At 33.8% G+C, this 576,716-nt stretch overlaps 2 protein-coding genes, 1 long non-coding RNA gene and 1 pseudogene across 5 annotated transcripts; 2 read left to right on the top strand and 2 right to left on the bottom strand.

Annotated features, from left to right (window-relative positions):
- Nucleotides 1-220,465: 220,465 nt before the first annotated feature.
- LOC147078937 (uncharacterized) lies at nt 220,466-506,697 on the bottom strand. Its single transcript, XM_085951493.1, has 9 exons — nt 506,414-506,697; nt 443,251-444,330; nt 343,452-349,844; nt 242,772-242,962; nt 238,943-239,137; nt 235,450-235,704; nt 232,126-232,319; nt 226,810-227,018; nt 220,466-221,658 (listed from the first exon to the last, which is right to left on the bottom strand). Exons 2-9 carry the CDS (start codon nt 444,167-444,169, stop codon nt 221,525-221,527), a joined length of 8,490 nt encoding a protein of 2,829 aa, XP_085807619.1. The 5' UTR covers nt 444,170-444,330; nt 506,414-506,697; the 3' UTR covers nt 220,466-221,524.
- On the top strand, nt 230,092-231,830 carry LOC147078939 (uncharacterized). Of its 2 annotated transcripts, XR_015070845.1 has the most exons (3): nt 230,092-230,192; nt 230,503-230,574; nt 231,008-231,830. It is a non-coding gene; the product is annotated as an uncharacterized LOC147078939 (long non-coding RNA). The 2 variants fall into 2 exon arrangements; XR_015070844.1 differs by lacking the exon at nt 230,092-230,192 and having other exon boundaries at nt 230,279-230,574.
- LOC147078938 (uncharacterized) lies at nt 245,481-253,614 on the bottom strand. The gene is made up of 2 exons (XM_085955029.1): nt 253,569-253,614; nt 245,481-246,082 (listed from the first exon to the last, which is right to left on the bottom strand). Exon 2 carries the CDS (start codon nt 246,018-246,020, stop codon nt 245,481-245,483), a length of 540 nt encoding a protein of 179 aa, XP_085811155.1. The 5' UTR covers nt 246,021-246,082; nt 253,569-253,614.
- A 16,665-nt stretch (nt 506,698-523,362) lies between the features above and the next one.
- LOC147078936 (palmitoyltransferase ZDHHC6-like) lies at nt 523,363-543,743 on the top strand (annotated as a pseudogene). The gene is made up of 8 exons (XR_015071264.1): nt 523,363-523,507; nt 529,699-529,880; nt 533,017-533,101; nt 533,646-533,771; nt 537,331-537,501; nt 538,971-539,189; nt 540,912-541,099; nt 542,530-543,743. The product of XR_015071264.1 is annotated as a palmitoyltransferase ZDHHC6-like (transcript).
- The last annotated feature ends 32,973 nt before the right edge of the window (nt 543,744-576,716 follow it).

Raw genomic sequence — 576,716 nt, 5'->3', positions numbered from 1 at the left:
CACGACGATATATAAATATTTTCAATAATATATACAGTAGCGCAACAGCATCTGTCAATCTCCGTAAACTATCGCGCAGATTTCCTATCAGCAAAGGAGTCCGACAAGGTGATACAATCTCACCTAAACTATTTACAGCTAACCTTGAAGACTTATTCAGGCAACTTGTACTTGACTGGAATGACAAAGGGATCCCCAAAATGGAGAATACCTGAGTCATCTGCGCTTTGCCGATGACATAGTAATTGTCTCGCAAGACTCAGAAGACATCCAAAGCAGAATGCAGGAACTCGCTGAAGTAAGCAACAAAGTAGGTTTTTCCTGGGACAACAAGTGTCTATAGATGGATGTATATTCGATGAAATTGTTCGCAGAGTAAAGCTAGGATGGAGTGCTTTTGGCCGCCTGAATAATGTCTTCAAAAGTGACCTTCCACTGTGCCTAAAGCGCAAAGTGTTCAACCAGTGTGTGCTTCCCGTGATCACATATGCGTGTGAAACATGGACCCTAAGTAAAAAAGAGATCCATAAACTTCGAGTAGCACAACGTGGTATGGAGAGGTGCATGCTGGGCATAACGCGAAAGGACAAAAAGAGGAATGAGTGGATAAGGAAGCAGACAAGGGTTTGCGATGTAATAGAGTTTATTAAAAGCCTTAAATGGAGATGGGCTGGATACATAGCTCGAAGAAGAGACAATCGTTGGACAATTCTAGTCATCCAGTGGTATCGAAGAAGTACAAAAAGTCTGCAAGGTAGACCTAGAGGCCGCTGGATCGGTGAAATAATAAAGTTCTGCGGAAATACGTAACAACGCAATGCAAATGACCGAGAGAAGTGGAAGCAGCTTGAAGAGGCCTTCATCCAGCAATGGATAGATTCAGGCTGATGATGATGATGATGATAACACTATTAATACTGACCGACGGTAGTTGATAGAATTTTAATTTTAATTCTAATTGATTTGAATTTTGTACTATAAAATTTGAGTCATTCTTTGCGACCGGGGTTTCGCCTTTGCTCATCTTCAGGCTCTACGCCTACTGATCACCAATGACAAATACACACTGAACACGAATACAGTAATTAATTCTTGTTAGACTACTTATCTATAATGAGTTTCTTATTTTTTTAATGGCCAGAATTAGATATTATTGTAGTGTTCTTTTGTTATTTTTTCAGAGATTAAATTAGAGCCCATAGTTTCTTTCCTAATATTCGGCAGTCGTTAATGACGTGCTATACTGTTTGAGACGTATTGTCATCATATGGCCAACGGTCGTCGTCCGTCAATTCGAATCTGTCTAGATAGAATCTCAGTGCTCCGTGGCCTGCTAGTACTCTTTGTGTGAGTTCGTATGATGTTTTTATGTTCCTAATAAGAGTGATGGCAGAGATTGTGTTTTCTAATAAATTTCTGTATTTACCATGTAGGCTTTTACCTTTCTATTGTGTTTTAGTTAAGTTTTTTTTTATTTAGATCAATTTACTGAGTGCATTTATGTCAGATATTATTATTTGATTCCGATGCCGGTACGCCAATGTACATACACATGTAATAACTTGGATGTCCACAAAGGACTAATTTACATAATGTTATTATACCTGTTATCAAAATACCTAATTGTACATAGTTTATTAAATGCATCCCTTAGCATTGCTTGTTTAATATATACGAGTACCTAAGTATATACAGTTTCATTAAAAGCTTTCTAAAGCACACTCATATTCACTCATCACTCATATACGCCAAGTATTTTCATTAAATTATGTTGATGTATTATATCCCATAACAAATTACGGCTATACCTCAGTTGAGGCATGGTCTACAATCTAAAAAGATCGTGGCTAGGCGATGCGCGGATTGTGCAAATGACGCATGCCGAACGAAATATAATTTGTCATATAAATCCAACATGCGTCCATTTAATGTTCTGTTTATTGTTCTAATTAGTAACAATAATAATATATTCATTGACATGTTTTCTTTTTAAGTAAATGGGTAACGTTTTTTAGTAATCTTTACACGATTTAAGAATTAATACCCCCGTCGCCATCACGAAACAAATTGACGTGTTCACAGCTCGACGTTCGCTCTCCAATTTCCAGCGAGTCCAAAATTTCGTCGCACCTATGGTTGAAAATTATTTGCTGTTTCACTGAAGTACCGTCTTAAGCATTTTTATAATCTAATTTGAGTCATTCTTTATATGTCGCCGGATATGAAAATTGGATAAAAACAAAACCTTGTCTAGATACCTTTACCAATTATTATTATTAATCATTTTCTCACCCCAATATTGGATAAGTAATGTAGGTAGATGAAAATAACGTCGCAAATATAATATATTATATGCCCTGAATCTAAATATAAAATATGACACAGTCTCGAACAATCGTGATATTTTAATATACTTTGTGTTTACAAATAATAATTGTTACAAATTATGAGAAATAATCTCATATTTTGGAGTATACGAGGAATTCTACACATGTCATAGGAGCGAAAATATCACGCGCCATATGAAAATGCAGAGGCTGCGCTGGATCGGCCACCTGCATAGAATGCCGGAGGATATGCCAGCAAGGCAGGCTATGTACACAACCGACGAGGGCGAAAGAAGAGAGATTTAAGAACGCTAGGTCAAAGCAAAGTGTTGGCGGTGGATTGTCCAGGATGGAAGAAGTTTTTGAAGGCGACTAAGATCAGCTAAGGGTTGCATTGCCGTAAATAAGTATGATCTCATATTTCGTTTATTGAAGTAATATTATTAAAAAGATTTCATATCAACCCGTGTATGTTTAACATGTGAGTTAATATTTACATTATTATCTATGTACGAGACGTAGTCTCAAAACTTAATTTTGGAAATATATATTATTTTGTTTTTGTTTTCCATGTGAAATAATATACGAAAGTTTCAGAAACTTAGATAAAGTTTAATTAACCACTTAATTAGATAATATGCTTTATGCACAACATTAAATTTTAGAAGGCGAAACTTCATTTAAACCACTTTCTTCTTCATACAAATAAATACAATTTCATACTCAATTAAAGCATATTTAAAACTTTAATGGATATTAATATACTTAATGTTGCGACTTTTGCGTAAAGTTAACTTTATTGTTAACAGTATTAAGGTACGTTTTAATAAAACTTTCAAAATAAACTTTAAAGTTTTATATTTAGTAACAAAATATAAATATAATGGTGTAATGGTATTTAATTAAAATCTCAATCTAATAATCGTAAAACTATATTTTATCGTATGTTTTTAACCGTTTCTAGGCCTCATAATATTACTATGGCAGTACTTGCAGATTTTTAACGACACACGTTAAATGTAGACCAATAATTTGTGGCTTAGTATTTCACAGTTATTCAAACAGGTGTCACTGTGTCTTTATTTTTTTAGACTATGGAAACCAATCGACAGTGGCTAGAAATTTTGGTTTAAAGTCGGACGAGATAACTGTCGATAAAGGCCTCATAGAGCGAGATAACTCGCTGAATGCATAGAATCGGTTAATTAAGTTAATTAGTTTTTAATCAAAACATCATATATTGATTTCATTTTATCCACTAATTTACATATTATTGGAGTGCTAAAAATATTAGATGAAGCTGAATATCTTTGAAAGGAAGATGACCGGAACGGTCTGACCTTAGACTATAAATACATCTAGATGCTACCCGTTGCAATGCTAAATGAAGCTGCGTGCCGTCCGTTTGTTTTGTGGGCGAGCGAACGCATTCGTACACAAATGTTTGAGACCATGGACCATTTCGTTAGTGCTCGCCCAAAGTGCTCGCACTAGACACTCAGAATTAATATATAATTTTCAATTTTTTTACGTTATAAAGTATTTTTAAGCACTCAAAATGCAACCCTTAGGTAAAGATATCCATAATTTAAGTTATTTTAAAGAAACACTAGGTCACTGATATTAAATATATAATAACATATAAACAAATTATCATGAACATGTATGAACTTACCTATGAAACGTAATACCATCTTCTTGCTTATCAGTACGGCAACCATATTTTAATACAGCACACAGAACCGTCTTTTCTACTTAATATTTACCACTGACTTTATGTTTAACACAAAAAACAGCAATTTTAGCAACACGGTTATCGACGTTTAGTTAGGCAATAAGCTAAGATTTGCTTGCTACACTTTAGCAAACCATCTTCCATATCTGTAAACCTTTTATCGTACTCTAGAGCGTGTCGCAGAGATTATAAGGGTGCCGAATACTTTCTCACTCGCACTTATGCATCGTTTTTGTTCAGACCTTGGGTCTGACGATGACACGTAGCTTACCACCAAGAAATGTACGCGTTATTATTCTTCTATAGTGTCACACGTGAAAGTTGGTGACTCCGTTAGACTGGCAATACCTGATGAATGTAAGAGACACAACAACACTGGAGGCTCTTCTTTAATAAGCCGGTAAGAAAATTAGGTGTCGGTAGGCCTAAACTAAAGTTATTAGACAATTTAAGTAGTAGTTATAGAAATACAGTGTCCCAGAGATAATACGTAATGTTTTCCAAATTTTTATTTATGTAATTTTTAATTTTTGAAATATAATTATTCGGATTGGTGTAGATGATTAAAGCAGGCTTCGTCAATTCATGTGTTGTTTTTTTGTATCAATATTTATATTTACATATTTCTCAAGTAAAGTTTGACAGACAATGAATTCAAATATGTTATTTACAATCGGCCGACTGCATTACACTATAAATCTTGCATTGATTTGAATACTAACGCGAAAAAAAATAAGGTTTTGTGCAGTAGCACCTGTTTTGATTCTAATTCTCCCCTGATTAGCGATGATCAAAATATAGAAAGTTTCAATAGGTTCAAATACCTAGGGGTAGACATGACAGGAGATATTATTATGCGAAGATAACTTGCTATCCGAATTAAAATAGCCGTAGCAACATTGAACTTAATGCAAAGTGTATGGGACTCATGACTGTACTCTGTTAAAACCAAATTATGCTGCCTATCCGATGGTGCTGCTTTACCGTAGCATATCATGGCACCTTACAAAGGTCCAGAGCAATATTTCGAGAACAGATATTTGCGACGAATATTGGGTATAACAGCTGTACACACTTTATGGGAGTGAAAAGATCAAAGAAAAGATTTAAGAATGCTCTATTAAAGCAACTGGAGAGTGTCCGTATTGGATCGTCCAGGATGGAGGAAGGTTTTGAAAAAGGCCAAGACTCGTCAAGGATTATATTGCTAACAATTATGATGATCACTGGGTGTAAAGAGGAGATATGAGAACCAATCAAGTAACTTCTCATCATGCTGAGAGTAAAGAGTTGGATCTGGTCGGCCACGTGCTGTGAACACCTAATGCTTGCCTGTTCTTCAAGATAACCGATTTCCGATGACCTGGTAGGTCGCTTAATACTATTTACGGAGTATATAAAACGGAAATACGAGACGCTGGAATGATGCAAAAAGACTGGCGAGTGACAGGGCTTCTTGGAGGTGCCTTGTGGTGTCCATATGCTCCAGCTAAAAGGCGAGCATGACCGAAAAAGAAATTTTGTTATCTAATGCGTATAGTCATAAATTTGGAATACCTACCTTAAATATATAATATATATATTTTAAATACAGTATTCCTTAGGTACCGTTCTTTCTTCGAATTCATATAATCAAAATTCAATTAAATATTTAGCAAAATTTCTGATACAAAAATGATTTCTTTTTGTAAAGAATCATAACTCTATATTACACGGTTGGCAGCTTTTACAGAAAAAGCTATTCCTCTTCGTGAAAAAGCTCAAAAAAAGCTTCGAACAAAGTAATATTTCATACGGCGGCCTTCATTCAAAAAAATATATTATATAAACGGCAGGTGACGTTGAACAGGCCAACTACCTACGCGATACTCTGAGTAATTCGCACCTCTCGGGCAGATTTTTGCACCTGAGAAAAACGATCTTTGTATTGCAAAATAACATCGATTTAAAAAGTAAAAACATATAGGTAGGAACTATTTTTACGTGTTACAACATTTATGGTGCTTTTGATATTTAATGTGTATTTAACCCATAATAAATACCATAATTTAGGAATTAGGATAATGAATAGTATTTTTCAGGAATCAAAATATTTTTGTATTTGATGTAACAAGTGTTTATGTTAATGTAAGGACCCGTAGGTTCAGCCAGATCATGCGTTGCATCCATAGGAGTTCTAATATGGATATAATTGTAAATTATTTTGTGGCAATCACGAACTTTTCAGAATGAGTTTCGAGGAAATGAGAATTTCTCACATCTGTGACATCAATACCGTGTGTTTGCTCTATAGATACGACATGTGTATCATAAATATGAAGATTTTCATTAAAAGTTATTTATTTAAAATAGCTGAGAAGAAAAATAGTCAAAAATATATGTGAATGTACATAAATATCATACTATAAATGGAAGGAGAATTCTTCTCACGGGCGAGACTACATAGGAACATAGGTCATGTCCTCTTTATTCAGGCCGCGCTACAAAATTGTGAGTAAATTTAATCGAAGTGATTATTACTTATGTTATGTAGTTAGTTTTACTGTTTATAGTTCCACGGGTTGAAGAACTACAGGATGCAAACCACATACTCTGGAAATATGCTCCGAGACGGAAGAGATACTCAAGTCGGTCCATGCTACCTGGTCACGACAATTGCTAATTTTGGCGTATCCGGAAATTTGTACGTAAATAGTTCACCGCATGACACTTATTAGTATGCCGCAGTACGTGAAACATGATTTTGTGTAACATTTAATCAAATGACGAGTTCTTCGTTGAATATTTCACCGTATAGTATATTTGTATGTATGCTACAACATGTAGAGATGTCTTTACTAGGTTAGGTTTGATTAGGGTTATTGTAATTGAAACAGTACTATTTGTAAACTATCGCCGCATTTTGTAAGATACGTACAATTCTATTCCACGGTGAAATGTTCCACGAAGAACTCGTCATTTGATAAAATGTTATACAAACTCATGTTTCACGTACTGCGGCGCACGAATAAGTGTCCCACGATGAACTGCATACGTACAACTTACATGTAACCCAATATTGGTCCATTGAAAAAATTGCGACGTCTTATTGCGGACGTGAAGATCTCTTTATGTAGTTTTTATTTGTCCATTTTGTTTTGTATATGTAATGTTTATTAACTATAACCATTCTTTTTTTTAGTTCAGCGTGCTCCTTTCTCACATGAGCACTTTTATCAGAAAGTCGTTGTAAAACCAGTCAAGGTACATTTGAGTGCGTGGCGACCTCAATCTTAGATATCCGCTTCAGACCGAGTATGGTACGGTGTAGGTTGGTTAAGAGGGGTCTATGTTTGTGTTATTTATATGAAATTATTAATATTTCATATTCAAAGTATAAGCTGACACCACGATCAAAATTTGCCAGTTAATGACGCAGCCTGAATATAAATGATATGGGAACATATTATGGTACACTGCATAATATTTGAATACACAATCGTGGACTAGGTGCATTAAAATTAGGAGATCTAACTTCAGATAAGTCGCTGTTCAATTAATCTGACTAAGTTCCAGATGCTTAGTCCCGCTTACGTAAATAAGCGATATTAACTGCCGGTTATTAGAAAAATATTTAAAGTTACTTTAACTCTGACACTTACGCACCTGCAGAGTAGACACACATTATCGGTTCCGCAGGTGAGAAAAATTATTATTCTCATTTCCTCTTAACCTACTCTAAAATGTCTGGCCTTGAGCCCCATTTTTTAAATGTTTTGTATCTGATGTTCAATGATTCAAATTGTGAATAAATGTCCATGAATAATATTATTTAAAAAAAATACTGTTTGTTGAAAGTATGATTCATGTCGCTTCTCATTTCCATGTTTGATGTCATTTAAATTCCATTTTGTCGCCGTGTGTATTTTTTATTCGATTAAAAGCGAAATTAATGTTTTCACTGTGAGGCATAAATAATATTCAATGTGAAATATTATTATTTTTGAACGGGGGGAATATTGAAAATGTGACAGGATCTGATCCAGGCGTCGTTATTTATTACTTCGCAGCCCGCGCGTTCAATCATTGAAATGATGTTTTAGAACAATGATATGCGCGAAAAATAAACCTGTAAAATTCACTACTCTATTGTAAATCAAAATGAACAAGAAAAAAGCACATTTTTTTATTTAAAAAAAAAACATATTGTTCTCTGTTATATTGTACAATACACATCAAACGTATATAAAGCTAAATAAAATCCACCCAACAGCATGGTTATTGAACATACTTACATAATTTTGAAAAACACTTTGTGAGAAAATATATTATAACCAATAGAAACAATCTTTTTTTGAAAAAAGTAAGCCACCCCGGCAGGGAATCGAACCTTGCATCTCCCGGGTTTACGCCCCATCCGCGCATTACTTCTATGCTACGCAGTGACATACTAATTGCGACAAATTTCAACTATTGGCCACTTTTAATACTCACTCATCAGCGCTCTTCTAAATCAAGCTACTATGGCAATCGATTTTTGTTTATTAAATCAAAGTATATACCTATTATTTCAATTACTAACCAACGTCGTGGATTTCTTCAATATTTTTTATGATGTAACTTATTTGAACTTGCTAATAATTTATAATTAACTATTTCTTTGTTCAATAATTAAAATAGTACATTCTTAAATCTTGTGAATTATCCGTTGAATAAAAGAAATAGTTAATTATAAAATGGTTATTAATTACTTTTTCATATTATCTATTCCCGTCCAGTATATATTTAATAATCGTAACGTGGGAAGAAGGAGATAAATAGAAACAATGTTATTCAATAATTGAATCATGCACATATTATGTACAATGATATATTAACTCAGCGGTGGCGACCTATTGCACATGTACCGTGCATCCTCGAACATTCTGTTGTCTTGCAAAATAATTATTTGATATAATTTTATTTTATTATTTTGAAAGAATACCAACAAACACCCATTGCTGTTGTAAATGTCCTTTAATGCAGACAACTTGTTCCTGATCATAACTTTAAGTTACACATTGAAATAATTAAGTAAATTCAAATTTATTTATTTTACATAATATAATGAACATGGCAAAGTATAAATGAGTCGCTTAGAATCATAACTCACATATTCCAAAAATCAAGTTTTGAGATAATCGCTAAAAACCAACAGAGCACTATTTTTTTGTAATTAGAAGAACAGTATTGAACTCCCTAGAATATTAATGAGTGAGAGAGTCGAATAACTTTTTTTTTAATATATATACCTAATACTCCTAACGTTGCAGACATACAGCATACTATGAGAAATAGAGCTCCCCGATTGGTTAGGAAGGCGTTGGTGACAAAACTCTATTCTTTGAAATATACGACATATTACACCAACAATGAACTTTGTCAACGATTTTCACATGGTTTAAATTGACTTTTAATACTCAACTATTTTTCGGTATATAGATTAATTCATTTAGAATCACTTTGCATATTTAACTAAAAAACGACAAAATTTCAATATGTGAGTTATGATTCTAAGCGACTCAAATTCAGAGCGTGTATGACAATGACATGTTAAATAATTATTAACAATATACAGGGGATATAAAGGGTACAAAAATATAGGATAATTTGTGTAAATAATAAAAATTAAACACTTATAAAACAAAGTCAGGCGGACTTTACTATGACGTAAGTAGAATATATTAATATCGGAAGCGATTCAAATTAACATAGGTACCTATTGCTCTCCTAATTGCCATTACTAATAGTAAGCTAGTTCTGCATTTTGGGAGAACAAACAACGAATGCTTCCGATTTCTAAGATAATTATCAGAGACACTCGAGTCAATACAATCAATATTAGCATAATTTTCATTTGCGCCACATATAAATCGGAAATAATAATATGTTCTTAGCTAAATACCGATATCTTCTAAACTAATGCAAAGACTCCATACGTCGTGATTATTTGAACAAGAAACTGAATTCAAATTCTGGTCTCATAAATATTGCTGTTATAGGACTTTATTTCAGTTACCTACCTTCGATAGGCACCCGTCGCCACTTAACTTTATATTGTAGAAAAAACATAAATTTGAAACCTCGGAAACATTATTAGAAAAATATCTAGAAAAAAAGTTTGACCTAGCGAGACATGAGAATTATTTCATTTAACTACGTTTTAATTAAGGTACTTCAAACTCCACAAAAAGGAGGGAATCTTGTTTCCGAGGTTTTTCAAAATGATGTTTTTTCTATAAATGTACTGAGCTGAAACTATGCACGCATGACTTCAAGATTAAGGGCGGACATGCTCAGCGTAGGTCAAAATGGAGCTTTTATTGCATTTTCAAAGCATGATCCTGGACATTCCTTAAACGTTGTAGATAATCTATTTATATAATTTTGATTATTATTTATATTTATTTTGAACATTTGATGACTGCATAAATTATTTTTATTACATAAAATAGTATTCTTTTAATTCTCTCGCTCTAATGTTTTAGAATAATATAGTAATATTTCAGTACATGCATGTGCAGTGGTGTTAAGATTTTTTACATTTATTAATTTTTAAACGCATTTATAAAACCATAAGTATAATTTATATCGACATTATTATAGTGAAATATTTACGATAAAAAATTATATTGATAATCTCTGTGATCCCAAATTTTACACTAATTAGGCATTTTATTATTCAAAAAATGGGCAAGACTAACATATTTGAAGATAATTCTAAAGATATTAATTATAAGTTATGTATTTGACCATTCAAGTGTGATAAACATCTTACGAATAATGATTGTTTTATAATAATTATTGACCTAAGAATAAGGTAGTGTTTTTTTGAAATACGCCATTTCTTTTGGCATTCTCCAGTAGTTAAGCTACAACATACGGCCGTAGCCATAAATTAACAAATTATAATTGAAGTAGGGAGTAAAATGATGTTAACGCACGTGTTTGCTCCATTTTGACCTACGCTGAGAATGTCCCCCCTTAAGGAATCCAAACTCGAGACAAAATTTTGATCCCGGGATTTTCATTTATTTCGTTAGTTCATATAAAATTTTTCTATATATCATTAATAAAATCGGTCAAAAATCTCTTGTGTAATTTATAATATTTAAGACATTCATTGTTAATAATATGTATTGGTTTAATGGACTAAATAATATTATAATATAAATAATAATGGGAAAGTAAAACAGTTTATATATTTATTTAAGAAAAGATAACAAAATACAAATACAAGTTCAATTAAAAAAATATATAGCATATTGTGTTGACAATAAATACAATACATAATTATATTAAAATTCACAAATATTCCAAGATTCTAACAATTTCTTTTCATTCGTAGATGTGTTTCTATTAAATTTGATAAGAAAATTAAAATATGCATTCATAAATTTCGGCGTACCTGCACGTCCTTGGCATTGGATGTCAGACGCCGTTTGCGTGCCAGCACGTCAGTCAGTCTAACTGGTTAAAGAAACGGATTTATTATTTTTCTGATATTGTTACGATTGCGTTTGGCAGCAAAAAATGGTTATTTATTATCTGTGAGCATCCAGCAATTTTCTCTGTGATATGTGCAGATACATACACGTCCCTGACATAACTATTTTGTACACATGCCAATTGATTGTGATTGTTAAAAAAATCAGTCCCGAAATTTTCTGGATTATGTTTAATAATCACGGGATTCATAGGTATCGAAAATTGTCCGGGATCCCGGGATTGGATTCCCTACTCAAGATAGATTCCAATACGCGCAGCGTGTGTGTCTGATACCAAGGGATAAAATAATATATTTTTTTATAACTTAACATAAAATACCACCTAGTAAACCCAAAAACATTTAAAACATTTACTGAATAAACAATTCTAATTAAGTTAAGAATACTTAACGCTCATTAATATCTTTGGTGTCATTCCATTCCACCACCAGTTATTAGTTTCCCACTGGCGTTCTAGGTAAAAAGCTAACTGATATTTGTTAGACTTTTGAGAAATTTGAGAAATCTTTAATATTAATGTTAACAAAAGCTACTTTTCAATGTAAATGCTAAGTGAAAAGTTTAGGATTTCACGGAAAAGCTTTTCGTCCTTAATTAACTTTTAATTTATCCTTCGCACAAATAATAATCGTGTAAGAACTTTAATTGACTTCGGTTCATTTGAATAAATATTCCTCGATTAGTTTTCTTTTTGAAGTATTTAATAGTATCAAAAATTATTTCTTTGTGAGCGGGTATAATTTTATTCAGTTTCTTTGACTTAAATTTAATTACTTTTCCGCTTATCGCTTATTAATTTTTTTATACTATCATACATATATAATATATATATATATAATATATATATATATATATAATATATATATATATATATATATATAATATACTTATTATAATATAAAAGTAATCGTTTGTAGGTACTGTTACTATCGTAATACTATGTTAAAAGCACGTGTGAATTTATATTATATTATTGTAGTTGAATAGAACAAAACAGAGCTGGTTTAATTTTATTTGAACGAGGTGCACTTTCTCCCTGGAAACGCAGGCAGGTACAGCAAAGAGGTAAGTTGCCATCCGTCTGTGTTAACAAGTACCTAGAAAATTCAAAAATGTAATTTTCCGGGGCAGACTTTGACCAATAAATTAAAATATTGTAATTGTATAATTAATTACTTACCATATAAACGAGATTTCATATAATTTAGTATCAAAATAAACGTGTTACAAGATTGCAGACAGTATTGTTGTACTAAATTTTAATTTCATATTTATTTATATCAAATGTTTGATAATAACACCATCATTACAATCAGATATTTGATATGTAGGTAGGTTTTTCTTGATTTGAGAATTATCAGAATTGTATATAAATTATATTATATTTTTAATTTACTTACCTAATTATTTTCTTCTGTATTTTCTTTGTATTCCTGTGGTTTTTATTACGTAGTTTTTAAGTGGTTTATTTAAGCAATGAATTGATTTCAATATTATACAGACGTGTATTTCCGATACATCATCTCACGAATAACTGTGTTACGGCCAACTGCGTACGTAAAAAATTCCAAACTCGGAAGAAACGACACCTTATACTATTGATTTAATAAGATCCATGTCGTTAAGTATTGCAATAGCTATCAAGTTTCATACTGTTCTATCAAAAACCGCAAGTTAAATCATTCGATTTTTTAAATTAAGATAAATCCTGAATATTGTGAATGCATTCTAATAGTATTTTTTTTTATTAATTATTACATTAACAGACCATTGTTTTTTATGACCTACTGTAAAACACACTTCTCATTGCGGAAAATATAACGGAATTATACAGCGTTTCTGCGCTCGGCAGTAGTTATAACTTAGTTCATTGGTTCGTGTTAAAACCTCTTTTAGATTTTCTTTAAAACAAATATAACTTGGCTATAATAGTATTAGTAGTTTGTACATAGTAACAATATTTCATCTTGGATTCTGTATGAGAATACTTAGGGAATCTTATATTTCTGGATTGGAATAGAAGAAGACTTTTTAGGGAATTAGATCACATTATATATTATTTTCATGCCAAAGTGAGGAAAACACTGGGCTTGACATCACTTTCTTATATACACACAGTTAGATATAGTAATTATTAATACAATAATATTAGGTGTATTTGTAAAAGAGTATACAGTTAATGTACATACAAATACCATACATAAATAACATACAAACATAACTACATCATACGGAAATTATTATTAGAGCTAAGAGCCAACCAGGCATTGTGATTTTGGTTTCTTCGGTATTGTATGATACGATATTTATTTATTATTATTTATTATGCATTATAACGAGATGTATTTATAACGAGATGTAGCGGTGACGCAGTAATATCTACCTATCATGGTTTGGGGTGTATCTCCTACTAACTTACATTAATATATATATATTCTATTGCAGTGGGGATGCGGCTCCTTGAGTCCTTCGAGACCGCGGGGCGAGAGAGGTGCAGATTTATAGATAGGTCACTGGCAAATTAGACAAAAAATTTACAGTTAGTTAAAATAGTATCAGATTCTTTGTGGCGGTACAGACTCATTTAGGTGTTGGTATTATAACTTTAAAATGATACTAACACCCTTAAAACGTGATTTTGTCATGGCCGCAATGCCAGAAGAATCTTTTTTTTTCTGGAGGCAAAGGACTTGGAGATAAATAGAGTGGCATTGGCTAGGGATTGTAATACCGGTATCCCAGTATTTTTTGATACCAAAATACCGGTTTTAAAAATCAGACAATACCGCTATATTTGCTATTGAAAGTGGATATAAAATGTATTGAATAATATGAAAAAAAAAAAGAAAAAAAAACGTCCAATGCTCTACCGACTGAGCTTGACTTGCCTACGGTGGCCGCGCGGCTTGAACATTGGACTATAACGCCGTGGGTCCCAGGCTCGAATCCTGGGTCTGGCAAGTACACATATTGTTTTTCAATTTGTGTGTGAGTCAGGGTATGGACCTAATAGATCGAGCAAGTGGCTGACATCCATTTCTTGTAAAAAAAAAAAAAAATCTATCAATACAAACCTCTACTCCGTGGAGGCCCATATGATCCTATTAGGATCGGACATGGTCGAAAGAAAGAAAGGTTTAACAGGACTGAAAATTTTGTCTGGTTAACGTGTCTGGTTTATTTCCGTTGACCTTCGACTTTAGTCATCAGTAAGGACACGTGCAGATTTGCAAAACATATATAGATAGGTACCTGCTTCCCTAGTTTTAAATTTATCCAAATATTTTCGCCAGTCACCCGCGGGACTACAAACCAGAGCACCAGCCATAGGGTTGGTAGAATGGACTTTTATATTATAATACGAGTATAATGAACATAAATATTAATTATTTTATTATAATACATTTGCATGTGCCTAATTGTTTGATGTGTATCTACTCAATAGTAACTTATAGAATAATAGAGAAATATATTTATTTTTAATAAAAAAGTGAGCAATATTGTGCTTGCTTTTACTTCTTATGGGATAAAAGTAAATAAGTTGCTATGTGTAAATAGTGCAATACAATAATATGTGAAATTACCAGTGGAACATCCACATTTAAGAACACTTCATAAAATAAATCTATTGAAAGATTATTCAAAGAATAATGTGCTAATGGTTCAACTATATACTATATAGGTATTTACAATCATCAGCCTACTATATCCTTCTACCTATATTAAAAGTACATAATATAATATATATTATTCTAATATATATACATGGACCCTAAGTAAAAGAGAGATCCAGAAACTTAGAGTAGCACAACGTGGTATGGAGAGGTGCATGCTGGGCATAACGCGAAAAGACAAAAATAGGAATGAGTGGATAAGGAAGCAGACAAGGGTTTGCAATGTGATAGAGTTCATTAAAAGCCTCAAATGGAGATGGGCTGGACACATTGCTAGAAGAAGAGACAATCGTTGGACGAATTTAGTCATCCAGTGGTATCCAAGAGGTACGAAACGTCCGCAAGGTAGACCTAGAGACTGCTGGATTGATAAAATGAAATAGTTCTGCGGAAGTACGTGACAACGCAATGCACAACACCGAGAGAAGTGGAAGCAGCTTGAAGAAGTCTTCATCCAGCAGTGGATAGATTCAGGCTGATGATGATGCATATAATATGTAATAGGTGGGTATTTAATGAGATATTTTTGGTATAAAATATTAATGTTTTAAAGAGATTTTTATATCTATATTTATTGTTATATTTATCACAAATACCGGTATTAATACCGGTATTTAATTGGAAATACCGTAATACTGGTATTAGTATTTTCATTCGGTATTGCAATCGGCAATTGTTTATTTTTCCGATGGAGTACTCCGGGATTAATTTCAGGTTGTGGATTTGGTATCAATAGTATATTGATCTTTGGTGATTATGTGTTTTATCTTCTGTTGTAGTGGATAGTAACAGTCGCAGATAGTAACTGCATGACAATTATTTCTGATTTTTTACTGCTGCCAATCACTCGTCGAAATTCATTCTCTTGTCTGGTCACAGCCATCGCACACTGACGTATTTCGTAAATTTCCTTTCAATCTACTAATCTAATATGTTACTCCAAAATACTGTGGTTTCTTTGTTAATTTAAGACATTGTTGGATTACTTTACCTGCAAACAACAAATCAAAGAGGAACTTCAATTAAAATAAACAATAACTAAATACTGCTACTGTAACAAAAGCTCACACTAACCAAAGTTTATTTAAATAATCAAATAAAACTAATTATACCCCCCACGTCTGTAATTTATATTACTTCCTGTTGAAAAATATTCCAAGAACCAATACTTATTTCATCTAAAATATCTTTTCACTCAATAGAAATAATACCTTTCAAAAACAATAAAACACAAATGTAACGGAAAATACATTGAAATCAATTCAACCGTTCTATATTTAAATTAATGTTGACCTAATTAAATGCCTCCCATTGATTGGATTAGTTCTGAGAAAGAAGTCCTTATCACAAATTAAGTACACCATTAAATTGCGAGGCTCATAATAAAAAGTGGTCTTCATTTAAAAACCGATCTCGATCCGCTGTAATTACTGATTGGTTTTCTTTTTTGGATGATTTTTTCACAGCGGAAAAGACATTCAAGATTCTTCCTCATTCATTTCAGCTATCGAATGACTATCTATGAATATTGTAAATCAAAAGCATCCACCCCATGTAAAAATATTTTATTTTGACAAACTTTATCTTATACTAATGCTATGCAAAGATCTCTATGGACGAAAGATAGAAAAAAGTATCTTCACTTTAAGAAATAAATGTAAAAGATCAGCTTTCTATACGTATAACTTTATTTTAAATCGAGCTTTAATGCGGTTACAATAACAAACCTCGAAACGATATAAATAATAAGAATTTTAAGTGATGTGTATTTAAAAATAATCTTTATTGTATTTTCGAAAAAAACGTATTATGGTCACTGTTAATCTTGATGTAACTTATTTTAATATCGATACGATTAATAAACATGTTTTTTTACCACAAAACTTTTACTATTCCGATTTCTTAGTCCCAATTTAACGTGTCGTTTTTAAAAGCTTATTTTCTATCAAGACGTAAACACCGTTCTACACATGAGTAATTCCATACATTTTTGGTTATTGAAATTAATGTTGTAAATATGTTACATTTCTATGAATTTGGCTACACCAATATGACTTTTAACCTCATATAAGATCATTTATGAATAAATGAACATTAAAATTAAATTAAAACAAAACTTACTGTATTTAAAACTGTTAGTTAAATTTTTTTAAACCATTTATGTCGAAATAATTCATCTGGCATATTTAAAATTTATCAGATTTGTCTTTGGCTCTATATTCAACTGCTTTATAGTACGTATATTGTTATGAAAAGCCAATGTATGGACATTATTAAAATATACTGGAAAAAGCTTCAATACAATCAATCGTAAGCTCTTGATAATCTTTCTTAAAATGTATCGAAATAATCTTGTTATTTTAAGTACAGTATCATACGTAACTAAAAATCTCTAAAAGTGAAGTTTATTTGGCCCTAGGGGAACAAAATAGTAGTGCTAGTCATTGATTATCTTAAAATTCAATGCGGTAACGTATTTGCAGTATATAAAAATTTTCGATTGAATATTTCGTACAAATTATTTAAGGTCATTGTAATTACCATTTCACAACAATAATTATTTTCTACAAACAGATTACCATAATATTGCATTCGAAGAATTAGCAATAACTATCATTAGGTACAATCGACATTTACAGAAATTTACATGCCCCGGCCTGAATACAGTAGGTTTTGGAGAAAACCAATACTTACCCCGAGATGTTGCAAGCCTCAGTACGATTACAGAAAAAAAATACGATGGAAGGATCATGGTTATCTTGACTAGAATCAGTGAATGTTTCCTGTCTCTAAATGGCTTTCATAATTACGGATTACGCATCGATTGTGCCATGTTTCAGTACGTACATAGATGTCATAGTTTAGACCAGGCGTTCCCAATCCCGTTCACTGACCAATTTATGTGCACCTGCCACTATTTGACAGCGACAGAATATTTTAAATTTCAATTTTATTTTAACGGGTTATAAATATGCAATTCCAACTCATTTGTCGCATAAGTTGAAGTGTTTATGTTTATGTCGTCTGACTACTCTGCTAGAACACTGGATGGATGGAGCAAGACAGCAATTTTAACTTTGTTCTCTCATTTTTTTTTACATCTCTTCTCTTCGTTTGTCATTATGATTGCAATTACCACTCCAATCAGACTTCTGAAATACAGTGGACAGAAAAAAGTTTTCACTCTCGAAAAAAGCAACACATAAGATAAAACCATTTTTCGGTCCCAGATACCTTTACAAATCATTGTTTTCAAACATGAATTTAATAAAATCAAAAGATAGATATTGACTCACCGATGAGCATCTTTATGACTGTTTACTAATAGAATATTCACATATCACTCTGTTATATATAATATATTATAATTTATTTTATATAACGTTTACATTGTATAATATATGAGGCAACTATGACACGTATTCATTTTACTGGATATGAACAATAATAATTTTGCTATGGTGTGTTATTTTTACTATAAATTTTCTTTGAAAAACTATGTGGTTCCCGCCGCCCTATCGATAATTTAAAATGTGCTCTAAGGTACAAAAATGTTGGGAACCCCTGGATAGACAAATAGAAATGTATAAAATTGTACATTCAAAATGACTAGTGTCAATTAATAGGTGTCGTTATATTTGTAATAATACCTAAACGTTGTAGAGGTGCTTGTTTAATTTCACATATCCTTATTAAATATCTTTGTCTATCGCTATTTACTGGATTGGATATCATCAATCGACTAATCGTTACTAATGTTGAATAGAAAAATTTTTGAATGCCATTCAATATTTGTTAATAAACCAAATAATTATGCAAAATAAACAATATTAAATTTATTCTTTCAATGAAAACCGGACCGGGGACTGTGGATGGAGAAAGGTGATTTTTATTTTAAAGGGTCTATATAGACACGAAGAAATTATGCTGACTATAGAACAAGGGAAATGTTTATTCCAGTGAAGTACGGAAAAACGATAATCAATTAATTATTTCACAATATAGACTTTATTGTTTCCGAAAATAATGGCTTATATAAATGGTATTAATTGGTTCCTATTCAATTTCCAAATAAATTGCAAAATTCTTTTTTTCTTAGTATTATGCGATATTGTTATGTTTATTTTTCAAGTTCTCTTGAATTATATTTATTTCAAATGTTTTAACCCAAATCTTTTCAATAAATATGCGTAATTAGGTATTAACATATATTTTGAGTGATTTATATAAACATTATTATACCATATAATTTGTAACACGGTTATTATAGGCGGCTCTCGTAATCCACTGGTTTCTCATTCAGAGTCGCCGGATTCGATTCCCGGAAAGGTATATATAACATATTATATATAAATATGGGATATTTTCGCTGCTACTATTTTCATTAGGTCTCATGATTTGTTGTATTTATCACATTTTTATCAGAAAGAGCATTATGGCATTAAAGCTTTTGGCCAATACGCTATTTTACATAATAAAATATAATAGAAAATTATAAACAATATGAAGTTATAAATAATCATTAGATGAATAAAAAGACTTATTTAGTATTTACAACCAATATTATATACGAAAAAAAAGAGAAAGTCAGTAATTATGTATTAATATAAAATAATGAAAACAATAATTATAAATTTCTTTCATTGTATTAACTGTATATTTATGGTGGAAATGCTTTGTATTATTAATTTAAATAAAACTCAATTTTATAGTACTAATAACACTTTTAATAAATATTAACGGGACCGGTTTCATCCAGCTTTGGAGGAAATTTTCAATTTAACGTATTTAAAACATCTACAAACATTATAGAGTTAACTAAAAAAAATAACTTTTATGGTGCTATCAAATAAATATGTTAATCGCACGATAAACAGCATCATGAAATATGACATCCGTCTTGCGACAAGGTATCATAAAGACTACAGAGAGAAACATACCAATTAATACTTACCAGTAAGTATATATGGATTATAAATGAACCCAAGATGAGGTAAAAAGAAATGTCTTAAAAGAGCAATCACTCTTTGGGCGGACAAGGATTGCATTGAGGGTATACCCAGACAAAAACTAGACGGAAAATTCTTTTGATTGTGATACCTAAAACCATCCCCTTAAATTTATATCCCGAATCAAATACATGTTTCGTTTTTCCCTTAGTATCTCAATTCACAGCACAGATATGTTGTAAAAAGATAATTAAAAATAATAAACGTTTCATATGTTAATTATAATACAATATTGACACATAATTATAACATTGCATACTCTAAGCATTGATAATAATTATTACACATACAAAAATTAACCAAGCAAATGAAAACTCTTCACACTAGTCAAAAATAATCTAATTAATTCTTGAAGTCAATTAAAAAGTCATTAACTTACAAAACAACATGGCAATGAATGATTTTGTCAAAGTAATAATTCTACTGAAGATTTTCAAGAATCTAATATTCAATTAAAAGTTTATGTAAGTATTATTAAAAACAATGTCAATATAATATTTTAAGATAACATTTACTCTGTATAGGCATATAACCGTAGACCAGCAACGTTAAATCACCGTTATTATAATTAATTTAAAAAATCAAAGTTGAAAGAAATAGACATAATAAAAATTCATAAAATGATAAAGATTCTAAGCTAAAATTTTTACTCATTTGAGAATAAGTTAAATCAAGATTAAGATACATATTAAATGTAAAACAATTTTAACCCGATAGTTGACCGTTATAGTTAGATGTGTCGCTACATTTCAAAATCAGCCAAGTCCACCTTTAGGTATTTTTGACTTTTTTATGAATTGCTGAAGAACAACTGCTTTCTAACATTTTTGCATTATCAAAATGTGGAATTTATTAATTTTAAATATTCTATACTTGAAATAATATAAACTTTCACCCTTGTGACTGAAAAAAAAGCTGTTTTTCTCCTTTTCTTCTATTATGGACTTGGCTGATTTTGAAATCTAGCGACACATATATGAAAACTTTTCTCATTGAACTACAAGTTACTCAAATATTGGATACCTAAGTTTGTGGTATTTACCTTATTTTTTAATTTATCACAAATAGCAAAGGGCTACAAGATTGGAGTACCTAATAGCGATCAAATTTGAATACAATCCTCTGTCATCATAATATTAACACATTTTTATCAAATTTTAATTGAAACTATTTGAAATGTTATTAACATTTTTATTAGTAAATAGTAAGATTGCTATCACAAAAGGCACATGGCACAACTGGATGGTGTATTTATCATAATATTTTATTTTTAAATGTAAGAAGAACACAGATAATTAATTATATATACATAATTAATTCCTCTAGGGTTGCAATATTTATCAGTGGCGAAAGGTGGAGGTCGACTGTTAAGATCCGACATAAATAGTACATACTAAACTTTTGCAGTCAAACATGTTTTCATTGAATTAAAGCTATAATGTGTAGAGAGTGTTTGTTATTTTTTTAAATCAATTAAGCTCTGCCTAATAGTAAACGGTATTCGTTTATCTATAAAATATCTAAAGTTATGCCATCAAACCATACATAACTTATAACTGATATTTTATAGATAGAAGATTATTGTTTATCAATTATGGTTTAGTATGAATGAATTAGGAAAAACTAACTAACATCATTTGTATTCACGATTTATTGTAAGATGTATTCTTAATTCAACGAAAACATGTAAGTATGACTGAAAAAGTTTACACTATTTTATCGGATTGCCCATAGCATACATAAACTATTGTGGTTTGGTTAGACAGGGCTTAATTGAATTTTATTAACTAACCACTATCATCTGCAAATTATATTCTTAATTCAATGAAAACAAATAAGTATAACTGACAAAGTTTAATAAGTACTATTTGTGTACATATGATGTTTATTATCTATCTCAGGTACTTTACACTAGGGATTCCAATCCCGGGATTCGGAGCTATTTTCGATACCTATGAATCCCGGGATTGATAAACATAAACCCTAAACTTTCGGGATTGATTTTTTTATCAATTTTTGTAGAAAATAAAATAAAAACGAAAATATAACAGACAAAATACTTTTAATAACAAATAACTACATTAGAAATAAACTGAGTTTAAATGAAGTTTGATTTATTACCCATGTGTAAGTTGCCGATTTATTTTATTTTTTCACATAAATTAATAACAATGAGAAAGATAGGAAAAAACAATGCATCGCACTATTAACAAGTAATTCCACCATGATCTCATACGTTTTACGGCCGTTTCATATTTGGCTGACTAATTAGATTTATGAAGCGGAAAGGCCATAAGTACACCATGATTTGCTTTACTATTTTAAATCACGCTAACCCACCCATTCAGTAAGTCTTTACTATCAGAAACAGCAATCTCACATTAAATTCACATTATTATTTTTATTACAATATTATTTACTCCATTAAACTTATGTATTTCTAAGATTGAACGTATACAATATTAACAATAAATGTCTTAAATAGTATAAATTATACTAGATTTATTTTGATCGATTTTATCAATATTATTTGTAAATATAAAATTTTTATATTAACAATGGGAAAAAATGCTAATCCCGGGATTGTCAAATTGTAATCCTGAAATCCCAGGATCAGAATTTTGGCTCGGGATTGGATTCCCTACTTCACACTCAGCTATCTGACACTCATCTGTTCTATCAGACAACTAACAATGATATCTGCTACCATCCTCAAAGCAAAAAGTTCTCAGGGTCCAAATGCCATAAATCACATGGGACAAGCCACATAGTATGGTGACTTTATTTTTGTTAGCCTCAGCTGATACAACTGTATTTCTATGTTTTTATTGAAAAAATGGTTAAGGGTTTTTTTTTGCAAAAGCTGCGAACCCCACTGCGGCTAACCAGCTGATGGCGTAGTTAATGGGACTTGGAGGGTTAATGTAAGGCACTTTACTTCTTCGTGAAGTTGTTATAAGACTGAAAAGAAGAAACTCTCCGTACAAAATGCAAATTTTACTTAACCCGTCTGAGCCCATAGCATCGCAAATGACTCCGGAAAAGCTTTCGGCACGGTTATTGATTTAATTTAAAGCTTTACTCTAGGAAATAATCTCGGTTTATGAAGTACCAAAATGCTGCCGCATTCGGGAAATAAGCATTTTAATACATTGTTTACAGTTCTATTTCACAGATTTGATTAAGCCGTTGCAAATATTAACATATTTTAATGAAATACAATGCAACCTTTAAGATTTATACTTAAAAGTTAAGGTTTGAATACGATATTACTAGTAGGATATCATTACAGTGATTGATCTATTATGGGGACAGGTTATTGTATAGAGTCAACTACTCCGTTATATATTATGTTCATAGAGATTGCAGACGAATGTATAGTTATGATATATACGGGCCTTTGTAAATGGAAACACTCGTGGACAATTTATATAGTTTATATTTGTATAAGCAGGGCAGTAGATAAAGGTTTTTAATGATTACATTGATATACCTACGATCTTTTTACTTTGTCTATTTTTTGTCCTATATAATATTGAAGTGATCAAATTTCTTTCGTTTCAGTTCTCGTTTTGTCTATGCTAATTTTTAGAGCATATACATGTCAGTTGAATGGAGTTAGGTAAAACCTCTACACATCAATTTGCCGCATTAGGTAAAACAACATACTTAAATTGAAAGCACTTAAGAACCATAAATATTCGAAAAATAATATTTAAAATAATTACAAGATAAAAAGAACTTTCTATATACCACGTTTTTAAATTTTCTGTTGAATCATATAAACTTGACAATTCTATGTATTAATAATTTAGGAGAAATAAGGCAATTGTCAACAAATCATTTTTTTGGTATTTTGCAACAAACAAACAAATATAGAATACTGATATGTCATTTTCCATAGTAACGCACGTATATATTAATAATTAGTTGGTAGGACCACCCCCTTAGCAACCAATAATAGTGGATTGGACTATGGATTTCTTCCGAAATAACTTTTCACACAAAACAGAATTAACTGAAAATGAATTCAATTCTACTTAAAGATGGCTAAAAGTATTAAAAGAATGCATTGGCATCGTGTTCTGATATATTCTAAAAGTTTTAAATGTCTAGCTAGTCGGGAAGTTAGTTAAAAATCAATTGCAAGATTTGTACTGCATAAATAACCACCGGACAAACAAGAATGCGGGTTAAAAAAAACGTGGTAAAATACGACGCTGGTTAGGACTCGACCTTGTATCCATCGGATTTCGGTTATTGTGTCCAATTTAGCTACCTGCATTCTACCTAATTACAATAGAATTAACTGTCTTAGAATTTAATCGCTTTACAAATTTTGCTTATATTAGCTACTGACTATTTTCATTTAAATCATGATACAAAGCAGCATCAGGTCAAATTTTAGTGTTAGCGTACTTCCATTAAAATTTGCTAATCACTAATTTAATAGATTTTTGAATTTTACTTCTAAATTGTTGAGTAAAAAAATATTTTAATCTGTTTCTTCTTTTGTCCTATCACACCCCAGGATTAGGGCATATGGCAAGCACAAGTTCGCGTCACTTCTCTTGATCCATTGCCAACTCTAGCGCATCGCATAGATCACCTTTGTAGCACCGCTGCAGTGCGAGGAAATGCTGGCTACGGCGACGGTATCCTGAGGTTGTGCCACAAGAGTACGAAGTGTCGCACTCTCTGGCGACATCCGGAACACATGTCAAATTTAAATTCAAATTTATTATTATTTTACATATAATAAAAATAACCAATTATAAACTCAAAGCGTTCACAACATGACATAAGTGTTAAAAATTTTAAAATAAAAATACAAGGTAATGTGAGTAAATAATACAATAATAAAATGAGAAAAATAAAAGTACATGGAAGCACACAGACTGAACTTACAAATGGTATCCATATGACCACAAAACGTCAGTTTATTATCATACGTAATGCCAAAATCTCTTTCTTACAGATAATATTCGCGGAAGAACTCTGCCATGCATCGAATACTGAAAAAACAATACTCCTGAGGCATAGCTACGTGAAGCGGCTCTCCGTGATCACTTCAATTTATCAACAAAGTATATAATTATTATTAATAATAATGTAAACAACATTTTATTAATGATTACAGGAAGAATATTATAAAGTTTCCATGACAATATTATAATATTGAAATTCTGTCTGTGATTTTGAAATATTTGTATTTTGGTACCTAGTAATAATATATTAAATTTTAATCATCATAAAATATGAACATATATTATGGCACAACGTAAAATTTTGCAAACTCTCCCAAATTACGAATCAATAATAATTGTCAAAAATCCAATTGAATGTTTTATTTAAAACATATACGTTTTTATAAATGTATTTAAAATGTACATTACATTTTTTTATTCTCAAACTCCACAGATTACAATTTAACCATATATTTACAAATATTATACAAATCTACACAATGATTGTGAAAACAACATTTAAATTATACTCATCCGAGGAATCGAACTGAAATGACGCTCGGCAATTCGGTAATAACTGCACAAATAATGCAGTCATGCAGTGGTAATCTCTACAAGAGGAAATGGGACAACTGGACGCCAGGACAATTGGACGCCGCTCTGTCGTAGACACATATACAGAACGTAGACGAGGAATTTTAATCAGTTTCTATCTACTACTTAGTAGTTTTAATTCATTTTACTGATAACATAATGTTTTTTTTATTGCGGATTGGGAATTACCGTGCCTAAAGCGTTATATAAAATAAAAAACTCTTTTTTCGTTGGAACTTAAACATATACACAAATAAATCATTATTTGCGTGTCCATATTTAAATTCTCATCAACTATTAAATCATAATATAATTATTTAAAAATAAAAATAATATTAAATATTTTTTTAAAGTACCTACCTATAAATACCTTTCGTTTATTTAATTTCGAATTTCGTGGCGTCCAGTTGTCCCGGCGCCAAATCGTCCTAGACCCCTACAGGACCACCCTAAATCTGAGTTAACTAAATAAGATTCAGGGGAAGAAAATCTAGGGGGAGTTCTTCGTCCAGCAGTGGATTGACCCCGACTGATCACGGTGATGAAACGATATTAAAGTCTATATTGTAGTAGGTGCCTATATTATATTTTGAATGGGGACGTATTCTGTAAAGACCTCGTTTCTATCAAATTGAATGAATTTCTAGCGAGCACAATAGATTTCAATCGGATCCCGCTTTCGATCTGACCATTACATAAGGGATTTTGATTTTTTTCTGCTGACAAAAGGCGCTCCGGACGACAAACAGTTCTTACGGGCGGAATGAAATCCGATAAAAAAGATTCCTTATTGCGATATCTCGAAAAGAAGCACCATCATCGAAATAATAAGATATATTTTCAAATATTGCCCTCTACCTTTGTCCGCCTCTGTACCGTTACTTTGAAGAGGCCATTTATTAACTGAGTTGATAATGTCTATTCAATAATAGTATTCATTTATCAACAAAAAATGGTATGGCGTGACTAACGAAAGTTGGCTACAGTATATGTTTTATAACTTTGCACTTTTTTGCACTTTTTACTACACTGATATTTTCCTGATTGCCTCGCATAAAATTTGACAATATTCAAACCATATTCACTTATATTAATGTATATAGTAATAAATAAATATATAGATAATATTATAATATGTTATGATTTATCTAATTCTATTTCGACCACTGCAACTTTTATGGTACCATCTTTAGAAAGTCGACGTTCTATATCTGATCAATATTTTATTTTTAAAATTATCAATGGTTTTGTTGACTCGCCAAACCTACTCGAAAGGGTGGGTTTCCATTGTCCATTAATATTTACGCGAAACCAAACTTTGTACCATATTAGTCGTAGCGGTTCTAATTATGCACAAACTCTTTTATTCGGCGCTATTGTTTAAATTATAATAATATGTATTTCTCCACCGTTGATCCTTTTAATAATTTACCTGATTCATTTAAACGCGCTATCTCCAAAATTTTGTATTTTTGTATATAATTTAATTTTTCATTATTCTTCCTCGTTTTTCTCATGTAATTTCTTTATATTTATGTTATTCTTACTCTCTATCTTGTTAGACTTAACTATATTATAATGTATACATGGAAACCTTTGCTGATTGAAATAACTTTTCATTGTTATATTTTAAATTTTGTAATCAATATGTAACTGTTTGTTTCCTTAATAAATAAAAAAAATATATATAAATAATTTAAAAAATATATTTTTAGAATATATTACATCATTTTCATCCTAGAGCCGATGTGCAAAGTTATAAAGCATAATAATATACTCTACCATATATTGCACTAATAATAATACGTAGGACGTAGGTAATAATTTATTTAGAGAATTAGATAATAAGAACTTAGGTACTGTGGACTGCGCTCAGGATCTGCAAGTTCCGAGTTCAAAATTTAAAAAAAACTGTTTCAAATACACATGTTGTTTTTTCAATCTTCTTTCATTTTTTTTCTACATTATTTATTATAAAATAACAAAATAAATCATCATTTTCTACAAACACCATATTTTATTCGAAGTCTTAGCTAACTAACACTCCTGTTATGCAGAATTTTCTTTCCATTCTGACCACACCATCTTCGTAAATTTCTCAGTTCTATGAATTATGTTGAGGTTTTTGCTCGTGCTGTACCTTAGCGTCCTTATTTCTAGGCTTCAAAACAAAAATATTTTGGTCTATGTCGTATCTGCTAAGACTTGGATCCCATATTAATATTACGTTATAATTAGTATTAGACCCGTTTTATAAATGTATATATTTTTACTGTCTTTTATAAGAAGAATGAGAATATTGTGCATGGTCCAAACGGATTAAAACAGTATTTCACAAGCTTACTACATAAAAACCCCTTACGGTCAAAAAATATACCAGTGTATCCCATATTCATAAAAAAATATAAGTTCCATATTTTATATATACGAGTAGTTTCAGAATAATTTTAATTTTTTAGATCTCCTGACTTGCCAATCGAAAATAAAATCCTTCAGATTCGATAAAATGTATAGTAAGATATTTTGGAATACTACGTGTAAAAGTGGCGTGCAGTGACTTTCTCTTGTGGCAATGCTGCTGAAAAAATATATGTACAACTAATATTATTTTTCATCAATATCTATAATAGCATTTTGTGATAAATTAGGTATTCGTCAACTGCCAATGAAGTAGTGTAACATTTGGTGTTGCAGCTCGGTAGCTATGATAAAGTGAAATAATTTACCAGATGTTTGCACAATAAACACATACATCATGTGAATACGTGTATTAATTAAGGCGCTAAGTACCAAAAACATAAAAAACTGACATTTTTATAGAAAAATGTTCTACATACCAATGCCAATAACTTCAACTATAGTCTAAGTGCCTAAAGCAAGTCAAAAAAATACATCAAAATAATTAAACCTGTCGACGTTGTAAGTCCGTTGGCGTGTTTTATTTATAATGGTGTAAGTAGCACTGCAGTGGTCAACGGCATTCAATATAAAATAGCTGACGATGGTGTGTTGACACTTGCGAGTTCTTAATACCTAAAATTATAGAAGCTGCCGTGATTGATTCACACTGTAAAACGACATTTTTCAAAAGGTCTGCTTCATGAAATTTTACTGCAATGACTCGGTATTTTGTAACTACAGGCAATACTACTTTTCGGTACTTAGAGCCTTATTTAATACACGTATTCATGTTGTTACATGTACTATATCAATTGTTTTGGAGGGTGCTCCGTATCTACACTATCTATAAACCGCACGTCACTGATGTGTACCTACCTACTAACATCTATTAAATTGACCCCCTTCGGGCATTAGGTGGCAATCGGCTTCTGATAGTCTTAGTTACGATTTAGTCGTATGTTACGTTTCTGTACAAAATTGATCAGATGTAAGCCCGCTCAGCCAAGAAAATCACACAGCACCTCAGTCGGAAACGGCTTTAGGTAAAAAATTAAGTCATAGATTATTACATATTATCGTCACTTGCTGCTCACCTAATTGTCGCAGGTCAGTCGCACCCAGTTCTTTAAGCATGGTGGCATCGCGAACCCATGCATTTTTAAATTTATATCCCTTATTGAGGCTTCTGTTTTCAAATTGAACTTATTCCACTTTTTGGCAAAAGCGAAAAAACTGTTTACGTTGATGTTACATAATATAATATGTTTTTTTTTGTTTTGGAATAAGTTACTTTTGTAACCGATTTTTAAGTTAATTTTTTCTATTGGATTGAATACTATTAGGTTCTTCTATACAGAAAAACTGTCTAAATTGTAAAATACTAAATTCTGGCATTCATAACTCATTTTCTTCAAGTAGTGGAATAAGTGCACTCTAAAAATACACTCTTCAATTAATATGGTACCCTCTAATCGTAATTTCTTCTTCCGACCATGTCCGTTCCTAATAAGATTCCAAAATTTCATTAACAGTTTCCATTTACAGATTTTGTTGTTATGAGAAATGGATGTAAGATAGTTGCTCAACCTATTAGGTCCATACTCTGATTCATACACAAATTGAAAAATAATATGTGTACTTTCCAGACCCAGGATTATTGGATTCACTACCCTTCGATTTTAACACAATAGTACATAGTACGTGGATCAAGATTATAATACTAAAATACCCTTTTAAATAATATATCGTTCGTAACCACTGGCGTAAAGTCTATATCACTTGCTTCATGGCTTCTTTAATATTTTAAAAGTTAGGAAAGAACAGAATAGTTTTATAATAAATGATGTTAAGTTTTCGCTCCGTTTGCTAAGTTAAATTAAATGTTAACTTTTCGAAAGAGTAAGCAAAGTAAAAATATCTTTTAAAACGAGGCAACTTGCTCTGCTTAAATATGCAGTTCAATATCCCATGAAAGTTTCCAACACTGCAAATTTCTTAATACCTAATTTAGCTTTCAGATAATAAACTTACTGTTAATTTATTATTATTAAATTAACAACACTTTTACGCTAGAAAACCTCAATAAATGAATTGATAAATCTTCTAATTATTTTTCTTTGTTCGAGAAGCAATATTTAAGAAATAAAGATTTATTATCTTACTAGCGTTTGTACCCACACTACTTCTTTGGGGTTTTCTTTGGTGTATTTTTATTATTCCATATTATTTCATGAAAAATAGAATAATGAATGTATTGTTAGTTCTCTAATCCAGAATTTCTTAAAATATTCTTCGAACTAAATTCCATATTTACATTTATTTACATATTTATTTTGTGTAAAATGTATGAATTTGTTTGTATGTATAGTAACTTTTATCGGTATAAATCAAAACCAACTCTTTCGGTCAACAATAAAAGTCACCAGTCTCGCACCCGGAGAATAATAGTGGCACAAGTCCAAATTTGTCATTTTTTAATTAAGTATGCAGAAATGTTCCAAGATATAATTTCTATCCGCATAAATAGCGGCATAATTCTTAAAAATATAATGTTGGCCTTAAAAGCATTTGTGTCATTATCATATTATAATATTTTACTTGAATTCAAGCAGAAATAGTGGCACAATGATCATTGTGCCAATGCTATTGCGGATAACATTCAAAATGAGATGACTCAAGTGTGCCAACTTCACGCTATTATAAAGTAAATTTAAAAAAAAAACTGATTTAACAAACCAAAATAAAATATTCAAACTGCTCTCCAGCAAAAACAAGTTTTTCGAGTTGTGCCACTACTATTCTCCGGGCTCATCAAAACACCACGTAGTCGTAAGACACTGCGATCAGCTGGTTTCTCAATCATATAACCTAAATCAACAATCCTTTGATATGATTTATTAACCTAGATAAACAGTGACTTTTGCAAAGTATTGATTTCATTTGAATTTCATTTCATTTCAAAGAGTCATTGTCGCAATTAAGTAAATCATAATAGACACTGTTTATCTAGGTTATGATTGAGGAAATGGTAATAATCGCTTCCGCTACTCTGATTTGTTTTGACAACAAAACATAAATATTGAAGTGTGTCACCTTTGTAATTCTGAGTAGTATCATTGCTATATGATTATATTTAGAATATGGTTACTTGGGTGTTATAAAAGTGCATCGTGACTTATAAAAGGTTAGAGATCCGTTGTATACGTCCATAGTGCAGTAGTAGCTATAGTATCATAGATAATATAGCTTCATTTTAAGCCGTGAAAAGATCTATTCTTACTTTTCTTATATATAGAAAAAGTAAAAACATGGCCCTGAGCCCACTTTGAGGTCGATCGTATAACGTGTTCAACTGTTTTGACTCCAGTGGCGTGCATAGAATATTAAATTAACACAGATAATATATATTTTTACCTAAAATTTTATCATCACCAAACACGAGAATATAGCTACTTGTCTTCATATTAATATTCTACTCCTGATTCTTTGCAATATTTTTTCTCTTAGCATAGATTGGTATGCATTCACAATTCGATACTTTTGTAGGGACTAGGGAATCCAATCCCGAGCCAAACTTTTGATCCCGGGATTGGATTTTTCAATAGTTGATATTAAATTTTAAAATATATACATAAAACATTGATAAAATTGGTAAAAATAAATCTAGTATAATTAAATTTATACTATTTAAGACATTTATTGTTAATATTTTTGACGTTCAATCTTAGAAATACATAGGTTCAATGGAGTAAATAATATTGTAATATAAATAAGGCAGCAAAAATGGTTATTTACTATCCGGTGATTCCCTGTGACCAGTGGGTTTCCAGAATAGCATTTTCTGGTAGAAACGTCTAACTAAATGGTTCTCGGTTTATTTATTCTATTTCTTAAATTCATATCACGGATGTTACCAGAATCGTAGATATTATGTGAAATTTTTAATTTATGTTAAACTATTTACAAATCTAAACGATTCTCATTTATAAAATTTCATAGAATCAATATTGTGTTTAGTGTTTACATTTATTATATGAGATTGCTGATTCTGATAGTAAAGACTTAATTAATGGGTTAACGAGATTAAAAATAGTAAAATAAATCATGGTTTATGCTTTCCGTTTCATAAATCTAATTAGTCAGCCATATATGAAACTGTCGTAAAACGTATGAGATCATGGTGGAATCACTCTGTTAAAGGTGCGAAGCATGGTTTTTTCCAATCTTTCTCATTTTATTAATTTATGTGAAAAAATAAAATAAATTGGCAACACATGTATAATAAATCAAACTTCATTCAAACTCGGTTTATTTCTAATGTTATTAAAAGTATTTTGTCTGTTATATTTTCGTTTTTATTTTATTTTACATAATTGAATTGATAAACAAAAATCAATCCCTAAAGTTTTGGCATTATGTTTTCCAATCCCGGGATTCATAGGTATCTAAAATAGTTCGGGAACCCTACTCCTGACTATTTCTAGAATTCATAATGTGAAAATTTATACTATTTAAGAATCAAAATGTTGTACATTCACTATACGTTTCGCTAATATGAAAAAGATTACGCTTATATAGTATTACAAGTTATATACATTTTTATTTTTAATACGAATCGATTTTTTTAAATAAATATAAAATATATTTATATATTTTATTAAAATAATATTCTCAACACATTTAAAAAAAAATTAACAATAAAATATAATAATAAAACGAGATGCCTTAACGAATTCACATGTTACCGTTTTTTTTATTGTAAACATTTTTCTTTGACTTTTAACCTTTCCTTTACGATTCTAATTTATTCCATCCATTCCGGTGATATCATCTTGGGTTACCATACGACGCTGACAATATTACAGTATATAAAAGGCAAATGTATATTTTGGCAACATAAATAAGTCTAATAAGGTTTAATCATCATTAATATTTATAATTTATTGTATATTATATAAAATGATCAAAAGGGCATCAAAACTGAATCAAACTCATACCAGTTGTTCTATATTATATTCTTACAGTTTACTTGAATATCGATCATAATACTATCTCAATCGCACTGCTTAATTTCATATCTCTTTCTTACAGTAGGAGTAGAGTATGCATATCTTTGTCATTCGACTGTGTTTAGGAAATAGGGCGTAACCCTCGATTTTTTGAAAAGTGCTTTTATTAAATAGTAACAATGTATACAACTAAATAGATGTTCTGTAAAAAGGAAGTAAGCCGCAATTGCCGATTTATTATCTAAATTCAGGTTTTAATTGAGCTTTAATTAAGTTTTAATTTAAGCAAAAAAGCATTTACCCTCAATTTTCATATTTTTTCTGTAATAACTCTTTAATCATTATAAGATCAATAAGATATTTATCAATCATCATACACCCAATGTCTGTGCCTATTTTTTTATTAATATTGAGCCAAAATCATTCAAAAAACGTTTTTTGCCTCTCCTGTAAAATTTGTTCTATGTGTGTTACATCCTTTTTCCTAAACACGGTCGAATTACTCTTATAGATCTATTCTCTTTTGTAAGTAATGGAATGCAACGCTCTGTTTGCAATGTGCGTTTAAAAATTTTGACAGATAATAAAATCTGATATCTTTCAAAATATACCATTTTAATTAGATGTCACATTGATGATTTTACGAATAGGCAAAAACTATATAATATATAGTATTTGTAGTTTAATAGGCTGGGTAACCTAATGTGATATTACAGTGAGGGAAGTGTTAAATAAGCAATGTTTTAGACACGCATTTATTAACTAAAGCAGTATAAAATATAAATCGTCACTGTTCTGGCAGAAGACACTAATTCGAAAAAATGACATATTGAGTTAGTTATACCAAAATGTTCCTTATTTCAAACTTTACCGTCTGGAAACCTTCTTAATAAATAAACAGTATTTATTTTAAAGTCATCCTTTTTACGATTCCTTAATAAACTCACATGAAAGACCATTTCAAACATTTTAACAACATCAAATTCAAATTACTCAAAACTAGTATTCTTCAGTTAGTGTGATATGTCAGAACAGAGACGAAATTATCAAAAAAATATCTCAACTTGCAAGCTTTATATTTTCCAGCGGCGTATTCAATTCAAATCTAAATAATTACAAGATAAAAAGAACTTTTTATATACCACGTTTTTAAATTTTCTGTTGAATCATATAAACTTGACAAATTATATGTATTAATAATTTAGGACAAATAAGGCAATTGTCAACAAATCATTTTTTTTTTTGCTATTTTGCAACAAATAAACAAACAAATATAGAATACTGAAATGACGTTTTGATACGGATATAAGAATAATTTAGTTTCTTGGACCACCCCCTTAGCAACCAATAATAGTGGATTGGATTACGTATTTCTTCCGAAATAACTTTTCATACAAAACACAATTAACTGAAAATGAATTCATTTCTACTTAAAAATGGCTAAAAGTATTAAAAGAATGCATTGGCATCATGTTCTGATATATTCTAAAAGTTTCAAATGTCTAATAGTCGGAAAGTTAGTTAAATTTATTGCAAGATTTGTACTGGATAAACAACCACCGGATAAACAAGAATACAAGCTAAGAAAAACGTGGTAAAATAAAATCATTTACCAGAATTTTTCGCAAACAAGTACGCCACATTCTATACACCGTGTCCCGTGAAAGCTTTTAAATGCATTTCCATTGAGATGTGAGTTATGCAGGATTTCTTCTTGCGTTTCTTTTCATTTCAATTCAAGTGGTGCAGTGCCCCTGATGCAAATTCCTCCGAACACTTACCTTCATTTGCTTCACATTGTTTTCCTTGACGGGGCGCTTTTGTTTGCGTCGCAGAACTAAGTTCTTACAACTTTCGACTCGTATTACGTGAAAGATGTCTTTGAAAAATTCATAGAATTTTATTATAAAGGCTTTTTCTTATTGTTAAATGCATGATTCATCATCATCTTCATCTAGGGTAGATTCACTGCTTGATGAAAGTCTCTGTTATCTCCTTTTATTTACGAAAGTGAAAAGAAGCTGTCATTTTTTTTTTTCGTCTGGGTTCGGGACTTGAGGTGGACAAATAACACACCGGAATTGTGATCAGAAACGACGAGTTTTATTTGCGTTAATATCTACTAGGTTACTACATTTTATATATTTTTTTATGGAGGACGAAATGTATATGTTTACGATTTGGCTGTTTGCAGCGTTCTGTCGCGCCAAAAAAAACGGCCGCTTACGAAGCGATACCCATGCGGCGTTGCCAATATGAAATTTTGCCGCCAACCATGTACAACGTTGCCGGTTTATTATTATTTATTTTTGTAATTAACCCTTACTATTTGTCGACTTGGTACCGATTTGGGTTTTTCAGATTCACAGAGACATCTCCAAATGGGGAGCATTTGGGAGTGTAACATCTCCCTTATCTCTCTCCACTTCTCAATCCCTAGTTTTTTGCTGCACTATACATCCATCCAACGGATTTTTGGGCATACCTGTGGCCATTAAGTATCACAGTATAATGGAGTTTTATCTAGCACTTGTCCACTCGACGAGTGACATGCCCAACCTTGAGCAGCAAGGATCAAAGAAGAAAATAAATGATTAAGAGACTAGTGAAGGTGTTATGGAACGGCGGAATAAACTTCATATAAACACCTTTTATATTTAAATTGGCTTTATTAGAATGTAATAACATAACAATGTAACATAATAGATTATGTTTTAGACAATAACATTGATTGAATGCAGTCAATGCGTCCTTCTTTGAGGTTGATTTAAAACTATTTTGATTCTATTTATATATAAAATAAACTTTATTTATATTGCGTATGACATTCTCATACGTTTATTTTGATAAGAAAAATAGATATCTATTAAACAATACCCGTTAGAAAAAAGGTTTTAAATAATGAGCGATAAAGATGCATTGCATTTAGATTGATAAGAACAATGGTGCGATAAAGCAAATCTTTATCAAATACATTTCCAGCCATTGCTAATGCTAATGCTAATTACCGAAGACTTGATATGAATACAAATAGTTACAAGATAAAATGAACTTGTTATATACTTACCACGTTTTTAAAATGTCTGTTTAATCATATATGCTTGAAAATTCTAGTATAAATGTAGTATAAATACTTTTTTGTACTTGATAGAATTACTGAATAAATTTATAGAATACTGAAATGTCATTTTGACATTTCATATTGATTTCCATAGTAACGCACGTATATATTAATAATTTAGTTTCTAGGACCCGCTTAGCAACCAATAATAGTGTTTTACTTTTTACAATTTTTTTCTGAAACATACAAAACAGAATTAACTGAAAAAGAATTCAATTCTGTTTAAAAATGGCTTGTCGTAAAGCATTGTCGCCGTGTTCTGATATATTCTAAAAGTTTCAAATGTCTAGTCAAAAGGAAGTTAATTAAATATCTTCAATCTTCCAATACAAATCTTCGACAAACAAGAAAAAAATTGTACTGGACAAACAAGAATACGAGCTAATAAAAACGTGGTAATAATAAAACAGGCTCAAAGCTGCAGGGATATAACAAAGGTTGAACAGGCCATACCGCTATAAGGACAAGTCACATCTCATAATTTAGTGGTAACTATCATCAGTATCATCATACCATCATCACTTATCCTAGATATTTTATATTATACTATGTTTTCAAATGACTGAAATGAATAAAACCATCTGGATTGCAGTAAATGAGCTAATTTAAAGGAATAATGAGCTTGGCGAAGTATACTATAGTATACCAAAAAATGACAGTCTGGGGTGAGTTACTTCTATGGAATGGTAGACAATTTCTCTCATAATTGCATTGTAAGACCAACAAACTATAGAGATCACCACTAGCATATCAAAAAATATTGACGTAGGTATGCAGTTGGCCGTATCACAATTAATCGTAAGCTTTGTTATCGGTAATATAGATAGATGACTGTACATTATTTAAATCAAATTCGTGTCTAAATAAAATAATTTTTACATTTTTATTATAATTTATAAAAACATAAAATGTATTGTTTTAATCATTACATAAGTGTACGGCCTGAGTGACAGTCACATTACAAACGCCCAGGCTTTAAGAAAATCATTTAAATATATTGTGACCTCACCAAGAATTTAACTTGGGGCATCCGGATGAAAAACCAGAGCCTTACGTACTGGACTTTTAAATAAAAATGACTGAAATACAAGGGAAAGAGAGAAAAAATAGATATATAGGTAATTAAATTAAAAATACAATCATATCGTAGGTATAAGTAATAGTAAATGTGATGTGATAAGTATCAGTTGTGGTAAACTATTTGATAATAATGACAGCTTTGTTATTTTATAGATATTTGATAGGTACCGGTCAATATCAAAACATTGTTTTTATTGACGTAGACAGCACCAAATGCCGTCTGATGTAGAAAAAAGAATGGATAATAATCTCTCCAGTTGTAATGTTATTTATTGTCGTATTGACCTAAGTTTGTAATGTTTGTTGACTTTCAATTTTATACAAGTCATTTCTATTTCGTTTGTGCCGTAAAAGCAATGTTATTGAAATTTTCATGTAATTCTATCGAGTGTTTATCAGTCGCATGTCATAAACATCTTTACGGCAATATTAAAATAAAATATATGAGAGTACACGTATTATTATACCAAATCGGACATAAAGAGTGCGGACACTTGGCAGGTTTAAGTACACACAACATCTCGAGCGTTTACAAAGCATTTTTACAGCCGAGACGTAAAACAAAATTTTCTCTCCGTAAAACGGCGAACGGCCGCGGAGAGTCATAAATATTTTGATTCAATTTACGATTTGATGCATCAAAAAATACCGTAAAATTTTCGCTATATTTCAAACGAACCTTTCAAATCCATTCAGTAATTTATGAATAATGTTATTTTTGTGGAGTCGACAGATACTAAGGTATTGAATTTTATAATAAATTTTACAAATTGTTCTACTGCAGAACACCTTAATTTTTAAGATTTTTTTAAAGCTATACCTCAGTTGAGGCATGGTCTAAAAATATCGTGGCTAGGCGATGCGCGGATTGTGGAAATGACGCGTGCCGAACGAAATTTAATTTGTCACATAAATCCAACATGTGTCCATTTAATGTCCTGTTTATTGTTCAATTTGTAACAATAATAATATATTCATTAACATGTTTTCTTTTTCAAGTAAATAGGTAACGTTTTTTAGTCATCTTTACACGATTAAAGAATTAATACCCCCGTCACCATCACGAAACAAAATGACGTGTTCACAGCTCGACTTTCGCTCTCCGATTGCCAGCGAGTTCAAAATTTCGTCGCACCTATAGTTGGAAATTATTTTTTGTTTCACTGTTGTATGCTCTTGAGCCGCGTTGACACGGTCCAAGTACGATCAAAGTACACTTGAATCGAGTGCCATCCAAGTGACAGCTTCATACTAATTATTCCTATCCAATCTAACTTGGATGAGTAGGACGTGGTCCAAGTAGCTTGGATAGGAATAATTAGTATGAAGATGTATCATACGAGTGCACTTATATGGCACTCAGTCCAAATGTACTTGGATCGTACTTGGACCGTATCAACGTGGCTTTAATCAAAGCATTATGTAGGTACCTACGTAATAATAGATCGATTATCGATTAATAATATATTATTAGAATCGATGTATTGTTGTAGTTATGAAAGATTGTAGAATCAAGTATGGCCGGTTATAGTAACCATGGCATCCACATCCTGAAGCGTGCCTCCAGGCCAGGATATTTGGTGGGTCCCCCTAGGATTAAAGGCAGTCAGATATTCCATAGTAGCGTTTTCCAAATCATCAAATAAAATTCAGTTTATTTTGCATCGAATTATGGAGTTTTTGAGTATCAACACATATAAACCAAAAATTGCATCGCACAACCATATATTTTAAAATGGTGATAACCTCGAAATAAAATAGTGCCACATGCGACTTTTTGTTAGAGCAAATTTAAGATGTGTGTTTATCTCATGAATCTAGTTGACCCGCCACGCCGCCCCCTACCCCGAGCCTAGGCCCCTAGTCTAGAGCACTGTCAGCCCCATCCTTGTAAGGGCCGTGATAATAACTATCACTATTTTCTTTCATACTACTTAAGTGATTGAAGTTATCATGAAGAGACGCTTTACGTGGCTGGGATACGTATTCCGGATGCCGCCAAAGAGTGCGGCACTTCGTACCCTTGTGGCACAACCTCAAGAGTTCCGGCGCCGTGGCCGGCCTTCTCTCACCCTGCAGCAGTGCTACAAGAGCGACCTACGTGCTGCAGGTCTGACATGGTGAAAGACGCAAGAGTTGGCGATAGACCGAGGGAAGTGGTGCCCTTGTGCTTACTCTATGCCCCAATGTTGGGACGTGACAGGGTAGAAGAATTAGAAGACTACTTAAGTTCCAGCGTAATGGTGGTACGAAGAGAACCAGATGTAGTCTCTAAGGAGTCTAAGGTGTTCAAAGAATCGTTTTCCTTTCATATTCAGCTTTGATACCGAACACAGAAAATTAGCAAAATTTCGACGCACCAAATGGTCATTCAGTTTAAGTTTTTATGTTAACTGTATTTTATACGCCTTCAAATACAAAATGTACGAAGAATATTCCATGTAGTGCATTAAAAAGTCTTGATAATGACGTGTAATTGATTTTTATGAATTTTCATTCACATTTAATTCACAACATTGATATTTTCAGCAGTACGATTACATTTTTGACGGGTTATATTTTTACCATTTGACTCAATTTTTTTAAATAAATTACGAATAGTAAGTCCTTTATGTCGATTCTTTTGACCACACATTTCACGTAATGCCCGAAACGTAGCTTGAATAGACTTCTTAATGTTGTAATAAATTTTAACCCACGGTGGCCGCGTGGCTTGAGCGTTGGACTATCACGCCCTGAGTCTCAGGTTCGAATCCAGGGTTTGGCAAGTAAACATATTGTTTTTCAATTTATGTGTGAGTCAGGGTATGGACCTAATAGGTTGAGCAAGTGGTTGACATTCATTTCTCGTAAAAAAACAAATCATATTAATACAAACCTCCACTCTGTGGATGCCCATATGATCCTATTAGGATCGGACATGGTCGAAAAAAAAATCTTTTTAACAATTTGTGTACTCTGTACAACTGTATATCTTTCCATGATGTACTGATTTCCATGATACGAGTATTATGTGTGATAATACTGAACACAAATATATTTATATAATTAATATATAAAAATCTACAGTACAAACACTTCTACTATTTGATAACACTCATAAGGAAATACTATATATTGTAGAGGATCAATAGTTTAATTACAATTCTTTAAAAGGCAGTATAATCATCATCAAACACAGCTGTCAATTTTACTGCTATATTTTGAGGGCTTTACTTTACATAATGTCTAAATTACCATAATACTTCAAAAGAAAGTAGAGCAATATAGTACAAACTAAATTATTAGCATTTTTACTGGCATTAACGGTGCTTTTGGAAAACTTTACAACATACAGGTGTACCATTTTGTAACTTTGAAAGTGATTTACTTTGTAGAAAAAAAGTAACGGTTTCTTTCAAACAATCGATTGCATACAAATAAATAAAGTTAAGTAAAGTACCTCATAAAATTAATAATAAGGGCTCTATAATAAAGAACACATCATCATCAACAGTAGTCGATCCACTGCTGGACCTATCTTTATGACGTCGCCTATCGAGCGACTCTTTGGACGCGGACTATCACGTAAACTCACGGCGATAAAAAATGTCTATAGTTTCGTCATTTTGCAGAATATTTTGAACGTGCACCATCTCGTAAATTCACTGAATAATGACACTGATGAAGAGTGCCTACTGTATTAGTAATTTGAATTATTATTAATTATTCATGCTAATTTCAATTAATTTTAACAGTTTCTACGTGTACGTACCTTAAAATACATGAAACATGACATTCATAGATAATATAACACAGCCTGCAGACCATAGATAATAGACAACATTCTCATAGAAAATACATAGTGACAATTGCTAAGAACAAAAAAGAACGTCAGTTTGACGTGACATTCAAAAAGTGCAGGCATGTGGAATATGATAAAAACGTTCAAAACGTCATGCAGGTGTAGGTGCAGTGAAGTTCAACGTGAAGTGCGCTCATTCTTGTTTTAATGATGACGGCAGATTTTTCCAACTGACAATGTTCGTTTAAAGGTTCAAAATGTGCTACGGGATGTTAGCAGTCTGATAAGATTTTAAACATCAAAAACAACGACATTACACACTTTTTTAGTAGCGTACCGTAGCGGCAGCCCGTGACAGCAGGTGACAAGCACCGTGGCATGCACCTCTATGTGGGTGGGCCTTTAGTGCCATTTGGGTACCACAGTATCACTCCATTTTTGTCAATTCACCATGTGACATGTTCGGCCCGTTACAACTGTATCAGTTTGGCGATCTATATTACATAGCTACACTTATCTGCCTATGTAAAGTATGTTTATTATAAAATTTTTACCATGGCAACGCCTCAAAATATTACAATCTCCTATATATTATTATCCTAAGAGATTTTGGAAAATACGTCAACTTTTTTATTTAAATACCACTTTGCTGATTATTAAAGGAATTCACTTAAATTTTTGGAGTCCCGAATCTACTTCCATTTGAATCGGGCACAATCTGATAAAACTCGACACAATCACAGATAAAATCATTTTTAAATCACGTTTTACATCCGTCACCATACATTTTCGCTAATTTACTGTCTATCTACCGCAAATTGATTATAATGTCGCTTAATACTTTCTGTATAATCGAAATTTCAGAAATCAGAATTAATATTCCACAAATCTATTCAAATCTGTAAGTAGCACATTGGCGCACTATTGAGTTTTAACTAGAAATAAATACATCTTTCCTCACTAATTACTACGAAAATATAATCTAAAACCATGTCACTGCTTTTTATCTGTCAAACTTATAGACTAATGATTGTCATTTGTTTTCTTTCGCAAAACAAGTTCATTTGACGTGTCAGAATTCAAATTTAGAATTTGCAGAATTAATCGAAAAAATGTGACATTTCTATTAGCATGTTAAATAATCAATATCAATCAAGATGAGTTTTCTATTAATTAATAACAAATTTAATTTTTTTTAAATACTTCTTTGTGGCTGTTTACGCACTATTTTTTATTGAATAATTACCTAGGCTACTAATTTCCATAGATATAGTCATATTAAGTTGCCATTGCAAACAATGAAATAAATTAATACGAATTGTTATAGTTGACAAAATTTGTGATACCTATTGTACAATATCTACCTATTTTTACCATCCTTATCATCATCAATCTGGACCTATCCACTGCTGGATGACGGCCTCTCTACGTTGATTGTATTCTTGATAGTCTTGAATTTCATCATGATCATCAATCCACTGCTGGACGAAGGGTTCCGCAACGTGATTCTACGACTATCGGTTTAACGAATTTGTGATATTATACCTATTTCTATCATCCTTATCATCATCGACCTGAACCAATCCACTGCTGGATAAAGGCCTCCCATAGCCTGATTATACTCCTTTCTGTCATGTGAATTGCTGTATTTATCAAAATCGGTGATATTATATTTATCGACATATTCATATCGTCACCATCATCAACCACAATCAATCCACTGCTGGATGAAGGGTTCCGTTACCTGATTCTACTACTATAGGTTTAACGAATTTGTGATATTATACCTATTTCTATCGTCCTTATCATCATCGACCTGAACCAATCCACTGCTGGATAAAGGCCTCCCTAGCGTGATTCTACTCCTTTATGTCATTTGAATTGCTGTATGTATCAAAATTGGTGATATTATAATATAAATATTTATATTGCCATTAGCATCATGAGCCTGAATCAATCCACTGATGGATGAAGGTCTTTCTAATTTGTTTGTATTTCTGTCGATCATATGAATTGCTATATTTATCAAAATTGCTGATATTATATTTACCCATTCATAATATCGTCATTATCATCATCAACCAAGATCAATCCACTGCTGGATGAAGGTTATCCCTACCTAATTCTACTCTTCTTAGTCACATAAACTGCCATATTTTTTTTAAATTTGTGATTTTATATACCTACCTATTTATATCGTCATCAACCTGTACCAATCCACTGCTGAATGAAGGCCTCTTTAAGCTGATTCCACATTTTTAGGTTTTATAAATTCCTGTTTTTATCAGAATTGGTCTATTCCTCTCAGATATAATATGTATTGCTTTATTATTTATTAACATTTCGCACCCCCAGTAAAATACTGTCGTAAGTCTGAAATCGGCGTTTTCGAGTTATGGATGTGGTTGGATTCGTATTTTTTTTTGCTATTTTAATAAAATATTGTCATATCTCAAACTCAAATATTGTCAGAGAGAAAGCATTTAATACAGTACATTACTTTCCGAAAACTGTTAAATCGATAATAAAATAGTGTTGTAACTAAGTTACGACAGTATTTTACAAGAAGCTTTCTAAAAAACTAAAACAATATTTTTCAAAAAAATACTGTTGTAACTCTGTTACTACAGTAAGATCTTGAGATACATCGTAATTTTCTCACTAGTTGCATGGATATTATTGTTCCAAAGTATTCAAACAAAAAAACTGGAAGCAACAGAGGCAACAATGTTTGTTATCAACTTCAATTAAATGGAAGTAAAATACAAGAAGTATGCAAAAAATACTTTATCAACACATTTGGGGTGAGTGAAAGGTACTGCTCCACTGTGTGGAAAACAAGGGATCTTCTTTTCGGAACGCCAATTCCAGAACAAAGAGGTCACCATGGCAATCACAAAAAAATTGAAGATGATTTAAAAAATGATATAAGAACTCACATTAAGTCTTTCCAGTGATCGAGTAACATTATTTGCGTGCACAGACATCTAGATTGTATTTAGATGGTAAATTAACAATTGCTGAAATGTATCGGTTATACAAAAAACACCAAGCTGACAGCAATATGCCATTTGGAAAAGAACACTATTATACACATCCATATTTAATGACGAATTTAATATTGGCTTCTTTAAGCCTAAAAAAGATTTGTGGGTTGAATGCGACCCATACAATAATTGTTCACCAGAAGAAAAAGAACAACTTCAAGAAAAGTATGAGACACATCAACCTGGAAAAAAAGAGGCAAGGGATGAAAAGACCAAAGACGTAGCAGAGTCCCGAACTAATGGCCAAAACAGCGTCATTAATGTAGCTGTATATGATTTGCAGGCTGTTTTACCGCTTCTTTGCGGAAATGTGTCAACTTTCTATTATAAACCGAAGTCGTCAATGTACAATCTTACAGTCTATAATATCACTGAAAATATTGCAAACTGATACATGTGGGATGAGAGTCAAGCTGCATGAAGATCCAATGAAATTGGTAGCTGTGTACTCGATTACATTGCATGTGAAAAATATCATCACATTGAGCATTTTATTTTTTACAGAGACAATTGTGCCGGGTAGAATAAAAATAAATACATTGCTGCAATGTATTTATATGCCATCAGGAATTCACAAAAAAATAAAACGATCTCTCATAAGTTTTTGGTCATCGAGCATACCCAAAATGAAGGCGATATTGTCCATTCTACAATTGAGCAGCAGAAGACTAGGGCTCTAAAAAGTGGACCAATATTTGTGCCCGGCCAAATGATTACCATTGTACAAACAAGTTATAAAACAGGACAACCATACATTGTTAAACCCATGACAACAAATAATTTTCACAACAAGAAAAAACGAGCAGGTGAAATCGGTAAAAATTACAACACGGATGAAAATGGAGAAAAAATTTTGTGGCAGAAGATTAAAGTTATAAAAGTAGACAGAGACTACCCATACATTATTTTTTTAAAACAAGTTATCATGAAGAATGTAGTAAATTGAATGTTCGTCAATGGAAAATAGGTAAACCGTTACCGATGGATGGTCTCGATTCATCCAAAGCATATCAAGAGCGGCCAAAAATAACGACAATTAAAAAGAAGGATTTGCTTTCTCTCTGAAATGCTAAACATCGTGAATTTTATCATGATTTTGTTGCTTCTCTTCCAAGTGATGTTTAAAAATTAAAAATCGTATCTAGAAATTTTATTTGCCCATTAAATAAAATAATTAAGTATTTTTTTGTTGTTTTGAACTAATAATTGTATTTTTCTTGTTTTTTTTCAATAAATCTTTAAAGATTGTACCATAACTTAATATTTTGAAAACCTTCCTTTACAGTGCCCAACAAATTAGTTGAAATTATTAGAGTGATGGTAGGGAAATTTACATAGAAAATATTGAGTTGATTCAAATTTTACCATGAAATTTTCAAATATCCTAATAAAATACTGTCGTAACTCAGAAATATTCAAATATCTTTATTTGTATATGTTTTAGAGAAAAATGATGAATACAGTTGAAAATAGATCATGTTTTTCCATAAAAATGAGGAATAATTTTTACATTCAGACTTTTCCTGTATTTACAAAGAATATTTGAAACTTCAAATGGCTCTCCTGCAAAATGCCATTTTCTGGATTACTACAGTATTTTACTGGGGGTGCGATTTGTCTCAATATCAATGTCCCGCACCGGGAAACTATATTGGCTAAGGTTAATTTTGACAACAAAATGTGATTTGTAAATATTATTCTATTTTTTACATACATTTATTTTTTATAGACAATGAAACAAAACAATGTTTAAATTTGTTTTTTATGCTGCTAACCTTTTTCTTTTATGTAAATAGGACCCGAAAGAGATTAATATTTGGATATAATGGGTCGCTTTTTATGATAATCATATAATATTGCTGTATATTCGAATGAATGAGATGTATAATTATTTATCATATTTAAATGCACATACCTACACAAATATTTTATTAAAATTAATATGTCATTGATAGCAATCGGCGATTGTCAGCTGTTCTGCTAGGCCTAGCAGCCTGAAGTGGTGTCAGGTGATATTGTGAAGGCCTGACTCCAGAATAGACTACGCATATGACTCCAAATTTGTATTGGCAGTGACGAGATGCAAATCGTAAAACTGACAAATCAGCGAAATGTCAAAATGTCTGACGTAAATGAAAATCCATCCCGAAGGGAAAACTATGGCGCCGTTTATGCATACTTCACAATTATATTAATATACAATACCGCCAAGCCGTCTGCAAGACCTAGCGAGACAGACTGGCGAGAGCCAGCTGGCTCAGCTAGTATATAATATTACTCGATCCCTCCAAGAATCCATATTTATAGGATTTTATAGGTTTCCTTATTCTTCTCGTACAACCTTGATAGTTGAGCTTTAACGTATTGGCTTATAAAATCGTGACTTTCGGGTACTTATCCCGATAGTGACAATTTTACATGTTCTTTTTCCAATATGTATCTCGGGTTCAACAACCCAAGCCTTGTCAGCAAACGCCAGTCGAACTGCATGCATTACGCTATATTAGCTAACCACAATTTATTTAATATCCATTTCAGAAACAGTCAACAACAATTATGCATACGTCAATAAATAGCTGATCCTACGTTATTTGATAGGCATCCCTAGGACCGCTAGCCCGTATCTTGCATTATCAGCTAATCTTACACAAATTGTATATTGTTGTTAATAATTTCTCAAATCTCAATTCACTTGAATAGTCGAATAAAGTGTATTTTTTCAATTACCATGCCTATCACCTCAAACTAGGAACAATCTTGGTCCACCAGCAACCAATATTCAACTCTCAAATGTATTTGGATCCGAAGTATGGTCATAACAGGTTGATCAATTCATTTCTCGCAAAAACAAAAATCTGTTAATACGACTTCCATTTCTTTGAGACGTATATTCTCTGTTTAGAATGTGATTATGACACTCAAAACTTTTCACTCGCTCAGAAGCCAACAAGCTGGCTAGGTGAAACCATCACTTTTGGTACAATTTGACAGGACGTATTGAGTAGTTCGTTTTTTATCGGAAGGTTCGCCACTATCGCTCTACTGCGCAGACGCAGAGTAGCGAATAAAGTAGCCCGGCGTTCAACTTTTTTCGGTAGATTGTTTACAATCTGCTTGTTAGCTCGATGCTTAGATGCTTAGATGCCTAGATGCTGTTAGCTAGTTCGATGACGACAATGGGCGAGTTTACAAGCAGATTGTAAATTCGCCGGCTTGTAGCTTGTAAAGTAGCTCAATGTCATCGACGCTTTAGCCACTAATAATATAGAAAAGTTCACATTAAAAATACGTTAAACGCCATCTTCTTTCAGTGGCAATATAATATAGTAATTCGGACCGCATCCACTAAACGAAATAAGCACATTTCACATGTGTTTCCACACAAAGGACATAAAATATCTAGCCATCGCTCAACACGATCGTCGTAAAAAATTAAATCGCTCGCAACATTCTCAAAGCAATGGCGGAGGTTGCTTCAAATACTAACTGAAAACGATTTAGGTATATATGATCCATTATTACCAGCGTCGGTACTAACTCGCCCCTAAACGAGAACATAAATTCTCTTCAAACTTCGAGGCAGGGCAGGGCGAACATATATTGGAAAGCTTTTGTATACAACATATTCATTTAACACTTTTGGGATAGTTTTTGGGTCGGACATATTATTGAACACCAATCAGTAGTTCAACTTTTGCTCTAACAGTTTATCAATATAATTAATAAGCACTCTCTGGTGTTACTTTTACTGTATTAAATTAATATACCTACATAGTTACTAATCCTGATTCTTAAAAGGTATAGTTGTAGTCATTTCAATTATATTTTAATTTGATACTACATCCAAATACTATTATTTTATGTGAATACATAATCGATCAATAATCACAGAACTTTTTAAATGATTGTTTATTGTTTTATATTTATTTTAATATTATATTATAGTCTAGCTTTATTGTGTGGAGCGATTAGGTTTTAGATAACATTAGCAAAAAGTCTACGACCGAGATCTCGGAAACACAGGAAATTACTTCTGATCCAGAGTGTAAAGTTATAGACATTTCGGCTGTTGGACGATCTACTGAAGGCGGAAAATGTTCTACAGTAGTGAAGAAGAAGCGACCAGCGGCTGTCCGTGGCATCTTAGGCGGAGGAGTGAAGGGGAGCGAGGTAGTTAAAACTACCACTTCTACCCCTTTCACCCAGAGACGTCTGCTGCGGATATGTCCGATTATTTAAAAAAAACTTGCAAATTGTAACGCCGAATTTACAATTGCAAGGCTAAAGTCAAAAGGGGACTACGCATCTTTTAAGATAGGGATCCCTGTTAAACTGAGTACGTTGATTCTAAAGCCTGATAATTGGCCACGTTACTCATTCATTAAAGAATGGGTGTCAAAAATTGAAACACCACGGCTGCCAACCAGCTGACTTAACAATGAAAATAATAATTGCCCAAGGCAATTATTGTTCTACTACCAAAATGTACGTGGCTTAAAGACAAAAGCTGTCGATATTTTTAGAAATGTTTTGGCTGACGACTATGATGTCATAGGGTTAACTGAAACATGGCTCAATGACAGTGTTTTTAATCGCAAATATTTTGGAAGTGAGTACTTAGTCTTTAGGAGGGATCGAGATTCCGGCGCAGGCCACAGGCAGGGTGGAGGCTGTCTTTTGGGGGTTAGAAGCATGGAGGGGTTGAAGGCCGAACGTGTCCATGCTTTAGAAACTCCAAATGAGAACCTTTGGGTGAAACTAACCTGTGATGGAGTCACTATTTACGTTTGTGTTGTATATTTTCCTCCAGCCAGTGACGTGGAGGTGTATAAATGTTTTGTTGAGAATATGCTATCTAGTGTCAACTTGATTGAAGACAGAAGTATTATTGTGATGGGAGACTTTAATCTAACTTCAGCGCGCAATGGTGAAAGGGTCAACAGTGACCTGGAATTTATGTGCGCTGTTTTTGGGTTTTCTCAGTACAATGATATTTCTAACTCTAGTAATGGGCTTCTGGATAGGGTTTTTAGCAACATCAATTTGTCAGTTTCCCGATGCATGTCCCCTCTTGTACGGGAGGATGACTATCATCCTACTTTGGTTTTTGTGCTCAAGTTTTGGTCGACTCGCCAGCTACGAACTGAAATACCCTCACATGAAAGCGATCGGTGCAGGGGATGGAAGTTTGAAGGTGGAAACTTCAAGCTACTTTACTCATTAATGAGTGAAGTGGATTGGAGTGATTTGCTCGGGATTTGTGATGTAAATGAGGCGGTACAATTCTTTTATAATAGGTAAGGTGGTTTTCTCGAGAGATTATTGGGGACATTCAGATCAAGCATTGCTATCACAAAGCTTGGAAGGCTGATCATAGGTCAACGCAACTATGAAATGTTTAGCTTTTATCGCTTGAAAGTGAGGCAAGCTGTTCGATTGGCCTATCGAACATATATGGAATCGGTAGAAGATTGCATTCGTGAAAATCCCAAATCGTTTTGGGATTATATTAAATCATTAAGAAGGGATGGCGGATATGCCGATTCGATGAGTTGGAAAGGCAAAGAGGTGACCGGACATGGAGTGGCAGAAGCATTTGCTGGTCACTTCAGGTCTGTCTACGTAAGTAGTATTCTTTATTTGGATGTTGCCTCCACGTCGAGACAGCCATCATGCGGTGCCCAGTCCATTGATATTTTTCCAGTTGATGAGAGTGATGTGTTAAAATTTAATAAAAATTTAAAAACTAAAATATACTCACTCTTTGGGACCTGATAACGTCCCTACATTTTTTTTATAGGGGTGTGTTGATTTTGTCAAAGGCCCACTTGCATATATATATAATCTTACAATGGAGACAGGCATCTTTCCAGAAACGTGGAAGATGTCGAAGGTTACTCCAATCCATAAGAGTGGTACAGAGTCATCAGTGGAGAATTACAGGCCGGTAGCTGTTCTCTCTGCACCAGTAAAAGTTCTTGAGATGATCATGCACAACATGATTTCTCCAAAAATTGAGTCATTTATAATAAATGAACAGCATGGATTTAGAGCAGGCCAAACAACGGAAACTAACCTGATGGTATTTACCAATTATGTGTTATCGGCACTGGATAGAGGCCACCAGGTTGACTGTTCTTACAATGACTTCTCGAAAGCATTTGACAAAGTCGATCATGATGTCCTGATGGAAAAACTCCAACTTATTGGATTGTCTGATCGATTGTTGAAGCTATTCGGGAGTTTTTTTAGGAACCGTCAACAATACGTGTCGTACGGCCTTTATCAGTCACAGACCTTTTACACATTTTCTGGTGTCCCTCAGGGCTCAAACTTAGGGCCGTTGCTGTTAACGATTTTTATAAATGACATAGCATTGGTAATAAAAAATGCTATGTTTTTGTTGTTCGCTGATGACTTGAAACTCTTTTTGGAAGTTGTCACCTTGGACGATTGTCGTCAGCTCCAACTTGATATAGATAATATATTAGATTGGGGCAGGCGTAACAAACTAGAATTCAATATTGATAAATGCAATCTTTTGTCGTTTACCAGAGCCTCAAAAGTGTTGTTTTTTCAATACTCGATGCATGGCAGAATTCTGTCACGAATATCATCTGTAAGGGATCTTGGCATTACGTTTGAGAGTAAACTAACATTTATTAGCCATATAGTTACCATTTGTAACAAGCGCTTAAAATGTTGGGCTTCGTCATGCGTACGTCCTGGGTCTTTTCGGATGTTACGGTATTAAAACTTTTATTTAATTCTTTAGTTCGAAGCAAACTTGAGAGTGGGTCTATTGTTTGGGCACCGTATCAGTTCAAGTATAGCCTTATGGTGGAGAGGGTTCAGAAGAAATTCTTGAGACTCCTTTATTTGAGGTTGTACGGATACTATCCGTGGCTTTATCCAACTGACTTTCTCTTAAGCATGCTTACATACTGCAGTTTGCAATTTAGAAGAAATCTTTATTTGGCTACGTATTTTTTTCGACTTATACGAGGTATAAATGAGAACTCTGCCATTCTGGGCAGTGTTGACCTGTGTGTCTCTGATAATTATCTTATAAATAGAGAAAATCAGTTGTTTATTCTCCCAAGGTGCAGAACCAACCTGCCACTGGTAATGCCAATTGGGAGGGCGATAACTATGTTCAACGAAATTGCTTCAGGTGTTGATTTATTCCACCTACGTGAGGATGAGTATAGGTGGACGATGTTAAATAAATTCTTAAAATAGGGTCTGCTTAGCTCATCCGGTGTACTTCTTTGTACCTATCTAATTAACTCATTCGCTGCTGACTATATAATGATTTTTTTAATTAGCACCTTTAAAATGCATACATCAATCGGCCGCCTGGTCATTACGCGCATGTGCGTCTTCAGCGTCCAAAGTATTAATATTTTTGTATGTACATATTTCTACTGTTTTAATAACATACTATGTATCTCTTTTTTTATGTAACACTTACTCTTTTAAGTATACTTCTTTGTTTCTATATGTCATGTTGTGAACGTCTTAAACTTATAATTTGTAATGTCTACAATATGTTAAAAATAAATTGAAATTGAAATTGAAAATTATTCAAATGAGATATTATTTGTAAACAACTTGTTCAAAAGGTTCGATATCGACTACTCCTTATAATTATAATTAGTTTATGTCGACTGTTTTAGTGAAGAGTACTTATCGGTTTTTGTTTTGGTGTAGGTACTTTCACTTGTTAATAATATTATGAATATGTTTTTAATTAAAAAAAAACATATTTACTAAATGATTACAAAAGATGTGCCTTTAATATTAACAGAATTTAAAATAACACTTAAATATATGATTATTAAGAGATTTTGGCATGATTTTCATTTTTGTATGTTTATAATAATATGTGTATAAGTATTTTGAACTTCATTATTCTATAAAATTCGTTTACTTATTTAATTAAAAGTGGTTTCTCTATTAAAATCATTCAACAACAAACCGCAGTCTCACCACGTTCAGTGGCTCTTTTCTTAATCATTATTCTCTGAAAAGCTTAATAAAGCTTTTCTGTTTACAAGTAATTCTAGTACTAGGAAGCTTTATTTAAAAGAAACACAAAAGAAGATAATAAACACAGATATCTTATCTCATTTGGCATTATATTTTGCATCATTGTTATACAGTGAGTATATTTCTATATTATTTTTCATGAGTGCATAATACGTTTTATTATATTAATGTTATAAACTGTCAATTATTATTAATATAAACTCATCTTTTATCACATTTTTGCATTACCAAATTCAGTTATTATTTTAGAATAATACAAAGTAGGCGTTTCTAACACGCAACCGTGCACGGCTAGTGATGTTACTTATAAAATAAACAATATTCAATGAAAACGAGATACAAAGAAATATTAATAAACATAAAACCAATACAAGTAATTTTATCTATGCAAATGCATAGAGTGCAATGGAATGCATTGAATGCATAAAGCGCAAATTACACAAGCAAACTCGCTGATCGAATGACTCCTCACGACCGTCGGATCCGATAATGAAAATAAATTGTAAGTAGTTGAAATCGTTTCATTTGCTCTTGGATATATTGAGAGGAGAATAAAATAATCTCTTCTTTTCAGCACGACTATCGCGCGCGGTAGTTTCTCAATGCTTTTGATGTGTATGTAATAAAAGTTGGCTTGACTTTTTTCATTATTTTTACAGATAATAATAATACAAAACAAGAATAATAAAAAGGCTAGGAAATATAATCAGCAACTTTAGTTAAATGTCCAAATGCAATCTGTATTTAAAGTAGGAACACATGAATAATAATTTTTAAAAAATAATATGTATATTGTGTAAAATAATGTGTAATGTGTAAAAATAGAGCCACAAGCTAACCGATATAATGTTTTTGGTATACTTAAAATTTAATAAACTATTTCTTTTACTCCAAAAATAAATCACAAAATTTGAGAATGTAACATTCTTTATATTGAACATACATAATTTTAAAACACCTCAAATATTACGTATGTTCAATATAAAGAATGTTACATTCTCAAATTTTGTGATTTATTATTCGTTGAATAAAAGAAATAGTTTATTAAATTATTAGCAAATACAGGTACGTTATTGTGCGTAGTAAAAAAAATTAAAATGTTATTCATATTTAATTATATTATTATTATTATATATATATGATTTTCTTCTTTAAATACGTATTAATAGAGAACTTTAAATATTCATATCTCGTGAATTAAATCACAAATTTGTTTCATTTTTCTTGCGTTGATCATAATTTTTGGATAAGTATTTATAGCCCTCTAGAGCCTGCCGTTTTGAAGCCTTTGAATCTCGGAGAAACTTTTCGTTTTACTGTATAGATAAATAAATATTTAAAAATAAATGAAAATTTGATTACGTATATTATTATACTTACATTAATTATAATATACTTTATTTTATGGGTGGCCCAGGACATTATTATTCTTATTCACTAAATATGGATACTTATGATCTAAAGTTCATTACGTTACAATGAGTAAATCGTTGAAAGTTTCATGTACAGTATGTAGACGCAAATACATAAACTTTCTTCTTCCATTACCTGAAAAAATCTTATAATTATTTGCTTTAATCGATGTGTGAAAAAATATATGAGAAAATTAAGGTGCCAAAATTGTGAGGCTCGTGACAGCTACCACCTAATTTCACCCTTTTTCCAACCCCCTACTGTGATATGGCATGAGTTTATGCCATATATTTTTTCTTTTATAAAATAACATGAGATTATTTTCAAGCGTTTTCGTAAGAGTGTGAAAAATAGCACCAAAGTGAATTTCAAGACGTCTAGGTAAGATTCGTTTAGGGAAATATTGCACCAAAACGGACATAACTTGTTGATGTTATCACAGCCGCGATACACCAATGGGAATCTAAAAGATAGCAGCTAAGAATTTTCATTCAATTTTCTAGAGACTGTCTTGAGAATAAATTGAATAAATTATTCATGTTTACCGCACTTTCGAATTGATTCATCATCACTTCGTACATTATCATCTTCTTCATTGTCAATCTCCGTTTCTTATTTAGAGCATATTAATATCATACTTCTTCTACAGGGATCCATATAGCTTTCCAGTGCTGTTGATCTTCCCAGGTTACATATCGACTCTAGAAAGGAAAAAGGGCGTAATCCACACATATAAAATTTTACAGGAGGCACAAAAACGTTTTTTTTTGTGGTTTTCGGTAGAAGTTAAAATACAAATTAGACATAACCTAGAAGTGCTTGATATTTAATATTTTGGTTTTTATATTCTTAATCTGATATTAATAATGAGTCAATTAAAGAAAAACCAACAAACATGATGGTTAAGTCGTTTTTCCCACTTCACTTCCATCTTTGTGTAAAAATTGCCATCTAAATTTAGATAATAAATTGCAGCTTACATCTGTAGGGTCAATACCCTACCATCCGAATGACTTGGCAGGAAACCATTAATTTTTAATTACAATGTATCTTGCAACATAATATTGTTAAAATTGCAAAACAAGCGATGTATGTGAATCAATCAAATTTCAACAAAGCTAATTTAGCAAAAATAATTCAATAATTATATGAATCAATTATTTGTAATTTACCAAACGATTTATCATGATATGCAGAAAAGTTGTTTATATGAAAATCAATCTTGCCCAATTATTAAAAAGTGCATAATTCTTCAAATTTAAATCAATTGTTTATACTTTATGAAACGAATTATGCGTTACACAATAAAGCATGATTATCAAAATATTCAAGTAGTGATAGCAGCATTTTCTATTGTATCGAATCACTATAAAAACACTCAATACATGAAAACAATATGTCAGTCAGTTATCAAAGATTTAACCGTAAGGTTATCGTGCCGCTCCGCCCGGTCGCAGAGCGTTCTTCAGAGCGCATACTCGTGATTTCACTCAGCTAAATTATAATCTGTACACTTATCTGTAATAATTAAATTGATATTTATTTGGAAGGAGATAATAAAACCAGGGTTCATTTCATTCACGCACGAAATTCTGAGTTATTCATTCTGGAGTCAACCTACCCTGCCTGTTCCTTATTCGATCTCACTTCCGATACATCCTTTAGACAAAACGTGTATTTAGTCATGTACAACGTTATTATTCAATAAAACCTATTTTGAAAAAGCTGAGGGTTACGCTCCTTTTCTTTTCTAGAGTCGATATGGATTATAATTTACGATCTTTTAGGTTTCAGGCATTAAATTGACATGAAGAAAGGCCTTGTCAGATTGAGACTTCTTTTTTGTATCATACTTAATCGGCGGTTGGATAGCTCTATCGTCTGATACACGTAGCAGTTTAGTGAATCTGTACGCATAACAATTACGAAAAGTTTTAAGCTATAAGCGTCGTCCTCTGCTATGTTTACCGTGAATCTTTCTTTGGATATTAAGAGTCTACTCATGGGAAACAGGAGCACATAAAAATCAAAAAAATATGATAATAATACATATAACAAAAAACTATTATAAAGCTTCCGAGCATACTCGGAAGTTAATTATTGAATTTATTTTAGGCCCCGTTTCCCCCACCAATTAAACAGCCTAAACCAGGGGTTCTTAACCCTGTGCCCGTAGAGCTATTTTCATGCGCCCAAGATATCAGTTATTGATAGTACTCTTGCAATGATGGGCTGCAATAATGGATTCATTTCCCATTGTAAGAGAGATGAATCCTTCACGTACTTTATGTAATTATCATTGTATTATTCATCAAGAGGCATTATGTACCTAAATATTATCATTTGAACATATCTTAAATGTTGTTCTTAAAATAATCAACAATATTCGAAATTCGAACGAATTCTTTATCGCACAGAATGTTTAAAGCCCTCGTAGAAAAAGACCATTCCTCACAAGCCGACTTTATTTTACATACAGATATAAAATGGTTACGTATGGGGTAAAGCTCTTGACCAATTTTTTGATCTTTTGGAAATTTTAAAAAGTTAAGCATTCGAACAATTAGATTACTTTCATAACTTATAAGAAATAGCAGAAATGATTAGCTTTATAAAACTTTTCAAAGCTAAAATACAGCTTTGGATAAATAGGTTAGCGAAAAATTTAAAAAAAAAGATCAAAAAATTGATTGGTGAAATAGTTTTGATCTAAAACACATATTACTCATAATAAAAAATCTTGTTTGTTTTTAGAAATCCAGCGTTCGTCCGCTACTATTGCCGCAATAGGATTTAAAACCTCTGGTTTAAGGTTATATCTTCTTTATCCCTATGATAGATCCAGTCCTGCTTTTTCATATAAGTATATATTTTTTTTATTAAAATACTATTTTTTTGTTGCAACGACATTGCACAATTTCTTTCTTTATCTGAGACAAACGCTTGCGACTAGGGATTCCAATCCCGGGCTATTCTTGATACCTATGAATCCCGGGATTGATAAACATTATCCCAAAACTTTTGATATTTCTATCATTTTTTATGGAAAATAAAATAAAAACGAAAATATAACAGAAAAAATACTTTTAATTACAAATAACTACATTAGAAATAAACTGAGTTTGAATGAAGTTTGATTTATACCCATGTGTAAGTTCCCGATAAATAAATAAAAATGAGAAATATTGGAAAAAACAATGCTTCGCACTATTAACGAAGTAATTCCACCATGATCTCATACGTTTTACGGTAGTTTCATATTTGGCTGACTAATTAGATTTATGAATCGGAAAGGCCATACGTACACCACGATTTGCTATACTATTTTAAATTTCGCTAACCCATTAATTAAGTCTTTACTATCAGAAACAGCAATCTCATATTAAATTCACATTATTATTTATATTACAATATTATTTACTCTATTAAACTTATATATTTCCAAGAATGAACGTATACAATATTAACAATAAATGTCTTAAATACGAGGGTGGGTCAATAATTCCTTAGAAAAAAGCATTAAAACAGTTTTTATTTTTGTAATTTTTTTTTATTTCTCAACATAATCTCCTTAGAGCTCAATACACTTGGTTAGACGTTTCTCAATTTTTTTTAAACCGTCAGAAAAATAAGTTTTCGGAAGGTCCTCAAAATAAGCATTTGTCCGATCGATGACTTCTTCATTTGAAAAAAAACGTTGTCCACTTAGCCATTTTTTTAAGTTTGGGAAAAGGAAAAAGTCACTGGGGGCTAAATCTGGCGAATACGGTGGGTGGTTGACCAATTCGAACTTAAATTCTTCAATTTTAGCCATTGATCGTAAATATGTGTGAACACGGGCACTGTCCTGATGAAAGAGGATTTTTTTCCTATTTAAATGAGGCCGTTTTTCTTCAATTTTGTTTTTTAGCTGGTCCAATAAAGATGCATAATAATCCCCTGTTATTGTTTTTCCCTTTTCCAAATAGTCAACGAAAATAATTCCACGTGCATCCCAAAATACAGTAGCCATAACCTTACCAGCTGATTTTACGGTTTTCGCCTTCTTTGGACATGGTTCGCCTTTCGCAATCCACTGCTTTGACTGTTCTTTCGTCTCGGGAGTATAGTGGTGTATCCATGTTTCATCTACAGTCACAAAGCGACGAAAAAATTCATCCGGATTGCGTTGCATGAGCGACAACAGGGCTTTAGAGGCCACCACCCTATTGCGTTTATTGTCGACTGTGAGCAAACGCGGCACCCATCTTGCAGAAATTTTTTTCATGCCCAATTTGTCATGTAAAATAGAAATGACGCTACCTTTTGAGATCCCTGTAACCTCAATTATCTCACTCAACTTTAATCTTCGGTCACTTAACACCATATCGTGGATTTTATTGATCATTTCTGGTGTAGTCACCTCTACAGGACGTCCTGAGCGTGGTTCATCCTTTGTTGATGTACGACCACGTTTAAATTCATTTAACCAGTTATAAATAGTTGCAAGTGAAGGAGCAGATGTGCCGTGAACTAAATCCAACTCATTTTTTATTTCCTTTGCTGTTAACCCTTTTATATTAAAATGTTTAATAACAGCTCTAAACTCAATTTTCTCCATTTTTGTAAACAAGCAATTTTTTTTTTAAATGTACGAGAAACACACAACAACCCGACCAATCTGATTGAAACTTCGCAGCATACTGAATCGGTAGTGCCGCTGCATGAAAACAAACCGCTTACAGTACTAGTCGCGCCACCTGTCGGCTTTTCTAAGGACTTATTGACCCACCCTCGTAGTATAAATTATACTAGATTTATTTTTGACCGGCTTTATCAATGTTATTTGTAAATATAAAAAAAAATATTAACAATGGAAAAAAATGCCAATCCTGGGACCAGTTCCGGGATCCCGGGATTGTCAAATTGTAATCCCGAAATCCCGGGATCAGAATTTTGGCTCGGGATTTGATTCCTTACTTGCGACTGTCCTATCTCGAAAGACATTGTGTCTTTTCTTGAATAGTTCAACCAACCCAGTATATAACTAACTACAAACCTTCGTTTTTCTTACCGGTTTCATGAAGAGGAGCCTTTGGGGTTTGGGTGTTTTCTATATTTGCGAATATTCTTGGTTAATGGACTTTTCCAATGTCCCACTACTGGTAGAGTATTTTACAATATGTTTGGAGGTAATATGAGGTGGTGATAGATGCCGAGTCGTTGTTGCTTGGTTGTTGAGATGTGGGTTTATTGGTTGATACAAGAATACATTGAATACAATAATAAGGATTTATTGATGAGATTGATACGATCAAAAGATTAATTATAAGAATGAACTGAGACTCTTGATTCGAGTGGAATAACGAGTATACTATGTCGAGTGACGAACTCGTGATAATAGCAGCACGTCTTGTGACGGACTCTATGAGTTGAGTGTAGATTCATAGATTGTTTTTCTTATTTATATTAATGCTGTACATATTATATTATCGTAATTTGAGGAAACGCTGACAATTATTATTGCTACAATGTTTTTTTTTTAATAACAAAACCTACATATTAAAGTGTATCATTCATTTAAGGCTATACCTCAATTGAGGCAAGGTCTAAAAAGCTCGTGGCTAGGCGATGCGCGGATTGTGTAAATGTCACGTGCTGAACGAAATATAATTTGTCATATAAATCCAACATACGTTCATTTAATGTTCTGTTTATTGTTTTATTAGTAACAATAATAATATATTCATTGACATGTTTTCTTTTTCAAGTAAAGTAACGTTTTTAGTCATCTTTACACGATTTAAGAATTAATACCCCCGTCGCCATCACGAAATAAATTGACGTGTTCACACGTCGACGTTCGCTCTCCGATTGCCAGCGAGTCCAAAATTTCGTCGTATACTTGAAAATTATTTGCCGTTTCACTGAAGTATCGTCTTAATGCTATGTGGTTACTACATAATGTATGGTTTGTTGTTATACCTTATTCGCCACGTGTTATTGTCATCGCATACACCTACGAAGAACCTTATCAACATGTTCATTAATTCAATGATGTTTAGTTTCTTGTCATATTATTTTTCAAAAATACACTCTGTATTTTATTAGATGGACGCATTATGTATATATACACGCAATGAGAAATCGGACATTCCGAGGAAAAGTTTTTCCAGCCGGCGCAGCGCACGAGTAGGGCCGCATGATGCAGTGTTGTTTCGAACAGAAGCGAAAAGCCAGGGAAAACCCTGAGAAGTTTTCTCAGCGGTTTTCCGTTTCTTTTCTTCTGAGCGAATCGCCTGCGGTAACCATTTCACGCAATTATAATTAAATTCACTATTAAATAAAGTTTATTATTTTTAATTTAGGTTAGATCATGTTGTGGCGCACAGTAGTATAGTTGGTGAGGCACCCGCCTCTGAAGGAATAGACCGTGAATTCGATCAAGTATAGAAATGGAAAAAAAATTCTGTGATAAAAGTTAAGTTTTAACTTATAATCAAACATAAAATAATGCAATAAATTATTTAATAATGCCAATAAATATATAAAAAACTTTTCGATTGTATGGCTACTAATTTGTTATTTTATTTTAAGTGTGGTACCTAATATATTATTTATTCCTTTTATTAAATTATTATAAAACATATAATTACAAGATAAAAAGAACTTTTTATACACAACGTTTTTAAATATTCTGTTGAATCATATAAAGATTAAACGATCAAAAAAAATGTACTTGATAGAAATAATACTGAAATGTCACTTTGACATGTCATATTGATTTCCATAGTAACGCACGTATACATTAATAATTTAGTTGCTAGGACCCAGACCCCTAGCAACCAATAATGGTGTCGAAATAACTTTTCATACAAAACAGAATTAACTGAAAATGAATTCCATTCTATTTAAAGATGGCTAAAAGTATATAAAAAATGCATTGGCATCGTGTTCTGATATATTCTAAAAGTTTCAAATGTCTAGCTAGTCGGGAAGTTAATTAAAAATCGATTGCAAGATTTTTACTTGACAAAGAACCACCGGACAATAATAAGCTTCTCCCATTATTATGTCAGTTGGTATATGGAGATTTATAAATACCAAGTATATGCCTAATTATATTTTTACTTGCATGTCAGCATTAAAACCCGTTTACACGTGCATGGATTTACTGCTGACGACACATATTACCGCGGCCACAACAACAAAAAAAATCACATGTTTTATCGTGCAAAATGCAAGATTACATGCATTAATCAAAAAAGTTCAGAAGCTTCTGAATTTTAAGGCAAAAATTGGACTGATTGATGTCTACGCCTGCGCAATAGAACAATAGTGGCAAACCTGCCGGTAAAAAACAAACTACACCGCGCAGAGACTCATTCTGAAGTTTAACAATTTTCACGACCTGTCAAATAGTACAATAAAATTACAATATCGCGTTTTGCTTACGCTTGAAGAATGATATTGGAGAATCAGTCAGCACTTTTACGTGTAAAAAGTTATTATCATGATAGTTTTAAATACACACTATTGGTGCAAGTAAATCCAGGCACGTGTACAGGCGCTAGTACTCATTGAGAATATTACAAATACAATGTATTCAGTGACGTTCCTAAATAAAATGCCGCCCCTAGACAGCGCCAAAATGCCACATCGTTTTTTTATACATTATTTTTATCATCCTTTCATGAGTCCAATATCTACGAAATGTGTTGTATGGATACATTAGTAACAAAATATCAGACTAATAATTATTCGCAAATCGAGTTCGAGTAACTGCCGCCCCCAAGCGACGCTCACTCTGCCTACCCCCACGGGACGTCACTGAACGTATACTACAAGATTTTACAAGATTTAAGAATGTGATATTCTTTTATTAAACATAAATAATTTGGAAACACCTCAGAGAAATATTCCCCTGGAATATACGCTCATGTGCTAATCGGTAATAATACTTTGATTTAAAATACAAAAGCCGACTGCCAAAAATTAACGAAATTTAATAAGCGCTTTTAAAAGCTACTAGTCGATTTCATTGACTGCATGACAAAAATTAATACATTTATTACAATTTAACAAAAGAGTAATATGACCACATGGTCACTCGATAAATCCTCTCGAACTTTTTACTCCAACCCCTCCTCGCTCGATGTTTTGGCGGTAAGAATTTGCTATGGTGCGGATTTTTTTCCCGCTTTTTGCTCCGGCGAACCGCCGTTTGTCTTATTTGTTATTTGTTTGGACAAAGTGGAAAAGATGGCTTGGTCACTGGAGCAAAACAAAATATGGCTACTGCATCGCAGACAGAGTTTCTTTTAAAAACTTTGAGAACGCATTGCATCATCAATGCATTCAAATTTGAATTTGGCCCAACTACAGCTGAGTTTTTCTAGTGTATCCGTCTATGAAATCATAGATACGGTCTCGATCACTACACATGACAAAACTAGTTAATAAATATGTTTGGTACTGTTCGGTTATACGGAATACAGCGGAAAACGCATTTTGAAAATAGCCGATAAACTGGATTATTTGTTAGTTTGGGTTAGTTTAGGTTAGGTTAGGTTGGTTTAGGTTAAGTTAGGTTAGGTTTGGTTAGGTTAACCTAACAAATAATCTAGTTTATCGGCTATTTTCAAAATGCGTTTTCCGCTGTATTCCGTATAACCGAACAGTACCATATTTTTTTCTTAAAAAAAAAATTGTACGAAAGACTAAAACACCATTCTCTGCAACAAAAAATATGTAACATACATAACTTGAAAACACCTCAGATATATACCCACTAGAAAAAATCATATTTGAAAAAATACGAAGCTCGACAGGATTTGAACCCGTATAACCATTGGTGTCGCGCCAATCTGTGCATTAACCAATTATGCTACGAGCATCTTATCTAATTACGACAATTTAAACTAATATGATATGCTTATCAAATTGCGTTATTATTGATCATCGGTTTTTGTGTATTAAATCAATGAATATTAATTACATACCTTAATTACTAACCGCCGCACGGCTCTCGCCAAATATTTTAGTTATAACGTCTAATTATTGAACTTGCTAACAATTTTTAATAAACCATTTCATTTATTCAATAAATAATTCACTAGATTTTGAGAATGTAACATTCCATATGTTGAACATTTGAATTTATAATTTGTTATGTTCATTATATGTAAAATAAATAAATTTGATTTGATTTGATACATAACTTGAAAACACTTCAGATATGTAGGTACCTAAAATCATATTTGAAAAAAATACGAAGTCCGACGGGATTTGAACCCGTATAACCATTGGTGTCGCACCAATCTGTGCATTAACCAATTATGCTACGAAGTATGTTCAATATATGGAATGTGACATTCTCAAAATCTTCATTGAATAAAAGAAATAGCTTATTAAAAAATATTTGTTCCATCCGTTTTAGTATGATAGTTAGCTGAAATAAACATGCTGTCCTGCTTTGACATTTCCCTCGCAAAATAACAAATAATAATTAAGTATAGTTACACGTGGTATATAATATCAACATTGGTCAGGACGATGTAATATTTGCAGGTGTCTGTGATTATTTAATTTAACGGCTTTTATTTGTAATGTTTTTTGTGCTGTTCTGATAATATCATCAATTATTAGGAATAAACAAGTTATTAAAAGACATTATTAGTATGACCGATGTATCTAAATTAATTCGTACAGCGGATGGATTATAATAAAACATTTACCTTGTGTTGTTAGTTCCATATACTCTGCTAACGGGTGGAAATTTAAATTTGTTTTTGTTTTTTAACAAGTAATCCTAAAACTAAATTGTTTACAAACTGAAATACAATATTATAGCTACATAATGCGATACATTTTCTGAGAAAGACTTATTAATGTTAATATATTCATATAAACTTTATAATAATGTTCGTTCATAATATAATACATAAACACACATATCCTACGGTTTAAATTAGGGATGTTCCATTAAAACTTTTGGTTGCGCTTTTTGTAGTAGACTGTATTTTAAAGATGCTTGTGGATCACAAATCTATGGGGAAGGTTTAAGTAAGATTCCAGGCACTGACTTTTGATGTTAAAAGGGCTGGCTTACTGGAGCTGATTCGGTGTTCACGCACTTACACACTAAAAACGGACGGCTTAGAATGTCACTTTCACAGTTTCACTTGTGTTTTGGGATAAATGATGATGACAAGTTCAGGATAGACATTCGCTCAAACCATATCAAATTTGGTGCAACAAAGGTCGAACAGATGAGTTTTGGATGAGTCATTCTGTGGTTAACGCGGCTTCGGCTGTATCGTATCAGATCACGGCGTGATAGTCTTAGCTTTAATAAGCTTAGACGCATCCACTATCTTGAAGTAGTTTAAATTAACTCAGAGTCACGGTCGACTCATGACCCGTAACTGCTGGTCGCCTGATCTTGTGACAATATCTGAGAATTTTAGGTAGGTGGGAAAAAGCGACCATAATTGGTCCAACCAACTTTTTATGCTCTTTGAGAACATGTTTTCTTACTCTTGATTTAATCAAATGTCAAATAATAATTGTGTAATGTAATCAATTCTAACAATATAAATATATAAAAGTACTCAACCAAACCGTGAAACATGTATTTACCTTTCTTTCTATATTTTTATTCAAATATGTATATTCCTGAGATTTTCAAAAATATATACTTACTTATTTTAATATTGAATTTGTTATGCAAAATTTCCAGCATGTAAGTCAATTCTAGTGACATAAAGATACATAAAATTTCTCCGTATCCTGAGAGAAAACAATATTATATATTATGTTCTCTGGGAAACGTTCAATGCACAGGAGAGGAATTTGAACAGTTACACGCTATGAATATTTAAAAGTAAATATCTACCGACGTTACGGGAAACGTATTAGGTATTTAGCCTTCCAAAACTAAAATGAAAACATAAACGATACCTATCAGTAGTTTAATATATTGCTTTAAAAGCCAAGTTAATATATTATAAAGAAAATACACTTTCAACTATTTATTTAAAAACATGATTTTTTCTAGACAATTATCACAAATTTATAATTTATTATATTCACAACGTGATGTTTAGATCAAAAATGAATAGGTAAACCGAGTTACAAAGAAAATTCTTTTTACGAGATATGATTGTTAGTCATTTTTTACAACGTTTTTATTAGGTCGTATTCTTATTTGTCCGGTGGTTGTTTATCCAGTACAAATCTTGAAATCGAATTTTAACTAACTTCCCGACTAGCTAGACATTCGAAACTTTTAGAATATATCAGAACACGATGCCAATGCAATTTTTAATACTTTTAGCCATCTTTAAGTAGAATTGAATTCATTTTCAGTTAATTCTGTTTTGTATGAAAAGTTATTTCGGAAGATATCTGTAATCCAATCCACTATTATTGGTTGCTAGGGGTCTGGGGTCCTAGCAACTAAACTATTAATATATACTTGCGTTACTATGGAAATTAATATGACATGTCAAAATGACATTTTAGTATTATTTCTATCGAGTACAATTTTTTTTGATCGTTTGGCTAGTCAAGTCAAGTTTATATGATTCAACAGAAAATTTAAAAACGTCGTTTATAAAAAGTTCTTTTTATCTTGTAATTATTCAACCTACTTGAACAAAGTCAGACAAGAACAAGTTAACATTAGAAATGTATCTAGAGACTACAGTTGAGAATGTTTTATTGAATCGGACAAAGTCAGTACTGATCATTATTAAATTATGTCGAACAAATATCATATATTGCGTTTAATTTTAATTGTTTTAATAGTCACAGACTTAGGCTAGCATAATCTAAATAGTGACTCTCCCCGCCGGTGACTCTACTCTACTTAAATATGTATCACTATAGTCATTGTGTGGAGCTGTTTTGTTCTCTTATCTGTTTAAAATAATTTGCTACATAATATTATGTAATATTCATAATAATTTATCTATTTTTTTTCTTATATTGGCTGTCCTTTTTATTTTCTATTATCTGATGACCTGCTTACTTTATAGTACCAATTTTTCGTACAAAGTTTAATTCCTGTACGGTTCTTAATAAGTATTAACTCATTTTTTTTAAAATATCACTAAATAATAATATATACTACCTATAAGTTTTAAGAAAGATAAATTCTTTATTATAAAAAAGAAAAACGTAATTTAAAAAGACTCAAAAACGTTTTTTTTTAACTATTTAGTGTTTGATTTAATAATTTTTTATAAGCCCGTATATTACTGCGGTCATCACCTATTCATTTAATTTGTATCTTTAATACATTAATAGTTTATATTTCTATAATAATAATTGGTCTTGTTATTTGACCTTAATTTAAAAAAAAAACATTAATATATTATTCAAAAGTGATATTAAAAGACATGAGCATTTATTGAGACAGCTTATATACATATTATATTATATTGTTAACATAATAATTATTGTGTATTTTTACATCTACAGGTTTGTTCCAATGCCTATTTAACTTTTGTGTGAAGCACCATATCGACTGCTTAATCTGCAAATCAACTAACTGCATTTTTTACCAAAAATAAGATTTTGATGGCATTTTTTTATATCGTCATATGTTATACCATGTTTTCTATGCTCACACAAAATTTCAAATTCCTAAACCTATAAATAAATGCGTTATCGTTCTTCCCACAAAACAGCCAACTGCAGGTACCAATTTTCCAATATCATAAATGGAACAACTCCGCTATCTAAATAAATTTTCTTTATATATAAAATGGAAGCTACAATATTGTATTAATTCATAGTTTAAGCTTATTTGTAAAAAAAAAAAGTGTATTTTTGGTATTTGTTAAATTCCGCTAGATTATTTAAGTTAAGTTTTTTCTCCTTCCTGAACAATTTTCCCAAGTTGAGTCAACTGGTTTGCAGATTAAGTAGTCGATATTGCGTCCAAAACTGAGGCCATTCTTCACTATCTAAAAGGCATATAATATAAAATACCTGTACTCGACGTCATGTTATATAAGAACATAGACATAAATAACTGAAACTATTTTAACTATTTACGACGAATAGATGTGGACACATCTTTGTGAAGTGCTATGGTCACTAACATTTTAATTATTAAAATTAAATGAAAAACACAAATGCCATTTAAGTTGGGCCACAATCGTGAATTATTAATTGTGAACCGTGAATCAAATACACATTTTGCAGATATTATGAAAAGGGCGGCTCTGTACATCACGCATAAAAGAAAAATAATTTAAAAAAAAATGAAAAATTGGAAATGTCCCACCCTGGAGCCCTTGAGCCCAAAATGTGCATATCACCATTTTTTTTTTAAGAAAAAAGGTTCAGAAAAAATCTTATAGAAAATTTTACAACCAATAGCGAATTTCATCAATACTATAACTATATACTGTAATGCCCACCGAGGCATGTCGGTTAAAAAAACATTGTTTTCAGAGGGTAAAGAAACCCAAGCTACATATATATAGATGTAATCTTTTAGACCGACCGCGGAATAATAATATGTTGAATTTCCTTTTTGTGGGGTTTTGTGGAATCTGGAAATCTTTCCAATCAACCCCTATCACGAAAGGACAAATGGATGAGGCACGTGAGGACCAAATTGTTGTTTATTTTTTCATATTACACGCAGTGGCGTGGAAAAGAAAAACTTTTCCCACTTTATATCAATTCTTCGATAAAACAATCACTATTATTATATAAATTATATATGTATTTAACAACACTTACAGCTTAACACAATAATATTGTGTTAAGCTGTAAGTGTTGTTAAATACATATATTATATTACACTTGTTTCATTTACACTGTAAACTTTATCGAATACCATCATTCTGATTGTATATTTATTGATAATTTTTAAAACTATTTCTTTTAATCTTTTACTCGATGAACAATTCACAAGATTTAAGATTGTAACATTTTATATTCTGTAAAAAATATAGAGTAGGACGGATTTCAAACCTCCATCCATCGAATTGCGGTAAATGTGTTTTATCAAAATTAGCCACCTTCTTACTTAATTACAATTAAATTAACTGATAGTAATGCAACTTAAGTGCTACAAAGTTTCGCTAATATTATTGGCGACTAACTTTTTTTTTAATTTTCATCAAGGTATGAACAATATATATTACTAGATAGCGTCAAGAACCTCTTAAATTATTAGTCTTAACGTACTTGCACTTGATAATAATTTTAAAAGCCATTTTTATTTCAACGAATAATTCACATTTTTTTAAATTATTAATAGCTATGTCATTGCTTTTTCGTACAACGTGGTTGTTAGTAATTTTAAACAATCACAAACACCCAGGCTTTGAAATCACATAAATATACTGTGTCCTAACCGGGAATCGAACCCAGAGCTCCCAGTTTTGGTCAGCACCTTACGCACTGCACCACGAGAGCTGCCATAATTCACAATTGATTCAAATCACAAAGGGAGTTGCCAATATTTGCAATATCTCTAAAGTATTTCGGTTGCATTACTACTTTCGTCATAATTAGGTAGAACGCAGGTGCCCAAATTAGTAAAGCATAACGGGTGGAACCTGATGGATATAGGTTCAAGCCATGTGTACTCCTCTGTCGGACTCTATATAACAATATTAGTAACAACTAAAAATCCTTCATCTTGTACTTCTTCCTATCAGAGATCTCTCTACGGTTAAAAATCACAGATCAGATTAATAAAATAAAAATACGTAAGCCAGTTGCCATGGGCCAAGGTTTTCAAGCCGATTTCGGTTTATTACTTAATGACGATTATACCATAAAACCCAACAAATACTAAGCCCGCCGTCTTCAAATATTACCAATATTAAATGCGTATTTCGCTTACGTGAAATACCATATCGTTAAACACGAGTTTATCCCATATTTCACCACACTCGAAAATTAAACGTTTTTACAGTCTTACGCAGAAGGCAATCCACATTTTTTTATTCCCTATACTTAGGATTGTGAAGCATCGTGGTGTTCCTTCCAAAAGTTGGTAAGTCGATAATTTAAGTATTTAGAGTTAACAACGAATTATGTGTATATATATAAATATGTATGCTAGAGAAAAACTCATGGTCATCCGATGTATAAAACATGCGCATAAAGCACAAAGAAATTGCCATTATGCCTGATTTTAGAGAACATATTGTAGCGCCTTGTTTCAAAAGCCTCTAAAAGGATTTTAGGTAGTTCTGAGAAAAATGAGAAAAAGCATTTTACGTAGTTTTGAGAAAACTGAGAAAAATCATATCTATTAAATCTGTGAACTTTATGTATTTATTTTTTAATTCGTTACATTCTAAAGAGTATTTTGGCTTTCCATGTTAGGGGTATTTGAAAAGCACTCCCAACCATTTTAGCGGGTTTTGAAATTTAAAATAATTTTTGATCATACATATTGATGGTTTTTGGGGTTTTTTGAAGTTCAATCTTTGGCTATTATATAGGTAACAAAAATATCCGTCTAAATACATATCTTACTCAAAAAAAATGAAAAACCGTTTTAGGGGTTTTTGAAACTAGGCGCTTCACATGTCAAACTTCAAATAGCATTTACTTTATAACATGATTTCTAGACTTATCAACTTTTTTAGTCACCCCACAAATTATTTTCGTATGTTACATTTTTAAGAACTTTCTATTCTGACAAAACGAACACTTCATGTGCTTCACAGAAATCCACAACTGATACATATTACAGTGTAAAAAATAAAGTATACAAGTTTTGTTGATTTCTAGTGAATCTCAAAAGTATAGCCTTAAAACTTCGTGTTGTAAAATAAACATAGTGTCCTGGATTTCGACTTTGTTCTACCTACTTCAATTTAGTTAGTCCTGCAGTATTAGAGTTGAAATCTGTGAGCGTTGCAACCATTATTAGAGGTGTAATAATTTTCGTAACCATCCACATTGTACCACAACAACAACAAAAGTTTTAGAACAATAGCTTTTGGTTTAGCTTTTACACTCCACGAAACAAGTTTGAACACGTTTAAAATAATAATTAAAAAATAAAATAAACCAAATTTTCTTTCCAATTATGTAGATGTGTTGAATAACAAATCATTCGTTATGTTATTCAATCAACGGTGGCATACATCGAGAGATAATATTTAATTTCAATTTTAAATAATATAATATGAGAATCTAAGGATTTGAGGAAAACAATTGACATTTACCAAAGTAAAAAATCATTATAAGCAGTTTTTACATCACCGCGTGCATGGAATAGGATTTTAACAATATATAACTACTTTTTATCGGAGTTATAAGACTATTAGATCATATTTTGAATATGTTGGTTAGACATCGTCTTTCAAACATTAAAAACACTAAAAAAATACCAACATTTTTTCTTATAACAATAATAGTAAATGATTTGTTAATAACAATTTCCCCACAAAATCCAAAAAAGCTTCTTTATAGTGTCTATAATTATTACTACATATTTTACCATTAAAATCGATTTACTTAACTTGGTCACCGGTGCATTTGTATTGCTTTAATTTTTATTTCCTCAATTATAACTTTAGGAAATTTTAACAAAACATCATTGGGAAAAAAAATATGTCTTTCTTTAATACATGCATACATACCATACTACACACAAACAAGGTGAATTAATCGAAACCACAACTTTTCATTCGAGGCATGAAACAAAATTAATGGATTATTAAAATATATTTAGTTTGCATGTATATATGCATCACGTTATAATATATTCGCAGTATAATGTAAGCGTTTGATGCCAAAGATCCCAGGCTGAAATCCTGTATCATACAGATTCACATTTTCGATATTTTATAATGTGTTTACATCCTGAACATTTTACTTAAGAGATTAATTGAATAGCTAACATCGATTTCTCGTACCATACAAATATTATACACTGGATTGTCTATATTTACACTTACTGCTTCCTTTACTGCGTCTCTTTCCATATTAGATCCACAGCGCGTAGATCGCTTTTGTAGAATAGTTGCTGAGTGAAAGGTAACTATGTGGCATATTCGGGAGTCATCCAGAGCACGTGTCCCTGCCACGTAAAACGCCTCGTGTCATAAAGTATTTTTTATTACGGACGTACCAGTGTAACCATTAGATCCGGTAGGTACATCAATTAAAAAGCCACGGTTGATATAATACATAATTAGATTACACACGCGTTGAACATCTGGTACTTTGCCCATAATGAGTAGAGCGGAGACATCTATGGGATTCTAAGTTAGATCACATTGAAACTTATAATATGTTTTTATTTATATGAAATAAACGTTATAAATAAAAATAGTCTGAGACTTTAAAACGCAGCGTGGAAATTTAAAGGAAATAAATACATACATACGTAAAAATAAAACAAATTATAACAACGTGATAATAAATAATTACAAGATAAAAAGAACTTTTTATACATAACGTTTTTAAATATTCTGTTGAATTATATAAACTTGACTTCACTAGCTTAAACGATCAAAAAAAAATTGTACTTGATAGAAATAATACTGAAATGTCATATTGATATGTCATATTCATTTTCATAGTAACGCACGTATATATTAATAATTTATTTGCTATGACCCCAGACCCGTAGCAACCAATAATGGTGTCGAAATAACTTTTCATACAAAACAGAATTAACTGAACATGAATTCAATTCTACTTGAAGATGGCTAAAAGTATTTAAAAAATGCATTGGCATCGTGTTCTGACATATTCTAAAAGTTTCAAATGTCTAGCTGGTCGGGAAGTTAGTTAAAAATCGATTGCAAGATTTCTACCGGACAAAGAACCACCGGACAAATAAGAATACAAGCTAAGAAAAACGTTGTAAAATATATGCAAACATCGTTGAAATTGCCACAAAATACAATACGTGAGCTTTCATTAGACAATTTTAAGAATTTGTAAATTGTTCAATGCAGATCCTACTATGTTGAAAGTCTTGAATTATTATCGATACAGTGACACCTAAGTATAAACTTTATCCATTTATCGACAGGCAGATTGAAAATCTACCAAGAAAAACTTACATGTTAATAAAGACATTCATGTCGGACAAAAACACTAAAAATCACTGTCTAGTTTGTACACAACTTTAATTATTTGTTATAGATTTTCAACATTAGTAGTTAAAATTATTTTCAGTCTAATGTTATTATCATACCCACTCATAATAAATATTATTTTTAAAAAATGACATACATTTTCAAATGAAAAGACGTAGCTTAATTAAATACCCACGTGTGTATTCACATATCTTATTAACCGAGGACTCATACATTTTCATCACACGATTTTCCATTCAGGCAGTTCCTGGAAAATGTAAATAATATATAGACTTTACTTGTATGCTTAATATAACACCCTCTTTTGATGGCAGCTGTTACGTATTTACTTTGTGTGGTATTATTTCACGTAAATTATCTTTTCAATCCCATTTAATGAAAGTGAGCAAATAAATTGTATTAAATTAGAATTTGTCGGTTAAAATTTCTCAGATCAAAATAGCATCGCCTGGTTATTTGTTTTTATTAAATACATACGTTAACAATTTATGTCATGGTTTTTGATATTTATTTTTCCTATTTACCTTTATGTAAAACGTCAAAATGTACTGAATAATATGGACTGGACATTTTAAGGGCCCACATGCTCAGCGTAGGTCAAAATGGAGCTTTTATGGTATTTTCAGAGCATAACCCTGGACATTCCTTAAACGTTGTAGATAATCAATTTATATCATTATGAAGCCTTATTATCATTTACATTTATTTTAAACATTTGATGACTGCATAAAGTATTTTTATTACATAAAATAGTATTCTTTTAAACCTCTCGCTCTAATGTCTTAGAATATAGTCATATTTCAGTACATCCATGTGCAGTGGCGTTAAAAATTTTTAGATTTATTAATTTTTAAACGCATTAACAAAACCATTAGTAAAATTAATGTTAACATTATTTAGTGACATATTTACGATAAAAAATATATTTTATAATCTTTGTGATCCCAAATTTGACAAGAATTAGGCATTTTATTATTCAAAAAATGGCCACGATTAACACATTTGAAGATAATTATAAAAACACTGATTATAAGCTATGTCCTTCACCATTGAAATGTGATAAACATCCTATGAATAATGATTGCTTTATAATATTTATTGACCTGAGAATGAGGTAGTATTTTTTTGAAATACTTCAATATAAGCTACAATATACGGCCGTAGTCATAAATTGACAAACGATAAATGAAGTAGAAAGTAAGATCATGGTAACGCGAGTTTGAACATGTACCGTTTTATAAAAAATATTTTTTTATTCGGTTACTGAATTACTGTGGTTGGATGACATGCCCAAGAATATGTAAGCATTTGGCATCTCGAATTGGAGGCGGATAAAACTGAATGGGGGTTGGGCCAATTATGGTGGCCCTCATTCCTTTCTTCCCACCTACCTCCAATCTCCAATTATTGTCGCAAGACCAGGCGGCTACCAGTCACGGGTTATAAGTCAATCGTAATTAAGTACAATCAGTTACTTCAAGACAGCGGACGCACCTAGGCTTGTTATAGCTAAGCCATCGTTAATTACAGAGTGACTCATCCAAAATACATCTGTCCGACCTTTGCTATACTAAATCTGATACGGTTTGAGCAAACGTCGAGTCTATCACCCATCCTGAACTTGTCATCATTATTTATCCCAAAACACAAGTGAAACCATGAGTGACATTCCTAGCCATCAGTTTACCAGTGCGAGAGTGCGTAAACTCTGAACCAGCCCCAGAGCGCGTCAGCCATCTCAACATAAAAGGTCAGTGCCTGGAATCCTGTTTAAATCGTGCCCCTTAGATCCGTTATCAACATCATCTTCAAATTACAGTCTGTGTAAAAATGTTTCCAAAAAAAATCAGTTAGTTTTGATTTTGACAGCGGCTACCTTATTGGACATATATTTTATAAAATTTGGTCACAAAACACACATACTGGTATACTGGTACGCCCGCGTTACAAACACCCGAGTTCATGAGCAGACTTCGGTGATTGAGGTAATCAAGAAGAGACGTTTTACGTGGCTGGGACATGCGTGCCGGATGCCAGGAGTGCGACACTTCGTACCCTTGTGGCACAGCCTCAAAGGTTTCGTCGTCGTGGCCGGCCCTCCATATCCTGCAGCGGTGCTATAAAATCGATCTACGTGCTGCAGATCTGGATTGGCGGGAGGCGCAAGAGTTGGCGATGGATCGAGGAAAGTGGCACGAACTTGTGCTTGCCCTATGCCTCAATGCTGGGTCGTGACTGGGTGAAAGAAGAAGAAGATAATTTTAAATTCTAATCGTGCACCGAACTGCATAGATATAATATGAAAATTAATCATATATTCAATTTGTGTACCTCTCTTTTACGATATTATTGTAGTATTATTATTAAGTATCGTTTACAGTATAGTAGCGTAAATTTTCCAGCGCAACGTGAACGTAAAAATACCATAAAAGAAATCAATCGATAGAAGACAGACAAGAGGGACACTACACGCCCTAAAATCAGTTGAATCGACAAATTTACGTGGCAGCAAAGAACCAGGGACTTAACAGAAAAAGTGGAAGGTCTTCATTCAGCAGTGGATCGACCCTGACTAGAGTTGGGTATTTCCCGAGAAAGAAAGACAAACAAAATAGAAGTAGGAAAACAATAATAATTCAAAACATTACTTATTAAAATATAAATTTAAAAAATACTGTCAATTGCTGCGTCAGACAATCGTGTACGCTTTTGAGACACAATATTCCCTGATGTTACAAAAATTGCGCTCATCGACGTTGGCTAAATTGTGTTAAAATGCCCTGATCAGTCTTTGAACGTTTTGTGTTTCCTGTCCACTTTTTTCATATAGAAAATCGTTTTTTCAATTAATATTTGATAATAAAGAAATCCCAAATCCCGAGAAAAGATTCTCGAGATCCGGGATTTCCCGGAATGTTAAAAATTTCAATTCTCGAGATTCGGGATGGAAAATCTCGAAAATTTCTCGAGAATTCCCTTCCGGAAATTCCCGAAACCCAACTCTAACCCTGACTGATAATGTTGATGATGGTAGTTAAAAGATCTGGTGGGGTTGACATGTCACTTAGTAATTTAATAATAGGAAGATTAATATATATATAATGATAGTCAGGAAATAGTTATCCCCCAAAGGACCACTCAAAAGGATGAAGTCGGTCGATTCGATTAATTAATTAATTCTCCGAAAATACATTTCAGATGTAAGGAAACGGCACAGCTTTGGAAGAAGTTACAAGAGACCGTCTATCCCCAATGGACTGATCGTTGCTCGATTCGATAATGATAATCTCCCCCAAATGAATTTATATAGATACCTAATTATTACCACGTCTTCTATATTAGGATGATTTGAATTTTCAAATTCACGATAGTAAATTTAATCTAAACCATAAGTTCGTGCTGCCACAGATGATGTACTGCCTTGCTAAGTAAAAAGACAATGTTTTGGTTTTAGTAAAGTCAGAGAACCCAAGTTGTTAACTACTTTTTCTCTTATATTTGTCGGAATTAGACATCTATCCAGCATGACTTAGCACAGTGGTTGGCAAACCGCGGCTCGCGAGCCACATGCGGCTCTGCCACAAAAACCCCCTGCCCTATTTGACATGGCTACAAAGAAGAAAAAAAGGAAAACGGAAGACGGAAGACGAAAACCGTGAATTTAAAGTTGAACGGACCGAGGCTTTCGCATTTATTCAAAATTTAAATGGCCTACCGATCTGTATTATTAATTTTCTGGAAAAATTGGCGCATTAAAATGTAGAGAGATACTTTACAACTAAACACGCGTCATTTCGCACTAAATATCCTGTCGGTGATGCAGCGAAGAAAGCAGTTGAGGAACTTTAGAAGAGTCAAGAAGAATCAAGTTCTGTATTTAATTACTGAATACAATCTTCCAATAATGTTAATATAGCAAATTTTGTGGTTAGTAAAGAGATTTCTAGAGAGGAAATCGAGAGTAAATTGAGAAGTCGTCTTATTGATGAGAACCTGGAATCGTGCTTAAAATTAAAAACGACAACATACAAACCTTCCAAAGAGATGCAAGACAATTATTCATATTTAGTGTTTGTCAGTCATTGTCATGATTTAATTTTATGGATACCTTACTTACAATTTAATTTTTTATCAATACATAAAATCATTATTACGTTTGCTATCAAGTTTTATTCAGTCTACTTATAGTTTAATTAAGACTTAAAACTTGAACTAAAGTTTATTGTTAATAAATAGTTTACCTACATAATAAATAATTTAAGTTTTAGAAATTTGGCTCTCAAAAAAAATCTCAGTCGTTGTACTGTTGAAATTTGGCTCTATTGACTAATGAGTTTGCCGACTAGTGACTTAACATAAAACAATTACTTCTTAACTTTACTTTCTTACGAGCATTTGTATTAACAACACCGCGTCACATACGTCACTTATCGTCAGTCCATAGTAAAATAGAATCTGTTTGTTTTACTACGACTATCATATTTCTGTTATTAATCGTAATTTTTATTGGCAGTCGTAGTTTATAGTGAATTTCATTTTTTTAATAAAATTTATATGTATGGTAGATTAAACTTGATAATTGTCTCAATCAGACGCGCCCTATCTGTGTCTTGTCATTTCAGACTCATCTACCCTCGTCCTTATTCTTACCCCATATCATGGTCTCTAAACAGATGTGTATATTTAGAGATTATTTCAAAACAATTCAATAATTTTACATAATATAAGAGAACAAATGGTTTAAAACTTCTCCGACTTCACTAAAACCAAAACACTGTATTTTTACTTAGCAAGGCAGCTTAGCCGTCAAGCAGCCTCCTCTGTGGTTTGGTCAAATTAAATCTGGTATACAGAAGACAACAAAAATACGTGATGATGTTCCATGTCAACGCTCCAATCCAAAAATTAAAATGTATTTACATCGTGCAGGAATAATTATAATTTATTGAATTTTGAGAAATTTACTGTTCGAAAAACATTCCGTACGATGGCTTGGATTTACAAGAGAGTGAATTTATTTTAATAAGAATAACCAATACATTACTCAATAATACATTATGTACAGTATTTTGCGGTAGGTTATAATAATTATTTAACTATTTTCATACGTTTATGTCTGGAAACTTTGGAGTGAAGTGTAAGCTTATTGGGAAATGTAAAGATAGAAGCTAGTAAAACTTTTGGTGTTTCTAATGCCGTTCGTGTAGTATGAAATACAATCCTCTCGCTAGCAATTTCTCCACCAATTTAATCATAATAATCTGTTTAAGTAGCATCTAAAATATGAATTACCATAATACAATTAATAATGGAGCTTGTTACGCAGATTACACCACCAAAAGCTACATATATTATAATATATTTCAACAAAAATACGTGATAAACTTTATTGCATTTTGGATATTTATTTACAAAAACATTATAATACATTACAGCTGAAGGATAATTTAATATGTAAAATAAATGGCGGCGCTTTTCACTGGACTGTAATGTAGGTGATGAATTCCGGATCTGTGGGGAGGTTTAAGCGGGAATTAATCCAGGCTGTAACCTTGGTGTTGTTTGGCTTTATGGCTGGAGCACGTCCTGGGTCGACTATACTGGACTAAAAACAAACTGAATTTTCAATCACCTTATTGATTTACGTCTCTGGTTGGAGTGCATAATTTTTTGAATTGATGATGAGTTAGACCCGATTATCTGTCGCGTTGGCTGCGAGTAGAACACTGATTTTAATATATATATTGGTGGATAAGGGTTTACGTAGGGTATTGATTTATACTTTTCACTTATTAAAAACACTGATTCAGGAACATTAAGTATATTTCGCTTGAAAAGTAACAATTAATTACTAACAACGTTTGTAAACGCACGCTTTGGCGCGAAAAAGGTAGCAAACTGTATTTTAAAGGCGACGTTCAAGGCTCAAGGGTAGGTTACCGACTGACCGTACCTACACTCGATCCTTCGTCCGCCCAGAAACAGATAACGGTAACTTTCTCTTTGTTTGTTTCGCTGTGAAGCCTTGACTCATTTACAGTTACAATAATATTATCATTATATTCCCAACTCTGTCGATTAGAAGATTTTTGATGGGGGATTAAGGCATTATGATATTTGGTATCAATATATATATATCGAATTGGAATTTAGCCAGGAATATATGAAAGGAATTTTATGAATTGGCGCAAACACTAGTCGTTTAATCAATATTTAAAGTGAAAAAAATTACACACCATTCCACGGATTGTTGCATATTTAAAAAATACAAAACTTTAAATCTGATTATCTGAGTTTTACAGAACTATATATTAATTAACGAATTTGACATCCCTTTTAATATATCTGGCATACTTAAGTTTCCCGAAAAAAGTGAGAGCCACTGAAAACATAGTTTTCCCTCATCCTCCCTCGAACGTGCATATTTTTCACGCATAAGCGTAAAGACGTGAACATACTTACCCTAACATAGAGAAATGTGGAAAACAAATTTCCATCGTGGAACTATTCGCACTTTAAATCTCTCATAACAGATGACGACATATCTTTCAATCTATTTTTATACGTTAGGAACTTTTTTTTCATCTATAATAATCACTTTTTCTGCATTATTAATTCAATCATTTGCCTGTGAAAATTTCATGTAATCTAATCGGGCGTAGAAGAAGAGGCAGGCCAAAGATTCGCTGGTTGGATGGAGCTGCCAATGACTGCCGTGTTCTAGGGGTACAAAATTGGAAAGCGACCACACTAGATAGGGACAGATGGAGAGAGCTGTTGAAGGAGGCCAAGACCCACACCGGGTTGTCGCGCCCCTGATGATGATGATCTATAAAATATCTAAAATAATATAAATATGATTTAATGGCATAATTTTAGATATTATTTTATAGAAATCTGTAATTTGTAGTCTTAGTTCAATAAAAACAAATACGTATGACTGACAAAGATTAGTGTGCACCATTGATGTTGGATCTCAACAGCCTACTTCCACCCTTCGTCACTTCCATGAAGATACTAGACCATTTCACACACAAAATATGAAACATTCACACTATAATACAAATATATCAGTGAACATACACCGATATAATATTATATTGATATGCTCTGTGATAGGACGGAATGCGTAAATGATTGCACATAGTAACCGTTCACTAAATTAAGATTAAGCCGGAACCAGCTCCTGACGGTCTAATAACAACGAGTGGTTTAAATTCAACTAAAAATAATATTAAGTTGTATTTTATTTTTTATGTGTGTTATGTCGAAACTAGATTTATGAATAATTATTGTAAAAAAGGTTTACCTGTTTGGTTGGTGTAATTTAGTTATGTAACAAAGAAATTGGTCTATGGCTGAGATTGAACGATAATTACATATGGTCGGCGGTTACCTGAGAGTTACAGGTGACAAAAGCATGCCAACATCCTGTATTGGCTGTATTTTTACCAATACGGTACAGTGATGGCAGATGGTTATAACTGTAGTTTTTTTTCACTTTTAATGCTTTATTCCATATGTTCCAAATTGTACATTCTTTTAGAGCTGCAACATTATTGTTCACAAAATAATGATAAAAGAAATCGGCATCTGACCAAATGGGAAGAAATGTTGATAAAGCAAAAATATATATCTGCTTAAAATGCAAGATAACAACAAAACATCATTCTGCGATTTTCTTAGCTCGTATTCTTATTTGTCCGGTACAAATCTTGCAATCGATTTTTAACTAACTTCTCGTTTAACTAGACATTTTAAACTTTTAGAATATATCAGAACACGATGCCAATGCATTTTTTTAATACTTTTAGCCATCTTTAAGTAGAATTCAATTCATTTTTAGTTAATTCTGTTTTGTATGAAAACTTATTTCGACACCATTATTGGTTGCTAGGGGTCTGGGGTCCTAGCAACTAAATTATCAATATATACGTTCGTTACTATTGAAATCAATATGACATGTCAAATACAAATTTTTTTGATCGTTTAAGCTAGTCAAGTCAAGTTTATATGGTTCAACAGAATTTAAAAACGTCGTATATAAAAAGTTCTTTTTATCTTGTAATTATTTTGATATAAAATATATCTCTCCTGTAAAATTGTGTAAACAGCAGTTATAACCGTCTGCCATCACACTACCAATAAATCTTTTTATGCTTTGTAAAATATTCCACATTATTTTAAGGAACCATTACAATGCATGTATAATTTAATTAATAATTATTTTTTCAGTGCATAATTCCAATGACAGCAACGCTATTTTCATTTATCAAGTCATCATTTGACTGTAAAATATTTTTATTAATAAATAAAAACGAAACCAGTGCGCATTTTATACTTAATTTTTTGAAAAATGTAATATTATAATATATAAGATAATAATATTATATCGTAAGAAAAGATTTTTCACAGCATTGTACTCGAATTCTCCTGGGAAATTTTCCAGTACGACTGTTAAACGTGAGTTTGTTTAAAGTTTTCTCGTTAATTATGAAGAAAAACATTCACTTGAAAGAAAGCAAAGAACAATTAGACAGTGTTTTAAAAATCTCGGAATCATTTTGTTTGCGCGGTTTTTCCTTAACATTCAAATGCGTAGAGTAGACGATTCATAAACTGTGCATACAGTATTAGAAAACACCATTTTGATAGAAGAATACTAGCATAAATTAAGGCTTTACTTTAGCTGAGGCATGATCTAAAAAGATCGTGACTAGGCAATGCGCGGATTATGCAAATGACGCGAGCCGAACGAAATATAATTTGTCATAAAAATTCAACATGCGTCATTTTAATGTTATGTTTATTATTGTATTCGTTACGATAATAGTATATTCATTGACATGTTTTCTTTTTCAAGAACATGCGGAACGTTTTTTAGTCATCTTTACACGATTTAAGAATATATTCCTCATCACAAAACAAATTGACGTGCTCACACCTCGCCCTCAGTCTTCGATTGGTGACGACTGCGAAATTTCGTTCCACATACTGTTGAAAATTATTTGCCGTTTCACCTATGTACGCTCTTAAGTGTTTAAATACGTTTAAATTATCGGAACAGAATTATGATACAACAAGCAATTAATTAGTGTAATTATTAATAATTGTACTTTGCGGTTTTTATTTATTCAATGAGCTACATGTGAAACGATCGTACCTGAGACATATAAATCCATAATTGGACAAATTAACCGAATGAATACTGTATATTATATGTATGTCATTTTTTTTTAAATTGAAATGATCTATATATGGAATCCAATGCTAATCGTTAGCTTTTATATTTTATATTATATCGCCGCAGGCGGCTTTTTTGCGACTTAGAGCAAATTTAAAATGTGTATTTATCTGGTCGACCGCTACGCTGGGCTTCCTTCTGCCCAGGCTCCTAAGCTAGAAGCCTGTCAGACCATGCATAGCACTATGGTGAGATCAATGACATTAATATGGACGAAGCATCTGGAAAAAATATACTCACTTTTTTGTCGGGTCTGCCGAATGGATAATCTGTTCTAACGCCATTACAATACAGGTGATATTGCTATAAATTTCCGATGCTTTTTGTTGGGTATGCCGAATGGTTCGGTCCGAACGGGTTCGCTCAAATGAACATTGACACTAGAAACACTGTTCTAACGTCATTACAATAAAGGTGATATATCTATAGATTCCCGATGCGTGATATCGCATAATGGAAATTGCGTGACGTCTACCTATACATGTGCGAATGTCGCTATGCACGAATTTACTTGCTAGCTACTGTATTGAGTGCGTTGTCCATTAATAATGTCATTGGGTGAGATAATGACGGGTGGTGATGGGCACTGGTCATATTCTAAAGCGTCATAGAAAGCGGCCGTGCATATCCACGGCTGTGCATATATGACGGATGGTGGTGGGAACTTTAACGTATGGTCATATTCATGCCCCCCACAAGGAGGGGTCTGACAGGGCTCTAGCCTAGGGGCCCGGGCTCAGGGGGGGCTTAGCGTGGCGGGTCAATCAGATATGTAAGATAAACACACATCACAAATTTGTTCTAATAATAAAAAAAGTCGCCTGCGGCGCTATTTCACGAAAAAGATTAACATTTAGAAAATGAGTTTGTAAGATGCAAATTTTGTGTTGATACTCGACTACTCCATAATTCAAGTAGATGTATTAAAACTACAAAATACAGCTGAAGGCCCTCACACCATTTTGAAAACGCTTATATTGTGCATCACATATTCTATTCAACTTAGCGATGAGTAGGGGGGCCCGCTTTAGGATGTGGGGACCATGTTCATATTATTATAATGGTATTCAAAGGTAGAAAACTTTCAAAAAGACAATTCACAAATAATCAAGTTCGAAAGCGGTTGGCAATAAATTGCACTTAAACGAGAAAAATTTTATTTAAAATTATTTTTTGTACGGTGAAATTATCTGGGTTACTGTAATAATCTATTTAAGATTATAATATGATATGTTTTAGAATTTCAAAAGTATGCCAAGCAAAAAAAAGGTGTTTTCCTCTGGCGGAACAGATTTTGAGTATTTAATCAAGCTATGCAAACACACCCCTATGGCCAGAATTGTATAATTTAATTTATTTCAACCCGGTTGCCATTGTTTGATTAAAAAACGGTATGTACATACTCTGTAGAGTATTTTTTTAATGATATGTATTCTACGTATTATTCTACAACGAGATTATTAAATGAGTTTCTTGCGTGTTACCGATAAGAGAAAAAATAAAATAAAATATAATCTATTATGGCCATTGTTTTATCAGATATTTTTTTTTATTATTTTGATCAGTTTATAGAACTTGAAATAGTTTGGTATAAAATATTTGTTGGACCTTATTTATGCAATCGGGAAAATGACGTTTAATCTCCTCTAAAACCTTTAAAATAAATAGCATCATTATTTTGTTGGTAGATGACGAGGTTAAGATACAGGTCGTTATTGCGTGGACGTTTGGAGTAGAGTTTATTGATCGATTCAAGAATACAATAAATGCAATAACACTTTAATACAGATAATAAATATGACAGTGTGAGATTATAATCGCGAGTAATTATGTACTGGTGAGATGGATGTGATTGTTTACAGTGACGTCCCAAGACAAAATGCCGCCCCTAAGCAGTGCCAAAATGCCGCCCAATTTTTTATACCTACCGTATTTTTTATCATCCTCTCATCACACCAATATCTAAGAAATGTGTTGTTTGGATACATTACTATCAAGACCTATACCACTAAGTCTAATTTAAATACCATCTCTGCTTCAATAGACAAAAAATATTGCGAGTCTACGGTTTCAGATACATTTTAAAATATACGTAACAACTTCCAAAGCTTGCAAGTGACTGGCAAAAATATTTGGATAAATTTTAAATTACGGTATGTAAATATGTAGATACCTACCTATAATTCAAATGTAATTCGCAAATCTGCGCATGTGCGCAAGGACGTGATGTCCAAGGACAACGGAAGTAAACTAGACATCGCGAACTGGACAAAAAAATTACAGTCCTATTAACCTTTTTAGTAATTATGAATACACTATGTTTCCAACCAGTGAGCTGATTTTTAAAGGAAAGATATTTCCGTTATAACTTAGTTTAGGTAGCTATTTCTATATATACCTAAAGATTCTCCTCGATTTTCCACCCTTCGGGTAACTGCCACCCCAAGCGACGCTCAATCTGCCTACCCCTACGGGACGTCACTGATTGTTTATATTAATGAACTGAGAGACATAATTCGATTGACTATGTCGAGTGAAGGACTTGTGACAATAGTAGTGCGTCTTGTGACGGACTTGGTTGAGTGACGGGTTGAGTGAGAATTTCTGCATTGTCCTTTCAATTTATACAAAGGCATTACATACATTACAAGAGATATTGTCGCAATTACCAATCATAACAAACCCTACTGATATATTGAACATATATTATTTTGAAAAAAACACTTTCTGATAGAGTATATAACAACCAATAGAAAAAATCTTTTTTGAAAAAAGTAAGTCACCCCGACGGAGAATCGAACCCTGTATCTCCCGAGTATACGCCTCATCCGTCGCATTAAGCCATTATGCTACGGCGTGACATACTAATAGCGAACAAATTTTTAACTATTGGTCAATTTCTATACCTACCCATCAGCGTTCCTTCCAAATCAGCTACTTTGGCAATCGATTTTTGTTTCTTAAATCAAAGTTTTTCAAATCAAAGATTTTTTCTATTGGTATTACATACTCTATCAGAAAGCGTTTTTTTCAAAATAATATATGTTCAATAATCAGAATAATATATTCTTAAATCTTGTGAATTATTCGTTGAATAAGAGAAATAGTTAATTATACCTACTGATATGGTTATGATTGAAGAAATGCTGACGATTATTATCGCTCCATTGTAATCATTTTGACAACACAACATACGTAATAATTAAAGTGTGTCACTCGTTTAATGCTGCGTGGTATGATTGCTACATTAGCATTAGTAGTATTATTCAATGTGGATATTATCTACGAGTACCTTCATGTACCTTTACCACTCCCTTCTGTCTACTATAAGCTTCGTTAACGATAAGAATTCAGACCTAGCACCCTACTGGATCTAACTTGGCCACGTGCTACGGAAACCTCAAGAGGTCTGCCAGTATTTTATCTGACTGAATTACAATGTCTTGAAAGGCCGCAAAATACAATCCACAGGATACTGGTAAGACCTGAGAAGTCAAAAAAAAATATGGCAAGCAAGTCGGATTCTCGGAGGTGCCGCATGATGTCGATATGGTGCAAGTAAGGAGTGGAGAAATCAAGAAGAATATTCTTCACAATATATTATAAAATATATACGATAATAACACTATAATCATATTATATCTTAGAAAAAAATCTAGAAAAATATTATCAAATACGACGTAAATTAACATGCATTGCCTTCCAGGCTTTACGTGGAAAAATGTAATAAGTACAGTTTATTGTTATTTAATATTATCTAATGTTTTATTCCGTATCCAGAAATTTATACATAATATTCTGTTGTGCATATCACAATATTCACCATGAGCTTTTACATCGGAAATAGATGGCCGTATAGTGTTGAGTAGAAATTAATTTCCAAATAAAATACTTTTAAAGCAAGTATTAAAAATCATCGAAAAACCAGAAGAAAATTGGTGGGTAAGTAAATTAGGAATACAATCATAATGTATATATTTCAAATTCTGATAGGTACTCGTAAGCATCAAGTCGTACTTATTAAATACATATCTGTTAATAGTGATACTTCATCAATAGGTATCAAATTAATGTCTTATCATATCTATATATCTACATTATAGAACATTACTGTGCGAGTGTCTGCTATGGTCCACGAACAACGCAACATTTTACAACGTTTTTATTAGGTCGTATTCTTATTTGTTCGGTGGTTGTTTATCCGGTACAAAGCTTGCAATCGATTTTTAACTAATTTCCAGACTAGCTAGACATTTGATACTTTTATAATAAATCAGAACACGATGCCAATGCATTTTTAATACTTTTAGCCATCTTTAAGTAGAATTGAATTCATTTTCAGTTAATTCTGTTTGGTATGAAGAGTTATTTTGGAAGAAATCCGTAATCCAATCCATTATTATTGGTTGCTAGGGGTCTGGGTTCCTAGCAACTAAATTATTAATATATACGTGCGTTACTATGGAAATCAATATGAATGTCAAAATGACATTTCGGTATTATTTCTATCAAGTGCAATTTTTTTTATCGTTTAAACTAGTCAAGTCAAGCTTATATGATTCAACAGAAAATTTAATAACGTTGTATATAAAAATTTCTTTTTATCTTGTATTTATTTGTATTTCAATGCTATATGGCCATTTACATACGGTATAACATCTCATGGTGAATTGTTCTATTGAAAAATAGAATGCGTACAATTTACATGTTACCGTTATATTCGCATACAAACATTTATTTAAAAAGAATCTTATGTAGAATATGAGTGGCAGCACAACATCGAGAGGAATGTATTCTTGGAGAGATCTTTATCCGGAATCAGCTGATAATCATGATAATTATTCAAATATATAAAATATGCCACTGTGACCCGATATTTTATAAAATGTTTTAATGATTCATCCAGTAAAAAAAAGGTTGGAAACCACCACTTGAATCGGTTTTTATCGTTGATTAAATACTATAATAATACTCGTACCTATATTAAATTGTTTTCTTCGATAAAACAATATGTGCCAAAGTTAGCTTTCAAATACTTACATTTAATTCTGTCTAATTGAGCTTTCCACATAATGCTAACAATTACAAATTACATAATCACTGGCTATTCATGGACAGCTAACGTGTAATGAAAGAAGAAGATTACATCTCCGATAACCAGTGGATTATTTGATTCTAATGGATTCCCAGCTCTTCAGAAAGCAAACATAGTCGTAGCCAACCTTGCGTGTTAATTATCTCCGCTCAGATATTTTAATAATTTTATCAATATGCATATTATATTATGTAATTTGTAGAGTCTCCTTTGACGAGGAATGAGCTTAAGTTAATACTGAGGTTAAGAACAGGTCACACAATGGGTAAAAGATTTGACGTCACCATGGGAAGAAGCGAATCGCAACTCTGCGATGAATGTCATGTTTTAGAGGACATTGTACATGTAGCACTATAATGCCCTAAATATGAACTTCACAGAATACAGCTGTGAATTGCGGATGTCTATGAGAATGTCGACGAATTGAAGGGTGTAAGACGGGAAGTGGGTAAGACGGAAGAGCTAGGCAAAATTGTAAAGCAATTTAACAGAATAGGAGTGAGGACCTGATCGACAGATCCCCTTCTAGAAGAGAAGAGGCGATATGACAGCGAGTCAAAGCCTCGGTAAAATCACAAAAAAAAATATATTGTTTGTTACAATATAAAAACTCTGGTAGTCAGTAGACAATGATGTATAAAAACCTAGTAGTTTAGTTGCTACATTCAACTGAGAGGAAAAAATCTAGGACTGTTGTTAGGCACTCATATTGTGGCGATATTTAAGTGGACTATTATTTAGATTGTTCGAATGAGTAGAATTATGGGGATTCAAATCAATTCAATTTATTTATTTTTAACGTATTGTGAACATTACAAATTATAAGTTTAAGACGTTTACAACATGCCGTTTAGAAACAAATAAATATAAAACAGTATTACATAAAAAGAGATAGATCAATATAGAGATAGATAGTAGTTATTAAACCGTAGTGTACATACAAAAAATATAAATTAGATAGGTACAAGGAAGTACACCGGATGAGTTAAGCAGACCCTATTTTAAGAATTTATAAAACAACGTCCACCTATCCTCATGTAGGTTGAATATATCAACACCCGAAGCAATTTTGTTGAACAAAGTTATCGCCCTCCCAATTGGCATTACCAGTGGCAGGTTGGTTCTGCACCTTGGGAGAATAAACAACTTTTGTTCTCGATTTCTCAGATAGTTACCAGGGACACACATGTCAACACTGCCCAGAATGGCTGAATAGGATGAGGATAAGAACGAGAGTAGGTGAGGTTATAATGTATGTATATATATTATAGGATGCGTGTGACTATGCAAAAATACCCAGTTTATTCTCCCATATAAAAAATATATAAAAACAATTTACTATTGAATGTGACAGCAGATCAAATTTCGTAGATAAGAAATACTACGGCGAGAAATAGTAAGAATAAAATATTCTGATATGAATTCTTGGAATTTACGTAACGAGTGACGTCGATGCAACTATATTGGAATGCTTGTGAAGTAAGGTTGAGAGTCTGCGTGTATTATTTATTGAAAATTTGCTGCGTACGTACATTTTTCAATGACAATGAAATGCATGTTTGATCTTTAGTTGTTTAGTCAGATGTATTTTTGTGAGTAAATTCTAAATAAATATTAATATTTCTTTTGCTAAATCAGCTATCTTTTGAAATTTAATTAGCCTACATAAATTGCTTGTTTCACCATAAGTATTGTTATCGCGATTTTGAACAATATTATGATGATGCGATATTCATTATAGTTAAGAAATAATGGTTGTCTGCCAAGTCATACTGGATGGTTGGATGTCCAATTCCAACAGGGTAAACTAAGTAACTCCGGGCAGTTACCTTTAGTAGACGGTAAGCAGGAATTTCTGCACTCTTGGCATCTACACATCTATTATCATCTACTCTACACAGTTACAATTCTTATTATCATAATTTATGGCATTACTACCCTTGTTGGGTCCAGGCCTTATTCTCAAGATCCCGAATAATCCAGTGATTCCAATTTCATCCGACCATCTTTAACCATTGTGGTACAGCTAAGCCATCTCAATTTTGGTCCCCCAACTCTTCTCTTACCATCATAGAATGCATGCATAGCCCCCTTACTATTAACTTATGCGGCATTCTTTGGATGTAGCCGATTCAGCAAAGTCTCTTTATTTTCATACATCACCTCATTTGTTAGCTTAAGCTAAATTTCAGTCGTGTTAAAAAGGTTGAAATACACCTAACGTAAAACGCCAGTATCATTTTAGATTTGTGGCTAATGTATTGCAACCCTAATGAAACCTAAACGTCCAACATGTTGTTAGACTTTCCAAGGGTTTTTAACTCCTGGTACAACCTTAGTCACACTAAGTTACCTACCACATTAGATGGCCAGACCGCAATCTCCACTGACTCACCCTCACTCCCTGTCTCAGCGACTAACCGCCTCAGATATTTGTCTTGGGTAACCCTATTCGCCGGCCTTGCCCGCACACTAAGCGGGTCTGTTTGCTTTTAGACAAATTAATTACTTTAGTGCGGACGAAATTTGATTTTGAGTTTGCTTGGAGGCGGTAGGGTGGTTGCTGAGGAAGCCATGCTTTCCGGTAGCGGTTCCCCGCGGGAAACGATTCGAAATGTTTAATTGGATTGAGAATTATTGTTGTCTATGACATGGGGTGAAAACGGAGGCTCGCGGACCATAATGAGCTTCAGACTGATAACTACATTCTATTTTACTTACTGTCATTCGTGAATCAATGTACAAGTGAGATACTCTGAAGAGGTTTCATAACAGATCTTTTTTTAACCACAACAAACACACAACACAAACATAGATTCATCCAAACCAACTTACCCCTCACCACATTCGATCTAAATCAAACGTATCATTAGGCCTTATTCTTTTATGTGAAGTATTATCAGTTTTTTTACACCTGAGAATGTCTCAGGAGCAGATACCTAATACTGAGGTCACCATACACTCAAGTTTGATTTGATTAATTTTACAGAGACTTTCTAATAAAAGATTCCATGGGAGAGAGGAGCATGGTAAACTAACACAAAGAATGATTCCAGTTAATTAATATTAACTTTCAGACCCTGCGACTATCTGTATTAATGGCACCCAACTAGAGCAAGTCAGCAGCTACGTCTATCTCGGACAGCAGGTGCCCATAGACGGAAGCATGCACGATGAAATTGCTTTTAGAACAAAGCTGGGATGGAGTGCTTCCGGACGTCTGAATAGTATCTTCAAGAATGACCTACCATTATGTCTTAAGCGTAGGGTGTTCAACCAATGTGTGCTGTCCGTGCTCACGTATGGATGCGAGACGTGGACCCTCAACACGAGAGATGTCCAAATGCTAAGAGTCGCACAGCGAGGCATGGAGAGGTGTATGTTGGGCATCACGCGAAAGGACCGTAAGAGAAACGAATGGCTTAGGAAGCAGACAGGAGTACGCGATGTAATAGTCGTTGAAAAACAGCTGAAATGGAGATGGGCGAAAGGACGGCCGCTGGACAAATGCCGTCATCCAATGGTACCCAAGGGGCACGAAACGGCCACAGGGTCGCCCTAAAAGCCGCTGGATTGACGAACTGATAGGGTTCGGCTGAAATACGTGGCAGCGAACGATACAGGACCGAGAAAGTTGGAAGAAGCTTGGGAGGCCTTCATCCAGCAGAGGATTGACCCCGGCTGATGATGATACAAAAACCAAGGAAAAACAATACGGATACCTATACAAATTCAAGATGAAGAGGTCTTTACATCCGCAAAAGCATTTTTTTAAACCCAACAAAATTGGCCTTTGTGACGACCAGGTCGGACGGCCCGTAAACCCGAACAGTTAGTTGGCATCTTGTCCCTCTCAGAGAATATTCCCTGACATTTCAGAGTATGTGGTGTACATCCTGTAGTTATTCGTCACATGGACATGTTGGTCACGTGACACGTCCAAGCTCAAAGAGGTTGGCAGCGTATCCTCCGTGTCCAGTCAAAAATTGACTAGTCTGGTAGTCCAAACGTACATTTATGATAAACATGTGAATTTTACAAGACCTGGCATTAATAATAATTGTAATAATAGTAACGTAATTTCAATTAAGATATTATTATATTATCTAAGCATAATCTGCCTAATTTATTTAAATGGCTGTGGTAAGGGCGCATCGCTTGAATACGTAACAATGTTTCGGGAGGGAGGGTAACCATGCAAAAGGTACCGATTAGGGGTCAAGAAACCGCTCGAATTATAAATGTTCATGCAATCCCATATAGACAGGGTAAATTTACAACTTGTATGGTGAAAACAGAACAATTATTTTGGAAACGGTAAGGGGGGACATGCGCAGCGTAGGTCAAAATTGAGCTTTTGTTCTATTTTCAAAGCATGATTCTGGACATACCTTAAACGTTGTACATAATCTATTTACATAATTTTGAAGCCTTATTATCTTATATATTTATTTTAAACATTTGATGACAGCGTAAAGTGTTTTTATTACATAAAATAGTATTCTTTTAAACCTCTCGCTCTAATGTTTTAGAATATAGTCATATTTCAGTACGTCCATGTGAAGTGGTGTTAAGATTTTTTATATTTATTAATTTTTAAAAGCATTTATAAAACCATTAGTAAAATTGATCTCGACATTATTATAGTGAAATATTTACAATAAAAAATTATATTGATAATCTCTGTGATCCCAAATTTGACAAGAATTAGGCATTTTATTATTCAAAAAATGGGCAAGATTTACAAATTTAAAGATACTTTTAAAGATATTGATTATAAGCTATGTCTTTGACCATTCAAATGTGATAAACATTCTACGAATAATATTTGCTTTATAATAATTATTGACCTAAGAATAAGGTACGAGTAGTATTTTTTTTAAAATACGCCATTTCTATTGGCATTTCCCAGTGGCTAAGCTACAACATACGGCTGTAGCCATACATTGACAACCGATAAATCAAGTAGGGAGTAAGATCATGGTAACGCGCGTGTTTGAACATGTACCATTTAAAAAAAATCGGTTAGGTTAGATTATTTACAACGTTTAAGGAATGTCCAGGATCATGTTTTTAAAATAGCATAAAAGCTCCATTTTGACGTACGCTGAGCATGTAGGCCGATATGTTACCTATAAGTCATATGCCTCTAGTCTACATTTGGTGGGATTTGGCCTCCTATTTGAGAACTTTCTAATGACTTCCATCCCTTGCCACTCCCATCAAATTCATAAATCTTCAATGAGTCAAACCAGGTTTCAGTCTTAGTATATTTCCAAGCAAAATCCTAAGTAATGCATAAATTAATAAATTTAATATGTAATTATTATTTGAAAATACATAATTTTGAAAAACACTTTCTGAGTGAGTATATTATAACCAATGGAAAAAATCTTTTTTGAAAAAAAAGTAAGCCACCCCGACGGGGAATCGAACCCTGTACCTCCCTAGTTTACGCCCCATCCGTCGCATTTACCAATATGCTACGGAGTGACATACTAATTGCGACAAATTTTAACTATTGGTCAATTTTAATACCTACTCATCAGCGCTCTTCCAAATCAAGCTACGAGTACTTTGGCAATCGATTTTTGTTTCTTAAATCAAAGTAGGTATATATTACTTCGATTACTAACCGACGTCGTGGATTTCTCCAATATTTTTTAAGATGTATCTTACTTGTACTTGGGTGGCTTATTTTTTTCAAAAAAGATTTTAAATTATGTATTTTCAGTAATTAGAATGATACATTCTTAAAATCTTGTGAATTATTCGTTGAATAAAATAAATAGTTAATTATAATTAATATTTTTAAAAAAATATACAGTTTTTCAGCTTCATTTGGGTTAACATGGGTAAATTCATTGGGTTGAATATTTTTTTCAGAAAAGCTATTTTTTAAGCAAAATTATTATTGTACTCAAAAAAATATGGTAGTGCAGACTATCAACATTCTTACCAATGCGCTAACTAACAATAATACCTACTATTTTACCACGTTTTTATTAGCTCGTATTCTTGTTTGTCCAGTACTAATTTTTTCTTGTGTGTCCAGTACATATTTTTTCTTGTTTGCCCAAGATTTGTATTGGACGATTGAAGATTTTTTACTAACTTCCCGACTAGCTAGACATTTGAAACTTTTAGAATAATCAAAACACGACGACAATGCATTCTTTTAATACTTTTAGCCATCTTTAAGCAGAATTTAATTCATTTTCAGTTTTATATGGAAAGTTATTAGTGTTGGTTGCTAAGGGGGTCCTAGCAACTAAATTATTAATATATACGTGTGTTACTATGGAAATCAATATGAAATATCAAAATAACATTTCAGTACCTATTCTATATGTATTCAGTATTTCTATCAAGTACAATAAAAAGTTTTTATTAATACATAGATTTGTCAAGTTTATATGATTTTTGTTTATATGATTTTGTCAAGTTTATATGAACAGAAAATTTAAAAACGTGGTGTATAAAAAGTTATTTTTATCTTGTAATTATTTTATTATTTTTTATTGTTATGCGTTGATTTTAATACCAATGTCTAATATAGATCAGTAGGTATCTATTTCGATAAAGCTTTCTAACAATTGCGTTAAAATAGTTTTTTTTTTAATAAAAATAACGAAATTGATTGGGTTAAGAAGCATGTGAGAAAAAAGTCCATATAATGTGACTAAGCAATTAAGTGCAGCACGCATGATATGGCTGCAATGTAGGTGTTATATTTATGCGATCGCGCAACAAAGCTACAAACTCTTTCGAATGCAAATTTACGTGCATCAGGGAAACAGCTTAGTGTTAGCTATGCATACATTTGACAGACAGAGAGAGAGTGTGTGTATATGTGTGTGTGTTTGCTATGTTGCACTGCGTTACAGACAGACAGTTAAATCAACACAAATATATACTTCTTTAATATCAATATAGTTTAACGTAGAGTTTAACATAAATACAACCTATGCATGTGGACTCTTGCTCGCGAATGAGCTAAAATAATATTCTTGATCAAAACCAGCCCAATGGAGTTTGTCAAGTAAATCGATAAAGTATATTAGCTGTTAATAATAATATACTGAATATAAAATAAGGAATTTTAAGGTATAACAAAAATCCACATTGGTTTCATTAATTTATCAGTTGTGTTTCAAAAATACATAACGAATTTGAAAACATCTCATGTATATAAACACACTAGATTAAATCGTTTCGTAGAGAAAAAAAATACGACACCTGACGGGACTTGAACCTGTATCTGTTGGATTTGCGCCAGTATGTTTTACCAAGTAAACTACGCGCGCTTTAGATAATTACGTCAATTTTAACTAGTAGAAATACTTTATAAGGTTGGCTATAGGTTTTTGTATATTAAATTTAAGTAGGTATCAATTAATTCCTTAGTTACTAACTGACGTCGCGGATTACTCCATTATTTAATTTTTTTATAACTCACTTAGATTTGCTAATAATTTAATAAATTATTTCTTTTATTCAACGAATAAGACACAAGATTTCAGAATTAAACATTCTATATACTAAGTATACATAATTTGAAAACATCTTATGCATATACACACTAGAAAAAATCGTTTTGTAGTCCAGCAGATACAGGTTCAAGTCCCGTCGGGTATTTTTTTACAACAGGATTTTTTCTAGTTTGTATATTATGCATGAAATGTTTTCAAATTATGTATATTCAGTATATAGCAGTGGCGAAGGGTGGAGGTAGGCTGTTAAGATCCGCCATAAATATTGCACACATACTTGTTTTCATTGAAATAAGACTACATTTTACAGATGGTGTTGGTTAGTTTTTAAAATTCAATTAAACCCTGCGAAAACCAAGCCATAATAGATAATAGTCAAAAAATACTCGTATATCTATAAAATATCTAAAATTATGCAATTAAATCATACATAAATTTGGATATTTTATAGATAGAATAATAATTTTATCTATTATAGTTTGGTTTAGGCATAGCTTGATGAATTAAAAAAAATTAACAACAATATGTGTAATACGTATTCTTAATCTAACGAAAACAAATAAGTAAGAACGAAAAACTGTGCACAATTTTGTCATATCGCCTAAAATATACCAATACTATTATGGTTTGGTTAAGACAGTGTTTAATTGATTTTTAAAACCCAACCAATACCATCTGTAAATTGTAGTCTTATTTCAATAACAAAAACATATACATTTGACTAAAAAAGGATAATGTGCACTATTTATGGCGGATCTTAACAGCCTACCTCCACCCTTCGCCACTGGTATATAGAATGTTACATTCTGAAATCTTGTGTCTTATTCGTTGAATACAAGAAATAGTTTATTAAAAACATAAAGAATTAATCTTTGGTTCGATATTCCTTTTCAGAAACCTCTGTCTATTCGATAAGCCAATTATTTGATATGTTCGAAATAACGTTTTAGTTTTCATTCATGATACTGTCTCAATGAATCACTTAAAACGATGTTTGTCAAATTTTATTCCAGCATGTGACGTAAGCGTACATACAAGGCATCGTAAATAAATATAGCCCGGGGGATAAGTGATGGGATAGAATAATTGAAATCGTCACCGCAAGAGGATGTCGCTCTGCAGTCCGATCGTACGAATCGCGTTGCTCGATCGGCAACTCGACATGAATTCCATCGATTCGTCGCCGACAGACAGATAGCGTACTCTCAGTTACGAGTTGTGCCCAATGGCCGAAACACTTCGGCGATTGATCGTTAACTGATTTTGCCGATAAAACAATGGAACCTGACAACAGGGGCGCAACGCCTCGATCGAATAGCCTGAGACGAAATCTACCCTGTAATACCTACTCCCTTTTAATCACAGATATTAGATAAGATAACGCGCTCATTGTCCTTTTAACATAGATAATATTGTTAATTTTGTTAAGTAGTCATTATGTAATGGGAAGCTCTAAGTTTTTAGTAGACACATTATGAAGAAAATTAACATTTTACTATCTAATAACAAATTATATTAAAGATTGTGAAATTGGGTTGAGAGTTTAAATTCAAAGTAGCCTGCAATGAATACTTCGCGAGATAAACCTCGCCTGCAGATGCTATTTTGGTCTCACAATGCACGACATTCTAAAGGAAAACCAAAACATTTCTATATAAAATTCTCCTGCCCCCATTTTAGTATTTATTTATTTATTTATTTATTTTAGAAAACAACACATTGTGGATATAACAAATTTAAATTCAAGACGTTCTCAACATGAGATTTACATTGTGACAAATATTACCCTCACAAGAGAGAAGAAGAAAATATTATATATAAAAAAAATCATTGTGTACTTATGTACGTGCGTTAGAAGTTATACTTCTTTGGCGTAAAAAAATTTAAAACAAAACTTTTGATAACCTAGATTCTTCGACTAGCTCCTAATTATCTTGTTAAATTACATACTCAAGAAAAATGGTCGCTTATTGGAGCGCCGTTGGTCTATTTTTATACACTTTAACTTATATTACTAAATTATTTAATTATTTTTCGTTGTTTTTATTTTTAAAGTAACTACTGTCATTCTGACGTTTAATCGTCTGTTTACGTAAAGAAATGCAAATGGCCGATAATAATAAATTCGATGCTTAGGCAACCACTACCAAAATTGCGTTTGTATACAGCTGACTGATTCGCAGCTAACCTCATACTATCGGGCACTTTCGTAACGCTGTGCGCGCGCAGCTCTCAATTGCACTCTCTGCCAAACACCCCAAAAGAAGTATAAGTTCTAAAACATAAGTACAATTTTATACAGAAAAATAAAATTTCGAAAACAAAATAGGTACCTACATAGCCCTTCACTATAAATGTTTTTGGGGAAATTGACTAGTCTTGCACCCTTCGCTAATGGTACCTTGACACAAGGAAACGGTTCCGACCCAGAATAGATCATGGCTAGTATTAACATATTAATATGGATCAGAACGCAGGGCATTCATCAAACAGGATAAGAGTAACATGGATATCTTTGAGATAAGATTCTTTATGGGGACAAAAATATCACGTGGTAGGTATATGAAAATGCAGTGGACTGCATTGGATTTTTCACGTGCATAGCATTCTGAAGAAGTTAACGATAATGCGAGGTATATACGCATCTTCTGAATCTTTCTGAAGGCAAGAGAATACCTGAGATTGCTGGACTGCACCACAGGTAATTATTATTAACACTCAATGAAAGCAACAAAGTCGGTGCCATATCGTTCAATTTTTGAAGGAGGAAGGAGTGTGGTAGTACCAAAAATTATGATTTCGATATACGTTTAAGATTGGAGCTAATTGCCTTAAGAATCCACTACCTAGTTAGTTAACAATTTCGTAAATATTATCTTGTCGTATGCACAGCGCCACTGGAGAGAACCTACTTACAGAACAACGGTAAATTCATTATGACCCATTGTATTTATCTCCGATTTCGATAATAAAAACAATGCCTTGAACAGGACTCGACCTGTATTAGTTGATTTAATGAAAATAGTGATTCTATCTCTTAGGGTTATATGCTCGTAATGTATTGAACGGACATCAATTATGTACTGAGTCTATATTATATCCCAACACTGCTAGATTTTATACAATGGTTTACTAGAATTTCTTTTATTTTGTTAACTGTCAATTCATGGTGGAACTGCATTGTATTGTTGTTTTTATTTAATAAAAACAACAATCACTAGAATTTGTGTCACTTATGTTTTCGTTTTATATTATATGATCACCATTGATAATGCACAATATAAATGTGACCATAGTGCAGTCTCCATAATAAATAAAATAGAGGAAAGCTTTTGAAATTATCAGATAGGTATACTTGTTTCAAAAGCTTATTGTTACCGTCAAAGACGTCAAATAAACCCTCAAGAGTACAGAGCTTAAATATACTTAAATAAATCATAAAGAAACTACCTACCTACTAAGATTAATGGTTAAATACTATTTGCAAGTAATTTTATTATTTAAAGAATGTTTGGGAAAAAGATACACTAAAAAAATATACTTTTAACTAGTAACAGGTAGGTACTTGTGATTTGCGACTTGCGAATATTCACGTAAATACAACCAAAAGGTTTAAGCATTTTAAATATTTATAATATCGATTAAATACGCAAATACGAAAGAGTAACAGTATTGAATACTTCTTATATTAATTATGTTGAAAGTGACAACTACCATATTATACAATGAAGCATCGTTTTCAAATCTACTAATATTATTGCCATATCAATAAAAAAATCGATCCAATATAAATCTGTCATATTATGTAGGTATACTATATCCGCAGTTCGTTAATTAATTCAGTTTACCACTGATAAAGTAACCATATAATTTATATTGTAAACTATTATTTATATTGTACTGTTTGCATATTTTTGTCATTCATGAGATTTTTAAATTAATATCAGGAAATCAATTTATTAATGGCTATAATAGTGATTACACTGATTACGAAACAACTCTAACAACTATCATTGTATTTCTGTTCATGCATTTACTATTGACGTTATTTCAATAGTATCTCGACACGCTATGCGTCTAGAACTAAATCGATTCTGTCCAAAGAAAAAGAGAAGACAATTGCATATTAAAAAAAATAAGTAAAAGTCTAATATAATAACTTGTCTTCATGAATAATAATATAATAATTATACTTAAAAAAAAAATTGTTAATTTTCGTTTATTTTTTTATTCAATTCTATTTCAAACCACCAATTAATGGCTTTTGGAATTTACATAATATATCTTTTTCCAAGAGAACATTACGTTCGATTGCTTGCACAGTAAAGATAAATGCCTTTCATTTAATTTAGTGAAGGAGAGTTTCTCGATATGTTACTTTAATGAACAATGTTTGCTATCTGAAAATACCGTTGGACTGATTCCATTTGACGATCGCTGCAAAAATAATAAATTTTATACACAAAGCTTATGTAGTGTTGTTTATTTAAACGGTTTTCGATATATTATAAAGCAACCATTTACAAAAATAAGTATAATTAGTATGAATAGTTTTAAAATAAGCTTTTTTCTGTTAATTCTACGATTGTTGAGTTATTTAGGTTGGCAGCCGTTTCGCGTTATAAGCACATCTTCCAAACGATATGCGCAATATGACATTTACAGGTACTCGTAAATGCTGTTGTGATAAAATAAGAGGGTTTGTATAATATCTGTTTTTTATCTCATTCATAAGATTAGCGTTATAGATCGCAATACTGAATGAAAATATCAATACCGGTATTTTGGTATTTTCTATTGAATGCCGGTATTAATACCGGTATCCGTAAAATAATTTTAAAAACGAAAATATCTACAAAAAAACATAATATTATGTAAAAATCTCTTCAAAATATTAATATTTTATTGCATGTGTCATTGGTTATCACCTTATCAGCAAGGACGATTAAAGGTTATGGAAGTAAACCAGACATCGCGTAATCCGATCAACAAAAAATAATAACTATTAGAATATATTCTTAAATCTTGTAAATCATTCGTTAAAAAAATATTTTATTAAATTATTTACATGTGTAAGTACGTCATAAAAAAAATTAAGAGTCCTGATGTTAGTAATTAAGGTTAATTAATAATATTTTGATTTAAAATCCAAAAAGCCGATTGCCAAAACAATTAAAGCAATTCAAAAAGCGCTTCAGTTAGAATAATTGTATGAATCGCTAGGTGGTTAATTTTGTCAAAATTAGATAGGACACACGTATCTTCGCTTTCAAGCACGTGTGCACGAATCCCAGAGAGCGCGGGCTCCAATTCCGCTAGGAGTTATATTTTTTCTAAAACACTTTTTTTAGTGCTTATATCGGAGGAAGATGAAATAAGGAACAAGCAGGGCAGGTTGGCTACAAAATGAATAACTCAGAATTTGGTGTGTGAATGAAATTAACCCTGGTTTTATTATCTCCTTCCAAATAAATATTAATTTAATTATTACAGATAAGTGTACAGATTATAATTTAGCTGGGTGAAATCACGATCAGGCGTTCTGACGGATTTACGAAATCGATCGGGCGAAGCTGAACGATAACCTTACGGTTAAATCTTTGATAACTGACTGACATATTGATTTCATGTACTGAGTGTTTTTATAGTGATTCGATATAGAAAATGATGCTATCACTACTTGAATATTTTGATAATCATGCTTTATTGTGTAACGCATGATTCGTTTCATAAAGTATAAACAATTGATTTCAATTTGAACAATTATGCACTTTTTAATAATTGGGCAAGATTGATTTTCATATAAACAACTTTTGTGCATATCATGATAAACTTACGTAGCATTCATTATTTATTAGTTTGTAATATTATTGATTAATTGAATTATTTTATAATTTTGCTACATTAGCTTTCTGTTGAAATTGATTGATTCACATAAATCGCTTGTTTTGCAATTTTAACAATATTATGTTGTAAGATACATTGTAATTATAAATTAATAGTTTCCTGCCAAGTCATGTGGATGGTAGGGTATTTCCCTACAGTTATGTATTTCTCATAGGTATTCTCAAATTATGTTTACAGTCCTACCATTTGATTCATCCATTTCTTTTAATACTGGAGCCCTCACTGTTACGATATAATCTCTATTCAACTATAAATCGTTCAGTACCAGCCGTAAACAAAGATCAATGGTAGGTATTGAGGTTCTTTCATCAAAGGTACTTACATTACTTTAGAAATTTTACCGGCTGTTTTGGAAAAGTCCATTTAGGAATGTTTCAAATATATCTATCAATTATATCTATTTATGAAATACGTTTATCACAATCTTTGTCTTGTCATCTGTTTCTATTTTATGGTTTATCTCTTATTTTAAAATTTAATAATAAATTCATATACTGTCAGATATTCTGCTCTTACTCTTTAATCTGTATCATTCTTTATTATCGGCGCTTAGGTGTTAAAACCACCGTGACAAGATTTACATGACATTTTTTTTTGCTGCTGGCTTCCTTTAAAGTGTAAACCGACAAGAACCGAGTTTTATTTGGAGATGAATTTTATGTCAGTACTATACGACCCAAAGAGGTTGGATGGTCTTTAATATACGACCATATATTTCCGATACATTTCACGGTGAAGTGTGATACGGCGAACTGCATACGTACAAGTTTCCGGACACGTTGAAAATCAACGTTATGGCCTTTTGTACACTATAGTCTACCTAGTATTTATTTATTTGTACTTTTTTTAATTGGATCTACAATCCTATGTGCATCTGGACCGCATCACGAAGAGGTTACTTAAGGGCGGACATGCTCAGCGTAGGTCAAAATGGAGCTTTTATTGTATTTTCAAAGCATGATCCTGGACATTCCTTAAACGTTGTAGATAATCTATTTATATAATTTTGAAGCCTTATTATCCTTTATATTTATTTTAAACATTTGATTACTGCTAAAGTATTTTTATTACATACAATAGTATTCTTTTAAACCTCTCGCTCTAATGTTTTAGAATATAGTCATATTTCAGTACATAAATGTGCAGTGGTGTTACGATTTTTTACATTTATTAATTTTTAAACGCATTTATAAATCGATCAGTATAATTTATATTGACATTATTATAGTGAAATATTTACAATAAACAATTATATTGATAATCTCTGTGATCCCAAATTTGACAATAATTAGGCATTTTATTATTCAAAAAATGGGCAAGATTACATATTCAAACACGCGCGTTAACATCATTTTACTCCCTACTTCAATTATAGTTTGTCAATTTATGGCTACGGCTATTTTTCAAATACGCCATTTCTTTTGGCATTCCCCAGTGGTTGAGCTACAACATACGGCGCGTGTTATAACATGTACCTAACCGAAAAAAAAACTTTTTTTTTAAACAGTCATTGTTTTATGCAGTCATCAAATGTTTAAAATAAATATAAAGGATAATAAGGCTTCAAAATTATATAAATAGATTATGTACAACGTTTAAAGAATGTCCAGGATTATGCTTTGAAAATGCAATAAAAGCTCCATTTTGACCTACGCTGAGCATGTCCCCCCTTAACATATTTTTGTTTTACAAGAAATGGATATTAGTCTTTTGCTCAACTTATCAGGTGCATACTTTGAATCCAAACATACCTACATTGTAAAATAACGTGTGTTTTTTTCCAGACCCGCAATTCAAACTTGAGAACCACGTTATTATAAGTCTGACACGTAGCCGCTCGACCTTCGTGGGCGTGTATTACTTATTTTAACAAGTGGGAAATTGGAAAATTCTTCTTCAATATTTTGAGAATATCAACTTTATTTAATACATCTATGCTCTATAATATCAACCATTTTTACTGGTACATAAATATGTTAAACTACCGTCGATAACGCCTTGTTTATAAAATATACCCATTGAAGCTATAAATATTTATTATATACCGGGCGTTTAAAATCTATTTTAGGTAAAATATTTATACGATAGTGTTTGCTGGTAAATTTACATTCATCCATTTACCACTAGAAACTACAAAACAATATGTAATGGTTAACCATTATTTACCATTTTCTCGCTACATATACCTATATAATATAACATAGAGTTGCTAGCCGAGAAAACTTTGATCAAACGTGAAGTTATTGTTCGTTTGTACACACCTATGGCGATAAAGAGAAAAACATATTATTGGTTATCAAAACGACGTGTTTTTTTTAAATTAGGTAAAGACAATTTAGTTATTCAAACTACTCTATAATATTATAAAAAGATAAGTTAAAATCTACATAGTTTCTTAAATCACGGTCGGTCCTGTAGTCCAAACGTGGGAACTAAATATATTCTGTTAAAATGACGCTGTAGTAGTAGTCTTCGGGATGTTTATCAGATAGGAATATGGGTGCTGTCGATCTCTTTTTCGAATATATTGAACTTTATTAAAATATTACATTAGACCTTGTCCACATGGCGCGTTTTGACTACCAGGTACACGTGACCTCATTGAGCCGTCCACAAGCACACGCGCCATGACGACTGTTGCGCGCAGTTAAGGTACAGGTGACCTCATTGGGTATCCACATGCACTCGCGACGAGACACGCGCCACGCCTTTGTGCGCGTCACCGTTTTACGCGCGTAGCGAATGAAGAACAATTTGGGTGAACGGTTTGTGGCGGGGATCGGAGCTGAAGTAACTGTGTGCCTTCTATATATTGATATCTACGTCATGGCGCTGTATGCAATGATAGTATTATAGCAACAATTTTAGTTCCAGAAATGACCGAGCTGAAGTATATATCTCGATTTAGGAGTCGCAGTATAGACAGGCATGAGTTCGGGGCCGAAGGTGGCCAAGGGGCGGAGTCCCACTAGTAATATATTTAATTTGAAAACAAAATCAGTCATTATACTTCTATTTTTTCTGATTTAAAATATATCTTCTTGAATGACACTCACCTCAAACAGAATAATAACTAAATTTATCTGGAATAATAAATGAATAAATATAATATATAAATGTATGAGTGTATATAATATTACGTATATGACGTATCTTTAATGAAAATTTTCCCAAGTCAAAGCAGGTCTGTAGTAAATATGGTAGCCTGAATAAAAATCTTCAAACGTTCAAACGTGACTTCCTATTGTACATAAAGCATAAAATGTTGTACCACCAGCAGCAAACGTTCCTATTCGCGACAGGTAGGCGATAGGTAACTGAAAGAAAAGTTCTAGGACAATCAATCAGACTTGAAGTTAAAATTTGTTTCATTTTCAGTATTTTTACTAAACATAAAAAAATACCATGCACTTTTATTTTAACAGCCGGGGAATCGACTCTGCAACATACGGCTTCAAGATGGTCGGTCTATCAACTATCAACGTGATTCTGTAATAAGTGCGTGAGATAAATATATTTACCTAAAAAACTAACTTCATATTATAGCATAGTCGTGTCTAACTTCAAGGAGGCTGTAATCTACTATCCAGTAGCGATACTTTTGTAATCTACCATACTTACCAATTGTCTGAGGATACTGAGACGTAACAAATAAACCAACAATGACAAAGAAATACTCAATTTTCCATTTGTTATGAAAATGATAAGTTTTGGTCCACTTTTTGGCATTAATTTAACTCATTGTCAAACTAGTCTCCCACTGTGCAAAGCCTACTTGCCTCTGGTAAGGAAAAACTACACCTCATCGTAAAGCGTAGATCTCTCTCTATGAGTCTCTTTCTCTCACACCTTTTGCAGTCCGTAAGTGATATCATGCGAATCAAGTGCTACAATGAAGTTACGTGGCCTTCTTTTGGTTAATTAGAACGGCTTTCACGTAAACTGGTTAAAGAAATAATAATAATAGGTTTTGTAAATGCTTCATCTTGAAAATCACAAGGAAATCATTTTTACATTTTCACGACTCACTTCATATGGGCCCATGACCCTCACAAGGAACGGCTGACGTGGTGGGTTTGGTAATGGTAAAAAAGTCGCCTGCGGCGCTATTTTTTTTTAATGATTGTTAACATTTAAAAATATGTGGTTAAGCGATGCAATTTGATGTGATAATATGATGATTGGTATAATTAAATGATAATTCACCTGTAGAATTTTATTTTATAATTATTTTAAGTATGTTTCCTGACTTACAAAATGGTACCCTTAACTCAGGGGTTCTGTGAAAACCACTTGGGTAGCACTACTGTAAAAAATTACACTGACCTTAACCTTAGTGATAGGTAAGAGGGCCCGCCATAGACATGCCTGCCATAGCAGACATACCAAAATAACAGAAAGAAAAAACCAACAGTTAAACGAAAACATATCAATTTAAGACCAACTTCTCAAAATTATTTTTACTAAATTATTATACTTATTGTTATTTTTAGTCTTACGCTGTTTTACCATCAATCGTTCAAAATGTTATCCCCGGTGCGTCATACTCAAACGTAATTGTCCATTTTCTGCGCCCACAAACATTCTGTGTCCCTAATGTTTGAGCACAGTGGGGCATTCTGTGGCCCACAATCACCACACCACCCTGTACTTAACTTTGACTATTATTTGATTTATCAGAAGCCAAATTATTGAATTAATTAAACGCTACGACTTTCAAAGAAGTTAAATAGTTTTAATACATTAATCAACGCAAAACAGTAAATCTCGGATTACAGGATGAAGGTTAGAGAATGTAATTTATTGTATCTACCTATTGTGGAATCCAATTTGTTTCAAAATGCTTACACATTGTTTTCTTTGTTGTATAAATTAAATAACAAAGAGATAAAAGTTGCATACGTATACAATTTCTGTTGTATTCAGCTTTCTGCACAAAATCATTAGGTACTCGTATAAAATTATTAAATGGGTTTTTTTTTACTTTTTTATTCCATACGCAAATTTTAAGAATGTTAGAATCTTATTAGTGAAAATACATAATTGATTCGCAGTATATCGATAGATCAATGAACAATAGCATTTATCCGGACTGAGTTTAGATCCCACCCGATCAAACTTATTTTCCAATATATTTTTCGATTAACGATTATCAATTTAGTACTTGATAAAAATATCTACTTTGTCCATTTTCGCCATTTAGGTGAAGCATATGGACACCAAGTGGCACATTAAAGAATCTTCAGCAGCTGATCTAAAAATCTGAAAACTTGTATATTATAATAATTCAGTATCGATTGAAATAATACTAACATAATAATAAATAAATTTCATTTATTTTACACCTTGCGCCATCTAGGATCATGTTAATGTAATTATTACCTACCTTGATTTAATTAAAAAGTTGGTTACTTTTCATTAGATAACTTTTAAATCTCTCAAATATCATAGTTATTAGAAATAATTTGCATGTGCCAGAGAAGGATACACAACTTACCGGATAAGACCAACCCATAGGCATAAAGCCCACCAAAGCGGCGCTCGGTGCGCTCTCTACGAAGTAGGCCCCCTCCCACCCGCGCATTACCCTTCACCTATGTAATAAGGGGCTCAAGGAGCACAAAATAATTATTATTATCAGCGTCTCTCATAACAAAGCAATAAAAATATTATTAAATTTCTTGGGGCTTGTAATTAATATTCACGATGACATCATTCTACCAGCGAAATATCGGACACGCAATAACTAAACAAAGAGTTCACTGTTATTAAATAATGCCTTCTCGCCCGTCTATCGACGACGCTTCCAGGAGCGTGATTTTGTTTGCCGTGTTCAATGAATGGACTACGTTGTATTTTCGTTAATTCGTGCCGCTGAGAAGCCACACAACGATGACTCATGGGGCGGGCGGGAACAATGCGTCGTAAAATCCAGTGTGCGCTGGCGTATTTGATTACGTTGTATTTTCGATGATTCACATAGAATATGCGTCAGCGCCCCGCAAGCACGCTTTAGTGGACTTTATGCCTTACAGTAAAAAGTGTAAATTATAAACCCGTATTTGAGGTTTTTCAAAAATATTGTATTTTCATCAATTATGGTAAATCAAACGGTTATTATAAAATTGTCTTTTTCTCTGTCGTTCTCTGTTCTTTAAATGTAGTGCCTATATGGTGCCTATAAGAATTCTTGTTTGGCATCTTCCTAGATCATTACACCACCTGTAGTTATGCCGTATATACATTATAGATAGTATTGAGAGGGATTTAAGAACTTTGATGCATGCGTAGCACATGACTATTTTAAGTATTTTGTCATTAGGCCACAGAAGAAGGTTTGATGAGGTATGGATTTTGTGAAGGTTTACGAGACATTTCTCAAACCACACAAATTAGTATTAAGGTAGTAAAATGTATGGTTATCATTATCTAAGGAAGTACATGAACGGAATTTTTTTTTACATTTTTATCTGAAAACTGGATATCAAGCTTCCCATAGCGTAACATATACACGAGACTCGCCGTCCAAAAGCCTTATGTGAACTCTGCAGTATAAGAATAAATTATTTTATTACAACGTTTTACTTAACTCGTATTCTTATTTAACCGGTACATATCTTGAAATCGCTTTTTAACTAACTTCCCGACTAGCTAAACATTTGAAACTTTTAGAATATATCATAACATGATGCTAATGCGTCTTTTTAATACTTTTAGCCATCTTTAAGTAGAATTGAATTCATTTTCAGTTAATTCTGTTTTATATGAAAAGTTATTTCGACACCATTATTGGTTGCTAGGGGTCTGGGGTCCTAGCAACTAAATTATTAATATATACGTGCGTTACTATGGGAATCAATATGACATGTCAAATTGACATTTCAGTATTATTTCTATCAAGTACAATTTTTTTTTTGATCGTTTGCTAGTCAAGTCAAGTTTATATGATTCAACTGAAAATTTAAAAACGTTGTATATAAAAAGTTCTTTTTATCTTGTAATTATTTTTATTGAGTCACTAAAATATATTTTTTTTAAATCTTGATTTTCTTCCAAATCTTACTATGAAAAAGTTTGTGAAGCGCTATTTTAAACTTAAAATACTGACTGAAATAGAGATGTACATTAATATTATGTAAATTTTATATTGTGTTTATATTTCTATTTCTACTAGTTTGTAACGATAAAATCGGTGTCAAATTTTAAAAAAATCATTAACGTCACTGAACGTGTACTAACAGCCTGCAGTCTGGTACTGAAAGTATAAACAGGCCTTTATATTTCGTTGAATCCTTGTTAGACTCTTTCGTGAATTCAAATCATTCCATACAAAAGCTTTCTGATAAATAAAGGAATATCTAACTGGAAAGCAAATAAATAATAAGTTGACGTCAGAGTTGTGTCAAGTGATCTAAGGTTAATTCCAATTTGATTGATTTCCGATTTGTTTTGTTTGCCTGTTGGGACTTGTTCAATTTCCATCATCATTTGAAGGATATTGGATTTTATTTATTCATACTGAAACGAACATTTTCTTTTTCTTTCTAACCTAATGCCGGCGATGAACTACGAGGGGAAAATGGACGAGAAAGAACAAACAGTAGAGCCAATAAATCACAAATTGCTCTAATATACTCGTTGCAGCACTACTTGTCTTAATTAGGGTAATGTAAGATTTTTTTTCCGTATTGCATTATTACTAATGGTCGTGATATTTATGCGGAGTTGCTATTCTACCCACTCGTATAACAGTACTCAATGGATACCAATGAAAATCCTCCAATCTTGACTTGGTTTTTCCAGTAGGATATAATCATGTTCAGTCATATGATATCCGATTTTTAAAGTTATTTTCATACAGTTGTTTGGGAGTCTGTTTTTTTTTGATCTTCAAGGATGGCTTTGATAACACATCTGACAATCTTATCGTTTATTAAAGTTATGGCTTTATTAATTAGGTAATTTTCACAGTATGCTTGGAACGATTATTCAAGTGAGAGATTATTTATAATCTGCTTGATTGAAAGGATTGATATCGACTGATTTAACTATTAGATCTGATAAAAGAGAACTCACAGAGCTGCTACACCGGGTAGAGGAAGAGAGTCGTAAATACGGCCTCCTTATTAATAGGAATAATACCAAATTAATGGTTGTGGATCGGACCAACCTTCTACCAACAACAAATACACTCAAAAACCTCGAAACAGTCAACGAGTAATATCTTGGATCGACCGTCAGTGGAAAGGGCGGATGCGAAGCGGAAATAAGAAGGCGCACACAGATTGCAAAAAATGCGATGACACGCCTTACCACTATATGGAAGGATCGGGGAATTTCGATTGCCACAAAAATGATGCTTGTGCAAACATTGGTGTTCTCGATATTTCTATACGGAGTCGAGTCGTGGACCCTGAAGGGAAGAGAACGGAAGGCAATTGATGCCTTTGAGATGTGGTATTGGCGCCGAATGCTTCGCATTTCTTGGACGGAGCACAGGACGAACCAGTCAATCATCCAGAGACTGAAGATAAAGGAACGGCTCTCGACGATATGTCTGAGAAGAATTCTGCAGTTTTTTGGACATATTGTCAGGCGCGGACCAGATAACCTGGAGAGACTGGTAGTTTTGGGTAGCCTCCAGGGAAGGCAAAGCAGAGGAAGAGCGATGGAGTGACCAAGTGAAAGAGCTGACTGGGGGCACCATCCATTCTGCCCTGAGAGAAGCGAAAGATCGAGAAGGATGGAAAGTCTTGGTCGCTCAAAGGATGGCGAAATTTAAATGTGGTCACGATCCTCAGCCATGAGTGCACGACTAAGAAGAGAGGAACTATTAGAATAATTTACATTCTTATTCTCAGCTTTGGTGTTTATATAGTCTAAGGGCTTCAGAGTATATGTCTCCAGACACTATATCTTCATATCGTCGACTATTAAGATACTCGATGCCCACTTACATGAAGTTTAGGTATATTCTATATAAAAATTAGTTGGAAAATATATACGTGAAGTATTAGGATAGTAATCCACTATCTATTAATTCTAATGACACAACCGCCCACAATGGAAAACAGGCATATCTCCAAGGCATGCACTGGATGAGGTCTTCGTCTATCTAATAGAATTAAACAGGATTGTTTGCTTTATTTTAGCAATACAAGCAGAACAATAAAAAGGCAGCTAAATGCAAATACTATTTTTTAAATTGTGGTAAAACCGTTTAAATTAGGTACTTACTAAAAATATTTTAAATATCTTTTTCATGTTTAAAATTTCTGTAATGGAAATATTCGTTTTTGGCTGCCATTTCACCAAGATGGCGTCGTTTTCCAAAGGATTTCAAAATGGTACCCGTCAGATTCGTAATCACTGAAAACTGAGTCAGAATCAAGCACAAAACCTCCTAGTCCCTTGGCAGTATCAGGTTCACCCTCTGGCTACCAGATAATATGACGATACTCAACCAAAACAATCGTTGAAAAGCAGCAGCACTAGACCGTCCAGTATGGAAAGACTTTCAGGAGGTAACCTTGGGCTGCCGTTGGTTTTAATACAAAAAATGGTGATGATAGTGGCGAAGGATTGAGGTCGGCTCTTATTATCCGCCATAAATAGTGCACAGTAAACTTTGTCAGTCACACGTATTTTTTTCATTGAAATAAGAGTACAATTTACAACTGATGGTGTTGGTTGGTTTCTAAAATTCAATTAAACCCTGCTAAAAACATGTCATAATAGACAATAGTCAAAAAATACTCGCATATCTATAAAATAAATACTTTTAGATATTTTATAGGTAGAATATTATTTTGGGTTTTTGGACCAACAGCATGAGTAATTTATGTATTCTTAATTCAACGAAAACTAATAAGTTTAGTATGAATGAAAAAGTGTGCACAATTTTGTAGGATCGCCCAAATCATACCAAAATTAATATGGTTTGGCTTAGGCAGGATTTAATTGATTTTTTTAATTTAACCAACTCCATCTGTAAATTGTAGTCTTAGTTCAATAAAAATAAATTCGTACGAATAACAATGACGAATGTGCACTATTTATGGCGGACAGTTTTGCATACCGTACTATAATTATAGTACAATATTATAATTTTAAATCTGCAAAAAATGTAAAATATTATAATTTTACGCCAAATATTCCAAAATACTATTATTTTAAAGGATTCAAGCCGAAAAATGTTCATGTACTATATTTTTTACAGAAATACTATATTTTTTACGCCTTTCTACTATAATCAGATTTGAAAAAATGGCAACACTAATGGCGGATCTAAACAGCCTACCTCCACCCTTAGCTACTGTGATGATCTATGAGACTATGTTCTTTATATGGCGATTAAACATGAAACTCGTGCAAGATAGTTTGAATAGTATATTATGCTATAGTAGTAAAAGTTTATATTTTAATTCATCGCTATTTTCCCGCTCATTTTCTGCTGACGGTCGATCTCCAGAGTATTGTCTGCGAGATACTTAGACGCGTTGTAATGAAAGAAAGTTTATTGAAAAATAAACACTTCAATTATTGATAAGAATTCTATTGATATTCATAATACATGTCAAGTATCTATTGAAATTAATGATCATTATTATTTTCTTATTATGTAGATAAAATTAAGATCTTCAGAAAAACAGCGATGTTTTATGTTTATGATTTAACAAATATTTCCATCTGAAATAATGAATCATAAGCTTCTCATAATTCTCTATTTACCAGCGGCGAAGGATTAATATTTAACGTAACGGTTTATGTCACAAGCAAAATTTTCACTAGGTGGCTTTCAAACCTTCCAGAGCATAGTGCATCCACCAGTGGCGAAGGGTAGAGGTAGGCTGTTAAGATTCGCCATAAATAGTGCACACTAAACTTTGTCAGTCATACATATTTATTTTCATTGAAATAAGACTACAATCCACAGATGGTATAGGTTTGTTTTTAAATTTCTATTAAACCTTGCTAAAACTAAGCCATAATAGATAATAGTTAAAAAATACACGTTCACCTATATAATATCTTAAAATATGCATTTAAATTATACATAACTTTGGATAGTTTTAACTATTTCACCTTGGTTTAATGAATTTTAAAAAATGAACCAACAATCAGTAGGTACTTACCTACTTATGTGTAAATAATATGTATTCTTAATCCAACGAAAAAAAATAAGTATGAACGAAAAAGTGTGCACAATTTTATGGTATCGCCCATAATATACGACAACTATTATGGTTTGGTTATGCAGGGTTTAATTGATTTTTAAAAACTAACCAATACCATCTGTAAAATGTAGTCGTAGTACAATAAAAACAAATACGTTTGACTAACAAAGTATACACTATTTATAGCGGATCTTAACAGCCTACCTCCACCCTTCGCTACTGGCATCCACGTATCTAAAACCGCAACATTACATTGTGGCGCGTGTCTCACTGCGATTCACCGCAAGTGAATGTGGACACCTCAACGATGTCACCTATACCTCGACCGCGCGCGACAGTCGTCATGGTGCGAGTGCTTATGGACGGCTCAATGAGATCACATGTACCTGGAATGTTCGTGAGTCAAAACGAACTATGTGGACAAGGCCTTAGTCTTCGTCTTAATGAAACAATAATATTTTTTCATGATTAGTGTCAAACCAGACAGAACACTAGCACATTTGAAATTACTGAGAAAATGTATTACCGGTAAATCGGTAAAAAATATTATGTGAATATCGGTTTACCGGTATTTTAGCAGTAATTATTAAGGTATAAAAAACTCTTAAACATTTTTAACAAGATGATTTTAACGATAGGAACACTTCAATAATATATATTTTTAATATACATTGAAATAAGCCTTTAGTGTAAATATTTAGTTAGTTTCATAATTTAGACCAGGGGTTCACAAAGTGTGTCCCGCGTGACTTTTTGATGTGTCCCTCGAGAGCTATGATAAATATGTATTACGTTTTATTCTTCGTATCGAATATTAAAAATTACAATTAAAATTAAATATGAGAAAGAATGAATGGTCCAAAAAATTTGAGCCTAGATAGCAGGATTTAGTTTCACACAAACAATTGTATAAATTACATCGTGAAAAAATTTAAATATTAATTTTAATAAGGCAAATAATATTTTTTATTTAGATAAAAATATAAGATTCTTCTTCTTCTTCTTCTTTCACCCTGTCACGTCCCAACGTTGGGGTATAGGGCAAGCACAAGTTGGCGCCACTTCCCTCGGTCCATCGCCAACTCCTGCGCCTCCCGCCATGTCAGACCTGCAGCACGTAGGTCGCTTTTGTAGCATCGCTGCAGGGTGAGGGAGGGCCGGCCACGGCGACGGAACCCTTGAGGCTGTGCCACAAGGGTACGAAGTGCCGCACTCTTTGGCGGCATCCGGAATACATGTCCCAGCCATGTAAATCTTCTCTTCGTGATAACTTCAATCACCGAAGGCTGTTGTGTCTGCTCACGAACTCGGGTGTTTGTAACGCGGTCGTACCAATGAACCCCTAAGATGCGGCGGAGACATCGATTCTCAAAGCTCAAAAGCCGAGACTCTTGAAGCTTAGTAATATGCCATGTCTCACAGCCATACAGGAGCACAGGTAGCACGCACGCGTTAAACAAACGACATTTGGTCCTCACAGAATACAGCTTTGACCTCCATGCGACTCCAAGTTGGTTGAACGCAGAGCCCGCCACACCCATGCGGATTCCAAGCTCACTAGAAATACCACCATCATCGGCAACCGTGGCACCCAAGTATTTAAATCTGGACACCAGCTCGACGGGCAGACCAGAAACCCGAAGAGGAGTTTCGGCGGAGTATGCTGTAGCAGATAGAGGAGGGTGCAAGGCGAATCACCAGCGCCTAAAAACTGGTACATTCTGGCTACGGGAAGGAAAACCCCTACAGAAAACCAGGGCATGTTCACGGGTCCTAAGGTGGCAGCCCCACCAGTGAACTCGGGTGCTGTGGGATGATCACCTGCACACCCTAAAACAACAGATTAATCCAAGCACAGGGAAAATATAAGATTACACAATGAAATATATTTTTATGTTTTTGCATAATGTTTTTTGAAAACAGACAATATTTACAAAAGAAAGGGCAGTCCGCACAAGTATTTTTGATTTCAAAAGTATCCCTTTTTCGAAAAAGTTTGTGAACACCTGATTTAGACTATATCTAATCTTGGTGTAGACCACTCTAGCTAAATACAAAGTTCTTTCTGGTTCTCGACAAATTATGAGAACATTCTCCGACCTTGGCATTATAGCTACAAATATATTACATTAAATTGTTTCATATTAAATATAAAATAACATTCAATTTATTTTTAAATTCGTTTATTTTTAAATTGTCAAAATACCGGTTATTACAAATAATTTAACTGGTTATTCGGTAATCAAAGTTACCGGTTAACCGGTTTACCGAAAAACCTATAATGCATTCTCTACAGCACAATTTTGTACACGTGTTTTATAAATAAACAAATGAAAAGAAAACTGACCTTTTCCTGTCTTCCTCTGCAATATATTTCTAGACAGCTATGGCAAGGCACGACTCGGCAATAAAAATGACGTAAAATTTTTGCGTAAAGCCAACATCATTCACTACATGACTACAGCACGCAATGATGTAAATAATAACATGTCGCCGTACGGTGGTGCAGTGAAGGAGAAAGAATTTCAAGTGAAGAGGGGCTGGAAAATAAAGTGCCATATATGTAGTCGAGTGCGCAACATATTGTGACATTTGAAAAGTACCCACACTTAACTGCATCGTTAATTAAGTCACGTGTAATCTCATATGATGCTTTGCAGGTTTTTCATTTAAAAAATTAACAAGTTAGATCATTACGAAAGAGGGAATCTCAGAAAATAGAGTGTTTTATATACTGTTTTAATTTTGTACGAAGTACCTTGTAATGCATCCATGTTGGTTTAGTGCATATAGCGATTACCTTTATATAAATACAAATCCGTGGGTCATGGATTCGAATTAAATGCCTTTTTTCAATAAGTATGTATTTGAAACAGTGTAAGAACAATCAATCAGCATATTCTTAACATCAGTACTAGATCTAGCAAAATGCTTGGTTTTGTTATGAGGGTTTCAAAATCATTCGAAAACGTCCGAGTGCTACGTACATTATACGTATAATTTGTGTTGAGTATTCTTCACAATAGATTTCTTAGATTTCTCTACTTAAGAACATACGGCTTCTTTCCTTATGATAATGACAATAAAATGAATTTCCCGACTCGTTTTCTTCTGGGTATGCTATCAATGCAATCCCTGTCTACTCGAAGAGTGATTGTTCTTTTAAAGCATTTGTTTTTACTTCTTCGTGGGTTCATTTACAATCCGTATATACTGGCAAATATTAATTTTCATGTTCCCACCAATATCACTCGTAGCTCCACGGTCTTCAAGATACCTCGTCGCAGGACAGATGTTATGTTTCATGATGCTGTGTATCGTGCAATTAGCTTATTTGATGGCACCATAAAGGTTGATTTGTTTTTTATTAACTATATAATGTTTGTGGACGTATTAAATAGGCTAAATTTATAATTTTATTGTATAATTTATCATATTTCATTAATATTTACACATGCTGTCTTTTTATTGTTATTTGTAATTAAGATATTTTTATACATTTGTATTTATTATGTATTATGGCGCATTGGCCAATAGCTGTAATGCCGTAATACTCTTTTTATAAATAAATAAATAAATAAACTCAATAGGTCGAGTAATAACCATTTCTCGTTAAAAATCTGTTAATATAACACCCACTCTTAGATTGCCAATTATTTACCATATATAATAGGCTAAATTCATATAGATTTGATACGTACACAGAAGTTGACCATTTGGAAAGCATTCACTGGTCGATTACTATTATATTATGATAGGTATCGACTGATTAGTATGAAGTGATTTCCAGCCAACAAGGTTATGATGTAGGTTTGTCCAAATTAAAGATGGGCAATGTACGATTTTCGTCTAAAATTGCGTCTCCATGAACGCAACTAAATGATCCGTCTTCATTAGTAAGTGCCCATATTTTACACGAAAAATGAAAATTTATACTAAATTTTACTTACGTCGTAAATAAAACATGTTTATATAATTTTACAATATCTCAGAAATATTAGAAAAAATCCTAGAGAAAAAACAGTAAATAGTGAGAGTCGAACTGACATCTTTCACTTTCCGGATGAGTGCTCTAACATTTAAGCTATCGAAATGTGTATGATTCGTGTGAATTATTTTGAATAACTACGTTTTATCCGAGGTACTTCCAAGGCCTACTATAGTCAGGCTGTGACACGAAACTATACAGTTATAGTTATTACTCATACTTCGAATGCAATGTTATGGTATTTTTTTGTAAAAAAATATTATTATTGCATATTGAAATGTTACCGGCCCACGTGCTTCGCGTAGTTCAAAATGGAGCTTTTATGGTGTTTTCCAACCGAAAAAAAAACATTTTTTTTTTAACGGTACATGTTCAAACACGCGCGTTAACATGATCTTACTCCCTACTCTATTTATAGTTTGTCAATTTATGGCTACGGCCGTATATTGTAGCTTAACCACTGAGGAATGCCAAAAGAAATACTACCTTGTTCTTAGTTTAATAATTTATTATTATAAAATAATCGTTATTCGTCGGATGTTTATCACACTTGAATGGTCAAAGACATAGCTTATAATCAGTATCTTTAGAATTATCTTCAAGTGTGTTAATCTTGTCCATTTTTAAAATAATAAAATGCCTAATTCTTGTCAAATTTGGTATCACAGAGATTATCAATATAATTTTTTATCGTAAATATTTCACTATAATAATGTCGACATAAATTTTACTAATAATTTTATAAATGCATTTAAAAATTAATAAATGTAAAAAATCTCAACACCACTGCACATGGATGTACTGAAATATGACTATATTCTAAAACATTAGATCGAGAGGTTTAAAATAATACTATTTTATGTAATAAAAATACTTTATGCAGTCATCAAATATTTAAAATAAATATGAAGGATAATAAGGCTTTAAAATTACATAAATAGATTATCTACAACGCTTAAGGAATGTCCAGGATGACACTTTGAAAATACCATAAGACCTCTATTTTGACCTACGCGGCGCACGTCCCCCTTAAGTAATAATTTAAACAAACAGGTTACCTGCCGCATTGCATTATAAGATATACACTAACTATAACTAACATCTTAATTCTCAATCCAGTGTTACGGCCTTGGAAGCAAATTCCGCCAATCGGAAGCGATCAAAGATATATGTTATAATTTATGAATATTTTTACTTTTTTTTTTAAATATAACACACTGACTCTGTGGTACAGATATTATTAAGGGTATTTTTGAAGCTATATAAAGTCTTGGGCTGATACTTTTATCCATTCTGTACTTCTAGTCTTTTGCTACCTGCGTTCGTGATAGTCTATTATTTATGGTGTGCAGGGACTTGGGATATAGAGGAAGTACGTCAGGTTTTCTTTTGCTAAGAAAGAAGAGATAAAACGTCAATGTTCCCGGTAAATAAATCATCATCCCTCTATGAACCCAGAGTTCGTGCTTGAAAACACACCTATCCGAATCTGCGAGCGTTCCTCTTTTCACTTAATATCAAATTTGCAGTGTAATTTGTCATCATTGACCTTTCTTGAACTAAAAATTAATCTTACAAATTCTGTTTATAATCCTCTAAATATTATGTTCACCAGTAGTGAAGGGTAGAGGTAGGCTGTTAAGATCGGTCATAAATAGTGCACATTAACCTTTTTTAGTCATACACATTTGTTTTTATTGGACTAATATTACAATTTACAGGTGGTGTTGGTAAGTTTTTAAAAATAAATTAAACGCTGCCTAAACAAAACCATAATAGTTTTGGTAATACTTTGGGCGATACGACAAAATTGTGCACACTTTTTCATTCTTACTTTTTTGTTAAGAATACATATAACAGGTGTTGTAGATTAGTTTTTTTTAAATTCATTAAGCCCTACCTAAACCAAACTATAATACTTAGATAAAAAAATATTATTATTGCTATAAAATATCATAAGTTGTGTATGATTTAATTGCATATTTTTAAATATTTTATAGATAAACGAGTATTTTTTGACTATTATTTATTATGGCTTGGTTTCGCAGTGATTAATTAAATTTTAAAAACTAACCAACACCGTCTGTAAATAATTGTAGTCTTATTTCAATGAAAACAAAATAACTGCGTATGACTGACAAAGTTTAGTGTGCACTATTTATGACTGATCTTTACAGCCTACCTCCACCCCTCGCCACTGATATTCACTAATAAAGTATGTATTATGGTGTCTCAAGTCTAAGTTTACGAACAATCTGCGAGTAAAATACCCACAATCAGAAATTATGTTATTAAAATTATTAATCTTTAAAATCGTCATTAGCATACATATTAGTAGAAAAAATCAAATAAAAAAATTACCAATTGGGACGCGAATTAACATTTTTTACAATCCGAGTGCTTTCTTAGTATTATTATCTTCTAATTCAGTATCTCCCAAAGTGATAGAACCTCATTTGTAATTAATGGGAAAGACACATATAGGTCAGAAAGGTCAATAAATGAATAAATAATATAGCCATCCACTGATACCTTAAGAGATAGAAAACGTCCGAAAGGTAAACATAGAAGTCGCTGAAATGACGAAATATTAAAATTATGTGAAAGTACAGGATCGATAAGAATATAATCAGCTTAAAAAACCCTTCATCCAGCAGTGAATACTACGTTTATAGATATAAAAGCAAAATTTTGGTCTTGTATAACGTATAATATTAATTTATCAAAGTGCATTTTTTATTGTTTTTAATATTCACTTAAATTTAAAATAAAGTAACAAGGTAAAATCTATTATAATATTGAAGCACTAAATTTCGCCATTATTCATGCGGCTGTGTGTGCACTATAGTACAATAAATTTTGTGGTTTTACATTATACGGAGAGATGTGGGCTTCCTATGATTTCGAACCAAATACCACTAGCCTAAAAGCTTTGTGTGAAACTGTATCACAAGCAATGAGAACAGCTTTCGACAATAGCTGGTAAAGCTTCGAATTGTCGTTGCGACTAAACACAGCTTTGCAATAGTAACTCGCGGGAAATGCAATATTATAGATAGGCTGTTAGTTACTAGATTCACGTAGTAATTTTGAACTGATGGTCTGCGAAAGCGTACTAGATTAATAATAATATTTTTTTATATCTCTGCTAAATCAGAGTTTTCCAAATATTTTTTATTATTGCTCTCCCTTCTTTATAGGCCTTTTATTTCTTATAAACAAAAAAGTAAATAACAGTGAATTGACTAAATCTAATGTATATATAACCTATGATTATATCTATTCTGTATATATATATATATCTATCTATGATTGTATTTTCTTCCTTTTCTTTCTTTTTCTATCTTGTTTATGTAATATTAATTATTATTATCTGTATATTTTTGTATAATATATATATATATATATATATGTATTAAGATTTTTATTTTGTATATAATATTATTAAATAATGTTTATATAATTAAACAGTGGTATTTAACGTTTATATTAGCATATTTATGTATGTGTAACATAAATAATAGTTTTAATGCTAAGATATTAGTTAGTTTGGTTTGCAAGAACCCCTCCTCGGGTGAAGGCCTCCTCCAAAGAGTCCCATTGGGCTCTGTTTTTAGCTATTTGTAGCCAGTTTGGTCCCGCTGTCTTTGTGATGTCGTCTTGCCATCTCGCATGGGGTGGTCTTCCTCTGTAGCGTTTCCCTTCTGGGCCGTATTATTTACGAAGTATTTTTTTTAGTCCATCTCTCATTTCGCAGTCGCGCTACATGAAAAGCCCATTTCCATTTAAGTCTTTGAGCATGGATTAGAGCGTCTGTAGCTTTTGAAATATTTATTATTTTTGTCTTTTATTGATATTTAGCATACTGCGTTCCATACGGCGTTGGCAGCTGGTGATTTTGTTCTTTACTATGCTAGAGTATCTCCAGTTCTGACAGGCATAGGTTAAGCATGGTAGGAGATATGAGTTCATCACTCTAGTTTTTATCTTTGCTGTCATATCGCCTTTAAATATTTCCTTTAAACTCCAGTATTTATTCCAAGAACTTTGTATTCTTCTTTCTAATTCAAACTAACAAAAGAAAAATACAAAGTTCTTGGAATAAATACAGGAGCTTAAAGGATAAACAATATATTGATACCTTATCCTTTCCGAAACTTTTCGCATAGGCACATGGGAAAGGCAGAACGAAGATACATATTACTATGGTTGAATAGAAAACACATATGCATAGTATAATGTGATTACCTGGTACATATTTATTTTGGTATTGATTATTATGAATTTCATATTTTTATCAAGCCTAACAAAATTATTATTATGGCGGTAAATATTGTGGTTAGACAAGTACGTCTCGATTACGGCAAAAAGTTTGCCCAATTTCCTAAAAATGGTCAGTACAAAAGAGATTTTAGGTTAACGAAGGGAAAAGGATGAGTTAATGTAGTAAAAAGAGAAAGCATGTCAAAGTGTTACTTTTCAAAGGCGGCCAACTATTATCTTAATCAATCTGAAGAAGTGGGGATACTCCGATGATCCTTCAAACTGCGAATGTGAGATATTGAATGGTCTTCCGCTTGTTGCAACCAGCTGTACCATCGATGATTATGTTTGAAGCCAATAACGCAGCCATAGCCAAGGTATAGTTTTGAAGAATTTAGGCGTATCTTTTGCACGAACACGGTAGAAGAAGATTAGGTGACAATGTATATTATACAATTTATAGTCAATAAAAAAATATAAGCAGAGTATATCAATACTTATAAACACAGAAAGTATAAAATATATAATAATTGGTTCAAAGTTTATTTTATTTGGTTTAAAGTTTGACAAATTACGAATACTTTTAATGACACAGTTTGATAGAAAAAAATTAATCCGATGTTTATTCGTTAGCTATCTCTGTTTTTAACCACGTGAACGTAGTTAAAATACATAAAATCATTTATACGGGTGAAAATCATATATTTTGGGTCTAGGACGATTTGGCACCGGACAACTGGACGCCACGGAATTCGAAAATAAATAGACGTTAGGTACTTATAGGAATTTAACAAAAAAAATATTCAATATTAATATTTATATTTAAATGATTATATTATGATTTAATAGTTGGTGAGAATGTAAATATGCAGACGTAAACAATGATTTAATCGTGCATATGTTCTAGTTCCAACGAAAAAAGAGTTTTTTATTTTATATAAAGCCTTAGGCATGGTAATTCTCAATCCGCGATAAAGAATACATTATGTTAAGAGTAAAATGAATTCAAACTACTAAGTAGTAGATAGAAACTGATTAAAATACCTCGTCTACGTTCTGTATACGTGTCGACGACAGTCGTCCCATTCCCTATATTTTGTATTGTAATATGAATACCTATAGTAACATCTGTCGGCAGAAAATAAAACTAACTATCTCGGGCGATTATAAATATACACGTCACCGAACAGTCAGTGCAACTAGACGTAGTCCATCCGCGATTATGTAAAACTCATTAATTTTGCAATTCGAAGCATATTATATATCATGATGTAGTCTAAAATCATTAGTGAATTAATAAAGTCAACATAAAGATAAGTCCCGTTTTATTAATATAATATTATGTGCCTATCCTAAATCTAAAATTAGAAGTTGTGTATAATGATTTAAAAAAAATATATTATAAACCAACTAGGTATAAGTAGTTTACCTCGACGAGAGTAAATAAAACAACTATATATCCTAGTACCTACCCCATTGTTGAACGCGTTTATTGTTTTCAAAACTACGTGTTTTGTTTTATTCGTTTTTGATGAACTGTGGAAAATTGTACTGAGATATTATATCACCTCGCAGTTATGTGAAAATTGGATAGCACTGATCCAGTATCTATCATACAAAATAACGATGCCTGATTGCAAATTATAACTAGAATACAGATGCTCGTTGAGTTCTGCTTTGCTTTACAATATACGTAGATGTCAGATTTGAAGCTAATATTGTTATTGCGATGTACGTAGATGCGTTATATTATATTTATGTAGTCAACGTCCATGTTAAATTATATTATGAACATTGTATGTAATATTTATGTTATGTGTAAATATTACGAGTTAATATATAAATAATTATAAGATGAAAAGTACTTTTTATATACAACGTTTTTTAATTTTCTGTCGAATCATATAAAATTGACTTGACTAGCTTAAACGATTAAAAAAATGTGTACTTGATAGAAATACTGAATAAATATAGAATACTGAAATGTCATTTTGACATTTCATATTGATTTCCATAGTAACGCACGTATATATATATTAATAATTTAGTTGCTAGGACCCCAGTCCCCTAGCAACCAATAATAGTGCTTTACTTTTTACGGATTTTTTCCGAAATAACTTTTCATACAAAACAGAATTAACTGAAAATGAATTTAATTCTACTTAAAGATGGCTCAAAGTATTAAACGAATGCATTGGCATCGTGTTCTGATATATTCTAAAAGTTTCAAATGTCTAGCTACTCGGGAAGTTAATTAAAAATCGATTGCAAGATTTGTACCGGACAAATAATAAGAATACGACCTAATAAAAACGTTGTAATAATAATGTGTATTTTAATGTTTTTACATGCGTACTGATTATTTAAAATGAAGGTTATCAGTAAAGTATATAAAATTACAGGTTTTGCTAAAAACACTTTCTCCGTTTCTCCACCTTAATTCTGATAACAATAAGTTAACAGTAGTCTGTTAATAATTTTTTAAATCTCTATATATATAAAAATCTCGTGTCACGATGTTTGTGGTCGAACTCCTCCGAAATGGCTCGACCGATTTTTATGAATTTTTTTATCTATGTTCGTTAGGTATGAGAATAGGTCAACAAGTATATTTCATATCGCTAAATGATTAGGGTATCTCTATCCAGAAAAAATTTCTTTTATTTTTTTGACAATTTTTTTTTTGTATTTTTTTTTTGTATTTTTTTTATTATTTTGCATAAAAAAATACCTATAACCCCAAATTTTCATTCTCCTACCCCCACCCTCCCATTTTTTATTCGTGAATTTATTATTTTTGTATGAACAAATTTAACCGTCGTTCGTATTTCAAACAGAACGAAATTATTTATGTTGTTGAATGACAGATGGCGCTACGTCCGAGAAGAATTCAAGAGAAGCGTCGCGTCCATTCGGCATACCACAACGCAGTGCGTGAAAAATTTTGTACGATTTATTTTATTTATCTATTTTTATGTGTGTGTGTTACAGTGCACAATACCAGCAAGACGCAAGGGGAGCCATTTGGGCCATCGAACTGTTATGTCCCGTTTTATAACAAACAAATTTAAAAGGCTAGAGTCTTTTGATTTATCTTGAGTTATAAAGCTGAACAAGTCAACCTTTGCATTACCAAGTATTAAATACTTAATTATGAACGGTCAACGTTATCAAGATGAATAGAAATACAATTAATGTGATTAATGTTATTAATATTGTCTTGATTGAGCGGGTAGTTTGTCAGGAAGAACTACCCGATATGGATCAACAGGTAAATACTTCAAAAACACAAGGAACTTTCAACACAGAATTTATTATATGAAAAATAATATTACAGAGTAAGTGTTTACAATAATTACTTTATAGAAATGACGAAGATGGGATGAAACATATCGTTTTTATACCAACGGGAAACTGCGGTCAAAATCGTGGTTAATGTGGTTAACCTTGCATTTAATATTACGTAGTTTTCTAATTTTTGTGGTTTTGTAATAATAACATACATGTAGTAACAAGAAAGAATGTTGAATCATAAAACTTTGAAAAGGGCACGTAATTGCGTGTGATAACTTTGAAAGGGCATGTAAGCGTATGATTTCCCTTCTAGATAAGGTTTAATGGTTATTCATCTTTATTGATTAGACTTTCTCTTTTGAACTCTTAACACCTCCCCAACAAGAGTGAAGCTATACAATATTAAAGTGTAGCGGAACAACCTTTTTCAATCTATTTATTAATTCATCAATTTTATTTTTTAATATTTTGTTCTTAAAGTCCAATTCTTTTTTACCTGATTTACATAGTCTTAATTTCCTTTTGTAATTATGAAAATCAACACATTCTTTACATTGTATTACATCATCATTAGAAATTGGTTTAACATCTTCATCTAATATTGAGATTGTTTCTATAGGATCTTCAATAATTTGTACATTTTCCTTTTTAAATAACATGAACTTTATATAATTCAAATTATCCGTTTGGATATTGGTATATAACATAGATTCATTTTTGATACATTTTCCTTTTTATTTTTTTTATATTTGATTTCATATGGAATGTTTTCAATATCTTAAGATTATTCTTACATAGGGTTAGTAATAATAAAATTCAAAGATATTAGTTTATAACTTTATATAATCCAAAACCAATAATAATTTTATATGATTAGGTATACAATTCAAAAAATATGATTAACCTAGTAATGTAATTAAAATTATTTTATATAATTCAAAATCTTAAAAATAATTATAATTCATCTTAATATAATTATTTATTTCAAAATCTTAAAATAATTATACATTTCAAAATCTTAGAACATAAATATGTGTGTGTAATTGTGTGATGTGTACTTAAAGTGTTAAATATTTATTTATCGTTTCACTTTCGATAGGGTTAAACATCTAGGGTTTACTTACTATTTCACTTTCGATTACTAAAACTTATTCATCTTTGTGAACACAACTCTTACTTTCTAATATCTAACTTTTACTTTTATTCTGGATTATACTCTTACTTTTTAATCCTTTTTATCTTAATTTTATTCTTCGTTATGTTATTCTTCTTATCTCCTATCTTAATTTTATTCTTAATTTTTATTCTTCCTATTTTAATTTTTATTCTTGCAAGAATTTATAAAATGAAATGATATCATATAGAATATTATTTTAGAAATCTCTTTTGACCATAACGTGCTAATTTCGAATTTTATTTATGCTTTAATATGCATTATAAGTTTTATTAAGCTTCTATTGAGCTTTATGAGGCTTTATTAAGCTTTTATGTGAACGTATTCTCTCTAATTAATTTGGCTGTCTTATCATTCACGTTACGTGACGCAGGCTTAGGACGATTTAAAATTTCAGTTTCATTTTGAACTTCGTCATTTTGATCATGATATCTATTGATGCTCGTAAGCGAGATTGCGGGATAATGTGTCCTTGATCTGGAAGTAGAACGACTATTACGTCTATTACAATAATTAAATATTTGAACACAATTTTTCCCATCCAAACCTTCTTTAAAGACCTTTCTAAACAACTTTACCATTGCATACAAAAAGGCAAGTCCTACTAAAATGTATATAGTAGTTGTAAAATAATTTGAATGTTTTACAATTAATGGTTTGTCTCTTAATCGTGATAATTCATCTTGGAAAATATTAAGTTTATGATTTGCAACTCTCAATTCATCTAGATTGATATTAGTGATGGCTAGAGGATGCAAATGCGGTACGGTAGCATTAAAATGTTCATCTCTGATACAACAGTCATCATCAACAATATTAAATTCACTTTTTGGCATAGAGGTATTTAATTGTATATCGTTATTTGCTAAGAATTGTAATGTCTTAGTATAAGCTTTACATTGACTTTCTAATTTTAAAATACCTGTACCAATGACTTCTACTTCTTCTAAGGGCTTAGGAGAACAATCTATAGTAATTTTAGTTCTTTCAGTTTGTACATATATCCATCTACTATGCATAATTTCATGCCAAATATTTAAACGTCCGAAAATAGTTTTTGTTGAACAATCTGAAGGTAATTTGCGAGGGTTTTCAATCAATAACTTGGTTTCACATATTCCGTTGTCAGTTGCTGAATAAACATTTTCGATTTGACAAATAAAATGTTTATTTGCTAATAATTTACATATATTAAAAGTATTGAATTTAATGTATTGCATCTTTGTTCTAGTAATTCCTATGTATTTGAACTCATTTTGTATTAATGAAAATGCATCTGGATTTTCAGCATTATGGGGTATAGGTAAAGGAGTGACTTTATACAAAAAGAAATCTTGCAATGTAGTAAGGGGTATCGAAATAATATATATAATTTTAGTTTTATAAAAGTAAGATATCAAAGATGATATATCCATGATTATATGAATATTATCAATCGTAAGGGGAACAGGTAGTTCACGACCTTGCGATAATGATCTCATATTTCCCACTAATTCTCGAAATAATCTCGTTGGCGTAATTAGTGAAGGATGAATAATATTACTTTTACTGAATAATATTGAATGCATAATACTATCAACTTGATTTTCTAAACTTCTGACATTTTCTTCCAATAAGGTAATTTGTGAAATCAATTTAATTTTTGTTTCTTGAAAAACTGTTTCAAGTTTTAAATCTGTAGCAAATGATTCTAATTTTTTCAGATTGTCATTCATTACTAATTCGTTTAATTGGAAACGTGTTATAGTTTCATTGAATGTAGATATTGTGGATATAACAACTTGTGTTTGTTCTTTCAACAATGAATTTAATGCTTTTTCATCTTCTGTTACTTTATTTATTGCACTGTCATAATAACTAGCATCTTCGATGTCAAGGGTTCCGAAAATCGTTTTAAATACGGTACCTATTCCATCAAACCAGCCTCTCTTGACTCTTTTATTAGTACCTATAAGATGAAGTATCGATTCAAATTTAATTTGAATATTTTGAATATCGTTATGTAAACTGGCTAAAGCTATTCTACAATTATTTGAACGATTCGCTGAAAGTGTTTTAACACAAACTGCATTAGTTCTATCATAAATTTTCAAAAGTATCTCATGTTGTGGTATTATTTTTTCAGTTTCTTGAAAGGTGACAATATTCCAATGATCGTGATAAACTTTTGCATTTCCGATATCATCAAAGAATAGTCCATTTCCATCTTTTATTTTTTCTATATATGAGCAATTACTCCACTGTAGGGTTGCGAGAAGCAGGAATCTGTAAAATAATTTATTTCTTACATATTTTTCTTTTCTATAATATTAAGTTCTAAATCTATATGCTTAAGATGATTAAAAATCTCAAATCTCATATCCCAATGGAAATCGGGGAGATTTTTCACGAGGGAACAAAATGATAGTTCTTCTGGAATGACTTCTAACTGATCTTCATTTTCTTCGTCGTCTATCTCGCTAATATGCCATTCTTCAATTTCATCATCATCAGTATGAGATTCTTCCTGTTCGTAGTTATTATCTTGTTCATCATCATTATCATACCATCTTTCTAACCTAATGTTATTTCTCAAATGATTTTTCCATAATTCATGTCCGTAATCAGACTGAATTTTGAATATCCTCTCAAAGTTCTCTCGGCAATTCAATTCAACTTCATTTAAGACGCGATAATTTATTCCTTCGTAATTTTTATCCAGGAAGTGGTACGCTTTACAGTACATTCTTTTTAACTTCCGGTGCGATTCACATAATTTATGCGGTGCTATTGCTATTTCTTTACATGTGTCATAAAATATCAGGGCTTCACATCGTTTTACTCCTTTAAACGATATTTTCTGAAGGGCCTGGTTCCATTTATATTTGAACATATCCATTTTTAATTTAATTTCGCGAAGTGTTTTTTAACTGAAAATTATAGAATTTACATTAGTCATTTTGATGATAGGGTTTAATTTCATTAACATGATATTTCACTAACTTATTTCGTATTTTCAAAGTGACATTTACAGTTGAATTAACTTCTGCAATTTCATATGGTCCTTTATAATTTGGTGATAAAGCTTTCTTTAAACGGAGATGATTTTTAACAACAACTAAATCTCCTACTTTATATGTGTGTTTATTCTTAGCGGTAGTGTCATATCTTTGTTTGGATTTTTCTTTCGATTTTTGAATGTTTTCTCTTGCAATCTTGTGAGATTGGGAAAATCTGTACTTTAATTGTGTAACATAATCGTTATATGTTGGTGTATCGTTTCGATATAAACTACTCGGTATAATAGCTTTTTTTCCAAATACTAATTCGTAAGGGGTGAATTTTGTCGTTGAGTGAATGTTAGTGTTATAACTTAACATGGCAATAGAAATAAATTCATCCCAGTTAGTTTGATCATGATTAACATAATGTTTCAAATAATCTTTTAATGTGCTATGAATTCTTTCTAAAGCTCCATTACATTGAGGCATATAAGGGGTAGAGTTTTTATGTTTTACACTAAGTAATTTAGTAACTCTTGAGAAAAGTTGCGACATAAAATTTTGAGCTTGATCGGTTAGGATCGATTTAGGTATTCCAAAACAAGATGAGAAATCAATAAATTTATTTGCGATTTCTTCTGCTGTAGCATTTTTTAATGCATAAGCTTGACTAAATTTTGTTAAGTCATCTTGGAGGGTTAATATGAACCTTTTTCCATTCCTTGTTTCAGGAAGAGGGCCAACGATATCGAGGGCCACCCTTTCGAAAGCTTCTTTTGACGTAGAAGTAATTTCCATGGGCGCAGTAGCATTTTGTCTATTTACTTTATTCATTTGACAATCTTTGCAATTTTTAATATAATTTTCAATTGAACTTTTCATTTTAGGCCAAGTGTATCGATTTTTAATTCGATTATACATCCTGTGATAGCCTAGATGTCCTGCCGTGGGTACATCGTGATTTTCAATAAGTACTTGTGGTATATCTCTTTCAGCTACAGTCTTAATAGTATTTCGATAGATGTTAACAGTTATATCTGTATCATCAAATACAAACATGATTAATTGTTTTATTTTATGATAATCTAATATATTGAAAGGGTCTACAAAATCTGAGATTGATACACTCCTAACATTATTGTTAATGAGTTTATCTTTGAAATTCTTTAATGCGACAAAGATGTCTGGATATGAGGGTTTGTCAAAATGATTAATTTTTGTAAATATATGATAAAATGATTTAGAATTTCCACTTGTCGTTTCTGTTTGGTATAGTTCGTGACTATTTATTTTGAATACCTCAGAGTTTTCTGAGCGACACATAATATCTGTACAATATGGAATTTCATCACTCAAATCTATCGCAGTTGGATAGGCAATGTTATTATCTTTAGTTTTTAATAAATACTCTTCATATTCATTACATGTTACATTAAAGGTATCTCCTTTCTGAAATTTTTCTAGAAAATCTTTATATGTGCTTTCGGCTGTTAATACACTAACAGGTAATCTTGATAAGCAATCAGCGTTAGAATTAATTCTACCTGGTTTATAGACTATGTCATACGTATATTCTTCTAACTTTAGTCTCCATCGAATGAGTTTAGATGATTCTTTCGTGCTAAATAACCATAGTAAGGGTCTATGATCTGTGACAATTGTGAATCTTCTACCATAAATATAGGGTCTGAACTGTTTCGTGGCAAAAATGATCGATAAAAGTTCCTTTTCTATAGTACTATAATTTCCTTCAGCTGAATTTAAGGTTCTAGAGGCATAACACACAGGTAAATCCTGTCCAATTACTCCTTGAGATAATACAGCTCCTAGTGCATAATTTGATGCGTCTGTGGTTATTATAAAAGGTTTCGTAAAATCGGGGTATTGCAATATTGGCGCTGTAACCAACATCTTTTTTAATTCATCAAATGAACTTTGCTGAAGATCGGTCCATTGATATGGAGCGTCTTTCTTTAATAACGATGTTAATGGTTTAGATAATTTTGAGAAATTATTAATAAATTTACGATAATAACCAACTAATCCTAGGAATTGTTTTATTTCTTTTGGATTTTTCGGCTCTATAAAATTAGTAACTGCTTTAATCTTTTCGGGATTAGGACTTACTCCTTTGTCTGTGATTATATGACCTAAATATGCTACTTCCTTCCGTAAGAATTCACATTTATCTGGCTGTATTTTAAGATTAAACTCTCGTAATTTATTGAATACGTTTACAAGTCTAGTTTGATGATTTTTCAATGTGTCAGCGTATATCACTATGTCATCCATATACACGAAACAACTTATTCCTTGCAATCCACTTAATACACTATCCATTAATCTCTGTAGACTACTTGGTGCTGACTTTAATCCAAATGGAAGTCGTATAAATTCGTAATGTCCAGATGGGACTGAAAAAGCTGTTTTATTAGCATCAGCTTCATCCATTTTTATTTGGTGAAACCCAGAGGCTAAGTCCAAAGTAGTAAAATATTTGCTATTTCCTAGCTGGTCTAATATATCTGTAATATTAGGCAGAGGGTAAGCATCTCCTATAGTAACTTCATTTAATTTACGATAATCAATGACTATACGCCATTTCCTTTTTCCTGAAGCGTCCATCTTTTTAGGTACTACCCAAATTGGCGAACTATAAGGACTACTTGAAGCTCTAATAATTTTCTGATCTAACATTTTATTAATTTGTTTATTAACTTCCTCCTTATGAATCTCTGGATATCGGTAAGTCTTAGTGTGTATAGGGTTGTCGTGAGTTGTTGGAATCTTATGTTTAACTGCATCAGTAAAACTTAACTCATCTCCCTCAAGGAAAAATAAATCGTTATATTCTTGACATATTTCCATTAAAGATTTATTTTCTTCACTATTAAGATGTTTTCTATAAATTAACTGTTCGATTGTTTTCATACGCTCTGATGTTGCGCTAATTTTATTTATTTTCTCACAATTCGATGAATTTTTATCTGTTACTTCAAAAGGTAACAATTCAACTTTGATACTATATATCTTTACTGTTTTATCTCCTGTATTAATAAGTGAGATTAAGCATTTGTTATCTTTATCTACACTGGTTAATGCGTTAGACACTCTAACATTATTTCCTAGTTTCAGATCTAAGATTAATCCTTCTTTCATTTCAGGATTAGTGACATCGACTTTTAAAAATGTTTCGGATCTAGGTTCTAATTTGTAAATGACTATACTCCTTTTTAAAGGTAAATGAATATCGTTCAATATATTCAATGTACTTGATTCGTAATTAATTTTACAAAGTTTACTTGTGAAAAAGTCATTACCTAATATTCCGTCAAAGTCTAAATTTATATTTGCGATAACATAAAATACATGATTAAAATTTTTATCTTTAAATTTGAAATTCAGAGGTAAAGTTCCTTCTGTTTCCAATATTGATTGGGATTTTTCAATTCCTTTTATTTGAATTTTATCCACTTTCAATTTCGAATAGATATCTTCATTAAGTGCATTCTTTTTTATGAGAGATATAGCGGCTCCTGTATCGATTAAAAACGTACAGTCCCTAATAAATTTATTATAATATATTCTAATGTTCACATAAGGTAGATCTTTAAAATGATCTTTATCGATTTTTATTTGATTCACGTTAGATAATTGGTCAGAGTTTCTATAAAAATAATAGGTATCACGGATAGCGGAATAATTTAGATTTTTATCTATTTCCTCACATGATCCTGATAATTGTGCATTCTGTTCTACTCGTCTTCCGTCGCAATGCACCACGACGTTTCGTTCGAGTTTTTTGAAATCACATTGACATTCGATTTCCTATCCTTCAAATATTTCTCACGCTTGGATGGATCTCTTTTAAAACAATTTTCGATTAGATGACCTGATTTCTTACAATAACTACATATTTTCTTTTCCTTGTTAAAACGTGTGTTATTGTTGTTGGATGTTTGTGGTATGTTATTTTTAGGTGTAAAAGCGTAGACCTTTCGTGTATTATTATTATTGTTTTTATATTTATAACAATTAAGTGCTACGTGACCTGTTTTTCCACACAACTGACAATTATTGGGTTTATTACGCCCATAGAAAAATTGTTTTTTCTCTTCACAATATTTCCTATTTGATTCCTCTTCTATAGCTAGCGATAAAGCATCTGATAATGTTTTTGGACGAATATTACGTAGGCGATCGCTAATTCCTGGGATTGTACCCATTACAAACTGTTTAAGAGCACTAGCATCTGCAGCGGCAAATCTACCTTTCAACTCGTCTCTATCTTCCACTGTAAGATGTATTGCTGTTTTATACTCTTTTGTGCATGTTTCTAACCTGCGCATATAAGTTGCTATTGTTTCGCCTCCTCTCTGATAACAACTTTGCAAATCTAACTCTAATTGTGCTATCTGTCTAGTGTCTGCAAAATTTTGTTTGAGATATTGTTTTAATTCTACAAATGATTTGAAATTTCTCGTAGTACATGCCATTCTAGCTATATCGGAAATTTTTGCTATTATGTAACGTAGTACATAATATTGTTGATCTTTGTCAGCAAGCTCCATTGCTACCTCACAATTTTGTAGGAATTCGTTGAGTTTATCACGAGTTCCATCAAAAGGTGTAATGAATTTAATTAAATCACCGTAAGTGTACTTCTGAGGTACGTGTTTGATTTCTTCGGTCATCGTGAAATGTGTCAATGTTTACAAAATATAAAAATAAAATATTTCAAAATATATAGAACAGAATTATAACTATGGACAATTTCTAAAAGCAATTTAAATGTAAAGTACTCACAAAAAGGTAAACAAATTCTTCATTTCTATCTTGATTCCTGAGTTTTCTTTTTTCTCGGTTTTCTCTCTTGAGTTTTCAATCTTCTGGCTCTTCCTGCTGCTTGGAGGTGTACCGTCTCCAGACAGGTAGGGTGAAGCGAAGCGTGTGTGTGACGTGGCTCGCAGATTAGTCCTTTGGGGACTCGGATCTCGGGACTCCCGGCTGCTAGAATCGAAGTTCTGCGTAGAGGTGACCACGAGAAGACGTCTGATGGGTTTTTCCTGTTTTAGATCCCACGAGTGACACCAATGTTATGTCCCGTTTTATAACAAACAAATTTAAAAGGCTAGAGTCTTTTGATTTATCTTGAGTTATAAAGCTGAACAAGTCAACCTTTGCATTACCAAGTATTAAATACTTAATTATGAACGGTCAACGTTATCAAGATGAATAGAAATACAATTAATGTGATTAATGTTATTAATATTGTCTTGATTGAGCGGGTAGTTTGTCAGGAAGAACTACCCGATATGGATCAACAGGTAAATACTTCAAAAACACAAAGAACTTTCAACACAGAATTTATTATATGAAAAATAATATTACAGAGTAAGTGTTTACAATAATTACTTTATAGAAATGACGAAGATGGGATGAAACATATCGTTTTTATACCAACGGGAAACTGCGGTCAAAATCGTGGTTAATGTGGTTAACCTTGCATTTAATATTACGTAGTTTTCTAATTTTTGTGGTTTTGTAATAATAACATACATGTAGTAACAAGAAAGAATGTTGAATCATAAAACTTTGAAAAGGGCACGTAATTGCGTGTGATAACTTTGAAAGGGCATGTAAGCGTATGATTTCCCTTCTAGATAAGGTTTAATGGTTATTCATCTTTATTGATTAGACTTTCTCTTTTGAACTCTTAACAGAACGAATAAAGCAACAAACATGCGAAATAGTAGAGCAGAAAGAACAGACGAACAAATCCAACAAGATAACAAAAACGTGCGTGTAAGCATGTCGCAATTGCGTGCATCTCAATCACAAGAGGCACGAGCTGAACGAAGTCAACAACGAAAATTGGAACGGAGCCAAGCGCGCCGGTTTGTAGTTAACACACGCAGAGCAAATGACTGACAACGCCAACATCGAACATTTACATCTGCTTCGTTCCTTCGTCTCGCATTCGAGTACGAGCCAGATATTGAATATTCCGCTCATCCGAAAGTGCTGATTGGTGCTATGGACAAAGAATGTCCCCATCGTCACGCGCTCAAATTCAAACATGAGTCAGCCGGGATGTGTTGCGCATCAGGAAAAGTGCAACTACCAGAAATTGAGATACCACCAGAACCATTGAACGGCTTGCTCATCGGCACGGTTTCAGATTCAAACCTGTTCCTGAAGTCCATTCGCACATTCAATTCATGCTTCCAAATGACTTCGTCCGGAGCAACAGAAATAGTTCACAATACTGCGGCAAATGGTCAACAATTCCATTCTACGCTCAAAATCAAAGGCCAAGTATACCACAAAGTAGGCTCATTGCTGCCAATGCCAAACGAACTACATACATTTTTACAAATCTACTTCATGGGCGCGGCGGTGAGGACATCAATCATGTGGATGCACGTTGCGGCTACAATAGCCTCAATTCGCCTAATGCCAGGCGCATCGTCGGCGAACTGGACGCCCTATTGAATGAGCACAATGAATTATTGAATATCTTCAAAGCACACATGCACGAATTGCAAAGTGACAATCACGCTATTGTCATCAATCCTGATAAAATACCAGCTGGAGAGCACGTACGTCGATTCAATGCGACTGTTGTTGATGACATTGCTGGAATCATGGTTGGCGACCGCACATCGACGCAAGAAATCGTGATTCGAAGAAAAAACAATAATTAAACAACGAGATCCTGTCACAGGTAATTCATTCATTATGAACATCATTACTCATTTTGAATTGAGAAAATGAATGGTTGATGTTTTTTTTGTTTTTATCGGCGGTCATCGTCTACAGCGCTCTATTCCTATTTCTGTCATAGATCCCATCCTCCCCACATACTTACGATACATTCGTTATTTTTTATTTAACAACCAAGATATTCACTAGAAATAATTTATATGGCAGAACAACATTTGCCGGGTCAGCTAGTATGATTATAAAAGAATGTCTAAAAATATTTTTAAGCGATAAGTATTTTTAAACAGCGTAAGTTAACTAAGTGCTCTTTCAAACTTTTGAAATTTCGTTTTCCTTGTACAAAAACCATCATGTACTTGTGGCGTTCATTAAAAAATCCATTCAGTAACATTTTGCGTTAAGCAACAAGAAAGCCTGTCAAACAGTGATTTTGTTTATTATTGCGGAATATAAGTTGTTTTGTAAATATGAATTTATTAATTAATGCTATACTTAGGCTGGGGTGCGGTGTAAAAAGCTCGTGACTACGCGATGCGAAGATTGTGCAAACGACGCGTGCAGATCAAAACATAATTTGTCATAAAAAGTCAACGTGCGTCCATTTAATGTTATGTTTATTGTTCTATTAGTAATAATAATAATATATTCATTTACATGTTTTCTTTTTCAAGTAAATGGGTAACGTTTTTGTCATCTTTACACGTTTTAAGAATTAATTCCCCCGTCGCCATCACAAAACAAATTGACGTGTTCACAGCTCGACTTTCGCTCTCCGATTGCCAGCGAAACCGAAATTTTGTCGCATCTATAGTTGAAAATTATTTGCCGTTTCACTGAAGTATGCTCTTAATATAATAATTTTACTCAACTATATTATTAAACTGCGAATTTTTAATGACAACATAATTATTAATATCTTTAAACTGAATGATAACCATCAGTTTTCTTGACATAATCGATCAGGGTATCAGTAAAATGGTTTAATTGACGCTTTCCTGGGATTAGGAATGCAGAAATTACATAATTTGATTTTTTTACGGCGTATTGAAAATCTGTGCTATTAAAAATCTATCAGCATACCTAATAGAGATACGACAATTTCAATATTAAATGTTATAGCTTTCCTGAAAAGGTATTATTCTATTTATTGCTGTTCTGTTTCTTCACTGTTCTGTTTTGTCATATTCTGTTTTATCATGTTCTGTTTTGTCCGTTTACCCTGTAAAATCCACATATTATTAAGTCACAGCTTGATAGCCTAGAGTTTTCTAATATTGCTTCCTTTCAACATCCGTGTTTAAATTCTATTTACTGGCATTGATAATAATAATATGCAGTGCATTAATATGATTTAATAATTAAGTACTTATAACATTGTAATCAAAAAGGATTTAATCTAAGTTTATATGTTCATATAAGTAATTATGTATAACGCTGCTATTCAAAACAATATATGTTATATACCTACTAGGCTTAGCAAAAAAATTCGCAGCCTCGAATAAAGTTAAATATTTTTATTGCTACCTGCAACATCTTATATCACTCATAATTTTCGTCCACTTTATACAGCTCTTAGAATAAAGTGTATTTTTATAAATAGATAATATTATTCAATAAACTATTTTTTTTATTCGTCGAATAATTCACAAGAACTTTCTTCATTTCTTTATCAAACATAAATAATTTTAAAACAATCAAAACAATAAATAATAATATATTAAAAGTTTCGACCGAGGGTACTGGAATTCGAATTTTAATTCTAATGAATTCAAGTTTTATACTATTCAATTTGAGTGGTTTTTTTGCAACGCGGGTTTCGCCTTTTTAAATCTTAAGGCACTGTGCGCACTCACCAGTGGTAAATATACATTGACACGTAGGTTAGAAAATTTCTCTACAAGAACACACTAAAAATACAAATTATCTTCCTGATCGTTCCTGTCATTATTTCTTCTAGTTGATTGAATTTGATATAGATTTCTTTTTTTCTCTTTTTAATACAAAACTGGCTACGAAGCCCAATGATGGTAGAATAGTAAAGCAGTGGTCAAGTAATATAAATCAAACAATCACAAACACGCAAGCTTTGATAAAATAACATAAATGTGTTGTAACCTCACCGAGCCGTGAACCCGGAGCCCCCGGATAAAAAGTCAATACTTTACGGACTGGACTACGAGGGCGCCCATACATGTCAAGCATTTACCTACATGAAGAAAATATAACTCGCATATCTCATACAGTGTATAACATATATTATATATTGCAAGTTATAATTAAGTAAGTAAGTAATAACAGAGTAAAGCATTTTACGGTATACCTATTACTTGAGACGCTCATGATTCGTTATTATCATATTTAGTTTTTTGGGTTATTAACGTGTGTTTGGAGTAGCGTTTATCTTCATATACTTAAAGTACACTTGAATATAAAGAATGGCTTCTGCAATGAGCTAGAAATATAGATGAAAAAAGAACACCCACCCTCGTGGTCCAGCGCGTAAGGCAGTAGGCTCTCATCAGGGGATTTCAGGTGAGATCACAATATATTTATCTGGTTTTTTACAAGCCTGAGAGTTTATAAGTTTTACTACAGATTCTTTACACTACTACCATTGCGTTATATGGCATGTTGTAGTGTTAAAAAAAATCCTTGGACTGACCGGGTGATAAATGTTGAAGTTCTGAATCGAAAGTGGAAGGACCGAGAAGTTTTACGTAGTATCAACACCAGGAAACTACAGTACCTCGGCCACATTATGAGAGGACAAAAGTACAGCGTTCCCCAACTTGTCATTCCAGGAAAGGTCAACGGTAAGCGTAGCAGAGGACGACGCCGCATTTCGTGGCTTAAGAACCTCCGTGATTGGTACGAATGCAGCTCCACTGAACTGTTCCGGGTAGCAGACGACAAAGATAAGATTACCTTGATGGTGGCTGACCTCCGATAGGGGATGCCACAATATGAAAAATATAATAAGTACATGGCGAAAAAACATACTAAATTTTACTGAAAACTTAGTCCATGCAACTATTATGATATACTAGTAGAAATGTTCATAATTTTACCAGTTACATGGCAGATTGTACACCATTACTATAAATAATTATTGAAAAGAATCCATTCTGTTTCAAGGATTATCATATTATTGAAAAATAAAAATCATATTATAATGTCGTGTAGGTGGATTTTTTTTTTGAGGCAGAGAGCTTTTCAGCCTACCCTCGTATAAACATAAATAAAACAGTAGTTGGACGTGAAAATCATTCGTAAGACTATGTTTATAATCGGTCTGGAGATTTCCATTTGAATAATTTAACGTATTGAGATAGGGATTTTGGCATATTTCACCTTTACTAGGGAAGAAGATTATCTCGACTTGCTTACCGTTAGGCAACACGCAAACTCGAATATGGATACATAGGCGTGCCAACATTTTATGATACTATGAATTACATACCACATCTAAATTATAAGTTAGAAGTCATCTTTATTTCGCAATTTCAACTAAAATATACATAATATATGGGTGGTTCACAATAATTACGGATTAAGTCAAATTTCCATAAAATTCAATTTTTTTGTTTTAGTGGCTAGATAAAAAAGATTTTTATATTGTGTGTTAATATCAAAATCGAAGCTCTATAATTTGGCAATACTAACTAGTATTGATAAAACATCAAATTGAATGTGAATCATGTGCATTTTGACAGTTCCTTAAGCGGTATAAAGAGGTATTTGCTAACATTAATTTGCTAATATTAATAAGGCTTGAATATATTTTATGTTTCGACTATTTATTTTAATTGATCCATATACTTTCAAAATATGGTAATTATATACAGTGAGAACATTCCTGAATATCTCAGGATCCATTTTGATGGACTTGATCCATTATTTTGAACCACATATATAATATGAAGATTTGATGAATTGTGTCGCTGAGTTTCAAGACCCCCTATAACACTTTTTCATTATGTTGAGAAAATCAACAAAAACTTTTTGAACTAAAAAGGTTTTTGAATGTTTCAGTAGTGTTATAGCGGGATTTGATAGACACATTGATTTTGTTTCATAAATGACAGTTAATCGTAGCGGCTTTTGAAGGAGGCGATAAAATTTTCATGTAGAGATTTTAATAACGAATCCAACAATATATATATCTTAATTATTTCAAAAAAGTGTTATAGCGGGTTTTGAAACTCAGCGATACAATTGTAAAGATACGACAATAATTTGATTTCGTATAAGCGTGTGTCATAATTGCAATGCTTAAAAATAATAACCAAAATAACCAAGTGACTTTCACAAAATAGACGCTAGTTAGCTAACAAAATCAGATTAGTAATCAAGACCTTTACGTAGTTCTGAGAGACTGCGTACCTATGGTTCGTTGTTAATTTCTCTCAATTTATTCTTTTCTATGGTATGGAAGTATGAACGCTAAACCAAGAAATGTCATTGACAGTTGAAGCTTTCGAGGTGTGGCTGTATAGACGCATCCTTAAAATTCCTTGGACTGACCGGGTGACAAAATGTTGAAGTTCTCAATCGAATAGGAAATCACTAAATAGTTCAAAAGTATCAAAACTAGAAAACTACAGTACCTCGGTCACATTGTTAGAGGACAAAATTACAGCATTCCCCAACTTGTCATCCAAGGAAACATTAGGTTAGTAAAGAAAGATCTGGATAATTTTCGATTAACGGAATGAAATTGCAATACCAATGTTCCCTCTAATTTTCCGAAGTTTGTGTGCGCAAAAGACATTGGCTGTGCAACTTCAAAAGAAAATTAAAAATGCTGTACGCCACATAACGGTATTTAGAGGTACTAAACGAAATGGCTAGATTTAAAAATGACAATTATTAACAACACTGTAATATAATGTCAATTAATGTATTCATTGAAATAGTCAATTATATTTAATGTAATACAATATATTGACACACCCCTCGGACGTTGGTCCTCTACTGACGTCCACCCTAGAACATTGGAACGGCCTAAGTATGTAGTCTGATTCAATAGCTAGTCATACTACGATTGTGTATTAATAATATAGAATAACAGAATTAGCATACCAATACCAGTCTCATTCTCACAGTTTTCTGCGATCTTTCAAATTTACCCAGTCTGAATAAATCTTATCAAGGTCTATTATTGATCCTACATCTTGAAGGTGACTCTTAACACGCATCAACATTTCGAAATGTTCTAACTGTAGACGATTCCTTAATTTGTTTTTAAAACTGTTCATAAGGCTGAAACAACGCTCGCAATCTGCACTGGAAGCTAAAAATGTTCCACCAATATCCATTAATTTTGCCAACTGTGCAAATTGATCATTCTGAAACGCCGAAGTCACCATATCTGGAAAGCTGTTTATCAGTTTGCCTCTGACTTTTTCCGAGACTAAGAACTTGAAGTTCTTACATGCTAACACTGGTGTAATTTTTGTGCGCTCTGTTGTAATGTATGTGCGCGCGCTCGGCGAGTTGTTTGCGCGCGCACACGCGCACAGCTTAGAGCGAGCACTGACTATATTACATCAAGTTATTGTCAACTAGGTATTAGATAATTGGGTTGTTATGCCTAGTAGAGATCAATATATTTTTTAGTTGTTTTGTGAAAATGATAAATGAACGCCAATGCACGCATACAATATTCAACACACACTAGATTCTCACTCATACAAATTAGGCCTAACCCACACTACCAGAAGTAAGGTTACAATGCGCATAGCACAAAGCACTGATTGCGTTACAAATGTGTTTGCTATCCAGTAACGTTATGGCGGGTGGCAAATTGGATTACCAGTAAAGCCATTTCGTTCGTTTACATCCCAGACGCTCTACCGTTTGTGCTCTAAAAATCTATATTAATCCGTTTACTTCATGTTTAGTTTCACGCGCCTTTACACTAACTTCCTTTTTACACTAACTTCCCTTTTACACTAACGGAAACACTAAAACACATACAAAACTAAAGAGTTTCGACTCTAGCTAGAATAATTCATTTATTAACTTTTTTCATCAAATATAGGGTTACCAAATTAATATTGTAGATTTTTAAAACGTACGGTTTAGTGCATAGATATTGTATGTCCAGTTTTTGTCGTAATTGAGTTAACATACACAAAATGTTCGTCTGCATCATATCTTTATGCTGTAAAAATATTGTACGTCCAAATAGGAAATCTTTACAAGATACTGTATCATTCAAATACACAATAAAATATGTCCATTTCTCATACATCTCAAATTTTAAACTTCAATTTTCTCAAAACATACTAAACTGGACATACAATATGTGTGCACTAAACCATCGATAGCAGAACTTTTTTCTGATTCCCACCAAAATTGACACTCGTGTTCAGTATTGTTTGGCAAATCATCATAGATTTGATGGCAAATGATGGATCCAGGGATTACAGTACCGGTATTCAATTATTTATCGATACCGAAATACCGGTATTTTCGGTATTAAAAAAGCATACACATTTATGTTTTTTGAAAATGAATTATGAATATTTGAATATGAATGAATATTTTTTCATTACTTAGTATACTTGCCATATTGTATATTAAATTTAGTATATAAGTTTTACGCTATCAAAACGCAAATACATTGAAACCAACAAAGCTTCAATAATGTTAAAACAAAATCCCTTAAATACACTTATAGAATTGTCGCGATGAATAAACATATTTCGTTAACACATTCGTGTCAAATATTTCCAATTATTCTATAACTATTGATAGTAAAATACTGAATATTAAGACGGTACTTCAGTGAAACGGCAAATAATTTTCAACCATAGGTGCGACGAAATTTTAGACTCGCTGGCAATCGGAGAGTGAACGTCGAACTGTGAACACGTCAATTTGTTTCGTGATGGCGACGGGGGTATTTAATTCTTAAATCGTGTAAAGATGACTAAAATACGTTACCCTTTTACTTGAAGAAAAAAAACTTGTCAATGAATATATTATTATTATTACTAATAGATTAATAAACAGAACGTTAAATGGACGCATGTTGGATTTATATGAAAAATTATATTTCGGTCGGCACGCGTCAGTTGCACAATCCGCGCATCGCCTAGCCACGATCTTTTTAGACCATGCCTTAACTGAGGTATAGCCTTAAACAAAATTCAAATTCAAGTCCCGTAAATATGACTACCCACCTTCCTTCAGGGATGTTAAGTGCTTGACAATCTATGCAAACGTCCTAAAAATATCTCTGATTTCAGTACCCATGTATCTACATTACAAAAGCAAGTGTAGAAAACCAGCGATCGTACCCACTAGATGTCATTACGTAGCATGTTACATATGGTACTCAAACACGTTTCATTGTATTTTTTCATAAAATCTTTTTTATGGCCAGTAAATAATACCTACCTATAAGAAAAAAGCTATTATTTTGAAGTAAACATCCCCAAATTTGGTCGCCTTCGATACTTCAGTAAAGGTTAGTATCTATTATAAAGTATGCAGATAGGAAACTTTGCCCGCGAAGTTATTAAATTGCCATTATTTTGCGTAATAAGGCAGTTAATTGATGAGAATGATGTCTACCATTTTGAATTTTTAAATGTCATTAAAGCGAAAATCTCAAACTTTGTTGACTCATACATAATTTAGCAGAGGAGACATTTTGATTTTCCATAAATAAACATGGAAAGTTAAGCAGTGTTTATTTCATGAATTAATTTCAATATCGTTGCAAAATTTATTTCAAATTTAATAATCACGTTTAAAATATTCAAAAAATAATAATATTTAGCTCTTGGTACGGTTTTTATTACCTGACTTAATATGTGTTTTATGCCCTCTGGGAGTTTAATTAATGGATCAGTAATTACATTAAAAATCGTAATTAGGTCAATCATTTACTAATTTTAAATATTCATATACAGAAATTAATAATTGTATACTTTTAGAGTAGGTGCTAGATAAACTATTTCAATTGGTAAATTAATATGCGACACTAGAAAAAAATCTTTAAATTATTAGGCGATTTATTCCCTTTGTTCGACTTCTTGACGGAAATATGAATCTCCAAAGTAGAATTAAAACAAACTTTACTGATACCATATAGGTCAGGTTGTGTTCTCGCGCTATTTCTCTTCAACATCTTCTTCGACTTCATACTACGAAAGTTAATACCACCTGATCAACCTTCGTGGTGCGACCTGCAGGCCTATTCTGACATGTCACTTAACATCAATAAAGAGATACTTGTGATAAATATATCACATTCTGCGCATCTATTCTATACACAAAACTGCTTTAGGCTGCTATTGGCAGCTATCGAGGTTAGAGAGCAGTATTAGCAGCTATTGTAAGAATTACAATAAGTTAGCCATCTAAACAGTCAAAACTTTCTATCTCGCTTTAAAATTCAACACAGCCAAGAGAGGTGCTATTAAAACATAGCACTTATTGTAACAATTACAACGAACTTACTGTAATTATTACAATAAGTGCTAATACTTCGATACAAAAAATGAAAAACTTCACTTGATAGCTACCGATAGCGGCGTGTAGCAGTCTTGGATCCGATTATTTTGCTGCAATCGCAATGACATGACTAATAAAATTTTAGGTTATGTTGATATTATGTCTGACGTGTCAATACAAAATTTTTGTATTCGGCCCATTACCTACTAGATGGCGCTGCTTCGGCTTTATCCGCGTGTGTTTGGTCTTATCTGTTATCCGCAAATTTGACCGACATGTCTACCAACCCAAATTTTCGCCGTATTACGAATTACAGATAGTTGCCGATTACCATTTAGTGTATAGAATACCTTCCATACTAATTTGGAACAATGAAAATAATGGAAACGTGCTAAAGTGATAACCATTAAGAATTAATAGACGACGCTGTCTTATTCGATAAATTAACCGAAAACTTTACAAACTGCACAACAATAATTATTCATCTTGCGTCTGTTTGAAAATCGATGTTTTGAGTGTCAACAGCTACACATAAGGATGCAAATCACAGGAGATTGCACATTGCAAAGAGAGATTGCTATCCGAATGGGAATGGGTGGAGCAACATTCAACCACAGAGAAACCATATACTGACCTTCGAGAACAAATTCGTGTGGCGGGTACTGAATGAGTGGTCATCCAGCCTCTCATCACATTATTAGAGAAGAAACGACGTCAGATCTGACTCGCTCGTGTGCTACGAATACCTCAATCTGGCCTGTCTGTACTTCAAGCCAATCGAATTTCGGCATACTAAATACCACCCACACGGTGTATACAGCGGAACTACGGGATGCTGTCATGACTTGAGAAGACTGCCGAGTAACAGAGATTCTAACGTATGTATGAAGAATTACTCTTCATCATCTTGCTTCGCAGTATGGCTACCACATTTGAACACAACACAGTTAACAATCATTTCTAAAAAATAATTAAAAATATTAACCACTTTCTATATAGTTTGTACAAAAAAATATATATTTCAGTAACACATACTCCCGATTTTACTATAAGCATAGTCAAATCAATTTAACGGCTTCACGTCTACCTTCACTAAGTCATTTATTCACATGTATTCTATCTTACTCTAACGCATATTGCGCGAGCCGAATACTTTCTCGCTCGCACTTATGGTTGGTCATTGTTCAAGCTTTGATCTGGATTTATTTTTCAATGAGTGCTCTTCTATATAATCATTTTCAGGAGTTGTTTCTTATTTACGTGTCACATCTTTAAAATACTCCAGCTTCTTACGATATAAAGAGTTGCGTAAGAATTGCAGCTACTTTTTTATTCTCTGCAAAGGTAAATATATTTTTACTTTATCATTCCATGATAGTTGAAATATATATTCAAAACTTTAAAAAACTAGCAATTTATATAAGATATATAATTTTAGAGTAAACTTAGTATTCAATGATTTCATATGTAAAAAAAAAATAATAGCTCAATCATTTTATGTTAAATATTTTTAATGCCATTTTTAACGCACCATAACTTGGCTGTGCATTTTCAATTATACAGTTTTTAATTTGGCCGACTTGCTATAAACCGTTTTTCCGGTCACCGAATGGGAAAACGCTCGCTATTTCCAGTTGCATTTACGCGCATGCATATTATTAGGGTCGCGATTCCGGTTATCACTATAATGAACAATTTTATACCGGATTACGATTTCCGATATTTTTTAATTTATTAGTGTTTTCTTATTTGACACTTATCGGTGGTTTAAAATACAAGTATTTTTCAACTACATAAATATTATTAATTTAATTTAATAAAACGCAACTTTTTATTGTACTTATTTCACTTTTATTAATTAAAATCTGAAATGGTTTCGTCCGCCTCAGAGGGACATTTTCCACTGCATTTCCACTATGAATTGACAGCTAACAAAATAAAAGAAACTGCATAAGCGAATCAGATAGGCTTTCATATGCCATAAGTTATATTAAAACAATTTGCGTGCTCAGCGTGTACTGAAATATGACTATATTCTAGAACGTTAGAGCGAGAGGTTTAAAAGAATTCTATTTTATGTAATAAAAATACTTTATGCAGTCATCAAATGTTTAAAATAAATATAAATGATAATAAGGCTTCAAATTATAAAAATAGATTACATACACCAATTAAGTAATGTCCAGGATCATGCTTTGAAAATATAATAAAAGCTCCATTTTGACCTACGCTACTCCCCCTTAATCAAACACACATTGAAAAACAACATGATTTTTATAAATAGATTATCTTCAACGTTTAAGGAATGTCCAGGATCATGCTTTGAAAATAGAATAAAAGCTCCATTTTGACCTACGCTACTCCCCCTTAATCAAACACACATTGAAAAACAACATGATTTATCTCCCACCGGTGAGACCAAATCTATGACCCACGACTTTCATAAACGTCCGCTCTACCATGTCGATATACAATTTCTAAGTAAATAGAGTAAATATTATTATTTATTTCATTGTATTTTTAAACAAATATTCTGAAATGCTACTTTTTTATAATATAATAAATCCAGAATAACCCCACATACGGGTCGCAAAAAATAACTCAAATGGCAAAACTTAAATCCATTAGAATTTAAATTGAAATTCCATCAAGTTTCATCGGTTGATGGTATTAATATTATATATTTAAAATGAATTACAATCGATTTTGGATTATTAATTTATCACAATTATTCACGGTATTCTGGCGGTTTACTGAAAAACATAATTATTATTAACCGAATAACCGATACTGGGAGTGGCAACCCTTTCATATTATTTAATAATATACAGCCACTATGTAATATTTTCAGTAGTTTTATGTTTTCACATTATTTGTATGCAGGTGGTACAGGAAGCGAAAACAGACACAGTTTTCAACGATTTCATGCTAAACTGTTTTTCATTGCTAACAATATACACACATAATATTTTTGTGTTATGTTGAACACAACAATAAATTACAGTATGTATTTTATTACTTATTCCAAATAGATTTTATTGATTATATTAATACCATGATGATAACGCTTTATATATCGTCACCTCAATACTACAACTAGACAACTTGATTTTGACTATTTTTGAGATAGCTATTGAATATGATTCTACATTTCCTTCTCTACAAGATGATAAATCTAGGTAAGTCAGAAGTTAACGGGAACTGTATCATTTTTTTGTTTGAAAATATTAGATAGGTAACTTTAACACTATAAATGCATTAAATAAATAAAATAATATATGTGTCGCTAGATTTCAAAATTAGCCAAGTCCATAATAGATGAAGAGGAGAAAAAAAGCTTTGTGTTTTCTCAAAAACACAGTCACAAGGGTGAAAGTTTATATTATTTCGAGTATAGAATATTTAAAATTAATAAACTCCACATTTTGATAATGAAGAAATGTTAGTAAGCACTAGTTCTTCAGCAATTCATAAAAAAGTTTAAAAAATCCTAAAGGTGGACTTGACTGATTTTGAAATGTAGCAACACATATCTACAATATTTTTTCATACATTTAATTGAACATTATTTAATTGTTCCTAATTAGACAAGCAAAATTAGTTTTCCATCATTATTTTAAATAATAATTATTGCCTAGATTTATATTAATCAAGTAAAGTTTTAATTTAATTTTCCCAACAATGACCAAATCAGAGTTATCTAGTTGTAGTATTGAGGTGACGATATACATTAGCAAAGTCATCGGTATACATGGTACGCGTGCCACTAAGTGGCATGTAAAAGATTTTGTGTACCACGGTCTAGACCAGTCTCTGTCAAACTGTGTGCTGATAGACCTTCCAACTGTGCTGCGTAAGAATCAATATGTAAATTTATCCTAAATATTAGGAGTGCATAAAACCTTAGAAAACCTCTACATCATTTTCTTAGCCGGCTTCAGCGTGGGTGAATTGTTTGGGCCCCACATCAGTTGAAATACAACCTTATGGTGGAGTGAGTTCAAAAGATTTTTTTGAGACTCCTTTACTTTAGGGCAGGGGAGGGCAAACTTTTTGGATGGAGGGCCAAATTCAAGAATTCAAAATGAGCGGCGGGCCGCAAGTAAAATACCATTTTTAGATATACACTATTTATTATCACGAAAAATAAACATTACAAAAAAATGAATGAGAAGAATGAAACTGTTGTACATTTTTTTAAATTCAGGTGTTAATGTTGTAGTTGATATTCTCAAAACTGCTTGTAAATGGGGATCGGAGATATTTGATCGTAAAGAATTTTTATTGAGGTTCATGATCGAAAATGTTTGTTTACATATATAGGTTGATCCAAAAATAATGAAAATTTTCGTGCATAATCTTTAAGTCGGTCGAATTTGTCTGAATTAAGGACATTGTAAAATTTGGAGATTTCTTCACGACGATGCAATTCTCTTAAATCAGTGTCACACTGCAGATCAATAATCTCAAGTTGTAGCTCTGTCGGTACACTATCAATATCTATTGAAAATGGATCGCGTACTATTGCTAAACTAGTCTCAATTTTTCAGAAGTCACCAAATTTTTGTGAAAAGTCGTCATTCAGAGCTTTAATAATTTTACCATATTCTTCAAATTTATATTCTGATATATTCAGCAACTTCAAAGTTGCAAAGTGGTCCACGTTGTTATTCGATATTTGTTGAAGGAATAACTTGAGTTTTAATTGAAATCCATTCAAACTTTTTACCATATCATGGGCATATATTTTTTTGCCTTGCAACGCGGAGTTAAAAGTATTTAAATGTGTCACGATGTTCAACGTAGAAAATAGTGGTTACATAGTGTGAGACGAGACGCAAGGAAGACGTACTGAGATACGTACGTACATTTACGAAACAACAAATTCTTCAAATTTTAATATATTATCAATATTTTTATAAAAAATATATAAAGAAGTTATTCGTAATCAGAAGTACAATTAATAATGATGGCGGGCCGCAGTTTGCCCCCCCCTGCTTTAGGGTATATGGATACTATATGTGGCTTTATCCATCAGGCTTTCATTTAGGTATACTTACATACTGTAGTTTAAATGCTAGAAGAGAAACTTGGCCAAGTATTTTTTCGACTTACACGTGGTGTAGAAGAGAACTCTGTCATTCTAGTTTTTCAATTTGTGTTTGGAGTCAGAGTATGTACAGAAAAGGTTTAGCAAGTAACATTCATTTCTCTTAAAAACAAAAATCTGTTAATACAAACCTTCACTATATAGAGGCCCATACAATCTGATTAGGATCAGATATGGTAAAAAAAAAATATCATGAAACATATTCCTCATCAATAGTGTGCCGTCGGGTAAAAAAGTTTGACACTGGCTTAAACCTATTTTTTTCACGCTAAAAATTAAATTATTTGACTGCACAATACACAGTATATATTTTGTATTTTTTTATTGTGTACCGATAATAATTGCAAATAAATTAATTAATAAATGGGAAATTTTAGATCGGTCAGTCTAGAAGGGTTTTAAAGCAAAGACCGAAGCGTCCAGACACGAAGAAGTATTGGTAGACCCAAATTCACGTAGTTGGATGGTATGACCGAACTGTCCTAACCTAGCGATTAGAATTCTGGATTAGAGGAGGATTGCGGAAGATAGACGAGATTGGAGAAAATCTCGGAGTGTTACATCACATGCAATAATGAGTTTTACCATTTTTTTAGATTTTGCTATTATTTAAAGACATTTCGTCTGTAATTTGCTACAAACACGTATCTCAAAAAACACAACATTTCAGGAGAGGCAAATAGCAACTTTATTCTCTCAGTTTTTAATTTAGAAATAATTTTTCTTCTATGAAATATTCATTTAGTATATTTACACATATTTTCATATATCCGCGATATGAGAATGCGTTGCAACTTTACTGTGAATATTAGTGCAGCAAACACGTATCTTGACTTACGAGAAATCATCATCTGTTGGAGTTCAGTATTCTGTATAGTTACAAACACGTAACTCAAGATACGAGTTTATAATATTTATAAAAGTCTTTTATTGCGATACGAGTTTTTGTTATTGCTTAAATATATATTATATTGTGAAGTATGATTTGAGATACGTGTTAGTGGAATATGTGCGTATTAAAATTCTGAAATCATTACATCAAACAACTCAAAACTGATAAAAATTGAGATACGTGTTTGTAGGAAATTAGCGACGATTTGGATTAGGTATAGTTATAACTATTAATATAATATATAACACTTCCTGGATGTTCGATTCTTATCAAGTATAATTGATACTCAATCAAATAATACGGAAAACATTCCTGTTTTTATGAGACAATTTATATTTTAATCAAATGCTTGTCATTTTTTTATGTATTTCTAATTCTTATTACAGCCATTTTTTCAAATATTGACTCTACTTTCTTTGTTATATAAATATATTATTATATCGCAACAAAGAAGCATGAAAAAATGCACAGCTTTTGAGCTTCACTCGGAAATTTCAATTTCTGATATTTTATTCACAAAGCAAGTCTGTTTAAATTCCGTATAACAAAGAATGAGAACTAGTTAAATTGAATATTTATAAAGGGCGTGAATGCTATTATTGAATAAATAAATAACATTAATTGCTCCTTTTGTACACTCGGAGTTGGTGCTCTTTGTAAAAATAAAAATAGAAAATAGCGAACGATGTCATTTGTATTCATCTGGCGGGGATCGCAGTAGAATCGAGACAACTTGTATTAACTTTATATTTATTTAAAAGGCTAATAAAAAGTCTTACATTACTAAAATATGAATAGGTTTAGCGGAAATAATGAGCAAAGAAAATATTATATCAATCATAATATTACTTAGAAACAAAAAAATGCGAATATTTAATTTATCCAAAGATAATTCACACATGTATGAAATTGAAGCAACAAAAAAAAAACAAATTCCTGGTCTGATCTACTGGTTTAGTTAGTTACAAATAACTCAAATTAAGATTCGTTTAAAGAAAACTTTACATACATGATGATGTACATATATGTTACCAAAAAAAGCATTAAATATATCATTTTTTTGACAAATCATATAACCGTATCAAAGCAGATATGTTGATATTATAAAGATACTCTCTTATCAATTGTATGCAATCAGTTAAAAGCATTGAGATGTGCCAGTATTTTTGAGATGAATAATCACCTAAAACACCGAAAAATGCGTACGTAGATTATGTAAGCAAAGCAACAGGCTTCAAACCAGATTCAAATGTGAGCCGATATTTTATTTTTGGGGCTGCCAATCCTTTAATTATATTCAATGTCTTCTTCTTTTTTATACCGGCCTTTTATAATATTTCGGCAACAAAGTTGTGCTGCGCCACTCATATACATAAATTACCCATAACCTTGAATATTGAGCCAATGTATGCAGTGGTAATTTCTAACATAAGCACGGTTTACTTATCTAGAACCTTGAGTTTTATCTTGAATGATAAGATGGAAGTTATCATAATTTTTAATGCCGATAATGCTCGACATTAACTTTAATGTCCGATATCTAACATTAGTTCCGTATTGTTACCACTACCGATCGAATAGCAACTTCATTTGCGCAAAATAAAATATTGAATATTTAAATAAGATGCAATGTTTAGTGACACTGTTAAGGGACATTGTCAACTATCGCACTAGTTGACAACATCTCTTTGAAGCGTACGAAACCGGTCCAGTTTAATAATAACATAAAAGTGTAATTAAACGTTGCGTTTTATTTATTTATTAATACAATTCATTTCCACGATGAATTATTGATAGTTAACACAATTAAATATAATATATTTAACATACTATCATAAGCATTCAAATAACATTTACATGGATACTGTAATCAGATAAAAATACTATGGGGCACCACTACTCAATTTCAGTTTTCTCAACCCAGTTCCTTAGGAATATATAATAATATTCCAACTACCAACGTATCTTTAAAAATAACAATGTATTTATCTCTGCATTATCCAGTTAAAATTATTATTATTATATACACATAATAATATAAGCGGTTTATTTTGTTGTGTACTTGTATGTTTATAAATCAATTATGTGTTAATAATTTATTTTTCTACATTCTAGTACATTTTTCCCTAGTCTCCCCTGCAAATACAAAAGCTCGAAACAAATGTTTAATCAATTTCAAATTAGTTAGGTATTGAACAAACATTGGTGTTTGTTGTAATGCCTTCTCACCTTCATCGAGAATTATTGCAGGATGGATGTCTTATTTATTCTGTTTTTCTTTTATTCAACAAAAAATATTAAAAAGGACAACATAAAAATACCCTGATGCGACTACATAGGTTGATGTTATTATTTTTGTCAATATTCCAATAAAATCATCTTACAGACCTACAAACTTATCTGAAGAATGGGATGAAGGAGCCACTGTCGAAAACTACCCAATCAAGACTCGTAACTGGACAAAATCTGACATTCGCTTGAAATTTTTAAAATAGCGTTCTATGGTAGTTTGTAGTTCCATTTTTGGCCATTCTACAGATAAGTTTGCAGGTCTGTAATAATATTATATTTGCCTTAAATTATTTGTAACGTCTGAAAGATGGCATACGAAAATATGTATATTAGAACGAAACAAGGATAAAACACATTAAAAATACACGTATAAACGCAAATTCTTAATTTGAAAAATTGGATAAATTGTTTATTTTAATTTGATGCAAAATGAAAACAAATGACATTCGTATATTAGTTTGACAGATTTGCGTTAAAAACATATCGAGTTATTGGGAAATCGACAAATATGTGTATTATCCAAGAAATTTAAGAGCAATAATTATGTAATCCAACATACACAATCAATCAAAAAATATAAACATTATGGATGAGGAAGAACAATCACCTAAGTGTCGCCATTTGACAAATGAACGAGCTCAGCATTGATATACTCGGCAAATTCAGGAGACTACAAAGACTTCGCCAAACCGATGGAGCAATTCACAGACATAATATAAGTAATTGAGTTTGAATCACTAGAACAAAGCCAGTAAGACATGCATGTTCTGCACGTAAATCTATTAAGGGGGACATGTAGAGGAATATTAGAATATTGACAGATGCTACTGCCACCCGGTAAGATTTGCTAGTACATGTTGTTATATTCGTCAGATGTTTATTAAGTGTCTCTAAACCTTGATTTGTTTCCATTTCATTTTTATTTTCTAATAATATAAATAGTAGGATAAAGTAATTTTAGGTTTTATTAAATGTGTACGGTAAAGGGTTGTACCGTGGGATATTTTTTGGTAAATGTGCCGCAGAGGTGGACATGAGATTTTACAATTTTCTTTTTAGACCAAACCAAACCTAACCTAACCTAACCTAACCTAACATAATCTAACCTACCCCAACCTAATATTACCTCATAATAAATAATCTTAGTTTGTGATAATGGTGTATCAAAATGTATGAAAATTTCAAATTTTCAATTAACGATTATTGGATCGAAAAGCCGGTGCGCCGACAGAAAAAGGTATTTATTATAATTGTCTACATAGAATAAACTGTTTTCGTAAAAAAAAATATAAAAGCTCGTGTCCATCTCTGCAACACAATTACCTTATTTTCTTCTAATATAAATAGTAGAATATAGTAATATTAGGTTTTACTAAATATGTAGGGGAAAGGGTTGTACCTTAGGATATTTTTTTAAATTATTTAATTATTGTACAGCCATCTTTTGTTCGAATAAGAAAACCGTTTGGCCCTGCATAGGGAGTAACTGTAGGTATCTTTTAGCTAACAATCATTTAAGCTATCATCAATACTTACACTACTACTCACCGTTGAACCAATTGGTTATTTTTGCCTTGGAACATAGTGGTATTTTTGAATATTGTACATACATAATTTTGAAAACACTTCTGAGAAAATATATTATAACCAAGAGAAAAAATCTTTTTTGAAAAATATACGACACCCAGCAGGAATCGAACCTGCATCACTCAGGTTTCGCGCCCATGCACATATACCACTATGCTGTAGGCGTCATACTTAAATGCGACAAATTTTTAACTAATGGCTCTTAAAACTCTCTTAGGCGCTTTCCAAATTGAGTTACTATTACAAATCGGATTTTATATTTTAAAAAGTAGGTAGGTATTACTTTAATTACTAACCGACGTAACGGATCATTCCAAGATATTTTGTTGTAACTTACTTGAACTTTTAAGTTTAATTACCTTTATTTAATTTTATTCAACATTCTTAAATCTTGTGAATCATTCGTTGAATAAAAAAAGAGTTGATCGTGAATATTGTAGTTTTTATGATATGAAAATGAACCAGAACTTGAGTAATCAATGTTTTTTATTAGGTAGATAATATCGTCGGTGTTTTGTAAAAAGGGTGAATTAACCGAAATGCTATAATAAAATATCTAACAAGTTTATAATAAAGCTTAGAAAGAATACTAACTGTCATTATAATAGGCATTATTATATAATATTTTTAAGGCCTAATATGTCACATTGAGATACAAATTCGCCGTTTTTACACAACAAAGCTAGTGGGGTACATATTATTGTATTTTCATTAAAATCTCGATTTCACCAAAATGGTTGATTCGCCCTTTATACAAAACACCGACGATATATTATATTTTTTATTGCATCCAGTTTACCAATAATAATTAAATTTAAATAATAATCGACTTTAACCAATCAAAACTAATGCAAAAGACAACTTTTTACATTATAAACTAGAAAATTGTAAATTCTATATTCTTAATTAGAGACTGTGTTAATAGATGTTCGAAAAAATTCGCACAGATCTACAGATCGTTAGAAATCTACCTAATAGATAATTAAAGTCAGCAAACTTCCTTTTGACAATACGTATTTTCAAATATTCAATCATTCAGCTGGAAAACTGTTAGGTACTTTCAAACTAACGAAGTCTCATATTTTCAATTAGTTCCATGCAAAGTTTTCACTCGGGGCCAAGTTAGACTCTTTAGTTTTCTAATTGGACCAAGTCACTCCTGCCCCGAATAATATCTTCCAAGCGTTTTTACTCAGAGATGAAAAGTTTAGAAAGTTTCTTAAAACTTAGACATTATGAATCTTGTACTTTGGCACTTATACAAACACGAAAATGTTTTCTATTCGTAAACATTAGTTTTTAGGTTTATGCCTATTAAATGGGTTGGCTTACTTTTTTTCAAAAAAGATTTTTTCTATTGGTTATAATATCGTCTCTGTTCTGGCAGAACACACTAACTGGAGAATACTAGTTTTGAGTAATTTGACTTTGAAGCTGTTAAAATGTTTGAAATGGTCTATCATGTGAGTTTATTAAGTAATCGTAACAAGGATAACTATAAAACAAAGACTGTTTATTTATTAAGAAGGTTTCTAGACGGTAAAGTTTGAAATAAGGAACATTTTGGTATAACTAACTCAATATGTCATTTTTTCGAATTAGTGTTTTCTGTCAGAACAGTGACGATATATTCTCTCAGAAAGTGTTTTTCAAAATTATATATGTTCAATAATCAGAATGATATATTCTTAAATCTTCTGAATTATTCGTTGAATTAAAGAAATAGTTAATTATAAATTATTAGCAAGTGCAAGTAAACATCTAAAAAAAGAAATATTGGAGAAATTCCACGACGTCGTTTAGTAATCAAAGTAATAGTAAATAGTTACCTACTTTGATTTAAGAAACAAAAATCGATTGCCAAAGTAGCCTGATTTGGAAGAGCACTGATGAGTAGGTATTAAAATTGACCAATAGTTAAAATTTGTCGCAGTTAGTACGTCACCTTGTAGCATAGTGGTAATGCAACGGATAGGGCTTAAACCTGGGAGATACGGGGTTCGATTCCCCGTCGGGTTGGCTTACTTTTTTTCAAAAAAGATTTTTTCTATTGGTTATAATATAATATTCTCTCAGAAAGTGTTTTTCAAAATTATATATGTTAAATAGACTGTGTTAAAAGTGTTAAAGAAAACTGTTTCATATTAAACCTAGATATATGAGGGCTGTAAAAACAAAAATGGCAGTTTCCATTTTTGTAAATTCTTTCCATATCAATAAAAATGTCTCATTTCTTTCTTATGTCTATAATTTCTGAAAAAAAAAGTATTTTTAAATCATGTTTCTAATATCATCATCGTTATCATCAACGAGAGTCGATTCACTGCTGGGTGAAAGTGTCCTTAGCTTTATCCACTCTTCTCGGTCCCTAGGTTTTTGCTGCTATGCACATCCACCGAAATTTATGAGCTGGACTTTTAGGGCGTTTAGTGCCCCTTGGGTACCACTATGTGACGGTATTTGTCCAGTTGTTGTCTACGCGCCGAGCGAAATATTCATCCCATTACCATTCCATCTGCTTAGCGACCTCCATCACATCGTGTACTCTTATCTGCTACCTTATCCACTGGTTTGTTTTGCGATCTTTATGCGTTATGCCTGACATATACCTTTCCATTCCACGTTGCGCTACGAGTTTATAATATACTAATAACAAATTGTTTTTTAAAATACTATTTTTTCAGAAATTTTACCAATAAGAGAGAAATCGGCAGGCGCTAGAGGGGACCTCGGAGCAGGAGCACGGAGCAGTAGAACAATGGGGTTTTACGTGGAGTAGGAGCGGAGCCGGAGCACCCAAAATTTGTCGTGCTATTTTTTATTATTATTAAATTTACATCCTAAAATCCAATGAAAATATTATAGTTGACACTTTGCTGGAACACTGGATTTATTTAAAATACGGCAACACTGCCGAGTGATAAATAACCTCACGTTTTTAATCGAATAATAAACCTTGTTTAAAACTACTAATATTTAACATTTGTATACATAATACATATTAAAACTTTTTATTCGAAGCAAAGTAGACCCTAGATCGGAGCTGGAGCGTGAGCCCGCTCCAAACCCCTGGAAATAAGACATTTTTATTGACTTGCCAACAATTTTCTAAAATGAAAACTGCCGTTTTTGTTTCCAAAGCTGTCATATGAAAGTGAAGCTAAAAAGGGAATTCCTAAGCAAAGCCTTTCTTGTATAGTGACGGAGCCTAAGCAGGTATATAAAATGAAGGGATTACAAAGGCGTATGATTAAATTAGCTGCCAGTTGTTTCCTTTTGCTTATTCATTTGTAGCAAGTCACTTTTGTGATCTACGATTTATTTTTCAGAAACGTTATAAATTAATGTTATAAACGTTAAACACGATGATTATTCAGTATATTTAGATTTTTAAAAAAATATAAAACATCGCTCATAATATTACATCAGTTATTTACTATAATAAACTGCAAGACATTTTATATTATAGCACGATTTATACTTTTTGCCTGAGACCATTTCTACTCAACTCACGCGGCGAGTGTATCAATCAGTGGAAAACTGACTGCACTCTTATTTGGTCTATCCGTCTGGAATAAGCTCTTCCTCATCCTCTTTTACCTGACAAAATAACCTACTAAATATTTTCTTATTTGTTATTCTCGCTGCCAGCGTTGCCATCTTTGCATTTTCTTTCCGCATCTGGCGTATGGCTTTAAACCTCGCGTATTCTGACACAGCAAACAGCTTAAAACTTTTCATAAAAAGCTAGAATATTTACTTGAAAATCAACATGTTGTCCTTTTGTTTGCACTTATATTGTAACGATAAATGTTGCAACTTTTAATTATTTACACGACATATTTATTTGTTGTGATTTATGAAACAATATTTTTTTCGTGAAAACAAAGTTAATAATTATCACTTATTTTTAAAAATGCTTGTTCTTGACATTTTTCTATTGATTTTGAGAAAATCTAGCATTTTTTTCTGCCACCCCTATCTGCAATATGATTGTGAATGACAAGTTGGCAATACTGCACCCTGCCAAATATCATGACTAAGTAATTTGAGAGACTGGTACAGTAAACCAATCAGAGTCTACCTCGAATGTAGAGTTTGCTGATGATGGACTTGTTTGTTCTATAAGATGACCATGAGACTGTTAACATCTATCACCACCTCTTTTTTAGCTATCTTTTAACGGCACACATTCTCAGCGTAGGTTAAAATGGAGGTAATCGTTGTAGATAATCTATTTATATAATTTTGAAGCCTTATTTTCCTTTATATTTATTTTAAACATTTGATAATTGCATAAAGTATTTTTATTACATAAAATAGTATTCTTTTAAACCTCTCGCTCTAATGTTTTAGAATATAGTCATATTTCAGTTCGTGCATGTGCAGTGGTATTAAGATTTTTTAGATTTATATATGTACAAATTAAGAATAATATTTACGTACGTATTTAGTAATATATATTTTTTTAATTTATTGCAATTTTGACATAGCGTTTTCTATAATTATTAGCGCTTACGTATAATAACTTCAATATAATGAACAAGTTTTTTAGTTAATTCTACGATATTGATGTTGGCAACCGGTTTCGGAAAGATAATAAGTTGTTTTAATGTCATTCTTATTATGGATTAATAAGAAAAACCAACAGGAATTCTGCTGTTTTTATTTGTTTCTGCCAATTATGTCACTAATTCCACCACCTTCCAAATTAGGTCATATACCTCCCGGGTCAATTTAGGACGAGGGTAGAATCGACCACAAGATGAAAATCGATTACTAATAAACAATAATAAATACACGGTGTGAATAAGTACCGATCCAACCATGTAAACATATTATAACATTCCACGTTTACAAGTGAGTGACCTGGAATCTAGTAGTACTTCCGAAATCCAGGAATACTTCCTCTTCTCACCATAAAAAGGTTAGTGCCAGGAGTCTCTCCGTTCATCCTATTCCACCAAACTTACGGTCCATTTCAATTATCTTCATTATTAGATATTGTTTAGAAATCAGCGTCATGTCACACATCTTAATCAAAGATACTGTCTTCAAAATAAACATATTTGATAATCTATATCCAGTATTGTATTATTTCAAAAATAATAAACAGTATCGTAATTATTCAAGCATATTAACATTAGTTTCTAACGATTTTGATATCGAAATAACATTCGTGCTTTGTTGTCAAAAAAAAAGTATTTATTCTATAGAATCTGTTTCGATTGTTATTTACTCGTTATCAAGTCTAGCATAATAGGTATTTTTATTATTGTATTATCCTTGTTTGAAGCAGTAGCGTAGCAAGATCATTTCAAGATTACCTATGCAAAGTATCGGGACCCGATTGGTCATAGACCTTAATCTCAGTCTGATGCTTGTTCGGTATGAATGAAATTTGTATTATAATATAATGATATAATATCGTTCAAAACGAATTATATACTTTTGGCTAGGAGATGGTGTAGGGAACAGGCAGGGTAGGTTGGTTTGACTCCAATAATAAGAAGAATGATGCGTGCATTAAACGAACCCTGGTTTTATTATCTCCTTCCAAATAAATATTAATTTAATTATTACAGATAAGTTTGCAGATTATAATTTAGCCGAGTGAATATCGAGTATGCATTCTCATTAAGTTGAGCATTGATTAAGCATTGATTAAGCTCATTATGTGAGCGAAATTTGTAGCGTAAAGTAATTTGTATATTATGCGGTTAATGCCGTATGTGATAAAAAGATTTAATCAAATATTTTTAATCACCAACGATCAAATAAATGCTGACTCCCTTGAAACTATACGTTTATTACAGTTTTGAGCAACAATCAAGTCAGTCTATAACATCCAAATTAGATACATTGCTATAAAAATAATGATATATTTATTCATAGAACGTGATCCGATATTAGGAAAAAAACTCTAATAACTTTACAAACAAAACAGTGTTAAGTTCTTTTTCATGGATAAATAATATAGATATTATGTGACAACTTTACTATGTACTTATAAGTATTTTTTTTACTCATAATGTCACTTGAATCTATTTGAAATTTAATTCCTAAATTATAGTAGGAATATCAATTTAATATTTTTTTATTCTACGAATAATGTATAAGATTTGAGAATGTCACACTCTTTATATTGAACATACATAATTTGAAAACTCCTCTGAAATATACCTACTAGAAAAGATTTTGTTGTTGAATTATATATATTCGGTACCTACATCATTTTAATGCTGGGGTTTTGCTTGATTTTTGTATAGGGACATGATAATTATAAATACGCCACTGCTTTGAAACGATGTTATGGTATATGATAAAAATACAATGAAAATGGAAAAAAATAGTTTTTCATGTAGGTAGCATAATCTTATTGTTGGTTTACAGTTCGTGGACTCTGCCCTCAGTTAGCACACGTGTTGCATATTATAATAATGCTTTTGTAAGGGATTTATAAGTATCCTGGGATCGCAAGAACTACCTCACAACGTTGTTGAATTGTGTCTTCAAAAATCCTCCTGGGACTTACATTTATAACAACCCGGGATATCTTGCGTGGTAATTTTCTAAGTTTTAAGTAGCAAATCATAAATTTATTAGGCTCGAATAATAAATCTCATTTGGTTGGAAACTTCTCGCCGTTGGTGCGGGGTACAAATGTTTTGCATTTACTAGTGTTATTGAAGCTTTCATAAATCTAGTAATCGCGATTGTTTAATTTATTGTTCGCGAGAGCTTTCAAGTTGGACAAACAAAGTGCGAAAGCACTGTTATTATTTAAATGCTTTCGAAATCAGACAGAAATTAGTTTGACTGGAACTGTAATTTATATTAATTGATAATATTATTGAACATTCTTTCGGTTATTGATATTTTTTTGTAAAATTAATTTGAAGATGTTTCGGAAGAAGTGTATAAATCAAAGTAATTGTCTTAAAAAATCAACAAAGTGGCGTATAGATAAAAATTAGAGAAGTATCCAAAATATGAAAAATTGTTAGACTTTTAAACCTATTCCTTGGAGTACCGCATTGTTGTTATTAAACAAACTTTTTTTCTCAGCAACCAAATTTTAATAGACAATAATTAGTGTCTATGTATTTCCCTTTGATAGATTATATCTGACAGTATGATAGTGATGACGTCGCTCAGAAATTCTGAAACATAATATTGTCGTTTGCGTGGTTGTGTCTAATTCAAATACCAGGCTTAATTTATATTCGAGCTGCATATTGAATTGACAAGTTTGATGTATAATGGCCATTTGCTTTGTAGTCGCTATCATAATATTCTATCCATCGCATTGCAGCTTTGACAATAACGCACAACAATGAGAAGAGAATTATCAATAACAATGAACTAACTTTTAGAAAACAATATCCACTTACAGAGAAGATGGAAAATTGTAATACGAAAATAATAATATAGTATTGATTCGGTTTGAATAATGAGTAGATAAGAAGCAAAAAGGCTCCTTTCGATTTTTGAAATTCACTACAGTCAATCTTTAATATTACAACGTTTTTCTTAGGTCGTCTTCTTATTTGTCCGGTGGTTCTTTGTCGAGTACAAATCTTGCAATCGATGTTTAACTAACTTCCCGACTAGCTAGACATTAGAATATATCAGAACACGATGCCAATGCATTTTTTTAATACTTTTAGCGATCTTTAAGTAGAATTGAATTCATTTTCTGTTAATTCTGTTTTGTATGAAAAGTTATTTCGACACCATTATTGGTTGCTAAGTTTGGGGTCCTAGCAAATAAATTATTAATATAATATACGTGCGTTACTATGTAAATCAATGTCATGTCAAAATGACATTTCAGTATTAGTTCTATCAAGTAGGTACAATTTTTTTTGATCGTTTAAGCTAGTCAAGTCAAGTTTATATGATTCAACAGAAAATTTTAAAACGTTGTATATAAAAAGTTTTTTTTATCTTGTAATTATTTTCAAATTAGATCAAATAATTTTACTATTTTTAATTTCAAATAAGTAGGTACCTACCTAAAATGCCTCAAAAGTGTAAGTGATAAATAAGTCCTTTTGTTTTTAACCTATTAATTAAAATATACATGAAAATTTACCGATTAACCCTAGATGATGAATATAACGACAATACGTTTGAACGTTTACGTATTCGTTTAAGTCAAGTTAATATATTAATACTGTCGATCGTACTTGATGTAATTTGAATTTAAATTATAAAGGATTTAAGTTTTCTATTATTCCATTTAAGTCGTTTTTTCAACACGGGTTTTGCCTTTCGATATCTTCAGGCAGTATGGATACTCACCAATAGTAAATGCACATCGACAACGATTATAGTTAATTCTCACTTATATATTATTAAACTGAACATAAACAATTTAAAAGCATTTGATACCCTACCTTGATAATATAATAAACAAAAACTAATAACCAACAATATGTACTTAATTTTATATGCACGCCATGTAATAACTACTAGTTAAATTCATCGTAATTAAGTAGGAATCCAGTCGTTGCTAGTTTAAGTCCCCTCGGGTGTCGAATTTTTTTCAAAGAAGATTTTTTCTAATGTGTGTATTTTATAATGAAATGTATTGTAAATTTATGTATGTTCAATAGATCACGTGACATGAAATGCAGAGACTGCACTGGATCGGCCAGGTGCATACTATAGAATTTCGAAGGCGAGGCGGACTATGTACGCAACCCTCGAGGGCAAGAAAAGACTTGGACGGGCGAAATTGAGATGGTCGGACTGCGCATGAAGAGATTTAGGAACGCTCGGTCAAATCAACTGGAGAGTGTCGGCGCTGGATCGTCCATGATGGAGAAAGTTTTTTAATGAGGACAAGACCCGCCAATGGTTGTAGTGCCATAAATGATGATTGTATGTTCAACATTATAATATAGAATATTACATTCTCAAATCTTGTGAATTGAGGCGTGTATTTTCAAAGTGAACTTATTCCACTTCAACAAATTTTTGACTTTTGCCAAAAAACTGTTTACGGTGTTGGTGTTACATAATATGCTTTTTGTATTGGAAAAAGTTACTTTTGTTACTAACACCAATTTTGAAGTTGATTTTCTACTGGATTGAATGCTATTAGGTTATTCTATACAAAAATACTTGTTCAAAATTTTATCCTTTAAATTCTGGCATTCATAACTCATTTTCGTCAAGTAGTGGAATAAGTTCACTTTGAAAATACACCCCTCAATTATCATACTTTGAATAAAAGAAATAGTTTATTATAATATATAAGATAATGTAATGTAGCTAATTTATGGTTTTCACCTTCATGTATTGTATTAATTTATTTTATAGACGAGAATTAATTGTATTCATCGTCAACATGTTTTTACCATGGGTGAGTACGCATAGTGCCTGAAGATGGCAAAAGGCGTAACTCAGGTCGCAAAAAATGACTCGAATAGAATAATACAAAAGTCCGTTAGAATTTCAAGTGTCTATAGTTAATAACAAAACACGTTCAACTTGAAATTTTTCGCAATCGTCTGTCCATTCTGTGATATTCTTTCTGGGCTGCCACTTTAAAAAAAAATGCATGACTTTTAATTTAGTTTAATTTTAATAAAATCTTCTTTCAGGCGATTCAGACGAAATGAAAAAACTTTGGACGACTTTTGAGAGGGATGCTTGGTATTTTTTTTGCGTGCGTGTCGTCTCCACCATCGTCGTAATTATTATGTAAATTTACGTCAAAACGACGATTTTTCAAGGAGCATATTTTCTTTTCTCGACAGAAAACGAAACATCAAACAACGTTGCACGATAGCGTTCTGTTATCAAATTTACTGCACCGGCCAATAGGTCACATCCACCAATCATTTTACATATTTTTATCCCATACTAGATATGCTAGAAATACACGAATTACAACGTTTGTCATAGCTCGTATTCTTATTTGCCCGGTGGTTCTTTGTCCGATACAAATCTTGCAATCGATTTTTAAATAACTTCCCGACTAGCTAGGACATTTGAAACTTTTATAATACATCAGAACACGATGCCAATGCATTCTTTTAATACTTTTAGCCATCTTTAAGTAGAATTGAATTCATTTTCAGTTAATTCTGTTTTGTATGAATAGTTATTTCGACACCATTATTGGTTGCTAGGGGTCTGGGGTCCTAGCAACTAAATTATTAATATATACGTGCGTTACTATGGAAATCAATATGACATGTCAAGTCGTGACAATGGCGTACAATACGTTTTAACCTAAAAACATGAATATATTACTTGACTAATTACGTCAATAATATGATCTAATTACACTATAATCCTGTGATTACGTTATGATCTACGTCGCGCACTGTCACATGCTGCCGCAGTAAGCTGCCGCTAAGGGAAAAAAGTGTGTTATGTCGTTTTTATTGGTGTTTAAAATGTTATCAGACTGATGCCCATCCCGTAGCATATTTTGAACTTTTATACAAACACTGTCAGTTATCAAAATCTGGCAAAATCGACAGAACAACAATGGGGTCACGTTACGCATACCACACTGCATCGATACCTGCATGATTTGATGAACGTTTTATCATTTTCATGTGAAAATCGCCTGTTTTTTTAGCGGTTGGCACTATGTATTTTCTATAAGAATGTTGTTTATTATCAGCTATGGTTTTTAGATTAGGTTCTGTTCAAAATATAATCTATGGATGCAATATCGCAAGTAATTTTATCGTACGCACACGTAGTAACTGTTAAAATTAATTTTAATTAGCATGAATAATGAATAATAATTCAAAATACTAATACATTAGAACCGGCACTCTTCATTATTAAATTTATAGAAATATTGATCGTTCAAAATATTCTGCAGAATGATGAAACCGTAGACTAAATTAGTCGTAGTGACAGCATGACAGTACGCGACGTGCATCATAATGTATTTCTACATTAATGGTAATTATCTGTCAAACTTGTATGTCAGTCCAATTTTTTCCTTTGATACTTCGATAAACAAAAATCAATAGTTTTTTAGCGTTATAGATTTTTAGGTTTTCACCGCATGTTCTTCTTCCTTCTTTCTTTGACGTTTCGGGCTCATTGTAGAGACCATTGTCATTCATCTCTTGATCTAAAAATCTATTTCGATAACAAACATTCGTAAATATACACCGCTCAGCTCCCAATAAGGCAGTTAAAACACAAACACACTTGTCGAAATCAGTTGCGAAGGGTGGAAGTAGACTGTTAAAATTTTACATAAATAGTGCACACTAAACTTTGTCAGTCATATTTATTTGTTTTTGTAAATTGTTGAACGAAGATTACAAATTGCAGATGGTGCTGGTTAGTTTTTAAAATTCAATTAAACCATGCCTGAACCAAACCATAATAGTTTAAGTATGCTGTGGGCGATTCAAAAATAGTGCACACTTTTTCAGTCATAATTATTTGTTTTCGTTGAATTAAGAATACATAATGGTATTGGTTAGTTTTTTTTTAAATTCATTAAGCCCTTCTGCCTAGCCAAACCATAATCGATAAAAAATATTCTTCTATCTATAATAAATCTAAAATTTAATGATGTATGGATTAATGACGTGATTTTAGTTATTTTATAGATAAACGAATATTGTTTTACTATTTTCTACTATTGTTTGGATTAAGCTGGGTTAAACCAAATTTTAAAATCTAAATACACTATCTACATATTATTATAGTCTTAGTTTAAACAAATACGTTTGACTAACAAAGTTTAGTTTGCACTGTTTATGTAGGATCTTGAAACCCTACCTCCACCCTTCGCCACTAATCGAAATCAAGATAGAAGAAGCCACCACGTCGTATGGACATAATAATATGGAACATATTACGTCCAAGCCACATATAAAGCATCTCTTCATGACTACTTCAATCACTGGGGGTCTACCTCTCCGCTCACAAACTTGAAATTTGTATCAAAGCTCGAAAGTCAAGACTTCTGTACCCCGGTAAGATGCCATGTCTCACAGCCGTACAGAGAGCATACACGCATTGACCAAACAACATTAATAATTGATCTTAACAGAAAACAGCCTTCACATCCACGTGACTTGGTGAGTTCGCTCTATGCACCAGCTAGTAAAATACCCATTTGGATTCCAAATTCACTGGAAAGACTGGCATTGTCATCGACCGTGACAGTTTAGTATTTAAACTGGTCACCAGGTGATGCACGAACTATACTTTAAATAGTGAATTCTTTCAACATATTATATTATGTGTTTATAATATTATACAACAAGCTCAACATAAACACCAAATTATTCATGGAATGCTTGCCTATACGTCATTGAAACGAAAGTATATACATATATAATTTTCAGCAGTATTCGCAATTAAATAAAATATCACAGTATACATTTCAGTCATAATAATAAATAATTAAAATGTATTTACTGTCCGTATTTGATTAACTCAGAGTATTTAAATATTTATGGTTTGTTGCGAAACTTTATTGGTCAAAAATTGTTTTGTCGGTTAATTTATTAAATTACCGGAATCCTTTTATGAGGGCTGACTAATTAATAATATAACATTATATTATTTCCTTGAATTTATCCATTGTCTGAAACATTTCGAATAAGTTCGTTTTTAACCTGAACGAATGCTTTACCAGATAAAACAACTATTACTATTAAAATACCGAAATACCGGTTTTAAAAATCCAAAATGCCGGAATTTTCGGTATTAAGAAAGCACACTCGTTTAATTTTTTGAAAATGAATTATAAGTTATGTGCTGCTAAAATGCAAATATATTGAGTGAATCCAACAGAGGTGAAAAAATAATAAAACAAATTTCATCAAATATATTTATATAAGTAATTGCTGCGATGAATTATCATAATATTATTTTGAAATAGAAAACATCCGTGACAAAAATGTTCAATTATTCTATAATTATTGATGACTGTACTAGCGATGAATTTAGGAAGCTTTTTATACAGCCGGGACTTATTTTCACTTGATGAACTTTTGAGGGCTTTAGTTAAATTTATCAATATATTCAAATTATTCCTAATAAATCAATAGTTCTACAATTATTGATCATTATACATATTTTTAATGTATTATGTTGACATATAGGTATGTAGGTTTTTGCTATAAAATAATATTTTTAAAAGATTTTAATAGCTATATTTATTGATAAGCACCTACTTCTGTTTTTTTAATGTTTAAGAAATACCGTTATTAATATCGGTATTCAATAAGAAATACGGAAAAACCCGTATTGACATTTTCATTCGGTATTCCAATCCCTAATTGTGGCAATATACATGCACAGTTATAAAAATAGTCTGATGAATATATTATTAAAATTGTTAATAAACTAGTGAATGCTAAACGCGTTGACTAAAATAAATTATATTATATTGTCGATATATTATATCCGATCCAATATAGTTAAGGGGGGACATGCTCGTCGAAGGTCAAAATTGAGTTTTTATTGTATATTCAAACCATGATCCTGGACACTCCTTAAACGTTGTAGATGATGTATTTATATAATTTTGAAGCCTTATTATCCTTTATAGTTATTTTAAACATTTGATGACTGCATGAAGTATTTTTGTTACATAAAATAGTATTCTTTTAAACCTCTCGCTCTAATGTTTTAGAATATAGTCATATTTCGGTACATAACTGTGCAGTGGTGTTAAGATTTTTTACATTTATTAATTTTTAAACGCATTTATAAAACCATTAGCATAATTTATTACGAGATAATTTTTGTAAAATATTCACGATAAAAAATTATATTGATAATCTCTGTGATCCCAAATTTGACAAGAATTAGGCATTTTATTATTCAAAAAATCGGCAAGATTAACACATTTCAAGATGATTCTAAAGATATTTATTATAAGCTATGTCTTTGACCATTCAAGTGTGATAAACATCTTATGAATAATGATTGCTTTATAATAATTATTGACCTAAGAATAAGGTAGTGTTTTTTTGAAATACGCCATTTCTTTTGTCATTCCCCAGTGGTTAAGCTACATCATACGGCCGTAGCAATAAATTGACAAACTATAATTGAAGTAAGGAGTAAAATGATATTGACGCGCGTGTTTGAACATGTACCGTTTAAAAAAAAATAAAAATAAATTCGGTTAGGTACATGTTCAAACACGTGTGAGTTGTTATTATTCGCGCCAGTCAAACACAGCATTGTCGTGAAATGTCGTCTGCGCTCGTAAGCTCAGATTGGGAGGCACAGTGTCCCAAGTGAGGTAAATATTGCACGTTCGGAAATAAAAAAAGATCACAACTGAGCCCACATTATCGGCAGCGTGAAAAAAAAATCATCGCCAGGCGGTTCGATTTCTCTCCTGCACAATTAATACTACGAAGGACGTATCTACGCATACATGCAGGCCGCCAGAAATTACGCGCATTTTATGCGTGCAGACGGGCGACAAATTAAAGATATTTTACAATAATTAATTCATACAATATGTAGGTATTTGAATACGTACTTATTATTACATAGTTACGTAATAATTTGGGAGATTAGTGCACCTTTGCTCCTATACAAGAGCCGTCCCTGGTTATAAGTTTAAAGTATGGTGAATTTGATAATGTGTATTTTATTATTAAGTGTTGTCCGTCTAATGGCGTGCGTAAATTTATACGTGCTACGTTAAGGGTCTATGTACCGTATTGTAAATGAAAAATTAAGAATTTATTGTGGCATATTTGAGAGCTGAAGCAGCACCATCTATAGGACTTTATAGAATAGGAAAAATGTATCGATCATTAGTACGTTTACCTACAATATGTGATGACTTACCAACCTCCAGTGACTAATGAAACCTATCTAAAATATTGAAATTGCGTTTGTTAGAAAAGATTCGAATAGAGTTATTGCCCTCCTAATTGACATCACCAATGGCAGGTTGCTGATGCTCCCGATTTATAAGATCATTACCAGGGATATACTGGTATATACTACCAGGAATAGCAGAGTTCTTATTTGGAATTTTCTAGCGCTTAGACTACAGCATGTAATCATAAGAGAAAATCAATTAAATAAAACCACGGATATTATCCACATAGCAACAAAAAAAATTAACTCGCTCCACCATAAGGTCGTACTTCAACTGATGTGGGGCCCAAACAATTGACCCTCTCTCAAGTCGGTTTCTAATAAAGAATTTTAAGACGATGCCCAACATTTGTAGCGCCTTTTTATAAATGACCTTACACTTTATACACCAATGCCGTTTACACTATAATTACGTACCCCACTGACTGGTCTATAGTATAGAGAGCACAGGCTTGTCTCCTATAACCCTCACAATCTATCAGCCGAGACGGACAAAGGGACCTCTCTATAAATCTTCATGAGAGCAGCATTAACCTTACGATATTTCACCTACCTCTACACGTTTAGCGACCCATTTTCCAACTCAGGAGCTTTAAAATCTATGGCTTTCAACAGATTATATTTTTTTCAAGTCCACTGAGAAATAAGATATTTACGTCGTGTGTGGTTTACAAATTGAAGTAGAGATTGTATTGTTAAAATGTTTTATTTAGTATGGACCGTTTTCAATTCACGGTTCTATCCGGTTGGGATAAATATATCAGTAAGTTACTACGAGATAAATGACTTTAAAGTTGTAAACTAAAATACAACAATACAATCATTTTTAAATTAAAATAAAACAAAATATATTACTTATATTACTGTCGACATTTTAGGTATTATTAATGATCAATTATGACGTGTATTAATACTTTGGACGCGGAAGACGCACACGGTGCGTAATGACCAGGCGGCCGATCGATGTAATTAACGTGCATTTTAAAGGGGGCAATTAAAATCTCATTATCTATTCAGCAGCGAAAGCGTTAAGGTAAATTGATGCCTGAAAAAATTTGGACCTGATTGTATCACAGAAATAATATATTTATTTTTTTTATTTTATTAGTTATATTATTGATAAAAGTGTGTAACTCTTGATTTTTGATTTAAGCAGATAATTCAATTAACGATTAAGACTAGTTTAAACCACTTTTATGGCCACTGGAATAGCTGTTAATAGAAATAGGTTTCTTTAAAACCAATCGTGGAGACGTGAATGTGTATATACCAGAGCGTTGGAGTGGAGCTTGGAGCAGGAGCACAGAGCAGTGGAGCAACGGGGTTTTACCCGGGAGCGGAGTGGAGCACCGAAAATTCGTAATGCTCCACTGCTCAAGATGTTTTATTTATTATTAAAATTTTGTTCTAAAATCCAATGAAAATATTATATTTGACACGTTGACACTGCCGAGTTATAAATAACCTCACTTTTTTTATAGAAGAGAAAGATAATGAGAGACGATTTGCTGGCGACAATTTTGTTAAATATAATTAATAATGAAAAGTACGAATAATATACCTACCCTATTTCAAAACCATGTACATTTTTCTACATAATATAGTACCTATTAAAACTTTTTACCCGGAGCAAAGCAGACCCTGAAGCAGAACTGGAGTAAGTATTAGGCCCCGAAGCGGAGCTGGAGCGGAGCCGGAGCGGAGCAACTCAAAAAAGGGTCCGCTTCAACCCTCTGGTATATACTGTAATATTTGTTTTTAATTTCGCCACTCTGATCAATGCACGCAGTATAACGGGCAACCATAGTCATGTAGAATGAGATTTCACGAGTTTACAGTCCGCATCAGTGAAAACAAATGCACGTGGAATATGTATATTAAATTATACGTTATAGTGAAATTATCTCTTTAGTCTATTGCAATTTCATTTGATTCATCAGCTATATCATCTTTAGCTTCACAATACAGGGCAGGTTCCGACTTCCTCTAAATTAAAATACTGACTCATCGAGCATTGTCACCACCCATCCATCAACTCTATTCCCTTTAGAGGTTTCGCATAATATACGACTTGCCGTTAGCTTGCGCTGCACATTAACTTAAATGTCATGTTAAAATTGAGGTTAAAGCTACATTATTTGTACATCAGCAGGTCTATTCTTAACGGTTATCACTTTGGCTTGTTTCCGTCATTTTCATTGGTCAAAAATAGCACGGAAGGCATTCTATAAACAAAACAGTTATCGGCCGCTATCTATAATTCATAATACAGCAAAAATTTAGGTAGTTAGACATGTCGGTCAAGTTCGGATATGTTCGTAATGCAGAACACAAGCGGATAAAGGCAAACAAGCGCTAGTTAGCAATAAGCCGAACATAAGAATTTTGTATTGACACGTCAGACATATCAACATAACCTACAATTTTCTTAGTCATGTCATTGCAATTGCAGGAAAACATTGAAGTTATAAGCCTTCCACCAAACCCGCCCCGTACCACTCTCGGTCTTAATCGAGAGTATCACGGGACCCTTCAATTGGTGATGTGAAGCATCTTAAAATTGGCCTGGGAGTGTCCTGGAAGAAAATGCTCAAGACTTAGGTTGCTACGCTCAGAGTGAGCTCTGACTGAGTTTACTCTAATGCAAAGTACCGGGGAGAGAAAAAACACATGGAAATTACTAAAAAGAAAGTGAAGTTACGTTGTTTATTAAATCAAAAGAACGAAGCTAATCATATGGACAGCAAAATTTATGTGAAGGAATGAATGCGAGGACCACACCTACGGATGGATACCTGGCGGTCCTTGCGGGGGTCTTTCCCCTCGACTTGCACGTTCAAATTAGAGGATCGATCACTCTCCTTATGAGGAGGATCAATACAACTCTCGCCGGTGTCCCTCTGACACCGCCATCGAGAGTGGAGGGCGTAAGCTACAGAAAGACTGTATTTGAGCTGGTCTATAAGACCGCATATGCGGCATGGCAGACGAGATGGGTGGCCTCCCCTAAGAGCCGCCAGACTTCTCTATACTTTCCAGATGTCTCGGTGAGACACATGACGAGGATGTCCTGATGCCGACCCAATGGACCAGTCAGTTCATGACTGGCCATGGAAACTTTGCGGCCAAACTGCAGGGGTTTGGTTTGGCAAGACATGGGTCGGGTTGCTCATGTGGACACGACCAGCAGGACGCAGAGCACGTCCTGTGGGACTGTCCACTTATGTGCCCTGAACGAACGGAGTTGTTTGCCCGGGTCCGACCCCATTTGAGCCCAATAGGACACGCGGATATGGTGGCAACCAAGGCCAATTTTAGGGCTTTTACTAAATTTGGCAGAGCGTACGGGGAGCGGGACACTCTCCATTCCCATTGCAACTCTTCAAATTAAAGTCACTCTGATAATTGCCATATAAATTAACATCATGCATTCGCACTTCAGTGCAAAGTTGCATCACCAGTTCCGTGCGGCTGTGGTCGGGACAAAATGAGGGCTTAAATTCTTTGATCTGGCACACGTAAGGGTTATGTTAGGCGGCCGCGTATGACGTGGCTGCATATACATAACGGGTGCGATGGTGGGAGTTTACACACCATGTTCTACTCCTTCACCAGCTAGCCGAGGAGGGGGAACGAGGTGAAAATCACCAACGTTGGCCTCCTCCCCCTTGAAGAGCAATATTGAAGCGGAGTTGACCTGAATGTCCAGGTCAAGTGGGAGAATGCCGACCAGGACCGAGAGCGCGTCAGTTGAGGTTGTACATTACCAATAATGAACAGAAGCGCGCTGCTCTGTCTTCTTAAAAGAGAGATTCTAAGTTTGACACTTTTGGGAATACGTGGGCAGCACGCACTGGCGGCATACGCCGCAATTCCCATAAAAATGGCGTCGTAGGCGATCTTTAGCTTTAAGCCCTATCCTTCACCAGCCATGCGGCCGATCCTCTGGAAGGCCACCCTAGCCTTGTGGGCTTGGTTTTCGGCATAGTGTTAGAAATTTAGCATCGTGTCCATTTTGACGCCTAGATAGGTGACGATCCTCGACACTTTCACTCTCGTGTCACCGAATCGGACTGTGGGTGGTCTCGAACAGCTAAGTCGTCCCGGTCCTTTGAGGACAATGGCCTTTGTCTTGGAAAATGCGAATGATAGTCTAGTTAATCTACCACAAGCCCCAATTGATGCTAAGGCTTCGCCAACGGTACTCTCAATCTTCGCCCTGCTGTAGGCCTGGACCAGCAGCAGCGCATCATCTGCGTAGGCGATGACAGTACAGTCGGTTAGAAGCGGAAGTACTAGACAGTACAGTCGGAAGTTCTAAAGAGATCGTCGAAGAGTACGTTCCAGACAAGGGGCCCGAGGACTGAGCCCTGGGGACATCCCATGCTGGTGTTCCTTTCTATTGTGGTTGATCCAACTCGAAACTCGATCGATCTATTGGTGAAATAACTTTGAATTGACGCGAACAAATTTCCTGGTAGTCTCTTCAACCGGAGCTTTTGAAGTATAAGAGGCCAGGACGCACTATCAAACGCACCTGCCATGTCCAGGAAAACTCCTAGGACGTATTTACGGCAGGAATTTTCTGCAATGGTGATCACATTCCTTATGGCGTCGACTGTTGATTTGCCTCTTCTGAATCCAAATTGCTTGTCGGAAAGCGGCGAGTGTGTCTCCAGATGGGCTTCAATTCTGTGGCACAGTAGCTTCTCCAGCACTTTACCCAGAGCGAGCAGAAGTGTTAGAGAGCGGTAGGTTTTGGGGCTAGACGGTTCTCGGCTGCCAGTTTTGGGGATTACCTTAAGTAAGCCCCTCTTCCAGCAGTCGGGGGAACATGCCGCTCCTGATGCAGTCACTAAAGAGGGCTGTAATCTCTGGCGCAGCGATGGCCCATGTGCGTTTGACAAGTAAATGTCATTGCAGTACGGGCCTGGGGCTTTGCCAGCAATCAACGTGCGTACGATGTGGTTGATCTCCTGTTCGGAAGGCAACGATGAGTGATCCGGGAAGAGAAGCTTCAAAGCGGGCCATCCTCATGGCGTCATCAACCCTGGATTCACCATCCAGGGGGATGAGAGCCTCGAGTAAGACCACAGCCGTTTCAGACTCAGTACTGGTGAATCCGCCACCCTGTTTCTCGATACCGCACAAGAGGCTCGTCGGTCTGAGTCCCAGCCTCAATGCGCGGTATGGAGGACCCCGAGGATCCGCACATCCCTCGATGGTGACGAAGTTTTGCCAGTAGTCTTTTTTGGCTTGAGTGATTGCTTTCTTATATTCCATTCAAGTGGATTTGGCCATGGTTGCAAGGGGATCGATGGAGGCAGGTAGTTGCTTGCGCAGGCGTGCACGTTGATGGGCCTTGCGTGCTTTTCTGAAAAGGTCACGCAGGCTCGAAACATGCTGCGTCCACCACGGTGACTGGCTTGGTGGCTTGGGCTTACAGCGTCCGAGTGAAGCTTCGGCTGATCCGGTGATGTCTGCAGTCAGTCGTGAGGCGGCCGAGTGTAGGTCCGGAGAACGTGTTCTAGATGTCCTATCAAGCTTTTTGGAAAGCACCTCTTCAAACTTTTCCCAATTCCCGTCGCGCATTCTAAATCACGTAGGCGGGGGTAGGGATACGTCAGAGACGCCATCGTGCGAGGAGTCAGCGGCCAGCTCAAAGTGATCAGCCGGTGATCATTCATGGAAGCGCTCTCATGGACTCTCCAGCCGCTGATTCGTCTCGCGACGGACTGAGTGGCCAGGGTGATGTCGATGTGGGTGCTTCCGCGGTTTGCGTGCGACACAAAAGAAAAACAGTCGGATCTTGCGTCTCAATTCTCAATATGTAAAAAAATTACATACTCATTGACGTTCTCAAAGTTAGCACGGCGAGCGAGAAAAGATGGTTAACTTTTTTACATAATTAACCGCCAGAATGAATACGTAAAGTGATATATTTATCACAATAATTATCTCTTTTTGGATGTTAAGTGATATGTTAGAATAGACCTGCAGGGTCTAAGACGATTTGGCACCGAGACAACTGGACGCCACGCAATTCGAAAATAAATAGACGTTAGGTACTTATAGGTACTTTAAAAAAAATATTTAATATTATTATTTATATTTAAATTATTATATTATGATTTAATAGTTGTTGAGAATTTAAATATGCACACGTAAACAATGATTTAATCGTGCGAATGTTTAAGTTCCAACGAAAAAAGGGTTTTTTTATTTATATAAATCCTTTGGCATGGTAATTTTCAATCCGCAATAGAAAAAACATTATGTTATGAGTAAAATGAATTAAAACTACTAAGTAGTAGATAGAAACTGATTAAAATTCCTCGCCTACGTTCTGTATACGTGTCTACAGTGCGGCGTCTAATTGTCCTGACGTCCAGTTGTCCCATTCCCGACCTGCAGGTGTCTGTGGACATAACACATAAAACATATAATATAAATACGACGTTATTAAAATCAGTCAAATTTTAAAATGATAATATATTTAAACGTTTTACGTAAATGATTAAATTAGAAATCCTTTAACACCCCCACAAGTCCTATACATTTCGGCCGTCATTCCTGATAGTCGCTCTACCTAAAATGCCATCCATTTGATTTTGTAGTAAACACTAAAACACTTTAACGCGAGTTCATGGCCTTCTCTATAGAATAAACCAGTCGAATCCAACCAGTGACACACGAGCTTCCGATAGCCCAAACATGCCAGTGAAGCAATCTTAAGGATCATTATATTTTCAAAAGTTTCTTACGCAGTAGGTAGGTAATATGGTTACATGTAAATTGTACATAAAACATTTCACCATCGCACAGTTTGCTGTGAGCTTTCTTACCGGAAAGAAATGACCGAGAATATGAACATTAATTCAATTTTCATAGCTGGTTTTGGCAATATTTATGAATTTAAGAATAAAAATCTAACCTAACCTAACCTAACCCAATCTTTCCTAAAAAATAATCCAGTATTTTGGCTATTTTAAAAATTTGTTTGCTGCTTGCTTCCTCTAAAGTGTAAACGGACAAGAACCGTGTTTTATTTAGACTTTTGATTTATTTTATGTCAGCACTATACGAGCAAAAGAGTTTAGTCGGTCTTGATATACGGCCATATATTTCCGATACAACACTTTACGGTTAACTGCATATTATGTACAAGTTTCCGGACACAAGGTAATATAATGCAAAAGGATAATTGTATGGTAACTGAAAATAGTGACATGGAATACTATAAACAAATAAGATGGCGTAGTTAATTACACCCACTTAATTGACCTCCTTTGATGATTCGGCTGAAACCAGCTAACAATGGTCTTATAACTGGAAATTGACCCAAATTTTGTAATGGCGATTTTTTTTATGAAGAATTATTTTGAATTTTATGTTTCTGTACAAATTTAAATAACTGTAATCATTGTAAATTATAATCAAATACTTGCAAAGTTCTAAGTAGGACACACAGTACCTCAACTAACGAAGGATTCAGGTTAACGAGAAAGTGGAAGTGGGCAATAATTAATTATTACTATGAATAATTGATAATTAAACGTAATATTATCGTCACTTGCCGCTTACCTGAGTGTCGCAGATAGCCGAGTAGTCAGCTCCTGTTCTTTTAGCAGGCTAGTACTCCGGGCCAGCTGCATTTATAAATTTACATTTATAATTTATTGGGATTAATTCGCACCCTCGCAACTAAACCGCCATAAGTCCAAATTTACGTGTTTTGAGTTAATTACTACGTTTTATTGTCTATCGTTCATAGTATACGTACCGAAAATTTCATCATCATTACATCAAATTCAAGTCAAAACTTCATTCAATATCTAACATATTTCAAAAACACAGTACAAAATTGCGAAAGGTAAAACTTCAAAGCTGATTTTCTCAGTTTGACGTTTTTTGGATTGTGGCAGTATAGTTGCGAGGGTGCTAATTATTATTTAATCCTAAACTGTTTATTCAAATAATCGTATTGTATTTCTAATATTTTATAAACGACGCAGGCACATATGAAAGAAAATATATAAAATACAACAGTAAAACAGAGCACACAGAACAGTCGGGTAAAATATAATATTTATTATCCACCATGACTAAATTGTTGACAATTAGAGAAAATAATATTTATACAATTTATCATTACATTAAAATTTAAAAAAAAAAGTAAAGTAAAATCAGCTTATCAAATTATGGAAAACAAATTAGGTGGTACACTACAGAAAAGTTAATTAACTGCAGTATTTGAGTGCCTGAACGGAGGTAGAACTATTATAACGGAAAGGAATCTTGGTATTTTAAAATGAATGTGTAAAATTAGCTTTAAAATAGGTCACAATGTTTTGTCTACCTAGTGGGGACATGAAACTAGAATTTAGAGTTTTAAACATTGCCAAAACCTATAACATTTGTTTCGACTTTATCCGTACCGTTCAATAGTTTACTCTCTTGTAATTAAGGGAGCCCTTTGAAAGGTTTGACATGGCGGAGGTAGGTTATACACCCAAAAAGGTTGGATGTCACTGGTCTATTCAGTCGTCAATGTTTGTTTGTTCCAGGGCTGGATTTGTATAGCCGCTTAATTTATTACTCTTCCACTGGCAAGCCTGTTTGTTTACTCTGCGAGAGCGAATATCCGTTTCCCTAATGAAAATTCAAGTGTTTTTCTACAAGTTACCAGTCTAAATTAATGTTCAATTAGGCGTTAAAATTTTCCTTACTATGTAAAGTTGTAATCTTCCTCTTCTTTGTCGGTTCGCCATATTTTTTTATTAAATCTTAAACCGTGCGAAAGGATAGCTAGGCTTATCAGTAAGTCATCCGTATACAACCAAAAGGCTATTTTTTATAAGGAATATACTTTTGGTCAACTTTGTATCTGTTCACTATAGGGATTGCAATACCGAATGAAAATGTCAATACCGGTTTTTCGGTATTTCTTATTCAATACCGGTATTAATACCGATATTTCTTTAACAATAAAAACAGAAGTAGGTGCTTATCAATAAATATAGCTATTAAAATATTTTTAAAATATTATTTTATTACAAAAACCTACATCCCTACACGTATTGTGTTGACATTTAAAAATATGTATTGATCGTAATTGTAGAACTAGTGATTTTTTACAAATAATTTTAACTAAAACCCTCAAAAGTTCATCAAGTGCAAATAAGTCCGGCTGCAGGTAAAGCTTCTTAAATTCAACACTTGTACAATCATCAATAATTATAGAATAATTGAGCATTTTTGTCACGGATGTTTTCTATTTCGAAATAATATTATAAGAATTCATTGCGACAATTACTTATATATAAATATATTTGATGAAATTTTAATTGAAGTTTTATTATTTTTTCACCTCTGTTGTTGTGATTGATAACACACTCGTTCATTTGATAATCAAGTGAAAGAAAATTCTAGTCAACCACTGTATACGTGCGATGACTATACACTACGGAGAGATTATTCTTTTGTGGCACACCTGAAGCCTCTCGAGAGGTGTTCCGCGTCACATAGTTTGACATACACTGCTAGATTTAGTGGCGGAGACTCCATACTAGGCAATTATTTGATGCCTACGTTCTTAAGAAAAATATTTTTTTATTGCATATTGACTTATTTATATAATCACTTGATTACTTATATATTATTCTATAAAATAATTTATTTTGCCAACGAGAGATGCCGTTTGTGTAGTAATGTATTACACAGATAATAACAAAACTATCTGCAAAGGTTTTAAAAAATATACCACAGCGCGCCATCTGTATCGACGTAAATAAAGGTCGGATCATGTTTCGAATAATTCTCAATTTTTTTATATGGACTTTACGTTACGTAGCCCCGCCCAGTCTATCAAATTGTATGAACTAAGGTAAGCTCCGATCGCAGAGCCTAAAACTAAATAATTAATAATTAGATAATTTATAAAAATAATTTCTATGGTGTTTAATCGAATATTAATAAATATAGACTGTTTTTAAAAATAAAAAGAACTTTTCTCTAATGATTTTTGATGTGTATCAATGTTTTGAAAAAATACGTATTTAATTTGAACTGATCGCTTAATTTTATGTCATCAATGGTTTTTGAAGTTTCATTAAATTAGTGTGTCGTTGTCATTAGTGTGTACCTATTTATTAGTTGTAATATCGTATTATCTTCTTATTTCTCGTAAGTGTACCTGAAAAGTGTGTTCTTTTTATCAGATCTCCACAGCCTACCTCTTTCCAAAAGTCACCCTTCGCCAATGGCTAGATTCTAGCTAGAGCAATACTGCATCGATCTTGTTGTTTCAGTCGGTATTGATGTAGTAGCTCCATTGTCTTCACAAAAACATTGCGTTAATAATTAAGTACATTTTTTTAAAATGAGCAATATTAAAATGTTTGAGAAGGTCTAGCGTAAACTGCCCACTACGTAATCCCTTCAAAATAATATACACTTAATACACACGTAAAACTTTATAAATTCGCCAAATGTCAGCTTCCTGGTTTGTTCATGGGACGAAAAATCTTACTTTACTGGCCCAAAGTGCCTTGCCTTTTTGTTTCCGTTGTAGTATAGTAAACTCGCTTTAGTGTTCATATGGATACCATCTGTAAAAAGGCGCTACAAATGTTGGGCTTTATCTTGCGTACCTCCCGAGTCTTTTCGGAACTCCTTAGTTAGAAGCATAAGAGTGGGTCTGTTGTCCGAGCCCCGCATCAGTTGCGGTACGGCCGTACGGCCTTATGGTGGATAGGGTCCAGAAGAAATTTTTGAGACTCCTTTACTTTCGGCTGTATGGATAATTTCCGTGGCTCTATCTGACTGACTTTCTCTTAGGTATGCTTACATACTCTAACTTAAATTTTAGAAAGGATCTTTATTTAGTTACATATTTTTTCCGACGTATACGCAGCGGAAAATATAAAGTCTACCATTCTTGGTAACATTGGCTCGTATGTCTCCGATAATTATCTTATAATCGGGGGCTTTCGTTGTTTGTTCTCCCAAGGTGCAGAACTAACCTGCCATAAGTAATGCCAATTATTGGAAGGGCAATAACTATGTTTCATCAAATCAATTCGGATAATGATATATCCACTTACGTTTGAGTAAATTTAGGTGGACGTTGTTTTATATAAGTTTTTTATGATAGAGTCTATTAACCTAGTTCACTTTGTGTGCTTCCATGTAGGTACTTTAATTTTTTTTATTATTGTATTATTTACTAATATTATCCTGTATTTTTATTTGAACATTATTAACACTTAGTTTATGATATGTCGTGAACGCTTTGAATTTATAATTTGTCATTTTTATTATATTATGTAAAATAAATTTTAAATTTAATATATATCGTTAAATATAGTAGATATGCATATATTATATTACGTGGCTATAAAAATAAGAACAATGATTTTTGGGAGCATGGGAATAAAAAAAAGTTTAATAACGCTGCTTTATATGACTCATTTTAGCAAATTACTTGTACAAATGTACCAATTTCCCAGTATTTCTTAGTGTCTTACAGATTAACCTTTAGTATTATTTTAACTTAGATAAATATTTGAACTTCTAATAATAATTATAACTATTAACACAGATCGATTTTCGAACATATTGCAATAATATTATTATTAAATATGAAGTGTACAGTTCAGTAGTGTGGTAATTTAATTGAATTTGTTGTTTGGAAATTAATTGAAGCACCCCATAGATTTGGTAACATTTGGCGATGGTATTGAATTGTAAGCCATTTTACCGGAAATTGCGATATTTCCGTTGCTCCAGCAATTACTTTCGAATAGACTGGCTTCAATGGTGAAAAGCTGCAGCAGTAAAATCTCTAGATATTACAAACCAAAATATTCATTATAGCTGTATTAACTATTATTAGTGAACACTTACCTGTTATGAAGATCTAATAACACTTATACTCTCTATTAGTATTTTGAGCTCTAATAGTATATTATAATAGTAGCTCAAGTCAGCTATAGCCCAGGTTAAATTAAATAAACAATATTTTCGTAGTATTTCTATACAAAAATACTAAGAAATGTATGTATACCAGAGGTAAACTACGGTATATCCAAAATGACAACTTTACAGGAGAGACGAATTTGTGATTTTTGGTACTTTCAACTTCTGACATTCGTGAATGGAAAAAGATCAAATTTATTTATTTATCAAAACAAGCATATTTACACCCACGGTGGCCGCGCGGCATAAGCGTTGGACTATCACGCCGTGGGTCTCAGGCTCGAATCCTGGGTCTGGCAAGTACACATATTGTTTTTCAATTTGTGTGTGAGTCAGGGTATGGACCTAATAGGTTAAGCAAGTGCCTGACATCCATTTCTCGTAAAAAAACAAAATCTGTTAATACAAACCTCTACTCTGTGGAGGCCCATATGATCCTATTAGGATCGGACATGGTCGGAAAAAAATACAGATGCTTCGTGCGAATAAGCTCCGAGGTTTAAACAATTGTAACATGGACTTACTGTTGTTTACCGCTGTAGTCGGATTATAATTTTCATCAAAAGAATTGTATGTTTTCTTACTGTTATTTACCTCTAACAGTTATGAAGTTACAATGACATTTTTAATTTTTAACTTTTATAATAAGAGTAATATGAGTTACAGCTGTTTACCACGTATGCAGGATAAGTAACGAAGTAACAATATAACAATAACTCCATTTCACGATTTTTGGAGTTACAATAGTTTACCTCTGGTATACAGATATATATTATAAGGGTGGAGGTAGGCTGTGGAGAGACGACATAAATAGTGCACATTAAACTTTGTCAAGCATACTGCGTCAAGTATTATTCTATCCGTAAAATATCTATAATTAATCCATTTTTAAATACATCATTATTTTTGATATTTTATAGTTAAAATACTATTTTTTATCAATTATGGTTTGGTTTAGGCAGGGCTTAATCGAATTTTAAAAACATCTGAAAAGCGTATTTTTAGTTCAATTAAGACAAATAAGTATGCCTGACAAATGGTGCATTATTTTTGTCGAATCTTCACAGCCTACCTACCTATACTATTGTGGTTTGGTTTAGGCAACATTTAATTGAATTTTAAAAACTAATCAATACCATCTGAAATTTGTATTCTAAGCTCAATAAAAAGAAATAACATACAAAATAAAGTGTGCACTATGTATGTCGAATCTTTACAGCCTACTTCCACCTTTCGCCACTGCAGTATACAACAACTATGACTCATTCTATAATTATTATAATATTTACTTTACATTTTTAATCAATCGATACTAAGTAATAATTGTTCTGTTTTTTGTGTATAGTCGTCGACATTAATTGTTAATAATTATCAGAAATTGCAGGTATCTAGGAAAAGAATTTTGTGAGAGATTTTTGGCTTTACCTACGAGATCTCATCTGGCGAGGTCGCTACAATCATGAACGCTCTAAGCTGTTTGATTAGCCTGACGTCGTGAGATTTATCAAAAACGGACGCCTGCGCTAGGCCGACGTCCACGTGACACGAATAGAATAAAAAGCTCCGATAAAGCGTCTCATGTTTGGCGTACCATGGAGCATGGAAATATTACGACTTTGGTAGCTTGTACACCTACAGAAAATCTTGCTAACCCTGGTAGAAACTGGTCATAATGTAGGAGTCTGCTTAAGGCGACCTGAGAAAAAAATAAAACTATTCCCATTATGACGTCAATGTGTAGCTATTATTAATGACTCTGCACCTTTGAACTAAAAGTGTGGAAGTCACATTTTTATCATTTTTGAGTTGAGTATGCAAATTGAAATGTGTATTCACGTTCTCTTAATGCTGAATATTAATGAGTCCAATGTCACATGGTTTTATGGTCAAAATACTTACTTCTAAAACGACGGTAGTCTAATTATTATACTTTAGAGCTGTAAGAGTGTATGTCCAATTTAAGTCATTTTTTCTTTAAGCTATAATAGCAAAAATATTAATTGCAAAAGTGCGGAAGTCCAACATACTGAGTTTTAGTCCGAATGCGAGTGAGTATTATTTTAACTACGTTCAAATTTCTCTCTTGCAAAATATTGAATATGTGACTTCCAGACTTTAAGATCTAAGGTACAGTTATATGAAAAAGTATGTGAAAAATAAAATGACTCCAAGCCGACCACGCCGCTTATATTTTATAACAGCGTATTTTTATTTTAACGCCAGATGTCTTGTATGACAATTTAAAGCCCTACACAAAACTGAACTCTACTCAAATAATGGTAAGTCTTACAGATCTTTATGTCTATAACCTTTTCCGGAAAAGTATCCATTTGTCTGTTCAGATTTTTTTGGAATGGTGTATCCTATAAATGTATCAATGGTAGTCATGACTAGGGAATCCAATCCAGAGTCAAAATTCTAATCCCGGGATTTCGGGATTACAATTTGACAATCCCGGGACTGGTCCCGGGATTGGCATTTTTTTCTATTGTTAATTTAAAATTTGGTACAGTTCGGTTATGAGGAATACAGCAGAAAACACATTTTGAAAATACCCGATATACTGGATTATTTGTTAGTTCGGGTTAGTTTAGATTAGGATAGGTTGGGTTAGGTTAGGTTTGGTTAGGTTAACCTAACAAATAATCCAGTATATCGGGTATTTTCAAAATGTGTTTTCCGCTGTATTCCTCATAACCGAACTGTACCAAGACATTTCATTTATTTTTAATATAGTATACGTTCAATCTTGGAAATACATAAGTTTAATGGAGTAAATAATAATGTGAATTTATTATGAGATTGCTGTTTCTGATAGTAAAGACTTAATGAATGGGTTAGCGAGATTTAAAATAGTAAAGCAAATCATAGTGTACGTATGGCCTTTCCGCTTCATAAATCTAATTATTCAGCCAAATATGAAACTGCCGTAAAACGTATGAGATCATGGTGGAATTACTTTGTTAATAGTGCGAAGCATTGTTTTCTTCCAATCTTTCTCATTTTTATTAATTTATGTGAAAAAATAAAATGAATCGGCAACTTACACATGGGTATAAATCAAACTTCATTCAAACTCAGTTTATTTCTAATGTACATAGTTATTAAAAGTATTTTTTCTGTTATATTTTCGTTTTTATTTTATTTTCCATAAAAATTGATGAAAAATCAATCCCGAAAGTTTCGGGATTATCTTTATCAATCCCGGGATTCATAGGTATCGAAAATAGTTCGGGGTCCCGGGATCCCGGGATTGGAATCCCTAGTCATGACCTAAGCCTGAGAATCTTAATACCAATGGTAAGATGCTATAATTTTGGTGTATCCTCTACGTCTACGTAGTGGGGATGGTAACCTTTTTTTATGTGTTATGTAAATTATGCATACTTCATATCAGGTTAGAAGTACAAACTTACAAAACGTCTGGGTGATGTCTAAAATAAAAAGATCTTTAAACCAGAAAGATAGCACCATATTAAGGCGACAAGCTGTGATAGTTAGAGAAGTTTTTAAAATATATATGCATATTATATACTTATATATGTATATAAGAAAATATATTTACATCAGGCCATAAGACCGATTGACAGTTAAGTAGAATAGTCAGTAACTAATAGAAATGAAATAATCACAGGCACCCGTGCTTTGACTAAATCACATAAATATATTATAAGCTTACCAGGAATCAAACCAGGAGCCCCTGGATAAAATGCCAGCGCCTTACGCAACTGGACTACGAGGGCCGGAACGGGAATTATGAATTTCTACGTCATCAGATTATGTAAGAAACCATGGCAGAAGAAGAATATCCTGCATCAAAAATCTTACTATTGAAAATTGTAGCTGATAAAGTATAATATGACAAAGAAGAATTCGTTAAAAAAATATCGTTATACATTATTTTTTATACGTACTGCGGGCGCCACAACTTTTCAATGAACTCAATTTTTATTACAATATTTATATGACTGACAACCCGCTGCAATACGAGTGAATGAAAGCTGGTAGATAAATAAAATTAATCACCTTGGGTTTCAGAAGCGTTAAAATACTTTTTGATGAACATTTCATTTGCTGGAACTATTTGTAATAGGATGACATGTTGATTGCTTTTACATTAAATTCGTTGTATGTAGTCGGGACACGTGTCTCCACGTGCCAACTATATACTACTTATATTATAAAAGTAGATATTAGGGTGTAGAAAGTCGGGATTTCGACATCGTAGTTGATTTCTAATAATAAAAAAGATTTCAATTTATATACATTCATGTTTTAGAAAAAAATATGTTTTAAATAAATACCTATAACTATGAATTATTCAAAAATATTTTTACTATATTAGAGAGAACAAATTAAACCAAATCTTAATTATAAATATATCCATAAAACAATATAATATACCTACTAATTCACATTGTAAGTTTATTTTTCACTTAAAATGCAAATTCTTGCTTTTAATGTTATTAGATATATTATACAAGCTGATGTACCCGGCTTCGCACAGGGTCGCTTTGTGGATACATAAATCTTAAATATTTAAAAAATAATAATAAGTAATTATCTTTTTACTATTAAAATATCAGTGTAATACAATACGGCAATATGAAAATAATTTTAATAGGAGTAAAGGTCATACAAAAGAACACTAAATCAAAATCGAATCCAAAATATGCAAACGTTATTAATAGTATTAATATGTAGTAAAAAAGTTTAAAATTAGATGGAAGAAACAAACAACAAACTTTGTATTTTATTTATAATACTAATTTAGAAACCTTCGCGGGCGTGCGCACAACAACTTACCAAAGTTTCATTGCAATCGGATGAATGGTATAGGAACGCATACGAATAGAAGAAGAAGAAGAAGATGGTTTTACTAATTTAGAAACCTTTGCGGGTGTGCGCACAATAACTGACGAAAGTTTCATCGCAATCGAATGAATGGTACAGGAACCATACGAATAAAAGAAGATAGAATGAAGTTTTACTAATTCAGAAACCATTGCGGGTGTTGGTTGAATTGGATGAATGGTATTGAAACGCATAAGGGACAGACAGACAGACAGACTTCATTTTTATATATAAGATAATATAGACTATAACCTTCGCGTAAGTGCAAGCAATAAGTTAACAAAGTTTTATCGCAATCGGATGAACGCTATGGTAGCGCATAAAATACGAACAAACAAACAAACAAATATTGATTTTTATATATTAGATTGATTAATTAAAACATGTTAAAATATAAATTATCAATAAGCCAGAGTATTAGCAAAAAGGTCGAATGTACATGGTATCTATATTATAAGCCCACTGTAATAATTAATTTTCGTAGGTACTAACCTATAGTCTATGGCAGGGGTTCCCAAACTTTTTGTACTCTAGAGCACATTCTAAAATATCGGTAGGGTGGCGGGCACCACCTATTTTTAATCGACAAACTCCTTCCATAACTTCTCATTTTCCCATAATTTATTTTCTTATATTCATAATTTGTTAATAAATAATAAACAAAAATGTTTCAAAATAATAAAACTATTATTCAAATTGCATACACACAGAGAAATGTTTTTACAAAACGTAAACAAAGTAAACAAAAAACACAAATACAAAGAAAACATTTTATAAAAAAATAGAATATCAATATGTCAATGTGATCTTTGGCATTGCATATCATTGGCCAGTGCCTCATAATATGGAGAGTACGACGATAATCCTGTTAGCAAACAATCATAAAGATGCTCATCGGTGAGTCGAGATCTATATCTTGATTTTATTAAGTTCATGTTTGAAAACAATGATTCGCATAAATATGTCGAACCGAAAAATGATTCAATTTTATATGCCGCTTTTTTCAAAAATGGGAACTTTTCTCTGTCCACTGTATTCCAAAAGTCCTTTGATATTAAGGATTTAAGCAAAATATCATTCTTAAGCTCCAAAATTTCTAACTCTAGTTCTTCTGTCTTACCTTGAACAAAATCTGCAATACATGCGGCTATTTCCATTACATTTATTTGGCAAGTAAAAGGATACAGAAGGAAACAATTGGCTCGATATCTTTAAACTGCAAAAATCTCTTCAAATTGTTTTTTTAACACTTAAAGATGCTTAATAAATAATGACCCGTTTAATTCATTGTTACCTAGCATTTTTTTCATATGTGGGAAATGCACGAGAGAATTGATCTGCAGATGTGATATCAACAAATCCAATTTAGCTTTAAATGACTTTACAGAGCTTATCATTTCAGCTATGTTTTTGTCTTTCCCCTGCAACTCCAAATTTAAAGAATTCAATTTTCCATGATGTCTGTGAGAAATCCCAAATCAACGAGAGTCAGCTAGATCATAATTTTCCTTTTTATCGTTTATCAATGTTTTTATTTATTTAATTAAACTCACAAATCTTGTAAAAACCTTTCCTTTACTGAGCCAACGTACTTCAGTATGCAGAATAACGAACGGAGCAGCAATCGCAATCACAATGACAACAACGCGGTTCCAGGCGGGGAATGCTATTTGTACATCACTCCTTGTACACGCCGAAAACCCGAACTGAGCCGATGAACGCCGAAGCTTCGTTCGTTCACTTCGAGTTTTCTGCGTGTGTCAGGCTAGCGTGAAAATTCTGTCTCTGTCGAATAGTGGCGGGCACATACGAATCGTTCCGCGGGCGCCATGGTGCCCGCGGGCACGGGGTTGGGAACCCCTGGTCTATGGTACTAACCTATTTTTACCATATCATTCAACATTTTACCTTTTTGTAATTGTAGCAATCATTCTACTCAGCATTAAATGAATGGCATACTTGAATATGTATGTTTTGTTGTCAAAACAAAACAATGTAACGATAATAATAGTCAGCATTACATCAATCATAACTAGATCAGTAGGGTCTGTTATGATTGGTAATTCCGACAATATCTATTATAAAATGTAATAATATATTAAAGTTATAGCTATATAATAAGAGCCAAAAGTTGGTATGTCGATAATTTAGGTATTTAGAATTAACGGATTATGGGTCTATATATAAATATGTATGCTATAACAAAAACTCAAGATCATCCGATCCGTCACACAATGAATAGTGTTCATTGTCAGTGTGTGTTTGCCTTTTGATGAGTATACACAGCGCTTGAAGATGCCGAAAGGCGAAACCCGGGTCGTTAAAAAACAACTCAAATGGAATAGTACAAAACCTTAATCCATTAGAACTTAGTTTTCGTTTATCCCGGAATACCGGGTCTAGATTAAAAGTACTAATCCCGGCTCTGGAATCCTTACACTATTTCTTATTGACATTAGAAAATCACGTACGCAATAATGTGTAGAATGTAGATAATTATTTACTCCCTTTGAAGCGAGAAATAAGGAAAACATTTCGTTGTTGTTTTCCTAGCTTAATTAACAGCTAATGTCCCTAATTTATTATTACTACTAATTCTTTTGTTATCAGCAATAATGCAGGTTTTCTCTCTCTAAAAAACATATTAATTTTCTCATGTCGCTTAGACAAGGTCGCCAAAATGAACTGAAAGCAAAACTTTGACATTGCGAAGAATGAGCGATATTTTTCAATGTCTCAAATGTCAAAGTCTACAGAAAAGCTCATTATTTACTTGTTTTAATTCTTCGTGCGTATTAATTACTGGGTAAACATATCTGCGGTATCAGGGAAAAGTGAGATTAGTGAAAACAATAATGAATTAAACTAAGTATAGTAACCTAAAGACGACAGGAAGCTTTCGAGATTGGATTTCATTATAAGGGTAGTAAGTAATAAAAAAATATGACACGCAATTTATTTGAATCCGGACTCACAGCTTACTGATAAGAAACGCAATGCTCTTACCCATGTGTGCACACGGAAAAATTGTATGGAAGACCCATTTCGAAAAAATATCCATAATAAATTTTAATTTTTGATTTTTTAAGGCAGCGGGAGGGGGCTGGGTAAACAAAATCTAGCATATGTACCCGTCTTCCACATTTACCCCACCTACTACTGATAACTTCAACCGTGGACTCTCGCACTCTCGGGTGCATTCCTAACATCCAGACATCCTGCACTTTCAATATAGCTATGAAGACATATTCTAAAAACCAGCTATAGCTACGGGTACTCAGCTACAAGTAGAGTTGGGTTTCGGGAATTTCCCGACAGGAATTCTCGAGAATTTTTCGGGATTTACCATCGCGAATCTCGAGAATGGAATTTTTTATCATTTCGGTAAATCCCGGATCTCGAGAATTTTTTCTCGGGATTCGGGATTTCTTTATTATCAATAATATTAATTGAAAAAACGATTTTATATATGGAAAAAGTGGACAGAAAACACAAAATTCAAGGACTGATCAGAGCATATAATACAATTAAGTCAACGTCGAATCAAAATAAGCGCAATTTTTGCAACTTCAGGGAATTTTGTGTCTCAAAAGCGTACGCGATTGTCAGACGCAGCGATTGATAGTCTGTGTTTTTTGAAATTCTATATTATAAAATAAAATAAATAAAATATTTTTGTTTTCCTACTTCTATTTTGTTTGTCTTATATGAATAAAACAAGACATATTTTTTTGGAATTTGTCTGTTTTTACACAGATTCTAGGATATTTACAAGTTTTTTTGAAATTTCCCGATTTCTCGAGAATTCTCGAGAATTCTTTTCTGGAAATCCCGAATCTCGACAATTCAAAATTTCATCATTTCGGGAAATCCCGAATCTCGAGATTGCGATTATCCAACTCTAGCTACACGGTATTGCGACCTGCCGCATCCAAAAGTATCTATAGAATGCGCGTGGCCTAACGAGCAAAATTATTAAATGTATATTTATGTTGTTAGACCTTTTTTTTCCTTAAAGACATTCCACGTCAGAATATTAAACCAAACATTGGATTTCTCAGATGGTTGTACGAATTCATCATTGCCATGGGTCTTCTACTGACACAGTCCTTACGTGTCGAAGAATACTGAAAGGAGTAGGACCGATCTGTTGAGAAGACTGTTTGCCGACTAAATCATTCGGGTCATGATCCTTAGTCATGATGTCATAACAAAGAAGAAGAAAATATATGGGATTTGAATAAGGAAGTTGGTAGGAGAGGTCTGATGAACAAGGAGGATTGCGTGTGGTCGAGAAATACCTTTTTATTCAAACCACAAATTGACAATTGTTATGACAGTACATATTAATAGTTAACTATAATAGATCGTATTACGAAAGATAAGTATTATCGTAGTTGTAAAAAAATCTACTATGAAATGACGAGGTTTGCATAAAGAATTGACTACAAACGAGTGGTGCTTCATATTTGAAAGCTTGCATATTTAACAGCTGTGAAAACTGCAGCGCGAATTTTTTTGGTTACTTTGTATTTTGCAATAATAATGTAATGCATTTTTGACTAGTGCGCTAAAGCGTTCGTTAAACTGAGGTAGATTCATATCGCTTATAAAATAGTTATAAATGAACTCTCTTCAGGGTCAACTTGCACGCGCTTGATATTATATTACACGAGTGTATTATATTTAATTTCTCTGAGGTTACTTGCAAAAACGAATTTGTGTCGATTGGTGTACATTGTGATTTTGTTTCGTAAATATTATTGTTTCACCCTTTTATTTACATTTCGATCTCAAGGGTACATGTTAAACCAGCGGCGCTCCAATAAGCGGCTCTTTTTCTGAGTGTATAATTTAAGAAGATAAAAAAAATAGTAATAATACAAAGTTGCAATTTATATATTCTGACTATTAAGTAAATATGTATGCTGCTAGGTAGGGTATTTAACCCCACCGATGTAATGTCCTATTCATCTAAAAATTTGGATTCTTTGAGCTTCTGGGGGGTGTTATTTGATGGTATTAAACATAAGAAAACTGTGATTTTTAATTTGTGTTTTATTCAGTGCAACAACCAAATTTCTTGGTCGTTTATCAAGTGGCTACCAATCATTATTTAAAAGATAATCTGTAAATAAAATCTTCATTTTGTGGACCCCTATAATGCTTTACTTTGGAACGAACATGGTTTAATAAATATAATAAATTATATGGATGGTACTGAAACGATTCTTCGGCCGAGCGATGGTGACATCATGGCATCCGAAGCACATAATGTTGTATTTCTCACGTACATATTTCAGTAATATTGCTGCAATCTGCAATAATACTTCTTTGTTAAGAGAACGAGGTCAGTTTCCGCAAAATTCGCAACACAATTTATTTTATTTCCACAATGCAATGATGAGAAAGAATTATTTTATCAAGCAACAAAGGGATAATACAACGCTCTATCATCCTCATAGTGCCGCAACAAAAGAAAACTGTATTAGGGCTCAGAAGCTTTTGAAAATTACATCTAAGAAAGATAAAGATAGCCGTAAGATAAATATATGGGGTGATTCATGGTGAACAATATAATACGGAAACATCTGCTGAAAGCACCCGACTTCGTGATGAATGGTTGTGATTCTGGATAATGACATAATCTTCTACTTCAATTAATAAAAATATTTTTTACGGTGTTTTTCGTGTCTCAGAGTGTCGTGGTCAATCTGTACTACAATCGACCTTCACTAGACTGAGTTTTTTTCGGGCTTCCTTTGAGAGAAAATTTAGATGGCTGAAAATCAAGACGAATCCTCACTAAAGCGCCAAGAATCCCAGTTTTGTTATATATTTTTTTAAACCAATGTCACAAAAATGCGTCGAAATATTAAAAAAAAATTAAACCAGTTTAATTTATACCTACTATATTATTATATATCGGGGGATGAACGTGGTTTTATTCATACTCCCGATGTTACGTTTATGTTCATATGGTTGCTTGAGTGTGAATGACATAATATGTTCGGGCAGTGATGAATAATACACGAGTTGGTATTTACTTGGTTTTATTTTATGGTAATAAAGATTGGTAACATGGCACTAAGAAATGACTCATATTGATATTATTTTGAGTTGAAAGATTTAAATTATACTTTGGAATTTAGATATGGTGAGAGACGCGGAACAGTGAAGGCTCATTGACAACTGTGTTTTCGTTGCTTCATTGTCTATGGTCTATCAATGACCATAGACAACAACATGACAGTTGTAGGGTTATATACAAAACCTCTACAATATATAATAAAAAAATAGCTTACCAGAAAAAAATACTAGTTGCCAGTGCCCCCTGTCAACATTTTTGTCGTTGCGCTCAATAATACTATTTAGCCAAAAATAATATGATAAGCAAAGCAATATAGGCTAACAATATTATTATCCATAGCTGAAGAACGCGTCGATTTGAATATCTACCAGCAAACGACCAGTTGACTCGAATGATTGGTCACTATTGAATCGACTTAAAGTAGAAAAGCTCTCAATTCAACTTACAAATTGATTGGCTCGGTTGAAATATCGTTCCCACTTAACGATAATAATTGACTTTTAAAGTTAACAGTTGAACGCAGAGCGTTGAAGCGGAGCTCGGGGCAGGATCACGGAGCAGTGGAGCAATGGGGTTTTACTCGGAGCAGGAGCGGAGCCGTAGCACCGAAAATTTGTAGTGCTCCACTTCTCCGGATGTTTTTTTTTATTAAATTTTCGTCTTAAAATCCAATGAAAATATTTTATTTGACACTGCATTACTGAACACTGGAATTATTTGAAATACGGCAATACTGCCGAGTGATAAATAACCTCACTTTTTGACAAAAGAGGCAGAGAATGAAAGACGATTTGCTGACGGGAATTGTGTTAAATATAATTAATAATGAAAAGAACGAATAATAAACCTTATTTCAAAACTACTTCTTTTTAAAAATTCGTATATATATTATATAATACCTATATAAACTTTAAATCAGGAGCGGAGAAGACCCTGGAGTGGAGCTGTAGCAAGTATTAGGTCCTGGAGCGGAACTGGAGTGGAGAAACTCAAAAATGGGTCCGCTCCAACGCTCTGGTTGCACAGCGAAAGTCCCCACGGTAAAACGCAACAATATGTAAATTTCTGAGGTCCTTTTAAATTATTAAAATTATTTTACATTCTCAAGTCTTGTGAATTATTAGTTGAATAAAAAAACCAGTTTATTGATAATTGTATAAAGTTAGTAGAAAGACACTCTGTATAGCAAAGAAATATAATATGTAATATTCTCGTGGTTATATTCCCACGGGCAATAAGGAAGATTAGTTATTTCGTTCGCCTTTATCGAATTATTCCTATGCTTTATTGCCTTACTATTTTCGCTATTGACCCATGAAATAATACAATCCAGGCTGTAATCAACTCATCAAAATATTTTTTGAAGCCTGATATTCTGGCATATAAACGTAACAGTTTCCAGATTTACAAATTCCAAAACATAATTTGATATAGGTACTCTCATAATGACATGAAAATTTTCTGAAAATTAAAAAAAAATGTAGGTATCAATAGTGGTGTCATCATTTAAAATTATTATACCATTGATTTTCCACGTTTTTTTCGATAGTACATAGACTGAGATAGTAATGGACCAGGTACTTAGATTCGAGAGACATGTCCGATGAATTATTATTCGCTATTTATACCATCAAAATAATATCTACTCATTATAATTTAAGAAGTATCTATATTAATCGAGTCAGCTACTTACTGTCTATTGCGTCAATGGACATACGAGTAGCTGACTATTGTATAAAATATAGATATCGCGGAAATAACGTTTGCTTACTTATTGTACTATAATTTGACACTACGGAAATGCATATTAAAGAATTTTCAAGTGCGGTGCAGTAGGTATTTAACATCGCCAATCCATCTGCTGACATAGGTAATGAGTTATTTATCGCCATATATTCTATAATATACCAGCTACTTTTTTTATGATTTTACCGAGGCTTTGACTGCGACTCGCTGTCATATCGTCTCTTTTCTTCTAGAAGAGAATCCACCGATCAGGTCCTCACTCCAATCCAGTTAAAGAACATTACAATTTTGCCAAGCTCTTCCGTCTTACCCACCGCCAAAGCACCTTTCAATTCATCGACATTCTCAAAGATATCCGCAATTCACAGCTGTAATCTGTGTCGTTCATATGTATGGCATTGTACTGCTATATGCACAATGTCCTCCAAAACATTACATTCATCGCAAAGCTGCGAATCTCTTTAACCCAGGAGGACATCAAATATTTTACCCATTGAGTGTCCTGTTCTTAGCCTCAGTATTAGCTTAGGCTCATTTCTCTTCAAAGGAAATTCTACAAACCACGGCACCAACCGTTGGGATGGTAGAATGGACTTACTCCATTTTCCCTTTTCTAGAGATGCCCAATGTTGAAAATCAATCCGCATGCTTTGTCACATTTTCTTTATGGCCTCATTCCAGCCTAAACTAGCTACTTCATAAATTATACTCTCTATTGTCTGTAATGAGTTGTCCACTCTTCTTGGTATTTGCTACGTTCGCTACTACAAAATATTCAGGTACCTATCCGGTATACCCACAATCTGTTTACTGCTAGTCAAGTAATATTATTATTCGTCTCAGGCCCTAATGATATTACAGTATTTACGTTTAATTTTTTAAAAAAACCTAGTAATATTTTATAGATATCTTAACTTAAGAATCTTAATCAAAGGCCTTGTTCACATGGTGCATGTCTCACCGCGATTCGCGAGTGCATGTGGACACCTCAATGAGATCACCTGCACTTCAACCGCGCACGATAGTTATCACGGCGTGAGTGCTTGAGGACGGCTCAATGAGGCTTAATGTACCTGGAATGCGCGTGAGTCAAAACGCACCATGTGGACAATGCCTAATTTACAATAACTGTAGGTACGTTAAATGACACTTTTAACATACAAAATTATATAAAACGTGGGCCATTTATACTATTTTTTCAGCCAACTCTATATTTGCTATAAAATAGCTCAATACTAGTTTAGGACGCCTTTGGGTTCTATGGAAAATAGGTCCCTAGGGGATGACACCATTTTGATAGTGTCAATATGTTGTCGGTATCATACCAGTAACTTTTTCATTTCGATATCTAAACATATTCCGCAATTACAACATAATCGAAAATACCACACTAGATCAAACTGTCAAATAGCAGCGGTGGAGTGGTAAGGTGAGGTGTACGTAGAGTAGCGCGAGCCTATATTCAGCCGTTTTCGAACAAATCACTTGCAATACTTGATCACCCCGTAGCCCTGTGCGTGAGGTGCTGGCATTCTATCCAGGGTCTCTGGATTAGGTCACAATATATTTATATGATTTTCTCAAACACTATGTATTTTTGTGATTGTTTCACTTACATTACTAACTACACTACTGTTTCACTACAATACTGGCATTGGGGCTCGTGGCCTGTTGCAGTGCTAAAAAGAATATATTATAATATTAAGTACCTACAAATACATAAAAATTACAATCAAGAGTTATTTAATTCGTTAAATAGCAGTGGTGAAATGATGAGTAACGCAGTCCAACCGTTGTTTATCTCATTGAATTGAAAAAAATCAAGAGGAATTAAATATATTTCGTCATTTTGTACAATAATTATTTCTCACGCAGGCGAAGTCGCGGGCTATCCCTAATTTCGCATTTACCTACAAGATAGAGCTACTCAAATTTTATGTAATGTATTTGTACCCATTCAGTGCCGGTGCGAAATTATTATTAACCCCTGCAATGCCAATACACACGTAAAATTTATAGTTGTAGTACAAATGAGATCTTCTTTTCATGCCAACTGTGATGCAGTATTTCAAATAACCAGTGCTCGAAATGGAAAATTTCACGAACAGGAACGCTGTATAATTTTCCGAAACTAAGTACTTATGCTAATCCTTTCTTTACGTACGTACGTACTTTTGATATAAAAATGCAACAATAAACTTTAAACTTCTTACGTGGATCTATATTGGGCAGGTTGGTAAGGATTGTCAGCGCCGCAGGCGAAATAATCTTGTTTTAACAAAGTATACCGTCAAAAATTGTATTATTCTTTATTTTTACTTTATCTACCACTATAACCAGTGCATGATACCTCTACCACCACTCGTCACTGATTATAACTTACTGTCTCATTTGGGATAGATAAGTTTGTAATTAATTAGTCATAACAAACAACATATCCACATAAGTACCTTATAGATTCAAAATAAAAAAATATTTACGTACTTATGGAAAATTTTACAAATTCCATTTAAATACGAGCACAGAATATCAAACATCAAGAAATAGTATTAAAATAGTGTTTAAAAAATAAAGAAATAGTATTAGAAAAAACAGTAAGTGCCTACCTATACCAAGAATTTATAAAATAGCGTTCACATAAACTCGTTCTCACGCAGGTGGAATATACGATTATCCGAAGCGATTTGGTTGAACATAGTTATTTCCTGCCCAATTATCATTAGCAATTATTGCACCTTGGCAGAACAAACAACTTAGATTATCAAGAAAGTTATAAAATAATATACTTATAATAAAATCAATACTAAGTACCAATAATGGCAGAGTTCTCATTTGTACTGGGTAGATATAAGTTGGAAAAAGTACGTAGCCTAAATACCTAGCTCTCTTTTTAACTTTCAGAATACAGTATGTAAGCATACATCTTGAGAAATCAATCGGATAAAACCATGGATAGTATCCACTATCCACACAGCTTTAAAGGATTCTCAAAGATTTATTTTGAACCTTCTCCACTATAAGGGGCATAAGGCCGTACCTACATCTAATAAAAGTTTCAAGTCATCCAAACAACGTAAACATAGCATTTTTTGTAATTAAATTACCAATGGTGTGTCATTTTCATTTATATAAGATAAAACATGACGGAAGGTGAAACTCAGGTTGCTAAGCGCGATTCTTATAGAATAATATAAAATTGTCATTAATTAGTACCTACTATATTCAACATTATAAGGACTAATATTGTATTGTATGCATGTTATGTTACAATGGTGATGCTTTGGTTACAATTATTGTAATATACATCTACCACCGTATTTATTTAATAATCTATGACTAACACCACCTAAGATAATTAGATGTCCGCACTGGACACATAGGTACCTAATTTGTTAGTACCTACTTATTCTAAACGATTCAATCTATGTTGTTTGTCCTTCCCTACTCACATTATTATTGCCATGGAAATGATAATAGGTACCTACATACAATACAGATATTATGATAGTCGTACATTTTTATTAAAGGATATTCCTATATTTTTTTTAAACAAATTTACAAACAAAAATTAAGTAAAAGTTCTCTCCACACTACCTATGTATTATTTCTATTATTTTTAAAGTCACAAGCTACAATGCATGTAATAATAATTGTAATACAATAGGAACGTCCCAAATAAATAAACTCTGCAGAAGGCTATTCAATATTTTCTGCCCAAACCATCAATGGCCCAAACACATTTTTGTAGAAAAAATCATTCATTATTCATTGTGAAAATTGGGGTTTACGACTTATCATAAATATTTTTTTAACACAAGTCAAGTTGTTGAGATGATAATAATTATTGAATCACAGAACAGATGTTGCCACTGTATTGTCCACCGGAAAGAATTCCTAATGTTTTAGCAGATTTACACGAAGTACCTACTACGTAATTAAGCCTTCATTATTTTTATAAATATCCACAAAATTATCAAATTGTGCGTGTGGCCAGAATTATCTTAAATCAGTTTGGATACCAGCGACAATAGTATATGTAATAATATAATTATGTAAAAAAGGCGAATTTGTATCCCACAGGAAAGTACTTATTAAAAACGATAATTGTAAGGGTGATTATCCACTTAGTGTTACGAAGAAAAAGCGAATTTAACATAATAGACTTTTTAAAATATTATATTATAAAGCCTATTATAAGGAAAGTATTCATCCACAGGTAATTAATAAATAAATGTCAAAGGTTAAAAATTCTCCTCCTGTAATAGTATTTTGGTTAATTCGCCATTTTTACAATACACCGACGATATAAAGGTATTCGTATCGCCTGCTGAGAATTTTAACTAACTTTTAAGAGAAAAAATTGTTATTAAAAAATATGTTCAACACAAAGTTAAAATTAAAACACAAAACTTACCAGAAGCAACAAAATTCACTTACAAAAAAGTATACTCATCATGACCTATGGCAAATAAATGAATGAATGTAGTAGTTATATCACAAGATTTATTGTACTATAGTCGCAATTCAACAATAATGTAAATTACAAAACAAATGTAAACATCGTAAAAAGAGGGGTTTACGACACGTCATAAGCTTTTTTTAACAAAAGTTAATTGTTGAGATGAATACCATCTGTTGCCACTTAAATGGTTATTGGAGTGAATTCCTAATGTAATGTAATGTGGTTTTAGCAGATTTACACGAATTACCTACTACTTTATTATACCTTCATTATTTTTATAAATAACCACTCAATATCATTTTTTAAATGATCAAATTGTGTAGGTATGTGGCCAGCGTTACGTTAACTGCGACAAAATATTTTTCAATAGTTTCGGTTAACACGTTTCGCCTGATGACATTTTTGACCAACTTTTACAACAATTTTTTATTAAAAAATCAAGTTAAACACACAGTTAAAATTAAAACACAAAACTTACTAGAATGTAGCAAAAAAACACCAAACTAATAATATAAACAATTTTGTTTAGAAACGTATTTATATCTTAAATAATACAAAATATTTTAAAAGGCAACTAATAGGAATATTATAGCGGATTGCACGAGTCAAATTATCAAACTTTTTTTGTACTAATTTAACCATCGAAAACACAATTCATTCACCCGAAAATAAATGGCGAAGTAATAATTTTTGTCACTCCGAATAAAATAATATAATAAATTAGTAGGTAAGTAAATTAACAATGCGTAAGTCAAAGGCAAGATTGTATTGAGATTTGAAATGTTTCATCCTTTAGAAATTATTAAACAATGTATACTTTATTTTTTAAGAGTTTTCAAATAGTGTCAGCAAGGCACATTTTTTTGGGTAATAAAGTAATTTACGCTTGCAGCTGGTTGTTTCTTGTTATTTAGACAATGCATTTAGGCATGGACATATCGACACAAAATAAGAAGGTTGAAAGAAATTTAGGGATGTCATAATTTTTATTTTTAACCCTTGCACGCCCGGCATAACATAACTTCGTTAATTTTTAATTTTGAGAAAAACTTTAAAAGATACATTCATATATAATTATCTCAATCTAACGAACCGCAACGCAATTTTAAATGAATCCACGAGCCGGAACGGTATATTTTGGAATTCCACGAACCACAACGGCGCTCCGGTGCGTTCCTGTCCATTCCGAGCGCTGCAAATAACACTCTTGATCGGCTGCCAAGTAGAAGACAGCAAACAAGAAAGGCTTGAGACTAACTTGGCAGACAAATATTTGAACAATGGCGTATTCAAATTATTTCACAGACTTATTCAATCATATTAATATAATATAATAACATTTTTAATCGAACAGTTTTAACCTATATTCAACAAATATTCGGGGTTAATTATTCTGACCTCTCAAGTTTTTTCTTAACACACCCCTTACTGAGCAAAGTATTACCAGAAATAGTTTAATGGTGATCTGCTCCTAAGACCCATATGCAAAGATGTCGACTTTGTGCGAGACTACCTAAGTATTAACATTATGTACACTGTCGATGCAGTGTATATCAAGTTATTCGTTGTACATATTTGTCTGCCTAAGATTTCTTTCGACCATGTCTGATCCTAATAGGATCATATGGGCCTCCACTGGGTGGAGGTTTGTATTGACAGATTTTATTTTTACGAGAAATGGATGTCAGCTCAACCTACTAGGTCCATACTCTGACTCATACACAAATTGAAAAACAATATGTCTACTTGCCAGACCCAGGATTCAAACCTGGGACCCACGACGCAATAGGCCAATGCTTAAGCTGCGCGGCCATCGTGGGGATATCTGCTTAAGATAGCCTAAAATAAATATTAAAATAGGTAAATAGGTAGTCACTTCATAAGTTTTCAGACCATTTGAAACTAAAAATGAAACAAACACTTTGTGTTTGGACGTCACGGCTGAAAAATATACGTACAGGGAAGATATACTTAAGTTGGTCCAACCAGGTATTAGGCCCATCGGGCTGTCCAACCTGGTTGCCACAAAGTTTTTCTAAGGACAACATTTCAGCGCCTTTCTATAATATTACAATGTAAATAATGGCAAAAAAGAGTGCTTTATTAGTAGAATTATTAAGGTAAACAATCAATTGTATTTTTTAACAGGTTTAATATATATCGCGTAGTGAAGAGCTCGATATCATTGATTGTTTGTATTGGTTCCAATATATTGACTATATTCATTCATATTTTTAGCTACGAATTTTTTTCGACTTATACGAGGCATAAATGAGATCTCTGCCATTCTGGGACAGTGTTGACCTGTGTGTCCCTGATAACTATCTTCGAAATAGAGAGCATCAGTTGTTTATTCTCCCAAGGTGCAGAACCAACCTGCCACTGGTATTGCCAATTGGGAGCGCGATAACTATGTTCAACGAAATTGCTATGGGTATTGATATATTCCACCTACGTGAGGATGAGTATAGGTGGACGGTGTTTTATAAATTCTTAAAATATGGTCTGCTTAACTCATCCGGTGTACTTCCTTGTACCTATCTAATTTATATTTTTGTATTTACACATTTCTACTGTTTAATAACTTACAATCTATCTTTATACTAATCTATCTCTTTTTTTTATATAATACTGTTTTATATTTCTTTGTTTCTAAATGTCATGTTGTGAACGTCTTAAACTTATAATTTGTAATGTCCACAATATGTTAAAAATGAATAAATTGAAAATTGAATTTGAATTGAAATTATCAAAATGAGACGTTAAATCAGAAGTTTGTTTTTATAATTAATAATATTTTCATTGTATTGGAATATAAAACATTGATGGTTTTACTAGACTATGTGGTGTAATGTAAAAGAATTGAAAATACTGTATTCTGGATCAAATTTTATGTAATGGCATTTTTGAGCATTATGAATACAAATTTATCATGAAGAAAAAATATTAAATATCTTCATTCTGCAGATAACTGCACGCCACTGAATCCAGATGTGCCTAGATTCATGCACCCCCTCCCCTATGATTTTCTTGCATCGGGTCAATTTTCTTTTATTATTTTCAGACGCGCTTCAATAATACATAATATATTATCTTAGAAAAGACGCCAACGCCATGACTAGTAATTGGGTCGGTGAAAGTACAACGAAAACTAGTTTTTGTGTGAAGACGACTTTCTTTTTAAATATGGTAAGAGCTTTTTCTACGTCTATCGAAGCTTTTTTTCTATTCCTTTTCATTTTCATGGCATATTAATTCATGAATCTATCTTTCAAGTATATGCAAATCATTCAATAGTGGCAATGTGGCTGAATATGGGTACGGCAAAAGCTAACATTAAAACAGGCATTGAAGGAAACAATACCAATACACTTGAGAATTGCAGCTGGTGTCAATATAGAATCATTCATAAAAGAATTCACATCAATTTTCATGAGGTCTTAAGGGTGAGCATGCAGAAAACGCCAACTTTTAACATTTTAATGATAATTTTAATTCTAATTAAACAATACGTACCTACATAACTAAACTATTAAAAAGATCATTATTTAATTATAAATAAACTTACAATTTATAAAAATGGTATTAAAAATGTGTAAATTAAAATTCAGTTTAATAAGTTTTCTCAAATGCTATTATGTAGGGAGAAAAAGCTATGATTTATTTTAAGAAAATCCTACTGTAATCAAAAAAACTTATTGAACTATATTGTAATTAAAACAAATATTAAAAATAATATCAAATAATCACATGAGCAATTCATTCAACGAACGCATATTTTATAACAGTAATTAATTTTGGAATTTAAAACAATCATTCTTAATTTCTGCTTTCGTATTCTGTCACTAAAGGATGTTACTATTCTTAAATTGATTTAAAAATAAAATTTAATATACATTTAATTCGGCTTGACGATCCTTCGCCACTCACTCTACAGCTCTGGTGACCATTAGAAAAGAGAAATACGTGACGTCTTTCAACTCGATCAACTTCCACGTTCTCCTTCGATCTTTGCGTTGACTATCAGCCTCTCCAGAACATCGGCGATCCTGCGGCCAATATCATCGAAGAAACTGCGCCTGCGTCTTCCACAGTATAAAACCTCTCCTGGATATGCAACTACATCTGGATAGAGATGAATTAGGAAATATTCATATTTTAATATTCTCTAAATTAAGTACATTTTAACCACTTCAAAATACGGTTTCACTACGAGACATGATATTACAAAAAATGTAAACTATGAAGAATAAGATAAAGCTTTTAATTAATAAAATATAAAATATGGTATACCTATATCATTATCCGATTTGACTTTTAAATGGATGTATAAATAATTTTAAATATAGGTACCTAGGTATATATTCAATTTGAACTGTTAAACGTCCCCTAAATAAGATTTTTCAAAATTTTAGCTAAACTTTTAACTCAGACTTGTTTCGAAACAAAGTTAAAAAATATTTCGTAACTTTAACTTTTAATTCGTGACAAATCCATTTATACAGAGAAAAGAAAGAATGTTTTAAGCATGTGTATTTTAAGTTAAATGGTTTTTTTATGATTGTATTTTAATTCTTAAATTGTATTAATTTATATTTTTAAATAGGCACTGAAAATATATTCTATTTTTCTATCACAATATATTATAGTATATCCTAGATTTTTAAAGTGAAAACGACTATTCAGGTCCACTGGACATCATGGTCAATCCTATCTCACTTTGCAGTATTGGTAAAAAAAACTATTTACGCGTTGCACGTCTAAAATGTAAGCCTCGTCGCAGATATAAACTAGTACGACTGCAACAAGTCGAATTTATCGAAGTGATTCATAAAACACATGTAACTTAATGTACTGCCGCACGTCGCGTCGGTGAAACATTTATTGGTAGAAAAAAAACTGTTTGTCGCATATAACAAATTTCACTCGAATATGTAGAATAGCAAAATGTTACATTGGCGCCTGTGCAGAAGTTGTTTTTTTTTATTCGTTTCGGCTAGCCACGTGATGTCACTTTCCCGGGATAATCTTGTCTGTGCACAAGGGAGGTGATTGCAATATTATCGGCGGTATCGATTTATGACCATGTCTCAGTCGAAACGTTTTTGTATGTGTGACGTGGCTTAGAGTGGTGAAATCTAGCGTAAAAATGTATAAACTCACATTATAAGCTTACTACATAAGTATATAATAAAGATAATATTGTGGTATTATAATACATTAGTATGATGGAAGACATTCAATAAAAAATTGATGTATCTATTTCATTCGCTTCAACAAACGGCTGTAACAAGCGTACAAAGGCCCATTACATTCGGGATCCCGGACAGGTGTTCAATGGATGAAGATTAATTATCGTAAACACAACAATCACAATTCCCTGCGATGGGAAAATGCCATTCAGTGCCTTCCCTCTGCGAGACGAATGGGCCGAAATGAAAAACGATTTCATTTTTCGGCTTCCCGAATCGACCGCCATCGACTTCTCATTCAGCCTGTAATAGAGAAATTATTATAAATGATGTTTCAGGAATAGATGTTATGTAAATTTGTTTGAATACGAAAGAGTTTGACTTTAACAAGAGAGAGCTCGTGGAAAACAATATGTAGTTATTGTAGATCAGTGATTCTCAACGTGGGCGTACGCCTCACCGGGGGACAATTTGAATGTTTTGGGGGGCAAAAAGATCATCTTGAAAACCATTCGAAGACAAAGCATAGCACAAGGATCGCACTAATGTTCTTTCGACTTGTACATATAATGTAATATACATAATATTTACTTACGAAAGTTAAATTAAATAATTACAAGATAAAAAGAACTTTTTATATACCTACCACGTTTTTAAATTTTCTGTTGAATCATATAAACTTGACAATTCTATGTATTAATAATTTAGGACAAATAAGGCAATAATTGTCAACAAATCATTTTTTTGCTATTTTGCAACAAACAAACAAAATATAGAATACTGAAATGTCATTTTGATTTCCATAGTAACGCAGGTATATATTAATAATTTAGTTGCTAGGACCACCTCCTTAGCAACCAATAATAGTGGATTGGATTACGGATTTCTTCTGAAATAACTTTTCATACAAAACAGAATTACTGAAAATGAATTCAATTCTACTTAAAGATGGCGAAAAGTATTAAAAAAATGCATTGGCATCGTGTTCTGATATATTCTAAAAGTTTCAAATGTCTAGCTAGTCGGGAAGTTAGTTAAAAATCGATTGCAAGATTTGTACTGGATAAACGACCACCGGACAAATAAGAATACGAGCAGCTAAGAAAAACGTGGTAAAATAGTTTTGCCTATATGCATTTTTATTTGAAGCAATTCATTGTTTTTAATCAGGTAACTATACAATTTTGATAGGGGGGGGCTGGAGATTTTTGAAGCGTTCTAGTGGGACTTGGCAGAAATAAGGTTGGGAAATACGGTGTAGATGGTTACTTGTAAATTGTACGTATTACATTTCACCGTGACCTATTTACCGTAAAAGATTGCCGTACAGGATATAGATTAAAAAAATAACGCATTATTCGTGTTCGCAGACGGTAATATTCAAATTTCATTATACCCAATAAGAACATTAATTCGATATTGATTGGTATCAAATATCTGATATAACGCTCTCATTATTATCAGATATATAATCATTTAAAAGAATTTGATATAAATACGGTTTTATTTTCTAATCTACTTACCTAGGTACCTATTTTCTTCTGTATTTGTAATGTTTTATTTATACGGCCATATACTTCCTATACGACAGTTCACTATGAACTATGTTACGGCCAACTGTATACGTACAAAATTCCGAACACGATTGTAAGTAAATGTATAATATTGTACAGTAATTGCAGTTTCAACCAATCGATACAGAAGCACACAAGAGTATGCTATGTGATAGAAGTCGCTAATCATATGAAATGGCAATCGGCCGGGCGGTTATATGTAAATTGTACGTAAAACATTTCACCGTGGCACAGTTCGCTGTGAGCTTTCTATCGAAAAGAGATAATCCAGTATCAATAGTCTCCAATTGTTTTAGATTCAAAATGAGTATTAATTCAATTTTCATAGCTGATTTTAGCGAAATTCATAAATTCAAGAATGAAAACCTAACCTAAACTAACAAATAATCTATTTTCAAAATTTGTTTGCTGCTGGCTTCCTGTAACGTGTCAACCCACAAGAACTATGTTTTATTTAGACATTCATTTTATGTCAGTACTATACGACCCAAAAAAAAAAACAAATGCCGCCTATTCGACGCTTGCATTCTGACCGTGCTGATTTACGGTAGCGAATCATGGCACCTTACGAAAGCTCAGAGCAACCGTATACTGAGCTTCGAAAACAGATGTTTGCGACGAATACTTTAGGAGCAACGAGGAGATAAGAGAACGTACCATGCAGCCTCTCATCACGCTGAACGTGAAGAGGCGACGTTGGACCTGGCTCGGCCACGTGCTGCGGATGCCAGAAGAGAACTTTAACCTGGCTTGCCTGTTCTTCAAGCCGACCGGATTCCGGCGACCTGGAAGGCCGCTAAATACAATCTACAGAGTGTATACGGCGGAGCTACGGGATGCTGGTTTGACCTGGAACGAAGCAAGAAGACTGGCGAGCGACAGGGATTCTTGGAGGCGCCGCGTGGTGTCCATATGCTCCAGCTAAGGGGCGGATATGGCCAAAGAAGAAGAAGAAGAAGAAGACTATACGACCCAAAGAGGCTGGACAGTCTTTAATATACAGCCATATATTTCCGAAACAACATTTCACGTTGAAGTGTGATACGGCGAACTGCATACGTACAAGTTTCCGGATACGGGGCCGGGAATACCGCGCGACGAGTGGAGAACCGCTGAACAAATGACGTCATACAGGAGTACACAAGGGACACTAAACGACGACAGGGATGCCTTAAACCCACTAACTGGATCGACGAATTCAAAAAGTTTGGCGGTTTTACGTAGCAAGTGAATTGAGTTATGGGATGTATTCATCCAGTAAGTAAATTGATCCCAGCTGATAATGCAAAAGCGATAGAGTTTTATGTTTTGAATAGTACCTACATGTGCTATCACACAAAAAAGCTTTGCAACAACCGGAATAAATAAATACACACAGAGTTGCTTGTCACATATTATGATAACGGTTGATATCAAATATTAGATTTCATATAATATTTTTGTCATAATATTGTATATTCGTCAATAGTAACATCATATTATTGAGGTTGCGCAAATATTCCTATCCATTCTTGTCGGTTAGCAATAGACACTCTCCAACACTGCTCTAGATTCATTGCAATGTCAACAAGATTCGCTAACATCATGAAATAAAACAGAAAAGATATAGGTATAATAATATAACATATTATTTCAAATAAACTTAATTTTTCAAGCTTTGCAACGGAGCTTATTTGATTTACTTAAAAAAATATTAGGTAAATGTGCCGCACAGGTGGACATGAGATTTTACAACTTTCTTTTTAGACCAAACCAAACCTAACATAACCTAACCTAATCTAACCTACCCCAACCTAATATTACCTCATATAATTTTAGTTTGTGATAATGCTGTATCAAAATGTATGAAAGTTTCAAATTTTCAATTAACGATTATTGGATCGAAAAGCCGATACGCCGACAAAAAAAGGTATTTATTATAATTTTCTACATGGAATAAACTGTTTTCGTAAAAAAAAAAATTACAAAAGCTCGTGTCCACATCTGCGGCACAATTACCAAATATTATTTTACGGAATGCCTGTAAATTGAGATGGAGATGTCCACGATCCGCATCAAATGAACTTCAAGGAAATGTACTCTAACTAATTCGGCACTTTGGTATGTCAGTGGTATCATTGTTATTCCATTTTTTTCATCCAATCAGTTTTCCTATCAAAAATATTTCTACATCCAAAAGTTTTGTACTTTGTTTTTTAGGTATCCTTTCCAATATGTAATACTATATAGTAACTATTATTGGATTTTAAGCTAATAAATACACAAATGACTTTAGTTGGCTACATTTTGGGGATTTATTTATTTTCGAGTCTGAAAAAATTTTATATATATTTTTTACCTAACTAAACTTTTAATGCGTTTTATTGACTTTATTTTTGCTAATCTTTGGTATTTTAAATTACATTTATATTCATTACAAGCAAAACATATTAATGGAAAAATGATTATTCAGCATCGTTTGAATTCATTAAAAAAATCCGCATTTAATGGGCTAGAAAGTCGCAGGATCCCTGTGGCAAATGAATAACAATTCATTCACACGTGGGAGTCATGTATGGTGTATGATGAAGTCGAGATTTGGTGGTTGCTCCGATGGATAGAGTAGCGAGTTTTATTTGCAGCGTAAACAGTCGGTAGAAGAGTATGTTACAGTTAGTAGTTATCTTACAATACGTATGATACTGTCCCGAGGTCCGAGTCTCGATAGAATGAGATGTTGTGTGGGACGATACAGAGACTGAGATACTAACAGACCGAGAACTTATATTCGAGTGACCTGTCCAATGAATTATGATTCGTTATTTTTTCACGTACTCGCAATAAAAATACATACTATATTGAAAAGAATATTTAGGAAATAATTATTATAATAATTGAGTCGGCTATTTTATATGGAGTTTGCGTCATCGGATATAGCTGACTATTTGGAAAAAAAACGGATGTGTGGAAATTATAATTGCAGTAAGCTATTTACTGAGATTGCCATAATTACATAACACTGCGGGAAATGGATATTAAAGAATTTGTAAATGCGGTAATGTATATAATATCGCCGATCAAAATACTGACACGGATTTAGTTGTTTATCCCCATACACACATTATGGTGAATGAATTGCCAAGTGATTTTAAAACATAAATGGCGAGTTATATCTCAAGCTTTTACTTCCTAAAGAAGTTCTTAAAACTGAATAATAATATGATGGTATTTCTCACTGAAGGCTTGTGAATGCGTTCATTTTGTAATCCATGTAGTTCCCACCCTTCACCTCTTATGAAACCTTTCATATATTCCATACAAATAATAAATAAATACAAATCGAGATTGCCACAAAAGTGGATTAGTATAACCATAAATAAACGTACGGATATCAGTTATGGAAAACCAACGGCCGAGGCGCATAAATGCGACTAAGTAATCATTTTCACGACTCATTCAAAAACGTATATTGTATTTTCTTCCCACCATAACCCTCGTGACTGAAATACGTTAATTTGTAATGGGACTTCTCTTGAGATGATTCTTGCGTTTTTGACACTCAAAGTAACGACATTGTAAGTGGGTCTCAGTTTGAGCCTACTAAGAAGGAAGATATTAAACCGAATGATATCAAGAAATAGGTGGTATAGTAAAGAAGTTGAGAGTTCAGTGAAGACGGGTCTCGGACCATTCGGCGCCGGAACAACTGGGCGCTACGAAATCAAATGAAATTCTAAAATAAATAGACGTTCGTGAATTATGGGTAGTTTAAAAATATATATTTAATACCTATATATTAATTAAATTTGTTATTCAATACTTGGTGAGAATTTAAATATGCACAAGTAAATAATGATTTTTAATTGTGCATATGTTTAAGTTCCACCGAGAAGAGAGTTCTTTTATTTTTATATGAAGCGTCAGGCACAATATTTTTCAATCCACAATAATAAAAAAAATATGTTAAGAACAAAATTAATTAAAACTACTAAGTAGTAGATAGAAACTTATTAAACTTATTCGTTTACTTTCTGTATCAAATAGTAACGAACGTCTATTTATTTCTTTAATTAACGTTTTTTTCATTAGACAGTGCGGCACCCATTTGTCCTGGCGCCCAGTTGTCCCAGTGCAATAAATTCTACCGTCACACCGGTGACCAATGGATGCAATATCTGAATAAATGTGCAATAAAGTATAAATTTGTAATTTTAGCAGGCAGATAACTGAAGTTGTTTGAAATGGCCATCGTGATGGTATCCTAGTTTGTACAATGATTTAGCGGAAATTTAAATTTATACATAAACGTCCTTATGATAACAGCTTTTTATGAATAATTGATAAAATGCTTGCTCTTGTAATCAAATCGTTGGAGCGGAGCTCGGAGCAGAAGCACGGAGCAGGAGCACGGAGCAGGAGCACGGAGCAGGAGCACGGAGCAGGAGCACGGAGCACTAGAGCAATGGGATTTTACCCGGAGCAAGAGCGGCTGGAGCACCGAAAATTTGTCGTGCTAAAAACCAATGAAAATAGTAAGTATATTTTGACACTTTGCAACACTGTAATTATTTGAAATATGGTAACACTGCCGAGTGAAAAATAACCTCACTTTTTTGACAGAAGAGGCAAATAATGAGTGACAATTTGCTGTCGGATTTTGTTTGATAGAAATAATAATGAAAATGACGATTATTTTACCTATTTGCTAATTTATTAACTACCTATTTTTTATTTGTTTAACATTTGTATAGGTACATATATAATACTTATTAAAACTTGTTACCCGGAGCGGAGCAGACCCTGAAACGGAGCCGGAGCAAGTATTAGGTCCCGGAGCGGAGCTGGAGCGGAGCAACTCAAAAAAGGTACCGCTCCAACGCTCTGCTTGCAATCCATATTACTATTTATGGCGTATACTATAGTAACATCTATCAACATAAAATATAACTAACGATGTCAGCCGATAATAATTAAGTACTAGTCACTCGAACTTATCATATTACATTGTATTAGATATTATAATAATTAGTCGATATCAAATCTTTTAATCAAGTAGTTCACAGATAAATTTTATAGTCGTTCCGCGCATTCTGTGTTTGTCCGAAAATTACGTAAAACTATTAAATACTGAATTCACAAAAATAACTAAATTATTATTATCTAAATATTATATAATATGTTACGCCGAATGTGCGAAATTGACTATTACAAGAAATGGGTAAAATTTTGCCTAATTCATGTAATAGTCAAGCCCGTTGCTTTATTCATGTAATAGGTAAATTATCTGCCGAGTGCGTGAATTCGGCAACGGGCTTGCATTTTTCATGATTTAGGAAAATTTTGTCCATTTCATGTTATAGTCAATTTCGCACATTCGGCGTAACATATACATTCTCAAAATTTAAGTGCTCACTATAAAAAAAAGTTATGTGATTATTAATCAAATATAATATCAATATAAAATTAAACTTAGTAATTGGACATCACACCAAATTAAAATACCAAACAACTACAAATGGTGATCTCAACGGAAAGTGATGAACAATTTACAATACAGATAAAAATCTCTTACAAAAATATAAGATTTTTTCTTCAATATGAGCATAATGGTAAATTTCTACAAAAAAGAAATATTAAAAATAATATTATCTCTCTTGTCCACGAGGGTTTGGGGAAGATATTATGTGAAAGGAAAGTCACTCTCAGCGAAAAAAGTTTTTCCATATCTGCGCTATACAATATCCGATAGATTCGATTTATTATTTTCTCAATGTACAATACATTCGAGAATATGAATCTCGTTGCCCGAGCTCAGGGTCGGAGGCCAATATATATTTTTTTGATTATATTGCATCGCATAAAGTAAACATTGCTGAAATTCGTTTGTGACTTTCGTGGTGTCACTCAAGTGGTTCGCTCGAGCCTGTTGTTAAAATTCCGTTACGTAGATACCTGGAAAATTAGTTACTCAGATAGATTTATTTATTTACAAACGACGTATGCATATTAGAATAAAAAGTTTTAAGCTTAGTTTAAAAGTTTAGGCAATGAGTTCAATTATCACGGAAACTAAATCAACGATAACCAATCACTGAGCAAACACCATAACGCCGCAACCCGTGAACTTCGAGCGAAATAAGGGTATCAACTGCCTTTTAGATAACCACAGATAACCTTATTAAAAACTCAATTTACTTATACCAGAACACTCCCTTACTTAATAAATCGCAAGTATACATATAAGCAGAATAGATCAAATATATTTGACAATAAAAATTATCTTTATTACAACGTAGGTAGAATTAATTGTTCTACTACATACAATATGCGAACACCTGCACATACGTTAGCAAAATAGGACAACAATTCTATTAATACATTATGAACGCCGATTTGCAATAATCATTCTTATTTCAATGGAGGTATATTCCAATCTACAACCACATTCATGTGTATTTATATGTTAACAAATACTGTGAATGAGCAGACCTAGATGTATATGAGCAGGCTCGTTTACGAGAGGTCTTCTATTCTTCTAATGCTGCGTCCACTATATTGAAGACAACTAATATTTATTATGATTACAAAACATTAATCAGGCACCCTTAGCGAGTTGTGTAAGACCAGTCAATGCGCTCCGCAAAGACATAGACATTTTCAGTGTATTTTGTTTCTGAAATTGTATTGTATAGCATTGTTTATGGTTAGATTTTCTTCTTCTCTCTGGTGAGGTTAATATTTAAATCTATTAGATTAGTAAAACAAGTCTGTATTTGTGTTTAATTTGTTTGATTAGAAACAGTTTTTTTCAATTTAAATCTCATGTTGTGAACGTCCTGAATTCTGATTAGCTATGTGCACAATCTTTTTTTTTATAAATAAATAATACTTTATTTCACTGCGAAATACCGCAGAACAAAACAGATTAAATTAACTCCTTTGTAATATTAAGTAATTCTAGTTTACAGACATTGCATGAGTTACACCAATGGACTTTCCTTTTACTACTCCTAAACAATACATCATACGTTTATTGTAAACAATAAACTAATTATAATAATATGTGAAATTAAAAAAAAAATGGAAAAAATGGTCAATTTTACGTGAACCATCGTTAAAATATTATATGCCACAGTTTGAGAATCGATTGAAAAAAATCTTCTTCTATCTATATAGATGAAACCTGGACATTTGAAACTAACGCAATAAAGAACTTATGGCCTACTAATTAGGTTAACCATAAATGACTACGCATTGCTGGTTCATTTGAGGAAAACTTCACACTCTTCTACTATGACATTTATTTCCCAATTTGCAGGGCGTTTGAAAAGATAGTTCGTCAATATAAGTATATTATAAAATAATAACATGAATAACACTTCAGCACAGGACCGGTCTGGCAATTGCGAGGCCCGATTGTAGTAGTTGCGCAAGGCCCCTATTTACAGGTCGCTGATATAATAATATTCTCCTGCAACGTCCATTGGTTCACTGTTTACTTGAAACAACTATATTATAAATACATAATTTAACAATTGACATGAGATTTTTAAAATAAATAAATAAAAAGGCCCTACTTATCAAATCACTGTGAAATATTCTTGTCAGTTTATTAGAAAAGTCATGAATATATGTTTTAATTTTTAATTCTTAGCTAGGTACCTATTGTCGTGCCTAATCTAAGATCCTTTTAAATGAAACCAATGTAATATTATCGATTTTTGCCAATGCTCTAGTGTAAATAAATTGTCATTATGCGCGGAATTACAAATTAAATTTCTGTGTTACAACTAATTGTGCCCCTATGATGTCTCTACTTCCCAAACATAAGTAATGCCCAATGAAGGATATCACCAGCCCACGTGTGAGTCTTTCTTTTTGTGGTATTACTATATAGAATTGCAACACAGCAAGATAGCTTATAAATGTTATCTTCTTAACGATATTGTTTCATACTTCATCTCTCGTGGTGTCAATGAGCTCATTTTGAATATGTTTTCCAGTATATCTTTATTAGAAACACGCCGACGATGTCCTCGAATACCGTAAATGAATTTTCTTAAGAATTACCTATATGATTCTACAATGATTCTGCCCATGTTTCATGCGTTTTAAATGTCTTAAAATAAGATTAAAATCATCGTATTTCTTGCCGTTTTTTGTAGCGCCCGAAATCGCCAACATCGGACCTGCTTCGGCATTATTATCATGCTGTAAAATCGTTTATAACGATACTCGATTGTTTATTTAAATAGCGTAAATACAATAGATATCAAAAAATGGCAGATATTAATTACTTGAGATAATAAATCATGAATGCCAACTTAATGATGTTAATATCTGTGCAGTTTACCAACTTTACTATGCTTCAGTCGTTCGGTCTTCCAATTATTGTGCAATCCTCTTGCGGAGTTTGGCCACCATCAAGACAATCTTAGCCTTAGCCGGAACAGTTCAGTGAAGCTGCACTCGTACCTATCACGGAGGTTCTTAAGCCACAATATGTGATGCCGTCCTCTGTAGATCTTTCATTGGATGACAAGTTGGGGAATGCTGTACTTTTGTTCTCTCATAATATGGCCGAAGTACTGATTTTCTGGTCTTGATACTACGCAGAACCATTCGATTGAGAACTTCAACATCTGTCACTCAGTCAGTCCAAAGAATTTTTAAGATGCGTCTATACAGCCACATCTTGAAAGCTTCAACTATCCGTCACATTTCTTGGTTTAGCGTTTTCTTCCACACTGTAGAAAAGAATTCAATGAAAATAATAACGAATCTCAAAACTACGCGAATGTCTTGATTGCTAAGGATGCGTCTCATTTTGAGACATACGTTCGGTACATGCGTTCAAATATCATGAATGAAAATATAGTGTTTGATTAATTTTATTCTTTCTACGAAACTGATTGATCATTTATGAAACTGTTATTTTTTTAGACAAATTTACGTTTATAATATCAAGTTCTGGTGATGGTTAGTGTAACCCAGAAGATGGCAGATTATTATTACAGATACACGAGGCACCCGCCTCAGAGAATCGGACTTACAAAGGTCTCAAAATACTTAGATAATCTTAAATATTCGTGCTCTGTTTTCACAAATTGAGATGGATACTATTTTAATAAAAATAGCTTGGGGCTGATCTTCGGTGTATATTTTACAGTCGAATTAACTAAAGTAATATTAATTTTCATTTCATGGAATAATAGGAGATATTTTAGGCTTAGGATAATAAAAGAAAATCATGACGTAGTTTACCTTGCCGTGAGCCTTTGCCTTTGAAATAATACAAACATAATTCGGCCTCTAGGGCATCTAAATGAACTTTCCACTTGCCCAGAATTGCGGGTCTTCTTGCCTACTGCTCGGGTTAAATTTATCTACGAACCGGTTGTTATTAAATAAAAATGACATCACTGTTGTATTTCTCAACAAGATGAAATAATAAGGCAGTAGTTTTATTTCGAATTTCATTAGTATTGTACTTTTGTCTCGTGAGGAAAATATGGATGTATCGATTTTTGGGTAAAATTATCGGCTACCATTTTTCTGATCAGTCATGTCCCAATTTTATATAGACATTACCAAAGTATTAATACAATATAAAGCAAGAGAATTACCATCAATTACAAAAATATCTGGAAACAATAAATGATAGTCTTGACTACATAAACTCCGTAACCTGATGTCCAAAGCGTTAGTAATATGATAATACTACTTTCACAGAATGAGTCGATTTGATCGACAAACTTCGATAAAAGAGGACCAGTGACGTCCCGTGGGGGTAGGCAGATTGAGCGTCGCTTGGGGGCGGCAGTTGCTCCAAGGGCGGAAAATCGAGGATAATCATTAGGTATATGTATATAGACATAGGTACCTAAACTTAGTAATAACGGGAATATCTTTTCATTAAAAAATTGAGCTCACTGGTTGGAAACAAAATGTATTAATTAACATGAAAGGTTTAACAGCAATGTAATTTTTTGTCGAGTTCGCGATGTTTAGTTTACTTCCGTTGTTCTTGGACGTCACGTCATTGATGACCAGCAATGACACGTGCAGATTTGCGAATTATATTTTAATTATAGGTAGGACTAACCTAATAAATGTATCCATATATTTTTGCCAGTCACTCGCAAGTTTTGAAAGTTGTATCCATACAAAAGGTGAAGTATCCATACAACACATTTCTTAAATATTGGAGACATGAAAGGATGATAAAAATACTGTATAAAAAATGGGGCGGCATATTGGCACTGCTTAGGGGCGGCATTTTGTCTAGGGACGTCACTGAAGAGGACCATAAAAGAGGAAGATTAGTACTAATTGTTACTATGTTAATTTCTTAGAAGTTATTAATTATTTAAATCGACAAGTAACATAACCCTTAAGCCTTCGGCTACTTTACAATGAATGGAAGAAACTTCAGGTCAAGAGTTCTTCTCGGGGAGTAGTGTATTAATATTAGTACTAATTAATTGTTACTATGATAATTATTTCTTAGAAGATATTAATTATTAAAATCGACAAGTAACATAACCCTTAAGCCTTCGGCTACTTTACAATGAATGGCAGAAACTTCAGGTCAAGAGTTCTTCTCGGGGAGTGGTGTATTAATTATTGATAACAGGTACCTATATCATTTGCGATCGGGATGACACCAAATGCATTTATTTTTATACTTTAACAATGAATTATTGTAATGAGCATCACATTACATTTTAAATATTATATTTAGTAACACTGTTAATGAGTACGGGTAGTACTTTTGGTCATAACTTCCTCAATTTTACTACTAAGACTATAGAAATGTATTTTTTAGAAAGCATATTTCATCCTTCGTTTGCATTTGAAAGCAGTACCTACAGTTAAAATTAATCCAATCACTAAATCAAGAAGTATTCTAAGTGTTTCAACCCTCCTTCCTAGTAACGACGTAAATTGAAACAGGAAGTAAGGTGGGTCGAAACACTTCATTGTTTATATGTTTACATCTTAATACAAGGCTTTGTATCCGGAAAAACATTTTTAATCTTTTGTAAAAACAACTAAAAATAATATGTAAGGTACTTCTTTGATATCTAGTAAAGTAGTACATAAATTAATTAACTATATGAAACTATTATAATTATATGAAATCATTTATTTTTAGATTATTAGTCTTAATATAATATAAATCTAAGGTTAAAGGTAGGTACATGTCAACGTTACTGTTTTCAGTCTATTGTCGTTAGTTTATTAGTGATGTGACCGATGTTGCAATCATATTTAAGGCTATACTTCGCTGGGGCACGGTCTAAAACGATCGTGACTACGTGACGCGAAGATTGTGCAAACGACGAACAAAACATAATTTGTCATAAAAATTCAACATGCGTCCATTAAATGTTTATTGTTCTATTACTAATAATAATAATAATAATATATTCAATGTTTCAAGTAAATGGGTAACGTTTTTTAGTCATCTTAACAAGATTTAAGAATTAATTACCCCGTCGCCATCACAAAACAAATTGACGTGTTCATAGCTCGACTTTCGCTCTCCGATTACCAGCGAGTCCGAAATTTCGTCGCACCTATAATTGAAAATTATTTGCCGTTTCACTGAAGTATGCTCTTAAGTCAAATCATCAAAATTGTAGCATTAGGTACATTATGTATAAATTAAAACCAGCTAACTATATTATGCCACCAGTTCTCCACAGCTGCTTCATAAAATTATCACAAAGCAAATAACCTCATAAGTAGTTTCATCGTGCTTTATAATAAATTACTATTAATTAATGAATTTAATGCAATAAAACTAATTTACGCAGGATATGTAATCAGGAACGGAACAGCTATCAAAAAGGCCAGCAGCACTGTCTACTGCCTTTAGCATTTAATTTATTAACAAAGTTGGGTTAGTTTAAATTAACTCGATTATCAAATTGCCTGAAAACCACTAACAAACTAACAACTATATCCGTTGAAAACTTTGAACAAGATTCTACTTTTGTATTGTAGATTTATGAACACTATGTACCATTATTGTAGTTTGATATTGTGTTTAAACACGAATGCATAAAATTAACTAAGTGCCTACTCCTAATAAACAAAATTATAATAATTAATTAGAATTCACTGATTAACCAATAAGCAGGAAAACCCAGAGAAGGCGGCGATGTGAGGAGGTTACGAAATATTTATAACACACACACTGCTAAGAGTGCTGAGTTTAACTGCTGATTTTGTTTATAACTGCCATCGTCGGCAGTTATTTATAATGTTTCTGTAATGTCCGTTATATACCTACACAATTTGTCCGACTGTTCATCTAAATATTCATTCGGTATACCTATTTATACCTATGGTGATCTGTCCTTTCACATGCTACTATTGCATTATAACGTGAATGTTTTGGTTTTGGTAAAAGTCAACACTGTTTAGTGCTCTACAATCTACATAACTTACATTCTAACAAATTCTTGTTTCTTGGTTTATCTCTGTGGTTTCATACGTTAGGTTAAACAAAAAAATAGGTACTAGATAGGTATACTTATTAATTTATTTAAAAAAAACTTCTCGTCCTTGAAGAAGTCCTCAACTTTTTTTTCATTAAGCTATTTTCCATATAACTTGACGTGTTGACCATAAGCCATACAGATAGAAATGTGAAAGCAGATCTACAGCGTGAGGTTATACAAAAATCAAAGATACATAACCAGTGAGCTGGTTTTTTTAATGGAAAAATATTTTCGGTATTACTACGATAAGTTTAGGTAACTATTTCTAATATATACCAAATGATTCTCCTCTATTTGCCGCTATTCAAGTAACTGCCGCCCCTAAGCGACACTCAATCTGCCTAACCCCACGGGACGTCACTGGATGTCAGCCACTTGCCCAACATATTATGTCCATACTCAAACATGTGTATTTGACGCTGACACCATGACGCTGTAGGCCGAGCCGCTTACAAATAAAAAGTTTTACCTCAGTAATATTTATTATGTAAAATGCATTTCTCACTGATAGGCATGGGATACTCAGTGTCAGCATTATTCAATCGTTAGGGATTCAATAAATAACCTATCACACTTATATGAATCTCACTCTACTTTTATCTTGATCGTGTAACTGTCACTCCATATCAGTTACTCAGTATTGCTGAACCTCGGACTACATAATATCTCACCAGTTTTTATATCTTATATATTATTGTCTTTATTGTACCTATGTAAACTGTACTTGTCAATCCAGAAATCAATCTCGCCATCTCCCACCAGCAACAACCAGTCTTCATATTCCGCTCATCACACCACACATCATCAATCCTCATCTCCACACACTCTTCATTCCAAAACTCTGTTATATCTTCGTAATATTAGTTTATTAATGAAGTTGATTTTTTGAGTTTCTCATTGCTGCCCATATTCAAATCCAGAATGTCCACAGAAAAACTAAGATCCGGCTCTATAAAACCGTCATCGTTCAAACAGTCGTTGAATACGGGTGCGAGTCATGGAAGCAGTTGAATATGAAAGCAGTTGAAATGGTGGACTGCTTTGAGAGAAAGATCCTGAGGCGGATATACGAACCCATGAATGATGGGGGGGAGTGGAGAATTAGGTACAACACGGAACTATACCGCTTATATCAAGATTCAAAACTCTCCACCTTCATAAAACTCCAGAGGCTAAACTGGGCAAGCCATGTCCAGCGCATACTTGAGTCACGGATACCAAAGAAGACCCTCGAAGGAAACCCAGGGGAGAAAAGGTCATGGGGTGATAACATTACAGAAGATGCCAACCATCTGCTAAAAATCAGGAACTGGAAAAGACGTGCGGAGGACCGTTCCGGCTGGAGGACGGCGGTGGAGGAAACCAGGGCTCGACTTGAGCTATAGCGCCATCGAAGAAGAAGATTGTTTGAGTAAATCATAAATTATATATAAATGCTTAGGATTTTTTATAAATGTGCGCAATAATGGTGCGAAGTTTGCTACAAACTCTCTGGTTGATTCATTGAAATGGTTATTTTATTTTTGAATGGCATGAATAGTTATTTTATAAAATCATATTTTAGTAATTTTATGTTTAAAGTGCGCCATGTGAAAATATATGTCTCAGAATTAACATCATGGCATATTATGAGGCATCGCATGACTGATGAATCAAACACATATTTGGACAGGCGTTTAATCTAGATCTAGGAGAATCAAGGGATCTCTGTTCAAAGTTTTCCATACAAAGGATGCACTTTCAGTCTATTCAAACACTTCGCCATGCTTAGTAGCTCGCTTGACATGCAGTGAGAGCAGATAATGCTTTAATAGTACCTACAGTCATCTCCGCAGAGAACAGAACATCTCACTAAAGAACTTAAAAGTGTCATCTATGGGGACATTTGTGAAATGATTCCACATCAAAACTCACTAGGTCAGAGTGAGACTCATAGATAGTTAGTTATATCATCTACTTAACAAAGTGTGTCAATCTACCGATCTAGATCTCAGCTAAATCCCTTTTAAGGCACTTCGAGCGGCATTTACATTCATATGCCAACAGTAATAATATTATATAATATATATTATATAATAACACACTATCTCTTGAGAATGGCCTCTCCAACAAGCCCGTAACGTTGATAGAAGAAGGAAGAACATACAGTGACAACTTGAAAAGGTATATGATATCGACTATGTTTAGAAAAAAAGGCGTAACCCTCGATTTTTCGAAAAGTGCTTTTATTAGATATTAACAATGTATACAACTAAATACACGTTCTATAAAAAGGAAGTAAGCCGCAAATGCCGAATTATTATCTAAATTCAGGTTTTAATTGAGATTAATTAATTTTTATTTTATGGAAAAAAGCATTTATCCTCAATTTTAATGATTTTTCTGTAATAACTTCTTTAATTATTATTAGATTGAAAATATATTACACCAAATCATCAATCATCATGCACCAATATGTGCCTATTTTAAAAAAAATATTAAACTAAAATCAATCAAAAAAACGTTTTTTGCCTCTCCTGTAAAACTTGTTCTGTGAGGGTTACGCCCTTTTTCCTAAACACGGTCATGCAGTAATCCCCTGTATTATTTTGTTTACTTCAAATGACAAAACAAATTTTTGGAAATTGTGTTTGGGCATTCTTTAAGTCTCACACCTTCTTCGGATATTTTCAGCCATTTTAGGTTATTTTCAAGGCAATCATTAGCATTAGTTGTCGAGTTGGATCAGGCAACAATAGAATTTCTTTCTATATCATTCATAAAAGATTCAAAATTACATTTATCAGTTGGTTCAAATGGTCAGTGTGAGCTTGCAGTCTGCTTGTGTTATTTAAACTTGTAAAAACCTGTGAATGCTGCTTGGAGATGAGGTTCTTAATCCAGGATTTCGGTTTAGGATGCAGTGTACGAGGAATGTCAAGAATCAGCAAAATGTAAGTGTATAACAAAGTTGATTTAAAAAGTGAAGTACGCATAATCAAGTAGGAATCGACTGTGTAAAGGTATGCATTGGAGTGTGAACCAGATTTAATATTGCAGGGCTGTAAATTATATCACGGCTGTCTATGTCCCACGATTTCATGTTAGCTGATATTTGCTTAGGATAGCATGTCAATGTACGGCCTGGCCTGCCTTCCTGGAATTAGACAGCCACCCTCTGGCAGGTAATTTTTATAAGTCTTTAGCAATGATTTCCAATATGATCCAATCAGGATTTGCGTGAAAATTCGGAAAAGTTTGCTAAAAAGTACAATTTGAAACTGTTTTAGAAACCTTAAGCCCAGTAGAGATTCCCTTGTGACTCTGTTTACATATTTGACTGTGAGTTTTGTCTTGGGTTTGGAGAGCAATCAAAATGTTAGTAGATACTAATAACCAATGTCCAATTTAAATGCGAATTCCAGTTGTATGGCAAAGCGTGTCCGGAAAGTTGTACGTAGGTATGCAATTCACCGTATCACACTACACCGTGAAATGTTGTATCGGAAATATATGGCCATAATATATTAAGGACCATCCAACCTCCATGAGTCGTATAGTACTGAGGTAAATTTCTAAATAAAACACGGTTCTTGTCAGCTTACAGGAAGCCAGCAGCAAACAAATTTTGAAAATAGCCGATATACTGGATTATTTGTTAGGTTAGGATATAATAAAATTGAAACATTATTCTCTGCAATGCTCCACGAACGTGTAATTATTTCATCTCTTTCCAATAAGAAAGCTCACGGCGAACTGTGCTACGGTGAAATGTAATACGTAAAATTTAAGACAGCCTTATATTTTGTATTCGCCTTGTTGACTGAATCTGAAAGATGTTTAAAAAATAAAAATACACAATAGATTTACATTTATGATTTATTATATAAAATATTTCGTATAAATACATTTAACAATTAATATTATGTCATTACACTCTTAATAATTCTATCACAAGATGTGAAAGTGTAAAAAAAGACTCGGACAAGGAAATAATAATAATTATTGTATAACATCCTGCCTTATCAAAAAAACTATCGCAATGAATTAAACTGTTTCATTTATTTCGAAAAAGAAATATTATTTATTATTTATTACCTAAGACAATGTTTACAATCTCGCAGTCACCATTCTGTGGAAGCCATGGTTACATAATAGTAAAACTACATTATTTATCTTATTTGATCATTGCCTGGCCAATGCAGGAGATGCAGAGACGTGTTAATAAAATATGTTTATACAACACTATATTAAAATATCAAAACATGAGAAAAACTGCACTGTTTTTAATTTAATAATGTTATATAAAATAATATGCAAATGGAAGAGAGTAATAATATTATATTCATAAATCTTCAGGCTGTTTAAAATGTAATAGAAAAATATTTGGAATGTAATATTATAATATAATAATATTATTTTATGATAGATTTATTTTTTCCAAAAATAATTATTTATGTACACATATAAACATTTTTGTTTCCAATCGAGTCATGTATGATTTTTATTTTATTCATTCAAATGGTAGGTAATAATTTTAAATAATTTCACTATATTGTATTTTTTTAAAAATACACTCACTTCAGTCTTTTATTTAAGTTATACTGAATTCTGTTTTTTAACTACAGAAAAAAACATTAATTTACTTTTTCGATGATGAAATTACAATTACATTCATTAAAAAGTAAAACAACAGAAAAATTAAAAAACATGTATATTTTAGCAGTAAGCACCACCAATTTACAATGAAATACTGTCTCTCTCTACAATTATTATAAAAACGTAAAGAACAAAACAACTATTAAAAAATCACATTCATTAACAATTATGGGACAAAAAATATATTATATTGTAACTGTTTTTTTTTTTCAAAAATAATGACAGAGCGAGACAGCGATGTACACAATAAATTTAGCGATACTCTTATCTTATATATATCACACACGACTTAATTAAAATGAATGGAAATCGCAGCACATTTCGGATAATATAATATACCTTTTTTTATCATAATTTATTATATAAATAGTATAGGAAATGTATTATATTTTGCCTTATCGAAATATTAATCAAAGTGTAGATAAACTAAAAAATGTTACCATTAAGCTATTCCCAATGACGATCAATGTAAGGTCGCAATTCCATGTTCAAATAAAATGTGATCTTCAGGCGGTTAATAGCTCAATGATCACACTATATTGCGGTAAATCAAAACATTGTATTTATTAATTAGTACAATTTCGTTTATAATAGCTGATTGGCATTACGAATTTTTCAATACATACTTACTACAAGTTGAATTGTAATATAAGTATTTAGAGTTTATCAAAATTTACAAAAATTTTTAATCAACGTGGTGAAAATTGGAACTAATTCGACATTAACACTGTCATGTATGCTCGATTTCAAAAAAGGTCTTTATAAATATTGATAGTAAGGTGAATTGAGGTTAATTCGTCGGAATGGGGAAATGCTTTAATTCATTGTAAATTCATTTCTAAAAACGTATGAAAAAGTTATTACCAATAGACACACTTCCTTTTATGTCACTCGAAGTATAAATTAATATATAACACGGTCCAAATATATATATTCTGATGAATGCACTTGATAAAATATATCATGTTTCAGTTTATAACAAATATAATATTGTAGATATTAAAAAAATATTATCATAATTACTCGGAATGAGATTAATAATTAGCTCTCGATTAAGGCAGTTTCTTTCTTTACATATCGTTGGGATTTGTTTGTGTCGTACAAGGAACAAGTCTCAAACCCTAGCTATTTTACAGACTAATTTTATCACACGTGAAATAAATCGGAAAAAAAATATGCCATTATGTCACAATGACAGCAAAATAAAAACAAAACATGTGGTAATCTATAAAAAAAATAAAAGCAACTGAAAAATAATCAAAAAACCAACTGTCATAAAAGATAATATTCACCAATAAAATTATATATTATCATAACGCAGCGTTCAGTCCTTTGACCAATATATTATAAAATGTTTTATTATCGGAAACAAGACTACAGTTATATCGATGTTTTACGAAATAGTGTGTGCTTAAAACTTCCGTAAGCCAGGAGAGAACTACATGGTAACACTTATTAGAAGCACCAGAATGTCCACAAGCAACCAACTGAAACAGTAACAGCATCTAAAGAGTTCATTATATCTCTTATATGCGTAGAATTAATGTAAGAGTACATTAAAGACGTTTCGTGTTCTCGAATCTCACGACTAAACAATGCAAAGATATTTCAACGGTGCTTTTCTGCAAAATCTCTACTTGAATATTACATACTTAGATGTCAGTGTTGAGTATGTTGACCATATGATATTATTCAAAGAATGCAAATTCTATAAGTACACAAAATTATTACTGAGTGCATTGTACATAATTTTACCTGTAAGTAAATTGTACAAACGATTGAAACAACAACTGACTGTTTGTTAATTAATCGTCAAACAAACTTTTCAATATTAGTTTTATAATTCTAAATAATTTAAAATGGATTTATTAGATTGCTAAACGTTAAACTATTAATATTATTATTTTGTAATGTTTAAATCCAATTAGGTTCATAATCAGTTACATTTATCTTTTCAGAATAATGTCTACTAATGACAGCAATTTTTTATTTCAATTCTGTCATACTTCTAAGCAGTGTTACCAACTATACATTTTTTTTCCAGATTGTTAAATTCCGAAAAGTGTTAAAATATTTAATTTCAGACTTGTTGTATTATTGCGATTACATTGAGAAATTATTCTTCGTAGACTTAGTTACTTAGCGAAGGCCGTAAAGGAACAGAACCCTCCACCCAGAAGTTGGGTCGCTGCATCATCGTCTGCCAGAGGGAAACTTCTTTGCCGACGCTGTCCATCCATTGCACTTGAGCCCCCATGTACGTCCCTGTAACAACAACAGATTCAAATTTATTTCATACACCTACAGAAAGAATGTTATAGTTCATCTATCGAATGTAGGTATATATCGCACCGTGAGTGTAAAACCGAGGCATCTGCAAAAGACATATTTTGGATATATTAGGGTTTGAAGTCTTCGTTTTGTTAGGAGAAATAGAGTTTCTAAAAAAAACCATAATATTTGGTTTATATCTACATTATATTGCATGTTCTTTCAGTTACTTTACTTTTACATTATTAAGTTCACGACTTTTGCAGTTGTTATGCATTTAATCTCGATATTGAAAAATTTGCAGATGCCTTGGTTTTACACTCACGGTGCAATATGTACAGCGCTGTCTTGGTTTGTTATTAATAATATTGTTGTTTTTAAAACTGAATAAATTGTGTATTTATTAGGCTGAGATACTTCAAGATTACATTCAGGGGGTGTATCTTCCACACAGCTATCGTGATCCCTTATACCCCGTTTACACGTACATGGATTTACTGCTGACAGTACGTAGTATTGCGGCCATAACAAAAAAAATGCATGTGTAAACATGTATTATCGTACAAGTTGCAAGATTGCATGCATGAATCAAAAAAGTTCGGAAGCTTCTGAATTTTCACGAGACAGTTGGGATTTGTCCGATATCTGCTCCTGCGTAGAACGACAGTGGCGAACCTGCCATTTGCTCATTTTGAGGTTAACCGATTTTCACAATTTGTCAAATAGTACCGTAAAATGACAACATTGCGTTGCACAACTCGCTTACTCTTGAAGAATAAACTTGGTGAGACAGTGAACACTTTTACATATAAACAGTTATTATCGCGATAGTTTAAAATACACAACTATTGGTGCAATTAAATCCATGCTTATTACATGCTAGTACAAGCGCTATTATACCCCTTTACATCTGCGTGGATTTACTGCTGACAGTGAGTAATTAAGGAACTTGCGAACTTTTTTTGATTCATACATGCAATCTTGCCAACTGCAGGATACATGTTTACACATACATTTTCCTGTTATGGTCGCGATATACGTTCTCTAGCTAGCAGAAAATCCATGCACATGTACAAGCGCTATTATACTCAGCCACCCAAGTAGATGACACTACGGTCACACATGAAGTCAGCCAATCAACACTCGAGCTGTGTGTGAGACTATTTGTCACTGATGTCATATCGTTCTTTTCAAATATGTCAATTCTACATGTTATCTTCAAAACAAAAACAATCATGCAATAATTTTCGAGTTAAAATTGGTGTAAAGAAAACACAATATAATTAAAATATTTAATCTGGCTGCCCAAATTACAGCAAGCGATGAAAGTTATTTCATTCTTCAGTCTTCACATAGAAATTAAATGAATTATTCGTCAATCTGACAGGAAGTGCTGACAAATAATTGCCACCAATGGTCAGGGTAGTTACGATTATTATTATTACATATTATATCCCCATAAATCTATGTTGTTGTGCATAAGTTATGGCATTACTATTATTATTACAATAAACTGTATCTACTTATAACGGGTGTTTTTTTTTAGAGGTTTGATTTTCAAATTGGCAAAACTTTTTCCAGCGACAGCCTATTTGACAGCTGACAGCTGGTTTGTGGTCGATTTGGTTTGCCATTTTACCATGAATAGACTTACGCCAGAACGTGCAAATTGTACAAATCTATTTCTAAAATCATGGTTCAGTTCGCGAAACATACCGTGGACTACGTCCATTGTACGGTCGACATAATCGTCCATCTTGGGGCTCATTTTTGGTTGAATGGCTACGTCAATAATCAAAATTGCAGCATTTGGAGTGAAGAAAATCCACAAGCCATTATTAAGACTCCGTTATATACAGAAAAAGTCACTGTTTGGTGTGCTTGAACTGGTGTGTGCTGGTGGAATCATCGGTCCGTATTTCTTCAAAAATGATGCCGGCCAGAACAATACAGGTAATGGAGAGCGCTATAGATTCATGATTACTAACTTTTTCGTTACCAATTGAATAGCATTAATGTGAAAGAGCTGTGGTTTCAACAAGACGGCGCAACATGCCACACAGCGCCCGCCACAATCAATTTATTGAAGAAAACATTCGATGAATGTATATTTTCACGTTATGGACCTGTGAATTGGCCTCCAAAATCATGTGATTTGACAACGTTAGATTATTTTCTGTGGGGATATGTGAAATCATTAGTCTACGCCGATAAACCAGAGACGATACACGACTTGTAAGCCAACATTCACCGCGTTATTGCCGATATACGGCCCCAGCTGCTCGAAAAAGTGGTCGAAAATTAGACTTCCAGATTGCGCTTTCTCCGAGCCAGCCGCGACAATGGCATAAAATTATCTTTCGAATAAAGCCAATAACATGTCCATTACCACAATTTTTAGGTGTTTTATTAAAGTTCTACATCTCTAAAAAACAGATTGTCTCTTATTTATTGTTGCCACAATTTCGATTTTATAATTATGAATACTTTTTGAGTTCTAGGGCTCACATAGGCAGTAAAAATGCATTTTCACTCCAAGAGATGGCGCGGCGCGGCGCCACTTGTACGGGCATCCTCTTGTATGGAACTTACGAATCTAATATAATTATACAGTAGACTCCCGATTATCCGGGCTAATGCTGGGGAGAGACGGCACGGATAATATGAAATATGGTTTTTTCTCTTTGAAATACTACATAATATTACATATATATTTCTAAAGCAGACAATTATTTTAAATCATTATACTCATTATCTATTAAGAAATTCTGTGATTTTGGTTTGTTCGCAGGAATCTTTTAATGATTTTCTAACATAAGTTCGAATTTTCCTAAAAGCTATTATATCGTTATATTCGAATTCCCATTGGTCAATGTACTCCAATAAAGTGTCAACAGAAGTTAGTGCCGTATTGTGACTAATGCAATTAATAAGTTCTTCTTCCTCACTTTCAGCCTCATTCTCTTTTTCTTCTGGTTGAATGAGATTGGAAATAATATCCGTGTCACTCATTATTTGAAAACCTGGATCACATGAATCATTTTCTAACCACTCCTCAATAAATTTTCTCCAACAACATTTTTAAAGCCATAATCAGCCTTTGGATCACATATTTCAGATACTATCACTTGTCTCAGGCTCGATAGAAACCCAAAAATCACTTTCTACATTTGGTAGAATTTTCCTTCACGACCGAACGAGTGATATTGGCTTTATTTAGAACCAAGATTGAGATACTCCATGTATCGCAACCGGTATTGTGATTTTTTTCCAGAATTTAATAAAATCATCATCTTCGTTATAAAGGATTTTAAGAAGACCATTATGGTAATATTGTGTAACCCTTGATCCATGGGTTGAATTAAAGATGTAACATTAGGTGGTAAAAATTTTGCAACTGTAAGACTGTCGTCCGTTTTTAATATGCTTTGATTTGGATGAGAAGGAGCATTATTTAATAACAGTACTGCTTTCTGTGGTAACCCCTCCCCTTACTTTTCTAATAATCTCTCAATTCTGGATCCCATATAGTTTTGAACCAATCTTCAAAGATCCTTCTATATCCATCCATGCTTCTTTCTGGTTGTAATAATCATCAGGAAGATTTCTTACATATTTCTGTTCCCTTAAATGATCTTGGTTTTTTCGCTTTTCCAATCACCAACATTTTTATTTTGTGTGCAACAGATACGTTACCGCAACATATGATTGTGATACGTTGGCACTTATAGGACCCGTAAACATAAAAGCGAGCGATATTTTAAAAAATTAAATTCATGCAAGGAATAACTGCATAAGAATAATCAGTAGTTTACTGTATATACCCTCTGTTATCTGTGGTGTCAGCAGAAGAAAAACAAATAATATTATACAAAAACAAAAGAATGCAAATTTGAAAACAGAACAAAAGAGTTTCATATTCTTTAGTGCAGTGTTCCAACTGTATAATAAATGACCATAGACTATGAGATTATTATCAACAACAATTATTACGGTACAATAGATGTAGGCACCAAAAAATTTAAGAAACTATCATTCAGGCAATTTTATGATTGCTATAGAAAAGATCCGAAATCAACATATTGCATGAATGGACAAAATCATATGGTGAACTAATCAATAATTCTTCAAACACTAAATTGAAAATTGGAAAAAATATGTATGGAGATAATTAATATATCCTCTAAAAAATTCATATCTTGTTTTTTTCCAACTATTGCTTACGATGCCTACATAAAGCTCTCTCGAAATACTGTATCAATATAAAAGTCTAATAGAATCTATTAATTAGTAAGTCTGACACAGCCTCAGTTCCATAGAAACTGACAGCTAGGGAGCTATAACATCACACAAAAAATTGCTTAGTTTTTTGACCATAAAACCACATAATTTTTAAAATAAAATAAATTGGTGCATCGTAGACAGCCAAATGTAAATCAATCAGTAAACTGCCACAATCAGGCAAACAAATAATGTTGGACCTACTGTTAATTACCACAAATCGTCACCCTGCTTTACCTTATAACCCCCATGCGTCGTAGCCTATAGTACCACTGCCCGAATCAAAATAGAATGTCGCAGCCCTTAGACTCTTGTCTATACGTTCCACTACCGATCGACCCTCGACAACAAGGAGTAGAGCCATACAATCATCCTTATATCATCAACCACTCCATCGGTCGCCCATGGTCGGTGTCCAACAGTGAACCAATCTCGCCCAAAGAAGTTCTTGCGTCGTTGTTGCTTACTAATACGTATTTAAAATTAAATCCCAGTCCAGGAGTTAAATGTACAATCGGTATTCCTCTACTTTCATGCACATATCGGCATACGCGTTCGAAGAGACCCAAAAAGATAACTCTGCAATACAGGCTCTGCACATAAACGGAGCCATGTCACCTCACATTTACAACAGTATAATAATTGAAAGTCGTTAACGAATTTCGACTTACTTCGTCTCCCTATAAAACCTCACATATCTTAAATACAACATACATAGTTACCGGCATAATTAAAAAGTCATCAGAGCAGCCTAGCCTGATTGTAGAGAATTAAGTGTAAAGTTATAAAACCGTAATGCCTGAAGAGTGTTTAAGTAAATTAAGATAATATATTTGATTATAAATAATTGATTATAAATCTCACCTGTACCAACTGAGAATCTGACCCCACCCATGAAATCGTTAGAGCTTAACCTATCCCTGTCCCAAACACTTAGTTCCAAAGCCCTCTGCTGTAGGTCAGCTAAGGAGACTGATCGGTAGAGGAAGCAGTGCTCCCAACGAGGAGACAGAGTTCTACGAGCTACCGGAGTCTTTTGCTTCACACTGCGGCCCCTCTCTGGAAGAAGGTAGCTGAAACAAATAAATGTTATATTAGATATTTCAATTTAAATATGTGCAGAGTTTTTGCAACAGGAAAATGTGTTAGAAGATACCTAATATTATCAGTTATCATGTTGATCTTTTCTCTCATGAATAGTTTTAATTAATATCATTAGACAAAAAAAACCTTAAGTAATTCCAATGATAACATCGGGTAAGTAATATAGGGTTAATAAATAATATATATATTATATTATACAGAATTTTCTCTGAATAAGTTGATCAAAATCATCTAGATGCTAGAAAAAATCAGTACGGAATCATGTTTCTATAGTGTTCTCCATTGACAGGAACTACATTGCTATTTTCGTTTTCAAAAAAATAGTCCATTGAGGACGGAATAATTCCGATCCCCCCTTAGATTCATCATTTTCAACTCCTGACTCCTCTGTTTCGGCACACGGGTACAGAGGACATTTTATAGGGCAAGTCAAGATCTTTTTATTTTATAAAACTCTTTCTTTAAGCACTAAGGTGCATGGTTGCTACATCAGTCCCGTGCAGCATCGCTTCGGGACAAGGAAGTGTAGCACTAAAATCTTTTCATTTTGACACGTTTATAGCATCATGGAAAGCGGCCGTGTACAAACCGTGGGTGCATATAAATGACGGGTGGAGATGGGGCAACTCAAAAATCATAATCAATCCAATTACACCTCCAGACCATAAACCAAACCAAACTGTTCATTGTTATGGATACAAAGGTGTTTCAAGAATAGCATGTGTAGTAAAATAAACAATGGCTGCTATAACATTCTAAAAATACATAGTACCTACTGATTTGATAACCATAATAAGGGGGGAAATAACATGCATCTGTTGCAAGTAGTGCATGATTCATATTATTCATTTGTGTAGATGTTTCACATGGATTTATATTGTATTTCAATTTTATTGTCCACTTGCCCATGACTGACTGCTCTACACCCTACTATCAACGGTGTTACAATCAAAATAGCTATCAAGCTAAAGTCTTTAGTCAGTACAAATATATATATAATAATTACAAGATAAAAAGAACTTTTTATATACATCGTTTATAAATTTTCTGTTGAACCATATAAACTTGACTTGACTAGCCTTACTCGACATGTTATATTGATTTCCATAGTAACCCACGTATATATAGCAACCAATAATGGTGTCGAAATAACTTTTCATACAAAACAGAACTAACTGAAAATGAATTCAATTCTACTTAAAGATGGCTAAAAGTATTAAAAAAATGCATTGGCATCGTGTTCTGATATATTCTAAAAGTTTCAAATGTCTAGCTAGTCGGGAAGTTAGTTAAAAATCGATCGCAAGATTTGTATCGGACAAATAAGAATACGAGCTAAGAAAAACATTGTAATATGTAAAGTAGTTTTTTAATTTAAATCTCCAAAACTGCAGTTATGGCATTCAGCTAACAAAGATTTTTGATTAGGAAATGATATCCGGTAAAATAGCCTGGGTCAGAGATTTGGCTACACTTTTGGCTAATACTGAATAGGTTGGGATGGTTTTTTGTCAAGATTGTAAGGTAACCATAAAGCCTTTTATAACGATATTAAGAGTGAAATTCAGAGAATGGGCATAATCAGGATGTTTATATAATGATCTATAACTTCTAAAATCATATGAAAATATGTTTAAAAACCAAACGACTCACATAATCTGATATTTAGTGATTATGTCCGATGTTCTCGTTCAAATATTTATTGTCAGTTAACTGAAATGAGCATATTGTTCTAATCTGACAATAAAATACGATAGAAAGAAGAAACTGACATTAAAACCAACCAGATACACTAGACCAGGGGTTCCCAACCTTTTTTTACTCTAGAGCACATTCTAAAATATCGGTAGGGTGGCGGGCACCACCTTTTTTTAATCGACAAACTCCTTCCATAACTTCTCATTTTCCCATAATTTATTTTCTTATATTCATAATTTATTAATAAATAATATATAAAAATATTTCAAAATAATAAAACTATTATTCAAATTGCATACACACAGAGAAATGTATTTACAAAACGTAAACAAAGTAAACAAAAAACACAAATACAATGAAAACATTTTATAAAAAAATAGAATATCAATATGTCAATGTGATCTTTGGCATTGCATATCATTGGCCAGTGCCTCATAATTAGGAGAGTATGACGATAATCCTGTTAGCAAACAATCATAAAGATGCTCATCAGTGAGTCGAGATCTATATCTTGATTTTATTAAGTTCATGTTTGAAAACAATGATTCGCATAAATATATCGAACCGAAAAATGATTCAATTTTATATGCCGCTTTTTTCAAAAATGGAAACTTTTCTCTGTCCACTGTATTCCAAAAGTCCTCTGATATTAAGGATTTAAGCAAAATATCATTCTTAAGCTCCAAAATTTCTAACTCTAGTTCTTCTGTCTTACCTGGAACAAAATCTGCAATACATGCGGCCATTTCCATTACATTTATTTGGCAAGTAAAAGGATTGATACAGAAGGAAACAATTGGCGAATAGTGGCGGGCACATACGAATCGTTCCGCGGGTGCCATGGTGCCCGCGAGCACGGGGTTGGGAACCCCTGCACTAGACACACAAAAATGTCATTTACCACTAATATTGAAATGTAGATTTTATAATTAGAGAAGTCACCATTATATTATTATTCCATGATTTCCGCAGAATCCAATATTCGATTTGATATCTTTGGTACACTAACAACCCCCTTTTATTCCGAGCTACGTTTACTCTCAGCTATACAGACCACTTTTCGACACACTTAGAATTCACATTCATACACTTAACACGCTCGGTACCGCAAACGAGAATCCTCGTTATATCAATAATTACGCTGAGTACCGCGCGCGAGGATCCTCGTTTTGTTGCGCGTTTTTAAATAAATATGTTTACTGTGACATCTATGTATTTTCAACTAAAACATTTGACATATCCTGTTAGATTATAAAATTCAGTACCGACTGGTATAGATAAAATATCGATATCTGTTTTACCTTCAGTGATATTATTAAATAAAAATCACAATTTTATTATTATGAGACGCCATTTTTGATCATTCTCTAGTGTGACTTTACCGAATTATGTACTGATTTTGAAGACGAAAATTACAGTAATAAGCAATAAAAGGATTCAATAAGGTAAGAGAAATAATTTATCTATGATATTTTATATAAATATTTATGGTTTCTGGCAATATAAATTAATTTTACATGTTTCTTCATTCACATAACTTTACTGTCAAAATTTCCGAATGCAAAGTTTGAATGTTCTCATTATTTACCAATCCCTTGATAATGTGCCGATTTATTACTTTATAAGCTTAGAATATTGAATTAATATGAATAATCTATATAATTATATGTGTTTAAACGAGTATTTAGTTGATTTCACGTATTTTTCCAACATTCAAAATTTGTTGACTAATGGCGATTTCGTTGTTGTTCATAGGTGTTCCAAACCAACCGATTTGCCTCCAGAGGACAAAAATGACATAAATAAGCAAAAAAAAGATTGAATAAGGTAAGATAAATAATTTATTTATGATATTTTATATGTTTATTGATGGTTTCTAGCAATTTAAATTAATTTTACGTGTTTATTCGTACACGATACTTTACTGTCAAAATTTCCGAATGCAAAGTTTGAATGTTCGCATTATTTGCCAAATACTTGATAATGTGTCAATATATTACTTTATAAGCCTAGAATATTGAATTATTATAAATATTCTATATAATTATATGTGTTTGAACGAGTATTTAGTTAATTCCACGTGTTTTCCCAACATTCAAAATTCGTTTAAGTACTAATGGCGATTTTTTTGTTGTTTACAACTAATGCAAACCAACCGATTTGCCACATTATATACGTCACAAGGTAATAATTTATAAAGCTACATGTTTCCCAAGAATTAAATTCTGTTTACTAATGTGGAATTTTGTTTTGATTCCAGCCTATTATCACTCATTGAAATAGAGGCCTTTGGAACAGACGACTCTGAGCAGGATTATGCATTCAAGTTATTATATGACTCTGATTGAGATGTTCTACTGGATGCCACCACCGATGTCGCAGACATCACCGATTTCACCGCCGGCCACTCGAGCAACTTTAAGGACGACTTCAACGGTTTCATTGACCGCATTGCAGAGGTGCTAGATGAAACCAGTATGGTGTCAGGAGTCGACACGTCCGAGGACCTACTCCCTGGCCCATCTCGGACAGAAACCAGAGGTCGAGCGGGTCGACGGCGTGGAAGAGGAAGTAGAAGCGGTCGTCCCAGAGGCAGCCGAGGAGGACATGCGAGGTTTAGTGCCAGTGTTACTGAACCGTGGTCAACAGAAGACTACACTCCAGCACCTGGACCGTTTACTGCTGACCCAAGTGTAAAAGTGAATGTTGACGTTCAATCAGTTCATTGATTATTGAAAAATGTAACCCTAGTCGTAAGTTAGAATTTAAAGATTTTTTAGTAGAGTATTCAATTTCTTTAATGTCTATTGGTACCGATGTCTCGTCTTCTCCGGCTCTGAGGCGTCATGTGACGCTAGATTCGCCTGTAAGATTATCTGGAGACATGTCCAGACATACCTTACAGGCGATTCTAGTGACGCGGAAAAAGCATATCCAACAAGGCTATGCAAGGTATGTGCCAAAGATAAAAAAAAGGGGCGAGACTCGGTACGTGTGTAAAGAGTGTGATGTTCCTCTTCACAAAGGCATCTGCTGGCAGAAATATCACACTATTCGTAATTATTAAACTGTTTTTGATTGTTCCTGAAAGTTTTATTTAAATATTCCCACAAATAAGCCAATAAACCAAGATTATATCATTTACTAGAAAAAACCAATTTCACTCAAATTTGTCCGGGAATAGGGGTAAACTTTATAAAAACCTGCCGGGGCTGAAAGTGTTAACAGTATACAAACTTCAATACATTATCTCTTGAGAATAGCCTTTGCAACTCAAAAATCTATTACGATACATAATTATTATATATGGAGGCAATACCAACACAGATCTGGAATATATTTACTATTTATGAAGATATATTTGGTAAAACTGTATACCTTTTACAAAAGACGTCACTCTGCCCGTTAGGTTTGGTAGCGCAGAGATTCTTGGCTTCCTTGACGAGGACATGCAAAGTTCCTTTGACTCTGTTGCTTTGGGCGGACGACATGTTTGCGTGTTCGGGGATTTCAAACTTCAACCCGACGATGAGATCTCCCTTGCTGCCTTGCTGCTCTTCAAATTGCTCCGTCTGAAATTAATGATAGTAAAGATTAACTAATTATCATATCTTCTTCTTATCGTGCCATCCCTAGCGGAGGTCGGCTACCATACGGACAATCTTTGCCATATCATCTGTTACTCGGAACAGTTTGGTTCTTTACCGGTTCTATGCCTACAGCGAATTATCTCACTTTATGAGGCCGTGATAGAGACAGGCCGCACATACAAATTTTGCAAGTTATCTCGTTCAACTTTAAACTAAAATTACTAGCCACTGTCGATTGATTTGCATAATCTAAAATATTAAACACACAGTGACATCTGTTTTAATAATTATGAAATACTAAGTCACAAATTATCGGTATTACAGCGATTTTAGTAAGAGCTTCGCTCTACATTCAACATGTGTCAAAATCTGCGGCCTGTCAGATACTGCCGTAGTAATATCGTGAGGCATAGAAAAGGTTAAGCCATGAAATGCTGGATCGTACCAGGCTACACTTACCATTATGAAACATTTTATTAATTTATTTATTATTGTTGATTCATATCAAATATTATTACGTACCCCTCTAACTAAGGTTAAAGGGGTGGAGAGTTTCTTAGCAGTGCGAAAACTTCATCAATCTTAGCTTAAGTACTCACGCACGTTCTTGCTCGATGGTTTTACGCTCATTCCGACATGTCTCAACGTGTGTACTATCTCGCTCGAAGCTGTTTTGTTTGACATCGAGCAAATGGCTCGATGCGAAAAAGATTCTAGGTCCATAATTCTTGCTCGATGTTCAACAGAAATTCGCTTGAGCATATCTCAACGTGTAGCGCTTTGACTGAGCGTCTTGTGTCGAACTGCTCGGGCGTGTGGACACAACGATGAGCATGCTTCCAAGTCAACATGTTCAACTGAGCGTAAATCCATCGATCAAGAACGTGAGTGGGTACTTGGCATTACAGTAGAAAAATTTTCATAAAATTTTGATAATTTAAAAAAACTGCTTACGCAATGAAGACGATATATATTTCTCATCGTTTTATCTGAAATAAACTTTCACGATTCCATAAAAAATTATTCCTTCAATAATTGTGTCGCTGAGTTTCAAAACCCGCTATAACACTTTTTTGAAATAATTAAGATATATATATCATTGCATTCGTTATTAAAATCTCTGCATGAAAATTTTATCGCCTCTTTCAAAAGCCACTACGATTAACTGTTATTTATGAAACAAAATCAATGTGTCTATCAAATCCCGCTATAACACTACTGAAACCAAGGCCTGAACAAAAACGATGCATGAGTGCGAGTGAGAAAGTATTCGGCATCCTTACAATCTCTGCGACACGCGCTAGAGTAAGATAAAAGGTCTACATATATGTGAGCTAGTTTCCAAAAGTATCGCCATCAAATCGGGGCGAAACGCTTCACATAGCCTCGATAACTTGCGAGCTCGAGTTGCTAAAATTGATATTTTTTGTGTTAAACATAAAGTCAATGGTAAATATTTTTAGTTAATTAAGTAGAAAAGATGGTTCTGTGTGTTGTCTTAAAATGTGGTAGCCGCACTGATAAGCAAGAAGATGGTATTACGTTTCATAGGTAAGTTGATACATGTTCGTGATAATTTATTTGTATTTTATTATATATTTTAATATCAGTGACCTAGTGTTTCTTTAAAATAACTTAAATTATGGATATCTTTACCTAATGGTTGCATTTTGACCGCTTAAAAATACTGGGAAACGTAAAAAAATAGAAAATTATATTTTAATTCTGAGCGTCTAGTGCGAGCACTTTGGGCGAGCACTAGCGAAATGGTCTATGGTCTCGAACATTTGCAGACGAATGCGTTCGCTCGCCCACAAACCAAACGCAAGGCACGCGGCTTCATTTAGCAATGCAACAGGTGGCGTCTAGATGTATCTATAGTCTAAGACTGAAACATTCAAGAACCTTTTTAGTTCAAAAAGTTTTTGTTGATTTTCTTAACATAATGAAAACGTGTTAGAGCGGATTTTGAAACTCAGCGACACAATTAATTAAAGCATAGAATTGCAAGACGGCAAAACACTAAACCGCTTTTATTTGCCCAACAAGTTTCTACTTCTTCCAATGGTGCTCCAGCTCAAATCGGGACATGGCCTTTTTTCTCCTGCAACCAGCACGCCAAGCACCTCCAACAATTATTATACAGACAAGGGATAAGCGAGAATTAACTCAGTATTCGTTGCCATTGTGCATTTACCTTTAGTGAGTGTGCATAGTGCCTGAAAATGTCGAAAGGCGACAGGTCGCAAAAAGGTGTGTATTATTAATTTATTTTTATTCTTAGTCCAGACCAAAATAGATCAGTTCGGTAAACAAATGAACATTGTATAATATGTACCTATACAAATTGTTCGAAAGTTGTATCAATGTTTGTGAACATTTACATATATTATTTTCGAGTATTAAGTATGTTCTGATATGCATAATTATCTCCATGTAGATGAAAAACATTGATGTTTATGGACAGGACTAGGCTACACAACAATCATCCTAAAAGCGTCAATTACATTGAGCTATTTTACGAGCTGTTTGTTGGCGAATTTAATAGTGGGCGATTCAACTACTGCGATTGTGATGATGACACAAAAAACTTTCCATTCGCTGAGAAGCTACAAGCCAGCAACTATTTTGACAGAACGTAGTTGGTTTTTTTACCGGGAGGTTGCTACTGCGCAGATGCAGTAGGGCCCACACGCCGGCGTGTAGCGTATAAAGTTGACCGGCTTTCAACTTTTCTCGGTAGATTGTTTACAATCTGCTTATTAGCTTGTTCAATGATGACACTGGGCGATTTTACAGGCAGATTGTAAATTCGCCAACAAGCAGCTCGTAAAGTAGCTCAATGTAATTGACGCCTTACTAGTAGAAATGCAGATATACAAAGACATATTAGAAAAATCCTCCTTTGTTCAATAATAAAGAATGTAACGTTTCTAACCTTATGTATATTCACTATTGAATAGAAAAATAATAAAAAAATAATTTTTGTGTATGACTGACTCTTAACAATTTTAGCTGCATTCTTGAGACACCCTGATTATACCATTCAACCTTCCATATAAATAACTATCATACGATTTCATATATGTACTCGTCTTTTGAATTGACTTACCCTTTCTTGCAAGTTATACCACTTGGGAGTGGGATCATCGAAGACCTTATCTTCGAGAGAAAGGATCACTTCGCCGAGGAAGTCGTTCCTGCCAAACATGTCCGCATGCCACACACTCAGCCACACCGATCGGCCGCCCAGTCCATTCAGAGGTTGGACAAAGCGGAGAGTCTCGTCAAACACAGGCCGTAGAGTGTGCTTCCGTACTTTTGTCTTGCGTTTGCCGCTCTTGGACTTATCAGGCAGAAGGTAGACCTGGAAATGTATAAGAAATTGGTTAATTTACTGGTAAAAGAAACATTTTCAATTATGAAAAAATTCATGACTATATAAATGACAGTTATCATTAGGTTATCATTAAGTTTAATTGCCACATTGTGCTGTCTATGAGATCTGTAAAGTCCTTCTCCAAAAGTAGAGAATCTTAAGGGCCACCCACATTGAGGTGCATATCACGGTGCTTGTCGCCTGCTGTCACAAGCTGCCGCTACAGGAAAAAAAGTGTGTAATGTCGTTGTTCTTGGTGTTTAAAATGTTATCAGACTGATGCTCCCATCCCGTAGCACACTTTGAACCTTTAAACGAACATTGTTAGTTGGCAAAATCTGCCGTAATCATTAAAAGAATGAGCGCACTTCACGTTGAACTGCACTGCATCGGCACCTGCATGATTCAATGAACGACAATTGAACGTTTTTATCATATTCCACATGCCAACACTTTTCGTCTGTCACAAAGTCTGTTCAAACTGTAAAACTGACGTTCTTTTTTGTTTTTAGCAGTTGGCACTATGTATTTTCTATGAGAATGTTGTCTTGTATCCATAGGTTGTGTTTTATTATCTATGAATGTCATACCGCATGTATTTTAACGTACGCACACGTAGAAACTGTTAAAATTAATGAAATTAGCATGAATATTTAAAAATAATTCAAATTACTAATACATTATAGTAGGCAGTCTTCATCAGTGTCATTATTCAGTGAATTTACGAGATGGTGCACGTTCAAAATATTCTGCAAAATGACAAAACCATAGACATTTTTATTACCGTGAGTTCACGTGATAGTCCACGACATGCACATCAATGTGGTTCCCGCTTTAAGCTCCAAACCTTATACTCTGATCCAACATTGACATGTCTGTATTTTAATCTTGTCATATGTTTGACTATACAAGATCTATCTTGTGGGCTATACAAGAGATTCTTTAGTGCTTCGGTCACATTACTTTCGTTAACCGGTTATATGCTTTCAGCAAGTTTTCTCGCTCTATGAGGCCGTGATCGACAGGTCGCACATACAAATCTCGTCTGACTTTAAACTCAAATTACTAGCCACTGTCGATTGATTTGTATAATATAAAAAATTAATCACATAGTGACATCTGTTTGAATAATTATGAAATACTAAGCCACAAATTAATAATATTACAGCGATTATAGTAAGAGCTTCGCTCTACATTCAACGTGTGTCGTTAAGAATCCGCGGCCTGTCAAATACTGCCATAAAAATATCATGAGGCATATAAAAAGTTAAAGGAAATCATAACAGGTAAAATACTACGACAACAAAAAGATTCGTGGATACTTTGCAGCTTCCTGGAGAGTTTAGAGACGGTAATAAGAACAACCCTCGATTGACAATCATAATATTTAGTGTACTTCCAGTGGAATTGAGTTCTTCTGATTTATAAATTGCCGACAGAGAACGGAAGAACTGTACAGCATCCCTATTTATATTATAAATTCTATATTGTGTAGAAGTTCTTTTGTTTTAAAATTTCATTATTCGATGTCATTGATCAAGAAACTTTAATAAACTGCAACAGAAAGAGCAGAAAAACATTTTGACTGTAATTTGACATTTTATTTATATTAAAGATTCTCTGGTTGTGATCATAATAATATGATTTCTAATACTTATATAGCCTAATATTAATACGAGACTTTCTTATAGCATGACATTTATGATAAAAACAAGCAAATTCAATGTTGAATAAAAAGACTGATAGAAACATACAATTAATATCCCTTCATGCCAATATAGTATAGCTTCACCTACAACTCAAATGTCCATAGTGAAATCCATCAATAATATACAGACTGAACACAAAGCTTGGTGCAAACCTCAGTGGGCCTATTTCAAAGCTGTCAAAATCAATATTAGGTAGTGTCATTTCCCTCCATTTTCGGGTTGTGAAAACACGCTGTCACTTTTATTCTTTTATGGTTTTCGTCTTTATTCGGGACTTGGAGGTGGACAAATAACACACCAGAATTGTGATCAGAAACAACGAGTTTTATTTGGGTTAATATACACTAATGGTTACATTTTTTTAAATTTATTTTATGCGGAGCGCGAGTTAACAATGTTTACTGTCTGGCCGTCTGCCGCGTCCCAGCGAGAGAAGCGTTGTCGAAAACGGCGACAATTGCGACATTGCAGATATTTTTAAACGGCCGCAATTTACAGCATTGCCGGCTTTATTATTATTTATTATCGTAATCAACCCTTACTATTTGTCGATTTGCTACCGATTTGGGCCTCTCCAGATTCACAGAGACATCCCCAAATGGGGACCATTTGGGAATGTAACAGTAGGTACATTTGAATTTTGACAGTTGTGAAATAAGACCATTGAGTTTTGGGCACCAAATTTGGTATGAATACTAGAGGTGACCATGCTATACTGCCCTGCTAATAATAGACAGTGTATATTTAAAAATTTAATCGAATAATTTTATATAATATACTTAAGAGAAAGTGTAGTTTAAAACATGGGTTCTCATTTCACTAAAACCAAAAACACTGTCTTTTTACTTAGCGGGGCAGTATATAGAAGTAAAATGAAGCGTGGTCGTTTCGAGAACTACAATCATCCTTAGCCCTTTCCTCTTCGTTCCCGTCGCCTTACAATCATTTCACGTTCGTTATTTGTGCGTGCTGCAAGTTCATATATACCGTTTAAATGTGTTAATAATGCAAAATTAGTGTTGAAAAGTGATAGCAGGAGGATTATAAATCGTGTTATTAACCTACTACGAAGAAGAAAAAAACAAAATGAGCTCACTGGGCTTATAAATAAGGTCTATGATAAAGTCGCTGCAATGACAGGTAGATATTCTTTGATTTCAATGCTACCATATAACTAAAAATATCCCTGTCTTCTGGTATTGTATTCGGTATTATATTCGATATATTATAAAGTAGGGGAAAAGTCTCCTAATACTCACAATCCTTTCATAATATATTGCAGCGCCGGCCATGACACTTCAAGTTAAAATTTTCGCAGTCTAGTGCAAGCACTAAACAATAGACACAGCAGAGAACTGTTATTTATTTTATAGTAGGTAGTAGGTCTCTTATTTCTTATATAAATAAATTAAGTATATATTTAGACAAAATAAATGCTTACCTAATGCAATCAATTTGCTATGGTTGCCATTCATGGGAGGTGTTTGTAGGAGAATAATTAATCAAGCATTGCTTACCTTAACATAAGGATCCGATCTCTGTCGTTTGGCATCAACCGGTGCCAAGTCCCGACACTGTTTCACATTGATCTCGAGAGCTCCCATCTTGTAGTTGTAGAGAAGACCAAACTCGACTTGACCTTTGACTGTCACGGTTCCATAATTTCCATCACCGGCTCCGGAGTATACGCTGGCCATTGATTCAGAGCGAGTCTGAAACAGGAAAACATTTTTATTTAGTACTTGAACTGGCGTTCACCATTTTCAGAACGATCTATTACTAACACAACTTAAATACCAAAATTAGTACTTTATCATTAGACATGTTGAACTAGAATGGTGGCATAAATGGACACGTCTTGTCACTTGTGAATGTACATGTTAGTGGCGTAGTAAACATGTGTTGGTGTTTGTCAGCGTTTTCTTTTGGTTTTTGACTGTCATATCACAATAGAAGGGTGCGATACCTACTTTTAGTAACATCGGCCTAAAGTCAGAAGCACCCCGCAATAAAATTCAATAAATATGATGTACTTGTTACTCAGTTATCTTTTTCCATATTAATTAACAACATCAGATAAAAAGTTGTCAACCTCATAAAATATTTATTACAATTATCATAATTTATTTTATAATAAAATATATTGTCACCTCAATACTAGATAATTTGATTTTCACAGTTTTTGAGATAGCTATTGAACATCATTTTACATTTTCTTCTCTACAAAATGATAAAACTATGTTAGTCAGAAGTTAATGGGAACTACATTAATTTTGTGTTTGAAAGTATTAGATACCTTTTAAACCATAAAGGCATTAAATAAAAATGAACATTATTTAATTATTCCCAATTAGACAAGTACAATTTACCATTTTTATTTTAAATAATAATTATAGCTAGGGGTCGTATGCATGAAATTCCCAAATACTTTATAGGCTAAATACTGCTCATTTGTATGCATGATTGCAAATGTAATCCGTTGTTTAGCGACATCATAATGTGTCATGGCATCCATATAATGGCAAACTTATAAAATTTCATTCCCCGACCGTTAATTTAAAATTTTGAAATTGTAAATGTGTCTGAAAGTGTGCGAACGGTTCCATATAAATTTAATAATTATAAATGAATAATTATTATGAACTTTAAATAATTTATCAGTTATTTTATCACATTTATTTTATAATTCTACTGTACGAAAGGATACAGTATTCCCAGTAAACATTTCCATTTGGCGGCAATACATACAGTTATATTATGACTAACTTCACTTCAATCACTTCTATTATGAGATGTCAAAACGGAATAATAATAAATGACAGAAATGAAAATGGATTTAGATAATAATATGTAATGATCTCTGTATAATATTATCATTTACCAATCACCGTATGACACTATTGATGTTACCAGTGTATTTGAGAGTTTTGCCTTGTTTATTACAGTTATATTACAATAAACTAGGTAGGTAGGTACCATAATATTTTGAAGAATGCAGAATGCTTCCAATTCTTCCAATTGCATATTTTAATGCCAGATACAGAAGTAGGTACCTATCTTTGCGGTCGTTTAGCGGAGGTATTTTATCGTAATCTTACATAAATCCATCTTATCTCTCCATGAGAAATACTGTGTTTTGTAAGCGAAATACGAGAGCATTGTATCAGTTACCTACTATCTAGACTATAGACTATGGATCAAAATTATACATATTTTGTAAACAGCACGACTAGGAACTGTTTCTAAAGTACGCAAATGAACAAGGGCCTCAAGCAAACATTTGTTGTAATGAATGCATTATTAAAATGACATTTGAAAGTGACAGATGAAGCAGCCATTTTGAATGACGTGTGACGTCAGATTGCTAACGTCACAAACAGTGCTATACGCTATATGGTGGAAAATCGGTTAAATAGCTTATAAAGAATTTGGTGATCACATACGTATACGGCCCTATATTTATATCAAGTAAAGTTTAAATTTAATTTTCCCAACAATGACCAAATCAGAGTTATCTAGTTGTAGTATTGAGGTGACGAATGATGTTGCCAACCCTAGTGTGTACACAACATTAATTATTGAATTTAAATTGCTAGTTACTACTTAGACTAAGCTTTCTCACATTTAATTTCAAATTTCTCATTTCTTTGTCAATTGAAAAGACAATAACTGTGTCCAATCAATATGTTTCAGATATTGATATACCTAGTCCACTTATGTGACGGTAAATTTAGATGAACGGTGTACTGTAATTTCTTAAAATAAGTTCTATTCAACTCACTTGGTACATTCATTACCATTCTTTGACAACGTAGTTTGACAACATTGTTTTTATTCTTTACATTTGTCCATATATCGTCTCTGTTCTGGCAGAACACACTAACTGGAGAATACTAGTTTTGAGTAATTTGACTTTGAAGTTGTTAAAATATTTGAAATGGTCTATCATGTGAGTTTATTAAGTAATCGTAAAAAGGATGACTTTAAAATAAAGACTGTTTATTTATTAAGAAGGTTTCCAGACGGTAAAGTTTGAAATAAGGAACATTTTGGTACTAACTCAATATGTCATTTTTTCGAATCAGTGTCTTCTGCCAGAACAGTGACGATATTATGTTAAAAGAAATTTAAAATATGTAGTTATATACATTAATTTACCATATAGGATAGACAATTAGATAAATTCATATAGATTTGATGCATACACAATTTATGACAGTTCTTAAAGCATTTGGGGCCATTCATTGGTTGGCGTCTTAATATTAGATGGTTTACAGTATGATTAGTATGGAGTGGTTTTCAGCAAATTATCATGATAACGCAGGTTTGCCCAAGCCAAAAGTGGCAATGTACCATGACACAATGCACAAGGTAACATCAACCGTTGTAAAAGCGTCTCCATGAGCACAGCGATAAAATCAAACCTATATAGTGGAAGTCCTGGATTCAATTCCCAGCTGTATAAAAAATAAACTAGATTTTTTCAATTAACATAATTATTGTGTTTGAATCCAAAGCTAATTCTGATATTCTCCACTTCATTATGCAAGGTTCAATTTAGCATAGAGCATTTAGCATTTGAGCAAATGGCTACCAGCTAATCTCGTTTCTGCTAAAAAATTTTGCAAATCTGCTATAATCCAAATACTTACTCCATCTCACAGTAGCGAAGGGCGGAGGTAGGCTGTTAATATCCGCTATAAATAGTGCACATTAAACTTTATTAGTCTTACGTATATGTTTTTATTGAACTAAGACTACAATTTACAGTTGGTGTGGAAAAATCAATTAAACCATGCCTAAACCAAACCTAGTTTTGGTATATTTTGGGTGATACGACAAAATTCTACAAACTTTTTCATTCATACTTAAGTATATGTTTTCGTTGGATTTAGAATACCATCACACATATTTTTGGTTCATTTTTTTAATTCATTAAACCCTGCCTCGACCAAACTATACTAGATAAAAAATATTATTCTATCAATAAAGTATGTTATGTATGATTTAATTGCAAAATTTTAGATATTTTATAGATAGACGACTATTTTGTGACTATTATCTATTATGGCTTGGTTTTTGAAGGGGTTAATTGAATTTTAAAAACTAAGTAACACCATCTGTGAATAATAATAATTGTAGTCTAATAAAAACAAATACGCATGACCGACAAATTTTAATGTGCACTATTTATGGTGGATCTTAATAGCCTACCTCCACTCTTCGCCACTGCCATCTCATATGATAAAAAATAACAGGTAGGTATATATCCATAGAGTCCCTAGTACCCATATCCTGCGTTTAAAAGCAGGTATGACAAAATAATATTGTAAAATTAGGACAAACCTGAAGACCACTCCTATTGTGATGCATAGCAACCATTCTGTCAATATCGTCGTCAGGGTCCCTGGCTTGAAGAGGAGACAGTGGTGAGTGTGGGGACATCGGAGAAAGAGGGGTGTGCGGTGGAGTGGGGGAAGCGGTTCTTCGCGGCACTCGAGGAGGGGTTCCGCCGGATTCAAGTGGGCAACCTTCATCTATAAGAAAAGAAATATTGAAACATTAATAAAATACAATAATAATTTCCATTATACATTCACTATAACGGTTACATGTAAATTGTATGAAAACATTTCACCATGGCAGAGTTCGCCGTGAGATTTCTTATCTGAAAGACATGACCGTATACTATACGGTCTCCAATTTTATTAGATTCAATATGAACATTAATTCAATTTTCACAGTTGGCAAAATTCATGAATTCAAGAATGAAAACCTAACCTAACAAACAATCTAATATATCGACTATATTCAAAATTTGTTTGCTGCTGGCTTCCTGCAAAGTGTAAACTGACAAGAACCGTGTTTTATTTAGACATGAATTTTATGTCAGTACTATACGACGCAAAGAGGTTGGACGATCTTTAATATACGGCAAATATTTCCGATACAACATTTCAAGGTGATGTTTGATACGGCGAAATGCATACGTACAGGTTTCAGGGCACGACCTATAACTAGGTAGAATGTAGATGGTTAGCATATTTCTTTTTTTTTTAATTAAAAGACGGGAACTGAACCCGAAATAGAACCTTTGGTACAATTCGGTTATAAGGAATACAGCAGAAAACACATTTTGAAAATACCCGATATACTATATTATTTGTTAGTTCGGGTTAGTTTAGGTTAGGTTAGGTTAGGTTGGGTTAGGTTAGGGTAGGGTAGGTTAGGTTAGGTTAACCTAACAAATAATCCAGTATATCAGCTATTTTCAAAATGTGTTTTCCGCTGTATTCCTCATAACCGAACGGTACCGAACCTTTTATTCAAACAGATTTATTCAAGGAAAGAGAGTTAAATAATGTTACTTTATGTGAAAAATTATAAACATTTTATTTCAAAATAAAATTAATTAATAAATAAATCAAAGAATGTTGAAAATAGTTATTTAACATTTACAAGCTCACATTCAACTTTGAATTCGATTTAATCAACTTGGTTGCCTATGACTTGGATTCTTTCAATTCGTAATTATTTAATAATTACCTGACGACAGTACACCTTGCACTAAAATCGAAATAAATCATTTTAAATAAATACAATACGTATGTAAATATACTCCTAAGTTTGCTCTGAGAGTTGCGTGCCACCATGTATAAACTGATAAACCGATTACAACCCACTAATTGCCGAATCATTGGGCAGTTCGGTCAAATAATGGCTCGCTGATAAAAATCTGTTGTACCGACCAGACCGCAATTAACGCGATTTACATTATTACACTTTGAATCATTTCGAGAGAGAAAAGATTTTCACTATTCATAACCAATTAATGAATGATTAGCTGTTTTAAAAACTGCTCCCAATAACATTTCTTTTAATACAGTGAGATATCGAAATGGGGAACTTGATTATAAATGCGTTAATCTATATTTTATTATGTTTGGCATTTATTTTTTATAGATACTATGGCGAATTGTAAGATACTAATTGCCGTGTCTGTAAAAACAATAATAATTGACGTCGATAACAAAATTTCCATATAATACAACTTTCGTTTTCATAAAGAAAATATATCCGTCACATTGATAATAATTAATGAGGGAGTAGAAAAGCCCATAATCACCATACATACTTTGCATTTTAAGTATTTTTGGTATACTATATAATAATATACTAAAGATTATTAATTATGTAATATTAAAAGAATATATTTTTTACTGGCAATGAATGCTAGATCACTTATTACTAAAAAATCGTGACATTATATTATTATAAGTGTCAGAAGTCACCACGTTTAACATCAAATCGTACTAAATAAGGTACTAATTTTCAAAAGTGGATAAGTCCAGCAGGTTTTTTTTTCTAATTTAAATATACATTATTTTTAACACTACGACAGGCCATCAAGCCCAATGAAGGTAGATTAGTTAAATAGTAGTTTATTCAGTAATAGAAGAGAAACAATCATGAACATCCAGGCTTTGAGAAAATCACATAAATAAATGGCATAGGTACATTATAAATGAGACCAAAGAGACGATGCGGTTGATTTGTTGCTAGTAAGTGAAAATATCGCATTTTCTCTCTTTGTCAAAAAGTAGATTTGACCAAATTTGAAAATTACCTAGTCAATTGAGCCCTTCTACGGAAGAAGAATGTTTTTGCGATAACGTTATTTTTCTGTAAATCGATTCAAATGATTCAAATGCGTCATAAATTAATTGCCTACATACCAGACAAAAATAATTATATTTCTGTGAAGTGCAGATAGCACCGAGACCAGTGGTTTTCAACCATTTACTAAATCGGCACACTTTACGCTCTGCCAAACTCCCCCGGCACACTAAATATTGATATAATGTAATAATAATTAGGCATGACACCCCCTACAACGAATGATATTCATACATTTCTTCGCAATACATTACATTTCGATACGATATATCTACTCATTGAACGATTCGTGTAATAATTATCATATCAAGATATATTATGTACTACTTACTAATCTATCGGTTTACTTTGTTACTGAAATAAATTAAACAATGGTGGTTAAGAAGCCCACATACCATCTGAAGCATATTCATTGACCCTAATCCGTGGCAAATCGAGATTCTTCCTCCCCAACGTCCCATCATTGGCAAACTCCAGCTTCTGCAGAAACATATCCCTACAGGTCAGCACTTCACTGACGAACTTTGCCGTCTTTTCTCCAGACCGCAGAGTCGACGCCTTGGAGCCGCTGTCCTTCGGAGTTCCGAAGCTTTTATCTGTGAATCTTGAGACCCCATCGAATGAATTTCCGATTCCACTTTCAGCGTCTCGTTCTCTTTTTACCAGCGCAAACTCCGCGTCAACATCTTCTTCTAACGATTCTTCGTCATCCTTACAACAGCATCTGCAGCAGCACCATAACGAATATTTCTTGCGGCGAGGGTTTCTATTCTTTGTTATGGCGATTGGCGAGAAGATTCCTGGTTTTGTTTTGAGGTTTTCGTTAGAGATGGCTGCTTCCGTAGAACTTGGATCATCACTGAATGTGGAATATTTAGATGGATCCGCGTTTGGGCGGTAACTTGTCAATTTCGGCATATTCACAGTTTTATTTTAATTATCCGTCAACATTACATGTTATTTTTATTATTTTATTTTTCCTAAAAATAATTATTGAAAATCATTGATAACGGTAATACAGGTTGGTACCTATTAGCAGGTACATGAAACTCTCACAAAGTAGACAAACATATTATTATATAGTATTATTATGTATGTAATAAACCATTTATTTTATTCAAATGAATAATTCACGAAATTTTTAGAATGTAACATTCCATATATTGAACATACATAATTTAAAAACACCTCAGATAATATATACCCACCCACCAGAAAAAACTATATTAGAAAAAATAACCTACTAGTTTAATTGTCACCATTAGATAGGAGGCTCGTAGCACAATTGGTTAATGCACGGATTGGCGCGACACTAATGGTTACACGGGTTCAAATCCCGTGTCGAGTTCCGTATTTTTTTTTCAAATATAGTTTTTTCTATTGAGTATATATCTGAGGTATTTTCAAGTTATGTATGTTAAATATATATATATATATATATATATATTATGTAATAATGAACTAGTTGTATATACTAACGTTGTCTTCTCAAGAAAACTATCTAGTTGTAAAATAACTCATAGTGGGTAATCAGTAGCGTATACATGATACTACACAATCATTTAAGGTTTATCTTGGCTTAATACGACAATTTTCTTAACTTAATAAAATATAATCGCCACGATTAATGATTCCAAGCGCAAGTAATGAAAATAACCAGTGCCGCGCATCGAATAAATAAAAAATATTCAAAAGTTCCTTTACAAAAATATTATTTAAATTAAAATTAATTTATTCGGTTTATTCTGGAATTTTCGGCTTAAGACGAATTTGCTACAATAAATTGCCGCGAATTACAAAACTGTATTACTGTATATTGGTATTATGGTATTCTTTACGTTTATTACAAGCATTGACTCTGTTCCAACAGGCAGTCAGGATGATAACACAATAAAAACGAAAATTGATTTTTATAACACGAATTCAATTTACTTTTTCACGACTAGGGCCAGTTTTGTTAGATAAAGAAACGTTATAAACAATAAATTAATGGATTTAGTATTAAACAATAATTTTGTGTTACTATATTTATTTTATACTGGTATTCCACCAATAAAAAAACATTTATTTGTAATTATTAAATTATTATTTACTATGTATTTAAACGATATGTTTTAATTGCTAAATTTTCTCTCGTGAGATTAAAAAGAAATTATTTTGCTACCTACCCAATTATTATTGTCATTTTTAAGCAGAATAAAATAACTACACACTTAACCGTTTATTACAGTCAGTTACCGAGTATTATTAACAAATACATAATTATTGACAGATGATAATTTTTACAATATAATAAAAAAAAAATGTTAAAAACATTTCCGTAATAATAATTTATAACATACTCTAAGACGCGGGTTCCCAACGTATGAGTCGCGACCCAAGTGGTTTCACAGTAAACATAATAGAATATTGATTTGAACCAAATCGCACCCCTAGTATGTAAAGGTCCAGCGATACTTCCCTGATCTGACAGAAAAAGAAGCTACACTGATACGAAATCCATTATCTGCTTCCCTTGATGTAGCCAGCATTCTCGATGAAGTACAAGATGAATTCTTGGAACAGCAAAACGATTCCTCGGTAGGTATATCAGTCATACCAAAATGTGACCATGTTTGCCTTTCGAGTTTTACCTACTACCATTTTGATCTACGTATCTCTGCCAGCGTAGATTTTCAACGCTTTCCAAGAAACAGTATAATTGTTGAGAATGACATGAGGTTAGGTTAGGTTAGGCGAATTTTAAAATTGGTTAACGAGTTACAATGTCAACCATCGCATTAAATATGTCTTAAGTTAAAACTATATTAAATTATAACATATAGAAAAATTTATCTTCAATGCATTTTATTTACCCTATTAAAAAGACTTTTTACAATTTATCGGGTTCGCGGGTCACTTGGCTTTTAGAAAATGGGGTCACGACTCAGAAAAGGTTGGGAACGTGTGCTCTAAGGCTTTCACTTAAGATTAATAGATTCATTTTATTAATGTATCGCATTAATTTAAATTTAAGTGCAATATTTAAATTAAACTAATATTAAATAGGTATGCAAAATTAATTTATTAAAATAAAGCTTTCTTCTGGGGTAATAATTAACACATTCATTGGTCCGATATGATAATGCATAATCATAGTATTAATTTCCTATGGAAATGTAATATAATTGATCGTATATAATAATTAATGACTATAATATTATATATGTGTTATATTATTAATTACAAACAATCTAAATGCATCAAATTGTAATAAATCAGTTTCGTTGCAAAGGCTGAGCGCGTCCACATAGAAGATTTTTATTAAAAGAGAAAGTATATTTTTTGCGCGAGCGAACGACTGACTAGAGAGAACTATGTAAGTACTTATAACTTATAACAGTAGCAAAATTAAGTGACTCCACAACCAAGAGTCGCGATACATTTTGATATCATATTTCAATATAGAAACAACTCAAAAACCTTGTTCAAAGATAATGGTATTTGATTTTTTTGCAGAAATTCTCATTTTAATTTTAAAGCCATGACTTGCATACAAAAATGTATGTTTTTTTTTAAATTTAATTTAGTAGAATTCAGCAATGCACAATGAAATTTTACAAATTTATTTAAGGCGATACTTCAGTGAAACGGCAAATAATTTTCAACTATAGGCGCGACGAAATTTTAGATTTGCTGGCACTCGGAGACCGAACGTCGAGGTGTGAATACGTCAATTTGTTTCGTGATGGCGACGGGGGTATTAATTCTTAAATCGTGTATATATGACTAAAAACGTTACCCATTTACTTTAAAAAGAAAACATGTTAATGAATATATTATTATTGTTACTAATAGAATAATAAACAGAACATTCAATGGACGCGTGTTGGATTTATATGACAAATTATATTTCGTTCGGCATGCGTCATTGCACCCGCGACCCGCAATCCGCGCATCGCATAGCCACGATCTTTTCAGACCATGCCTCAACTGAGGTATAGCCTTAATAATGAAATAAACCCACAAATTCCAGTATATAACTGAATTAATGATTAATCTCAGAAAGAGTTTTTCAATGACACATTGAAGAAATTTTTGATTGTTTTTTTTTTGCTGAATTGTAAAGAGAATATACCTTTTTACAGTGAATGGCATTATTGAATTTTGAGTTGTTTCCTTATTGAAATGGGGTAAATGATAATCTGCATAATATTACCAATGCCGCTTTAACGCTCTGTAAAGGCGGTTGTGGGGATTTCAAAATGTATACGTAAAATAGAAGCCTACAGATTCTACGCTGTTCTTCCAATTAAAAAAAGTTCTAAAGTAATATATAACTAAATAAACTGATGAGGATGATGATGATCATCAGGTATTTATGAGCTACAAGGCCTACGAGCTAAATATCTGTAATAATACAGTATCCACACAATGCGGATGCCCATATGATGATAGGTACTTTTAGGATCCATATAATACAACTTCAAAAAGAAAATATATACGTCACATTCATTATAATTAATGAGGTAGTAGAAAAGCCCATAATCACCCTACATGCTTTGAATTGTATGTATTTTTTTGTATACTGAATAATAATATACCTACCAATGACTATAATTCATTATTATTTATTGGTTATTTTCAAAAGCCAAATTCAACATCAAATCGTACTAAATATGGGACTTATTTTCAAAAGTGGATAAGTCCAGCAGATTTCTTTTCTAATTTAAATATACATTCTTTTTAACACTACAACTGGCTATTAAGTCGAACATTGTGATGTTATAAATATCAATAAAAGAGTTTGTATTAATCTTTTAGAGATCAAAGAAATTATTGCTACTTTCATGAATACGAAGATATAGCTGATGGATAAATTATACCTAGTTAGAACTATGTTTTGTTATCAAAATATTTTAATTTGTATATTGACTAAAATCGCAATGGAGTGTTACTGTTGAAAAAAAATTACGTCTCGTAAAAACATTTTTTGAGAAGCGCTGGAATCTGCAACATTCATTAAAGAACAGAAGAATTCGTTTCGAAGATAAGGTGGCTCAGTGTAGTGTTATCATTTCTACTCAAATTTCAATAAAGCTCCTGATATTTTAGTAAGGAAAAGAATAAAATATACCTACTACATTACGAGTAACTGTTAATAACGTGTTTTTAAATATTCTTTTTAGTTTACACCTAATACTATAATATAACCTCTAAAGCATAGTTATCCAACTTTCATCTTGTAAATTAGTTGATTTTCATAAAAGATAATCAAACACTTTACTTTATTGTGCAAATTTCACCTGGAAATACTGGGTCAGCGTTTTAATGACAATTGTGCATTTAGTACGGTCGACGATTTAGCGCTCAACTTATATTGTTAAAATAAGGCGTAAGTAGCACTCAATCAATAAAATCTAGAATGCATAAAATCCAATAACGATGGTATTTCACAAACGTTTTAAAATTCGTATTCCTGACAGAATTTTCCACCCCTTACCTCCAAGGATGTCACTGATTGTCTGTGTATAATGTATATCCATATAAGCCTATATTCATTAATTTTAATAATAATAATAATAAAGCAGTTATATTTTACGCGATTATTTCAGGAATATAATTATACAATTAATCACCTTAATTTGCATTTGATTTATGAAGTTTTACAATACTTCTTATATTAGGCACATTTTCATTGTGTAAAGAAAACTATTTATATAGATAGCAGGCTGTCGCCAATGTGTCTGCTAAACATTTTTTTCCCGACGGCACACTGGGAAATGGAGTGTATTCCCTGGCAAACCAAATATAAAACTAATCAAAGATCTGCTGACAAATCTAGCTCATAAAATGAGGCTTTTAAGTATATTCAATATTCATCCACTGTCAATGTCAGGTGCGTATAGAGTTGGGTTTCAGGAATTTCCCGACGGAAATTCTCGAGAAATTTTCGAGATTTTCCATCCCGAATCTCGATAATTGAAATTTTTAACATTTCGGGAAGTCCCGGATCTCGAGAATCTTTTCTCGGGATTCGGAATTTCTTCATTATCAAATATTAATTGAAAAAACGATTTTCTATATAAAAAAAAGTGAACATAAAACACAAAACGTTCAAAGACTAATCGGGGCATTTAACACAATTAAGCCAAAGTCGACTCAAAATGAGCGCAATTTCTGCAACATCAGGGAATTTTGTGTCTCAAAAGCGTACGCAATTGTCAGACGCAGCGATTGACAGTCTGTGTTTTTTGAAATTCTATTTTAATAAGTAATATTTTGAATTATTTTTGTTTTCCTACTTCTATTTTGTTTGTCTTCTTACATATTTACATATTTTTTTTGAATTTGTCTGTTTTTACACTGATTTTACGATTTTAATTTCCCTCGAGAATTCTTTTCTGGAAATCCCGAATCTCGAGATTGAGATTTTCTCGAGAAATACCCAACTGTAGGTGCGTACCGTCGTATTTCACAAAAGGATTGAAGATCCACACGTTTGATGAACAGGTGATGGAAAATACTGAGAAAATGGTGCAATGACGTTTTCTACTGTCTTTTGCACTGACAATATGTTAAATTTGTTTTAGATATCGTCTACACCTGAGAAAGAATCAAGCTGTGAGTTTTAATTTTTCTCGTCGACAATTTATTCTAACTTGTAATACACAATACGGACAGATTTACATAAATACAGTTCGGCACTGTTTTAAACTAACGAAACTGATTCTGAGCATTATTAAAAATTAAATAAAACGGTAGAATAAACAGACCAACCCAAAAAACATCATTTCGAGATATCGCAATTTGAAAGCTTGGAAATGAAAGAATTTAATATTTTTAAGGTTTATCTACACTACACAATTTTTTGATGTCTTCTTAATACATTTTTAGGTGACTTTTACTTGTTGATGGTAATAAATACATCTGTGGGTCTATTCTATGCTTATCGACCGCTAAAGTGATAAAGTGAAAAATATTATCAAACTTAGGGTAGGTTTGTATCAAAATATTAGCACTTATTGTAACAATTACACGAAGCCGGTTTTTATTGTTGCAATAAGTGCTATATTTTAACAGCACCTATCTTGCTGCTGTTAAAATATCGCACTTATTGCAACAATAAAAACCGGCTTCGTGTAATTGTTACAATAAGTGCTAATATTTTGATACAAACCTACCCTAAGTTTGATACTATTTATCAATTTAGTGTTCGATAAGTATAGAATAGACCCAGTGGAAGGTTTTAAACCAGGCAAGGTGGCTAAAATGTGGTTTGGTGACTTTTGATTATTCATAACCTGCACCAAAGCGATCTTATTATGACAAGTTAAAGTAACTATTCCTGTTTGGTTATTGTTGCCTATTTCAGATAAGTATTAGGAGTTTTTAAATGACATATCAGTAAAGTCACCATACATAGTTTAGTAACTTTTGCTTCGATATTTATAACGAAGGATTTATTTTCTATTGTGCCAATAATGTCTATCCGCCTGTAATTTGTATGTAAAGTATGTTAAAAATAATTACAAGATAAAAAGAACTTTTTATATAAAACGTTTTTAAATTTTCTGTTGAATCATATAAACTGGACTTGACTAGCTTAAACGATCAAAAAAATGTACTTGATAGAAATAATACTGAAATGTCATTTTGACATGTCATATTGATTGCCATAGTAACGCACGTATATATTAATAATTTAGTTGCTAGGACCCAAGACCCCTAGCAACCAATAATGGTGTCGAAATAACTTTTCATACAAAACAGAATTAACTGAAAATGAATTCAATTTTACTTAAAGATGGCTAAAAGTAATAAAAAAATGCATTGGCATCGTGTTCTGATATATTCTAAAAGTTTCAAATGTCGGGAAGTGAGTTAAAAATCGATTGCAAGATTTCTACCGGACAAAGAACCACCAGACAAATAAGAATACGAGCTAAGAAAAACGTTGTTATAATAAAAACAGATAATTCGGATTTAATCAACATTTTACAAAGGTAAATAAGGTAAGATAATTCTACGCTTCGGGTGACATACTCAGCTCAAAACTGCCTTTTTTGAGGGTTAGTGACTTTTGCCTGAACGGTGACGTATAAAAGTTTGCCTAAATATGTATTCAATGTTGGTTTTGTCGCGTTTTGTCGCGTTTTTATAAAACAAAGATTAATGAACACTTGATTACGATATGATATTATATTACACACAAATATAAAACACAGCTGTAGGGAGCAAATTTAATAATAATTGTTAAGAATTATTATACGATTTTTTTTTCACACCATTAGAAATGATACAATATGATTAATCACATAATTATTACAGCGCGATGATCTCTTAGGTTTTAAAATGGCCTAGCTAATAAATTATAATAGCCAAGATTTAGAACTTGTAAGTAAGTACACTCATATTTTAAAACTTATCACTTTTTATACACAAAATTTTATCACTTTTATTAATAATTAATGATATAAATATTACAGATTGTTGTATACGAGAAAACAGCATCGACGTTTAGCTTTGAACTGGTGATCCGTTGGCAATTATTTCAAATTAAACGCCACGGTACGCGCCAGGGAATGGAACTGAGTACATCCTGTGTAGATTAGGAGGCCAGGTTCCATTATCGCATCACAATACAATATTAATAATATGATATTATCTGATATTCAAACCAAAATATTTTTTTATTATAATCAGAGAGAAATTAGCGCAGACTTTTGTGTCGCGACTGATGGTTTTTCTGGGCAGGACTGTGAGGTAATTCGTAAATGAACGCGTAGCAAAGGAGTGATGTATGTCGACTCACATGCGCAGAAAATAATTTAATGTATAATTAATACACACGATTTATCATGTCCGACTAACTTTCAAGACACACAAGATTAAATTTCTATATTAAAAACATACTATAAGTATCTACTTAACATTGTTTTAATTTCTAAATCGACACGACATTTAAATCATAATAATTACAAGATACAAAGAACTTTTTATATACAACGTTTTTAAATTGTCTGCTGAATTATTATACTCAATATGCTCAAACTTGTACTTGATATGAAGTAAATAAAAAACAAACAAACAAATATAGAATACTGAAATGTCATTTTGATTTCCATAGTAACGCACGTATATATTAATAATTTAGTTGATAGGACCACCCACTTAGCAACCAATAATAGTGGACTGGATTACGGATTTCTTCCAAAATAACTTTTCATACAAAACACAATTAACTGAAAATTAATTCAATTCTGCTTAAACATGGCTAAAAGTATTAAATGAATGCATTGGCATCGTGTTCTGATATATTCTAAAAGTTTCAAATGTCTAGCTAGTCTGGAAGTTAGTTAAAAATCGATTGCAAGATTTGTACCGGACAAATAAGAATACGAGCTAATAAAAACGTTGTAAAAAGTGAATCCACCGAAAAGAATAGGTTTCAATGCGCCCGGTATTAACATATGGATCAGAATGCAGGGCACTCAACAAACAGGATGAGAGAAATATGAATATCTTTGAGAGGAGAGTTTTGAGGAAAATCTTTGGGCCTGTTCAAAAAAGTGGCATTTGAAGGTCACGGTATAATGAGGAACTGTATACACTTGATGGGGGCGAAAAGATCACGTGGCATATGAAAATGCAGATTGCGCTGGATCGGCATAGAATGCCGGGGGATATACCGGCGAGGCGGGCTATGTACGCAATCACCGATTGCAAGAGAAGACCTGGACGGCCGAAATTGAGATGGCTTGACTACGCCACGAGTTAAAAATTCTCGGAGAGTGTCGGCCCTGGATCGTCCAGAGTGAAGGAAGTTTTTGAAGGAGGCCAAGACCAGCCAAGGGTTGTAGTGCCATACATTCTAAATTATTATCCGCATTTACCTCAAATTAATAAATTTAAGTAGAAATAAGTTGTACTCGTAATGGACGAGTGGTAGTGTTCGTTTCTGAGGTCAAAATCTTACCTAATAGCAAAATGCACCTCTTCCGGGAGGCTGCCAACCAAGATACACATCGTATTGTAGTGCCAATAAATAAACAAAGTAAATAGTATATATGTAATAAGAATCAGAATGTAGATTTACCATAATATCTATTGAATATGGAAAGGAAAAACTACATATTATAATAGTAGCAGTTAACAAACGCCGAAAAGGAAAACAATACAAAAGTTTCTTTTAATTAAATACCACTTCAAAAAAATAAGTCACAATCGTAGACTAGGTCACAATATTTTAAACATTGTTTTGTGAGAATAAATTATTTTAGATCATAAAATTATATATAACCAAAAAATTATCAGATATGAAATTTGGTCATCAGTTAAATTCAATATCGTATGTTAGATTTAAGGTGAAGCCTTTACTGAGCCTTTTAAAAAGGGATTTCAAGTTATACACATTTATATTTTTTATAAAAATCGATGTTTTTTAAAATAGATATAAAAATATTAAAACTATGAATTAGTCAAAAATCTCTTAAGCGATGCTTAGAAAACCTAATAAACTAAATTTCAATAATAAATATGACCATAAAATATATGTACCTAATAATAATATGCGGTCGGAATCAACAAATTCACATTTTATTTTATTTTTTTACAATTGTAAGTTTATTAAAATTGAAATAAAAAATATTTTTCTTTTTAATGATTTCAAATACATATTTATTAATTAACATAGTTGAAATTGTAAATTATCAAAAAAAATCTCAAATTGCAAGCTTCGTATTTTTCCGCTAGGTGCCTCTTTGAAAACGGCTCAGTAAATGCTTCACCTTAATTTGGTTTGCTGATTGTTAAGGCGAAGTCTTCACTGAGCCTTTTTTAAAGAGGCACCTAGCGGAAAAATACGAAGCTTGCAATTTGAGACATTTTTTTGATAATTTACAATTTCAACTGTATTAATGAATAAATATGTATCTGAAAACTTTAAAAAGAAAAATATTTTTCATTTTAAGTCACAAATAAACTTATAATTGTAAAAAATGTAATAAAATGTGAATTTGTTGTATCGGACCGCACCCTATTATTACATATATTTTATGGTCATATTTATTATTAAAGTTTAGTCTATTAAGTTTTCTAAGCATCACCTAAGAGATATTTGACTAATTCATAGTTTTAATATTTTTTATATCTATTTTAAAAAACATCGATTTTTATAAAAAATACAAATGTGTATAACTTGAAATCCTTTTTATAAAAGAAAAGTAAGTAGTAAAATTAAGACATGAGAAAATAATTTAATGTAGATAAAACCTTAAAAACATTAAAATCTGATTTTTCCTGCATTTTCAAACTTTCAAATTGCGATATCTCAAAACTATGTTTTTAGGGTTGGTGATTTTTGTCTGAACGGTGACGATATAATAATATTACATATATTTTTAAAGGTACGTATAAGTACGTAACGTCTATTTATTTTCGAATTGCGTGGCGTCCAGTTTTTTCGGTGCCAAATCGTCCTAGACCCTAGTTACGATCCTGACTATTTGCCATTTTTCTTTTTTTTAATACTGATGTACATACATTATATACATTTTGTTGTCACGACTTCTATGATTGTCAAATAAATATGAAGCTACAAGGCTAGTGTTATTAAATTGATTATTTTCGCATTATGGTCAAAACTGTCAACACAGCCTGTGAGTGACCTTATTATATTTTTTGTCAGCTAATAACGTATTCTCATGTGACATAATGTGTATTGTTGGCAGTTACAATGTCAAACTGGATTTCACTCAAAACAAATACATTGTTTTAAATAAATGATAACAATTACTTAATTAGTTACGAACAGTCCAGGCTTTGAACGACATAGGAAAGATTTTGTAACTCCCTTATATACCAACATCGCATATTAGAAGAGTCAAATTCAACAATAATAATAAACACTTGCAAGTCAAAATTGGGATGGCATTAATATTTTATGTCTGGAATATCGGTGCGGCCCATTCTATGGACATAATTAAAATCATTGACAAACTCCAGAATAAAGGTGAAGAGATCAAACGTTTGATTTGACGTGTGGGTGTCTGATACACCGCTCGCAGCATAAGGTTGCCCTCACACACACTCCGTTGTTCTAATTATACCGATAAACGAGCGTGTGCGAGTTGCCTAATAAAATAAGACAATCATATTATATTATTATAAAAATAAATTAGGATAATTATTTATTTAATTAGTATCGTTATATTATGTAATATCCGGGAAATTGATATCCGTGATAATTATCGGAAAATCTGCTACCGTATCGCGGCTAATGAAAATGCTTTGTCGTTTTTAATACTCAAGTCATAAAACTGTCTATGTACTAAATTAACTTATGTACCTACCTTATCTAGTAGGTTATATTAAATATCTAAGACATGTACTAAATTAACTTATGTACCTACCTTATCTAGTAGGTTATATTAAATATCTAAGACTTATTTTATAGTAATGATATTTCTCTATGATTTTTTGACCAGCTAATGAAAATAGCACACATTAAATGGGATATTAATCTGAAAATGAACACAGGTAAAACTACTTGAGAGGCTTGGAAACTTATGAAAAACATGTGCTCTATGCTCGTGCTTTGCACGAATGTGTAAACACAAACAATGACCTCTCCAAACCAACCCGCACAGCACCACACTCGCTTAATCGACCGTATCACGAGGCTCTACGTTTGATGTGAAGCATGACAAGTTTTTTACGTCTAGTAATGTATCAGGATCCGATACCCAAAACTGTGGCCGCCACGCTCCCAAATGAGCTTTGACTGAGTTTACTGAGTTGACTTAAGTTAATAAAAAGTGCCATGGGGGAGAAAGGCAGAGACAACAAACATAAAAGAAAATGAATTTGAGCATACATATTATAATACAAAAACAAATCTAAATAATACGGATAAACAAAAACTATGTGAAGAGATCTTCACGTCCGCAATAAGACGCCGCAATTTTTTAAAAGCTATTGAATTGACTTTCGTGGCGACCAGGTCGGACGGCCAGATGGGCCCAACAGGTTGAATGTGTCAATTTTATGATCTTTTTTTTCAATATGAAAAACATTTTTTGAACAATTTTTTTAACCTTATTTAATCGCATGGCCAGAGACGCGGACGTGGTAATGGCGATCTTATGTTTGTCCTGTGTTCTGATGCAGGAGCGTGATAGGGTGAAATAAGAATGATATTTGATCAAAATGAAGATTGGCGTTTAAATATGAAGAATGGTTGTTACGTACCTCTTACTGATATAATAAGTATTCAAAATACAATAAAAAATGTATAAGATGGATTGCCCATGGTTGACAAACGGATTTGATAGACCAAACTGGAAAGGTATGGAACCGTTTGATGGGAGGTAAGCTGAGAAGCCTAACCTACATTATTTGGATGGAGTAATTGAGGATACGTTAGATTAGAGCAGTGTTTCCCAAACTTTTGACATCTGTGTACCCCTTCTATAATTTTCGTAACACTGAGTACCCCTCGTCAAAAAAGAATTGCATTTACTTTAATAGCAATCAAAAAATATTTATTTTTTCCTTTTTTAGTAGGTATCTACCTACATAAACAAAATAATGATAAACGAAAAATAAAATTCATTCATAATAAAATATACTTAAATAAAATAAATAATAATTATATTATAAATAACATTCATTATAATCAATCACAAGGATGAAATTGTTTATGTTGAGACGACAGATCATCGTAATTTGGTTGCCTGGTTATTAATTTTAATCTGAGATGCGGTTGCACATCCAAAAGCCTGTTCCTTGTTTTTGACTTAATGTCTACAAATGCTGAAAAAGCAACTCCACATAAAATATTATGAAGTTGGGAAAGGCAAGATGTATTTCAGAACTTTCTCAGTTAAAACTGGATACACGTGTTGCATTTGCAACCAAAATGATGTTAAAGTACACTCTTATATTTATTTTTAAAGAATCCGTCTGACGCTAATTCTAACAATTGCTCTTCTTCATCTTCTAGCATGTATGTTGTACTGATGCTTGTTGCACCAGGAGCATCTAAAGCCCGGTGAAGCGCGTACCCCCACCGAACTCTTCCCGTACCGCAGGGGGTACGCGTACCACACTTTGGGAAACACTGGATTAGAGGATTGACCAGAATGGGGACGACATCTAAATGCCAGGACTCTTCGTGAAATGCAACACAAATGAAAATAATGATGACTTAGCAAGCGAATGGAACCAGCGTTTATGTTCTCTTCTCAATAATAATTCAACAAACTGCAATTTAACGAAAATTGTCGTTAATGTGTTTATACCTATATAAGTTGGAAATAATATACTACAGTGGTACCAAAATATAGTTTAAAACCAGTAGCCATAACACGAATGAACGTTTAATAAATATTCTATTCATGGAAGTAGCTCAGAATGGCGTTTTTTTCGGTTAGTATACCGGAAGAGTCAGCTGTATTGGGGCTTATTATTTCACTTTCTCACTTCGTGTTGTACTAAACGTGTGAAAGACGTTTGCAAAATTACAATCAAGCACAATGCCATGTCAAATCTTGCATTTCGCTAAACCAAAGGAATGAAACATTAAGTTGGTTTATTGTAATTCTCCATGTAACTATATTTAAATATATAATAAAATAAATTGTTCGGTATGTGACATACTTTACGGAAATTTTCGACTGATAAGCACCAAGTGGACAAAAATGTTACTACTATTACATATTATATCAAATTATTAGACTTGCAAAAACCTACCTTCATTTCTGTGTTTATTTAGTAAATGTTTGTCTCTCCTGTATACATTTAATTTGATCACATACGTACCAATTTTGAATATAAATTGTTTTTTTATCAAATATACCTATATTACAATATTTTATGAGTATCATAGATATAGGTCAATGTCTCTACTTTTGATTTCATACATATTTACATTGTTGGTATAAAGTCGTCAAAATTATAATATTATAATAACAATATTTTCTGAGTGGATAATTTAACGTTTTACCTGTTGAAAGTCAAAATTTTGCGTATATATAATTTAATATATATTCGTGAGCGCCACGCCACTCCCACTGCGGATTTTAGCATAAATAATTTACAACGTGACTAGACAAACGCGTGCGCTAAGAAATTTAAATGGCGTTGAGAAATAAACCAATTTTTTTATATATTTATAACAGTGACATCATTTTTGTCAACTCATCGTAGGTATTATCATTAGGGGTTGCAAAAAATGGCCCAATTTGACATACATATGACGCAAAAACTGGCATGATTTTGCAGGGTCGAAAAAATTATACTAGGTAAGTACCTATATTATGTGCAATTTTAAATTTTCCTAATTTTAAAACCAGAACATACGCGCACTGGCCTTCTATGCAGTTTCAATTTCAAATACATTATTTTGAAGTTAAATGATGATATTATGACAGATGACAAAACAAAAATGAATAATTACAAGATAAAAAGAACTTTTTATATATAACGTTTTTAAATTTTCTGTTGAATCATATAAACTTGACTTGACTAGCTTCAACGATAAAAAAAATTTGTACTTGATAGAAATAATACTGAAATGTCATTTTGACATTTCATATAGATTTCCATAATACCGCACGTATATATTAATAATTTAGTTGCTAGGACCCCAGTCCCTTAGCAACCAACAATAGTGGATTGGCTTACGGATTTCTTCCGAATTAACTTTTCATACAAAACAGAATTAACTGAAAATGAATTCAATTCTACTTAAAGATGGCTAAAAGTATTAAAAGAATGCATTGGCATCGTGTTCTGATATATTCTAAAAGTTTCAAATGTCCAGCTAGTCGGGAAGTTAGTTAAAAATCGATTGCAAGATTTGTACTGGATTAACAACCACCGGACAAATAAGAATACGACTTAATAAAAACGTTGTAAAATAACGTTACTGTCATTCAATATAAAATTCAAAAAATATACGTACTTATATAATAGTATGGAACATTTTGCAAAGTATGAAAAAACATTCTAGCTATTTGGATGACATAATTAATTGTGAAAATAATACTTTTACATACGCAAGACATTTTCCTTGGTATCAACTTTACAATGGGACTCTTCGGTCAATTTTACATGAGGCATGTTCCTCTTAATTAACAATAATTTTCATATTTTTCATACAATATTGGATAGACTTAAGTAATATAATAATGTTGTATTTATGAAAAAATATCATACAATACTACATCGATTAGAAAAAACAATGTTAGGTAATCTAAGACATTAAAAAATTATTATACATTTTAAAAAACCGACTAGACTACTTTCACTTATGCTCAACAGATGCCGTCGTAAATAACAAATTAATAATTTAAATATAATATTAATAACAATAACAATGGTTAGGTAGATTTATGTTGTTCGTATTATTACGAGGGGCCTCATTTCGTTGGTGACGTACGGTAATGGTTCTCAAACTGATAAGCCCGCGTTTAATAAAATGTAAAAAAAACTATAAATAATTTCAAATGTTTCATGTTTTCATCACATTTTACATTATGAGATTTAGTTAATGCATAAACGGGATGTTATAAAGTAATTCACAATACTGCCTGAGATAGTTAATTTCAAATAAATAACATTAGAATAGTTACTGGAAATATAAATAAATTTGAAAGTAGTACGAATGCTGTGGAAAGTTATTTAAAATTATTAATTTATTTTATATAATTACTTTAAAGCATTATATTCCAATAAAATAGTAATTAAATTTCATTATTTTGAGCGGACCGTATTATGGACCTATTACTACTGGATATTAACAGTTAGTAGTAGCGTGCGGTGACACTTACGTTAGGGATTCTGGTACAAATTACATATCTACCCATTATTGTGTACGTATTTAGGGTTTATAACCAATTTAGTATTGGAAAAAAGGGTGATGATGATATATGTGCGTGGTAACTCTGCGTTATTCTAAAAATATGTATGTCATTAATAAACAGCATCTTTAGAAGTATAGTTGCCCAAGTTAACATTGACCGTACAAATGCATCATATTATTGCATGTCGATTATTTATGAGGATCCCATGCATATACAGCATTATAGACCGTACGCCACTGATTAACAGACTTTTTTTAAAAATAGATTTTTAGCCATCTGTAAACCACTTGCTCTAGATCAAACATACAATGGAAAAACAACTTGTATTTTTATATCAGCATCGAAACTCACGGCTGCACGGAAATGCGATCTGCCAACTACACAACCGTGGGTTATCCACCACAAATCATAGCAATAAATATAAAATTATCTTAAAATAATAAATATATTGAGAAACATTCGCGGACTCTGTTTCACAGAATAGTACCGATAAATCATGTCTAAATTGTGTATAATTTAATTATATTGATTGGTATAACATAAACAAATTTTTAGTTGACACGGGTCACAGTTTTAGGTAAATATCTGCGTCCGGGACTGTCGGGTGAAACGAAGTGTGCTCATTTCGATGTTATAGCCAATGACGGTCATATCAATATAGCACTCGTGAATTTGAGTCAAGGACGTTTTTGAACAAATGCATCGTAGATAATGCATAGCCTCATTTTAATATGCACAAAACACGTTTCGTTTTACTTCATGTTGACAGTTAATTTCTAATATTTTAGAAAGGTCACCATAATCAACATTATTAGTTTCTTTTTCAACTATTCACTTCCACCAGAATACCTTCTCATTTAAGAACTCTCAATATTAAAGTGTATACGTAGACACGAATGATTATGAAATAATTACCATTGCATCATATAGGTGGCCTTCATTTTTTAATTTTATTTTATATTCATTTTATTTATATAAATAAAAAGGAATTCAAGTTATAGGTACACATTTATATTTTTATAAAAATCATGTTTTTTTAAATAAATATGAAAAATATTAAAACGATGAATTGGTCAAAAATCTAAGCGTCAAAAAATTTAAGACTTAATAAACTAAATTTTATTAATAAATATGACCATAAAATATAATGTAATAATAAGATGTGACCCTGCAACGAACTCACATTTTTTTACAATTAATTGTAAGTTTATCTTTGAATTTAAAAAAAATCTTTTTAATGTAAGATACATATTTATTAATTAATACAGTTGAAATTGTAAATTATCAAAAAAAATCTCAAATTGCAAGCTTCGTATTTTTCCGCTAGGTCCTCTGTTGGCATATAGGATCCCCCTTAATATTCCACTCTTTTGGCCAAAAGAACAGGTAAGTGCTAATTACGCGAGCATATGGGAGAGCGGATAAGCATATTATAATATGTAAATCAAAAGAGGTAATAGGGTCGCTTTTTATATATCCAGGGCACTGATAGAGACACAGGTACCGAGGGACATTTGAGGTATTAAATAACTGCGATTTATAATGATTATCAATAATTTATTCTCTGTTACACAGTGCATATATATCAACCATGTTGAAAAGATATTGTTATGAAAGTGGGCCAAAAAGGGATTACATATTGTACGACAACATCTTCTTGGCTAAGCTTCTAGGCGCTGCTGTCTACTAAATGGGAGGAGCTTCTTAGTTTATAATGGGATTTCGGGTAAAAATGGGCGGGGCATGTTAGTTCACAGTATTAACACGTAGCCAAAAAGATGTTGTCATCTAATGTCATTAATAGTCGATTAATTCTCATATAAACTGTGAAGAGATAGAGAGGCAGTTAAGTTGTTTGACATTGCGTAGAAAAATCATTTATAAGAAACCAGAACTTGCTTCAACAACGTTGGTAGAGAAACCACAGAATGTTGCATCTAATAATGAAGAGTTTCTTTGGTATAAAGTAAAGTATAGTACGTATTATTATAATATGAAGTTGGCGGTTTAAAATAAATGGGTTGTTGAATATAGTAATATTTATTTTATAAAAAAAAATATCCGAATTGTATTGGTACTGAAGTCGAATCAATCAATATCAGTTATCGTAATCAGCTGATAAGCGCCTAAGATAAAATTATCGATCAGATAAAAAATGAAACAATGGTCATTGTAAGCATACAAAGTGTAACATAATAAAATTTACAGAGTGTTGTCAGTGTTGCCAACTATTATTCACAAAAATATGCCAGAGAGGATAATAAATTAAGCTAGATGGCAGAAAATTATAGATTGAAAAGGTTTTTCAAAATAATGTGTCACAAAAACAAAAATTTAAAATTGATTTAGGTAAGAAATTTAGTCGTATTTTTTTATATAGTATTTAGTGTATTAATTATTATAAAATGTATATATTTGTCTTGATTTATCTGTCTGCTCATATACTCTATAATATCTGCTACGCATTGAATCTCTAGAAGACAGCACGCATCGTCAAGAAAGCTAGTAAGATGTATAATAGGTAAGTACGTCACACCAGCATGTTGATTGTCAATCAAATCTGGTCGAATATACTAGCTTTATTATGAGAAGTTTTAAGCTGTTTGGAGTGACGAAAAACGCTAGATTTAACGCCAAACTTTATAACCGATCTTACATTCCCAAAATGTGTTGTTATAGAGCAGGGGAGGGCAAACTGCGGCCCGCGGGCCGCATGTGGCCCACCGGGTATTTTTTTGCGGCCCGCCACCATTAATTGTACTTCGGATTGCGAATAACTTTTTTATAATTTTTTAAAAAATATTGACAAAAGATTAAAATTTGAAGAACTTGTTTCGTAAATGTATTATCTCAGTACGTCTTCCTTGCGTCTCGTTCACACTATGTAACCACTATTTTTTTACGTTGACCATCGATTGGGAATGAATGGAAAGACATTTCGGATTGTAATCTCGCTCTGGATGTACATTTCGGAACACATGAGTGATGAACCATGGCGTGAACTTATTTTCTAATACTTATCGCATTTTCTGACCTGTCAACACTCGCCATTACTCGATGCCACAATAGGCTGAAACTTATGAACAATCGGGGCCTCGTGATGTCACATTGCTCTTGGTTGGAATAGTAGGATATGGTAAAAAGTTTCAATGGATTTCCATTAAAACTCAAGTTATTCCTTCGACAACGTGGACCACTTTCCAACTTTGAAGTTGCTGAATATACCAGAATATAAATTTGAAGAATATGGTAAAATTATTAAAGCACTGAATGACGATTTTTCACAAAGATTTAGTGACTTCCGAAAAATTGAGACAAGTTTAGCAATAGTACGCGATCCATTGATTTTTCAATATATATTGATAGTGTACCGACAGAACTACAACTTGAGATTATTGATCTGCAGTGTGACACTGATTTAAGAGAATTGCATCGTCGTGAAGAAATCTCCAAATTTTACAATGCCCTTAATTCAGACAAATTCAACCAACTTAAAGATTACGTAAGAAACATGTTCGTTATTTTTGGATCAACCTATATATGTGAACAAACATTTTCGATCATGAACCTCAATAAAAAATCTTTGCGATCAAATATCTCCGATGCCCATTTACAAGCAGTTTTGAGAGTATCAACTACAAAATTAACACCTGAATTTAAAAAAAAAATGTTAAAAAATGTACAACAGTTTCATCCTTCTCATTCATTTTTTGTAATGTTTATTTTTCGTGATAATAAATAGCGTATATCTAAAAATGGCATTTTACTTGCGGCCCGCCGCTTATTTTGAATTCTTGAATTTGGCCATCCATCCAAAAAGTTTGCCCCCCCCCCTGTTATAGAGTTATAAGATCTACCAAATATTAAAGAAATCGGATTACCGCACCTTCAAATTCTGGTATAATGTGGTCTTGTCAAATAATGTCCAAAAACTACATACCAGGCAATTTAATATAACAAAAATTAAATGTTTGTTCAATACTAACTTAGACAATAAACGTGTGAAATCGATTTAGATATTGTTTACTAATTAATACAAATAATTTAATATTACTTTTCCGTCTTAAATAAAAAGTAATATCATTTATTATCAACAGTTTCATGTAACAATGACATATAGATAAAAAGACTAATATTATAAATTGATCGTTATCTTATGTGTACTTAATATGTAACAAGTTTGGCCTCGAGTTTAGAGAATATTATTTTTTTTACTTTCTGATATATTATACAATAAGTGTATGTTTTAGTTAGAGTTCGACCATTTGCCATTGAAGGGTTGCCACTTATTCCAAGGAACCATGTGTATATTAATGATCAACACGTTTTTTTAGAGATTACAAGATTAAATTCGATATGTCTATATTAAATTTGTCATAGAATGGATAAGAGAATCGACATAACATGAAACAAAAAAGGTAAGATTTGAAAATAGAGCGGCACGTTCTTTAGTAGTAGTTCTTTCAATATCAATGCTATATTATTTGAATTCAAAATGATCGTAATCTAAGTAGTCACTTGGTATATTGAAAGGGCGAAGCTATCGTGGTATCCATGTTTAATAAATTAGTTTCCGTGACTTTGACAAAACATATAAGTACCTACTTATATGATTGAAGAAAATATTTTAATAAATACAAATAAATTACATTTTGTTAAGAAGACAATTATTCTCATTGCAATAATCTTCAAATTCCCTTGTTAAATACAATGTTTTTCGAGTTGGACAACTATTCCCCCCCCCCCCCCCCAACTTAGTTAATTTTTAAGTACTTAATGGATTTCATTCCACATTAGAATAACCGTGAAAGATTACTTTTCATACTGCTAAAAAAATAGAAATGTATGTCATATACAAAATGAACGAATACAAATTATATATTAAATTCTTCTTCTTTGACCATGCCCGTTCCTTAATTGTTGCATAATATGGACACCATACGACGCCTCCACGAATCACTATCTTCCTACATCTTCAGATGAAAGGGAAGAATATTAAATTCTATAGTTTGGTTTATTACTCAATAGCTATGTTGGTTATCACACCACTCTAAAGACTACAAAGATAACGACTTCTTTCTTCTTCTGTCTCTTTTGTAAGTAGGTACTTACATGTACTTGCATAAAGAGATCCTCCCCAAGAATCCAATGATATACAGGGGTAATATATTTTTGAAAATCGTATTTACTTAATTAACTTTACCTTAACCTACAACTTGATATTTGTAATGTTTACCAATGTGAATTAATGACGTGAACACCCACTGTGTTTGGTTTCCTGCAGTACACCTAATACGTAAAAACTAGAATACTATAACCTTGTGAATTCTAAGATTTATTGACCATAATAATTGCTTATGAGACGCGAGCTCGTGATAATCTAACATCCGATAATTAATTTCAATAATTAAAAATCAATTTACAAGTGTTGGCATGACCCTGCAGCTGTCGCAGAAATATACGCGATGTTTTCAAAATTTACAACATTATAACAACCCTGAAAAATGTCCTTCGCGAAACATGTCCTCCCACGCAAGACGGCGGCCGGCACAATAAAATCGAATCAATCAATGGCCACGCCATAAAATCGTTTCCCGAGAGGTTTAAGGTTGTGCAGACAGAAACTAGTTTGTAAAGTTTACCAACGTGGGCGGGAACGAGATTAAAAGTCAATAAATAAATACCTATTTTAAAATAAACTATTTATTATACTTAACTTCAATTCGAAATATAACTGCCCATTGTTGTGTTCTTGTGTTTAATGTTTGGCATGAATAATGTTTATTACTTCACTATCGATAGATTATATCGATTTAGTCCAGCACAACATGAAATAGGGACGTAACTTACCTAGCAACCAAGTTATTCCAAATTCAAATAATAAAGACGACTAGCAGAGCCAGCTGCCTAGCTAGGTCTTGCAGACAGCTTGGCGTCTTAATAACATGGTGTTGGATTTTAATAGCATTGTGAAATATGCATAGACGACGCCGTAGATTTCTCTTCGGGGTAGATTTTCATTCACCTCAGACAGTTTGACATTTCGCTGATTTGTCAGTTTTACGATTTGCAAGTAGTCACTGATAATATAAATTTGGAGTCATATGCGTAGTTTATTCTGGATTTTGGCCTTCAGAATATCTTCTGACACAACCTAAAGCTGCTAGGCATAGCAGAACAGCTGGCAATCGCCAATAGCTACTACTGACATTTGATACAATGTTTGTGTATGTATATAAATGTCTCGTTAAATCACGTGCATTTAAATATGATAGATAATAAACACGATAATGTATTAAAGTGTCCATACTATTAGGTATGTAAAAGCGAATATCGCACTAACTGCGTCGAAAAGGAAACGTTGCGCAGAGTAAAAGGTAAGTGATAGTAGGTATACTGAGTCAGTTACGACAATTTAGCTGAAAGTGTCCGAAGTCATGATGATTTTAAACGTAGCCCATCGTCACTATTAATATTGTCAGTATTTCTGTGAGTTTTTATAGATTCTATATTATATTTAATTGATTTCTTTTTAAAATACACATTAATCTGACACCTGTCACTTTTGGTTCAATTTCGCCAGTAGTGGAACCATTTATTATCCGTTATTTTATGTGTGAAGACTAGTCCAAGCTAAGAATATATGTATAAGTAAAATATTGTCTTCCATCCTAACCGAAAAATGTTAATTGTTATGAAATTTACGTATATATTAGGGGAAAAAATATATTTGATACAACAGTTTGTATACAATGCTCACCAAACTAACGTATCTTGACAATCTAGAAAATTGTCTACATAGCATATTTATAAACCCATTTACTATCCAAAGAGACATTACGAAAAGTAACTTTTTGGTCAAGAATCTAATATCACAAACGAATTAGATATTTTTTTCATTTTATCTGTTAAATAGTATAGAATAAAAGATTAGCTCATAAATTTATATGAATTAACCAAACAATTAATCCAAACAACCACATGAATTCGTGAAGAAAGAAGATATTATGTCAGGTCACAATTTACATATTTTGTCGCGTGTAGGCGAAATATATCGATATAATATAAGTTAAACACGATAATGTATAAAAAACAGCGTTTTCCAAGTTTTAGTACGTACACAAACTGTCATGAATTAATTAAACATGTAGGCGACAATATTTGATTTTCGATAATAATTTACATCATATTAAAATAATGTTAAATAATTGATGCTGTTTGAAAACCGCTGGTGTAGCATGCGGTTAGGTTTACATAATATATCTAGTTAATTTATAAATTCGACAATATTATTGTACCTATAAATTACTATATGTTCAAGTTGGTTTTTTGTACAGTACTCGTACAATAAAATTGGCGAATAGGTAAAACTTTTTACAAACCATAATAGTATCATAATAGTAACATCATTAATGCCAATTTTTGCATAATAGTAGGTATGTATGCATCAATGCATACATACCTACTACTATGCAAAAATTGGCATTATAATGTCCAAATTTCGTTTTAATGGTAGGTATAATAACCGATATATACCAGGCACCATTAGCGAAGGGTACAATACTAGTCAATGCGCTCCCCAAAGACATAGACATTTTCAGTGATGTGCTATGTATTTTGTTTTCGAAATTTTATTTTTCTGTAGGTATAAAAATATTTTATTTATTTTTATAAGTATATATTTTCTTCTTCTCTCTTCTCTTTTGTGAGGGTAATATTCGTTGTAATGTAAATCTCATGTTGTGAACGTCTTGAATTTAGATTTTATGTCCACAAGTTGTTGTTTTATTAAATACATAAATATATTATATAGGTCGTCCGCGATGGCCGAGCGGTAACGTCTATGTCTATGAAGTCGTGGGTCTCTGGTTCGAATACTGGGTTTTTTAATGTTGTTTTTTCAATCTGTGTTACACCTAAGTAATAGATTATGTAAGCAAGTGGCTGATATCGATTTCTCGAAAAACAAAAATCACTTGACACAACCTCTACTATATAGAGGCTCACATTATGGTACGAGTATTACGATATATTTGTATATACCGAAAGACTAATGTGGATATGTTAATCGTATAGCACTGTTAATGGAGTTCTACCACATTGCATGCGTTTTGCTTACAACCTGGTTCGAGAGCTGATGGTTGAGTACATTTGACATTTTGTTTAATTTTTTCAAGAAAAATCTACCAATGTGTGCTTGTTACAGAGAACGGATCTAATCAGTTGACCGAACAGTTAACAAGAAACCTCGTAAAACAAAATGTTAATATACCCTCCGCATTGACGAAGACTATATTTTACAACTTAATTCAATATATCCTAATATTATTACAAAAAACACTTACCTAAGCGATGACCGAATGCACTATATTTTGCCATTTATAATCAATTGTAGCAATGATAACAATATTTTTAAACCACCAATAAGTAAGTATAATAATAATAAATTTAAAATTTAACACTTTAATCTGTATTTACTAAAGAAAGAAATGCATTAAGTACAATAAAGCTGGGCTGCACGTCACATTTCTATAAATGTCAAAATTAATGTCACAACACAACAATATTCGCGCAATACTAATTAAAAAATTATCTATGGCCATTCATAAACGTTCAATAATGGAACACTATTGACGAAGAATAGTAATGGCGCATATAAAAATCAAAATAACAAATCGAATCGTAATAATGTTCTTGCGAATTCGAAAATGCGCGGGAACTCGGGTGAACAAACCAAACATTACACAAGATTTGAACCTAACCTCAAAGAACATAAAATTATGTATCCACAATAGTGCCGCCCACCGTTGGCTTTATTTATATTTTGAATTTCGAACACCTACGTCGCGCCAAAAGCGATTCCTTTGGTCAATCAGGAACTGATACGCCTATATCGGACGCGTTTTAAGTTTCATTTCGCGATAATCGAGTTCATAATTTTTGCCGATAATAGAAAAAATAAACGATGTATTTTATACTTTTATAATAAATAATATATTGAATATTGTAAAAAACAACATGCATTGTAGGCATTTATTTATTTATACAAATCAAAATTCAAATATATTTAATTACAGATAAGTACATAGTGAACTTTACAAATTACAAATTCAAGACGTTCACAACATGACATAAAACACAAAGAAATAGAAGAAATATTGTAAAAGGGTAAATATAAAAATACGCCGAATGACCAAAGTAGACCCTATTTTAAGAATTTGTAAAACAACGATCACCCATATTCATATCCACGTAGGTGGAATTTATCAACATCAAAGCGATTTGGTTGAACAGAGTTATTGCCCTCCCAATTGTCATCACCAATGGCATGTTACTCGTAGTTCTGCACTTTGGGAGAGCAAACAACTCGTCGGCTGAATGCAGAATTATTTTAACTCACATTTGATTTTTTTTTAGAAGGGAGTTGTTTTAACCTACTACTTCAATTATTTCTTATTTATATAAATAAATATATATGTACATCATATCTTTGTAGAACTACTGATGAGAAAATCATGTATAAATTCGTTTATATAAGTAATAAATATGTCTATAATAGTAAGAAGATGCCAGTAGTATTCGGTGCATTATAGCGCGTGTACACGTCCATGGATTTAGTAGCACTAATATTGTGCAAATTAAACTAACGCGATAAAACTGTCACACTAATCTCATTCTATAAACGAGTCGTATTGTTGTCATTGCATGGTGCTATTTGATAGGTTGTGGAAGTTTGTAAAAGTCAAAATGCTCTGCGTTGTGTAGTTCGTATTTTTTCCGGCAGGTTCGCCACTATTATAGTTCTACTGCGTAGGCGCAGATATCGCACAAGTTCCAACTATCGCGTGAAAATTCAGAAGCCCCTGAAACTTTTTGATCCATTCATGCAATCTTACAACTTGCGCGATAATACATGTTTACACGTGCATGTTCTTGTTATGGCCGCGATAATACAGACCGTCAGCAGTAAATCCATGCACCTACATGTAAACGGGCTATCAAGATAACAAGACAATAAATTTTTCTCTTTTTGAATAAAATATAAAAATAAGAATATTTTCACTGTTGCATCATTCGCAGAATCCAACAGAACAGTAATGGAACAGCAAAAAATATATTTATAAACGTCATCGTTGTAGAGAAAAATAATGTTTCCAGACAATGGACACCTGTAGGTACTTCTTATTATTTATTACCCAACGCGCGGAGATATAACAATGGCCGACGTAACAATTTTCACACGAATTATAATTATTTTATTTTTGGCCCAACTTTTCAATATTAAAATAAAATGACGGCTGTAAAAATACGGTCGACAACATTGGTACCAAACAAATCTAATGAAATGTAATGTATTATTAATTATTACAGATATGGTTAACTACCGGTCTGCAGGGAATAATAGAGTTTTGTCACTTTAATGGTGTTAACTGCCAATTCTATACTTATATATTTATACAGTACGAGTATAAATTGTATGAATAATATAAGTAGGAGACACATTTGAAAAGTGGCGAAGGGTAACTTTTGGAAGGAAGTAGGCTGTGGAGATCATAGAAAACAGCACACTTGTAAACAGTGACGTCCCTAGACAAAATGCCGCTCCTGGACAGTGCCAAAATGCCGTCGCATTTTTTTTATACAGTATTTTTCATCATCAGCAAACGTGTCGTTTCTGGTCACCAAGGACGTCGAAGGGCAACGGAAGTAGCGAACCCGACAAAAAAAGACAATCCTGTTAAACCTTTTATGTTAATTAATACATTTTGTTTCCAACCAGTGCGCTGAATTTTTAATGGAAATGGATATTTTCGTTATTACTAAGTTTAAGTAGGTAGCTACTTCTATATATACCAACTGATTATCCTCGATTTGCCGCCCTTCAAGTAACTGCTGCCCCCAAGCGACGCTCAATCTGCCTACCCCGACGGGACGTCACTGCTTGTTAAGTATACTTAGGCAAAATAAGAAGATAATCCGATATTACTACTGATGAATACACAATAGTGGCTTACTGACGATATAAAATTGAGCGATGAGTATAAATTATCTTTTTTCCTAAACATGTATACACGTAATATACGTCATCAAATAATGTCATCTTTGAAAAAATCCGTTGTTATGTATCTGTTCGACAACAATTGACAATTTCATCCGAAAACTAGACATTTTAAAATACTTATATTATGAAAAATACTGATTAATGACTTGGGTACAATTTGATTGAAACCTATAGATTGTCTTAAATTATCCTATTATTAATTGCACAACATAGGGGAGAATACATCTGCTTAGTATACAGTACTGTACTTAATATGTAGGTACAAAGCCCGTTTAAAATGTGCATCCGGTCCGCAAAATAAGTAGATTAATTGGCGACCACTAAGGTCTAAAGACAATAATTATGGGCATAAAAAAATAATTGTGATATGTAATGATATGTTGTAGCTATTATGCATTATTTAGTGTTTATAATTGCATAGAGTCGGTTCAGAGTAAAGTTTTGTTGAGCTAATGTCATATGTCATCGTATGGCACATAGGACTACCAAACTGCCAAAGTTTAGCATTTAGCAAATCAATATACTTAGGTACATAGTGTCCTTACGATTAGTCGTGGCGACATAACGGTCGACTTTATAAGAACCATTATAGTGTTAATAAGATACATTAAAGTGAAAATAGGTGAGACAAACTTTGAGTATTTTTTACGACCCGCTCATCTGAAGATTGCCGAAAATTCCTGGATGCCAGACAAAAAGACTCCACTATCAGTACAGCTAGTTGGTGCGACACGTCGTAACGGCTGATGGGTGAACATGAGACTACCGGACGTTTACAATGCACAACACAAACAAGGACCCTCCAAGCCAATACGCCCCACACCACACTCGGTCTTAATCGAGTGTAACATGAGGCCGTACATTTGATATGAAGCATCAGCAATTTTGTTATGCCTCGTAATGTCTCAGGAGCAGATACCCAAACTGAGTTCGCCACGCTCTCAAGTTAGCTTTGACTGAGTTTACTGAGTTGACTTAAGTTAATAAAAAACGCCATGGGAGAGAAAGGCACGTATAACTAACATAAAATAAAATGAATTTAATTATAAATATAATATTTTAAAAAAACCAAAGCTAAATAATACGGACATACAAAAACAATTTGAAGACATCTTTACGTCCGCAGTAAGACGCCGATTTTTTTAAGCTATAATATTGGCCTTTGTGGCAACCAAGTCGGACGGCCTGATGGGCCAAACAACTGACTGGACCGATTTAAGCATTTTTTCCTTCTCGGATCATACTCCCAGAGGATGTGGTTTACATCCTGTAGTTCTCCGCCACATGGACATGTTGGTCGGGTGACAAGTCCAATCTCAAATAGCTTGGCAGCGAATTCACCATGGTCAGTCAAGCAGATGCAGTGGTCAGGAGTCAATTTTATCGATGCACAGTGTCTGGCAAACGGAAATGCTGGGATTAGACCTCGTCGAAACGATCCTCGGTTAGCTTTCGCAGGACACATCAATTGTTTGGTCATATAGCCCACGGATGCGGATGAAGCCCTGCATGCCGAGAGATATTAATATTATAGTCTAAGGCCGAGAGTGATGTAGCAAACTTGTGGAGAAGGTTGTTAAACTACCAAATCATCTGACCCTCACTCCCAACTATGAACAAGATAAAAGGAATAAGTGAAGTTGTTACTCGTATTACAGAGCTCGTGTCTGAAATGCTTTTTATATGAGAAACACTTTCAAACATGTCGAAGTCGTCAATTTGAACCACAAATGAAAATGGCAAACAGAACGTGTGGTTGTGGTTAACGGTTGAATTCCACAGAGAAATAATATTGTTTTTTATCATAGAGGTATCTGGTGGTATTTTATAAGTAAAATATGGACAACTTTTGCTTATTTAAGTCATTGAACTACTTATACTATTAACCTACGATGCATTTGGATGACGTTTTGACTAGATATTTAATAATACCAGCAGCATGACTGCAAGAATGTAGGATCACACTTGCCCTATGACTGGGTCATTGCAGTGGCGAGGGGTGGAGGTAGGCTGTTAAGATTCAACATAAAAAGTGCACACTAAAATTTTTGAGTAATACTTATTTGTTTTCATTAAACTAAGAATACATTTTGCAGATGATGCTGGTTAGTTTTCAAAATTCAATTAAACCGTGCCCTTAACCAAACCACAATAGTTCAATATGCTATGGGCGATCTGACAAAAACATTGCACACTTTTTCAGTCATACTTATTTGTTTTCGTTCAATTACGAACATATAACTATTACATATGTTTGGTTAGTTTTTTAAAATACTTTTAAGTCCTAAACCGAACTATAATTGATAAAAAAATATTCGTCTATCTATAAAATATCTACAATTACTACATAATATGCTACTGTTTCACTACACGACTGTCATTCTGCCCCGTGGCCTGTTGTAATGCTGAAAAGAATACATTATTAAATGCACATATATAATTTGAACATCTCAGGCATATACATACTATAAAAAAATCTAGTAGCTATATGCATGAGATGTTTTCAAATTGTCTATGTTTAATATATATAATGTTACAATCTCAAATCTTGTATCTTAGTCGTTGAATGAAAGAAATAGTTTATTGAATATATTAAGCAATATATAGGGCCATTAAAAAAGTATTGATAGTGTTGACCTAGGGGCGGCATGGTATATGAAAGTATGGCGAAGCCGGCAAGTATGGTGAAACAGGCTGGTAATCAATTTCCACGTTAACATTATATTATATGGGTTATAATGACCAAAGTAAATCCTCCGTGATGCCCTGCATTTTTTTTATCGCGTTGCCATTTCTCGTGAGTTATCGGCTGTTGTCAGCATGCTTCATTCAGTTGTATGAGGAAGCCAAATCGTTCCCTATCTCTCCTTTTAAACATCTATGGTGTTGACCGACACTTATTTTTGGGATCGATATTTTTCTTTCTGACGGCCCAATGTATGCGTATTTTGCTCTCTAAAAACCTAAACCATACGATGCATATTGCAGATACAAGTGCAGTAGATACGTTCACAATGCAGGTGTCGCATGCACTGCAGATCCGGTCTCAAATTTATGATCTCCATCTGTAATTGCGCACGCTCGAATCATACGCTAAATGCTAACTAAGCGCGTTATGTTAGCGGACCGTCAATCACTCTTTTCTAATCCAATAAATAAGCTCTGGTTTAATGGAAAGGTTAGCAACCAGCTTGCCGAGTTGCCAAACCACTTTCGCCGGCAATGCTCGGCCTCCAGCAACCCGATCCGGCCATTAGAACGAAGATTCCTCCTCTTTCACCTTGCCTCGGCGGCCCCGGGCCATCATCTAGCAAACGAAAACAAAACTATCCGCGAGCTTGCATTGCGTGACTTGACTTGTATGTTTATTGCAAATAAATACGTATCCGGGAAGATTATAAATCGTAAACGGGGGGCTTAAAACCTGAATTTCTTCATAATTACAGAACTCTCAATAAACACAGCAAAAACAGACTTAGTCAATATAGTTGGGTAGTTTTGAGAGTAGTTGGGTAGTTCAGTCTTGTAAAGCTTCTCTTGACCACTATAACCAAGGACAATAATAATTATTACCTATTTTATCAGTGGAAATATTTGAAAAGTTTCATATGACAATACTTGATACCGATTGCTGAAAGTTTAAGGGCGGACGTGCTCAGCGTAGGTCAAAACGGAGCTTTTATTCTATTTTCAAAGCATGATCCTGGACATTCCTTAAACGTTGTAGATAATCTATTTATATAATTTTGAAGCCTTATTATCCTTTATATTTATTTTAAACATTTGATGACTGCATAAAGTATTTTTATTACATAAAATAGTATTCTTTTAAACCTCTCGCTCTAATGTTTTAGAATATAGTCATATTTCAGTACATAAGTGTGCAGTGGTGTTTTTTGCATTTATTAATTTTTAAACACATTTATAAAACCATCAGTACAATTTATGTCGACATTATTAAAGTGAAGTATTAACGATAAAATTTTTTATTGATAATCTCTGTGATCCCAAATTTGACAAGAATTAGGCATTTTATTTTTCAAAAAATGGGCAAGATTAACACATTTGAAGATAATTCTAAATATACTGATTATAAGCTATGTCTTTGACCATTCAAGTGTGATAAACATCTTACGAAAAATGATTGCTTCATAACAATTATTGACCTAAGAATAAGGTAGTGTTTTTTTGAAATACGCCATTTCTTTTGGCATTCCACAGTGGTTAAGCTACAACATACGGCCGTAGCCATAAATTGACAAACTAAAACTGAAGTAGGGAGTAAGATCATAATAACGTGCGTATTTGAACATGTACCGTTTAAAAAAATATATTTTTTTTTCGGTTAGGTAGAAAATGTTATATACCTACCTACTCTGTATTGGAAACATTAAATGGATTGTTTATACATAAATAACTTGAAAAAAAAACGGTGCTCGACAGAATTTGTCAATATGATTTTTTCTAGTGGGTATATATCTGAAGTGTTTTCAAGTTATGTATGTTCAATATAAGGAATGTTACATTCTTAAAATCTTGAGAATTATTCGTTAAATAAAATAAATGGTTTATTAAACATTGTTTATACATTTTAAAAAAATAGCGAAAAGCTTTTAATTTACATAATCATTTATCATCGATTTATTTATGGTTTATTAGATGTATATAAAAAAAAACTAAGAATATTACATTATTATAATCGGTTTTATGTCATTACAGCGGTGTCAGTTAAATCTCAGAACACACGCGTACAATAATTATTGAATCATTAGTTTAAATAGCTACTCAATGATATTCTAATCCGTGTAAATATATAAAATAAATGGATGCAAACTACACCACTATAGTAGATATAGTCAATATAGAAACATAATAATATATTAATATACATAATATATTATGTTTCTCATCACGTGAAAGGACCGTAAGAGAAATGAATGGGTTAGGTTAGATCAGACAGGAGTACGCGATGTAATAGAGGTTGCCAAACAGCTGACATGGAGGTGGGCGAGGCACATTGCTCGCCGAAAAGACGGCCGCTGGACAAATGCCGTCATCCAGTGGTGCCCAAGGGGCATTAAACGGCCACAGGGTCGAAAAGCCGCTGGATTGACGACCTGGTAAAGTTCGGCGGAAATACGTGGCAGCGAACGACACAGGGCCGAGAGAGTTGGAAGAAGCTTGGGGAGGCTTTCATCCAGCAGTGGATTGACCCCGGCTGATGATGATAATGATACTTATATACCATCTCACCTATCACGAACTCCCGGAATTGGAAAAGGGTTGCCCGAATCTCCAATATCAGTCATTGTCGACCGTTTCGAAGATGGCTTCATAGCCCGAAACAGCTGTCAAAATTAATAACTCATATATCGTAAAATTTATAAAAACCTCTCCCTAGAATTTGCTTACTGTGGAACTTGCTTAGTAGAGTGGGTAATGTAAAATATCTGCACGATTTTATTTGGTAAAGATATTATTTGATTCTTCTTCGTCGGAACCTCATGAGTGAGGATTGTGACTGAAATAATTTCGCCGTTCGACAATTCTTCCAACAGCTTAAATCCACCCCTCTTGGCATTCGGTATCACGCAAAGTGTGAATCAGCAAAAATATACCCTTGCATTATTGATCTGGTCCGCCCATCATCCTCCTTAACCCGACCAAATACAATTAGTTTTTCCATTTTCTTATTTTCTCTACGAACTAAATATAGGTACTTTTAAAAATAGAGAAATAAAGTAGAAAGCCGGCACACTTTAGCCATATCGTGTGTCATATCGAAATATATCAACTTCTGCGTCTTGTCATACGAAACCTTGGCAGAATAAAAACATCCTGGCTCAAGATTCTTAGAGACTGGTTTGAGCTCAGGACTATGTCTTTGTTTAGAGTAATGACAGTCAGGGGGGAAATGACCAAAGTCATCCGAAAAAAAAATAAGAGATACTTAATAATTACAGTAGGGAGGTACCTAACAATCGGTAATATATACAGTAACTCTGTAACTCTCCGGATTTCACTGTACGTTATCTGGCCGAGGCGTTTTTCTTCATACTCTGTTGACCAAGTAGTCGCGCAGGCACTTAACAGAGGAAAGTAGCAACCACTTAAATAATTACACCACTGTGCCTATAATATAAAAGATGTCGACTCCATTTTCTCAAAAAAAAAAAACCGTAACTCAATTAATTACTATAGTTTCTTTTCTGACATGTTCACACAACCATTTAACTTACAAGACTAGGGCAAATCTTTTTAAGTGCGTTAAAAACAAATAACTAATCTTAATTACGCATAACACTTCCCCAAATAATGTTGCTTTGGTGTTAAACGGCTTGTATTTATGAATGTATTTACATATCAGTTTCTAATAAATTCATGACATCGAAAAAAACACGCGTGATGTGTATAAAAACATACTATTACTGCTTCTGCTTTTTTTCAATATTTCGGCGTCAACTATTTATAATTCGTTTACCACTGTTTTAAATATAAACAAAACGGAAATTTAAAAAATATTTAGCTAATGTTCACGAAAATTATTTTATTTTGATTCATTATACCGTTATGCGTTTTCCAGGAGGAACCGTCTCCAAAATCTGCGATATAAGTACTAGATAATGTTAATGTGCCTTGCCCGACATCATGGTGTCATTGATGTATGTACCTTACAGTGGCAAAGGGTGGAGGTAGGCTGTTAATATGCGACACAAATAGTGCGCACTAAACTTTGTCAGTCGTGTTTATTTGTTTTAATTGAACAATTTGATAGCGTTTGTTAGTTTTTAAAATTCAATCAAAACCTGTCAAATTCAAAACAAATAGTACCTACAGAACAGTCAAAAAATATTCGTGTATCTATAAAATATTTAAAATTATGCAATTAAATCATATATAACGTCGGATATTTTATAGATAGAATAATATTTTTTATCTAATATAGTTTGGTTTAGGCAGGGCATAATGGATAAAAAAAAATAACCAACAATTAATTTCTGTAATATATATTCTTAAACCAACGAAAACAAATATGTAAGTATGAATGAAAAAGTGTGCACAATTTTGTCGTATCCCCTAAAGTACCTATACCAAGACTAACTATTAAACTAACTAACTAAACACTATCTGTAAATTATAGTCTTATTTCAATAGAAACAAATATGAATGACTGACAAAGTTTAATGTGCACTAGTTTATGTCGGATCTTAATAGCCTACCCCCACCCTTCGCCACTTGTACCTATACTCCTAACAATCCCATGCTCTTCTTGGCATGGCGTCTAAAAGTATTATATTATATACAGAAATACCCCGACTTCTTCTAGTTCGAGTTCTACAAGAAAAGCACATGACAATATTGCAAGCTTGAAAGGGGCTTCATTTTTTTTAGAAAACATACTCTCGAAGAACGCTTTATGGCTACAAAGCAAGGAATAAAAAAAAATATTATCTTGCTACGACATCAGACGACTTTATTAGATTTTATGAATCCATCGACATCGAAATACCTGTTTTACGTAACTCATTTATTGTTTTAATATTTCGTACTTATTAATATGTACAAAGAACTGTAATTTTATTAAATATTTTTTTTATAAACTAGTGTTTTGATCCCAATTAAACAAAAATAATATGTATTTATATACAAAGTTGTACCCCGACTTCTACTACCTTCGGGTTATTACTGTACCTACATAATAAAATCTCCCCTCAATATGCTTAATTTCATAGTGTTTATATAGTTTCTGTTTTGGGTGATAGTTAGTAAGAGTATTTTTTAAATAAAAAATAAATAAGTAAAAGCCATTTTTTAATTTTCTTTCTTTTTTCGATCGCTCATTATGCAGTTACAAAAATCTCAAAGCGCCTTAAAACCAGTCTAATCTGAGAACAACAAAACTACTATGCATTCTATTTCGGCAATTACTGGATACATACACTGTAATGGGACGTTTACGGAAACAACTATATTCAAATTTTAATTGGTTAAGCTACTTGATAACAATCTATGGACAGATTTATGTTTTGACAGGTGCTTGGAGTCATCAGACCATTGCGGTTGCTTACATCTTTGAAATATTTTTATTGCCAGTATGGGAACTAGCGTAATCCTAAACTATTTACATATTTAATAAATAAAAAAAAACTAGTACGATAAAAAAGGCCCCGAATATCTACAATGCGTAGACAATTTATTAGAATAAAATTAAGATAATATCATTTTAATACAAATAGATGACAGTATAGATTGGGCCAAAGCAAGCACATTTTTAAATAATAAAAACCATAATCGAACTTTAAAATATTTAAAAAGGTGCCCAGTAAATAATATCATTGTATTTTGATGAATAAAATATTAGTTCTAAAAATGGTGCCATCGTCAAAAATTCTGTACTAGTGTATGACTAAATTAATCGAATAATGCTCGACTAATCGAATGATGCTGTATATCGTGCGGTTGACTTATAATGTCATCGCACAAAACATATTAATAAATAGAATTCCGCAGGGTTTCGAATGTGTGAGTGTCCTACGAAAATTAACCACACATTATTGACGTGCAATAGTGGGTGTTGCCACCTTCAAATACACCAATATTGAATGAGCGTCGGTATATAAACCGGGAGCAGTTGTCAGAACGAATGACAAGCGTATTCTCGACACGTTTTTAAGTTTATCCCATATTTTTCGACAATCTAAATCGGTTGCATATTACTCCACGCCCGTTAGGTATTTCAGTTTCCATTATTTCTGAGGACCCTGTATTAGCGTTATGTAGGTCATTTTAATATTTGTTATATATTAAAACTCTGTTAATGTTGTAGCTATGTACTTTGGTAGGTACATTAATTTAAAAAAAAAACAATGAATATGTATAGTAGGTTGTTATTTCACATTATGTTATAGATCAGAGCCGGTTTTGTCCACTTAATAGGGCTTTCTAAGCTGACATAAAATATAGTTATTAGTGTTATTACAGAGAGTTGTTGATAATAACTGTTTATTGAAGAGTTACCTATTAGTGTTGGTTAATGGATTTCGCTGTAGATAACTATCATTTAGATTTAATGATCATAATTAATTGTATATAGCTTAAAATACCCTGTAATTAATATATTCGGTGTAATTATGTACCTAGGTATTTGCACTTGCATTATTTTCGAACAGACTAATGAAACCGATGGTGGTAGTTATTTATGAAAGGTCACTAAGTACCTAGATGAAATGACAATGGGGTGGACAACCGCTGGTTAAATCTTGCTATACCCAAGGGATACTAAAAGACCACAGAATCCGCTGAATGTGAATGTATGTAGCAACGAAAAACTATGGACCGAACAGATTGGAGGGAGATAGAAGAGGCATTCATCCAGCAGTGGATCGACCCCGACTGTGGTGACAGTAGTTATATAATATAAGTATTATTTTTATAACACTACAGATTTGATGTGAAACAGTAGCGTAAGTATTAGAAGTGAAACAATTACAGAAACACTCAGGCTTTAACAAATTCACATAAATGTATTATGATCCCATAGTTAATAAACGCGAGCCTCTAGATGAGAACCCAGTGTCTAATGAAACAGACTTCACGGTCCGTATGCTGCAGTATGCATTGGACTATTAGGGTCGAGTCTTATAATATACTGTATTTTATTGTAATTAATACAATGTGCAGTAGGTATAGATACATATCACAAAAAAAACTTTTGCTCCAATTCTATATTGATTTTATACAGAACGTATTTTTATTAGATTGAACTTTGAAAGCTCTGTAAAGTACAAAACGAAAGCTTTCTATAAATAAAACGACAATAGAAAATTATTGTTGCAAGCAATAAAAATGGTTTTCTCGAGCGCGTGCAACAGTCACGAATCGAAAAGGTTTAACGCTCTAGCCGAGCTGGAATCAAACAAAGCCAGCGTCCGAATGGCGGGGTGAACGAACCAATCGCAGCTTTGCGTTGCTTATTTTCACAAACTGCACTTGGTATGGCAAAATAAAAACGTTAAACGTGAAACACCAATAGCCATAATGTCTGGACGGTATATTTTTCACGTGTAATAATAGTAAATATAAAAAATAGCAGTATACTTTAACTGTCTCATTTATTTCTGTGACACAGCATTGATTATCTTTATTCCAAAACTTAATAAAAAATATTGAAAAAAACTAATCATTATTAATAATAATGTTTTTCGATTATTTATTATTTTTTAAACAAAGTATAAAATGGACAGCCGTTGTTATAAGGCCAATACGATAAGACGGACATTGTTTCGGTGGTAGTCATTGACTTATAGCCATTACTAATAGATCCAGTATATTGTGATGTTCACAATGAACTCTACCTACATTGCAATAATGGTGATTATTTTATTAAATCCACGTTGATATCTTTACAGCACTGTTGTCATATTCTGCATACGCACACTCTATTCTGCAATAATATCGTATGTACCTAGTTAAAAAAAAAATTCTACATACACTCTAATAAAGTCGATTATTGCAAATTCGCGTCCATTAACATTACCTATTCGAAGAATGTGTTCACACTATAATATTAAATTACATGCGTGAAAACTATTTCCTCGTGTCAGGCTTATCAGGCACAAAATCGAGGGCTGTGCGGTTGGTCAATGCGCTTCCTAGAGACGTATTATACATGCCTAGTGATGCTCTATGTATTTTTTTTTTCTCCAGAATTATTTTTCTTTAGAAAATTTTCTTTCGTTGTTTATTAAAACTTAATTTGTCTGTACTTTTTATTTTAAATATTAGTTTTGTGAACGTATTTAATTAATAATTTGTTATGTATTCAATATACTAAATTTAGATTTCATTTTAATATGGTGTATGCAAGTTTTGCATAATATTTCTGCTTCAGTGCTTTCACCCAGTGTGTTCTCGATATGTCTGTCCGATGCCGTTGACAAAAAAGCATCCGCGTCGTTCCGCGTATATTTTCAGGGTCGTCTCCCAGATTCCTTTCCGCATCAGGGCGTTTCCGCTTTTCTCGTTTCCATCTCGCGTCGGTCTCGCGACGTGTCCGTCACGCGTCGGAGCGCCAAATCGGACGCCGCCCACGAAGCCTCCATTGCACGGAGCTATTTCACTATATGAATCATATTATAGAAATTCTACATAACACGGGATACATATACCCATAATACCTAGACTACTATTTAAATTCAGTCCCTTCATGCTATTTAATAAAATTAACTTAAACAATGGCGCATTATAACAATTAATTAATTACCTAGACTAAGTTTGAGTGAAACATATTACACTACTTTCATATAAGTACCTACATATTTCATTTTAAATAATTTTGTGACGGGACTTTAAAGAGATCAGCATTATCATTGTTTGCGGACTGCGACGCTTATGATCTGTATGGTTTGCGAACGATTAGACAATGGAAAAATTTTCCTTGTTACCGTTTACTATTTAAAATTGTTAATTCAAGCGTTGACTAAATATGAGGCTTTTATAGTAGCGAAAATATATAACAACAATTTTTAAACCTTATCAATAGTGCATTCAAAAGGGATTAGAAAAATTAAACATAATATTCCAATTTATATTATGTAGTTAGAGAGTTAGACGGTTATTAATTAATATACCTACTCGGACAGTAAAATATGTAAATTAACGGTGGTACGTAGAGTTGGGTATTTCCCGAGAAAATCTCAATCTCGAAATTCGGGATTTTTCGAAATGATGAAATTTTGAATTCTTGAGATTCGGGAAATTAAAAAAAACCATAAAAATCCTAAAATCAGTGTAAAAACAGGCAAATTCCAAAAACATATGATTTTTTTTTATGTAAGAAGACAAACAAAATAGAAATAGGAAAACAAAAATAATTCAAAACATTACTTATTAAAATAGAATTTAAAAAAACACAGACTGTCAATCGCTGCATCTGACAATCGCGTATGCTTTTGATACACAAAATTCCCTGATGTTACAAAAATTGCGCTCATTTTGAGTGGACGTTGGCTTAATTGTGTTAAATGCCCCGATCAGTCTCTGAACGTTGTGTTTTGTGTCCACTTTTTTCATATGGAAAATCGTTGTTAATTTGATAATAAAGAAATCCTGAATCCCGGGAAAAGATTCTCGAGATCCGGGATTTCCCGAAATGTTAAAAATTTCAATTCTCAAGATTCGGGATGGAAAATCTCGAAAATTTCTCGAGAATTCCCGTCGGGAAATTTCCGAAACCCAACTCTAGTGGTAGGTATGACAAGATTACTCATATAGCCAAACTGGCATGTAATTGGACGCCTGAATAGTATCTTCAAAAGTGAAATCCCATTGTTCAAACAGTATGTGCTACTGGTGCTATCGTATGCGTGTGAAATATAGACTCATAATGTAAGAAAAACCCAAAAATTACGAGTAGCGCAACGTGACATGGAAATGTGCACGTTGGCCATAACGCGGAAATATCGCAAAATAATCCAACGGGTAACGAAGCAGACAAGAGTAGAGTTGCCACTTCATAACTTTGAACTCCGGTTCTAGGGAGACAATTATGTAAAAAAAAATGTATTTTTCGCATACTTAATATATTATCTATTTATTTATTTATTACTACATATTATAAATACAAGTATATAATACAATACCATTTGATGTAATTTTTTGTGAGGTAATCAAGCAAAGAGGCATAGCAATGTGGTAAGAAGCGCAAAACAAGTGAAAAGATATAAAATGTTATAATCTACGTGATCTGATAGAGGCTGTTGAGTAGATTAAATGGCAATGGGTAAACATGTCGCACAGCGAGGGGAATGCCGTAAACGTTCACAGGGACGCACTAAAATTCGTTGGATAGACGAACTCATACACTTCGGTAGGTAGTACGTGGCAGAGAAGAACTACGGACCGAGGAGAGTGAAGGGAACTAGGAGAGGCCTTCATCCACCAGTGGATCGACCCCGGCTGATATACACATTTAAATTATACAAATTTCATTAATACCCTCTATACATTTAACAATATATGAACAATGACGTAAATAATGAGTCATTGTAACGAGGTAAGCAACACTTCGAACAAAAATTATTAAATGAGAAAATGCATGTTAATCGATCATTGTGTGTTAATTAGAAAATCAATTGATTACCTACGTATAATTTATGAACGATGATTCAACAATTTAACAAAGGAAACTACTTAACTGTTTGCAAACTTATAATTAATATACAATAACAAAAAGGTTATGCTTGAAGTAGAACGAATGATATAATAGATGATTTTCTGCATATAATTTGTTACTGACAACTTACATGGCATATAGTACGAGGTCGAGAGAAAGTTTATAGGCAAAATATAACTAAAACTGAGTCCATATGCTTAGTCATATTTACGTAAATAAGTAGTCGTATGCGTTAAAGCTTGTTTACATGGACTTAATACTGATCATTAGTAGGTACTTGTTAGTCGCACTAGCCGCTAGATACATACTTAAAAAACTGAGTAGGTGCATAGGTATAGTTTATATGATAAATTCACATCTCGTATTCACATTTATCACTAAATACTAGTAGTACAGTTTACACGTTGCGACAAGTTGCGAGTTATCAACGATTAGTAAATTGGATGGGTTACATTTCACTCACACTTCCATTTTCACTAATGCTTATTAGTATTCTCCTTGTTTACACGTGTCGGTATTAGTGCGAGTAGCGATTACTGATCCCTTGTAAACAACCCTTTACTTACTAAGCCAGTTTTAACAAAGGTGTCAAATGCATGACGTGTGTTGATAAACATATCGATTACATACAGTTTTAAATGTTATTTACTTGTGTTCTATATAGAAAATTGTTATTAAGTAAGTAGGTACCATTTATCTAATCAAAAACGAAAGACTTGCAGTATTTAAAATGCCTTATTCTTATTATATCATTCAAGCTATTGAAATCAATTTAAACATTTACACTAGGGAGTTCCCTACAAGTATTTATATCCGTCGTCCGTGCATTTGTCCAAATAAATCATTGATAAAAAAATAAATTATTTAAAGTTTATAATAACAATCAATTCATATTATGCATTTTCGTTACCGTTTAATTTTAGTCGGGTCATAAATTCTTCGCAGCGCTAGCAATATTGTTATCTATGGAAATAGTGACAAAATAGATCTGGACTATCAAGCATCGCTCTGATATATTTAAGTAAATACCTACCCACTGATTAAATAATATATTCAATACGGAAGTTCCAAAGTAAGACATTTTTAATCTCATATCTTCAAAGCTTTGGTATACCTATTGGTGTAAATAGGAAAGTACTTTGTATTATAGTTAATTTAAATACGTACCTACATAGTTTTATTTCAAATTCACTTAGATAAGAGATCTAGAAAGTTTTCTTTGTATTTTGAACGTGACTAATTTTATTGTATATTTTATTCTAATCTAATAATTTATTCAATGCTCCACATTTAAGTATTTTAAATTACTTGCCCAACTGCCTTGATAAATGGACAATTAATACAACTAAGTATTTCTTACCTACAAACGTTTGGAAAATTATAATGACTTAACTATGTGCAAAGGTAAGCACTTAGGAGTAGGTGGGTACCTGCCTACTATCAGTTTTCTCATACATAAGTAGGTAGAAACCGACACATTTGAAGCATTTTGATATCTACTCTGTCATCATTCATAATCGATTCTCCTTCTTTTCCAAGGCAATTGCAGTGATACAATGGCACTAAACCACTGGATCGTGGAACTCATAAAGTTGCGCGGATTTACATGGTAGCGGATAATAATCGACCGAAAGAGTGGAAGGAGCTCGGAAGGCTTTCATGCAGTAGTGGATCGACTCCTGCTCGTAGTGGTGATGGTGAATACATATTAGAAGTAAGAACTTGACAAAGTTTACTAACTAAACAAACCACGTAGTACCTACATATCTAATGCTAAATAATTTAATACTACAATAATTATATCAACATATTCGCCATAGGTAGGTATTAAAATATAGAATACTTAATTGGATTGTATAATGAAATAAATTAGGGTACAGCACACTTTAAAATAAAAACATCTATGCTGTGTTTGCATGTTGATCGAAAGTTTCGACAATATTGAAATATTGCAAGAACAAAGAAATAAATCTATACACCCTAAGAACCTCAATACATAGACAAGCGCGAAACCCGATGACTTCCGACATGTAAAATATTAGACCTAGTTAGTGGAACAATAAAATATCATTAGGTACCTACTTACTTCATAATATCTGTATATACATCTACTGCGTGGTGAAGACCTCCACAAGCTATAATGTGCCTTGTGTTTTTTTAATTGGCTCCACAATCCGATGTGGATCTTGGCCGCATCACGAAGAGGTTTCGGAACAGATTTTTGTTTTACGATACGTTTTTGATACCCATTTGTGCAACCTATTAGGTTTATGCTCTGAGTCCAAACACACATTGAAAAACAACGTTTTGCCAAATCTGGTATTCAAACCCTAGAACCACGACTTGATAACCTGACACGTTACAAAAGGTACCGACTTATTATACCGGGTTCCGGTTGAATTCCCGACGAGGTCTCAATAAATCTTTATGATTTGAAGTCTGAATGTTTCTGTGATTGTTTCACTGTTACTGCTACATTACTGCTTCACAACTACTGCACTAATATAATTGGACATCGTAGCCTGGTGTATGTTATAATATAAACAAAAACGAAATGATCCATCAAGTTCGCTCCTCAACAGACAACATAGACCTTCACAGACCTGGGGTTATCCTAATAACATATTTTAAGAGCAACGGCAACTGGGTGCTTGCACTGAATGACACACAAATTAAAAAACATCGTGTATTTTTGGTACCCAACCAAGGAGTCAAATCCGCGACCCATGGCTTCATTGACGGCCGCTCTACCAACCAGATCAAAGTGAGTACTAAATAATATGAATAACTAAATGACATACTCGATACACACTCTATATTTTGATAAGATTCAAAAAGCTGATAGGACATTTTTTAAATCTGTTATATAGGTGTAACTACCGTCTTTTTCGTAATGACTTTCCACATTCATTTCATATTTATGGTAGGGAATGGGACGACTGGCCTCCGGACAATTGGACGCCGAACTGTCGTAGACACGTGTAGACGAGGTATTTTAATCAGTTTCTATCTACTACTATTGTACGACAACATCTTTTTGACTACGTGTTAAAACTGTGAACTAACGGAATCCATTATAAACTAACAAGCTCCTCCCATTTAGTAGACAGCAGCGCTTAGAAGCGTAGCCAAGAAGATGTTGTCGTACAATACTACTTGAATTCATTTTACTCTTAACATAATATATTCTTTATCGCGGATTGAGAATTACCATGTCTAACGCTTTATGTATAATAAAAAACTCCTTTTTCGTTGGAACTTAAACATATGCACGATTAAATCATTGTTTACGTCTGAATATTTACATTCTTACCAACTATTAAATCTTAATATAATCATTGAAGTATAAATAATAATATTGAATATTTTTTTTAAAGTAGGTACCTATAAGTACCTAACGTCTATTTATTTTAGAATTCCGTGGCGTCCAGTTATCCGGTGCCAAATCGTCCTAGACCCTTTATGTAGAATATTGAAAAATAGCAGTTTTGATAGATAAAACTACTTGTAATGAACAGTGTGCCCGATTCTAAAAGTCGCCGCACACTACTAAGACACAGTTAGTAATTTTATTACGAATTATAAGCATTTAAATGGCGAATAAATTTTTGTTAGAAAGAAAGTTAATTTTATTGTGGAGTAACAACAATAAATCGTCAAACCAAAAAATTATCCGCCTATTCCACGCCGTCTGTCTATTTTTAGACACTTGATAAAACCGACGACAATTATTATAGTTTTTACTACGATTAAAGAGGTATTTTGAGAAACATAATTGCTGCTAGACGCGTAACTCATTTAGAAGAAATTCACCGCGAACGATCACCTAAATTGATTTCACTGATTCACTGAATCTCAGGTATTTAATGTTTCACAAGGTGAAACGATTACGAAACGCCTTGATAAAAACACTATCAGCCAAACCATAATGGAGCCCAGAAAAAAGATGTATCAATTTTTCGGGTATGTACCTACATTCACAACACTATTTAAATATAACGTAACATCAATATTTGTCTGTATTACAGCCAATTTCTTGATGTAAGACGGTCAGAAGTCAGTTTTGGCCTAAACATCGAAGGTGATTCTAGTCACCTATTGAAAAATCTAGAACGTTATTTTAATACAAAGGAAACTATAAAACAGAATCAATATTTCAACACGCTCATGCTTGAGTTAGATTAAAAATTATCAAACCATAAAGGAATATCTATCTAGTATCTCCATTTTACACGAAGCGTAGCTTTTGTTTTCAAATTCAGAAAATTTACTGTGAAATCTTTTGACTGCAGTTCACAGATAATACTGTAAATCAGTAATCTATTTTTATCTCACAATTTATTGTAATCTAATCTAATCTACAATTCGATCCCAATTAATTTCATAGTTCATTATATAGTATTATTAAAACAATTTTCAATTATATTCCGTTATTTTTATTGAATTTTACTTGACACCACTTTGCGAGAGTCGGAAGTAGTTATATATTTGACAATATTTTATTTGTGGGCTCTCTCAGTTGCTTTGCTGACCATAAAGCTAGAACGAAACAAACTATCTCACAAAATTACCGAATTATTCATCATAGCTCTACAATGCGATGTAGATCTTGACGGCCGATCGAAAAAGTTGCTTTAAAAGAGTTATTTACTATAAACGATGGTTGTTTGCTATTTTCTCAACCTATTATGTCAATGATTTGGATTGAAAATTTCACGTTTCTCTTGAATTGTCAGATGTAGGATTTGAGCCCAAATGTAAGATCTTAAAAGCAGACAATTTACCAATCATCTACGATGGGTATAGGTATGATAGAAACATATAAATAAAATCGTCAGATTACTGGATTGTCGCCGTGAGTACCATTTTGTTTTGTTGATTTTCTTTAAGATTGAACTCGATAACGTTGTTGAAATGTACAAAAAACCGTACACCTTAGTACAAAACATTATTCACAAAACAAACATATACTACAGATCTGTTACTAGAGAAAAGGGGATAAGAGCTCAAAGCTCAGATGCCCCATAACCTAGGATTATCCATAGTCAAATGGTTGAAATGTTGAGAAAGGGAAAAGATTAAGTGCGTAAGCGATGTATCTATCTATAGTCTAAGGCGTAAGCTTATCATCCCATGATACTGTCCATCGTGCTTTTTTTCTAAATATATAAATTGACCAATTAATATTGAAAAAAAAAAAAACTGTTAGTCTCAAGGAATACATAGGATGATTGTAAAATTGAAAATTAGTGAAAAATAAATATCCGTTATAATAAGGTTTAATTAAAAAAATATAGAACATCAAAAAAAGAAATCATTAAAAGAAGTACGTAAAAGAGACAATTTGTTATACAAAATCATAAAGTGTAAAATTAAAATACTAGTAAGCAGTCGTAGCAGAACAGCTTTTAAACTTTTTGTTCCTATAACGAGTAAAATCAAGCTAGATGCTGGTGAGATTTGGAGAATGTCGAAAATGTGCACCGAAGTGAGGTCAGTTTGTAAATTAACCAATTTTTTTTTTAATATTTTTATATTTTCTGTAATAATGAGTAATGTTCTCTATGCCAGGGGTAGCCAAACCAACAGAAAGAGGAATTTAAAGAACGACTCAGTTAAATATATAAAAGATACATAAGGCCATCGGTGATTTAAGCCACCGATATAGTGCCACTAATACCGGAGAGCTATAAATTTAATATCCCAACTTCAAAATAAACCAAAAAGCGGTTTTCCTAAAATTTTGATACATGACATCATCCGGAGATTCATGGGAATAGCATGTATTTATTATACGAGTACAATATGTCATGCATTTTAAGGAAAACAAAACAAAATACGATATCTATAAAAGAAAACTGTGTGTTATGATTTTATATTTCGATATAATATCAGCTATATTTATTATCCCGGGGAAAACACTCCAGTGGTTTTCCCGTGCTTTTTGGATAAATATTTATTTAGTTTCTAGCCTAGATCCGCAGGATTTCATTCATTTTAATAGAGCTACCTCTTGAACGATGTACCTAATACTTTTGCTGAATATGGAAGACCTTAAAAAGGGAGAGGCTAATGATCTTTTAAGATTTTGTCTTTTGATTCCTTTTATCTTACCGAAACGACGCTCAAAAAACTTAAAACTTTCTATTGTGGACTTGCTTCGTATCAGCTGGAAAAACAAGGTTACGTATGTCGAGAATAAAACAGACCAAAGAAATAAAAACAATAATATGGGCATACTTTGGCCATATCACGTGGCATCCCGGCAGTGTACAAAGGGTGGAGGTAGGCTGTTATGATCCGCCATAAATAGTGCACATTAATCTTTTTAGTCATATGTATTTATTTTTATTGAACATGAACTACAATTTACAGGTGATGGTATTGGTTAGTTTTTAAAAATCAATTAAACTCTGCCTAAACCAAACCATAATAGTTTTGGTATATTTTGGGCGATATCATAAAATTGTGCACACTTTTTCATTCATGCTTATTTGTTTTCGTTGGATTAAGAATACATAATATTACACATATCGTTGGTTATTTTTTTTTAATTCATTGAGCACTGCCTAGCCAAACTATAATAGACAAAAAAAATATTATTCTATCTATAAAATATTCAAAGTTACGTATGATTCAATTGCACAATTTTAGATATTTTATCGATAGAGGAGTATTTTTTGACTATTATATATTATGACTTGGTGTTCGTCGGGCTTACTTGAATTTTAAAAACTAACCGACACTATCTGTAAATTGTAGTCTTATTTCAATGAAAACAAATCGTCACTGTTCTGGCAGAAGACACTAATTCGAAAAAATGACATTTGAGTTAGTTATAGCAAAATGTTCCTTAAAACTTTACCGTCTGGAAACCTTCTTAACAAATAAACAGTCTTTATTTTAAAGTTTTAACGTCCTTTTAACGATTACTTAATAAACTCACATTATAGACCATTTCAAACATTTTAACAACTTCAAAGTCAAATTACTCAAAACTAGTATTCTCCAGTTAGTGTGTTCTGCCAGAACAGAGACGAAATACGTACGACTGACAAAGTTTAGTGTGCACCATTTATGGCGGATCTTACCTAACAGCCTACCTAAGAGATATCAGATAAGATGTCAACATAAACATCTTATCATTGAAGGGAAGATCTCCGATAAGTGAGGCACTAGTGGAAGAGAAAATCTTGGCTCGAGAACCTTAAAGACTGTTTTTAACTCGCGGACAGGGAGATAATGGCTGAAATCATCGTTAACAATAACAAATATGTATAGTACAAAAATATAATGACGATTGAGACATTATACGATGTAATAGAAAATTAGGCACACACTCTTTTCATTGGCGTTAGTAATAAAATACTATGTACCCGTTTCAAAACGTTCGCGATCCGCGTTTACCGACCCCTGCTCCACGACGACGATTCGAATTAAATGTGGTCGGCTACTCCCCGGTGCATGACGTTTCTGCGAAATACAAGACAAGCAGTCGTCGTCTAATTATTTATGAATGACGCCGTAATGGAAAATAAAACCCAACAATAATCACGAGACGTCATTGTTTTAGGTAGGTAGATCTTTTACGATCACTCAAAGTAGGTATTGGACTGGATGAGATTATTGGAATACGAATATTCACATCTTGAGAATTCCGACAATATATTATTGTCATATCTGTCATTTTTTGTCAAACTATCAAACAGTGTCACACATGCATATCAATCTGTCGTGTACATGTGTTCCAATGGCGAAGGGTGGAGGTAGGCTGTGGATATCAGACATATATAGTGCATGCTAAATTTTGTAATTCATACTTATGTATTTACATACTTAGTAGAGGGAGGCGGGGTTAGTTGTTACGGGGGCATGTTGTTACATCCTAGATAACTCTCCCGCTATAAGGTCCTGTGACGTACGTGCCACATAGGAGACGTAAACATCCTGTCCGCAGTCGCTGACGAAAGGTCGCCTGCATTGATTGTATGCAGTTGAAATAAAACCATTTTGAGTGAATTTCGTGTCTCAAAGCAACTTTTGTTGGCCGAATTTGAAGTTTGATTGTTAGCAAATTTTAAAAGGTAAATTTTTTTAAAGTATGCTATTAAAAATTTACATATTTATGCTCATATTTTGATTATTTACCGAAGTAAATACAATTCCCGTGTTAATATTATAACAATTTCAATTTTATTTGGGTCGAAGGGGCTAGTTGTTACATTGAGGTGAGGGCAGGTTGTTACTGTTAGAATTAGCTCCACTTAGGTACTACCACTTTACTACAAATTCTTTGTTAACTTCCTTATTAAATTTGCAATAGGTAGGTACTTATACCATCTATTTTTATTCTTCCTTAATTTTTCTTGAATACGTACACATAAAAAATGACCCCATTGTTTATAAATTCAACGGGTAACCCGGCCAGACACATTTAAAGACCCCCTCCGTGGATCAGAATATTATAGCTAAACAAAGCACGGACTTGCGCAGAACCACACCTCCTTTCGTGCGCATAGAGTAGGGATGGATAATTAGTACATCCCTGAAAAGTCTGTTTTACACGATTCAATCGTATATTTATAGTTTTACAATAAATACCCCATCTCGATCGGGGTATTACAAAAAACCTTTACAAGGACAAGCGCGAGAAGGTCATCGATATATTCAATATGTATACTGTTCACTTCTACTTATTAAATCATAATTTGTAGTCTCCTAATTATTTAATTATTAAATACCTGCATATAATCAGTTAATGTGGGTTTAATGATTTATTTTCTTCCAAACTCAATAATCACCCAGTATTAATTAACCTAATTATAATAATAATTAAGAGGTGAAATTATTTGAATTCATTTTCCTATTGTTAATAATTATCGAATAATAATTGGACTTCTAAGTGAATTACTTGGGAATAAAATTGTTATTTATTAACAACCTAATTTCACCGGATTTGTTTTCTCAAAAATGACAACACAGAAATCTTCTACACGCGACTACAGCGACTTCCTATTATCGCCAGGATCTTGTTGTGGACAGTAGTTTAATAATTATTTATATTGAAAGTAACTTTAACTATTAGCGACGTGTAATACGGGCTGTTCCCTTCTTAGTCACTCCCGTACTGCAAACAGCCGAACGCAACCGAACATCTAAAAGTTTATATTGTCGGACTATAATATCCATGTTACAGGCAATCCACGATACATGCATATATATCAAATGAAATTAATATAAAATCCATGTTGAAGGTTGCAAAGGCAGATATAATAATGTTACAAAAAATGATTAGTAGGTATGACATAAAAATTGTATATTGTGCATTAGGTAGGTACATAGGTTGATGTCTGAAATTAGCAGCCTTGTATCAGACATTTGCGATGGATGCAAAGATATAATTTAGTACCTACTTCAGTGTAATTATTTAGTTTTTTACATGCACCGTAAGCAAACTCACTAGCTGCTATACAATAATACAAAACGCAAACCGGTCTCATATTGTATGAAAAAAACTCACTCGCGCTTTCTATTCCGATATTTTCAGTTAACGGATTTGATATAATATTGTTTTTATATAAAATTACTCAGTTGGATTAATTAATTATTATTGCAAGTGAAATATTGTGAGAAATAATGTACTACAGCACCGTTTAACTTTCATTGAATTTAACATGAAGTACGTAACGGTTTTGAAACAATGTTTTTGTTAATAATCCTCCAATTAAAGGAACCCACAATTTACGAAGGCATTTATAATTGCATTATATCGTAAGTGCTGCAAACAGTTTCTTTTTATTTATCAAGTTCGATCCTGAGAAGATTATAATATATGGGCCTACAGATAGTGTTGGTTGTATAAAAATATTTTTATTTTTACGATAAATTGATGTTAGCCCCTTGCTCAACTTGTTAAGACCATACTCTAGGTCCAAACACACATTGAAAAGCGATATGCAAATTTTAGACTAGAAATTAGCCATCGTGGGCCTTAAATTCATCGTCATCAGGGGTCTTGACTTAGACAAGCATATTATTATATAACTAACGATATTCCTCGACAACATCTTCATGATGAATAGATGTAAGTCTGTTATTCGACAACGTTTGGGTTTGGATGTAGACAAGCGCCTTCTTCCTCAGAGTATACGCTTTATAACTTTGCACTTTTTACTACACTGATACGCCTCTTTGCCTAATTACTTCGCATAAAATTAGATCACATGATATTCACTTGTATTAATATATTGTTTTACAATATATTACATCATTTGCATCCTAGGGCCGGAGTGCAAAGTTATGAAGAGGCTACTTTACTCTACGTTGTAATCTGCCCACTTTACCTGACCTAGTACGTCAATTTCGAGAAGTTTAACCTTGTAATTTCGGAACGTTTTGAGATAGCGAGATGAAAGTCTACTAAATAAGTACCTGTTTCATCGATGAAGGTTTCAAATTGATAGCAAGCAGAATTGGCAAAAAGAATATTGTATGGGGACGTCATATTTGGAGCACCACAAGAAGAAATTCCACCAATTAGGTACTAATAAGTACGAAATAACCTATACAAGTTTCAAGAATATTAGCGAGGTAAATTTTGAATTATAATAAAACAAACAGGAACGGACAGACAGACAAAGTACAATTTGATTAAAGAGTGTGGTTGGTGAAATACAATGACCTAAATCACACCTACTTAAATAAACTTTTTTTATAAATTTTTTCACTAGTTAATTTTCTTACAGGCTAGAGGTAACTGACTTTGTAACTAAAACACTTTATTACTGTTGAGTTATTGACAATTCGGCTATTTCAAGCTAGGAATGTAAATAAATCTGATATTTTATGAATTGATAAATTAAACTGACTTTTATTTTACTATCACTATCACTACAACATTTCATAAGGCCCAATGTCAGTAATGTAGTAACAGTAAATCAGAGGCGTCTAATAACAAAAACCGATATGTTCACAATTCAATAATATTGGGACGCTTTTATTCGTTAGGTTAGGTTAGGTTTTTAACGATAGCTTCTTTTGTCTATCGTATTTTTTCATACTAGAACAATATGCATATTTCAATTAGCCGACTAACTCTTATTTGCAATAAGTGCATCCATGAATCATCGGAGAGGTCAATATCTATTTATATAAAATAATCAGTTTCTGTAAATGCTTCGGTTTTCAAACAATGTATTCATATGATTATGGGTAGTGTCAGAAGTTATAGAGTAATATTTACATATTGATGTATTTTTGTAAGATTTTGATCATACTATGTGGACGTATCGGTTTATGCCATTAGACGCCTCAGTGGTAGCAGAGAAATAATCACATAAATATATTGTAACTAGAGTAGCGAGAATCGACCCCGGATGAAAACTCAGCACCCTACGCACCGGACTTATCATTAATGTGGTAAAACTTCAAATTGATAATGTGAAACAAGGTTATGTTGATGACGTTGATAACACTGTTTTGGGGTATGAATCCATCAAACGAACGATTTCGTTGCAAACTTAATTACTACAGTCAGATATTAACCGATAGATAAGTGTTATAGGTAATAATCAGGGAACTCAAAAACAATGTGAACTGAAATACCTAACGGGTGTGAACTAACAGGCAACCGATCTCGAGTGTGGAAGAATATGGGATAAACTTAAACACGTGTTAAGAATACGCTTTTCCTTCGTTCTGACAACTTCTCTCGGTTTATGCATTGACGCTCATTCAATATTGGTGTATTTGAAATTGCAATAGGTACACACTATCGCACGTCTATGTTTGGTTCATTTTCGTAGGATACTCGCACATTCAAAACATCTATTAGAATCCTATTTATTAATCTTTTCTGTGGCAATAATAATAGGCCAGTCACCATTAGTGCTCTACTGTTGTATTTATCAGATAATACATTCGCAAATGCATACTGTTATGATTATTTTCACCACGTAAATAATCGTGTTTTGAAACACAATTTTACAACGGCAACATCGCTTCTTGTAAACCATAATAGTATGACGTCATCAACTCATGTGTTGGTATGACGTCACCGCGTAAACAGAACGGCAGTTGGTTGATTTTATCAGCCTGCGTGGCGAAGTTGGCTTGTCCTCGTATACCACGGATGGCTGGCTCCTTAGTTAAAACCAACGGTGTAATAACACTAATATATTAGAATATTAATACCATCGATCGAAGGTACTTGGTGGAATTTAAATTCTAATGGATTTAAGTTTTGTACTATTCCATTTGAGTAAACGAACTCAAATGGAATAGTACAAAACTTAAATCCATTAGAATATATTAGAAGGTTTTTCCACGGAGGGATTCTATACTTACGTATCGCTTCAAAATAACTAGAATTTATAACGAGGAAGAATATTTTTTTTTACTTATTACTTTTTAATTAGGGACTAGGTGTAAAACCCATCCAATGTTGTATGAAAATATTTCTATATTCTTGTTATACCTATATAATATCGTCTCTGTTCTGGCAGAACACACCAACTGGAGAATACTAGTTTTGAGTAATTTGACTTTGAAGTTGTTAAAATGGTCTATCATGTGAGTTTATTAAGTAATCGTAAAAAGAATGACTTTAAAATAAAGATTGTTTATTTATTAAGAACGTTTCCAGACGGTAAAGTTTGAAATAAGGAACATTTTGGTATAACTAACTCAATATGTCATTTTTTCGAATTAGTGTCTTCTGCCAGAACAGTGACGATATATAACCTATAATTTAGGAAAATTAATTACCAAAAGCCACCCTATAATAATGGTATGTACCTAACCCCATCATAACTTTTTAAACTACCAAGGAAAATGTCTTGGTAATAAAAGTAATATTTTCACAATTAATAATTAATTAAGTCCCCAATTCAGATAATTCTTCTTCATGGTTTGCAAACAGCACATAGGTACCAATGAATCACCACATTATTATATAATATGCAAGTATAACTTAATAATTAATAACTATTTTGTATAAAGTGTATAGGTAATAAGAATGACAGAAAAGCTATTTTCATTTATTCTCATTGTCTGTCATTCACTTCAAAATAATAATTTAATAATTACAAGATAAAAAGATCTTTTTACAACAACATTTTTAAATTTTCTGTTGAATCATATAAACTTGACGTGACTAGCTTAAACGATCAAAAAAAATTGTACTTGATAGAAATACTGAATAAACATAGAATACTGAAATGTCATTTTGACATTTCATATTGATTTCCATAGTAACGCACGTATATATTAATAATTTAGTTGCTAGGACCCACTTAGCAACCAATAAGTAATAGTTGATTTGATTACGGATTTCTTCCGAAATAACTTTTCATACAAAACAGAATTAACTGAAAATGAATTCAATTCTACTTAAAGATGGCTAAAAGTATTAAAAGAATGCATTGGCATCGTGTTCTGATATATTCTAAAAGTTTCAAATGTCTAGCTAGTAGGGAAGTTAGTTAAAAATCGATTGCAAGATTTGTACTGGATGAACAACCACCGGATAAACAAGAATACGACCTAATAAAAACGTTGTAAAAAATGGAACCGCACAGATGCGCAGATGTGTAGACATAAGATGCCAAAAAATACTAATACTTTTTTTCCGATACATACTTTACTTTCGATATTATGGTATTAACATAAACATACTACATAAACGAGAGCTCTGATGGTTAGGATGGATGAACAGGATATAAAAATATTTTTCGACATCAAATAACAGCAGATTTCATTAGTACATACTGTAGAAAATAATTGAAAGCGTCCGTATGAAAAGGCTCCATCTATATGCAGAAATATTTTTTTCCAAGACATGAAAAACACTTCGCGAAATAAATAACAAAAATTTCAATATTTTATGTGTATATCTTGAAAGATAAGCATTTCCTTATCTTAAAATAATATTTTCAGATAACACGTAATAGAGATGTAACAATAAAAACAAAAACAAGACCCCTCTTCCACATTAGGCAACCTTTTCGAACGAATGTGCGGCGATATTATGATAATTAAATTTTTCATGCCGTGTATACCTACTATTATATATGCCTTTTAAATACAATAAAATCACTTTTGACCCCTTCAATTAATCATACACCTATACAAAGATCAGGGAAATTTTCTAAGAATTTTCATGCCAATCGAACACTGAAATAAAGTTTTTTTTTCTAATACGATTTCTTTCACGGTACTATGACTATTGCACAGTACCTACCCACAATACGGTTTGGTTTATAAACATTACAAGGAAGAATATTAAAAAAAAAAAAAAAAAATGAAGGGTTCCGATAATAAGGCTGTGGTTCAATATAATATCCACTAAGCCAAAGAATTCTCAGAATTTCAATTCCAATCAGACAGTGCTAAATGGAAACTACTAAATTTACAAAATACAAAAGCAATCCGAAAATGATTATTTTTGTTAATATACATGGGGATAATTTGTTAGATATTATATATTTCGGTTTTTATCAAAGCTTGAAACCGTATTTACGACCGAACTTAAGAATGCAGGATTTGACAAGTCTGGTTTTTGTTGATTGTTTTAGCATTGATTGCACATATTTCGTTTATATAAAATAAACCATTATTTTTTCAATATCTTCTACATTCAGTTACCATATTGTATTCGAATTATAAGCAATAACTAGCACTACCATCAAAATTTACAGTTTTAATATAGTGGGCTTTAATTATCGTCGATAAAGTGCACATGATCTAATGACGCCTGTGCACGTGCACCAATGGTGTGTATTTTAAACTATCGCAATAATAACTGTTTACACGTAAAAGTGCTAATGGTCTCACTAATCGTATTCTTCAAGCATAAGCGAGACACTATGTTATCATCGTATGGTGCTGTTTGACAACAACAGATTCGGATAGGTTCGGACAAATTCGTAGATAATCGGTAGACGTCAAAATAATATTCTGTGAGGTATATATAGTTCGTAGTAGTACCAATTATTGTGTAAAAATTCAGAAGCTTCCTAACATTTTTAACCATGCGTGCAATCTTGCAACTTGCACGATAGTACGTCTTTACTCATTCATTTTCGTAATAACAGTAAATCCATACAGTGCAAACGGGGTAGGTATAAAAACAGATTGAACGGCTCAACAATTTTCGTAACGACAGAAAACTTCTCAGACAGAGTACATACGTTTTATAACTCTGCACTTATTACTACACTGATACGCCTCTTTGCCTGATTACGTCGCATATAATTAAATTAAATGATATTCACTTGTATTAATATAATATGTAGGTAGTAATAAATAAATAAATCGAAGATATATGTAAAAAATATATTTTCTGAATATATTATTATATCATTATCACAGAGCTGGAGTGCATAGTTATGAAGCATAATAATACACTCACCTAAATATTAATAAAAAGTCAGTAGTAGGTAAGTATAATCGATAGTATGAATCCATATTCGTTTAATTCGCTCTCGAAAGCCGAAATAACAAGCTGTAGGCCGTGGCCATACTTCGAGTGAATTACCAAATGTCCAACTAACAACTAACAAGAGTGAAGAGAGAAATAAAATTATAGTAGGTACTGTAGTATTGTAACGCCGGTAGTTTTCGCAATAAAGCCTTAAGTGCGTGACGTCATAATGGCGTTAGAGACCATCCGAAGGCCGATCAGAGCGAGATTTCATTAGTTTGGTAGACTTACCTAGTGGAGAACTAACAGGTCTGCCGTATAATATAATAGAAAGGCTAGTGATACCACTATTCGCGTGACGTGATGGATGTACTTACTTTCAATTATAATTAATATATCTGTGTTATTTGATAAATTTATATTAAGCACAAAGATGATATTATATTTCATTAGAAGACTTAGAACCTTTAATTACTCTTATATATCTATGTAAACCATTGACGTAGGTATTATTATAATTATATTATGAAAGTGTGTAAAAAATAAAATGGCACCAAAAATTTAGTCTGTTACATCAACGCTGTCCAACAGGCGGCCCGTGGGCTGTACAGCAAATTTTTCATCAATCATTGGGGAGAGAATTACCCAACATACATTAAAATATGAATACATTTTATTATAATACTAAATCTCTGGTTTCAGGGTAAAAGTTCTTAAGTCACATTTTTACGAAATTAAAATTTTAATGACAATGCGTGTAAAGAAGTATTGTGCTCTTTTTGTGTATCATATATTTTGTCAAATGTAAGCAAAATAAATCGATTTTTTAATTTGTAGAAATAGCTTAAATTAATAAAATCATTGAATATAACACAATATCAAAAACATAATTATATATAAATAATGTAAAAGAAATTTAAAAAAAAAACACCAATAATTAACTTCTAAGCAAGAGTATTTTGAAACTGTATTTTATTTCAAAACCTATTATCTCAGCTTCAACCAAACTAACTTAAGCACTTTTACCCCAATACCACAGAAATATTAAAAATCTTTTTCAAAACAAAGAAATATACTGCTATATTTAATATCATATAAATACCTTAATAATATTATTGTTTTTATTATTTCTAGTTATGTGTTATTTTTGATTTTTGTATAAAAAAATAACTTTTGAATTGACATTAACTGACTTTTCATTTACCTATCCTCTTTGGCCCCGAAATTTTTGCTAAAGAAAAAATGGGCCGCGGCCTAAAAGAAGTTGGACAGCACTGTTTTACATAATTTTGGGATGATTCCCACAAAATTATTCATTCGTAATAACAAGATAAATACAACGAAAGTCACAGAAAATGAAGCATTGTAGTAATTTTGATTAATTCCCAACTTATTATTATTACAAATAATTTTTGCATTTTTTGAATGGGATAAAAAAATAGGAATAGTAATGTATTGGCCAGTTATAAAATACATAAAACGTTGCAAGTCTCTATGAGTCAATTACAAACTTTATTGAATATTTTACCGAATATATTTTTAGATTAAAATTGAAAATAAGTATTTATTTAATGCAGTTGAAAGTATAATATTTTTTTAATTGCTATAACCACGAAACCTATCGACGTTAGTTTTTCATATTTATGTATTGAGTTGGTTAATTGTCACAATAAGTTAACCGTCTAAACTGTCAAAAAGTGTAATGTTTTAACAACTCTTTTGGGAGGTGCCCTGGTTTGTAGTCTCTTTAAACGAGGAATGAGCTGAAGTTAATACTGAGGCTAAGAACAGGGCACACCATGAGCAAAAAATTTGATGTCCTCATGGGAAGAAGCGAATCGCAACTCCGCCATGAATGTCATGTTTAAGAGGACATTGTACATTTAGCACTACAATGCCCTAAATATGAACTTCACAGAGTACAGTTGCGAATTGCGGATATCCATGAGAATGTCGACGAATTGAAAGGTGTCCTGGCGGTGGGTAAGACGGAAGAGCTAGGCAAAATTGTAAAGTTATTTAACAGAATAGGAGTGAAGGCCTGATCGACGGATCCCTTTCTAGAAGAGAAGAGGCGATATGACAGCGATTCGCAGTCAAAGCCTCGGTAAAATCACAAAAAAAAACAACTATTTTCTTGGCTGTGTTAACTTTTAGAGCGAGATAAGACAGTTTTGAGAATTTAGACGGTTAACTCATTGTAACAATTAACCGCCTCAATACATAAATATAATAAAGTGATAATATTTATCACTTAAGCCGTCGATAGCCGCCTTGTGTATAGAATATACACACGAATGTAATAAATTTGGCTTTATTCTAAATTTAACAATACTAAAATGAGAAAAGACAAGGTATCATAATGACATATACGATAATCTAAACTAAACTCGCGATAATAGCCTAAAATCTTTATGTTCTATCTTCACACAGCGCCTGGAAACATAATATAGGTAGGTACGATGTATCAAGGCCTGAACAAAAACGATGCATGAGTGCGAGTGAGAAAGTATTCGGCACCCTTACAATCTCTGCGACACGCGCTAGAGTAAGATAAAAGATCTACTAGCTACAAGCCAGTTGCCAAAAGTATCGCCATCAAAACGGGGCGAAACGCTTCAGATAGCGTCGATAACTTGCGAGCTCGTGTTGCTAAAATTGATATTTTTTGTGTTAAACATAAAGTCAGTGGTAAATATTTTTGGTTAATTAAGTAGAAAAGATAGTTCTGTGTGTTGTATTAAAATGTGGTAGCCGTACTGATAAGCAAGAAGATGGTATTACGTTTCATAAGTAAGTTGATACATGTTCGTGATAATTTATTTGTATTTTATTATATATTTTAATATCAGTGACCTAGTGTTTCTTTAAAATAACTTAAATTATGGATATCTTTATCTAATGGTTACATTTTGACCGCTTAAAAATACTATGTAACGTAAAAAAATAGAAAATTATATTTTGATTCTGAGCGTCTAGTGCGAGCACTTTGGGCGAGCACTAGCGAAATGGTCTATGGTCTCGAACATTTGTAGACGAATGCGTTCGCTCGCTCACAAACCAAACGCAAGGCACGCGGTTTCATTTAGCAATGCAACGGGTGGCGTCTAGATGTATCTATAGTCTAAGGTAGGTACGATTTTAACCATTATTAGAGGAAGGACAGATTCTTCTGGCATTGCGGTGTTAGTGTCATTTGAAAGTTACAATACCAGCACCTAAATGAGTTGCCTGTACTGTCATAAGAATCTGACACCATTCTACCATATTGAATAACTAGGTAACTGAAAACAACCGTTGAAAGAGAAATTTTTTTCTTTGTAACACACACAGACATGTGTGTTATGACGCAGTCAACTGAAAATTATTAGTATGTACCTGTTACACCTAGTTATTAGTTGTTTGCTATTTAATTACAGCTGACAGAGCGTAACTATAATGAATAGAGCTACAAATAGCGGTATGGCAGCTCATACTGCTAGCCACCGTACAAAACTGACAGCGTTAAACAAAGTAGCTAAACAGCTACGTGTGTCTAATAAAAAAATACATAGGATGCAAATAATATCGACGATATAAAAATATATACTGGCTAGTTACATCGACAGTAAAATTTATTTGTTTGCATACAGGATATAAAATATCACTTCCGACAGTAGTTTTACCGAAGACGTTTGGTATAAAACTCATAAATAATATACTCATATAAGGAACCAGTGTCGAAGGGTGGAAGTAGGTTGTTATGATTCGACATAAATAGTGGATACTAAACTTTCTCAGTCATACGTATTTGTTTTCATTGAACTAAGACTACAATAATTGTGTAGATTGTGTAAGTTAGTTTTTAAAATTCAATTAAACCCTGCGTAAACCAAGCCATAATAGATAATAGTAAAAAAACTATGCATTTATCTATAAAATATCTCAAATTATGACAATAAACCATACATAATTTTGGATATTTTAAAGATAGTAGAATATTTTTTATATTATATTATAAGAACTTAATGAATTTAAAAAAAAACTTACTAGCACGATCTGTAATATGAACACATAATTCAACAATATAGATATGACTGAAAAAGTGTGCACTACCTTTTGCAGTTCGCCAATAACATACCAAAACTATTTATTATGGTTTGGTTTAGGCAGGGTTTAATGGATTTTAAAAAAAAACTAACCAACAGTGTCTGCACATTGCAGTCTTAGTTCAATGAAAACAAATATGTATGATTGAGAAAGTTTCGTGTGCACTGTTTCTGTTGGATCTTAACAGTCTACCTCCACCCTTCGCCACTGTAAGGAACTGGGATTCATTAAAAGTTTAAATCGCGAGAAGTCTAATTCTTCTAGATTTATTACAACAAAGTCGATAGGATTTTCGGCATTTAGACTAAGTTTTTGACTATCTGGAACTTTTGATTTTATAGGAGTCTGTAGAGGTTTACTCAACCCTACAACCAACGCATTATTGTCTATGCTCATATGTTATATAGCATATGACAAAAATACGACCAGGAGATGACAGTCAATAAATCAATTGCATTTCGGCCTTTCAACAGTGCAGGTAATTTACGCGCGCAACTCCGGGTAACGTTCAACCTAAATTCAAATCATAATGTAAACCTTCAAACTCAACATAAAAACTAATGTGATAGTCCTGTATTAGTGCCGTGTTTATCCAAACTGTATTAGAAAACCGAGAAAATACTACCACTGTGTATTATTCATCACTGCCCGAATTTACAATATCACGCACACTCAAAGCAACCTTCTAAATAATATACTTTTAACATCGGGGCTACATCAGCATCTTCGATAACACTCGATAAGTTTTCTTTTAATAATAGTACCTAATATTATTATGTACTAAAAAGCTTAACTTAGATTTTGGTTTTTTCGTTTTAAGTTTTAAATTTAAGATAAACAATTTCAGATAGTATCCACGTTTGTAATAATAAAATACAGGTAACTAATAAATATGTAAACACATAGTACCTACGTTGCGAAATATTAAGGATATTTGGAAACATATGCGGAATTTACAATTATTATCTTTATCATAATATAATATAGGTTCTAGGTGCATAGCGGAAGTGGATAAAACTATTTCATTACTGATATGCGATTAATATCTTTTAATCGCTTTTTTGTAACGATGTGATGGCACCATAAGCGCAGCCATTGCGCCATTTTCCTGTGTTGATTTTCACAATAAATTAATACGTGCACCGTTATTAAATTATTATTTTTAATATTGTATCCGTTTAGTATGACTATCTTGAGCTTGCGTGCACTCGCGCATTAAAAAAACAAACATTGTTGCATTAAAAAATATAATATGGAAACTTTCGAAATATTATGTGACACCACTGGAAATATTAGTAACAATTTTTGGACTACTATAAACATACCACATAAGTGTGGCAGTTTTATAACGTAGTTAAAGCGACGCCGAGCGAGAGAAAACGATGCAATAGGCTTAATGTAAGAGCAGTCGGAAATGGTTACATTTTTACCCTATGTAATTCGTGCGCAGTTGAAGAAATCGCGATCTGCGCAATTTCAAAGTAAAGTTGCATTATTTATGGTGCAGCTGAAAAAATGGAATATCATTTAAAATTGGTAAACGTCAAAATGATCTGTGTGGTGCAGTAAGCGTTAGCGCAGATATCACACATGTTCTAACTATCGCGTGAAAATTCAGAAACTGCTGATTATTTTTTATCCATGCATGCAATCTTGCAACTTGCACGATATTAAGTGTTTACACGTGCATCGTTTTTTAAAATCTTCTACATACTATATCTACCATTTTCACATTTACACCTTTTTTACTTGTAAAGGAAATAAAATATTCATATCATAATTCAAAGGTTGCATAAGAAGAGACAGTCACGTCAACTATTATTAATTGTTGTCTATAGGAAAAAATATCAGAATACAACTAACTATAATTGTATCATTTATATTATTGAGAGAAAAATTACAAAAATCGCGTATTCTGTACGTGCATTACCAAGACTTCTGAGAAATTAACTGTCAAAGAGCACTATAAACAGTATAAATAATGCAAGCATGTTTGAAAGTGCCAACATATAAAATGTTAATTTATCTGTAGTTACCAATTCAATAACATTAAAAATCGTTCCAAAAATGGCATATTTTATAATGAATAAAAGTTTAATAGACTTTCTATTGAAGGTACTTATAGCACAGCCTCTTCGATACATAGGTACCTTATTTTAAAATCTTTTAATACTAATATAAATAAATTACTCGCAAATAACAAAATACTATTGAGCTAAATAATATCGCCGCGTCAACACGTCATTTTACAAACGACACCTGTTCAAATAACCGAACTGACAATCGGTTTGCAAATATTGACAGGTGGCGGTAGGCGTAGGTATGAAGCCTCTGAAAGAATTATCAAGTATTTCGTTCCATATTCATGTAAGTTTAAAAACTAGCAGAAATTCAATTTGAGTAGGTACGTACATTATTTTACAAAGGTAAATTTATATATTTTGATTTAGCCATAATATGTTGTGTTATACAATAATATAGAATTTTAACTTTAAGAGCCATCGATATTATTGAAAGATTACTTGTAATGTAAAGAATGTAATAGTGTATTGCCATATTATATATACTGGGAAGATAAATTTTATTGGTGTACTTACTACAATTTAAATCATAAATTTGCTTAAACTGGGAAGTCCATAAAAATACCGGGTTTCAAACGTATTGGCTACTTACTACATATACTCGTACCACAATGTGACGATATCATGGGATATTCGATTTCGGCATTATATCATTCAAATATAATTTTCTGGTAAGAGATGTCCTGTTAGGACATCATGGATCGAAAATATCAAAGCATAGCATAGCGCTTAGCACTACACCTCATTAAAACGAATTGCAGCCCCTACAGACTCAAAATTCCGCCCTATTACGTCATAATATGTCATTAATTTTACTGAATATACGATACGTAATTATTTTTTTTAGCAACTCTCTATTTTTAGTCAAGTTACGAGTGCCGCAGGTGAAAAATATTTTCATTTCCAAGAAACATTAACTCAAAAGTTGTAACATTCGCCCTTAGATTTAAGGGAGGATACAATAAACGTTAACGACAAAGTTAAGATTGTAACTTGGTAAAGTTTTTTTTTTATAAATGATATTTAGAAGAGGTAATATAGAAAATACGAGTATACGACGTATGTGCCTAATGAAATAGGCCAAAAATCTTAAACGGAGATGGGTCGGAACAGCGCCATCTTTAAATTAATAAAGCCTGAGCATATCTGTTTGCACAAGCAACGAGTGGTCCACTTTTCAGCTGTCAAATTAGATTCCAGATTGCTTGATATATTAATTCTCGTTTCAAATTGAATTATAAAAAATTCTCAAATGAAATATATTAACTATCAGTGTTATTTATAAATAATATACATTCCTGTTATTCATCAGCTGTCAAAGTCAGACTAGTCCTTCACACAAAAACCGGTGGTAATATCTATTTACAAAAAATATGTAGTATTGATATATGCATTACAATTGTAGAAGGTGAGTTAATGCTAGTGTATTATTTTTCATGTAACTCATCTATCCAAATTAAACCATTCCCAGTGTGAACATGACAGACGCGTCAGTATGAGCACTCTATAGAACAATGACAAGTGATACATAGACAACAACGGAAGGGGCGATAAAAGTAGGACCAGTCTTTGTGAATGTATCGGCTTTCGACTTGAGTCAGCAATGGTCGGACACATACCTCGTAGACAGGGATAGATGAATGGCATTATTTAGTGGTGCTCGAGCGGCGTAAAATGGCATTCCCAAAGGTGCGGTGCGCTGGATTGATGAAATGTTAAGGAACCGAGAAGTGTAAATTCAGCTTTAGGAGGATTTTATCTTGGAATGTATTGCAACAAATCGATGATGATGTAAAAATCAAGCAGGATCATTTGGTTAATTTTAGCTACTTATACCTACAAGTCGATAAAACGAGAATGCAGCTAAAAGTAACGTTAATTTTTCAAACTGTGGTAAATCCGTTTAACTTACCAAAAATACGTAAGATATCCTTTTTGTGTAGAATTTAATGATGTTTATTTACTTAATTACAAAATAAAATTCCTGTAATGATCATGGGTAATGAAATATTACACAAAAACGTTTTTTGGTCACCTTTTTACCAAGATGGCGTCGATGGATGCCAGAGAAAAAACTTCCAAACGTCAATAAACCTTTGTCCTCCCACAATACCAGGCCATGCTACGTTCGTCTACGTAGCATGTCTACGACCAGACTAGACTACAACGAAAGGAAACTCTCAGTTAAAAGATTTTGTGAGTCAAATCATTATGAATATAATATATTCTATTATGTCCATTAATAAGGACGTTAGTTCGTAGAACCGTATGCCATTTATAACGAAATATGTAAGTGGACACTTACTTATTTTACAACGTTTTTATTAGCTCGTATTTTTATTTGTCCGGTACAAATCTTGCAATCGATTTTTAACTAACTTGCCGACTAGCTAGACATTTGAAACTTTTGGAATATATCAGAACACGATGCCAATGCATTTTTTATTACGTTTAGCCATCTTTAAGTAGAATTGAATTCATTTTCAGTTAATTCAGTTTTGTATGAAAAGTTATTTCAACACAATTATCGGTTGCTAGGGATCTGGGGTCCTAGCAACTAAATTATTAATATATACGTGCGTTACTATGGAATTCAATGACACGTCAAGTACAAATTTTTTGATCGTTTAAGCTAGTCAAGTCAAGTTTATATTGTTCAACAGGATTTAAAAACATTGTATATAAAAAGTTCTTTTTATCTTGTAATTATTTATTAATAAATTTAAATGACTGCAACTATCTTATTTAAAATCTTACATGGAAACATACTGTATAGTATAAAATAGGATGTAGATTAGATGTGTCGACATTTTTTTATTTATTTAAATTATTTATTTATAGTGTTAATTTATTTATCCACATGCACCGTCAATGCAAATCGAATACATACATTTGTACTAACTATTTAGCATACATCATAGAATTGATTCGATCATCGTGTTAGTTGAAATTCGCAATTATTGTCATATCGCGAAAAACAAAATGTCGTCTGACACCAAAATGGAACAAGTAAATATATAAACAATTTTCGCTTAAACTTGTTTTATTGGCAAATGCTTGAAAATCGTTATCGCTTTTAAAATAAGTGAAAGTAAAGACAGAATTAAAGTTCATTTTTCTAAACTGCATATAATAATATGCATCACATAATTTATATGTATTTATTTGTAACGGAAAAAAATATATTATTCATTAGATGCTGTCTGTAACCATCAGTAAATAATTGATTTCTGACCAAGTATAGTGTTACTATCGTCACATCAAAAGAGTGAAACGAAAATCACATAATACCAAGTGATGCTGAATCACTTTTCTACGATTCGACATAACGCCGTGGCTATCAGAAATCACCACACCGATCAATATTATTAAATAATACAATTTCGCACGTTCAATGTGCTTTTTTTATTATTTCCAATTGACATTCCGTCACTTTACAGTCACGATCCATTCCTAACGCTTCGCACTCCCAAAATGAGACGGCACCAAATTTTAAAATCGTTCTTTTTTATCATGTATACGTACTTCATATCAAAAAGGAAACAATTTTTGAGTTAGTCCCAAACTAATGTTCTGTATACTAATTACAAACGTGTTTAGTTGAGTTTAAAAGTGGTAAAACACCAAATCTTTCAGTTGGCAATATCCGTATAGGGAGCAGTGTTGACAACTATCATTCACAAAAATATGTCAGGTAGGGTAAAAAAATAAGCTAAACGGCAGAAAAGTGTCTAGAAACAAACTATAGATTAAAAAAAAAATGTCACACAATTATTATTAACGTTGTTTTTACAAGTACCTACAAAGACCGAAAATAATTTAGCATTTTACAACTAATAAAGTAAAAAAAATAATGCGGGTAAGAAATTTAGCCGTCATTTTGTATGTAACATTTAGATTATTAATTATTATAAGATATATTATATATATATATAATATGTATACAACACAGCACACACACACACACACTCTTTGGCTGCGCATTGAACACATCGACAAGAATATTGACAGATGGCACTGCCACCTGATTTTTTCCCTACTAAATACCTATTCAAAATGCTAGATCTGGCTAGAAAATGCTGAGTTGGCAACGCTGATAGGGAGACGATGCTTGATGATTATTAAATTACTCGAAAAGGTGGCAGTGATCTATATTTATTGATAATTAATGTGCCTCGAAAAGAGCCTGAGGATTATTTCATTAACAAGAGAAACTATAAACTGGTGTAATAGCAAATTGTGTCTGCTTAATAAAATAGTAGTAAATAAAAAAACATGAGTATGCATTATCAACGGACTCGCTAGGTTGGTAGTAATTAGGGATTCCAATCCCGGGATCCCGAGCCATTTTCGATACCTATGAATCCCGGGATTGATAAACCTAATCCCGGGATTTCGGGATTGATTTTTTTATCAATTTTTATGGAAAATAAAATAAAAGCGAAAATATAACAGAAAAAATACTTTTAATAAAAAATAACTACATTAGAAATAAACTGAGTTTGAATAAAGTTTGATTTATACCCATGTGTAGGTTGCCGATTCATTTGATTTTTTTCACATAAATTATTAATAATGAGAAAAATTGGAACAAAACAATGCTTCGCACTTTAAACAAAGTAATTCCACCATGATATCATACGTTTTACGGCAGTTTCATATTTGGCTAACTAATTAGATTTATGAAGCGGAAAGGCCATAAGTACGCCATGATTATTTGCTTTACTATTTTAAATCTCGCTAATTTTCAATTTTCAATTTTAATTTATTTTACATATTGTGGACATTACAAATTATAAGTTTAAGACGTTCACAACATGACATTTAGAAACAAATAAATATTATTAAAAAAGTATTATGTAATATTGTAATGATGCAATATTAAGTTATTCTATAGTATAAATGTGTAAATACAAAAAATATGAAGTATATAGGTACAAGGAAGTACACCGGATGAGTTAAGCAGACCCTATTTTAAGAATTTATAAAATAACGTCCACCTATACTCATTCTCACGTAGATGGAATATATCAACATCCGAAGCAATTTGGTTGAACAGAGTTATTGCTCTACCAATTGGCATCACCAATGGCAGGTTAGTTCTGCTCCTCGGGAGAACAAACAACTGATGCTCCCGATTTCTAAGATAGTTATCAGGGACACACAAGTCAATATTACCAAGAATGGCAGAGTTCTCATTCACACCACGTATTAGTCGAAAAAAATACGTGGCCAAATATTGATATCTTCTAGCACTTAAACTACAGTATGTTAGCATACCTAAGAGAAAGTCAGTTGGATAAAGCCACGGATAGTATCCATATAACCTCAAATAAAGGAGTCTCAAAAATTTCTTTTGAACTCGCTCCACCATAAGGTCATATTTCAACTGATGCGGGGCCCAAACAATCGACCCACTCTCAAGCCGGCTTCTCACTAAGGAATTATAAAGAATTTTTAATACAGTAACATCCGAAAAGACCCGGGAAGTACGCAAGACGAAGCCCAACATTTGTAGCGCCTTTTTACAAATGATAGCTATATGACCACTAAATGACAGCTTACTGTCAAACGTAATGCCAAGATCCCTTACAGATGGTATTCGCGAAAGAACTCTGCCATTCATCGAATATTGGAAAAATAATACTCGCGAGGCTCTGGTAAATGATAAAATATTGCATTTTTCAATATTGAAGTCCAGTTTGTTACGCCTGCCCCAATCTAATATATTGTCTATATCAAGTTGGAGTTGACGACAATCGTCCAAGGTGACAACTTCCATGAAGAGTTTCAGGTCATCAGCGAACAACAATAACATAGCATTTTTAATGACCATTGCTATGTCATTTATAAAAATCGTAAACAGCAATGGCCCCAAGTTTGAGCCCTGAGGGACACCAGAAAATGTATTGAACATCTGTGACTGATAGACGCCATACGATACGTATTGTTGACGATTCCTAAAATAGCTCCCGAATAACTTCAGAAAACGATCGGACAATCCAATTAGTTGGAGTTTTTCCAACAGGATGTCGTGATCGACTCTGTGAAACGCTTTTGAGAAGTCATTGTAGGAACAGTCAACCTGATGGCCTCTATCTAGTGCTGACGACACATAATCTACAAATACCATCAGGTTAGTTTCCGTTGATCGGCCAACTCTAAATCCATGCTGCTCATTCATTATAAATGACTCAATTTTTGGATAAATCATGTTATGCATGATCATCTCAAGAACTTTTGCGGGTGCCGAGAGAACAGCCACCGGCCTGTAGTTCTCCACTGATGACTCAGCACCACTCTTATGGATTGGAGTAACCTTTGACATCTTCCACAATTCGGGAAAGATACCCGTCTCCATCACAAGATTAAATATATATGAAAGCGGGCCTTTGACAAAGTCAATACACCCCTTTAAAAAAAATGTTGGGAGATTATCCGGCCCTAAAGATCGTGTGTTCTTTAGCTTTTTAATGAACCTAAACACAATAGCAACATCAATCGGAAGGATATCAATAGATTGGGAACCGCGTGATGGTTTTCTTGACGTTGAGGCAACATCCAGATTCGGACTACTACTTGCGTAGACAGACCTAAAGTGACCGGCAAATGCCTCTGCCACTCCAGATCCGGTCACCTCTTCGCCTTTCCAACTCATTGAATTGGCAAACCCACCATCCCTTCTTAAAGATTTAACATAGTCCCAAAACGATTTAGAATTTTCGCGGATGCAATTTTCTACCGTTTCTATATGCGCTCGATAGGCCAGTCGAACAGCTTGCCGCACTCTTGAGCGATAAAGACTAAACATTTCATAGTCTTGCTGAATATGCTTAGTCTTCCAAGTTCTATGGTAATAATGTTTGACCCTAATGTCCCCGACAATTTCCCGAGAAAACCACCTCGGGTATCGCCTTCCACCACGACATGGCGACTTCCTTGTAAAACACTGGTCAAAAATATTATAAATAATGTTGTAAAAGTGCTGTACCGCGTCATTTACGTCACAAATTTCATACAACTCACTCCAATCTACCTCACCCATTAATGAGTAAAGTAAATCGAAGTTTCCCCCTTCAAACTTCCACCCCCTCTGCAGATTTATTCTGTGTGAGGGAATGTTAGTCCTCTGAATGAGAGTTGGACGAAAATCGTGTAAAAAAGATAAAGTAGGGTGATACGCATCTTCTCGTACGATCGGTGATATACATCGCGAAATCGATATTTTAACGTTGCTAAAAATCCTGTCTAGAAACCCATTAGCAGAGTTAGGAACATCATTGTACTGGGAAAATCCAAAAACAGCACACAGAAATTCGAGTTCGCTCTTGACCCTTTCACTGCTGCGCGCTGAATTCAGGTTAAAATCTCCCATTACAATAATCCTTCTATCCCTAATTAAGATGTCGCTAGACAACATTTTCCCAACAAATAGTTTAAACATCTCCAATTCACTCGCTGGAGGAAAATACACGACACAAACATACGTGGTCACTCCGTTACAGGTTAGTTTTACCCAAAGGTCCTCATTAAGAGTCTCCAAAACATGAAAACGTTCGGCCCGTAACCCTTCCATATTTCTAACTCCCAAAAGACAGCCTCCACCCTGCCGGTGGCCTGTTCCGGAGTCTCGATCCCTTCTGAAGACCGTATACTCACTACCAAAATATTCATGACTGAAAACACTGTTATTGAGCCACGTTTCTGTTAATGCTATGACATCATAATCATCAACCAAAACGCCACTCGAAAACTCCACAGTTTTAGTTCTCAAGCCACGGACATTTTGGTAGTAGAAAAACAGCTCATTAGAGCGGTTACTATTCCGAAGTCAGCTACTTGGTAACCTCGGGGTTTCCACATTTGCCACCCATTCCTTTATAAATGAGTGACGTGGCCAATTTTCAGCCTTCAGAACAGTATCAGTAACGTCAGAAGGGATACCCACCTTGAATGATGCGTAGTCCCCTCTTGATTTAATCCGTACTACTGTAAATTCAGCGGTACATAACTTTTTTAAATATGTCAGGAGATCATTGCTAGTAGTGTCTCGGTGAAACGGGTGAAAATGATAGTGTTTCATCACTGGCTTAACCCGTCCTTCGAGACTTCATTATGTCTTTACTATCAGAAACAGCAATCTCATATTAAATTCACATTATTATTTATATTACAATATTATTTACTCCATGAAACTTATGTACGTCCGAGATTGAACGTATACAATATCAACAATAAATGTCTTAAATGGTATAAATTATACTAGATTTATTTTTGACCGATTTTATCAATGTTATTTGTAAATATAAAAATTTTATAATAACAATGGAAAAAAATGTCAATCCCGGGACCAGTCCCGGGATCCCGGGATTGTCAAATTGTAATCCCGAAATCCCGGGATCAGAATTTTGGCTCGGGATTGTATTCCCTAGTAGTAATTAATTTAAGTACTTAGTTATTAATTAGTTTCTGAATTGAGAGATAGTGCAGTAATCTATCCAAGGTGCGGTTTGATAGTCCACACAAAAAAAAACCAAGGAAGTTCATCAAGTTACTTTACCAGAAATTTATAAAAACATCGCATCGATATTACAGGCTTCAGAATGTACAGATACGATTAAACAGCTACGAAAATATTAAAAATTCTACGTGGAAATGGTTTAGAGAACACGGAAAATCGACTAGACACATCACAAAACTATACGTCACGATTTGACATTCAGTTTGAAGCGATCGTTGATTTGGCACTTAAATATTTTTTAACCAAAAATATAATAACATTATATACCAGCTTAGCATCAATATTACATTACAATGATTTTTAAATACTTACTGCATAGAAGGTATTACAATAAGAAAATAAAAACAAAATGCAACAGAAAATACACAAGTTAAAAATAAATTAAGAAACAAGGTACAGTGGCGGCTCGTCAATATGCACTGTAGAACTGCAGCACCCCCAAACAAATTGAGAAAAATGTAATATTTTAATATACACAAATGTATGTATATTATATGAAAATATCAATTTTATTTAAGGGTGTTAAGCTCGCCCGCGCACCTGTACATCAAATAATTATCATACACCGCGAAACTAATATCAGAAAAGTGACATATCGCGTGATTTTACGCAGTATCATTTTCGATGGAATATGCTCGATTGGCGAAGGAGGGGCGCGGGGAGCGGGGCTCGCAGCTAGGAGTTAGTCTGGTACTGCCGCTCTGGCAGTATTTTTTCTTGTTGCGGACGTTGTCAGGTATAGCGGCTCTGAGCGCGACAGCTGTGGAGAGCAACTAAAAGGTGATATACATTCTTTCAAGGAAAATAGACAGAAGAATCAATTTTATGATGAAATAAAAACAGATATAATTTTTAATTTTAATAATTTTGATATTAATAGTAACATATAATCCAAATAAACATTTATTTTTAATCAACCGCAGCACCGCCAGATATAATATTCACGAGCAGCCACTGCTTAGGTACACTTTAATTGTAAAAATTGGTTAATTTAATTTATATATTAAATTGTCATAAATGAGGGTTGCTCATTTTCGAGGTATAACAGTGTCTCGTAGTATCGTTTTGATAAATATATAAAGTTGTCAAGCGTAATGTATCATGAGTAGAATACGTGTTTATTACAACGTTTTTCTTAGGTCGTATTCTTATTTGTCCGGTACAAATCTTGCAATCGATGTTTAACTAACTTCCCGACTAGCTAGACATTTGAAACTTTTATAATACATCAGACCACGATGCCAATGCATTTTTTTAATACTTTTAGCCATCTTTAAGTAGAATTGAATTCATTTTTAGTTAATTCTGTTTTGTATGAAAAGTTATTTCGATACCATTATCGGTTGCTAGGGGGTCCTAACAACTGAATTAACAAATAATATATACGTGCGTTACTATGGAAATCAATATGAAATGACATTTCATTATTCAGTATTTCTATCAAGTACAAATTTTTTTGATCGTTTAAGCTAGTCAAGTCAAGTTTATATGATTCAACAGAAAATTTAAAAACGTTGTGTATAAAAAATTCCTTTTTATCTTATAATTATTTATTAGTAAAAATATTTTTGTTTTTACAGTACCCAACTACGCCGGTTATCCAGAGACAGAACATGCTATTTCTGTACGGCAAACTTTATGTGACCACGGTTTTGAAACTGTGATCGCATCAAAAATATCGTTTGTAAAGTGGACGTTTAGATTTTTAAAAAATCAGCACTTTCATGAACCTCTGCGTTATGATTGATCGGGGTAGTTCTTACCAATAAATATATTCTACGGCCTACGCTATATATAAATTATAGGATATATAAGAATGACAAATACCTAAAGCAGCAACAGAGAGAAGTCTGACTGAGTGAGTTAAGCGAGTTAAAACAACTGTCAACTAACTTCACATTCACTTAAGACGGTACTTCAGTGAAATGGCAAATAATTTTCAACTATAGGTGCGACGAAATTTTGAACTCGCTAGCAATCGGAGTGCGAACGTCGAGCTGTGAACACGTCAATTTGTTTCGTGATGGCGACGGGGGTATTAATTCTTAAATCGTGTAAAGATGACTAAAAAACGTTACCAATTTACTTGAAAAAGAAAACATGTCAATGAATATATTATTATTGTTACTAATAGAACAATAAACAGAAAATTAAATGGACGCATGTTGGATTTTTATTTTTTTATCAGTATCGATACAAGCAAGTACCGATATCATATGTTTTCATATCTGTAATAAACTGATGCGGGGTCCAAGCAATCGACTCACTACTTCGAACAAGTCAGTTAATTAAAAAACTAATACCCGTTTTACATGTGCATGGATTTACTGCTGACAGTACGTATTATCGCAGCCATAAGAAAAAAAATCACGTGTTAACACGTAGGTATTATCATGAAATTTGCAAGATTGCATTCATGGATTAAAAAAGTACAGAAGCTTCTGAATTTTCATGCAGAATTGGACTGTGTGATATCTGCGCCTACGCAGAAGAACGATAGTGGCGAACCTGCCAATAAAAAAACGAACTACGCCGCGCAGACTCATTTTGAGGTTAACCGATTTTCAAGACCTGTCAAATAGTACCATAAAATGACAACACCGTGTCTCGCTTACTCTTGAAGAATGAGATCGGCGAGACAGTCACGACTTTTACGTGCAAACAGTTATTATAGAGAAAGTTTAAAATACACACTATTGGTGCAAGTAAATCCATGTACGTGAACAGGCGCTATAATGCATATAATATCTACAGACATAATCAGAATGAGTGTTGAAACAAATTTCATTTACCTAATTGTATAATTAAAATACAAAAACATTGAGAAATAACGAATGCAACAAAACGAAAATCACTTAAATGCAATCGTGTACATAATGTGGTTTAAATCACGTGTTGCAAAAAGGCGTGAATTCACACAAGTAATTTTCTCATATTTTATTGATCCGCGTACCTACTATTTATTGTATACACAATCAACGATCGTCAGCTATCTTGCGTCTCACCGCCATATTCACATGTCAAAAGTTTCCGATCTAGCTATATTTGTTTTTTACGATTTACATACAATGAGTTTTCCACCTGTAGCCGTGTCCCAACCCAGTCCATTCACAGGTGTGTTGAAGTACTTATGAATTATTAATAACAATGTTTTGGAAGACGAACCCATCGAACGATTTTAAAAAAAAAGTTATTTTTGTCGTTTATCGCCCGCATATGCTACTCGGTTGTGTTAATGGGTTGTTGACATGCTTATAAAATTGAGCTTTACAGATATTGACAGTTTGCTGGCAATATTTTCACTTGTAAAATGTCTGTCCAACGCATTCATTTTACTTTAAAAACAATTCAAAATACAATTTTAAGTACTTATGTACTATTGAAAATATCAGAAACTTACCCCTAAAAATACAACGAAATAACCATGAACCAAATAAAATACGAACACACATCCTACATTTTCTGGGTCAGTATTCTTAGGATGGTACTTCAGTGAAACGGCAAATAATTTTCAACTATAGGTGCGACGAAATTTAGGACTGGCTGGCAATCGGAGAGCGAAAGTCGAGCTGTAAACACGTTACTTTGTTTTGTGATGGCGACGGGGGAATTAATTCTTAAATCGTGTAAAGATGACTAAAAAACGTTACCCATTTACTTGAAAAAGAAAACATGTCAATGAATATATTATTATTAGTAATAGAACAATAAATAAAACATTAAATGGACGCATGTTGACTTTTTATGACAAATTGTATTTGTTCTGCACGCGTCATTTGCACAATCTTCGCGTCGCAATCGTTTTAGACCGTGCCCCAGCTGAAGTATAGCCTTAACCAAATATTCTATCGACCCAACTATATAATATAAATCAGCAGGTGTTTAGTGTTTTTCTTAGTTCAGACTCATTAGGGAGGTAGGTACCTAATACCGTTTACACACTGGCAACCTCATTAAATTTTACGATAATTATCATAATTATCGTAAAATCTAACGAGGTTGCCAGCAACTTGTTGCCAGTGTGGTCCCGGCATAATGTTATATATATAACATATAAATGCGTTTCCAGCATTGTTTTTGTATTGCAAATATTAAAATTATTGGATTTATATACATTTTGATACCAATTGAATGTTCTACGAATGCAATAGATAATATGGCTTATTGTTTATTAAGTACTCATTGAAAAGAACAAATTTGCTGTTGCGCAATTAATTCCTTCGTAAATATGGCGATAAAAAGTCTATAAATATTACTTTAAGGCAGTAAAAACCGGAATAATGTTAAAGCACTTGTAAAATTAACCTATAAATACATTTTATCCAATTAACAGATATGTTATAAGTCTGTATACGGTATCCAACAACGTGGCTGAGTGGAAGTGTCAACCATATAGATGGTTCTGATTTTAATCTCAGCTGGATTTAAAAATCACTTACGGCTATTACGATCAACAGATTGAATTTTTGGTACCTATGTCATCCTGATAATAATCGTTTCTAGTACCGAGCAAATAGTCGTGGAGTAAATTGCTTGAATAAAGACGTATCCTCAACTGGACTGACAGGGTGACTAATATGTTGACATTTTAAAACTAATGGGAAAAGATCGAGATGTTGTGCGCAACATACAAACTAGAAAACAACAGTACCTCGGTTACAATATATGATAAGACGATATTCCCAATCTCATTAGCTAAGGAAAGATCAACGGAGCATTTCGTCTCGTAGGAATCTTCATCACTGATATGAGTACATCTCAATACAGTAAAATAGTCTTTATGGTGGCATCCGTTCCCTAGGAGGAGAAACAAAAAGAATAATACAAATAAATCTTCCTGTAAAAGGCATATTTCACAACAAAAATTCTCATAAAATGGCGTTTTAACGTGCTGATTTCCCTCGAAGGTTCATATCGCCAATACTGGAATGAGTGCATTAAAATAATGTGACCGACAATGTGAATAAATTATCACCACACGGCATCCCTAGATAAGGGAAAATTGAGCAATACATACTACCATCCCATACCACGGTTTGTCGAGTCGTATCTGAGCATAAATGAACTCGAACTAATATTGAGACTAAGATAAGGCAAGAGATTTGACGAGCCCAAAGCAAGAAGCGATATATGGTATCCAAGAGGACATTGTACGCATTAGTGGTAAATTCTGTTCATTTGAACGACACATCGTAGAGCTGCGATTTGGAGAACTCATTGATAATGTCAAGGAGCTCAGGCGTGTCCTGGCATTAGAGAAGACGGAATAGCTCGGCAAGAAGGTCTCGACAACGGATCCTCCTCACTCACAGCGGGTCGCAGTCAAAGCCCCGATAAAATTATATTTTTTAAGGTAAAAGTTTGATTGATTCATAATTACTAATAAGAGTGGTTCAAAATACTCCCATGCAGAGTCGATAGTATCAAAATTATTTTAATTATGTAATAATCCCTTTGGCTGCATAATCGTATTCAGTTATTTCGTTGGTAGATTCTAAATAATACCAACTCGGTTCGATTCTCACGGCATACAAAAGACTTGATCCATTGTTTACTTTGTTCGCCTCTTTTCGTAAGCCTCGAAACGAGAAAGTTTTGTATCGACTAACTAGTCTTTGCGCATGATCGCGCACGGTTACTTATCGGTGTTAAACATTCATAAACGAACACTCGAAGTATTTTTAAGTGATTCGAAGATTATTAAATTTAGTAGTAATCCATTCAATTATTTTCTCTATCATAATCACTTTCTATTCACCACAAAATCGCTATATTATACGAGAAGTCGTGTCAGTCGAGATGAATCGGTCAGTCACATCAGATAATTGTTTCGTTCACGTAGATTACAATACTTGTTACAATTTCCATAAAACGGCCATAACGAGGTAGACATTCAATTTTAAAACGTAATTCACAAAAAAACTATAAAAATCCATGATTTTGAATTATCTAAGCATTACAATATAAAGCAGAAAATCTAACCGTTTTGACACTTTGTAATAAAGTGTCAACAAATTTTATAAATATAAAATATGGATCATTATACAATTTATTGATATCAAAACCAAGAAAACTTGTGTAAAGAAAATCAGAAAAATTAACAAAAATATGACTATGTTCACATGTATTATTAATTTAATTTAATAAAACCGCAATTTTTATAGTACATATTACTTATATTGATAGATATAATAAAAATTTGCGTTATATTAAATTAATAACACAATGCATTTCCGCTATGAATTGACAGTTAACACAATAAAAGAAATCAAGTTCAGATAGTTTAAGTATAAACCTCATCGTATAAAAGTTATACCTATTGGCCGTGGCAGCACATAGCAATATGTTTGATGGACATATAGGTACTTGGTACATTGTGTAGAATGAAGGTTTTTTGCGAGAACAGCGCGAATGGTCACTTTCATGCATTACTTTTACTCTTGGAAGTGGTGGTAACATAATTATATTAAAAATAGATAACTTTGAAAAACACTTTCTGAGAGAGTATATTATAATCAATAGAAAAAATCTTTTTTGGAAAAAGTAAGCCACCCCGACGGGGAATCGAACCCTGTATCTCCCGGGTTTACGCCCCATCCGTCGCATTTACCAATATCCTACGGCGTGACATACTAATTGCGACAAATTATAACTATCGGTCAATTTTAATACCTACTCATCAGCGCTCTAGCATATTGGTAAATGCGACGGATGAGGCGTAAACCCGGGAGATGCAGGGTTCGATTCCCCGTCGGGGTGGCTTACTTTTTTCAAAAAAGATTTTTTCTATTGGTTCTAGTATACTCTCCCAGAAAGTGTTTTTCAAAATGATGTCTTTTCAATAATTAGAATTATACATTCTTAAAATCTTGTGAATTATTCGTTGAATAAAAGAAATAGTTAATTATAATTATGTTATATGTAAACTGTCATGGAAATATATTACAATTTTATTGTTAGTGAGTCGCCAATGGTGAAATATTAATACATAGTATGTATTTAAAATTAAATTCATTAAAGGTATATGCTTGTTGCCCGATAATAATATACTATGACACTAGGCTTATGGTACTTTACGAGGAATGTTAGGAAACTCGGTGTGATTTTGATTCCAGGGATAGGTAATTGATAATAGGTACTTCGTTTACGGTCGGGACCAAACACATTTATTTTGATACTAATTTTCATCAAAGCACATTTAGATATATGGTAATAAATTATACATGGTTATGGAATACGGGGCTCGTAATTACAATACGCTCTCTCGAAAACAAAACAAGCTTGAGGAAGTAACATTTTTAATTGAATCTTGGAATCAACCTGAGGCAAATGAATTTTGAAGCGCTTATTTATTTTCCATGGGGAAGGACCGAGAAGTTCTACGTAGTATCAAAACCAGGAGACTACAATACCTCGGCCACATTATGAGAGGACAAAAATACAGCATACCTCAACTTGTCATTCAAGGAAAGATCAATGGGAAGCGTAGCAGACGACGGCGCCGCATTTCGTGGCTTAAGAACCTCCGTGATTGGTACAAGTGCAGCTACACCGAACTGTTCCGGGTAGCAGACGACAAAGATAAGATCGCCTTGATGGTGGCCGACCTCCGCTAGGGGATGGCACAATAAGAAGAAGATTTATTTTCTCTGTGAAGCGGTGTTAAATGGCGTGGATTTTAAACAAAAATCAAACTGGCTCTGCTTTGGTCAATTAATTTCTATTACAATAATATATTGTTTTACGCGTGTTACTGATGTATTATTATTATTATTGCGGTGGTAACAGAATCTACTAATTATTGATGTGCATCAAAGACAATAAAATGCATACCATACGATATTCAATTAGTTCATTCTGAAATAGCTAGTCTTAATTCTCAGTATTAAAGTAGATCTAAATGTTTTTGTTAGTATTAGACTATAAAAGCAATAAACTAGCACTTATAAATCAAATGCTCACATTATATTCAGGTTAAGTCAGTATCGAAATGCCCGTAGGCAGTAAAATGTGTTTTTAATGCGTAAGTCGTAAATTTTATCAAATGAAAAAATATGTAGCTATTATGATAAAAAGGTCATGAACGTGGTTTCTTCGATTGAAAATAGTTTTTAACGGTAGAAATTAATTTTAATGTTTCAAATTAAATGAAAAGTAGCATATCAAATTCACGGCTGTAACACAAGACCGTGTCAAAATGGAAATATAATCTTAAAAGGTATATTTGTACTCATAATAATATTGAGATTGTTACGTCGAAAGTATTTAAGTACCTAATCTCGTTCACTTTATTTCTCATTAAAACTTTTATAGAAAGGCTTTGAGTTTCTACCACTTAAATATGTGTGTAAGTAGTCTATTTTACAACGCTTTTCTTAGCTCGTATTCTTATTTGTCCGGTACAAATCTTGCGATCGATTTCTAACTAACCTAACTAACCGACTAGCTAGACATTTGAAAATTTTAGAATACGAGTAGGTATATCAGAACACGATGCCAATTGCCAGTGCATTTTTTTTCAGTTAATTCTGAAAAGTTATTTCGATACCATTATTGGTTGCTAAGGGGTCCTAGCAACTATATTATTAATATATACGTTACTATGGAAATCATTATGAAATGACATTTCATTATTCAGTATTTCTATCAAGTAGAAATTTTTTTGATCGTTTAAGCTAGTCAAGTCAAGTTTATATGATTCAAAAGTAAAATTTTAAAATGTTGTATATAAAAAGTTGTTTTTATCTTGTAATTATATATATCTTTAATAACATGGAAGTATTTTACATTTTTTTTACGAATATTCGTAGTTAACTAATCATTTACTAAACAATTAAACGAGGAATAGGAAGATGGATGATGATCACAAAAAAATAGTATCCAAAAACGCATATCGATTTGGAGAAGTGAGTTTTAATTATCCAGATGGAAACAAACCAGAATCCAGCGATTTCAAACGCAAGGTTAGTAAGTAACATCAAATATAATTATTTTATGTTATAAAAGTATGCTAGGAAAAACGTGTACACACACAGAGAACAGTTGACAATCATTTAATAAATATATTTTCAAAAATGCTTTTGGAACAAAAACAATCAAAAAAAACGACTTCATTTGTATTTCTTCTAAAATTTATAATGTCCCGCCCTAAAAGAGAGGGGGGTTTAATATAATTTGTGCCGAAGGGATTAGGGGAGGTGCATAAAATGTATTTCATATAAAAAAATATTCTGTGAGAACATTACACAATAATCGATAATTTTCAACGAATTTGTTTTTGAACGAATGGAGTGTGTCACCGCCATCTTTAGATTAATAAAGCCTGAGCATAACTTTTTGCACAAGCAACGAGTGGTCCACTGCCATACTATTTATTGATAACAATGATAACGTACTAGCAAGCAGAGTTTGGTATTCTATAATGACTGAAGAGTATAAATAAGTTATTAGTTATTGTCGTTTAGAATCAACTGTCACATTGACAAACGTCCTAGTGTATTATGATATTATTATACACAGAAGAAGTTTACTTATGTTGATCGTCACTTCCAATTATTAATAACACATAACCACTAAATCAGGTGAACAACAAGGTTTCCAAGATACGTTAAAATAATCTGAAAGAAAACTGAAACTAAGAATACTCCGACACGTGAACACGACAGACGTGTCAGTATGAGCACTCTATAGACATTGACAGGCAATGACAGGTCGTCCATAGATAACGGGAGGGGCTAAAAGTAGGACCGGTCGTGTAATGTATCGGCTTCCTTCTTCAGTGGGCAATAAGTGTGTTCATAATTTTGTGATGAAGTATAATGATCAGAGGATGGGAATCAAAAATATCGATTTTTTTTTAGAATTATTAATAACCATGTCCTTACTTTTTCGTACAAGGTGGTGGTTAGTAATTTTGAACAATCACAAACACCCAGGCTTTGAGAAAATCACATAAATATTGTGTCCTAACCGGGATCGAACCCAGAACTCTCGGGTGGAAGGCCAGCGCCTTACCCACTGCACCATGAGCGACCCCTAAGGAGGGAGTCGAACCGTGTTTTCGATTTTACAACATTGTCAAGTCGACTCAGGATACTACTTTATAGGTAGTAACACCTCCGGTGGAAAGGGAGACGGCTTTATGTACTTCCTCCCCCGCTCGTTTGGATGTCTGTGGACATCATCTGTTGCTTGTGTTGGTCTTCGGAGTGATAAAAACATTAGACGGTTTAAGAGAGACGGCGAGATTTGTTTTCAGGATAATTGTATGTTATTTACATTGTGACGTTATTTAAAAATGGGAAGAGACGGTGAAATGAGCACCCCGCAGTTTGAGTATCCGGAGTGGTTTTCACGCAAAATATGTATGACTTACGTTGAGGTTAAAAATAATTCTAAGCAATTTTTTGGATGTAAACGTTGTCAAAGGGTGACTATAACATTGTACTTAAGTACTAGAAATTGATCTGTCTCGTAATTAACACTGTTCATATTACCATCCGCCCGATAACGGTTCCGGCCTCTAGGGGAGATTTCCCTAAATGGTGACGCTTTTGACAGTATGTACTGCAATGTGATTTAAGAACACAATTTAACTATGGATATTAACTAAATAGTCACACGAGCAGTTACTTATAATATTTATTATATAAATGTGATCATAGCTATACGAATACAACTTTATTATGATGTAATTCGCAGCATAGCATCGGCGGGCGATATTTTTACGTGTGTCTGCCTCAAAACTTGTTTGCGCTCGCTTACCTGTTATATCTACTTGGTCGGTATACGAATATATTAATTGTATCGACTCTAAATCAGCTTTGTTTAATAATACTCCGTTACGTCACATAGTTGGTTTTAGAACGTTTCAAAAAGATAATACTAGTTGAATTTTTATAATCGGTATTCATGAGTGACATCGATACCTCTTATGTTCGCATAGTAAAATGGAAAAAAATAATGAACCGATATTTAAAAATCAACATCATCAGCCTGAATCTATCCACTGCTGGATGAAGGCCTCTTCAAGCTGCTTCCACTTCTCTCGGTCTTGTGCATTGCGTTGCCACGTACTTCCGCAAAACTCTATCATTTCATCTATCCAGCGGCCTCTAGGTCTACCTTGCGGACGTTTTGTACTTCTTGGATACCACTGGGTGACTAGATTTTTCCAACGATTGTCTCTTCTTCGAGCTATGTGTCCAGCCCATCTCCATTTAAGGCTTTTAATAAACTCTATTACATCGAAACCCTTGTCTGCTTCCTCATCCACTCATTCCTCTTTTTGTCCTTTTGCGTTATGCCCAGCATGCACCTCTCCATAGCACGCTGTGCTACTCTAAGTTTCTGGATCTCTCTTTTACTTAGGGTCCATGTTTCACACGCATATGTGATCACGGGAAGCACACACTGGTTGAACACTTTGCGCTTTAGGCACAGTGGAAGGTCACTTTTGAAGACATTTTAAAATAGTCCCAGACTATTTCAGTACAACATAATTTGAAATTGTTTTTACATTGTTGTTTAAGATCAATCCAAGTCAACTAGGTACCTACTGTACGGATGTCATACCGAAGAATACAGAATTACTATACCCTAGATTTCAGACACAATTACAAATGCTTAACCACACTTTTATATAAGCAGACACATGTGTTATTCGCTTTTAACGTAATTCATGTTAAATGAGTCTGTATTTTGCCAAAATGGTTAGGAATAATTAATTAGATAGAAAGCCCATACAAGGATGTACGAAAGTATTTCTAAATTCATGTTAATTATTAGGAATTTTATATTTACATAATTATTTAGGGTTGGATCTTGCTTCATATTGTAAAAAAACAGAACAAGATTAACCAAATGCCCCCTATAAAGTTGTTACCTACATAATCTTATCATCAGGTTTCACCACAGTCAAGGAAAGAGTTTTGAGTACCTATGTAAAAGTATTATTTTCACAATTCATAATTAATGAATTAATTCAAAAACCTTCCAATTTCATGCTTTTAAGAAAGTTCCCTATTATTTTAAGGTAGTTCCTAGTAATCATAGTAGTATGATTTGGTTTAGGCAGGACTTAATGAATTTTAATAAACTAACCAAAATCATCTGAAATATGTATTCTTAATTCAACGAAAATAAATAAGTACCTATTACTTAAAATTTGCAATGTGTTTACTTAGCTCAATGAAAACAAATAAGTATGACTTATAAAGCCTGGTGTGCACTATTTATGTCGGATCTTAGCAGCCTACGTCCAACCCTCGGCACCACAAAAGAGTATAGTTTAATACCTAGTGTTAATAGTAGGTATACTTATAATATTTTTTAGGTTTTCTTCCCAAAAAAAATTTCGAACAGAATCCAAACAGATAGCCTGTCTTAAGCTTTCCTTTCTAAATAAATTGATTTCCGACCGAACGATTTTCCTTGCAAAAAAGTCGAAATCATTTTTTTTTTAATTATCCTTTCAAAATATTTTTTTACCGTCCGATTTTACTTCTAATAAAATGTCCTGTCTAAAATCAAATTCGGCTTCAATTTTTCTTAGCCCCAGTCGAGATTCGAACCCAGAACCACCGCTCGATATTACCAGACACAACGGCTTTCCTAATGAAGCCGAATTTTCACTTTTAAACAAAATATTAAATTTTTTAAACAAAGGTTAAAACAAAATAATACATAATATGTAAGATTTTACAAGAAATGAACATATATTAATATTAAATTCTACAGGTTTTTAAAAAGGTTTGTCGATATCTATTTCGGTTGTAACACCATTATCAAGACTATTCAGATAGGCCGTTTGCCTTTGCTTAAATACTATACGTGTATAGATAGAGACAGAATACATTTTCTTATTCGTTCCAGCAATATTATGAATTTGTACACTTATTATTAATTGTAATATTATTAATACTTTGAAAACCCTAAGTGGGTTTTTTAATGGATACCAAAATTTATCAAAATTACAGTGTTCGGGTACTTTGGTTATTTCTTGATATTATTAATCAATTAAAATATTATTAGTATAATTGTCTTAATCGTGTGTTTAAATTATATTTAATAGTGGCGACGAATGCATTACCAAATTTTCATTAATTATGTGATTACTTTTGGATAATTCGCGATTAATTTTTCATTTCTTGTAAAATGGAATTCTACCAAGTAAATGCTAACTCAATTAATAAATTAATAATATGTAAGATTTTATTAAACTTATTAGTACTGACTAACTTACTATGAAGTCATTGCATTCGAAAGTTGAAGAATCTTGTTTTTGAATACATTAAACTTAACGCGATTATTAGAGTGTAATATGCAACAGTAATGGACGATTTCAAATAGTGAGCGCATATTTATTTTCAATGAATACGACTATCAACAATAAAATGCTTCATTTTAAAACGATTTTTATACTAAAATATTCCATATTTTCTACGTATTAATTCACATGTTTAATTATATCGATATGTATAGTTAAAATTGAATTAATCAAATACTTTTTATTGGTCGTCCAACACTCAGTTTTTGTAAATTCGCCGCGTAGGCTGTTATCATATCGCGCACCAGTGGCTGCTAAACGCCGGCACGCGAACTGTAAGTGGCACGCGCTCTAAAAATTAAAAGATCGCGATGCAAAAAACGTTAAATAACAAAAGAGATTTTATGTGTATCGAACATGAATTTCGTTTGTATTATTAAATCTATTTTGAAATTTAAATATGAAATGAAGATGTTTTTACGATTTTTACGAACGTGCTTAAAAAAGATTAACGATATTTTAAAGCATATAATATATGAATATACCTACATTGCAAATTGAATTATAAAATCAACAACGCGCATCTGCAATTATCTTTGTTACCTATTTTTACAATCATCATCAGATTAGACATGTATTATTATACTAGCTTACCATCGGGTGGCAGTGTCATCTACCAACATTCATGTCGATGCCTTCAATAATATTTTTATCATAGACAAATCAATATAGGATAACAATAAAATTAAATACAAATGCGTGTGAACGAAATGCATATTCGTGACGCATATAAGTGTAGCAGCGCTCATGAAATGTATGCAACGTCGGAACTATATGTATGCGATCGCGCAACGAAGACGCGGGCGTGCATAATAGAGAAAGAGAACTTATGCGTTACAGACAGAGTAATAGACAGATACATCTAAACAAATATGTAGACATCAAACCTATGCCTTTTCCACCTAAAATAAAAAATACCATAGCCATGTAATATTTTAATAGACAGTCATAGTAAAAATCAAAATAAATATATGTATGGTGGCATCAGCATATTACGACAAATGTACCAATATGTAAGTTGATCACAAAATTAGAATAAGTTTCAAAACATGTCATCGTCATAGATTAAGCTTTTTCTTTGCGTATCGAATCAGTGTCGATGACCGGTTGTAAGATTTTTATTTAATTCAGAATTTACCTGTAATTGCACTGCATTATCACCTGTTTATCAAATCGTATGTCTCTAAGTTTGCGGAAGACGGTCGACAGGGCTAGTTTAAATACATATAAGTATGTATTATAATATTATGGACAACCCAAACTAAGTGTATTAGGTTAGAATCAAATTTTTATATTGACAAAGTTATGTGAGAATTGGGTATTAACGATTCACCCTATCTATTGGGTACCTAGGTCAAATACAGCGTTGCCAATTTAACGTTTTTCTAGTCAGATCAGATTTTTCGATAGGCATCTAGCAATGACATTAATATGGACGAAGCATCTGGAAAATAAAATGAAACTTACTTTGTGTCGGGTCTGCCGGATGGCGAAATTCATATTTTAATATCGGCATCCTACGCTCAAATGACCATTCTGCTTGCAAGCGGTCTGGCGACACCGCTGGGTCTGCGCATACAAAATCTCTAACTGTCAGGTTTCGACTCCGCCGTTATTATTGTGTTACAAAATGCCAACGTGCCTAGTTAAAAATTGTAAAAAAATCTACTAAACACTCCAATAAAGATGGGATATCACTTTTCATGTGTTAGTATTATTTATTATTGATAAAATACATTTTAAGATATCGATGAATGTTTATTCGATGCAATTGAATGACAGAAACCATTGGACAAACGCCTGTGATGCGCTGGGCTCACTTGCGTCTAATCTCCGAGAAGTCGTAAGTAACCGTTAATCTGTTTCTAACGCAATGCCACTAATACGCCATTACAATAAAGGTTATATTACTATAAATTCTCGAAGCTTGTATCGCATAATGGAAATGGATACGTCATATGGTCACGTGACGTCTACCTATACATCTGTGAATGACTTTCATGCACAATTTCTCGTGCGCGCCGATATGAAGTGAGTTGTCCATTTAATATGTCATTGGCATCTAGCTTGCAAAAAACGCATCTGGCTTGTGGCGTTTTTACTATCGTTTTTTTATGCCTCCAACAGCTTTAAATGTGTTGGAAAACACATTTGGATATTTATTTTGATGCGCATCGGATTTCTGACTATCAGATACTTAATGCAGGTAGGTCGGTACCTATTTTGGTGAGAAATAAAACAATTTCATACATTATTTAAGGCTTTTGTATATTACTCCGAATTCCCGCGTATATAAAATAATAATTTAACAATTATTCATCTAAAATGTAGGTTCTTTAACTCTCTATGTCTGTCCTATAACCTATCATCTTCAAACATGAAACGAAACCTGAACGCCGTTGACACAAAATACGTATTTCTTTCTTGTCAGTTTTGAAATATATTTCTGTTAAAATGTGTGATTTTTACACGTATCGACATGATTTTGCACTTTATTACTAGTAAATTTTCACAAAATCTAGCGTTTTTCCCGCCAAATAGTTTGTTTTCATACCTCGTCTAGCATGTTTTTGTCACCGACAGTTGGCAACACTGGTCAAATATAAATATTGAAAAACAACATGATTTTTTTATGTCTAGTCAAGGGATCGAATCCGCAAGTCACAACTTCAGAAACGGCTGTTCTATCAGCTATATCTACTACACAATTAATATTAATCGTAAGTTTGGTACCTTATTTTTCAAAGAAATCAATAAACTGAATGGTAGATACAAAACTGCAATTAAGTTCTTTACAATACTATAGATTATAATAATTATATTATTACAACTGAATAGCATTGCATAATAGTGTAATAATCGTGTTTTTCGAGTTGCAATTCCTGTTATGTTTCAATGTCGATGTAATAGCATATAGGCGGTTTCGACTGTCGCCCGGAAGATAGCGGTACACAAAATTTACTATAATGATGGTGACACATTCTTGGAGCTAGTCAAAAACCCGTTACGAAAACTTCAGCTGCACATTATTAGGCTGATCAATTAATCATAAGGCAACACGAACGGAGAATGCCGTTCGACATGCGCCGTAAATACGAAAGGGACTTAGTAGAGTTTGACAAATTTGAGTTATTTCAATTATATTTAATTATTCGATAAGAATCAATCCCAGTTATCTCAATAAAAACATGTTTTCATAAAATTATATTCACTTACTAACTCGTATTCTGCCCTTCTAAGGAAGAAGGCAGTAACTGACACTACATAATGTGGTTTTTTTTCAACTTTAGTAGATACTGTGAATTAATAAAAAAACGATGATAATTTTTATTAGTAGGATGTTAAAATACAAATAAAGTAATAATAAACAAGCAGTAACTGCAATAAATAGGTGCAATTACTGGCTTTTTGCCAAGAAATTTGTATTATTTTAGCAGATGTCCATTTTTCACTAAGGATTTTAACGGTATTTTAGTGATAATTCTGATTTTGAGTGGACACAATATTTATAGCTTTCAAAATTACCATTAATTGGCATTCATAACTCAATTTCACAAATTTTGCGAGTTACTGCCTTCTTCCTTGGAAGGGCAGTGTTGTTGCGGAGTAGTATTTTATATTCTAAGACTTACTAATAATCGTGTCCGAAAATATGTACGTATGCAATTGGCCGTACCACAGTTCACCGTGATATGTTATATAGTATTGAAATCAAAGTCAACACTTACAAATTTAATAAAAAAAAAACACCGGTATACGAGGGAAATAGAATAAGTACTTATATATGTAAATTAGAAATACAATATCGTGCAATGTATATAAAATTATGGTAGGTGCTCGTAAGCAACAAGTCATATCTACCTATCAAATATCTGGTAATGAAGACAGCATTATTATCAGATATTTTATACCAATCAATACCAAATCAATGTTTTTATTGAATCGGAATTTGACTATTACTGTCTGCAATGCTACACGAACAACACGTATTTTTTATCTCAATGCTATACGACCATCTTTTTCCGGTAGGATAGCTCATTGTGAAACGTAGGTACAATATAAATATAACCACGAATGATAGACATAATATGTACCATGCAAAGAATGAAAGGGTCCTCGTGAATAATCCTGCTGATTCGAAAAGAGATTATCTGTGTGTGTTCATATAAATTTCATTCTTTCATTACTTTCATTACTAAATCGCGTTCATGTCTTTACAACATTTTGGTTATATTCTCCTGCATTTATATGTAGTCGGAAAATCGTATCTTGTATTTGGCATATTTGGCTAACCTTGCAGGTGTAGGGGAAGGGAGGGAGACATGATCCCCTGGGAGACTTGTTCACCCACCAAGAACTCGTTATTGTGTAAAAGAAATCTTTCAATATTGGTAACACTGGCTGCCCGCCATATACCATAGACGTCAGAGTATATTCAGAGCTTTCAAAATCAATGGAGTAAAGAACACGTCCGACCAAACTCTTTTTGACAGTTTAGACAAGTTTTTTTCTAAATCTTTGGACTTCAATATCTGCTTTTTACATAACGGTGAGTGATTGCTGTATTTATTCAGTCTATATGTATATATTCAAGATTTATTTGCTGTTAGTAGTTGTTTTAATTTCGTTTGTAGTTACCGTTTTAATTCAATAATTTTGATTTTACTAGTACTGGGGACACTTGATCACGTTTACTATGGGACACTAGATCCCTAGGGATCACATCTGCCATAGTTAGTTTCTATAGACTATTGAGGCAGAATATATTGCCAGGGAACATAAAGGGGACAAAGAATATAGAATGGAAATCAGAAAAGCAAAAATAAGTTTAAAAACTATGAAAAATTTGAAACAAATTCAAAATTCTTCGAGTTCATCGGAAAATGATGTTCCCGTTCTTCCATCGCCTGATTCTCTTTACAACCTAAGTCCTCGAAGCTGATTTTTTAACAGAGTGCGAATCAGACGTCGATGATGACTTTGAGCTTACGGTAGATGATTGGATAATTAATTGTCAACTTTATTTCACACAAAAAGAAGCTACATCGTTACGTTGGGCAGATTCAACAACAGACAGCAAAGAGATTTAAAGTGAAATTTGCCAGAAAACGTGACCACAAGACATTTAAATGGCCTGCAGTCGAAGACATAGGTGATGAAGCGAGATATCAGATTGCAAAGAATCTACTTAAATCAATTTTTAAGTCTATGAACAAGCGAATTCATTTTTCCGCAAGTCTCTTCGCAATTTTAGTGTTGAATGATGTGCATTGATTTAAATATTAAAAGCATAAATTATTATGTAGAGTTTAAGGTCAATAAAATATTTTCTTTTAATAACTAGAGGTATTATTTATGATTATGACTGTCATACATATGTGGGATCCCCCCTAATCAAATCTCCCATATGTAGTGATCAAGTCACCCACATTGGGGGTGACTTGATCACTTTTCCCTTACCTGACATTTTGTTAAATATATTTTTTTTGAATCAGTTATCCACATTTTGTGAATTATAAACGAATACCTAGATAAATTTGGCAACTAATAGGTTATAAAGAATTACTACAATCACAGTAGGAGAAAAGTTATAACAACAAATATAAAACAGGGATCAAGTCTCCCTCCCTTCCCCTACCTACTATTGAGACTTTGTATGAAAGAATGACACGTTATGGTATAATTTCATTAGCCCTTATTTGACTAATGACTAATTACATTATTTTTATTCTACCTCACTGAAACCTTATTTGAATGGTTTTGTTTAGCAAACATTTTATGTCATACCATTGGCATGTAGTTCGTAAGTTCGATTAATAACATTATGCTAATAATTAGTTACGTTCAGAACTGGTTTCTCTTGACAAAAAAAATTAACCCGTTAACCAGTCCATTATATCGAAATTAAAATTATAACAAGCAAAATGTAAACATATCCATTAAGTGCATTAAGAGCGTACTTCAGTGAAACGGCAAATAATTTTCAACCATAGGTGTGACGAAATTTCTCACTAGTCGCCAATCGGAGACTGACAGTCGAGGTGTCCGCACGTCGATTTGTTTTGTCATGGCGTCGGATGAAAATATTCTTAAATCGTGTAAATATGACTAAAAATCTTTACGTATGTACTTAAAAAAGAAAACATGTGAATGAATATACTATTATTATTAGTCATTTAACAATAAACGTAACATTAAATAGACGCATGTTGAATTTTATGACAAATTATATTTCGTTCGGCACGCGTCATTTGCACAATCCGTGCATCGCCTAGTCATGATCTTTTTAGACCATGCCTCAACTGAAGTATAGCATTAACATAAGAGGTTTTAATTGTACCAAACAAAAATCTTTTTTTTATTCTGCGTTATTAAATAATAACTAACATCTCATTCGAATACTGCAACATATCGGGCTTTAAATTCAAATAATTTTAATAAGTTGCATCTTTGTATGCACTTCTAGTATTCATTTTTCTGACTCACTTGTCCATAGGTAGGTACCGCATGATAATTTATTTAACAAAGACTTCACGACATTACCACACGTGAAACAAGGTAAATAGAAAAATAATAACTGTGTAAATCATAATATTTTAATCATTTATGATTAATTATATAACTACCAAATATTTTATACAATGTGAATAAACCAATGTTAAAATAGTTGTAGATACTTGGTATTTATTATCAATTTTGTAATTAGTATTGAACATTCAATTATTATGATCAGTATAATGATTTACTATAATAGTGAAGTTACACGGTGTAAGTTAGGGATTTTCGATACCTATGAATCCCGGGATTGATAAACATAATCCCGGGATTTCGGGATTGATTTTTTTATCAATTTTTATGGAAAATAAAATAAAAGCGAAAATATAACGGAAAAAATACTTTTAATAAAAAATAACTACATTAGAAATAAACTGAGTTTGAATGAAGTTTGATTTATACCCACCCATATGTAGGTAGCCGATTCATTTTATTTTTTCACATAAATTATTAAAAATGAGAAATATTGGAAAAACAATGCTTCGCAATTTTAACAAAGTAATTCCACCATGATATACGTTTTACGGCAGTTTCATATTTGGCTGACTAATTAGATTTATGAAGCGGAAAAACCATAAGTACGCCATGATTATTTGCTTTACTATTTTAAATCTCGCTAATCCATTCATTATGTCTTTACTATCAGAAACAGCAATCACATATTAAATTCACATTATTATTTATATTACAATATTATTTACTCCATTAAACTTGTGTAAATAGTATAAATTATACTAGATTTTTTGACCGATTTTATCAATGTTATTTGTAAAAATAAAAATTTTATATTAACAATGGAAAAAATGCCAATCCCGGGATTGTCAAATTGTAATCCCGAAATCCCGGGATCAGAATTTTGTCTCGGGATTGGATTCCCTAGTGTAGGTACACATTTCCTAATATGGCATATTGATTTAACTTCAAATACAAGTAATCAACATTTATTATGATTTATGATTCGATTATCCTACTCAGAATTGATATCTCGTATCATTATATAATAATACTAGTTAAATCCAATAAACTATTGGCTTGTGTAAATATTTATTTTTTTGTAGTAAAATTGATTCAAATCAATTCAGAATGATTTATAACGTTTGAGTAGAGTTGCCACTTCATAACTTTACACTCCGTCTCCAGGATAAACATGATGTAGGTAATATTATATTGGTTCTAAAAATATATTTTTTAGATAATATATTATCTATTTATTTATTACTATACTAACATATTAATACAAGTAAATATCATTTGAACTAATTTTATGTGAGGTAACCAGGCGAAGAGGCGTATTAGTGTAGTACAAAAAAGTACAAAGTTATACCTAAAGCGTATACTCGTACAGTGGTAGATTTACGATTTGCTTGTGATTTTTTTCCACAGAATGTATTATACCTAGTGTGTCACGGTTCAATAAATTTATATTACTGTACTTATAGCATATTTTCTAATCGTTTCAATGATACACTAACTTAATAATTATATTTTTAAATCAACACCTACCGACAGATTAAAACAATCTTTTTAAAAAATATATTAGAGCAAACTCCACAGATTTATCAGCAGTATACCTATTGATAAACCCCCATATCCGTAGCGCGTTATGCCATATCGGTTTCATGGTATTAATGACGCCTGCCACGTGTTTCAATTACGAGTATGTGCATTTGGGCATAATAAGTTAATTAGGAGTGAACCGTTGATCGGATTAAAAGGTCTAACAAAATATTGTATATCTAACTAAAACTTCGGTTTAAAACATCGTTCATTTTAATTTAATTCAATTAGGTATAATTTAAGGGCGTTACTAATATATATTTTTTAAAGGGAGGGAAATATTTGTGGGTTATATTGATATGGCACGATGACATTTAATTATTGGGCGACTCAATTAATAAATCATAATATGTGTGTACCTATAATGTACATTTTTTTAACCATGTCCGATCCTATTAAGACCATAATATGGGCCTCCACGGAGTGGAAGTTTGTATATTAACAGATGTTTTTGTATTTACTACAAATGGATGTTAGACACTTGCTCAACCTATTAGGTTCAAACTCTGACTCAAACACAAAATTTTAATACGATTACAATATGTGTATTTTCCCGACAAAGGATTCGAACTTGGGAACCACGACGTTATAGGCTGATGCTTAAGCCGCTCGGCCATCGTGTCCATAAATACAATACTTAGATTAATACCTATAAGCATACAATATAAAAGCATTACTCATGGAGTTACAATGCAATTACATACCCAATACTCTGTAGGTAAATATAGAAGATCTTTAAATTAAAAAAAACTACCGGCAATAACTATCACAGTGTAAAAACGTAATCATTTGACTGTAGAAAGGAAAAAGGAATTAACCCACGCAAATCAAATTTCAGAGGCACAAAAAGTTTTTTATGGTTTTCGGTCAAAATTTAAATATACATTATACATAAATTTTAATTGTATAATATAATTATTTAGATAATTAAAGAAACCCCAATAAAAATGGTGGTTAAGTCTTTTTTCCTACTTCACCCTATTTTAAAGCTGAATTTAAATAACAATAAAATGCGTTATTTTTAGTTAATATCCTTTGGACACAATATGTATTAAGTCGTATTCAATGTTATTAGGTATTCAATAAAACATATTTTGAAAAAAATGAGGGTTACCTCCTTTTTTCTTTCTAAAGTCGAATGTATATGTGAAAAATATTTGTATAAGCAGTAAATATACTATTCTCTATCAGTTTATATTAAGTTGCTAATATATTAGAAGTAGGTAGAGTTGTGTAATATTTACCGAGTCGCTCGTGTCACGTTTAAGGAAGGCAATTTTTAAAAACATAAATAAAAACGTATTTCCAGCTTATCTAAATAAGGCAAGCCGTATAAATTATATGTTATGTTGTTATGAGTTATGATAACCAACTAACTTAAAAGTAGTTTTTATTTTTACGATATTGTGATATGGAAAAATCAGTTAGCGCAGTTTACATATATTGTTTTTTAATATGGATGTTATGTCATACACCAATACATAATACAATACTATTAAAAATGCATGTTCGTCTAATGTAACAGCTTTGGTTTATACTGTCTTATATCGAAATAGTCTCAAATTCAAAAGATTTAACATTAATATTATTATGCCTTATAAGTCAGTGGCGAAAGTTGGAGGTAGGCTGTTAGAACCACCATAAACAGTACACACTAAACTTTGTCAGTTATAAGTAAGTATTTGTTTTCATTGAAGTAAGACTACACTATTTACAGATGGTGTTGGTTAGTTTTTAAAACTCAATTAAATTAACTATGCATTTAAATCATATATAACTTTAAATATTTTATAAATATAATAATATTTTTTTATCTGTTATAGTTTGGTTTAGGCATGGCTAAACAAATTTAAAATAAAATGAACCAACAATATGTGTAATACGTATTATTAATCCAACGAAAACAAATACATATGAATGAAAAAGTGGGCACAATCTTGTCATATCGCCCAAGATAAACCAAAACTATTATGACTTGGCTTAGGCAGGGTTTAATTGATTTTTAAAACTAATCAACAACATCTGTAAACTGTAATATTAAATCAATGAAAACAAATACGTATGTATGGCTAACAAAGTTTAGTGTGCACTATTTATGGCGGATCATAACAGCCTACCTCCACCCTTCGCTACTGTTATAGGTACATAGAAGAAATGTAAGTATCCCACGAAGAACCTGCTAACTACCATTTTTATTTATGTATCATGTTAATACAACTTTAATTGTGGGTTAAGACATTTTCTGAATAATAATATTTCGCTTACCATTTTTAATAATCATGTACATTATATTGCAGTTATGACTCTGGGAAACACGGAGAATACTAATTATTGTCAACACACGGGGTGAATAACATGCCAAATACGCCTTTTCAATAAAAAACATTTTTGAAACGTCAAATAAATTCGGTGAAATGATTCACATGAAATACCTAAAGGTTAAATTAAACGCCATCGAAATACTTTTAGTCATTGTATAAAGGTGTGGAATACGTTAATTATTAAGGTGGAGTATCACGTGTGAGTAAGCATTGTTTTGAAAAAATCGTGCGTTTATGAAAAAAAAAAACGTTTTTCGTTAATTTATCACTGCATACATTGTGAGCGTAGAATGAAGATACGTACATGCTTACTTACTTACCACTTTATTATGTATCTACTTAATTACATAAGGCATATTTCAAGTTTTAATTAAAAAATCACTTAGTAAAAATTATGTCAGTTTAAGGGAAGCCAGGCGGGAACCGCGCTAAAGTTCATAGCCGATTTTTTTCAATTGATGAAAATTCATGTATTCAATAATAAAAACCTCACCTCACCTAACCTCACCTCACCTAACCTAACCCAACCTAACATAACTTAACCTAACCAAACGTAACCTAACAAATAATCCAGTATATAGGCTATTTTCAAAATTTGTTTGCCGCTGGCTTCCCTTAAACCGACAAGAACCGAAATTATTATGAGTCAAACGTTGTAAAACCATGAAATAATTCGCACTATTGCCGGCCACAGACGGACAGTTCTCGTAACAGGTTGAACATGCCAGTTAATAACTATACAGTTATCTTTGGTAGATAATCTGCGGCGCCCATAGACGGACACTTTTCGACCTTTCAGATATGTGCCATGTTCAAACTGCCAGCGACCCCCCACTCCCGTGTTTTTGTAAAACTGTTGGAATTTCAACTAGCCGAAAGTTCTCGTTTGACGTTAGATGCTGGTAACGTAAAGTAGAATATACCGCGCGATACAGCTGCAGCTGGTGTTGCTTGTTATAAAATACAAATTCATTTATTATGAAAAATGTAATAATATTATGTACGCGGAGATCGCAAATATTATATTTTATTTATTTTCACGAGAGTAAAACAAAGTTATAGTTATTTATGTAAACATATTATTTTATACAATATAATATAAATATTAAAATTTTAGAGAGCATTATAAATATAAAGTTATTGTGAACATATAGACTAATAACTCAGTACTCAAATTTTATTTATTCTATGTAGTGAATATTACAAATTATTAATTTAAGACGTTCACAACATAAATAAATATACCTAATTGTGAATGACAATGTCGTTAATCTAAATAAAATGTAGGTATATATTTTAATAATATCATAGTAATTAATAATTATTATACTGATGATTGATGTAAATATAATTTTGTGGCATGTTTAAATTTATTGTATATAAAATCAATACCTTTATAAATATTACCGTTTTCTTACTAAATTAATACTGTCCATTAAAGGGAATAATTTATTCAAAAGAAAAGATTATATTTTATATTTACACGAATGTGTATAATATTGATTCGGTGAATCAATAAAATACACAATCCACTAGCGAAATCATGATTTATTTTACCAACGTCATAGGTGTGTATTTTATGTCAATTTGTTTCTAATAAAAACAATTATAACCATAATAAATTCAAAGTAAAATTATTCGTGCATCAATATCGTTCAAGTATACTCTACCTAAAACTATAAACTATAACAATACCCCTGTGTAATATCTCCCCGAACATAACCTTCATAGTTTTTGACACTTGATCTGCCACAGACAATAACTGTACGTATATGGGCACGTCTGTTGACAGTTCGACAGATTTAAATGGGGTAGTTAAACTGATCTGTGGTGTGTCCACTAACGTACAGTTATTGAACAGTTATTGTCTGTGCCATGTTCAAACTGCTACGAGAACTGTCCGTCTATCCTAAAGAGTACTTTTTTAGTGTATTAAGTCAAAAATTATCTAATATTACTTATATGTATCTTATTAATAATGCAGTTTTATTCAGAATTCTTTGCTTTATTTATTGCTTTTTCGTAGTAACTCAAACAATATGTGAAATACGTTGTAATTGAATTACTTCTTATTATCTTCTTATTTTGCAAATATTTTAAGAATTTGACTGCTTTACTATACATTTATTATTAAGATATACTATGGTAATGGATTAATGTGATGTATATTTTTGGTGCTAAGGTAATGCATCAATGGTGCATTATTATATTATTTTGATTTGATATACTAAAGTATTAACCTCATACAAAGTTCTAAAACTTACCCCAATATTAAAGATATAAATGATTTGTAACTTCAAACGTTGATATCTCAAAACTATACTTTTGGAGTTAATACACTGAAGTACTCATGGTGCGAATTGCAAATACATAATACCTATATGTATTATAAAAATTGTAATACAAAAAAAAACGTCACAGTAGAGAAATCTCTGGTTTTATTATTATTTTCAAAGGCCGAACGGAAGAATTAAATTTGTTAACAATGTACGGAAGTAGCAATAAACTATTGATCTTATCTTAGATTTTATATTACTCTCAAAGTAGATAATAATAATAATTAATTATTATTGTTGTCGAATTCACAGAAATTGTGAAAATGCATTAAGGTTTATAGACGGATTGAATGTATATGTACTTAGCCGGTTTTAATATGAATCTCACGTCAGTTACGACGTAATAATTGCATTGTGAGACGAACTTATTTTTACTCTGTATTGTTTAAAAAATATGACGACAGGCTTCGGACAAAACAATCGATGTTGCTGTATCCACAGGGATAAACTTACTAAACTATCAATCGCTGCATTCCATTGCAATAAAATTGTTGCATTTTGCATTCCAACAGTGGCTAAGGGTAGACGTAGGCTGTTAAGATCCGCCATAAATAATGCACACTAAACTTTGTCAGTCAAAAGTATCTGTTTTCATTAAACTAAGACTACAATGTATAGACAGTGTTTGTTAGTTTTGAAAATTCAATTAAACCCTACAAAAACCAAGCCTTAATAGATAATAGTGAAAAAATACTCGTCTATCAATAAAATATCTAAAATGATGCAATTAAATCATACATAACTTTGGATATTTATAGATAGAACTATATTTTTATCTATTATAGTTTGGTTTAGGCAGGGCTTAATGAATTTAAAAAAAAAACCAATAATATGAGTAATATGTATTCTTAATCCAACGAAATATGAATGAAAAAGTGTGCACAATTTTGTCGTATCTAATCGTAATTTTTAACAGCTTACCTCCACCCTTCGCTACTGCATTCCACAATAGTAATATATAACTATTGTTATTTAAACAAGCTTTACCTAGTAGGTACAGTCGAAAAATTTAAATAAGTATGCTGTAGTGAAAATTTAGTATAAGAAAATGGACTCACCATTGATGAGGGTAGATCCATTCGATGGCGGAGCAGGTGGCGCTCGTCTTCTGTCTCTTCGGGGATGCGGCACAGCTGCATGTAAGCCAGGTGCTGAAACAGCACGCTGAGCTCTGCTGAATCCTGGAGGCCTATACCTAGCACTTTTCACATAACCCCCACCACCCCCAGATGTAACAGTCGGCAGCCTTGGTAGAGAACCAGTGGCCCCCCTCGGCCGTCGACTGTCCTCTTCTTCATCACCGTCAGCCGAATCACCAGAATCTGGCACACTAGATCTCCGTCTTGGACCTCTCGCCCCACCAACCCAAAGCCTTTCCTCACTGGCCGCACCTCCTATCGATCCACAGCTTCTCACTCTATCCAATTGCTCTCTCGAAAGACTTTTCTGTTGGAATAGCAGATCACCGGCTGATCTTCGTTTAGCTGCTAGAGCGCTTCCGTTTACAGAATTATCGGCGCCTAATAAAGACAGCTTATTTCTTGAATCTGCTGCCATGAGAGCTGACTCGAAACTTCCTCTCCAAGAGAACCTTTCATAGTCACTCGCTTCTCTTTCTTCAGCTATATCTGATACTCCACCGGATTGATGTAAAGCATTTCTCGCCGCTTCGCCAAGTAATAAATCATGTGACTTGCTTCTGGGTAGAAGTCCATAGTTCATAGCATCTTCTAGTGCTCCTAACCTATCAGCCGTTGCTGCATCGGCAGTACTCTCATCATCTTCGGTAGTGGAAGCAGAAGACGCTTTATGTTGGAGCCGTTTGTGATAGCGTACTTTGGGAGAAACACTTGCGTGTGACTCTCCACTGGAAACTTCATGCATAAGTGCTACCAGCCTGCTTCCAATATGATGCATTACTTTAGCTATCAGTGGTGGAGAGCTTCTCGGAGAAACTTGATCGGTAACCATCTTATCTGGTTCAGAAGTAGTCATCTTATTCAAGGAAGCTACAAGCTTCTGATACACAAACGCTGTATCTTTATTAAAACCGTCGTCTGGAACAATTTCCTCATCTTCCGGCACCTCATTAGCTCCATTTGATTCGAAGTTAGTTATGATCTGTTTGCAGCTTTCCGATATTTGTTGCTGCAACGCTGATTTTCGACCCCCAGCTCCTTCTAAGTCAGAACTCGTATAATCTGAAGAGTCATAGGAATCACTCCAAGTATCTTCACTTGAAAGATATTCGACGATTTCTCTTACTTCTTCATCTCTGATTCCAGGAACAGTCTTCATCAATCTTGTGAGTTCACTTTCGAAGTATACTAACTGGGGAGGCTTAGTGCTACGCTTCGCTCTAGGACTAGGTATCGGTCGGTTAAGAGTTGGGGTTGTTGGCTTCGAATTAGCATTAGCAGCGGCATGCATATTCTGAGCGTTAGCTGATGCTGCTACCATGCTTTTGAAAAATTGTCTCATTTTGTTCATCATTAGATTGGTTTCTTCATCCGATGACCAATTATTAAAACTGTCCTTTCGAATAAGTGAATTTGCCGTTAGAAGAGACGCATTCGGAACATCGATTTTATCTTCTAGATCTAATTTATTTTCTTCAGCAATTTCTTCCAAATCTATTTTTAATTCTGGCGTTCTACCGGAAGACCAATCATTGCCATTAGTCGTATCACTGGTGTTTTTCAAAAGGTCATCACAGCTGCCAACGAAGCCACTGTCTCGACTGGTTTGCTTTTTGCTGTTGGCAAGATCTGAAGCGAGTGGCAAGAACTCAGGCTGTGGTGTTTTGTGACCATCTTCTTCACCTTCAGAAACCGATCGCGTATCTTCGTTGATTTCTTCTCTCAACTCCATCGAATATCGTTTTTCGTCAGCGGGCGAGTTTCGTAGCTTTTTGCTTTGTTTTTTTCGTTTAACAGTATCACTTTGGCTATCGGTTTTTTCGAAATTACCCAATTCGTCGTAGGTGTCCATTTCAGAGCTAGACTCTCCTGAATCCATCAATATTTCTGTCTGTTGTTCAGTGGCAGAGAGTTCGGCATTAGCTAATAGGTTATCAAGCGATGAAGAATGAGATCTTCCTGTTCCTCTAGCTCTAACAAGGCGCTTTCTTCTCTGTTCAGGACTTGGTCTACCTTCACTATCGCTTCCGACACTTCCGGACCCATCTGAATCCCTTCGTTCCTGGAAACCCATAAATCCGGTAAGGAAATATTTTTCTAATCGTGATGATGCTAATTCCGCTGGATCTTTTCCTTCATCAGCATTACAGTCTTCGTTTCCAGGAAGGGAATCCACACCTTCACTGCATACGCTACTCGTTTCAGATATATCGTCATCTTCGTTGAGCGGATGCTGCCCATCGCCTAAGCCGAAGAAAAAGTATTTTTCCAATTCAGTCACAGATATGGGTCTTATCTTTCGAACGCCTTGCTCAGCCTCGCTCTCTTCGCAGCTTTCTTCGACGATAGTGTGCAAGGTAAAATCAATAGCTGACATGCGATAAGCTGCAAGTTCTTCTTCGCGGTCTGTTGAGCATGAAAGAGTCACCTCGTCACCCGAATCCGTGTCCGTAGGTGAAGTGGTGACCAAATCGTCCTCTTCGTGGCTGACGTCTTCCACCCACGAATCGTCATCGGCGAGACCTTCCTCTAAGCACACCACCGCGGAGAGGGTATCCCCGTTGGTGACCACAGTCACATCACTGTCAAACTTTTGTCGGTTCACTCCACCGTTGATGGTACCATGGATGTCGTCTTCGTCGTCGTAAATGTCGCGGGTGATTTCTTTCATCTGGCCATTGGTATGTTGCACTGTCACGTCTGCCATTAGTTTGGTGGTGTCGCTTGTCACGACGCTCACTTGAGGCGGTGCCTCTTGCGTGATCATAACGCGGCTCGTATATCGAGCGCTGCGGTCCGCGCGCGACCGCCGCTCTACGTCTACTGGTGAGCGCGCGGATTCCACCACATCACCCCCCCTCCGCGGAAAACAATCCTCCTTCCCCGCTTCGCCGTCGCGGTACGATTTCTCCGGCCGGCCGGTAGCCTCTTTGATTAGCAGTTCGCTCAAAGTGCGCTCGATGCCTTTTACTAAATCGACGCCGTTTTCGCCCAAGTTTTCTTTCACTCCCGAAATTTCCAACTCGGTAACATCCGGTGTATCACAGTAAACGTCTATCCTCGTTTTTTCGATAAAAACACTACTATCCGCAATGCAATTAGGGTCTTTAATTAATCCTTTGAAATTTTCATCTCCCAACGACTCATTTGTTATAGATACAAGATCGATAGGTATATTATACTCTGAATCAAAATATTTATTTATAACAGGAACGGAAAATTCAGACGCGTATAAATTGGTTGTTATCTTATCACTGTCAAGTTTATCATTCAGCTGTGTAATATTCAAAACATCAATATTCTGAGAATTTTTCATAATATTGACTTCATTTTCAATAAACAGGCCAGAATTTTGTTCGCAATCCTTATCAATAATGAATTTATCACCATTCTTATCATCGATTAATATTTCAGTATCTTTCATTGAGTCATTTAATTGCATTGCATATGAATCATTCTCATTGCATTTTACTAATAAACTTTCCAAGCTTATAACATGATTTAGATTTTCTTTAGGTTCAATACTGATTTCATCTGTAGTTACTGACGAGACGTCAGTAATAGGTATCAGGCTTTTCAGACTAATAATTTGTTCTACTTTATCTATGTTTTCATCATCAGAAATATCAATGCTTTCGACTTCGCAAAAAGTAACATTTTTCTGGATCTTTTCCTGATGATCTAATACGTGATTTTCCTGATAGCCATTACTTCTGTTGTGGCTTTCAATTGTATCCAACATATTGACATCACAGAAATTCTTGAATTTGATCGACGACGATTTAGAGCTCAAATCCTTGGCCTGCAAGGAGGACGATGCGGGTGCATCCGTCACAGAGTCATTCGTCGAAGCGGTGTCATCATCATCACCGAGGTCTTCGGGCGGGAGTAGTGACTCAGTCGTTCCGGTCGGAGGGCGTCCATTGTGTTGCGGGATCGAATCCCGCGAAGCGGATCGCCGCGACCGTTGAGCAAGTGTTACGCCGTCCCGTTGCGGTTCGTCGCCCGCCGTCATTTCTCCCGCATCCTTTTCAACAACACCACCCACTTCACGCTCACTCTCCGAAACATTCTGGAGATTCTTCGCCGCCTCTTCAATAGTCGTGGGAACAGGATCAGAATCCAAATCTCTAATATATTTCAAAGTAACACTACAATCTCTTTCAGTATCGGTATCATTGTCTGACGTATCGTCTTCATTACTAGAAGAAAAATCTTCAGTATTCACTTCAAAAACTTCTGAAAATCCTTTTTGTAGAAGATTTATTTCAACGTCAGATTTTTCAGACTCTGACTCTGACGAATTTCCTTCATTCGTATTGGAGACGTCTACTGAAACGTCAACTTCATCATCACTCGCTGGCATTATATTATAACTACGTCGCACGGGCACTCTATCGTCTTCTGCGTCACTGGAGGCCGCGGATTCTGACGAAGAATCGAAAGCATTGTCAACTGCCAAATACCCTAGTAACTCTGAAGCGACAAAACCATCTGTGTTGTCATCGATGGAATCACCAGTTAGGATTATGGTTTCGCGACCTCGCACGATTTCTAAGTCTTTGCTAGGATCCGGCACCATCACTTCGCTACTCGGCAAATCACTCTCTTGAACTAATGCCGTATCAGTTCGTGCGTCGCTTTTGGAACTCTTATCGTAATCGCTCACCGTATCAGGCGAAGTGGTTAGTATGGTACCGTCACGCGGCGTGAGCACGTCTGACTTCAACGAAGGAATTATTTCGCTTTTGTTATCTTTTATTGATGATTCTGATATATTTTCTGTAATATTATCATTATCTGCCACTAACTCATCAACAACCAATGTTGAATCTACTAAAACTTCATTTGTAATACTTTCCGCTTCCATACCATCATTCAATGAAGTTTCAGTATCCTTATCTAATATTATAACGTTGTCTATGTCTTCAAAGGTTACTGTTTTTTCATTTTTAATTTTTGATAAATTATTAGAATTCGTTAAATGAGTTTGCGAGAGTGTCTGTAGTGATTCCAAATAGTTATCAGGAGCATCAGAATGTATTTTAATTGCAGCTAGAGATATTTTCTTGGATTCGCCTATAATCTGCGACAAACCAATTCTGCAGTTCGATGTATCATTCAAACACGACGTGGAGGATATTTTTGTAATTAAATCACGTTTTATAATAGAGTCCAAAATACCACCTGAATTTTCTGACATACCTTCCGCTACATCACCTTCCTGAACTACCTTTTCATCACTATTGTCAGATTGATAAGAATCACTCATATTTATATTTGAATCATCAGTCACAGTAGAATTTTTTATAGCATTTGGTAACAATTGATTACTTTCCTTATTGGATTCCTTCAGAAATTTTTCTGCTACTATATTGTCATTCGATATAGATTTTAAATTATCACTAAAAGATTGCTTATCTGCACTTGAAGAATAACTTATGTCACCTTCAGATGATTTAGCCAGTAGTTTCGATAGAGATAAATCTTCAGTAGCCGAAGAAATTACTTCAGTTGTGTCCGGTTGAATAGATTTTTGGTCAATAATCACCTCTTGCTCCGCCTGTTTTTCTCGGTTTAAAGACAGGTCGCGTTCTTGAAAAGCTGTGAGATCGAGAGAAGATGGCAAAAAATCATGCTGAAAGGGCCAGCCTATTCCCTTGAGTCTGAGTTTCATGACGTCTGGGTAAACAAGCATAGAATCCCATAGAGGAACAGGCACTGGCACGGGAACAGGAACTGGGACCGGGACATATCTTGGAATAGAACCGCAATTTCGGCAGCTCGCAGAGTCAGCCGCACAATGCACAGATCCAGCTTTCATGCTGTCGACTAACGAACACACCTCTTCATTTCTTGAAGACACTTCAGAAACATTTCTCCTGTAACTACTGTATCCTTGTTTAGCATTCTTCTTCCTTGCCAAAAGACTATCTGTTGAAGAATGAGAAAAACTGCTAGTTGTAGGTTCGTCGTCAGTGTCACTTTCTCTAAACTTTCTTCTCACAGAAGGGCTACTATAAGGTGATTCATATCCCGAAAGCTTTCTAAACACCTTAGGGCTTCCAAACGGAGTATTCCAGCTCCAGTCTTTGAGTATAGGCTTGACTGCGTTGCTTCCAGATTCGAAATAATCCCAGTCGCAGTCGTCTAAGCTGAAGTTTTGGGTAATGGAAGACGCTGAAGATGAACTGTCTTCGTTTTCTTCTTCTTTAGATGATGAGTCAGAGCTGATGAATACCAATTTGTAGTCCTCAGGATGCATGCGACCTGGATCTACGTCTGAAACTTCCTCGCGATATAGGCCAGAACCTGGAAATTAAAAAAGATTAAAATTATTATTATGTAAGTTACTAACAATAAATCTAGGAGTATTGGCTGGCAAGTATTTATAAATATTATAATACAATCTACGCAAGTAATTAAAACTAAAACCAACAATACAGATAGCTCATAAATATTGATACGATGCCCAGCTCTCGTCTAGTTTAAAGTGGTATGAACTTCAAAGTCTCAAACTACGACTTTATTGCGTGCGTATCATATACTTAATATTGAGACCTTTTACAGGGAATGGCACGATTTGGAAAACGTACGTCTTTTCCTTTGCGCATTTAATTCAACCGTGCGGCGTTCAATCCTCCCAGCGGCAAATTGGGCCGGCGTCCGATCGTCCAGGAGGCCAATTGTACCGGCGTCTAATTGTACCGGCGGTCAATCGCCCGAGGCCGCCAAAGCGTCCTAGACCCATTTTTACAAATGACAAAAATATTACCTATGTGAGAGATACCTAGTTTCGGAAGCATCTATGTTATTTTGATATAGGTATGTATCTTTTGAGATACCTACTTATTATGAGATAATTTTGAAAACGAAAAAAATAGTATTTCAGAGGTGACTGAACATCTATGGCATTTACTTTATTGAATAATAACGTGTTAAATCGTCAAAGAAATAAGTATGTTATAGAAATGCGATCATCGCGTTCTGAGAATTTAGACTATTAATAGATACAGATGTAAAATAGTTTCTAGATAATTATTACACGTCCTTTATAATGATATCGATGATCGTTAATGATCTATGTTGATGATACCGCTAGTTTAAAAAAGTAGTCAAACAGCATTTTTACAATAAACATTTAACATCAAAGTGATTGAGGAAGCAATTCGAACTTTATGTGCTAGGTCGGTATTAAACTATCAAATTAGGGATTGCAATACCGGTATTTCAAAACCGGTATTTAATTATTTATCGGTACCGAACTACCCGCTTCAAAAATTCAAAACACCGGTATTTTCGGTAAAGAAAGCATACACGTGTATATTTTTTTCAAAATTCACAATTAAATGTTATTTTTTTATTAAGTAAGTAGGTACTTACCTACTACTATTTTGTAATTATATTAAATTTAGTTTAAAAGTTTTATGCTGCCAAAACGCAAATATATTGACTGAAGTTAAATAACATTATAAGAAAATCCCTCAAATATACTTATAGAATTGTCGCGATGAATAAACATACTCGTATATCGGAAAAGAAAACATCCGTGGCAAATATTTCAATTGAGTATATGATTCATAATTTTGCACTCCGGCTACAGATGGAAATGAACTAATATGTTCTAAAAATATATTTATTATATAAATATATTATTATCTATTTATTTATTATTACGACATTTAATACAAGTGATTATCATTTGATCTAATTTTATGCGAGGTAGTCAGGTAAAAAGGCATATTAGTGTAGTAAAAAGTGCAAAGTTATAAAACGTATACTCTACATCCAACAAACATTGAATTTCGGAGAAATTTTTCTATACCCGGGCTTATAGTATTTGTAAAAATTAGTAGTTCTAAAATATTATGATCTATACATATATACAAAGGTCAACATAATAAACGTAGGTTGGTACTTTAGGTTGTTATAAAATAGTGTTTTAAATATATTTTAATAGTTATATTTACTGATAGGTACTTCTTTGTCTCTAAATTGTGGTTTGACTTATACCGGTATTCAATAAGAAATACCGAAATACCGGTTCTGATGTATTCATTCGGTATTACAATCCCTATATCAAATATCTTTGACAAACGAATAATATTTTACAAAATCTTTTACAGTGTAACTAATAGCCTATATCAGCGGTGGTGAACCTAGGCACGCGTGCCACATGTGGCACGCAAAAGAATCTTAGATGAAATCAATTGTATACAATAAGTTTGCATTTTTAGAAGATAATGTTTACTATTCTTCATCACACTTGTAATATTACGTTTGGGTTAGCCGGACGGTCGTCATTGTAGTAATATTAAAAAGCATTTTGATTTAAATTGTTTGTGACCAGTAAATGTTTTTGGGTGGTCATATGTTCTAATTGTAGGTATACATATTATGACAATCTCATTTAAATGTAGTATATTCACTAGAGCATTTTTAAGATGTTAAATTTCTAATAATTAAAGTATCTGGTGTAAATCGGTTATCGTCAGTTTTCTCGCCTGCATGGTATTTTTGGGTGGTTATACGTTCTACTTGTAAATTCACAAATATCGTACCTATTTGTTGCGATTTTTAAAATGAATATTTATATTTAACTGGTCAAGTCTTCTGCTTGTATAGAAACAAACACTGCATTTAATTGAGTTTCACCAATATTTATCGTATTATTACAAACAATAACAAATGACGCTTTTAAATTTGTTGTTTATTATTTCATTTTTTACTATTACTTTGTGAAGTTGACAGTATATAAGTATATTTCCGTAAATTTATAACAATCAATTAACATCTACTACTAATAGGCACATAATACGGTTCCTAATTTAAAAGTTACCCTCAATATTAGTAATTGGCACGCCACTCATATTTTCGAATATTTTGGCACGTAAACATAAAAAGGTTAACTATAGCTGGTCTATATTATATAAAAAGATGTCTTTCATAATAAAGGATATTTTATAAAAATTAATACCACATTAACGTTTATCAATAATTAGTCGATGCCATCGTGTGTGCCACCGGGGGGCAATTTGAATGTTTTGAGGGGCCACGTGCAAATCATTAATATTTGGTACCTACATTTTTATTTGTTAAAAAATGCATTTTCGAAAATATTTTTTTGATATTGCAACCATGACTGTCAGAAAATTACTGTTGCCGTTCCCATCATAATATTTAGTTGAATGCTTTAGCGCTGTAAATGATTTGTTTCTGAAAAAAAGAAATCGTTTTGATAATATCATAACCTGTGCAGATTCATGATTAAAATTGACCAAATTAGTACCTCACATAAAAACTCTTCGCAGCTCACATCAAGCAAAAGGATCGCACTAATTTTCTTCCGAGTTGTACATCTTATATACTATATACCTACAAAAATAATATTGCCTATGTGCATTTTTTATTAAAAGCAATTCTTTTTATTTTTAGAATTTGTTAGTTAACTATGAAATTTTGAAAGGGGGGAAGTGGGGCATGGCACAAATAAGGTTGGGAAACACTGGTCAATGGTAAAGAGTTTTTTCGCAATGTTGCCAGACGACATTTTTAAAATTCAGTTGATTCACAAAAATGTATAAAAATCAACTATTTTACGAAGAAAAATAGATTAGTGGTCTTCAAAGCGTACCTACTGTTATTATAATATCATAAGTATCTTCTAAAAATTCAAGCAAATGTGACCTTTAATCTAATATACCTATTGTATATTCATATCATTATCAGTAGACCAACTAAAATTTGTATGCACTGTAGTTTTGACAGTTCATTACTAAATAAAAAAATGGAAGACGGCAATAAATTAACAAAAAAAAATATTTATAGTAGAATATGAAAAATATTAATTGCTATATACCCACAGATAATAATCACTAGATACCCAGGTAACAAAAATTGATATTAAAGGCTGGAAACATAAACGTAAAGCCAACATACATACGTTCGTTGTCCATTTTTTAAACTTAACTTCTATAAAATATTATATGCAGTATAATAATACGCCCTCTCGTGTTTTATAAAAGAATGCTCTTAAAATAAAAGTAAAAATTTGATAAAATATCTTTGATAGTCCAATACCGGCCTTACTACGGTTGACGAGAATTGTGGAAGATTTGGTAGGTACCTAACTATACAAAAATAATATTCCCTGCGTTGGCAGCATCGAATGCATTGAAAAAATGAAATGGCGGAGCGATGTTGATGAATTATTGATGTAGTATATGATTATTCGACAAAAAATTTTGTTTCTCAAACTTACTTTTAAACCCCTTGTGGATCTATTTTATACACAAGGCGGTTATTGACGGTAGTTTATCGTATATATGTATTAAGGTATTATAATTGTAACAATAAGTTAGCCGTGTAAACTGTCAAATCTGTCTATCTCACTCTAAAAGTTAACACAGACAAGAGAGGGCCTGTTCAAACATAGCACCTTTTGAGAGTTTAAACGGTTAATTAACTTATTGTAATAATTAACCGCCTCAATTATGATAAACTACCGCAGATAGCCGCCTTGTGAATAGAATAGACCCACTAAGGTACTTATGCCACAGTTTTTGAAAACGGCAAAACGACTGTTGACAGTTTTAACGACAGAAATATACTAATACCAATTAACGTAATAAATGCCTAAATCTACCATGAAAAATCCTTTAGTCAACAGAATTAGGTGAATAGTATTTCATCCCTTATTCGCTGCTGACTAGATAATGATTTTTTAATTACCACCTTTAAAATGCACGTTAATTACATCGATCGGCCGCCTAGTCATTACGCGCCAGGTGCGTCTTCAGCGTCCAAAGTATTAATAATATTTGTATCTTTGAAACGAGTCGGCCGATAATTGACAGACCAGTATCTACGCACAACAATAAAACAATGAATTCCACGAATTTTGAAATAATGAAATTAGTGCATTTACTTCGAACTCGCGAGGGGTCGCGTGGCTGGAAGAAAAAGATAATATTTAGTCGGCAACTAGCCCTTGACTGTATCATAGGCCACCTTTTTCGCGCCAAAGTACGGGCACCTACCTACCAGCTGATTTTTATAAACGCCAACGAAAGTCAGTGCACAAGGTAAATGAATTGTGTTTCACCCCTAACAACAAAGTGCCTATGATATCTTTACAATTATTAGGTTTTTGTTACTTCTATCAGCATCTAATCTATGTCATAATATGTATTTATCTTGCGTGTAAAATATTCCTACCTAAAATTTAATTTCCCCGAATCTGTGTTTCCAATAAGCCTTCCCGCTCACGAGAATACTAAAAAAAGACGAGACTGAAACTAAAATTCCAGCCAGTATCTAGGTAATGTACTCGTATTTCAACGGCGGGTCGCTCATGGCAAGATAAGTTTCTCTTAGTTTCAAAACGTTCGCTACTAAACTGAAGAGACGCGACATGCTAGTCACCCATAAAACAGTGGTGCCAATATCATCAATAGATTCGATGAAAAATCATATTTTCTTACCAAAACTGGTAGCACTGAACTGAACTAAACCAGCAATAACAAGTCAAGACGTCAAAAGTTAAAGATGGGCAAACCGATTTTTAATTTCAAATTTGTGGCAGAAGTTGAGAAATACTAATTACAGACTACGAGAATATTCCCGTAAAGATATTACGGAAAAGGCTTAGAATGAAGGAGGAATGATAATGGATTTGATAGTTTGAGGTTATGAGATTATTATTGCAAGTGGGTTTCAGTAGAGCCGAATGTGAAGCATCAGTCATTGGCCAGTTGAGTTCCATCAGCAACCAGTTCGTCGGATTTTAGATTTTAGTTTCCCCATGATCGAAAGGCCTAAGTCAAAATAAACCCTCCGACATAAACACCTCCATATCAACACTTACGCATAAAGCACAAGTATTCAATTTAATTAATTTCACACATTATGAACATTACAAACTATTATTTCAATTCTCTCACAACATGTTATTTAATTTAAGGTTAGATTAACTGTTGCAAACTGCAACAAAAGTTGCACGCAGCGACTGACAAGGCAACCTCGTGATGCATGTTGCGCAACCGCGAAACTCGTTTATTTGTATCTTTAACTATGGAATAAATAATGTTACTAGAAAAGTTATAATAATAAAGATGATCTGTGAATATATACGCTTCGTGACGGTGATGAATTTATTTTTAGAAACTTTATTGTTACAATGTGTAGTTATAGTATAGGTAAAGTCTTTTGACACAACGGAGTATGTATTATATTGTTTTGATTTCGCAGATGATCAGTGATAAAGACTTGAGGTCATAGTATCAGTAAAAAATAATGATATGAACTACACCAGAACGCTTTACATAATTATTATAGATTTATGTACTACTTTATCGTATTTATTTATTATATAAGTTAGAATTAAGTGTATTCGTTGTCAGTGTGTATTTACCATTGGTGAGTGCGAATAGTGCCTGAAGATGCCAAAAGTCGAAACCCGGGTCGCAAAAAATGACTTAAATGAAATAGTACAAAACTTAAATCAATTAGAATTTAAATTCAAATTCCATCAAATACCATAGTATTAATATTATAGTAATGAGTACATTTATGCAGGAAGTAACCAGTCCGCATAGAACAGAAAAATAGGCACTTTTGGTGATTAAAGATTGTGATAGACAAATCTCGTCTAGGGATTTCTCGAGAAATATTCAGAAAGACAATTTCGAAGATAAAGAAATTATTTTACCGAAATATCGAGATTTCCCATTTCTAGATAAATCATTAGTGAGATTCTCAAGAAATTGTGAAATTGTCAACTAGGCTACGCTGCCGACCACAACCAGAATTTTAAAAATCGAATAAAATTTGATTTATCCGTCAAAAAAAGCACTGGAACAGTTTCTTAAATTTAAAAAGTTAAAAAGATTTGGCCAGAAGAGGTAAAAAAAATTAAAAGATCGACAAGGGGAGGTAATTTTCGTATTCATGACAATCTTGGGAATTCTTGATAAATCAGAAAACCAATATCAAATTTATGAGAAAACGAATTTTCTTGATTTCAAGAATTATCGAATCTTAATAAATGAAAAAAGTCGAGAAATCAGCATTATAATCATAAATGCCATATTTATATCTATTACTGGCAAGAACTTTTATCGAGAAAAATGGAATAATAAATTGTATTATTTTAATGTAGTGTGACTGTATTTTACAAATCGTTGTTGGTATATTCAGCGATTAGTGAATTTTCTTTATGGAATTGTAGAACAATATATGAATAGAGCCGGTATGATGTATGCAGAAAGTAGAAAAAATAAGTTGCATCGTGTTAAAAGATAAGATAAGATAAGATATTGTCCAAATTGTAGACTGGTAGCTTTCTGGATAATGTTAACTATAGCTTAACGTTAACTTATATTAATAACTTAACTTATATGTTGCAAGTATCAGATATATTTAAAACACAGCTTGCGAAACGACTGTGAGTAATTCTTTTCATTTTTACATCGTTTTTATTAGCTCGTTTTCTTGTTTGTCCAGTGGTTGTTTTTCCAGTACAAATCTTGCAATTGATTTTTAACTAACTTCCCGACTAGCTAGACATTTGAAACTTTTAGAATATATCAGAACACGATGCCAATGCATTCTTTTAATACTTTTAGCCATAAGCAGAATTGAATTAATTTTCAGTTAATTCGGTTTTGTATGGAAAGTTATTTCAGAAAAATCCGTAAATAGTAAAAGACTATTATTAGTTGCTAAGGGGGTGGCAAAATGACATTTCAGTATTCTATATTAATGTTTGTTTGTTTGTTTTTTATTTACTTCATACCAAGTACAAGTTTGAGCATAATAATTCAACAGAAAATTTAAAAACGTTGTAGGTAAGTATAAGTTATTTTTATCTTGTAATTATTATACTGACAAATCGAAAAGCAAGATTTATTTATATACGAATATACTTTTCAAACAGTGTTTATTTATTATTCTAGCTATAAAATTGAAAAGGAAAATTTATTTAACCGCGAATATATCTTTCCGATAGCGTTTTTTTATTATTCTAGATGTAACGTCATCCTCGGGTTTAGATTGAATAGCCCTGTCATAGAAAAAAACTAATGCATACAAAACATGATAGGTACAACTGTTTTACAATTCCACAGGAATTCGTTACAGGAACCTGAGTTCATTCATACTATAGATACCTACTTATATCGTATTGTAAAAATACAACTGAAGAATAGTTATGGTTTCTTACTGTTAACAATAATAGTATAAAAAAAATTACATTATCTATAAGTAAAGAAATTTACAAGCCATTATAAAGCCTCGTAAGTAGGGAATCTAATGCCGAGCCAAAATTCTGATCCCGGGATTTCGGGATTACAATTTGACAATCCCGGGATCCCGGGACTGGTCCCGGGATTGGCATTTTTTTCCATTGTTAATATATTTTTTTTATATTTACAAATAACAGTGATAAAATCGCTCAAAAACAAATCTAGTATAATTTATACTATTTAAGTAAGACATTTATTGTTATTATTGTAAATCTACGTTCAATCTTGGAAATACATAAGGTTAATAATATTGTAATATAAATAATAAGGTGAATTTAATATGAGATTGCTGTTTCTGATAGTAAAGACTTAATGAATGGATTAGCGAGATTTAAAATAGTAAAGCAAATAACCATAGTGTACTTATGGCCTTTCCGCTTCATAAATCTAATTAGTCAGCCAAATATGAAACCGCCGTAAAACGTATGACATCATGGTGTAATTACTTTGTTAAAAGTGCGAAGCATTGTTTTTTTCCAATCTTTCTCATTTTTATTAATTTATGTGAAAAAATAAAATGAATCGGCAACTTACACATGCGTATAAATCAAACTTTATTCAAACTCAGTTTATTTCTAATGTAGTGATTTGTTATTAAAAGTATTTTTTCTGTTATATTTTCGTTTTTATTTTATTTTCCATAAAAATTGATAAAAAAAATCAATCCCGAAAGTTTCGGGATTATGTTTATCAATCCCGGGATTCATAGGTATCGAAAATAGCTCGGGATCCCGGGATTCGAATCCCTAGTCGTAAGTATGTTGGAAATGTTTTATTATCGTGTGGTAATGAGGTTCCTTTGATTGACATAAAATAATTTATATGTATTTTATTAAATAATGATAGAATACATAATTATATTATATGAATCACAACGCAATTTCTAAAAGTACCTATTGTACTCTACATTTTACTATACATAAAGCATTATTTTAAGGTAACTTAGGTAAGTAGGTAAAAGAAAATGTGAACATATTCTTGTATTGTGTGAAAGCTATGTACTAATTTAATAGATTATGTTATCGTGGTAAAATTAAAATATTTTAATTGTACAAAATTACCATAATAATCGTCGTCGAGCTGCCATTACCTTAAATGTGACAATTCTGAAATTTTACAGTTGAGACATAAAACTGCTTTATATGCGTTAATTTTTTTATCGTTTTTTTGTGCCTTGTCCAAACGGAGTTCTCCTATCGGCAGGGTTATCTTTGGTGAAGCTACACTCGTACAAATCACCGAAGTTCTTCAGCTACAAAACGCGGCGTAGTCCAGAGCTAAGGTCGTCATTGATCTTTTCCATCGTTTTTCATCGATCATTTTCATTGATCCATTGATCATTTGAGGAATGCTGTAGGTACTTTTGTCCTCTCATAATGTGAGCGAGGTATTGTAGTTTTCCGGTTTCGATACCACGCAGAACTTCTCGCTCCTTTCCCATTCGTATGAGAACGTCAAGATTTTGTCATTCGGTCCGTCCAAGGAATTGAATTTTTTTATAAAGCTCTGAAAAACTTTTATATCTAAATTGTAGGTAGTCGAGTATTTATATATAGCATTTTTTTTCTTTTAAACGATTTAGATGCGTAATAAATTAGTAAAGTCACAGAACAACCAGTCACCAAAAACAAATACAGTTTTGGTTAATGATTTAATAAGAGATAAACTATTAAACGCAAGAAATACGAAAGACCCCGAATATCCACAAATATTACCTACCAATATTGAATTGGAATTTACGTGTCAAACATTAATGCATCTTAGGATACACGCACACGTGAATATTAAAAATAACATGTTTCAGTTATCCCATATTACTCCACACTCGCAAATTGTACATGTCTACAACCATACCCAGAAGGTGACGCATTTTTCATTGTGTTTGCGTAAATTTATCAAATTGCAGCTTTTATATTCTCTTACTAGAAGTATGTGCCCTCCCCCAGCAGTGGCAAAGGGTGGAGGTAGGCTGTTAATATCCGACAGAAATAGTGCACACCAAGCTGTGTCGGTCATCTTTATTATTGTTTTCATTGAATTAATAACACAAATTGCAAATGGTGCTGGTTAGTTATTACAAATCAATGACACTACCTTACCAAACCATAATAGTTAAGCTATGCTATGGGCGATTCGACAAAAACAGTGCACAGTTTTTCAATTATAATCAGTATCTTTAAAATTATTTTTAAATGTGTAAATCTTGCCCATTTTTTGAATAATAAAATGCCTAATTCTTGTCAAATTTGGGATCACAGAGATTATCAATATAATTTTTTATTGTAAATATTTCACTATAATAATGTCGACATAAATTTTACTAATGGTTTTATAAATGCTTTTAAAAATAATAAATATAAAAAATCTTTACCCCACCAAAAAACCAAGAAAACACCACTTCACATGGACGTCCTACTGAAATATGACTACATTCTAAAACATTAGAGCGAGAGGTTTAAAAGAATACTATGTTATGTAATAAATATACTTTAAGCAGTCATCAAATGTTTAAAATAAATATAAAGGATAATAAGGCTTCAAAATTATGTAAATAGATTATCTACAACGTTTAAGGAATGCCCAGGATCATGCTTTGAAAATAGCATAAAAGCTCCATTAGCACGTGGGCCGTTAATGGCATAATTTTAGATATTTTGGTTCTTGTCTGATTAGTGGAAGGAAGCCAGCAGCAAACAAATTTTGAAAATAACCTATATACTGGATTATTTTTTAGGTTAGGTTAGGTTATCATTCATGAATTTTGCCGAAATTGGCCATGAAAACTGTCACTGTTCCCGCTTGGCTTTCAGTAAACAGACTTGTACCGATATTTTAAAGAATGGACGAACATTTTTTGATTATTATCTATTATGATATGGTTTAGTTGAATTTTAAAAACTAACCAACAATATCTGGAATTTGTAGTTTAATGAAAACAAATACGTATGACTGACAATGTTTAGCATGGCCCCCACCGAGGGGGCTGACAGGGCTCTAGCCTGGGGCCCAGGCTTAGGAGGGGCCCGACGTGGCAGGTTAACCAGTTAAGCGAGATATACAGACACCACAAATTTGCTCTAATAGTAAAAAAAATCGCTATTAAAAGGATAAAATTGTATTTTATAATTACTTTTAGTGTGTTTCCTGACTAATAAAAATGACTATTTATCCAACATGGCGAAGGTTCACATGTTACTTAGCTATCACTAAAGGGGGTCGCGATCTGAGCTTCAAAATATGACGCTGAGTGCCGACAATTCAAACTGATTTATTTAAAAATACTAAAAATTGATTTAAAAAAATATATTATACCCTTTATTTGGAGATTTGCGGGTACGTTATTTGAGAAATACTACTGTAGAACACCACACTGCCCTTAACCTTAGCGATAGGTTGGGAGGCCCGCCAAACATCGTAGCCTGAGGGCCCGCTTCAGTATGTGGGGGCCATGACGTTTAGTATGCACTTTTTATGTCCGATCTTAACAGTCTACCTCCACCCTTCACCACTGCCCCCCAGAGATTTACAAAAGTATCTATGAATGGTATGCTTTTTGTTCACAGTCGTCCAAACTGTAACTATACCTTTTTTATTTTTTAATCATAAAAATTCAACGTTGACAACAATTGTTTTTCTCCATAAACATGGTCATGTCTGGCCTTATAAAATTTATCATGCATAATTTTATTAATATATTAATTTATATCTGTTCCATTGATGGACGCCCACTATAGAAATGTTGGCAAGATATAAAAACACACCGGCCGATTTAAGCAATGAATTAAATACGACATTGGCATATTAAGTGATTACGAATTAGGTTATGATTAGAGATTGTATCCTTGAACGATTTAGCAAAGTGACTGAAGTACTATACTTATAATATAATACATTGGTTCTCAATTGCACTATCGCGACACACCGATGTGTCGTGGGTGGATACTGGATAATATACCCATAAAAATTAGACTCAGGTTATTCTGCTCTAACTATAATTATTATATAGTGAAGCTTTTATAATAACTTCATCAACAGGAAATATAAGTAACGAGATCAGACAACAATTAAGTACTCGTCATTCGAACGTTATATTAATTAGTCGATATCAAACCTTCCAATCAAGAGTTCAAAATAAAATTAGTATCTCAATTAAATAATCGTTCCACGAATACTCTAATATGACCTAAAACTATTAACATGGTTAACTAAATTAATAGTATCTAAATATATACATCCTAAAAATGTAATACAGTGAACAAGTGCATACAAAAAACAACCATAATAATAATAAACATTTCTGTCTATCAACCAATTATGTATCCACATATCAGAGTAGTTTTATAACTACAAATAAATAGTGACCCCTAAAATTAATAAAGCCCTTTTTTAAAATCATTAAGAAGTACCTATCATTATATAATATGAGCATTAAAAACATACCCATTTCATTCACTTCAATATTCATTCATAAGCGGATCATAAAAGTCTCCACGACGTGAAAATTATTTCAACAGATGTTTAACAGTCCTTGGTCCTTACATTCAATAATGGCATGTTTGGGATCGTAGAGGCCCGACGAACTAACTGATTTTGAGGCCTCCCACGATAAAAAAATAAATAAAATTAAAACCATAAATCAAATCCTTTCATTAAACAAAAAAATTATTGAGAATAAAAATAATGACACATTATAATTATTATTATTGGTTTATTTCATGCTACGAGGGTGGGTCAATAAGTCCTTAGAAAAGCCGACAGGTGGCGCGACTAGTACTGTAAGCGGTTTGTTTTCATGCAGCGGCACTACCGATTCAGTATGCTGCGAAGTTTCAATCAGATTGGTCGGGTTGCTGTGTGTTTCTCGTACATTTAAAAAAAAAAATTGCTTGTTTACAAAAATGGAGAAAATTGAGTTTAGAGCTGTTATTAAACATTTTAATATAAAAGGGTTAACAGCAAAGGAAATAAAAAATGAGTTGGATTTAGTTCACGGCACATCTGCTCCTTCACTTGCAACTATTTATAACTGGTTAAATGAATTTAAACGTGGTCGTACATCAACAAAGGATGAACCACGCTCAGGACGTCCTGTAGAGGTGACTACACCAGAAATGATCAATAAAATCCACGATATGGTGTTAAGTGACCGAAGATTAAAGTTGAGTGAGATAATTGAGGTTACAGGGATCTCAAAAGGTAGCGTCATTTCTATTTTACATGACAAATTGGGCATGAAAAAATTTTCTGCAAGATGGGTGCCGCGTTTGCTCACAGTCGACAATAAACGCAATAGGGTGGTGGCCTCTAAAGCCCTGTTGTCGCTCATGCAACGCAATCCGGATGAATTTTTTCGTCGCTTTGTGACTGTAGATGAAACATGGATACACCACTATACTCCCGAGACGAAAGAACAGTCAAAGCAGTGGATTGCGAAAGGCGAACCATGTCCAAAGAAGGCGAAAACCGTAAAATCAGCTGGTAAGGTTATGGCTACTGTATTTTGGGATGCACGTGGAATTATTTTCGTTGACTATTTGGAAAAAGGAAAAACAATAACAGGGGATTATTATGCATCTTTATTGGACCAGCTAAAAAACAAAATTGAAGAAAAACGGCCTCATTTAAACAGGAAAAAAATCCTCTTTCATCAGGACAATGCCCGTGTTCACACATGTTTACGATCAATGGCTAAAATTGAAGAATTGAAGTTCGAATTGGTCGACCACCCACCGTATTCCCAGATTTAGCCCCCAGTGACTTTTTCCTTTTCCCAAAAATGGCTAAGTGGACAACGTTTTTTTTCAAATGAAGAAGTCATCGATCGGACAAATGCTTATTTTGAGGACCTTCCGAAAACTTATTTTTCTGACGGTTTAAAAAAAATTGAGAAACGTCTAACCAAGTGTATTGAGCTCCAAGGAGATTATGTTGCGAAATAAAAAAAAAATACAAAAATAAAAACTGTTTTAATGCTTTTTTCTAAGGAATTATTGACCCACCCTCGTATGTTATAGGCCCCTTTGATGTTAGTTATGCTTTTTTGTGTAATATGTTATATCTACTTAATTTGTGAGATACGCATATTTAAAAAAAAATTACTGGATCGAATTGTTTCGAGTTCCTCTTTTAAATCGTCTGACGATTCGATTGCGTCCTCTGCGTCAATTTGATACTCGATCAAACAGACATTGAAAAAACAACTTTTTTTGTCCGGCTGTGGGATCGAACCCGCGACCCACGAGTTCATAGACTCTACCAACTCAGATACCGTGGGTGCTAAACATACTTATACTAAGTTCTAACGGTAATGTGTTTCGCATTAAGGCACCCAGCTTCATATAAAAAATAGTCACCAATGCCATATGTCGATGAAAGCTACAAATTATGAACTTAAATACTATTTTATATGTACTTATGATCAACATCTAGTCCAAATTTTAACAATATGCAGTATACTTTAAATCGGCTTTTATTTTAAATTTAATGAATAAAGTTTTGCTATTATAGTAAATCAAAATAAAACAATACGGGTAGATAACACAGTTTCGCAAGAGCTTCCCTTAATCTGTTAATTAATAAATGACGCGGTTTAATAGAAGGATTATTTCTGAAATCAATATAATTTAGTAGAGTTTTTTTGTGAATGGTCAAATAAATATAGATTAATTCTTTTAATCAAAGGCCAAAAAGAACTGTAAAAAAAGGTTCAACTACAGCACAGTTCACGAGGCAAAATTAAAAAAAAAACTTGCTGATGTCAGAGATGTGGTCACTGAGCACCGCTATATACCCGGAAAATTGGATAAAAGTATTATTTCGTGTTCAATAGATCGTTGCACTTTGGTTATTATTAAATTGTAACCATAAGCCTTTGTTCAACAAGAAGGATTGTGAATAAAGTCATCTGCATTCAATCATATTCTTAAAATGCAAAACTTGTATGTAACAAACCAAAGTTGGTAAGTATTTTAATTTTATTGTTCTGTCACGATTATAATGATTTCGTTAATGTAAATATAATAGATTATTTAAGATTATGTGCGAATTCACGAGAGACGGTCAACGTCAACGAAAAAACTACTTACATAAATCATTCGAGAAGCTTTATTACACAAATATGTTGGTATTGTATAATAAGCAGCTACTAAACCTACCATATTGGGTAAAATAGTAAAAATAAGCTCTGCAGGCGAAATAAAATTTAAAATGTTTATTTTGATTCTCATCGTGCAATATTTTTTGTCTATTAATAAACTTCAGATGTTCCTAGAATCTAATACCTAGAAATTTGTTGGGTACATTTTTTTTTCCTTTAATTTAAAATGGTAATAAACAAAAGACAACAAGTAAATTTTCCTATAAATAAGTGACGCTGAGTAATGTAGTTTAAAACAAACCTATATAACTATACTTATTCCAGTATTAATAAATTCCATGTTATATTATGTTAAGTAATAACTTATACATAATCTAACTATATTTAACAATAAAAACCATTTAAGTATAGATATTAATTTCATATTAATTAAATAGATATGAACGTACAAAGACACTAGTGATTTTCCAATACTATACCATGGCTTAAATAGAATCATTTAAGACAAATAAATTCTTTCTATCTATCAGGATTTTCATGTTATATCTAAAGGAAATGTTCTCAAAAAGTCTCCTAAACATTGAAATTTTAAGACATAAGTATTCAATCGGTATAAAACCCATTACAGTACCAAAAATAATATAATGGCTATATCGTATACTAAACGATATCTGTAATACAATAATACAAACGATTTGTTAAAGCTGTCAATAAAGTATTACCTTTTATGTAGAAAAACGTCAAAAAGCTGACCGTAAGGTAATCCAATTTCTATAACAAAAAAACAGTCTCCAAAACTTACGCAAACACACTATTATTTAATTCACAATAAGCAGAACTGTCGGTTGGATTTTAAAATGTAGCACTTGGGGAGTTTAAATTATAATATAATGACGTAAAATTACGTCTTGAGTAACCAAATACGAATCACAAAACACAAACTACACTCATCAGCGTAGCGTCAAATCATTTTTACAGGCGACGGCAAGCAGAGCGTATCAATATGACATCACACCAAACAAATTAAACAACAATACGAAACTGAAGCCGCGATCTTAGAGAGCTTTCGACACCGGAAGAACGCTAGCGCCATGCGGCCGGGGGGGCAACTAAATCGAAGGCTTCGACGGGATGCGAGTGCGGTGGACTAGACGAGACTGCGCGATCGAGTTGCGCGCTGGCGCCGCCGCCTCCCCGCGACCTGCCACGAAAACTCGCGATCCAAACCGAAAACCACCGGAAGGATCAGCTGTGGGTAAGAAATAATAATACCCTCAGCTAGTGATCCTCAAATTGAATAATACAAACCGGATATCAGCAAAAGGTATAAGGCACACGAGTGATAATAAATAAATGACATGAAACATTTGAATTAATCATCATTATAGATTAACTATCGTCTAAATAAAATAGTAAACAACATTTTAATTCAACTATACATTGCAATTACAGACAGCTTTTTAATCCCGGAACTAAAACAATATCATGTATTTTTCACTAGCAATAACACAAACAATAGCACTTCCGGGGGTGGACAAAATAAATAATTTGTTTTATTAAAAAAAATCAGTGCTTCTATCCCTGTAACATAATATATTATACATGGGAGACATATATAAACTGTCTAAAAACAGTACAATAATTTTACATCCAGTGACACTTTTTTGCTGTCATTTCATGGACCGGCCGGTAGTCTAGAAAAAAATAATTATATTTGATTGATTCAAGGTAGATACACTATTGTTTAACTGACCTATTGTCTTTCAGAAAATCTAAAAGGCTTTCTAGCTGTAACCACCAATAGTATTGTAACAGCAATATAGATAAGAAGGTATTGATCAGAATAATCACTGTGTGGAATCTTAAAAATGCAATTTGCAGGGAATAATAATATTGTAATCATTTTTGTATTATAAATTATAACACTTTTGGTTTGAAGCAGTAGCCATAGAAAATTAATACTTTTTATATTGTAGAATTTAAAAATGACACCTATTTTCTGTTCATAGCCGATGTTTTCAATCATTTTGTAATCTCTGATATAAATATATACTACAAAAAACCCACAATGCGAAATAATTTTAATTTGACAGTCAATTTAATCATAATTTTTAAATTATAATAGGTTTAAGTTTTGTACTATATCAGTTGAGTAATTTTTTGCGACCCGGGTTTCGCCTTTCGGCATCTTCAAGCACAATTTACAATCATCAAAAGGCAAATAATATACACTGACAACGAATTGAATTAACTCTAACTTATATAACAAATCGGTACAATAAAGTAGGTAAAAACTTTATCACCTACCTATTAAGTCAAGGATCACAATAAAAAAAATACATATGAATAGTTAATGTGTTTGTAAAAAAAAAGCGTAGATATATAAATCGTCAAAACCTAATAATAGATGATAAGTAATTTTATACAATAAAAATACTACACTCCAGAGGTCGATTTTTTAGTCTATTTAGAGAAGGTGACCTTCAATATTTTTGGATTAAATGGCTACTATTTTACCTTACATAGTTGTATTACCAGTTGCCATTGAGTTTTCGTTTAGAAAAGTACACACCTTCAAGATTTTAAAATTTGGTTATAATTTATATAAAACTTAAGAGATTTCAACATTTTCTTTGTGAGTTTTCGGAATTCAAAAATAGGGCTAGAATCCGGGAATGCAACTCATAAAAGCTACACCACAAAAAACATTTTAGTCACTTTGATGTTGTGTACCAGATCGTAAAATCTGATAATAATGTCTTTATAAGTACTGCCCGGTTGAATTAACAGGAAACAGAACGTCACAGATCGCCGGGTTTTCGATTGAAATCGTGTTTATTTTTGTGATTTTTGTAATATTATTACTATATTGCATGATATATTTATTCACATCCGTGTTTCAATTGTAACTTGTAACGAAACCACTCGTCCACCAAATGCCTTTGGTGGTCTTCGGTAAAAATAAATACCCAATAATCTGGGAAACATAATTTAAATTAATGATGAAAAAACATATCGGGTTAATAATCATTTCCTCGGCGAGATGGATTATACGGTTACATGTAAATTGTAAAACGTAGCACAGTTCGCCGTGGGCTTTCTTATCGGAAAGAGATGACTGTATACTATACGGTCATCTCTATAGCACCGAGATGAAAAAAATATGCGTTGTTCGTGGAGCATTTTCATGGTCGATTTTGGCAAAATTCATGAATTATTCAAGAATGAAAACCTAACCTAACCTAACTTAACCTAACCTAACAAATAATCCAGTATATCGACTATGTTCAACATTTGTTTGCCGTCGGCTTCCTGTAAACCGGCAAGACAATCAATTCAATTTATTTAGACGTCATGATTTTATTTTAGTAGGTACTAGCCCACGGTGGCCGCGCGGCATAAGCGTTGGACTATCATGCCGTTGATCCCAGGTTCGAATCCTGGGTCTGGCAAGTACACATATTGTTTTTCAATATGTGTGAGTCAGGGTATGGACCTAATAGGTTGAGCAAGTGGCTGACATCCATTTCTCGTAAAAAAAATCTGTTAATACAAACCTCTACTCTGTGGAGGCCCATATGATCCTATTAGGATCGGACATGGTCGAAAAAAAAAAAAGGTACTATACTACCCAAAGATGTTGGACGGTATTTAATATACGAACATATATTTCCGATACAATATTTCACGGTGAAGGTGCGATACGGCGAACTGCATACGTACAAATTTCCGGAAACGGATTATACGGACCCGTAAAAAATGATCTAAATGGTGAAGGTATTTCAACAGTAGGTACCCAAATAATTCGGTGATTAATTTTAAAAAAAAAAAAATCATTAGTTATGACAGTAAGATACTACAGTAAGTACCGAACGGTACTCTCCAAACCCCCGCACCACACTCAAGTGTATCAAGAGACCCTACGTTTGACATGAATCATCAGCAATTGTTTACGCCTGGTTATGTCTTTGACTGAGTTTACTGAGACTTAATTTTGATAAAAAGTGCCCATGGGAGAGAAAATCAAAATACAATAACAAAAATAAATGATTGTAATTAATTTATATAGTATAATAGAAACTAACTAAAACAATACGTACCTACTAAACTATGTGAAGAGATCTTCGAGTTATCTTGTTACAGCACCCTCACACAGAAGGCAACTCATCTCATATTATTTTTGTGTTCCCTAGTTTGACCGCAAATAAAGTGATTCCAGTTTATAGACAATTAAATAAGATACCCACATCATTCGATTTTTCTTAATAATGCAATAACCGTTAGACAAAGAAATAAATCGTTAATAAAATCTTAGAATTGAAATATTATACCGGCAATGGTCAATTCGGGTAATTAATTTGATGAAATAACTAAGTATCTACAAATAAACACAGAAGTTATATTTAAAAAAACAAAAAACATTCATATTATATTCATATTAATTATGGTATCAGTGGCAAGCGATGACTTTTGCTTGTAGTATTATCCGTTACAGGTAAATTTAATTAAAATTTACCTTACGATATGCACAATAAAAACCTAAATAATATTAATACGTATTGCTATATCGATTATTTCTGGGGGTGCGGTGCAACTACGGCATCTATGGACCGCACGCCACTGGTAGTCATGTAATCAATATGACTTTTTTTATTTCATAGTTTTAAATAATATAAGGTTGACAAATAAGTTTAGTTATGAAAGAATAATCTATTCGCAACACTCTCTTTATTAGATTTGCCACAGAATTGTTCCTTCATACCAGATGTTCCGGTACTTCAGAAAAATACGATTGCAACTCACGCAAAGATGTCGATGACTATTAAATTGAAATAATTTAATAATTAAATTTTGCTAAGAAAATAATAGCATTTAAAATTGTTACCTGTTTTATCGAATGTCGACAAATAGTATTCGAGATAACCCGAAGAGCGGCCAATACTAATTAGACCGCTGGATTGATACAGTACTGTAGGAAAAAATAATGGCGACCAAAGAATTTTGACTATAAATAGAAGTAGTTTTATTTTTCAAGCGCATGAAGTTGGTAAACTCCACAAATATTAAGATCGCTCAGTTGGCATTCACATTTTCCTGCTGAAGCAATGGCGACCATTTTTACAACGCTCGTATTCTTGTTTGTCTGGTGGTTGTTTGTCCAGTACAAATCTTGCAATCGATTTTTAACTAACTTCCCGACTAGCTAGACATTTGAAACTTTTAGAATACATCAGAAAACGATGCCATCTTTAAGCAGAATTGAATTCATTTTCAGTTAATTTTGTTTTGTATGGAAAGTTATTTCAGAAAAATCCGTAAAAAGTAAAAGACTATTATTGGTTGCTAAGTGGGTGGTCCTAGCAACTAAATTATTAATATATACGTGCGTTACTATGGAAATCAAAATGAAATATCAAAATGACATTTCAGTATTCTATATTTTTGTTTATTTTTTTTTATTTACTTCATATCAAGTACAAGTTTGAGCATAATAATTCAACAGCAAATTTAAAACGTTGTAAGTATAGAAAAAGTTTTTTTTATCTTGTAATTATTTATTTTCATTTTGTTACTAACTCGAGTTTTTGTTATTAACACGATTTTACACAAATTTTACAGGATTTTTTTCAAAAAAATAATAATGCCAGCGTTTAGCATTATTAGATGTTCATCTACTCATGCGACGGTTTGTCTTTTTATACGCCCTGAAAACTGGCAAATAAATATCATAGCAGTAGTATGAAGTTCTCTGCAAATTAATCTGCAATGCAAAGTTACTTGTAGCTAAGTTAATCAGTTGACCAGTGGTTCTTTTTTGCTTCAATTTCATACATTTAGGCACCATCTCTATAGAAAGAAGTTTTTTCAACATCTTTGGTGGCAACGCATCATGCAGATTTTGATTTAATTAATAGATGTAATCTATTTTTTTCAATTAAAAATGTGTTTAACTTGAAACCTTTTTATTTTTATCGAATCTATTTTCAGTGTGGTCACAATACCGCTAGTATTAAGTATAGTGCTATAATAAAAATATCCCACACGAGCATCAAACTAAAGCACATATAACACGGTTGGCTGTGAAAGAAAACTGCAAAGCCGGGCGGGAAACTGGTGATTAGGTAGGTAACATTACAATTCTAAAAGAGGCGGATATTGAATGCCTACTGCTAGATGAAGGCTTCTACGTCTTATCACACTCAACTAACCCAATGATCTATAGATATCGTCAGTTTTACAATAGTAAATTGAGAGCCTAATATTAATTGAACATACATAAATTGGAAACACCTCATATATATATCTACTAGAAAAAAACACATTTTAAAAAAATACAACGCCTGACGGCATTTGAACCAGTATATCCACTGGTATCGCGCCTATATGCTTTAATCAATTAAGCTACAGGTCTCCTACTTAATTACGCTAATTTAAACTACAGAATAGGATAGGTCCTACATGAAATTGCGTTATTATTGACTATTGGTTTTTATATGTTAAATCAAGGAATATTAATGTCCTTAATTACTAACCGACGTCCGGCTCTCGAAGAATATTTAGTTATGACGTCTACTTGAACCTGCTAACACTTTTTAATAAACCATTTTTTTATTCAACGAATAATTCACAAGATTTGAGAATGTAACAATCCATATATTGAACATACATAACTTGAAAACATTTTTTTTCAAATGTGATTTTTTTCTAGTAGCTACGTAGGTACCTATTTAGGAGTTACCCAAGGAGCAGAACTAACCTGCCATTGGTGGAGATGCCAATTGGGAGGGCAATAACTCTATTCAACCAAATCGCTTCGGATAACTAAAAACTGATCTATTTCTTTTTTTATATAATACTGTTTTAGTAATAATTCTCTGATTCTAAATGTTCTGTGAACGTTTTAAATTAATAATTTGTAATGTTAACTACGAGTACATCTATAAAAAAAATGAATTTGAATTTGAATCTAAGATGTTTTCAATTTATGTATGTTCAATATAATATGGTATGTTACATTCTCAAATTTTTGTGAATTATTCGTTGAATAAAAGAAATGGTTTATCTTATAGTAATTGTTGAATCTATCTATCTCCTATGGTAGTTTAGCGCACAAGCCTAGCTAACAGTCCGCTTTCGAACCCACGGACGTCCTACTCTTGGCAATTCACCTCACCCACTCGGCCGTGCGCCATATAAGACGACTTGCATGCAGTTTACGTATGACATTGTCCCCACAAGTAGTTACAAAATCGACCATTTCGATTTCGATTATTTGTCATTGAAAATTGGAAAGGGGAAAATGATTTTTAAAGTAAGCCTATGTATAGAAGTTGATCTTAATCCTATATATGGCTAATTCTAGGATTGTTCGAGAGTGAAACCAGAAAATGTTTGAAACATAAGAGCTTCTGAAGACTGTCTGGATCGGTTAACTATTAGATGTGATTTTCATTTTGTAATTGTATACTTATGCTTTATATGGCATACAGTAGCGGGATTAGTGACGTAGAGAATTAATTAATTTAATTCTCTTCTATTATTAATTGCAGGCTGATTTTGAGCCTCCCCATGATAATAATACCATTATTCAGACAGATAATATAAGTGGCATATTTTTGTATGTACAAGTTGGTGGGTATGTATGTGTTTGAGTGGATATGTTGAAGATCGTTTTGAAGATTTTGCTATGCTTAGGGTAATATTTTATACTCAATAAGAAATACACATCTTTTTTAAGATTTTGGTATATTTTACATCATTTGCGTCAAAGAAAATCGCTGTTGGCGGAACGCTTTAAATATACAAATATGAAACTGTCTCAGAAAAATAACTAGTTATTCCTTAAAAAAAAACTCTTGGACTGAGTGTTATCTGAACCGATATCTGATTCATACCCGGCGAGTACTTAAAAAATTAAGCAACTAACTAAAGAACTACATAATATATGTGAATATTTTCTGATAACTACGCATCTTAGGTGTTTTCAAATTACGTCAATAAATTTCAAGATTTGACCATACTATGATAATATGTTGTTTGAGATAATTTCCTGTACTTAATAACACCTTCAAACAATCCCAAATCATGCCCATCTATGAATCTCCTGGGCACATTTTATTTTAGTGCTAATCTAACCGCAAAACCATCAACAATTAAACTAATAAACAAGGCCTACGGGGTGACTAAAGCCACAAGTGACATTGTGATATAACCGTAACAGTACGTGACTGACTGGAAGCTAAGAGTGCGGGACTTCCTCTACTCACCATCAACAAGGTTAATGCCCGGAGTTCCAAGTCCACCCTATCCAACCAACCATAAATTACAGACCACTTAAATTATCGCCATATATATTCACTTCGTACCTATATAAGTACTTAAATGAAATTTATTTTAATGGGGTGTTGTGAACGTATTGAATTTAGAATTTATAATCTCTATTAGAACGTGTAGAATTGTATGGACATGCCCGTGCAGTCGGGAGTGAAAACCCACAGTACGTAATTGAAAATAATATACCAAATCGCGGATACTGAGTCCTATACCAAATCGCAAGAATAGTAGACAACAAAACCCAATCGATCAGAATGTAATGAAAAATGGATGCGACCGTCCGTCGATTGGGTCAAATAACTGTTATGGAAAAGACTCCGAATAATGACAGGCCTGTCGTGAGGAAGCGATGTCGTGTTTCCTCTATCTACTTGAACAGTTCACGACTTGCCGGATAGCCAAATCGTAGTGCAAGTAGCCTACGATGGCGAGAAACACTGATGCGAATTATTATGAGTATTATGACAATCGAACTATATTGTAGGTTTATTTATTTTAAGCGTCTTGTCGATATTACAAAATGTTAATTCAAGTCGTCACACTATGACACGATGAAAAAAATCAATTCATAATAGTAAAATAAGATACAATGATAATGTTGTATTTGAGTGTATGGAAAAACATCATATTCTACTCGATAAAATTGTGTCAATTTCAACAGACGGGGCGGGGCGTTAAGTATGACCGGCGTAAGAAAAGGGGTTGTTGCTATTTTGAAAGGAAAAAAAATCACGAGATACGTGCTTACCATTGCAACATTCGTCAAGAAGAGCTTTGTGCGCAGACATTTTCAAAGTTATGGAATTGGTGATTAAGATTACCAGCTCTATTATAGATAAAGCTTATTGATAAAGAATTATGGAGCTCTAAATTTGAACATCTCTATGATGAAAAACAAATGTGAACATATTTCACAGCACAAGTTTAGTAGTCTGCTTTGAAAGAGCTGGAAAAGGAAGACAATATGATGATTTTTAATACCTAGAATAGTACTCCTGACACATGTGATCAGTTGAAAAAACTAGCGTTTACTGTTCTTTCCCTTTCCGGTTCTACATATTCATGCGAACAGTCTTTTTCAAGCATAAACCTTATCAAGAATAAACCTGGAATCGCGGTGCCTAAAATTAAAAACAACATCATACAATCCTGACTTATCCAAACTTTTCAAGGAGATGCAAGGCCATTGTTCACATTAAGTGTTTGTCAGTCATTGTCATGATAATAATAATAATTGTATGGATACCTTACTTACAATTTAATTTTTAACAATAAATAAGATCATCATTAAGAATGATATCACGTCAACAGTGTACCTACATATATAGTAAGTTTAAGAAATTTGGCTCTCAAAAGAAATCTCAATCGTTGTACTGTTGATATTTGGCTCTGTTGACTAATGAGTTTGCCGACCACTGGACTAACTGAATGGTTAATATTAAACAAGGAATGAGAAAGAAAAAAACAATATAATTATTAATTACACTTTAAAAATACAACACATCACCAAAAAATTCGGTCTCAAGGGATCGCATTTATCACTCCAACTTCCGTTACTATATTAATTTTTATAGCGTGTCAGCATGTCACATGTCAAAATGAATGTCCCATCTTTCGTTCACTGCAAGCCTCAAATAATAAAATACTATAGGTGCTTTCAAACACAGTTTCCTATTTTTACGTTCTTACAATGTTATGTCGAACAATCCGCGGAGGGAAAGAGACAACGATATTCATGTTCGCGAAGTGACAAGTTAGCCTGTGGGGACTAATATAGTACCTGACAAGATAGGATAAGTATATACTTAGAATATCAGTCCTATGCGACATTTCTTTTACCACGGGAAAAAACTCGACTACAAATCGTAGTACTCAGTTCCCAATGAATACGACAAAATATTCATCAGAATCACCTCCGCCTTGCGCTACTAAGAATTTTCCAGGGTTTTTGCAAGGCGGTTTCATAGGCCCTGGCCGAATTCAAATTAGCAATACCCGATGCGGGTAGAAGAACAGTTTTCAATAAGGCATATTCTCTCAGCCGGCACAATTTTCATTTGACTAGCATCAAGTAGAGTAGTTTGCGTGCCAAAGTCCTTAAGAAACCTCGATAGTAAATGCGAGGTATCCATAAAGGCATCTAGGAAAAAAAAATGTAGTACCTGACATAATTGATAAACATGACATTTTGAAATTATAAAGCAATATTGATCATGTCCGTCAGGGTGAAACCAATCTTGGATATATATTAGATATAAATTAATCATTTTATAATATATTTCTAATAACATGTCGATCTGCCAAGAATTAACGGTAAGTACCTACCTACAAATAATTAACAATATTATGTTGCTTATTCATGATGTCAAGTCGCTAAAAAATAGTTCATACCTATGTCATCATATAATTTCGTACATTTACAAGCATATTCAAAAAAACTATTATAATACACTGCAATGATATTGAAGAAAATTAATAATCACCGTGACATTACAGATTGATCTAACACAGTGATGGTTTTAAAACATGGATAGGAGCGTGTCCTTTGGAGTTTTCAATACTTAATTAGTCCACATTCCAAATTTCTTTTAAGATTTGAGAAAAAATCTTCTTTTTTTTAATCTCAACTTTCAAAAAACTTTGCAGCGTCTTTCGGCGAGCGAGAATATTTCTTCTCATCGAGGTTTGATATAATCATAATAGAAATCACAGACACTCAAGTTCATGTCAATCAAAATAATGGGAGAATGTTCGTTGGACATTGCTATCACAAATTTGAAGGGCGCCTGAATTTCGTTTAGCCACGATATACGCCTAGATAACGGGTGTGTATACATGGCGTATGGTGGAGGGAAACCACGTACAGGACCCCAATTACTGAATAAAGCACTATGAAGCACAAGTGACCAGTTGCGCAAACATTACGCAAACCTACTTCACTGCAGCATACTATTGTCCGGCAACTTCATCTTGGCTAAGTGGCAGAACTGTGAACTACAATTAGCTAATCGAACTTCCGGTTTCAAAAAAGGAACGCCCCCAAATTATTCATTATATTTTTGACAGTCGTATTGGACACATCTATCAATTTGCGTAATTTGAAGCTTTTTATATTCAAAAGATGTCTAAAACAATACGAAGTCATGTTTGAATTATTATTAGTAAACTTTTGATTTATTGTGAAGAAGAAAAAGAGTCGCATTTAAAAGGCAAGCCTATACGATACCATATCACGGGTTGCTGTCATTGTCAGATATGTCAAAATTCAGTGTTGTAATACTAGAAATATTTCCCCAAAAACTAGGAATTATGTTTGTATATTATATAGTTGTGTGTATTGTAATCTATTTTATTAATATTTTTGACGTATAATAATTAAATATAAATGATCATTAAAGTACACTGGCAGTGTAATAATAAATTGGCAAGAAGAATATTTTCAAGAAAAAACATTATTGTCATTAAATCAATTATTACGGAGATGTAAAATTTACAAAAATGCTTAAAATTATCTAGATACTTATACGTAGTGTATCATTAATTTACAAGAATATCCCAAGGACAGTTTCTAGAATCATGAAAGAAATGACTGCAGCGAGTGCCTCCTCTTCAAAAATCGTAACGCCTGGAAAAAATAAGATTGCATTGGACAGTATGGACTTATGTACTATACGTCAAAAAGTGTAGGAGTTTTATACTGTCCACAAACAAGTTCCGACGCTGCAAAACTTACTGGTTTCCTTAGGAGAGTGCATGGATTTTCAAGGAAGCAAAGAATTTTTACGGCGACGGTTACATAAGCTTGGGTTTAAATTTAAAAAAAAGCCTTTCTAAAAGAAATGTTATCATAGAGAGGAGAGACACGGCATAGTTGCGTGGAGAACATTCCCACAAATTATATAATAGTTATGGATATTGCCCGTTATCATAGCATTAAAATAAATAAACCGCCAACTATGGCCAATAAAAAAAGCGTTATGCAAGAATGGCTGAAAGACAATAATATTATATTCGAAGAAAATATGGTTAAAACTAAATTAAAAGAAATAATTGATAGAAATAAACCACCACCAAAGTATTTATTCGACGAGCTGATTAAAGAAAAAGGCTCAACAGTAGTTCGTCTACCACCATACCTCTGTGATCTTAACCCAATAGAATTTATCTGGTCACTTGTGAAAAGAAGAATTGCATGTAATAATGTTGATTGCCGAACAGCTGACACGCAGAGGCTAACAGAAGATGCTTTTGGAACGATAACACCGGACGATTGGAAAAAACAATTTGAACACACAATACATTAAATTTGGAAGTGGATTATATGGTAAAAGATAGATGTTGTGAGACTATGAGTGACCAAAGTTTAGTTTTTAGTGTCGATTTTGACAGCAGTAGTGAAAGTGAATTAGTATCGAGTGATGATGAAACCAATATGTCTGGTGTAGAATACCACACATGATGATTAGTTTAATCAATTTTTAATGTCTTGTCCTTGGAAATGTACTTTTAAAAGTTGTGTTGATGACCTTGTGACGTTATCGATTATTTTAATCTTATTTGTATTTACGGTTAGTTAATTAATTGTCCTTGTATTTTTAAACCGATAAGTAAGTAGGTACATATTGTTTTAAAATTTATAATGTTAGGTGGATATAATTTAGTTTATAGAAAATTATTTTCACAGTAAGTATGTGTTTCGACAACAATTTTACTAAAAATACGATATAAAAGACATCATTTGTAAATTATAAAAAAATGTGATTGGGGTCATCAAAACAATATTGAATATGTTATATCTTTCACTTCTACTTATTTAGTCATAATTTGTGTTCTTCTAATTATTTAATTAATAAATACCTGCAGCAATATTATCAGTTAATGTGGGTTCAATGATATATTTCCTTCCAAATTCAATAATTACGCTGTATTAATTATCCTTATATAATAGTAATAATTAAGAGGTGAAATTATTTAAAATAATTTTTCTGTTGATACTTACCGAACAATAATTGGACTCCTAAATTAATTACTTACTGAGAACTTACTGATTGATATAAATTAAAAACCTAATTTCGCGGGATTTGTTTTCTCAAAAAATGACAACACTGAAAAATATTCTATGCGCGACAAGAGCGACTTCCTGTTGTCGCCTAATTAATGTTGTCGTACAGTAAAAGTCAACTTCCACTGTCGACTGCGGGTGAGATTGAGCTACATGCCGCTAGAGGCGCTGACGGTAAACGTCAGATCTAATGTCAACATAATATTGTAGAAAGCTGTATGTACATTTATTACAATATTTTAATACAGAAACACACATGTTTGTTTGCAAAATACAACGGAAATTCCATGTTGTAATATTGTTATATTGGAGACGTAACAAGCTTGTTTAAAGATTAATTGGCTACGTACTTCAACAATGAATGGTTTAATAATGCAACGTTAACGGGTAAGTACTGATTAAATATGAAGTCCTTACCAAAATGGATAAAAATGTTATTTAATTTCCATGAAATTGACAGAATTCCGTCATGACATGTTTACTTTCTATCTTACTCTAAAGCATGGACATGAGGTATAAGCATGCGGAATGCTTTCTCACTATCTATACACACAATATCTCTTGTAAAGCTAAAAAAATTACGTGCTTCGGTTGAAGCGGTTCGGTGACGTGTTTTGCAGTGCTTCATTCGGAGATTGGCCTCCAGTAAAAACGAAACAATAATGCGGTCGGTCGATAGTGTGCGTGCGTATGGGGAGCCGTGATAAATGCTTGGCAGCCGATGGCCGCGTATTCGTACGTATACGTACATATACAATCGACGAACCGCATCATTGTTTCGTTTTTTACTGTACTAAATTACCTTTTGACTTTTAAATATTTACCATAATGTTATGATTATGATATTTCTTGGCGGCTGAATATTTTAGACGCAAAATATATTATACACGCCTCATATAACATTTAGTGTTCTGTAAAATGTAACCGCGTGGTTACCTACCTGCATTATTATTATTATTATTATAATAAAATGTCGTCGGTGGATTACAATAATAATTTTATTGTACTATGCCGTCATTTACAAACTGTGTGCTGGCTACAAAATTTAAAGTGTACCCACATCAAACGTGTAAACAAATTGCATATTACGTACGTACATAATTATATGTGTAGTGATAAATGTCTCACTATCCCTCACATTTTTTTCTAGCTTGTGCGGAAAATTGTACGTATGTAATTGGCTGTATTAGACTTCCCCGTAAATTATTGTATAGATAGGACATAGATGGCCAATAGCATTTAGTAAAACTCTTAAAAAATACGCAATAAAACCCACCGGAATACGAGGGAAAGACAAAAGAAAATAAGTACTATCATATCGTAAATATGATGTATACCTATAAAATTCTGAATTATTCAAAAGTCTAGCAAGTAGGTGCCACTGGTGAGGAGTGGAGGTAGACTGTTAAAATTCGACATAAATAATGCACACTAAACTTTGTCAGTCATACTTATTTGTTGTTATTGAAATAATAAATAATAATAACTATTATGGTTTGGTCAGGCAGGATTTAATTAAATTTTAAAAACTAACAAAAACTATATACACATTGTAGTCTTAATTCAATGAAAACGTTTGAATAACAAAGTTTAGTATGCACTATTTATGTCGGATCTTAAAAGCCTCCTTCCACCCTTCGCCACTGGTTGGTATTCGTCAGTATCAATCGTTACTATCAAATATTTTATAACAATCATTGAATCTAATCAAATTGGAACTATACTATCTGCAGTCATCCACGAACAACGCGTCATTTTGTTATGTCAAAATGCTATACGACCGTCTCTTTCCGGAAACTCATGACGAACTGTGCTACGGCGAAATGCAATAGGTATAATTTACATATTATATTGATGGAACTGCCGTTCCCAAAAAAACAGTAGGTTGCTGTGTACACACTACAAAATATATTAAAAATGAATTTATATTAGAAGATTCATACTTACTTTAACCTATAGGTACAAGGTACAGGTGTTCAAAACGGGTGAAGCTGAAGGTAAACTTTTTCAAAGTTAATGACATTTTCGAAATTACAGGTAGCGCAACGTGTCATGGAAAGGTGCGTGTTAAGACATGCCTAACGCGAAAAGGCCACAAAATAAACCAATTTATAAGGTGGCAGATAATAGTACACGATGTGATAGGGGTCACTAGGCAGATGTGATGTCAATAGGCTGGACATATCATCAAACCATGGCCCCCACAAAGGGGGGGCTGACAGGGCTCTAGCCTGGGGGCCCGGGCTTATAGGGGGCCCGGCGTGGTGATTTGACCAGTTCAGTAAGATAACCGTACACCACAGATTTGCTGTAATATTGAAAAAAGTCTTTCCTTATAGAATAGTACCATTTAAAATTACTATGCGATGTAATTAAGTATAATATCATGATGATTGATATAATTAATTAAATGACAATTTTAGTGTAAAATTTTATTTTATAGTTTTTCCAATATGATGAAGGTTTGCAAGTTACTTGACTACAACAAAAGGGGTCGTGATCAGTGCTTCATAATATGATGCCAAGTGCCGACAACTCAATAATTTTAGATTAATTTAAAAATACAAAGTATCGCTAAAAATAGACGAAATACGCCTAATTTTACCTTGCGGAACCTTGGGATTCCACGGAATACCAGTTGGGAAACACTACTGTGGAACATCACACTGCCTTTACCTTAGCGAAAGGTTGGGGGCCCGCCAAACATCTTGGTCTGGGGGCCCGCTTCTGGATGTGGGGGCCATGCATCAAACAACTACAAGGACGCCCAAATACCCGTTAGATAAACGAACTCATACTGTGGATGTACGTGACAGCGAAGAACTACGGACCGATAAGAGTGGAAGAGGCTATGGTATGGTCCAGCAGTGGGTCGACCCTGGCTGATGATGATGATACGAATTCTGAACCGGTCTCAAAAAGGTGTTGCTTATTAATAATATAAATAAGTATTGCATACAAATAATATGTTATTTACCGAATATAATATTATATTCGTAGTACAAATTATTAACGTAATGGTTTGGCGTAAAATGTTTTATGCTCTAAGTGTGGCGTCGCGCAATGAAGTTTGAAAAACACTGAGCTACTATCATATAAAGCAGCGATTAAAAACATATCTTTGACAGACCATTTCAATATTGTCTTAAATGTCATCGTTAGATACCTACTCTTTTGGTGTAATTTATTCCAGGTCAAGGACTGACTCGCCGTATGGCTCACGCCTATGACAGAGTTAATGTCAATAATGTTTATTTCCACAACAAATAATTTGTATCAAAAATCATCGTCAAAATAAAAAAAATTCTTACTGAGAAATAGAAAATTGATTGATACTTAAAGGGTGTAGTGCTAAAAAAGAAAATCTATCGGCATAATACGAGAGATGCAATTTAATGATGATTCACACTGTAAAGAGTGTAGTGATTTAAATAAGCAATACGCAAATAAGCAATCATCAAAGATGAATAGGCAGGTACACACTAATGACTAAATCGATGAAATTTCAATAGCTGACTGACGATATAAAATTTCCTCAACATTTATAAACGTCAAAAATCATTCCATATATTTTTTTATCAATCTTGATATTACGCGCAAAGGTTTTAGGCTTCGTCTTTCAAGCCTAACGCATTGCATACATTTTAGTAGACAGGACTGAGGTCACGTGACCTGACTGTCACACAAAATAAATCTGAATTCCTAAAAAAATAATCGTATAACATACAATTGAAAACAGATTTTACTGTCACACATTTTTTACCTTTGATACGAATTCTATGGAATTGTATGGAGTCCTAGGTAAATGTGGATGTCAATGACACCTCCTACTAGATATTCATGATTTTTAATTTTTTTTTTAAAAAGTCCCCCCCCCCCTCCACCTTCCGAACGATTTTTCTGTGCACACTTTGTCTAATAAGTATCAGTGTCGAAACAAAAGATTTTTTACACTGATCATGCCCCAATGACATTTAGTACCTACATAATTATTTTATAATGTCACAGGGGTTCACAAAGTGTGTCCCGAGTGACCTTTTGATGTGTCCCGCGAGATTTATGTTAAATCTGTATTATTTTTTATTCTTTATATCGAATATTAAAAATTACATTTAAAATTAAATATCATCTGGCAAGAATGGATGGTCAGACAGTTAGATATTTGTATATCCGGATGAACGAAGTGCTCTTCCCGTAAATATGCAATTTGTATGAATAGATTTCCAAAGAACGTGGAAGCAAAAGCATCTTATCGTGATAAGAATTTAATTGAATTCTAAAAAGGACTTTCACTTGGGGAATATCCAAATATAGTTAAACATGCTCATCAAATGGCTTCTTTATTTGGAAGTACCTATATTTGTGAAAAAGCATTTTCTACAATGAGCATTAATAAATCAAACTTAAGATCAAAATTAACAGACAACCATATCGCATCTGTTTTGCGTAACCACACCACAAACTATGAGCCTAGATTGCGGGATTTAGTTTCAAACAAACAATAATTGCATAAATATTTCCGCCAAACATTTTTAATTTCAAAATTGTCCCTTTGACGAAAAAGTTTGTGAACCCCTGGTCTAAGATTTTGGCTGGAATCACTCAAGTATGACATAAGAAAAATAGGTACCTATCGGCAGTTTCATACAATCAGATTATAGAGAACTAATCGGATTAATCTTATAAGTTGTAACAAAGAGATTATTTTAATCTGTGTAGTATGTCGCGTACAAAAAAATATACCCACTGAAAATGCATCATTAAAGCTACACGCTCGGTTGGTTCGATGTCATAGATTGGAGATTAAGCAATACAAAAAAAACATACAAAGGTACCGTTAATTTTGTATTATCTTAATAATTTAAATCTACTTTTCCATACTATAAAAAGTTAAGTTAAAAACTGCAATGTTTTTATAGGGAAATAACTCAAAATACCTTTATTCTAAGATAATGACGTTTGAAAATTTTGCACAAGTTCTCATTTCAAATTTGAAGCCTTTCTTTTTGAAATAAATGTGTTTATTTTTCATTTTGTTCAAATAAACAATGCACAATGAAATTTTACAGTTCAAATAATCACCCCAGTGAGTCTATTCTATACACAAGGGGTTACATGTAAATTGTAGGTGAAACATTTTACCGTGGCACAGTTTGCCGTGCGCTTTCTTATCGGAAAGAGATGACCATATACTATACGGTCTCAAATTATATTAGATTCAATATGAACATTAATTCAATTTTCATAGCTGATTTTGGCAAAATTCATGAATTTTAGAATGAAAGCCTAACCTAACCTATCCAAAGAAATAATCCTGTATATTGGCTATTTTCAAAATTTGTTTGCAGCTGGCTTCCTGTCAAGTCTAAACCGACAAAAGCCGTGTTTTATTTAGACATGACTTTTATGTCAGTGCTATACGACACAAAGAGGTTGGACGGTATTTAATATATACGGCCATATTATATTTCCAATACAACATTTCACGGTGAAGTATGATATGGCGAACTGCATACGTACAAGTTTCCGGACACGATACAAGGTGGCTATCGGCCGCTGTCGACAGTACCTACTTTTTATATTTATGTATTGAGGTATTATAATTGTGACGATAAGTTAGCCGTCTAAACTGTTAAAACTGTCTATATCGCTCTAAAAGTTAACACAGCCAAGAGAGGTGCTGTAAAAACATAACAATTTTCGACAGTTCAGACCTAAGGGCGGCAGGTTATAAATGAAAGTATGGTGAAAAAGTATGGTGAGGTGGGCTGGTAATCAAGTTGCGGCAAAATTTCCACCTTAACATTATATTATATGTTTACGTTATAATGACCAAAGTAAATCCTCCGGCCTGCTTCATTCAGTTGTATGAGAAAGCCGATTGCTTGCCCCTCTTTTTATTTAATACCTCTATGATTCAGACAGTTAACTTATATTGTAACAATTAACCACTTAATACATAAATATGATCACTCGATAGCTGCCGACAGCAGCATTTTATATTTTATTAGAATCTGACATGGTCAAAAGAAAAATGAATAAAACAACTTATATGATTTAATTTAGTTTATGTTATCATTTTATGTGGTGCATTCAATGTTGCCATCGCAGTGAATATTAATTGATGTATAAGTATCAATTCGACTACTTATCATAAAAAGTTAAAATCCACGATTAAATTCGTGATTCCTTATTTACTATGATTATAAGAATCAATAATTGTAATACAAAAAGTTCATACCTATTACTCCTTATATTACAACAGTAAAATTCTTCGGTACTTATACGAAACCAAACCAATTGAAAAGTTAATTAAATCGTGAAAGGTGTAATTAACAAATTGGTCAGGTGTGATTCCGTCTGGTACTTATCGGTATCAGAAGTGTTAAGAGTAAGAAAGAATTCCGTCTGGTGTCGGACCTATTGTCCACCGCGGGCGTGACCAGCGAAGAGTACGTCAACCTCTATTCCGTGCTCAGTGACGTCACCCGACTGAACCAAGCCGTCGCGGTTTTTGCGCCATCTGTCGCTGACGCTGTTCTCTTTTTCTCCTCTTGTATTGTTGTGCCTTACCTTTGCGCGAAGTTGAGCGGAAATCCCACGGACGTGACCAAAGCACCGGTAGAATCAGTCCACCCAACGAATGCCAGCCGCATTGTATTTTCTTATTTTCCATTGAGAATCAACTCTGCAGTGATCATGAAACATCAGATGGAGGAAATAATGCACAATATGCATATTATGAAACACTGTTCCAGAATGGGCCCCGAAAAAAGTTTTTCGCAGTATTATATTGTAATATACCACGGCAGGATCAATTATTACACGTGTTTACTTCTAATTTATGTTTCCAGGGACGCACCAAGCCCAAAATTGTCGCCCCCTCCCTTTAAAAATAATAAAAAAATAATCGAAATATAGCAATAGGTATATAGAAAACTTGAAATAATCATTTTGTTGTCATAAATATATACATAACAAAAATTATGATATAGTCACCTATTAGGTAAGTAAATGCGACTTTTTTTATTATCAATATAAGAGGATTATGAGACAACTTGTTTGTTTTTAATGTTGTACTTTTATGATTCTGGTTCTTGGACTTTTGCCGCCCCTTAAATGCGGCTGCACTGGTGTTTCGCACCCCCTAACACCCCCGCTTGACGCTCCCTGTATGTTTCAATTCAGACCGTGAACCGAATATATCTATTGAATCAATTCCTTCAAATGTTATTGATACCAATAAATAACAGATTAATTTTCTTATTGAATCTACTAAAATTGGAAGATTACTGTCTGAAATACTCCACGAACTACACATTATTATTTTTATCTCAATGTTATGAGGCCATCTTTTTCCGGTAAGACAGTGCTACGGCGAAATGTAATACGTACAATTTACATGGAACTACTGAATAGTGCCACTTAAAAAAGTGATTGTTATAAAACCTACTTTTGCAGAATATCTAACATTAATTTATTGTAAGATTACTTGATTCTATTATAGTCATATTTACACATATAAAATAGGCACCTGAGTTAGGACAGGTTTTTGTTTAATCGTCCAGTTAAACTGGCAGTTGGGTGGTGTTGTTTAAACTAAATAAATATAACTAAATGCATTTGTGGGCTACAGCAAGTTAAGACGTCCGGTCGCGAAGTGGGTGGTAACATTACGCCGTGAAAAAAACAATCGGCCCTTTATAAACAACTCACCTTACACAGGGGTATAAAACCTTCAAATGATTATTAATTATTCTAACAGCTGACATAAAGTTCAAGATAGCACCCTAGGCCGTGGCAGTGAATTGCGAATTACTATGGTAGTGCTGGTTATTGGTTATCTTCTAATGCAATTTGGTAATCTGTTCGCAAAAAAATTAAGATTTTCGATTGAATATTTCGTCCAAAGTATTGCTATTTATTTCAATATGCAACAATCGTCATTTTCTACTAACAGCTGATTCGATGACCAATACCATTGAAGTTTATAGCTTCATGTCACAACCTAACTATAGTGGATCTTATAATAGAACTCAATGATATTATATGAACAAGAAACGAAGTCGTTAAAAAAGCATTATAATGATCAATAATAATATTATTTAAATGTAAATATAATTAATTTCTGTATTTTTAAAGAATAAATATGGAAAGAATGAGAATTGGATAAAAAAATTAAAGTAAGCAGCGACGATTTTCTTTGACGCACATGACGCAATCGATACAACAGAATATTTAAAAAGGGGCCTTGAAACAGTTATTAAACTATACCGAAATCTTAACGTATGCGTGTTCCTCACAAATGTTGTATATAATAATTACGGAAAGCATAACAAAATTCCTGCAACTAACATCAAATGACCCACCTAATTGTACAAAATTGTGCTAATGGTCTGTTGGAGAGAGATATATAATGGGTAACATAAAAAAAACTAGTCACCCTAATTGGGACAGATTTATGTTGAACGACCAAAATAAAAAAAAATGTTCTCAGTGTGGGTAAATCTGATAAAATATGTCTGGTATGGGTAGATGGGTCATATCAGAGATTTACCGCTCCGGTGTTTCAAGATGTTACTGGAAGCACTACTTCCCTTAAACACTCTTTCAAGAATTGTGATATGGGCTACTACTCGCCATACATTTCATGAGAACGAACACCCACAGTGATGGATAAAATATGTTTTTCTCCTGCAGCGCTGCAGTGAGATAAGTTGCCGCAAAAAATGCCTCTTTTCGTTATATTTTTTTTGTCAAATGAATATTTAAATTCTTTCTGTGTATTCGATTTCTATTTTCGAATCGCAACCCCCTTTATAACATGCGTTATTCCACCTGTAGGTATTTGAAGAAAAATATTTTTTTAATAGGATTCAGAAAACAAATTAAAAATAAAATTATACATATCTATTATCAATCATCAAATTTTCCCGGTCTGTATTTTATTTACTGTAAAACATAAGACATTTTCACACCGAATTTGCTTCTAACTTTAAATTTGCAAACATTACGTTTGGTTTCATTGACTCTGTCCAGTCTTTTTAAGATTGTATACGGGTCTCTCAGTCGAATTCTCTGATTTTCAGTTGACAAGATTAATCGGGTTTCAAAATAAAAGTGAAAGCCTTGCGAGGATCGCATACCTAACTACTTATTTCACACGATTTTTTTTTAATAATTCAATATTTACTCATGAGTTGAGAAACCCATGCTTTTACTAGAGAAAATACAGTGTTTATTTGAATTACATCCAACTCTGGAATCCATAATAAATAATAACAATAATCTCACTAACCACTGGTTAACAAACCCTTTCCTAAAAGCAACCTACCTCGCAACTCCAATGAAGCCTACAACCATTTCTAAGGCTTCTTTTTGACGAAGCTCGGAAACCTCACAGCTATTGCGTTAAGGAGGGTTTAAATGTGTACATTATACTACATCCTCATCACAAGGGCTTAGAACCAGTTCGCTTGAAATAGTTAATCAACTCCGAGGCATCGCCGATCCGGTTACTAATGAAGTGTCCCTAATTGGCGATGATAAACTATTGCAATACATAATGTTATCAATGTTTAAGGCTTTATTCATAAATACCTGCACACTTACCTTTTTAATACTTTCAAACATTATTAATTATTTTCATAGTAAATTCTTAATGTAACGACGTGTTATTATTCTTGAATATAGTGGATTCTTTTGATGTGATTGTTTTTAGTCTCTATTGGGTATAATGTGTGATATTTTTGAATAGTATAATATGTTAATTTGTAGAAGTAAAGAAAACAAATAAGTTTATAAATGTGTTCAATTTTTATTAGATAGCGGTCCTGAGTGTATTATAATAATTGTGGAATAAATACGTCCTAATAAAACTTAACTAACCATTATAAGTACCTACTTACTTACTTACTTGTAACTATTAATAGATTACAAATTACAAGTAGAAAACATTATATTTCACACAGGTGCGTACTTGATTTTGATGTTGAATTTAAAATATAAATGCTATTTTTACCGATTTAAAAAATATGAACAAAGTAAAATATTGTGATGAAATAAATAAATGTAATGAAAAAAACTGATAAAATGGTAGAATTAGGCAGTTTTCAAAACCAATGGCGGGTTCAGGGACTTGGATGCCCGATCCACTGACTGTTTTTGGGGCTCACTCGCGATAAAAATAAAAACCATTCACAATTTCAACTAGAAACGCACATTTATGATAATAAAAATATTAACGCATCTCTTTCCTAAGATCACATCCCGTAACTAAAGATAATTCTTATTGAAGATGGCAGTGTAAATGTTATAGGCCCTCATTTGCAGGCGTTTGTTATAGTTATAGTATGTTATACTTACTAAATTTGTGATAAAATATTTTTATATACTTACCTACTTAATTGGATAATTGTATGACTTGTTTGAACTGTTCCGAGGCCCCCCTTTAAATCTTCTGACGAATCGATTGTATCATCTGCGTCAAAAAAATTACCGCTGTAGAAAACCACGAATCTCTACTTCACAATGAAAATCGATTCTATTACAAGTGAAAACTAATAAAATTATTATATCTATATCTGGAGTCGTGGCACTATTGTATATAGAAAATTACTCATGTCACCAAATCACCATTTATTATAATTAGTTACACCATCGTCTCTTTAACAAACATATACATATTTTTAAGTTATAATCCGAACAGGTGTATTGGGGACAACACTAATTGAATGGAGTGCCAAGGGAAAAGAGAACCTACGCACCTACGCCTACATAAAAAATAGAGATGCGTTACAACAGCTGTTTTGTAAACGTAGACTTTCGCAAGATTTTATCATACTTGACATAATAATTACCCATGGCAATAAGGCCGGTTTGATATTAAAATAAACCCACATTTTCACACTTACATTCCACACCGATGAATAATATTAGTAAAATCATTAAAACGCAATAGTAAATTTATGTATGTACCTACATACTAACGTATGTGTGAATATCTCTACTAACTATAAGTACGCTGGGTTGCACGTCGAATAAGTCGGTGGAATTTGTTGGTATTCACAAACATGTAACCTAATGTACCTTCGCACACTAATAGATTGCAATATTTTAGATTTAAAAAACAGCAGCCGGTGTCGCAAACAACAAATTTCACCTGACATGTGACACAGGTAGGTGTGATATCAAAATGTAGTGTTTCAGTCGGACGAGTTTAGATGCGCGGCCTGGCTAACATTTTCTTTTTTTTGCGAAATCGTCATGTTTAAGTTTCGTAGCAAATTTTTATAATTAAAAATAATATTGTTATTTATTGAAATCGTGACGTCAACCTCCCTCACATCACCTTTCAGTTTATATTTATAATTCCGTATGCTACGCAAAATTTTGCTAAAACTACTGCCATAAGAAAATCCATGTTATTGAGAACGACGGGTAATTGATTGTTCTGAATTTTCATCCACACTTTGATTCACAACATCGATATTTGCAGCAGTACGTTTACATTTTCGACGGGTTGGATTCTTAACATCACAAACATTAACCATTTGACTCGAATTTTCAAATTATATTACGAATAGTCTCTGTAGCTCGAATAAATTCATTATTGTTGTTGTATCATTCCATAATGATTTGCCAAATAATACTGAACACAAATGTAAATTTTCGTGGGAATCAAAAAAAAGGTTTTCTATGACGATTTAAAAATCTATAGTACCTATTAATTTGATAACCCTTTAGTGTAGTAGCATAGTACAATAATCTCGATATGTCCCTAATAATTAAAAGACTAACTAAGTTTTAAATTGTAAACAATTGGACCAATTTTAATTACTTCTCACGATATAGCTAAGTTGCAACATCTCTCGGCCCAATGATAATTATTCAATTGAGCCAATGAAGATATTATGGCTTTCGTAGTGGGAAAACTAGATAATAATTATTATTGGAATCAGTACCCAAACCCAAGCTAATTGAAAATAATGATAATCGCCATTTCCTCAATGGGCAGTGTTTGTAATTTGTAAACGTAAGTATAAATACATGAACCAATAAAAATGAATTACAATAATAATGCAACAAGTATAAAATATATTTATTTCCGTTAATTAAATGTATTCTTACTCTTTCCACAAATTGTCAGTCAACCAACAGTCAACACTAAATGACAAATTGATAATTTTCTAAAATTTCCCTCTCTTGCCCTTATAAAATATAGTAGATATTCTATTTATTTCTGTCAAAGTTCAGTTTTTAAAATGCATAGAACATAATAGGTAGTATATTTACGGAAAAATGTGAATCGTTATCTATATGGCAGCATTTTTAATACTAGCGATAACACTTTAATATTTTTAGCAATACAACGGCCTTTTGCAACTCATGAAAGCCTTATTCCGATAACATAAACCACGTTCATCAAACCCGGATGTAGCATTAGAAAGAGACAGCATTCATTTATCCACCGTTCGCTAAACAAGGCTGGTTATATTATTTCGATTTCAAAGAACATTCCGTGATTGCATGATTTCCGCCGCGAGCGCCATCTAGTATTTGCACGGTGAAATAATAGCACGATGCAATAAATCAAAACAGAAAACTTCATTTAAACAGCGCTGTCTAGCGTTGTATAGCAAAGCGAAATAATATTATTAGTGCAGTTTCCTATTTGACCAGAAATACGCCGCCTTAATGTAATCTGTTTTATCAACATGGCGGGAAGTTGCATGTTGCAGCTTCCTGCATTACCACATAAGCAGATAACAGTAAAATATTTTTTTGTTATTTATTTACCGGTAAAACTTATTTATAGCTTGGACTTGTTGCACAGGTAAGTTTGAGGTGTCGGTCATATTATTATCAACAAGACTCGATTACAAAATGTCATGCTGCAATGTAACACATTGTTTTAATTAATTTATTCCATCTGTGAAAATTATAATATTGTATGTTATGTAAAATATTATTTCATCACCCATTAAGCGAACACTTCGTATTTTTTAGTGAATATTAATTATTATATTACCTGAATTCCTGTATAATTGCGAACACCTACCTAGCTGAAGTGTTATATTCAGAATAGGTATAAAAAAAATATAACCAGACGAAAGTATACTTTTAATTTATTAAATTTCTTGATGGCACATTTTGCAGTAAAAAATATAGAACACCTCGTTAACGACTCTGCTCATGACATCTGGGTCTCTCATAAAAATGTAACTCTTTCGTAAACAGATGACTGTACTCGAAAAAAATAATGTATGTACCTGCGTTGCAACAAACTTTTTGTCTTTTATCATTGTTGTGGTGTTCTGCAAACGTGGCCCGGCATTTATCCTGTCAAATTATGCTACACAAAATTTATATGGTAGGTACCTAAATTAATGAGGTCGAAAAATGAATTGTAGTAAAACCGCGCTTGTTTTTCACATATTCTGCTAACGTGCCCACTTTTAATATTAACATTTTCTATGCAGGATCTCACCATATTATTTACTTGTTATTCCACAGGTTTTAAAACTTTTTTATCTGCCAACCCTTTTCCACAAGATAAAAATGTGAATGGCTCCTTGATACGCAATGTATAGGTAAAATTTGAGTCGGCCCTCCGCAACTTTTTGTTGGATGTTGGAATGCATATTTCGGTCGTTATTATGTTCTTTGCGAGTCGCGATACAGCCTCCTTAACTATCGTTTATGAGGAAATTTCAAGACACATTCATATCTACCTATTATAACGCTACAAGTGAGCAAAATATATTTTATGAAAATCTACTACTACGTTGCTAAAGCCTAGTCAAGGCCAAAATACATATTTTATGTGTGTGAACAAATGTTGTACAAAAACTTCTCGACAGTTGTATAAAACCTGTTTACGAGCATTTCTACAACAATATTTTTGTATTACGCAGCGGATGGAAAACATTGTTCACGGTTTGCACTAGTAGGCAAAACAAAAGGTCAAATCAGGATAATGTGTAGGTATTAAATGTGAGGCAGATACCTGAACCTGACCTCAAACAACTGTTTTTTTAATTATTTCAATATTAAATACCAATAAGTACCTAGATTTAATTAGATAATTTAATATTTTTAAATGGTCCATAAGTAAATTCAGATTCATTTATTAACAGTAGAATATAAAATAAACAGATTTAAAATTACATAGAGAATTAATTAATGGGAAAACAATAATAATAACAAAATAGTAAAACATAATAGGTACATGGGAACAGGTGTAAAATTAAACGATACAAGTACCTACCTACATACATATAGGTATATAAAATAAACCAATATACTAATAGTTATAAAATTATTGATATACTGGGTTTCTCCAAGTATAATATAAAATACAATCTCCAGTCCCCTTAATACCTTCATCTATTTTATCAGTCAACCGACGACCGATCTCAGACACTCTTCAAAGCAGAGCATACCCAGGGTATAAATGTATTTTAAACCAGGAGATGGACGGTATAATTAAGTGTCAGACAGTCGTATTTGGGTTTGTTAAGACTCACCTAAAAGAGCTAGGTACTGAACCTGATGATTTAACTGATTAATTCAAGCAATAACAAGTGTATCCACCACAGTGGCATTTCCAACCAAACCTTTTCCTTCCTGCCATGGAATCATCGCGATACCATCAAATCGCTTGCAATCTTGTCTACAGACACCAATACGGACAGGGAATGGGACGACTGGCCTCCGGACAATTGGACGCCGCACTGTCGTAGATACGTGTAGACGAGGTATTTTAATCAGTTTCTATCTACTACTTAGTAGTTTGAATTCATTTTACTCTTAACATAATGTATTCTTTATCGCGGCTTGAGAATTACCATGCCTAAGGCTTTATATTAATTAAAAAACTCTTTTTTCGTTGTAACTTAAACATATGCACGATTAAATCATTGTTTACGTCTGCATATTTACATTCTTACCAACTAATAAATCATAATTATAATCATTGAAGTATAAATAATAATATTGAATATTTTTTTTAAAGTACCTATAAGTACCTAACGTCTATTTATTTTCGAATTCCGTGGCGTCCAGTTGTCCGGTGCCAAATCGTCCTAGACCCGACGGACATTGACAGCAGAATGACGGCTATGTCCCTCAGCACTCTTCTGTCAGCTCGATCCATGTCGACCCATATGGTCGACTGGTCTCCCGCAAATACATTGATGTGCATAACACAAAGGCACACCAAGTCGGAGAGCAACAGAAATGCGTAATGCATTATCAACAGAACAGGTCAATAAATATAATTCCGATAGGCTATTCCCCCATAAACAACATTTTAACGCAGGGTTTTGAACGTGCAAGTGTCCTACGAAAATGAACCACACATTATAGACGTGCAATAGTGTGTGTTCAAACCTTCAAATACACCGATATTGAATGAGCGTCAGTGCATAAACCTAATGCAGTTGTCAGAACGAAGGACAAGCATATTCTTGATACGTGTTTAAGTTTATCCCATATTCTTCCACACTCGAGATCGGTTGCCTGTTACTCTGCACCCGTTAGGTATTTCAGTTCCCATTATTTCTGAGTTTCCTGCAATTATCATTCGGTCAATTGTCCCCTAGAATCAATACGCGACCCCTATGTTAAATACCATTGTATTTGACTGAGCATTCATCAAACCATGAACCATTTTTATCGTCATGGTGATGAGTACCTAACACTGCTTTTTTCTCATAGCTACTACGCATAACAAAAGCGCGCAGATAAGTATCTTATTAAATCGATAATTGAATAAATTTTATCCTAAAATATATCTCGCGTGAAGAATCGAGCTTTAAAAAACAATAAATTGGTAATGACATTGAGCTTAACATTTTGTTTTTCATTTTTAACATAAAACAGAACAACGCAACAAAATAAATACGAAAAGGCTATAATTGTCAAAGTTATATATTTTCATTAATAATATAAATTCTTAAATCTTGTATAGGCCCGTTTCAGACAGGACACGCTTGTCGCACTCGATATAATATAAGAGGCCTTTGTATTCGAATAAATGGGCCTTTGTATTATGTTCATGAACGCCCCAGAGCTAATGAGTCAACGCATAATTTCGGGTTATAAATTAGAACATAGTTGTATGTATCGGCGGCTTGAGAATGTAGCGGCCGACGGAAAAGTGTAGAGGAAGGGTGCCTATTATGAGATAGGTGCCTAATATGAGATATAGCAATAACTCAGCAACCGGACGATAATAAAATATGGTGATGGTGTCACACGGTAGCGAGGAGTAATAGCTCCAAACGACTGTCGGTGCGCAGGGTGCAGCGCCTGTCTTTGGTGGTGTATGTGTGTTTTCGTCGATCACTCGTCCAAGAAATTTTTCCGCGTGCTACTTTTCATGATCGTAGAACATCTCTAAGGTATCGTACAATGTTTATTTCTTAATTAAACACGTAGTTTGGTAGTTTAATTTATATTTGAGTAACTTCTGTATCATTATCGACTCTAGAAGAAGAATAGTTAATTTTATTATGTCAAATTTTGAATGAGCCTAAAAAGAGATACTTGGGTGTGCCCAATATGAGATATCTCATATTAGGGATACATTTTACTTTGAAACCATATCAACGTTTATAATGTGTGTATGTTTTATATTATATTGTCCATAGATGTCTCCGTCAAAAAAGAAAAGCTGGGACCTCGGGTCTATGTTTCAAGCTATGAATGCCGTTTGCAAGAAAGAAAAGGGATATCTGAAAGCTGCCAAACAGTTCGGAGTACCAAAAGGTACACTGAAGCGTTATGTCAAAGATGATCGAGACCCAGTAAGCGAACGAAATCAAAATACAAAATGAAAAGACGGCTGAGGAAAAAAAGAAAACTAGAATGGAAAAAGCGATGGGAAAGAAAAATTAGAAATAAATTAAAAGAAAGAAGGAGGAATCTGAGTCGTCGTCAAGCGAAGGTGGAGAAAAGATGATAGTGCTGATGACGACGATGAAGAAAATGATGCGATGTGTATTTATTTACTGTAGTTGGAATTTTACGGAAGATACAAGAGTAGAAAAATGGACGCAGTTGTTTCAAATGGAGTCACGAAGATTGTGGTAATTTAACAGCAGGAGATGTTTTTATTTGTGTATTTTGTTATGATAATATTTTAATAAAAGGTGGATATGGAATAAATGAGACCATGTGAAATGTAAACAAATATATAATTATTCATATCAATTACAGCTATTGTTTTTTTTTTTCATAATGTTCCCAATATGAGATAGTCTCATATTAGGAACAGTGACTATCTCAAATTAGGAACACTTTTTGGAGAACAGCTTATTTGACATTTTTCACTAAAATGCGAATCTAAAATAAACTGGCTGAAAGAAAAATCTCATGACTACAAATTTATTAGTAAACAGTATGTTTGATGTATTCATAATAATAGATACCCACCCTGCAATGCGTTTATTTTAGATTTGAGAATGTTTCAAAAAAAAGTATCTCATAATAGGCACCCTTCCTCTACCGGACACGCGTTGACTCATTAGCTCTGGAGCATTCATAATCATAATACAAAGTCCCCTTCATTCGAATACAAAGGACTCCTCATTATATACGAGCGCGACACCGGTGTCCCGTCTGAAACGGGCCTAAGTATATTCAGTACTGAATATGATATCAGTAATAGAGTTTAATTGACACATGACGCCATCTATAATCCTGATAGTAATACGCCAACCTTAACCAATCATTAAAAAGTTTGCTGCCATTCCATTGGCAGAATTTAAATAACCTCAGGTAACGTAGTTGTTTTGGTTGATTCGCATGAGTCATAGACGGACTGGTAACTTATGTGTGTAACCTAGTGATACATGTGTGTTCAAATATGTTTTCCAAGATTATTTTCTAATGTAGGTAAGTACAAGTGGTGTGTGGTCCATAGATATAGATACTGTGGATGTGCAGCATGCCCAGAAACACTCGATAATATAATATTAATATGTACTGTAAAATCGGATGGTACATTTTTCTAACGGCATTATATGCATAAATATTGTACATTTTGATTGCATTACGTTGTATAAATTTGTGTGACAAACGTTCATTTTGATTATTTGTCTCTCAGATGATACAATTCAATATAATTTTATTTAACAAACAGGACCCAGAAAGTTCGAAAGTACTGAAAATACATATTAAATAATGGGTTAATATGAATTTTCCAACAACATGCCCACGAGAAAACTTCACCACACGCCACTGGTAAGTTATCATATATCTAGGTACTTTATAATAAATATTGAATAATAAAAAATAACAAAAAAACTCCCGAAGAAATCTTTCCAGCTGACTGTTAATAATTTCCTTCTAAGCTAAGCTGACGAAACTCATACTGATCGTTATTAAATTAAATAGATCACGTACCTACTATATATCTTTTTCGTTAATCCAGTGCGTAAAACGCTGGCTTTTCATCTGGGGGCCCCGAGTTTGATGCTCGGTCAGGTCACGATATATGTATGTGACTTTCTCAAAGCCTAGGTGTTTGTGATCTCTGTTTCTATTATATATTATTACTAAATACACTATTGCCATTGGACTTCATAGCCTGATGTAGTGTTAAAAGTAATATATATATTTATTTTTTTAAATACAGCAGTTAATACTTTAATCATACTAAAATAGCCCATGAAAAACTGACAAAATTAAATGATTATTTGGTAAAAAAAAAATAGTAGATGGGTAATTATAATACCGTAATGTAGGAACTTACCTTTTTACTTTCGATAAAAATGCATAGATACTTCATGATGGCATTTTAAAAAGCATACATATTCATTACAAGTAAGATTAAATCTATAATTTTGTCAAGTTTTTATTTAACATGCAATTGAATCTAAAATCAGTAGTTCACCTACAATGTCATTGAGTCTATATAAAGAGTTGAATATATTTAAATCGCAATGAATATATTATTACAATACATAATTATTGATAATGAAAATAATGTTATACCAAATCTAATTATTAAATTCAATATTATATAATTTCTAACTGATTATTATTGACAATATAAACAGATCGTATTAAAGTTAGAACAGTGTAAACACAAAAAAATCCAATGTACACCAATAGTAACCAATGCGCATAGTATTTGTTATAGCAAGTATAAATTGCATTCAAATAAAAAAGGACAGCAAAAAATATGTACAGGGGCGTATTGTGGGCAGAATAAACCTTGAATGTCATTTAATACATTACGTGACAGAGCAATATTGTAATTACAAAATGAATGTGCAATAAGTAAACGATATTCTGCATCATTTGATTAATAATATTAAAATAATTAATAATTCGTGATCGTCACGCCATTGTGCCAAAAAATAAAAAGACGGCATATTATTGAGCATATCTCGATTCACCGCAGGGAGAAATACTCACATATTATTCTACGAAGCATGTATAATGTCTTGACTATTGAGCTATTAAACTAGTGAAGACCTCATTTAACCTCTAAGCCAGCGGTCCCCAATCCCCGGTCCGTGGATCAAATGGTACCGGGCCGCCCAAGGAACATTAAATTATTTCCATTTTATTTACTGTGGTGTATTTATCTCTGGTTTGTGTGACTTTCTTGGTAAGAAATGGATCCGCGGCTCATTTGTCAACAAACCAGGCGAATCTAGCATGTCTGCAAGAAGAAGATCAACTGCTAGAGATTGCAGATGATGGCGGCCTTAAAACTACGTTCGAGACAACAACTCTGCCGGTGTTCTGGATTAAAGTCATGGCGGAATACCTTGAGATTGCCACCACAGCACTTAAATCCCTATTGCCATTTCCGACATCCTATCTGTGTAAAGCGGGGTTTTCTGCAATGACAGTAACCAAAACAAAACAACGGAATAAACTGGACATAAGCAACACATTTCGGGTGTCATTGTATCCTATTACCCCCAAATGGAACCGTCTCGTTGCAAAGAAACAAGCTCAGGGTTCTCATTGATTTAGCGTTCTAGTGAGTTAAAATGTTAAATCAATTAAGTTAATATAAAGATATTCATTTTTTGGTGTAAATGTATTTCATTTTGAAGGGATGTTTAAATACAATACAATTAAATTAAAGTTATTAAATCAAAACAATCCACCGCCCCCCCCCCCCCTCAGCGGGCCGCGGTAAAATTATCTAACGTCGACCGGTCTGCGGCGATAAAAAGGTTGGGGACCACTGCTCTTAACTAAACGTAAATCAAAGTTAAAACTAGCCTTCGTACATAATCGTTGATAGCTGATCCCTAGGTTTGGAAGATATAATATTGTGTATTTTTTTTCCTTTTTAGTTACTGGTTTTAATCTATATTTTCTTTTGCAAACATGGGTAACATAATATTTGAGGCTTTCACGGTTGTTTTTTATCGTAGTATATTCTTGGGTTTTCACCGTGTCTCCTTCTTCCTTCTTTACTCGACGTTTCGGGCTCGTTGCAGAGTTACATTTCATCATAAAACATATCTCTTGATAATGGTCTCTGCAACGAGCCCGAAACGTCGAGTAAAGAAGGAAGAAGGAGACACGGTGAAAACCCAAGAATATACTACGATATGGGTAACATAATATTACAGGGCGTTAGATAACAAATATTATTATGTGAGTTTTCTGATATATAAGTCAGCCAACACACAACTGAAAGTTGTCGCAGTTTACTGCGAAAACAATATTGTATGCGATACGTATATACACCGAGAGCTACTGTCGAACAAGATCTTCTTGGCTACGTGTTAAAACTGTGAACTAACAAGCTCCTTCCATTTTTTAACCGCACTTCGATTATAGCACCTTCCGGCTAGCGACGAGTTGTCCACGTGTTAAAACTAACTAGCTCTTCCTATTCAGTCGACGACAGCGACTTCCGACTTGTGCCTAAATTTTGTTGTTGGACAGTAGGTAAGTACAACATTCATTGAATTTTCTTTAAGTCAATGCGTATGATACTGGCTCTTTATCCTGAGGCTACGGGTTCATTTCCTGGTGAGGTCACAACTATATTATATAAAATATATTATTAATTACTTATGTGATTTACGCAAAGCTCGATACGTTAGTTCTATAGGGAAACAACTAAAAATACCTTGTTCTAAGATAATGGCGTTTGAAAATTTTGCACAAACTCTCATTTCAATGTTAAAGCCTTGATTTTAAACTTGACGAATAATCAACCCATACATTCCCGTTTATTATTGAATTAATGATTACCCACAGACAGGGTTATTCGATTGTATGACACGTCGAAGAGATTGTTAACGGCCCACATGCTCAGCGTACGTCAAAATAGAGCTATTATACTATTTTCAAAGCATGATCCTGGACATTCCTTAACGTTGTTCTGTTAATCTATTTACATAATTTTGAAGCCTTATTATCCTTTATATTTATTACATTTGATGACTGCATAAAGTATTTTTATTACATAAAATAGTATTCTTTTAAACCTCTCGCTCTAATGTTTTAGAATATAGTCATATTTCAGTACACCCATGTGCAGTGGTGTTAAGATTTTTTATATTTATTAATTTTTAAGAGCATTTATAAAACCATTAGTAAAATTTATGTCGACATTATTGTAGTGAAATATTTACAATAAAAAATTATATTGATAATCTCTGTGATCCCAAATTTGACAAGAATTAAGCATTTTATTATTCAAAAAATGGGCAAGATTTACACATTTAAAGATAATTTTAAAGATACTGATTATAAGCTATGTCTTAGACCAGTGGTCGGCAAACCACGGCTCGCGAGCCACACATGGCTCTTTGGCCTCTTGAGTGTGGCTCTTCCCCAAATGACCACGCACGGACTAAAACAGTGAAAGATATAACAGTCAAAATGTCTTCGAATATAACCAACCAGCAAATCGAAGATCTTAAATTGGTTTCAGCTTTATTAATAGTTAGTAGTTGACGAGTTTTGTGACATAAATGATACAGGACATATTTGTACAATTTATTTCATCTACAGGTAATAAAGAAGAACTTTTAGGATTATCGCCACTCAAAGGTCAAACACGTGGAGAGGATATTGCAAATGCTGTAATTAAGTTTATGGAAAAACATCATATTCCACACGATAAAATTGTGCGAATTTCAACAGATAAGGCGAAAAGTATGACCGGTGTAGGAAAAGGATTTGTTACTATTTTTAAAGAAAAAAATAAGCAAATTGCAAAAAGCGCTTTGTGCGTAGACATTTCCAAAAGAAATTTGCAAAGTCAGCTCTTAATCATCGCCAATTTTTTTTTTTTAGTTAGTTAAGTACGCAGATCTTCTGCTGCATAACACGGTACGTTGGTTATCAAGAGGAAACATTTTAAAACGTTTCGCTTCCTTATTAACAGAAATTAAAGCATTTCTCCCTGAGAATGGTGTTCACTATCCAGAAATAGGTAACGGACAATCAGTTGATCCAAAAAAAATATTTCATGGGAGACGTTACGTCTCATCTAAATCAGCTTAATCATAAACTGCAGGGGAAGGAAACACATTTTTTTCGATGTTAGAAGAAGTTATATCATACGAAAACAAATTTTCCCTTTTTGCTTCAAATTTCGAAAGAGAATCTTCGATTCACTTTCAAAGCCTGCTGAAACATCGCTACGAAAATAATTCTGATATTGACATTCGCTATTTCAAAACAACAATTTTAAATATGAGAAAAGCTCTTATCAACAGGTTTCAGGAATTCAGAAACAGCAAAGCGACGTTAGTCTTTGTTAAAAAAAACCTCCTAATGCTTCGGTAACAGAATTATTTTTTTCTCCCTTTAATTTTGACATTGGCAACTCAAAATTTTTAAATGCAATTGCTGGATTTAATAAATAAAGAATTATGGAGCTCTAAATTTCAACGTCTCTGTGCTGATATGGACATATTGGAAAAAAACAAATATGAATATGGTTCATAGCACAATTAGTCTACTTTGAAAGACCTGGAGAAGGAAGACATGATGATTTTTAACACCTGGAATAGTATTCCTGACTCATAATATGATCAATTGAAAAAACTAGCGTTGCTGTTCTTTCCATTTCCGGTTCTACATTTTCATGTGAACAATCTTTTGCAAGCATGAACCTTCTCAAGTAAGAGTAAATTGAGAAGTCGTCTTATTGATGAAAACCTGGAATTGTGCCTAAAATTAAAAACAACAGCATACAATCCTGACTTACCGAAACCTTTCAAGGAGATGGAAGGCAATTATTAATTTAAAGATAATAATTGATGTAATTTATATCTCTATAGACTTTTATATACTTTATTGATTTAATTTTATGGATACCTTACTTACAATTTAATTTTTATCAATAAATAATAACATTATTAAGTAAGACATCAAGTTTTTGTTCAGTATACCTAACCTACATATAGTTTAATTAAGACTTAAAACTTTAATTAAAGTTTATTAAGTTAATAATCAGTGTACCTACATATATAGTTCTAGTTTAAGAAATTTGGCTCTTCAAAGAAATCGCAATCGTTGTACTCTTGATATTTGGCTCTCTTGACTAATGAGTTTGCCGACCACTGTCTTAGACCATTCAAATGTGATAAACATTCTACGAATAATCTTTACTTTATAATAATTATTGACCTAAGAATAAGGTAGTTTTTTTTTAAAATGCGCCATTTCTATTGGCATTTCCCAGTGGCTAAGCTACAACATACGGCCGTAGCCATAAATTGACAAACTATAAATGAAGTAGGGAGTAAGATCATGTTAACGCGCGTGTTTTTAGTGACCCTCATAAAATAGTCATGCCGTCAATATTTATTTCAGTAAAATATAGAAGATAACTAATGACATTAATATCGACGAATCATCTGGGAATAAAAATAACACTCACTTTTTTGTCGGGTCTGCCGAATGGCATAATCTGTTCTAACGCCATTACAATAAAGGTGATATTGCTATAAATTCCCGAAGCTTTTAGTCGGGTCCGCCGAACGGTTCGGTTCGAACGGGTTCGCTCAAATGAACATTGACACTACTAGAAATACTATTCTAACGCCATTACAATAAAGGTGATATTGCTATAAATTCCCGATGCGTGATGTCGCATAATGGAAATTGCGTGACGTCTACCTATACATGTGCGAATGTCGCTGTGCGTGAATTTAATTGCTAGCTACTGTATTTAGTCCGTTGTCCATTAATAATGTCATTGAAGATAACCATGTAAAAATAAAAACAATTAAAAACGTCAAAATAATTGCATTCAAGTTTATTAAAATCAACTGTATGTGCAGTTAGACAAAAAAAAACACTCAGGTAAAATATATTATCACCATGAACATATTAGTTTTTTTTTCACAAAAAGATGTTTTCCAATAACCCAGATCAATCACCGAATGAGTAAGTATTGCTCGTTGCTCGGCCGAGTTATTGGCTCTGACACCTTCTTACTTAGGTACCTGAAAAATTAGTAGGATGTGACATGTCTCACTAAATCTATTAAGTAGTGGGTGTTTAAAAAATACGTTATTTTAGTCATAACATTAATTTATGGAACGAGGATGATCCCACCCAAGCCATACATGTCAAAAATGATAAATGGATGGATATCATACAAAAAAATCACTGTTGATATAATAGTCATTAATTATAAATTAGATGAATTTTGCTGGAAATAATATATTATTTTCTCTTTTCATAATCTATTATAGATAATATTATGTTAGGTATATATATGATCCAATCTAGACGTCATGTCCATATTTGTTATAATAATATGTATTTAAAAATTTATTTTTTTATTTTGGATTGCATCACACTTTCTTTATTCTAAAAAAATCACTTAGTGTGACACTACCCCAGGGCTCGAAATGGACCGGAGCGCTATTCCGGTTCGTGAAATATGTAAAGTTATCTCTCACGGACAAAATAATTTGACCGTCTGAACTAGATATGCCATAGATATAACAAAAAATCTAGCACACTTATGTTTATAAAATACACATAACATTTGATAGCCTTGTTAATATCCTCAGAAAATTTTCGAGCGCTCCGGTTCGTAAACTTTTCCATTTCGAGCGCTGCACTACCCGTATTATTAACTACCTACATTGACTTGTTTGAGTCATTTTTAGATTTGTCAGATTTAACTTCATGTTTATCTTTCACTCAGCGTAAATGGCTGAACTGAATCCGTGAGTTTCCAGATGTGTTTATATTAAGGCTATACTTATAGTATTGAGGCATGGCTAGGCGATGCACGGATTGTGCAAATGACGCGTGCCGAACGAAATATAATTTGTCATAAAAATCCAACATGCGTCCATTTAATGTTAGTTTTATTGTTTTATTACTAATAATAATACTCGTAGTATATTCATTGACATGTTTTCAAAAAGACGTGCGGACACCTCGACTATCCGTCTCCGATTGGCGACTAGTGAGAAATTTCGTCGCACCTACTGTTGAAAATTATTTGCCGTTTCACTGAATTTACGCTCTTAAGTAGGTCGACCTCGCGGTAGGCAGCATCATGCAAAATACACACATCCTTCAAGGGGGTAATCAAATAAAAGTATACCTTCTAATAATATATTGTTATATTAACATGAACATGATATTTAATACAGTTACATGTAAATTGTGCACATGCAGCTCACCGTAGCACAGTTCACCATGAGCTGTCGTACCGAAAACAGATGGCCGTATAGTATTGAGATCAAAATATGATGCGTTGTTCGTGAAACATTTTACAAGCACCTACGTGATAACCTACATTTGAATCATTCGGCATTCTATGTAAATATATTATACGATATGATTGTAAGTATTTCTAATTTACTAAGCTATCTATTTATACTACAAATTTTGAAGTGCTTTATAGAAACATGAATTTGATCTCAATACTATAAGGCCATATATTTCCGATACAACGCCCACGATTAACTACTGTAATACGGCCATCTGCATAATATGTATAATTTTCCGGACACGGGAAGGATATAAATGAGGAAGAGGAAAAAATTTGCTCATACGTTAGAAAGGCATGACCTCGTAGAGAAAAAAAATTGAAACTATTTTTCCCGAAGATTCTGTACGTCTTTCAAACAATAATTCGAAGAAATTTATTGTGAACCTGGTTTCATTTCCGGAAACGGAAATAATGTTAGAACTCTTATAATATTCAATGAAAGTACTACACTAATTGTTTATTTTTCCGCAGTTCGGAACTGTCACAAAGGCCACAGCCATATTGAAAAAAATGTAAGTAGGTATCAAATATATAACGTCACGATTATAATACACTTTTTATTCGAAATTATCGTAATTATATAGATATAGCGTATATCCACAAAAAGTAGTTTCCTTGCAGTGAAATGGAATCGCATTCACTATGATTAACCTTCTAAACAATAATGCGAATTCTAATGCGAAATGAAAATCCTTTCTAAATGCAATAAGCGAAATACGAATGCAGGTAAACTATATTATTATAATTCAATGATAAAACTATTACTAGGTAACCATTAAAATTACTTTTCTATTAGGTACATTAAAAACTTATAACGTCATTTTAATGTTGAATCGACACGACAGTTTAAATAATGCATTACCTATCAAACAGAGCTGGAAACCGAACCCGTACTGAACCCAGAATCATTATTCAGGCGGTGACACTGAATTACGAATTAAAATTATAGTGCTAGTTATTGATTACATTTTAATTCAATGCGGTGACCTGAAGAAAACAAAACATTATGGAAATAACAAATTTCAATTCAAGACGTTCACAACATGAGATGTATATTATAACAAATATTACCATCACGAGAGACGAAAATATTTAAAAAAAAAAAAATACATAGGTACTTACAAAATTTTATACAGAAAAATTAAATTTCGAAAACAAAATACACAGCACGTCACTGAAAATGTTTATGCCTTTGGGTGGCGCATTGCCTAGTCTTGCACCCCTTGCTAATGGTGCCTGATAGGCTTGACACGAGGAAACGGTTCCGACCCCGAATAGATCATGGCTGCGACCACTTAGGTAATTGACAGGCGTATGTAAACACTAATTCTTTAGGACACCAGGATTGGAAACCATTCCTTGCGATAACAGGCAAAAATGTATCAAGAGCATAAATGATATATGTGAAAAGTACGTATGCGTTGTAGAAAGACAGTCGTAAAATAATCATTTGACGAATTATTGAAAGAAAATACAGTCGAACTCGGTTATTACGATCACGGAAATAGCGAGATCTCGGATGTAATGAGGAAACATTCGTTGACATTATTGTTTATGATTTTTTCCATACATTTATTCACTTTTATAACGATCTACTTATCGGGTATTCCGAGCAAAAATATCGTCAAAAAAATTCTTAAAACTGTTTATGTCTCGATCGTTTAAAAACAACATTTTCGACCCTAAGCAATAAAATCCGACCGGGCAGGATGCCGCCGGGATCGGATTACGTTTATGACACTAGTTAAGTGTCCTTAAGTTAAGTACCTAAATGGTGTTTTCGCCGACAACATTGAAAAAGTATCCACGTATATGGTTGAAATTTCATGTAAAAAATCCAAACTTTGAGAAGTCAGTAGGTACCTATCAGCGCCGGCGGCTCAGCGCTTCATTACAATAAAAATACTTCTTTTGTAGTTTATGAGAATGCCATGCTTTTTTCGGGGATTTTTACGATGGTTTCCAGATTTTTATGATTGAATAGAACGTGGCGCGAAAAACGTTATATAACAATATAACGAGTGATGCTTATAACGAGCAAATTCAGTCGGTCCCATCTTCCTCGTAATAACCAAGTTCGACTGCTTATATATCATAAACTAAAGATATCGAAGAAATTCCTTCTGGACGCGGTCTAATACAAGTTTATAGAAAACCTCATAAGGATACCAGACAATCGATCCATATTCGAGAATAGGTACTACGCACTAACGAGACGTGTTATAGAGTGGAGTTTTATATTATTTATAGTAATAGAGCCAAACAGTAGTACAGATTCGATGGCAGAAACAATAGTTGTCACTGTTGTGTTACTATTTGAATACGGAATATTGGAAACATACAAGAACTAAGATGTATGCAATTTATTACTACAAGATTTTTTTTGATTTAATGATACTACTCAGTAATTACAGATCATTAAATTAAGCATCAATTTCAAAATTTACCGACAGAAACCAAGTGAGATAATACGTATTTAATTAAACTTTTTATACATTTCCGCTACACCGTAATATCAACTAAGTACCTACCTACAGATTAGGTACCTATATATATATATATATATATTTTATTAAAATAATCCATATATTTTTTGTTTATTATTTCACACAAAGAGCTAAATTATCCAATGGTACGTAAGTACAGCCAAGGTTTTATGTGCACACTAAACTAAGGTCATATAAATGTAACACGTACGTTATTCTTGAATCTAGCTAGATGTAATTACAAATAAATTATAACAAGGTATGTTGTACAATAGTATGCCCATACAGGTATGATAGAGTTACGTTACCACAATCAATCAATCAGCCCACAGAAAGGTTACTAACTTCTCATTGAAGGTACCTATATGTTTTTTTTTCAAAACCACAGAACGTACGAAACTCTTGTGCCTGTATAATAAAATTAAGGTGCCAAGTTCCAAAATGCACCTTGCTCTTTTTGAAGAAACACGAAAATTCTTGTCGAAATTTTTAAATTGATATTTTGACCATAATATACAGTAAACTTGAGTAAACCATTGTGAAAACGTCTATGTATGTCATGCCCGAGCAATAAGGCAGGCTATTTAAGAATCTTGTGAGGGTAAAAGAAAACCTGGACAACAGATACCGAGATGGCAGAAACTGCGTCACAGAGGATTCGACGTTGAAGAAAGTTTTTGTATTATGAAGCCAAGATACGGTAAGGGTTGTGAGGCCAAGAATATTAACATTAACAGATTTTATGAAATCACTGTGTTTAAAAGCAAAACTATAAAAACAAATACAAAAATTATCGTTCTAATATTGTACTAAACCAGCGGCGATCTTGACTCGGCTTTGACTAAACAGAAATAAAATATACAGTTTAGAAAAGGGGATAAATTTTGACTATTGAAGAAAACCTTATTCAATAGAAATGAAATAAATAGATAATGAAAAAGAGTCTAAACATAATTATGAACGTGAAGCAAAAATAAGTTATCTCTAGAATACAAATTTAATATTAATGCTTGGAAGGATCTTGCCAATGACATTATAACATAATATAACATTGTAACATATTACATAATATGTCATTGGATCTTGCACATAAAAATGACACTTATGACAAGCTGGAACAGATGACACAATTCGGAAGAAGATTCCATATCTTTGGTATATACCTGTATTATATTATGTCCAAACGCCATACTTATTTTATTTTAGACAACTTATTTTAGAACCAAGTCCCTCGAAATTCAAAAAGCAATACATTGGCTCGAGTTATTAAATTACTATTTTTGTTACATATTACTATTTAAATACTACTTAATTGCACACTACATACTACTACTTAATTGGTAATTTTACTACATTATTGTCAAGGACGTAGTTAAATAGAAGCCATCTATTAACTCTCATGAAATAGTTAAATGACTGAGATTTCGCAATTGAATACAAACCATCCAACTCACATTTTCAGCAGGTAAACATTTAAGATATCTGACAAAATGTCACACATGCCACCTCATCGATTGATTACTCACGACAGTGGATACCAAAGTATCTATTCCAGGAAAGTCATAATTATTGACAATACACAAAGAACATGAGTCAATAGGTAACCTTTGCTACTAATAATAATTTGGCAGGTAATACCAATACGTATATCGACAATTTTAAATTAAAATACATAATTATATAGTATGAATGGCAAGCTACAAAATTTCCGTGTTTAGATATTAGGTTTTACTATATTCTCGAACTGAAGCTAAGTTGTGTTGTATCACAATAGTATTGTCGACTATTTGCCTCATTGCAGTAAATAGTAATTATAATCATACTTCCAGTAGACGTAAAGGCGACAATCACAAATACAGCAAACCCACTCGATTTGTTTATCTCTTCGTTATCGTTCTCTCATGGCTGAAGGTCGTGACAACCCTAAAATACAGACTCCCCACCCCTCACGGTTTTCAGCTTCTTTCAGGGCAAAATGAAGGATACATCCAGTAAGCTGGTTTAGGGCTCAGACACACGATTCCGAATAAATCCGCTTAAAATGTCTAATTGGATAAAAAAAATATACAATAGGAAATTCTAATCGGATGCATTTGGAATCGAGTACGACTAACTGCATTGTCGTGTGTCTTAGCCATGGCCTCCACATCCTAAAGCGGGCCCCCAGACCAGGATCGTTGGCGGGCCCCTACCTATTAGGCAGTGTGACACACTACAGAAGCGTTTTCCAAATGGTGTTCCAGATAAAATTAAGCTGCAAAATGTGTCTCAGCCATATTGTCAAGAGCCATTCTTTTATCTTGATATATTTATATAGAAACCCTTAAAACTACTGTAAACCTGAAGATCTCTTCACTTAGAATATTCTTTAGTTTTCTATTAGCTTTTATTACTTAGGTACTTCAAATTTTTAATTTTGCCTCCACGTGCTTCTCTCTCCGATGAGTAGATACCCTTAACTTAAATATATGTAAATTAAGTCAAAGCCCATTTGAGTTAATAAGACTTGGATCCCTGCTCCTGAGACATTCCCAGTTATTAAAAAAAATGTGCTACACACCAAACGTAGGGTTCCGTGGTACACCCGATTAACACCCGGTTCGGGGTGGGGTGGTTTGGTGGGCCATTAATGACCTACGTGAGGATGAGTATATAGCTGGGCATTGTTTTATAAATTCAATGGGTGTGCTTTCTTGTATCTAATCTTATTTTTATTGTATTTACTCTTTGTACTGTTTAATAATTTAATACTGCATCTATTTTTTTTTTACGTTTAATACTTATTCTTTGTTTTTAACTGTCATGTTGTGAATGTCTTAAATTTAAAATTTGCAAAGTTCACTATCTGTAAGATAAATAAAATTTGACTGTTGAAATCCCAGGAAGCTACATTATTTATAGGATAGCAATTTATAATTCTTGCATATTGAATATAAATAATATAAGTAATATGTAGATTTGGTTTACTTCAATATTGTATTTACATGCAAATGATTTCACAGAGATACTTAGTATCAGCAATATTGTACACGTAAAATGGTAGATACAATTTATGTACACTGTGTACAATATTTTTACTGTATTGCAACGTCATGTTTGTTTGTTTGTATGGATATGTATTCGAAAGCCAACATACGGCATTACACAGTTCATCCCAAACACAATCTTGCATATAGACGATAACGTTTCTAATAAATATTATAGTTAAGTAGTTACTTACTTAGATGATTTTTGAATAAAATATTGTAAGTAACTTACATACATTTCGCAATTTGAAGCCATTAATATGATATTATTGAAATGTTTTTCACATTATCCCACCTCCAAAAATCATTTTTTTTGTACAATATTTTGACCGAAAGAAAGATGAGACTGATAGTAACCATTACAGACGATAATTTTATGTAATTATTTCTCATCAAAGATTAAACAGTATTATGAAGAAAAAAAACGTAATTGCCCATTCATGTCAGAATTTAAAGACTACACACGTATAGCGAAAGTGTATGTATACATACAATAGATTAAATTGATAATTTCCGAAGTAATTCGTAAGAAACGTCATTAGTGCAGTTGGATTAATGTTAATATGGATAAAAAAAGTAAAAGTCTTTTGGTGCTATATTAGAATCACGAAATATAATGAAATAATATTATAAAGTGAATGTGCAGATCAAGGCAGAGGTGGAGCTGGTTGGATAGTACGAATAAACAAGATTCTTCTAAAGAAATAGAGCCTATGAATGAAATTAAAGCAAAAAAAAGACACTGGTTCATTGATTAAGTTAGCGAGAGGTAACTTTGCATTGCTGGTTCATCTGCAGAGGCCTTCACACTACTGATATGACATTAATATTCAAGACAATCTGTCATGATGAGTAGATAAGCAGCCAATAATAAATATGTACATATACTTAATAATATAATACAAATAATAATTTATTCGGAAAATCCTGTAAAATGTATGTAAGACCGTTTATAACAACTGCACTCGTGTAAGTAATCAAACCGAACATTAAAAATGTCCGCCATTGCTTGAGCAAGAAAATCGAAATGGCAACTGAGCGAACATAATATTTGTGAAGTTTACCAACTTGACCATGCTTCACGCGAATTTGTAAAGATTATTAATTAGACGATTCAAGTGGACCATTCAGAAATATTGTCAGCAGCGATTTTGTTTGACGCAAATCTATTCCTCAGAATATTTTAAAAGGGGCCTCGTAACAGTTCAAACCAGCCATATACTAATTATCAAATCATACCTTATTCATATTCCTAACAAATTGAGTAGAAAATATTACCCAAAGCATAACAAAATCAAAGGAGCCTATAACATAATTAGGTACTCAAGGAGGAATGTCTTTAAATAAATCACAAATATTTTTATGTGTCATCTTTCTTTTGACTTTGGTTACAGGTATGACAGAGGAACATCGATATATTTAATAGGTACGTTGGTATATATATTTGTGGTTTTTTTAATCGCGGAGGGCCTCAAAATCTGTAAGTGCCTTGGGCATCCACGTCCCTAAACCTGACACTGATTAAATTTGTGTTGTATTCTTGCTTCATGTAAAAAAATATATCTACATAAAATACATAAATCGTTTATTATGATTTACCACTCATTTCCTGGTAAAGAAATCCTCACCGCTAGTTACAATGATTTGGATTCAGTTCGTTCACCGACGGTTTTCTCGTATGTAAGTACAGAGCCACGCTCTACACATGGCCTGTGACGATAAAAAATGTTAATTGCGTTAATTGATCTATCATTTTGCGTATTAAATTACGTTAGCGGGATATCTAAAGCAGTGGTTTCCAAACTTTATGTTACTACGCCTCCCTTTTTAAAAAAATCTTATCTTGGCGCCTCCCCCCCCCCCTTTATTTCGTTAAATAATACAGACACCTTTTTAAATAGTCAACAAAGTACTAATACAAAAATGAAAAAAAAATATTTATAAAAATAAACAAGGTTTACTACTTATATTGTATTCATTTTTAAATTAATTTGTTTTTCATGCGATGAATGTGCTACACATACAACAGCACAATCAATTTCAATAGTAGTCAATCCAAATTCATCATCGTTCATTGACAAATGGATTCTATCATGGGCCCCACATCCTGAAGCGGGCCCCGGGCCAGGATCTTTGGCGAGCCCACCTGCCTATCGCTGAGGTTAAGGGTGGTGTGGTGCTCTAATGTAGTGTTTCCTAAATTATACACGGGAGTTATCATTTAAATATATCAATCATCATATAGGTAGCACATCAAATTGCAACGCACAACCACATATTGCAAATATTTAATAGCCCTGAAAGGCGACTTTTTTTTTACTATTAATAAAATATTGCAAAGTGCATAAGCAAACTAACCAAGAACTCAGTAAATAAATTTTTGTTTGCTTCACCTGTGCTACATTGTGTTAAATTTATCGCGCCTCCTAGTTTGGAAATCGCTGATCTAAAGAGATACGTGCATTATTTGTTTGTTTGTATGAAGTTATAAACAGGCTACATAATTTTTAAATTCCCAGTGTGCAAGACGTAATTTATTTATAAAAAAAACTAGTTTTAATTGCATACTAATTTATTATTAACCACTAGGCACAATTCACATCAAGATTATTTATTAAAAAAAAAACTAGATTTATGGTAAATGCACAAATTACTGTGGTTAATTTCTTATTTGCTTTAATATTTTTATGTATATTGAAATAAAATTACCTGTAATTTTTATGACATTTGAAAATATAACCAGACAATAATAATATTGTTTTTACTACAGTCTGATTAATAGCATTATGCCTTACTGTTGCATAAGTAATATATTTTTAATTAGCCCCGGATTGGATAATAATATATGAAATGTAATCAAATTAAATATAGGTACACAACATTTAAGAATTTTTGATTCTGAAACACCTCGGTTAATGTAATAATTCTTGGGATTAATTCGCACGACTCATATACGGACCGGTCGATGGAAGATAAATGAGATCGAATCCTATTATGTACAACTTTTTTCTATGATTTTTTTTCTAAATTGTATGTTTCTGATGTTTTCCATAATTATGTACCTAACCAAAGACGTTGAAAAAACGTGTCAGAAGTTTGAAATCGTCGCAGTAAACTTTTCAAATGCATCAGAAATTGCCTTGGTTTATATCAAATGGCTGGGCCCAGTGGCGGCTCGACGACTTTCTAGGTGGTGGGGTTTAGTCATTAATTATCAAATATAGGTACAAGTATGTACTTACCTACATTCTCATATTATTATAGGTACATTATGTACGAAGCTACCTATAATAATATGATTTTATTAATGAGGAAATAGATTTACCATCATCAGTTTTGAACAACAACATACAACGAGCGTTTTTACTAACCTATGGGGTCATTTGATTCGGTCCCTAGTATGTGTATAATAACGCTAATGCATTCACATACTTTGTAGAAAGCCATAGTACCGCAGCAACGGGATGGGTCTGAGTGACCCCGATCAGCAAAGCATAGACGCCATAGCTTTCTTAATTTGTACATAGGTATCACCGTGAAATAGGGCGTATTTAATTTAATAAGTTATTTTAACACCGCATAATCATTATTATGTTATTATATAATTTACAATTATTGCTTTATTTCTTTGTATAATAATAATAAATATCTGTCTAAAATTGCGACATGTTTAGATAGGTAGATGAAATAAATTAAATAATTCATTTAATTAAGTAGGTATATTATGACAATGATAAATATATCGGGCGTTTTTTACGCATTCTCCACATGCTTACGATGTGGGGCTGGTCCCTATGAACCCTTAAGGTAGAGCCGCCCCTGGCGGGGCCAATTAGATCACTATGCTGACGGACACTTGTTCCAATCGTTCTGATCCCAGCAGCAGGCCAGTTCTAGAGGACGCGTTTAGCGTTTTGACAGTCGTACCCGAATATGCATTTACCAAGACACTGATTAAATTAGCAGAAAGTCATTTCACATTTTAGATTTTGTGCCATACTCGAAAATGTGACCTGCATCTGTCAAAACTGCTAAAATTTAAATTATTAAATATTATAATTTATTATTGTTAACACTACAACTGGCCATGAGGCCGAATGTGTAGAGAAACAGTTATGTAGTAACTGAAACAATCAAACACTCGGGTTTTGACAAAATACCGGTATTCCGAAAATCAGGACCCCACATTCATTGATACCGAAATATCGGAATTAATAATCTAAAATATCGATACTCTCGGTATTAAAAAACAAAGAAATTAAAAATACTGTACCTTAAGTCTTGTGTAATATAAAATATAAAACAGGCGTTACTGATCGTATGTGAAATAAACAAATTAATTGAAGTTTAATCATTTAATCGGAAAGTGCCAAGTTTATAATTGAAAAGTCGAAAGCATAATAATGTCAAAGTGGGCAGTAAATTGTGCAAGGAAAGTTGGCCACTGTTCTGATACTGCAAACCAGAATATAAAATAATAGTGAGACAGTGACAGAATTAGAAGTTGACATAATACACTCTCTTTCTACCTACGCGGACACAAATCACGAACTTATCAATATTCATTGAAACTGCGCGAGGAAAACTTGCTCAATAGTGGAGACTGAAGTACCCAACTAAGGAGTACGGATGTATACACTATTCTTCGATACTTTTCTTCCAATCAATACTTACGTTCGACCATATTCAGGCCGGGACACGAAGCTGTAAATTTTGATAGTAGTGCTAGTCGTTGCTTACTATTCGAATGCAAGATGGTAACCTGCTGATTTATTGTTTTCTAGTTGCCTTGAATTTACAATTAAGACGGTACTTAAATAATTTTCTATAGGTGCGACGAAATTTTGGACTCACTGGCAATCGGAGAGCGAACGTCGAGCTGTGAACACGTCAATTTGTTTCGTGATGGCAACGGGGGTATTAATTCTTAAATCGTGTAAAGATGACAAAAAAACGTTACACATTTACTTGAAAATGAAAACATGTCAATGAATATATTATTATTGTTACTAATAGAACAATAAACAGAAAATTAAATGGACGCATGTTGGATTTATATAACAAATCATATTTCGTTCGGCACGCGTCATTTGCACAATCCGCGCATCGCCTAGCCACGATCTTTTTAGACCATGCCTCAACTGAGGTATAGCCTAAGGATTTTTAAGGACTTTGGCACGCAAACTACTCTACTTGATGCTAAGTCAAATAAAATTGATGCCGTCTGATAAAAATGCCTTATTAAAAAATTGTAAGTAAGTAAAACAAGTACCTAAAAAAATCTAATGGATTTAAATTCAAATTCCATCAAGTACCTTCGGTCGATAGTATTAGTATTAATATAATACTAGCTGAGCCAGCTGGCTCTCGCCAGTCTGTCTCGCTAGGTCTTGCTGACAGCTTGGCGTCCTAATGAAATGATATTGGATTTTAATAAAATTGTGAAGTATGCAGAGACGGCGCCGTTTGGCATGTCGCTGATTTGTTACTTTTACAATTTGCAAGTCGTTACTGTCGATATAAATTTAGCGTCATATGTATAGTCTATTATGGATTTTGGCCTTCAGGATGTCATCTGATACCATCCCAGGCTGCTAGACCTAGCATAATACCTGACAATTTGATTGCGATTGAATATAATGTAATAGAAGAAGGTTAGCCATATAAAAAATAAATTTAAACTATTAAGTTATTTTGTTTCATTGTCTAAAAAAATGGTTGCAGCCATAGAATAATATTTAAAAAAAAAAAAAAATTGAATTAAAATTTTAGCGATAATATGTTTCACGCTGCGGGACGTTCATATCGAAACAAATGTTGATAAAAGAAGAAACATATAGATCTGAGAGGAAGTAATTATTAGGTTGGAAAAGAATTCGTCCAGCAGTGTATTGATATAAACTGATTATGATAATGGCATTATAAATAGGTAGATTATGTATATTATATAGCGATTATTCATAGGACCAAAAAGAGTAGAATCGGCTTAGAGAAGCCTTCATCCAGCAGTGGATTGACCTGGTCTAATGATGATAACGATGAAATGAATATATTATATTGAAATATTTGATAAATGCAGCAATGTATATATGAAACAGGAATGGAATTAGTTTTGAGAGGCCTTCATCGAGCAGTGGATTGATCCTGGTTCATGATAATAATGACGATATAAATGGGTAGGTAAATTTTAATATCACCAATTTTAATAGATATAGCAGTTCATATGACCAATAGGATTATTGATACAACCTTCATCCAGTAGTGGAATGCGAATAAGCATAGTGATACATATTAATTCTTCTATATAACCACGCGAATGGAAATAATGGATAATACGACGTAGACGACTCATAGTGTGATTAGGGTATGAAATTATCATAATTCACTATTTTATTTGCTTATACGCACGCATGCATTTTACTAATATTATGTAATAAAATATTTACAATATAAAATGAAATAATATTATATACGTTGTGTAATAATTACCTATAGTAAATGTCATTTTTAATAATTTACCTCCCTAAAAATAATTATGTTTACGTTGTCTTTGAATATAAAAGTTCGAATAAAAATATTTTAGTCCATGTTTGTTATTGTGAATTATTGTAAAGCTGATAAAATAAATGACAGTCGGATAAATGTCAAAAAATGCAATTAATAAGATTCTGCGGTACAGTTCTGTTATGAGGTATTCAGAGGAAAACACATTTTGAAAATAGCCGATATGTTAGGTTTGGTTAGGTTAACCTAACAAATAATCCAGTATATCAGCTATTTTCAAAATGTGTTTTTCGCTGTATTCCTCATAACCGAACTGTACCAGTATGGACATAATAGGTTAACCGAGTGGCTAACATCCATTTATCGTAAACATAAAAAAATCTGTAGTAAATGTGCCGCAGAGGTGGACATGAGATTTTACAACTTTCTTTTTAGACCAAACCAAACCTAACCTGGAGAGTGAAAATAGTTAGTTTTAACACCACATTTCATAATTGGGGAAAGAGAATAATTGACCTCAATACTTATAATAAATAAATTTACTTCAGTGGGTCCAATTTCAAACAGTTTGAAAAATGTAACACTGATCGGTACTATCAAACATAATTGAAAAACGTGAGCAGAATAGTGCATAATACTATTATTTTAAATAACTTAATAATTTGAAAGTCAAGACAACGTACCTATCACAAAATATGTTATATATGAAATCCATTACAATTTAAATTCAAATACCATCGTTATACATTAATATATACATATCTACGTACTCACCGTAATTACTATATTACCAGATAAATAGAATTAGGTTGGAGAGAACTTCATCTAACAGTAGATTGATCGAGGATGATGGTGATTATAATAATGATTTGAATAGGTACCTAGGTAAATATTATCACAAATTTGATAACATAATTTGTGTACGAAAGGAATGGAATTACTTTGCTTGAACAGTTTGATGAAGGTTTGGATTGATTCAGGTTTTTGAAACCCACAATGACTGAGTGGCTAACATGTCGGCTTATAATGTCGTGGACCTGACAAATACATAATATATTGTTTTTCACGGTCTAAAAATATAATATCAGATATGAATGTGATCGTAAATAATATACGTCAAGTGTTGCACTAAAATAATGTCATAATGACCAGAAAACCAGAATGATGTTTTAAATCAGGAGCATATGCACTTACCTGTCGTATAACTTCATCAACAGTAGATACACAATAGGTATTTGCTTCACAACTTAAATTAGAATGGTGACGGTGACACATCATAAACATACAGCTGTCAGATTGATGTGACATGGACTTAGACACCGGACATCTGGAGTCCTTTTTTTTTTGGGACGGACTCGAATATTACAACATTTTTTAATTAAAAAATGCGTTAATAATTTATGGAACCTATGTTTTTCAGAAAAATAAGTTGTACGATGTAGTAGGTACAATGAAATATGAAATAAATGATATTGATAATATGTGCAAGAGACTTTATCGATACTTAATTATATAGAAACGCTGCTATTAGTAGATATACTATACTATTTAGAGAAATTAATGAAGCGCTTACGTATAGAGTGGAAGAATTAGTTGTTAATAGTAATATCTATAATATTTAATAATATTCCACTTTTTATATACCTATTATTGAAATCAAAGTTTAAAATTTCTACTAAACTACTTTTATTTTCACTATCAAATAACAAATCACACTTGCTCCCATAATGAGAAGGACCTGACAGCTAGTGTATTATTAAAATCGTACCAAATCTGAATGATTTCGTATATTATGTTGATACTACGAAAATATATAATATGAAAACATATTATTATATTATATGGATTTATGGATAGGTAAAATGGGGAATATCGGACCTACGTGGTTAATGAAACCCTTTAGAAAAAGTTTCGTACGAAAGATACTTCAAATCGTACTTTTGTGTTTCAAGCAAGTGGTTGGACATATTGAGATATTCAATTTTAATATATAGGTAGGTACTGATGTTGTAATGTTTTTTTTTACATTTTTATAGGCCATTTTCAAACACTTTATATTCATCATGCAAAATATGTAAGTACATGCGTTTTCTGTTAATTGCTACTCCCTAATACTATAAATTATATATCATAGTATTATTTCAATGAAATATATAAACCCGATATAATTATTTATTTCGGAAGTTATCAAAATGATACAATCATAATTAGTCGACATTGATACATTGTGTATATATAGTACCTAATACCATTGATAATAAATTATTTTATCAAGAAAATATTAGATATAAATAGGTATAACACAGTTGCAGTGCCTACCATTTGCCTTAACAAGTTGACCTTGGTTCTAATAGTTCATTGCTTTATCCAATCTGGGAGTTCACACATGAAACTATAATTTGATGTTATAGTAATATGGTAGAAAAAACAAAAAAAACTTAACCTGCGCGTTTGTTAACTGATCTACGTATTTTCTTAAAATCCGAGATCACTTCAGTTTTGACGATTATGGATTATAGCTTAAAATTGTTTATTTGTTTTTATTTAGTGAGTAGGTATATTTCGTGATATTTCACATTAGCTTGTTCCATTGTTTACGGGAAATGACGTTTTAACGGGCTTACCTATTGAATGTATTAATAGTATGTAATATATTCATTACGAGTTTTCACAAACACTTCAGATAATCAAAATTTATTTTTTACTTGATCCTTTACTAATAGGTAAGAAGGTTTTAACAATCTTTTATTATGTCAATGTGCATTTACGATCGGTGATGCGCATAGTGCACGAAGAAGCCAGAAGGCATAACCCGGTCGTAAATAATGACTAATAGAATACCTAGTACAAAACATAAATCAATTAGAATTTATTGATTAATATTTTTGCCACTCGTACCCGTTAGATATAGGGACCATTATACCACTTTCCTCTAGAAGGTATATAAGGTACTTTTAAACACTTTGTACATTTTGCATTTTTGTTTATTGTTATTAAATCATAGTTGATATTATTCTTTTGACTTATTAACTTAAAAATAACAACAATGGATGAAATATAATATTAATAAATATTATAATATGTCACATATATAATATTGTGTAAGTATATAATATATAATTATCAAGCCTCGATAGCGAAGGCTGCGTGACTAGCAAATGCACTTACGACCTATGTAAACCTGCCGTTCATATTGTTTTAAAAGCACATTGCAAAGATTATCCTTTGCTTTGTAATTTTATTCTTGTAAATCCACGGTATTATAGATGGTTGCGCTATTATATCTAAAATGTAAACATAAATTTATATACAATATTGGTATATACTACAGCTGATGATGATACATACTATCGTATGGAAAATAATTCATTTTTAAGTTGTGGACTTCTTGTACGTATCATGCGACAAAAGCAATAAAATCGTCTTCAAGTTTTTGTCATTGGTCGGGAACCTTTTTTGATACATACACCTATGTGGAATTTTAAACACAGCAAATTTTTCACAGTTTTGAAGTTACGCTATTTCTTAATGTATATAAATCAATCATTTAATAAATAAGGACAAATATCACCAACAAGTTAGTTCAAGTAAACAATCGACTCCCACGTCCTCTATACTTAATTGACTTTTTATGCAATAATATGTACCTACCTATATTTTGTACTGTTATTCAATTGAAAATGTCCATTAGGATAAAATCGGTTGAATATCAACATTATGGAATAAATGTGGAAAAAGTACGAAAGTACATATAAAGTGTTTTAATGAAATATGTATCTAGATTCTAGGTACTAGTCGTTTTATGTGATGAATAGTTCTTTACACTTTATAATATGTAAGTATTTAAATCAAATACATAATATAATCATATATCAGATAATTACTTTTTAATAACAACATTTAAATATAATGCTAATTATGTCGAATGGCCACCTAATCGGCGCGCCTTTAGCGTACAATGAATTAAATGGGATGGCGGGACTTTTTTTAACATTACACACCTACAAACTTACCTGTAGAATTGCCAAAATGGAACTACGAATTACCATAGGACGCCATTTTGAAAATTTCATTCGAATGTCAGATTTTGTCCAGTTACTAGTCTTGATTGGGTAGTTTTCGACAATGGCTCCATTTTTTTTTGTAGTACATATTCCACTTTTAATCAATAAATTAGGACCGGTTTCGTCCGCCTCAGAGGGACATTTTCAACTGAATCTTCCCTTGTTCAGTTGAAAATATCCCTCTGATGCGAACGAAACCGGTCCTAATTTATTGATTAAAAGTGGAATAAGTACTACAAAAAAATGCGTTTTTTTAATTAAACAACAATAAATATTAACGCAATACAATCACTAAGTGAAAATCTGAAGTATTAAATGGGACGGCGGGACTTTTTTTTAACGTTACACACCTACAAACTTACCTGTAGAATGGCCAAAAATGGAACTACGAACTACCATAGGACGCCATTTTGAAAATTGGTCAAAATTTGAAAAATGTCAGATTTTGTCCAATTACGAGTCTTGATTGGGTAGTTTTCAACAATGGCTCCCCCATCCCATTCTTCAGATAAGTTTGTAGGTCTCTAACATGCATTTTATCTACTCAAGGTCTTATAACTAATTTAATCACGGTGAGTAGTTTAGTGTGTGGCATTGCGGATTAGTAGCTCTGGAATATTCTAAATCTAAATATATTAACGTAATACGTAATATTTATAATAAACCTATTCAATAAGTGAAAATCTGAAGTAATATTATACTGCAAACCTTTTAGAAAAATGCAATTACGGCTTATGCAATACACAATATTATAATAGTAGGTATTTTAATTATTCAAACGAATATTTCCAGGGATGTCTCGCATCTACATATGTATTCTATAGACCGTACGCCACTGGTATTTTGAAGAGGAAATTTCTTACGATCAATTTGATGAAATTCTTCAATGTCAATAGTTTATAATCAAATAGACCAGATTGGGCAGAGCATCCTCAAAATACTTAAATATCTAAATAAATAAATAAGTATATGACTTTTTTATCGATATGTAGGTATTGTTGTTTAATTTAATAAAACGCATTTTTTTGTAGTACTTATTCCATTTTTAATCAATAAATTAGGACCGGTTTCGTCCGCCTCAGTGGGACATTTTCAACTGAAGGCATAAAGGCTGAACTCATTTCCCTCTGAGGCGGACGAAACCGGTCCTAATTTATTGATTAAAAGTGGTACAAGTACTACAAAAAATTGCGTTTTATTAAATTAAACAATTATACAATGCAGTTCCACCATGAATTAACAGTTAACAAAATAAAAGATATGTAGGTACTTTTGCGATATCGGTATTGTCACTTGGTAATACTAATAGGTATCAATATGATACATTTAGAACATAAAACGGGTCAGCGGACAAAATCTTTCAATATTTGTATTTATATTAATGGTAGGTACGCAAAAGCTATACGATATTTAATTATGAAAAACATATTCTACACGCAGTTTATAAAAATGGTTTACCATTACTTACCTGCAATAAAACAAAACATCAATTTTGTAATGCGATCTTTTTAATTGTGATTTGCGAATTTGAATTCGTTTGAAGTGGCCACACTTCGCATTATAATATTGGCAAGACGATTATTTTAATTACAATAATTATCATCGCACCTGAGCTGCCAGAAAAAACAACTGACTAATTGTAGAAATCCATACTAAGAATCATTTGGGCAAAAGTCTCCTTAGGATATTGGATTCGTCCACCATTTTAATGTGTTTTTTTATGGGTTGACGGTTAAAGACTCGAAAGATCCGGCCTTTAGACATGGTATACTTCGCCGGTAATATGAATCTAATATTATAATTTTATATTATCTAATAACAACTTCAAACGATTGAATGTATTATTAGGATAAGTATAGTGTTTTAATATAATATAGGTACACATGTATTAGGTAGTTTTATTTAACCTCTACTGAAAGCGTAATATTATGTTAATTAAGATCGCACCAAATCGCTTGATTGAGAATAATATCCGGATTAAAAATTCACTAAAACATAAACAATTCGCCAAATCACTTGATTGAGAGTAGTATTCGTTTCGAAAAGTCACCAAAACCTAAATAAACATCTCTTGTTTCTAATACAAAGGCATTATTTATCATATTGTCATTACGATTGACGGAGTAGCCGCCATTTTGAAATATAATATTTTCAGTGTTGCAAACACATCGAAAAAATAAATTCCCTAATTAATATGTGTTGTAAAAAAAGTCACGTGCCGATCGAAAATCTATTGTAAAACAGTCAAAATAACCCTAAAAAACCCTAAAACACAACGAAATTTATCAAATTCCATACTTTTATACTTGAATAAAGAACGTTTCTCTACTGAATTTTTCATTTAAACCTATTGGACATGACGAATAAGTCACACAATCGCTCGCAAAAACGGGCACAGCTGTAGGATAATAATATATAGGAGATACCTAATAATTATACGGGTTTTTACAAACACTATAAGTATATTGAAAAATCTTTTTATAACTGATCCTTTACTTAGGGAACAGTCTTAATGTACTTGTAGTGTACGTATTTAATTACCATAATATGAACAATAAGAAACTAACTATCTTCATTGTCAGTGTGTATTTGCATGGTGAGTGCGCACAGTGCATGAAGATGCGCGAAAGGAAATGAAAGGCGAAACCAGGGTCACAAAAAATACTCCAATGGAATATTACAAAACTCAAATTGACTGGATTTTAAATTCAAATTCTATCAAATACCCTCTGTCGATAGTATTTTCTTTTTGCAACGTTTTTCTTAGCTCGTATTCTTATTTGTCCGGTGGTTGTTTGTCCGGTACAAATCTTGCAATCGATTTTTAACTAACTTCCCGGCTAGCTAGACATTTGAAACTTTTAGAATATATCAGAACACGATGCCATTGCATTTTTTAATACTTTTAGCCATCTTTAAGTAGAATTGATTTCATTTCATTTAATTCTGTTTTGTATGAAAAGTTATTTCGGAAGAAATCCGTAAAAAGTAAAACTATTATTGGTTGCTTAGTGGGTCCTAGCAACTAAATTAATAATATACCTATACGTGCGTTACTATGGAAATCAATATGAGATTTCAGTAGATATTATTTCTATCAAGTACAATTTTTTTGATCGTTTAAGCTAGTCAATTCAAGTTTATATGATTCAACAGACATTTAAAAACGTTGTATTTAAAAAGTTCTTTTTATCTTGTAATTATTATTATATTAACTAATTAGAGCTAACATTCTTCATTTACTGCCAACAGGTAATGTATTTTATTCTAAAATAATCATTAACTAGCATTACCATCGTAACATGCAATTCAGTGCCCCGGCCTGTCTGTAGTCGACCTTGTTTCGCTATTATACCGATACCAAAAATTATCGACACCTAATTTGAACTTTCGATAACTATTTGAACGATACTTCGATAGGTACTTGTGTTACAATACAATGCCGGTATTCAGGGGTCGAAATGGACCGGAGCGGGTTTGTGAAATCCTTGAGACTATCGCTCCTTCTCGTGGATTAAAACTTGCGTTCCTGTTCGTGAATTCTCAATATATATATATGTATATTTATTGACTACAAGTTTTAAAATATCGTAAATAATTATACCTATATTATATTATAAATAGAACAATTACAAGATAAAAAGACCTTTTTATATACAACGTTTTTAAATTTTTTGTTGAATCATATAAACTTGACTTGACTAGCTTAAACGATCAAAAAAATTTGTACTTGATAAAAATAATACTGAAATGTCATATTGATTTCCATAGTAACGCACGTATATATTAATAATTTAGTTGCTAGGACCCCAGACCCCCAGCAACTAATAATGGTGTCGAAATAACTAACATACAAAACAGAATTATTTGAAAATGAATTCAAAAAGTATTAAAAAAAATGCATTGGCATCGTATTCTGATATATTCTAAAAGTTTCAAATGTCTAGCTAGTCGAGAAGTTAGTTAAAAATCGATTGCAAGATTTGTACCGGACAAAGAACCACCGGACAAATAAGAATACGAGCTAAGAAAAACTTTGTAAAATAGTGTCGTCCCGTGGGACTGGAAATTACAGACGTGCAATTTATCGATATTTGTATTTGTATACGATATTGATGTCTAGTATCTGTACTTTTTCATTCGATCCCATCCCTAATAGTAACTATAAGTACTCCGATGGTATCTACCTGCCGAGTTACAATATACTCCTTAAAGCTATTAGTAATACATACTACCAACTATACAATAATTCATGTAGTTATAAACCTGAGTGCCTACGTGAATTTCCAACGTAAGTATACTTAAGGCAATAGCATATTAGTTAGAACTTTTATGCATAAAAACGACATGACACGGTAGCAAAGACGCAGGCATACATTTCATGGTATTTTGCGTATGTCTATCAAAAAATTGATTGTCGGACAAATTTCTATCGGGTGTCAATCCAAAAAAAACCCTAGTAAAGAACACTGCTCATAGACATCTGGGTTTGCTCATATAAAATTCATCTATTCTCGATGAACTGTACCTACAGTGTGATAATATATATTATTGCAATTCCGCGTTCATGTATTTACAGATTTACCAACGCGGATGCAGATGTATGCTAAAACATTGTCACATGCACATAAAATGCATTTGCATGTATACTAGAACCCAGTGGTGAGGGGTGGGGGTAGGCTGTTAAGATCCGACATAAATAGTGCACATTAAACTTTATCAGTTATAAGTGTTTGTTTTTATTGAAATAATAATACAAGTTACATAATTATGGTGTTGGATAGTTTTTAAAAATCCATTAAACCCTGCCTAACCAAACCAAAATAGTTTTGGTATGCTTTGGGCAATCAGAGAAAATTGTGCACACTTTTCATTCATGGTTATTTGTTTTCGTTGAATTAAGAATACAAAATATCACACATATCAATGGTAGTTTTATAAAATTCATTAAGCCTTGCCTAAGCCAAACCATAATATATAATAAATATTATTCTATCTATAAAATATCCAAAATCATGTATGATTTAAGTAATAGCATATTTTTTTGATATTTTATAAAATATAGTATTTTTTGACTATTATCTATTATGTCTTGGTTTTCGCATGTTTCGTTGAATTTTAAAAACTAACCAACACCATCTGTTAACTATTGCAGTCTTAATTCAATGAAAACAAAAATACATGACACAAAATTTGGTGTGCATTTATGTCAGATCTTAACAGCCTACCTCCACCCCTCACCACTGCTAGAACCATCATTACATGTATTTGGTGCGATTTTATCTACGATTATTTTGTCTCGGCGGGGTCGGGGACATCCCTATACCTGAAAGTGCGGGGGGATCAGTAGCCCCGCTCCACAGATCACCGCTAAAACGTCAACATACATAAAATACATATATAATTTTGGAAAAAATTTCTACATCATATCAGTTTTTGATAGAGGAAGGATATACGAATAAATCTAAAAGTGATAAAAACGGCTGATAAAACGGTATGACGGGTATGACGATGGAAACCAGTAACGATTATTAATTTAGTAATTACTCGGGTCTAGGTCGAAATAGCAATGCGGGCCCCAGGTAAAATCTAATCATTATTTATCACATATATTTCTTAGAACGACCTTAACCTCATTGGTGAAAGTTATTCCGCTGTTCGCCTAAGTTATGCGTAAATGAAAACGCAATGATTCGCATCGCCCCCATGATAGTGTTTAATTTAATGCTGTATTATACATGATAAGACGTTAAACATAACTAAAAGGATTAGACCAATAAATAACAATCAAATGGGTGTAAATCAGTGGCATGCAGTAACTAGCCTGTAGGGATTCTGTTGAAAAACATTAATTATATCTCGATAGAGATACAGAAACTTAAGAGTCGCACAGCGTGGTATGGAAAGGTCATGGCCCCCACAAGGGCTAACAGGGCTCTAGCCTGGGGGCCCGGCGTGGCAATTCCACCAGTAAAGTGAGATAATCACACACCACAAATTTGCTGCAATATTTTTTTAAAGTTTACTTAAAGATTGTTAACATTTTAAAATATGTGATTGTATCTATTAAATATAATAATAAATGATGATTGATATAATTTATTAAATGACAATTAAAGTGTAAAATTTTATTTTATAATTATTTCTAGTGTACTAATGAAAATGGTTATTTATCCAATATGATGAAGGGTCGCATGTTACTTGACTACCACAAAAGGGGTCAGTGCTTCATAATACCTACTCTTTAATTTTACCTCGCGGACCTTGGGGTTCCATGGAATGCCAGTTGGGGAACACTACTGTAGAACAGCACACTACCCTTAACCTTAGCAATAGGAAGGGGGGCCGCCAAACATCTTAGCATGGGGGCCCGCTTCAGTATGCGGGGGCCATGGGAGAGGAGCATGCTGGGCATAACGCGAAAGGACAAAAAGCATAATGAATGGATAAGAAAACAGACAAGGTTTTGAGATGAAATAGAGTTAAAAACCTCAAATGGAAATGGACTGGACACATAGTTCGAAGAAGTGACAATCGCTGGACAAATCTAATCATCCAGCGGTACACCAGAGGTACGAAACGTCCGAAAGGTATACCTAGAGGCCACTGGATCAATGAAATGTTTAAGTTCTGCGGAAGTACGTGGCAACGCAACGCACAGGACCGAGAGAAATGGAATCAGCTTGGAGAGGCCTTCATCCAGCAATGGATAGTTTCGGGCTTGATGATGATGATGATTATTTTCTACATATTATCTACTTTTATTGATTGGACTTTAGACGTTTGGCGCATCAGTGTGGTGTATTGGATACCAGCGTGATAGCTCTGAAATATTTACGCAATAATAGAACCATTAGATGAAGTAAAATTAAGTAAAAATTACTATATGATTGCACAATAAATATCCACCTAAAGGCATAGTACTTTATCGATTATGTTTGAGGAATGCTCTGTTTCTATTTACTGCATCTATGAACCGAACGGCACTGGTGTATATTTACTTATTATATTAGTCAAACAGTGTGAATACCGCCCGTGCATTGTGCTCGGTCATCTAGCTAAAAAATAAATGAAGCATGCAATTGAATGCAATATAGATAATATAAGTAGGTTAATAAAATTAACCAATACGCAAGTATCTCAAAACAGTAAAAGGACATATTATGAAGGCTTTCATCTTACTATAATATTAATTATATAATTATTGTAAGTATTCAATACTTAATATACATCGGTTATAAGAATGTCCTCCATTTCTCGTAAAAACTAAGTCTGTTAATATAAAACCTCCACTCTGTGGAGGACCATATGATCTTACACATGGTCAAAGAAAAATAATAAGAATGTAAGATTCTTGTAATTGTTATTAGTAATATCATCACATTTATTTAATCACAAATCCGGTTGTATTCCTATGGTGGAATATGAAAACCTCGGATAGCGTAGTCATTATATTTAAATCACATGTTGTTTATCAATGGGTCAAACTTTTCTGTAGCATTTTTTCAAAAAATATATTATAATATCGGTTATTATCAAAAGTGTATGTTGGACATGACTCGGGAAGACCAGAAAAGTAATCAATTGATAAAGAGTCAGACAATAGTACGCGAAGTAATAATAGATGAAATGGCAATAGGCTGGAATTTTGCTCGGCGAGTGGTCAACCGTTTGATAAATACCGATGGATCGACGAATTCAGAGTTCAATTAAATTTTTTTTTTTACATATTGTGGACATTACAAATTATAAGTTTAAGATGTTCACAACATGACATGAAACATTATTATAAAGAAGAAAGAAAAATAAAAGTAATAAAAGGGATAAAAATGAAAATATAAAAAGAGAACATAATATAAACATACAAACGCAGTGAAAATACAATTATACTTGCATCTACGTTAAAGTTCCCACCACCACCCGTCATATATGCACAGCCGTGGATATGCACGACCGCTTTCTATGACGCTTTAAACGTGTCTGAAAGAAGTGATTTTAAGTGCTCATTCCGTCCCGAGAAGTGTTTAAAGAAGAAAGTTAAGAAAGATTTTTTTTCTTTTTTTTGGACTGGCTCTGCTGTCGGCTAACGTTAAGCGCTTTGTGTACCCGCATACTGAGTGTCACGAATAGAAATGGATGAGTCTACAGAAGAGTCGGGACTATCCCGCTCCCCATACGACGCTGCAAATTTCTCGAATGCCCTATAGTACCTAGTTGAAAGAAGTACCTACACCGAGATGATGAAGATTATATTTTACCAATATTTTATTATAAAAATGTAAAATCAGCAAATCCTTTCGAAATGATTCGATTTCTTAATACTTCATAGTTTAAATGTATTTTTTTTTCTTAATTTAAAACAACAAAAAACAACATGTATTAGGTTGGCTCCTTATTGAAAAGCAACGCGTGAGTTTTGATCATCGCAGTTAGTACTTAGGAATGGTAAAATGATAATAGGGGAAATAAATAATTGTTCAACATTGGTAAAGTTAATATTCATAGAATTTCAGTGGGATTTATTTAGATAAATATGCAGGCTTAGGTCTAACTCTCACGCGAAATAAGCATTCACACTTGCCAAATTTAGCTCATTTTGGCTTTCACGATGATTATTACAAAATGATGAAGCCACATTAGAGCCAATGCGTGAATGGAACGGTTCTAAATTTAAACTCTGTTCTAATTTCAAACACGGATAGTAATTCCACTAAGTAGGTAGCGTAACTTTTTAACTTCCGGTTACCTTCTAATGCAGGATAGATAACTATGAGCTGTGATTTCCTTTCAAGCGGGGTGAAATGTTGTTTGATAACGAATGGTAATATATACGGCTGAGATCTCATTAGACGTATTTTATTTTTTTTATTTCGGATGTGTTTACATTAAACATGAACTTAATTACTGTAGGGAAGTTAGGAGAATGGTTACATATTATTCCTCCCAACAAACATCAAAAAACATACTACAATTACGGCTATTATTCAATTGAAACAGGTGCATTAATAAATATTCGCGAAATATGAAGTTTATAAACCCTGACACACTGATTCAACCGCGCGTTGCGAACCACGCGAAATATGAAATTTATAAACAAAAATTGTAGGCATGTATAGCAGTGCGTTATTATCACGGACGCCAAATCCTGAAAAGGGCCCCTAGGCTAGGATCTTTAGAGGGGCCCCCTACCCATCATTAAGCTTAAAGGCAGTGGGATACTCTACATTCGCGTTTTCTTAATGATGTTTCAGATCAAATTAAGGGTATTCGGTGTATTTTTAGCGATTATTTTATATTGTTGAATAAATTCACTTGAATTATGAAATTGTCAATTAATTATCAACATAGAATAATCAAAAAATGTATCACAGAACTAGATATTTTAAAACGTTAATACACGTCAAGAAAATTCGAGGAAAATGTTTATCTCACTTATCAGGACGACCCGTCACGCCGGGCCCCCAGGCTAGAACCCTGTCGCCCCTCTTGTGGCATGGTTATTATGTTGATAACAGTAGGAGCCTACTCGGTGTTAGGAAAGTATATTTATTGTCGATACGTTAGTATCAACTTGTTATTACTAAAATTTATGAAATTTTACTCTTTACGGCATAATGTTATTTTAACAAATTCCACTGTTACTCAAATGTTAAAACTTGATTTAATTCACATTGATGAAATGTGAAAATGATGAAATATCAACACGTACTCGTACATAGACATTTTATAAGTTGAATAATGTGTCGTGACGCGAAAAATCTTGGGAAACACTGATTTAGTACACTCAATCATGAGAAGAATAATTAGATTACAGTCGTACTTAAATTGCTATACAATACAAAGTATTGAAACAGGGCAGACCAGAAACACGTGTCTACAAATATACTGTAGTAATAATAACATTGTGAAATAAGAAATAACCATTAGGCATAAAGCCCATTGACGCAGCGAGTGCGGCGCTCGCGCAAAATTTCTACAAGTGGCGCGTAAATCATCAAAAATACAACGTAATCAAATACGCCAGCGCCCACTGGACTTAACGATGCCTTGCGCGCCGCCCGCCGCATGAGTCACCGTTTTTCGCTTCTCGGCGATACGATTTAATGAAAATACAAAGAAGTCCATTCATTGAACACGGCTACCAAAATTACGCTGCTTGAGGCGTCGTCGATCGACGGGCCAAAAGCAATTATTTAATAACAGAGAACCCATTGTTTTATTTTATTCTGTGTCATTATATTTCGCTGGTTGAATAATGTCGTCGTAAATATTTATTACAAGCCCCGAAATAATATAATATTTTTATTGCTTTGTTATGAGAGACGCTGTAAAAATAATTGTTTTGTGCTGCTTGGGCCGCTTATTACATAGGTGAAGGGTAATGCGCGGCGAGAGACGTGTGATTATGGTTATGAATACGCCGACTTCGCCCGCTCGACGCGTTCTGTGGGCACCATCGCTTACGCAACATCTTTCGTGCGCACTCTGTACCAGTCGATTGCGATGCTCAAGGCACGAGATATAACTGAATTAATAAGGTCTTGTAAATTAACACAATTATAAGCTTTTATTACATATTGTAATGCTAACCAAGTGTTATTGGCTCCATAGGCATTTACCCATACATTATGTAGTAAGTAATCCGTACCTATATGGCAGAAGCATATAAGTCATTTTTTCGCATTTTACAGGAGAAGGTTTTTAAGGTTTAAAGAAGTGTCACAAATCAGGATATGATGGAAATTGGATTGTTTAATGTTATTATTATAAAAAAACTAGTATATTTAAAAAATATATTTGATAAAAAAAGAAAATCAAGTAATTCAATGAGTTATTGAGCATTTAATGACATATGAGGTTTTGGCATAAAAATATTTTCAACATTTTGACATATCATTTACAATAATAGATGTTTTATTATAGAAAACTTATGAAATTAAAACAAGATCTTGGAAATTAAATGAACACATGATAAAATGAAACTAACAGTATTAATAATAGTTAGTAAAAACTAATATATTTATTAAAAAAGGAAAATTAAGTTATTACATGAGTTATTGAGCATTTAATGACATATGCGGTTTTGGCATAAAAATATGTTCAACATTTTGACATATCATTTACAATAATAGATGTTTTATTATAGAAAAACTTATGAAATTAAAACTAGAGCATGGAAATTAAATGAAAACATGTTAAAATTAAACTAACAGTGATAATAATAATATTGGTAAACAGTTGTTTATGAGTATTACTTATAGTATTTATATAAAAAAATGAACAGGTATTTAAATTTATAAAAAATGGATGATAAACCGGAAGGTCATCTTTCTTAAATTGATTTTTATTGGCAGCGGACTGTTATAGCATTGCTTAATGTTAACAATGTTCCTTCTTCCTCTTGTCGTACGGCGCAAATCAAGTTGAAGAAATGGGTCATCTTCATGTAATGAATATTTAAATTTTATTAAACCAAACTCCTTCTCATACCTGAACCATCTAATTTTGTTCCAAACGACATTTTCTCCAACCGTATTAATTTTCCCTTCACCAGTTAATTAGAAAGAAGTCTTGAATAATTGTAAATCTCACCTGAGACATCTCTTTACCAATAAAAGATTTCTTGCCCCTTACTGTTATAACAAACTTATACCAATCATGGGGAATATTAATTTCTATATTGTAAGTTTTCTTGGCTTTTTCAATACGTCAATGGTCAGTGTCACATTCAAGTCGCGTATGGCCTGGGAGCAAATATTTATGATCCATGACCTGGATAGTTGGTGATGTACTTACAAAGTAAGATAGAGCTGCAGTTATTATGTTATTTTTATTTTGTCCCGGACAAGAATCAGAGGATGCAATAACACTTTCAACAGTTGGACTTAAGGTATTCAGAAGACTTATCACACAAAACGCTATTTCGTTGACTCCCCTTGCAGCTATTCCCTCGTGCCACATATAACATGAGGTTTGGTTCGATGTGCAATTTTTTACGGTCAAATTATATGTATACAATTGCCTTTTATAGTACACTATATTTGAGTTAAGAGAAGGCGTTGGCAAACACTGATGCAGATCGAATGCTAAAAAAGCAATTTTACCTTCAGATTGGAGAGCTTTGGTATTATCGTTTTTTTTTTTAATTCATAGCCTTCATCTGCCACTTGCAAACTTGTCAGTTTCCAATTTTTGTTTTATTTGTAAATCTGTAGCACATTTTAATTAAATATTGTATGTATCAAAAGTTTTTCATGTGTTTTTGCTAGGTAGGTACTTTAAATGTATATCCGGTGTTTTTAAAAATTGAATCATACATACTATATGACACAGGAATCATATTTTTTTCCGCTTGCATATCACAATACATTTCAAACATTTTTGATATGTTTTGCTGCCCAGACAGGTATTCTTTGGATGTGCCACAACGTGAATAATAACTTTCATGTTTAGGAAAGCTTTTTATGTGTGCAGTAACGTCTTCCCTTTCGTTTGTATTCTTGTTTATGGGATTGTGTTTTCCACGATTATCATTACCAATAAATCCAGTATCTTTACTTTGTTTGCAGTGATTCCAAAGACATGTTGAAACATTTTTTTGCATACTTTATATTCCAGTCCCTCTGTATTGCTAATTTTATAAATTCAATAAAGACAGCTGCCAAAAATGCAGAATACCATAGATAAGTCTGCACATGCGTAATTTTATAATATACCAAAAGCATATATGTCAGACATATATGCTTTTGCCTTGTTAGATTTTGAAATTTTATATTATGCAAAAGCATATATGTCAGAGATATATGCTTTTGGCTTATTAGAGCTTGATATTTTATGACATGTATTGTTTTTCCAAGTCGTTTTACGAGAAATCTATAGGTTTTAGAGATATATGCTTTTGCCATAACATAAAGTAGGCATTTTTTGACATATTGGCATTCAAATCTCAAAATCGCCAAAACACGACTTATATGCTTCTGCCATATTGGTACGGGTATATAAGTGAAAATCCTAAATAATTATAATCAATATAATGTTGAGTGAATGCTTAAGATGAAACTGAAAGTAGATATCTAATTATATTCCAATTTACAAAAAAATCAACAGTTTGAAAAAGCTCTCGTCTAACTGTCGTGATTCGTTCATAAAACCGAAATTGTAAGTAATTACTGACTTTCTTATAATATCGTAGACGGTTCGGAAAAAATCACTGACAGGAAAGATTGATGCTGTTAAATTGTTGATATGTATTTGAAAATACTTGGGTTAATTAGTATGATATTTGGCTGGCCTAGTAAAAAATATCGAATTTTCACAAAATATATGTTAAGATATTCTGTACCGCTAATAAATCCATAATCCTCAGATGTACGAATGTATAAAAACATTATAGCGTATAACGTGTTTTCCTATACTAAATTCAAACTAAACGTAGTTACTTACCATTAGGGATTCCAATCCCGGGATCCCGAATCCCGGGATCCCGGGATCCCGAGCTATTTTCGATACCTATGAATCCCGGGATTGATAAACATAATCCCGGGATTTCGGTATTGATTTTTTTATCAATTTTTATGGAAAATAAAATAAAAGCGAAAATATAACAGAAAAAATACTTTTAATAAAAAATAACTACATTAGAAATAAACTGAGTTTGAATGAAGTTTGATTTATACCCATGTGTAGGTAGCCGATTCATTTTATTTTTTCACATAGATTATTAAAAATGAGAAAGGTTTCAAAAAAACAATGCTTCGCACTTTTAACAAAGTAATTCCACCATGATATCATACGTTTTACGGCAGTTTCATATTTGGCTGACAAATTAGATTTATGAAGCGGAAAGGCCATAAGTACGCCATGATTATTTGTTTTACTATTTTAAATCTCGCTAATCCATTCATTATGTCTTTACTATCAGAAACAGCAATCTCATATTAAATTCACATTATTATTTATATTATAATATTATTTACTCCATTAAACTTGTGTATTTCCAAGATTGAACGTATACAATATAAATGTCTTAAATAGAATAAATTATACTAGATTTATTTTTGACCGATTTTATCAATGTTATTTGTAAATATAAAAAAATTATATTAACAATGGAAAAAAAATGCCAATCCCGGGACCAGTCCCGGGATCCCGGGATTGTCAAATTGTAATCCCGAAATCCCGGGATCAGAATTTTGGCTCGGGATTGGATTCCCTACTTACCATTACATTTGAGTCGCATAAAGTCATAACTCACATTTTTCATAAATCAAGTTTTAAAGAATGTGAGTTTTATTTTTCATAATCACAAAATAGTAATGAAATATCATGAATATTAATGAGTTTTTTTTAAGTATATGTATGTGGATCTCATTGTGTATCCTTGTTAAATTGTATAATTCGCCATGACTGTGTGAGAAAAAATACAGATTTTTGGTTGGTTAGAAAAACCTCAGGGAACGAATATATTTGACCAAAAACTGATTTATGAAAATGGTGTTTACATAATTAAAAGTGATTCTCTTGTAATATATTGGTGAAAACGAAGAAAATCTCAACCAATATTCAGAAATCGTTCCACAGAATTGAAAATAATCAAGTTCGATTGTCATATAATAATGTCATGACGTAATTTATAAGTGACTCGATAAATAAAATAGTTTTATAAGTTGCTCAATATTATTACTATATAAGTAGCGAGTATAAAAAATATACGATTACCGCTTTTATTTCTTGACTATTTCCACCCAAAATTTTCATATTTCGATAATAAAAAATATTAGCATAGACATAAGTGTTTTAAAAAAATGATAACTCAACAATATTGCGACAATTTTTAGTTAAGTAGTAGGTTATATCATATTATATTATTTTTTGATTTATAGTAACATCTAATAAGATAATAATTACAACATAAAAAGAACTTTTTATAAACAACGTTTTTAAATTTTCTGTTGAATCATATAAACTATACTTGACTAGCTTAAACGATCAAAAAAAAAAATGTACTTGATAGAAATACTGAATAATGAAATGTCATACCATATTGATTTCCATAGTAACGTACGTATATATTATTAATAATTTAGTTACTAGGACCCCCTAGCAAACAATAATGGTATCGAAATAACTTTTCATACAAAACAGAATTAACTAAAAATGAATTGAATTCTACTTAAAGATGGCTAAAAGCTAAAATGCATTGGCATCGTGTTCTGATATATTCTAAAAGTTTCAAATGTCTAGCTAGTCAGGAAGTTAGTTAAAAATCGATTGTAAGATTTGTACCGGACAAACAACCACCGGACAAATAAGAATACGACCTAAGAAAAACGTTGTAATAAAATAGAACTAACGATCTCAGTCGACACGTAAGTACTTACTTACTCATCATTCGAACTTATCACGTTATATTAGTCGATATAAAACCTTTCAATCAAGTTGTTCACAAAATAGTCTCTCAACAAAATAATCGTATCTCGCATACGATATTTCGTCCGAGAATGACGTAAAACTATTACATACTAAATCAACATTATCTAAATATATACATCCTCAAAATGTAATAGTGTATAAGTGCATACATTAAAATAACCACGAAAACAGTTGTGTATTTCTTAATGAATTATTTATCTATATAAAATTAAACTTAGTAAGTAGGTAGTTATTATGGTAGTAAATTATAGTAAACAAAAATTATCTTTAAATGGTGTGACTTTTTATATTTCGAATTCAATGTACTCATATTCTTTTGTTTTTACTCATATACTTATAAGATAAAAAAACGGAAAAAATATTTACTGTAACGCCACAAGAAAGAAACTATATAAAATCTAAAATCTCTTCTAGATAATTGTGTAATCAATATCCCATTGGTTAGGGTAAGTTTGAAGACGACTAACATCCGGTAAGAAAGGGTTAAAAGAGAAATGTATAATCGTACAATTTTCTGCTTTATTTATTTTCTTATATTAGTGCATACATTAAAATAACCACGAAAACAGTTGTGTATTTCTTAATGAATTATTTATCTATATAAAATTAAACTTAGTAAGTAGGTAGTTATTATGGTAGTAAATTATAGTAAACAAAAATTATCTTTAAATGGTGTGACTTTTTATATTTCGAATTCAATGTACTTATATTCTTTTGTTTTTACTCATATACTTATAAGATAAAAAAACGGAAAAAATATTTACTGTAACGCAAGAAACTATATAAAATCTAAAATCTCTTCTAGATAATTGTGTAATCAATATCCCATTGGTTAGGGTAAGTTTGAAGACGACTAACATCCGGTAAGAAAGGGTTAAAAGAGAAATGTATAATCGTACAATTTTCTGCTTTATTTATTTTCTTATATTAATATGATGTCATGAATTGGAAGTTTTTTAAAATATAATTTTAAACGCTTCGTGATATTCGTTGATTGGGTATTTATCATTACAACGTGAAAGTTTATAATAAATGAATTTATGGCCCAACTAAAATTCTCAGACTTTGCATAATCAACTTAAATAGAGACTTATCTCTTCGCTGTATACAAAATGATCGTTAAAAATATACGAATGATTACCTAGTAATACTTTTGAATCACTCGAAACGTACGAATGCCTAACTAAAACCTTGGGAGGTGAGTTTTCATTCCGCACGCAACAAAAAATAAGGCTTTGTTTAAATTGAACTGAGGCGAAATCAATACAATTGAGCAAAGCAATTTATTTGGTGCAGTCTCTTATTATCCAGATTGTATTTTTCTGCTTATTATGGAGAAGTCAATCACTTGTGCGTTGTGCACACGCTAATAATCATTGACTTTAATTACACCGTGGATGATTTGACATATTTTTTGTAACATAACATTACAATAATATTACACGAATCAATGTCACGTCATGATATCTGGTTATATTTATAATATACTTCACTTTATATGTATATAAATATGTAGATATATATTCATTTCGATTTAATTAAGCGTCAGAGAAATGTAAATTGGTTATATCACCGAGTTCTAATGTGCTGCCCCACTTTCTGAGGATTACGGCACCGAAATTAACCGATTACAATTGACTGAAACGTCCACAAGTACAAATATAATATTGTAATATATCTATATGTTTCTTTTATTTTGTTAACTGTCAATTCATGGTGGAACTGCATTGTATTGTTGTTTTTATTTAATAAAACGCATTTTTTTGTAGTACTTATTCCACTTTTAAATAGATTAGGACCGGTTTCGTCCGCCTCAGAGGGACATTTTCAACAGAATATCTATATATTCTATAGATATCTATATATTCGCTCACGATGGCCAAGCGGCTTACGCGTTGGCTTATATGTTGTCATGAGCATTGGTTTATATGTTATACCCTGTCATGTGTGTCATGTCATGTCAGGTTCTAATCCTGGGTCTGGCAAATACACATACTTTTTGTTATTCAATTTGTGTTTGGAGCCAGAGTATGGACCTAATAAGCTCCATATGATCTAACTAGGATTGGATATGGTTAAAAGAAAAAAAACAGTATATGTGCGTGTTTATAAGTATACCTATGTATAAATATATATTGCAATTCATAATATCGAGGTGTCACACACTGATTTTTCTGCCCCTGTGGGGGGCGCTCCCATAGGGAGTAGTGCCTCCCAGCCGCTCGGTCTGACCCTGGTAGTCAATGTGCCACCGGTGGAATGATTACGACCCTCGACAAAGCTGAACAAAAACGGACGATATGTTATATATGTACAAGTCCCGCAGTTTGCTCTGGCAGGTCCCACGACTTCTCAGGGTGAACTGTGGATGAATAAGTCGGTCACAGACCATGTAAATATAGGTAATAAGGTAATAAGGTTATAGGATTAAATTTGGATTAAATATATATTGGATAAAGGGGTTAATTAAGTTAGATTAGATGTAATATAAAATTTCATTTGTAATTGTAATATGTATTGTAAATTGTAAATTAATGTAAACATGCAAGGGTTAACGAGGTAATAAAAGGGGACTTATGGATGGGCGTTAGTAGTATATAGTAGTTAAGGTAATTAAGGTGTATGTAATATTAAGGGTATATAAATCGATGTCGCTACGCATCGCGCATACACGGCACGGTAATTGTTAACATATACTCATAGGCCTGTTGCGAAAACTTCCATTCGTACATTTGTGCGATCACAAAGTATAGCAACACATAGGGCAATCATCGAACCGATTTTAATCACGATCCCGCGGAATTAATTTCATACAAATTCGATTTTTTTATAGCCACGGCTGTTCCGCGCGCGGCGTTTCCAAATTGGTATTCCGGCAGCTTTCCTGCTCTGAAATACGACGGCGTCTCTGTCATATGTGTTGAAACCGATTTCGCGATCCAAATTTACCACCTCTGCAGAGACAGAGCCCCTCTCGCTCGCGTGTATGACGGCGTCACGCTCACGCGCGACGGGAGAATCGGATCGATGATTTTTGTCGATCAAGGAGACCACGTACCAGAATAAAGTGCGGGAAATCTTTGATCGGCGGAGTATGAGTGTGTACTAAGCAATTATTACTGCCTATATGTTTGGTTGACGGAATAACATCCGTCAACTAGTCGTAAGTATGTGCCTGTGGCGACACCGAGCTATATTAGTTGGTAAAGTAGGAAAGATTGCGCGACAAGCACAAATACATATTCATTTAAAGTAACGTTCCCGCTTAATATTATTAAATATTAAGCTATCATTTTGTAAGTAAATTCATGACCTACCGATTTCATATTCTGAGACCGACGCCAAGGAGGTATTCAGGCCGTCGGAGGGCCTCAAAGATTGGCCCTCCAACGGTAGTTGACCGAAGGGTTGGTATACGCTATCGTAGGCCTGGTGCCACAAATATGCCAATTTGACCACTGGGATATGACGCCTTACCACCCAGGCTAACTCTGGAGTACTTGTGTTTGTTGTTTCTGGGTGAGAGGTACACTCACGCCGCTAGAGCCTATAGAGCCGGCCGCCTCTGAAACGCCCCTCCCTCAGCCATGGGGAACGCCACCACGCGGGGGGTATGCTGTATCGATAGGTAATTTAATGACGAAGCCGTCGATACTGGGTGCTCCTTCGTACGTGCATTTTTCGCGTGGCTGGACCAGAAACAAGGTGCTTCTGCTACTCTAATTACGTATACTCAGTACGGACAAGTACTCGAAATACGTAAGTGACGCGAGGGCGACGCCGCCCATCTGGAAGCGACGCCTAGCGCCCATAATTTGACATAACCGGTACTTGTGTGGATGTTGCGGGTAATTAGTCACTGTACGATTTCCGCTCATCTTCATAATAAAACCGTTAATTAATTTTCGCACCCTCTTAACGTTGGTCGAAGGGATGAAATCGGCAAGATTTGCATATAAACCCCTGATTTTTAGATTCGATAATAGTCTTCTTCCGCCCTTACGACCCCGAACCTGCGACGGTCGGCGGCGTGTTTTTTAATCACACTTCTCCATACAAGTCTTCAAAAGACTTGAGAGGAGGTACTCACCGAGGTTCATAATACCTACCGGTTGATACCTACCGTTCAGTACCTACTGTCAAATCTGACAGTTCGGGTCAAGTGTCAGTCAGCGACTTAGTCGTTTCGTCGAATTTCTTTTAACTTTTATTGGACCCGGTCCTCAACCTTTTATCACCGCGCCCCGTGCTCGTGCAATCTCGTCTACAGTTAATAATAACTAGTTAATTCGTAAATAAATAAATAATAAGTACGTAATTTTATAAATTAGTACTGTACAATAAATTAGTGTTTATAATATTTTGTGGTTTTGTACTTTCGAAGGTGAACTTTATAACTTTTGGTGATTGTGAAACCTAATAAATAAACTATAATATAGTGAACGTTAGTTTTCATTAACTATACTACTGTGCCTACCTGCTCTTCAAAACTGAATGTACCTCCACTCCAGGCCCGGAGCTAGCCAAGGATTCGGAGGCCTACAGAGGGAACGAGGAAGTAGATAGTCTAGCAAAAATAGCAACTCTTGAGAGGAGCATAGATAAACTCCCCATACATTATACAGACTTTTTTGAAACATTCAACTAAATAGCTAAAACTGAAACAGATAATACAAAAAAACAAGGACTGCGAAAAGGAAAAATGGACTTTCAATTATATTACAGTTCTGAAACCAAACCATGGTATACTTATAAAATTCTCAATAGGGAAACTATACTGTAACAATTAATCGCTGTAGAGCGGAGAGTAATTATAATCTTGCCGCATCCCTGGCTCGCTTGGTAATGTAATGACCCTAGGTTCCAGTGCGGAAGTGAGATTGAAGACATTAATCACGTTATTTGGACGTCCTCTGTATGACAGTGGCGAAGGGTTGAGGTAGGCTGTTAAAATCCGACATAAATAGTGCACATTAAACTTTTCAGTCATACGCATTTGTTTTTATTGAACTAAGACCACAATTTACAGGTGGAGTTGGATAATTAAAAAACAATCAATTAAACCCTGCCTAACCAAACCACTTTTGGTATAGTTTGGGCGATCCGACAAATTTGTATACACTTTTTCATTCATACTTTTTATTTTCGTTGAATTTAGAATACATATTACACATGTTGTTGGTCAGTTTTTTTAAATTTCTTAAGCCCTGCTTAACCAACCCATAATAAATAAAAATATTATTCTATCTATAAAATATGTATGATTTAATGTCATAATTATAGATATTTTATGGACAGACGAGTATTTTTTGACTATTATCTATTATTTTGGTTTTCGCAAGGTTTAATTGAATTTTTATAACTAACCAACACCATCTGTAAATTATTGTAGTATTAGTTCAATGAGAACAAATACGTATAACTGACAAAGTGTAGTATGCTCTATTTATGTCAGATCTTAACAGCCTACCTCCACCCTTCGCCACTGCTGTATGATACCCAGATACAGAGGCTTCTTGATGATCTAAGTCAGTGGTCCCCAACCTTTTTATCGCCGCGGACCGGTCAACGTTTGGTAATTTTACCGCGGCCCGCAGACGGGGGGCCGTTGATTGTTTATATCTTAGATTGTTTTAATTTAATGATTTTAATTTAATTGTATTTAAACATGCCTTCAAAATAAAATACAGTTACACCAAAAAATGAATGTAAAGTGATTTAACATTTCAACTTACTAGAACGCTAAATCAATGAGAACCCTGAGCTAGTTTCTTTGCAACGAGACGGTTTCCTTCTGGGGGTAATAGGAGACAATGACACCTGAAGTGTGTTGCTTATATCCAGTTTACTCCGTTGTTTTGTTTTGGTTGCTGTCATTGCAGAAAACCCCGCTTCACAGAGATAGGATGTCGGAAATGGCAATACGGATATAAGTGCTGTGGTGGTAATCACCGGTCAACTTCTCGTCCATGGAAAGTCGCACAAGCCCGAGAGAAATACACCACAGTAAATAAAATGGAAATTATTTAATGTTCCTTGAGCGGCCCGGTACCGTTTGATCCACGGACCGGGGGTTGGGGACCACTGATCTAAGTAACCAAAAGTACCAATTGCCACTGGATCTTGCTATATTCTTGGTTTGGCCGAATATCGATTCGTTCCAATGTATCCAAGTGTTTCTGAGGGAGTGTGGCCTTCAAGTGTAAATTGTAATGATTAATAATTGTACCAATAATATTGTAATAATAAGTAGTATAAATAAGTCTCAGATGAGACTTCGTAGCTTAATAAAAAAAGGATATTTGGTGTAAATACGGTGAGAGATTATTTAAAACTTAAGTTTGTGCGCCCTAATGGTCTCATAATAGAGACTTATTCCGTGGTGAAGTTACAGAAAATACCTGCAATGTTGCAAATTGTTCCTTACGCTCTTTTGGCCTATTAAATTTGATATCGAATATAAAAAATAACTACAATCCGCGCACACTTCTTTTATTCTAAATTTTAACGACCCAATATCTTCGACAAGTATTTGTACCGTACCAAAATATTTCACGCAATGTTGGCAATGTGACAATGATAGTAATAGTAACGAGTGGTAGAGAAGAGGGCTCCAGACGATGTGAGAATAGGACGGTTTGAATGCGGTGAGTTCGCGGATAGATGCGTCATGTGACAATACGCACAAAACATTCAATTTATGTTTAATGCAATCAAAACATCGTGAGAAGCGGTGTTAAAAATGTATTAAAACGTCATAAGAAACATAAGAGAGTACCTATTTTAATACAACAGTTAAAATAAGTAAGAACGCAATTTAAAAAGCGATTCAGAGAGTATTGTAAAAACCATTAGTTAAAATTCATCGCAATTAGGTAAGATTCCTATAGCATAGTGGTCAATGCACGTGAGCGCGAATCCCGAGAGACGCAGGTTCAAACCTGCTGGGTGTCGTATTTTTTTCAAAAAGATTTTTTCTATTAGTTATGTATTTCTTAGAAGTGTTTTCAAATTATGTATGTTCAATAAAAAGAATGTTACATTCTTAAATCTTGTGAATTATTCACTGAATAAAAAAATAGTTAATTAAAATAAGTAAGTACCTACTTAATGTAAAAATATAAGGCCAGGAAACAGAATTTGGTTTTTTTTAAATAACTTTGTCTACGAGGTTTGAACAAAAACTAACCATAAGTGTGAGTGAGAAAGCATGCGACACGCGTATAATCTTCGCTATATTCGTTAAAGTAAAATATAAGACATATATGAATAATCAACATACTGAAGCTAGGGGTGTTGCCGTTAAATATTGGTTTGACTTATGTGCTTAGGGCGTACACGTACTCCCCGTATTGCTGAAATATATAGTTAGTTACTGGTAAAAATATGGTTCACTGTGTTGTATTTAAATTTAGTAGCCGTACTTAGAAACAAAATTATGATATAACGTTTCATAAGTAAATTAATAATAATAAAATTTAAGTTCTACTATGCATCGTACGCAAAAAAAAACGGCTTAACATATCCGAATAATAATAATACCATCTCTCTTTAGTATTATTTCCCTGAGGTTATCTACGTATGTAAATATTATCAAACGAACCGTACATATACAATTATAGTCAATCATAATTTTGGGTTGATAATTTAAAAAAAAAATGACTCACCCAACTCAGGCATTCTGCGTCTCCTTTTCACAGGAACTCTCTTCACAGCTGTCCCAGGTAAATTTTCCAGTTCATTCCCTAACTCCTGCGAAATGTGCTGACGAGCGAACTTTATCATCGGCTCCCTCGTCTGCTCTTGAAAGATCCTCGTCAGCTCAGCATTTATATAACCCGGCTTCAAAGTAGCCGCCGCAGTCAGCTGGTCTGTAAACGACTTTATACCTTCCTTAAACCTGGCTTGAATCTCTTCATTGAGCAACTCAATAGCATCTTTGTGCATGACGACATCTGGTCGTTTAATCTCTTCTTTCGTCTTGTCTTCCGATACCTTGCCTCCATCTTTGACCGTACCATCATCTTTAACACTAATATCACTGTTGATTACGTTAGGAATTCTCACTGATTTGTTGGGCGCACAGCCAAACTTTCCACCTTTGACATATTTCTTTTTGTTCACTGTTTGGTTTCGCAAGGCCGCAGTCACTTCACCATCTAATAATAATTGAGACTCGGACTTTACAATATTGAGATCGTTAAAATCGAGTGCATCGTGTTGATCACTTAACTTAGAAACTAGCACACTGTCTTTATCATTCGCCAATTTATTGCTGTCTTGAATTTCGTCTTTTTTCGCTTCATCTTTTAAAGGAATATTATCAGTGGATGGATGTGAAAATGTTCTTTTTAAACTGCTTTTTCTGTTATGTTTATTTTTCCCAACAGATCCTTCTGAAAGTGATCTTTTACATTGAGGTTTACCGTCTAAATCTGTATTCGATTGACTATTATTTCCGTTCGGTATAATTGTCTGGCTATTAACAAAAGAATTTGAAGGCGAAAGTGATTTCTTTCTTGAATTTCTTCTCTTGTTAGCTTTTTTAGATTTTGTAGATGTTTGATCTCTGCTAGCGTTTTGCATGATGTTTGTTTAATACAGCTTACTGCTGTATATTTTTTTAAATCACACAAACTTAATCCATCTCTTATAAAATGGCATTTTTATTAAATATTTTCGCAGTCGTTTCGTTGGGTCGTATTACATAATTCGATGTCCTCCGCCGATGGACTGGTCGTCTCGATCTGAAAGAGCAATAAAAATCACAATTATTTTAATTGCATTTTGATTTCATAATAACTCACATTGATCGCAGCTACCAACTTGCCAACGACCTAATTTTATATAATAGCCTCGATTACGATGATTTTCCCTTTTGCAGCAAAAAGTAGCATTCGTTTATGCGTTTATTCTTGCATGACATGTTAATATTTGCAATCATTCATTCAATCACCTTCACATCTTTAGAGTCAACTACCACAATACAACATAAACCATTCGATTTGAAAAGAAAAATAGAAGAAACAGATTTGAAAAAATCAGTAAGTATATCAGACTAAAAACATATTATATTTCGTTCAGCTACATATCAGTGGCGTGCGGTCCACATATAATGTGGATGCAGAGCATCATTAAAAATACTCAGTAAAATAGTATAATACATATTGATAATATTATGTATTTATTGTGCTATTGCGAGGTAAGAAAGAAAAACGTATTTTAAGAGTAAAACCACAGAACAGATTAATAAATAAAATTCAGACAGCCCCAATGCACTACATTGTGGTGCGGGGTTTTGAATGTGTGTGTCCTACAAAAATGAACAACACATTACAGACGTGCAATAGTGTGTTAGAACTTTCAAATATCTACACCAATATTGAATGAGAGTCAGTGCATAAGCCTAGAGCAGTTGTCAGAACGTAGGATAAGCTTAAAATTCCTTATTCTTGACACGTGTTTAAGTGTATCCCATATTCTTCTACACTCGAGATCGGTTGCCGTTACCCCAAAGCTGTTGGGTTAAAATCAGTTAAAATCTTAGTGATCCATGTAGACAATAATATACTTAAATTGTAGAAATGTATGTTTTTTTCGCTAACATACTCACTCGCAAAAATCACCGCAGGCTACTGTTATATAGACAGATAAAATTATGCCTGTTGAATGAGTTACAAATCATATGTTTGAGATGAGCGTGTCATGTCGGAAGCATAAAGGAAATTCAATTGGCAAATGAACCCAGAGTAAAAAACAAAAAAAAACATTGGAAAACCCAAGTGGACATGGCTTGACTGTGGATTGTAGAGTCATAGATTATGATATCTATATATTCTATAAGGTACTAAAACTTAAAGAAAGCATGGCGGATAAAGGCGGAGTACTAACAAGGTGAACTGTACAAGTCTCAAAGTGGTTAGTGGATTTTCTGCAGTTAGCTGGTAGATTGAAAGACCTTCGAGTCGTTAAACAACAAGAAAATTATAGATGTAATGTATTCCCAGTAAAAAAATATAGCTTTTCCAGCGCCTTTATGTCTTACTCTTCTAGGCAACTTGAATCAGCACGGTACATTTCACTCGCGGTGGGTAGTACATGAAATAAAGGCGCTGGTGGATTGACGTTACAAAGCGTAGACAATAACATGAAGGTGGAACGATAAGAACAAAGTGTAATACTTATAATTGGAAAACGAAAGGTTATCGTCACGTTACGGAATTAATTAACAAATTTTTACATCAGTAAAGCAACGAATCCAATCTGTTCCTTATCACACATAAAGTAACGATTTATCGACTCTAAACTTAAATTGTATGTATGTATTGTATGTTTGGTAGTCTGCCAATTATAAAATAAACAAAAAACATTGTGGTGAAATCACTATAACACAAAACACATACAATGATAACGGTACAAACAATTAATGTGATTTCATCCAGGGAACTGAAAAACCTAACGGGTAAGGAGAAGCAGGCAACCGATCTCGAGTAAGGAAGAATACTGGGTAAATTTAAACACGTGTCAAGAATACGTCATACGTCGAATACTGACAACTGCTCTCGGTTTATGCATTGACAATCATTTAATATTGGTGTATTACACACACTATTGCACGTCGATAATGCGTGGTTCATTTTAGTAGGACACTCGCACATTCAAAACCCTGCGGCAAAATTTACTGTATTTGGTATATATTTGTTATGTGGTTTCATCGTAGTATTGCATATTTTTGTTTGCTCAACAGGAACTGGCAGTTATAACAACATGCGGTCCTATTATGTTGGGGCACTGGTCAACTAGATCATTATGGTAGCCACTATCAAATCCGAAAAACACGCCGCCGTATTTGGAACAATACTCTCCCGAGTGTACTACATCGGATGTCGAGAACTGTAATCCTACAATGAGCAATGAAGACTCCAATATCCGGAAACTTGTACGCATATTAAAAACCATCAGACCTCTTTGGGTCGTATAGTACAGTAATAAACTTCATGTCTAAATAAAACACGGTTCTTGTCGGCTTACTCTTTACAGAAGGCTGCAGCAAACAAAATTTGAAAATAGCCGATAGACTGGATTATTTGTTAGGTTAGGTTTTCATTCTTGAATTCATGAATTTTGCCAAAATCACATGTGAAAATTGAATTAATGTTCATATTGAACCAAATACAATTGGCGACCGTATAGTTTACGGCTGTGGCGAGGGGTGGGTGTAGGCTGTTAAGATTCGACATAAATAATGCACACTAAAATTTGTCAGTCATACTTATTTGTTTTCATTGAAATAAGACTACAATTTACTTTATGGTGTTAGTTAGTTTTTAAAATCCAATTAAACCCTTCAAAAACCAAGCAATGATAGATACTAGTCAAAAAAAAATCGTATACCTATCTATATAATATCTAAAATTATGCAATTAAATCATACATAACTTTGAATATTTTATATATACAGAAATATTTTGTATCTATTATAATTATTATAGTTTGGTTGAGGCAGAGCTAAATGAATTTAAAAAAAAATGAACCAACAATGTAAACAACAATGTATTCTTAAGGGGCCGCTGAAGAGCCCGCCGTTCAAATATAATTCAGTATAAAAAGGACCTCGGTGTCGTAACTACGTCAATTTAAATCGATCTTTTCGCAAAAATCACTAATCATCGGAGATTTTATTTCAAGAAATATTATTATTATTACTGATAATTTCTGCCGCGGAGCATTATTATTTTTTTAATGAACACCTGCCAGATGTAAAGCCGATCAGAAAACAGGGCTGTCAAAATAATATTAAGCATTCATATTTTTTAAATGTTAATTTCATCATGGTTTTTAATCAAGTACGTACTGTGCAAGTACGTACTGATAACTTGGGTGGATTTTGTAGCAAACATACTATTGATATATATACGGGTATATTATTATTATAACCCAATTCAAATTGAACATAGGTTGATACTCAAATACTATTATAGTATGTTTATGATTTCGAGAAAATAATACGATGGTATAATTAATCCATATCAATTATTTGAAAACATTACATTCGCACTTTGCACAAAATTACAAACACATTCGAAGTTTGCCGCACACGTACAGACCACGTGATATTTGTTTACGCAAAATCGTCGCTTTTCAAAATGGCGAATTTGATTACCAGATTTTACTGCGATGAATCAGTATGTTCCTTTTTGTCTTTTTTTATTCGTAGGTTTGTTTACTATGTACACCGAGAAATTTCCATTTATAAACTCGGAAACGATTTTTACAGAAGAGTTTTGGAATATAATGCAACCAAAACTGGAAAAAATTCTATCATGGGTGTTGACTTCCTGAATTAGCTAACCTCAGGTCCATGCCACTACGTGAACCACAGTGGATATTAAGCCATTTCCACACTGGCAACAAGTTGCTGGCAACCTCATTAAATTTTACGATACTTACCATAGTTGCTTAAGAAATTTTACAATAATTATCGTAAAATCTAACGAGGTTGCCAGCAAATTAACTTGTTGCCAGTGTGGACCCGGCATTAGATGCACAAAACTTAAATAATATATATTATAAATAAAAATTTTAAATTATAAATATATATTATGATTTATGTCTTCGACAGCCCTGATGAAATAAATGTGAAATATGAGTCGGATCAGTCACAGAGCAAATTTATTAACACAAACAACTTTGACACGACCTTTTTATATTAACTAGTAGACCAGATATTATGGACCACATGTTAAAAAATCATATTTTCAATTCTCAAGGCCAATTCTGTAGAACGTCCTCTTAATCCAACGAAAATAAATAAGTATGAATGAAAAAGTATGCACAATTTTATCGTAGGTAGGTATCGCCCAAAATATACCAAAACTATTATGGTTTGGTTTAGGCAGGGTTTAATTGATTTTCAAAAACTAACCAATACCCACTGTATATTGTAATGTTAGTTCAATAAAAACAAATACGTATGACTAACAAAGTTTAATTTGCATTTTTTACGGCGGATCTTAACGGCCTACCTCCACCATTCGCCACTGGTTTACGGTCATCTCTTTCCGATAAGAAAGCTCACGGCAAACTGTGCCACGGTGAAATGTTTTACGTACAATTTACATGTAAACGAAATTCCGCGGAACCGACCGCCAGCATGGTTCAGATGACACTATAATAAATCTGCTCAGACATGTTATAGCTGTTGTAATTATTAATAACACCGACGATGGCCGCACGGCTTAAGAGTCGGTCTATAGCATCGTGAGTCCCAGGTTCGAATCCTGGATCTGACAAGTACACATATATTGTTTTTCAATTTGTGCATTAGTCAGAGTATGGACCTAATAGGTTGAGCAAGTGGCTGAGATCCATTTCTCGTAAAAATAAAAATCTGTTACTACAAACCTCCACTCTGTGGAGGCCCATATAATCTTATTACGACGGACATGGTCGGGGAAAAAACACGGTTCTTGTCGGCTTACACTATACACTTTACACGAAGCCAGCAGCAAACAAATTTTTGAAAATAGCCGATATACTGAATTATTTGTTAGGTTAGGTTAGTTTTTCATTCTTGTATTTATGAATTTTGCCAAAATCAGCTACGAAAATTGAATTAATGTTCATATTGAATTTAATAAAATTGGAGACAGTATAGTTTACGGTCATCTCTTTCCAATAAAAAAGGTCATGGCGAACTGTGCAACGGTGTAATGTTTTACGTACAATTTACATGTAACCGAAGATTCCGCGGAACCGACCGCCAGCGCGGTTCAAATGACACTAAATAAATCTGCTCAGACATGTTATAACTGTTGTAATTGTTATGAAAAACGTGCGATAAGTTATTGTGTGGCCCTGCGCACGCATTTCGTGGGAAAGCGATGGCAATGGATGCACTTGAACCGCGTAACGAAGTAAAACGAAGATTATTTTATAATAAGTATAATGTTACAAAAACAATGGCGAATAACACGGAAGCAGGCTTGCACTTCCTTTCGTTTGAAGCGGGAGTTTTGAAAGAGTTTAAAATCTAGATTTTTTAAATATATTTCTCATTTCTCATGACTTGCTGGCTACAGAAGGGTACTTAGGATCCACCAGTATTTAATAACATATATATAATTAGCCTACCTACTAGGTTGAGGAAGTGGCTTACATCAATTTTTCGTAAAAACAAAATCTGTTAATACAAACCTCCACTATGTGGTGGAGGCCCATATTATCCTATTAGGATCGGACATTGTCAGAGAAGAAAAGAAAAATTATTAATATCACTCAATCATTTTTATTTTATATGTGGGCTGTAAATGGGCTGGACACATAGCTCGAAGAAAGGACAATCGTTGGACAAATTTCGGTAATTTTAATCGTCATCCGGTGGTATCCAAGAGGTACAAAACGTCCGCAAGGTAGACCTACAGGTCGTTGGATCGATGGAAGATGAAGTTCTGCAGAAGTATATGGCAACGCAACGCACAGGACTGAGAGAAGTGGAATCAGCCTGAGAGGCCTTCATCCAGCAGTGGATAGATTCAGGCTGATGATGATATTTTATACAAAATGTAAAATCGTCAAGTGCTGTCTAGTAGGGGAATAGGGGATACCTACTTAAAAATATATAGTAAGGCACTGAGGTGGGTAATTCTTTCAGGCAAAACTTAGCGTCAGTCCGGCCTCCCAGTTTCGTTTATGAGACAAAGATGTTATTAAAAAATATTAGTGTTATTAATATAAAATCCAACGAAAGGTTCGTGTTGTAAACAATATACACCTATTGCCTAGTCCTGCGTCATTTCTCCGTGTAACCCACTGCAAGTGTAATGTACAGACCTACAAATTTATCTGTAGAATGGCCAAAAATGGAACTACAAACTACCATATGACGCCATTTGAAAATGTTAGTCGAATGTAAGATTTTGTCCAATTACGAGTCTTGATTGGGTAGTTTTCGACAGTGGCTCCCCCATCCCATTCTTCAGATAAGTTTGTAGGTCTGTATCACGCTGAGATTGGCGAATTGTTAACACCTTAGTTACTCCACGCAACGTGAATCGAGTAACCAAGGTAATAACAACTCGCAAATCTCAGTGCAATACATTGTACTTGCAGTGGGTACATATGACAATGGCGGAGGTTTTTTGTTTTTGTAAAACCGTGTATCTTCTCACAGATACTTGCATTTGGTTCAAATTGATAAACTACACTATCCCCTATTGCCAATCTACAAAAACACACCAGCCGGAAACCGTATTGTATATAAAGTCTTTTTTATAAATTACAGGGTTTAGTTTTAGATGCGGTTTGACGTCAAATCGTGAGGTTACAGACGTAATGAATGGTCAAGTATTTGTTTACATTCTAATATATTATAATTATAACAAACAACCTTACAATGCGATGTCTTCTAGCAGAACGTAATACGTTATGCGTAAATATTCTTGGTTGTTATTTTAATCACTTCATTTGCGCCTATCTCTTGACATTGGTTAAATTTGTTAAGTCAGGCAAGACAGATTCATAGTATAACGTATAACGAATATACTATATACTTATACTTAACTATCACAGCAATCTTTAAATGAATCTTTTTAACAGATTCAGTGTTTACTTGATTGTAGTCATGATGATGAGATAAATAATATTACGTAAAACCTTTGGATCCACGTAGAAAATGGGGCTCAGAAAAATAAAGGTGAAACACGATTTGGGCAGTCATACGCGAAGAGCAAAACTTTGGTAGATTCTGTAATATATATTTAAATAATTAAAAGATAAAAAGAACTTCTTATATACCACGTTTTTAAATTTTCTGTTGAAAAATATAAACTTGACAATTCTATGTATTGATAAAAATACTTTTTTTGTACTTGATAGAAATACTGAATAAATATAGAATACTGAAATGTCATTTTGACATTTCATATTGATTTCCATAGTAACTCACGTATATAATATTAATAATTTAGTTGCTAGGACCCCCTTAGCAACCAATAATAGTGTTTTACTTTTTACGATTTTTTTCCGAAATAACTTTCCATACAAAACAGAATTATCTGAAAATGAATTCAATTCTGGTTAAAGATGGCTAAAAGTATTAAAAGAATGCATTGGCATTTGTGTTCTGATATATTCTAAAATTTTCAATTGTCTAGCTAATCGGAAAGTTAGTTAAAAATCGATTGCAAGATTTGTATTGGACAAACAAGAAAAAAATTGTACTAGACAAACAAGAATACGAGCTAATAAAAACGTGGTAATAAAATACGGACAACAGGATACAAAATATCCTAACCAAGCGGATGCGACTTTGAGGCAGGTCGCCAAAGAGGTCAATTGAGAATGTGGAAAAGACGATGAGGATTGTAATATAATTGATTGCCATAAGATTGGTGAGGGACAGTAGCCAGTGGAAAGCACTCTTGGAGGAGACCAAATGACGTCCCTGGGTGTAACGCAAAGAAATATAATTTATGTTGTGATATTCACCACATATAAATATGTGATCGATACACAACAACTAAAAATAACATATTATTCTCATTAAGTATACGTTTTATAATTTTGCACTTTTTACTATACTGATACGCATTTTTGCCTGATTACCTCGCATAAAATTAGATCAAATCATTTTCATTTGTAACTATTATTCGATGGCCGGGAGAACAATCACATAAGTCGAAATTTAAGATTTTTTTAAATGTATTTATTTATTGTTATTATATTTCTAAAAAAGTTAATGTCGCATTAATCAATAACCTATTTTGAAATGATCGTTTTTAAAAATTAGGAAAAGATTTCTTTGAAAAAATGTCACCAGACTGCGTCCTGAAAAACATGCAATATAACTTATGTGGGCGGCTTTCGTAGTGCAGTGCGTAAGGTGCTGGCCTTCCACGCGAAAGTTCTGGGTTCGATCCCGGTGAGGACACAATATTTATGCGATTTTCTCAAAGCCTGGGTGTTTGTGATTGTTCAAAATTAGTAACAACCACCTTGTACGAAAAAACAAGGACATGATTATTAATAATTAAAAAATATATACTTATTACTTATGGGATTATTCCCACCGCCCATAGAATATACCTACATGTACTTAGTAATAAATAAATAAATAGATAATTAAGAGTATATGAATGAGAATGAGAATAGATAATCAAGAGTATATGAAATAGAATTTAGAGTATATGAAGCATATACTGTAACTTTATCAGCTAAGTATTTTTCAATAATTATTGTCGAATTATCTTTCACATCATTGAGGTTTTACAACTAGTCTATTATCAAACGAAGTTAAGTAAAGATCTAAGAAAAAAAATATTTTCGGTATTTTTAGCCGTCTGATAAAATTATGTCACATTTTTAATCCCACATAACTCCCCTCCCCTAACTTATTACCAAACAAATTCGTCGAAAATTATCGATTTCAATACATATTGTCACGGAATATTCTCAGAAAAAAATGTTTGATTTTGTGACGTCACATTTTCTCAAATCTCCCCCCCCCCCCCCCCCATCCTTAAGGCAAGACGTTACATTTTAACGACACCATAGTTCACTTTAATGATATCTACCCACGCATAATAAGTTATATACACAATTTCCATCGCATCAGTCGTCTGTATGCATTACTGTGTTATCTGAGAGGCGACGCTAGAATAGCCTTAATATCGAGGTACCTATTAGTAAAAGGCAAAATCGTGTAATTACACAAATGATACCTGTCGTAGACCTCGGACAAATCAAATAATAATAAGAAATATTAATTCGTATGTAATAGAAAGTGTTGGAAACACTGCTCGTGTGCATCAAACACACTCAATTAAAACATGTATCAAGTAATAATAGCATAACATAATTATTAACTGTCTAAGCAAGTACTGGAAAATTATCAAGCAAGTAGTTATTAGTAGGGACATATATATATCTACATTCTACGTAGTTACCAGGGATTGCGAATAGTAATACCGGTTTTGGTAAGTATATCGAAATATCGATATTAGTATCTTAGTATATTAGATACTTAGTATCGAAATATTTATCATTGAGGTAATAATTTCAGTGAATGACTTGGATTTATTGCTAGTGAACAACAGTGTCTAAGGCAAGCATTCTGGATCGTGTTGGACGCGGATTGACGTCGAAAATCAAAGCGATTCAATCCATCATTCTTAGGCGTAAAACCCACTTAACGCAGCAAGTGGGGCTCTCGCGCAAAATTTCACAAGTGGCGCGTAAATCATCGAAAATACAACGTAATCAAATACGCCAGCGCACACTGGATTTGACGACGCATTGTGCCCGCCTGCCCCATGATTCATCGTTTTTTGGCTTCTCAGCGATACGAATTAACGAAAATACAACGTAGTCCATTCATTGAACACGGCAAGCAAAATCACGCTCCTGGAAGCGTCGTCGATAGACGGACAAGAAGGCATTATTTAATAACAGTGAACCCATTGTTTAGTTTGCTGCGTGTCCAATATTTCGCTGGTAGAATGATGTCATCGTGAATATTAATTACAAGCCCCTAGAAATAATATAATATTTTTATTGCTTTGTTATGAGAGACGCTGATAATAATAATTATTTTGTACTTCTTGGGTCCCTTTTTACATAGGTGAAGGGTAATGCACGGGTGGGAGGGGGCCTACTCAGTAATGAGCGCACCGAGCGCTTTTTTGGTGGGCTTTATGCCTTAGAGGTGAAAGTCTGGAAGTCACATATTCAATATTTTTTAGGAGAGCAGTTTTAACATAGTTAATCTAATCTAGTTAAAATACTCACTCGCTGTCAAAATATACTTAAATTGGACGTCCACTCTTTCAGCTCTAAAGTATAATAATTGGACTACCATCGTTTTAGAAGTAAGTATTTTGAAAACTATGTGACATTGGATTCCCAAATTTTCAGCATTAAGAGAACATGAATACACATTTAAATCTGCGTATAATATGTACTTAACTTAAAACTGATAAAAATGTGACTTCCGCACTTTGAGCCCTAATGTACAGCTTTTAATACATTCCCTTCATCATAAACGTAGTAGAATGTGAATTCAACGTGATCAGAAATCTGTTAAAAAATCTGAAAAAAGAAACCGACTGCAAATAACCAATTGCGGTGATTTAAGAATGCTGCAGAAAAAAATATAGCCGGACATTAAATAATATATTAATAGGAGCGCGCTAGGTCGTTCTCATTGGGATTTTTTAAATGTTATTCATGATGTATAGATATTCCTTCTAATTGTGTTCCGTCATTTTAAATTGAATGTAGTTGCAGAATGTAGCCAGTCCACAATAATGTCGAGCTGAGATAATGGCACTTTAGTAACAATATGTTTATTAAAAATGTATGTGAAATGTCAAATTGTAAATAGTATTTTATTTCAAAAATATTTTTTTTGCGGCTTGGCTATTTTCATCAGAACGTAGAGAAAACCTTCTCGCATCTGGTCTATATCATATCTCATTTTTTTTCATTTTTTGTGGACTGGCTACTTTCTGCATAACTATGTCCAATTTCTATGTTACTATGGTTGATTGTTTTTTATAATTTTATAAATTAAGCAACAGAGTATTTTTTTGTCTACTATGTCCGATCCTATTAAGATCATATGGGCCTACACAGAGTGGAGGTTTGTTTTAACAGATTTTTGTTTTTACGAGAAATGGATGTTAGTCACTTGCTCAAGCTCAACTTATTAGGTCCATACGTTGACTTCAAACACTAATTTAAAAAGAATATGTGTATTCTGTATTATATCACCAATTATTATATTTTGCGAATGCATTGAAGATGGCATTTCTGTTTCGACGATTACAGGGACCCATTCCATTTTAAATTTATCGCAAGATTTCTTCTTAATAATCGCATTTGAAATAATATCACATCCACTCCTTTTTGACATTTTTAGGGGACACTTTTATATAATTATTAATAAGTATAATAATTGTACTGTGCAAGCAATCGTATTGTTCACTTGAATTGTTCGTTACGTACACTGAACACACATGTAGTTATTACTAAAATCTGGCAAAGGAAACTTCCTTTTACAATATTTTTGTGTGAAGACTGTGCGGGGGATGAAAACATATGTGCGGACACATTTTGGTAGGTGTGCGCGCGCACATGCGAACGTTTTGAAATAGAGATTCCAGTCTTGCCGCAAGCGAGCCGCCATTGAAATACATTAGCTAGATACTGATTGGAATTTTAGTTTCAGTATCGTCTTTTTTGCGTATTCTCGTGAGCGCCATATGGGGAGGTCTTTATTGAACGGTGAATCGATCCCGGCTGATGATGGTGATTTCATATGAACTTAACAAATATGTATTAATTTGTAGCAGTAGATGTTGTATTCACACTTATTTATTAATTTACATTAATGTTCGATCTTTACAAACCGGTAATAAACCTCAAATGTGTACCGGTTTTTACCGGATACTGCAGTCCCCAACAGTTAGTAACTACGCAGTTAAATATCTTCCCAAGCCACGGTAGTAGTTAACTCCATGATGGATTGCGTATTGTTTGAAATCATGAGAATCATATGCGAATGTAGGAATGGCGGAAATATTTCATCCAGAATATCCGAGCAATTTGTTACATCAAGATAATTTTATCAATGTTATCATGATCATTGATCACCAAGAGGCGGGGATAACACAGATGCTAGAATACTCAATGACTAGCTGTACGTAATATTCATTTTCTACCGAGTCATTATCTAATTTTATATTCCATATTGTTATATATGACTTTTTTGACACGAAATATTTTTTTTTTTAATGAAATAAATTGTGTGTAATTATTATCTTTATGCATAACAGGCTCCTATTATGATTGCGCAAATTGAATACAACTGCGTCTCACGCGTGCGCTGTTATACGCGTTCGTTGTATGCGTGGACTTTAGGAGTGCATTGAACGAATGCGTTGAACTCAATAGCCGCGCTGTACGAATAAAAACAAACAATTCCTATATCCTGAAGCGGGACCCCACGCCAGGATCTTTGGCTGGTCCCCCTACCCATCGCTAGGGTGGAAAGGCAGTGGGACACTCTACAGAAGCGTTTTCTAAATGATGTTTCAGCTTAAGTTAAGGGTAGGTATTCGGTGTATTTTCAAAGATTTTTATTGAATTGTTGAATAAATCCACTTGAAATATGGAGTTGTCGATATACAATAATCAAAAATTGTATCATATAATCAGATATTTAAAATGTTAATACCAATGACATTAATATGGACGAATCATCTGGAAAAGAAAATGACACTCATTTTATTTTCGGGTCTGCCGAATGAAAGCTCATATTGCTATAAATTCCCGAAGCGTGATATCGCATAATGGAAATTGCGTGACGTCTACCTATACATACGAATGCGCGAATTTACTTGCTAGCTACTGTATTAAGTGCATCGTCCATTAATAATGTCATTGGTTAATACCATTAGAGATAATTTATGATGTGTGTTTATCTCACGTATCAGGTCGGTCTAGAATTCTTGGAAACAAGTATTTTTTTAATCTATGACTGCAAAAGCATGTAGAATTTTTCATTTACTTCCAATTCCCTCATTACGTATTCTCTCTATTCCAAAATTCCGCGTTTTCTTAGACAATCTTTCATACATTCGATCGCCGGTATTTTACGCCTTTTTCTCAGATTTTTAATCACTATCCATTTAAATTTAAACCGACCAAAACTGCATCACCAGATACATCCACTACAGCTTCACGTCTACACTGGTAACAAAAAATGAAAACTATGTAGAGAGTTGTTGGCATGCGCTAGAGTACTCGACATTGAAAAGCGGAATTAAAAGTTGAAAACACAGTTGAAGATGAAAGTACACAAGTATGGACATTACAATGAAATTGTCATTTTTTTTTAAATCGCAACTGACCCGTTTTCACTTGACAATATAACTCTATCCGCATTCTAGCATTGCCCATGGATTACCACCATGGTGATCAACTGATCATGAATAATGATATGTCTATGTGACTTGTGATATTATAATGCTTGTCATGTTATTAGATATGATCATTATAGGAAATCAATATATCTAATCAAACAATGCGGTAGGTATATCTGAGACAAATAAAACAACACTATTATGAGTGGTGTCGACCACCGCCCAAGAACAATGGACAACGTGGGAACTGTTTGATAGCTTCCTGCGTGCATTGTATTTGGTAACTAAAGGTAGACGCCCTCTTAACATAGACTGGCCAAATTTATACGACACCCATAAATGAAGGACCCGTTATCCACGACTTTATGAGACTTGTCTAGTCTCTAAGAAATCTTTATACGCACGTAGGTAATTGAAATCCACGATTAATTATTTATCTTCAATCTTTACATTATTGGTGTAGTAACCGAAGTAGGGATATTATATCAAAAGAAAAATATACCAAAGAGAATCGATATTTTATGACAACTCTAGCAGCGGGGAATGGGACGATTTGGCACCGCGAACTGGCCTCCGCCGATTGGCCTCCGGTAATTGGCCGCCGGTACATCGGACGCCGACCCAATTGGACGCCGACCCAATTCGACGCCGACCCAATTAGCCTCCGGGAGGATTGGACGCCGCACAGTTGAATTAAATGCGCAAAGGAATAGACATACGTTACGATGTGTTGGAGTAAATGAGCAAGTCAGTTTAATATGCTTCTATCTTCTCAGTAGTTGTACCTTATACATTTCGCGCTTGACACATTTTTAATATGGATTGGGAATAATTATTATGCCTTATGATGTTTATTAAAAGAAAATAATTCTTCCCTCGCTAAAACTTAAAGATGTGCATAATCAATTAATTTATTGTCTATACATGGGTACTTATTTATATTTACAACAAATATTAAAAATAATGTTAGATGTTAGAATGAAAATTACATTATATTTCAGCGTTTTATTGACTTAAGATTATAATAAAGCTTAAACATGTATATTATTATGCATAAATGCGTATTTTAAGATAGTATGAAATTACAAACAAAATATTAAGTAAGTTATCTGCTAAGTATAAATGTTTCAGTAGTTTGATTGATAAACTACTTAGGTACTGGGTGCCGGACGAAATCCCGAAGTCCGAAATCCCGAATGCTGAAATCCCGAATGGCCGAAATTCAATCAATAATTGCGCAATTTTTGCAAGAGAGACAAAAACCCATTTTTTGTGGAAATATAAAAAAATGTAAAATACAAACATCAATAATTGCGCAATCGTGAGCGCAATTTTTGTAAGAGAGACAAATCCCATTTTTGCGGAAAATGGATTTTTCCGATTGCGCAATTTTTTTTCAGGAGAGGTGGGGTTATATCTAGCGCTTTTCAACACCGAAACAACTTAAAGCTTCTAATAATAAGGCTAGAACAGTATACCAGATTTTCTTGAAAATCAACGGATGATCTTTTGAACGTCCCGTTTACATGATTCACTTGATCGTCGCGGAGGAATCATCCCCAGTGACCCATGTAAACGCACATTTATCAACGAATCATCGAAAGTGATCATCCGGAATCAAAAGTGAATGAAGTTCAACTTGTTATACTTTTCCTTTAAAGTCCTATGCATGCGCACTGCGCCCCTGAGAACTGTCATCATATCCCCATGATATTACGTCACTCTTTTTCCAATACGCCTTTCTCTCGATGAAATTTCTGCATTCATATAACAATCACAAATTGTTTGAATTCCAACCTGCAGCGTAATTTCATTTGACGCCATTTTGGATGAATTGTATATTTCACTTTCAGTGACACGTGTAAACAAAAAATGAACGCCTGCATTCAATTCACTGCGGATGATCATCCGCGATGATTATCCGCAGTGACTCGTCTAAATGAGCCTTTATACCTAAATTAAATAAAACTGCTACATACAAAATGATGACAAAATGTCTTATCCGCGCTTATTTTCTTAGTTTTAAAACACGTTATAAAAGTTATAAAAGCGTGTAAATAAATGTAAAACATGTAAAAAAAACTTTGTACTTATTTTAAAATTTTTGTTTTTTTATTATTTTATATCATCAACAAAATCAAACATATTATGACAATACTTATAAGTCAATGCAAACAAGCAAGACATCAAAATAATGTGTCTACCTATTTGTTCCTGTTCTTAATTATTATTATAAAATATTTTTATTAAATGCATAGTTTATCGCTTTTCAAAGAAATGCTGTCAATGCAATACAAATGTGAGAAACTTCTCAGAAATCAATACTTAACTGTACTTTGATTTAGCGATACGAACGAATCGCCAGCAAATTACTTTTTAAACGGAATAAAAATGATGAAGAATGTATTTGTTTTATAATAAAACTATATTCTGCATAAAAGGTACCAACTATTTCAACATAATTCAATAAAGCTCAGTAGCGATTTTTTCTGATTAAACAGATAATTACACTGATACCTGGTTGATTTTTTTTTTGTTAGGCAGAAAGAGGTAAACATCAATCAATCTTAGTAAAATAAGACGATAACATCCATGGATAAGTATGCATGAAAAACGAATGCATTGGTGTTGAAGATAGTGTTAAGTACCTAATCCAATAACAATAAAAATACATTTTTTGCAGTAAATAGCGGAAAACCAGGGAATCAACACGAGAATAGCAGGATAATATCATCTTTTCGGTTCTTCTATAATGGAGTAGAGACGAAAGTATAGTAGAGGCGGAGTTACAAACTTAAAACTTACTAAACTGAAACTTAGAAAAAACTGGAAAGCTAGTATATTTTGGTCACGTTTATGCATAATAAAATTCTGTATCTTATTATTCAAGGGAAGATTTCAAGGATCTGACAGAAGGGTGGTTGCCGCCCGGGTACCAACCCAAAATTGCCCCCTTCCCCCAAAATATAAAGTAATCGTAATCATTACTACAAAATGTACTTATTCTCATCAAAATATTTAAATAATTACAAGATAAAAAATACTTTTTATATACAACGTTTTTAAATTTTCTGTAGAATCATATAAACTTGACTTGACTAGCTTAATCGATCAAAAAAAATTGTATTTGATAGAAATAATACTGAAATGTCATTTTGACACTCATATTGATTTCCATAGTAATGCACATATATATTAATAATTTAGTTGTTACTAGGTACACTATTAACCAATAATAGTGGATTGGATTACGAATTTCTTCCGAAATAACTTTTCATACACAACAGAATTAACAGAAAATGAATTTAATTCTACTTAAAAATGGCTAAAAGTATTAAAAAATGCATTGGCGTCGTGTTCTGATGTATTCTAAAAGTTTCAAATGTCTAGCTAGTCGGGAAGTTAGTTAAAAATCGATTGCAAGATTTGTACCGGACAAATAAGAACACGACCTAATAAAAACGTTGTAGAAATGTCATCATTTTTCATTACATTTCTTAATAATAGGGATGAAAATTGAGCCGCAAGCGATTTTTCACTACCCATTAAATGATTAAATAGTGGTCCTTCAAATATCATAGATTTATGACTTAATTTTCCTTTCTCGCTATAAACTTGAAGAAACATAAGTAATAATATAATGTAGTATGTTATATGAAATGACATTTAAAGCTGAAACGTTATTGAGACTCCGAGAGAATGCTTTTCAGCAATTTTATATACAAACGTTATGCAATTCGGAGATCTTAAACTCATAAATATGATCATTATTATATTTAAAAAAATATTTATATATTGTGCATTAATTCTTCGGCTTGCCGCCCTTTGTAACCCGAAATGTATCCTTTTTTTATAGTAAGTTTGCGTAAATTCTAACATGTATATTGCAGCCCGGGTTCTGCGTACCCTCAACACCCCCGCATGGCGCGTCCTTGAGTGGATGTACGTGACAGCGAAGAACTAAGGACCAATAAGAGTAGAAGTAGCTAAGGGAAGTCATCGTCCAACAGTGGAACGATCCCAGCTGATGATAATCTTCCATTAGCCTCGTTTCGCATAGTGACGCTACTGAGTACCTATACCTAACTAGGTTTGGTCGAACAGTAGGAAAATAAATTTAAACGTTGGTAAAATGTACCGTTTGTACCACACTTCAGGCATATTATATCCCTTTCTTGGTTAAAAAATAAATACAATAAAATAACAAGTTAACAGTTTGCATTGTCATCGATATACGGTGAAGAGTGCAAGCAAATACGGACTTTGTATCAACCATATTTAGCAAACGTCAATAACATTAAATTGGCATTCATCGCCATTGCTTTTTTTAACGCATTTGCAGGATGCATTAACTTTACTCTTCATAGTGACCAGGCGCGCACATAAAAATGATTTGGGGGAGTCCATTATGAAAAAAATATTATTTCAACTGCGGAGAAGGGGCCAGGGTTAAAAAAAATCTAGCAGGTGCCACTGACTTCCACATTTACCCCGCCTCCTACTTATAGATTATCGTAGGCTTCAACGGCAGGATATCGCACTTTTCCGGGTACATACATCACACCCAGATACTTCACACTTTGAGTCTAGCGATGAACACCTGACGTACCTACAGGTATAAATAACTATGGGTGTTCACCTACATGTTATTGCGAGGTGTTGCATGCGCATAGCCTAGACTAGGTAGACTAGATTATGACTAAGTCATAATTATTAGAATAATTAGTGTATATTTGTGTCATCCGCGTTGTCTTGTCTTTCACACATGCCGCATCATAATATTAAAACAAACATTGGACGCCCCAGACAATTTTAGTGATACGGGCCTTCAAGTGGCCGCAAGCATTGCGTGTCGTATAATGCCGAGAGGAGTGGGACCAACCCGTTGAGAAGAATAGGGAATCCAATCCCGAGCCAAAATCTGGATCCCGGATTTCGGGATTACAATTTGATGATCCCGGGATCAGCATTTTTTTCAATAGTTGATATTTAATTTTTATAATATATACAAATAACGTTGTTAAAATCGGTCAAAAATAAATCTAGTAATACTATTTAAGACATTTATGTTAATATTGTGTACGTTCGATCTTGGAAATACATAGGTTTAATGGAGTAAATAATATTATAATATAAATAATAATGTGAAAGTAAGACAGTTTTATTTATTCATGAAAAAATAACAAATACAAATACATGTTCAATTAAAATAAAAAATAACCAATTGTGTTGACAATAAATGAAAAATATAAAAAAAATAAAGATTTAAGTCATTAACCCATTCTTATAAATATGCCTATAATTTAAAGTATTTTTCTGTTATATTTTCATTTTTATTTTATTTTTCATAAAAATTGATAAAAAAAATCAATCCCGAAAGTTTCGGGATTATGTTTACTAATCCCGGGATTCATAGGTATCGAAAATAGTTCGGGATACCGGATCCCGGGATTGAAATCGGTAGAGAAGACTGACAGTCAAATCATCCGGGTCACGATCTTCAGTCATGACGTCCTGACGAAGAAGAAGAACAACAAATACGTAATTTGTAATTTACTTATTAATTTATTTGTAATACGTAATTTCTGAGGGGTCCGAACCCAAAAATCCCCCTATGTGTATGCGCCTGATTATTGTGACCATGATAACACGATATATTAGAATAATTATTAAACAAAATAATTTGTATGTCAGGAAGTGACAATAATTTAAATACTACACGATTAATTAGGAGAACAAACATAATGATGGTAGAAATTACTATACAATTATGCGTCGAGATAATTTTGGTGATTTGTTGTCACGTCATAGTGTAGTGGTAGTGTGAAGGCACGACAACCAGTATTAATTAATTGTCAACACTGTCATTCACAAAAAAAATCCCAGATATGGTAAAACAATAGGTTAGGTACATGTAAATTGTACGTATTACATTTAACCGAAGCACAGTTCGCCATGAGCTTTCTTATCGGAAGAAAGATGACTGTATACATACAGACCGGTCACATAACACACCAGTGGCGAAGGTTGACTTTTGTAAATAGGTAGCCGGTGGAGATCTGAGCAAAAGAGCACACTTACTTACGAGAAATAAGAAGATAATACGATATTACTACTAATGAATAGGTACATACTAATTCAATGAAACTTCAAATATTCACTGACGACATAAAATTGAGCGATGAGTTTAAATTACATATTTTTCAAAACATTTATACACATCAAAAATCATTAGATAAAATTACTTTTTATTGAAAAAAAAACTATATTTATTAATATGCGACTAAACGCCATATTTATTATTTCTTTTTAAATTATCTAATTATTAATTATTTTGGACAAAGTGCAGTAATGTCAACAATATTATGCGAGAATGTTTTTGGCTCTGCGATAGGAGCCCACCATACTTCATACAATTCGATAGACTGACTGAGGTTACGTGACGTCCATACGAAAAAATATATCACAATTCTTTGACAAATAATCCGACATTACGTAACATACCTATTCCGGTACGTCATATGCATAACAAATATTATTCTCATCAAGGTAGACCTTAAATAATCGCCTAGTATGGAGTCTTCGCCACTGTAACACACAATATGGTATCATTCTTTTTATTTAAAATGTATGGTAATTTTATTCACAAAACTCGAAAGTACAGTAAGAAGCATTACCTAATCGCAATTAAAGTGATAAATAAGAATAATTCGACATCTACAATAATACTAAGTAATTACTTGGGTATTGCATGACCGGTGTTCAGTTAGTTTGTTTTTGTTTTTACACTATCGTAAATGCCACGTATCCTGAGCAAAGCTCATTTGCGCTAATAAAACAGTACAAGTCCGGAAGACGCCTCTGGTAGACATGTAAATGATATCAGGTTTGAAAGCAGGCAAGATTGATTGCGGAAGAGCAATGAAATTATCTTTTTTACCTGGGGTAATCAACTACGGTTAACTAATAAAATAGCCAAGTCTAAATAAACATTATTGATACTATAAGTTTTATAGAAAGCGGGGGCAGATTTTTACCTAAGCCCGGTCGCACACACAAACTCAACTCGACTGGAATACTTCGAATTCGTCGATGTCAGGGAACACAAGATTAAGGGGAACTGGCCTACCCGACCGGATGTGGCATAACATGGTTCCAGGGGTGAAGGGTGGAAATAGGCTGTGTATGATCCAACATAAATAGTACAGACTAAGCTTTATCAGTCATACTTATTGTTTTTATTGAACTACGACTACAAATTGCAGATAGTGTTGGTTAGTTTATAAAATTTAATTAAACACTGCGTAACCAACAATCATCAATCAACATACATCTACCTTTAAAATATCTAAAATCATGCCATCAAATCATAGATAATTTAATATATTTTATAGATTGAAGAACATTTTTATCTACTATAATTTGGTTAAGGCATACATGAATTTAAAAAAAAACTGACCAACACCGTCTGCAATTATTTGTAGTCTTGATTTAAAGAAAACAAATAAGTATGGCTGACAAAGTTTGGTATGCACTATTTATATCGGATCTTAACATCCTACCTCCACCCTTCGCATGCACTGGCGCGAATCTCGAGTATGGAAAAATATGGGATAAACTTAAACACGGGTTATTTTCAATAATTACGACACATATTATCTCACAATATGCATTAAAGTTTGTCATGTAAGTATATATGTCGCATTAAATATTTTAGAACATTCCCTTGTGTGATGCTTGGTTTTATGGCCTAAAGTAATAAAGCGAGTCCTGCTTCAAAACTGCTAGTGCAAGCCAGTTTCCGTTAATTTTGTGTTCCCTGGTCGATGTGATTGTGTGTACGTACATTCACAAAACACAATAATTATGTAACGTGTGCTATGCCCTATGTACAGTCCATGTGGGTTACAACCTTTTTCATAGACTTAGTTGATATTTTTTTGTACAATAATTAATCAGTTATGTACTGGTTTCACAGTAATACATTGTCACCCCACCTGTCACTCAATAAATAAAAGTACTTATCAATCTTATAATATTAATAGTATCTAAATGTATTACAAAGAGTGAGTGACGTTTGGTTACGAGCTTCCTGAACAAGTTCCGTTATAAACCGACGAAATGAATTTTTCCTGTCACGTTTTGACTATTGCATAATATTATGTGGATAACTACCTAAATTATGATACAAAGTTTACTTCCACTATCAACGTATGGCTTCAAACTACGAACACTATTTCGACGGGTTAATTTTTTCATTTTTTTTTATTTCACAGCGCCTTTAGTGTGAAAAGATTATCTGTGTACATTGTCAATCAAAAAAATTCTAATCGGTTTTTTAGCATTCTTTGCGCTGCCAATTGAAAATTTTCCCTTCAGAATAAGTCAGATCATCGCCATCTTTAGATTAATAAAGCCTGAGCATAACTTTTTCTCTTGTTAACAAGAGAATCATGTCTGCGAATAAATGCTACTTTGGTCTGTTAAGACATTTTAAGTCCCGCTTACTATCTCGCCGAACTAAAAGCTCTATTTACAAGACACTTGTAAAGCCAGTGCTCACCTACGCATCAGAAACCTGGACATTAACTCTGCGAAATGAAAGAGCCCTGAACATCTTTGAAAGAAAAATTCTCCGCCGTAAATATGGACCGATCAAGGATGGCACCAATTGGAGGAGAAGATACAATGCTGAGCTCTAATGGCTGTACGAAGACTGCAGCGCAGTTCAATCAATTAAGATTGGGAGACTGCGATGGCTAAGTCATGTACACCGTATGAATGACAATGAACCGGCAAAGAGAGTGATGTCCAGCAATCCAATAGGACGTAGAAGAAGAGGGAGGCCAAAGATTCGCTGGTTAGATGGAGCTGTCAGTGACTGCCGTATTCTGGGGGTACCAAATTGGAAAGCGGCCACACTGGATAGGGACAGGTGGAGGGAACTGTTGGAGGAGGCCAGGACCCACACCGGGTTGTCGCGCCCCTGATGATGATGAGCATAACTTTTTGCACTAGCAACGAGTGGTCCACTTTTCAGCTGTCAAAATCAGATCCCTGATTGCTTGACATATTGATTCGCTCTTTCTCGTTTCAAATTGAATTATAAAAAAATCTCAAATCAAATATAGTAACTATCAGTGTTATTTTAAAATAATATACATTCCTGTTATCCATCAGCTGTCAAAGTCAGACTAGTCCTTCACACAAAAACCGGTGGTAATATCGATTTCCAAAAAATATGTAGCATTGATCTATGCATTACATTTGTAGAAGGGGTGTTAATGCTAGTGTATTGTTTATTTTATCATGTAACTTATATATTCAAATCAAACCATTCCCTGTGTGAACACGACTGACGCATCAGTATGAGCACTCTATAGAACAATGACAGTTCATACCTACATAGACAACAACGGGAGGGGCGGAAAAAAGGACCAGTCGTTGTGAATGTATTGGCTTTCTATTTAGTCAGCAATGGTCAGATTCAACACATTTCTATCTTTTCTGAATTACTAATTGAAAAAAACCTTTTAGTAAGTATATAAGACACAATTTCATTATGTTTTCTGAACTTCTCCATTCTAATTGGTATTATTAGAATCAGACGTAATTGTAGGTTTAGTCATGTTTTAACAAATTACCGTTAATTATAACTTTCAAATTGTATTGTACTGTAGAAGACATCGTTGATATGAACTGTAGTGCAGAACTATATAATCGATATAGCTATAGCTTAGTGAGCGGTGCATATAAAGACAAAATGTGAGTCAAATTGTTGATTTTTTATTAAATCTGTCGTTGCTTCCATTCTGCATGTAAATATGTACCCAATGCAGAGTGGTGACTGAACAGAGTATGTGGATAACAATAATAATATAATTATGTCTTGACTCGGAACAGAAGTTATCATTATCCACTACATTTATACCATGTACGGCCCACAAACTTTTATAAAATGTAAAAATGATTGACCCTGCCGATAAAAATCTTATGCATCACTAATTTATATAAACAATCACGTAAAAATCTAAATACCTACTATGCATAAGTAAAGCACGCACTATATTTATTTTCCAAAATAGATAAAAATACTTAATAAAAACAATTTTTTTAGTCAGCCGTCAGTATTACAAATATTTAGATGAACAAACACAAAAAACACCATAAAATCATAGATATACCTCATAGGCATAAAGCCCACCAAAAAAGCGTTCGGTGCGCTCGCTACTGAGTAGGCCCCCTCCCACCCGCGCATTACCCTTCACCTATGTAATAAGGGGCCCAAGAAGCACAAAATAATTATTATTATCAGCGTCCTCATAACAAAGCAATAAAAATATTATATTATTTCTCGGGGCTTGTAATTACGCAACAAGTAAACAATGAGTTCTCTGTTATTAAATAATGACTTCTCGCCCGTCTATCGACGACGCTTCCAGAGCGTGATTTTGCTCGCCGTGTTCAATGAATGGACTACGTTGAATTTTCGTTAATTCGTCCGGCTGAAAAGCCACACAACGGTGACTCATGGGGCAGGCGGGCACAAAGCGTCGTCAAATCCAGTGTGCGCTGGCGTATTTGATTACGTTGTATATTCGATGATTCACATAGAAAATGTGCGAGCGCCCCGCAAGCCTGCTTTAGTGGACTTTATGCCATAGAGGTATTAAATAAAATATACCTAGTCCTAGTGTAACTAAACGTCAAAACTGGTCGCCTCACAGTTTTTGATAGGTAAGTATTTGCAGCGATAATTCATTTACATATTACACAGAAATATTAATTATCAAATATTGGGGGTGGTCCGGACTCCCTAGTCCTAGTTAATGTACTCATATGTAGAGTTGGGTTTCGAGGTATTTCCCGACGGGAATTCTCGAGAAATTTTCGATATTTTCCATCCCGAATCTCGAGAATTAAAATTTTTAACATTTCGGGAAATCCCGGATCTCGAGGATCTTTTCTCGGGATTCGGGATTTTTTATTGTCAAATATTAATTGAAAAAACGATTTTCTATATGAAAAAAGTGGACAGAAAACACAAAACGTTCAAAGACTGATCGTGGCATTCAACACAATTAAGCCAACGTCGACTCAAAATGGTACGCGATTATCAGACGCAGCGAATGGCAGTCTGTGTTTTTTGAAATTCTATTTTAATAAGTAATGTTTTGAATTATTTTTGTTTTCCTACTTCAATTTTGTTTGTCTTCTTACATAAATAAAAAAATCACGCTTTTTGGAATTTGTCTGTTTTTACACTAAATTTAGGATTTTTACAGGTTTTTTAAATCCCCCGATATCTGGAGAATTCTCGAGAATTCTTTTCTGGAAATCCCGAATCTCGAGATTTAGATTTTCTTGGGAAATACCCAACTCTACTCATATGCTAGTAAATACACATTGAAAATCAACAAACCTCAAACCCAACTATAAATAATAGCACTAGCAAAATATAATATATTATAAAAGCTCATACGTCATAATATTATGCATACTACTACTAAATTCAGAATCGTATTTGCCCATCTGGACTTTGTATCAATTTACCTAGGTACCTATCTTTTTTTCTACGTCCGACTAAACGTTTCGGTTCGATCTTACTTAGGTACCTACGAAGAACACGATTCAATATCTATCATTCGCAATCAGACATAATATATAAATATATAATACTAATTCATATAGTTAAGTATCAATCGGCCAATCAGATACGAGGTGAACGATCTAGGTATAAAAAAATGAATGAGTTCCAAATTCTAAGTTCCGCATAGATTTGGCGCCAAGAGAATATTATTAACCCGTGGCGCCGCCGCTTGGCTAATTAAAGTACTGAAAAAAATTGCATTATAAATTATAACTATCTACTCTGCTAAATACCTTCTACAATCTACATAGTCTAAATTACAAACTATCTTCCTTGTTTTTAGACGAGAATTATTTATGCGAGCATATAAATTAGGATAATCTATATTCAATAAATATCTACACCACTCTTAATTCCGGGTTTAGGACGATTCAGCGCTGGACAACTGGGTGCTACGCAATCGAATAAAATTCGAAGATAAATAGGTGTTCATGAATTATAGGTAGAAAATGTATATTTAATACTGTATATTGTTATATTTTATTATGTAATGATGAGAATTTAAATATGCACATAAAAATAATGATTTAATTGTGCATATGTTTAAGTTCCAGCAAGAAGAGAGTTCTTTTATTTTTATATAAAGCGTCAGGCATAATAATTCTCAATCTGCAATAAAAAAACAATATGTTAAGAGCAAAATGAATTTAAACTACTAAGTAGTAGATAGAAACTCATTAAACTGCATCGTCTACTTTCTGTGTCAAATCGTAATAATTGTCTATTTATTACATTAATGAACGTTATTTCATTCGACAGTGCGGTGCCCACTTGTCCTGGCGTGCAGTTGTCCCGGTGCCCATAATTCTAATGGTAGCCTTTATCTACATATTTCTGGCGTATAAAAATAGTTTTATTGAAGTTATACTTCTTTAGACGCGTTTGGAAAATCAGATCAGAGTGTATTTTTGGCGTGTGACATGTAACACATAATTTATTTTTTCACACAAAAATAAACGCACTCGATTGGATTCGAACCACCGATTGTTCGGTTATCAGCCGAACGCACTACCATTACGCCACAGTATGATACACAAATCGTGACGATTATACAGTATAATATTATAGTTTAGAATTGTTCCGTTGCCTAGGCAGCGAATTTATTATTGTCGGCCATTTGCAATTCCTTACGTAAACAAACTATTAAACGCCATAGTGGCAGTTGTCACTTTAAAAATATAAACAACGATAAATAATTATATAATTTAGTAATATATATAAGTTAAAGTGTATAGAAATAAACTAACGGCGTTCCAATAAGCGGTAATTTTTCTTGAGTGTGTAATTTAGCAAAGATAATTAAGAGCTAGTCGAAGAATCTAGGTAATCACAAGTTTTGTTTTTGTTTTGTTACGCCAGTGAAGTATAACTTCTAACGCGCGTACATAAGTACACATACCGATTTTTTTTTGAAACAGTGTCATCTCATCACTTAACAGAATGCATTTTTTTCTCATTTAAAATATTATTTATTGGTACCAAATTGATAAACATTGATACCGTTGCACTAAATAAAATAAAACACCAAAAACACATTATTATATTATGTTTTAGTACAGGATATTTCTAATTTCACCACTCTAATAAAACAGGCAATACATTCTATTATGATAACTTCAAAATTGAACAGACTAATTCGCTTCTTTCGCATTTTACTGTACTTATATGAAAATACAAATTTTTCGTTAATAATAACAACATCATTTTCTAAATTCACGTGATTCAAAATTTTCGTGTGTACAAGTGGCGCTCCAGCTTGGAAAAAAAAACCCCTGGTACCTGGCGCACTCCGCCCACTACACACTGATTATAATTAAAAAAAAAAATACACAATTTAATTAAGTATGTTAGTTATTAGATAAATGTCTCAAAGACAAAAGTGATGAGTAACTGTTTTTCGGACCCTGCGATTATCTGTATTTCTGGCACCCAAATCGAGCAAGTCAGCAGCTACGTCTATCTCGGACAGCAGGTGTCCATAGACGGAAGCATGCACGATGAAATTGCTCGAAGAACAAAGCTGGGATGGAGTGCTTTCGGACGTCTAAATAGTATCTTCAAGAGTGACCTACCATTATGTCTTAAGCGTAGGGTGTTCAACCAATGTGTGCTACCCGTGCTCACGTATGGCTGCGAGACGTGGACCCTTAACACGAGAGATGTCCAAAGATTAAGAGTCACACAGCGAGGCATGGAGAGGTGCATGTTGGGCATCACGCGAAAGGACCGCAAGAGAAACGAATGGGTTAGGAAGCAGACAAGAGTACGCGATGTAATAGACGTTGCCAAACAGCTGAAATGGAGATGGGCGGGGCACATTGCTCGCCGAAAGGACGGCCGCTGGAAAAATGCCGTCATCCAATGGTACCCAAGGGGTACGAAACGGCCACAGGGTCGCCCTAAAAGCCGCTGGATTGACGAACTGGTAAAGTTCGGCGGAAATACGTGGCAGCGAATGACACAGGACCGAGAGAGTTGGAGAAAGCTTGGGGAGGCCTTCATCCAGCAGTGGATTGACCCCGGCTGATGATGATGATGACTTATTAAATGTAGGCTCTACTACTAACCGCATAAATTGTAGCACCGAATCAATAAAAAAAATATACGATTCCGTGCCCTACCACCCTACCAAAAACGATATGTTTTTTAAATACAATCAAATATCGTGAAGCAGTAAAGCATGGATTCCAGCACCGTGGTCAACCTCGCCTAAATATGCAGCATTGCTACGATAACGATCTATGTGATACAGTAAGAAGTTAATTGACTTTACCGTTGAAGTGTTATTTATAGTTGATAAGTAATTAGGTAGCATCTACTTATTTCACTGTTATTGTTCTGATCGATATGACCTGATTTTCAGTTTTAAATGTCTGAATAGACTTAACCCGTATTAATTTATATGAAAGTGAAAAAATCACCTATTACCAGGGCCTGAACAAAAATGAACCATAAGTGAGAGTGAGAAAGCATTCGGCACGCTCATATCTCAGCAATATGCGTTAGAGGAAGATAGAATTTATACGGCTGAATTAAATATTTTTTGTACACGTCGCCGGTAAATATTAATTTCGATGACTACAAGTCATTTAAAAACTGCGAGCACGTGTTGCTGAAATTTATTGTTTTTGTGTTAAATATAAAGTTAGTCATAATTATCTTTAGTTAATCTAGTGGAACATTTATTTAACTATGTTGTGCTTAAATTTGGTAGCTGTATTGAGAATCAACATGATGGTATAATGTGTCATAGTTAAGTTAATAATAATAAAATTTAGGTTCCACTGTGTGTTATACAAAAAACACAGCTTTATTTTGCGGAATATTACTCACTCTCTTTATATTTTACTCTGAGCTTATTACGCTATTGTATTATGTACTTTTTAAATATTATTTAATTTAAATAATATTTAAATATAAAAAATGTTCTAATGGTATTCGCTAAAAAATCTTCTTGAACTTTGTATTAATTAAAATAAAATACAATAACATATTCCACAGAATTTAATAGCAATCAGAAACAGTTTCCTCCGATTTAAGATGATTATATTATCTGCGTGTGAGTTCTTGATTCTATAGGTAACTCAGGTATATTAGTACTTACATATTAATATATGTATAATATACGAACTTTATTTAAAAAAAATGTTTTTTTTTGTAATTACACTATGTAAGTATCTATTTGATGTCTTTGAGAAGACAGGCCTTGGCTTTTAGATTTATGTAATAATCTCGACCTTTCCGAGAATTTTCGCAAAAAAAAATACAAATACTGCGTATGTTTTTAAGCGTTTAACTTTTAACAAATATAGAATTACTTTTAAGCATTGTTTAGTTTCGAACTTTTGAACTCTGACCTGTATACGGTTTAGAAATGTTAACAATTTTTTTTTTTTTTTTTTGTGATTTTACTGAGGCTTTGACTGCGACTCGCTGTCATATCGCCTCTTCTCTTCTAGAAGGGGATCCGTCGATCAGGTCCTCACTCCTATTCTGTTAAATAACTTTACAATTTTGCCTAGCTCTTCCGTCTTACCCACCGCCAGGACACCCTTCAATTCGTCGACATTCTCATAGATATCTGCAATTCGCAGCTGTACTCTGTGAACTTCATATTTGGGGCATTGCAGTGCTATATGTACAATGTCCTCTAAAACATGACATTCATCGCAGAGCTGCGATTCGCTTCTTCCCATGAGGACATCAAATCTTTTGCCCATGGTGTGCCCTGTTCTTAGCCTCAGTATACACTTAAGCTCATTCCTCGTCAAAGAAGACTCTACAAACCAGGGCACCTCTCGTGGTGTTGGTAGAATCGACTTACACCATTTCCCCTTTTCTAATGATGCCCTATGGTGAAAATCTATCCACATACTATGGCACATTTTCTTTATAGCCTCATTCCAGTCCAGGTTTTCTGGTATCCACTGATATGGTACCCCTGAATGGCCGGCTACCTTTGCCAGATCATCTGCCCTTTCATTTCCCTCAATGCCCATGTGCGATGGGATCCATTGAAGGCATAGATCTCCTCCTCTATTTTTCTTGGCGTCGATCTGGTCAAGGATGTGGTATGCTATGGTTTTACTGTTATGTGAGCGAGTTGCTGCGGCAAGATGTTGTAAAGCGCTTTTGGAGTCTGTTAAAATGACAGCGGATTGCGCCGAGAAATCATCGCTTAAAGTGTATTTAATTGCTTCGTTTATCGCGATGAGTTCCGCCGTCATTATTGGTATTGCTGGGTTTAGCTTCCAGCTCTTGTTTATACCTACTTCTGGTATCACAAGAGCTGCTCCTGCTCTATTCTGATCTTTGGATCCATCTGTATAAAGGTGGCTCCATCCTGCGTACCTCTCTGTCAGCATTTTTTCGACACGCTCTCTTCCTTTATCGGATACTATGCTCCGTTTTGGTTTCCTTTGACCTCTAGTTGGATAACAGAGCTGAGGTCGTAGGTACCAACTGGCCTCCTCAGCGAATACATACCTAGGCATTTTGTATTTAATACCTCTCAACTTTCTGTGGCTTTTAGGATTCCTACCAGTAGAGGGAGCTTTCTTTTCTCATAGTATGTATTGCTTTCAACAAGCTCGTATAGGAGTTTCACCTTTGCCAATATGGGGTTATCTATTATAGATTTCCACTTCATCCATGTCTTGGTAGCCAGTGCCCATCTCCTGACATTCAGTGGAGGTACGCTGAGTTCCGCTTGTAGCACGTGAATGGGTGTTGTCCTGATAAATCCTCCACATATTCTTAATGCTTTGGACTGGATGCGGTCTAGCCTCACCGAATTAGTTTCGGCAGCAGAGTGGTAAAACATGCTCCCGTAATCTAATCGGCTTCTAATGAGTGCCGTGTATAACCTTCTCATATGAATGGGGTGTACGCCCCACCCACCTCCCGCCAGTACTTTGAGTATGTTCAGAGGTTGTGTCAGGCTATTCGCGCAATGACTAATATGATGCTTCCACGTTAGTCTATAGTCCAGGTTCATACCTAAAAATTTATAAGTGTCTACTCTTTCTATTATAATGCCGTCGATTTTTAAGTTAAGCTGGTTTTGTCTCTTGCCTCTGGCAAAAAGAACCACCTTAGTTTTTCTGGGAGCTACTTTGAGGCCTCGCGTTTCCAATAACAATTTCATTTCGTCAAGACTCTTCTGCATTAACCTTTGACATTCATCTACTCTTTTTCCCGAACAATAAAGTGCGAAATCATCTGCATATTGTACAATGTTGACCCTTGTTATTAACTTTAATATGTCAGTTGTAAGAATGTTGAATAGTAATGGGGATAGGGGGTCTCCTTGCGGAAGGCCTCTTGAGCATACCGTACTCTTCTTTTCATTATTAATGCACATGGTGATTTTCCTTTCATTTAAATACTGCTTAAGATATTTAGTGATCTTCCCACCGATTCCCCATTCATTCAACACCCTTGACACTTCTTTCACATGCACATTATTATACGCATCCTGGATGTCCATGAATGTTGTCAGGGTTACTTCGTTTTTGACCTGTGCTGCATTGATGTCTAGTACTAGGTTGCCTATGTTCTCCAGAGTCGACTTTTGCCTTCTGAATCCCGTAGTATTGTGATGAAATAGTTGTTTTTTCTCTGCAAACCATTCGATTCTTCTTGCAATCATCTGGTTGAACGTTTTGCACATGCATGATATGAGTGCAATTGGTCTGATTGAAGACACTAGGGTAGGGTCTCGCCCTGGTTTTAAGATTGGGATAATCATCGTTTCCTTCCATTGCCTAGGGACTTTGCCGGTTTCCATGATTAAGTTGAATATCTCCACTAGTTTATTTTTTCCGATCTCTGGCAGCTGAGCGATCATGGAATATGAAACTTCGTCCATGCCAGGGGCAGTGTCTTTATTTTTGGTTACTGATCTTAGTTCCGCCACTGTAAGAATTTCATTCATTGTATCATTAGGATTATATGTTTCCTGTTCTGCGCTTTCTTCCTTCGTTTCGTCACTTTTACTTGCTAGTTGTTGAAGGAGGAGTGACGCCATGCTTTCATCCAGTTGATTTTTGAATTTGTTTCCCGATTTGCCCTTCATCCAACTAATTTTTCTCCACATTTCTGAGTAGGAAGTTTCCGAGTTGACGGAGTCACAAAATGCTTTCCAACTTTCTCTTTTGGCTTTTAGGATTACTTTTCGAGTCGTGGCTTGCTTTTTCTTTAGTTCTAGGTAGTTTTCTGTTGAACTGATTTTTTTGAAGCGAGTATAGGCAAGCCTTCTCTCAGCGATTGCCTTTGATACTTCGGAGTTCCACCATGGTTTTGGTCTAAAGTTTGGGTGACTGCATACTTTGAGTCTCGGAATGCTTGAATTTGCCCCATTATTCAATATTGCCTCCAATTTATCATACTCTACTTGTACATCTCTGGTAGGTTCTGTAAGTCTGTCTATGTCATTTGAGATTATTTCTCGATATTGTTCCCAGTTTGCTTTAGGGTAATTTCTTCTTGGGATGATTTCTGTTTGGCATTGATTTTCCACAAACTCGATGATAATGGGTAAGTGGTCACTGCCCATCGTATCGGAGTCTATTTTCCAATCGGTTTCCAGTACCAGCTCATTGGAGATAAATGTTATATCCGGTGCCGCTCCTCTCTGATTTGGAGGGGCGACCCTGGTACTTTGTCCATTGTTAATCGCTACTAAGTCAGAGTCAAGGCATACGTCAGCGACATCCTCTCCTCTTGCGTCTCGAAGTATATGATCCTACATTGGGTGGTGTGCATTGAAATCCCCACCCATAATTGATCCCTCTCCCATTTGATCGAAGAGCCTGCTCCATGCGTTTTTCCGAATGGTAACATTGGGTTTACAATATAGTGCTGTCACTGTTTTTAGTTTTTGTGTCCCTCTGATTTCGACTTGACATGCCTCCAGTTCAGTTGGAAGGCCTTGTAGGGTCTTTTCTTTAGACGCCAGTGTTTTATGCACCAGAATCGCTATTCCTCCGTAACCATCCCCTCTGTCTTTTCTATACATCGTGTAATCATTGAATTTCAGATAGTCTAATTCAGACCTCAGCCAAGTCTCTGAGATTAATGCTATTGAAATTTTTTGTCTTATTAAGTAGAGTTCTATATCATCCTTTTTTTGCTTCATACTTCTGGCATTCCATTGTAAAATCCTAATTTGTTTTTTATTATCCATTTTGCTCCAGAACCTCCCCTAGAATTTCCTTTAAGTGTCCTTCTTTGAATTGTTTGCATACCCAGTCCACTGCTTTAATTCTTAGTTGTTTAATAATCTGCTGCCAGTCTCCCCCTTTCAGCAAGACTTTCATAATTTCTCCCATCGCGTTAACCTCTGTCTTCCCCTTTGAATTTTTCTTATTTTTTGTAGGCTTTACGCTACTACCTGTAGCTACTATTGTTGAGCCTGAAGCTTCTACCACCGCTTCTTCTTTCTTTTTGATTTAATTAGTTTTTTGAATTGTTTTGCTTTCATCTCTTCCTACGATTTTTTTTTGTTTTAATATGTCAGCATAGCTATTATTTAACATATTTTTTTTTGCTTCCTTGAAAGGTATGTTCATTTTTTTCATTGCTTTTTTGCAATTCTTTTCCTCTTGCCACTTTGGGCATTTTTGGCTGTTTGCCGCGTGGTTACCTTTGCAATTGATGCACGTAATTTCCTCATTTTTTTCGCAGGTTTTGTGGTTTTCACCACACTTAGGGCACGTTTCTACTGTACGTCGGCAATTGTTCGCGATATGCCCATATCGCCAGCATTTGTAGCATTGCATAACCCTGAATACATACGGTTCTACAGCAAAAGAGACTCCATATATGTAAATTGTTCTCGGCAATATTTTCTCCCCAAATTTAATACTGACTGACGAGGTCTTTGTCAGCTCTCCTGTATCACCTTTTCTTGTCAACCTCTTAAGGTTGATTACTTTTGCATCACTTTTGATTTCCATTTGCAGTTCCTGGAGGTCCATATCAATATCGACTTTTCTTATTACTCCATAAGAGCAGGAGTCATTCTCTTTGGTCACAAAACCGAGATCTTTGAGTTCTCCAGCTTGTTTCACTTTATCTGCTTCTTTTTCGTCTTCTACTTGGATGTACGTCTTTAAATTTTTATTGTAAATTTTCTGTACTTTTACTCCTGCCTTATGCAGCATCTGCGCTATTTTCAACTTTAATGGAATTTTACTTCCCGTCGCTATCATGACGATGTTTTGGTTTCCCTTTGGAGTGACCCCAGAGTCTCTTCTGGGTTTTTTTCCAGAGGTCACCGTCTGCCATTCTTCTTCTTTTTCTCCAACCACTTCCTCTTCATCATCGTTTCTTTTCTTCTTCGTTTTTTTGGTTTCATTCACTTCCATTGTGGTGTTTTCCATTTTATTGTTTTTGCCGTTCACGCGGTCTTGGAATTCGCGCAACAGTGTGAACAAAAAACAGTGTGGACAACCCCTCGCTTCACAGCGTTTGACGCACTCCCCGCACAAAGTGCACTATCCGTGCAACAATAAATATTTTTCACTTTTTCTCAAGCACTGGCACTGATTGTCAAAATCACATGGGACCACACATGTTGAGTTTATTGTCAAATTCATTTACAAACAATATTATTTTTGTTGTATCCCGTATTTATAACCGTTCGCGAGTAACCAGGCGAATAGCGACACGAATACGCAAGCGAAGTTGTACAACCTCACTCCACCGCTGTTGGCTTCCGACTGTTAACAATTATTATTGTGATAAATTGATGGCATCATGTGTAGATCAAACGACGTTATCACGAAACTATCACGAAACAACGAGTTTATACCGCAGTGGAAAAGGTAGAAGTAGGCTGTTAAGATCCGGCATAAATTGTGCACACTAAACTTTGTCAGTCAAACGTATTTGTTTTCATTGCTAATAACTAATACTACAACGTGTAACTGCAAGTGTAGATAGTGTTTGTTAGTCTTTTAAAATTCAATTAAACCCTGCCTAATCCAAGACATAGTAGATAATAGTAAAAAAATATTCGTTTATCTATAAAATAACTAAAATTACTCCAATAACCCATACTTACATAGTTTTAGATTATTTTTTGGTTTAGGCAGGGCTTAATGAATTTAAAAAAACTAACCAACACCATCTCTATTATTATTATGTACCTATTCTTAATTACTCAACAAAAACAAATAAGTACGACGAAAAAAGTGTGCACTATTTTTGTAGGATCGTCCATAGCATGCCTAAACTATCTACAACTAGTTTGGTTTAGGCATGGTTTAATTGAATTTTAAAACTAATCAGCACCATCTGAAAATTGTAGTCATAGTTCAATGAAAACAAATAAGTATGACTGACAAAGTTTAGTGTGCACTATTTATGTCAAATCGTAATAGCCAACTTCCACCCCTCGCCGCTGGTTTGAAGTATAGCCAGAGGTAGTCATAAGAACTGTCTGTATTACAGTACTTGATGGCGATTCCACAAACTTTATCGTGCGGTTGAATTGGTAGCTATAAAGTGGATAACAAAATATACTACTTGACGCTTTGAACGATGGCGGCTATAAGATCTTGTTTAGAACTTGCGCCCACTACGACGGCCAACGGCTGAAAACGTCATATTCAACGCACAGTGACCCTCTTACCTCTGACCTGTGACCTTTCATACTTACCACACTTTTTTTACTTCAGCAGCCCAATCTACTTGAAGAAGCATTTAAAAGTGATTTATTTCAATGTTTTCTTCATAATATCTATTAAAAACACCGTTATCTTTTAGTTTTCATGGTTATCTGGTTTCATCTGAACTATAAAAGATAAGCCTAATCACACATTCAAACTATCTAGATTCAAAAGTACCTATAAGCTGCTATATATACCATGCCTTACCCAGTTTCACACGTAGCGACTTTTATTACCGCAATATAAAATCGTGCGATAATTCACCGCTAAGCAGTTGCAGAGGAACTTGGAGTGTATGGAAGCTTTCACATTATGCCGCATTTAGACCAAGCAAACATTCGCTCGCTTGGTCTAAATGCGGTTTTACACGACGGAGAACAGTAGTCGCGCGATAAAATACGCTACATGTGTAACGGGAGTGATTCCTAACTAGCGATCGCCGGCGACTTTGTTCACGCGAATTACAAATTGAAGATGAAGAAATAAATACTAATTAGATTTGTTTGTTTTTTTTTAATTCAATGAGACAGACAACGGTTGGGTTTTGCTGGGCACTAAAGGCACGTTCGTCAGTTTCAAGCAACATACTCGATTAAGAACGCGCGATTAACAGTGGTTGGATGTAGGCTCGCGCCCATCTATCCACAACTCACCTCACCACTTCACCACTGGTATCTGACTACTTTAACGATTACATAATAATTATTGAAAGAGCGTAATTTTCGAGAAGTTTTATCTTTTAAATTCGGAACCTTTTCAAATATGTACGTACATATTGATACAATGTATTCTATAGTAGAATAAACAGAGATACAACAATTTAATATAATATACATATATAAGTATATTGTGCTCGGGTACCGTGGAAATAATCAAAACGCTGACCAAAAAACAAATATTTCGATATCACAGACAAGATAAGTCTTAAATTGTATTGGTAATAGCTAGAGGAAGGACAGATTCTTCTGGCATTATGGCCACGACGAAATCACTTTGGTACGGTATTAGGGTCGTTTGAAAATAACCACACCAACAACTAAATAAGTCGCCTGCACTGCCACAAGAATCTGATACCATTCTACCAACTATTAGATAACAACAACAAAAATACATATATTTAATTTTAGACTAATTGTTGTAGATCTTAGGTAATTCTATTAATTCTAATTGGGGGAATAATTAAATGTCCCATAAAAAGATACTTACTTTAGAATTACCTGTGGTTGGAACTAGAGCAGAAAATATTTAGAAGGTCGTATTCCAAATGAGATTTCTCTTTCGAATATTGCAAATTCGTATAATTGATAGTATTGACTGTCAATCTTACGTGGAAGGTCGTTATTCTTAATGAAGCAGATTTGTAATAGGCCTCTAAACTGCTTACCTATCTAGAGTTATTATAATTAATCATTCATAACTTAGGGATCACGTTGTATTTAGTTAATCGAGTATAAACCAAGGCTTTGAAGCCATACTTCATAACGATCAGGTTGTAAAATGCAATAAATACAGTCAAGTGCGTGAGGCGCTGGCCTTTCATCCCGACTCCGGGTTCTCGACTCGGCGAGGTCACAATATATTTATGTAATTTCCACAATGGGTTTTTGTGATTGTTTCTTTTCTATTAATAATTTTATTACACTACTGTCATTGGGCTTCGTGGCTTGTTGTAGTGTTAAAAAAGCCGGCTAAGTGTCTATCGAATGTACATTTCGTTTACGTGACTAACTATTGAAAATAACATAGTCTTTAACATGTAGACAGGGTCAAAAGAAGAATTATGAAAAAGAAAAAATAAAATAAGTTTTTAGGACGTTATGTTTTTTTAGTTATTCTTCGCAATTGATACTAAATCTCTTGTTAGCAGAAATATTTTATGTGAATAAGTTCGAGTTGAATATAACTTTTAAACTTATATACGAAAACCTTGCCACTTAAATGGATTAGAAAATGCAAATAAAGCATTGTAACTTCCCACGTAGGTATTTAACATAATCTCTTATCGAAGAAGATATCCGATATCTGGTACTCCTTTGTCAGGATGTTATGTACCTAACGTAAGTATGAGAAAGACTAAAAAGAGATATATAGTACGAGGGTGGGTCAATAAGTCCTTAGAAAAGCCGACAGGTGGCGCGACTAGTACTGTAAGCGGTTTGTTTTCATGCAGCGGCACCACCGATTCAGTATGCTGCGAAGTTTCAATCAGATTGGTCGGGTTGTTGTGTGTTTCTCGTACATTTAAAAAAAAAAATTGCTTGTGGAAAATGGAAAATGGAGAAAATTGAGTTTAGAGCTGTTATTAAACATTTTAATATAAAAGGGTTAACAGCAAAGGAAATAAAAAATGAGTTGGATTTAGTTCACGGCATATCTGCTCCTTCACTTGCAACTATTTATAACTGGTTAAATGAATTTAAACGTGGTCGTACATCAACAAAGGATGAACCACGCTCAGGACGTCCTGTAGAGGTGACTACACCAGAAATGATCAATAAAATCCACGATATGGTGTTAAGTGACCGAAGAATAAAATTGAGTGAGATAATTGAGGTTACAGGGATCTCAAAAGGTAGCGTCATTTCTATTTTACATGACAAATTGGGCATGAAAAAAATTTCTGCAAGATGGGTGCCGCGTTTGCTCACAGTCGACAATAAACGCAATAGGGTGGTGGCCTCTAAAGCCCTGTTGTCGCTCATGCAACGCAATCCGGATGAATTTTTTCGTCGCTTTGTGACTGTAGATGAAACATGGATACACCACTATACTCCCGAGACGAAAAAACAGTCAAAGCAGTGGATTGCGAAAGGCGAACCATGTCCAAAGAAGGCGAAAACCGTAAAATCAGCTGGTAAGGTTATGGCTACTGTATTTTGGGATGCACGTGGAATTATTTTCGTTGACTATTTGGAAAAAGGAAAAACAATAACAGGGGATTATTATGCATCTTTATTGGACCAGCTAAAAAACAAAATTGAAGAAAAACGGCCTCATTTAAACAGGAAAAAAATCCTCTTTCATCAGGACAATGCCCGTGTTCACACATGTTTACGATCAATGGCTAAAATTGAAGAATTGAAGTTCGAATTGGTCGACCACCCACCGTATTCGCCAGATTTAGCCCCCAGTGACTTTTTCCTTTTCCCAAACTTAAAAAAATGGCTAAGTGGACAACGTTTTTTTTCAAATGAAGAAGTCATCGATCGGAAAAATGCTTATTTTGAGGACCTTCCGAAAACTTATTTTTCTGACGGTTTAAAAAAAAATTGAGAAACGTCTAACCAAGTGTATTGAGCTCCAAGGAGATTATGTTGAGAAATAAAAAAAAAATACAAAAATAAAAACTGTTTTAATGCTTTTTTCTAAGGAATTATTGACCCACCCTCGTATTTTAGGCCTTTAGAATGTTCGCGCGAACAAGTTGTTAAATTAATCGTCAAGTTGCGAACCAGTTGTTCACGTAAAATAAAAATGCAAGTGACTAGAACTAATAAGAAAAACCCTGAAATATTATTATTATTACTCAACTTACGTCTAAGGAGTATATTCTGATATTCGACTTATAGAAATTCTTGCGGGATTATTTCGGAATTTCGTCAAATTTTCTCATAAATTCCCAGGACAATAGTTGATCACAAACTATAATAAAATTGTAATACATATTATTTGTTTATATATTTGGCCACGAAAATTTATGTATTTAACATAAAGTGTTTCATGTATAATACAATTTCTTATATCAATCAGTATTAAATGTTTATATGGCAACAAAAATCGAATGACTAGGAAGAGTGGATGGAGCTATGGCCCATAGCCTATGGGAGATATTTATCCAGCAGAAGATCGACATGGTGCAGTAAGCAGTGATATAAAACATTGATAAAAGAGTAAATTCCACCATTCCACTGCGAAATAAAAAGTGCGTGGCTAACCACGATTATGAAACACAGACATGACATAAAATTGCGAATCACTAAATTGTTAGAATTGGTTCTAAACTGCCACCACTGTTAATCAGTGCCAGATTAAGGCATTAACTTGCCCAGGCTACTTCATTACTATTGAATCTGCTTAGGTACATATTTTTTTACAGATCATGAGTGGTTCTGTTATAGATATCGTGAATATTTTCAATTTAATTCGAGGTGAGTGATCTGGCAATTTAGTATTTAGTGATGTTTTAGAAAAAAATGTTTCCATGAAATGATTTCATTACGGTTTTTATATTTAAAGTCCATATTTAAAATGTTGACCGCTGGACAGTAATATTCTTCTTCCATATTTAAAATGAAGACCGCTGGACAAATGCCGTCATCCAGTTGTACCCAAGGGGCACGAAACGGCCACTGGGTCGTCCTAAAAGCCGCTGGATTGACGAACTGGTAAAGTTACGGCGGAAATACGTGGCAGCGAAAGACGCAGGACCGAGAGAGTTGTGAAGAAGCTTGGGGAGGCCTTCATCCAGCAGTGAATTGACGTCGGTTGATGATGATGATTTAAAATGTTACTGGAGGGGTATCACATTGTAAGAAATATACGTATTTGGCAATTTTCGACATATTAAAGCATTTACTACATTTATTATACAATAATAATATTATGTAGTAAATAAAATCTACACAAAGTAACTTCGCGAGCAATATTAAGATCAAGTATACCTACTGGAAATCTGATGACAAATCGAGTGTATCCGCTTTGTAAAATATTTTTACTATTTAATATAAAAGTAAGACGTAAGAATTAATATTGATAGACACCAATAAGAAATAATATTGAATAAACTACAAGGTTTTGTGTAGGTACTACATATAAGATTGATGTGAAGACCATTTTTCAAATTTGTCTGGTGGTGATCAGTCAATCCTCAAAGAAGTTTACTTGCCAGATAGCTAGGGTGGAGGTTGGCTGGTAAGATCCGACACAAATAGTGCACATTAAACATTGTTAGTCATACGAATATATTTTCAGTGCCCTAAGAATACAAACTGCAGGTGGTGCTGGTTAGTTTGTAAAAAATCAATTAAACCCTGCCTAAACCAAACCGTAATAGTCTAGGTGTGCTATGTGCTATAGGCGACCCGACAAAAATAATGCATACTTTTTCAGTCATATTTCTTTGTTTTCGATGAATTAAGAATACCTACATATTATTACATAATATTATGCTTTTGGTGAGTTTTTTTTTAATTCATTAAGCCCTGCCTAAGCCGAACCATAATACTTAAAATCTATTAAATATCTAGAATTATGTATGATTCACTTAATGGCACGATTTTTTTATTATTATTTATTATGGTTTTCGTTTACGCAGGGTTTAATTGAATATTAAAAACGACTACACATTGTAGTAGTCAATAAAAACAAATACGGTTGACTGACAAAATTTAGTGTGCACTATTTATATCGGATTATAACAACCCACCCCCACCTTCGCCACTGCTGGATAATAACATGAATTTCAAAAATAATTGACGTGTCTGGATTTGATTATCGTTTGCATTACGTTATTATTATAAGCATACACACCTTTATCAAATTGTATATATCGAAATCAAAGGGTATTAACGAATTCATCAAACGAGCATCCATTGTCATATGACAGATTCACTTTGTGAGGAATTGCTGACGCTAATGATCAAAGAAAGATCCTCAGGAGAATTTTCGGGCCCACATTGGAAAATGGATGTTACAGGATAAAAATGAACCACGAGCTAGAAGAATTAATAAAACATGAAACGGTGGTGAAATTCTGTCGATCCCAAAGACTAAGGTGGGCTGGACACGTTGAGAGAATGCCTGAGCACAGAACGCCAAAAATCATGACCAAATGGATCCCACAGTGGAAACGGCCATGGGGCAGACCAAAGAAGAGGTGGGCTGACTGTATCGAAGAGGACTGGAGAAAGATGGGGAGGGCTGGAGACTGGAGAGGAGCAGCCAGGGAAAGGAGCGTGTGGAGGACAATTGTAGAGGAGGCCAAATCCCGCCCCGGGATGTAGTGCCGAGAAAGAAGAGAAGAGAATGATCAAATTCGTCACCTCCAACAGATGTAGGTACCTATAAAGCATCCATTATTAATTCAAGTATTAACATACATTATAGTGCGGGTGTACCGTGCAAGTGAGATACCTATATCGATAATTGAAAACTGCTGAGATAAAATAATCTACCTGTAGTCCATGCAGTACAAAGTCTTAATTCGGTCCTGCTGTAAACACACCAAAGCTTTCGTCCGTTTTACTATAATATTAAGAATCTGTGCAGTGGACGTGAATTTACTTAGGCCGTCTTTAGATAAGACGTTAGTGATAAGGATTCCTTCGCTGGGAACGGCGCACTAATTCGAGAATGGTTAGGCGTGTCACGTTGTCTGTTCATTACTTACACCTGAATATAACTAAGTACTTCAGTATACCTACCTGACGACACTAAAGCGCGGTACACGGGGATTAACTTACTAACTTACTTATAACCAGGTAAATCCGATTATAATGACTGGCGGCTAAGACATTTTTTTTCGCAAACATTCAGTTCTTGACGAATATTATTTTATAGATTTTATAGACATTACTTAAGGTAATAAAAACCTACTTAATAAATTAAATGAATAAATATGTTAAGTAAAAAGTATGTTCTAAGCTCCAATTAATTGTGGGTTTCAGCACAATTAACTGAAATCTTTTACGTATAAATACATGATATCGTCACCGTTCAGGCAAAAGTCACCAACCCTGAAAATGGCAGTTTTGAGTTGAGTATGTCACCCGAAGCGTAAAATTATGTTCTTTAAGATGCAAAACTCACCACGGTACATTAGTTAGTAAAATTTTGCTTAAATCCGAATTATTTGTTTTTCACTAAATGACTTTCAATAAAATCTTAACAAGCAAAAGTCATTATAGGTGAATAGACATTATTGACTATACAAAAAAAATAAATCCTTCGTTATAAATATACAAGCAAAAGTCACTATACTATGGATGGTGAGTTTTACTGATCCTTCTTTTGGCTAACATTGTTCAGATTATTAACAAGCAAAAGTCACCAAACCATAATTGAGCTACCTTGCCTCCTTCAAAACCTTCCAGATGTTTTAATTAGCATCAAAAAGTAAAATTACATTAAAGAAATTATTAAGAAGACATGAGAAAATAATTTAATGTAGATAAAACCTTAAAAACATTAAAATCTGATTTTTCCTGCATTTTCAAACTTTCAAATTGCGATATCTCAAAACTATGTTTTTAGGGTTGGTGACTTTTGCCTGAACGGTGACGATATATTTTAACCATATAAGTACCTCTAGAACAGGGGGGGGCGAAACTGCGGCCCACCGGGTATTTTTTTGCAGCCCGCCATCATTAATTGTACTTCTGATTACGAATAACTTTTTTATAATTTTTTAAAAAATATTGAGAATATATTAAAATTTGAAGAATTTGTTGTTTCGTAAATGTATTATCTCAGTACGTCTTCCTTGCGTCTCATCTGATAATATAATATAACCACTATTTTCTACGTTGAACATCAATTTCAATAGATATTGATAGTGTACCGACAAAGCTACAACTTGAGATTATTAATCTGCAGTGTGACACTGATTTAAGAGAATTGCATCGTCGTGAAGAAATCTCCAATTTTACAATGCCCTTAATTCAGACAAATTCGACCAGCTTAAAGATTATGCAAGAAAAATGTTCTTTATTTTTGGATCAACATATATATGTGAACAAACATTATCGATCATGAACCTCAATAAAAATTCTTTACGATCAAATATCTCCGATGCCCATTTACAAGCAGTTTTGAGAATATCAACTACAAAATTAACACCTGAATTTAAAAAAATGTTAAAAAATGTACTTACAACAGTTTCATTCTTCTCATATTTTTTTTTGTAATGTTTATTTTTCGTGATAATAAATAGTGTACTTATATCTAAAAATGGTATGTTACTTGCGGCCGGCCGCTCATTTTGAATTCTTGAATTTGGCCCTCCATCCAAAAAGTTTGCCCCCCCCCTGCTCTAGAAGGTTGTATTTAGAAATGTTTAGTTTTACGAGAAAATTATATTAGACACTTACTCAACCTGTTTAGGTACATGATCTGGTTTCAAACACGCATTGAAAAACAACATAAGCCTAACCGCTCAGTTATCGTGGGCGTTAAATATATACTTTACATTAAAGATGTTAAAAGAATAATTACAAGAATCCCACTAAAATAACTATGGAACAATGTAGGTATGTACAGGTGAAAATACATAATAATAAATAAATTACAAGATAAAAAGAACTTTTTATATACCTACCACGTTTTTGAATTTTCTGTTGAATCATATAAACTTGACTTTATAATTTTAAATTTAAACAAAAATTTGTACTTGATAGAAATAATACTGAAATGTCATTTTGACATGTCATATTGATTTCCATAGTAACGCACATATATATTATTAATAATTTAGTTGCTAGCACCCCCTAGCAAACAATAATGGTATCGAAATAACTTTTCATACAAAACAGAATTAACTAAAAATGAATTCAATTCTACTTAAAGATGGCTAAAAGTATCGTGTTCTGATCTAGCTAGTCGGGAAGTTAGTTAAAAATCGATTGCAAGATTTGTACCGGACAAATAAGAATACGACCTAAGAAAAACGTTGTAATAAATACATAAAACACCTCAGAAACATACCCATTATAAATCTGGACCGTGTAGGATTCGAACCCACATATTTCACTGTCTAAATGAGTGCTCTTATCCTTAAAAAGCTACGCATCCGTGTATGAGTCACACGTATCAATTCTAACAAATACGTTACCCAAAATATTTAATTTTCTGCCAATGGAAAGGCAACCAGTTTGCAATTCAACAAGGTAAAGATAGTATATTTATTATTAAATTCTCAAATATTCCTACCTACAAATATCCTAACATCACGACATTTATGTATGTTAGATTAGTTTTCATGAAAATAAATAATTCTGAATTCTGGTGTTGCTTAATATTTAAACGTATTGATAATAAATGATGTTAATACCAATACCATAATTGCAGTCAGGGGATAATCATATTACAATATAACCGTTGGAAATATTATGATTGATTAGTTGTTAAAATTCAATTAAACCCTACCTAAACCAAACCACAATAGTTTAGGTATGCTATGGCGATCCGATAAAAATACTCCACACTATTTCAGTCACACTTATTTGTTTTAGATGAACTAATAATACATATTATTACAGGTCGTGTCTATTAGTTTTTTTTAATTCATTAAGCCCTGCCTAAACCAAAGCATAATTAATAATAAATATTCTTCTATAAGTGTATAAAATACTTAAACTAAGTATGGTTTAATGACATAATTTAAGGTATTTTACAGATAAACGAATATTTTTTGACTACATATTATCTACTAGGACTTGGATTAGGCAGGGTTTGTTTAGTTGGATTTTAAAAACTATTCAAACACTATCCACTAATTAGGTATAGGTACTCTTAGTTCAATGAAAACAAATACGTTTGATTGACAATTTCGTGTGCACTATTTATGTCGGATCTTAACAGCCTATCTGCAATCTTCGCCACTGGATGATGATAATGATAACCGTTGGACATTGCCTATAATATAATAGAGAAAGTTATGGATGGCGAGCACTGCATAAGTGCATAGGACTGTATCTAATAGCTATCTACGTGGAAACAGACAACAGGCAACATCTCGCAAGTCAAAGTCCTCGTGGCAGGCACGAAGGCAAAATAGTCGAGAGGCGAGTAGTGCGTTTCCAGTTGCCACCGTAGACACGACCTCTGGCTAAATCTACCATAGCGCATCGGCGAATCCGGTTCCAGCAATAATACCCACTGCAGATGTCAGCAACCCAAAGTTTCGTAATATTATTTGGCTGGCAGACTTTTTTTTCCAGACTTTAACTTTTTTAACAAATAATTCAGTATATCGGGTATTTTCAAAATGTGTTTTCCGCTGTATTCCTCATTACCGAACTGTACCCTTTTTTTTCTCTTCATGACTTTGTAGAAGTTTTGTATAAACATAATAGGGAATCGAATCCCGAGCCAAAATTCTGATCCCGGGATTTCGGGATTACAATTTGACAATCCCGGGATCCCGGGACTGGTCCCAGGATTGGCATTTTTTCCATTGTTAATATATTTTTTTTTATATTTACAAATAACATTGATAAAATTGGTCAAAAATAAATCTAGTATAATTTATACTATTTAAGACATTTATTGTTAACATTGTATATCTACGTTCAATCTTGGAAATACATAAGTTTAATGGAGTAAATAATATTGTAATATAAATAATAATATGAATTTAATATGAGATTGCTGTTTCTGATAGTAAAGACTTAATGAATGGATTAGCGAGATTTAAAATAGTAAAGCAAACAATCATGGTGTGCTTATGGCCTTTCCGCTTCATAAATCTAATTAGTCAGCCAAATATGAAACTGCCGTAAAACGTATGAGATCATGGCGGAATTACTTTGTTAAAAGTCCGAAGGATTGTTTTTTTCCAATCTTTCTCATTTTTATTAATTTAAGTGAAAAAATAAAATGAATCGGCAACTTACACATGGGTATAAATCAAACTTCATTCAAACTCAGCTTATTTCTAATGTTGTTATTTGTTATTAAAAGTATTTTTTCTGTTATATTTTCGTTTTTATTTTATTTTCCATAAAAATTGATAGAAAATCAATCCCGAAAGTTTCGGGATTATGTTTATCAATTCCGGGATTCATAGGTATCGAAAATAGCTCGGGATCCCGGGATTGGAATCCCTATACATAACCCTACAACCTACATGTTATTGTTTACGGTCATTTATAGACCATAGACAATAACGCAAACGGAAATGTAACAGTTGTCTTTCGGCCTTATCGAGGGGGGGATGACGATGATGTTTTCTTACCCCCGATGTTATATTTAAAGTTCTGAAAGTGGACACCAAATTCTGCAGACCCGGCTATATTTTTTATTCTTGAAATATTACTATCTCTCAGTCGAGTCATATCATGTTTAGCTACAGTCGCTCAACATTTTATTTCTTTATCATATCCCATATCGCAAACCCATATATCTACACTATCCCGTGCACTTTTTCGAGGTTCAGTAACATATTGTTACCATCTTTAAGGGCCCGCTGAAGAGCCCGCCGTTCAAATATAATTCAGTATAAAAAGGACCTCGGCGTCGTAACTACGTCAATTTAAATCGATCTTTTCGCAAAAATCACTAATCATCGGAGATTTTATTTCAAGAAATATTATTATTATTACTGATAATTTCTGCCGCGCGGAGAATTATTATTATTTTATGAACACCTGCGAGATGAAGCCGATCAGAAAACAGGGCTGTCAAAATAATATTAAGCATTCATATTTTTTAAATGTTAATTTCATCATGGTTTTTAATCAAACCTGTGCAAGTACGTACTGATAACTTGGGTGGATTTTGTAGCAAACATACTATTGATATATATACGGGTATATTATTATTATAACCCAATTCAAATTGAACATAGGTTGATACTCAAATACTATTATAGTATGTTTATGATTTCGAGAAAATAATATGATGGTATAATTAATCCATATCAATTATTTGAAAACATTACATTCGCACTTTGCACAAAATTACAAACACATTCGAAGTTTGCCGCACACGTACAGACCACGTGATATTTGTTTACGCAAAATCGTCGCTTTTCAAAATGGCGAATTTGATTACCAGATTTTACTGCGATGAAGCAGTATGTTCCTTTTTGTCTTTTTTTATTCGTAGGTTTGTTTACTATGTACACCGAGAAATTTCCATTTATAAACTCGGAAACGATTTTTACAGAAGAGTTTTGGAATATAATGCAACCAAAACTGGAAAAAATTCTATCATGGGTGTTGACTTCCTGAATTAGCTAACCCCAGGTCCATGCCACTACGTGAACCACAGTGGATATTAAGCCATTTCCACACTGGCAACAAGTTGCTGGCAACCTCATTAAATTTTACGATACTTACCATAATTGCTTAAGAAATTTTACAATAATTATCGTAAAATCTAACGAGGTTGCCAGCAAATTAACTTGTTGCCAGTGTGGACCCGGCATTAGGTGCACAAAACTTAAATAATATATATTATAAATAAAAATTTAAAATTATAAATATATATTATGATTTATGTCTTCGACAGCCCTGATGAAATAAATGTGAAATATGAGTCGGATCAGTCACAGAGCAAATTTATTAACACAAACAACTTTGACACGACCTTTTTATATTAACTAGTAGACCAGATATTATGGACCACATGTTAAAAAATCATATTTTCAATTCTCAAGGCCAATTCTGTAGAACGTCCTCTTAACCAGACCTCCTAGAATACAATCGATTTAATTATAAAACCCATACTAAAAGGTGGTCTACCGCTACCTATGCGGATGGTATGGACGGCCGAGAAAAGCAAAGAGACAAAAACCCCCGGTGAATGATGAATATAAAGTGATTTTCCCCCAATGATTTGTAATCTGAGTTTTTTTCATGGCTTTGTATGGGAATGTCGCTCAATCACACCATCAAGAAAATATATTATACATAGGTACTTACTTAAATAATTATTTTAGTATATTATCTGCCCCTAAAGTTTGTGTTGGTTTTGAAACATAATATCATACATTGTAATCGGTAGCAAATTTTAATTAAATCAATCATGGATTTTGGATAGGTAATTAAATTTATAGATAGTGCTGTTTCTATGGTAAAATATCAAACTTGGTGGACGTTTTAGAAAATTAATTTATAAAGATATTCACCACACATAAAAAATATTTTGTACGACACGTGCTTCGCTCACATAGTACACTTTCTCAAGTACTCAAGTACCGACTCAAGTAGAAAGCCGATATATTCACAACGATTGGTCCTACTTTTTCCGCCCCTCCCGTTGTTGTCTATGTATGAACTACTGTCATTGCCTGTCATTGTTCTATAGAGTGATCATACTGACGCGTCTGTCGTGTTCACAAAGGGAATGGTTTGATTTGAATAGATAAGTTACATGATAAATAATACACTAGCATTAACACACATTCTACAAATGTAATGCATAGATCAATGCTACATATTTTTTGGAAATCGATATTACCACCGGTTTTTGTGTGAAGGACTAGTCTGACTTTGACAGCTGATGAATAATAGGAATGTATATTATTTATTAATTCAACACTGATAGTTAATATATTTCATTTGAGATTTTTTTATAATTCAATTTGAAACGAGAAAGGGCGAATCAATAATATGTAAGCAATCTGGGATCTGATTTTGACCACTCGTTGCTTGTGCAAAAAGTTACGCTCAAGCTTTATTAATCTAAAGGTGGCAGTGACTTGATACATTATCATACAATCCGAATCTCTTTACAAGATTGATGGATATTGTTTTATATTCACGGAAGTACTGAAATACAATAAGTAACATTAGATACAAGTCGGTATATTATAAATTACTTATACGTATATTATTAAATTCCACAAAAGTCTACTAATCATTTTGGTTCTCGCTGTATTAACGAATTGAATAAGTTCGGCGCAAATACGTACTGAATAACTATCATAATAAAGTATTAATTTGAACGTACCTATCTATTACAATTTTTTTCATAGTGGAAAAATATGAATAGAAAAAATAACACTAATTAAGTAAGTATATTAGTTTTTTGTGTACTTTCTTCACATTTATAACTGGAATAACCATAATGAAGTATTATTGCTATTTCTTACGGTAGGTGACTTTTATAGTTTTACCAACAAGGATCCAAATATTATGATTCATCAATAAGTTATACATTTGAAACGTTTCGAAATCGTTGTGAAATCCAATCAACTGGTAACCTTTGTCTTAGTATTTTGATGAGATGTATTTTATTAGCAAGTTTTTCTTAGCTCGTATTCTTGTTTGTCCGGTGGTCGTTAATCCAGTACAAATCTTGCAATCGATTTTTAACTAACTTCCCGACTAGCTAGACATTTGAAACTTTTAGAATATATCAGAACACGATGCCAATGCATTCTTTTAATACTTTTAGCCATCTTTGAATTCATTATCAGTTAATTCTGTGTTGTATGAAAAGTTATTTCGGAAGAAATCCGTAATCAAATCCACTATTATGTGCGTTACTACGGAAATCAAAATTACATTTCAGTATTCCATATTATGTTTGTTTGTTGCAAAATAGCAAAAAAATGATTTGTTGACAATTGCCTTATTTGTCCTAAATTATTAATACATAGAATTGTCAAGTTTATATGATTCAACAGAAAATTTAAAAACGTGGTATATAAAAAGTTCTTTTTATCTTGTAATTATTTGCAATTAAGTATAAGTATTGTATTAAATTAACTAAATAATTATAGGTATATAGATACCTATATCTCTTGCCAGCAGAAATATTTCATAATAAATATAGCTACCTTGTATTGCAATGTACCAATACTCTTTGACTAATATGAAGAAAAAATGTATCTGCCTGAGTAAATATATAAACATTTACATTTCGTATCAATTTAATACGTCTACACCTGTATTCAATCATACAGAGAGTTGCAAGTCGAACGTTTTCATACAGTACCTAGTAGGTTGTAATGAAATTAATGGATTTCCAACTCTCGGTAAGATTGAATACAAGTAGTAATGATTTTTTTCTATAATCTAGCATTACAACTAGTTTCGAATTTCACAGTTAATTTTCTACACTTTTACAAAAATGTGTGATAAGGTGTAAGTAGGTGATACATTTTACCCAAGAGAGAAAGGAAATAGCGAAATGCAAACATACCTGTTGGAAAGAAAATACTTTAAATGAAATGGGTACGTACTTTCCATGAATTATATTATCTTTTTTACCTACTTAAGTTGTGTAATAAATATTTGTCCACAGTTCTAAAATATCGCAAGGGCCATATTCTAAGCAGCCATGTTTACTGTTAATGCTGAACGTCAGCTGAATGTAGAACTATTCAAACCTTAGACTATAGATACATCTAGATTCTAGACGCCACCCATTGCATTGCTAAATGAAGCTGCGTGCCGTGCATTTTGTTTGTGGGCGAGCGAACGCATTCGTACACAAATGTTTGAGACCATAGACCATTTCGCTAGTGCTCACCCAAAGTGCTCGCACTAGACGCTCAGAATTAAAATATTATGTTCTATTTTTTTACGTCATATAGTATTTTTAAGCGGTCAAAATTCAACCATTAGGTAAAGATATCCATAATTTAAGTTGTTTTAAAGAAACACTAGGTCACTGATATTTAAATATATAATAATACCTATATACAAATAAATTATCATGAACATGTATCAACTTACTATGGAACGTAATATCATCTTCTTGCTAATCAGTACGGTTACCACATTTTAATACAACACACAGAACCATCTTTTCTACTTAATTAACTAATAATATTTACCACTGACCTTATGTTTAACACAAAAGATATCAATTTTAGCAACACGCGCTAGCAAATTATGCAACAAACTAAGATTTGGCGGCGACACCACAGCAAATCATCTCACACATCTGTAAACCTTTTATCTTACTCTAGCGCGTGTCGCAGAGATTATAAGGGTGCCGAATACTTTCTCACTCGCACTTATGCATCGTTTTTGTTCAAACAATATACTTCAATTATTTATTAAGTGTATAGACCTATGGAAAAGGGTAGAAGTGGGCTGTTAATATCTGCCATAAATAGTTTACATTAAACTATCTCAGTCATACGTATTTGTTTTCATTGAAATAAGACTATAATTTGATGTTGTTAGTTAGTTTTTTTTTAATTCAATTGAACCCTGCTAAACCAAGCCATAATACTCGTAGATAATAAAAAAATACTCGTCTATCTATAAAATATCTAAAATTATGCAATTAAATCATACATAACGTTGGATATTTTATAGATATAATAATATTTTTATCTATTATAGTTTGGTTTGGGCAGGGCTTAATAAATTTAAAAAAATGAACCAACAATATGTGTAATATGTATATATTCTTAATCCAACGAAAACAAATAAGTATGGATGAAAAAGTGTGCAAAACAATTTTGTTGTATCGCCCTAAATATATCAATACTATTACGGTTTGGTTTAAGCAGGGTTTAATTGTTTTTTTTAAACTAACCAACACTATAAGTATGTCGATTGTAGTCTTAGTTCAATAAAAACAAATTCGTATGACTAACAATGTGTATAGTGCACTCTTTATGGCGGATCTTAACACCCTACCTCCACCCTTCGCTACTGGTATAGACAAATGTATATATCATATTTTAGTAAGACTATTGATGCATAAATGTGTATATATAAATAATAAATAACTTAAATAGGATGTTTCAAAAACCTGTAAAATATTGCAAAAGTGAGTTAGAATAGTTCTGCATTCTGCTTGTCTTGATAATGGCATGACAATCGAAATCTTAGCTAAGTGTTGATACAGAAACTAAATCTCTAAAATGCAATTATTAAATTAAGTATCAACTAAATTCTTAACCTAACTAGTCTCTATTTAAATTTCTGAGTATGTACCTACCACGTAAACGGCAGTTCAATTAACCACCTAATTAATTAATCCCATGTACATATTATTTAGAGTTTTTTATATAAGTTCATCACACTGTTTAACGTTCGGTTATAGGGTTATACTATAATAATATTAATAATATAACAGTAGGTAAGTATATATTTTTAAACTAATAAAAATTGTATGACCCTATAAAGATGTCAAAACTTGGCTATATTATTATGTTATGTACCTATTACTTAGATACATTTTAGGAAATTAATACTATCGACAGATAGTAGATACTTGATGGATTTTGAATTAAAATTATAATTGATTTATGTTTTGTACCATTCCATTTGTATCGATGCATTTATTTTCGGTGAGTGTGCATAGTAACTGAAGATACCTAAACGGTCGCAAATAACTTAGGGCCGTATGTATGAGATTACCAAATTCTTTATAAGTTATTTAACGGATGTTCCACCATATAGCGTATAGCACTGTGTGTGACGTAAGCAATCTGACGTCACACGTCATTCAAAATGGCTGCTTCATCTGTCACTTTCAAATGTCATTTTAATAATGTATTCATTACAACAAACGTTTCCTTGAGGCCGTCGTTCATCTTGTAGACTCTGTAAAACATTTGCGAACTTTAAAAACAGTTCCTAGTCGTGCTGTTTACAAAATACGTATAATTTTCATCCATAGTCTATAATCTAGATAGTCGGTAACTGATACAATGCCTCGTATTTCGCTTATTTATCTAGTTAATTATTGTAAGATAACTGTAATAAACAAGGCACAACTATCAAATACACTGGTAACATCAATAGTGTCATACGGTGATTGGTATAAATGATAATATTATACAGAGATCATTACATATTATTATCTAAATCCATTTGCATTTCTGTCATTTATTCTTATTCTGTTTTGACATCTCTTAATAGAAGTTTTAGATTCGGATTTTGTTTAGAATGTAATGTAATGATCTCTGTATAATATTATACAGATACAGCAGTGCCCTTCATATGAAATCACTATGGGTTGCCTCGTCTCGTGCCATTCAATTAAAATGGTACCGTATGGTCTGGAAAAGTATTAAACATTTAATTACCTAACGATGATGATACAATGTTTGTACCGAAAAGAAACAGAAAGTAAGTAACTACTTCTTATTCTTTCCGAATCTCGAAACAAATTTCAAGGCAATCCAGAATATAACTTGTAAAAATGTCAACGATAATATTTTTATTTTGTAAGCGTTTATTGGGACCACATTATTGTTTTACTTTCGCTGATAAATGAAAATCTGGGTAGAAGACAGACGTAAGTGCTAAACGATAGTTTTGGGAAAAACGCATTGAAACATTTCGATGATATTATTAAACCAAGACCTATGTTTACATTAAATACTACAATCGACGGATTTAGTCGTAAGACCTAAATAATTTTTAGCGACATGATAAATAGGGAATCGTGAATTCTAAAAACGTTATCACAGCAGAACGCTTGGATTTTATTTAGCTATAAGAAAACCTTCTTTTTTTTAAATAGATTTGAAGCCAAATCGTATGAAAATGACGGCAAAGAGTAAATCTACGGCCCTGGGCAACTAGTTTTTATACAGCCCTGATAAAATACTAAGTACCTAACTTACTTTTTTGCGTCGGTACAGAAGTGGCAATTACATCAAACCGAAATTGCCTTCAATCATTGTTATATAGAAATCCGTTCAGAAAAACATCTAATATTTTTGATTTAACCATAAAACAATTTGTACAAGATACCTAAGTACCGCTCACTGAGAGATTTAGAGACGTGAATTAAGGACGGAATTGTATAAAATCTGTTCCTATTGCACTTAGTAACTTAATGACTTGTTTGAACTGTTTCGAGGCCCTCTTTTGAAATCTTTTAACGTATTGATTGCGTCAAATAAAATCGCCGCTGTACCTACTTATTATTATAATATCGTTCGACAGAGTTTAAGTAAATAATCGACAATTTTATTGTTGGGTTGTTTCGAGGCCCCCTTTTGAAATCTTTTAACGTATTGATTGCGTCAAATAAATTCGCCGCTGTACCTACTTAGTATTATAATATCGTTCGATAGAGCTTAAGTAAATAATCGACAATTTTATTGTTGGGTGTGTAAAGTAAGCGCCGTTCCTTTTCGTGAAATCGGTAAAGTTATCGCTCCGTCTCGTGGAATAAATAATTTGACCGTCTGAGCTAGATAGGCCATATAACAAAAATCTAACAAACTTATTTTTATGAAATACACATAACATTTGATAACTATGTTAATATCTTCAGAAAATTTCCGAACGCTCCGGTTCGTAAACTTTTCCATTTCGAGCGCTGATTAATACAAGTGAATAGCATTTGATCTAATTTTACGAGAGGTTATCAGGCAAAGAGGCATATCAGTGTGAGTGACGTCCCTAGACAAAATGCCGCCCCTAGGCATTGCCAAAATGCCGCCATATTTCCTTCATCACATCCTTTCATGACTGCAATATCTAAGAAATGTGTTGTATGGATACATTACTAACAAGATACAGGTATACGACTAAATCTAATTGAAATGCCATCTCTGATTCTATAGACAATATTGCGAGTCTACGATTTTAGATAGGTACATTTAAAAATACACCTGACAACTTCCAAAACTCACTAGTGACTGGCAAATATATTTGGATAAATTTTAAATTAGGTATGCACGTGTCATTCCTGTTCACCAAGAACGTGACGTTCAAGGACAACGGAAGTAAACTAGACATCGCGAACCCGAAAAATAAAGTCCTGTTAAAACTTTTATTGTAGGTACCTAATTAATAGATATATTTTATTTCCAACCAGTGAGCTGAATTTTTTAATGGAAAGATATTTCCTAAGTTTATGTAGCTTTCTATGTATACCTAATGATTCTCCTCGATTTGACGCCCTTAGTTATAAAACGTAATTATACTCTACTTATGGCTAAGTGAAAACAAACACTAATTAGTATCGTTATTCGCCATAAAATCGTTTTAAAATAATGAAATACGCGTCTCGTCTCCCTTGGGATAAATGGCCGATTCATCAAAATTAACATTTTTTTAATATTTATTCAAGAGCGTGGGTTAAGTCTGACATTTCGAGAAAGGATTTTTTCAACATTTTAATCGGCTTTGCAACGTTAAATCGGCAGGATTAAATTGTGCAAACCATCACGGGTCTGATATAAACTTGTTTTTACTGCTTGAAATATCCACTCAAGTACGTACTCGATTACTTGCTAAGCGATCTATCAAGTTTTAAATACTCGCAGAATAACTCTATCTCTGAAAGTATCTAACTATTTACTATATCAGCATTTTCATAATATTAACACATTTTAATTTACATATATAAGTATACAGCCTCCACTGTACAATGGCGGATTGTTGGAGAAAATACAGTTACCTATTAGAAATGTTTATGGTAGGAATACAAGAATATCATTAATTATTGTTATACCTACCGATAATAAAAATACATCATTAGACAGTGACATCCCGTGGTTGGTAGCTAGGTCATGCGATGCATAGGGACGGTACATTATAAAGAGCGACGAATGAAGGAATAGATACAAATATTATTAATTTAAACAAAACGTAATTACATATTTTTTATCGTACTAATTTTACTATTATTAAATATAACTGGACCGGTTTCGCCAACTTCAGAGGGATATTTTCAATTGAAAGAATATACAACAAAAAAAAATTTAATTAAGCTAAACAAATTCAAAAATAGACAAAAACATTCACGAATATGAAATAGCCTCTCGAACGATATTATGGCAAATAATGTGATTACTAATTAATGGTTATGTGCTCCAATGATACGTATTTATCGAATTAAGACGCTTTATAATATTATAATTCAGAATGTTATATTATTTAATAAGTAAAATAAGTCAATATTTTTATGACAATACAATGATTGTTTTAAATTTTCTTTGGATTCTGTTAAATTTACAATTAAATAATTACAATATAAAAAGAACTTTTTATATACAACGTTTTTAAATTTTTTGTTGAATCATATAAACTTGACTTGACTAGCTTAAACGATCAAAAAAATTGTACTTGATAGAAATAATACTGAAATGTCATATTGATTTCCATAGTAACGCACGTATATATTAATAATTTAGTTGCTAGGACCCCAGACCCCTAGCAACTAATAATGGTGTCGAAATAACTTTTCATAAAAAACAGAATTAAATGAAAATTAATTCAATTCTACTTAAAGATGGCTAAAAGTATTAAAAAAATACATTGCCATCGTGTTCTGATATATTCTAAAAGTTTCAAATGTCTAGCTAGTCGGGAAGTTAGTTAAAATCGATTGCAAGATTTATACCGGACAAAGAACCACCGGACAAATAAGAATACGAGCTAAGAAAAACGTTGTAAAAATAGGTTTATTTAGGTGGAACGGCAATTTTGAGCTGGTACCCAGGCGGCAGCCACCCTTGGCGCGTCGCTGAGAATATGTCCTATGTTTTGGCTGTATTTAATTACTTTGAAATACACGAAGACAGGTCTCATCTACACATTAATTAATAATCCTTTCGTACTTCCGTAACAGTGTGTAACCAAAACAGATCAACATTATTTATATATGAGGTGCAGTAGCGAATGGTGGAGGTTGGCTGTTAAGATCCGACATAAATAGTACCCACTAAACTTTGTCGGTCAAACGTTTTTGTTTTCAATGAACTTAGACCTCTAAGTATACGTAGATAATGTTAGTTTTTTTTAATTCAATTAAACCCTGCCTAATCCAAGACATTTTTTTTTCGACCATGTCCGATCCTAATAGGATCATATGGGCCTCCACAGAGTAGAGGTTTGTATTAACAGATTTTGTTTTTTACGAGAAATGGATGTCACCCACTTGCTCAACCTATTAGGTCCATACCCTGGACACACACAATGAAAAACAATATTATGTGTATAGGTAAATCATTATACAGTGGCACCATAGGCGTTTCGCGTTTCGTTATTGGAATTGTTTGCTGCAGTGCCTGATTTAATGCTAACAAACAACACCACTACAACTGCAAGTCGCTTTTTCCGTACCCATGGTGCCACTGTAGAGTGATTTACCTATACTTGCCAGGCCCAGGATTCGAACCTGAGACCCACGGCGTGATAGTCCAAGGCTACTGGATAATAATCAAAACATATTCTTTTATGTATCTATAGAATATCTTTAATTATCAGGCATGGCTTAATAAAAAAAAAAAACCAACACCATCTGTAATATTATGTATTCTTAATTTAACGAAAACAAATAAATATGACTGTAAAGTGTGCAGTATTTTTGTCAGATCGCCCATGCCCCATAGCATACCTAAACCATTATGGTTTTGTTTAGGCAGGGTTTAATTGAATTTTAAAAACTAACCAGCACCATTTGCAAATTGTATTCTTAGATCAATGAAAACAAATAAGTATGACTGACAAAATGTACTATGCATGATTTATGTCAAATCCCAACAGCCAACCTCAGCCCCCTGCCACTAATGAGTGGTGTAGAAACAAACTACGGACTAATTAATTAACAACTTATAAACGCAAATACGTAATTTAATGGGTTGTTATTATAGTGCGGCAAAATTCTTATATTATGTTTATGTACCTATTCAGAACATGAAATTAATTAGCAGATATCCTAGATCAGGTAGTATGTACTTACCTATGTGTATATATATTTATATTTATAATACCTATATATATACCTATATGTATTTATATTTACGTTATTTTCCATCATGTTTATGAATTTATGACAGGAAATGAAACCAGTAAAGTGCCTACTAGGTAATAATATCTACCAGCTAATATAAATTAAGTATGTAGGTACAGACAGCGTAATATTATTAAGTAAGTAGGTGTTTACGACACCACATTTTATTGAATTACGTTTCAATTGAGTTATTGATTTATATCGTCCGTAGAAAGTTGTTATCCGGTAAACAGTGTCCAGGTAAACTACCCTAAGTAATAAAATAATTGTTAATAAATCGAAAGCCTCGTTAGTGACAGCATACTACTTAATTAGGCAGGTGCTTAACAATTTTACAACGGTGCATTTTATGTTGGTATTATAATTACAGTAATATTATTTACACCATTTCCTTTCTTGACGGAGCATTTTAGCACCACACTTTTAAGAGATTAATATTATTATAAGAGTCATCACTACCAAAGTAATGTCAAATAAGTACGGGGATAAATTTGTGGAATCGAACGTCCGAGGTACTGGCTGATTTTGAGACTCCCCACGATAAAAAATAATACTTAAATCCTTAAATGAAAACCATAAATTGGTACTATGTTTTTTTATAATCACAACCTGTAACTAAAAATTATTGTAGAAGATGACTGAGATTTTTTGTCGCTTTGATCTGCGCGAGTACCTAGTTATACGTATTGGTCTGTTGCAGGGATTTTTTTCTATTATATACCTACTCGATTTGTTAAAAATACGCATACTTAATTTTAAAATTTTGATAAAATATAATAATAAGTGTATGACTGGTTTGAACTGTTTCGAGGCCCCATTTTAAATATTATGTCGATTGCGTCATCCATGTCAAAGAAAATCTTCGTTAGTCAAACATTGTTTACACCTAAACATAATCTTACAGTGGGCAGTCAACACTGGGGAGCAAATAAAGATAATGCATTGATTGATCTCGCGATCAAAGGGCTAGATTCTTATGCCGGGTCCACATTGGCAATATGTCGCCGGAAACCTCGTTAAATTTTACGATAAGTATGATAATTATCGTAAAATTTAGCGAGGTTGCCGGCGACATGTTGCCAGTGTGGACCCGGCATTATAATGTCAGTAAAAGACAAGTTATTTTTTCGTTTAATTATTGAATTCAGTGCTCGTGTATGTCTATGTTTCAAATTCTTTTCTGCCTCCCGTATTTTCTTATCTACTGAATAGGCAGTTGGATATGAATACAACAATATGATGAATAATGATCGCTAAAAAACGCCTCTCGGGTTAACCCACATAATACGAAGATGCATAAAAGTAGTGGCATGTAAAAATACACGTCGGGCATAACGTGTAAAGACAATACATGAAACAAGTGTACATAATATAAGAAGGTAACCAAGGGACGTCATCTAGCTATGATTAAATCTAGACTAGTAGAATCTTATATTATACAAGACACTCGTGGCTGGCAGAATAATAAAATTACAGGGAATGGGACGACTGGACTCCGGACAATTGGACGCCGTACTGTCGTAGACACGTATACAGAACGTAGACGAGGTATTTCAATCAGTTTCTATGTACTACTTAGTAGTTTTAATTCATTTTACTCTTAACGTAATGTATTCTTTATTGCGGATTGAGAATTAGGTACCATGCCTAAGGCTTTATATAAAATAAAAAACTCTTTTTTCGTTGGAACTTAAACATATTCACGATTAAATCATTATTTACGTCTGCATATTTCACATTCTCACCAACTATTAAATCATAATATAATCATTTAGGTAAATATATACATATAATAATATTAAATATTTTTTTAAAGTACCTATAAGTACTGTGACACCCCCGTATGGTCCCCATTTGGGGATGTCTTTGTGTATCTGGAGACGCCCGAATCGGTAACAAAGCCAACAAATAATAAAGCGCTGATTACGAAAATAAATAATAATAAAAGAGCCCAGCCGGCAATGCCGTAAATTTTGTTAACCGTTGGAGATTTGCAACGTCGCTTTCTTTTCGACGACGGTTTCGTTGGAAAAAATCACAAGATGGCGCGCAGATCGCGACAAACAGAAAAATCGCGAGCACGCCGATTTCGTACGGAAAAAATAAATTATTCAAAATGTAACCATATAGTATAATATTAACGTTAAATAAACTCGCCGTTTTCCATCACAATTCCGGTGCCTTAATTATCCACCTTCATCCCAAATACAGACGATAAAAAAGAAAACAAAACACAAAGTGACAGTTGAGAAATTTTCACACACATAATGGAGGGGAGTGATAAGTGGCCCCAGTCAACGTGGGACTACGCTTCTTGATTTTGATCGTCTGGAATCAAGAAGCAGGTGGAATTTCTTTCACCCGGACACACAACCCTGAGATCCAAACACCGGAATAGGAAACGGCGAGGAAAAAACATCCAGAGGCTTGCCTCTGGTGGCGCTCAACAAACTATAATAAAAAAGCAGTAGAAAGAGGATGCTGCCAAAGCCAAGCCAGTGAAGAAAAGAGCAGAAACACCCGGATTGCGAAGTCATGGCTCCCGATGTACTCCCGACCAACTGCATCCGCCAGCGAACTTGGCCCACGGACGAGTGTATCGGGCAAGACCCTGGCTCCAACGAGGGAAAACGGCGTCAAATGCCCTGCATCATCAGCCGCTTGAGCTCTCTTCGTCAACAGCAGCGTGTCTGTGAGCCTTGCAATCAGCCCTGGCCCAAATGCACCAGGATGAAGAGAGCTACAAAGCGGCCTTCTTCAGCTGAGCAAAGCAGCCTCCATCAGCGGAAAGCAGCCAAGCAGCATCCTCAGCCATTAGCATCATAGATTAGTTAGTTTTAAGTGTTTTGTGTTTGGAAGCGATGTATAATAAGTTATTTCAGTGCTCGAAGTGAAAAATTTTACAACCCGGAGCGGTTGTATGAGGCAGAATGGCGTTCCGGTCCATTTCGGGCCCTGATATATTTTTAAAATTATTTTTATAAACTTTAAAGCCATTTAAGTATTAAATGAAGTTTTCTGCATATTATATTAGTATAATATCAGTGTAGTGCGTGTAATTCGACAGCCGCGGCAGGGCAAGCGAGCAAAAAAGGGGGTCGAGTAATGCGCCGGTATGCATTTTCGTGAGGGATCGACTGATTTTCGGACGGTCGCTGTTGGGAAGGCTGGGTGCGACGTCCTCTCTCAGCATCCGCCCGTACGGTAGACATGGGGAGCCGCGAACCACTACGCCCACAAAGCGGCGTAGTGCTGCATCCGAAACTCTCCGGTTGCCGACGGTGTTGAGAGGGCTGGGCGCGACGCCCTCCTCTCTCAGCAGCTTTACGGTAGGCCTGGGAACCGCGAACCACTATGCTACAGTGCTGCATCCGAGTCTCTCCAGCCGCCGACGTACCGGGAGGGCTTCGATCCTTCAACGTCTAGAGACGCAACCACCCCTTATCAAGCCGCCGCACTGTCCAGTTACACACGCTATCGTAATCAGCCCTTAGTTGGCCCGATCCCCATTCGGGCCTTTCCGGAGAGGTGCGCTTGTGACACCCCCGTATGGTCCCCATTTGGGGATGTCTTTGTGTATCTGGAGACGCCCGAATCGGTAACAAAGCCAACAAATAATAAAGCGCTGATTACGAAAATAAATAATAATAAAAGAGCCCAGCCGGCAATGCCGTAAATTTTGTTAACCGTTGGAGATTTGCAACGTCGCTTTCTTTTCGACGACGGTTTCGTTGGAAAAAATCACAAGATGGCGCGCAGATCGCGACAAACAGAAAAATCGCGAGCACGCCGATTTCGTACGGAAAAAATAAATTATTCAAAATGTAACCATATAGTATAATATTAACGTTAAATAAACTCGCCGTTTTCCATCACAATTCCGGTGCCTTAATTATCCACCTTCATCCCAAATACAGACGATAAAAAAGAAAACAAAACACAAAGTGACAGTTGAGAAATTTTCACACACAAAATGAAGGGGAGTGATAGTACCTAACGTCTATTTATTTTCGAATTCCGTGGTGTCCAGTTATCCCGGTGCCAAATCGTCCTAGACCCAAATTACATTGGCTAAAATAATGATAGTGTGCGCCTAGTTTTATTTATATTAGTTTCTGATTATATTTTTATATGTTGACTTTGTCATTCATGGTTTGGTTATAATATTAAAATGTATTTAAACAACAAACAATGAAGTAATTCACAAGTCAAAACTTACATAAATGTAGGTAATGGTAAAAGTATTAATAATTAATAGTTATTTTATAACTACGTTCATCACAAAAGTAGGTAATCAAAGCAAATGTATATTATGCATTGCTAAATTATAATTTATATTGACGTGTCTGAGACCATACTATTTATTATGCATGTAGATATTATTAAAAAAAACACAACACATGAATAAGTTGCTATAATATCTACAAAGTATCACCTCGCCTCAAACTATGAAGGCTCACAGGTAAATCTTTGATTTTAAAATCATATGATGCAGGTAGGTGATTAAAAACTCTCAGATGATGCACTGTCAAAATCTTGAGAAGTTGAAAAGGAAAATGAATTAAGTTATAGAATGCGATTGCAACAATTATGAATAATAATGTTATTTGTTGGTGTAAAGTTCCAACAGGGCAGCACAAAATCAGAAATCAAACCTACGGCAAGACGAAACAAGAAAAGTTGAAACACATACACTAGCGCAAGCCTGGCAAGCACCGAAGGAGTATCCAATAAAAACACAGGTACACACACACTATCACATAAATCACGCTCTTTCCTTTGACATAATATCACAATCAGGTTATTGGTCTCCTGTTTCTTCCAAAGTCCGGCTAATTCAGGTGTTATATTGAAACGCCATCATCCTACCTGTGCGAATGACACATACACACGAGAGCGCAAGTTGTTATCTCACCGCGGGCGCTCTTTTACCGGCGGTTAAAAGTCGACTGATGCAGTTTTGAAGTTTTGTTTTGTAAAATCGCCGCTCTGGCGGCTGCCACCTGTAACTAATCAAGTATGGAGAACGAAGCAGCGACGCCGATCGCCGGGTTGGTTGATCTTGGCTACGTCGGCGGACTTCGTATGGGCTCGTGCATGTTACCTGTGAAGACCGTATTACGCGCCGGAATCGCGGCACAGGTAAAAACATAGGTGAGGCACAGGTGAATCATAATATCATAACACACAATGGCCGTGTAGATAGATACCTACCTACAATCAACTCAAAATCCAAATATTTACTTATAAAATACAAATGAACATGCAGAAAGTTGAAATAAAACAAGTATTGTATTAGGTAACTTCGAAATTTCGTGATTTTTTTTCAATTTATTTATTTATTCATTCAGTAGGTACAATATCGATGGTGCAGATCACAAACCTTCTTAGTCAAAAAATACGATTTTACTGCGGAAGGTTAAAAATGATTTGTTTGCAGCATAAAACGATGAATATGACATAGGAGTTATAATTAAAATATCAATAAACTGGGCTATATTTCTCTTTGACATAGGAGGTAAAGTTCAACAGATCCGTTAAATTTTTGTTGATTTTTTGATACCATAAAGTCAAAATCATAAAATTTGACATAGATGGTTTGTGATCTGCACCATCGATATTGTAACATTTCAATTCGAAGAAGTCAATATTATAATTATTAAGTTTATTCGACATCAGCAACCCCAATCAGGGAAAACAAAAATAATAAAATGGGTTACCTTCTGGGTGCGGCTGTAACAATGTTTAAATCTCGAGTGTGGAGAAATATGGGTTAAACATAAACGCGCATTCAATATTAGTAATGTTTGAAGACTCGTCGCTGATTTTATATTTCTTGCCTGACCATCGTAAAGTAATAATCCGAACTTGGCATCAAAATCTTCGTCCGTAGCGATGCGATTGGCTTTCACATGTATATCTTAATAAACTGTTCTTTACCCCAATGTTTAAATGATCTATTCATAATGACATTGAAAAATATACCATATTTTAGTAGATAGTCTTTTGAACCATTTTATCGCAAAAATTTTCTTAGAATTTGAAAATTATTCACAAATTTAGCAAAAACAGGCGACCTTCGGTCGATTTCTAAAACGATTAAAAAATAAGACAAGAAACACGTTTACAGTGAATTTAAAATATTAAGCCATGGCCCATGTTTGATCCTATGAAGATCATAATTTGGACCTCCAGTGGAGGTTATATTGACAGATTGTTTGTTTGTACGTGAAATGGATGTTAGCTACTTACCCAACCTACGAGTATTAGATTCATATTAATATGAGTCCAAAGACACATTGAAAAACAACATGTAAATTTTTGTCAGACCCGTGATTGGAACCCGGGACCCACGATATTATAGGCTAACAGTGCTAACACGCTAGATCTTGGCCGTCGTGGGGCCAATTTTTACTACCTTCCATATGAATACAACGTTGATAGCTATTTGTCACATGTAACGGTATATTCTATATCACTGGTGAGTGGTCAATGGAGATTACTTGAATAGCTAACAATTAAATTATTGTAATCCAGCGGGTCTATTCTATACTTATCGACAGCTAAAGTGATAAAGTGATAGATATTATCAAACTTAGGGTGGGTTTGTATTATAGTATTAGCACTTATTGTAACAATTACAATAAACCGCTTCTAATTGTTGCAATAACTGCTATATTTTAACAGCAGTAAGAGAGGTGATGGTAAAATATAGCACTTATTGCAACGATTAGAACCAACTTATTGTAATAGTTATAATAAGTGCTAATACTTTGATACAAAACTAGCCTAAGTTTGATAATATCTATCACTATCACTTTAGCGTTCGATAAGTATAGAATAGACCCACTGACCAATACAATATAATTATTATGATAAACTATTACATCGATCGCTTTTACAATTGCATTGCGATTTGATGTATCAAATTACTGATTTTGTCGTGTGAAACGATCTTCCTAGTACAAAAACAAACCAGTCATTTATTAAATCAGTGTTTCCCAATTTGCCGGTTCCGAAGAGCATTGGTGACAATATAATGAATTCAAAGATACCTACCTATAATGTGTAATTATTAATCAATATACCTTTACGATTTATCTCATTTCCTCTTCATAACAGAATTAAATTTACTGTACATACATTATTAGCTACGTATGTGGATACGTGCAATGACGTCCCGTGGGGGTAGGCAGATTGAGCGTCGCTTGGGGGCGGCAGTTATTGGAAGGGCGGCAAATCGAGGAGAATCATTTGGTTTAATAGTCATAAAAATAGCTACCTAAATTTAGTAATAACGAAAATATCTTTCCATTAAAAAAATCAGCTCACTGGTTGGAAATAAAATTATTAATTAACATTCAAGGTTTAACAGGACTGCATTTTTTTGTCGGGTTCGCGATGTCTAGTTTACTTCCGTTGCCCTTCGACGTTCTTGGTGACCAGAAATCGATTTAATTATGCCAAAATCTTTGTATCGCAAACATGACATGTAAGAAGCCACAGTTTTACCGACGTCAAAAAATGGAGAAAATATGTATAGATTTCATTTTGTATGTTTGGTATATAATTATTAGTAGGCGTCAAATCGAGGAGAATCACTAGGTACCTACATAATTACAGAAATAGCTAACTAAACTTAGTAATAACAGAAATATCTTTATATTAAAAAAATCAGCTCACTGGTTAGTAACAAAATGTATTAATTAGGTAGGTAGGTACTATAAAGGATTTTTTGTCGTGTTCGAGATGTCTAGTTTACTTCCGTTGTCCTTGGACGTCACGTTCTTGGTGAGCAGCAATGACACGTGCATACCTATTTTAAAATGTATCCAAATATGTTTGCCAGTCACTCGGCAGAGTCAGTCACTAAATTAGATTTAGTGTTATATAATATATTGTTAGTAATCTATCCATACAACACATTTCTTCGATATTGGAGTCATGAAAAAATGATAAAAAATACTATATAAAAAATGGGGCGGTATTTTGTCTAGGGACGTCACTGGATACATGCTACCTTCTAAACTCTAAAGTCTATAAACATGGAACTGCGAACCCATGGATCGCGAGGTAATTTTTGTGTGGTCGCCAACTATTTAATTCGGATTATAAGTAACGTTTCCATACACTTCTCTTGCAGATAATAGTTAGAACAGTCGCCTGCGGCGCTTTTTACTTCAAGCTTATTAAATAATGAAAATTTATGGTTGCACGAAATGTACCTACCTAAGTACTTTGTATTTTTTAATTTTCGATTATCGTGTGTTTAGTTGATAGTTTACCAGTTTTATGCTGGTTAATCCTTTATGCTGTAAAAACACAATAATTATAACTACTGTAATTTTGGTCTATTCGAAAAAATTTTGGTGTTTGTGTCATAAATATAACTGATTTGACCACATTATAATTTATCTAGGTAAGTAATTATTTCATGAAATAAATCTTATTTGCTGAATTTTCCAATGTTTCTTTTTGTTAAATCATGTTTTTTTTTTAATTATTAATTACCAATTGTCTTTTGCTTTTTCGTACAAGGTGGTTGTTGGTAATTTTGGACAATCACAAACACCCAGGCTTTGAGAAAATCACAAAAATATTGTGTCCTCACCGGGTCGAACCCAGAATTCTCGGGTGGAAGGCCAGCGCCTTACGCACTGCAGCACGAGAGCCGCCTGTTAATTCTTGTTATAATTAATTAGGTACATAATGATATCATCAAACTAATTATATTCCCGGAAAATACGAGACAAGAGGCGAGTAGGGATAAAAAAACTGTACGAAGCCTTCATCAGGCATTGAATCGACCCCCATTGATGACTATGTATTATGATTTTACCATATACCAAAATTGGACCCTATATTACCGTTGATAAATAATTTAAAATCATTGTTTTCCTTCTGCTTCTTCGTTCATCTTATCGTGTTGTAAATGTAGATTCATACCCAGAAACTGCCGAGGAGCCACTTCATTAAAGTTTAATCAAAAGATTCATATTTAAAAAATGAAAAGCCTGCTGTCCAAAAGGATATTCTTGGGTACGTGTTAAAACGGTGAACTAACAAGCTCCTACCATTTTTAACCGCACTCCGATTGAAGCGCCTTCCGGTTAAGCGTCAATTACATTGAGCTTCTTTACGAGCTGTTTGTTGGCGAATTTATAATCTGCCTGTAAAGTCACCCAGTGTAATCATCGAAATGTTAGCGAGTTCGATGATTACACTGGGCAACTTAGGCAGATTATAAATTCGCCAACAAACAGCTCGTAAAGAAGCTCAATGTACCTAATTGACGCATTAGCGACAGTTGTCCACGTGTTAAAACTGTGAACTAACAATCTCCTCCCACTTTTAATCGCACTAGGGACTTCCGGTTATTGCCTAGCTAGATCTTCTTGTTGGACAGTATATTAGTAAACGAAACACTGAACGTATTACTGCAACATCATATAGGTACGTGTCAGTCAATGTTTTCAACTATAATTAATTGTAACAAAATAGACTACAGTCTGAAGATGACATAATATTATGGTGCTATAATATCTAACATTCTAATATGACCATGGCCCCCACAAGGGGGGGGGCTTGGGGGCGTGCTCAGGAGGGGGGGCCCGACGAGGCGAGTCGACTAGATAAGTGAGATAAACACACAACACAAATTTGCTTTAATAGTAAAAAAAAGTTGCCTTATTGCTATTTTCCTTCTGTGATATTATTATTTTAAATTATGTGGTTGTACGATACAATTTTTAATTGTATATCAATACTCAATAACTCCATAATTCAAATGGATGTATTAACATAATATGTATACAAAAAAAACACTAAATATACACATTAATTTTACCGCGTACACCATTTGGAAAACGCTACTGGAGAACGTCACACTGCCTTTATCCTTCGCGATAGGTAGGGGGCCTGCCTAAGATCCTAGCCCAGGGGCCCGCTTATGGGTGTGGGGACCATGAATATAACAACAATATGCAATGAGCTTTCAAAACATATTCAAATCCAAAATTCACATTAGGTAATAAAAATGCAATGTTGTAATTATTTTCGTGGAAGCTCACAAAGGTTAAAAAAATCTGTAGCCATAGTCAACTGTAGCCTCTAATGATGATATGGCTGACTTATAATGGCACTGGGACAACTTGCCGCCAGGACAAGTGGGTGCCGCACTGTCGAATGAAATAAATAATATACGTTCGTCAAGATTTGATACAGAAAGTACGAGTAGAATAACAAGTTCAATAAGTTCTATTTACTACCTAGTACTTACCTTACGCTACTTACCTTACTACTTACCTTACCTTACGCTTTATATAAAAATAAAATAACTTTACTCTCTTCTCACCGGAACTTAAACATATGCACAATAAAATCATTATTTACGTGTGTATATTTAAATTTTATATTTTAAAAATACCTATTATTCACTCACGTCTATTTATCTTCGAATTTCATTTGATTGCGTAGCGCCCAATTGTGCCGGCGAGGAATCATCCTAGACTAGGGAATCCAATCCCGAGCCAAATTCTGATCCCGGGATTTCGGGATTACAATTTGACAATCCCGGAATCCCGGGATTGGTATTTTTTTCCATTGTTAATATAAAAAATTTATATTCACAAATAACTTTGATAAAATCGGTCAAAAATAAATCCAGTATAATTTATACTATATTTAAGACATTTATTGTTAATATTGTATACGTTCAATCTTGGAAATACATAAGTTTAATGGAGTAAATAATATTGTAATATAAATAACAATGTGAATGTAATATGAGATTGCTGTTTCTGATAGTAAAGACTTATCATGGTTCCATAAAAATTGATAAAAAATCAATCCCGAAAGGTTCGGGATTATGTTTATCAATCCCGGGATTCATAGATATCGAAAATAGCTCGGGATCCCGGGATTGGAATCCCTATCCTAGACCCCTTATAATCGTGTCATCCTTTGCTCTTGCCTTCCACAAAGTATTTATTATCTTGTGCGAAAACGAATGTCGTGTCTGATTGGTACAATATAAAATCGAAATGAACAAAAAATTCCATGACAGATGACTTATAAAATATTTAAAATATAATATTATGTATTTCTGTGGTACTTCTAAGTTTAATCTATTAATGATTAGAATATTTTGGTGTACCTACTTCGCAGTTCCCACGTTACATTTTCTATAAAGATACCTACTCGTTCATTACTTCTCTGCAATTTAAAATGTTGCCTGCAACGGTTCTATTTTAGCAATTCATTGGATTTGGCCACGCTTTAAAGCAGTGGTTCCCAAACTTTATGTTACTACGCCTCCCTTTTAAAAAAATCTAATCTTGGAGCCTCCCCCCCTCTTTATTTCATTAAATCATACAGACACCTTTTTAAATATCATCATATAACAAAAATTATCATTTAAGTATATCAATCATCATATAGGTATCACATCATAATAGCAACGTACCTATAACCGCATATTTAAAAGCCTTGAAACAAAGTTTTTTTACTATTAATAAAATAACGTGATAAGTGCATTATCAAACTAACCAAGAACTCATTAAATAGATTTTTGTTTGCTTTTTTTATTGTAATTTTGATTTCCAAAGCTCCAATATTTTATGAATGCTTTCACTTCGTCTTTTTAAATCAATGAATGCATTAGTCGTCCTTGCATTGATTTATTCACTCATTTTTTTTTTAAATTTCAATCAAATAGACAAGTTTAACAACAAAATTATCGTACCTAAACAAATTTGCCTCAGATTTCAACATTATGATTTGACTCTTTTATTTCATTTCTTCACGAGATAGCCAGCGCGCTTCACAATATACTATAGAGGTGTTATAAAATTAGTCTCCATATTTTCAGACAGGTTTGCAAACAACCTTTTATAGGACTGTTCTATGTAGTTTATATCTAGCGGCTGTTTTATAAAATAAGCATTTGCAAACTGCAAACCTGTGGCTACATTAATTGTGTGAAACTTTTAGCGCCTCCCTTCGCAACACTTCGCGCCTCCCAGTTTGGAAATCGCTGCTTTAAAGTAATCCAAAATATTATTATACTCGTACCTAGTCCCTAGCTCCGGGGCCTAGCATGTCATTAATCAAATTGATTTTTGCTACAAACAAACATCTCATTGTCGATTGGCTTTTCAAGAGATTCAGTGTTTACTTGGTGGTGATGAGTGATGAGTGATGACAATTTTCATACTTCATTTTTTTATTTGATAAGAGTGTCATGACTTGACAGATACATAAGATAAAAATGCGAAAGCCAGTCGCCATGGACAAAGACTTCAAAGCTTGTAAATGAACACCACTAGTAATACGTGCAGGTCAGGCGTTTATAGCTACACCCTAAAGTGTAGAGTGTCTGGGTATAGGGAATGACTCTGGAAAAGTGTGGTATTCGGCATTTGAAATGACGGGAAGGTATTTTCTTAACACCACCCCTCCCGCCGCTTTAAAAAGATTATTGATGTTTTTCAAAATAGATCCACCCACACTAATTTTCTGTGTGCGCGCCTAGATATAATCAATACATTTTGGAACATGATAGAGCGTTCCGCTTCATGTAATTTTATATTTCAAGCACTGTTTATAGCTAAGGTTGGTTCATGACTTAATGAATATCAGATCATAAACACAAGAAAAACAAAGCCCGTTACGTGTTCTCAAATAGTATCAATATTTAATACGCGTTTCGTGGTAAACTGATAACCGTGATAAACTTTAATGCAAACATAAATTAATATTGAAAATAATGTGTTCAAGTTTATCCCATGTTTCTTCATACTCGAGTATTCATCTTCATACTTCATACAGCCACATCTAAAAGTTAATCAGTTTCCCTTATTGTCATGTTTTTATGAGTAAGACAAACATGATACATAGGTATATTAATATTTATATTTCGGAAATCTTCTGCTTCTACACCCGGCTAGACAGTGACGTCCCGTGGGGGTAGGTAGTTTGACCCTTGCTTGGGGGCGGCAATTACTCGAAGGGCGGACAATCGAGGAGAATCATTTCGTATATATAGAAATAGCTACATAAACATAGTAATAACGAAAATATCTTTCCATTAAAAAATTCAGCTCGCTGATTGGAAACAAAATGTATCTATTAAATAACATAAAAGGTTTAACAGAACTGTATTTTTTTTGTCGAGTTCGCGATGTCTAATTTACTTCCGTTGCCCTTCGATGTCCATAGTGACCAGTAACGACAAGTGCACAGGTGATAAAAAATACTGTATAAAAAAAATAGGGCGACAATTTGGCGCTACCCAGAGGCGGCATTTTGTCTAGGGGCGTCACTGCGGCTAGATTATTTTCAGAAGTGGTTTCTTATCCTGCAACGTTGGAAAGCAACGAGTGCAATCATTATATCAATTTTCACGAATGGCAGCAAACTTGATGGCGGTACTGGTGCAGGATTTGTGGCATACATGAATGGCGGTGTGATAGCGGCTCGTAAATACCGCCTTGCCAGCTACACTAATGCAGGCCGAACGTCATGCCATCCAACGCGCTCTGGAGTGGGCAGGCTCAGATAAAATCCAACGAAAGCTCACTGAAAACCATAGTATTTGTAGATATTTATTTGGACTCCAAAAGCTCGATCCAAGCAATTGGAGATCCATTGTCTACTAATCCGATTGTCTTTTCTGTTTACAGCGAATCCGCAATACTGAGGCGGTGCCACCCCGAGGTGCACTTCAAGTGGGTAGGCTATAAATCGCAGTTCTCAGTTCCCAATGAACACGACGAAATATTCATCAGAATCACCACCGCCTTGCGCTACAAAGAATTTTCCAGGGTTTTTGCATTTGGGTTTTGCCCTGGCCGAATTCAAATAAGCAATACCCGATGCGGGTAAACTAATGGTTTTTAATATGACATCTTTCTCGGCCGGCACAATTTTAATTTGACTAACATCAAGTAGAGTAGTTTGCGTGCCAAAGTCCTTAAAGAAACCGCAATAGTAAATGCGAGGTATCCATAAAGGCATAAAAAACCCTTGACGGTAAAGATTGACGCTGAAATTGATACTGTGATATTCTGGTTCAACTTTCTCCAGTTTTCCCTATCCTCAGCAAGCTTCTTGGTGGAAGCAATCGATTTTCTAATCAAATCCTGCACATGGTCACTTTACCTTTACCTTAGGTCAGTGGTCGGCAAATCGCGGCTCGCGAGCCACATGTGGCTCTTTGGTCCCTTGAGTGCGGCTCTGCCATAAATGCCTTCTGCCCTATTTGACATGGCTACAAAAAAGAAGCAAAGAAAAACGGAAGACGAAAACCGTGAATTTAAAGTTGAATGGACCGAGACTTTCGCGTTTATTCAAAACTTAAATGGCCTACCAACCTGTATTATTTGTCAGGAAAAATTGGCGCATTCAAATTTAGAGAGACACTGTACAACTAAGCACGCGTCATTTCGCACTAAATATCCTGTCGGTGATGCAAGGAATATAGCAGTTGAGGAACTTTAGAAGAGTCAAGAAAAATCATGTTCCGTATTTAACCCTTAACCAGGCCCCAGGAACTTACAAGAGCAATAATTATAATTCCTATGAAATATAACCTTTATTTATTTGTGAATTATATGTACTTATGAAAATTTCAGTAGGTCTAAGAAAACTACTAAAAAACTAGGTGGGAACGATTTTCCCATTGCCTGGTAAGAGAAAGGTTTAACAAGTAGATTGTGGGATGTATATTACCACAGCCTGACATTTTTCAAAATAAAACAAGCAATTTTTTTCTGTACATTTATTACAATCAATCAAAACCGAGAAAATGGAAAAAATATTAATTATCATTAATTATTGTCTGTATGGAAATCTTCCATGCACGGAATTACACACAAGGGCACTTTGCAGATTTTGCATTGATATTTGGACCTGTCTTGTACTACAAAACCTGTATCGTCTGAACGTTCCTTCTTTTGCTTTAGGTTAGGTTAGGTTATGTTCCTTGCTTATATAATGTTTTCAATTTCCATTTGGCTTATATAGGGATTTTTTAGTTTCATGGTAATAAAAATATTAAACGACAACGGGCAAAGGTGGTATAATCCCCACATAAGTCCATGCATTATATTTCACAAAATATAAATTATTTTACATAATTGTAATACAAATATAGGAGAATAACTCATAATCTACCAAATATAAAAAAAATATTGCGACTGATATTGTGTTTTTTCGACATTATGATATTATTTAAGGCGTATGGGTTTATTCGCAAGAATCAAATTTGACGTAAGCGCCATGAAAAATAACAATGCTCGAAGCGTAAAAAAACAAAAATTGCTTCGCTCGGCGTCTCGCGTCGTAGATACGAAATCAGAGGTTTTAAAAGTGTTGAATTAATAATATTTTTTTCCTAACAAATTTTATAAACATTTTTGTAGTCGGTAGAATAAATTATAAGAATAAAAATAGTAGACCTCTAAATAAGAATCTCATATTATTGATATGCTGAATTTGTGAAGTGACACCTTTTCTTGAACCTATCATATTGTAGGTTCAAATTCAGTGCAAATATTTTTCAAAAAAAAATCTAATACTAAAAAACACGAAAGTGTAAACAAATATAATTTTATTCATTTTCATAAGCTAACATTACAAATTATAAGTTTAAAACATTCACAAGATGGCATGAAAGATTTCTGTTATTATTGCGTTTTTATTAAATCATAAAAAATGACTCATAAAAGAAAGCAATTCAATGAATATTTGTCGAGGAACTTTTTTTTTTAAAATTAGTACACATCAATTATGATTTAAGAAACAATTATTATAATAGCATGTATTTGACGGCAGTACGTTTTGGTCGCCGCGGAGGATTTCGGAACATTAGTGTATAGAAAATTAATAATTGGTTCCTTAATTAGTGTATAGGTTTAACGGTATGCAATGTATTAGAATAACTATTATAAATTGTTTTTTTTTATAATTTTATTTTCTTTTCTATTGATAGCTATTAATTGATAATTGATATTATTATATTGATAGATATTAATTATTGTTAACTTGATAATTATTATATTGAGGGTTTCTTATATCCATCGACCGTGTTAGTCTAGGATCAACGAGTTCAGGCAATACACAATTCATATAAATCTTGTCACTTGTGATGTGAAGAGTAATATTGTTTTTATTATTCAATGAAATAGGTTCTTACCTCAATATATGTTTTACTTGAGTTAAATAATTACTAATAAATGCCTAAGGTGATTCCATTCAATTCAACTCGGCATTAAATATATTAAATTCTAAAAGTTTTGTACTATTTCATTTGAGTCGTTTTATGCGATCCTGGTTTCGCCTTTCGACATCGTCAGGATGCGCACTCCTCAAATATACACTGACAACGAAAGCAGCTAATTCTCACTTAACAATAAATTAATACAATAAAGTAAGGTAAAAACTTTATCACCTACCTATTAAGTCAAAGTGCACAATGAAAAATTTAACAAACAATTAATTATGAATAGTTGAATTGTGGCAGTATGAAAAAAAAAGATTTTACCACAAACCACCTGAAAAATACATACATCATAAAATACGTGATTTTGTGCCCCAAAACACTTATTTTATTATTATTTTGACGATTAGGAAAATTTTGACACATGTTTCAGTGGCCATTACTATGACAGCATTCGAAAACGTATTTTACTTAAAATTTTCTACAAATTTACTATTTGTGACATAAACCACTTAAGATCGATAATAAATAGACCTTGAAAAATAATATTATTTTGTTTCTATTGATAATGCCAATAAACATACTCCTGGATACGTCCCTTTGAAAATAACAAAACATGGCGACCCAGGTACATAAAAACTGTATTAAGTACATGCAAAGTTTTTCAAATCGTTTAAAGCCCAACCAAGTAGGTATTTATCAAAATAATTAAAGTCCACCTATATTTTATCTAAACTGCTCAAGTCCAAAATATTTTTTTTTATAAATGTTGCACCGAACGAATACCTTTAGGACTTCTTTGTAGCCATCGTGGTTATAAGATTCAATTATCTTACAATATCTCACATGCTGCAACCATTTGTATTACAAGATAATAAATAATATAATATAACTACATTTTTCTCAGTTTGACATTCACTGGTATTTTATGATGTTTGATTTGTCAACACAAATTATAACACCTGGTCTACGTCATGTGGTCTTGCCAATTTGATTGTTACTGCAATGCGAGTAAAGGTCATTTTTCTATGAGTTAAAATACTGTTCGCGACGGATAAAATTTTGGAAAAAAAAGACGTCCTCACCCGTTGAAATTCAGAAGCCTACTAAGGTTAGAAATGAGAAATTAGAAAAACTATATGGATTAATCGATCAAATGGTCTCTTTTTGTTAATTTTGCAAAATAATTATATTTCTAAATTGTCTGAAAATAGAATAAATACATGAAAACGTACGACGTGTTTTGGTAATATAGCGTCACTAATTGTACCGAATTTATAGGGTTTTATTTATTTTTTCATTGTTAATTATTATTTATAGTATTATGGAAATGTTATATTGTGCAGTATAATATATTATTTTGTGAGAAAAAATCATTCAAAATTGGCTGATGTATACTCAAACTAAAATGGCTTTAAAATCTTTATTTTTCTGAAATTAAAAAAAGTACGTGAGTTAATCAATGAAATGTATTGTTTTACCCATTTCTTTCATACAATATATACCTGCAAAACTATTATTAAGTTCAAAAATTCACTGTGGCGTGACAGTCGTTTTGGCCAATTTCGAAAACAGGACCGACTATTTGTCATTTATTTTAAAAAGTAAAGCGAATCAGAAAATTTTAATGACACAAAAAGTGTTATTTGAATATTATTTATTAGATTTTAAATAAATAAAGTGTTTATTATGTGTCAATTCGTGTTAAACGTCCTTGCCATTTCCACGATTCTGAGAAGACAGGAAAAAACGGGTCCAATGGCCAAGTCGAGACATGTAAATGCAACTAACCGTCAAACTCGCAGACGCATTCCGATTCACACTTCATTTAATCATTATGTTTGAGTCATAGGCAATATATTCGTTGTTGAATGTTGACTGATAGTGGGTAAAATAAAACCATTGCCTGATAAAACACAGCCAAATTGTATGTGGGAAGCATATTACCATTACCTGGTTAAGGGTTAATTACTGAATACAATCTTCTAATAATGTTAATGTAGCAAGTTTTGTGATTAGTAAAGAGATTTCTACAGAGGAAATTCAGAGTAAATTGATGTCATCTTATTGATGAGAACCTGGAATCGTGCTTAAAATGAAAAACAACAGCACACAAACCTGACTTACCCAAACTTCCCAAGGAGAATATGCAATACCATTATTCACATTGAGTGTTTGTCAGTCATTGACATGATTTAATTTTATGGATACCTTACGTACAATTTAATTTTTATCAATACATAAGATAATTATTACGTATGCTATCAAGTTGTATTCAGTGTACCTACCTATAGTTTAATTAAGACTTACAACATTAACTAAAGTTTATTAAGTTAATAAACAGTGTACTTACCTACATATATTATTTAAGTTTAAGAAATTTGGCTCTCAAAAGATATCTCAATCGTTGTACTATTGATATTTGGCTCTTTTGACTAATGAGTTTGCCGACCACTGCCTTAGGTGTTCGCCCTCTGCCTCTTTTGTCAAGATTATTTATTACCAAGAACAATAATTAATCTTTCAACACTTTCTGGGCCACGGCGAACAGTATGACCACAGATTTGAAAAAAAACACACATAATGATAATATGACAGTCTCTCGCTCAGTGGCGCAGCCAGGATTTAATATTGGGGGGGGGCCAAGGAGGAGATTGTAAATTAGTCCCATAGGCTCTTTTTCTTCTTTACAGCCTAATTTCTCGTTGTCTATTGCACTCGGTGTACCTACATCCTGAAACGGGCCCTCAGGCTAAGATATTTGGCGGTCCCCCTACCTACCGCTAAGATTAAAGGCAGTGTGAAACACTACATTAACGTTTTTCAAATTGTGTTTTAGTTCAAATTAAGGGTACTTATACAGTGAATTATTGGCGATTTTCAATACATCCACTTTAATAATGGAGTTGTTGAGTATCGACACATAATAATCAAAAAATATATTACACAATTATATAAATAATTTAAAATGTTCATGTCCATGAAGTATAATAGCGCTTTTAGACTTTTTTGCTATTAAAGCTAATTTATGATGTGTGTTTATCTCACTTATCTCGTCAACCCGACATGCCGGGCCCCCCACAGCCCGGGCCCCCAGGCTAGAGCACTGTCAGCCCTCCACAGCCATGACCTACACCACTCTGGAATTCGGGTGGACACCGAGAATATTTGATAGTTCGATTAGGGATTGGGTTTCTAAAAAAACCTGACATTAGTGTTTCGAAATTTTTGTGCTAGAAATTAAAATCTAAGAAATTGTTCTAAAAGGGGTGCAGGAGAATTACAAATCATTTTTTTGCCAGTGTTTTTATTTGTCTAAGCCCAAAGGTTTATTGGCTTTCAATTTCAATGGTTAAAATCATTCTGATAATTTTCATGTTTGGGGGGTGTCAGGGCCCCTTGCCCCCCCCCCTCCCTGGGTGCGCCACTGTAACCTTCTCATTTCAGTGTGAAAAAGCAAACATTCGTAGGTACTTAGTTTCCATAGAAATGCAAAGTTTTTAAAAATGCCTCTTTTGAAAGGTCTGGATTTGATGAAATTTACATATTGGTCTAGTACAGGTTTTAGCACTGCGGCAATGTTTTCGAAACTATAGATTCCCTGTGTAAATAAAACAATTCGTAGATATAATGTTAGGGTTTCTTGTCTTTGCGAGGGTAACAAATCCTTTAAACGAGCTTAACATTGACGGAGCACCATCCATACAAATTCCTCCATGATATTTTAGATTGTTCTAAATATGAAGAAATAATATAATCAAAAACATCTTGTCATGTCGTACGCTCGGTGAGATATTTACAGCATAGATATTGATCCACTATTTTGTTTTCATTTATGAAACGAAAACCTGTGAGGCCAACGGTAGACGCGTGCGATCCATTGGGCAACATCGAAATCACATTAGATCTTTCATCGGCTTTCATAATTTCACGAAGGACTTTTTCGGTTTTCGCTATTTCGCGGATTTTTTTGCTTTTATCATTATTTTCGCGGTGCACTTGCAACAAACCAGCGGTGCACTGGTTAGAACCACTGGTCTAGAGCCACAATATGTATGCTGAATTCCTCCAATAAAAATGTTTTTTTTTAATTTACACCACCACCGACTGTGGTGGGCATACCCACATCATGAATGTTTGGCGGGCCCCCTTACCTATCACCAGGGTTAAGAGGAATGTGATGTTCTACAATAGTGTTCCCAAATGGTATTCCGTGGATTTATCTATATTGTTAAATAATTCCCTTGAATTCTTGATTTGTCGGACCTCATATCATATTATCGATCGTTATCATCAGGGAACTCAGAAATAATGGGAACTGAAATACGCAACGGGTAAGGCGATAGCAGGTAACCGACTCGAGTAAGGATGAACCCGGGTTAAACTTATACACGTGTCTAGAATACGTTTAACGTCGAATACGGAAAACTGCTATATTATATTATTGTATCGAAAATGTTCAACTATGATGACAGATTACTGCTTTGCATTCGTATAATATACTAATAGGTAACCAATGCACCATCATCGTAGGTACCTAATTCGCAATTTAGTGCTACGGACCTGTAGGTATAATAAATTATAGTCGGTCTTGCATTTCACTCTTAATGATAAAAATAACCGTTTCGTTTTATTTTTGGATTTGCTATTAAAAGAAAAAACAATATATTATTATGTATAGTACCTACCTAGAAGACGTTTATTTACGTTTCTGTTATCTACCTTTTAAAAGTTGTGTGAAGAAAAAAAATACTTTTACTCACTTATATTTTTTCAGAACACACCTACTGTAAATACCTATCTCAATTATTATGTTTCTATAATTTATAATAATAATTATATTATATTATTTTGTGGGAAAACATAATGTTTTCATTGTTTGATATTTTATTATTGTGTATACCTACCTACATAATTTTTATATTGTCTACGACGTCATCTAAAATAATATTTACATATTATATTATCTATGGTTCTAGAGTTGGTAGCTCTGCTCGAAAAGATGAGCTCATTTTGTTCTTTTTCAAATTTTACCTTCTTTTGTTTTATAATAATCGATTGTTTCTTCCTTTCTTATTGTTCGACAAAATAAATATTATTTTATATAACACATATAATATTATTATCTTGTGATCTTTAATAAAGTCCAAAAAATGATTAATAAGTAATACCTATCGAAAGAGTTTGAAGACTAGTCCAATCTCTTTCGTAATACCTATTGAATAATGTATTTTTATTCGTATTTTTACGTTTTCATTAGTCAAATTTACGCTTTTTAATAAAAATATTCTTTTTTTATCAATTTATGGACCTTTTTCTTAGATATTTATGGCCAGAGTTACGTATATTATCTATGGGTCGGAGTTTGGAAAGATGGTAGCGCTGGACGGAAGTTACAAAACAAACTTTCAACTACCAACTTCATAGTTATTAATGTTGATTGTCGTTTGTTGGATGGGTGGGCTACGCTGCTTTGTTAGTTTGGTTTAAATGAATAGTTTAATGGTAACACAATGTGTATCCGCGCATTTGTAAGGATTTGCCATTGGGGACCATTAATCGCCTTGGGTAATGACCGTGCACAATTATTATTCTACTATTACTTCTAAAAACTAGTTCTAGGTATGTCGTTTGTCGGCGTAACCTTTTCCGTTGGGATTATTATTGTCTTTCTCATATATATCTAGGTTGAATAATTGTTTTTTTATTGATGTCTACATTTGTATACTTCTTGAATGTGTAGGTATGCTTAACAACTTGATTACAAGAATCACGAGCTGTCTTTAAAATATTTTAACAGGTAACAGTGAAGTGTCTATTTATTATTGTTTCGAATTCTCGAAGTGCCTTTTTTTTTTTTTAATTAACTGATTGCTCATAAGAATGTAACATTGTGCACTGTCCAGAATAGAATATAACCTAATTATGTCTCGTGCACTTTGTGTATGTGATTATCGCGAGAATCGAAGTTCTGTCCAATAATATACAAGGCCATGTTATAATGTTTTACAGGAGGGTAGCGTTATGTATCAACTGTATCGAACAGGAATTTACAAAATCCACGCTAATCACTGGCACCCAGTGCAATCTTCGTAAATCAGTATCATGCTTTGGTAATTATGCCGGAGATGCCCGCATGAGTTTTTATAATTTGTTTATTTAAATTAAATAAAGCCAATGTTTGACAAGCTTGTGTATGGTCAGTTATCATTTTGCTGATAGGGGACGCCATTGACCTTAACGGCCATTCTTTCATTATTTTCTAAATGCAGCTTGATGTCTCCAGCCCAAAACATTAACTTTCGTAGCTTTTAGGTTTATTGTCATGGATAATAAAAACTTCGGTAATTTTATAGTACTCCATATCATTTTTGTGATCGAGGTCTTTTGAGATGGAAAAATCTAACACGAACTACTTTAAGTAGTTTTTCGTCGCAAAATACCTTAACCAAAATGGCGATATTAAGTAGGTACTATTATATTACCAAAATTTCTTCTTTCTTTCCAATGTAGTGAGATTTATTATCACCTGTAAAGATACTTTTAAACAATCAGTTTATTTGTCTGTTCAGTCTCCGTTTGCTGTCAGTTAAACTGATGTGTAAACGCAAAAACTGAAACAGATGTGGCGGCAGGATGGGTTTTCCATCAGCGCATCTATTCTATACATAAGAGTGCTATTGGCAGCTATCGGGGGTAGTTTTTCATATGTTTGTATTGAAGTATTATAATTGTTACAATAAGTTAGCCGTCTAAACAGTCAAAAGTGTCTATCTCGCTCCAACATTTAGCACACCCAAAAGAGCTGCTGTTAAAACAGAGCACTTTTGTAACTATTACAATAATTTACTTATTGTCATTGTTACAATAAGTGCTAATACTTCAATACAAAACTACCCTCGATAGCAGTCTTGTGTATAGAATAGATGCGCAAGTATATGTTTAGATTATAAAAAGTTTTTTATACCTATACAGTCGCATTCGGTTATATTACGATCACGGATATAGCGAGATCTTGGATGTAACGAGGAAACATCGGTTTATGATTTTTTTTCACTTTTATAACGAGCTACTTATTGGTTATACCAAGTTAAAATATGGTCAAAAAATTTCTTAAAACTGTTAATGTGTCAATAGTTTAAAAACATTTCGACCCTAAGCAATAAAATCCGACGACAGGATGCCGCCAGAATCGGATTACGTTTATGACACTAGTTAAGTGTCTTAAGTACCTACCTAATTGGTGTTTTCGCCGACAATATTGAAAAAGTATTACACGCATATGGTTGAAATTTCATGTATAAAATCCAAGCTGAAGTTAGTAGAGTCTGTATTCTATAAACTGGCGTACACGTCACACGGAAAGCATTCTGCCATCGTGTTCAACTAATGCAAGTTTTCAATGGGAGGGAACGAGATGGATGCTGAAGCGGGAGGAAACTGGCACTTCAGCTTATAGAAGACAGACTCTAGGTACATACCAGCATTCATACAATAAACTTCTTTTGTAGATTATGAATGCCATGCTTGTTTCGTGGATTTTTACGATGGTTTTCAGATTTTTTATGTTCTACTTCTATTTTATAACGTTTTTCTTAGCTCATATTCTTATTTGTCCAGTACAAATCTTGCAATCGATTTTTAACTAACTTCTCGACTAGCTAGACATTTGAAACTTTTAGAATATATCAGGACACTGCCAATGCATCTTTAAGGCCATGCATTAGTTGAGGCACGGTCTAAAAAGATCGTTGTTAGGCGATGCGCGGACTGCGGGTTGCGGGTGCAAATGACGCCTGTCAAACGAAATATTATTTGTCATATAAATCCAACATACGTCCATTTTATGTTCTGTTTATTGTTCTATTAGTAACAATAATAATATATTCATTGACATGTTTTCTTTTTAAAGTAAATGGGTAACGTTTTTAGTCATCTTTACACGATTTTAGAATTAATTGACCCGTCGCCATCACGCAGCAAAGTGACGTGCTTCTGATTCGACATTCTCTCACTGAATGGCAGCGAGTCCAAAATTTCGTCGCGCCTACATTTGGAAATTATTTGGCGTTTCACTGATGCGTCACCTTAAGTATAATTGAATTCATTTTCAGTTAATTCTGTTTTGTATGAAAAGTTATTTCGATACCATTATTGGTTGCTAGGTCTGGGCTCCTAGCAACTAAATTATTAATATACCTATACATGCGTTACTATGGAAATTAATATGACATACTCGAGTCAAATTTATATGATTCAACAGAAAATTTAAAAACGTATATAAAAAGTTCTTTTTATCTTGTAATTATTTGTTTGAGTTGCGATTTTTTGGGTTATGTGACCGCCTAAAAATGCCTATTCTCTGATAGTGTGTTTTTTTAGAGGTATAGAACTTTAAGCTGGCAGCACTTTTTTAATTGGCGGATTTATGTTTAGTTTGGTTTGGCATTTCAACATGAATAGACTGACGCCTGAACAACGCTTCCAAATTGTGAAAATTTATTTTAAAACAAGATTGATAAAAGAAGATCCCGATTTTCATAAGCGAATTTTGTTTAGCGATGAAGCTCACTTTTGGTTGAATGGATACGTCAATAAACAAAACTGCCGTATTTGGAGTGATGATATTCCTCAAGTGTATGTTGAGACACCGTTACATCCAGAAAAATTGACTGTTTGGTGTGCTTTATGGGCTGGTGGAATAATTGGTCCGTACTTCTTTAAAAATGATGCTGGCCAGAACGTTAGTCAATGGTGACCGCTATAGAGCCATGATTACTGACTTTTTCATTCATCAATTGAACAACTATGATGTGCAGGAGCTGTGGTTTCAACAAGACGGCGCAACATGTCACACAGCTCGTGCCACAATTGATTTATTGAAGGAAACGTTTGGTAACCGCATAGTTTCACGTTTCGGACCCGTGAATTGGCCTCCAAGATCGTGCGATTTAACGCCGCTTGACTATTTTCTGTGGGGATATGTGAAGTCGCTAGTCTACGCCGATAAGCCCGAAACGATTGACCACTTGGAGGACAACATTCGCCGCGTTATTGCCGATATACGGCTACAAATGTTGGAAAAAGTCATCGAAAATTGGACCTCCAGATTAGACTACGTCCGAGCCAGCCGTGGCGGTCATATGCCAGAAGTCATATTTAAATTATAATGCCAGAAGAGCATCTTTCGAATAAAGTAAATTTCATGTCAATATAAAAAGTCATCTTTGTTTTATTCCATTTCAAAGTTCTATACCTCTAAAAAAACACCCTTTATAACGAGTAAAGCTTATAATGAGCAAATTCAGTCGGTCCCATCTTCCTCATAATAACCAAGTTTGACTGCATATTATATTATGTAATAGGCAAGTACTTAATAGTAAAGTAATTTAAGATAAAAATAGATTTCATAACATTCACCAGTTTGTGAATGTGATTATCACTATGATGTAAGTTCTTCTGTCCAATAATATACAAGGTCATAATAAAGTGTTATCTAAGTTCTGGTGCATATTTGTTTTTATTCGTCAACTTTTGGGAATAAATTCATTATTTCAAATGATAATTCTGTCTTTACATAGAACAAAATATCATTCAAATGATTTCCCCGGGTCATCTTGCAGCTCATGATCCGCTTATGTCAATTTTCGATGACTCACACATTTTGTGCTCTTCGCAGCCATAACGTTACAGGGTCTTTAAGCGTGTCAAGAGTTTGCGGATTGTTGACATAGACCTTTCCTTTTGTGTAACCTAACAAAAAGAAATCAAACAGTGTCAAATTGCAAGATCTTGGAGGGCAATTGAAGTCGTTGTTGTATTGGTTTTTAGTTTGTTTTTAAGATCCAAAATGTAATGGTTTCCAAGAAGTCTTAGTACCTACTTAGGTTAGATTTTGTTTCAAGTATTTTTTTTTGATGAACGGACTATTGTATCACTACAAAATCTTCGTGCATTTCGTCGTACAGTATAACCCCTATTTTACGTTTTTTAAGGGACTGGAAAAAAAAAACCTAATTGGAGGGAAAATGTAAAAGGGGGGTATTGAAAAAAAAAACATTAAAATTTTATGTTTCTAAAAAAATAACGCTTTATTAAAAAACAACATTCAATTAAAATTTTTATTGAAAAAATCATGTACCTATATTAGTTTGTTGCACTTTTGTTTTTTTGTTATGTAATTCTCTTTCATGACTATATAAACATTTAAAAGTGTCATCTTGGATATCAGCAAAGTTTGTAAAGTAAGTTTTTAAACCCTCGGTGAGCCTCAATGCTTCTTCTTTTGTTGGAATATCAACCTCTTCTTCATCAGACAGTTCTTCAGAAGCGCGCGTAACTCACATATTTTGAATATTTCCGACGTAAATCGCGGGAATGAAAAACGTAAATGCGGGTATTAAATGTACGGAAATACATCGGCACTGAAAAAATTACACGCAATTGCCGGGAAAATGTGAATTCCGGGCACATAAAAACGAGGTTATACTGTATATTGTTATAATATCAGAGGGTTATATTTTGTCAGTCGATTTTAATGTAAAGGAATTTCTAGGCTGTACATTTCATCATTGTTCTTAGCTCTACAACACTTAGCAGGTCTTGCCCTATTCAGGAAACTTTCTCTATTTTCAGTGAATCTTCAAATCTCCTCTGGCGCAGTCCAGTTATTGTTTAGTTGTAGTCTTGGCTGTCTAGCCCGCCTGGCTTGTAGTTTCTCCAGCCCAGTTTGTATGTTTGATAACATGCAGATACTACGCAATGCATAAGTTTTTTTTATTACGCTAGCTATTTTTTTGCCCACGTGTTTATTTTTATTAAATTAATAGTTAACACCCTTACTAAGGTAATCCCAAATTTTCAATGTTTCGATAAAATATGATGCATGTTTCATGCATTCTGTCAGGAAGCAAAAATTAACCAACAAAATCACGTGCTAATTCTGTAGGACACCTGATTTGTTCAAGCGTCTGTAGTGTGCTTAACACATTAATTTATGAAGCAGAACCATTGACTGTTTTTGTGCCATGGTGAAATACGCTAGCTAGCTATACACATTTGAGTGCGTGGTGACCTCAATCTTCGGTATCTGCTCCTACGCGTCTATTCTATACACAAGACTGGTATCGGCAGCTATCGAGGGTAGTGTTTCATTTTTTTTATCGAAGTATTAGCACGTATTGTAACAATTACAATAACTTAGTTGTAATTGTTACAATAAGTGCTATGTTTTAACATCACCTCTCTTGGCTGTGTAAATTTTAGAGCGATATAGAAAGTTTTGACTGTTTGGGCTAACTTGTTACAATAAGTGCTAATACTTTGATACAAAAATTAAAAACTACCCTCGATAGCGGCCTATAGCAGTCTTGTTTATAGAAAATATGCGCCGAGACATTCCCAGGCATAAAAAAATACTTATGCTTCACATCGAAACGTAGGACACTGTGATGCGCTCAATATCGAAATTGTTAATCCAAAAGAACGTGCGTGACAAGCTATGTGAAAACGTTACAGGATTGTAATTTGGAATAAGAATTTTATCGGTTTAATCATATCTGTGTGTCTAAGTAAAAGGGATATATAGTGGCGCATTTAAGGTGGTGGAGGCCTGATGCACTGACTGATTATGAGGCCCCCACGATGAAAAATAAAAATCATAAATTCCAAATAAATTAGCATGTTAGTGTGCTGCGGGTTGGCTTGGAGGAGTCTGTATTTGTGCTGTACCTTAAATTTTTTGTATTTTTTCATTTCAGGCATTATAAAGATTGTGACATGGATGACTTTACATTGCCTGAGCATGTGGTGGCCGCCGTGGACTACTGTCGGATCATCCATTAATGTGTCAGTCTTTTTGACATTAGCCGGATGTACAATATATTTTTTCCTGTCTGCCCTCTCTATGGGGCCAGGATTCGTTCCGCTGGAATGGAAACCGGTAAAGGCATTTTATCATTACAGTAAATTTCTATCAATCACGATCAATTGACAATCTTTCTATGAACTCAACATAAGTTCGACACAACTTTAACCTTCACCATTCTTATTATTGCAGACAAAATTATATGATAATGTTTTTATCTCACATAAGCTCACCCCACTCTGGAGGGCAATTTTTGTATGAAGCAGTATCAAAGCCATCAAGCTGCCTCCTTCCATTTTGTATGAGAAATTATATTTCTGTTTCGATTTATACAAACGCAACTGAAAGTCGCGGAGGGTTTTGAGTTTCACACGCATCGACGCTAGTTTGTGCTGGCGGTCGTCCATTTTAATTTTGACAGATCGAATGTCAACTTTGTTGTAAGGCTCTCTTGTTTATTGTTTTTTGGTCTTTAAAATATTATCATTGGAAGTGTTATTTTGTATTTAAATTCTCATTCAAGTATTTCATCTATTCAATTCTAAACTACCCTAAACGCCAAACCATAAAATGTGCTGGAAAACGAAATTTAGAAATTACGAACGTATACTTAATTCGATCGTAATATTGAAACAATAAAAAAACATTTTTTGTGTTAATAATTACAATTAATTTTGGGGAATTTTTTCCAATTTTAAATTTATGAAAAATTCAATACAATGGCAAATAATGCCGATTAGTGCCATCTCCCGCCAAGTCGAGAGCGAGAAGATGCTTCCTCTTCTCACTCAGTATGCTGGCTCGTGTTTGACATTGTCTGTCATTTGTCTGGCAATGTTGCCGCTTATATATCCATCATTATTTATTTATTCTCGCAATCAATCCTCACTATGCGTCAGCTTGATAATGGTTCGGGCCTCTTTAGATCCACAGAGGAGACATCCCCAAATAGAGACCATTCGGGTGTGTAATATTGGGATACTTACTGTACGACAACATTATTTAGGCAACAACAGGAAGTCGCTCTTATCGCGTATAGAATATTTCACAGTGTTGTCATTTTTTGAGAAAACATATCCCGCGAAATTAGGTTTTAAGTTTATATCAATTCTATTCTCAGTAAGTTTATAAGTACATTAATTTATAAGTCTAATTATTGTTCAATAAATATCAATAGAATTTTTTTTTCAAATAATTTCACCTCTTAATTATTACTATTATATTAGGTTAATTAATACAGCGTAATTATTGAATTTGGAAGGAAATGTATCATTGAACCCACATTAACTGATAATATTGCTGCAGGTATTTATTAATTAAATAACTAGAACACAAATTATGACTAAAAAACTAGAAGTAGAAAGATATAACATATTCAATATTATATTGATGACCCAATCACATGTTTTATAATTTACAAATGATTTCTTTATATCGTATTTTTAGTAAAATTGTTGTAGAAACACATACTGTGAAAATAATTTTCTATAAATTAAATTATATCCACCTTACATAAATTTTAAAACAATATGTACCTACTTATCGGTTTAAAAATTAGGAAAAAATAGGACAATTCATTATCTAACTAATGATCATTTATACTTAATTATTATACGTCTAAAAATATTAATAAAATAGATTACGATACACATAACTTTATAATATACAAACATAATTTCCAGTATTTGGGGAAATATTTCTAGTATTACAACACTGAATTTTGACATACCTGACATGACAGAAACCCGTCAAATGGGCTTGTTGAAAGTATTGTATAGGCTCGCCTTTTAAATACGACTCTGTTTCTTCTTCGCAATAAATCAAAAGTTTACTGATAATAATTCGAACATCATTTCGTATTGTTTTAGACATCTTTTGAATATAAAAAGCTTCAAATTACGTAAATTGATAGATGCGTCCAATACGAAGTGTCAAAAATGTAATGAAAAATTTGGGGGCGTTCCTAATTTGAAACCGGAAGTTCGATTAGCTGTACGTAGTTCACAGATTTGCCACGTAGCCAAGATGAAGTTGCCGGACAATAAGAAGTGGCGTGAAAATGATTGTTTCTTAAATTCAATATTATGTGATCTTATGCATTTAGGTTTATACAGAAATGTTGGGAGTTTCACGGAGAATCGATTGATGTAAAAAAATGTATTTCGAAAAATTGGCATTTAGGATAGGTTAGAATGAACAGATGATTATTGTGATTATATACATACATATTTTATTAATGGATATTAGGTTTGTATAATACATCGGGAGTCCATAAAATATTATCCAAACTCTTACTCGACCATAAATTTGAGCTAAATACCGTTGCCTTATCGGACACCGTTCGAAGCATAGACTATTGATACATATAGACGCCACCCGTTGCATTGCTAAATGAAGCTACGTGCCGTGCGTTTGGTTTGTGGGCGAGCGAACGCATTCGCCTATAAATGTTCGAGACCATAGACCATTTCGCTAGTGCTCGCCCAAAGTGCTCGCACTAGACGCTCAGAATTAAAATATAATTTACTGTTTTTTTACGTTATATAGTATTTTTAAGCGGTCAAAATGCAACCAACTAGGTAAATATATCCATAATTTAAGTTATTTTAAAGAAACACTAGGTCAATGATATTAAAATAAATAATAATATACAAATAAATTGTCACGAACATGTATCAACTTACCTATGAAACGTAATACCATCTTCTTGCTTATCAGTACGGCTGCCATATTTTAATACAACATGCAGAACCACCTTTCCTACTTAATTAACTAAAAATATTTACTACTGACTTTATGTTTAACACAAAAAATAGCAAATTTAGCAACATGAACAACACGCTACGTGAAGCGATTCAGCACAATTTGCCGGCGATATTTTTGGAAACCAACTTAAAAATATGTAGACCTTTTATCTTACTCTAGCGCGTGTCGCAGAGATTATAAGGGTGCCGAATACTTTCTCACTCGCACTCATGCATCGTTTTTGTTCAGGCCTTGGTTCGAAGCTATATATTTTTGAAGCTATTTTGCGTTTTCAAGCAGGTTTTCATATTTTATGATGCTGCTTGATTCAAAAATTAAATTTTGAAGGGATGGCTCAAAAATAACGAGCTTTGGGTTTCTCTGAAAATCTCTGAAAATTTCTATAATGATACTAACTGAAAATGGTATAATTTCTTAAATGTGTGTTGTATTTCAATGTTTTCAGGAGAAAGAAGAAGATTATGAAAATCTGCAGTTTTGTGCAGTTTGCCTAGGATATAAAGCCCCACGAGCACATCACTGTCGAAAATGTATGATATTTTTCACTTTTCAATCGAAATTCAATTTGACTATTCTGAACAAAAAACCATAATACAGTATGTAGTGTCATAAACTTAATCCGTCCCCCGGCGGCATCCTGTCCGATCTGATTTTATTGCTTAGGGTCAAAATATTTTTAAACAGTATTTTAGCTAGGTATATCTGATAAGTTGCTCATTATAACAGTGAATAAATGTATAGAGAAAATCATAAACCAAATGTCAACGAATGTTTCCTCATTACATCCGAGATCTCAGTATGTCCGAGATCGTAATAACCGAGTTCGACTGTATATCAAAAAGAATAAGGTTTATTTTTGCTAAAAAATACGCGGCCTCTCACTTGTCTTCCGACACAGATCAGGTTTTAATAGTGATTATGAACAATTTTACAAAATTGGGTCAAAAAACATTTTATATTTCTTATATCGATTTTCGTCTTGTTGATTTCGAATTAACAGGGTTTACTGTAATTTTCTAACTGGTATTGATGATTGAAAAGTAGATAAGTAAAAATAAAAAAATGATTTTTCAGGTGGGCGTTGTGTTAAGAAAATGGATCATCACTGTCCATGGATTAACGGTTGTGTTGGCTGGGCCAATCTCGTTGATTTTACTCTCCCTTTTTTTTGCCGTATTAGGATGCACTCAGGCCACTTTTGTAAGTATATTTGGTGTATATATTATGCTTATAGAACATTTTTTTTTTCATCAGGTCACTAATTAGGTAGTTTGGTGGCAAAACAAGAATTGAAAAATCACAAACATTATTTTGTGACCTCACCGGATATTTAATCCGGAATCCCTGTATGAGAAGCTATTTCCTTACACATTTGACTATGACGGACCCCTGTGTAATCATCATCACTAGAAACTATTGTTTATATAGCTGAACAAGTACATTTCATTAATGTTAGTGCATATTTTTACCAATCAGATCTGATTAATTTGACCGTTTCATCTCAGAATCTATTCAGATTAAAATTTGGATATCGGTTTTTCTTGGTACAAAATTTTCTACTGGTGACATCACTCAATATGTAAACTTATAGCAAACATCATAATATTAGTAAATTTCATTAGCCCTGTCTACATTCGCGCATTTTTTTGTTCGCCTCTTCGTGATGAAAGTGGTGGTGCATGTAGATCCATCACTTATGGACATATTCAACATTACATCAGTGTTGCCTATCGACGAAAAATGTATAATAGCATATTATTATACTATAATTTTATGCCAAATATGCCAAAAATATAATTTTCAAGGATTCAAAATGAAAAATGTTCTGTGTATTATAGTTTTTTCAAAATACTACAAAATCAGCATTATAACACTTCCCTGTGAAAAATTAAAACTATTTAATGTACAAGTATAGACAGTTGATATGGAGCGTAACACGCTTTCCACTTAAAGCATGTGCAAAACTACTCCGTGTTAAAACCAGAATTAAAAATTTGGAGCCAAGTATAATAATTCACAAGATTTAAGTATGTAATATTCTCTTTTCTCTTACGAAAGTATATATCATATTATCTTTAAGTGTAATATAATATCTTCACAAGCTCAACAATAATAATTTACATGATTGGTTATGTAGAATTCAATCAGTCTGGCTAAAAGTTAGATGATGCATCAATTACCATCAAATAATTGTTATGATTGCTTCATTTGTATAGGTACAATTATGTCTTGATTTACATTACATATTATAAATATGGTTAAAGTATTCGTTTTTGATTATTGATGATTTTTAATATTGATAGCTACAAAACAAATTACGGTTAATAGCCTGTTTGACACGTGCATGGATTATCGCGGCCATAACAAGAAAATGCAAGTGTAAACACGTATTATAGTGCAAGTTGCAAGACTGCAGCAGTGGCGAGAGGTAGAGGTACGAGGGTGGGTCAATAATTCCTTAGAAAAAAGTATTAAAACAGTTTTTATTTTTGTATTTTTTTTTTATTTCTCAACATAATCTCCTTGGAGCTCAATACACTTGGTTAGACGTTTCTCAATTTTTTTTAAACCGTCAGAAAAATAAGTTTTCAGAAGGTCCTCAAAATAAGCATTTGTCCGATCGATGACTTCTTCATTTGAAAAAAAACGTTGTCCACTTAGCCATTTTTTTAAGTTTGGGAAAAGGAAAAAGTCACTGGGGGCTAAATCTGGCGAATACGGTGGGTGGTCGACCAATTCGAACTTCAATTCTTCAATTTTAGCCATTGATCGTAAACATGTGTGAACACGGGCATTGTCCTGATGAAAGAGGATTTTTTTCCTGTTTAAATGAGGCCGTTTTTCTTCAATTTCGTTTTTTAGCTGGTCCAATAAAAATGCATAATAATCCCCTGTTATTGTTTTTCCTTTTTCCAAATAGTCAACGAAAATAATTCCACGTGCATCCCAAAATACAGTAGCCATAACCTTACCAGCTGATTTTACGGTTTTCGCCTTCTTTGGACATGGTTCGCCTTTCGCATTCCACTGCTTTGACTGTTCTTTCGTCTCGGGAGTATAGTGGTGTATCCATGTTTCATCTACAGTCACAAAGCGACGAAAAAATTCATCCGGATTGCGTTGCATGAGCGACAACAGGGCTTTAGAGGCCACCACCCTATTGCGTTTATTGTCGACTGTGAGCAAACGCGGCACCCATCTTGCAGAAACTTTTTTCATGCCCAATTTGTCATGTAAAATAGAAATGACGCTACCTTTTGAGATCCCTGTAACCTCAATTATCTCACTCAACTTTAATCTTCGGTCACTTAACACCATATCGTGGATTTTATTGATCATTTCTGGTGTAGTCACCTCTACAGGACGTCCTGAGCGTGGTTCATCCTTTGTTGATGTACGACCACGTTTAAATTCATTTAACCAGTTATAAATAGTTGCAAGTGAAGGAGCAGATATGCCGTAAACTAAATCCAACTCATTTTTTATTTCCTTTGCTGTTAACCCTTTTATATTATAATGTTTAATAACAGCTCTAAACTCAATTTTCTCCATTTTTGTAAACAAGCAAATTTTTTTTTTAAATGTACGAAAATAAAAAACAACAACCCGACCAATCTGATTGAAACTTCGCAGCATACTGAATCGGTAGTGCCGCTGCATGAAAACAAACCGCTTACAGTACTAGTCGCGCCACCTGTCGGTTTTTCTAAGGACTTATTGACCCACCCTCGTAGGTTGTTAAGATTCAACATAAATAGTTTACGCTAAACTTTGTCAGTCATACTTATTTGTTTTCGTTGAATCAAGAATACATATTACAGATGGTGTTGGTTAGTTTTTTGAAATTCATTAAGCCCTGCCTAAACCAAACCATAATCGATGAAAAAGATTCTTCCGTCTATAAATGAATATTTTTTGACTATTATCTACTATGGCTTGGATTACGATTAGGCAGGGTTTAATTGAATTTTAAAAACTAACAAACACTGTCTACACATTGTATTCTTAGTTCAATGAAAACAAATACGTTTGACTAACCAAGTTTAGTGTGCACTATTTATGTTGCAGTCTACCTCCACCCTTCGCCACCGTAAAACTGCATGCATGGACGAACGAAAAAAGTTCAGCGGCAGAGTATTTTGACATTTTACGATTTTCATTACTACCTGTCTGAATCTGTCAGATAGCATCACACCATCATAATACGTGTCCGCTAATGCCTGAAGAATGAGATTGGCGAGACAGTCAGCACTTTCATGTAAACAGTTATTGTCGCGATAGTTTTAATAATATTTCTTTGTTTCTGAATGTCATGTGAACATCTTAAACTTATAATTTGTAATGTCCACAATATGTAAAATAAATAAATTGAATTGATTTGAAAAAATTTGCACGCTATTGTTGCCAGTAAATCCTTGCACGTATACAACCGCTATAAGATTGTTTATTTGTGACACAAAATCCCATACTATACGTTACCGCATGGTTGATTTCGTTTCAATGCCAAAACGGCCATTGTGACAATCTTGTCACTCTCATGAGTAATTTCTGAAGTTGTATTTAAAATAATGAAACAAACAGATCTATAAGTATAAAATGTAACATTGTTACGGTGCTGACAAAGATGTAAAAACTTTTCTTATCTGTCGACTACTTTATACTAACGTACTCGTATGTCTTTTGTTCAAAGAAATTTGACTAATAAAAGAGTTTTGAATACTATTTCTATTATGACATTTGAATGCATTACTATTTTCAGATTTTGGCAGCGTCAATGTATAGGGGCATCAATCGTAGCTGGTACCTCTACTATGGAACAGGGTCAGAGCCGATTATCCAGTTCACTCTCGTCACGCTTGTTATGACGGCACTGGCGCTTGGGCTTGCCATCGGAGTCGTTTTAGCCGTTGGAATGTTGTTTTACTTTCAGGTACACATTCATTCTTACCATTATGTACAATTGCATAGTAATCAGATGTTGTATGTGAAGATTTTTGATAAATTAATGATAATGCTCTCTAAGTACACAAGCAAATTTGTTAACTCCGACTGACTGTCTGGCCCGATGGAGAATGTCTTGCTGAATCTGTACTTGTTCATGAGCGAATTGTCACAATTGAATGAAGATTACCTAAAAGAAGGCATTGTGTCATGCCCTCCACTCCCTCCACTCTCTTTTGTGGTGTCAGTGTCAATATTTGCTGCAGATATTATTCATTATTTCAGCCAAAGATTTTGGGTCATTTCCCTATTAAAATTGAGTTAATGTTCCAGTTTGTTACAACTGTCAATTTTACAACAAACTGCTCATCGCATCTATTCTATACGCAAGGCGTCTATTGAGGGTATTTGTATCATTTTTATGTATTGACGTGGTTAATTGTTACAATAAGTTAACCGCCTCAACTCAAAAAGTGCTATGTTTTAACAGTACCCTTCTTGGCTGTTTTAACTTTTAGAGTGAGATGCAGTTTAGATGGCTAACTTATTGTAACAATTATAATACCTCAATACATAAATATGATAAATTACCCTTGTTGCGGGTCTATAGCTCTATGTATATGGTTGAGGGTTGACGATCACTCATGAAAATCAGTGAGTCGGAAAGTCGTTTCGTATAATTTAACCATGTAGTTAGTGCTTAACCCATTGCGCCCTATCGGCGCCAAATTGGCGCCGGTGTTACAGGATGCAGGACATGATAAAAATTTAAAAAAATTAATCATATTTTGATTTTTTTTTAAGTTGAAATTACTTAATATATGTAGCTATCATTTTATGATGTTAGTTATATACAGTCCAATATATGTTTTTAGAAATATTTGATTTATAAAATCTATTTTTCATCATTATCAGTTCGCTAGGTATGAGGTGTTTGAGACAGTAAAAAACATAAAATGGCCCTCCATCTTCTAAATATCTTGAAGAGTATTATATTTGGCTCCAGTTTTAGTATCTTCCTTTTATTATTTCCTTCTATCATGGACTTTTTATCTATGTCATTTTGTATAAAAAAAGGCTAAAAAAACCCAAAAAACTATATTTGACATGTTTTTTTCATTCCACTTATACACAAAGTTTACTTAAAATGTAAGTACTTAATAGAAAAATTCAAAACCTATAAATATTTAAAAGATTTATTTGAATTGAATGAATAATACATGAGTTATATCAATTTTAGTAATCAGTGTGCCTTTTTAAGTGATCCTAAAAAAATAATTATGTCTGGAATGGGTTAATGCTTGTAATGCTCTCTCTTTCTCTCTGCGATGGCTGTAGTTTAACATCATATTAAAAGACATCAAACGCACATTCATGGAGCAATGAATAATATTTATTTCAAACGTGTTCCGATTTGATAAGTATGTACTGTAGTTGTGTTAATTTTGTAAATTTCAGTTTAAAAGTATTCTGAGAAACCTGACTGCAATAGAAGACTGGATTGAAGAAAAGGCCAATCATAGGTTAGCAGACAGTGGGTCCAAAGAAAAGTTCTTATTTCCATACGAACTGGGATGGCGGGACAATCTTAGGGAGGTGTTTAAACTTGGCATCAAGCCTGTCGGAAATGGAATCGTCTGGAGTGTTAGAGAAGGCTGTCATCAATACACTCTGACGGTAAGAAAATAAATAGTTTTCCTGTCGATTCAGATTCAAAATAGTATATTGAAACATGAAAAAGTCAGCTACGAGGGTGGGTCAATAAGTCCTTAGAAAAGCCGACAGGTGGCGCGACTAGTACTGTAAGCGGTTTGTTTTCATGCAGCGGCACTACCGATTCAGTATGCTGCGAAGTTTCAATCAGATTGGTCGGGTTGTTGTGTGTTTCTCGTACATTTAAAAAAAAAATTTGCTTGTTTACAAAAATGGAGAAAATAGAGTTTAGAGCTGTTATTAAATATTTTAATATAAAAGGGTTAACAGCAAAGGAAATAAAAAATGAGTTGGATTTAGTTCACGGCACATCTGCTCCTTCACTTGCAACTATTTATAACTGGTTAAATGAATTTAAACGTGGTCGTACATCAACAAAGGATGAACCACGCTCAGGACGTCCTGTAGAGGTGACTACACCAGAAATGATCAATAAAATCCACGATATGGTGTTAAGTGACCGAAGATTAAAGTTGAGTGAGATAATTGAGGTTACAGGGATCTCAAAAGGTAGCGTCATTTCTATTTTACATGACAAATTGGGCATGAAAAAAATTTCTGCAAGATGGGTGCCGCGTTTGCTCACAGTCGACAATAAACGCAATAGGGTGGTGGCCTCTAAAGCCCTGTTGTCGCTCATGCAACCCAATCCGGATGAATTTTTTCGTTGCTTTGTGACTGTAGATGAACTGTGGAAAAAAATCCTCTTTCATCAGGACAATGCCCGTGTTCACACATGTTTACGATCAATGGCTAAAATTGAAGAATTGAAGTTCGAATTGGTCGACCACCCACCGTATTCGCCAGATTTAGCCCCCAGTGACTTTTTCCTTTTCCCAAACTTAAAAAAATGGCTAAGTGGACAACGTTTTTTTTCAAATCAAGAAGTCATCGATCGGACAAATGCTTATTTTGAGGACCTTCCGAAAACTTATTTTTCTGACGGTTTAAAAAAAATTGAGAAACGTCTAACCAAGTGTATTGAGCTCCAAGGAGATTATGTTGAGAAATAAAAAAAAAAAAAAAAAAAAAACTGTTTTAATGCTTTTTTCTAAGGAATTATTGACCCACCCTCGTATTTTAGTGTTGATTCAATTGATGTCATTATCATCAACCTTCTACTGTTTTCTACCTCTTGGATAGATACCAGTGGATATCCAGATGTGTTCAGTGATAGTCGCCATCTTTGAGCTGCGTCGGTGAAATAGAAAACACGGCATTCGGCAACATAGTAATTGCAGACCCCTGCAGTTAAAATAATGTAACTTGGCTGACATGTCTTACCGCATTCACCAAATTTAATTATATTTCTTCACAAGATTGTCATTTTGTTTACATGTAAGAAAAAATATTCACTCAAAAATTAAATGTTTCGAAATGTCAAGCGATGTTTAAATTCACATTGAAACACTGTTATTCATCACAGCCTTTATTAGATAAGAATTGAAAATTTACAGAAGAGATGTAAAATGTCACGATTAAGATTGTAAATATGCATAAGTGTGGACCTAACAGGTTGAGCAAGTGGCTAACATCCATTTCTCGTAAAAACAAAAATCTGTTAATACAAACCTCCACTCTTTGGAGGCCCGTATGATCTTATAAAAAATTGATTAAAAAACTATGGACTTTCGGTTTCCCTTCTATGTCAATGGTGTTATTAGAAGAATTATTTTTTAATTGTAGATTGAACGACTACAGCAAAAAGCGGAGAAGCGAGAGCGTTGTCGTGTCTACGTGATGCAGAAACCTGTTCGGGGAGGCTGGTGTCCACTCTCCGCTGGACTTAGAACTGTCTTCAGGCCGCCTTGCACTGACGAAGCGCGCATCCCTCTCCAGAAAGGAGATTATGTGGCCGTTACAAGATGGCGCAAGTATGTACTATTTTTATTCAACATGGATTCATTGTGTAAAAATTTAAAAAATCTGTCATAATATTTTTCTGAATGCTTTTATTTCCGAGTTACATAGTTCTATAGTAACCACCGTAGCATAAAGTTTTGTTCAATTTTAACTCAAAAACTAGTGGACACTTGTTATAGACTGCATTGTTGGTACCGAGATCTCGGATGTAACGAGGAAACATTTGTTGACATTTTAGTTTATGATCTTCTCCATACATTTATTCATTTTTATAACGAGCTACTTATCGGGTTTACCGAGCTAAAATATCGTCGAAACATTTTCTTAAAACTGTTAATGTGTCGATTGTTTAAAAAAATTTCGATCCTAAGCAATAAAATCTGACCGGACAGGATGCCGCCCGGATTGGATTACGTTTATGCCACTACATAAGTGTCGTAAGTACCTACCGAATTGGTGTTTTCGCTGACAATATTGAAAAAATATCCACACATGGTTGAAATTGCAAGTAAAAAATCCAAGGTTTGTCAAGTCAGTAGGCACCTACCAGCGTTCATTACAATCAACAACATCTTTTGTAGTTTATGAATGCCATGCTTGTTTCGGGGAAAATCGTAATTGTGTATCTTTGTTTGAATTGCGACTTTTTGTGTTATGTGACCGCTCATTTAAAAATACCTATTCTCTGATATAACGAGTAACGCTTATAACAAGCAAATTCAGTCGGTTCCATCGTCCTCGTAATAACCAAGTTCGACTGTAATGAAAAAATACATAAAATGACGAAAGATAATCGAAAAAAAAAGCAATTCAAACAATGTATCAATCAACTAAAAAATTATGATTCCAACATTAAAAATTAACATTGTGTCATTAAAATTTATTAAATTCGTACTACTGTAAAGTACCATTTTGCAGTTCCGACATTATACGTAGAGGGTGTTGATCTGTTTACTTTTTATTTATGTATTTCACACGGACTAATAGTGCCTGCGTACGTACATGAATTTACTGGCATCAGTAGCGTGTAAATTAAACTATCGCGATAATAACTCTTTACACGCAATAGTGCTCAGTGTCTTGTGTAGTGTCAGTGCAATTTCATTCTTTATACGTAAACGAAACGAGTTATTATTGTATGCTGCTATTTGCTAGTTTGTGAAAATTGGTATTGTAATTTTTTCTGCAGGTTTGCCATTATCGGTCTGCATATATCGCATACATCATGTAAGTTCCAACTATCACGTGAAAATTCAGAAGCTTCTGAACTTTTATGATCCATACATGCAGTCTTTGCAGCTTGCACGATAATACGTGTTTACACATGCATTTTCCATGCACATGTTGGTGACTGTTGGTATAATATATTACATGTTACTTGAGCTAATTGCAGGGTATATTCGAAAAAAATCCATGTTTTATTTGACTTGTTTTTCTTTAGGTATTGGCTGTTTGGCGAAAAAATGACTAAAAAGAGCAGATCCAGTAAAGACAGAGTGAGAGGGTGGTTTCCGCGCTCCACAGCTGTTGAACTTATCGGGGACTTGGAGCAATTATATGAATGCTCTGAAGAGGGAGAGGAACCCAAGAAAGAACTTTAGAAGGCAGCTTCAAGTAGCGGTATGCAAATATGTACAGAATTCAGTAAGTGATTATAGTAACTACTTTGTAATATATTTGTATGAATCGAACGGAGAGACGTCTGAAGAAATTAATTCTGCTGGAATATCTATAAAAAGTCAATGAGTCGAGTAACATTACAAAAATATTCAGAACCTTGGAATATTCTGTTTTACATACCACAAAGTAATTCGAACATGCTTTGGAATTTTATTTGTATGAATTGTAAATTTTTCCGTACCTATTTAAAATTTATAATGGAACAAATTTTTATTATTATAATATTGAGTATCCTAAGCCAAAATGATGTAAGTGTGAATTTGCAACATTACAAGAGAACAATTTGAAAAAAAAAATATTGGATTCATCTTAATAGATATATGTTTTTTCACCGTGTGTCCTTCTTTCTTCGACGTTTCTCTTAAGAATGTCGTTTGCAATGAACTCAAAACGCCGAAGAAAGGAGGAAGAACACGCGGGAAAACTATAAAATCTATTATGATAACAGACAACCATTAAATTCTCAAACATTATATTTGATTTATCATACATTTTTCACTAATTACCCTATAAAGAAATGGTCGTATATCTTCATCACGTAATACCTCTTAGCCGGCTCTCACATCTAAACTCGCCTCGTCTGCCGCACAGCCATAAATCAAACCTTTTAGGAATGTCGCTCCAGTGTTGTATATGAAGACTGCGCACATTTATTTAGCGACAGTAACGCGTAACCTTTCGAAATGTATATAGATTTGGATGTGGCGACCGGCGAGACGTTATAGGAATCACGAATTCGCATTTTGGGCTGCGAGTCGAAGGCGTTATTGATAGCAGCACTAGTGTATCTGCGGAGCTCCATTTGGCAACATGTGTTTTGTGAATAACGATGATATCACATCGTCGTATTCAACATGTTACAGACGAGACGAGTTTTGATGTGCGAGCTGGCTTACTGATTGTTTTTTTGGGATGCTTAAGATATCATTTTAATCAATAAACTGCATAATTAGATTATTTTCCCCTAATTAACCATAACACCATTTTGGCCTAGCTATTTCAATATGTAACTGAACCAAATAAAAACTGTATATTAATTAGTATTTAAGTATATCATACATTCAGAATTGTGATATCGACGTGTTTTTTTTTTACTAACCAATGTGACTGAAACTATAATTTGAAATGAAAATGAAAATGTTGATGTATTTGTTTGTAATAAGTGACTGTTTAAAACTAATAACCGAGTAGGTACTAACTCCTTTGACTTTACACTTTTCTTGAAATAATTAATTATCCAAGCAAGACATATATTTTACGTATACACAGATTACGTATATACAAATTGCATATTCTGCTTATTGTACCATCCCTGCCATCATTAGGGATTATGTATAGGTGTCCGTATGGTTCATGTATTCTAACCACTGTAATGATGCACGAAGTACTGTGATCTCGCACATGTGCAGTGCAAAACGATCTGCAACAGCGCCATCTCTAAGGAAAACTTTAAAATAAAATATTAAATAACCTGTCAGTCCAGTGCTGTCAAGCGTACTATTATATCTACTATTAAAGAGTACAGTATAATTACAGTAGTAAAAAAATATACGCAGTACATTGAAAATACTGCAAATTTTCAATAAAAAATAAAATCTTAAGCTGTTCGGACAAGGTAAATAATTACTACTATCAACTGAATGATCTGGAACTTTTGTGATCAAACGTTCTTTTGTCTCCCGACACAACCCCCCAATAACCCATTGTTGGGCAAAATCCTCCCAGTATTATTTTTTCTTCGAACGAAGAGACTCGTCAATCTGTACCACCATTCCTTCGCCGTCTATCGTGGCCCTCATTTATTCTATTCGCCATATGCAGACTTCCCTCAGGTTGTAGTTCTACATGACAACTTACTGTCGTCTGTTCTATGTAGAAATTTGTACTTATTAATTCACGACATCGGCAATAAATTAAATGTGCCACCATTTCTAATGGCAGTCTAGGATACTGAAGCCATGTGCCCTGATTTACTCAGTTGGCAGTTCTAGATGATTGTTTATAGGTAACTGGAAAAGTAATCTCCAGTTTAGTGATTGATAGTAGAGCATTGCTATGAAGTCATTTGCCACACGCCAGCACACCCATCTGTAATCAACCGAAAATTTGAGAACCCATTTGATTGCAGCTCTTTAAATATTATTTACACTACTTCATTTGATGATTTTCTCGCTTGATTCTCATTCCATGTGTAAATTGACTCATTTTGCGGTGACAAATTATTTTTGGAAGTCCCTGATACGATTGTATTCAACAAACAATAATAAACACTAAAAAAAAGGACAAACACATAATTAGTATACACAGTTTATTATCGAAAAGATTCAGTGAATGTTCATACATGAATGAAAGTTCGATGTTCTCGAAAATAATAACACAAACCGTGATAATTTTGTGTGAGCACATTGTTCAACATGATACCTAATATAATTATTACATAAGTGGACAATAAAATAGTAAATCACTTCAAAGTAGTCCCAATTCTCTTTTTACGATTTATTTCACTTACGCATATTAAATGTCTAGCAAATTGGTCGTAACTACTTAATATATTATGTTGCGGCATATTGGATGTTTTCGACATGTACCTTTGTATAATATCGATAGCGCTAAACAAATCAACTTTTGACGTCTGAAATTGCGTCATCGACTGCGTTTTCATGCTCTATTGCAACTGCCGCAGTGCCCGCTTCATGCACAGTGGATGTTGCTAACCCGTCGTCGCACGAAACGTAATCACAGAAATTACCTGGGATTAATATCACATTTTCTGGTATCGATTCCTCAACTTACAGAATTTGCTCGAGCGGGTGGCATAGTATTCCGGATTTCTTAAACAATGCTGTGTCGATATTCATGGAGCTCTTCAAGTCTTGCAGCTCGTGTTATATTAGGCATTGCCGATTGAAGGAAGACATTTAACCTCAATTATTCTATTATTAGCTACGAGGGTGGGTCAATAATTCCTTAGAAAAAAGCATTAAAACAGTTTTTATTTTTGGATTTTTTTTTAATTTCTCAACATAATCTCCTTGGAGCTCAATACACTTGGTTAGACGTTTCTCAATTTTTTTTAAACCGTCAGAAAAATAAGTTTTCGGAAGGTCCTCAAAATAAGCATTTGTCCGATCGATGACTTCTTGATTTGAAAAAAAACGTTGTCCACTTAGCCATTTTTTTAAGTTTGGGAAAAGGAAAAAGTCACTGGGGGCTAAATCTGGCGAATACGGTGGGTGGTCGACCAATTCGAACTTCAATTCTTCAATTTTAGCCATTGATCGTAAACATGTGTGAACACGGGCATTGTCCTGATGAAAGAGGATTTTTTTCCTGTTTAAATGAGGCCGTTTTTCTTCAATTTTGTTTTTTAGCTGGTCCAATAAAGATGCATAATAATCCCCTGTTATTGTTTTTCCTTTTTCCAAATAGTCAACGAAAATAATTCCACGTGCATCCCAAAATACAGTAGCCATAACCTTACCAGCTGATTTTACGGTTTTCGCCTTCTTTGGACATGGTTCGCCTTTCGCAATCCACTGCTTTGACTGTTCTTTCGTCTCGGGAGTATAGTGGTGTATCCATGTTTCATCTACAGTCACAAAGCGACGAAAAAATTCATCTGGATTGCGTTGCATGAGCGACAACAGGGCTTTAGAGGCCACCACCCTATTGCGTTTATTGTCGACTGTGAGCAAACGCGGCACCCATCTTGCAGAAATTTTTTTCATGCCCAATTTGTCATGTAAAATAGAAATGACGCTACCTTTTGAGATCCCTGTAACCTCAATTATCTCACTCAACTTTAATCTTCGGTCACTTAACACCATATCGTGGATTTTATTGATCATTTCTGGTGTAGTCACCTCTACAGGACGTCCTGAGCGTGGTTCATCCTTTGTTGATGTACGACCACGTTTAAATTCATTTAACCAGTTATAAATAGTTGCAAGTGAAGGAGCAGATGTGCCGTGAACTAAATCCAACTCATTTTTTATTTCCTTTGCTATTAACCCTTTTATATTAAAATGTTTAATAACAGCTCTAAACTCAATTTTCTCCATTTTTGTAAACAAGCAATTTTTTTTTTTAAATGTACGAGAAACACAACAACCCGACCAATCTGATTGAAACTTCGCAGCATACTGAATCGGTAGTGCCGCTGCATGAAAACAAACCGCTTACAGTACTAGTCGCGCCACCTGTCGGCTTTTCTAAGGACTTATTGACCCACCCTCGTATTAAGGTGAAGCCTTTACTGAGCCCTTTTTAAAGAGGCATCACCTTAACCCATCTGTACTTGCGCCTAAAAATGGTGAATCTTTCCTTATAAAAAGGCCACATGCCTCAACTTTGACATTATTTTTCTGTTGGTATGAGTGAATAGCGATGCTTTCATTATTTCTATCATATATAATGTCTTTGGTTACAACATGACTTTTGAAAAGTAAATTTTTGACAGCATTATGTCGCGGAGTACAATCCCGCAATTTGTAAATGTTTCCAAATTTGGAAGCTGTCAGTCTTTTGAGTCTGGCTTCAAATCACGATGGCTTGTTAATTTGTCCAACTGTTTTCGATTGCAATTGTTCGCAATCCACATCGGAAGAAACCTTCGCTTGCAAAGTCTGTAAAATAATTCATTTTGTCCTGCAATTCAATTTCAGATATATCAGGCTTAGCGGCATTAGGTCCGTATTCACAATCTGGACCATAATTGGTATTGACATGCACTCGTTTATACGATGAATTAAAATTTAAACACCTGGCTTTGAGAGTATTTTTACATTGGATCCGTCTAAGCACCATTTTTTTTTGTGGTTTCACGAGTTCCCAGTTTTTTCTTTTATAAGATTACTATGAGCTTTATAAGATTACTATGAGCTGAACCTATTGTGTGGACTCATATCTTTTACTTATAGAAAAGTCAACTCTCTTCAGGGTTTGTGGTAATGTTGGTTGTTAATCTATCAGCTTTGCGTATTACTGCATCTAGATAGAGACGTATGTCACTTTACATTAAATGGGATTTTTCTAAATATGGTACGTTGTTTATTTCCGGATCATAATTCTTGCAGTATTCTGCCCGGCCCTTTTAATTGGTTAACGTTGCCATTTGTTCCCTTACTTGCACCATGTGCAGCAGCTTTGAGACATTCGATTTCTCTTCGCAATAAAGTGCGGCTATGAGACTCATATTTTGTATTATTGGCCACTGTGTGGAGTTTACTAGTGTAACATTTAACAATATGGTTGGCACATTCCAATTTTCCTATTTTATACCCAAATGGAGCTCTCTCTCGCACTCTGACCAACACACTTGAATCTCCATCTCCAATCAAAAATTTAACCCGTACCTTATGTTGATCAAAAATATATTTAAATCTTCCACTATAATGGTCTGTTCCATACCAGTGGACGAGCCTGAATAAGAAATATTACACTGATCCTCACGTTTTTCATTTTTCGTAAATAAAGGGGTCACCAATTATTTCTGTTGTTTTGTGCGTTACAAATACATCCGTTATTAGTTCATCAGATAGGTTGCACTTGCGTGTGTGCCATATTGTTTTCGAGTAGACATTAAATGATACACACTTGTTGGTGTTTTTATATGGCATGTATTTTGGCGCACATTAATAGTTTAGTTATACATGCTACATTACAATGTAACAATGTTACCATGTCATGGTATCGAATTATATTAAATCGGCAGGGTTTACACGAAACCCTTTACTTGATAATTTAGCGGAGGCAGAGTGCCCTTGTAACCGGTACCCAGGAAGGCGGTTACTTTGAAACTGTCAGATTGGGCGTATCCGCTTCACTATTGTCTATGCCTCAAACATGAGCATAGACAATAGCGTGACCGTTTATAGAGTTGGGTAAAACCTCTACAGTTGAACATATATGACGATATTTGTTCTTAACACCCAAGTATATAATTTTCCAGTGCGTTTCCCTGTTATGCAGGCTACACCAGAATTAGCAAAAAAACTGTCCATACCATCTTTTCGACCATCCTCCATCAACAATTACTGTAATGTATGGGTATCCCTCATCATTTTCTACAACTAATTCTTTCTCCAATTGTATATTTTTGGTCATTTGATCGCACAACGTCGCCACCTTTTTTTCATGTTTTCGGAAGCGGGCACTGGACATGAATGGACTGTTCTTCTGACTTTGCTGGCATACATGTTAAAACATGATTTTGACAAGGGTACATGAATGGTATGGTTTACATTGTAAGTTCAACGTATATATTCTAATGTAAGTAAGAACTTAAATAACTCATAAAATGGCTTTCTGGTGAAAAACATATCAATTTGTCTTTTGATCACTCAAACGGCTTTTCCACGACGTAGAAAATATGCTACATACAATTTTACTTACTCACTAACGTCTTACTTGGAGTAGTCGATATGTCCAAAATTCAAAGCGCCCCAAATGACATATTTTTGTTTTTTTATTTAGGTGGCTCAGAATGTACAGTGGCTGTTTTATTAGAAAATCTGCATTCAAAGTACAATATTTCTCATTCAAGCAGAATGAATCGGAACTTAAAAACACATAAAATGACGCATTCTGGTGAAAAACATCAATGTAATGTTTACATTCAAGCAGAATGAATCAGAACTTAAAAACACATAAAATGACGCTTCTGGTGAAAAACATCAATGTAATGTTTATTCTCATTCAAGCAGAATGAATCAGAACTTAAAAACACATAAAATGACGCATTCTGGTGAAAAACATCAATGTAATGTTTATTCTCATTCAAGCAGAATGAATCAGAATTTAAAAACACATAAAATAAATATATAATATAAAAAATTAAACATTATAATTGCTAAATAATAATTTTATTGTCCCATGGTCCCAAAACACATTTTGCACATTTGATTTATTTAATAATCTTTAAAAAGGAGATGGAAAAAATAATGAAACAATAAAATAATAATTCAAAAGAAAATAAAATTAAAAATTTAAATTAAGAGCCGAGCCACACCGGGCGACTCTGGTCTCGAAACCTGTCGCCGAGACCAGACCGATGTATGCAGTTATATGGACCATGCCACACCTGGTCGCCCAGTAGTTGCGCAAGCAAGCATACATCGGTCTGGTCTCGGCGACTGGTCTCGAGACCAGAGTCGCCCGGTGTGGCTCGGCTCTAAGTAAGATTGTTTGAGATATGAGTATTACAACTTCTATAAAAATAGAATTTTGATATACGAGTTTGTGATTTTTGTCAATATATCAGTAACTATAAATAAATACCACATATGAGTTCGACACCTTAACCCTTTCAAAGCGTCAAGAATACCGCTTTAATACAATAGAGCGCGTCATGATTTCAAGTGTTGATAAATCACAATAAATGTCAGTCAAACATGTACAAATACAGTCATCTCATCAAAAATATTTAAAGTGTTCAACGGTGATTATGAATAGTCGTAATATTTTTAACGATCTTAAAAATAAACATTCGTGCCCTGATTATGATAAAGAATGAGAACAAGCCGCGTTATACAAAAAGCGTGTGACTTACGTTTCAGTCGCCATTTTGTTGACGTGTCGGCTCCGGACGAGTGCGTCGATGACAGAATGATGTTCAAAACTTCCAAGTTAATGCAAACGTAATCCCAGACCACTTAATAAATTATGAGAAATCCTTTTTTACACCCCACTTGATAATATTAATGGTTTATTTTGATAACATGACAAGACACTATTCACTAAACAGAACACATAATCCACATAGTTTCAAATGTTATTAATATATAAATTTCAACATCGTCTGATATGTAGGTAGGTCATTTTAGTATTTTTGAAACACTTACATATTTTAATAGTTCACCTTTTCATGGTATTCTCTAAAGCACGGATACACGCATAATGGCACGTTACACTCTGAACACATGTATCTGGAATATTTTTTGGTTTTCGGTTTTTTTTTGTATTCGCACAAAGATGACAAACTCTGCAAGGATTTATCCGTTTATTTGCGGGAGGAATTATTTCCGGCATATGCTTTGCCATCGCTCTAGCTGATAAGCGCAGTGGATGGTCGACGGGTTGCTGTGCGCGGGATGTGGCTGGAACTTGATATTTTTCAAATATTTGCCTGATTACTTTTAACTGAAAATTAGCTAGACCTGTTTTTTTGCCTGTGATAGTACTAAACAGAATATATGAATTTAATAAAAATAGATCTATGATATGGAAAGCCACCTTTTTGTACCGTTTTATTGATTTACGCATACAACTTAGTGTACTTGACATCATATCAGCTTTATCTACAGATCCCATACATTTGTTATATTGGATAACACATGTAGGTTTCAGTATAGGCTCTCCGATCTGCCTATTGAATTTTCCTGTGGGTGTAAATGAATCATTGTGCAATGTGGTCAACATATGGACTTCGCGCCGGTCGTGCCATTTTATAGCCAAATAGCGAGCTACTATTTTTTGACTCCACTTCTCCTTTCTTGAGTTTCCTAAATGTTGGCATATTTCTTCGATTTTTTCGGACTGTTCCGCAAGCATTTGTTTTTTTATCGTGAAGATGTTTAAATAAGTCTGGGCTTGTATACCAGTTGTCAGTCCGTCCACATAGTATGACCTTTACCGAAATATTCGTTCATTAATGTCGTTACCACAGCTCCCGAAATGCCAAGTCCTTGCTCATCGACAATATCTGTTCCTTCCCCGCAATATATTATGAAATCTAATATGTAACCAGTCATCACATCGCAAAGAACAAACATTTTTATGCCGAAACGGTGGCGTATGGAAGGAATGTACTGTTTAAACAGCAATCTACCTTTGAAAACAATTATGCTTTCGTCGATGCATAAGTTCTCGTGTGACATCATTGTTTTTTTTGAATATTTCTCGGCAGTGGTCGATCAGAATTTTAATTTTATGTAACTTATCTCCAGGAATTTGAGTATTGGGATCCGATAAGTGCAACATCCTCAAAAGCAAAGTATATCTGTCTCTTGGCATTACTTTCCCGAACATTTGGCTGGATAAGAGTGGATCGGTTGACCAATGTTCCTCTATTGTGATGTGACGATTTCTAGTCATCAACATACTTACAGCAAAAAAAATGTACATTTCCGGGACGTCTGTGTTGACCCACTTATGCATTCGTGATTTCGGCGATGGTTCTTGTCTTCTAATGTCTTCTGTATAATAGTTATTTGTTTCGATTACGATTCTGTCCATTATATTTGAATTCAAAAAATGCTCAAAAAAATTTATTTCTTTAGAGCTTTTTGTGCTAGAAATTTAAATTTATATTTATAATTAGAAATTTGTGTGCGGGCTGACTCCAGAGAAGAAATCATCAAATTCGTGAACAACTGGTATGAAAGGTCCAGTAGTCCACGAAGACAGATCGTCAACATTACGATTTACATTTAAATTAGAGGCGGCGGCAGTAGCACTTTCTGATGGGGCACTGGAAGTATCTGAATCATCGTAGTACTCATTTTCACTCAACTCATAATCTGAAACAGGATCATGAATTGCTTCTCCCATTTCATCGCTCAAATTACCAGGGATATCCATTTTAAAATAATCACAAAATATCGAACACACACAATATGCTATCACAAAATGTTTTTAATTTTTCCGATACAGAAATTTTCAATTGTGTGAAAATGTTTATTCACTTAACATATCTTTTCTTTATAAATGACTGATAACTAAGGTAAATAAACAACTTTTGTCCGTTTTACCTAATAGTATAATCAGAAAATAGTATTTAAAAATGTTAATCAACAATAAACAAAGAGAAATATTAAATCGCGGACTCTTATATTTAAATTACACCTTGTTCAAATTATTTTCCGAAACTATTAACTCTCAGATAATATACTAGCAGATAGACGAATGAATGCAATCTCCAAAAGCATTCCTTTTGTAAAATGTTTTGTAAATTCACTTTGATCAATGTAACTTTCGAATATTCTATTTAATAGTTTATGCACCAAATAGTTTTTCAATCATTAAAAAACAATATAACATATTATATCGCGAATTCGTATCGCTACAAACGCGTCAGTCAAATGTCTTCGGCGCACATGCACTAAGAAGCGATAAGACACTATATGAATCATCGAGTTTCAAAAACCACTCTGGCAGGTTTTTCAAGAAAAACTGTTGTGCATACATGTGAAGCATTAAGTGTATTCTTTTTTTGTAAATGTCTTCAAATGTGTTACTTAATGTGATATAACTTTTTAATTTGTATGCAGATAACTTTTAACACAAAATATATTCGTTTAAGTACTGTCCAGAATGGTTTTTGAAACTCATTGTCGAATAGAGTGGATTTTGTATCTCACCTTTAAGAACAGAATGGTTTTTGTCACTCACTTTGCTAAAATAACACAGTGTTAAAATTCCAGTGGCGCGTCATGTGATTTTAAAGAATACAAATTCATTTTGACTGCTTTTAAGCATTTTATGAAATTAAACACCAATAATATTTGAAATTTAATTTAATTACATCTAGATTAAACAAAAAATATTCTTATACAATCAAAAATACAATTAACAATTTTCGGTATACTTTAATATAACTTAACAATAAAATATTGATTTTTTTTAAATTAATAACCAATTAAAAAAAACTAATGATACAATATTACGATTTTCAAAAAACATAATGTCAAATGCTAAATCAATTAACCCCTTACCGCATGGGTTTTTTTTTCGTTTTGAAAAAAATATATGTTATGAATCATGGTTGGAAAGGTTAGTAAAAAGTAATTAAAAAAAAATTGCTGTATTATTTATAGTGTATTTAAAAGATAATTAATTGTGCCATATATGGCACTACATGCAGTCACGATAATATTAACAATGTACCCATATCTGGCACCTCATGCATTATTGAGGATAAAAAACATGAATGAAATAGAAAATTGTGAAATAAAAAGAAAACAGAAATTAGGCAATATGAAACTCGACAAAGCAGTTTGCCCCTCAAATGATGATTACTTAAACCCTGACGGCTAAAATTATTAAACATGGAACATGCTTTGCCAACTGATTCTCTGAATGCTGGTTGTCCAAATTCGAAAAAAATGTATTTGTTAAAGTAACCGAATCCAAAGGATTTAATCAATTTTACTTTTCTAAAAACTAAAATTTATAAATTCATATAGTATATATATAATCGCTAGAAGTAATGTAATGTAAAATAAGTAATATTTTTTGAATCAATTTTGTCGATGGAATTGAGGTTGCGGGGTGCGGATCACACGCCATTGCCGAAGCGCCGTTCGCGACCAATAGTCCAGTCAATCTGTACTTTATGGTTGCAAAAGGTCGGGTAGAAGATTTTTTTTTTTAATTTGTATATATAGTAATGAGTGACAAGAAAACGAATTTTGTCAATTCGGATGACTTCGGCACAACTTTTGGCGGGCAAAAAACCGCAAAATTTTGGGTGTTTTTTTGGTTTTTCGCTTATATCTCAAAAACGGTTGGTCGTAGAAAAATATTGTTTTACATAGAATTAAAGCTTATTAAATTTCCTAAAAATATTTATATAACACGTTTTTTTCTATCTTTAACCGTTTATGAGATATTTGCTGTTGAAAACACGCGTTTTAGTAAAAATCAAACTTTAATGAGAAGAAATACTAATCTAAACTTAAGATCTTACAAATAAAGTATATTCATAGTTTTAGTAATGATTGAAAAACAAATGTTAATATGTACAGAATAATAATATTCACCAAATATCCTAATTTTTTAACCATTTCTGCCGCTTTGGTGAGGTGGAGTAGGCAAAGGTTTTACGTCGTCAAAGTCTTGCAATGCAGCTCCCATGTCGGGTGCCTTATCAACTCCCATATGTGATTGAATACTACGTACAAAACAAACTTGGCAAGTGCCCCGTCAAAAATGACGAGGTGCATCTTTTGCACTTATGGTTGTGCAAACGTTTTATGTGCACTTTTAACTGCTTCGGGGTGCTATATTTTTTACCGCAGGTGGGACAAGTTACATCGGCCTCATGTATTTTTTGATGCCAATGCACGACGCCATCTGTGGTCGGTGGCATCGTGTGCCACCAACTCTTCGTTCGTCAAAAATGACGTCGTGCATCGTCTGCATTTATGGTTATGCAGACGGTTGATGTGTTGTGCCCTTAGACCACGTGCAGTGGTGTACAACTGGCGACACGTGGGGCACTCAACGCCTGGGCCATGAATTTGAGTGTGTTCGTTGAGGTTCGACCGTGTTCTATACGAGTGCCTGCATATCATGCACTCGTACGGTCGAACCTCCGGGTGTTGTTCACTCTCGTGCCTTATCAACTCCCATATGTGATTGAATACTACGTACAAAATAAACTTGGCAAGTGCCCCGTCAAAAATGACGAGGTGCATCTTTTGCACTTATGGTTGTGCAAACGTTTTATGTGCACTTTTAACTGCTTCGGGGTGCTATATTTTTTACCGCAGGTGGGACAAGTTACATCGGCCTCATGTATTTTTTGATGCCAATGCACGACGCCATCTGTGGTCGGTGGCATCGTGTGCCACCAACTCTTCGTTCGTCAAAAATGACGTCGTGCATCGTCTGCATTTATGGTTATGCAGACGGTTGATGTGTTGTGCCCTTAGACCACGTGCAGTGGTGTACAACTGGCGACACGTGGGACACTCAACGCCTGGGCCATGAATTTGAGTGTGTTCGTTGAGGTTCGACCGTGTTCTATACGAGTGCCTGCATATCATGCACTCGTACGCTCGAACCTCCGGGTGTTGTTCACTCTAGTGCCTTATCAACTCCCATATGTGATTGAATACTACGTACAAAACAAACTTGGCAAGTGCCCCGTCAAAAATGACGAGGTGCATCTTTTGCACTTATGGTTGTGCAAACGTTTTATGTGCACTTTTAACTGCTTCGGGGTGCTATATTTTTTACCGCAGGTGGGACAACTTATATCGGCCTCATGTATTTTTTGATGCTCCCGAAGGTACGACTGCGTTTTGAACGAATAACGACATGTCGTGCACTGGTGCGGTCGGACCGACGGGTAGTTTGCATTATGGGGCAAATCATGAAGGCTGTCAGCAAGAGATTGTGTAGGTTAACGCAATCTCGTAGAGTGAGGATCTTGATTTTCGAGAGGCTGTCCAGCTCGATGTGATTCTGTAATTCACATCTCCTCCTGAAGGAGCTATGACAGAATTGGCACGCACACATTGGCATATTTATTTCCGTAGTGGTCTCCTTGTGATGTTTTGGGTCGTCTAGTTTAGTTTCGGTTTGCGTCTGAGTCGGGGCAGGATGTCCGGTTGGGTCAGCGTGTTTGTCTTGTACTGGTAAGTCTATTTTTTGCTCGTCCGTTAGGTTTGCGTGACTGTTTGAGTATGTTTCAGTCCTCTTTGGCATTCATGCGGTCGAAGGTTTCTGTGGTGCCGCTCTTCGTGCAGCTTTAGCGCATATGGGTGCCTAAAAGCCAGTCTGCATAAATTTTGAATAAGTGAGTGATTGAGCGGCATTGTTGACACTCAAAGTCGTGCTTCGTTTTCATATGCCGACGAAATATTTGCACTGTTTAGATGTTCTCGCTCTTCGTGAAGTTTCAGCTCGAATGGGTGCTGGAAATTCATTCCGCACATCCCGCATGCCCGATATTTATTTCCGTAGTGGTCTCCTTGTGATGTTTTGGGTCGTCTAGTTTAGTTTCGGTTTGCGTCTGAGTCGGGGCATGATGTCCGGTTGGGTCAGCGTGTTTGTCTTGTACTGGTAAGTCTATTTTTTGCTCGTCCGTTAGGTTTGCGTGACTGTTTGAGTATGTTTCAGTCCTCTTCTCTTTTTCCCGGAGGGCAGCTCGTTTGTTTTTGTCAAGCATGTAAACCATGTCGTTGTAGTCTGTGGTTTTGCTTATGGGGCCTTGCCGTTGTTGCTTTGTAGTTTTAATTGTCATAGGTTCAGTGTAGTCTGTCGGGCTGTCAGGTTTCAGTATGTCTGTGTGGTGTCCAAGAGCTTCTGGTAGTGTTTCATCTGTTTGAGCTATATGTTATGCATGGTTCAGGGGCTCAGTGTTGCAGCGGGCGGGATGAGCGGTATGTTCACGGCTGCGGGATGTATGGGCGGTGTAATTCTGTGTAGAGTGGGTAATTTTATGGCTCTTATTGCACTTATGCAGACGGTTGATGTGTGCCCTTAGACCACGTGCAGTGGTGTACAACTGGCGACACGTGGGGCACTCAACGCCTGGGCCATGAATTTGAGTGTGTTCGTTGAGGTTCGACCGTGTTCTATACGAGTGCCTGCATATCATGCACTCGTACGGTCGAACCTCCGGGTGTTGTTCACTCTCGTGCCTTATCAACTCCCATATGTGATTGAATACTACGTACAAAACAAACTTGGCAAGTGCCCCGTCAAAAATGACGAGGTGCATCTTTTGCACTTATGGTTGTGCAAACGTTTTATGTGCACTTTTAACTGCTTCGGGGTGCTATATTTTTTACCGCAGGTGGGACAACTTATATCGGCCTCATGTATTTTTTGATGCTCCCGAAGGTACGACTGCGTTTTGAACGAATAACGACATGTCGTGCACTGGTGCGGTCGGACCGACGGGTAGTTTGCATTATGGGGCAAATCATGAAGGCTGTCAGCAAGAGATTGTGTAGGTTAACGCAATCTCGTAGAGTGAGGATCTTGATTTTCGAGAGGCTGTCCAGCTCGATGTGATTCTGTAATTCACATCTCCTCCTGAAGGAGCTATGACAGAATTGGCACGCACACATTGGCATATTTATTTCCGTAGTGGTCTCCTTGTGATGTTTTGGGTCGTCTAGTTTAGTTTCGGTTTGCGTCTGAGTCGGGGCAGGATGTCCGGTTGGGTCAGCGTGTTTGTCTTGTACTGGTAAGTCTATTTTTTGCTCGTCCGTTAGGTTTGCGTGACTGTTTGAGTATGTTTCAGTCCTCTTTGGCATTCATGCGGTCGAAGGTTTCTGTGGTGCCGCTCTTCGTGCAGCTTTAGCGCATATGGGTGCCTAAAAGCCAGTCTGCATAAATTTTGAATAAGTGAGTGATTGAGCGGCATTGTTGACACTCAAAGTCGTGCTTCGTTTTCATATGCCGACGAAATATTTGCACTGTTTAGATGTTCTCGCTCTTCGTGAAGTTTCAGCTCGAATGGGTGCTGGAAATTCATTCCGCACATCCCGCATGCCCGATATTTATTTCCGTAGTGGTCTCCTTGTGATGTTTTGGGTCGTCTAGTTTAGTTTCGGTTTGCGTCTGAGTCGGGGCATGATGTCCGGTTGGGTCAGCGTGTTTGTCTTGTACTGGTAAGTCTATTTTTTGCTCGTCCGTTAGGTTTGCGTGACTGTTTGAGTATGTTTCAGTCCTCTTTGGCATTCATGCGGTCGAAGGTTTCTGTGGTGCCACATGCCAGATTTCAACCTGGCGGAGCGCTTCTCAAGCTTCGACAGCTCGTGCTCCATCTGCTCCATCTGCTCCTTCTGCTCCTCACCCCGTACTATGGGCGGCAAAACTTCATTTCTAAAGAATAAAAATAAGTAAGTAAACAGAAAAATCTCGTCAGATGGATATTTATTCGAAGTTATCGAATTAAGGGGGGACATGCTCAGCGTAGGTTCTATTTTTTGCTCGTCCGTTAGGTTTGCGTGACTGTTTGAGTATGTTTCAGTCCTCTTCTCTTTTTCCCGGAGGGCAGCTCGTTTGTTTTTGTCAAGCATGTAAACCATGTCGTTGTAGTCTGTGGTTTTGCTTATGGGGCCTTGCCGTTGTTGCTTTGTAGTTTTAATTGTCATAGGTTCAGTGTAGTCTGTCGGGCTGTCAGGTTTCAGTATGTCTGTGTGGTGTCCAAGAGCTTCTGGTAGTGTTTCATCTGTTTGAGCTATATGTTATGCATGGTTCAGGGGCTCAGTGTTGCAGCGGGCGGGATGAGCGGTATGTTCACGGCTGCGGGATGTATGGGCGGTGTAATTCTGTGTAGAGTGGGTAATTTTATGGCTCTTATTGCACTTATGCAGACGGTTGATGTGTGCCCTTAGACCACGTGCAGTGGTGTACAACTGGCGACACGTGGGGCACTCAACGCCTGGGCCATGAATTTGAGTGTGTTCGTTGAGGTTCGACCGTGTTCTATACGAGTGCCTGCATATCATGCACTCGTACGGTCGAACCTCCGGGTGTTGTTCACTCTAGTGCCTTATCAACTCCCATATGTGATTGAATACTACGTACAAAACAAACTTGGCAAGTGCCCCGTCAAAAATGACGAGGTGCATCTTTTGCACTTATGGTTGTGCAAACGTTTTATGTGCACTTTTAACTGCTTCGGGGTGCTATATTTTTTACCGCAGGTGGGACAAGTTACATCGGCCTCATGTATTTTTTGATGCCAATGCACGACGCCATCTGTGGTCGGTGGCATCGTGTGCCACCAACTCTTCGTTCGTCAAAAATGACGTCGTGCATCGTCTGCATTTATGGTTATGCAGACGGTTGATGTGTTGTGCCCTTAGACCACGTGCAGTGGTGTACAACTGGCGACACGTGGGGCACTCAACGCCTGGGCCATGAATTTGAGTGTGTTCGTTGAGGTTCGACCGTGTTCTATACGAGTGCCTGCATATCATGCACTCGTACGGTCGAACCTCCGGGTGTTGTTCACTCTCGTGCCTTATCAACTCCCATATGTGATTGAATACTACGTACAAAACAAACTTGGCAAGTGCCCCGTCAAAAATGACGAGGTGCATCTTTTGCACTTATGGTTGTGCAAACGTTTTATGTGCACTTTTAACTGCTTCGGGGTGCTATATTTTTTACCGCAGGTGGGACAAGTTACATCGGCCTCATGTATTTTTTGATGCCAATGCACGACGCCATCTGTGGTCGGTGGCATCGTGTGCCACCAACTCTTCGTTCGTCAAAAATGACGTCGTGCATCGTCTGCATTTATGGTTATGCAGACGGTTGATGTGTTGTGCCCTTAGACCACGTGCAGTGGTGTACAACTGGCGACACGTGGGGCACTCAACGCCTGGGCCATGAATTTGAGTGTGTTCGTTGAGGTTCGACCGTGTTCTATACGAGTGCCTGCATATCATGCACTCGTACGGTCGAACCTCCGGGTGTTGTTCACTCTCGTGCCTTATCAACTCCCATATGTGATTGAATACTACGTACAAAACAAACTTGGCAAGTGCCCCGTCAAAAATGACGAGGTGCATCTTTTGCACTTATGGTTGTGCAAACGTTTTATGTGCACTTTTAACTGCTTCGGGGTGCTATATTTTTTACCGCAGGTGGGACAACTTATATCGGCCTCATGTATTTTTTGATGCTCCCGAAGGTACGACTGCGTTTTGAACGAATAACGACATGTCGTGCACTGGTGCGGTCGGACCGACGGGTAGTTTGCATTATGGGGCAAATCATGAAGGCTGTCAGCAAGAGATTGTGTAGGTTAACGCAATCTCGTAGAGTGAGGATCTTGATTTTCGAGAGGCTGTCCAGCTCGATGTGATTCTGTAATTCACATCTCCTCCTGAAGGAGCTATGACAGAATTGGCACGCACACATTGGCATATTTATTTCCGTAGTGGTCTCCTTGTGATGTTTTGGGTCGTCTAGTTTAGTTTCGGTTTGCGTCTGAGTCGGGGCAGGATGTCCGGTTGGGTCAGCGTGTTTGTCTTGTACTGGTAAGTCTATTTTTTGCTCGTCCGTTAGGTTTGCGTGACTGTTTGAGTATGTTTCAGTCCTCTTTGGCATTCATGCGGTCGAAGGTTTCTGTGGTGCCGCTCTTCGTGCAGCTTTAGCGCATATGGGTGCCTAAAAGCCAGTCTGCATAAATTTTGAATAAGTGAGTGATTGAGCGGCATTGTTGACACTCAAAGTCGTGCTTCGTTTTCATATGCCGACGAAATATTTGCACTGTTTAGATGTTCTCGCTCTTCGTGAAGTTTCAGCTCGAATGGGTGCTGGAAATTCATTCCGCACATCCCGCATGCCCGATATTTATTTCCGTAGTGGTCTCCTTGTGATGTTTTGGGTCGTCTAGTTTAGTTTCGGTTTGCGTCTGAGTCGGGGCATGATGTCCGGTTGGGTCAGCGTGTTTGTCTTGTACTGGTAAGTCTATTTTTTGCTCGTCCGTTAGGTTTGCGTGACTGTTTGAGTATGTTTCAGTCCTCTTCTCTTTTTCCCGGAGGGCAGCTCGTTTGTTTTTGTCAAGCATGTAAACCATGTCGTTGTAGTCTGTGGTTTTGCTTATGGGGCCTTGCCGTTGTTGCTTTGTAGTTTTAATTGTCATAGGTTCAGTGTAGTCTGTCGGGCTGTCAGGTTTCAGTATGTCTGTGTGGTGTCCAAGAGCTTCTGGTAGTGTTTCATCTGTTTGAGCTATATGTTATGCATGGTTCAGGGGCTCAGTGTTGCAGCGGGCGGGATGAGCGGTATGTTCACGGCTGCGGGATGTATGGGCGGTGTAATTCTGTGTAGAGTGGGTAATTTTATGGCTCTTATTGCACTTATGCAGACGGTTGATGTGTGCCCTTAGACCACGTGCAGTGGTGTACAACTGGCGACACGTGGGGCACTCAACGCCTGGGCCATGAATTTGAGTGTGTTCGTTGAGGTTCGACCGTGTTCTATACGAGTGCCTGCATATCATGCACTCGTACGGTCGAACCTCCGGGTGTTGTTCACTCTAGTGCCTTATCAACTCCCATATGTGATTGAATACTACGTACAAAACAAACTTGGCAAGTGCCCCGTCAAAAATGACGAGGTGCATCTTTTGCACTTATGGTTGTGCAAACGTTTTATGTGCACTTTTAACTGCTTCGGGGTGCTATATTTTTTACCGCAGGTGGGACAAGTTACATCGGCCTCATGTATTTTTTGATGCCAATGCACGACGCCATCTGTGGTCGGTGGCATCGTGTGCCACCAACTCTTCGTTCGTCAAAAATGACGTCGTGCATCGTCTGAATTTATGGTTATGCAGACGGTTGATGTGTTGTGCCCTTAGACCACGTGCAGTGGTGTACAACTGGCGACACCTGGGGCACTCAACGCCTGGGCCATGAATTTGAGTGTGTTCGTTGAGGTTCGACCGTGTTCTATACGAGTGCCTGTATATCATGCACTCGTACGGTCGAACCTCCGGGTGTTGTTCACTCTAGTGCCTTATCAACTCCCATATGTGATTGAATACTACGTACAAAACAAACTTGGCAAGTGCCCCGTCAAAAATGACGAGGTGCATCTTTTGCACTTATGGTTGTGCAAACGTTTTATGTGCACTTTTAACTGCTTCGGGGTGCTATATTTTTTACCGCAGGTGGGACAAGTTACATCGGCCTCATGTATTTTTTGATGCCAATGCACGACGCCATCTGTGGTCGGTGGCATCGTGTGCCACCAACTCTTCGTTCGTCAAAAATGACGTCGTGCATCGTCTGCATTTATGGTTATGCAGACGGTTGATGTGTTGTGCCCTTAGACCACGTGCAGTGGTGTACAACTGGCGACACGTGGGGCACTCAACGCCTGGGCCATGAATTTGAGTGTGTTCGTTGAGGTTCGACCGTGTTCTATACGAGTGCCTGCATATCATGCACTCGTACGGTCGAACCTCCGGGTGTTGTTCACTCTCGTGCCTTATCAACTCCCATATGTGATTGAATACTACGTACAAAACAAACTTGGCAAGTGCCCCGTCAAAAATGACGAGGTGCATCTTTTGCACTTATGGTTGTGCAAACGTTTTATGTGCACTTTTAACTGCTTCGGGGTGCTATATTTTTTACCGCAGGTGGGACAACTTATATCGGCCTCATGTATTTTTTGATGCCAATGCACGACGCCATCTGTGGTCGGTGGCATCGTGTGCCACCAACTCTTCGTTCGTCAAAAATGACGTCGTGCATCGTCTGCATTTATGGTTATGCAGACGGTTGATGTGTTGTGCCCTTAGACCACGTGCAGTGGTGTACAACTGGCGACACGTGGGGCACTCAACTCCTGGGCCATGAATTTGAGTGTGTTCGTTGAGGTTCGACCGTGTTCTATACGAGTGCCTGCATATCATGCACTCGTACGGTCGAACCTCCGGGTGTTGTTCACTCTCGTGCCTTATCAACTCCCATATGTGATTGAATACTACGTACAAAACAAATTTGGCAAGTGCCCCGTCAAAAATGACGAGGTGCATCTTTTGCACTTATGGTTGTGCAAACGTTTTATGTGCACTTTTAACTGCTTCGGGGTGCTATATTTTTTACCGCAGGTGGGACAACTTATATCGGCCTCATGTATTTTTTGATGCTCCCGAAGGTACGACTGCGTTTTGAACGAATAACGACATGTCGTGCACTGGTGCGGTCGGACCGACGGGTAGTTTGCATTATGGGGCAAATCATGAAGGCTGTCAGCAAGAGATTGTGTAGGTTAACGCAATCTCGTAGAGTGAGGATCTTGATTTTCGAGAGGCTGTCCAGCTCGATGTGATTCTGTAATTCACATCTCCTCCTGAAGGAGCTATGACAGAATTGGCACGCACACATTGGCATATTTATTTCCGTAGTGGTCTCCTTGTGATGTTTTGGGTCGTCTAGTTTAGTTTCGGTTTGCGTCTGAGTCGGGGCAGGATGTCCGGTTGGGTCAGCGTGTTTGTCTTGTACTGGTAAGTCTATTTTTTGCTCGTCCGTTAGGTTTGCGTGACTGTTTGAGTATGTTTCAGTCCTCTTTGGCATTCATGCGGTCGAAGGTTTCTGTGGTGCCGCTCTTCGTGCAGCTTTAGCGCATATGGGTGCCTAAAAGCCAGTCTGCATAAATTTTGAATAAGTGAGTGATTGAGCGGCATTGTTGACACTCAAATTTGTGCTTCGTTTTCATATGCCGACGAAATATTTGCACTGTTTAGATGTTCTCGCTCTTCGTGAAGTTTCAGCTCGAATGGGTGCTGGAAATTCATTCCGCACATCCCGCATGCCCGATATTTATTTCCGTAGTGGTCTCCTTGTGATGTTTTGGGTCGTCTAGTTTAGTTTCGGTTTGCGTCTGAGTCGGGGCATGATGTCCGGTTGGGTCAGCGTGTTTGTCTTGTACTGGTAAGTCTATTTTTTGCTCGTCCGTTAGGTTTGCGTGACTGTTTGAGTATGTTTCAGTCCTCTTTGGCATTCATGCGGTCGAAGGTTTCTGTGGTGCCACATGCCAGATTTCAACCTGGCGGAGCGCTTCTCAAGCTTCGACAGCTCGTGCTCCATCTGCTCCATCTGCTCCTTCTGCTCCTCACCCCGTACTATGGGCGGCAAAACTTCATTTCTAAAGAATAAAAATAAGTAAGTAAACAGAAAAATCTCGTCAGATGGATATTTATTCGAAGTTATCGAATTAAGGGGGGACATGCTCAGCGTAGGTTCTATTTTTTGCTCGTCCGTTAGGTTTGCGTGACTGTTTGAGTATGTTTCAGTCCTCTTCTCTTTTTCCCGGAGGGCAGCTCGTTTGTTTTTGTCAAGCATGTAAACCATGTCGTTGTAGTCTGTGGTTTTGCTTATGGGGCCTTGCCGTTGTTGCTTTGTAGTTTTAATTGTCATAGGTTCAGTGTAGTCTGTCGGGCTGTCAGGTTTCAGTATGTCTGTGTGGTGTCCAAGAGCTTCTGGTAGTGTTTCATCTGTTTGAGCTATATGTTATGCATGGTTCAGGGGCTCAGTGTTGCAGCGGGCGGGATGAGCGGTATGTTCACGGCTGCGGGATGTATGGGCGGTGTAATTCTGTGTAGAGTGGGTAATTTTATGGCTCTTATTGCACTTATGCAGACGGTTGATGTGTGCCCTTAGACCACGTGCAGTGGTGTACAACTGGCGACACGTGGGGCACTCAACGCCTGGGCCATGAATTTGAGTGTGTTCGTTGAGGTTCGACCGTGTTCTATACGAGTGCCTGCATATCATGCACTCGTACGGTCGAACCTCCGGGTGTTGTTCACTCTAGTGCCTTATCAACTCCCATATGTGATTGAATACTACGTACAAAACAAACTTGGCAAGTGCCCCGTCAAAAATGACGAGGTGCATCTTTTGCACTTATGGTTGTGCAAACGTTTTATGTGCACTTTTAACTGCTTCGGGGTGCTATATTTTTTACCGCAGGTGGGACAAGTTACATCGGCCTCATGTATTTTTTGATGCCAATGCACGACGCCATCTGTGGTCGGTGGCATCGTGTGCCACCAACTCTTCGTTCGTCAAAAATGACGTCGTGCATCGTCTGAATTTATGGTTATGCAGACGGTTGATGTGTTGTGCCCTTAGACCACGTGCAGTGGTGTACAACTGGCGACACCTGGGGCACTCAACGCCTGGGCCATGAATTTGAGTGTGTTCGTTGAGGTTCGACCGTGTTCTATACGAGTGCCTGTATATCATGCACTCGTACGGTCGAACCTCCGGGTGTTGTTCACTCTAGTGCCTTATCAACTCCCATATGTGATTGAATACTACGTACAAAACAAACTTGGCAAGTGCCCCGTCAAAAATGACGAGGTGCATCTTTTGCACTTATGGTTGTGCAAACGTTTTATGTGCACTTTTAACTGCTTCGGGGTGCTATATTTTTTACCGCAGGTGGGACAAGTTACATCGGCCTCATGTATTTTTTGATGCCAATGCACGACGCCATCTGTGGTCGGTGGCATCGTGTGCCACCAACTCTTCGTTCGTCAAAAATGACGTCGTGCATCGTCTGCATTTATGGTTATGCAGACGGTTGATGTGTTGTGCCCTTAGACCACGTGCAGTGGTGTACAACTGGCGACACGTGGGGCACTCAACGCCTGGGCCATGAATTTGAGTGTGTTCGTTGAGGTTCGACCGTGTTCTATACGAGTGCCTGCATATCATGCACTCGTACGGTCGAACCTCCGGGTGTTGTTCACTCTCGTGCCTTATCAACTCCCATATGTGATTGAATACTACGTACAAAACAAACTTGGCAAGTGCCCCGTCAAAAATGACGAGGTGCATCTTTTGCACTTATGGTTGTGCAAACGTTTTATGTGCACTTTTAACTGCTTCGGGGTGCTATATTTTTTACCGCAGGTGGGACAACTTATATCGGCCTCATGTATTTTTTGATGCCAATGCACGACGCCATCTGTGGTCGGTGGCATCGTGTGCCACCAACTCTTCGTTCGTCAAAAATGACGTCGTGCATCGTCTGCATTTATGGTTATGCAGACGGTTGATGTGTTGTGCCCTTAGACCACGTGCAGTGGTGTACAACTGGCGACACGTGGGGCACTCAACTCCTGGGCCATGAATTTGAGTGTGTTCGTTGAGGTTCGACCGTGTTCTATACGAGTGCCTGCATATCATGCACTCGTACGGTCGAACCTCCGGGTGTTGTTCACTCTCGTGCCTTATCAACTCCCATATGTGATTGAATACTACGTACAAAACAAATTTGGCAAGTGCCCCGTCAAAAATGACGAGGTGCATCTTTTGCACTTATGGTTGTGCAAACGTTTTATGTGCACTTTTAACTGCTTCGGGGTGCTATATTTTTTACCGCAGGTGGGACAACTTATATCGGCCTCATGTATTTTTTGATGCTCCCGAAGGTACGACTGCGTTTTGAACGAATAACGACATGTCGTGCACTGGTGCGGTCGGACCGACGGGTAGTTTGCATTATGGGGCAAATCATGAAGGCTGTCAGCAAGAGATTGTGTAGGTTAACGCAATCTCGTAGAGTGAGGATCTTGATTTTCGAGAGGCTGTCCAGCTCGATGTGATTCTGTAATTCACATCTCCTCCTGAAGGAGCTATGACAGAATTGGCACGCACACATTGGCATATTTATTTCCGTAGTGGTCTCCTTGTGATGTTTTGGGTCGTCTAGTTTAGTTTCGGTTTGCGTCTGAGTCGGGGCAGGATGTCCGGTTGGGTCAGCGTGTTTGTCTTGTACTGGTAAGTCTATTTTTTGCTCGTCCGTTAGGTTTGCGTGACTGTTTGAGTATGTTTCAGTCCTCTTTGGCATTCATGCGGTCGAAGGTTTCTGTGGTGCCGCTCTTCGTGCAGCTTTAGCGCATATGGGTGCCTAAAAGCCAGTCTGCATAAATTTTGAATAAGTGAGTGATTGAGCGGCATTGTTGACACTCAAATTTGTGCTTCGTTTTCATATGCCGACGAAATATTTGCACTGTTTAGATGTTCTCGCTCTTCGTGAAGTTTCAGCTCGAATGGGTGCTGGAAATTCATTCCGCACATCCCGCATGCCCGATATTTATTTCCGTAGTGGTCTCCTTGTGATGTTTTGGGTCGTCTAGTTTAGTTTCGGTTTGCGTCTGAGTCGGGGCATGATGTCCGGTTGGGTCAGCGTGTTTGTCTTGTACTGGTAAGTCTATTTTTTGCTCGTCCGTTAGGTTTGCGTGACTGTTTGAGTATGTTTCAGTCCTCTTTGGCATTCATGCGGTCGAAGGTTTCTGTGGTGCCACATGCCAGATTTCAACCTGGCGGAGCGCTTCTCAAGCTTCGACAGCTCGTGCTCCATCTGCTCCATCTGCTCCTTCTGCTCCTCACCCCGTACTATGGGCGGCAAAACTTCATTTCTAAAGAATAAAAATAAGTAAGTAAACAGAAAAATCTCGTCAGATGGATATTTATTCGAAGTTATCGAATTAAGGGGGGACATGCTCAGCGTAGGTTCTATTTTTTGCTCGTCCGTTAGGTTTGCGTGACTGTTTGAGTATGTTTCAGTCCTCTTCTCTTTTTCCCGGAGGGCAGCTCGTTTGTTTTTGTCAAGCATGTAAACCATGTCGTTGTAGTCTGTGGTTTTGCTTATGGGGCCTTGCCGTTGTTGCTTTGTAGTTTTAATTGTCATAGGTTCAGTGTAGTCTGTCGGGCTGTCAGGTTTCAGTATGTCTGTGTGGTGTCCAAGAGCTTCTGGTAGTGTTTCATCTGTTTGAGCTATATGTTATGCATGGTTCAGGGGCTCAGTGTTGCAGCGGGCGGGATGAGCGGTATGTTCACGGCTGCGGGATGTATGGGCGGTGTAATTCTGTGTAGAGTGGGTAATTTTATGGCTCTTATTGCACTTATGCAGACGGTTGATGTGTGCCCTTAGACCACGTGCAGTGGTGTACAACTGGCGACACGTGGGGCACTCAACGCCTGGGCCATGAATTTGAGTGTGTTCGTTGAGGTTCGACCGTGTTCTATACGAGTGCCTGCATATCATGCACTCGTACGGTCGAACCTCCGGGTGTTGTTCACTCTAGTGCCTTATCAACTCCCATATGTGATTGAATACTACGTACAAAACAAACTTGGCAAGTGCCCCGTCAAAAATGACGAGGTGCATCTTTTGCACTTATGGTTGTGCAAACGTTTTATGTGCACTTTTAACTGCTTCGGGGTGCTATATTTTTTACCGCAGGTGGGACAAGTTACATCGGCCTCATGTATTTTTTGATGCCAATGCACGACGCCATCTGTGGTCGGTGGCATCGTGTGCCACCAACTCTTCGTTCGTCAAAAATGACGTCGTGCATCGTCTGCATTTATGGTTATGCAGACGGTTGATGTGTTGTGCCCTTAGACCACGTGCAGTGGTGTACAACTGGCGACACCTGGGGCACTCAACGCCTGGGCCATGAATTTGAGTGTGTTCGTTGAGGTTCGACCGTGTTCTATACGAGTGCCTGTATATCATGCACTCGTACGGTCGAACCTCCGGGTGTTGTTCACTCTAGTGCCTTATCAACTCCCATATGTGATTGAATACTACGTACAAAACAAACTTGGCAAGTGCCCCGTCAAAAATGACGAGGTGCATCTTTTGCACTTATGGTTGTGCAAACGTTTTATGTGCACTTTTAACTGCTTCGGGGTGCTATATTTTTTACCGCAGGTGGGACAAGTTACATCGGCCTCATGTATTTTTTGATGCCAATGCACGACGCCATCTGTGGTCGGTGGCATCGTGTGCCACCAACTCTTCGTTCGTCAAAAATGACGTCGTGCATCGTCTGCATTTATGGTTATGCAGACGGTTGATGTGTTGTGCCCTTAGACCACGTGCAGTGGTGTACAACTGGCGACACGTGGGGCACTCAACGCCTGGGCCATGAATTTGAGTGTGTTCGTTGAGGTTCGACCGTGTTCTATACGAGTGCCTGCATATCATGCACTCGTACGGTCGAACCTCCGGGTGTTGTTCACTCTCGTGCCTTATCAACTCCCATATGTGATTGAATACTACGTACAAAACAAACTTGGCAAGTGCCCCGTCAAAAATGACGAGGTGCATCTTTTGCACTTATGGTTGTGCAAACGTTTTATGTGCACTTTTAACTGCTTCGGGGTGCTATATTTTTTACCGCAGGTGGGACAACTTATATCGGCCTCATGTATTTTTTGATGCTCCCGAAGGTACGACTGCGTTTTGAACGAATAACGACATGTCGTGCACTGGTGCGGTCGGACCGACGGGTAGTTTGCATTATGGGGCAAATCATGAAGGCTGTCAGCAAGAGATTGTGTAGGTTAACGCAATCTCGTAGAGTGAGGATCTTGATTTTCGAGAGGCTGTCCAGCTCGATGTGATTCTGTAATTCACATCTCCTCCTGAAGGAGCTATGACAGAATTGGCACGCACACATTGGCATATTTATTTCCGTAGTGGTCTCCTTGTGATGTTTTGGGTCGTCTAGTTTAGTTTCGGTTTGCGTCTGAGTCGGGGCAGGATGTCCGGTTGGGTCAGCGTGTTTGTCTTGTACTGGTAAGTCTATTTTTTGCTCGTCCGTTAGGTTTGCGTGACTGTTTGAGTATGTTTCAGTCCTCTTTGGCATTCATGCGGTCGAAGGTTTCTGTGGTGCCGCTCTTCGTGCAGCTTTAGCGCATATGGGTGCCTAAAAGCCAGTCTGCATAAATTTTGAATAAGTGAGTGATTGAGCGGCATTGTTGACATACAAATTTGTGCTTCGTTTTCATATGCCGACGAAATATTTGCACTGTTTAGATGTTCTCGCTCTTCGTGAAGTTTCAGCTCGAATGGGTGCTGGAAATTCATTCCGCACATCCCGCATGCCCGATATTTATTTCCGTAGTGGTCTCCTTGTGATGTTTTGGGTCGTCTAGTTTAGTTTCGGTTTGCGTCTGAGTCGGGGCATGATGTCCGGTTGGGTCAGCGTGTTTGTCTTGTACTGGTAAGTCTATTTTTTGCTCGTCCGTTAGGTTTGCGTGACTGTTTGAGTATGTTTCAGTCCTCTTTGGCATTCATGCGGTCGAAGGTTTCTGTGGTGCCACATGCCAGATTTCAACCTGGCGGAGCGCTTCTCAAGCTTCGACAGCTCGTGCTCCATCTGCTCCATCTGCTCCTTCTGCTCCTCACCCCGTACTATGGGCGGCAAAACTTCATTTCTAAAGAATAAAAATAAGTAAGTAAACAGAAAAATCTCGTCAGATGGATATTTATTCGAAGTTATCGAATTAAGGGGGGACATGCTCAGCGTAGGTTCTATTTTTTGCTCGTCCGTTAGGTTTGCGTGACTGTTTGAGTATGTTTCAGTCCTCTTCTCTTTTTCCCGGAGGGCAGCTCGTTTGTTTTTGTCAAGCATGTAAACCATGTCGTTGTAGTCTGTGGTTTTGCTTATGGGGCCTTGCCGTTGTTGCTTTGTAGTTTTAATTGTCATAGGTTCAGTGTAGTCTGTCGGGCTGTCAGGTTTCAGTATGTCTGTGTGGTGTCCAAGAGCTTCTGGTAGTGTTTCATCTGTTTGAGCTATATGTTATGCATGGTTCAGGGGCTCAGTGTTGCAGCGGGCGGGATGAGCGGTATGTTCACGGCTGCGGGATGTATGGGCGGTGTAATTCTGTGTAGAGTGGGTAATTTTATGGCTCTTATTGCACTTATGCAGACGGTTGATGTGTGCCCTTAGACCACGTGCAGTGGTGTACAACTGGCGACACGTGGGGCACTCAACGCCTGGGCCATGAATTTGAGTGTGTTCGTTGAGGTTCGACCGTGTTCTATACGAGTGCCTGCATATCATGCACTCGTACGGTCGAACCTCCGGGTGTTGTTCACTCTAGTGCCTTATCAACTCCCATATGTGATTGAATACTACGTACAAAACAAACTTGGCAAGTGCCCCGTCAAAAATGACGAGGTGCATCTTTTGCACTTATGGTTGTGCAAACGTTTTATGTGCACTTTTAACTGCTTCGGGGTGCTATATTTTTTACCGCAGGTGGGACAAGTTACATCGGCCTCATGTATTTTTTGATGCCAATGCACGACGCCATCTGTGGTCGGTGGCATCGTGTGCCACCAACTCTTCGTTCGTCAAAAATGACGTCGTGCATCGTCTGCATTTATGGTTATGCAGACGGTTGATGTGTTGTGCCCTTAGACCACGTGCAGTGGTGTACAACTGGCGACACCTGGGGCACTCAACGCCTGGGCCATGAATTTGAGTGTGTTCGTTGAGGTTCGACCGTGTTCTATACGAGTGCCTGTATATCATGCACTCGTACGGTCGAACCTCCGGGTGTTGTTCACTCTAGTGCCTTATCAACTCCCATATGTGATTGAATACTACGTACAAAACAAACTTGGCAAGTGCCCCGTCAAAAATGACGAGGTGCATCTTTTGCACTTATGGTTGTGCAAACGTTTTATGTGCACTTTTAACTGCTTCGGGGTGCTATATTTTTTACCGCAGGTGGGACAAGTTACATCGGCCTCATGTATTTTTTGATGCCAATGCACGACGCCATCTGTGGTCGGTGGCATCGTGTGCCACCAACTCTTCGTTCGTCAAAAATGACGTCGTGCATCGTCTGCATTTATGGTTATGCAGACGGTTGATGTGTTGTGCCCTTAGACCACGTGCAGTGGTGTACAACTGGCGACACGTGGGGCACTCAACGCCTGGGCCATGAATTTGAGTGTGTTCGTTGAGGTTCGACCGTGTTCTATACGAGTGCCTGCATATCATGCACTCGTACGGTCGAACCTCCGGGTGTTGTTCACTCTCGTGCCTTATCAACTCCCATATGTGATTGAATACTACGTACAAAACAAACTTGGCAAGTGCCCCGTCAAAAATGACGAGGTGCATCTTTTGCACTTATGGTTGTGCAAACGTTTTATGTGCACTTTTAACTGCTTCGGGGTGCTATATTTTTTACCGCAGGTGGGACAACTTATATCGGCCTCATGTATTTTTTGATGCTCCCGAAGGTACGACTGCGTTTTGAACGAATAACGACATGTCGTGCACTGGTGCGGTCGGACCGACGGGTAGTTTGCATTATGGGGCAAATCATGAAGGCTGTCAGCAAGAGATTGTGTAGGTTAACGCAATCTCGTAGAGTGAGGATCTTGATTTTCGAGAGGCTGTCCAGCTCGATGTGATTCTGTAATTCACATCTCCTCCTGAAGGAGCTATGACAGAATTGGCACGCACACATTGGCATATTTATTTCCGTAGTGGTCTCCTTGTGATGTTTTGGGTCGTCTAGTTTAGTTTCGGTTTGCGTCTGAGTCGGGGCAGGATGTCCGGTTGGGTCAGCGTGTTTGTCTTGTACTGGTAAGTCTATTTTTTGCTCGTCCGTTAGGTTTGCGTGACTGTTTGAGTATGTTTCAGTCCTCTTTGGCATTCATGCGGTCGAAGGTTTCTGTGGTGCCGCTCTTCGTGCAGCTTTAGCGCATATGGGTGCCTAAAAGCCAGTCTGCATAAATTTTGAATAAGTGAGTGATTGAGCGGCATTGTTGACATACAAATTTGTGCTTCGTTTTCATATGCCGACGAAATATTTGCACTGTTTAGATGTTCTCGCTCTTCGTGAAGTTTCAGCTCGAATGGGTGCTGGAAATTCATTCCGCACATCCCGCATGCCCGATATTTATTTCCGTAGTGGTCTCCTTGTGATGTTTTGGGTCGTCTAGTTTAGTTTCGGTTTGCGTCTGAGTCGGGGCATGATGTCCGGTTGGGTCAGCGTGTTTGTCTTGTACTGGTAAGTCTATTTTTTGCTCGTCCGTTAGGTTTGCGTGACTGTTTGAGTATGTTTCAGTCCTCTTTGGCATTCATGCGGTCGAAGGTTTCTGTGGTGCCACATGCCAGATTTCAACCTGGCGGAGCGCTTCTCAAGCTTCGACAGCTCGTGCTCCATCTGCTCCATCTGCTCCTTCTGCTCCTCACCCCGTACTATGGGCGGCAAAACTTCATTTCTAAAGAATAAAAATAAGTAAGTAAACAGAAAAATCTCGTCAGATGGATATTTATTCGAAGTTATCGAATTAAGGGGGGACATGCTCAGCGTAGGTTCTATTTTTTGCTCGTCCGTTAGGTTTGCGTGACTGTTTGAGTATGTTTCAGTCCTCTTCTCTTTTTCCCGGAGGGCAGCTCGTTTGTTTTTGTCAAGCATGTAAACCATGTCGTTGTAGTCTGTGGTTTTGCTTATGGGGCCTTGCCGTTGTTGCTTTGTAGTTTTAATTGTCATAGGTTCAGTGTAGTCTGTCGGGCTGTCAGGTTTCAGTATGTCTGTGTGGTGTCCAAGAGCTTCTGGTAGTGTTTCATCTGTTTGAGCTATATGTTATGCATGGTTCAGGGGCTCAGTGTTGCAGCGGGCGGGATGAGCGGTATGTTCACGGCTGCGGGATGTATGGGCGGTGTAATTCTGTGTAGAGTGGGTAATTTTATGGCTCTTATTGCACTTATGCAGACGGTTGATGTGTGCCCTTAGACCACGTGCAGTGGTGTACAACTGGCGACACGTGGGGCACTCAACGCCTGGGCCATGAATTTGAGTGTGTTCGTTGAGGTTCGACCGTGTTCTATACGAGTGCCTGCATATCATGCACTCGTACGGTCGAACCTCCGGGTGTTGTTCACTCTCGTGCCTTATCAACTCCCATATGTGATTGAATACTACGTACAAAACAAACTTGGCAAGTGCCCCGTCAAAAATGACGAGGTGCATCTTTTGCACTTATGGTTGTGCAAACGTTTTATGTGCACTTTTAACTGCTTCGGGGTGCTATATTTTTTACCGCAGGTGGGACAACTTATATCGGCCTCATGTATTTTTTGATGCTCCCGAAGGTACGACTGCGTTTTGAACGAATAACGACATGTCGTGCACTGGTGCGGTCGGACCGACGGGTAGTTTGCATTATGGGGCAAATCATGAAGGCTGTCAGCAAGAGATTGTGTAGGTTAACGCAATCTCGTAGAGTGAGGATCTTGATTTTCGAGAGGCTGTCCAGCTCGATGTGATTCTGTAATTCACATCTCCTCCTGAAGGAGCTATGACAGAATTGGCACGCACACATTGGCATATTTATTTCCGTAGTGGTCTCCTTGTGATGTTTTGGGTCGTCTAGTTTAGTTTCGGTTTGCGTCTGAGTCGGGGCAGGATGTCCGGTTGGGTCAGCGTGTTTGTCTTGTACTGGTAAGTCTATTTTTTGCTCGTCCGTTAGGTTTGCGTGACTGTTTGAGTATGTTTCAGTCCTCTTTGGCATTCATGCGGTCGAAGGTTTCTGTGGTGCCGCTCTTCGTGCAGCTTTAGCGCATATGGGTGCCTAAAAGCCAGTCTGCATAAATTTTGAATAAGTGAGTGATTGAGCGGCATTGTTGACATACAAATTTGTGCTTCGTTTTCATATGCCGACGAAATATTTGCACTGTTTAGATGTTCTCGCTCTTCGTGAAGTTTCAGCTCGAATGGGTGCTGGAAATTCATTCCGCACATCCCGCATGCCCGATATTTATTTCCGTAGTGGTCTCCTTGTGATGTTTTGGGTCGTCTAGTTTAGTTTCGGTTTGCGTCTGAGTCGGGGCATGATGTCCGGTTGGGTCAGCGTGTTTGTCTTGTACTGGTAAGTCTATTTTTTGCTCGTCCGTTAGGTTTGCGTGACTGTTTGAGTATGTTTCAGTCCTCTTTGGCATTCATGCGGTCGAAGGTTTCTGTGGTGCCACATGCCAGATTTCAACCTGGCGGAGCGCTTCTCAAGCTTCGACAGCTCGTGCTCCATCTGCTCCATCTGCTCCTTCTGCTCCTCACCCCGTACTATGGGCGGCAAAACTTCATTTCTAAAGAATAAAAATAAGTAAGTAAACAGAAAAATCTCGTCAGATGGATATTTATTCGAAGTTATCGAATTAAGGGGGGACATGCTCAGCGTAGGTTCTATTTTTTGCTCGTCCGTTAGGTTTGCGTGACTGTTTGAGTATGTTTCAGTCCTCTTCTCTTTTTCCCGGAGGGCAGCTCGTTTGTTTTTGTCAAGCATGTAAACCATGTCGTTGTAGTCTGTGGTTTTGCTTATGGGGCCTTGCCGTTGTTGCTTTGTAGTTTTAATTGTCATAGGTTCAGTGTAGTCTGTCGGGCTGTCAGGTTTCAGTATGTCTGTGTGGTGTCCAAGAGCTTCTGGTAGTGTTTCATCTGTTTGAGCTATATGTTATGCATGGTTCAGGGGCTCAGTGTTGCAGCGGGCGGGATGAGCGGTATGTTCACGGCTGCGGGATGTATGGGCGGTGTAATTCTGTGTAGAGTGGGTAATTTTATGGCTCTTATTGCACTTATGCAGACGGTTGATGTGTGCCCTTAGACCACGTGCAGTGGTGTACAACTGGCGACACGTGGGGCACTCAACGCCTGGGCCATGAATTTGAGTGTGTTCGTTGAGGTTCGACCGTGTTCTATACGAGTGCCTGCATATCATGCACTCGTACGGTCGAACCTCCGGGTGTTGTTCACTCTAGTGCCTTATCAACTCCCATATGTGATTGAATACTACGTACAAAACAAACTTGGCAAGTGCCCCGTCAAAAATGACGAGGTGCATCTTTTGCACTTATGGTTGTGCAAACGTTTTATGTGCACTTTTAACTGCTTCGGGGTGCTATATTTTTTACCGCAGGTGGGACAAGTTACATCGGCCTCATGTATTTTTTGATGCCAATGCACGACGCCATCTGTGGTCGGTGGCATCGTGTGCCACCAACTCTTCGTTCGTCAAAAATGACGTCGTGCATCGTCTGCATTTATGGTTATGCAGACGGTTGATGTGTTGTGCCCTTAGACCACGTGCAGTGGTGTACAACTGGCGACACCTGGGGCACTCAACGCCTGGGCCATGAATTTGAGTGTGTTCGTTGAGGTTCGACCGTGTTCTATACGAGTGCCTGTATATCATGCACTCGTACGGTCGAACCTCCGGGTGTTGTTCACTCTAGTGCCTTATCAACTCCCATATGTGATTGAATACTACGTACAAAACAAACTTGGCAAGTGCCCCGTCAAAAATGACGAGGTGCATCTTTTGCACTTATGGTTGTGCAAACGTTTTATGTGCACTTTTAACTGCTTCGGGGTGCTATATTTTTTACCGCAGGTGGGACAAGTTACATCGGCCTCATGTATTTTTTGATGCCAATGCACGACGCCATCTGTGGTCGGTGGCATCGTGTGCCACCAACTCTTCGTTCGTCAAAAATGACGTCGTGCATCGTCTGCATTTATGGTTATGCAGACGGTTGATGTGTTGTGCCCTTAGACCACGTGCAGTGGTGTACAACTGGCGACACGTGGGGCACTCAACGCCTGGGCCATGAATTTGAGTGTGTTCGTTGAGGTTCGACCGTGTTCTATACGAGTGCCTGCATATCATGCACTCGTACGGTCGAACCTCCGGGTGTTGTTCACTCTCGTGCCTTATCAACTCCCATATGTGATTGAATACTACGTACAAAACAAACTTGGCAAGTGCCCCGTCAAAAATGACGAGGTGCATCTTTTGCACTTATGGTTGTGCAAACGTTTTATGTGCACTTTTAACTGCTTCGGGGTGCTATATTTTTTACCGCAGGTGGGACAACTTATATCGGCCTCATGTATTTTTTGATGCTCCCGA

Source organism: Rhyacophila brunnea, unplaced genomic scaffold, assembly GCF_057557595.1.
Source record: "Rhyacophila brunnea isolate RB1 unplaced genomic scaffold, BYU_Rbru_1.0 scaffold_10, whole genome shotgun sequence".
Classification (NCBI taxonomy): Eukaryota; Metazoa; Arthropoda; class Insecta; order Trichoptera; family Rhyacophilidae; genus Rhyacophila; species Rhyacophila brunnea.
Note: the sequence above shows the minus strand (reverse complement) of the source record. Positions and strands in the feature narration are given on the sequence as shown.

What these genes read in the sequence shown, in the direction of transcription:
- LOC147078938 (XM_085955029.1), bottom strand. Translation starts at nt 246,020, where the DNA reads ATGCCGAAATTGACAAGTTACCGCCCAAACGCGGATCCATCTAAATAT.
- LOC147078937 (XM_085951493.1), bottom strand. Translation starts at nt 444,169, where the DNA reads ATGCAAAACGCTAGCAGAGATCAAACATCTACAAAATCTAAAAAAGCT. An exon ending in GATCGGATCCTTATGTTAAG is followed by an intron (nt 235,705 to 238,942) that starts GTAAGCAATGCT and finishes ATACATTTCCAG; the next exon opens with GTCTACCTTCTGCCTGATAA. An exon ending in AGTGACGTCTTTTGTAAAAG is followed by an intron (nt 227,019 to 232,125) that starts GTATACAGTTTT and finishes TATTTGTTTCAG; the next exon opens with CTACCTTCTTCCAGAGAGGG.